This window comes from Pogona vitticeps, chromosome 4, assembly GCF_051106095.1.
Source record: "Pogona vitticeps strain Pit_001003342236 chromosome 4, PviZW2.1, whole genome shotgun sequence".
Classification (NCBI taxonomy): Eukaryota; Metazoa; Chordata; class Lepidosauria; order Squamata; family Agamidae; genus Pogona; species Pogona vitticeps.
Genome location: NC_135786.1, coordinates 65,537,010 through 66,113,725, shown reverse-complemented (window position 1 = coordinate 66,113,725; position 576,716 = coordinate 65,537,010). Strand labels below are relative to the sequence as shown.

Below are 576,716 nucleotides of genomic sequence, written 5' to 3'. Positions count from 1 at the left end.
CTATAAGGCAACTGCATCCAACCTCTTGCTCAAAATACCTTATCATATATTTTAGCTGCCTTTTAATAGTAACATTCAAATTCACAAGCCAGTGACTTATGGTATAAAATACAGTTAAGCAGTGAGGCCACACACCTCTGTAGCTAGATTGACTGAACTGAGAATACTGTCTGAAGTCTCAGGGACCTGCTGTATGTCTCCCAGTCTTTAAGCAGGAACACAAATCAAAGCAGGAGCAGTGCTGGAGGATGAATGCTTGATTTTCTTCTCAATGTGAGGTGGCTTTAAAACCTGGGAATCTGTCTCTACTCATTTCTAGTTGGCAGCAAGGCACATTGCCTCAGTGTGAATTTGCTTTTGTATGCGTGGTCCTTGGGTAATGTTGGTATAGCAAAAAGCTAGGGATGATGGCATTGGAGAAAGGAAGGAGGCTGCAGGTACTTTGTCCCATTTTGTCATTGGAGGAAAGCAGGGAGTGGAGCTCCAGCACTACAACCAAAGAGCCTTCTTGGTGCACAAGTCCAGGAAGGAGAAACACAAAGGCTGGATAAGAAAAAAACCCAACAAAGTCTGATGGGCTAGTAATGAGCTGTCCAGAAGTCAAGTAACAATACAGGAGTGGCAAAAACATCTTTTGTTCAAGTGCATTGTGGGAAAGGCCACATTATGATGCAAGCACTGGTAGAAACAATAGGAAACATTGTCACTGCTGGATGCATTTTATGTCCTGCCTGCAACCCAAAAACAATTTCTCTTCCCCAGTTCTGCATTGCCATACTACCTGGTTACCTAGGTTTTACTTTAAAAATGGCTCTGCTTCCCAAGAGGACAATTTCCGAAATCAGCTGGCTGGAAAACATTTCTCCCTCCCACCCCAAGCCCACCACACTTCTATGAAATTACAAGGACACAGCCCTGTGATCTCATAAGAGCACCAGCACCACCCCAGCCGTAGGCCCTGGCCCTGCAATGAATGGGAAGGTGCTGACTTAGCAACCCTACCCATTAGCTAATGTAACGAAGATGTTGTTGTTTAGTCATTAAGTCATGTCTGACTCTTTGTGACTCTATCGATCAGAGCACGCCAGCCCCTCCTGTCTTCTGCTGCCTCCCAGAGTTGTGCCAAATTCATGCTGGTCGCTTCGATGACACTGTCCAACCATCTCGTCCTCTGTCGTCCCCTTCTCCTCTTGCCGTCACACTTTCCCAGCATCAGGGTCTTTTCCAGGGAGTCTTCTCTTCTCATGAGATGGCCAAAGTACTGGAGTCTCAGCTTCAGGATCTGACCTTCCAGTGAGCACTCAGGGTTGATTTCCTTCACAATGGATAGGTTTGTTCAACTTGCAGTCCAGAGGACTCTCAAGAGTCTCCACCACAATTCAAAAACATCAATTCTTCGGCGGTCAGCCTTCTTTATGGTCCAGCTCTCACTTCCATACATAACTACAGAAAAACCATAGCTTTGACTATGCGGATCTTTTTCTGCAAGGTGATGTCTCTACTTTTTAAAATGCTGTCTAAGTTTGTTATCACTTTCCTCCCAAGAAGCAGGCATCTTAATTTCGTGGCTGCTGTCACCATCATGGAGTGATCATGGAGCCCATGAAAGTAAAATCTGTCACTGCCTCCATATCGTCCCCTTCTATTTGCCAGGAGGTGATAGGACTAGTGGCCACGATCTTAGTAGTAACCAAGATAGTTACACTTAAAAATGTATTGATTGCCCCTTGTTGCATTATACTGTAAAGCAACTCATTTATATCTTAGTTATTTGTCCATAATTAATTGCAACATTAAACGACAAACTACTTTTTACTTGCAGTGAGCTAATTTCCAGGTTGTGGTTTCAGATGAATAAAAACCAGAAACCACAACCGGGACCAAGGGATGTGGAATTTTCCTATATTTCTAGGCTTCCCTAGAAAGCCTTCCATTTTTCCGGTTCCTTCCACTCCACAACTGTTCTCAGTGGGGTGTGGAGGGTGCTGTCAACAATAATCTATGTGGGTTTCACTTCTGTGCTGTCATATTTGTCCCCTCCCCCTTCCTTTGCTAAATGCTGAGTGATAACCTTCCCAGGGTGCCATGGCAGCAATAAAGACGGGCAGGTCTTCTTTTCACCGCCTTCTAGCTCCCCACCCCCCCTGCCGGCCTCAGCACCATAACATGTTTCTCTTTTTTATCACGTTGGCTGCTGACTCCCTTCCAGTCTGCGGGGTCTTCGTGTTCCCTGCCAAAACCAATATTCATGCAGCTGCCAGAGGCAGCTTTGATTGGCGCTTCATTAAAGGGACTAAGGACCAAGGCTCCAACATAAAATAAACCCAGCCATTTCAGATCTTTCTGACAATGTTATTGACTTCATGATGTCACTTGACAGCCCTCCATGACCACCCGTTCCAGGCACGGGAAACAGGTGGATCTCTGTCTTTTATGCATCATCTATCCACGTAGGCAATAATGTGATGGAGAGTGCTCACCTGCCAAGGAAATTGGATCAGGTCTGGCATCACTTGGCACAACTATTACTGCCATTTTAGGATCTGTACCAAATTGCTTTCATATCTGGAAGATCAGAGATTAAAAGTACTGTGTTTGCTGAGGCAAACATTGTTGTCAGTGAAATGTTCAACGATCACAGAGATCTTTTATCTTATTATTTAATTGTTTGTAAAAACTAAATAAAGATTTTTTAAAACCTAGCCTCTTCTCTTTCCCCTCTTTCAAGAGACAAACTCCCCTGTGAATTTTTCTGTACCTGCTAGCATGCATAAACTTTCATAGGCATTTTGGTTCATCTGTCTTTACAAAGAAACTGTCTCTAGCAGAGTAAAATTTGCTGTGGGCTAAATGGTTACATTAGCAACGTTGCTGGCCTTTCTCTGCTCTTATTCTTTTAATGTATGTAAGGAGAGAAGAGGGCTGCTCAATGTAGACACAAACACTGAAAATGGGAAACCCCAGAAATGGGGGGAGATAGTAAGAATATTTACCGTATTTTTCGCTCCATAAGACGCACCTTTCCATAAGACGCACCAGTTTTTTAGGAGAAGAAAACGGGAAAATATAATCTGTTTTCTTCGCTCCATAAGACGCAAAGACTTTCCACCCCCCTGTTTTGTGGGGAGAAGGTGCATCTTATGGTGCGAAAAATACGGTAGATCTATCTTTCTGTCTGTCAATGTAGGATGGAAAAGTAATGCTTTAGTTCATTGTTCATTTATTTATTTGTTAATTTACCACCCCATTAGTGCAAAGTACTGTTCTCATTACATTTGTCCTAAGACAATTTCATCTCATTACAGTGAGGCCCTGCTAGATGATTACCCCGCAAAATGGGTAATCCGCAGGACGATGACATTTTGGGATCGCTATAGTGATTCACCAAACGGTTTTTCCTATGGGGGATTTCACTGGACAATGATTTGGTCCGTGCTTTGCAGACCATTTTTCGCAAAACAACTATTTTTACAGCTGATCGGGTCTTCCGTTTTTCGCAAGACAGTGATTTTACAGCTGATTGGCACTTCGCAAAATGGCTTCCCTATGGGCAATTTTTGCTGGACGATGACAATTTTTCCCCACTGGAACGCATTAAATGGATTTCAATTCATTCCAATGGAGTAACGCTTTTCGCAAGATGATGTTTTCGCAAAATAGCGATTTCAATGGAACGAATTAACATCGTCTTGCGGGGCACCACTGTACATTGCCCCAATGGCAAATTTCCCATGAAATGTTGTTTACCTTCAGACTCTTCAGATTTGAGGTTCTGTATGTAATTCCTTTTGGAAGCTTCTTTCCACCAGCATCTTCCACCAGTGGACTCCAGGTATTGAGCCTGGGGCCTGAAACAGATGCCCTGCTGTCACCCACAGCTATTAGCCCTTGGACAGTTTTGTATGAGGCCTGCCTCTATGAGCCCACACACCAGAAACTGAACTGGCAATTGTCAGAGTTCAGGTCTCACATTTGTTTCTTGAAATTTACACAACACAGTTAATGGTTTTATACCAAGCCTCCCTCTGAGCCAAAAACTAAGACAGAGAGCAGAATGTCTTGTGATTATATCAAAGAAGTGAGAGGGGAGGGACAGGAATGAAGAATCAGCAACTTAGGACACTAAAAGCTCTGTGATGAATAATGTCTACAGACAGGATATAAAAGAAGACTGTTTTTTCTTTCTCTCTATTTCTGATATTTCTGCTTTGGCCAGGGCTCATCCTGTGAAGATTCAGATTTCTGAATTGTTATTTGGACTAAAGTGTGAATTGGGCCCAGTCAGGTCTGAACCACTTTAACAGATCTTGATTGTCACGAAAGAGCTGCAAATTCTGTCACCGAATTTTTACTCCTAGGGAGAGGAATTTGTAGGATTTTTTTCTTCATGCACCAGCCCTTGTGGGGGCATCATTTAGACAGCAAAATACCTTTGGCCAGCCATACTGAAGAGAGACAGGTAGTGGGACTGAAACTGACCACTGACAGCCTAAAGCTATCTTGTAAATTCAAGCCTAAAATGAGATTTCAAAGAAGGACTTTGTAGCTGGGGATGGGAGACTTTTTCATCATCATTATCTCAGAACTGGAAGGGACCTTATGGATCATCAAGTCCAGCAGCTTGTCAAGGAGGCATAGTGGAGAATCAAACTCCCTCTGACTCCGCAGGCAGATAATGAAACCACTGAGCTATCCAGCACGCCCATCTGTGGCCCACAATCATGGCCGTTCTCTTTGCAACAATGTTTTATAAGAAATATAACAGCAGAAAGGCACAGTAAAACAGATAGATTTTGTGAAGAAACAATATTTGCTGATTGTCATATGTTGGCTTAAAATCTTCTGTTTTAGTCATCTTTAATTATGAGTAAGTTGTAACTTTTAAGATTTGGCTTGTAATGGGAATTAGTAATTCTTGGCTGAATCTCATGTTCCCTATAACTATAAAGATGTAAACTATTCCAAATTAAAAGCAATCACTGATAATACCCATCAAACTCTATGAAAAATGAAAAGAAATTGGCTGAGCATATCTCAAAGTTCCTCACGCCTGCCCTTACTCCCACCCCCAGCTGGTTTGGCCTGTTACCATGATCAGTCCAGCATTTGACAGAGGTAAAGATGTGCTTGCCAAGGAAAGAGTTTGTTTTAAACTTACAGTTTTCTAGAAATCATTACAGGCAGTAAATAGGTGACATTGGCAGGAAGGGGGAAAGGACCTAATATGATGAGAGCTGAGATAACAAAGAGTCTTTTTCCTTCCATGTTTCTTGCAGTTCCTATAATGTGTTTCAGCACAAAGTAATGACTTTGTCTGTATTGCATCACTTTTGGAATAGTGAGGGCACAATGATGTGACTTATTTTTTAAAAAAGTAATTACTGTTCATGTTAGTGTTTGTTGTTGTTCCATGTCATCAAATTACCCCTGACTTATGGTGACCCTACAAATGAGTGACAGTCTATCAGTCTTTTTTAATCTCAAGGATGTAGCTTCTTTTAGGAGGCAATCCACCTCATATTTGGTGTTCCCCTTTTCCTGTGGTCTTTCCCCCGCATTATTGTTTTTTCCCCAGCTAATCTTGCCTTCTCATGATGGGCTGAAAGTAAGGCTGCCTCAGTTTCATTATTTTCCCCTCCAAGGATAGTTCAGGCTTTACTTGATCTAGCATCCAATGGTTCATTTTTCTGGCAGTCCAGGATATCCATAAAACTCTCCTCCATATTTCTAATGAATCAATTTTATTTCTGTCAGCTTTCTTCACTGTCCAGCTTTCATACCCATACAGGGTGATGAAAAATATAACCATGTGTATGACCTTGGTCTCCAGAGACACATCCTTACACTTGATGATACTTTCCAATTCCTTCATTGCTCTTCTTTCAAGTCTCAGTCTTCTTTTGATTTCTTGGTTGCAGTCTCCATTTGGATTCATAACTGAGCCAAGGTATTCAAAACCTTTAACATTTGCTCTTTTTTTTTCATTGTAAGTATTAATAATAATAATGGCGATGGACTATGAAGTCAATTTTGACTCATGATTACCTTTTCCAGGATTTTCCTGATAGAGAATACTCAGAAAGAGTTTACCATTCCCTTGTTCTGGGGGCATCCTGGGATGGGGCAGCTTGCCCAAGGCCACACAGACTAACTCCACTCACAGGAGGCCCAGTGGGGAATCAAACTCCCAACCTCTGACTCTGCAGCCAGATTTGTAAACCACTGAGCTATCCAGGCAACTGTTGTCAACATTAGAGTTGTATATTTCTTCTGTACTCATAATTTTTATCTTCTTAATGTTCAACTGCAGTCCTGCTTTGGCACCTTCTTCTTTCAGTTTTACCAAAGTCATTGTCACAGTCCAAGATATCCCAGGCAGCCTCTCACCAGGGGCACCAGGACCCAGTCCATCATGCAGGGTATCAAGTCCAAAGACACTCACTGCACGGTTGGTTGTGACCAAGCAGAGGCAGGAGCACAGGGCTGGGAGCACGGAGCCAGAACAAGGCACCAAGATGCAGGAGGCCAGCAGGATTAAGCAGGGAGCAAGGCAGGGGCAAGAACAGGAACGGGTGCAGGAACACTGGAATCTGGATGCAGGAGGCAAGCAGAGGCAAAAGCAGGGGCCAAGGCAGGAACTGGAGCTCAGGAGCTGCAAAGCACTAGGATCACACAGCACATCAGAAGACCTTTGTTGCTGAGGCAAGTTTTGGGAGAGAGAACCACTCCTTAAATAGGCCTTCCCTCTAGGTTCCCAGGTGAGCCTCATGAGTGGCCCAGCAGCTGCTACACAGGCCAGGGCCTGAGTCTGCAAACACCAGACAATTCCTGAGTCAGGCTGGCCCCAATTCTGCCGCTGCCAGGGCAATGTGGGCCAGATCCTGACACTTCCTTCCTTCCTTCCTTCCTTCCTTCCTTCCTTCCTTCCTTCCTTCCTTCCTTAGGTTTGCTAATCTTGTGCTAGAGCAGCCTGGTGAGTTGGAAGCAGCCAAGAACTGGCAGAGAGAAAGGAGGATGTTTTAAGGTAGCTTTGCTCTTATCTGCCTCTTACAAATCTAAACAGTAAGAGCAGAACTATCTTAGCAACCTAGAAATAAGGCTGAACAGAAAATTTCCTCCTGTCTCTCAGCTAATTCCTTGCTATCCTACTCCAGAAGAAAAGAAAAAGAACAGGAAGGGAAGAGGGAAACAAAGAGAGCAAACCATCAAGGAAAGGATTCAAGCTGTTAAAAAGTTGCAGACAAGGCTGATTTGTCTCTCTGCCCACTCTTATGTGGTTGGATAAAGCAACTTAAGCGAGTTTAAACCCAGCTTCCTGGGTGCAAGTACATTCACATTTCTCTCACTGTGTAGTCACACTCTCAGTGCCTTAACTGCTTTTCTTTGAAAAAGAATATACCATAAGCTACATGCCCTACAATGTTTAATATTATGCTAAATTTCTACCAAACACATGGCAATCACATGAACTGGATTTTAATTTAACAAAATCAAATTTGCAGGCAATGTTTAGAGATGGGAGGAAGATGGGTTTTTAGCCAGCACATTTAAAATCAAAGTAAGGTAAAGGTAAAGGTTCCCCTTGACATTTAGTCCAGTCGTGTCCAACTCTAGGGGGCGGTGCTCATCCCTGTTTCCAAGCTGTAGAGCCAGCATTTGTCCGAAGACAGTTTCTATTGTCACATGGCCAGCGTGACTAGGGAATGCTGTTTTACCTTCCCACCGGGTGGTACCTATTTATCTACTCGCATTTGCATGCTTCCAAACTGCTAGGTTGGCGAGGAGCTGGGACAAAGCGACGGGAGCTCACTCCGTCAACAGGAACCCAAATCAGTGGAGAATTTCATCACCCTCAGGGCAGAATTCCCATTCCTAATTAAAATCAGAAAGGCCCAATTTGCATGCCATTCTCTGTATTCTGTAGCATTGTAATTGTAAGTGGAAGATAGCAGAAAGAATGGGATATCATGGAGGCAGCTGTTTCTGTGAAAAAGCTCCTTGTGAAGATAGTCAAAACTGCTTTACAATTCATTTAGTTTTCACACAGACAGCTTGGATTTGTCTCCACAGAACTGTGTTTCTAAGTAGGATCTGGGCCTCAAAGAACAGGCAGAGCAGGAACCAGTGGTATATACAGTACATACTCAGAGGACAAATGTGTAGAACAATTTTAAACTTATGAAATAAAACATCTGCAGGAATGTGATAAGCATGCAGACCAATGAAGTCATTAGGATTTTTCAAAATTCAAAACTGATACATTTAATGAGGATATTTAGGTTTTTGGAGGTGTGTTGGCATGCACTATTTGAATCTGACTTTCCCCTAAGTTTAATTGTTAATTTGAGCCTTGGGCTTTGTCCCCATATTTTGCAAAATTCAGACAGGCAGTGGGGGTTCAGCTGAAGGTCCCAGTGTCTCAATGTGTTCATATCTGAGAATTTGGCTTGGACTTATGATCTCAGTATAACCTGTCCAACTACAATAGTGTTTTAAATATCTTCTAGGGAGCTCTGCTGAAGCCCTGTAGGATTTTATGGTAGACATTTAATTTATATTTCCATAGTCTGTAATATTTGCAAAGTGCTTTACAAGTCTCTGGTCTGAAATATATCTGTGTCATCAGGGGCTTACATACTGTTGAGGTAAGGCCATAAAGGTGACTGGCCATTTAGAGACAGGGGGAGCCTAAGATTACCACTCATTTGGGCCTCTATATATCATGAAAAATTCTGCAAGAACATGTGGTCTTATTTCTAGTGAATTGTCATTTCCTATTTGAGAAAGCAATTGTACATATGAGTCAAAATTCCATGCCTCTTAATTAAGCCAAATCTATTCCAAACTCCTCATCTGGGTCCAGCCTTCCACTGCTTTAGAATTTTCCCAAGTATGATAGATGTGCTTACTGCCCATTTTTGAATACTTTAGGTGTTACATGAGATTTTCAGTACACTACATAAACACCAATGTCTCCAAATCTGTTCTGCTTGTGATACATATAAGAATTAGCACTCCTCATTCCCCAGTCTGGGTTCGCAACCTACTTTAAGACATTCACACTTAGATTGGGTCCAGGTTCTTAATACAGTGGGGTCTCGACTTACGAATGGCTCGACATACGAACGTTTCGACTTATGAACCACTCTCATAGGAATATATGGACTCAACTTACGGACTTAGATTTGAGTTACGAACTTTTTTTTCCCCCTTTTTTTAAAGCTAAGTCATCTTAGGTTAAATGGAAAAAAGAAAAAATATCCCCATCTAGTGGCAGAAGGTGGAATAGCAGCTTCCCATTAGTTTCTATGGACAAAAAGAGCAGATACGGATTAAATGGTTTTCAATGCATTCCTATGGGAAATGCAGATTCGACTTAAGAACTTTTCGACCTGAGAACTGCCTTCCAATACGGATTAAGTTCATAAGTCGAGACCCCACTGTATTATTTGCCTCTGAGCTTCAAATTCAACAATGACATTAGTCCCTGGCCTTGATTTTCCCCATAGAATCATAGAATGTCAAGTGATTGTCTAGTGTACCCCCTTATTCAAAACAGGAATCTTGGAGTTACAGTACCCTGATCCAGATTCTGACCTATTTATTAAGTACCATATTTTTCTGTGTATAAGATGACCCAATGTATAAGACAATCTCCACTTTTCCAACCCCAAATAAGAAAATGTGATCGCTGCTTTTCCCCTCCACTTCCTAAGCCACATGAAAGCAGGATCAAAGGGCTGCAGAAGTGTAGGGGGAAAGCACCAGTCTTAGGGAGTGGAGAGGTAAAGCAGCAATGAAAGGGCTGCAGGATCACAGCCCTTTGATCCTGCAGGCCTTTCATGGCTGCTTTATCCCTTGGGGCTTAGGAAGTGCAGGGGGAAAGCAGTGATCAAAGGGCTGTGATCCTGCAGCGCTTGAGCCCTTTCCCCCTTACATCCATGTATAAGACGAGCCTCAATTTTTAGTCTAAAGATTTTAGATAAAAGCATTGTCTTATACATGGAAAAATACGGTAATAAAGTTTTGCAGCTTTTTTAAGGTCAAGGTATATCTGTGGGCCATATGTGAAGAAGGGCTTTGCATCCCATTCATGGGTTCTAGTCCTGTAAAGTTGTTATTGTCGTTTGCCACAAGTCATTTTTGACATACGGCAACCTCATGAATTAAGATTCTCCAAAAGATCATATATTTAGGAAGCCTGTTTAGGTATATTAGACAAAAACAACAACAACAAAAAAACACCACCCCGACTACCAACAACAATAACAAACAACATTGAGGCACCTTAAAGAATAACTGTTGCATTTTAATATGAACTTTTATGGATCATGTATATTTCCTCAGATAGTACTGATGCTTCATATAATGTGCCTTCTGGGGTTGCCCAATTTATGTATTTTTGGTAGCTGTGAGACACGAGGTGAGAGCGTAAAGGCTCTTGCCGGAGTGTCATCCTCCCTCAAAAAGGAACAAGAGGCATAGACAAACCTGCACCACCCATTGAGACCAAACAGCAGGGAGTTGATACCCGGGAATTGGAGTGGGAACTGTTAAAGATGACAGTGGCCACCCAGACAGGGGATGAATTGGTGGGAAAAGAGAAAAGGGAGAGGTCCATCGTAGAGGTGGGAATAGGAGATATAAAAGGAGAGGTGGACTTAATACCAGGGGGTTGGGAAATGATATGGGTAGAGGACCCTTGGACCGGTAAATGGGAGAAGGTACAGGTTCCCCAAGGGGAAGCTGATTACTGGTGAAGAAAGGATCTACCACAACGTCCTTGCTATTGAGGAGAGTCTGAGGACAGAGAGTGGCGCAGGCGGATCAGGGAGGAAAAGGACGCAGTAGACAGGGAAGAGAGAGAGAGCGCCGGGTATGGTGTCTAGAAGAAGCCCAGAGGTGTGGCTACTTAATGGACCGTGGACTCCTCTATGAGGAGAGGAAGACCCTTATGGGATGGAGGTACGAGATGAGGAGACCACCCCGCTACTAAACCCTGAGACAGAGACTTGTGAGTCAGAAAACAGTAATCCATTTTTGAAAGGACCATGGGACGAGTTGAGCTGTAACCCCTTTGTTAAAGACGTTTGGATGCCCTTGCCGGACCCGTTGGCAATGAGAGAAACTGCAGAAGCTGAGTTCAGGCAAAAAGATTTATTGTTACATATTCCAATAAAACTAGTTATGATTTTTCAACACGGGTGTCTCCAGAGTCTCAGTCCAAATTAGGGGAGGCAAAGTACAAACCATCACAGTAGCAGGTAGAAGGTTGCTGTGATCAGTCAGGGTTTTTAATGAATATTTCCAGAGCAGTCTTTCTTAAGGTTTTGTAATTCCTTTTAGTATTTGGCAATTGAATCTGGTAGACCATTCCATTACTAATTCACCATTATCACTTTGTCCCTTATCTGTATCCCCACTTGGTTGTAAGGTCATATATGCATATGACTGTCACATCATCTTGCTCTTATGCCTGAGGAAGTGGACTTGATCCATGAAAGCTCACATTAAAATGTAGTAGTTAGACTTTAAGGTGCCACAATATTTGGTCCATTTTAAAAAATCTAATATACTTGCACAGACTAACACAGCTGCTTCTTTGAAAACCCTTTTTAGGTCTTGCAACCAAAGGCCATGTCTTTTTAAATTGAACCCACCCATCTCATGTTACCTTTTCTTCTTTTCCTACTGCTTCAAATTCTCCTGGCAATACATACTGTTCTTTCCATTGAGTCCTGCAGAGTTATTCAGCCGGGTTTCTATTAACAAAGCATATGCAAGATTATTTTGATACAGTTGCTATTTGTATTATATACGGCAAGCCACAACGGTCATGAATATAAATGTGGCTTTTCTTTGGAGAAGATGCTGCTGCTAAGTTCCTCCTGGTCTTATGCTGCCTCAAGCCTTGGTTAAGGAAGGAGAATGTTGATTAGTACAGCTGTGATTATGTCTCTTATTAGTGCAATGCACGCAAATCCAATGGCATAGTGCAAACTGTGAAGCCCATTGTGGCTGTCCTCACAATTACACGTACCCAATGAATGTCTGAAAAAAAAAAATGCCCGGGAGCTGTTTAGATTTCTAGGAAGAAACCAGTTTTCACTTGTGCCCAGAGCACTGCTTCATTAAAACAAATGAGAGTTCATCTACTGAGACCAACCACCACAAAATAGTTCTGTTCATAATAGAAATCACTTGTAGTAATACAAGTTCAGCAAGCTTCCCCATCTTTGCTGTCCTTCTGCAAGCAGGCAAAAACCTTTCTCTTCAGGCAAGCTTTCACCCAGTGACTGATTGTCTAGGAGAGCTTTTAAAATGAGATGGTTTGTATGTTGTTGCTTCCAAATCTGTTTTTAGAAATGCTTTTACCAAATATTGTCTATATAATGTTGTTAATTCTTCTTTACATTTGAATAATTTACTGTGTTTAGCTTTTAATATTGTGTTTTTAATTATGAAAGTCACCTTGGGCTCTTTTTCTAGGTGAACGGTGGGGTAAAAATATTTAAAATATATAAATAAATGCAGGTCACAAAAATTAAACTATCTATCACTCATTCAGCAAATGTTTCAAGCTAGTATCCATCACCACTTGTTGTAGCAGTAAAAACCATTAATTAACCATGGTGTGAAGAAACAACCAATGAAGAAGTGCAAAGGTGAATGAATAAAGACCAAGAAATTATAAACACAAAAAAATGCAAAAAAGTTTGACTACTTTTATCATGTAATGAGAGGCACAATGTACAGAACTCAAGGTAAAAGAAAGGGGTAAAGAAGTGCAGAAACAAGAATGTGTTAGCTGAAGTACTTTAGAGAGTCATCTCGATGTAACAGCATCTAACTGTTTAGAGCTGCTACATCCAAAGTCTAAGAGGCCATGATAACGTCCACCTTCTAAGAAATGGAGGAGGAGGAGGAGGAAGAGGAGGCAGCATTTACTTATGTTTCTCCCCATCTAGAACATATTGCCAGAAAACCTCACTGCTCCTTCACAAATTTTATTTCTGATCAGTTCCAGGCCCTGGATTGTCCTTCTGGTGACATGAATTTTAAGTTGCTACTTCTACTGTTTTATGTTGCCAGTGCAATCTGTAGCATTCCAAATCAATGGCTATCTCTTTTAATATTTGACCACACAAGAGGTGGCATTCAACATCTAGGAGGAAAAGAGGCCTATCAGTTCATTTTAATAGACTTTATTAGCAGGAGGTCTAGGACGGCCAGGTGAATATAGTAATAAATTTTCCTCTTGTTAATTTTCTGAACCAGTATCTGGCACCACAGGATCCTTGGCGATATCTTGGAGGCTTGATCCCATGCAGAGAGTGGTTTGTGCAAATATTTCATATGAAGACTTTTTTTAAAAGACAAGAAAAACTATAAATGCGAAATTAGAAACATAACTCTTGGAAGCACGCTTCTCAGAAGCATGCATCTCAACATGTTTGTCTTTCTGATGAATATATAATAAAAGAAATATTTGAATGGTTGCTATTAAGTACGGCAGAACGTTTGGGTCCAATGATACAGAGCTGCCTAAAAATGAAGAAATATGCATATGTCCATGTTTTGGAATGGTTTTAGTACCAAGGCATAAAAGAACAAGGGCTACAAAGAACTCTGTTCTAATGCCACTAAGGTTATGAACTCAAATATGAATTTAAATAAACAACCGTATCTCAGCTTCTAGATTGGAGGTAATACTGACCTCATTTATTTCTGACAGAATTACTAAAATCATGAATGTGCTGAGTATTAAAAAAAAAATTAATAGCTGTATTAGAGATGTGCAAGTGTGTGATTTTTGACTATGCTTCCTGAAGAATTTTGGGAGATATTGTCCAAACCCACAGATCCCTACACATAAGAATGCCAAATATTGTTATGAAGGATCACATGTAGATTCTCGTTGTCAAGGATAATTTTCTTACTTATATCTGCATAGGGTTGTGAGGCTGGCTGGCAATCTCATCTTCCAAGCCAACAAGCCTGGAAAGGTTGTCACTTGTTGGTGACAGCTAGTTATGAGCTGAGATAGGGCCTCTGCTATCTGGTAGAGACAAGGGAACCACCAAGTGCTCCATTAAAAGGAGTGCGCTGGAACCAGAAAGGATACAGGGTGCTGAGAGAGATGGCTGTTACTACAGTGGTATGACAACTACCCCCATTCAGACAAGCCCTACTCCTTCGCATTTCCAGATAGACCAAAAGTCTATTAAGATTTTTTTTCAGCTAAGAGCCAAGAAGTGCCATAGGAATCCTCTATGAATGACACAGTGTCTGAAATATTATTTCTTACTAGGATGCACTACAGTAGACCCAGTGGGGATTTAGACATGCTCTAGTTGCAACTTACTGTGATAAGAAACTGAATTTCAGCCACCATGTCACTCATAGAGGATTCCCGTGGTATCCATGCAAACAAAAATACACAAGGTTTTGGGAACCTTTTCCATTCATCAGGTACAGTGTTAAAAACAAGCAGCATAGGTAGCAGTGGAAAGAGGCTGGTTTTAAGTCCTGTTCATGTGCATGTTGTTCTAAAGTGTGATGGTGAAGCAATGTGGCAGATACATCCATCTCATCCGATGATGCTGTGTTGTTAGATTTCACCTGGAATAGTCTATAAACTCACTGAGGGCTGGAAATGTATCAATTTTACATCCTCCCTCCCAAAAAATGTAAGCCTCCAAAAGCAAATTTAAAACTGCATCCCTTTTTTACACACATTCTCTTTCGTTTATGAAAAGCAATCAAGTCTTTACATGGTTTGTTCAGTCTTTGCATTATCCAGAGTAGAGTTAATTTTAAGTAACTGATTACAGTAGGGCTTGAGATCAGCTTTCCCTCCTACTCTAATTCCTCTTCCCTCCACCAATACTACTTCTTTTTCACAGTGAGCAAGATCCAAGTGGTCTCACCTATAAATTCCCTAAAGAGCCAAATAAGGCGTGAAGTCATTCTAGTGAACAGCCCTGCCCTCACCTGTCCATCACAGCAGAACAGTGAAGCAGGAGCCAATGAGTGGATGGAAGGCGGAGCTAAGGGGGGAGTGAGTGAGGTATAAAGACCGGTGTATGGAGTCTGAGAGAGATTCTGGTAGAGAGTGACTGTGTGAAACTTAAAAGTGAACTAAGAGTGAGTTAGAGATCTGTAAGAACGATAAATGGAATAGAGAGTTAAAGAGTTTTAAAGCAAATTGGATTCAAATGCAAGTGATTAGCAGCCTGTGATTTTTCTCTTGAATATTAATGAAATACTAACTTGCCTAATATAATAAATGACTTAAGTTTTAAAAGCACGCATGTCTCCATGATTAAATGGTATTAAAGCAGTAATACCTGGTGGCAGCGAAGAAAGAAGAAGAGTGAGAATCTCGTGAAGGCCTGGTGGGGGGGGGATAGGGACTTCGGAGGAGATCGCCATAGTCATCATTTTTTATTGTTATTATGCTCCACTTTTGTTGCTGAAACCTTCTGTTAAGGTTTTGTCTGACAGATGGCATTAAGAAGTACAGAAGAGAGAAAGGCCAGGCCTCAAAGAACTTGCTTAACTGATCAGCACCAGTTCTGATGCCCATCAATTCCTTCTCTTAATGAAAACGGAAGTCTTCTACTTACTTAGAACAAATGCTGTGATTACTCACTGAACAGTTTGTAACCTACCATGAGCAAGCTATTCAGAAAGTGAAAAGCAGAATAGAAATTTAGAAGCAAACTGCATCTCAAATCTTCTGCTTTCTTCTTGTCAGTCTGGGTACCATGTAACACAGTCTGATCCTATAAGGAGTTGACCATGTCCTCTATTTGGTGTTTCAAATTTACAATAAAATTGCACCTCCACAGGACAATTCTAATGCCAAGATATGTTGACCATGGAATATTAGAATTAAGCTTATGTTAGCAGAAATCCTCTTGTGCATACTTTTTGTACGGTATTGATTGACCTATCTTGTGCCAACTCATCTCATAGATCTGTCAAGAAAGCAATCTGTCCGAAGAGCTGCTCTTTTAGCTGAGACCAACTAGTAGAAAATCCAAGAAAGAAAGCAAGAGAGCAGAAGAGACAGCAGGTAAGGGAGGAGGTGAGTAATACCATACCCAAACTTCTTCCAGCTCAGGATCACAGGGCCAATAACAGCACAAAGTCAAAGCTGAATATTGTCCCAAGTAACATCCAGCCCACCTAGGCTCAGGATGAACTTGGATGTAGCACAATTTCAGATGATGTAGCTTTAGATCAATTCACACATTCAGCCATATCTGCTAGTTAGAATTGCACATTTAATGTCACCCTTTTCCCACTGTAAGTATAGCTTCTAAAGTAACTTTTCTAATTACAGCATATGGTGGAAGGTAAAGGTAAAGGTAAAGGTTCCCCTTGACAATTTTTTTTTGTCCAGTCGTGTCCGACTCTAGGGGGCGGCGCTCATCCCGCTCTTCAAGCCATAGAGCCAGCATTTGTCCGAAGACAATCTTTCCGTGGTCACATGGCCAGTGTGATTTAGACACGGAACGCTGTTTACCTTTCCACCGAGGTGGTCCCTATTTATCTACTCGCATTTGCATGCTTTCGAACTGCTAGGTTCGCGGGAGCTGGGACAAGCGACGGGTGCTCATTCCGTTGCGTGGATTCGAAGACCAATATCATAAGCAGTGGCTTGGGATACTATACTGTGTGATGCTCTGAGGGGCACTGTGGAGCTTGCTTTTCTCCACTGACCAGTGTCCCCAACATTCAGATGTGTAACCAAACAGTAAACAGTGGCAACAAACTATGTTTTCTCAGCATCTTCATTAAAACTAATTTTTTTAAAAAATGTAACTTTGCAAGCTCCAGGCAATGAGCACACATCTGCTGTGCGTGAAAATATTTCTCTTCACTAAAATTCCGCCAGCTGTAGAAAGGTCCAATGCACTACTCAGCAAAGTCCTCAGAGCACACGACACTTAACAATTTATGTTTTAAAGATCTCAGATTCTTGAATTTCCTTGGGCAGCTTCCATGATTAATGAATTCCAAACATTTAATTACAAATGGAATTAGCATAGATGTGAGTGGTCATTAGGAAGCACCCAACCGACACCTGCAGAGCAGCTGGCTGGGAAGAACAACCAGGAGTATATATAACCCAGAAATTTAGCAGAGAAGGAAGAAGACAGAAGTCAGGCCCAGAGAGTAACAACAACAGAACAGCCAACTGGGGAGGAGTGCTTGGTCAACCGGTTGTAGCCAGACTGCCCCATATAACAGAACATAAGGGGGTGGGCCCAAACCAGTGAAGAGTGATCACTGGAAATCTGACAGGAAGGTCCCTCCTTAGAGAGTGGGAATGCCCAGGTTACAGCAGAAAGCCTAGCTCCATAGAAGTCTGGCATGACACAAAGGACCCAAGGCTGTCATCACCTAGGACAGCTGAGAACCTGATTCTGTTAAGGTGTACTGCTGACTGGGGCTGAAGAATGCAAAGGCCTATATCAGACAAAAATGAATCTACCTACATCTGCAGTTTAGCAATGGAACTACATGAGACTGCCCTGCAATAGACCTGGCTTGCATCTGTCTTTACTAAATTTGTATAAACCTTCTGAACTCGGAACCGCTTGTTTGTTTTCAGATCTAATGGCAGCTATCTGTTTGGGAGTAGGCCGCTGATGAGAGACAAACGTAATTTGGTGGCCTTAGGGACCAAGATTGAGAGTCAAAGCGGCAGCAAAGGCTTCTCAAAGGCAGAATATGCAAATGATAGAGGAAGACATACACAAACCAGTCGGAACCACACAAATGAGTGTCGTGTACTCATATCAGGATGGAGAACAGAGGTTGTACGTATAATGCCTGTCATGTTATCGGGCTCCCACACATCCTGTAGTAGGACACAGCTTTTAGTCAGTTCACATCTCATGGTTTCCTGGACCCTTTGAGTGTTCATTCACTGCCTTGCAACACAGCACTTCAGTCCATTGCAAAGAGGAGGGTAATAATAATACTTCTCTATACCATCAAGCTTCTCAGCCAGGAGCTCCAGCCCACTGAGAGAGATGAGTAGCCATTCACAAAGCCCTGATCACATCTCTATTCACTCCTTGAATATCACTGCAGTGAACCACTGCAGTATATAATCATCACAGTGAGATAGAGGAAGCTGAGGAAGAGGTGGAAGAATCAAGAGAGTTTTTTTATCTATGATCTTCTAGCTCACTATGCAGTATGGAAATGCCATATAAGTAAATATGAAATGATGCAGGCAGTATTCTTGTTTAACACTCTTCTTTCAGGAGGCAAACATCATTTTGGTGTGGTTCAGAATCTGCAAGAACTTTTGGAAATCAAAGGAGACACTAACAGTGAATTGTTATAAATGGCATACAAGGTATGTTAAGAATTAAAGTAGAATGAATGGAACCTCACCCCCTTCTGTGTCTAATTGAATTATTTTTCTAATAACATTGTTTCTTCTCAAACTGAGAGAATATAATTCTTTGCGCGGCAAAACCTGCTTGCCATCTATATCTCCACATATCAAACCAAAAGTAAGTGCTGCCTTTAAAATTGACTATATGTATTTATTGTGAATATTAGCATTGCTGTCTATTTCTCCCTGGAGCCTGAAGAACTCTTAGTAGCTTTCTAAGAATGGGCAATAACTCCAGAGATGAGACAGATTAACAGGAATAAAAATTCAATCCAGTCTATATGAGACACTGAAAATAAGCTTTTTCAGGAACTTGCTAAATACTTGGGGTGTAGTGTTGGATTATAATGTTGTCCTTGTGAATTTCAGTTTACAGATCAACCTGCACACCTGAGGCATCATCAAAGACTATTGCAGATCCACCAACTGGGATAAACATTTCCAGTTTGGAATTGCACAAACTTATAGTTCATTCTTTGAAGAGGACTATGCCTGCCAAATTTCAGATAAATAGGTTCAGCAAGCTTTGTGCACAAGCAGCCTTTAAAGCCTGGAGATTTTTAAAATAATAAAAAAGAATATGGGTATTCCCCACCAGCACCACAGGTGCTTTGTGGGCAATTGTTATGAAAATTAGCAAAGAAGTGGACCTAATTAAGAAACAGGCAATGCTTTGGATGGTTAGGTATAGGGCAGTTGGTGGAGATCATGATGATGATGATGTGCAATCAAGTCAATTCCAAATTCAGGGTGTTCTAATGGCAAGGGGAACAGTTAGTTTCCCTTTTCATTTGCTTGATGAGTTTTTACAAAAGTTGCTACGCATTTGGCAACTTTTATAAAAAAATGGCACATGTCTTAGAAGTGTCTCTAGATAGCAAGTCTGCAAAATAATAAAAGAGATATATACAAGAACTAGGGTTATGACAAATGAAAAATAAGACTTTTCCCCCTTCATAGCTGGCATTAAATTAAAGAAGATTCAATAAGGGAAAAGGTGACAAGTGATGTAGAGCATAGAATGGCAGAGGTAGAAGGACTGTAATCCTGAAATACAGTATTTCCTAAATGCAGCCTTCCCAGATGCCATACGCTCCACCAGAGTCTCTGTTCTTGGGAGACAGATCTGGCAAAGAGAACTGAATGCTGGAATTCTCATACAACAGGTTGCTTCAACGTCCATTCTACCAAGCACTAAGAGTTTGCAACTTAAAGTTACAAAACAGCACTTTTATGGCTTCTTCTTTCTCCCTCTTCCCTCCCTTGGCATTTCCTTTCTATGGGGAATTTGAGGAGAAATACATCAGTTTTAGGAAAAATGTTGTCTTAAGTCTCCTTGTCCCTCAAATAGCTAATGAATGAACTATCAGAAACTCAGAGGATGATTCCTTTGAGTCTGACTGCTCTCATATCTGTCTGAATCAGCCCAGTTTGGTTCATTAAGATTCAGGATTCCTCAGAGTACAATGCATATCAATATTATGCATTCTTTTAAGGGTGGAAGAGAATTTCTATATTCTGATCTTCAAATGACCACATGGAAGCTAGCAAGTGAGAGCAATCCATATATACTAGCTTGGGCAAGTGTAAGATGGGGTTCTTTTACGCTTTACCATCAGAGCTTTGGCTTTTAACTTTAAGGGATTTTTTATTGGTTTTGAACCCTTCTCTGTTAAGGATGACCATATTCTTCTTTGTTATAGAGTTTGTGGCTTGTCTGTGGCCCACAACTAGCTTGCATCCCCACATAATGTAGCTTGGTCTTCAATAGGACCATTTTTGTTGTCCTTCCTTCCCCCCACCTCCTTTTAATAGATGGCGAAAGCCACAGAAGAGGGGTCACAAAGAAATAATAGGGGCAGAGAGACAGACATGCTGAAGGTAAATCCAAAGTGGCATTTTTACTGAAGGTTAGACTTAAACTTTAGTACTAAACCTGAAAACATTTAAAAATCTGTATGATCCTGGTTATGTTTTTTAGTCTGCCGCTAGATGGTGCTAACCTGTAATTCAAGAAAATGGACTCGGTGGCAGTGTTATTCCCATCCAACTCTTCTCTCTCTTGGCAACTAGATCAGATAAATATTTACAATTTTTACGGTCTCTGGTCTTTCAGATAAGTGTGAATTCCAGGAAAGTTCTACATGAGAAGGCCATACACATTTATGTTCCAAACTGTATACAGTTCTGAAAAAGAGAATTTATGAGGATCCAAAACTAAATCCACCAACAATCTGAAAATATTATTGAATCTGGAAATCATGTTGAATTCTCTCCTCACACTTCCAAAATTCATCAGTGGCATTCCTAATGCAACACCTGTCTGCCAGCCCTATGGAGACATTGGTGATGTGACTGCAAACAGGAATAGGAGAAGGGGACTGTCTTAGCCTCACCACACCATGCCGCTACCCTCCTCATATGAAGAATGATTTTCCCCAAAGGAGAGATTCCTGTATCTCTGGAGGCTTTTCACAAGAGCATTGTTCAGGAATAAAAAACCCATGAAAACATGCACACTTAAGCTCCACCGCACATGGACAAAAGGCAGACCCTTGCATTGTTCACCATGAAGTGTTGCAGGTGGGACATAAATGGAGTTAGACTGTTTCCATGATCAGGATCTGTGCCTTTTCAGAGCTGCCAGCCATGGTAACACTGCAATCAAATTAAGGTAAACACATTTTAAGTGCTTCTGTGGATCTTCAAGGTGAATATACAATGGTCTACCTTACTTTCTGGATGAAGTGGGGATGTGGGAGGTAGGGCATACCTCTAGCCACATGACATTGCCACCCATTTAGCCCTTTGTGCTTTTGAGCTTAATAAGGCTACAGCCTGGGACACTGATTTTCCATTTCCCCAAAGATCACCTTCAGGAAGCTGCAGAAGACCCAGAGCAGCCGCCAAATATGTTGCGAGGAAAAGGCATTGTGGGAGCCCCCAAGCATCAGGCCTGGCCCAAGATATTTTGCAGCCTGCAACAAAGGATGGCTCACTCATGGGAACCACTGGTCTAGGGTGTTGGTGTCTGTGGCATTCAGCTCTGCTCTCACCTGTCCGTCACAGCTGGGCAGGGAAACCTCAGCCAATGAGAGGACGGAGGGTGGTGCAGAAGTGGGAGGAGCTGGGTTATATAAGGTGTGTGAGAGGTGTGAGTAGAGATCAGATTGAGTTTGGAAGATGAGTGATTAGAGAGTTTGATAGAGAGTGAGAAAGAGCCTGTCAGTGAGGGAAAAGTCTGTGACAGATAGTGTCTGAGAAACAGTGATTGACTAATTGATTTTATACCTGTGATTCACCCTTTTATTTTGTGTAATCAATAAACATATTATTTGTTTGAAAGAAACACTTGTCCTTTTGATTTTAAGGATAGGTTGGTGGCAGCAATTTTGGTGAGAGGTAGTGAGCACTCTTATAGGCCTGGATTAGAAGAGGCTTGAAAGTGGCCTGCTACAGTGTCCATGAAGTGGATGGGTTTGGTGCTGTATTACCTTATTTCATTCATTTGCTAGAACCCCTCCAGCAAACTGGATACCCAGTGCGATACAGTGGATAGAGTGATAGACTGGGACTCTGGAGAACAGAGTTTGAATCCCCACTCAGCCATAGGAACTGACCAGGAGACTAGAACTGGTAAAATAACTCAAATATCTCACTTACCTTGAATGCCCTATTGATGCTCTTATTGTTTGTGAGTGTGCACTCCAATCCGAACCAGCCAGTTTCCTAAGTATGCTATTTCTGCAGGCAACTTTCTGTTTGATGTTTTTTGTAGGTCAGGGTTCAATCCACAGTGATACTCAAATACTTTAGGGTAGGGCAATATTCCAAAATCTTGCCTTTCCAGTTAACTCAGAGCTTCCTCTCTGCTTCTCTTTTCTTTAAATAAGTGAAAGCACAGGCCTGCATTTTTAAAGGGTTTGGTTTCAGCTGGTTGTTTTTCATAACACGAGGCATCTTCTAATGCAGAGATCAGATGCTGCTTGATGGCCTCAAAGGTGTTCCCCCGACTGTCAAGGCAAGATCACCAGCACAGATGGAACTCTTGGAGTATGGAGATGTTGGTTGGCCATTTGTATAAATGTTAAAAAGTAATGGTGCCGGAACACTAGCCTATGGGGACATAGAAGGAGCCTCCATGAAGAGTGGAAAGCACTGCAAGTACTCTCAGGTGACCCTTAGGCAACAGCATGCAGCTGGGTAATACTTCCTGTCCAGAATCATTGTACTGTAACTTTGCTGAGGAGCAAAATAATCCAACAGTCCCTTTTATAACCACGTGGCAATCATTTCTATGAATACAGAGGGCATCTTTTTATATAAAGAAAAATTCTTACCTTTACCACTAACAGAAATGTGGTATCCTTTGTGTACAAGATATGCACAGAGGAACTGATCAGCCTCAACCAAACGTTCCTGAGAAGTCTTGTTTCCAAGAGGCCCCACAAACAGTATGAAAATGCCATTTTTGTAAGACCAAGTATTATAGTCCTTTCAACAGCCTATACTGAAGAGGGGACAATGTAGAAAACTTGCCAGTTGAACTGGTTACATGTACAGTAATATTTATTTATAACCCACCTAATATACCACTCTGCTTTAAGAAGCCTTCTAATATGGAAAACCAAAACACTCACTTTCTAGCTGGAGATTTCAACAGCTATAGCAACTTTTGGGGCTATGAACATGACGACAAAAAAGATGAATCCTTAAAACTGGCAGAATCCCATTCAATGTGCCTTATACATGATCCTAAAGTATCCAGTTTGTTTAAAAGAGGCAGGTGGCAGAGAGGCTACAACCCAGATCTCATTTTTGTAGTGAGCCTGTAGCTCGACAGTGCATTAAGAGCATAGGTGATCCAGTCCCAAACACTCAGCAGAGATCCATTCTACATCAGATCTACTCAGCCATCCAACTTCAATCTATATATCACTCTATATACATTTTTTTAAAATGCCCACTGGAAAAATTTCACAATAATGAAACAGCTATGTTTCAGACTTCCATTCTGGAATGTTCTCATGCCTCAATTCCAAGAGGGTGCGGGGCCAACGACATCCCAAGTACCACTCTGGAAACACATGCCCAATACTCAAGCTTCTATTTCACACTTCAAAGAAAATTGTTTTAGCCAGCATACAATAAAAGCTAAGAAAAATTTGATCTCAACTCTTGCTTCTACACAAGCTGAAATGACATCAGGTCTAGGATTCTTAAAACTATTATTAAAGAATATTTTATTACAGATTTTAATAATCTGTATTATTAAAATTCTCACATAATGTAATTATTCACACCTCATCATTCACACCTTTTAATTATAGTGGAGTTCAGCTTGGGCCAAAAGATGTTAATACTTCAGGGAAAGGTAAGTTATTTTTGAAGGAACAGATTTATTAAAACTACAGTGGTACCTTGGTTTACGAACGTCTCGGTTAACGTAATTTTCAGTTTACGAATGAAAATCCATTGAAAATAATGGCTCGGTTTAGGATTTTCCCCGCTTGCATTGCACCTGGGAGGTTTATTGTGTCGCCCCTGTGCATGCATTCCTATGGGAAACTGCATTCCAGTTTGCTAATTTTTCACATTACGAAATGTCCTGGAGAACGCATTAATTTCGTAAACCAAGATATGCCTGTATATTCAGAGGTGGGAAATGTAAATTAAACAAACAACAATAATAACATATTTATTCCAAATGAATTGAGATAGAAATGGAATGTGACATTAAGCCAAATTATTCATGCATGCATGTTAAAATAAAACCAAAGAAGTCAGGAATCTCTTTTCAGGCAAGTTTCCATAACATTGTTCACGTTGATGCAGAGCACAAGTATCTTTCACTTAGATCCAGCAATTATGTGTTGTGCTTTGATTGAGCGAAAAGCATGGATGGCAACTTTTAGTAATGCTGAGTTAAGAGGGACAGGCACCCCGTGTGGCTCAGGGATTTTGAGAGTCATAGTCTCCAAAAATATTTATTTTATTTATGCATACTACCCTGCAAGATTTTCTCTTCCTCTCATGGTCCTTGGTGGCAACTTTGAATTGAAGGACTCTCTGCAATCATACTCCCAGGGATCAAGGCAGAGAATCAGATGTAGTTCAGCGTTGTCTTCACAGAGTGGTCACCCAGTTGCCTATCGGGAACCCACAAGTAAGGACATGACTGCAACCACATCCTGTTTCTCATACACGTTTCTCAGCAACTGCTGTAAAAAGCATGCTGTCTTTGATGCCACAGGAAATAACTGGCTATCCTGAATAGTAGTAGTAGCTATTGCTTACATCAGACCTGGGCAAAGTGCGGCCTGAGGGCCACATATAGCCCGTGAGCCACTCCTGTCCGGCCTGCCAGTCGTAGCTCCAGTCCGATGTTCAAGCACTTGTTCAAGCCCAAGACAGACTGGATTTCTCTCACTGAACAAGTTGAACATCAAAACCATTTATAGCTTTTTGTCTAAAGTTGATCAGTTGCTTATCTTTTATTTTTAAGTAAAGTTGGTTCAGCCCCCAAACACAGTTCAGATTTTTCATGTGGCCCCATATAGAAATTAATTGTCCACCCCGGCTGACATAGTACTAGTTGCTACTGCTGGTTATGGGATATCACACTAAGGCCAAAATCCTCTTGCTTAGCATAGTATACTTACTATGCAAAGTAAGTTGCAGATAGAGTTGGCCTATTTGAATCAATGGAACTTACAAAGGAGTTGACACACCCAACCCCCATTGATTCAATGGGCCTACTCTGGTAGGAATTACTGTGCTGAGCAATTAAATTTTAGCCAATGTGTTGATTTTCTCTTGGTAAAACCAAGAATATATCCTATTTATATGGATCCCCCCACCCCCATCCAGGTTTCAAAGATGCTCTCAAAAGCCAGGATATTTTTGAAACATGTAAGTACTTTTTGGTTACATTTCAAAGGTTTAGCAATTTAAGAAACAGATTGCTTTTCTCTGGGTGGCAGGAAAGAAGAAATAAGTCAGTTTTCACCTCTACTAGCTGTTGTACCCTATCATGGCCAAGACAGCTATTTGTACATGCATACCCATGTGCACATGGACCTTGACTTGCATAATATTTGCATATGGCAATGTGTATGTATTGATACACATTACCGTATGCTAATTTGAACATAATTGCTATATCTCAGGCCACAATTCTGTACACTTATACCTAATAGAAAATGCAATTTAACATAATGGATTCTGTTTCTGAGTAAATATGACACATATTTTTAAACAGCACTACAGTACATCTCACTACATAAGAGGAAGGCTATAACCAGACATCATGACTTACTTTGTTCATTCTGCTTTCCTAGGTATAAACTGTCTATGAGAAACATTTATGTTTCAACAGGATTTTCAATAAATAGTTCATCAATTATAGGAATGTTTCAAACACATGGCAGTTCCCCGTCAAACTGAGGACTGTTGTCTACAAAGCAGGATAGCCACCGTAGCTGTAATTCTAGTCCACAGCTAAATCCCGTTCCCATGGCTTGCTGAGGTAACAGTTTTAAGTTCTGTGGGGCTATTTGTTTACTTAGATATCTACTGATGAACCTTGCAAACACAATTTCATAAAATGAGTCTCTTCTTGTTCAGTTACATAACAGTCAATATGAGCAATTATGACAACAACAAAATGCAACCATTCATGCACTCAAGATCTTGTCAACAGCACCAATAAGGAAGTTGCTTGTGGAAACGCCAAGTTCCTGTGTCCTGTTGAATTCCAAATTCAGTCCTCAACTGAGTTGGGTATCCATGGCATACAAGAATTGGCTCCATGTGCAGTGTCTTCAAAATCCTAGAATAAAATATCAATTCAACTGCGTAGACATGAATTTACTATGTGGATTCACCCCATCCAAATCAAATATAGGAATTATACTTAGACCAAGTTGGTGAGGGGCTAAGCAGTCTAAGTGGCAACAACAGCTCCAGCCTCTTCACCATTCTTTCTTTTTCTGATTCAAAACTCTACCTCACAGCTCTGCTCTTTCTTAGTCGCACCCTTTTGGGTAAAACCAACATTTCATAGGAGTTCCACTGAGAGGAAATCAGGATGGTTCTCAGATATTCCTTCATTTCATGGCTCATGTCATGACTTTGTCTCCGCTGCTTCTGCATACATTGGGATGAAATTGTCTCCAGCTGAGGATTATATTAAATGTATATTCTATCATTATTCTTATTCATTTTGGTAGGGATATTGAACTTTCAGCAATAGTCGTCAAGCAGCTTCTTCTCAGCCACGCTCAGCTTATACTCAATGAGATCTATCAACACATAACAAGCTTGTGGATAAAAATAATTAGCATTGGTTAACATAGCATTAATTTAGCTGTATTAAAGCAGAGTTCCAATTGCAAACTTTGAACACTGGCAGAGTACATGTTAACCATTCCTTGGAGAGGAATGGAATGGAGAAGGCCCACATTTTCCTGTGATTTCCCAGTGATCCATGAATGTTTATTGGGATGTCATGTCTCTGACCCTGCAGTAGGAATGGAGCCAATTTTACTTAAAAAGATACTCTTATACTGTGGTATAGTTTGCACAGAGACTGGGTTCCACTGTATGTATGTTTTACATTTCATATTTCAGGGCTCTGTCTGGAAGTTTTATGCAATGCATTTCATTATTTATTTGCCATCATTTTACAGTTATGACACGGAGACAAAATGATTCTCAGATGCAGGAACTGGTCTCAGTAATCTGGACCTTTATACGTAGATACACAAACATTCAGCCACTTATATATACACAAACACACATTACTCTTTGGTAAACTATGTATCTTAGTCCTGTATGCGCAAGCTGCACAATTGTTCATTCTGAAAAAATTTTTAACTGAACATTTTGGTCTTAAACCAACTAACGAAAGTCTTTCAGAATAAATCACTTCAGCAAAAAGCATCAGGATTTAAGATGGGCTATGGATAGAAGGAGAAGTCTCCTTGGAAAAGACCTTGATATTGGGAAAGTGTGAAGGCAAGAGGATAAGGGGACGACAGAGGATGAGATGGTTGGACAGTGTCATCGAAGCTACCAAGATGAATTTGACCCAATTCCGGGAGGCAGTGGAAGACAGGAGGGCCTGGCATGCTCTGGTCCATGGGGTCATGAAGAGTCGGACGCGACTAAATGACTAAACAACAAAAATGGATAGAAATGTAGGAAATAGATCAAGGGTATTTTTCCAGAAATCTGCAAATAAATTATCCTGTTGACAAACAAACAAACAAACAAACAAACAAACAAACAAACTGTTGCCACTACAAACAAAAACATCTATTAAATGCTGAACTCAGTGATACATAATATTGATCACGGGTGAATTCGATAACCCCTGGAAGTCTATTCAAGGGGTCACAGGCATTTATGGGCCTCCCTACCTGCTGGTGCAAAGTGAAGGCAGAGAAGGTAGTCTCAGTACATCCCTGGAGAAAGAGGTATGTCACCTCACCACAGTAGGAAAATCTTCTGCTCCTATCCCTTCTTTTCTTTCAGTGCTCCAGTGACATTGTGCCCATGGGTATGCATGGGAGAGACAATCCATTTCAATGATATTCATTTGTGTTCGCCACATCTTATGAACCATTGTTTCAAATATACTTAATGTTTGGTAACAGTAAAGGAAGCAATTTTTTTTTTGTATTTGGAGGGGAAACTAAGGAGTATATCATACTGGCTCACATCCTATTGCAGAAACAACCACACATGCCAGAGAAATCACATAGCATTGCTTATTGTCCATGTCAGCAGGCATGCAACTGCTTCACTAAACTGAAGAAGCTGAGGAGCGCAAAAGCAGTACAGTTGGCAGTGTGGCACAATTGCCTTCTTACTCTGGGCCACAGCAACCAGATTCTAGCCATAATGTAATATTTACATTTGATTTGTGAGTAAATGAATAATTCGCACACTAGCCTAGCCAAAGGTATTCCTGTTCCCATCCAAGGTGAAGGATCAATCCAATGGAAAGAGAAGAGTTTCAGTGAGTAGAATCCTAATTCTGGGTTAAATCAGAACCATGTCTGTGTATCTTGTCTGGATTAAGCCTTAATAAATTTGACCACATGTAGTCCATTAGCATATCTTGTTTTAGTTAGTTTGTTTGTTTGTTTCTGAATTTAGGACATTTTGCAAACATTTCTGAGAAATGTTGTTTTGCACAGAAACCTCATGTCTTGGGTTAAAAAAAATATCCTTGTATTTTGTGCAAATATGGTGTTTTTGTGTAAAATGCAGGGTTATTGCATAAAATACAAAATATTTTGCTTCTGTTCCAGTCTCTTGCAGGACTGAGAAATCTCACAGTAGTTCACAGATTATTTTGACAGGGAGTCTCAACATGCAGAGATACTCTTTCTCATTAGAAGAGATTATATATGAATATTCATTACACTCTTACCTCTCCCTCTAATTTCCCACTCAAAAGCCCTCAAAGCACTCCTACTCAGCTGTAGCACAATGTACAACAGTATTTGTATAATAAACAAAGAATTACAATATTTGCCTGGATTTGGGGAACTAGAATATGGCAACCCTGAGACATTGAACTCCCTGGTGTTTGGTAAAGGAGGAGGAAGATTTAGGAGGGGGAAAAGTTGAATGTGTGGCAGAAGAGTTCAAAAGGGGGGGAAGGGGAAGGAGTCAAGGGACAAAAGCAGCACTGAACAGTTTCGACTCCATCAGACGTATCCTCGTAAAACCAGTAAGAAAATAAAGAGAGAGACTATTGGGTTTTCAGTCCAGATAAGCTAGGTATGTTCTCTAGTCAGAATATATTCCAACCCCCCATCCCCAATTTATTAAGCTAATTCTCTCAATATTTGGCCATTTCTCAGACCACTTGAACAATTGAGACAATACTGTATTTCACGGAGTATAGAATTTACAAAGACATGCTAATGAAACTCTACATGATTTTAGTGATCTCTCCACTTTCTGTCTCACTTCATGAGGCAGCCTTTAAAACCTCCCCACCCCCCAATTTATGGGCCGTGGTTAATGTTTGTTCGAAGTCATGGAACACCTTTGGGGAAAATGGTGAGAGAAGAAGTTGTGCCTCGTCACAGATGGTGTCTGGCATTTATTCCAAAGTGCTGGCAGGTGTGCCAGGGAAAGCTACTTGAGGCTCATTGGCACTGTCTGAAAGGGCAACATCAATCATATGTTTGAGTTCCTGTGCAGGAAGTAAAAATAATTGGCCTGTTATTTATTACTTTTGAAAGTTTCATCTCAGCCAAGAAGACCTGGAGAAAAAGAAAGCATTCGAGATTTTGCATTTGTTGGCACATGTTTCTAGCTTGATACAGTGAAAGTAATGTGTGTGTGAATGAATTTATGTGTCTAAGAGAGGGAGAAAGTATGTGCACTTCTAATTATGTATTCTAATATCTGGCTTATGGTAGAAGGTTCTTTGGTTGAATCCTCTCAAGCAAGGATCCCACAAACACTGGAGACATGGTGGGATGGTGGTATTTCCCCCATACTACGTACAGTGGTGCCTCGTTTAACGAGGATAATCTGTTCCAGCGAAATCTCTGTAGAGCAAAATCCTCATTAAGCGAAATAAAAAATCCCATTGAAACACATTGAAAACCCGTTCAGTGTGTTCCAATGGGCTGAAAAACTCACCGTCCAGTGAAGATCCTCCATAGGGACAACCATTTTCAGTACCTGTAAAGCAAGGAATCCATCCAAAAACACAGCAGGGAGCCATTTTACACAGCAGGCGGCCATTCTGAAGCTGCCAGTCAGCTGTTAAAAAAATGTAATGTCAAGAATCGGTTCCCAAAGCAGGGAACCAATCATCGCAAAGAGGATTTTGCCTATTAAAACATCATTTTGCGATAACAAAAGCGATTGCAAAACAGTCATCGTATAGTGGTTTCGTTGTTTAACAAGGTAATCGTTAAGCGAGGCACCACTGTATCCCATGTTTTTACAGTAGCCTCTTTAGGATGTGAGTCTTCTCCAGATTTATTTATTTACAATATTTTTTAGCCGCACCATTACCAGTGGCTTCTAGGCGGTGTACAACAATATTAAAACTTAAAAACATTAAAGTTGACAATATAAAATGCCCTATATTAAAACAATTCTTGAAACATTAATAAGTCCTGCTGCTCACTTTCTTCCCACTTTCTTGGTAGATTATTTCTTCCCACTTTCTTGATAGATTATTCTTTATTTCCTTATGATGATCCATTGTCTGACTTCCAGGAGATTCACACATTACAGGAGCATAGGTATCTGTGCAAGTAGATGCACAGTGCTGTATAGGACAGGATGGCATTCCTGAGACTTACTATCTCTCTAACTCCCACATGAGTGGGAAAAATGGAAGATGCCATTGTTCTGGCTATCAGAAGAGGAGCTTCAATGTCTTGCACTGAAAGTGTGATGATGGTGGGACCTTCATGCAAGAGGCACCTGGCTTTCTACAAGGATGAACCTTTTGTGCCTAGGACAAATGTACTATTTATTCACACAGACAACATTATGTTTTCTCCTACAGGTCCATGAACTTCAATTAGTCATGTCAGTTCTCACCACAGAACATAAAGAAGTACTGTAAGGAGTTGTGCTGTGGATATTTTTCTGCAGCTGTGCCAAACTTTGGAGGGTCTCTGAGCACCATAAAGAATCAGCATACCCGCCCCCTTTTTCCTAACCTCCAACTTGGATAGGAGTATGAAGAGTGCAAATCAGTAGAACACCTTGCCATTTTCCTTGAAGTCCATGAACCCAGCATTACAACAGTAAGAGCATTTGCCCATTCTCTAAGCCCAGAGAAATTTCTCTAAGCTTAAGGAAAGGGTGATGGCTGTTGTAGATGTTCTCCATAATACTGCAGTGTGTTTTGTTGGTAACAGACAAAGGCACACATCACAAAACTAATTTTCAGCCCCACTGGGCAGGGCTCCGTCTCTCTCTCTCTCTCTCATGGCTTTGCCTCTGCATGCACACTTGACTCCGTCTCCCACTGGGTTCCGTTGCAGTGCAGAGACTGAAGAGAGCTGCATGGAGGGAAGCAGAGTTGTGCAGCCACGCTTCCCCCAACTTAGCTGGAATCTCGATGCAGATTTTTTTTTCTGGCTTTTAAATATATTGTCTTCTACAGATGTAAGCTGCCTTGGGTTCTTTGTAAGGAGCAAGGTGGGGTAAAAATATTTTGAATAAATAAATAAGAAAGAAGGTCATTTCTTACTTGGCCTCTTGGAGATGTAGTCCAGCAAACAAACCAAACCAAATTTATGCCATCTTTGAGCATGCATTCTGCGGGAGTAAATTGTTTTCACAGACCGGGAGTGGGCAACTTCAATAAGTCTTCAATAAGTCTTGAGGTCAGAGTTGACCAGAGTTGCCCTTCTAGGCTTTACTCCTGTTGGCTAATCAGCAATCCAAATGCTAATTTCAAGATGTGGGAGGAAGGGGCCTGCATCAGAGACTAACTTGTTTTTTGCCTGTTTGTTTATATACTAACCAATCAGAGGGATTTGTTGTTTCCCCGGGTTAAATAAGCCCTGCCCCTTTGTCACTCACCTTTTTACAATGAGGTTTGAGATACTCCATTTTGTAATCCAGATCCTTCTTCACCTTGCAAGATGCTAGACCTCCAGGCAGGATCTCTGAACCCCAGAGATCCTCCCAGCCACATGGGCTAAGTAAAGAAACCTTGCTTTTACTATTTTCCTTTTGTAGCAACCAGAAACCTACTGAGTGCCTATTCATGTGAGTTAAATACAGTGGTGCCCCGCTTGACTATTACCCCGCCTGACGACGAATCTGCTTTATGATGAGTTTTTTTGCGATAGCAAAACAATGATTCCTATTGGGTTTTCCGCTTTACAATGATCAGGTCCCTGCTTCAGGAACTGATTTTTCACTTAATGATGGTTTTGAAACAGCTGATCGGCAGGTCGCAAAATGGCCATCTGCTGTGCAAAAAGGCTCCCTGCTATGTTTAGGACTGATTGTTCACTTTACACACACTGGAAAATGGCCACCCTATGGAGGATCTTCGCTGGACGATGAGGTATTTCCCCCATTAGAACGCATTAACCGGTTTTTAATGCATTCTAATGTTTTTTTTCATTTCACTTGATGATGAGTTCGCTGTACAGCGATTTTGCTGGAACACATTATCATCATCGAGCGGGGCACCACTGTATACAAAAACCTTTTTATACTTAAGAATCACCTTGTGGGTGTTGCTTAATCAAAAGTGCTACACTTTGGGGAACTTCCTTAGTCTACTTCTAGCTGAAGTAGCTGGCCTTCTACTGTGCATTTTATTGGAACTTACACAAGTTCCCAGAACTCTCAACAACTCTCACCCATTGTTTTTCCAAAATCAGTAGTGACTACAAGTTCCCTTCAGGGGAAGAGTTAGAAGCTAGGAAATAGGAGATGTCTTACAGGCCACCTGTTGCTCACTTTGCTCATAAACATAACAACTCATCTGAAAGTGATACAGATGAAATTGTGTCCATGTGATATTTACTGACAAGGAAAGGCCCACCATCTTCTCTCCTTTTTCAGTAGGAACCACTTGTAGCCCATGTATCCCCTTCCCCAAGGGAACACTTTCTGAAGGCAGAATAGAGAACTCATGGAAAAGAAGGAGTAGACACTAGATCGGATATTTAGAGTTTTCAAATCAAATATCTGAACAGCCCCCTTTATTTAGTGGATAAGCATTAGTGTGTGATTTCTAACCATGCCAGAAAGACAGCAGCAAGACTCAAGTGAAAATTGAATACTGTTATTAGAGCAACATCTATTGTTTTAAACCAAGAGATTTGGTACAAAGCACAACTAGTATCCAGCATGTCCCAAAGCAATTCTAAGAAGCTTATCTCATGCCTATAGGCTATGTGGTAGGAGTAGTCAACATGGATCTGAGATAATACACAACCATTGGAATTATTTGATGATGATAATCATGATGATGACAGTGTTTCTCAAGTTGATTCTGATTTATGTTGACCCCTTTCAGGGTTTTCTCTAGCCGTCCCTAATGTTTAAGAGATTCCAGGACCCTTTGAGACCTCACACATTCCACTGAATTCATGCACAGAACCAGGGCATCTGAAATCAGAAACAGATTCTGAAACGATGGTACAGAACCTGGTGGAGTCACCAAATCTATAACTGCAGGGTATTTTTCAGGATCTAGTACATTTCTTGCTTTTCCCCAAGATTGTTAGGATGCCAGTTCTTATATAAGATGTCATTTATTTCAGTTATACAGATTGGGCTGTGATACAAGGACATTAGAAGAGCTGCCTTAGATCAGATCAGGTGTAGTCCTTGTCCAGCATCCAGGCCAACTATAGCTGTTGTGAAGCTCACAAATTTTTATGTGAAATCAGTGTATGTTAAAGAATTTCAGCAGCAACTGGGATATATCATGTGATAAATGTGGCTGAAATTGGCTCCAGGGAGAAGACCCATCCTGCGTGACCTTGGGCAAGCTGCGCAGTCCCAGGGTGCCCCCAGAAGGAAAGAATGGTAAACTACTTCTGTTTATTTTCTACCTAGAAAACCTTGGAAAGGGTCACCATAAGTCAGAACTGACTTGACAGCAGATGATGATAACGAAATTTTACTGAAACTGAAAAGGCTATCTTGGGAAATTTTCTTTAAATACATGTATATGCTTTTGTGGGTTTCCAAGAGGTAGAAAACTTTTATCTGAGATGGTTGTAAAAGTACATGCATTAGAAATAAAGTTGATGGTTCCTCATGCAAAAATGTGAGACGTGCCTGGATATGAACCTTATACACATACGGCAAATACTTCCCAATCCAGTATATTTTTTCAAAGTGGAAAATATATCCTAAAAGAACATAGTCATTATCAGCAACACCTTGTTAACAAGCACTTACTTGATAAATATCTTTCCAGATAGGCCATTCCATAAGTGACTTCCTCTCAAAAGGAAAAGGAAAGTCAGAACATCTCTTCTAAGATTCTGTTTCTGCAGTACAACCACGCGCCTGCATTTTGACCTTCATTAGCAGCTTGTTTATAGAAGTGGGCTGCTTCGCCACAAAATAAATTTGTGATGCTGATAATTTGCTAAACTATTTTGGGAGCTGTGAGTGTGGTCAAGCACACAGCATCCTGGAACTGTTAATCACCTGTCATCAGGTCCCACTGCCTTCTTTTGCAGTGAAGGCTCTTGTTGAGCCAGGCCTTGATGGGGAGAGCAATAAAACAAGCAACATTAAAAGGCCCTTAAAAAGCAGGGTCTGCTAAGAACTGCAATTTGAATGAAACCAGGTCTCATTCAGTGACAAAGCAAACTGTGGTCAAGAATTAAAACAGGCTCTTCAAGCATGTCACATTATGCTGTCCTTCCAAAATAATAAATGTGCTTTATTCTAATTACATTTTAGGCAAGCAATATTTCATAGAAGTCCAAATGGAGTTTATTTGTTTGTTGCTTTTTAGTCCAGCCAGGTTCTGATTAGATATTTGTTTAGATTCAATTCTTGGCCTGCCCAAATGTCAGAGAAATACCGTCTTGTGATTCATTTTGACACTACAATAAATAAATCAATAAATGATTGTGGGGTGCCATTGAAGCAGTGTTGATGAGCTACAATTCAAGAAAAAATGCTGTGTCTAGGGACTATATCATGTCCCTCATTTCTGCCAACACAGTACACATCATCCTGGCCACTTGGTGAGGCCACAGGCTGTGAAATGTTCTAGCCAAGTCAAGGTTTTTGAGAAATATCAACACTCTGACAAATAGTTATTCCTTTCTGCCTTGAATAATTAGCACTAAAATTTGTCATAGGTAACTTCAAAGTTAATTTTACCATTGAGTGATCCCTTTTTGCTATGATTCCCAAGGAAAACCTTTCTATAAAATATCCGGGGGAGGGAGGGGTATATGGGGGGAAAGAAAGGAAGGTCTACTCATATATAAGGGTCAGGCCACCAAGTATTCACGAAAAAATATCCAACATATTAAGAATAGGCATGATGGAGTAGGCATGATGTCTTGAGGCTTGGATTATTCATTTTAGGAGCAGTCCAACAAATTTTAAGGAGGTTTCCTTCTAAATCATTGTAGCTAATGCTTTTTCTCTTTGGATTTATCAATAACTTTCATGGATTACCAAGAAACTCAAAAGTAAATGACATAACTGAACATTCTATAGCACAGCAATTAACTGACCCCTATGGTCTTGGAAAAGTGAATATGAGAAAAGGATTATAGAAGAACAGAAGCATGTTGTTGTTGTTGTTGTTGTTGTTGTTGTTGTTGTTGTTGTTGTTGTTGTTGTTGTTGTTGTTGTGTGTTTAGTTGTTAAGTCCTGTCTGACTCTTCGTGACACCATGGACCAGAGCACGGCAGGCCCTCCTGTCTTCCACTGCCTCCTGGAGTTGGGTCAAGTTCATGTTGGTAGCTTCGATGACACTGTCCAACCATCTCGTCCTCTGTCGTCCCCTTCTTCTCCTGCCTCCACACTTTTCTAACATCAGGGTCTTTTCCAGGGAGTCTTCTCTTCTCATGAGATGACCAAAGTATTGGAGCCTCAGTTTCAGGATCTGTTCTACCAACCAACCCTGAGCACACAGGGTTGATTTCCTTCAGAATGGATAGGTTTGATCTCCTTGCAGTCCAGGGGACTATCAAAAGTCTCCTCCAGCACCACAATTCAAAATCATCAATTCTTCGGCAGACAGCCTTCTTTATGCTCTAGCTCTCACTTCCATACATCACTACAGAAAAAAAACCATAGCTTTGACTATGCGAACATTTGTCGGCAAAGTGATGTCTCTGCTTTTTAAGATGCTGTCTAAGTTTGTCACATCTTTTCTCCCAAAAAGCAAGCGTCTTTTAATTTCGTGGCTCCTGTCACAATCTGCAGTGATCATGGAGCCCAAGAAAGTAAAATCTGTCACTGCCTCCATATCTTCCCCTTCCATTTGACAGGAGGTGATTGGACCAGTGGCCATGATCTTAGTTTTTCTAATATTGAGCTTCAGACCATTTTTTGCACTCTTCTCTTTTAACCTCATTAAGAGGTTCTTTAATTCCTCCTCACTTTCTGTCATCAGAGTGGTATCATCTACATATTGGAGGTTGTTGTTATTTCTTCTGGCAATCTTAATTCCGGCTTAATTCCAGTCCTGCCTTTCGCATGTTGTATTTTGCATATAAGTTAAATAAGCCGGTGGACAATATACAGCCTTGTCGTACTCCTTTCCCAATTTTGAACCAATCAGTTGTTCCATATCCAATTCTAACTGTTGCTTCCTGTGCCACATATAGATTTCTCAGGAGATAGATAAGGTGGTCAGGCACTCCCATTTCTTTAAGGACTTGCCATAGATTTTTGTGGTCCACACAAAATCCAGCGCATGTTAGCAATTTGGTCTCTAGTTCCTCTGCCCCATCGAAATCCAGGTTGTACTTCTGTGAGTTCTCGGTCCACATACTGCTGAAGCCTACCTTGTATGATTTTGAGCATAACCTTGCTAGCGTGTGAAATGAGTGCAATTGTACGGTAGTTGGAGCATTCTTTGGCACTGCCCTTCTTTGGGATTGGGATGTAGACCGATCTTTTCCAGTTCTCTGGCCAATGCTGAGTTTTCCAAACTTGCTGGCATATTGAGTGTAGCACCTTAACAGCGTCATATTTTGAGATTTTGAATAGTTCAACTGGAATGTCATCACCTCCACTGGCCTTGTTGTTAGCCATGCTTTCTAAGGCCCAGTTGACTTCCCTCTCCAGGATGTTCCTTTAATATCTCCATTTTTTAAACAGATCTCTGGTTTTCCCCTTTCTATTATTTTCCTCTATTTCTTTGCACTGTTTGTTTAAGAAGGCCCTCTTGTCTCTCCTTGCTATTCTTCGGAAGTCTGCATTCCATTTTCTGTACCCTTCCCTATCTCCCTGGCATTTTGTTTCCTTTATCTTCTCTGCTATTTGTAAGGCCTCATTGGACAGCCACTTTGCTTTCTTGCATTTCCTTTTCTTTGGAATGGTTTTTGTTGCTGCTTCCTATACAATGTTATTAGCCTCCATCCATAGTTCTTCAGGCACTCTGTCCACCAAATCGATTTCCTTCAATCTGTTTTTCAGTTCCACTGTGTATTCATAAGGATTTGGTTTACATTATACCAGACTAGCCCAGTGGTTTGTCCTACTTTTGTCAGTTTAAGCTTGAGTTTTGGTATAAGAAGCTGATGAGCAAAGCCACAATCAGCTCCAGGTCTTGTTTTTGCTGACTGTGTGGAGCTTCTCCATCTTTGGCTGCAGAGAACATAATCAATCTGATTTCAGTATTGCCCTTCTGGTGATGTCCACATGTAGAGTCACCGCTTGTGTTGTTGGAAAAGAGTTTTTGTGATGACCAGCTTGTACTCTTGACAAAACTCTATTAGCCTTTGCCCTGCTTTGTTTTGAACTCCAAGGCCAAACTTACCTGTTGTTCCTTTTATCTCTTGACTCCCAACTTTAGCATTCCAGTCCCCTACAATGAGAAGAACATCTTTCTTTGGTGTCAGTTCTAGAAGGTGTTGTAAGTCTTCACAGAATTGGTCAATTTCAGCCTCTTCAGCATTGGTGGTTGGTGCATAAATTTGGATTACTGTGATGTTGAAAGGTCTGCCTTGGATTCGTATTGAAATCATTCTATCACTTTTGAGATTGTATCTCAGTACAGTTTTTCCCACTCTTTTGTTGACTATGAGGGCTATTCCATTCCTTCTATGGGATTCTTGCCCACAATAGTAGATATGATAATTGTCTGTCTTGAATTCATCCATTCCTGTCCATTTTAGTTCACTGATGCCCAGGATGTCGATGTTTATTCTTGCCATCTCCTGTTTGACCACATCCAGCTTACCAAGGTTCATAGATCTTACATTCCAGGTTCCTATGCAGTATTTTTCTTTGCAGTAATGGACTTTCTTTTCACTTCCAGGCGCATCCACAGCTGAGCGTCCTTTCGGCTTTGGCCCAACCACTTCATTAGCTCTGGAGCTACTTGTCATCTGCTTTTCCTCAGTAGCATGTTGGACACATTCCGACCTGAGGGGCTCATCTTCCAGCTTCATCTCTTTTAGCCTTTTGTTCATGGAGTTTTCTTGGCAAAGATACTGGAGTGGCTTGCCAATTCCTGCTCCAGGTGGATCGCGTTTAGTCAGAACTCTCCATTATGACCTTTCTGTCTTGGGTGTCCCTGCACGCCATAGCCCATATTTCGCCACAACAAGGCAGCAATTCATGGTACAGGCACATAAAAATATGCATGGTGTTAAGAAAGTGGGTTGGGTGATACTTTTCTCACTTTCCTCATAATACTAGAATCTGAGTTCTGAATTTTCCTGTTCTGAATCTGTTATTAAAGACGGAACACAACTATTTCCTGAATATCTTTTCTATTCCTGCACTGAGCAGGGGGTTGGACTTGACGGCATCACAGGCCCCTTCCAACTTCATGATTCTATGAAAATGGCATGGCCATTCCAACTCAGAACACAGAATGATAACCGTAGTTCTAAGTCTTCATCTTCAAGTTAGTATGTTATTTTATCAGTGTTTCAGAAAGGAAAGCTACAATAACCAGGGAAGAACAGAGTACTGTCTGAGCATGATTTTTGTTTATGTAATCTGCCGATGCTAATCATAAGAACCTTAAATAAACCTTATTGAATTAGATTAATGGTCCTGGGAAGTCCCTGTTTCCCATAACGATCCAACAAGATGCCTCTTGGAAGACCACAAGTAGATCTTAAAGGAAATCTCCCTCTTCTTCTCTAGATTTCAGTGACCTCTGAACACAGACATTCCATATACCCACTGCTAGATTTGTTATTCAGTGAGACTTACTTTCAAGAGAGCATGTTTAGGATTGTAGCTTAAGTCTACAAAATGCTGAATTGTCCCTACTTTTCAAGTCTCCCAAGAGGTCAGCACATCTTGTGGCAGTGAATGCCATGCTAATTCTCCTGAGAGGCAGGTTTGATATGCTGTGTTCCTTCCCCTTTTCCTGTATATATTTGGTTATAGACTTCTGCCACAAATTCTTCAATCTACTTGCCAAATTAAAACACAGATAAAATACACTGGAGTTATAGTCATGTTTCATGGTGGAATTCCTTCCTTATGTTCCACTGTGGAGCATTTTGATAGAGGGAATGAGTGAGGGACACTCATTTCACTTTACATGAATAAGGTGCTGAAAGGATGGTAGCACGTTGAGGTTAATATGTGGATAATTTCCATGTTCAGTGAAATTTTGAACCTCAAAACAATGGAATGTTCCTTATACATCTCTGAAAACAGGTTTAAAGCACAGGTTCTCTTTAATGCTCCCCAGCAAATACTGTACTTCACACACTTTGGAGTGAAGGAATGCAACCCTGAGAATCCATAGAAATTCTTAGGAACTGTAACCAGAATGTCTTGCAAGGTCCACTCATAAGCTGGGGAGAATTCTTTTGTAATTCCTCCTCTTTGTTTTCCTATACGATGCCTCTTGGAGAGAAGCACAGAGAGAGCTGGGATTCCCATTGAATAGCAGAAAAGATGGTATAGCAGAAAAGATCAGAGGCAAAGGGTGGAAACACATAAAAATCACCTTTTCTTCCTTCCTTTTGAGGTGATCCTTTGCTGGTTCACATTGTCTTTTGTGAACACAAGTTCTTATGTTCAGAGAACAGCAAATCTGCAAGCAAAATGTATTTATTGAAAACAGCTTATCATTAAGGCCAATCCATTATAATAATTCAGCACTAGAAAATACATCTTTTAGAGATGTCTCTCTTGCTTACACTTTGCAGTGCTTAACTTGGAGAAATGGAGAATAAAAATGTCTTCCATCATATTTGATATCATGAAATTAGTATGAGGTATTCTCTCTCTCTCTCTCTCTCTCTCTGTGTGTGTGTGTGTGTGTGCACGTGTGCACATGTGCTAAGTCTAACATATAAAAACAAACAGAATTGGGATATTTTATAATTTCAAGGTAACCAGGGGGTGGAGCTAAGAACTCAGAAGCCTTAATGTGATGAAACTGCACACCAACAGATCTCTTGTGTTAAACTGGCATTCACATTTGATTAGAAAGGGGGGTCACTTTGGAAAATGAACTCTCCTGTTTACCTTTGAAAACCACCTTCCTTGCCTTTGCTGGTGCAAAGTCACTGATTAAACCATCAAAGTCTTGTGGCAGCAGCAGCAGTGATTTCAGGAATCATGTAACAGGAATGTCAGGAACAGTCAGAATGGATAGAATGTATATAAAATGAAAAGTCCTCTGCATTGCTCTTTTAAGAAAGAATCAAAGAAAAGTATGTTCCTTGCTCTTTTAAATTCACCCTCACTTTCTTCCCTATGACTGGAAGCTGCTGGGGACTTCCTCTGGTGGCTGGGCTGGCTGTGGGGTGGCGGGGTTTTACAGTAATGGGAGCAGAGAAGCAGAAGCACAAGAAAACCATCATGGACACAGACAGGTGTGTGTGTGTGTGTGTGTGTGTCTGAAAGGTCTCAGGGCAGGTATGTCTAAATTTGCATGTATTTTAGTCAAGCTCAGACCATGTGGGGGGGGACCTTCACATCTCTCCCCCCCATGTGTAGCCCAATCAAGAGTCCAGCCCCTGAGGTGCGGGGAGGGGGAAATCTTAGACAGAAGCCACCCAGCAGCCTACATCCTCTTGCAACTGCTCCATCAGCCTTTTTTTTAAAGTGGGAAGCTTCAGGGCAAACAGAAAAACTTGCACCACTGTTTCAATATCTGTCTACACTCTTTTTTTGTTACTCTCTCACTCAGCTTAGTTTAATAAACTTCACTGAAATATTTTTATACTGTTAGAACTGAATCTGTGTGTGACTCTGGAAGGATGCCTTGGATTCCTTCCTTCCTTCCTTCCTTCCTTCCTTCCTTCCTTCCTTCCTTCCTTCCTTCCTTCCTTCCTTCCTTCCTTCCTTCCTTCCTTCCTTCCTTCCTTCCTTCCTTCCTTCCTTCCTTCCTTCCTTCCTTCCTTCCTTCCTTCCTTCCTTCCTTCCTTCCTTCCTTCGTGTTTCAATGCAAATACTAAATCACTGCCTTCTGGACTTTGTACCATGGGATGCTTGGACCCCACACGTAAAAAGGTCCATGCTTGGCAGCTCATTAATTAGTGGCAATTCACCACTCTGACTTATACCATTCCACTTATGCCAGCGTAGGGGTCTGAGGTCAATATTTAAGATCTACTGTGTGACCAGCATTGCTGGTGCTGCATAGTCTGCTCAGGTCATAGTCTTTTGTATTCCACCCACCCATTTGCAGAATGTTCTGTATACCCTTTATTTGGATACCCAGTGGGTTGTGGGAGGCCTCTGCACACCCCAAATATGTGTGTGTGTGTGTGTGTGTGTGCGTGCGTGCGTGCATGCATGCACATTTATACCTATGCTGAGAGAAAGAAAGAGAATGTGTCATTCACCATAATACTTTTCTCCAAAGCATAAGGGTGAGGGGGTCTGCCAACAGTGTGAAGTTCATTAGCTAGCCCTATTTAAAGTAAAGGGTTAGTTAACCACAAAATTATTCTACTAATATTTTTCTTTTCTTTTCAAATTGCTTTGGGAGGTGAAAGTGTGGTCAGGCAAATAGCATCCTGGAACTATTAATCAGCTGTCACCAAGTTCCTTTGAGTGTATGTCAGGGAAAGTGCTCAGTACTTTAATATTAACAAAGTCTTTTTTTTTTAAAGAGTAAGAGCAACAAGGCAAATCTGGGACAACCAGACCTTAATCAATGATGAAGACCTATAGCAAGCAAAGTGGTCGCTCAAGCTCATTTCCTGGCCTCTCTAGATTACTATCTTAGGCCTTTGACGCACCTGAACAGATGAGGTTTTGAGAGCCTTTGTTCCTACACGTATTTTTGGACTACAGTTCCCACAGTCTCTCGTCACTGGTCATGTTGGGTGAAGATGCTGGAATATGTAAGCTAAAGCCTTGGGATGGGCTGATGTAGAGAGATCAACAATCTGGCTCAACAGAAGATGGCTTCCTACTTGCATTAACTGCATGTTGGGCCTTGATAAAATATGTCTGTCAAAGAACTGCTGGGTAGCTCAGTGGTTTGGGCATCTGTCTGCAGAGCCAAAGGTTGGGAGTTCAATTCCCCATTATGCCTGTTTGACGGGGGGCTGGATTTGATGATCCATAGTAGAGATGGGGATGAACCACGCAATATGGTAGTTTGTCTTGGTTTGTGGTTCAACAAGGTTGATAAACCACGAATTTACTAATGTGTTACCAATTAATAGTTGGTGCTTCTTTTTTTGTTTGTTTTTTTAACCCTTGGCTGTCTTTTTAAAAAAATCGTGCCCCCTGACCTCACAGCCTGACCCCCACGCCCTTTCCACTTCCCCATCACCTCCCTTCCTTGTTTTGCTGCCTCCTCCTCCTCCTCCTCCTCTGCTGCCATCTCCACGGTAACCATCTCTGCCGTTGCCATTTCCACCAACACCTCCACAATGCTGGCTCTGCTGCCACTGCCATCTTTGCAGATGGAGGCAGCGGCTTCTGTTCCAGCAGCCTAGCCCTTCCTTCTCTGCCTATGGGCTCATGAATCAGCTGTTCAGCGGTTGCATAGGCAGAGTAGGAAGGCTCGGCTGCCAGAATGGAAGCCACAGTTCTGGCAGCCTAGCCTTCCCTCTCTGCTTCTGCGGTTGGATTAAAAACAGGTAAATATTTGTCCCTTTGTATTCATTGGGGTCCCTGGAATTGATGAATAAGAAGTGACAAATATTCAAAGAAACAGCAATTTCATATGAATATCGCTCTGCAGTTCTAAGATGATGACAATGATAAAAGAGGTTTTTCTCATACCTTAACAATTAAAATATTGCTCAAATGTCCTGAGTTAAAAGATTGAAACCATACAACAACATTTCAGAGAAACAGAGTGGTTGAATGGAAGGGAAGAGTGGATGGCCAAGTCTTTGTCACTGCTAAGCTTTGTGGCCACTCAACAAGCAGAGAAGAGGAGGATGTTGTCATATAATGGATTCCATGCAGCATGATTGCCTTTTCAATCATTATCCTAGATGTTAACATATAGGACAATTTGTGTGCAACTTGCGCAATCAAGGCACATTTTTGAACAGCACATTTGAAATTAGCGTGGTTCCTCCCCCCCGCCCCATGACACAAAGAAGCAGACAAACTGATTTCATTTTAGAATCTTTCTAATCCCAAAGCCTGGCCTCTTATGTAACAACCCTTTTAGAGTTCCACCTTATAATTCTTGAATGTGTGTGTCATTTAGAAAGACAACCAGAGTTGATTTAAAAGCTCCAGTTAGTGGATGAGCTATCACATCCCTCACTCAGTGAACGTGGTGTTAAAAGTGTGTGTGCCATTTCCATTCACAGGTGGTAGATTAGACAAATTGTGTGTGAGTGCAGGTACATGTGGGTGTGGGCGTTTTAATGTGCAAAAATGAATTATACTTAATATAAATTTCTTCCGTAATTTTAGATCTGAAAAGGCACCACAAATGTCACCTGTTCAATTCTCCATTTGCTGATTTTCCAGAAATGTGTACTTCAAGAACTTAAGATAAACCCTGCTGGCTCAAATCAAGGGTTTGTTTAATTCATTATCCTGTTTCAAAGCCAGCCAGACCTTTCTGGGAAGCTCAGGAGATCTTATAACTAGCAACTCTTTCATTTTCTTCCAGCACTAAATTCTTTTCCTACATGAAAACCCAACAGTAATGGTACTTCAAAAGGTATTGCATCTTATCTTGTTTGCAGCTGAGAGTCCCAACATCTATTACAGTAGAGCTGGACCAGAACTCTCAGAACCCTTGGCATCTGACTATATTGCCTAGAGCTTCTGAATGATGCAGCCTGGCAAAACCTGGGGACCTAAATTTAGAAAGCATGAGTCTGTGAGAACCCTCTCCCACCTGCTTGAAGGATAAGGCTGTGCAGAACTGAAATGGAGTGTTCTAAGTTCTGGAGCTAGCAGGATCTGTTCTCAATCATTCCAGAATGCAAAGCACATAATAATGGGCTCTAGCAACAGGAAGCCAGATTTAAGCTGAATATCAGGGAAAATCTCTTAACTGTAGAGCAGTATACTGTAGCCTTATAGCTTTCCTTTAAAAGAAAATAAATAGCCAGCTCATTCCATAATAAACATGCAATTTTTAGAGAGGCCACTCTTTGCTGTATTTGCTACAACAAAGCAGATTTAAAGACAAGTTTTCCTGTCATGAAAAGTATTTGCCTTACTAACAGGACCTGATATTTTTAAATTTTAACAATGATTTGTCAGATCTACTTTAATTTGGATTCCTACATTGAGCAGAGGGTTGCACTCAATGGCCGTATAGCCCCTTCCAACTCAATTATTCTATGATTCTATGAGGCAATAAATCCATTAAATTGAATATTTTTTGAATTTTCAGCAACAGATGCATTGAACCCAAATGGATTTGTCCTTCTTCCATATATATTAAATCTGCTTTGTTGTAGCAAATACAGCAAAGAGTGGCCTCTCTAAAAATTGCATGTTTATTATGGAATGAGCTGGCTATTTATTTTCTTTTAACAGAGGACTGATTCCCACATACTGTATAACAAGCTTAGAGTAAACAACACAAATTATCGTTTTGCATTTTTGCTGCATGGTATCATAACATGTAAGTTTCAAAGCACAGGGACTTCAGCAGCCCTTGGCTTCTTCGTTGGCCGCTTGTCCTTGCAATAGAGCGCCATCTGGTGTTCCTTTCAGATATAGAACGGTATTTCCCCTTTGACATTTCCCTCTCCCCTTACTCCTTCGCTAGAATTATTCCTCAGTACTTAGACCGCCAAAGATGTATCAGCTCATACCATAATAAATGTGTAGTCTTTAAGGTGCCACAGTACGTTTTGCTGCATTTGCTGCAACAAAAGCAGCCTAACAAGGTTTTCCCTCTGGAAAAATGCATCTGCTCTATGTCTGATGCATTCAAGGCCTGAAAATAATTGTGTTGCAGTTATGATAAAATATTTTCATATGATCAGATTAAAAAGACATGAAGTGTGATGTGGTCCTACAGTTTTACTACACATGTTACTATCTACTTGTTTAGTTACTTGTTTTCATGCAACTGGCCCATTGAGACACTGGCCCTATTTCAGGCACTCCAAAAATGAGTTAATTTTAACCCATGTGTGAGGGTAGTAAGGTATTCTCACCCCCTCCATGCTGTTTCTCATGTGTAAAGAGCTAAGTGTGAACTGGAGAGCATGGTCTGCCATGGGCTATCTCCACACAACCAATAGAGAGAGTCAATATATTTGCGAAGGCTTTCATGGCCGGGGTGACTATCAATCTCTCCAGCACTAACCAATCATTCCCCCACACTTATTAAGTTATCAAGTGCAACTCAATGAGAAAAGGGGTAGGCTATCTGAGGGACTTTAAGCTATTCTCCTCAATGACTCTCTAGACCGGTGGTTCTTAACCTTTGTTACTCGGATGTTTTTGAACTGCAACTCCCAGAAACCCCAGCCAGCACAGTTGGTGGTGAAGGCTTCTGGGAGTTGCAGTCCAAAACTCCTGAGTAACCCAAGGTTAAGAACCAGTGCTCTAGACTTCTACAAAAGAGTGTTACCAGAAATTCAAAAGCTCTGCAAAAAAATCCAATTGATTTTCATGATTTCTTTCATACGATAATATATAACCAATTTTCAATTGGACAAGCAGTGATTTCCAGTCATTCACAAGGTGCTGGTTAGGTTACTTGGTGCTGTTTGCTGCCAAGCCCTATGTGATTTCCCTTATGCTGGAGTATTGCTATAAACCGCATTTCAGGCTCTGCACTTGTCTTTCTGAAACTTTGCAGCTTTCAGGCTTGTGGACGCTCCTCTAGCATTGCCCATTTTCTGACAATTTGTCAGAAAACAAAATATAAATCCAACAACAACCCCAAACGAATTGACAAAAAGAAGAGAAAGAGAAACCTTCCCACTTTCCCTGAACCACTGTGTCTGTCCTTGTAAAATAAGAGATCTCTCCTGTCATATCTAAGAAATCAGGGGAGGATTCAAAACAAACTTAGCATTGCTGAACTTTTAACAACAGAATACATTGTCTGCTGAGAATAAAATAAAGTAGAAGCACTATATTGAAGAATTATGCAAAAGGGATACAAAGAAATCTTCGATGAAGAAACTGCAGTCATAGAAGGCAATAAGAAAGTTGTTCCCAAGTGGAAAAAAATAAATCAGCAGAAATAGAATATCAACAGGGTTCTTTCAAACCGAAGAGACTGACTTTTGTCAAAATCCCAACAAGAATATCAACACAAATGTGAAAATCAAAAGAGTGGCCCCAAAACTGGAACCATTCAACAAGTATTCCAATCCCAATGAAAAGAGATGCAGTAACAATATTACTGCAACATTAATTTCCAGGCAAAGAGTGATGCTCAGGATTTCACCACAAAGACTTTTAAACATTTATGAATGAATAAATGCCAGATATTTGAACTCGATTCAGGAAAGGAAAAGAAAAACATCAATTTTGCTAATATATGCTGCTTACTGGAAAGTACCAAAGAATTCCAGAGGAAAATCAGTTCATGCTTTATAGATTAACTGAATGGATCATGAAAAGCTATGGATCACTCTAAAGAAATGAGTGTACCACAACATTAGATAGTCCTGGTGTGTAACCTATACTCTAAACAAGTCAGTACTGTTAGATTGGAATGGCTAAAATCTTATTTTGTGGTTATCTTGGCAGAAAGCATAGGATGTAATTTATAGCTGCTAATTGCAACTAATTATGACTAAATGGTGTGATGTGCAGCAGCTAATTAACGAGTCCCTGCTTGGCTACCTCATTGTATGTGTAAGGTGGCTTGGCATGCAAACAAGAATCCAAGTGGGGACTTGTTAATTGGAGTAATTAGTTACTGCAGGTTTCATGATTTCCCTTCTGCTTGTGTAACTATGCAAAAGGACTTGTGCCAATATGGAGGAACAGAAGAATTTGGCAAAGGTATCAGATGAGGGTGTATATTATCTCCCTATCTGTTCAATGTATATGCAGATCATGTCACACAAAGAGGTAAATTAGATTGAGATGAAAGAGGAATGAAAACTGGTGGAGGAAAGATAATTAATGTAAGATATGCAGATGATACCATATTACTGGCAGAAGACAACAATGGTTTGAAACAACTACTAATGAAGGTAATATTATATTAGTAGTTGTTACCTTATATTACCTTGATTTTACAGTATATATATATATATAATCAAGATTACAATCAAACATGAAGAAATAACTCATGAAGAATGACACAGCTTTAATGTTGACAGCAAAGAAATTGAATTTGCAAAAGAATTGCTTTATCTCAATTGAATCATCATCCCAAATGAAGTCTGCAGACAACAAATCAGAAGACTGAGGCTCAGAAGAGCAGCTGTGGAGGAACTAAGAAAAATCTTTAAATAAAAGGATGTGTTGTGGGCGGAGAACAAGCCCAAGATCATCTCTGCTGTAATATTCCAATATGTATGGGTGTGAAACTGGAAGAAAACTGCCAGGGGAAAAACAATCATTCAAAATGTGGCATTGGAGGAGGCTCCCGTGGATTACAATGAAGTTCAGATAAAAGTTAAATAAGCCTGGACTCTCATTAGGAACTAAAATGACTAAACAGATGTTATCCTGCTTTGGATAGGTCATGAGAAGACAAAGTTCCCTGGAGACCACTGTAATAGCAGGAAAAGTGAGGAGCAGTAGGAAAAGAGGGAGACGTAATATAAGAGCAATTGATGCAATAGAGGAAGCCATGGCCTTCAGTTTACAAGACTGAAACAGGTCTGCAAGTGGGAGGATTTTTTTCAATGTTATTAATTCATTATTAATTACATGCTGTCAAGCTATGGTAACCCTTTCCAGGGATTCCTAGGATAGTTTTATCATTCCCTTCATCTTAGGATGTTCTGGGGCCAAGGAGCTTGCCCAAGGCTACACAGGCTAGCTTATCTTTTACAAAGCACAATGGGAATCAAGCTTTGAACTGCTGGCTGCTCAACCAAGTGCTTAAAGTCACGGAGCTATCCAGTCAGCTAATGAATTCATAGGATCATTTTAACTTGGAAGCAATTTGAATGCACATAACAACAAGAACAAGAGCAATGAGCAAACCATACTGGATTTTGAAAGGTGACAGAATCTGGTGAAGACAATAAAGCTAAGGAAAAACATGCACTCTCCTGACTACCGCTGCTATTGCAGCAACTTTATTCTGAACTAGAAGATGTTCTGAAAATTCCTGATGCCACCTTGGTTTTTCCCTCTGGCAAATAAATGTTGTGGGCCAGGTCTGCATGCACAATGCAGTGGGCCCTCGACTCACAGAATTAATCCATATTGGAACGGTGGCTGCAGGTTGAAAAGTCTGTAGGTCGAGGCTCCATTGACCTACAATGCATTGAAAACTGATTAATCCATAGCAGGCCATTTTTGTTCCATTTTTTTTTCTTGGTCTGTAGGTCGATTCTCCGGCTGCAAGTCGAACCTAAATTTTGCGGCCAGTGAAGTCTGTAACTCGAAAAGTCTGTAAGCGGAGCCGTCTGTAAGTCGAGGGTCCACTGTAGTGCAGTCTTGACATAACTAACCGCACAGTCCTACTTGTATTGTTTCAGAAGTAACTCCCAATGAAGTGGGATCTACTCTGTACTAAATGTGTTTAAGATTGCAGGTTAAGGCATAGGTTGCTGTGGCCAGATCCTGTCCTTGAAAAGCATGTGTGCTACTATCAGGTAACATTTAGCAGTCCTAGTTATGATGACCTTTCAGGGCAGCAGTTTAAACAAGGATTGCTGTGTTTTTCCCCTTCCTTCCCAGGGCTTTGTGGTTGTTATTTGTGGGAAGAACACTGATAACCATGTTCAGTATAAAAGCTTCCAGAAGGAGAAGCCCAAAACAGGTCTGACGAGCTTTCATTTTACAACTTTCTTTTGTAGGAAAGGATGTAAGCATACTTAAATTATAGCTGGGGAAAAATGAAGAGAAGTTGTAATTACTTGGCAGATAATGTTGCCAGAGGGTGATTGCTGTGTTCTGAACTGTACGTTAAGTTTACTCCTGTTTCAAGTTGACTCATTACATTATTATGGTCTCCCCCTTCCCTCCTCATTCTCTTTCATTTGGCAACTGTCCTCTGGGGATGTTGACAAAAAGGATACTTTCTCTATGCTGAATCGAACCTGCCTCATCCACTACTGAAATCAACTTTACAATATGCAGATGAAAGACGAGAGCACAAGAATTTCTCAATCTTCTCTCACTCCACCCTCAGAAAACAGTTGTAATAAAGATTCAACTTGTCTGGGGTGGATTCAACCCCCATCTCCAATGGTACTGCCTTTAAAAAGGAACTTGACTTATCACAAAAGTTGAGCTTTCAGGACTATGGTTTGCGCATTCCATTATATCATCTCCCATTTGAGTACTGCTCATAATGGCCCCAAATGGGTTTTAGATTTTTAAAAAGCCTTCACTCTTAGATAAAAGTAGTGATGACATTTAAAGGAAGCTTTTTTTCATCAGAGCATTCCAGGAAATGAAAGGAACGCAGTGAAGATGGAATCTTATTCTCACACGAGCACCAACTACAGCTACAAAATTAAGCTCTTCTTTTATGGGAAGGATAGTTTGATGATTAGTCTGCTCCAGACATGACTCCAAGAAAAAAAAAACAACCATTCCAACTGGGAATTAACAGACATCCCATCAGAAGAAAAATCTTCTTGCTGAACAGCCAATACTCTCTTCATGCTCCACTGATAATAATGAGACAATTCCTGTTGATTTCAGTCATCTGTGGAGTTAGCTATTAATTAATTAATACTTCTAATGAACTGAAATTGGATCTCCAGGTCTCAGGATACTCTTGGTCATGCAGAGTGTTACCACTGATGTTGCCCTATGTTGTGAAGTCACAGGCAAGATTAGCCACAGGAGAATACCCAAAACTTCATATTTGTTGTTCCACATATTAGACATTCAGGCCAGAATCCTTTTGGGTTATTGGACTGCAGAAGGACAGTCACACAAGCAGTACAACTTATCTCCCCATCATGCTGCAGATTATGCCCCCATAGCCTAGGTGATCACACAATCAGGTAAACAATGGAGAGCTGGAAAACCACAAACACTGCTTGTGTGATTTCCTGTCCACATTCAGTAAAACGGAGTATTCTGGGCTCAGAGAAGTCTACAATTATTACAACTGACTTCCTACTCTGCTCCATACTGAGCAGATTTAGCAGAAAAATTTAGGAGATGATGCAAAAAATAACTCAGGCTAGCACTACCAGGCAGAGGACACTGGGGTGGGGGGGGGGGTAGGCAGTGGGGGCTACCTCCTGGCTCTTCCTTTATACCATGGATGTTCCTCTTTGTTGTACAACTTGAATTGGGAATCCAAATTAGCCTGGTGCTTTTCAGTTCTAGGATACCCCTCTACTGTCAGTGCTGAAGTGGAATTAAGCTGACAGTCCGTCTAGTTTATATCCATGGAATGAACGTTCATTCTTTGTCTCAGGCAGCAGAATCTATTGGCCAAGAACTGGAAATAAGTAAAAACAAAGTTATTCAAGTTGGTGTTACTTTCTATGAACAGAAATAGAATATTTCTCTTCATGGTTAGTGCCACATCCAACCTCACTTGGTGTTTTCACACACCAGTCATGCCTCTTGAAGCTGACACAGACTTATGCTAGCTGAGGCCAAACTTAAGTTTCATGCATTGCTCCTCAGGAGGTAAATATATTTACCTCACCTTCCTCCTAAAAAGGACCCAATGTATCTTACAGAGTTTTTAAAATGAACAGTATAAAAGTGAAAAAGCAATACATTATTATACTATTTAAAAAGAATTAAAATATTTTATTAAAAACTCATAGATAAAAGAAGCACTAAAAGTACATTAAAAACAACAGAAATAGAACAGTCTCTTAAAAAAACTCATTTAGTCAGCCAGTCACAAAAAAAGCCTGCCTGAAGAGAAACTATTTATTCACATATAATTGGGGGGGGGGGGGTAGATATAGTAGACCAGCCAGGTCAGTTAGTCACTCCTCATGCCTCAATAGGGCAGAGATGACAGTCCCACCTGCTTTTCTGAGAGGTGCTGTACCTCAAGATGCCTGCCGCTGTGGGCCATGTAAGTGTTGGCATGAGTGCTTCATTTATGTTAAGCTGCGCTCCTTTACTGCATGCCTCAAAAGCTAGTAAGGAAAAAGGGGGGGGCAAGGATATATAATAGGCCAAAAAGTCTCTAGGAGATGCCCCCGGCATTCAAAGAGGGTGCAGTTCCATCAAGATGACATTGTAACTGATTGGGAGGATGGTTGCTTCATCCAGAATACCAAGTACTTCATAGTTTTTCATTTTAGTTTTCAAATTCCAGGTGTTGGGGAGGCTCTCCTCTGTTTGAGGAGAGAATTTGAAGTCAGTTTAGGGATCGGTTGTCAAGGTGCGGGGGGGGGGATAACTGAGACACTCAGAGAGACTGGGTATTTGGCCCTTCTTGTCCCTCTCATGTCCAGTTTTGAAGATTTGCCATTTTATCCCACTCCAGAAGAGATTTGGTTAATGATGCTATTCTTGAAGGACATTGTAGTGTGTGCAAGGGCAAACAGTCCATCCAGGGCACCAGTGGCAACCCCCTCACAAGGGCATTCAATGATTTCTGGGTGAATGAGCAGAGGTGGCCATGTATGATCACTGTATCATCCACCCTCTTTCTCAGAAGTGTCTGGAGAGGAGAAGGAGACTCCAGGTGGCTTGGCCACACTAGGCAGGGAGTGAATTGGAAGCGAAGGAATGTCTCTGAGGCAGTTTTGTCTTGGAGTGTCTGGAATTGTTTAGAGATGATGGCTCCATCAAAGCACTCCTGACAGATGCTCGTCCAGCCTCTGCTTAAAGACCTCAAAGGAAGGAGATTCCACCACACTCCGAGGCAGCCTATTCCACTGCCGACCAGGTCTGACTGTCAGGAAGTTCTTCCTAAGATTCAGGTGGAATCTATTTTCCTGTACTTTGAAACCATTGCTCCTTGTCCTAGTGTCTGGAGCCGTGGAAAACAAACCTGTCCCTTCCTGGACATGACATCCCTTCAAATATTTAAAGATGGCTATCATGTCCCCTCTTAACCTTTTTTTTTGTCAGGACATGGCAATAATATATTACTGATCTGCAGCAAAGCCTCAAGGCCATCTTTAGGTGGCCTGATGAGGGCAAGGAGCTTGGCTGATTGCTAGCTCCATTGTTGTGACAGGTAGCTCAGAGATTACTAGGTAGGCGTGGTGAGCTATTGAGGGGGCCCTTTAGATGAAGGGACATTCAACTGACAAGCACCTCAACCTAATTAAAATTCCAGAGCTTTGGGGAAAGCAGGAAGTGAGCTATTTGGAATTAGGCTTCTCAAAACATGCTCTGGAGGGCTCTCTCCTTTCAGAAAAGGAAAGATGCTTAGGAGGGACCTTAGGCTCTTGACCTGGGATATTTATGAGGACAAATTTAAGAATACTGTATTAGATAACTTTATTGCATTAAGTTAAAACCATCACCGGTGTCTCACCATTTTATTCCAGGTGGTGGTAGTGGTGGAATTTACTTTGCCTGTCTGCCTTTTCACTTTTGTAATAATCTGTATAACATATAGGCTTTGTTGCTGATCATTTTGTACATTTTATCTTGCGTTTTCTACTGTGGGCTTCATTCAGAAAAGCATGTAGAGGTGGGCTAAGCCTGTAATTGGTGTACTAAAAGGGGACTTCTTGGGATCTGAATCACAGCAGTCCATACAAATTGCATTCAGAATGTATAGGATGAATCCAGGTTCCTTCTCCCTTACTTTTAGAAATGGATTTCCATGCTAATTCTTCCATTCACTATCATTACTGCTTAGTAATGAGTTTCCCATGAACAGCACATGCACACATTTTTAGTTTCCATAGCTCAGCATGGAACAAAGGTGTGCCTCTGTGCAGAATAGCACAATAATTCTGCAGCTTTCTATTAACTTCACCTTCTGGGCAGGTCAGCTTCCCCTCCCGCTACCAACAAAAATGGCAGGCTGTCCAATGGAACAGAGCAGTCCTGTGCTGGCTTTGGTGGAGGAGAAGCCCTGACCATTCTTGGCTTGATTATGATACTCATGGCTATGGCATTATCCATATCATAAATAAGCAGGGACATTAGTACTGGAGATCTTGAAACAAGTTAGGAATGGGTGCAGAACAGAATGGCAGTCATAGTGGGAGAGTGGGTCTGAGTGGGAGAATAGCTAAGGAGGTATGGCCTAACATAAGAGTGTGTGACCTTGATCCATCTGTTGACTGATTTTCTGACTCTGGGGACTGTACAGACTGCCAAGAATGTGGAAACAGGGGAACGGTCACTTGTGACCTATAGACTATATTTTATTCATCTCTGATCTAATAGCTGGGTTGTCTGGATGGCCAATGTTTCTCCCACTAAGTGGGTTTTTTGGTGAGTTCTCTTATGCTGCATTTTAGCAGACATGGCCGAGCTTTCCGTGGAACATTCCTCCCAGATGTCTCAAACTACAGCATCTCTCATCACAATCCAGTTGGAGATGGGACATCCTTTGAAATCCAACACACCAAGTGCCAGGCTGTCTGGGCAAAGTGAACTATCACAGAATTCCATTCACCATCTGCCACCTTCCTGAGTATACCCAACAAGAAGTATAAATTACTTCCATGTTGAATTCATTTCCAGGTTGGTTGGAAGAACTGCATGAGTTCCTCCTAAAGAAAGCTTCCATGGTCAGAGGAAGTATATCTTTGAACACTAGATACTTCAAACAACCAGTCTGTGAAGGTTTTGCTAATTGGTCATCCTAATGGACTATTAAGCCACTACCTGACAGTCATAGACTCTAGAGATTGATATGGGCTATGTTTTTACTGGGTCTGCTAACTCTGCACATTCCAACTATGAGTTGAAAATTCAGCTCAAGCAACCATGTCCACCTCGGTCTTTTATCTGAGAAACCAAAGTTGGACTTAACAGGTGACCCTGGCTCTTCAGCAACTTAAATAAACAAGGGCATCTTTCCTGCTCATGTATTAGCAGTCTAGTAACATGCCTGCCTCACCCACAGATCCTACGCATGCTAATACTGTATTGCATTTCCAGTGAATGGAACCAGTTTGAAGTTAAATTGGGTTGCAAGGAATGCTGAATGGGTATGTTCTGCTCTTTGCCCACCAATGACTAACGTCTGTCTGTCTGTCCTCTCCCTCAGACAAATAACGAGTAACAGAAAGAAACACATTCTCATTATGTTGAAAAAGAAGTGAATAACAGCTATAATCATAGAGTCCACAAAATATCTCCTCTTCACTTTGTTCCTGAAAAATGTAACATGCGACCACAATTACGAATAACATATTGCTTGTGGGTTATCTTCATCACCATACAGGACATTTTGTTGATGTAAAAACCAAACTGCTTCCTTTTGTAAGGGTTACATGAATTTCCCATGATATACTAAGTCCCTTGCAATGTGACGGGTTTTGCACATAAAGCATTCAACTTGTAAGATCCCACGGCATCTCTACAAACTTGAACTTTGATGTCATTATTTTTCACTAGAGAGCCATCAGTACCGAGAGGGTGGATGCAACAGCTTGGATTTTTCCCAAAGAACATAAGCCATGTTATCCTGTGTCTTTACAGAGGTGTCTCCCACAGCATGTCTGTTTTGAATCTATTCAGTGTAATTCTAGATTTCCTCTCCTACACCTGAATACAGGATTTGTCCTGCAGAGTTCCATTTCTGTTCTCAGCTTGGGAAAGATCGCATACATATTTTTATAAAAGAATACTCAGTTTTCAGCTAGCGATTTCACTTCATCCCTGATCTTGTATTAACTGTAAGGTGCCAATTAGATTGAGGTAACAATAACTGGGTATCAACAGGATCATGTTGATAAACAGAACTGGGCTAACGAAGCAGAGGGTTTTGAACAACTAAATAGCTGGTCAGCTCTATGCCATACCGCACAGTTCCTTCTCCCTGTTTCTCTGCCTTGTTAGATTGCTACTGCTTGGCTACACTTGAAACGTTTCAGAAACACACAAAATAATCGACTGCCATGGCAGCAAAACAGTGCCATATAAACAGCTTAGTTCTCTGTAAAGAAACAACAGTTTTTACAAGAATCGGGTTCCTCCCCCCACAACCCTTTTGAGCTGTCCCTTGAACATTACAGCTCAAATAAAATACAACAAGGGAAAATAGACCTTAAATAAACAGAAAAGTGAGTGTTATTTACTGTCCTTTGGTTATTTGCCAAGGCAACATTGGCTAGGCAGACATTAAGAAAATATTTATGCAAGCCTTAATATATTCTTTGCACATGACATATAGCACGTCATTATTTTGTTGGCCTGATAACGCGGGTGCCTCACTTGCTTTTGCATTTCTTTCAAGACTCCTTAGAAGTCTTGGAAACATTTTTTTAGCCTGCTGTTAAATTACATCTGTGTCCTCAGACATATTTTGTATACATGTCCATGTTCCCCACAGCAGTGGAAAGCTAGCTTCATGGCACTGATGCTAAAGGGAAAGCATGATGGTTGCCGTCCAAATGGCTTTTACACTGTTTCGTATTTGACATCCAATCATAATTGAGCAGATTTGTGACAATGACTTGGCTTACAGGGAAAATATAATGGAAGTCACATTATAATTAGAGACCTTGTATTATTTGATTATCATCCCAACAGCAAAACACAATTCCAGAACATGCTGGCTTTTGAAGCAAATGACACAAAGATATAATTTTGGATTATATACATGCTTATTTTATTTTGGGGTCAACCTATGATATTTTTTCTGGATCTGTCACAGAGATGGTATAGCAGAGAAGGAGAGATTGGGGGGAGATCGAGTTTGGAGTGAATGAGATTAGATCAAGAGGGATTATTGCAGATGAAGATTAAGATAATTTACCTCCTTTCATATTTCTCTCCTTAATGTGATAAGCTAATATAACATTAGTTTGTCAGCCAAGTTGCAAAGGCTGACAAATCCGTCTGCAGAGGAAAGAGTGATTCAGTGGCACCAGCTAGCCTGGAGACTGAATGCTGTACAGAAATGAAGTATAAATTCTCCCTCGCTCTCCGTCTCTTTCTGTGATATTTTCAAAATTGGATTAACCAAAAGCCATGTGTTGGGAACCATAAGTTACACCTTATCTTGGAAGGATTTAGCTTTCTGCTTTTGCATGCCTATGTCGTTGCATGAAAGGGGGTTTAATTTTTATGAGCCTCTGTGGATTCCTACACAAATCTGCAGTTGAAAAGACAGTCCAAGTTATTTGATGTGGAACTAAGACTTAGACCAGGACAAGGAAAATAAGGATTTATGGTTTCTAGGTGCAGCACTTCAAATGGCATGCCCATTTTTTTTGTTTTTTAAATTTTCTTCTTTCATTTATCCATAATCCAATTAATACAACCCTTGATCCTGAAATCTTGCAAATATGCATGATGACATATATCAATATATAATGCAATTATTTAAAAACTCTGTCACAGCAGAGTTGACACTAATGCTGAAAGAGACGAGTCAGCTGACGAGAGGGTTTCTCAAGCAATCCAGTAAAGTTCAGTTTCTTCACAAATTCATTAGCATGGCCAGTTGGGGTAAGCATGGAATCTCTCTTTCACATCTGTTTTTGAGACTGAAAAACTAAGGAAAGATATGGGCTCTTTGAGTGTATGCTGTAAGCAAACACAAGTTTTGCCATTGTCTCAATGTTATTACTAATCATGGCAGTGCCAGCCATGTTGCTACACTACAATCCCCATCATTCTACACTTTCGGTTAGGGCAGCTTGTTGGGGAAGAAGGCATAAACATATGGGGAGAGTCAAGGACAAAACTGGGTATTCGGACACATACTCATGCACACACAGAAAGAAGCAAACAAACAAGTATTCACATATGCACACAGCAGGAGGGGAACACATGTGGGACTCTGATCCTAGCAGGCAAACTGGAGGGGACTACTTCGAGGTAGCATGAGCCTGAGAGGGGGGCAGTTCCTCACTGACCCTATTGAATAAACCTCCATTGAATCATAGGGTGTGTCTGCTAAGACATCAGTATTAGCTTCTAGTTTGCAGGCTTACTCAACACAGAGTAAGCATTACTCTTAAGTGTTAAGGCAAAGCTCCTTATCATTAAATTGCTCTCAGTCACAAGAAAAAAAAATCTGGATAAATAAGACCAAGCAGGCAACCATATGTTTGTATATATATATATATGCTCACACATGTATGTCTATGTCTGTGTTTTTATTTATGGGATTTATTTCATAATCCCACAGCATTTTTTTTAAAAAAATTGTATCTTGAGCAGAGGTCCTTATGGCTTATTTGCTCCCTATTTCTGGTATAATGGTCACTGTTTTCATCTGTCAAACATGTATAATGTGTTCTATTGTCACCGGCCAACATGTGTTGATATACAACTCCTACTGCTTTAGCCCATAGTGTGGAATGATGGGGATTGAAGTTGTAGCAACTTGCCCATCCTGGATTAATTCTTTGACTCGACAAGGATTTGTGACTTTCTTCAGGTGTGTACTTACCAAAATTATGATGAACTACTGTTGAAGGCCAATTGCAGTGGGAGTGTTTCTTAAATGGAGCCCAGATCTCTTGTATATAAATGTTGCCATTCATTGGATATTGAGACAAGATGTATGGGGTGGGCGAGGGAATCTGGCGAAGTGCCAGAAATGTAAAGCAGCTCTAAAAGTTGGCAGAACAGTTCATAATTACCTCTATTAAATATATATATAGGTAAGATATGTTGAGAAAATGCCAACACTCACTTCAGGGCAATACTTGGAGTATGATTTCACTGTGCGATTAAGAATTTCGGAAGGAAGAGGGAAAAAATATTAATTAAAGAAGGAGGAGAAATGTCTCCTTAATGAGGTGGTGAAATACAACTTGTGTGGAAGCAGGATCTTCTTAACAACTGCCCAAGTCACTCCCTTCACAGAGGCATCCTTTCTCCTTCTGTTGTTCTCCAGGATTTTAGCATAAACGTTCAAGGTCTGAACCTGACCGTTTGTCGAGTGATGCCCATACACATTCCTTTGATGCTGCTAGTCCTGAACATTTAACACTTCAGTATTGTAAGGAAATAGGGTTTAACTTTAAAGAATAAAGTTGTGGTTTCTTATGCACAGCTTGGTTACAACAGAGACTGAAAGATATTAACTATGAGTTGCTACAGACCAAGGAGCTACAATGATCATGCCTTGCTTGGTGAACATGCATGCTGTTATTATTGCAATCCTCATTGGTCAAGCTGTCAGCTTCTACAACTGGTTTAAAACATTTCTTAATGAGGTCTGAAGGTCCTGCACTGGAACTCATTGCAACCTACGCATAAGGCCTCTTTTTGTCACACAGCAAACACACTATATACACTTGGACGAGCCCCCTGCATTTGGGCGTGCCGCAATTTTCCCTCTGTAAAACTGGGACAGCCTCATATCCTGTTCAACTTGTCTCTGGTTCATTTCATAAACTCTTCAAAGGCTGCAGCCTGAAACGTTCTTAATTGCAAGCCATTGAAATAAACAGGATTTTACTTCTGAATAAGTGAAAGCAGGACTTTCTTAGCTTGCACAGCCTACTCAGCATGACCAGGCACTGGAGTTTTCTAACGGGAACTCTGGGACTGAAAATAAATCTATTTGAAGGAGATTATGCTGGGACATTAGCCATCCATTTTTGATACCACAAACTAAAGCCATCTTGCCATAATGTGTGCCCACCAACCTTTCTCATTTGCAAAAACATCCACACTTGTTATGTCAGTACTCCCAGTGAGATAGAGAACTGTCATTGATACTAGTGCATCCTGCTAAACCGTCTCTCCCTATATCAATGTTAAATGGTATTTTAAATAGCTGGTGCCCATCACCTCCTGTCTCCCAGCTACTAGCATGGTTCAAAGGCTCAGCACACAAAGGGCTATGTGCATTGCATACATAATATTTACTTTGGAAATCCTGCAGGAAATCCACATTGTTTATCACTCTCTTTCTGTCTCTCACATATGGGGACGTATTATTTATACAAGGACCCACACCCTGCACCCATCACAAGGACCTAGCTCCTTGTCTCTGGTTTGGGCCCTGAAACATCTGTCAGGGAAGGGGAAGTTGCTAAGTTATCAAGACTAACGTCCACCCTTTCCTGGCACATGACTTGCTGCTGTAGAAAACACAGATTGCACATATAATTTAAACCTCTACATTATAAAGGGAAAAGAGAAAAAGAAAAGTCAGTTGTACAGAGCAATGCAGTTATACAAGTATTATAAAACCATTGCTGACATGCACTAATATAATATAAACCAAGGCTGTATGGAGGAGTGAAAATATAGTCACTGGTGAACCCACAGAGAACATTTGCCTGTGGCAGACACATTAGCTGAAATCCTGTTGCACAGTTATGTAAATAGCTTAAATTTTGGATGTGAATTGCCCTTGATTCAGAAATCTCCATAGGCACAATCTGTTGCATACGGAGTTGTGTGATTCAGTGTTCAACAGAAAAGGACTATGGCGATTCCTTAACTTACAGTATGTCTAAAATTGCACCTCTTGCAGCAGGATTTCAATTATTGTTAGAAATACATAGCTTGCAAAAAGGCAAAGAGCGATACTGAATGGCCAGCTGTTGCAGGATGTGTTACTTTCTGAAAAATGACAGAATCTGGAGAACTATAAGAAACAAAGTATGTCCAGGAAAGAGATGTAGGAAAGAAGAAGACAATTATTTTTACCTTACTTTCAAGATCAACTCCTTGCATTGCACTTGCTGCTCCTTTGACTCTTGTGGCAGAATATCTGTTGCTGCGACCTGGATCCACTATTTCTGAGACATCCCTTGAACCTCCACAGCTCCCTTCACTTTCTGGGAATATATGTTCTACATCTCTTCTTAGGCTACGTGGTGATTTTACTTCATTTCCCCCCCCCTCTTTGTCCACCTCCATTCTTCAACTTCCTTTCTCCACCCGTCTTATTTTCATTGACAGTAGATGTATTTCCCTAAGCTCTATTGCATTCTACTGTTGTTACAGATCTTCTTTTGAACTTCTTCTACAAGCAGACTGTCGTAAGACAGTGCCTGAGGTGAGTCTGGGATGTTACAAAGACTCAGCAGGATGACCTATCAAAGTAGCATGGACCTGAGGGACTGGCCAAACTCTAGGGATGTCAACACCCCATCAGAATCAGGACCTTTACTTTCCCATTTTAGCCTATCTGTCACTCTAGATATGTAGGTAGCACAGTAAAATATAGTCAGAATGAGCACAGTTGCCTAGTTGTAGCCTTTGACTCAAAGAAAGCTTTTCTGGCCACATGTATATTCTATTCTAGCCTTTTGGTGCCAAGCATGAATACAATTGCTTTGAACTCTCCTCTGGCTATTTCATGGAAAACTGTCTCCCTGAAAAATATTCTCCCAACCTGATGTCAGATGGAGATGCCCATTCTCAGTTGGGCCATAGTTTCCAGACTTGATGGAAAACAGTGCTTTCTTGGTGGCCATGCTGGGTATGTAAAAGTCCCTTCCCTCAGCAATTGTTCATTTCCTACTTGTGAATTAAGAGAATTGTATTAAAACCTTCATTTGGTTGCTACTTTATGATCCCTTAGTGATGGCAAGTTGGCGGTGGAAAGAAAAATAGCTCCAAAGCTTTGGGAACAAATAAAATAAATAAAATAAATAAATAAACAATATGATCTATCAGGCAAGAAAAGACCTCTAAGGAAATATCTGAAGTCTGCCCCTCAGCTTTTAGATACAGAAGAAAAGTGTTGTGCAGCCTTGTGATTATACTTTACATGCCGGTGAAGGCTCCCTTCTTAGAGGAAGGAATCAAGGAGGTGAGCTTTTCCCTTTTGCTCTTCTCTTTGAAGTCTCCTGGATTGCCTCTCGTATTGTTCCAAAAACTCCTAGACCCTTTAAAGCACAGAAGGTTGTGGGGGAAAAGGAAATATAAATATTGTCCCCTTTTCCTCCGACATGAATGCAGCTCCACTAAATGGAGTCCTAGTTTGGTGGTACTATATAAAATACTATATAAAATGCAATCAGTTAACCAAACATTGCTACTCTGGATCTATATTTTGTGCAAACACATCCCACTAGATATACAAGCTATAGGAGTGTAGAATAAGCATATTTTCTATATCTATGGATTGTGTTAGTTGTCCTGAATATGTTAAGTGTTTCCATACAGTTCTACAAACCTGATGACATAAACAAATAATCTGGGATTTTAGAAAGTTTCACAATGTTTACTGTACACTATACACATAAGGCATGTGCTCCTTGGACTACCTAGCCAAACACCTTTAAAATGGGAGCGAAGTTGCCATCAGCTGGGTTGTGGGAGTCGACAATTGCTTAAGAGTATAGAGAAAAAATTAAAAACTCTACTGGAGCTTTCTCAGTTCCCTCAAAATCCTCCCTTTTTTGGACTACAGCTTCCAGAATGCATGTTAGCTTGAGATACTGGGGGATGAAGTTTAAAAAAAAGAGGATCTTATCCTGACCAAAGCTAATGCGAAATCAAGGGGAGCAAGATGGCTGCCTCAGATAACTATGAGACAGGAAGCAATACTGAATTGTTAGAGTATTGCGAGTTATAATGTACTTTGTGTCTTACATTAGCCTTCCACCCTCAGGTGTGGTAGACAATTTTAACTTTTCACAACTATTGTTGGAATACTACTGGTCAGCTATTAGTCTGGTCAGTCTTTATTTGTGGAATAGAGTGCTGGTGGTGAATTTTGTTCCTTACCTCAGGCAGCAAACTGTTGGGCTTGACCTACCTTCAGGCATAGTATCTTGACTGCTTTGCATAATTCATACCACGTATCCAATATGGATTGTCTCTCACAGAGTAAGGCTGGAAGACAGTTTGTGCTGTCCGGAAGCCAACGCCATTAAAAACACAGTGGAAATGATGATGGAAGGTCTGGAATTTTCCTCAGGCACCAAATTAACCTCTGTGCGTGTGTGTGCGTGCGTGTGTGTGTGTGCATGCGCACGTGTGCATGTGTGCATATGTGTGTGCATGTGTGTGCATGCACACGTTCATTTGTACATGTGTGCAACACACACACAGAGTTCTGGAATCTTTAACAGTAAGAAATGGACCTTTGCTTGATGCCTATTTCTAAAGAATCTTACAGATTGTCTCCCTGGGAAATCATGGACTGAAAAACTTTCATTCTTGCCAGGGAGCCCAGTGCATGATTTTTACAAAGAAAAATGTGATTCTTTTTATGCCAGCACCTTTTATTTGTAGAACTTGAAAGAACGTTATAAACTACTTTGGGGTTCTGTGTGAACCACTTGGACCTGTGCCCAACAGTTGGTTTCACTTATTCTCAACATTTTTGACCGCTCTCATTGAAACAAAATGAGATAAAGTAGCAGAAAGAAAACAAACTCCCCCGTCCCTTTTGCCCCATTTTCTCTCTCCTGGAGCTGCTATTCTGGTTCATTTCAAACTGCTCGGTGTGGAATAGGCTACATAAATATGTGTTGCTAACTGGGGGTTGGGGGTGGAGAGAGAAAGAGTGTACCTACATTCCTCTGTGTAACCTGGTACAGGCAACAGTCTGTTTCCCTGCAAATCTGTTATCTTGCAGAAGAACAAACCAAGATTTACGTCTATATGGCTGAAAACCGGGTCACTCATTAGGACAGGGGACACAACCATGCAACCCTTATCTATTTGCCACACCAGGTCCTCAGTCAGCATCAATTTATATGAAGCATTTTGTGTCTCACTCAACCAGAATCACTTTGGGTGGACAATCATCAGAAGTCAATCACACCATTTGTTTCTAATGTCAGGCCCTAATCATTAAACATTTTCAACTAACAGTCTCTCAAAGTGCCTCTGAACAGGTGCAGAGTAAATTTTCCTGTGCCACAACAGAAGGTCTCTGCACGCCATCCTGAACACATTGGTTGCATTTGGTTTTGGAAGGTAAGTAGGGTTGGACAAGCTCAGTATTTGGATGGAAGACCACAAGGGAATATGGGGTGATGTGCTGGGCAAGGGGATAATGTTGAGTAGTACAGCACATGCATTGCATGCAGGAGGTCCCAGGTTCAATTCCCATTAGCTGCTAGGGTTAGGAGATAAGCACTGCCTAAAGTCTGAGACAGACACAGCCAATATTCATTGACAGTACTGGGCTTCATGAGATCTGATTCAGTTGAAGGCAGTTTCCTATGTTCCATTAGGGACTTAAATCAGAACTGCCAGATGTGAAGCCCAGCATTGCAATTAAGTTCCTTCCTCTTTTTTTGCAGTAGTTATAGTATAACTTAGTTACTTTTATAATTGTATGAAAGAAGAGGGAACTCATTATTTTAGATGTGTGTTCCTTGTTGTAGATCAGCAGTTTGCAGCAATCAGATGTTTATGAAAAAGCAACTGAAAGTAACTACTTCAGTTACCTTTTTGCTATAGGAAAGAGTTATTTTTCAAGAATTAGAATTTTTCCTAGTGAATTGGAAAGGCTTGGAACTAACTAAAGCAAAGTGTGCTGCATATATACGGCCCCATAGTGCTTAAAACACTCACTGGTCATTTTACAATTTAATTGTGCATGCTAGGCATTGCCCACCCCCCACCCCCATGAACTCAGTTTACAACCTTGGAAGGCTGAATCAATCTTGAGCCAGCAACCTGAATTAGTTGGGGTTGAACTCAAGTTGTAAGCAGAGTTTTGACTACAGAACTACAGTTTAATCATCAGAAGAAATCCTTGCTAATAACAAGTGATGTGCATTCTCCTTAATGTTTTGTTTGATCTTTATTCTCTTCCTTTGACACACACAAACAATCTAGGTTATCAGGTATAATCCCTTATTCCCAGGCAAACAGTTGTCTTCCACCACCTCGCTGAACCTTTCAATTCACACCACATTTTCTTCTAAAGAAGACCCACTTCCTAGAGATACATTTGCGTACACATCTGTGTATCTTGCTCATTGTGTTTATCTGTGTACATGACATCTGAATTCTTTGTCATGTAAATAGGCCAGAAGTTTATGATGGCTGAGCCAAAACAAAAAACAAACCCAAACCCATCCCAAATCCTTCTGAATCATGCATCCAGATTTTTGGGGGGCCTGTAAGAGACTAAAAATATATCTTCAGCCATATCAAAGGCTGTGTCACAGGAGTAGTTGCTTAACTCAAGAGTATGTCACCGTCGCATATCCCCAGTGTCCCTAGTTTGTTTCCCTCAAACCCAGGTCCACCTTTGGACACAACTTGCTTATTTCTCCATTCACCAACTGGATCTGGATCCACACTTTACCAATAAGGTTTCATGGACACGTATTGTCAAATAGAACTGATTATTTATTATTTAGTAGTTGAATCACACAAGTAGGTTCATGGATGTGGTATTATGTTGCACTCATTAAACTTGGATATTAAACATGTTTCTTTATTTGTATTACTTCATATCAATCACTGGAATAAGATCTGATGACTGTCTATCTATTTTATTGTACTTCTATCCTTTAACTATTCTTTAACACATCAACCAACTACACCAACTTTCCAATCTCTCTCATAAATCTTCAAAACCTCCTCTCTCCTTCTCTCTCAGTCTCCAACTCTCTCCCTGACTCCACCCTCCTGTCCTCTCATAGGCTCCAGCTCTAGAGCTCCACATGACGGACAGGTGGGACATGGGCATTCCGCCACAGTCACATCCCCAAAAATGGGGATGTGAACTGTCTTTAGACAAAAGGGTAAATACAAACCAAATCAGGATTGTTTGTGAATTTCTAATGTGACCATGGGATGGAGCAAAGACAATTCATGGATCACAGCAACACCTGTCCAACCACCCACACATTGTCCAGCATTCATGGGGTTATAAATATTAAAATCAAAAAGATGTCATACAGTTAAATATAGGGGAAAGGGAACTGAACGTGTGACTATCTTGTAAGAAAGATGCTGATGTCAAAGGAGGAGACAGATCACTTTGGCTTCTCCAATGAAGTCAAAGTGTCTTCTTACATGAACCAGTCACTGAGAGTCTCCAGGTAGGGTCACTGGGCTCTTGTAGCCACTGTCTGTCTGTCTGTCTGTCTGTCTGTCTGTCTGTCTGTCTGTCTGTCTGTCTGTCTTCCTTCCTTCCTTCCTTCCTTCCTTCCTTCCTTCCTTCCTTTTAAGCTGCAATGCAAAATGAATAACTTCTCCAACTGTAGCATGTTCCCTGCACTTTGTGTTCTCAAATTTTGTCTTTCTTTCCATTTTGGTTTTTATGCCTAGACGGCATAAGATCAAAAACATTGCATTTCCCAGGAGTTTATTTTCTTATTATCAGGGAGAAACATTATATTCCAAAGCAAACAACCCAGTGCTAGAAAGTGTTTTGCAAGGCTAATGCATCTTAATTGGTCATTCACAACCAAGCTACCACCACCCTCAACACTTTGCATTCCAACAAAATATTGTTGCTGAGCTCATTGCACCCTTAGCTGTTGTGAAGATCACAACTAAGGGGCTGTTTATGACATTGATTCTGCTGATTTCAAAGTGCTGGCATTTCAGTCCTATAAACCTCAATCTCATTACCACTGTTCCTGAGTTGCATGTTGAGAAGTTTGGGGACCCATAATATTGACTTTCGGGTTATTTGGAACGGAGGAGCATCTACAAGATTAAGCCACCCTGAACCTTAGGCATATAGATTGTGATCTTTATTGGCTCTGAAATTGCAACAATTCCTTTTCTTCTTCTTCTTCTTTTACTGCAGGATCCAGAATATTCCAGCCAGCATGGCTTCTGGCACGTCCCCACTCCCTTCCTCTAAGAGAAATTGCGGACATCTGAATTGCTTCATGGTGTTTTTGAGATTGAATTCATTTTAGCTTTATCATATGACATGCTTTGACTTCAAGCTCATCCCAGCACCATATGTGATTTTTTAGGAATGACTCCTCATGGATATCAAATCATTATCCAGATGGCCAGAAGATCCGTGAAGTTGTCAAGACTATAGGTTGAGGTCATCACTCGAAAAGAGCTACGAAATTAATAGTGATCAGTTGAGCCATGATTTACTCAGTTGTTAACAACATTTGGTATTTATGCTACTAGAATGCAGCAGACTAGTGCTGAGTTTATAGCTATTAAACGGGAGTATCTACTCTGAAAACCGAAAATTAGGTAAAAATATAATTTTGTTTTATTCTATTAAGGGATTGTGGAGGGTGAAGAAACCCTAAATTTGTTCATGAAATCTGCTAATGCTACTTTCTGTGCATGTGAGTATGGTAGTAGCAATTATAAGCAAGATTTCCCACTGTAATGAAAGAAAACAGCTACACTGACTTGGGAAAAATAGAGAGGAAGAAAAGCCTGAGAGTACCAATCTACATATGAATAGTAATTTAAAAAGGAACAGAGGACAAGTCTGCCTGCCTGCCTGTCTGCCTGTCTGTCTGTCTCTCTCTCTTCTGGTTCAATCTACTTGTTACATATGTTGGCACCTTGAACTTCCAGCAAGTCTTAAGCAGACCCCAAACAGACACAAAATCATGGTCTGACAATTAAACTTTAGCACATTAAAGCCTGGTTCAATCTATGTGTAGATCTAAATTGTGCCCCAGACCCTGTTCTGTTTGCTCCAATCATCTAAATGCACAGAATGATTACTGAACCCATGCACCCCTCATGCAAGCTGAGGTATTTATATGAAGTCGAACAAACTTTTAATGTTTGGTTCCTTGGCTGTGTCTCAGCTCTCTGGTGGCATAGCAGCAATCAATAACCCACAGGAGATATAGGGGTGTCCCAAATTAACATGCTCTGTGCTTTAGATCACACAACACAGCCCCAAGGACAGGAGATAAGAGCCCAAGCGATAAGGCAAATCAAACAAGTGATAAAGTCTGATTCTTCCCAACACAATCTTTGGTATTAGTATTTCTTTATGCCATGCTCTGATTTGTGAGCCGCTGGCTGTCTTGTCTGTTAACTGCCAGTCAATGAAAAACAGTACATCAAAAAGATAAATCCAGGAGCACACAAGACAAGATGCCTCTGGAGCAGCATGATCAAATACAGTCAGACACCTGATTTAATCTCTCCCTTGATAATGCCTTTAAGGTTAAAAGGACTTCTTCCCCCATTGTCTGTTTACCTGCACTAGTCATATCCAATCTTCTGCTTCCTCAGGAACAGAGACAGACAGACAGACAAAGAGAGAGAGAGAGAGACCTTAAGCTCAGGGGCAAACTGTGATTGACAACCAAATTATCTATTACAATTACAAGTTTCTGAATGTTGTAGGTTGGAGGCCAATCACTTTTGACAATAAGTAGGCCTCATATAGAATTATGCCAGATTCCCCCACTGCTTGGCTAAGCCCTCCAAGCCCACCCCATGCAGACTAATATATTGATGGGAAGATGAGGACGGTAAATCAAAAGGAAGCAATAAGACACACAAGATCTCCCTGGACAACAGCAGCAACAAAATCAACCATCTCATCTCTTGCAGTCATTGAAATTTTACAAAGAGGCTAGTTGCACTGGATAGAGATAAAGACCAACAAAGAAGCTGAAAGGAGAAAAGACTGATTCCGAGTTAGGGCTAAATTCCAGTGGGATTGAAGGTGCTACTAGCAAATTGTAAGAATTCTGAGACCGAAATCTCCCAACCCCCAAAAGGAATTATAAATGTAACTGCAGATGGGCAACATAAAACAGAACAGGTCATACCACCTGAACAAACTTGTTATTACCTAATTTTGAAATCTCAGCAGAGTCAAATCTGGTCATTGCATGGATGGGAGACCACTATGGAATGCCAGGGTTTTCCTGGAGAGACTAGGAAACAATCCTGTCTAAAATCCCCTAAAGATGCCACAAGTCAGAGTACACAATACTGATCTAGATCAGTGGTTCTTAACCTTTTTGAAAGAAACGCCCCCTTGAGCCATTGAGGAAGTTATCATTGCCCTCCTCCCTGAGGTGATATCTTACCTACCTACCTACCTACCTACCTACCTACCTACCTACCTACCTACCTACCTACCTACCTACCTACCTACCTACCTACCTACCTACCTACCTTGTCTCCCTCCCCACCCGGGTGCGAGGCAGTGCTTCACAGGGTGAGGATGAGGACCCAAGAGACCCTTTCCTTCCACCCGGTCCACACTCAATGCTCCCATGAAGGAGAAAGGCGAGATGTGGCAGGTAGAATGAGCTGGATCATCTGGCGGCAGCAGCAGCACCAGATCTACTGCCAGCACTGCGGCTGCAGTCGCCTTCACAGGTTTGGCTCGCTCCAGTGCCCCCTACCGCCCCCCTTCTGTTCTTCTGCCCCCACACCGCCCCTTTTCATTCTACTGCCCCCCTGAAAAATGAAATCGCCCCCTGGGGGGCATTATTGCCCACGTTAAGAACCACTGATCTAGATGACCAAGAGTCTGAGTCAGTATAAGGAGGCTTATACTGTCCCTACTTTGGGGCAGAACATCTGTATGCCTTTTCCTTGCTTTATCCCTCAAAACTGCAGGGGACAATATACTGGCAACAGATCTCCTGGATCTCATTGCTCATTACTGAAGATAAGAATACATTAATACATGAATCTGAAGTGACTGTGTGTGGTTTCTGATTAAATGTTGAAGACATTGGCTGAAATCTCATAGCTTAGCATTGTTAAGTCACACTAGAGTTAGGCTGATTGAATCAGTGAGGATTTGTTGAATCAACTCCTCCAGAAGTTCCATTGATTCAAACGGGCCTATTCTAGTTGTGACACTAGCACAAGTTACTACACTAAGCAACAAGATTTCAGCCATTGATTAAATTTAGCACCATTAGCTTCTCCCATCTTCTTCTTGTGAGGTTCCACAAAGCTGCAAGAAGCTGCTGTTTTCATTACAGTTCAAAACTAAAAGAAGAATCAACTTTGTCTGCTAGTTTCTTTAGTTAAAAATTATCTGTGATGCTCTGGGTGTTCATGAATTTCAAATGGAATAAATATGTCAGATCACACATGACACTGCTCATATAGATAGGAACTGGAACTGATTGAATCATGCATGAATTATTTCCTGGGCCAAGACTAGATGGGACATCATTCACACCATTAGCAGTTGTTGGCTGCTTTTAAAATGGAATATTCAAGTTTTGAGATGGGGTGGGGGCAATCCAAACTGCAATGCTGTCATGGAGAACAGGTGATCTTTAACAGTTTGCCCCTTCTGTGGATTCAGTCAGAATTGTGTCCTTCCTACACCTGTTCTTGGCATTGTAGAAAAGTTTCTGTTTGAACCACTGGCAGAGTCCTTGCCTTGCTTGCCTGCTGGCATTTAAAACATGTGCCAGAGAAGGATGGCTTAGACCAGTGGTCCCCAACCTTGACCCTCCAGATGTTCTTGGACTTCAACTCCCAGAAATCCTGGCCAGCAGAGGTGGTGGTGACGGCTTCTGGGAGCTGTAGTCTAAGAACATCTGGAGGGCCAAGGTTGGACACCACTGGCTTAGACCTAAAAGAGGTCTCTGGTGTGGAGCAAAATGTGAAAGCATCTGGTGCCTGTGGTCAGAATCCTGACCTCAATTCAGTCCCCTATGAGTCCAGCTTCCTTGTTTAAAAGCTGTTTGTGCATATCATTTGTAATACCAACCCACTGTTGTCTCCTTTGGCCCCTTTGTTTCAAGATCCAATTTCCAGTAAAAAAATGAGGGAACGTGCTGAGATGTCTCCTTGTCCATATTTCACATTGCATGCTATTGATCCCGAGATGTTCTTATATTTCTGAGTGGCATGTCACTAGCTCTGCAGTGAGTAGGTAATGAGCCTTTCAGATGGATCACAAAAATGTATTTTTTTGTTTCAAAACAGAAACCTACTTTATGAAATTTTATCTACTTACTCAATTGTATATGGCATACCTTTCAAAAGCGATCTAGTCAAAATTCTAAACGACTGTGGTTAAAAAAAAGTGTCTCGCTATAATAATTTGAGTGTTCAACTACCTTCCTAATATATACCTTTCAACAAAAACCTCTGCTTGGGTGAGGAAAGTCAGAGAAGATGCCCACATGAGGTTTTTCAGTTCTGGATCATTTCTGTGTCTTTTACCTCAGTCACAACTAAGCAGTTTTGTGTTTTACTGAAAGCCAATAATTGCTCACTTAAATATCACAGGGCCTTAGAGAACCTCAACACCCTCTCTGAAAGTCTAGGCATTTTTTGGGAAAGATAAGTACAACATCTAGGATTTCCAGCAAGCCAGTTTAATTTGATATGCTGTCGAAAGGTGTGAGATTGCGGTTAAAATTCCTGATCACTTGGGGTAGTAGGCTTGTGTTTATATTCTGCTTGCAGGATTCAGTATGGCAGAGACTGAACAAAAGAAAATTATGGGACCGAAGGGCTCAGATATTAAATGATTCTATTTCATACTGATGAGGCAATTTTTTAAAAGCCCAGCAATTTCCTCTCAGCCTTTCTTTTACAAGTGATCCTATTCAAACCCTCATAATAAAAAGAATGCAGGTGGGTAATTAAGGAGGTGTGAAATGTGAAGACATGGCCAGATTTTTTTCTAGTGCTCTGAACAGCAAGTTATAAAGTGCTATCTGTATAAAAAGTGGCAACTGATTGAGTGACCTAACTTACTGACCTGGGAATTATTATTCTCCCTCCACCCCTCACCCTGCAAACAGAATGCAATGGAAAGCTTTACATAGGATTCTAGTAATAGTCTTTTTTTCTCCATTACTTGTATTGTACAATTAGTTCCAAAGCTCTTTAATATGAAGAACAGTTATCTAACCTACTGCGTAGTTCATTTTGTATAGTCATGTTGCTTTAATAGCAACACCATTATCAGAGAAAGGTCTAATGCTTCAAAAATTCAGCAAAAGCTGGGCATCCTGCTGCACACCATTTCCACAACTGTGTTATGCAGAACATCCTTCAGCTTCATGTGAAAAACCAGGAAGTAGCAACACATTTATATCAATCAATAGTGTAGATAGGTTGGCGGGAGCATGCAAATGCGAGTAGATAAATAGGTACCATCTCGGTGGGAAGGTAAACAGCGTTCCGTGTCTAAATCACACTGGCCATGTGACCACGGAAAGATTGTCTTCGGACAAACGCTGGCTCTATGGCTTGAAGAGCGGGATGAGCGCCGCCCCCTAGAGTCGGACACGACTGGACAAAAATTGTCAAGGGGAACCTTTTTAGTGTAGATAGGAAATTTATTTCAGACCATAGATTCAGCAGTATAGGTAGCCCATGGGTACTTTGGTTTGGGTGGTATGTATGTATAATTTACTCTAAAATGTGGTAAACAAGCTTTGATTTTCAGAAAATTCTCCTGCTCATTCTGTTGTTTAGGATACTGAATGTCTAGCCCAAGTCCTTCTCCACTGACATCACAGATATTGTTGTTTAGTCGTTAAGTCGTGTCCGACTCTTCGTGACCCCATGGACCAGCGCATGCCAGGCCCTCCTGTCTTCCACTACCTCCCACAATTTTGTCAAATTCATGTTGGTATCTTCGATGGCACTGTCCAACCATCTCGTCCTCTGTCATCCCCTTCTCCTCCTGCCTTCACACTTTCCCAACATGAGGGTCTTTTCCAGGGAGTCTTCTCTTCTCATGAGATGGCCAGAGTATTGGAGCCTCAGCTTCAGGATCTGTCCTTCCAGTGAGCACTCAGGGTTGATTTCCTTTAGAATGGATAGGTTTGTTCTCCTTGCAGTCCAGGGGACTCTCAAGAGTCTCCTCCAGCACCGCAGTTCAAAAGCATCAATTCTTTGGTGGTCAGCCTTCTTTATGGTCCAACTCTCACTTCCATGCATCACTATAGGGAAAACAATAGCTTTGACTACGCGGACCTTTGTCAGCAAGGTGATGGCTCTGCTTTTTAAGATGCTGTCTAGGTTTGTCATCACTTTCCTCTCAAGAAGCAGGTGTATTTTAATTTTGTGGCTGCTGTCACCATCTGCAGTGATCATGGAGCCCAAGAAAGTAAAGTCTGTCACCGCCTCCATATCTTCCCCTTCTATTTGCCAGAAGATGATGGGACCAGTGGCCATGATCTCTGTTTTTTTGATGTTGAGCTTTAGACCATTTTTTGCACTCTCCTCTTTCACCCTCATTAAGAGGTTCTTTAATTCTTCCTCACTTTCTGCCATCAGAGTGGTATAATCTGCATATCTGAAGTTGTTGATATTTCTCCCGACAGTCTTAATTCCAGCTTGGGATTCATACAGTCCAGACTTACGCATGATGTATTCTGCATGTAAGTTAAATAAGCAGGGAGACAATATACAGCCTTGTCACACTCCTTTCCCAATGTTGAACCAATCAGTTGTTCCATATCCACTTCTAACTGTTGCTTCCTATCCCACATATAGATTTCTCAGGAGATAGATAAGGTGGTCAGGCACTCCCATTTCTTTAAGGACTTGCCATAGATTCTTGTGGTCCACACAGTCAAAGGCTTTTGCATAGTCAATGAAGCAGAAGTAGATGTTTTTCTGGAACTATCTGGCTTTCTCCATAATCCAGCACATGTTAGCAATTTGGTCTCTAGTTCCTCTGCTCCTTCGAAATCCAGCTTGTACTTCTGGTAGTTCTCAGTCCACATATTGCTGAAGGCTACCTTGTAGGATTTTGAGCATAACCTTGCTAGCGTGTGAAATAAGTGCAATTGTATGGTAGTTGGAGCATTCTTTGGCACTGTCCTTCTTTGGGATTGGGATGTAGACTGATCTTTTCCAATCCTCTGGCCACTGCTGAGTTTTCCAAACTTGCTGGCATATTGAGTGTAGCACCTTAACAGCGTCATCTTTTAAGATTTTTCAAAAGTTCAACTGGAATGCCATCACCTCCACTGGCCTTGTTGTTAGCCATGCTTTCTAAGGCCCACTTGACTTCACTCTCCAGGATGTCTGGTTCAAGGTCAGCAACCACACTATCTGGGTTGTCCGGGACATCCAGACCTTTCTGGTATAATTCTTCTGTGTATTCTTGCCACCTCTTCTTGATGTCTTCTGCTTCTGTGAGGTCCCTACCATTTTTGTCTTTTAGCATGTCCATCTTTGCACAAAATGTTCCTTCACTGTCTCAATTTTTTTGAACAGATCTCTGGTTTTTCCCTTTCTATTATTTTCCTCTATACCTTTGCACTGTTCATTTAAGAAGGTGCAGGTATTACATAGACTCTAATATATGCATTGTACCTTATAACTCTCTAATGTTTTGCTCTCTACTCATTGAGTAGCTTTAATCTCTCACATGATCAAGGCTTCACACTTAACTCATGCACATCCTCAAAAGAACTTTTATTCCCTTGACTATACCTCTGTCAATTGACTTTCCTCTATCCTTTTCCCAGTTCCATGTTTTGCCCATCTAACACAGATTGTAAACCTTTTAGTCGTGTTATGTTGGTGCTTCGCACAGTCTCTTACATATCATGGACATTATTTATTTATTTATTTATTTATTTATTTATTTATTTATTTATTTATTTATTTATTTATTTATTTATTTATTTAATTTGTATGCCGCCCACTCTACCCAGAGGTCTCTGGGCGGCTTACAATAATTAAAATTCAATACAATAAAATGATTAAAATGCAATTAAAATACAATTAAAATACAATTATCTTTATTTTAGTTCAGAGAAATAATGTCAAGGGCAACTGCGATGCAGAGTAGCTGGCAAGCATGTGGAAGAAGGACTTCATGAATCTTTTTATTATAGTCAAAGGAGTTTTTGTTGTGATGGCAAGTTGAATCTCAAGCTTGCATAACTGACCTGTTCACAAGAACATCAGAGCCCTACTAGTTCTGCCTATCTGGCTGACCATCCTGTTCCTTATAAGAGATAAACAATTGCTTCTGGGAAACATGGAAGTAAGAGATGCAGGTGAGGTGGACAAATGATAAACTGAGGGTGGACATGTGCCCCACTGCTGTTTTTGTAGTCCTAAAACCCCAGATTCTCTAAGGACCTTTCTACTCATTTTATTCCAGCCAAAAATATCAATTGCTGTTTCTTCCTGGTGGTGATTCACTTCTTAAAGATGCCTATTGCTGTGTGTGTAGGCTTCTCTGCATCATTTAACACTTCCCAAATACCCAGTTTTTAAAAAATCAAAAAGAGACTTTCAGCTATTTCTAGTTTTCACCCCCACCCCAGGAGGATTGTCGGATATCCCTCTATTCTCTAGAGGGTGCTGGGGCCGAAAATATTCGCCCTCAGATCTGCTGAATTTGTCCTTCCTTGCACTAAGGCAATGTCTCTTTCCAACCATCACCCTAGGAGGATTGGTTTTTGGGTGTCATCATAAAAGCAGAAAAACAGAGAGTGCAATTCACTGGCATGACTGCTTTCTGAGCATTTGCAGAACATCTGGGATCAAAATGATACAGTGGAGTTCAAATGAGGCATGAAGGCAGGAGATCTGGGACTAAAGATGTGAAAGTCTGGGTGGGGGGTGGAAACCAGAAAGAATTTGGAAATAGCCCAGTCCCAGCCCGCCCGCCCCCCAGTGGAAAAAGGACAATTTTTTCCACCAGAAAACTTTGTTGAACATAAGAAATATCTCCCACAAAGAATACTTTCTCTTTCTGGAATGTTTAAAAATGCTTCTCAAAATGCTTGAGTATGTAAAATAGATTTTACATACTCATAATGTCAGGAACTGTGCAGTACTGAGATCTGTATATAAGTCAGTTTACGAAATCGGAGAATCTCTATGCATACTGTTCATATTTACAGCTCCCAAACCTTTGAGTCAATTCTACACTGAGTCTGTGCTGCCGTCTTCACCAGAGAATAGAAAAATTGCTTCACATTGTTTCATGCTTCCCTCCTTAGGGTGACCTGTTTTCCCCACCTCAGATCACTTTCCCCTACCAGTGAGGGATAAATCTTGCAACTTCCTTTGACTCTTGTCCCAGGCAGCAGGAACTAGTTTGTCTTTTCAGGCTATGACTATACCATCAAATACTGTGGGATTTGCTGTGGGTGTAAAAGGGATGAATTTCCTTTTTTAAAAAAAGATTGCATGATGCAAAAGCCAATTCAAATCAGTCCCTTCCCCTTTTGCTCCCGCTGTGAAGTTTTTCCTCTGTCTCTGTCTTGATTTCTACTTTTTGCAGCTGGAACTATTCAAACAGACTTTTCCTGTGTGATCAGATGTTTTGTTCTCCAAAAAGATGAGGTGTGTGACTGTGGTTGGTATTCTGATGGTGTATTAAGCTCAAGGGCATGATTAGACAGCAAGAACACCCTCTGATCTTTCTCCCTAGCTGTCCTGGGGTATTTTTATTTTTAAAAATAGAACTACCCAGTTTAGTGCTAGATTACCTGATCACTACATTGATATACTAGTTTGAACACCTCTGTACAGAAAAGAAGAAGAAAAATTGTTACGAAATAGAAATAACTCTGGTGAACTACAACAAACTACTGTGTTTCCATGATATGTATGTATTTTTATTTTATGGAGAACCTTGAAAAACTGTTCCGTTTTCGTAGCACAGTGCAACATTTTAAACAGCCCACTGGCTGAGTATCAGCAGAGGGCGGATCAAAGGAAGAGGAGATTAGGCTGTGGCATGGCTCAGACAGCATCAGAATGAGGGACCAGTGTGGCTACTGGCACTGAAACATTCCATAGTCTCCATACGATCACCTAATCCAAACAGACGTGTCAAATAGGCTGCAAATCAAGCTACAACAAAGCTGAATGACTAGTCAATTTGACTTGCTCATGTAGTTGCAGCCTGACTTGCCTGCCCGTTTGTCTGATTAGGGTGGCTTGAGCATGTTTGGTTTTCTATGCCCAGATCTTTGTCTGCACACCCATGCCAAGTGTTAACTCAAGCCTCCAAAAGGCATCATCCTGCAACTCACTTATTGGGATGCTTGGAAAAAATGTGCTTCTCTACTTCTCCCTTGCCCAGCTGTGTGACATCCATTTTGTTGAGCTCCCCAACCCATTTAAGTTATTCTCCCAATCTGACAGTGTTCAAGACTACACTGGCCAAATGGATTTAGCCAGAAAGCAAGATCTAACTTTCAATATTGTGATATACTTGAAGAAAACTGGCTAAAAACAATTCATAAACAAGGCTGAAATGCAAAATGCATTTGGGAAAGTTGTGGATTATGGCTACCTATGATTCTGATAGAAAGAGGGTATTTCAAAATACAATTAACTGGTCTATTTGTACAAAATCATTGTCATGATTTAATTATCAATGTCATTTTGAGCCAACTTCATTAATATTAAAATTTATCTTTTTTTTATTTTGGTAGAAAATTATCCATTTGCATGGACATTTAATAGCAGCTACAGACATTTCAACATTTCATCTCTTTTATGCCCCACTGCAAAGGGACACTGAGAACTACTGTGGAAAAGTTTACACATGCTGATGATGGTGGAGATCATGACAATGAGACTAATAATGCAAATATTTACAAGAAGTACCAGGACACAGCTCTTTTCAAATCAGAGTCCAACCTCAAATTAGTCCTATTACATTCTAAACATTTTCACATGTTTTTCTGGCTATGATATGCACTTCGGGTGGATGCAAATGCCCAGTCAATTGTTTTTCTTCTGTTTCCATCAGGACATCTGCACAATGAACTTTCACATTGGCAACTAAATACGAAAAACAATAAACAGGACTATCTCCCTAATTGGAAACAGTGAGTTTGTTTAGTTCGGTTCTATCGTGTACTTTGGATATTGAGAAAGAACATCTAAATATATAAACTCATTTTCTCATCTCCTCCCAAGTGGGGGGTGAGTGTCTCCAACAAAGGTTTGCAGCACCTCTTACCTTCTGGGACCAAAAAAATGACATGTGGACAATTGGGCAAAATATACCCGGAGCCCTTTAAGCTTGCTTCACATGTGGTTACATGCTGGCAGAAGATGTGGAGCTTGTTTAGTTCTGGTCATCTTTTCTTTTAGTCTTGGTCTTTAAACTGCTAGTTGCAGATTGCTTATTCTATCATAGGAAGGTGATTGTCCCATTCTATCCTCCTGGGATTTTTCAAGAAGCATAATGTGGATTGGGAAGAGATGAAAACCAGTAGAACTATAATGACAATTACAAATATGGTGTCTATTACTTTCTGTTTAATTCTCACGTTGTCATCTCACACATTTGAGGAAGGCAAATTATTCATTTATTCCATTTTTATCCTGCAATTCCTGCTATAAGTGAGGGTGGCTCATCAGGAAAAGGAGCACTTCCCCAAAAATTTTTAGGGAGAGGCTCCCCCTGTCCTAGTCCATGGGTCACTCTTGCCACTGAGCACATGGTTCTCCTTTCTTTCTTTGTACAACTATGCTTTGAAGTAGATAATGCTGGGATATAATGACTGCCCCAATCAGCTTAATTTCTCAGCTCATAGGATATCTAAATCTTGGCCTTTTCTGTCTTGGTTCAATAGATGAATGCATATTCTCCCTTGGCTCGTCCTACGATCCCACCCTGATTTCTCTCCTGTTAGTATAACTTCTAGGAACTTGCTTATTTATGATGGTGCAATTTAGAATGGCTGTGTTTAATTCTGGACATTCCCTTGACTAACTTCACTGCTGAAGTCATTTAACCAAAAACACTACTGCTGCCACCACTACCAAATATCAGAAGTGCTGGAAGAAGATGGTCAGGGAAAACAAAATGTGGAGGAAGCTAATGAACAGTGAGAGGTCCCTTGTCCAAGGTATGCTTCCACTTTTTTGATGACATAAGGCAAAAAAGGGGGGGGGGGAAGGAATCTGGTAAGACTTATTTGTCCTGGTTAAGTCTCCTTTCACCTCTTGTGTTTCTGCTGCAGAGTTAGGGTGACTGGCCAGGCTTTGAAGCTGCAGGTGGCCACCCCAAGGGAGGTCAGGAAGTCTGTGACAAGGGCCCAGGCCTTCTTGATACTGGACACCTCCCTGTGAAATACTCTACCTGGGGAGGTGCACCAGACCCCCACCCTTCCAACATTAAAACCTTGCTTTTCAAAGAGTCATTTCAAGACATCCTTCTTCTGTAATTTTTTATTTTGCTTTGATTTATTCCCCCCCCCCCTTTATGCTTATTGTTCTTATCTGTGGCTGCCATCTTGTATCTTTTATTTTTATGAGTTGTTTTTATACTACTGGGAAGGGTAGGGTTGTTATTTTGTATAGGTGATTATGTCTTACTGGAAACCAACCAGAATAGTGGCATCACCAGTAGATGGTGCATTACGGAAATTGAATAAATAAATAAAATTAATAAATAAACAATGTGGTTCTCAGCCACCTCCCTATTAAGTCCTCAGTTCAGTGCCACTGCTTCCAAACAATGACTCCATGTTGTAGAAGCTAAGCTAGCAGACCTAAAGCTGCATCCTTCCCAATAACACCACCACTGAGCAAAGGAGCAATGCAACCCAGTCAATCTACTTCTGTAGTAGTTCCTGATCTTCCTTCTCCCTTCTTGGCACAAAATTATAGTGAGATGGTGAGAGGGCAAGCAACTTCAGGATATCAGGGAACTGAACATATTTCCTTCTCAATAGAGGATTCAGCTATGGGCAGTTTCTTGAATGGCTCTTAAGACAGACCAAAGAAAATATTGTTTTTTTTCCTGTTTTTAATGATGCAGCACCTGAGCAGAAGTCTAAAAGAGTCTTCAAAAATTAATTTCCCTTGCCCCTACATCAAGGAGCAGAGAAAATGTTCAATCTGCTGATGTCCTGAAGTGGCTTGCTTATTAAGCCACTGACATTGGAATTTACAGTCAAAAGGAGTCTAGACAGCTGGAAAAGCTCATTTTTTGTCCATTTCCAGTGATCATGCACACTGAAAATGGACCCAAACAGAGTGGTCCTACCCACATCAAAAAAGTGACATGGGTTAAGAAAGATATGATAGGACCACTCTGGGGACAGTTTGGTTTGCTCTAGTTACTACATCATGTGATCACTGGAAAAAAAGAGTGAACCAACCTGTCCCAGCAGTGCACTAAACAACAGGACAAATGTCCATCTAATCAAGTCCAAAGTTATGAGGTATTTCTGAAGTACCCATGCCCCAAAGCATTGAAATTGACTAGCGGTGATAACATTGTTTACTGTAGTTTTAAACTATAAAAATGGCACTTAGACACACATTTCCGCTTCCCCTTCACATTTCTCTTCACTATTCTGGTGTTTTCTTATATAGGGTCCTTAAGGAAGAATGTATCCCTTTTTGAAAACAAATTGATCATGTCCCTCCAGATGATAATTTTGGAGGGTTTAGAGTTAGGAGAGTTTAAATTTGCAGCTAGAACCTTTTCAAAGAGACTTACTTCAATCTGAACATTGTCTATATCTCTCCTGATCAGCCCCACTGAAGTAAATATTTGGACAGATCTGAAGCATGCCCCTAGTAAAGTCACATGCAGAATCAATAGGCAAGTGTTTTGATGGGTGGAATTTTTGAAAATGAACGATCCAAATCAGCTATTACTTGTGATGTGTTGTATTACTGCCTGCTTCAGATCAGCCAAATAGCAATGCCTAGGGATCTATGTGATTCATCTTTCTTCCTTTTCTCCTTCTCCAATTCCATTTTAACATATCTAAACACCACTCTGTATTTCAGGATGACTCTCTCACAGTTAACTTTCTGCAGTTGGATAAGGCAGAGAATGCCCTCCTGTTAACTTCACGCTCATCACCTGAAGTGTGGAAAGCAAGGGTAATTGCAAGCCATCTGAAATATCTCCTTCGGGAACTATAATTTGAAGATTGTGCCAGGTTAAGAAGCTCGATGCACTACCTTGACTACACAGAAGTAAGATGAAAATCCCCCCATTGACTACCTGTGTTCATAAAAATGATTTAGCTGAGTTCTCTCCATGTATCTTGACTGTCAGAATCAGAACTAAGATGATAAATAATGCATTTTCATTTCCCCCTTCCAGTAAAAGCTTTGCATTTTACGCTTGTGAAAATACATCTTTTCCAATGAAAGTCCTTCAGCTTCAAAGTTCCTGAGCTCTCCAATGCAAAACAAGAGTTAATTGATCGTATTCTGAAAGTTAAGACCAATCAGATTTGTTTGCTTCTTGTGTTTAGCACTCAGATAAGCAATTGTACTCACCCTAGCTCACACTTGTGGCCAAACAGTTATATCATTATCATCATCATCTTTGAATTCTAAAGCAAAAAAGGGACCCTATGAATCATCAAGTCCAGCCCATGTCAAGGAGCTACAGTGGGGAATTGAACTCTCAACCTTTGGTTATGCACCCAGCTGCCTGAACCACTGAGCCATCCAGCAGTTCTTCAAATTTTTTAGCAAATCTGGTTTGAACATGGAACCCAGATAATAGCAGTCTGTGGATCAATTATCAGACAAGAAACACAAAAGGTCAGCAGACAAGAAACATGAAAGGTCAGCATCTCATTGCTCAAAAGAGCCTACTTGTTAGTCATAAAGACCATGAGGGCGCGGAGCCGAGAGTCAAAAGCAAGTAAACTAGTTGCCAAGCCCAGCCCAGAGCCAAATATTCTTGGCTGGGTTTTCCTTTTTCTCCTCTTTTAAGCGAGGCTGAAGAAATGAACTGAAAGCAGAGTAAAGCTGGTGCACTCCTGGAAGTCCCCGAACAGAAGGGCTTCTGGCAACCTTATATCCTACCTCAGTGTGTGTGGAATTTAACTCCTGCTTCCCTAAATTTAAGAGCCATTGGTTCCTCAAGTGCTGAAAGGTGGAGAGAGGGGGGAGAATTCACTCTAGACGGTTCTTGCTCAAGGCCCTAAATCTCACATGTTAAGCTACACTGCTTTTCACAGAGGAGAGGATGGGTGAGAGCCCAGGCATTCATCAAAAGGAGTTTGTGGTAAAGCTGAGCCAAAATTTCATAGATGAATTCTTCAGCTTGCCAGGGGGGGGGGATGTTTTAGAAGGGGCAGTGACATTTTGTTTTTGTCCCTTTGCCTTCTGTTTGTGGTCTCATCAGTGGCAGCAACCACGTACCCCCTTTCTACTGGGATCCTCTTTTGTCTTTTTGTCTTTTTATCCAGGAGAGGCCAGTGTAAGACAAAGGGTGTTGCTCTCTCTCTGAACTGACTTTATGGACACCACATATTTGTGGTGCAGTGGTTAAATCGCTGTACTGCAGCTAAAACTGTGCTCACGACCTGGGGTTCAAATCCCAGGTAGCTGGCTCAAGGTTGACTCAGCCTTCTATCCTTCCGAGGTCAATAAAATGAGTACCCAGCTTGCTTGGGGGGGGGGGGCAATGTGTAGCCTGCATAATTAAATTGTAAACCGCCCGGAGAGTGCTTGAAGCGCTATGGGGCGGTATATAAGCAGCACGCTTTGCTTTTTTTGCTTTGCTTTTGACAATGTTTTCACTTTCCAGGCATGAAGGCTGCTATTGAGAGTATAACCATGACACCAGGCAATTCTTAAAATTCATCTCATATTCTTTCAATTTCTAATGGGTAAATTGAAACTTTTTATCTAGCTTCAGTTACACAGCTGCTTTCAAGTCAAACAGCACCTGATCTGGTTCTATCATGGTAATATAATTAGGCAAACAATGATGTATTTATGGCTATTATAGCACATGAACAAACAATGTATTCAGAATACATGTATTTTTTTTACTTCCCACATAAGATGCAATCAAATATTGTCCAAGTACAAGGATATTATCATCTCATTATCAACTTTGTCATACGTTTTCTTGCATTACTCAACCCCAAACATCCTTTGACACATATTTAAGGTCAAGTTAATTCATTCTCCTGCTCCACCATTATCATTAGAGGGACAGGTGACATGAGTGGCCTGAAGTGCAATACCAATTTGCAAGCATACCTGCAATGTTCACTGTCTGTTAAATTCCCATTTGGATTATTGAAATGTATTGTTATGTAGAAGCTGCCTGGATAGCTCAGTGAGTTAGGAATCTGGTTGCAGAGCCAGAGGTTGGGTGTTCATTTTCCCACTGTGCATCCCATAAAAGCCAGCCTGTATAGCCTTGAGCAAGCTGCAGTGTCCCAGGGTGCCCCAGAAGAAAGCAATGGTAAACCACTTCTAGAAAACCCTGAAAAGAATTGACTTGACAGCATATCATTATCATCATTGTTATCATTACATGACTCAGCTTTCTGAAGATAGTCCAGAAACATTCACTCTGGGGCAGCTAAATTATTACTGGGGACTTCATGCTCCAAACGTAGAGCAGAAAATAGAAACTTAAAGTGTCTACAATGTTTTGTTTGAAACGTTCTGTGCCTGGCACAGAAACACTGAAGAAGGAATAAACAGATAACTTGCAAAGGAAAGTTAGATCGACTTGCAGCAAAGGAAACCAAGAAAGTCAGCATTTCCCTGCTTCCAACATGTGCTGTTACTTGAGTTGGTGAACTGGGTTATTTCAGGAAAAGAGAATTGGAAATGAAGGCCTAATGAAACAGCCCCCCTGACATGTTAGAGAGGATTTTCAGAGGATGGTGGACATCAACAGCAGTGTCTGAGGATGAGGAGTATAAAGGTCACTTACTTGGTCTACCTTATTTATGGAGCAACAATCATTGAGGGAGGTTCTTTTCCAAGCACCCTGACACACTATGTATCAACAAGGGGCAGAGCCTTAGCTGTGGTACCCCAGCTGGAGATGTAAACGGCACCAACATGATAGCTGTTTTAACCTCAGTTTAGATTCTTGTCCTTTTTGTCGGTGCATTTCGACACACTGATTCGATCCATTCTGTTCTTTCTGCTGCTTTTTGTTGTTGTTTCAATTATATGTTCGGGGGGGGGGGTCTTTTAATAATAGTTCACTCTTTTCACTGTGTTTGCTCATGACCCTACTACCATAAGGAGAAGGCTAGTTTCAAATTGTTTTAATAAATAAACAAATAAATTTTCTAGTAGAAGAAATGCAGCAAAGTGTTACCTTTTCCATCGTTGTAAAAGATAATTCTTAGGGAGAGTTCAGAGGTGGAAAGGAAAATTAAGATCAAAAGAACGATGGACGGAGTCAAACAGTCAGAGAAAGGAACAGCAGTCACTTGAAAGAGCATATCCTTCTGTTTAAGCTAGTTAGGTTCTAAAATCTGAGGGACATGTCAATAAAGAGGGTTTTTTTTAAAAAGGGGTGCTTCTGTTGACAGTTCTATTGACAACTGGCAGTTATCTGAACTGAGACCTTTTGAAAAGGTTAAGTATATTCTATCTTTAGTGTTGAAAACTGATGAGGTTATGTTTTTTAATACTTATGATATTTTAAGTGTCCTTTTCTTTTTTTAAAAAAAAGGCAACTATGAGTTGCCCTGAGTCTCAGTTTCTGGGACAAAGGTAAGATATATAAATCAAATATGTTTTGAAAAATCCAAAATAATGAAAACTTGGAAAATGAAAAGGCAAGCTGTGATGTTCAGGAGGTATGGAATGGGGTGCTATCAGATATTAATGAAGGTACGCATGAGGTCCAGGAACATGGAGTCTACATGAACCCCAGTGAACAACTTGTTCCTTGGAAAGGCTTAGATATCTTTCAGGCTTTGAGCTGACCACTATGAAAACCTCAAAAGCCATCCATTTCCCAAGCTGTCAGCCAATTAATTGGTTGATGTTTAAATTCCTCCTCTTCTCTCTTCACATAATTGTGGCATGTTTCCTTTATCATGTGAAAGTGCTGCTGTAAAACAAACACACATTTGGAGCAGGATCTTCCTTCCTTCCTTCCTTCCTTCCTTCCTTCAGTGGAACCCATTTCCTATCTCCAAAGCCCTTGGTAAAATAATGGCTTTCCCAGCATATTAGGGCCTGCCACTGGCCTTAGGATTTTCTGTTTTTGGCAATCCTTGTGCTGGCAACATTCCCTAGGCCTCTGAGACCCGCCGCTGATTGATCCTCGTAATCCAATCCATTTTCAACAAGGCACTTTGGTTCCAATAAAAACAAAGAGCTTTGCTGATTGCTGGTTTCATTTCCAGCTGCTGGAGCCACAAATCTAAAGAGAAATGTTTTAAGTATATTTGGTGGGATGGGAAATTCTATGTTAAAAATAAATAGATTTGCTATTTTATTAAATTAGTGTCAAACAGAAGTGGCATATGGTCTGATTTTTAGACATTGTGGACTCTAACTTCACCATCTTTTCTTTACTTGTGGTACTAAATTCTACTTACAGTGTAAAAAGATTGGAAAGGTCAGCATATATGATTCTGTTTTTCCACCTTTTCTTCCTTGTCAATATTACAGATGCATTATCTCAGTCACAAAATGGGCAAAGACATTTGTCTTAACGGCAGAAAAGTTGTTTGCACAAATGAGCTCAGGAAACTTCAGTGCAAATGGTACACCTCATAGCCATATGCTGTGCACATCTATATATTTGCTTTGAAAATCAAAGTAGGAAAACCCAACCACATAGGAAGCTGTCAGAGACACAAATGTTGGATTTCAGGTTCCTCAGCATGATTGGCCCTGGAAATATTTTGTACTTATGTTGACATTTCCCATTAAGAACGTGTGTGTATCATCTCATGATGTCATAAGTGGATTATTCCTTGATGTCATGCTTCAGTATACACTCAAATGTCATAATTGGCCCAAGCCTGGTCAAGTCATTTACCAGAACAACATTACAGATGTAATCCTGAAGCTGAGACACGCTAGGGCAACCCAAGGTCACCAGATGGAATCCAGATTCAAGCTTTACATTATTCTGCCAGTATTCTGTACCATGACCAATACAATTACTGGACTACACTAGCTTTAGCCATTGTGTTTTATAACGTGAATTGAGCACAAGTTTCATTTTGTTTCCAAATAAAAAAGTGCAAATGAATATATCTCCCATATTTGCTTCAATTCTTCAAACTGGTTCATAAATCTAGACATTCAGTTGCTATGTATAGCATTTTGTCATTTAAATGATCATATATGTCTTTGCATTCAATGCACCTTAAGATCTACTCAAAAAGAGTCAAAATATTGCTTCTGTGTGCTCTTCCAGCATGAAACGCTGAACACTAAAAATGTCATATCACAAAGAGGAATTCAGCTGGCGTACCTCAAACAAGCGCAGCATTATTTCTATAATTGTGGTGAATTTGAGACACCTAGGGATTAAAGATACATTTCTTCCCTGACTTCAGTGTAATCTGTTTTGATCTAAATGCCTATTAAAAGACAAAGATCTTAGAGGTAAGCCTATTAGCAAAAGCATACAGATGTTCATAAAGGGGAGCATCAGTAGAAAGCCCCCTCTGAAAATCATGGAAATGAAGTACATGGAATTCTGCTTCTAATATAAAGACATCACCCAATCATTTTGTGTGTTAAAACAGAAATTTTCTCTGTTTCTAACATGATTTTAGATCAGCACACATTTTTATTAACCCTTGGTTATTTTATTTTTTGAAAATTAGATAGATAGGAATATAGGAATGTTGGAGTTTGGTTAAAGTAACTTAGTTTGGGCTAGATTTACTATTAGCAGTAGAAAGTTTGCTTCAGCTACACAGATATTTCATATTTTTCTACTTATGCATTCAGATCTGGCTTAAGACAAAGAACATGGAAAACTCCCCTGTGTACCTAAGCCTACTGGACTGGTAGCTGATTTTTTTCCGCCAACATTAATGATGGAACAACAATCCTCACTCTATCCAGAGCTAGCTGGCTAGTTCAATGGGCACAGGGCAGTCACTTGGCATCACGTTCCATCTTCCAACATCTTGCTGATGCCTCATAGCAGGATTCTGGCCACTACGTCTCATGGTAGGGCCTCACCTATACGAGTTCCTAAGTTCTGTAAAACAGAAAGAATGTTTGATTTCCTGATGCTGTATATGTAAGAAATTTCTGTAAAGAAAGTGACAGATAAAAAACATTTGCTCATCTTCATTATTTGAAGTATATCCTCTAAATAAACTATCCAGCTTTCTTTGCCTAACCTCATGCATCTACTCCTGTCATTGGGGGGTGTTTGTGTGTGTGTGCGTGTACCAGCATGTGAAATAGGAATTCATCTGTTTTAGCAGTCCACAACAGATATGACCATCAACCACATGTCTGGGAGAACTTGGAAGTTACTAGTTAAAGACAATTACACTGTAGTTACCTGCAATTTTGTAGTAACTAGTGTATAGCTAAGCTGGATGGATATCTCAGTGAGTGAAGTGTCTGGCTGCAGAGCTAGAGGTCAGGAGTTTGATTCCCCTCTGTGTGATCTATGAGAAGATCCAGCCTGTATAGCCTTGGGCAAACTTGGGCAAGCTGCAGAGTCCCAGGGCATCCATAGAAGGAGGGAACAGTAAGCTACTTCTGAATAATCTCTACCTAGGAAACTTTGAAAAGGGTTGCCGTAGGGTGGAATTTACTTGAAGGCCCACAATTATTTTTAAGGTATAGAGCTATAGATAAGTCATATCAATATTTTAATTCAATGAGGAAGCATGTCACTTGATTTGTATTTTTGAAGTTACTATCATGAGGGTTGTCACACTAAATGGAGGAGGAAGAGTAATGTGTGCTTCAAACACTGACATATACTCTGTTGTAACCACTGATGCAATTACCATGAACACGGTGGGAGAGTGGGTTTTGTACCACTGGCCAGAAGCTTCTGGTGTTCCAGTTCCCAAACTATCAGACAAAAACAAAATAAAAGTAAAATAAAATAAAAAAAACCAAAAAGAAGATCAAAGTTCTATGGCACCTTAAAACCTAACTGCTATATTTTGATGTTGCTGGAGGAGACTCTTGAGAGTCCCCTGGACTGCAAAGAGAACAAACCTATCCATTTTGAAGGAAATCAACTCTGAGTGCTCACTGGAAGGACAGATCCTGAAACTGAGGCTCCAATACTTTGGCCATCTCATGAGAAGAGAAGACTCCCTGGAAAAGACCCTGATGTTGGGAAAGTGTGAGGGCAAGAGGAGAAGGGGACGACACAGGATGAGATGGTTGGACAGTGTCATCGAAGCGACCAACATGAATTTGACCCAACTCCAGGAGGCAGTGGAAGACAGGAGGGCCTGGTGTGCTCTGGTCCATGGGGTTATGAAGAGTCGAACATGACTTAACGACTAAACAACATATTTTATGGTCCATGTGGTTATGAAGAGTCGGACATGACTTAACGACTAAACAAAATATTTTAATGTGAGCTTTTGTGAACAAGTGCACTTCCCTAGATAGAAGAGTGGGACTACATGGCAAATATATATGTATTTATACATGGCCCCAAATCAGATGCTGTATTTGGGCACAGGTTGTTGACCTGGCAATGACCTTTAACACCCTTGTAGATATTCAGTTCCTCCCTCAGGAAGCATTGTTCTGTCACAGTTATGATTCCAAAAGATGAAAGGTGAAGTTTTCTGCCACCATTAGTTCACTTCTCTCTGGAGAGTAACTCAGCCATGAAGTACAGTAATATGCAGAACTGCATATTTCAAAGGGGAAGTTATTCCATCCTGTTCTGAAGCCAACTGCCAGAAAATCATAATTGGTACCTACTTAGAGCAAACATGACTACGTGTTAGGAGGTCTTATCTTATTCATCTGTGCAAGACATAAGCAAATAGCATGCATGTGGTTTAAAGAGGATTGCACTAGATGGGTGACATCTGTTATTATTAGCTCAGATGCCGACCTCCCACAGGAGCAATTTCTTTTTTCTTTGTGCAGAAATTTAGGTGTATATTCCACACTGTAGATGTGATACATACTTATGAATACATGCAAACCTGATCAGTTTCATATTATCACTGCATAATGTTTTTGTGCAAGGAGAGCAAATTAACATTGTACAAGGCAATTTAAAAATGGAGACAGCCTGAACAAATCTGTATATATATATTTGTTCAGGCTGTCTCAATGTTTAGAAATTGCTTGTACAATGTTAATTTGATATATAAAACTGTGAAACTGGACTTTGAATCAACACCAAATCTGGCATGAATGTAAAAGAGAGCCTGCTCTTGTTCTCTCTCTCTCTCTCTCTCTCTCTCTCTCTCTCTCTCTCTGTGTGTGTGTGTGTGTGTGTGTGTGTGTGTGTGTGTGTGTGTGAGAGAGAGAGAGAGAGAGAGAGAGCACAAGAGGGTATTCTGTAGACCATCTTGACTGCTGCCATTGGTGTTGTCAACATTCAGGCTGCCCTCTGCTATGCAAAGCATGGTGTCATGTTCCCGCCTGTCCCTTGGTTGTTTCACCAATCAAAGGGCATGTCCTGAGTTCTGCTGAAGAAGATCTGGAATCTAAGAGGTTAATTACAGCTGAGGAGAATGCTAGGCAATCAGAATTGCAGGCAGCTGAATCACCACCGGATTCTCTTCCCCCAGTAGCCAGGGTAAGGGAGAAGCTTCGGCAAGGACTCGTGACATGCAGATCTGAAGCCCACATGAATGCTTCCCATAGGAACATCAGGTCGACCAGCCCTGAGTATTAGCAGGATGAGGTGTTTAGATGGCTGCTGTTGCTATAAAATCTGTACCCAGAGGCTTGCAAGTTCATGGAAGCAAGAAGTCAAACACTTTAGCTTGCATCCACGCTCCTGCTTATCCTGGACCCTGTTCTCTGGACCCCTAGCTTTGGCCTCTGACTGCTGACTATGGATTGTGTTTTGGCTTTGGTGTTTTGATATCTGCTTTGCATCTGCTGGACTTCTGACATTGGACTGGTTTATTGGACTGTTGCCTGTTGAAACCCCCTGGGAACGTGACAGGGCACAAGCTACATGTTACATCAACATTGTGTATTATTAATAATAGAGGTACAGTCAATATGTCATTTTAAATAGAACCAAGTAGAAGTTGTTTATTAATACAGGTGATGAAGATACAATCAGTGCATTTAACTCTTAAGCAAACATCCCACTTCATCCACCCTCAACTGCTAACTCTCTATCCACCCCAAATTTCCAAACTACAATCTCCCCCAACTCTCAAACCCTCCAAAACTCCAATCTCCTCCCCTCCTCCTGCAGAGAATCCTGTATCTTGTGACTCTGCCTCTCCAGCACTCCCATTGGTCCATGCAGACAGCACATTAATGTTCATGACCTGGGTGAACGTCACACTTGGCATCCCTTTTCTTTCTGGCAATTCAACCACAACATTGTGCAGCAATTTCAGGCCATTTCCTGGAGTTTTGAATCATGGGTACAGAAGCATAATATTCCACATACATAAACCAGAGGTTTTTTGAAGAATTGAATTTAATCTTGGAACTGTATTTGCAGCACAGCTGGCCAGTGCTGCGTTTGTTGCCTTGTTATTCAATTTGTACAATTTCTGCCAATTATGACATAATTGAAAAGATTATCTTGTTTATAAACAACAGTGTACTTGTTGGTCTTTTAAAGAACCTTTTGTTCTTGTAACCCATTTTTCCTTTGAGTTCCTACTTTTACCCGAATGAAGCCCCAAATATGAGAAAAACGAGGGCAATACTTCTTTTTAATCCTTATTTAAGTGTTTAACCCTACCTGTAACCCTTTTTTGAATTGCTTTATTTTACTTTTTATTTTTCTGTATTGGTGCAATTAAAACTCACCAGCAGCGTGCACCAAACAGCCTACCACATCCCTCAGAATGCCACACTGCTGCTGCATGGACAGGAAGCCAAATTGTTGGAAGAGAAGATTCAAGGAAGAAAGCTATCTGTTGGTGGAACTCATTTAAGCATTGCTCAGGAGCAAGTCATTGCATTCCATTAATTCGCTTTACTTAAATGTTCACACTTCTGGGACTATTCTTCACAGTAGAAAAGGGAAAGGAAACTTTTATTCTATAGCCTCTATTTCACACCTGCAAAAATGGCCCTATGTGAAAAAGCAGAAGAAACTAATATGGATGTGGTGTTATGATGTACACTTTTTACACTCAGATAATCTGTGATCCATATCCAATTAGATAACTACAGATCCATGGCTTGAAATGAATAATCAACTGATCAGGCAACTCAATCATCACTGTAGGTTCCAGCAGCCATAGGCCAAAATCCTGTTTGATACCATAGTAAATCACCTTCAAGTAGGCCCATTGATGAGTCAACTCCTCCAAAAGTTCCGTTGATTCAAATGGGTCTACCCCAACTGCGACTTGTTTAATATAGCAAGTTGCAGTTAGACTAGGCTGATTTGAATCAATGGAACTAGTGGAGGCATTGACTCAGCAAATCTCCATTGATTCAATGGGCCTACTCGAGGGTGATTTACTACACTAAACAACAGGATTTTGGACAATATCTACTAAAGTCTGGATAATATAAGTTTAACAAAAGACTGAGAAATACTGCATCACAGAGATAACAAGAAAATATATGAGAAGAACATTGTCCAGCAAATGCATGGACTGGATTGCCCTTTTATACTGCTTAATAATCAGATTTCTGCATGTAACATACAGGTAAGTTAAAAACAAGTGCAAACAGTAGAGAATAATAAACAGTTTTTAATGAATGCAAAAGAAAGCCAAAACAGTAGTGAAATAATGCAGCTCGTAAAACAAAAGTAAAATTAAAAACTGGAACTGTAAAAATCCACCTTCACCCACCAGCCAAAAGACAAGAACATAGGTACCCATTAGCGCCACTTCCCACACCCCTTGTCTACTCCCATATCCATAGATTTGGGATGGTCTTCTTGGTCAACAGTGTTTATTAAACTATACAAATGTGGTACAGTGGCTTCCAGACTCAGTTCCCTGGCTCTCTGTGGGTTGTGGTTGTTGAGGGTGTCTCAATATGACTGTGGTGGGTCACATTGGAACACCCATCATTCTCTGCCTTGCCCCTTGGGAAGCCCAATCTGAACTAGGATTCCAATCCAGCAGTTCTCGAGGTAGTCTGCATCACTGGCAGTCAGCACCTCTTCTAGGTCCTTATGAGCATCTCCCCATGGCACTTCCTCCTCCGTCCCAGATGTATCTTGTCTCATTTCTCCCTACTAGAACCAGATGTCCCTCTTGTGCACCCAGACCACCCCTGACATCCCCCAGGGTCAACTTTAAGGTTCCCATCCCCCTCCTTCCTTCTCCAGATGATTTCCATCCACTTCAGCCTCCTCCCTCTCCCAGACCAGGTGACTCACTTCAGTACCTTCCTTAGACCCAGTGGTAGCTCAGACTGAAGGGTCCTATGGGGGCACAGGACAGGAGCTGACAACCCACCAAGGTGCCAGCGGCTATTCCCTCAGAGTACCATGTGCTTCTGAAAGCTTGTAGAGATGCTAGCACTAAAAAAGGTGCTCTCTCAACTAACCCCTATTCATGGCAGAGGGGGTTGGGGGGAAATGTGGAGAACCTTGGAGTTTAGGGTCCAAATATGATGAGATAGTCTTTCAGGTAACCTAACCCCCAAGGAATTTAGGGTATTAAACTTTAACCTGCACTGAACCTTGAAATGGATCAACAGTTCCAGTGGAAAAATAGTGGCATAACATGATTACATCAGTGGGGCAAGTTAACAGTCAAATCATACTATTTAGGACTAAACACAGATTCTGGATTATTTTCTAATTCAGCCCCAGAGCATAATGCTTTCAGCAGTCTGAATGATGGCTGACCAAAGGATTCAATGCCACTATGGCTGCAGGGCTCTTGTCCATCTTTTATTCTCTTCAGTGTTGGTTACAGAGTAGAAACTATAGCCCTCGGCTTCACAAAGGAGGCTCTGAGCCACTAAGGCCACCTGGGTGTTCAAGAATTAGATCCAAACATATGGGATTTCTTCTTCCATGCTCTTGTGCACCTCCCATTCATTTCAATGGAGCACAAAGAACAGAATCCATTACTGTAAAGTGTTTGATGTATTAAAATATACATAAAGGCTGAATGCATGAAGGAATGAATATTTATGAATTCATTTAAATGGGCTTTTTCTAGTCTGCATTCCAGATTTCTGAGATAGACTTTCCTCCACTTGATTGACAGGGAACGCTGCATCCCTCAAAGCCAATTCAGCAATCCTGTGGGAAAGATAGCAGTAAGAGGGGAAAGTCAAAATAGTTATGGCACCATCTTTCCAGCTGAGAAAACAATTCAGCCAACTACCATTAGAGATGTTTGTATTATGCTTGCCATCATAGGTGGCTCCAGAGAAAGAGGAACAAGTAATTAATTTCATATCTGCTGGAACTGAGTGCAAAAAAAATGGATGTCAAGGGTTGATATGAAAGAACTGAACTGCAGACACGGTGCTTATAATGAAAACACATACTTACAATGAAAAGGGAGAGTTATATGAAAGGTTTCTTATTTGTGTTTTGCCATGAAGAATAACTCTCAGTATAGTAAAGCCTAACTATAACCCCAAACAATGCATTACTTTAAAGACATAAATCATGGAAATTCAATTAATGTTAAGTTTAAACATACCTAAAATGTTTAGGATACATCTGAACCTCTGGTTCCTAGTCAATCTTCAGATCATTTTGTGAGCCAAATCAATTTAAGGCCTGGCATTAGAACAGTGTGACCCAGCCTTTTATTTTGACAGCCAATAACGCTGTTCAGGTATTTGCTTGAGAACACAAAGGCAAAAAGATGGTTGGGCTCTCTCAAATTCTCATACACTAATGTGAACTTCCCTGGAGACCTTTGCCCACCCAGCCCGGAATAACAAGGCAAGACACAGGAAGTGGGTTAAACTAGGGCCACAACTTAACTAAACCTTTAACTTGAACTTCCCCTTTCACAAGGGGGCCTATCGTAGAGCAAAAACCAGGTCTGGAATTGGAGTTGACCCTGACCTCTGACTCAGCCCTTCCCCAGGTGAGTTCCCAGCTCTGAAGCCTCACTGTCCTCTGTACAGCATGGCCTTGGCCATCCAAATGTCAGAGTAACCCCAAGGCCAGAGTCCACCCAAGCTTCATGACCCTAGGTTCCCCGCGGCCCAATGGATCCCTCTGCCTCACCCCTCCCCTCAACAAAACCTCTGATTCTGCCATTCAGAGAGGTGGGATGACTTGCACACACACCCCGGGTGTCCCTATGGAACTCACCTACACCTTTTCCCTTTTGTATTACGTGCCATTGTGGCCTAATTATGTGATGACTTCCTAACAATATTGGCCCCCCAAAGCCCAAGTAAGTAAGAATGCAAACCACTTGCATTCTAACTTGCCAATCTTAGGCACAAGTCAAAAATTCCCATCTAGCCCTGAGGCAACCAGCTAGTCTCAGTCTTACCAATACAGGGCGGGCAGGGAGAGAGAGAGAGAGAGAGAGAGAGAGGCTGAGTCAGAGACAGGCAGCCTTTTAAAGGCTCACCTATAGCCCTGCCCCAACTCAGCCTGTGTCAGGCTTCTTCCCGCATTCACATTTGTCCGGGTGGGCGGGCAAAGGAGCCCGGCTTCCGCCGCTCTGCGCAATCTCAGAGAGGACCTTTCACATTCAGGGTGAAGATCTGAATACTGTTCTTAACAACATTTGAGTGTGCGTGCTTGGGAAACCTCTGCACAATGGGCAGCTTGACTTCATTGGAGTTTCTAACCAAGCAGGCATCTCGTTTGGGCTAAGGTCCTTAGAAAGCCACTTCATACGGTACGTGCAAAAGTTGACAGAGGAACACACATGTGCAGCAATATTTGAACGAGGCTTAAATGTATGCTGCTTCCCCCTGCCCACAAGAAACAGTCTTTACCCATTCAGAAAAAAGCTCACAAAAGGGAAACATGATTGTTTTTAAACTGCAGTGCGTAACAATAAATGCCTATGTGAACTTCTTAACTTGTAGCAATTTGCTGCTGAGATTTACCCTGTTTGTGTTATGTTACTTTCTTGGGTGTGACTAATAGGAACTTGTCTATCTAGCTAAGTGCAAGTTCAAGCTGACTTGGAACAGCCCCTCAGATTTTACATCCCTGCTCATGGATTTCTCAAAGAAGATCTCCATTTGGTGATTTCTATTTTATTCTAATTTCTTCTTTTGGCAAGAAGGCTTAGAGAGGGACAAAACTGTTTGCACTATCTTGTACACCCCTCTGGACCCTCACTCTTAGCAATTCTGACATTGAGGAGTAGATGCAACAGTGGCAGTAAAACTTCAACATGACTGCATTGAAGGTCCTGATGATCTGCTGGTGGTTTTGTATTCCTGACCTTGCATAGCACTTTTGTCTCAGGCACAAGTGAGATGTTACACAGGCAATCAGTTTTACTACATGACAACAACTGAAGCCAAACAATGCTAATTCTAAGTCAGAGCGACGCTTCCTGTGTCAATATTGCCTTTGCTCTGAATTAGCTTTGCTGTTCGTGACATTATTTGATTAGAGACATGTGTTGATATTTTTGTTGCTGCTCCAAGCCAGTGTGAAAGATTGATTTTTTTTGGAACCTTTTTTTTAATCTGAGAAACTCTCCTTTTAGTGCTGAAAATTTTGTTCTGAAAACAATTGATGCAGTCCAAGATTTGAGCTAGTACCAATTAACTTGTCTTTTCATATGAAAATGATTTAAGAATGGCTACATTCCTCTGGATGAGAGCCATCGGCATTATAATCTTTAATATTTGCAGGCAGATGAGAACAGCATTGTCTCTATACCATTTGGGGGCAAAATGTATCACAAAGGCTATGTAGCCCAAACTTGTAGGTATATATGAGCTTGCAGGTCAGAATCTCATTGGCGGTTTATGCATGCTTAAATGAAATCTCACAAGTTAGAGGCACTCTAATTAAGGAAATGCCAGTCACATTCTTGGGTGCATACCTGTTGGCCAGGAACACAGCTAGCACCTTGTTAGTTAGCAGCAATTAGCTGCCATGATGGATGTAGTTTTTCTTATACCTGTCTAAATTGCTAATACGACTCTGACTGCTGTCTTATTGGTTTATAGAATTCATGAAGAAGTAAGCACTTAGTGCTCTTATGTTCAGCTCATGTACGTCTCATGATTATGTGAACATTATAAATAGAGCTGTTTTCTCTCTTCAAATGTCAAAAAGCTAAGAAGCAAACAAGATGTCCAAGTCCTTAAAAGTGAAGAGAGGATGAACTATTGCTACCTTTGCTAAAACTGGCAGTATAATGTATGCCACATAATTTATAATTAGTGCCATTTCCTTGCTAATCCAAAACTAATACATGCACTGTGCATAACCAGACATTTGCCCTGCCTTGGAGGGGGGGAAGTATACTATGATTTATGGCAGAGGAAAAGAAGTTTATATTTTCTCTTATTTTATGTAGCCCTTCTTCCATATGTGTAATGTTCTACCTGAAGGAATATTCTGTATAGAAGTCGATTGTTTATATCAAATGTGTCTGGACAGTTAGTGGTTAATGGCTAGTAGTTGTTCGCCCCTTCAAATATAATCCCCCCTCCCCTCTTTTGCTTAGCTGGCCTTGCTTTATTTGTGTAAATTGCTCAGCGGACCTTAAAGCGGTCTGTGTTTGTACTAATTTACAGTTTGAGTCATAACTCAATTAAGTCAAAGTAGTAGTGTTCAAACAAATTTATTTTGATTTAAGCCAGCAGGACAAGCAGAGCAGTCCAATGGTCCTGCTGCCTTGGCAGCCCACTAATGTCAGTATAGCATTGGGGTAGTTTGGCTGGAAGCCCCTATGCATTTCCAATCTGCAGTTCTGTAAACAAGAGATGGCAGGAACTGCTGGAGCTCTTTCAGTGTCTGCAGCATGAAGCCGGGGGCTACCAAAAGACATTGCACAGGGGCTGCCATGACCCCAACTGCTCTCTTGTGTGTCCAGCCAGACCTCTTCACTACTGGAGAATGAGGAGGAGGAGGAGGAGGAGGAGGAGGCATGCCACTGCCAGAAAAGAGACAGGAAGTGGTGGCTACAAAGTGATGTTGAGGTCTGGGATCATGGTTGATTACAGCTGAGGAGGTTAACCCAGCTGCCACTTTCAATCCCAGCCCAAAAGCTTATTTCTCTGCAAAATCCCGGCAAATATGCTTCCACTTCTCATACCTTAGTGCACTCTGCACATGTTCTAAGGACAAAGTACTCTGGTAAGGTTGATCAAGGGCAGTGAGGCATCTGGAATCAGGTTTAACCAAAGATAGCTCTGCAAAACGGAAACCTCCATGCTACAAGTGGACTGTTTCCAAAAGGTAAACTTCGTTAAAAGCAAAGGAAGTAGAAACATTGTCAAAAGAGTAAAGCAATTGGGTTGCACAGACTATTTTTCATCATTTCCAGACTATCATTTTCATCATACACAACCCATCTCTCCCTTTGAATTACATCTCTCGATCTCTGTTTCTGGATGCCTGAATCTGAGAGATTCTCATGGCCAGGATATGTTGGGAAGGGTGACCAGAGTAATTGCTGCAGAACAGATAATTTTTCAGTTCATCCTTCTCATTATCCCTCAGCTCCAAGGACTCATCAAACTAGGCATTCCAGGAAAAGAACTACTAGTAGATGATGGAGCAGGGAATTGGGTACCCCTGCATTCTGCTGCCCGAGGTGACCAATCAGACACACACCTTCTGGTAGGGCTGGCTCCAAGACTGGCATAATATTAGCTACAACAGGACAACATAAGTAAGTAGTGATCTGCAGCCATGGCTTGCTACATATGGAAGGTTCTGGTGACTAGCCAATAACCCTCTTTACTCCAGAGGACTGCAAAGGACTGTATTATCATTTAAATGATATATCCAAAGGCTTGGTAAAAGCTTGCCTTGACCATCTCATACATGGGCAATAGTGGTCACTGGAGGATGGGTTGGCAGAATGAGGCAAACTCCCACATTCTGCTTCAAGTGCAGAATAAAATCAGGAGGAAATAACAGCTTTGCTTTTAGTCTTACCACTTTTGTTCTTGTCCTCATTTCCCTTTGGAATGTAGCTTCCAAGACTGGAATGAAACCTTCAGAATGGAAATAGTTCTCCAAGGTAGCTTACTTCTAGAAAATGAAGAGTCATTCTAACTTAAACTTCTAGGAGGAAAGGGTGCCTGTCAGGGAGAATACAAAACACAGGCCATGAGTTTCACTCTCTCTCACACAGAGAAACCCTAGATCAATAAAATGGCTCTTTGTTTTGCCATATGCATTATGCGGCAGTGAAATAGAGGATTTTGGCCCAGGTCACCGAGCGAACTTAAAGCATGTTCCCAGCTGTGCTAAGGAGTTGTATCCACTATGGTTACTCATGTGCTAGATATGCCTGTGATGTCATGTGTTCAGGAAGCTCCATGGATACCATGGACTCAGTATCCTATTGATGGCAAAATAGGAACATAAGTTGTAAATACATTAAATGCAGGTTACTATATTTGATGCAGGTACACTACTTTTAAGTTGAATGAATACAGTGGTTTGCCAAAGGTATTCACAGCTTACCTGTAGCAGAGTCATGCTCTGAAACCAGGACATTGGTTTTGCCAGAACTCAGTTATAAATGGCTTCAGAATTAAGACATCATATTCTTTGTTCTTAAAAGTACCATTCCAAACTCTATTGTAGTTTACTCCACAGTTTGTGCTGGAATTGCAGTTAAAATTTAAGTATTTACCAACAGCTACATGACACAAAGGGAGGTGCAGGGAAGCCCAGTCTTTTTCCACAGTCATCTGTTTCATTTTATTTAGCCAGCAGGGGTTAGTTTATTTCACTTTTTTTCCCCATTTGCTGGTATATGTGATGATCATCTATCTTGGACCAAAGGAGAAGTTGTGGGCATGTCCTGATGGCTACATCTTCAGTGGGTCATTGTATTAGGACAGGATAATTCCCCTCAACTGTGCACCTGTTGTCTCCCCTCCTTTGAATAACATTTCTGCTCAATATGTTTAGTGCTGTATCAGATAAGTGCTCTATCACTTCCAATAAATATTGAAAGTTGAACTGCTCAGGAAATACAGTGAAGACTCTTGCAATGATATAATTAATCATATTGATGTATATGACTATAGCAGTTTGAGCAGTGGCAGCTACTATGGAGCCAGTTTTGAAAACTTTGGGAAAAAAACCCAATTTCACCCAGGTGTTCCACCCTGTGTAATCTCACTCTCAAAGAGTATTGGTATATTGGTAGTATCAAATCTTATTTTGTTACAAAACCATGATAATATAGTTCTTTATGCTTTCTTGGGAAAACTTAATTTTTTTTCTTTATTGAACCCTGCATGGCATAGCTGTATGGAGACAAAAAGGTTGCAATAGGCTATAACTTTTTTGGCTATTGCACACACAAAAGACTCTGACAGATAGGACAAAGGGTGTGCTTTGAAATGTTCTCTCACATACGAGGTGGACAGAGAAATGGATTGGAGAGCTTTTGTGAATGTGAGGGATACAAATTTTGCTGGTCATATAGCTTGAGCAGCTTAAAGCTGGCCACTTTATCATCCCGCTCCAGCTTCCTCCCAGAGTTGTTGTGAGGATAAAATGAAATAAGCCCACATGTGCTGTGGGGAGAAGTGGGCGATGGGAGTATTCAAGTTCAGTTTTGGAACATTTATTTGCAAAACTATCAGATGCTTGTAACCACAATATGTGAATGCCTTTCATGCATAACCTTCATGAAATCAATCAGGACCAAATCTATGGAAACACAGTACAAACTGAGTTTTTGTTTTCAATTTTTTCCCCATTTCATTTCTGACACTCATTGGTACCATTGTCTCTTCAGTACTGCTTCATTTGGTTTGTTTTTCTTCCATTTGTTTCTCCCTTTTTTCATTTTCATATTGATTACAGAGGTGCCCATGTTTTTTTCTGATTTCCATGAAAATGACATGACATTTTGGGATGATGTATTACTTCCATAAGGCATCAGATTTGCCAAGCTGCAAACCAGCTGGACAAAAGATATGCATTTTATAAACAATTTATAAGGCCATCCTCTCATCTGCCTTTTTCCTTCAATAGATCTCTAACCTGTATTTTTCTGCTTGTAATTTTTGACAGTGTCCATTGAAATGGCATGCCATTTGAAGGTATATTACTGTTGTCCAAGGGCGTGCAGGGTGGATGGAAGATTTCCTTTTAAATTTAGCTCAGAGCAAAGAGCATCCTCACAACTTCGCATTGCTTTATGGTTCAGACTGGATGGTTTATGTGGCTTGTTAATGAAAGACTCCACCAGAATTCCCCTTCTTATAAAATGTTCCTTGCATGTATCAATGCTTCTGAACTTTTATTAGTAGTAGTAGCAGTAGTATGGTTATTTTGCAGGCATTCAGCTAACTTTTCTCTAATTCAGATCAGATAGTTTTTGTCATGTTCAGAAGACCCTAAAATCCTCTGTTGTTACAAAGTTTTCTTTGGTGACTGGGTAGATCAATGAACAGGGAAATATAATACAATGCATGCCAGTTTCAGGACTCCGGGATAAACAAATAGAGAAAGCAGAATAAAACACATGTTCATTTGTTTTTTTTTATTCATTTTCATGTTTCCATTCATTTTTCATAGATATGACTTTTTTCATAGAAATGACTTTAAAATGAATGGAATGATTTTCTTATGTTTTCTCAATTATTTTGGAAGTGAATTTTACAATGCACATTCCGTCTATGATGGTACTGTTAATCCAGTAGTGTAAGGACAGAAATGGCCCTCCAGATGTTATTGGACAGCACAGTGCCTTCCATCATCCTGACCATCAATGATAGTAATTGGCCTAAATGAGAGTTCGAGTCCAGGGTCCCCAGCCTTTAACTGGACAAATTATCTTGGTCTTCACATTAGGTTGTCACCAGAGACACTCTGTGTTGGGTAAATTAAGGAATATGTCATATAATCAGTGGGTGGGGACCAGAATATATAGGAAAGGAAGCCCAAGGCAGGAAATCACAGTCCTGGCAGCATGTTGGTTTGAAGCCTGCAAATCCAGGGGAAGAAAGGTGTGGGATTCCCCCCTTACACACACTACATAGCCATACATTAAACATGAGCTTCTTTGGATTCCTGCCACGAGCCACTGGACCCTGCAGGGAAAATATGGGAAAAGGAAGAGAAGGGCCCATTATAGTTTCCATGCCAGCTTTTGGTGAGAAGTTAACAGCAGAGCTACAAGCTACACAATTCAGATTTTCTCAGGGTGAAATCCATGCAATGAGGCATGTTGTGAAATTTGGCATCTGAGTCCTGGCATCCTGTTTACACCTTACTTCAGTGTGTTCAGAAGATGTGGGGTTTCTTTTAGTGTTGCTTTTCCAGGTTCCATGAAAAAGGTTCACGTCTACAAAGGATTAATTATGACACTGAAACCCACAGAATGTGCAAAATGTAGGAAGGCACCGCCTGTGCCGACACAGTACATAAAGTTAAATGGAATGTACAGAGTCTGGCTGGATGAGCCAAATCCCTCTTTCTTCTAGTCCGACTTCATCCAGTTTCCATGAACAAAGATGCCAGTAGGTGGTTTGGATGACAAGCTGTTGGTGGAATAAGCAAACTCTTCAGCAGGCAAGGAGAGAGGCAAGAGCACAAAGCCTTAGGAAGTAACTAACCACTGAATGACAACACAGAAGAGAAATGGATGCCCATGCTGTTTGATTTATTCTTAGTCCTCTAGAAACAATAAACCAAGAGCATGCAAGGGGAGGAGGGTGTGAAACACTGTGACAAGAAGCCAAGATTCCGTTGCTGGAGAGTAAAATGGTGAACACACCCTTTCCTGTGTTTTTTCTCTGACAGAATCAGGACCAAACTATAGTTTAGGTAAACTGGAAAGTGTTTTTGAAATTGAACATATTTTCAAATACTAGATTTCAACTTTATGTATTTGCTTGTTATATCTTTTATGTTTGTCTTTTCTAAAGTTTTTCCCTCTGGCGTTTCTCCTTTTTAAATATATATGACATAATTAAAAAAAATAAATAAAGGGAAGAATACATAAGCTATTTGCCTTTCATGCCATCATTAAGCAACTATTGATACAATTTCACATATCTCTCAGATGGGTATTTCAGTCATGCCTGCTTCAAAGATGGGTTCTCCAGGCATCCAGTGAAGTGCCAAAAAAACCACTTGTGAAACTTCCACCCATTCCTCGTCAGTGGAGTGCAGGGTGTGCTTTGACTGTATCACTGTTGTTATTGTCTTTGCTGTCACTGTCTATTTCCTCTCCCTCCATATATTTATTTATTTATTTATTTATTTATTTGTTTGTTTGTTTGTTTATTTATTTATTTATTTATTTATTTATTTATTTATTTATTTATTTATTTATTTATTTATTTATTTATTTATTTATTTATTTAATATCCCACCTATCTAGTCCCTCAGGACAACTCTAGGCGGCTTACAACATATATATGTTGCTATACTTGATGAGGGATAATGGCAGCATCGCTAAATTAGAGGGAAGCCGTGAGCTGTCAATGTCAAAAAGCTTGTGCTACCCCTGTTTCCCCTGCAACCTCTTGTGCCTCCTCGGAAACTCTTCTGAAGTATTGGGGAAACACCTGGAATGCTGTAGGAGGTGGCCAAAGAACATCAAGGGAAAAAGGCCTCCCAATGTCATACAGCAGGTAACTTCACTAGATCTCATTCTGGTCTGTGAAAAAGAGCTCTACTGTCCCTACAAGAGACATTCTGGATCCAGCTTCTGTTTTGTGAGCAATATCCAAGATTCGACATGTGGATGTGATTTACTCTTTAAAGCAGTGTCAGAGGGTTAAGGAATGGTCTCCCCACACACATTTGGAGTGGCACCCAGTATCAATGCCATGCCACTATATTGGCCATCTTGGTGCTGAATTTGTGCTTGAGGTGGTTAAGGCAGCAGCTGCAGCAGAAAACAACCCCCCCCCCCAACTTTTTCCATTTTGAGCAAGGCATACAGGATGTAGGCACTTAATATTTAAGCCAAATTACACTGCTGGGAGAGTTCCAAGAGTGTGATTCAGGAGCATTTCACACCTACCAGGTTTCCCTTTCTTGTCAAGGCTCCTTTCATCATACACTATCATCTTTCTTTATGATTGACATTGCAATATCCAGCTACATGGCATGCTGCTCTTCCTCCCTTTCCCCCCCCCCCCATGTATTTGCTAATCTTTGCGCATCTGGAGGTCCCCACTATAGTTTCACACTCACCAGTCTTGAAGTGCAAACTTGCTTGTCAGTGAATGGCAACAAACCTCCCTCCCTCCCTCCCTCCCTCCCTCCCTCCCTCCCTCCCTCCCTCCCTCTCTCTCTCTCTCTCTCTTCCCCAGTTCTCACTACTCATTGGTTTCTTGCAGTACAATACGGAGAGTCACAAACCTCATAGGTAGATTTTCCCTGATCTCTTTGCCATTTCCCCCATGTCCTCCTTTAATTGAATAGGTAATACATTAACTGGGTGTGATCAGAAGTCTGTTGGCTTGGACCAGTGCACACCTCGACCGCTGGATGGTAATCCAGTTCTTTCCATTAAAATGTAACAACATTTAAAACTTATAGAATTTTTAAAGAACATGTTACATTGCATCACATCAGCCACCAACTCCACTGTAAAAAGGTTCGAGGCAGTCTGTATGTAGGAATGAAGATGTATCAGAGGGAAAGGGAAGGAAGCACTCACCAATTCACACCATTCACATCTCCCACTTACCGAGAAGATCATCCAGTTTCACAATGGATTTATGCACTAGGCATCTTCTTACTCCTTTAACACATCTTTGAAAAGTGATAACTGAAGCACAGGTTTCTGTGGTTTGGTGGTTCGTGGTGACCAATGATAGTGTGCATCACATGCATCTTGAAAACAACAGCAAAATGTAACACTAATATTCAACATCAGGAACTGTGTGGAGTTTCTTTCCGTTTGAAACTATGCCACATGCGCCCTTGTGTTAAAGAGATATTCTTCTTTTCAATGCCACTGTAGCAAATTTAATGGTAGTATATGATGGAGTGTATTTTTTTGTGGCCTCGAAACTGTAGGAAGGCATATACAATGCTTCTCTTTTAAAACGACCAGTGTGGGACATTAGGGGGAGAAGGAAGCAGCAATTTTCTCATTAAAATTGCAAGTTTTGAGAGATGTTTTCCATTCACTTTGGCCTTGTTTCTGCCTGATATCCAGTCTTATAATTCTGTTACTGGAGTCTTCGTTTCAGGACAGAATGGTCTGGGGTAAGTTGGCTAGGCTGGCACCTGTTTCTTCTCAGTCATTGCAAATCTCCAGGCAAGTCCCATGACTTTCCAGGAGAAGGAAAAAGAGTGGGCTGAAGAGATGGAGAGGGAGGGAAACCACATATTTTATTGGCCTGGACTTTCAGGTTTGGAAGGGTCAGCTACATCCAAAGAAAACTCAGCTAGCTCTGCATTTCTAATAACTCTGCTGGAAGGGCCTTTTTTGCTGTGTACACCCTGCTGGGGTCTCTAGGATTTAACCTATACAAACCCTCCCAAGGTCTTATTTTTTTGGCGTCACTTAACTGGCCACCTCTTGCCAAGCATAAGAAATGAAGACGGGTGAGAGAAGAAAGCCAGTGGCAGTTTTGGATCAGTGCCCAATTAAGACATCAAAACTAAAGACTTCAGTCTTGGTTCTCAAACATCCCTTCATATAATACTTCCCAAAGGGCGAGTGTTTCTTCAAAAGGGGCTGAATTGGTTTACTATAAAGAATGAGAGCTTATATAGCATAGCCATTTGTTCATTTCACAGCTGACTATGTTTTTTTTCACCAAGTTATGGTCAATTGGATGTATTCTTGGCCATTTTTATAGCACTGGATTAGGATGGGATTTTGCAAAGAGGATGCTTATGCTACCATACAGCAATCTATAGTTGAACCTAGAAGTCTGCAAAGATCTTGACAATCTCAGTTCTCATCCTTACTTTACGAAAGAAAGTTTCTAGTTTTTTTGCTACTCAAAATAATTGTTTGGAAATAGTAGAAACTACGTAATGGAAGCTGGAAATAAAATTTGATTATTGGAATTTCTATGTTAAGATCAGATTTTATCTTAACATAGAAATTCCAATAGTCAGACAGAAAGCTTCTATATGTGCTCTATCTGCTGGTCTGCCTGTCAGTCTGTATATTCGTGTCTCCATCCATCCATCCATTCATCTAATTGACATGTTTTTACTATGCTTGTTAGCCAGGATGGCTTTCAAACTGTACTCCATTAAGAAATCAGAACTTGTTAATTATATAACTTAGAATATAGTACAAGATTATAAACAGAAGTATATTTTAAAAATCCAGTACTGAAGCAAATTAACTAGGACAACTAAAATGTGTGGACAAATCAAGTCAAATGATTTAGCTCTGCACCAAGAGAATAGAAAGTATGGCAGAAGTTGAGCCTTGCTGGGAAAGGCATTGCAAAGATGAGATGACACAGGTCGAAGTTTGCCTGATCACCATCTCCATTACCTCTAAGAGCCAGGATACTTCTAAAATGGTGTCCAACACTGATCTTAATTTGGGGGCAGATTCACGTAGAAGGATGACTGTCTGAATACCACACCACTTGGGATTTCAGAATAAAGTAGCTTGGAAACAGATCAGATGCTATGACAAATTGGTCATGTAAATGTTGTAACAGAAGAAGAGATTAATCTCAGATTGTATTCACCAATGGGACAGATGATCTAACAAAAAGAGAGGAACCACTCATTTGTGTTCCAGAAGGTCTTATTTCCTGATCAAAGAAACACAGTTTTCAGACATGTACATAGCATTGTTGTGACTCTCATTAGATTGTTTCTGTACAAACTGAGAAATCATTGAAGATCTCTTGGTCCCCAATGACTGACTGGTCAATTTATCACATTCTATATCTGAGTCTAGCTAAAGAATATTCTACTCTTGCAAGTCTATGTGTGGTTCATCTGATGACATCCTGAGAGTCTGTTATTTTAGTATTAAATATTAACTTGAAATCAAAACCTGAGAGGAACATTTATTAATGAATTAATAGTGAAGTCACCTGTGTGGGCAGAAATGGCAAAACATCAATTAGCAAATGAACAAAGGCTTGGTATGTCTTAATAAATGAAAGAAGGTCCCAAATGTAAAACCAGGGACTTCCCCTCTTTAAAAACAGGAAATCTGAATGCTTCAAATATCCACTTTTGTCAAGGGTGTGTGTGGAATCAACAGCTATAAAGATCTCTGTTTCATAACTTTGCACAAGACTGCCAAGAGTTGTTTCCAGAGCCTTTGGATTAAAAATATTTAGCGGGGAAGAAAGGACCACCCAAATTTAACAAATGTTGGCTGAGAATGCATCTGGTTAGATCTATTTCCTCACAATATGCCACTCTGAAGCCAAGCTGGACATTTAGAAAAGGTCTTTGAGGCAAGGAAGCACAGCATGTGCATACAATAACTCCATACTCCCCAGAGTCTACAGCATCATAAACTGTACAGACACCGTAATATAATCCAAAGCTAAGCCTTGGACCAGTTATTCAGAAGTTGCTGGAGTACTTAGCCTTGCACTCCATTGGCTGTGGTGGTAACAGTAGATGGGAGTTGCAGCCCAACAATATTTGGAGAGACACACTTTGTTCACCTCTGTTATAGTCTATACCAGTGGTCCACAGCCTTGGGCCTCCAGATGTTCTTGGACTTCAGAGAAGTCCTGGCCAGCAGAGGTGGTGGTGAAGGTTTCTGGGAGCTGTAGTCCAAGAACAACTGGAGGCCCAAGGTTGGGGACCACTAGTCTATACTGTCCCTAACTGCTTGCCTGCAATGGGAGATTATGAGGTGGGTGCTGCACAGCCACACTGAATGATAACTGAGGAAAGTCCAGCAAAATGTCTCTCGAATGCTGCCTAAGCTTTGGACTCAAAGCCAGCTCAGAGATATAGTGTTTAATCAGTCAATGGGAGAAGTGTGTTTAATTAAGCTATTTAATAAGATTTAATTAAAAATTATAACAGTTACAGACCACAGCCCTATCTTTTGATTCCCTTGAGACTGTCAGGGAGAAGTTCAGAAAGAATTCCCATTGAGGAAAAAATGAAGGAAGGAAGTGAATTTCACTTTAATGAGTCAACGTCTTCTGCAAAACTAAAACTCTAAACACTTTCTTTGTTGGAGGTACAGAAAAAAAGTGGGGGTGGGTGGGATGAGAGCGGCATCTTTTAGAATGCAAGGTGTCTTTTAGGATAAAGTATTTCTGAGTGGATAATTCCTCTTTTCATCACTGGATTCCAGTAAAGAAGTGGTTTAGAATTTGATCTGAAGTTTACCCATCAAGATACTTCCTGGAGTTAAATGTATTAGTGAATCAGGACTATTAATGATAGGCTTGTACTTTCCTCAACTGTTTTTCAATTCTTTCTTTCATCTGAGACCACCACTTATTATTGGGCAATTAAAGCCACATGTATCAAGAACATAGTTAAAGCAGCTCTGAATTGTCATCTTCCGATGCACGGTTTTCTATTATCCTTTCCAAGGAAATAGTTCAAATTTTGAAAAATTTCATCTTTGAATCTTTCCAGCAGTTCATCCAAATATATATATAAGAGGCAGGGATAGCCAGTATTGAAGTCTGGTTGTAATTAAAAGAGAAAATGTCTCAGCATTTTAGATGGATGAATGTTAAACTGAGCAATTATGAACAGGAGAACAGTCTTTAATTCAATATTTGAATGTAGCGGATTTCAAAATCTGGTTTAAGTGAATTAATGAGGCAGAGGAAATAAAGAAGTGAAGGAAGAATTAACATAATACATGGAAAACACTATCTTTTAAAAAAGAAAGAAGAAAGAAAGAAAGAAAGAAACCTTCTGCAAACAAGTGGGAAGAATACAAAAGACCTGAGCAGACTATGCAGCACCAGCAATGCTGGCCACACGGTAGATCTTAAATATTGATGGCAGACCCCTACACTGGCATAAATGGAGTTGCGTAAGTCAGAGTGGTGAATTGCCATTAATTAATGAGTTGCCAAACATGCACTTTTTTACATGTGGGGTCCAGGCATCCCATGGCACAAAGTCCAGCAGGTAGTGATTAGTATTTAGATTAAAACACAAACGAAGGAAGGAAGGAAGGAAGGAAGGAAGGAAGGAAGGAAGGAAGGAAGGAAGGAAGGAAGGAAGGAAGGAAGGAAGGAAGGAAGGAAGGAAGGATTATCAATAAACAGAAAGAATGAAAATGGACATACATTAGAGAAATGAAAATTGGTTGAAGTTGCAGTTCAGTGGCTCCTGGGAAGAAGAATGACCAATTCATTCTTTTATTTCCTCTGATGACCTGCTTGTCCCAACATCTCAAAGTGGATTTAACAACAAAATAATAACAACAATAAAAAATAAAACAAGAACAATAGCAGCAAGAACATCATCATCATCATCATCATCATCATCACTGCAGTCATAGAACTGCAAAGCTGGAAGAGAACCTATGGATCATAAAGTCCAGCCTCTGTGTAGGAGACACATTGGGGAATAGAACTCCAAACCTCTAAACCACTGAGCTACTCAGACTCTAAAGTACACTTTCTTGTGGATCTAAATGTTGGTTTAGAACACTTTGGAAAGTGTTTTCTTCCAGGAGAAGAAAATAGATTTGCAGCTGCAGCACATTACTGTGTGAAAAAAACAAATTAAATCTAAAGATGTTCTTCCATTTTCAGAGGATGGAAGCATGCAACCAACTATAGACAGAAGTAGTTCTCAGAACATCATGTGAAGTTTAGCACAGTTTGATTTGTGAACAAGGTTAGCTGCTATATTCTTTCTGATAATGATTCCTTGGGTCTCATCCCCTTAAATTAAATTCCACATCTTGTATTTTTATTAAATGCGATTTTGCTCTGTACCATCCTAATCTTGGCCACAAAAGCCAAATGAAATGTCAAGGTCTTAAGCCATATCTAGAATGCCCCAAAGCCCTATTCAGATGTTACAAATTTTAAATCACAGAAGGAGAGAGCTATGCACAGCAGCCCCAATGGTCCTGAGCATCTAAATTCCAGTTCGCCTAACCGTAATGAAAAGAAAGAGTTGAAGGGGGATTTGAAGTGTGTTAAGCAGAGCATGTTTGCAATATTCTGCATGGTTAGGAATCTTGGTTTCCTGCTCATAGGAGGGCTCTAAGGCCAGTATTTAATGGAGTGCTTCCTCTGACAGAATAGCTTCTACCAGCAGAAAAAAGACCATCTCTCTTCCCTTTTCAGCCCTCATATCCTCCTCAATACTGTCTCTGGTGGGTTGGGAAATGCTCCAGAGCTAGATCTCTCTTACATGTATGTGTGTGTTTACACACTGGACTGATGAAAGAGTGTAAGGGAAATAATAATTTGTTATTCTAATGGACTTCTGCTAGCATTTCAGGCCAAAGGACATTCAGCTGAGGATGATGGGCATACTTTATACTTTTGCTGGTGAAGCATGGATATATGGAGACATTAGAAGCTGGGCCAGAGCATATACCCCCGTGTTTCCATCCCTGAAAGGGGTGAAATATATGACAACCAAACATTGCTCAAGACATAAGTAAGGAATAACCGACATTCGGAAGACCCTGGAATGTGTATATTTGTGTGTGTGGCTTTTATCCAGTGGGTCATTTCAGCTAGAGTACACTCAATGAACAAATGAGATTTATATGAGTGTTAACCCTACCATCTGGCAATTAATTCAATGGGCCTACCGTAGTTGATTCTAGAAGTGAGCCTTAGGCCACAGGTTTTCAGAGGAAATATCAGAATTCCCAATCTTTGGGGAGGTGTGACATGTTCAGTGGAAAACTGTTGGATGGCCCGTTTCCCATTCAGGGGCAGGGTCTGAACATGGATTGAGATTTGGAGAAATATTTTCCAGGAGGCAAATCCAACGCCACTGAAAACAGGGCTCTGTATATATATTTTTAACCATTTACTTGTATAAAATTCTTACACTTTTTTGAATAAATGTTTTCAAAGGAATATATTTCTGTTTGCTGACACTTCTTCTGTTAGCCATCACCACTCAGGCTCCTTTTACAGCCACTTGTGCAGTTGCAGGAGCTTTTTGCCCACCTGCTTGGGCAACGTGCAGACAGGGGTCATGCGCGCAGCATGGTCTGATGGGGTTGGGGCTAAGGCAACCCTTTAAAAGACAGCTTGCCCCTTTTGCTTACCTTTTGCTTTACAGCTGTTAGCCTGCCCACCCAGCCACCCTTGTTTACAGGGTGTTTTGCTGGTTGCTTCGGGGCTGGATGGGAATTTTTGCCCTGCTCCTCTGACTGGCAATTAGGGCCATTATTAACTTTACATTAATTGTTAAGGGTGAGGTGAGGATCATGTTTTTTGGTCACAGTGGCAGGTAGTGGTGAAAGTCATGAGTTGGAAGGTGAGTTCAAGTGGGCAATAGGGGTGAGAGCCATCCCACCTTCCAGTGCTGAAGTCCCACTGGTTTTAGTGCTGGGATGGGGAGGAGCCAGGATTCCCCTGGGGCATGGATCACCTTCAGTCAGGAGTATCACTTGGACTGCATCCTTGGGGGGCTTCCAGATTTTACCAGAACTCCGCTAGTTAAGTCCCAACCACAGAGCATGAGTCCGCCCTACCTTAGGCCCCCTTGTGAAAGGGGATGTCGTGTTAATGTGCTTAATGTTTTAATCAAGTGTGGCCCATGTTTTAACCCACCTCCTGTGTCGTGGCTCATCACTCCGGACTGGGTGAGCAAGGTGGCAGAGGTTACTCCAGCCTTCAGGGTACTGAGCAGCCATGTTGCTGTGGCAAGACTGGTCTCAGCCTCCTGCTCTTCCATGCCTGCCCCATGAGCCTCCAGGGGTCTGAATCATGCTAAATAGATTGCATGCCCTAGGCAAGGATCAGAAAGGAATGGGGCAACCCTTAAAGGGAAAGGCTGGATTGTTCTAGGTACAAACACAAGTGGACAAGGCCTTTCTTTTCCATGCTAAACGATGCCATAAGGGTTCCATCTACCATAACTATATATCGGAAAGGGCAGGCTTTTTGTGCCTGAGAACAATACAGTGCACACATGCAGCAAGTGCAAACTTGTAGCATTGCTGGAAGAAAAAGTGAAATAATTGGAGCAACTGGAGAATCTGGGGAATTTATCTGTTATGCCCACATTGGTCTCTCACTCTTTAACCTCTGACTCTTCTAAAGACTCTGGTCTGTTTTGAACTTGGGGGAAAAACTGTATACCTTATCTCTAGGGCTGCATGAATATTTATGCCTAAATAGATTCTACAGTCTCATATTGTATGATGTCTGTTCTTCCTTACTTTCTGAAATTTATTTGATTTTCTTTTCCTTTTATTTTACTAGAAAAATCAACAACCTGCTCTCTTCTTTTTGATTAGGCGAGAGGGTCTCCATTCCAAATTGATTTCAACAATACTCTACAGCTGTGCTTGACATGTACAAAGCCAGGACTGAAGCATTCTTTATCAAATTCTAACAGGTCTTTTGGCTGAGCCTGGCTGAGCCAACTGTGCATGTGCTTGATTGGACTCTAAGGCTTAGCTCCTCCAGTTACCTAAATGTGTATTTATATGGTGTTCACAAACCTGGTTTTTCTGAAAAGTTCTCGGCTATAATTACATGATACAATTAACCACATTCCTTTGAGGTCCTTTTCAAGTTTATGTAAGAAAAAGGAAAGTTATTATGGAAATTACAACCTCCTTTTCTTGTTTCATTTTTATATTTTTTTAAAAAAATTGGCTTTTTTTGTATTATTTCATAAAACCACAAGAATGTATGTCAGTTTAATCATTTCCTCTCAAGAAAGCTCTTTCAAGTTGAGCTGCCAGTTAGCAAGATGGGTGTAGCAGCTGAGGATTTTTTTTAAAGCTATCCATCGGATGACCCTTCAGAGTGAATGAATAGCTGAGTGGTTGTGGGATGTCTCATTCCCCCCTGACCCACACTACTTTTGTATTTCCCCTGCTAACAGATGCAAGGAAGAGTTTTCTGTGGTCTCTGGACTTCATCAGTGGGAGATGTGTGAGTTGTGATTGTGCCAGGAGGAATACCCCTTGAGACTCTTTACTTTGCCAGAACACAATGCTGGCAACCTCTTATCTGCAGGTGGAAGGGCTGACAGCTCAACACCTTAGCATTTCCTCAGCTGATTTTCATTTGTATGTTGGCTTTTGGGTGGGGTCATGTGGGTGGTGGGTGTACAAGATAGGGAAGTGTCTTTGCATTTTGTATGCGGATTATTGTCTTTGAGCTCAGGCACACAAACAAGCATAAAACTCAAATCCTTGGGATTCCTAAGGCAAACGTTTTCTGTAACCACACCAATAATTATTTTCTTTATTTAAGCTTCTGAGTGCTATCACATATAATTAGCACAACAATTAAGTCATCGGTGTCAAGGAGTAATAGGATATGAGTCTGCCACATCACAACAAATGGCAAAGAGTGGTTTCCTTTTGATTGGGGCTCCGAGGATGTGCGTTTTCTTTTCAGCTCTCCACCTTGAGAAATAAAACCTAGACTTCTAATTATATAAGGCAGGTTTCTAGCTTTGTGTGGCTTCATTGTCTATTTAGCCTTTTCTCTCCCGCTCCACACAAAAAGCTTTTAAACAAAAACATTGCCTAAATATCCCCAGAGAATATTAAGAAGATGGGCCTTTCCATGGATTGGTAACTAGTTAAATACAGAGAGAGGGCCTGGGATCAAACCATTTTCACAGTGGACCAAAGCAAGCAATGGGATCCAAAGCAGTGTGCTTTCTCTCTTTCTCTGCCTCTCCCTTCTCCCCTCTCTCCTCATCCACACACACATAAATATATGTACATGTACATACACACCATTTCTGTCTTTATGCCACTGATACTGTTGTTCAGGACAGCAAAACCATAACCAGACGATAAATAACTCCAAAATAACCTGGCCTAAAGAGGTAAATGAGTAGCAGATGGTGGAAAAGATTTAATATGAGTTCAAAGTGATGCACATCACAAGCAATTCCTTTATTCTTACTTAGACAAACTCCCCACCTTCACATATACATTGTTGAGGTCAAAACTGGCTATAATAACTATCAGGAAAGAGACTGCCATTTAAAAAAGACAGTGTTGGATTAATAAGAATTATTAGGAAAGTATTCATAATAAGGCTGCAGTCACTCCTTTATCTGAGACTCACCGGTGCTTATTTCTAAGCACTGTAGATTTATTTAGGATTGTACTGTTAGGGTAGTGGATATTGTAAGTACTGTGTCACTGAAAATATACTGAAAAGGACAATTACAGTGATCAAGTGAAAGCACTTTTACTAGAAAGGAGGGCCCCCAAAGGTGTGTATTTTCATTTAGAAAAAGAAATATAATTTGTTGGTTGAAATCCCATTGCCATAACTTAGACCACATAAGGCTGATGACATCAGCAGTAGCAGCAACAAAAGCATCTTCAAAAATTAAACATTTGTGTGTCTCGCCCAAAGCTCCTGATGCTCCCATATACAGTGGACCCTCGACTTACAGATGGCTCGACTTACAGACTTTTCGAGTTACAGACTTCTCTGGCTGCAAAATTTAGGTTCAACTTGTAGCCAGACCAGAAAAAAACCAAAATGGAACAAAAATGGCCAGTTATGGCATTAATCGGTTTTCAGTGCATTGTAGGTCAATGGAGACTTAACCTACAGACTTTTCAACCTGCAGCCACCATTCCAATATGGATTAATTCCGCAAGTAGAGGGTCCACTGTAATCCAATTTACAGCAACATAATTTTAGCCTCTTTCTAATGTGAAAGGAGTGTAAAAATAACTATTTATGAAATTACAAATGGTAATAATAATAATACTAATTACATGCCATCAAGTAAATTCTGAGTTGTGGTGACCCTTTTCAGAAGTGGTTTACCATTTCCTTTTTCTGGGGGCACCCTGGGAATGTGTAATTTGCCCAAGGGCCCCACAGGCTGGCTCTTCTCACAGGAGACACAGTGAGGAATCAAACTCCCAAACTCTGTCTTTGCAGCCAGAAACCTAAACCACTGAGCTATCTAGACAGCTATAAATGATAATAGACAGCATGAAAAAGAGACAAAAGACTCAATGTTCCTTTCAGAAAACTACAAAGTGGACCAGGTCAATTTAAGTGATTTTCAGTGGCTTCAGAATTCACAAACAGAGGTTCATTGTTGTAAGGTCTGACAAGGACTGATAAGTGATTTTAAATTGATGGATCTATGATGAAATAATGAAATAATGCCTGTTAGGATGAGACAATGACTGAATGGTTGTTATACATAATAGCCAAGTCTATATACTACTCAGTAGCACAAGATCCAAACAAACAATGAGGGATTATCACTTCCCATAATTATATGTCCCCCTCTTGTTTCTTCGAAGAATCTGGGAAATGACTAGTGAAATCAGCAGCACTTCTGCAGAATAAAGAAGACTTTACAAGTTCATGAAAACGTTTGAACTCCTTCAAAATATATCAAATTTATATTTAAAAAATTAAATTAAATATTTCTAAGCAGAGAAAGAAAGAAGAGCAACATTAAAAAATAATAAAGTCCTTGTAAAATAAGAATCCATACAACATTTTTTTAAAAAAAATACAAACAATAAAAATCCAGAAGAATACTTTTTCAGTACATGCATTCTAGTAACAGGATTCTGGAAGAGTTGCTTATTCTAATGTCTTGAATTCTGTGCTTCTGGACATTGCAGCTAATATGGAGGGGAACAATCCCCAAAGCTTTGAAGAAGTTCAGCAGTCCTTATATTTTTAATATTATTTCAAATGTCTTATTTTTAAAAGATTTTTAAACAACCTTCTATGACCAGAAGACCAACCACCAGATTCATCTATATTCAATATATCACTGTTTCTCAGTCTGGAGGTCATGACCCCTAAGGTGGTTACAGGTCACCTTATAGGTATTTTTAGCCCTTGTTAAATAATTTCTTCCTTGACTTTTCAGAGTGGGATACTAAAGTTAACATGGATGTGTATGTATGAGAAACAGGCCCTTTGAGAAAGAAAGAAGCCTATACTTTCTGAGAAGGGATGATTTCATTCCATTAAAAATGCCTTGCTATGCAAACATGGTAGGGTGTGTGTGTCTCAATTTACTTGGCTATTAGAATAGGGTGTTGTGGCTTGAAAAACTTGGGAATCACTTCTATAGCCTAATATTTATCTCATGCATTAGTACCAAATACATTAACCAGCTGCAATATAAAATTCATTCTCCTCACAAAGCCAAAGCGTGCCCATCCACATACCAGGGGGAAGTATATCAAGCTGGCTTGGGGGAATCCAGAAGTTTGCAGACTTCTTTTTAAAAGAATGCTAGTGTTTAATTTGGGCATGCTTTTTGGGTGTAGAATCCTGGCTGTTGGGAGGACTGGGAAATATAAGATGGACATGAATGGAATGGAGCATCCTAGTATTACTAGTTTTGTTGCAAGTCCCACCTCTGTGTATTGGCCCAAATCCTCTTGTGTAAAGTTACACTTCTGCAAGCTTATGACATCATCAACTGAGGGCTTGTATCACTCATTAAAAGTTTTTTATTCCACACTACCACCACCAACAATCCTGGTTACAAAGCTCCTCTGGGATTCCTTTTGACCTGAGGAAATCAGTGCAGCTGTTACCAGGATTGGGACGGTTGGTAGCAATTTTCCCAAAGGCTTCCCCAGGTCAAAAAGGATGTCTTAGGATCCTGCCTCAAAACCCTGGGGGGAAGGGGGAACAGGAAAGTTTTAAAGAGGGAATAAGTCTATTGCTGATGATATCATCAGCTTGCATTAGTGTAACTCTTCCCAGAGGAAGGTTAGCTATTGAATTAAAATTAGTCAGATGCTCAAGCTGTTTGTACAAAAAGAGCTACTCTGTTCTACCCAGATACCTGCTCTAGAACTGTTCTAGACTGCAACAGTTTCTGAGCTTTGTTTAACTGCAGTCTTAGTTCATCGGAGTTATTTCTGTCACATTTTTTCTATTCAGTTTATGGGCAATTATTTTAATAGAGTTGTTTCATGGCTATCATATTTAAGCAACACAAATTGCTTTGTTATAAGTGGCTTTTACTTTATAATTCCCTTAGGCTACACCAGTCAGATATTTATCAGGATTGTGTTTCTTTGTAAAACTTCTAAATAAACTGCTAAACCAAAAGCTTTAGAAATTCTTTTGAATATGCATTTAATCAATCATACTACATCATACCTCCTAACACCAGGAGGTAACAAATGTGTTTAAACCCTACACTGCAGAAAAGCCAGTGCAGTTGAAAAATTTATGCTTTTCCCAGAGACAATTTATCTTTTCCCCGAGAACAAGTTCTTTTCCAAGTTTTTTCTACTGCTTTCTAACTTAATATTTCTTCTGGACAATAAATAATACTTCAATTTTACTTTTTTATGATAGGAAACACTTTTTCAAAAATTATTGTGCATTTTCTTCAGCAATGGTTATTGTGTCTTTCACTTTACAAGAAGGAAGACTGCAAAAACTGAATTTTGTGGTTTTATGGGTTTTTTCTTTGAGTGCCTAACAAAGTCAACAGAAGTCATAAGAATTATTATTCACTTATATAATGTTATAGATATATTTCTAAACTTAATGGCATTTTAAGTAGGGTTTTTAGCTTGGCTTGTCCTTGAATTTGTATTGCTTTTTGATAGAAATATTTAAATCTTTCATATAATATTAGCAGATTCAGCCATGTAAATGTTAGTATGTACAGTGAGTACAGTGGGAATGACTCCTTAGCAAATGTTTTCAAGATTTCAGTCATCAAGTCAAAGCACCCTTCTCACCATCTCGCATGTTTTGTTTTCATATTAATTGTGTCAAAATGTCAATTCTTTAAAATCCACGGTAGTGTTGTTACAATGCAGCATGTGGACCAACATTACTCCTCTGACCAAATCTGGAGGAGCTACTTTGAATTTCAGCTGACTTTATGAAACACCTACCAATTTAGCACAACAGATTCTTAGAAAATTCCACAGCATCTCACAACTCTGCATTAGAAGTGTGTGTTGGAGAATGCCACATTTGCACAGCAGAAGTGATAGTAAGTTTCTTGTATGGGCACATCTGCAGTCATAGTGTCTGGCTCCAGTGAGTGGCCCATGCCAACAAATTCCACTAGTGAAGTGCACTCCAAAGACACTGCAGTTTCCACCGTCTTCTGGGTGCCTCGGCCCATCTTAGTAGCACAGATCTGAAGAGATGAACAGAGCATGCTTTGAATGCAGCCTATAGCCATTCCTCATCAGCAGGGAAATGCACAGACTTTACAAGAGAAATCACACCTTGGGTATTTTCATTTCCCCTTTCAAATCAATCACAACCTTTAAGATAGGTTTTATGGGCATCTCTTTTGCATTTTGTTGAAGGAAAAAAATCAAGATGAATATACAAACTGCTCTGTTCAGTGCTTGCGTTGGCAAGAGGTATGGTACTGGAACATAACCGTTAAGCAACAGATGGGGATAGGCTGAAGCCACAAAAATTTGGAACCCTTTCCTAGATGCCCCAGATGCTTTCTGGTTTCATGTGGAGTGGGGATGGGCTGGTGCAGAGAAGTGTTGACTGGAGTAAAGATGAATGTGTCAATTTGCTTTACCACCACCTCTGGTATCAAGCAATTGGGCAAACTATATTTCCTGACAGGATCTCAGATTGCATTCACATCTCAGTCAGAGCACCCATAAGACTAAGGACAAAACCTAGATCTTTGTTCCTTGATTGTCTTGGCCTGGGAAATATTAGACATTTTGCAGGTCTTTTAGTATTTTCAAATACTCTTTAGATCTTGATTTATTCCTAGTACCTCCCAAATAGTAGAATGAATGTTTAGATACTGCTAGAAGGAGGCCAGAGAGTGGGCACCAGAGACCACAAAGAGCTACAGACTCTCCCAGAAGAACCTAGAAATAAAAACATCTGCATTCAGCCTCTTACCCAAGACTGAGTAGCATTAACTGAATGTTAGGCAATGATACCCTTAGAACAGTAGGAAAGCTAGTGCCAGTCATCTCCAGAGAGCTATTCAAAGATGGATGGAGGTCTGATTCATAAGCAGCTAATAAAAATGTGTAGACAGTTTCATTTTGAACTTTAATGTCATTTTCCCCCTTACTCAGTGGGGTGTCCTTTCAATAAAAGCTAACTTGATCTCATTTCTGTTTCCTCACAGTCCCTTCTGTTTAACTGGTGTGGTGGGTTCAGCTCAAGAGTCTTTGCACTGTACAGTTTCTAGACCCAGTGGTTCTATTTCACTAATCAATCTGGGCCTTTGTAATGCAGTGTGTTCAGCTCTCATACATGTTCAATGAATCAGGTAATTTAATTGGACTGCTTGTTACCATGTAAGATGTGTGCCATCTGTTCTCTAGCCCCCAATGCCAGTCCAATGGAGTGTGTGACAAGTCACTGGGGCAGGGGTTAAACTGCAGTTGTCAAGCCTCTGCTCTCAACCTGAGTTAGATCTTGACAGATTCAGGTAGCTGGCTCAAGGTTGACTCAGCCTTCCAGCCTTCCAAGATTGGTAAAATGAGTACCCAGCTCATGTAGCGAGGGGCAAAGTGTTCCTTGCATAGTTGCTCTAGCATTATGGGGGTGTCTGTAAGTCAAAACAATAACAGTGTTAGAAACCTGAAGAATTTCAGGTGTTGTGCAGAATGAGCAGTACTGAAGTTCAAAGGATCTATTGGGGTCATGGAAATATTTTAGGATGGGCAAAGTGCAGTCCTGAAGCTCCTGTCTCTCTTTTTCTGGCCAGCACAAAAACCACTCAATACCCCCCCCCCAAAAAAACCCCACAATCCAAAACAAAACAAAAAAATGAAGGGAAAGAAAAGGAATGGAAAGGAAAGCCCAGTTTTTCAAAATAAGAAATTGGCTTTTAACTCTTTCATTTCTTTCATTTCTTTTTATTCATTCTTTCTACATTTTTGTCAGCTCTTAGAAGGTCACCCTGAACTTGCCAAAACAGCCTACTCCTGCCACAGATGTTGCTACTTTAAAATGGGAAATCTCTCTTGTCTGTAGGGTCACATGTACAAGTCATTACCATATCCTTCTGAAATAAAACCACAGGGCTAATCATTTGACGTCTGTGAAGAATAGCAGATAAATATGCCTTTTTTCTATGTCTTTGCTTCTGTCTCATATAAAATGTTGGTGCTGAGCAAACCACATAGACCTCTGGGTAGCTACGGCTATTCTTGATGTTACCAAGAGTAGCAAGAACAATAATCAGGCACATATGAAGGACATGCAAAGTTTGATAGAAACACGTTGCTTGATCAGAGGTGGTACATTCTGTGGACCACATGATATATTTATGACATGTTTCTCAAATGAAAGTTGCTAGTGATAAAACTAGAAAACTAGAAGTGGTCACAATACCTTTGAAGTTATGGATGATCTCAGCCAATCAGGAATACATATCAGTAAAATTTAAATGAATGACAATGTACCTGAGACCCATGGATTTGGAATAAGTGCTGTATTTATTCAATATGGAGACCATTATCCTATTCTGGAGCAACTCTGAAAAATGCACAACATGAGAGTAAATTCTGAAATATTCACTGTTTAAAAAGTTCACAAAAATACCCCAATGTAGGTTCAGTAATAAGTGAACTAAATTACTGGTAGACATCAATATGGCCAGCCACCAGTGAAAGTTAAGTAACATTTATTTTATCGGTGCTGCTCAGGAAGTCTATTTACCTAAAAGTATTTTTGTTGATAGAAACATCTATTATTCTTGGCACATTTCCCAAATATCCCAAAGTGAAAAAACTTTGAACTAAAAAAGGAATAATTGGCAAAATGAAAATGTACTCTGCATGGAAATCACTATTTATGGTTCCAGTTGTATAAATGCTTATAAGTCTCAGGAATGTTGCACTGGTCCTGTGCCAGGACCCTGAAAAATGGTACTCAACAGCAATCTCTTTTGCCCTAAGAATAATCCAAGCTGAAACCAAAACAAGGGATGATATCACCTTTTAAATTCCATCTCAACGGCCAGGATAGATATAGTATAAGAAAGTATCCATGGAGCGTCTAAGCTGTTAACAATCTTCAGTTTCTACCTATAAAATTCAATAAAGGTTCCTTTTGACATTCTCTTAGGGATACTCCTCACACTTCTTGAAACGGTCTGTTAGCACTGCAAGAGTATCTGAGGGCCCTTCAGTGGTACACAATAACTGTTATAAGCCAGCCTATAAATGATACAGTAGGCACACCAACTCAAATTAGCCTGTTATGATCTGGAGATTTCCCAAAGCTAAGACAATCTAGAGATTTCCACAGAGCTTCAACACAGCCTGCTGGGGCACCAAAATCCTTCCAAACCGCAGTTTCTACCTCTTTCTACTCACACTCTGACATACACATGCAGTACAACCCAAGCTGAAATAAGTAATGGAAAGAAATACTGAAAAAAAATAATGCTCAGCTACCTGTGAAAGAATTATTATTATTTATTTTAGTACTCATTTAGTATTGACTTTATTTACTGCCTTTAATGTAAGATTTGTTTACTTCTTTTAAAACATTTTATACTTACTTTTTAATATTGTCTTTTAAGGATGTAATCTGCCCTGGGTCCTTTTTAATGAGAAAGGTAAAGTAAAAATGTTACAAACAAACAAACAAACAAACAAATAAACAAACAAACAAATAAATAAATAACAGAACCATCAGACCAAGGAGAAGGGTTCAATGAGCCTATTGCTTTCAGTTATCAATTTTTGCCTGTTTGAAACCAGTTCTTAGCTATTGTGTAAGAATATTTCAGTTAGAGCCTGTTGCATCTTCCCATTTATGGAATGACGGATCTATTGCACAATGATTTGAGATCTGAAGAGTTTTTGTGAGGAGATATCTTGTACCCCACAACAGAAGCCCTGTTTAAATGGGTTCTTTCTGTATTCTCTGTTTGCACAGTGGAAATCAACCAGAAGGACACTGCAGGAGCATTGCAATCCTCCAGTGTTCAACACAATTCTAGCATAATGGTCAGTCCTTCCACTGAGATTATGATGGCTAAAGAGTAATGATTACTCCACAAACTTGTAATTAGATTTAAAAAACAAAACAAAAAGTGGTGCCGATTGCTTCAAGAAACCCATTTAGAGACAGTGCAGAAGAAAGAACCTCAATGTTGACTTCAGAAAGCCTGACATTGATTTTCATGTGTAGGAATAGGAAACTTGTTAAAAAAAACAATATCCAAAATTTTATTCATTACCCCTGCTGACTTAATGCCTTTATCATAACTTTCAGTGGCAAACTTCCACAAGTAAACAAGTCAGGGTAGGCATTTCCTACCACACACCAAGTTACATGACTGATATATGATAGAAAATGCCTACACTAACCTCTTAATTCTGTGAGGTGCTGCTAAAAGTTAAGCTGATGGTGTTAATGGTGCCAGGCATAACAAAGATGATTTGGGCCAATATTTCCATCTGCGCACCAAAAAAGGATCAAAAGTGGCAAGAATTTTTACCACTTCTTCCTGGTAAGAAACTCGCAAATGCTGTACTAAATGTTGTTAAAATACTATGGTACATGTGTTGGGGGTGGTTGTTTTCTCTTGTTCTCACCTCATACTCCCAAGATCTCTTTCCTGTTTAACTCCCTATCTTTTTTACAGACCTGCAGTATTTCCAAGAAGCCTCGCTGTTCTTAAAAGCAGACTTTGATGCTGGCTTCCTTTGACTAGCTTCACCTTAGACCTATTGGTTATGCCTTTATCCACTACAGAGCATGCAGGTGTGGGTCCCATTCATTGTAGGAATGTAAGATTATCTCACCCCTGGCATGCATCAAATGGCTTGAATAAACAGATACATTCAGGGATATGTTTTCAAACTGAAGAGATCAAGAGACAAAAAAGGTATTAGGCAGTTCTAACTTTGGACCAAACATCTCCCTAGTTGCCTGCTCAGTTTTCCTGATATAAATGAAGTTCTCATTTTGGGGCCAAGCTGCCTGTGGAGAAAACCAAGTATTAATGGGTTCAGAATAGCATGTCTCTAAATTAACAGCAAACTCTCCACACTCTTGGGAACAAATTGTCTTTAGACTCTGTTCCATTAAAAGGAATCAGGATGAGAGAGTTACCAGTGAATTTTTTGACCTTGAAAAAGAAAAGGTAGCTTCCTTAAAAATGCTTAAGGAAATAAACTTTACTCACATAGGTTTATTTTACAATTCTGAAGAGGGGAACCTATATTGTGGCAATCCAGATCCTACTAGGGTTTACACAGTGATCTGCTGCTGCACTTAACATTCTCATCTGAATCAATTAGGCTTCAGTCACTTTACATCTTCATTATATGAGGTGATCATGAAAATCAGAGATCAAGTTAGTTCTGTTCTATTGTAATATGTGAAATGCATCACATAGTTAAGTCAGACCATAGTTCTATCAGTCCTAAGATCATTTCCATACATCAGAACCTTGTTCTCCACCTTCCCAGGAGCAAAATCCCAGGAGCAATTACAGGCACCAGCTGTATCTATGAAAACATATTCATAGAAACACTTGCTTTCTAATCTCTGTTCCCTGATCTCTATTTTTTTTTAAATTCTTGGTTTGCTTGAACAATACTGTTTAGGGTTCTAGGCTGTGCCACACAAAGTAACTGTGAGAAGGAATTGACACCATGGTTGCAGAGAAATTAATGTCAAAATGGCCAAGGTTTTATTTTGTTGTGTTTTGCATTGTATTCAATAAAAATGTGGCATATGTTCAGAATCACTCTCTGTGGCTCATATAAAGATGCTTCTTAGTTTTTCTTAATGATCCTGTTTGTTCAAGCCCAAGATATTGGACCGAAGTGGGTTTTATTCATCTTTTCAATGCATTCTCTTATAGATAAAGAGTGGTCTTATACCTGGAAAAAGAAGCTATTGCAAGATGAATTTTAGTAAAGTATAACATGTTATAAGTTTATGATCCTAATATATATGAAAACCAAAAATAGTCGTCTTCTGACATGTTTTAAAATAGCCAGTTTTATCTGGTATTAGCTTTTGTGGACTGCAGCCCATTGATCCAGATGCATACAGTAGCCTGCTCCATAGCCATGCATTTACACCCAGGCCATGTCCAACTAAATAGGGTCATATCTAAGAGAGAAAGGCCATGATATGGTATGGAATTATCAGGACCCTGGACAGCATACTTTAGGGGAAGCTGGCTGGCATATTCTTTCACTCAGTGACTTCCTGTCCCAATGAAGTACTGAGGCAATTGAGGCCTTGGAAAATATGTGAGATCCAAATAGGCCTAGCTATAGATCTTAGCAAACAAGTTATTGTTTATATAGCTCCATGCTTCTGTCTGGTACTGTGGAAAAATCACCAGAATTTTTGCCTTGAAAAATACATGATGCATTGCCAAGGGAACCAAAAGTGTCTCACTGCATTCAGAGTTTTTCTCAGGATATTGTTGAGGCTGTAAGTCTGGACAAGTGGCACAATTCAGATCCAATTTGGAATTACTGTATGTGTCTTTCTTCATGCTAGTAGACAAGTGTATGCTACATTTACAGTTGGAGTTATTCAGTTCATAGCAAAGAGTTCTAGATGATGATGATGATGATGATGATGATGATGATGATGATGATGATGATGATGATGATGATGATGATGATGATGATTAAGAAGCTCCTCTTCCTCCTTTTTGGGATTAAGTGTGATCTATGGATGCTTGAAGTCCTTAAGTCTTGAAAGTTCTATAATCAGAGTTATTACAAAAGCTAAGTGGAAAAGGCATTTGGAGCCATTCTCTGATATTCTGCCAAGTTTTGTGCAATCAAAGGAACCAATAGATTTGTCATAGTGAGCAACAATGAATAGTCTCCCTCTGATGTCATAAAGCAACCACAAAATGAATCAACTGTGTAAAGTATCTGTAAGTAACTTATTTACACTCCATTGCTTGACCAGCTGATTGGCGGGAAAAGTCATCATATTCTGGGAAAAGTGTTGAACAGGATACAAAATGAACACACCAGAAAATAAAGGAATTTCTTTCAGGGAATTCTAACCAGACACTTTAAATCAACTCCAAAATGCTCTCTTTTGGTATGTTGCACTCTTTTTGAACTAAGAGCAGAAGATTAGCAAGTTGAAGAGTAAAGTGGGAAATGCATTCACAAACTACTTAAACCATGAAATGAGTTGTTACTTCCAGTGTGAACTGGCCAGAGAGAGAAAGCACTACAGCACCTGTTTACGTAGACAGCATCATTCAAACAAACCATTTGTTAAGTTATGTTATAGTAATAGCAAAACAGAGGGAGGGATTAAGAAGGACAAGAGAAAGGAAATCACAGTACTTCATATGGTTTCAAAAGGGAAGAGAAAAGGTGAAGAACTGCAGCAAAGTACCTCAGATGGCAGAAAATAGGGATCGGACTGAACCTAAAGCCATTGCAAATCCAGACACAATTGTCAATAAATAAAATTACTAAAATTGTAGTTACATAACAACATTCCCCACATCTTTGCTTTAAACCTCTCTACCTCTCTCTGGGCATGGTTACATTAATAAATAGAGGTAATGGATCAGGGTTTTTGAATACTATTTAAAGTTTAATGGTAACCGCATGGCTTTTATGTTGGTGTGTGCATCTTCTTAGGAAAATTTTCAATCCATTTTTAAACTGTGTGGTGTGTCAGTTGAGGATGTTACATGGGCCAGTCCTCACACTGTCTGGCTCTCACTGCCACTAGCTGCTGCTGCTGTGGTGTTATTTTTAATTACTATCATCATCATCATCATCATCATCATCATCATCATCATCATCATCATCATCATCATCATCATCATCATCATCATTTCTAACAATCTAGAATAGTGGTAGAACAGAATAATAGATACAAAAGAACTACATCAGAGGTTTCCCTGAATCCCAACACATGCACATGGAGGCATGCACAGAAGGAGAGGCAGCAATAGAGCCAGAGTAAAACTGACCAGACATTTTGACTTGATGGATACTTCTAGGCTTGTGAAGGAGGGAGGAACGTACATAGGCTGAAACTGATCAGAGACTTAACTAGGGTAATGAAAGAGGGAGACACATGGATGCATGTGTATGAGAAAGCATGCACATGCGCACGCACAGACACACATAGAAGGAGTGGAAATGGAGTGAGTGGCAAATCAATCCCACAGACACAATTTACCCTGACAGAGGAGCTCACATATGTCAAATCAATTCAAATTAAATTGATTTGATATCCAAGTTAAAATAAACAGCCCCCTTGTGGAAGAATAAAATACTTCTCTAGATAATGTTTTTTTTTTCACGACTAGACACATAAAACAAAGAAAAAAATCTTATTTGAGAATAAAGACAAGGTATTATATGAGAGAGAAGGATGATCCATATTCACTTATCTTCAGTTTGAATACAACTGAAAGCACTTTGGGCTGAAGAATGTGTTAGAACAGGGTTCTACAAGTGAGCCTCAAATCTTTCTTGAAAATAAAATCCAGAAAGCCTTCCTTACAGTGTTGAATATCAGAAAAAATTCTCCCATGTCATTGACATTTACAGTGGGGGAGCTGTATTAGATTTCACTAGGGTGAGAGGAAACTGGGTCTGTCTAATGCAGTAGGCAAGTCTCCTTACTTAAATCCCTGGGTAATAAATTGTGAAAAATATTTTTCTTCCCTTTCGAGCTTGCAGATGGGTATCAGCTTGCCTTTGAAGTTGCATCTATCAATGCTAGCCAAGAAAAAAAATAAAATAAAATGTTGTCTTTGACTGCTGGGGACCACTAAAATCCCATGGCAAAGAGTGGATGTTATACTACTAATGTCTTAAGAAAGCATTGTACACTGGGAAAGAAAACCTATTTCTACTTGACAGGGTTCCTGTCCTGGAACTTCTGTTTGCATGCCAATACACAGACAAGGGCCCTTAAGCAGAGCTCTGCTGACCCCCCTGAATGAGAGAAAAGCCCTTCTCCATGAGATAGCTCTCTGGAATGAAGGCTAGCTAATCCCAGAAACAGCGTGATGCTGACTGAGCTGGGATACCAGATGGCTTCTCCCATTAGTGGGCCTTTCCCATAGGCCTTTGTGCTGAATTTCTTAGATCCACTGGAACAGGGTGGAGTCTTTTAAACTGTACTGAGATTTCCTTTATGTGACTATGCGTATTTTGGTGATCAGAAGCAGATTTATGGAAACTGTGGATGTTTTTCAGGTCTGGCTTTGGCAGTCAGTTAATGCTTTGGCACGTCAACATGCCCTTGCTACTTTTAACCCTATTTCATTGCTATGAGCATATTATGCAACAAACAGTGAGTAATGGAGAAGGTATGATCCAGAGATTGGCATTCAAAGGGAGTGAGGAAACATTTCTTTGCCCCAGGACTGTTGTGCCTTATTGCAGCATTAAATTCAGTACAAGTGGAAACAACAAATGAAAGTTCGTATTTGCAATATTTCTGCTGGAGTTCTTCCATCTGAGTAATAAGCACAACAATTTAACGTTGTTTATGTTGTGCTACTTCCATCCAGCACCCCTTAATCCTAAATATAATGAACTGGAAACAACTTGACTCACAATTTACTTCCAGTTAAATGTGGTAACACTGACAGGCTTACAATTAATATATATCACATTATCCTTCATCCACATACCACAGATTCACACATATCCAAAAACAATTACTAGCATGACTTTTAAACACCATTGCTGGAATATAAGCCATTTTACATATAGGCAATGGAGAAAAGAAGAAGATGTATCTGGACCTGTTTTCATGACAAATAACTTAAGGCCTGTTAAGAGTTTGTCATTTTTTACCCAAGTATCTCCAAGTACATGCTCAAACTAATAGATATAAAATATATTCACATAAATGGAAAGATTGGGTTTTTTTGAGCCAATTTCTGTGAGCTCAGAGACAGAGAATTTGTATAGAATTATTACTTGTATTTGCATTTATCTTTTTTGCCAAGAAGCTCAGAACAGAGTACACGAGGTCCCCTCTCAGTCTCCCATCCAAACAGATGAGTTCAAGATTTGTTTAACTTCAGAGGTGCAGTTTTCCCATTTAGTTGCAGAAACTGAGCTCATTTCCAATTGCATTTGGTGTCCATTTATAGGAATACAAAGTGAAGTTAGATAGAGAGACCCTGCCAACACAAAAAAATGGGCCAGAATTTGTCTCACTTTGAAAACGGTAAGTAAGCTTCACAGGCACAGAATGCCTGGAGATAGAAATCTCTCTCCCTTTTTCTCTTCCTTTCTGCCTGTCTGCCTGCCTTTTTCTCTAAACTATGTAGCTTCAAGGGTGCACAGCACTCTATTGCTGCTGCACACCCACAGTTAGTGTTGCTACTCATTTGGTTCCAGTGGCAGCCAGAACTTTGCGTGCATGCGGTCGGGTTTCCACTTAGTGGAACGTTGATTGCCACCCTTCATATTGTGACAGTAGTCCATGGAAAAGCTGCATCTTCCATAGAGCCTCTTTCAGCCTGGGCTGGATGCCTAGCCTGCTAAGCACGAGATCATGGAAAGGACAGAGATGAGATCTTCCTTCCTCTATCTTTCTGTCCCATGCCCATTACTGGAGCCATTGTCACCAACCCCTAAGTGGGGTGGGGCGAGCATAAGTCAGAGGAAGTCTGCAGTTGACCATATAGGAGGAGATAGAAAGTGATTTCTTCTTTGGATCAGATTAAATTATACACTGGAAAAACAGTTTATAAACTTCATTGATTATTTGAGATGAGAATTACATGAGCATGGAAGAACAAGCCCTGGAAACATTAGCGACACATCTACTTATTCTAAAAGAGATAGTGTAAGAAGAATGGAAATATGATCATGCAATTCACATTTCCGCTGTTCAAGGGCCTATATCCAATAGCCAAGCTCAGCTAGAGTAGACTGAATGAAAACTCAACCATTACATTGATTCAGTGGGAAAACTCTAGTTGGGGCTAGCAACTGGATTTAGGACAAGATGTTATGCCCATCAATTCTAACTTTCTCTTCTCTCTCAGCTTGCTATCTTCACCACCACAACCACCACTTGTTTTATGTCCTCATGTCTTTCTGTTTCTAGTCCTAAAATGACCCCTTCCTCTCTCTTCTATCCCTTACATGCTTGATATGCTTTGTATCGCTCTACCACATCCTCCACCAGTTGTTTTGACCAGTCCCAACTAATATTTAAGGTTGGCCATGTTTATCTTTGAATTCTTCAGGCTGTTTATTCATCATATTAATATGGTCACCCATAACATATCATTGCTCTAAAGAATTTGGAAATACTGTAAAACATTAAAATAAAATACAAGCATTAAAACAGTAAAACAGAGGCTAAAAAACCTTTCTTATCACTGGATCTAGATGGAAAATAACAGCCCAGGATCTCAAGATTCAGGCTGCCCTAGATCCTCATAGTCGTACCAGAGTTTCAAGAAGGTAGAATATCTAATCTGATCTCAATCTTAAAGACTTCATGATGGAAGTCCTCATAACAGGCTGAGGTTGGGCTCTTTAGGAAAAACACCTAATCTACTAGGGGCATAGAAGGGTGAGACCATAATGATGCCAAGCCAAGTGGAACAGAGGAAAGAACAGAGGGGTTCCCCCAGCTTGCTTATGGACTCTGGGGCTGGGCTACTTATGTAAAACTCAGAGGTCGCCCATGCTATAAGCTGGCTCGTTAATGAAAGGTTAGTCCATATGAGTCATCCCATAAAATCAGCATCTTATAGAACATAATTGCCTATGCTTGTCAAGCACATTCAATCTTTTGGTATAGTCTAAACATGAAGCCCCCTGCATGGATTGCTGCCTTGTCATGGAGAAAGGGCTTGAGTAATTCAGATAAGCTATGGGCTATGCCATGCAGGGACACCCAAAACAGACATGTCATAGTGGAGAATTCTCACTAATGGCGATCCACCTGGAGCAGGAACTGGCAAGCTACTCCAGGATCTTTGCCAAGAAAACTCCATGGACAGAAACAAAAGGCTAAAAGATATGACACTGGAAGATGATCCCCTCAGGTCAGAAGGCATCCAACATGCCACTGAGGAAGAGCAGAGGACAAGTAGAAGTAGCTCCAGAGTTACTGAAGTGGTTGGGCCGAAGCCGAAAGGACACTCAGCTGCAGACGCACCTGGAAGTGAAGAACAGATTTCAGGAACTAGATCTGATGGACAGAGTGCCTGAAGAACTATGGATGGAGGCTCGTAACATTGTATAGGTGGCAACAACAAAAACCATCCCAAAGAAAAGGAAATGCAAGAAAGCAAAGTGGCTGTCCAACAAAGCCTTACAAGTAGCAGAGAAGAGAAGGAAAACAAAATGCAAGGGAGATAGAGAAAGTTATAGAAAATGGAATGCAGACTTTCAAAGAATGGCAAGGAGAGACAAGAGGGCCTTCTTAAATGAACAGTGCAAAGAAATAGAGGAAAATAGAAAGGGAAAAACCAGAGATCTGTTCAAGAAAATGGGAGATAATAAAAGAACATTTTGGCAAATATGGGCACGGTAAAGGACAAAAATGATAGGGACCTCACAGAAGCAGAAGACATGAAGAAGTGGTGGCAAAATACACAGAAGAATTATACCAGAAAGATCTGGATGTCCCGGACAACCCAGATAGTGTGGTTGCTGACGTTGAACCAGACATCCTGGAGAGTGAAATCAAGTGAAAGCTTGGCTAACAAGGCCAGTGGAGGTGATGGCATTCCAGTTGAACTATTTAAAATTTTTAAAAATTGATGCTGTTAAGGTGCTACACTCAATACGTCAGCAAGTATGGAAAACCCAACAGTGGCCGGAGGACTGGAAAAGATCAGTCTACATCCCAATCCCAAAGAAGGGCAGTGCCAAAGAATGCTCCAACTACCATACAATTGCACTTATTTCACACGCTAGCAAGGTTATGCTCAAAATCCTCCAAGGTAGGCTTCAGCAGTATGTGGACCAAGAACTCTCAGAAGTACAAACTGGAGTTCAAAGGGGCAGAGGAACTCGAGACCAAATTGCTAACATGCGCTGGATTATGGAGAAAGCCAGAGAGTTCCAGAAAAAAAAATCTACTTCTGCTTCATTGACTATGCAAAAGCCTTTGACTATGAAGACCACAACAAACTATTGCAAGTCCTTAAAGATATGGGAGTGCCAGACCACATTTTCTGAGAAATCTATATGTTGGACAGGAAGCAACAGTTTGAACTGGATATGGAACAACTGATTGGTTCAAAATCGGGAAAGGAGTACGACAAGGCTGTATATTGTCTCCCTGCTTATTTAACTTATATGCAGAATACACCATGCAAAAGTCTGGACTGGAGGAACCCCAATCCAGAATTAAAATTGCTAGAAGAAATATCAACAACCTCAGATATGCAGACGATACACCTCTGATGGCAGAAAGTGAGGAGGAATTAAAGAACCTCTTAATGAGGGTGAAAGAGGAGAGTGCAAAAAATGGTCTGAAGCTCAACATTAAAAAAAATGAAGATCATGGCCACTGGTCCCATCACCTCCTGCCAAATAGAAGGGGAGGATACGGAGGCAATGACAGATTTTACTTTCTTGGGCTCCATGATCACTGCAGATGGTGACAGCAGCCACAAAATTAAGACACCTGATTCTTGGGAGGAAGCGATGACAAACCTAGACAGCATCTTAAAAAGCAGACATCACCTTGCCGACAAAGGTCCGCATAGTCAAAGCTATGGTTTTTCCAGTAGTGATGTACTGTATGGAAGTGAGAGCTGGACCATAAAGAAGGCTGATCACCGAAGAATAGATGCTTTTGAACTGTGGTGTTGGAGGAGACTCTTGAGAGCCCCTGGACTGCAAGGAGAACAACCTGAACACTGGTTGCTATATCCAAGTATGGTTGCCACTGGCATATCAAGCATAGTCAGTAAATAATCCTTTGAACCACATATGCTATGCAAACCTCTGGTGTTGCCACTAGATCAATAAGGAAGATTGAGTATCTGTGTCACTGTTATTGCTGAATTCGACATATGTGTTGTCTCTGTTTTCTTTTTCATCTTCCTTTTCAATTATCCTCTAAACAATTTCTCAGTTGGCAAGTTCAAAATCATCCTGCATAGTGCCAGAGAAGGTATAGAAGAAGAAAGGGCATGAACATTGATGGGCACCAATGAAGTGTTTAAATAAAATTTGGAAAAGAGAGACATTAATTATGAGGAAAAGAAGGACAAAAGAAAGTTTGGCCAGTAAGGAAACTCAAATCGTACGAATAAAAAAGAAACAAGTGCTATGTTCAGAATTTCTGATTATGACAAAGGAAAAAAAAGTATGTAAATGAAACATTCATAACAATGCTATTTTTTTCTTATTTTATGTACCTTTGGATTTGTCTTGTGTCACTTTATTGTTGGAAAGCGTATAATATTAAATGTGCTTTTTCATGGTGCCAAACAGGTTGTAACTGGCACCAGCTGCAGGACCCAGTGGTTTTTGTCTGTGTAAACCAAGGTTTTGGCCATTCATAGAGCAAAAGGATTAAGAAGATATTCAGCAAGATGAACTTCAGCGAGACATGACTGGGGGCTCTTTGACTTAAAGTCTTGTGAATCAAGCTACTCCAGCTGATGTTTGTTTTGACAGCTGCTTGGGACAGCAGTACATGTGTTAGCCATGTGAGATAAGTGACCCGCTGACAGATGAAAGGGAAATGTCTAATATTTCAAGTTGTGCGTGTCTCAGATTCCACTCTAACCTGCCAGATGGAGTGACAGAAGTCAAAGGACTTTCTTCTAGGAAGCTATGGAGAAAATGAAATATATTCATTTCAGCTTATGAAAGTCTGGAATCTTAGGAAAGGGAGAATATTTCAGATATATAAACCTGATGTCTTGCAAAAGATTGAGTAAAATTCCTCCTAAAATGATGGGGGTAGATTATGTATAAAATCTCCACACAGCACACAGCTATTTATGGACAATTTAAAAATCCCTTCTCCCACCTCATTTACACTTATGGTGGGGAAAAAACTAACCAACCGAAGGAAAAAAGTGTTTTTGGCTTAGCCTTTCAGTGCAGTGAATGATCTTGTTCAGATTTTTAAACTACAGCTTTCATAATGGAATAAAGTACTTCTGATTAGGATTTTTCAATCTGAAGAACAATTTTGGTAATCTTCATCATCATCATCATCTAATTGCAGAGTTGGAAGGGATCCTATTGAGTCCAACCCCTATTAAGAAGGCATAGTGGAGAACTGAAATCCAAACCTAAAGAATATTTTTTTAAAAAATGGCCAAATCACTTGACAAGAGTGTGTAGGAATATGGGTGTTCTCTCCCTGCTTCTCCCTGGAATCCTGGATGTATTTATCATTTTAATATACACAAACCCATTCGGTTCTAAAAATACCAGCTATGTGATCCAGTTGTGCTAACATGGCACTCTGCAATTTTGCTATCTCCTGGAAAAAAAATCTGAAGACACACTTGTGTGAAGAGACCTCCATGTCTTGGTTGCATTGTACAAGTGAGATGGAACCTAGAATCTGGAGCAGGGTATGAACTATCTGAAGAGTTATACGAGTATTCAGATAGTTCATACCCTGTTCCAGATTCTAGGTTCCATCTCACTTGTATACATACATACATACATACATACATACATACATACATACATACATACATACATACATACATACATACATACATACATACATACATACATACATACATACATACATACATACATACATACATACATACATACATACATACATACATACATACATTATATATGTGTGTGTATATATATATATATACAATGTAATCTATGTCTGGAGAGGAGAAAAAAATGATAAAGAGGGAAAGAGTTCCACTTGGACAGAAAATAGGAGCAAAATGGGATGGGAAAATGGCTATATATTTGTAAGAAAGAGAAATTTTAATCTGTTGAATGATAACCTTTAAATGAAAGCCAGAATAACTAAGATTTGTTGACTTTGTAACCTGTTTAGCCTATACAGCAGTTTCTGGGTGTTTTTTAGTCATAAGTGTCAATATTCATGTATGGATAGCTCCACAGATCATAGGTGGTCAATGATTTGGCACATTCTATGTCAAAACTAGATTTGATTTTTTCTAAATTGTATTTATGCCACAAGAAAGAAAGAAAATGTCTGCATGGTAATCAATTTAACTACAGCAATATGCAGGGACATAAGCTGTTAAATTGCTTCAGCTTGCTTTCATGTGAGCTGCATACCCATTATAGTCAGTCGCAGGGAAGTCACTGTTTTCTCAAACAGAGAAAGAATATTCAGCAGCTTTAAATACTTAGATGTGTTATAAACCCACAGTCTTCTGAAGATGGCAGAGATCATGCCAATGTGACATACGCGGGTCTTTTCTCCCAAAATATCATCATCAGTCAATAATCTGACATCAAACACCTATGACAGTCTGCCTAAGCCCTGTAGCTGCCTGTTATCCTCATCCCTCATACCTGTTTTAACCTACCAGTGTAGCTTTGCAGACAATCCAAATGCCAGAGGCACCTCATTTTCCTTTAATGTTCTAAATAATATTCCTTTTTTAATCAGGTGAAAGAACTATAGATATAAAATTCCATTTCAGCTTGCATTCACATTCATCGAACACTCCCCAGAGATCCTTTATGGATTGTATGCTGAGACATCACAGGTACTGTCCCTTATCTCTCTATCTGTTCTATCTTCCTTCAAAGGTGGGGAGTTGACAGGAGTTCAGCTGTTTTACTAGTATCATGACCTTATGTAATTAACCTCGGATTTCTTGAAGATGTGCTCAGCTTCACGCTGTCTTGACTTATCTAATATTTTTGTAAACAAAATGCCTAGAATGTTGATTGATTTCCATTCCTTGTGACTAACAAAGCATAAGTGCAAGGTGATGGTGCCAACAGTATCTGTTGTGATGATCCTGAGATGAAAGTCTGTGCCTTTCTCTCTCTCTCTCATTCCATATCCTCTGCATCAGGAAAACTGGAAAGTCTAGATGATGTTTAGAATACAGCATTAATGCTACACCTGGATTAACTGGGGTCCCTTATACTACATGGCTGGATTTAGGAGTACTTCACTAAACATAAAGTCCAGCAATAAACTCACAAAATTTTAAGGCTCTCAGCATCCACACAGGGAAAGGATTAAATCTACACATACTGACATCACCATCTCAAAACAATAGTAATTGGATCAGTTTTTTCCCCTTTCCTACCCTGCTGAAGTTTGTAGGCCCAGGGAGGGACAGAAAACAAGGGGGACAGGTCTGGATGAAATTTGAGAAGGACCTTGCTTGTCTACACTTTGTCTCAAAGAAATGCATAGGGATAGAGGGTAGAGTTTGTATCTGAATCCTTGTAACACTCAGTCCTAGATGGAAACAAAATGTGACTATCAACACTCAGCATGAACCTCAGAAAATGAGTTCCCAAGAAATTGCATAATGCACAAAAGTTTGGGGTGACAGAGGAAGAACTCCATGTGCTAGAAAATACCAAAACATTTTGGCTGTAATCACACTCACAGCGCTCACATAGATAATAAATATGCAGTAAGCTGGGCTGTAATTAGAGTGGCTTTGCCCTAGAGCACCAAAATTTAGATGGCACCTCAACTTAGTGGTGAATCTACCGAGGAGCATTAGAAAAAGGAAAGGCAGGTGCTCCCTGGTCCTATTGAATTTCTTTCTTTTCCTATTCTTTTTTTTAAGCGCTGACTTTATTTTTTTGTCTCTGTGTGTGGTTCTCCCTTCTTTTTTCTTGGGGAGCTCATGTCCATGCATCAGCATGGAGAGGGTGGGAGGCAGTACTGACTGCCCCAGATGCCAAAATGGACAGTTTTGTGCAAGTGAAACAGGTTGAGGCACCGCCCTGATCCCATGCTGCTTGTACCATGGGTCACCTGTTTTATGTATATTCTCCTGTGTTATAACATGCTCATAGCAGCATCAGAGACGCTTGATCTGGAGCAGTAGAGCCACTCTTCCCACAGTGCTGATTTTGCCAACTAGGACTGTCTCACCCAAACACACATTCACATTGCCCTGAGTTCCTATATGTTCCCTTGAACAGAACAGAAGAGAAAATACTAGATGTGTATATTTTCTACATTTTGCATCTGAAAAAGATGACGACAGTCCCTGAAACCTTGTGCCAAACAAAACTTGTGAGTAATTAAGGTGCCACATGTCCCTTTTATTGCTTTTCCTGCCAATATACAGTAGAGGCTGATCCAGTAGGAAAAGCAGAACATTGCCTCCTGCCTAATGGATCAAAAGGGCAGTAGATATTATTGCTTGTCCAATAATATGGGAGCTTTCTAAAATAATATAGGGCCCTGGTAACACAAGGGAATACTTCCAATACTCTCCATACCTCTGTTTTACTGATTCTCAGTCACATGGTATATAGACCAGGGCAGATGTTCCAAGAACTTTTAGCGGTAATAACTTATTTCCACCTCTTTATATCATTATGGCCGATTAAACCATGACTGTCTCCTCACAATGACTGGCAAAAAGTGGCATGTCGAAATGCCAGTACTGCAGCCGTGGCTCAAATTGCTTTGTGACATACTTTTACCAACATATCGCTGCACCAGCCATGAAAAAATTAAAAATATGTATGTGTACCACAATAATGGAGGCCACCGTCCTGGCTTTGATTCTGAAAAGAAGCGGGGCACGTGTGTACACAGGCAATTCTGGTAAGGAATAAACTGATACAACAGAGGTACAAAATAACACAATCCTCCCAGAGAGTAGAAAATAAACCACAGTTACACCACTGGCTGGGAAAATGTTGCAATCTTGACTGTGTGTCATGTGACTGTGGGGGGGCGGAGCAATGATCTAATTGGGAGATAACTAGAGAACATTTCCCTAATATGACTGGGGCCTAAAATACCAATTTTCATTTCAGTTGTGTTGAAGGGAGGAGGAAAGGGAAGACAATGAAGACAAAATGAGAATCATTGGGCCCTGCCATCACACAGTTGTCTATGGCTTTTCTCCCACTATCAACCCTCTCCTGTCAGACTCAATTAGAGATGGGCATGAACTTCAGTTTGGAGGTTCGTGCCAGTTTGTCAACACAGTACCACAGGTGCCACACATTGCATTTCCCACAATCCTAGCCAGCTCCCCTACGCACTAGCCAGCGTGGGCTGCTTTTCTCCTGCTCTTTGTGTGATTGTCCAGTTGCAGCAAGAGCTGGTGCTTTCCTCCTCCTCCACTACTTCCAGCAGCTGCCCACTCAGACAAGGAAGCAGGGCAGAGATTCCTGCAGTGCTGCCTTTGAGTGGGTGGCTGCTGAAGGAGGCAGAGGAGGGAGGCATGGGCTCCTGCCACTACTGAACAATCGTACAAAGAGCAGAAGAGCAGTGCACTCCAGCTGGTGAGTGGGCGAGCCAGCCGGAGGGCTGGGGAAAGGGAATGCATGGTGCCATGCCGACTAACTGGCATGAACCTCCGAACTGAGGTTCATGCCCATCTCTAGTCTCAATGCATGCCAGCCACCACTACTAACATAGTTATCCTTCTGGAAAGCTTTTCTACTCTAGGGCAAATAGGAGTTTCTGGATGGGACTGAATTGACAGAAAAGTAGTGGGAGAAGGATTAAAATCATGGTGTCCTCAGTTCCAGCTGCCATGGGTTTTTTAAACTGTAAAAAAAAAAACAAAAAAAAAAAACCACTCAAGTTGGAATCAATTTCCACAGAATGTATGACCTAGTTCTAGGCCATGAATCTGAGAGGTCCAGAAGAACAACAAGGAGGGACAGAAACATTTTCCTTCAAAATCTGAAAGTATTCTGTTCAGAGCATAATACTTCTATATGTTTTGGCACTTTTATATGCTTGCCTTCAGTAAACATTTTTCCACATGAATTTATATCATCTTGTCAATTTATAAATCTTAAGAATCTTTCCTGGGTAGAACAAGTATGAAAACCATATTCACAATTTGACAAGATGTTACAGGGGCACAACTTACTATTTTTGCAGTGACTTGGGGATCACTCAGTTTGTTGTTGCCAGATGAAACAGCTGACGTGAGGCCATCTTATGGACACAGTGAGGAAAATAAATTCTAGGCAGGTAAAGATAAGACACTAAGTTGATAACTTGATACTCAGGGCTTCTCCACAAGCCTTCCCTTTACTGGCAAGAAAACTAGTATTTTCCTCTTTCCTTAAATATAACCCAGATGCACTGTTTCATAAATGTACTCCCTCTTTTTAATCACTTTAGTTTAGTTTTGAATTTACAGTATTTTTCCATATTGAGGGGGAAAATATAAAGGAAGCTGGGAACTGAAGAAAAGTCTGCTTTGATTGCAGCTGGGAAAACTAAGCCCTGAATAATTTTGCTAGAAGGATTGCAGAACCACAATGGGGTGTATATTATCCATATTATTGGCCTAATATTTCAAGCTGATTTTCTGCTTACACTTCGTGTCAGCACCTAAACTGTTATATTCACCCTCTTGAAAATGTCTCTTAGAGATAAAACACTCACACGCATGCACATGTGTGTGTGCATATTATAATCCCACGAAAGTCAACTCTTGTTCAGTAATGTGGTGATATTTACAAGGGACTGATCATTTTCAGCTGTTTTGTTTAATTCAACAGAGTCGTTAGCAAGACATTAACACTGAAGACAGGCGGGATTCTTCCTAAGAGGAATTTGTATAAATTTGGACAATTCATTCACCAATTTAGATCCTTGGAATTGTTTATATCTGAGGTACATTAAGGAGAGGAATGGCTACCCATCTCTACATCCTTTTGGCAATGGTCCAGAGAGAGACAGATGTTACACTGTCCCAGTGCCATCACTAATGCCCTTTCTTTGTGTGTGAAGTGATATTTTCTTCCAGCAATCTCCAACTTGCCAACATATGAATTTTCTTACTGGCAAAGCTTGTCAATTTCCACCTCAGATACAGATCCTGTTTCCTAAATTCAGGGGAGCTTATAACATAAGACACATGCTTAGCCTTATTCATCCTTTTTACCGCTACACTGTTCTGATGGGTAGATTTAGGCTCGAATGAACTGGAGTCATATCCCTGCCATTCAATAGACCCACAGAGATGTATTGAGCAATGAAGAACTTCTCTGAGGCAGTTCAGTATTTGTAAAAAGCAGCCAACGGTATGTCATACCTCACAGATTTATCCTGAGCATAAACACAACATGATTTCACTGCACAAAGAAATTCACAAAAGAAGCATATTAGTACCTTTATAAGGCCCAGCCAATGTTCGCCATGCAGGGCAAAAACCTCTGTAGTGTAGAGGACTTTTTTTCCCCCAGGGTGGATATTTTTAAAATAAAGAAAATGATGGGAGAAAATAATAATACACAACATTTTCTTCTTTTTTATGTGTGGAGGTGTTGGTATTCATACTAAAATATTTCCACCATCCCACTGCCTGGATCCACATGGTGTCTTAGTATTGCTAAAAAGACATTATTTACATGTTGGGCAAGTGAGAAGACATCCTTCATGCGGAGTTCCTTGCTGACAAGTAGTACTCAAACTTTGATGAAAGGCCCCCTGTCTTTCTAAAGTGAACTCTTTAAACTTGCTCATTTTTAATAGTTAGAAAATGCAGTAATGCACAGGCTTGAATCTGTTTTGAGAGTCATGTGTCACATTAGCCCCTGTTCAACTTGTGGGAGGGTATGCTTATACACAAACACACACACACTTCAAATGGGGCCATATCTAGTTTTTCTGGAATCAGCATGTCTACAGATCTTACTTGGAAGTAACTTCCCAGTGGCACTTAGTTTTTACTGCATATTTAACTTATAAAATGTACTGAGCTTTAACAAAAGCCATTTAGTTAGCTGAAATGTAACTTTTTTCTTTGAATTCAACAAAGTGTTGTCATTTACACAGGTGGGATGATGTCTTGAACTGAGTACCCTATCAAAGAAAAGGAAAGATGGCTTCAGTCCATGTTGAGTTCTTTGTTCTCCAACTTCCTTCATGCTAATTGTCACAAATGACATTATAGCTAATAGTGTAACTACTCTTTGGCCAAAATCCTGTTGCACATGTATGCAAAAACATGACTTTTGGCAGGCAACAGATAATGTCTACAAAGATTTCTTAACTTACAGCAATTCACTTCCATAGGTTATACCTTTTGTGTAACTACACAACAGGATTTCGGCCATTAACGTCACATTCCCTTGTCAAAACAAGGAAGGACCAACACTTAATTTGGTGCTCCAGTAGATGGTCCTTAATCTTTTTTTTGGGTCCTGTGTTCCACCTCCTCTACATCTATGCTTGTTTACATAATGAATGTATGCAAGAACATAACAATAATGGCAGCTAGCTCACATGTCTAATGTAATGCAAGGACCAAATGATTGTCTTTATTTTGTACAACATTATATAGTTAACCCCAGGAAGCTCACACCTATGTCTAACTTTTTAAAAAAGAACTGCAGAAAGGAAAGGGGAAAATGTGCATTAAAAGGGTAAAAGGATGGTGCTAAGGATATCTAAGTTGACACCTTCTATCAGGTTATGGTGCTGGTGATCAGTTGTATGTGAAGTGCTTTGTTTTAAGGAATTAGGAACCCACCACTGCTGTAATGTAATTAGCTTTTCATTTCTTTAATTGTTTACCTCTTCCATCTGCTGCTTACAGTATCGTAACAGAAACATAGAATAAAACAACAATAATACTGCAATAAAACAAATATTTAAACATAAAATAACTAGTACAGAAGATACAAAGTTATAAAATACACCAGATGGTGGCAAAACAGACAATTATTCCCAAATGAACAAAATATCAATAGTGAAAAGAAAATTAATTCAGGGTTAGACTGTGTAAATAGCCATGTTTTCACTTTCAAGTTCCTATCTCTCTTTCCCTCTGGAGAGAATATGTCTAATGACAGACATTTCATTAATACATTCACATACATATGCAGGAACTCTTTAGATTATTGGTGATGTAAACCACAGCTTTAAAAAAAATCCTCTGTATCAACCATACAGGACATTTTTGGTGACTTGTGAGAAAACGTCTCTCCATTGTGTTTAATCAAAGATTCTGTATTGACAGCTTGACATACTGGAAAGTCATCAGGAGCTACACATTTGTTAGCCAATGTAATCTGTGGAATGCTAACGCTTGATGTATCAGGACCTTTTCCTAGAAAGGATTATAGGTTCCACAAGAAAAAAAGTGGGGGGGCGAAGAGAGAGTGTTCTGGGTGGAGAGGTTCAGAATTTAGAATTGTGAATTATTTATTCTTGTGTTCCCTTAATTCCTCTCAAGGACTGATAATAGAATGTGCCATTGACCCACAAATACTTTCTTGAGAGGAAAAAAGAAGTAACAGTCTACAGGGAAAGTAATGGGGGGAAATTTAATGGTTAGGCTCTCCTGGTAAGTGCAAAATGAGATTTGATATCATAAGAGACCAAACAAAACTTGCCAAGTTTAAAGGCACATTTACTTTGAAACCTCCTGCCTTTTTTTTTGGCTAACTAGATTTCCCTTAATAATTTTAAAGGAATATTGTCAAAATAATAATAATGACTTGTACTTTCAAAGAGTCCCAGAATACTAAAGCATCTAGTTCCCACTGGATCTGTTTAATGGAATGCATCTCTCTCTCTCTCTCTCTCTCTCTCTCTCTCTCTCTCTCTCTCTGTGTGAGTGAGTGAGTGAGTGAGTGAGTGTTTTTTAAATGATCTCCTCACTTGAGATGTTAGCCATCAGGCCAAAAACAGGAGGGGGGGGGAATGATGTTGTTCTGTTTTTCAGTAATACTGCACTCGGTGCTTTGAAGCCTTCTGAATATTTTGAGGTAATCATTATTCAGCCTGTTTTTACTTGCCATTGCTTGTTTATTTCTCAACATCCCTCTGAAGTTCAAAGATGGTGAAAGACATCAGTTAAAACCTGATCAAATTTCTGATGCTCAGATTAGAAGACAGAGATATCACATGACTGGATATCTCCCAACATGTGAGTGGTGGTGGTGAGTAGATGGCCTAGTGCTGTTTGCTTTCTAGTCCAGTAGGCCAAAACGTAGTGCTTCTAATACTAAAGCCTTGGCTTAGAGATCTAGGCTGATGAAAGTGTATTTGCTCTGGTCAAAAGAAACATGATCTCATTTCCAACACATCTCTCCAACTCTGGCAGCCTTGCACTGGTTACCAGTCCATTTCTGTGACAGCTTCAAGCTGATGGTTCTAACATATAAAGCCTTAAATGGTTTGAGACCTTTATACCTGACAGAACACCTTCTTCCAATGAGAACTGCCCCTCCTACTTGCTCATCCTAGGATGAACATCTGAGGATGCTGACTCCGAGAGAGGCCCAAAGGGAGAAAACTAGGAACTGGACATTCTCAGCGTTTGCTCCTTGACTTTGGCGCTAACACTGTCCTGCAATGTGCCTGTCCCTCCGCTAGTGACTTTTAAGAAGGCCTTAAAAACCTGGCTGTTCTGACAGGCTTTTTACTCTGTTTCATCAATGGAACCCAATGAAATTATAAGTCATTACGCTCACAATGCTGCCATTTTAAAATGTTAAAATGTTCAGTTTTTAATGTATTTTATTATGTTTTATGGTGCTAGTGTTTTTTATATTAATGCTGACATTTTGGTTTACTGTGTAGGGTTTGATGTTTGTTTATTGTTTATTGTTTCATGTTGTGAACCACCTAGAGTGGCCCTCAGTTAGATGGCCAGTATAGAAATGAAATGAAATGAAATTAAACTCAATAGAACTCAAAACATGCCCCACCTAATTTCTTTCCAGTCCTAGCTGAACATATTGGATGACCACACTGGAATGGTTTTAGGATTTTAATGCAGAGGAAATATGGCAATTTTGTCATTTCAAAGAAGAGAGTAATGGGACATGGCTTATTCCATATACTCATGCAATTTTACACTGCACAATTCATTAGCTACTCACACCCATACAGCAAACCCACATACTTACATACATGTATGTGTGTGTACATACACGTGTACATGTACATATACATACATATATATATATATATACATATATATATATACACACACACACACACATATATATATCTTTTAAAAGAGGACTCAGCTTTTCAAAAGTTTAACTTTGGTACATGTGACAATGTAAAATCCTTCAATTTCACGTTCAGGATTTTTGATTTTTCAGTCAATCCAACTGAAGCCACATGGGGAAATTTCAGAAGCAGCATGAATATCTTGGATAGAACCTCTGAAAAATAGTTAAAAGTGTCTGATAAACTAAATGGCTAACAACAATCAGAGTCTTTCATCCTTTTAGAGTTTATTTGGCAACCCACAGGAAACTTTGAATTATATCAAAGGATTTTATGGTGTCTGAGAAGATCATGTGTCCAGATCCTAATGTGCATTATGGAGGGTCATCCATTTTTCTCACCAAGTTTCTTTTTTTGTTCCGTTTTTTGCTAACATGTCCCTCTGGAGAGTCTCACTTGTCAGTACTAATGGTTTAATTGGCATTGATAAATTCTATTTATGTTGGGGGAAGACTCAGGTGGCTCACTGTAATGTAAACGTCTCTTGGATAGTAAACACTCAGAGAGTTGTGAGGGTGTGTGTGTGTGTGTGTGTGTGTGTGTGTGTGCGCGCGCGCGCGCACGCGGTTAGTTTCAGTCCTGATACAAAGGTCACCAGATGATATCTGGCTCATCAACTTAAGTTAAGATGGCTATCACAAACTGCTGGTTTTTTTCAAAATTTTGGATGTGCCATTTATATATTAGGCATCACATTCAGAGCCTGGTCTGCAGAATAATATGAATGAATATGTTACTCCTCACATCATCTGTACAGCATTATGCTCCAACTGCAGTGTACTGCAAACAGTATCCAAAATAATGAGTGTAAGTTAGGGTTGGACCAAAGTCTAAGATTTGAGGAGGTTCGTGTGAACCCACTGTGGGTGGAGTCTTGTAACATCACAGGGGGTGGGTCCTTCAGCAACAATAGCAAAATATGTGTGTGACAGACTGCGTAGAAAAATCTATGATTAATGTAAAGGCCAGTGTCTGAAATCCAGAAGAAACACAGCAAGAGCATGCGTAGTAATGAAAAGAACAAAAGGGTCTCTGCATACAGTGTCTCTAAATGATGTTCCCTAAAGCTGTGAAAATGAACCCCAGGTTGGTGGCATCCCATTCCCTGCAATTTCAGGCCCCAAACCTGGGATCTAGAGCATGGACCCCCAATCTGAATCTCAGGGCCAGAGCCTCAGAAAGGACAGCCCTACCGAGAGACCAGTTGCTGTCAGGATTCTAAGCATATACGCTACATTTCGTACTCAACTATCCATTTCAATTGAGTCACCAGACAATCAAAACATATGTAAAAGCTTGTTACCTTGTCAGACAAAGGAACAGAAAAGTAAAGTGTGAGTTAGAGAAGCTTAAGAAATTCCATCTTTATGAATTCCAATACAAATTGACCTGATCCGAAGCACTCATACTAATATGTGAATTGAAACTTAGATCTCAACTAGATATTACTTTAAAGGTGTACATCCGTACCTTTTCTCTTTTTTTTTCTATAGTGTGAGAGGCTTGATTTTCATCTTCCAGTCTAAGTCTTGAGTGATCCTTAGTTAGATATGTTGTAACAAATGCATTACTCTTTGTCAACATAAATTGCAAGCACTCACACCTCCGTTTAGATCAGGAATGCAAAGAGAGGCAAAAGGTTAAGAGCTCTAACCAACAGATATGACTTGGTAGATGAAATGGCAGCAAGTCAAACTCTGGGGGAGAATGACCATGTTATTCTTGAGTTGCTGAGTTCAAAGGATGCAAAAGCAGGCTGTAGCCTCACCTGTGCACTGAATTTTAGGAAAGACCATTTTAACAAATTCAGAATAATTATAAAGTAGCTTCCATAGCAGGAGATCCTAACAAGAAAAAGAATCCAAGATGGGTGTGAATTTCTTTAAAATGATATTCTAAAGGCAGAAACTACCATCAGTTCCAACAAGGAAAAAAGGTAGAAGACAAACGGAAAGAAAAAAGACCAATATTAGCCCCAAGGCACAGACAAGACTACATGGCTACATGATGGCCCCTCGGCATAGTTACATGGCAAATCATAGCTGTAAGGCTAACAATATGGCTTCTCAAAAAGCTCAAAGAGAACCTGAAAACAAAAAGGATACACATAGGAAGTGGAAGGAAGACCAGGCCACAAAGGAAGAAGTACAGACAAGTAGCAAAGAATTACAGGGATGGCATTTGGAAGGCAAAAGATGAGAGCAAAAGATGAGAATGAACTGAGGTGATCAAGATATGCCCAAAGCTACAAAATGGGTAGCAAAAGACAGAGAAAAGAAACAGTGGTACAGCTACTCAGTGGGAGTGGGAAAATGATAACAGGTGAGAAAGGAAAGGTAGAAGTGCTGAATTCCTACTAAGGTTTATTCTTTTCCCAAAAGACAGTCTATGACCCTCCAGGCAAATGTGAAGGACACGTAGAAGTGGCAGAGTTGCAGCTTGAGACTGATAAATGGTCAAGGAATACCTTATTACTGTGAATGGGTTCAGCTCTCTAAGACCACATGAGCTGCATCCAAAAGTACTGAAGGAACTGACTGAAGAACTCTCAGAACCCCTATCCATCATTTTCTTGAAGTCATGGGGGATAGGTGAAGTGGCAGATGATTGGAAGAGAGCTAATGTTGTCCCTATCTTCAAAAAAAAGGCTATAAGGAGGAACCTAGGAACTATAGACCAGCCAGACTGTCATCAATTCCAGGGAAAATTCAGAAGCAGATTCAGAAGCAAAATTCAGAAGCAAGCACATTGAAAACAATGCAGTAATCATCAGAAGCCAACACTGATTTCTCAAGAACAAATCCTGCCAGACTAATTTTGTCTCATTTTTTAAATTGGGTAACTTCCCGTGTAAACAGTGAGAATGCTGTAGACATAATACACCTTGACTTTAGCAAAGCTTTTGATAAATTGCCCCATGATGTTACCTGTCTGTCATGGGTTTGGAGGGAAAGTTCCATCCTATGGGGAGTGGAAGGCGGGACATCAGGAGGAGGGGCTGTACTGTATATATAGGTGAAGCCTGTGTGGTGAAGTTGAGACGCTGGGAGGAGACAAAGCAGCAGCTGAGAGAAGAAGCTGGTGTGGGAGTCTGTGTGTCAGACAGGGTACTACTGTGTGTCAGAGTACCAACCTGATAGGTTCAGGTGTCTGTTGGTTAGCCAGAACTGATAGGTTCAGGGTCTGTGCTTCAAGTTAAGGGTTCTGTGTGAACCAAACTGTATGCATGTATGAATGAGAATAAGCCACGTTACTTTATCTTATTCACCTGATTATTTTATTTTCCTGTGTGTTGTATTTAAATAAACCTTGTTCTTTTATTTATTTAAAAATCCATCCCTGGTCTGTGTGACTTCTTATAGGGAATGGTTTGTGTGGCAGATCCCAGTAGGTCTGGGTTTGTCACATTGATTGGTGTCCAGCGTGTGGGATACGACTGGTCCAGTTGTCCAGTGGTCCAGCAAAGCCTTGGCAAGAGTGCCCAGAGCAAGGGGGGTCTAGTCAGGGACAATCTGAGGCGCGTAGGTAATCTTCTAGGTGTACCTCACGGGGAGGTGCGCTAGTGGAAGAACGTGCCAACTGGGGAGACTAGATTAGAGTGCTCTGAGGCAGCCTGTTTTGGCGGGAAAAAAGCTGAGGCAAAACTGTATAGTAACAGTGATCTAGCCTGCCTGCTGAGAGGCCCAGCAGAGGGGGGTAGACTCCAACTTGCTACAGTTGCAAGTTAAGTGCTGAAGGACAGCAGCATTCTATAGGGAAAGCTGCTTCTGAGGCAAAAGAGAAGGGAAAAAAAAGGTGGTCGTTTTATTTTGAGGCTTGACTTTTTAAAGCAGCCTGTTCTGAGGGGGGATTATGCCCTTGACTCGAAGCCAGATGGCAGAAATGGGTGAAGTGAAAGACCCCCAGATTGACCAAGGTTCTGAGGATGAATTTGGCTCAGTGCAAGGTGACAGCACGGGAGAACAAAACCCAGAACTCAGAAAAATACTCATAGCCCAACAGCATGAACTGAGGGTGAGGGAAATGGAGGAAAGGGAAAGAGAGAAACAGCGGCAATTTGAATTAGAGAGAGAGAGAGAGAGAATGGAGAGGGAAGAAAGAATGGAGAGAGAGAAAATTGCTCTGGAAAAAGAAAGGATGGCGTTTGAATTAAGGAAATTGGAAATGATGAACCAGAATAATAATAACAATAGGGATTCTGAGGGAGGCCAATTGTCTAAGGCTGACCTGAAGAAATTCCCTGTGTACCACAAGGGAGATTGTCCTGAGGTGTTCTTTTCCTTAGTGGAAAGAGCGTTTGTGGACTTCTCAGTGAGGGAAACTGAGAAGATGACCATCATGCGATCTTTAATCAGTGGTAGCCTGGCTGAGGTCTATGCCGAGATGCCTGAGGAACTGATGAGAGATTTTGCAGAGTTTAAAAAACTGGTGTTTGCAAGACATGGGATAAATGCGGAACAACTAAGACAAAGATTCAGGTCAATCACCAAGAAGCCAGAACAGACTTTTACCCAAGTGGGGGCCCAATTGGTGAGGCTGCTTGAGAAATGGCTATCTCAGGAGGGGACAGAGACCTTTCAGCAGCTTAAAGATTTAATAGCGCTGGAACAGTTCTATTCAGTTCTCCATGGGGAATTGAAGTTCCAGGTGAGGGAAAGGAAACCAAAATCTGTGGTAGAAGCAGCCGAGATCGCAGATTTTATTTCGCAAATAAGAAAGCCCTTGGGTGAGGGGAAATCTGTAGGTAAACCCAAAGAAACCTACAGCAAGTACTCTCAGGGACCAGGGAAAAGCCAGCAAGGGGGAGGGGCCCATGGTGAAGGGAAGCCCTCAGACATGAAACCAAGACCTCAGATTTTGGAGGGAAAACTAAAACAAGAGGAGAGAGAATCAAAATACACCCGAAAATGTTATTTCTGTCAGGGAAAGGGTCATCTAATCTCAGAGTGTGAGAAATTAAAGCAGCTAAAAGGAATGGTGCCTCAGGAGTCGAGTGGAACCAAGCCAAAAGCTGTGTTCTGTGTCCAGAAAGAGCAAGGCTCATTGTCACTGAGGGAGCCTGTTGCCATGGCTACTCAGTCTGGAACAGCTACCTCTGCTGATCAGGCTGAGGAAAATGGTCCTCTTGTAGAAGTCAGGCGCTGCCTGCTGGTGAGAACAGATTCTCAGTTGTTTGAGACAGCAGGGGTGGATGTAGGAATACTTGACCGTCAGTATCGGGGGCTGCGGGACACTTGTTCTCAGGTGACCCTGTGCCATCCAGATATTATTCCTAGGGAATATGTAATCCCAAATGAGAGCATGAAGGTGGCAGGGATTGAGGGGCAGATAATCTCACTGCCAGTCGCGGAGGTACCTGTCAACTTTCAAGGCTGGAGGGGAGTTTGGCGGCTAGCGATTTCATCGACTCTGCCAGCAGCCGTGCTCGTGGGAAATGACCTGGCTGAACATGTGAAACGGGTGCTAGTGATTACACGTTCACAAGCCACCACGGGGACAGTTCAGGGGGGTAATGATGAGCCAGAGACGGAAGCAGGTGGGGGGAGTTCAGAAGCTGTGGTGGAAACCTTAACCACAGACAGCAGATTTGGACAGGAGCAAAAGGCAGACGCCACTCTCCAAAAGTGTTTTGAACAGGTGACTGACGCCCAGCTAACACCTGAAACCCCAGTGAGATTTCTGGAGAAAAGGGGGATTTTGTATAGAGAGACCCTGAGGAATATCTCAAAAGGGGGAGAGGGAATCAGAAGTCAGCTAGTGGTACCTGAAAAGTATCGCCCCATGATCTTACAAAGGGGGCACTCTGACATGTTTGCTGCACACTTAGGGGTGAACAAAACACAGCAGAGAATCACACAGAATTTCTACTGGCCTGACATAGGGAAGCAGATCAGGGAGTTCTGTAAACAATGTGATGTGTGTCAAAGGCAGGGGAATAGCCGCGACAGGACCAAAGCAAAGTTGTGCCCTTTGCCTGTGATTGACACTCCGTTCAAATGCATAGGGGTGGATATTGTGGGACCTTTGCCCAAGGCCACAAAGAGGGGGAACAGGTTCATTCTCACCATTGTGGACCATGCCACAAGGTACCCTGAAGCCATACCCTTGACTAACATTGAAACTAACACAGTGGCAGATGCCTTGGTGGGGTATATGTCCAGGATGGGATTTGCCTCAGAAATAATCACAGATTTGGGCGCATCGTTCACATCAAAGCTCATGAAACGCTTATGGCAAATCTGTGGAATTAAGCACAAGGAAACCACTGCCTATCATCCTGAAAGTAATGGGTTAACTGAAAAGTTCAATGGGACTCTAATGCGCATGATTAGGGCTTACTTGGCAGAGAATCCAAACAATTGGGACCAGAAGCTGCAATCCCTTTTGTTTGCTTATCGATCAGTGCCACAAGCCAGTACCGGGTTCAGTCCATTTGAACTTTTATTTGGGAGAAGGGTGAAAGGGCCCCTTGATTTGATCAAACAAAATTGGGAGCAGATCACCCAGGATGACCCACAAGACGTTGTGACATATAGAGACTCTTTAAGGAAGGACCTAAAGAGAAACCTAGAGCTAGCAGCAGAGACCCTGCAAGCTCAAAAGGTCAGAAAGAAAGCTTGGGATGACCAGAAAGGCAGGGAGAGGCACTTTGACCCAGGGGAGGGAGTGCTCTGGCCTGGGCCCTGCAGAGAGAACAGACTGCAGCTGGGTATCCCAGAAACAAAATATTTGGGTCACATGGTAGGGGGAGGAGTGATAAAACCCCTGGAGGCCAAAATAGAAGCAGTTCGTGATTGGCCTAGACCCACCACCAAGAGAAAAGTCAAATCATTTCTTGGGTTGGTGGGCTACTACAGAAAGTTCATCCCGAGGTATAGCGAGATTGCGGCTCCGCTGACCGATCTGACGAGGAAGAAGGCTGATGACCGCATCCCGTGGACCAGCGACTGTGAGGAGGCGTTCCAGAGGTTGAAGGAGGCGTTAATCAACTATCCAGTGCTGCGTGCTCCAGACTTCGACCGGGAGTTCATCATCTACACCGATGCGTCTAACAGCGGGGTAGGAGCAGTTCTGTGCCAGGAGGATGAGAATGGTGACCAGCATCCAGTGTCCTACCTGAGTAGGAAACTTCAAAAAGGTGAGAGACATTTGGCAACCGTGGAGAAGGAGTGTTTGGCCATAGTCTACGCGATCCAGAAGGCCAAGCCTTACATCTGGGGAAGACATTTTGTTCTGTGCACTGACCATTCACCACTGCAATGGTTAAAGACAATGAAAACCCACAATAGTAAACTTATGAGGTGGGCTTTAAACCTACAGGACTATGACTTTGAAGTGAAGGTGGTCAGAGGGTCAGTGAACTGTGTTGCTGACGCCTTGTCAAGAAGACCTGAAGAATGAAGACGGCGAAAGAAACATGGACTATGTATATGTATTGATGACACAAAGTTAAATGTACCTGTTTTTTGAACTTGGTTTGTATGAATAAAGGTAAATTGATGTAATGTATATGGTAAATGTTTAAATGCCTAATTGCTATGGTTAACTTAGGATGTAAGTATAAGTAAGTATGATATTGTATGTATAACTGTTGTGGTGTGTTTTATCCAGGTTGTTTTTTGGGAAAAAGCACCTTAGCTTTCCCCCTACAAAACAACTTATAAAGAGGGGAGGTGTTACATACAGCACTGATGTTACCTGTCTGTCATGGGTTTGGAGGGAAAGTTCCATCCTATGGGGAGTGGAAGGCGGGACATCAGGAGGAGGGGCTGTACTGTATATATAGGTGAAGCCTGTGTGGTGAAGTTGAGACGCTGGGAGGAGACAAAGCAGCAGCTGAGAGAAGAAGCTGGTGTGGGAGTCTGTGTGTCAGACAGGGTACTACTGTGTGTCAGAGTACCAACCTGATAGGTTCAGGTGTCTGTTGGTTAGCCAGAACTGATAGGTTCAGGGTCTGTGCTTCAAGTTAAGGGTTCTGTGTGAACCAAACTGTATGCATGTATGAATGAGAATAAGCCACGTTACTTTATCTTATTCACCTGATTATTTTATTTTCCTGTGTGTTGTATTTAAATAAACCTTGTTCTTTTATTTATTTAAAAATCCATCCCTGGTCTGTGTGACTTCTTATAGGGAATGGTTGGTGGCAGCTTAGTAAACGTGTGGCAGATCCCAGTAGGTCTGGGTTTGTCACAGTCCCTATCTTCAAAAAAAAGGCTATAAGGAGGAACCTAGGAACTATAGACCAGCCAGACTGTCATCAATTCCAGGGAAAATTCAGAAGCAGATTCAGAAGCAAAATTCAGAAGCAAGCACATTGAAAACAATGCAGTAATCATCAGAAGCCAACACTGATTTCTCAAGAACAAATCCTGCCAGACTAATTTTGTCTCATTTTTTAAATTGGGTAACTTCCCGTGTAAACAGTGAGAATGCTGTAGACATAATACACCTTGACTTTAGCAAAGCTTTTGATAAATTGCCCCATGATGTTAGCAAGATAACTAGGTGTTGTGCTAACTAGGTTTTCTGTTGCAGTGGAAAATGAGAGACTTTGTTAGTGCAGCAAAGTGCCTCGGTTTTTCTCCCCTTCATTTTTAAATTTTACTTAGTTAAATGCTAGGACTTGGTGTTTGTGTGTGTGCGCACACACATAGTATGCACATGCAGATGAACACTTGCATTCTCAACAACAGGTCCCACTCCACCTTCCGAGATTGGAGGCTGTTTTACTCTCTCTCACGCCCACCCACTTTGATTTCTTTTTTCTTGTTGGTGTAGTGATGTCATTTCACATGTTCATAATAGCCTGCTTCTCCTTTTCTTATGTTTTCTGAACTTGAAGCTGGCAAATAACCATGCCAGAAATTATTCTCATGACACTGTTTAAACCACCACCTCTCATCACAGGAAGTTGGATGTCCTCATTTGGAGAAATTAGGTTTTTCGCAGAGGTCTGGAAATGGGCAAATATTTAGAAGGACATAGGTAGGAATAGATCCAGTGTAGCTCTAACAAGACTGGGGCAGGGGAATCGGGCCATCAACATCTGTGTACCCTTGCTTGAACCCATATTAGGCTGGGGGGCTGTTTATATGCTTATTGGCCAGCATGTTCAGAAGTATCTATGAAAATACTACTTAAATGCAAATTTAATTGCACTTTAAAAACTGCAGATGAATGTTCAGGATTGATTGATGAGTACATATTTGCAACAGCAACAGATATCTATTCACTGGTACCTGTCACAATAGTCAGTGGAATGAAAAACCCAATTAACATGCCTGACAGCAAAGGAGCGCATTGAACCACGGCCATGCCCATATATGTTATGTCCTTTCTTAAGGGCTTTTCAGCAACATGTAGAAAAGTTTCCTTTTTGGAAGACTGGAAATGATTGGCAATAATGCTCAGTAAAGAAACTGGAGCTCAGCTCAGAGAGTTGTTGTCAACCTGAATTCTCAGCAAAATGTGCTTTGTGTATAATTCAAAAGTACCACATGTGCACATACAGATCCAGTCACCTTATATAATTGTATCTGTATGTTCATAGACCAGACTAGCTTTTGAAAGTGATACAGTGGAAGGCACCAGATTTGTCCAAATGGAGTGGGAGTCGATTAATCTTATTTACAAATTCACTCACACAGACTTCATATCTGCTTTCTTCTTGTTGTGATTTCCCCACCAAAGACTGGATGTCATCATGGCTACTGTGATTTGGAATGCAGCACCTTCAAACAACAATGTAGTGTTGCGTCCAAACCAGCCTCTGAGATTCATCAGCTAATGAGCTTTCCTCTTTCCTACACTTCTTCCCCCCCCCTTTTATTTCTCCTTGAATGACCAACAGTAACTATCTGCACCTTTTATTTTATCCATTGCCCTGATCAAAGCCTTCTAGCTTTCACTGTTTTAAAATTTCATATGTGTATACATACAAGAGTCATTGCCATGTTGGGGAAGAGAGTGACCAGGGGCTCTTTGTGCTTGATAACTGCTGATGGGCAACTTTAAGGCCCGAGCTCACATTTTATATGGACTGGGCTTGGATTGGACAGCCCTTCAAACAAAAGAGAGAAAACCTGCAAAGAGAAAAAGTACTCTGCAAAGCACAATATACCAGTCACCCTAGCAAATCCACACTGCTGGTCCCTGGGGGGTATAGCCCCTCTCAGGCATCAGAATGCAGGGATAATCAACATAGGAGGAGTGAGTGTATTACCCCCTCCCTTCTCAGTATTTCAGTCACCTTTTGCATCTGAACCATGAGATTCTGAATGGGAGAGCTTATTCTACAGTATATGTGGAGGCTCTGTATATGATCTGGATCTCTGGAGATTCAGGGTTCTAACTTGTGTGGAGAACTTCCATGCATAGAGTCTGTTCCATTCAGATTGTCCCCTTTCATGTTTATAGGATGATCAAAATGCATGGAGTTGCCCACTCTTTGCATATTTATTATTGATGAATTCTCAAGATCAGAAAAGAGCATAGCACTTACAGAAGTTATTTTGGAGAAACAGCTTCCCCAATCTGCATTCTGAAAGTTGCAATCAAGCAGCAACAGAAACGGGAAACCAAGTTCTGATCTGAATCTGTATTGAACCTTAATTGCTCAGATGATAACTGATTTCCTTACAGTACCCTCCTCTCCACCCCTACCCCACTTCAGCTAGTGTAGAGATTTGGTTTCTGCTGTGGTTTCTACAAACCCAGTGATTTTTTTTCAAAATCTCATCACTGGTTCACATTCAGTTGAGTTTAAATAATGCAACTCTATTCTTTAAATGGACTTTAAATTTATCAGAAATGTTATTTAAATTATATTTTGGCACTAAGATTTTTTGAGTATTCTTTTACAGCTGTACTATAATTTTGATATTAAATGAGAATTCATAGTCAGTACTACAATCTGCTCAAAATCTTGTTTTGGCTGAGAGAATAGAGCTTCTCCACTACTACTTCTAATTATGAAGTCTATCTGATTTCTCTATTGGCTATGTGTGAAGTAATTGCCACGGGTGCACCTGGCTGGCCATCTGTTCCTGTCCAATGCACTCTAATAGATCCCTTTGACCAAGCTACTACTGGGTCCAAGGCAAGTACTAAAGTGGGTCTGATAGCCCGAGAGGAGGAAGAGGCCATGGAACCCAATCCTAGGTAATTCAGATGTTCTTGGACTAAAGTTTCCAGAAACCCTGGTCAGCACAGCTGTTGGTGAAGGCTTCCAGGAACTGCAGTCCAAGAACACTTGGATTATCCAAGGTTAGGAACCACTGTCACAAAGTATGGAGGATACTTGGGAAAAGAGGAAGGGGGAGACATGACCTACCACCTGGGGACCTTAAGAAGGTCCTGGTGGAGACTGCAGAGACTGGGAGTAAGCAAGGCACCTGACCTGGCTGGGCAGGAGGAAATGGACAGCTCAGGGACGGAGGGGGAAGGAGCATGGGAAGATGCCTAAGAAAAACCAGAGGAAATGTTGTGTGTGAAGGAGGTATGTGACTATACTTACCTGGGATACCTCTGGACAGGGGAAGATTGAGAGGTCTTCGCATACACCCAGCTTCCCCACAGACAAGGCAGAGGTCAAGGTGTATTTGACCCCATCCCTTACCCAGCACCACTGCACAGAGGTGGTCACCAGCAACCATGATCCACAGAGGGCCCTACACCCACCCAGGAATGGTGTTGGAGGCAGAAAGACAATATATGCATCAGTGCCACCTCCAGCAGCAGCACATCCAGCAGTAGCTGTTATTGGGGAGAGATGGACTGTAGCAGGGACTGGTATTTATAAGCCCTCCTTTCTCAGAGAGGCCACCTTTGGACCACCTTGGAAGCCAGCCTCATCTGTACCTCAAGACTCACAGGTGCCAGTTCTCTCAGGGCCTGGACAAGGCTGAGCCATGTTGAGCCAGTATTGACAACTCTGTCCTCAGAAAGCCCTCAGGAGTGCAGGGAACTCCCAATCCATATATTGTTGTACCTCATTCGTTTGATTCAACAAAGCCTTTTGTTGACCCACAGGACTGTCTTGAATCTATGGACATGGGAATGTATAAGGATTTCCTTGGGGCAGGGTGCAGAGCACACACCATGGGGTGACATCCATGTGTAAAGCTGTCTGTTGGTTTGCTTGAAGATGTGCAGATTTGTGTTTCTGGACTACAGTTCCCACAGTACCCCAGGCAGCACACCTAGACACTTCTGGAAGTTTAGTCCAAAAGACCTAAAAACAAACCTGCATACTTTCAGTCCAAAGTAACTTTGCTAACTACCAGCAGATCCTCCTGAATAACGGTTCTGTTCTTGTGTGACTTTGAATCTCTCTAACCCACCTTCTTGGGTGAACTACTGCCAAGGACCAAAGATCCCTGATAGGTGTGTATCCTCAACTTGTGTGAGAGTTCACACATATTTCTGTCTGGAGAGCCAATTCACTTTGTTTCTGCAGACTGAGAGGTCACACCATGAAAGAAACACAAATTGATTCTTCAATCTGTTTTTGCAGCCTCAACATGGACAAAAGGGGGTAACTAAGGAATTTGACAGCTTATTTCCATAACGAACACATGAAGAACACATTCAGGGATGTTTCCAAGAATTCAATTTCTATGCATATTTATCAGCAAATCCCATTGAATTCAACAAGATTCAGGTATTAGGCTCAGGATCAATTGTGTATGTGAAAAACAGGAGAAGATGGTATTGAATTCCACTGAAAAACAGGCACAGCACTCACATAGGGTAACTAACTGACTCAGTTTGGGATGGGGGAGGGGATACTTTGTGAGGCTTAGTTGTCAATTTGCAGGGGAGGAACAGGGACCTTGTTTTCTGTCCTCAGGTTAAAGCCCTAATGGTTGCCCACATTACGCTCTCAATTGCTTGTCCTTTGCTGATCTCCAGAGAAAAAATTTGCTGGAATGAATTCTGAGAGGGGCCATGTGAAGCGGTTAGCCTCCTCCAGAAACTCTCATCTAATAAACAGTCACACTTCTTCTTGTTGTTTTGTTTTGGCACATGTGCTCCACAGGTCCATTGGTGGGAAGTGGTTCCTCAACCCACATACACATACAGACATATTTTGAGGCCTAAGTGAGGCCAAAGTAGAACCACAAGGAAAGTAATTGGCTGCAGCCTCTTGACCACCCTGTATGTTTGTGCAGTTCTAATGAAGAGAGAGAGGATAGCCATGTCCACATTTTTAAAGTGCAATTGACCACAGGATCTCTTTTGAGCCATCCCCCCCACCCTGTTTTTGAATCCAGACAGAGCCAAACATATGGCAGCAAGTAAACCAGAGTTGCCAGATTTTTAAAAGATCCCAAAGCAAGGAAATCTTTGAATTGTGCCTCCGAACATATCTCAGAACTAGAAGGTGCTGAAATTCCAGACACTCATGATTTTCTATGGCGCCAAGAAGAAAAACAAACTTAATATTGCAGTAATGGACTTATTCTGTGAGTGCTGCTTTCAAGGCTTGGAGAAGTCACATCTTTGGGGCCACATCTCCTTGAACTGCCAAGCTAGCATGGCCACCGGTAGCCATGCTGACTGGGAGAGTTTGGGAGCTGCAACCTCCTCAAGGACCATTTTGAAGCACCACAGAATTCCGATGTCGCTGAAAAAGCAGCAGCAGCCATTTCAAGGGAGAGAAACGAGCAGGCTTAAGAAAACCCTTGTTTGCTGTAATATAACAATAGACAGCTAATGTAGTATAGTGATCAGAGTGTAGAAAAAGGATGCAGGAGATCTGGATTCAAATCTCTGATAGGCCATGGGAAGTCATTTGTGGGTGGCAATGGTAAACCATTCCTTGAATGTCTCACATACCTCAGTAACTCCACTGGGGTTACTGTTACTCGGAGGTGACCAGATAGAACACAACAACAACAATATAAAAATAGGGGCAGAACCACATAGGGCAGGGGAAGGCCTAATATAGCACAATATTGACAGAGCATGTTTAGTGGTTACACAGTGGTGATGATCTCTTAGGCTTTTTGGGAGTGAGCAGACAATGAGATATCCTGGAAAGGGTCTGGGTGGTTGAACAAGAGCACTCTACGCGGTAACCGTGTTTCTTCTTGTTTGACATGGGCTGTAGCTCTGAAAGAGTTTCAGAAATTGTTTAAAAACATGTATACGAGCTTGGTTACACTAGAAAACTAAATCAATAGCTGGGTTGGGGGTTTTGAAATCAGGTTAAAGTGGTAGTCACGTGGTATTTGTCTCAGTGTGTGCATCTGCTTGGGAAAACTATACCATGGAAATAATGGGTTCTTTGGTGCACAGCTTTGCAGTGGTGCAACAATAATCCAAGGCACGGATCCACATGATTGTAATGGTAGATCTTCTCCAAAACACTATCAAATCATAATACCCATTTGTACCAACACGGTACACTACAGAAATTATTTTCTCTTGTTTTTTTCCCCTGATCTAAGCTAGCAGACCCAATGTCCTCTATTTTCTCATTGAGTCTGCTTTAGAAGCTATCCCATACATTCTCTATGGGAGTTGCTACAGATTCAATGGGCTTTCCCATGGAGTTTGCTATTTAAACAGTTACTCTCCCCCCCCCCATTTTCAACATTATATCTTCTGTCCTGAAGTAATCTCTACCAGGCAGTTTATTACTGTTCAGACCTCCATGGTATAATTACATTTCACATTTCTAGGGCAATAATTCTTACACCTCTTAACCATTTAATAATTTCTTTGTAAAAAAATCCAAGATGAATTTTCAGAATCAGTCATATTACATATCTAATAGGGCTTCTAGAACAACCAAGGTCCATTTTACTTTCCAGCAGGATGGCCAGCATAGGTTCTCCCTTCGCTTCAAGCAGGAAGTAAAGTGTTCCTTCCTACTTCCTCTTTGTCCCCATCATGTTAGGCAGAGGAAGGATGTTGCCTCCTATGTGGAGAGGACAGCACCTTCACAGCCCGTTCCCTGCATCATCAGTGGAGAAAGACAGCACAGTGTACCAACAGCTTCATGTTGGAGGCTTGTATTTTCCTCCACTCTTCCCTGATTCCAAGAGGTCTTCTTGGTGCAGAGGCAGAGAGGAGGGATTTTCAGAGGAATTCCCTGAAGATGAGGCTTACCTAGGTTTTTAAAAGTGGAGTATGGCATCCCTAGTACAGAAGCAATCTATGTCCTCCTTCCATGAATCACTTTTCATATAAAAACAGAGATGTTCATATATTTATATATGAGATAGGATAGACATTTAAAGCTAATTGAATTAGCTTGCTTTTACAATATACATTTTTATTTCTCCAGACTCCAAGCTCACATTTGTTATGTGCCTAATCTCTTGAGAAAATTGCCAGTTTCCTGGCTTCTCAGATATTTTCTGTCTCTTTAATGTAACATCCATTCCCCACAGATAACATATAGAACCAGTGCTGTCAAGTTATGTTCTGCTTACAGCTTTATTCCCACTGTGCCTCCTTAACAGGGGATGGACCTGATGATCCATAGGGTCCCTTCCAGATCTGCAGTTCTAAGGGTTTTGGAAAAAAAAGAAATTAAAACAACATCAAAATTTACATTTAACTCAATAAGACCCACAGTTGTAAATTGTGTCGAAGGGTCACACTGCCAATAACTTTCACAGCAAAATGCTATTTGAGCTCCACTCTGGTGATTAGGATTTGTCCTTGGCAACTGAGATGGAGGGCTAAACTGCTGTTCAACAAATGAAATTGCCATTTGATAAGTGAGTCGGCTGATGAAACTAGAAAGCCATGGCGACCCCTGGTTTTGGCATAACAAATAGTGACTTGTTATTTCACTATCTTTCTGCCTTTATCTCCAGTTTGCTGACTCCAGTCAGTGATAAGACTGCTATTTAAATTCTGATAAAACTCCTATTGAGAGGGCAATGTGCTCTTTTGTTTTAAATATTGTTCTTAATACATGTTTATATGTTGTTCTAGTCTTTAAATAACTAATGCCTGATGGTATCTATTAGAAATGGGGGCATTTGTATTCATATACACAAATATCCCCGCAGAGGGTCCATCTCCATAGGGCCAGACGGTCCACTCACCGATCCACTGCGGATGTGGACGGCATGATTCTACGAATGGCTCCACAGTGCGTGAATCGCTCACTACTCCTGGCAGGAGGCGGGAGGACAAGCCTCACTGCAAGGTCGAAGAGTGGCGAGCAGATCGTGCACTGCAGAGCCATTCGTTGAATTGTGCCACCCAGGTCAGATTGGGGAGTGGACCATCTGGCCCCATGGGACTCGATCCTCGTTAATGCTGTGACAAACCCAGACCTACTGGGATCTATCACACAGTTACTAAGCTGCCACCAACCATTCCCTATAATAAGTCACACAGACCAGGGATGGATTTTTAAACAATAAAAAGAATAAGGTTTATTTAAACACACACAGGGAACAATAAACAATCAGGTGAATAAATAAAGTAACGTGGCTTATTCTCACACACACAAGCATACAGTTTGGTTCACCTAGAACCTTTAACTTAAAGCACAGACCCTGAACCCATCAGTTCTGGCTAACCAACAGATCCCTGAACCTTTCAGGCTGGTACTCTGACACACAGTAGTACCCTGTCAGACACCCAGACTCCCACAACAGCTTCTTCTTCCCCAGCTGCTGCTTCGTCCCAACCCAGTGTCTCACAGTCTGTCTCAGCATCTCCTCTTCACCACACAGGCATCACATATTTATACAGTACAGCCCCTCCTCCTGATGTCCCGCCTTCCACTCCCCATAGGATGGAACTTTCCCTCCAAACCCATGACAGACAGGTAACATCAGTGCTGTTATGTAACACCTCCCCTCTTTATAAGTTGTTTTGTAGGGGGAAAGCTAAGGTGCTTTTTCCCAAAAAAACAACCTGTATAAAACACACAACACCAATTATACCTACCATATTATACTTACTTACATTCTAAGTTAAACATTTCAAATAGGCATTTAAACATTTACCATATACATTACATCAATTTACCTTTATTAATACAAACCAATTTAAAACCAGGTACATTTTAACTTTTTGTTTTCATTATATACATATAGTCCATGTTCTTTCGCCGTCTTCAGTCTTCAGGTCTTCTTGATAAGGCGTCAGCAACACAGTTTACTGACCCTCTGACCACCTTCACTTCAAAGTCATAGTCCTGTAAGTTCAAAGCCCACCTCATAAGTTTGCTATTGTGGGTTTTCATTGTCTTTAACCATTGCAATGGTGAATGGTCAGTACACAGAACAAAATGTTTTCCCCAGATGTAAGGCTTGGCCTTCTGGATCGCGTAGACTATGGCCAAACACTCCTTCTCCACGGTTGCCAAATGTCTCTCACCTTTTTGAAGTTTCCTACTCAGGTAGGACACTGGATGCTGGTCACCATTCTCATCCTCCTGGCACAGAACTGCTCCTACCCCGCTGTTAGACGCGTCGGTGTAGATGATAAACTCCCGGTCGAAGTCTGGAGCACGCAGGACAGGATAGTTGATTAACGCCTCCTTCAACCTCTGGAACGCCGCCTCACAGTCGCTGGTCCACGGGATGCGGTCATCAGCCTTCTTCCTCGTCAGATCGGTCAGCGGAGCCGCAATCTCGCTAAACCTCGGGATGAACTTTCTGTAGTAGCCCACCAACCCAAGAAATGATTTGACTTTTTTCTTGGTGTTGGGTCTGGGCCAATCACGAACAGCTTCTATTTTGGCCTCCAGGGGTTTTATCACTCCTCCCCCTACCATGTGACCCAAGTATTTTATTTCTGGGCTACCCAGCTGCAGTTTGTTCCCTCTGCAAGGCCTAGGCCAAAGCACTTCCTCCCCTGGGTCAAAGTGCCTCTCCCTGCCTTCCTGGTCATCCCAATCTTTCTTTCTGACCTTTTGAGCTTGCATGGTCTCTGCTGCTAGCTCTAGGTTTCTCTTTAGGTCCTTCCTTAAAGAGTCTATATATGTCACAACGTCTGGTGGGTCATCCTGGGTGATCTGCTCCCAATTTTGTTTGATCAAATCAAGGGGCCCTTTCACCCTTCTCTCAAATAAAAGTTCAAATGGACTGAACCCGGTACTGGCCTGTGGCACTGATCGATAAGCAACCAAAAGGGATTGCAGCCTCTGGTCCCAACTGTTTGGATTCTCTGCCAAGTAAGCCCTAATCATGCGCATTAGAGTCCCATTGAACTTCTCAGTTACCCCATCACTTTCAGGATGATAGGCAGTGGCTTCCCTGAGCTTAATTCCACAGATTTGCCATAAGCGTTTCATGAGCTTTGACGTGAACGATGTGCCCAAATCTGTGATTATCTCTGAGGCAAATCCCATCCTGGACATGTACCCCACCAAAGCATCGGCCACTGTGTTAGTTTCGATGTTTGTCAAGGGTATGGCTTCAGGATACCTTGTGGCATGGTCCACAATTGTTAGTATGAACCTATTCCCCCTCTTTGTGGCCTTGGGCAAAGGTCCCACAATATCCACCCCTATGCATTTGAACGGAGTGTCAATCACAGGCAAAGGGCACAACTTTGCTTTGGTCCTGTCGCGGTTATTCCCCTGCCTTTGACACACATCACATTGTTTACAGAACTCCCTGATCTGCTTCCCTATGTCAGGCCAGTAGAAATTCTGTGTGATTCTCTGCTGTGTTTTGTTCACTCCTAAGTGTGCAGCAAACATGTCAGAGTGACCCCTTTGTAAGATCATGGGGCGATACTTTTCAGGTACCACTAGCTGACTCCTGATCCCATCTCCCCCTTTTGAGATATTCCTCAGGGTCTCTCTATACAGAATCCCCTTTTTCTCCAGAAATCTCACTGGGGTTTCAGGTGTTAGCTGGGCGTCAGTCACCTGTTCAAAACACTTTTGGAGAGTGGCGTCTGCCTTTTGCTCCTGTCCAAATCTGCTGTCTGTGGTTAAGGTTTCCACCACAGCTTCTGAACTCCCTTCTGCTTCCGTCTCTGGCTCATCATTACCCCCCTGAACTGTCCCTGTGGTGGCTTGTGAGCGTGTAATCACTAGCACCCGTTTCACATGTTCAGCCAGGTCATTTCCCACGAGCACGGCTGCTGGCAGAGTCGATGAAATCGCTAGCCGCCAATCTCCCCTCCAGCCTTGAAAGTGGACAGGTACCTCTGCTACTGGCAGAGAGATTACCTGCCCTTCAATCCCTGCCACCTTTATGCTCTCATTTGGGATTATAAACTCCCTAGGAATGATATCTGGATGGCACAGGGTTACCTGGGAACAAGTGTCCCGCAGTCCCCTATACTGACGGTCAAGTATTCCTACGTCCACCCCTGCTGTCTCAAACAACTGAGAATCTGTTTTTATCAGCAAGCAGCGCTTCACCTCCATAAGAGGACCATTTTCCTCAGCCTGATCAGCATAGGTAGCTGTTCCAGACTGAGTAGCCATGGCAACAGGCTCCCTCTGTGACACTGAGCCTTGCTCTTGCTGGACACAGAACACAGCTTTTGGCTTGGTCCCACTAGAATTCTGAGGCACCATTCCTTTTAGCTGCTTCAATTTCTCACACTCTGAGATCAGATGACCCTTTCCCTGACAGAAATAGCATTTTCTGGTGTATTTTGATTCTCTCTCCTCTTGTTTGGGTTTTCCCTCCAAATTCTGAGGGCTTGGTTTCATGCCTGAGGGCTTCCCTTCACCATGGGCCCCTCCCCCTTGCTGGCTTTTCCCTGGTCCCTGAGAGTACTTGCTGTAGGTTTCTTTGGGTTTACCTACAGATTTCCCCTCACCCAAGGGCTTTCTTATTTGGGAGATAAAATCCGCGATCTCTGCGGCTGCTGCCACAGATTTCGGTTTCCTTTCCCTCACCTGGAATTTCAATTCCCCATGCAGGACTGAATAGAACTGTTCCAGGGCTATCAAGTCTTTAAGCTGTTCATAGGTCTCTGTTCCCTCCTGCGACAGCCATTTCTCAAGCAGCCTCACCAATTGGGCCCCCACTTGGGTAAAAGTCTGTTCTGGCTTCTTGGTGAGGGACCTGAACCTTTGTCTCAGCTGCTCTGCATTTATCCCATGTCTTGCGAACACCAGTTTTTTAAACTCTGCAAAATCTTTCATCAGTCCCTCAGGCATCTCGGCATAAACCTCAGCCAGGCTACCACTGATTAAAGATCGCATGATGGTCATCTTCTCAGTTTCCCTCACTGAGAAGTCCACAAACGCTCTTTCCACTAAGGAAAAGAACACCTCAGGACAATCTCCCTTGTGGTACACAGGGAATTTCTTCAGGTCAGCCTTAGACAGTTGGCCTCCCTCAGAATCCCTATTGTTATTATTGTTCTGGTTCATCAGTTCCAGTTTTCTTAATTCAAACGCCATTCTTTCTTTTTCCAGAGCAATTTTCTCTCTCTCCATTCTTTCTTCCCTCTCCATTCTCTCTCTCTCTCTCTCTAATTCAAATTGCCGCTGTTTCTCTCTTTCCTCCATCCTTTCTCTCTCTAACCTTTCCTCCATTTCCCTCACCCTCAGTTCATGCTGTTGGGCTAGGAGTAATTTTCTGAGTTCTGGGTCCTGCTCTCCTGTGCTGTCACCTTGCACTGAGCCAAATTCATCCTCAGAACCTTGGTCAATCTGGGGGTCTTTCACTTCACCCATGTCTGTTACTTGACTTCGAGTCAAGGGCATAATCCCCCCTCAGAACAGGCTGCTTTAAAAAGTCAAGCCTCAAAATAAAACGACCACTTTTTTTCCTTCTTGCCTCAGAACCAGCTCTCCCTAGAGATTGCTGCTGTTCTTCAGCACTAAAGTTGCAACAGTATCGAGTCAGAGCCTACCCCCCTCTGCTGGGCCTCTCAGCTGGCAAGCTAGCTCACTGTTGCTACGCAGATTTGCCTCAGCTTTTCCTGCCAAAACTAGGCTGCCTCAGAGCACCTAAATCTAAGTCTCCCCAGTTGGCACGTTCTTCTACTAGTGCACCTCCCCGTGAGGTACACCTAGAAGATTACCTACGCGCCTCAGACTGTCCCTGACTAGACCCCCCTTGCTCTGGGCACACTTGCCAAGGCTTTGCTGGACCACTGGACAACTGGACCAGTCGTATCCCACACGCTGGCCACCAATCAATGTGACAAACCCAGACCTACTGGGATCTATCACACAGTTACTAAGCTGCCACCAACCATTCCCTATAATAAGTCACACAGACCAGGGATGGATTTTTAAACAATAAAAAGAATAAGGTTTATTTAAACACACACAGGGAACAATAAACAATCAGGTGAATAAATAAAGTAACGTGGCTTATTCTCACACACACAAGCATACAGTTTGGTTCACCTAGAACCTTTAACTTAAAGCACAGACCCTGAACCCATCAGTTCTGGCTAACCAACAGATCCCTGAACCTTTCAGGCTGGTACTCTGACACACAGTAGTACCCTGTCAGACACCCAGACTCCCACAACAGCTTCTTCTTCCCCAGCTGCTGCTTCGTCCCAACCCAGTGTCTCACAGTCTGTCTCAGCATCTCCTCTTCACCACACAGGCATCACATATTTATACAGTACAGCCCCTCCTCCTGATGTCCCGCCTTCCACTCCCCATAGGATGGAACTTTCCCTCCAAACCCATGACAGACAGGTAACATCAGTGCTGTTATGTAACAAATGCCACCTGTGCAGGGATATTCATATTCGTATAGAAATGCGAATACCCCCATTTCTAGTATCTGTCTGTCTGTCTGCCTGCCATGTCCTTCTGTCTGTCTATGCAAGCATAATAATGTGGCATCAAGTCCTTTTTTATTTATGGTAACTCTTTACAAGATTTTCTAGGTAGCCTTAGGACTGTGCAGCTTGCCCAAGGCCACACAGGCTGGCTCTTCTTGCAGGAGGCACTGTGTGGAATTGAACTCCCAAACTTTGGCTCTGCAGCCAGATACCTAAACCACTGTGCTACTCACCTTAATGTAGATTTTTGATTTCATCAACAATTAATGGAATGATTTAAGATTTTAAAAATCAATGTTCCAGTCTTTTGTTTCGCTCTCATTCCAATCCAGCACACACTATTCTGAACAAGACCCTTATATTAACAGACAGCCTTTGCCGTTTCTTTAGGATCTACTTTTTTTTTAAACACAGAACATGTTTGACTTGAAAATACTCATTTAAATAAAATGTAAACATTAATATTTGCAAATATAGCAAAGAAAATTTTACTTCGGATTTGGTCAAAGGTCCCATTTACTAGGGGCTGGTGGTAGGAAATATGAGTTTATTTATTTTATCTCTGATTTATATCAGTCACAAAAAAAGTTGGCATATTAAAAGAAAACCCAAAATCCAGCTCTTGTCAGCATCTGATATTTGTCTGACCGGACATATTTAGCACATCAATCCAGATGGTTGTTTTTATAAAATTTGAGTTGCAATGATTTGGAATGGATCAAACACAAACAACCCACAAGGCAGATGCTTTGTTTGTCTGGCAAAAACAAAACTGCTGGACTAGAAGAAAGGAGCTGTCTGGGATGAAGTTCAGGCAACACAGACCCTCTGGAAAGCAAGCTATGTTATTCTGCTATGAGTGACCAGATCTGTAAGATCTAACATTTTCAGTTTTGGATGAATAACACCTTTGCTTTTTTTGCTTGCTTTTTCTTTAAAAAAAATTCTTACTGGTCTCTTTTATTAGTACTTTGCAAATATTTCATAACTATCCATTTTTACTATTGCTTTTGGTTTTGAAGAGAGTAAATCTACTGGGCTGGAGTTGTGTTTGAAAACTCCCACATGTGTAGGCAAAAAGCCGCTGGTGAGAATATAGCATTATTTTCTCTCTCCCTAGAAAATACCCAAAGAGTGTCCCACATAACCACCAGAGCCCAGGTTTGATTTTCTCTTTTTTATTATTATTTGCAGAAAACTTGGGCAACTTTCTAAAAGTAAGAGTGAGGTCATGGTGGAACACCACAGTCCACATGGGGCTGTATTCAGCTACTGTGCCAACATGATAGGAGAGTGGTGCCAGTTAAAAACACATGTGAGTGAGGAACATGTACCCTTATTTTAAAATGGTGGCTTGGGGACACAAGAAGGAGTGCAAGGCATATGGCTTCCACTCAGCTTACTGTCAACTATTCAAATTATTCCAGAATAATAAGGCCAACCTTGCTGGTTCAAACTATCATATCCCTAATTTTCCTTGAATTCTACTGAGAAGCTGTATCTGCTCTAGATAGATGTGCCCTTGAAGAATAGATTAGCACTGCTCATTTATAGGAGGCAGCAATAAATGTATTATTGTAATTGTCCTTCAATGCAAGTAACAAGTAAAGCAAAGCAAAAGCAAAGATTGTTGCTTATATTCTGCCCCATGGCACTTAAAGCACTCTCTGAATAGTTTACAGTTTAATTATGCAGCTGCACATTGCAACCCCCAGCAAACTGGGTACTCAGTTTACTAACCTCTGAAGGATGGAAGGCTAAGTGAACCTCAAGTCATGAGCAGAGTTTTGATTGTAGGATTACAGTTTAATCACTGCACCATAGGGCTCTTAAATTTTTTTTAACAAATTATAATTGCTCTCTGACCCCACAGAACAGGAAGAGTTACATTTCCACACTATCTGCTTGGCAGTGCATATGCAGTGCAAGAATGGCGTATAGGCTTTGGATGCAAGAACTGTGTCTTGCACCAAGGTTTGAAGAATACATTTGCATTAACTGATTTTTTTTAAAAAAACACAAATTGATCAAATTTGTGGTCTGCAAAAGGACATACCTATCCTTCAGTTTTCTGCCATCAGGTGAAAACAGTGATTGCCAGATTATTTTTCTTTTCAAATCACATGTCCATCTCAGAACTTGGGCAGGAACAATGGTGAGATCCTAAGAAATTCAACAAAAATGAAATCAACAGATCTTCACATCCCAACTCCTGTCCCTGAACAATGTATGCATCTTTTGTGGGGCTAGAACCAACCTAGAAGGATAGCAGAAGGACAAAACATAATTTCCATGCAGGACAAAAGACTTTGATCCTAGAAATACTTGAAATTAGCTCCTATCAAATTGAGTTGGGGATTTCCAAAGGACCATCATTTTGACAGCACTCAAAGGAACTAAAGCCAAGGAAGACATAAAAATTGATAATGAGCTAAGAAAACATGCACAAAACTGGAGGATCTGGACAGTGACTTCTGAAAAGCAGTCATGTATGAGAATCTTCTTTTTAATTGGAAAAAAATTAAAGTAAATTCCAAGGCTTATTGATGTTGGAAAAGAAAGAGAGAGGGGGAGAAAACATATAGATTCAATTTCTTGATTTGTATTGGCAAAATGCCCTTTTCTGAATGGTTTGTTATTGTTCCCTATGGGTTTAATGCTTGATGTAAGTAGGAAAAATATTTTATTTTTGGTTCCTTTGCTAGACTATGAAAATGTACTTGAAACAGACAACCTTAGAGAAGGGCAGGAGCCCTAATAAAGACAAATGTTCTAGGTAAATTTCTTATCTGATATCTGTGTTACATATAAATGCAGGCACAGTTCAATTTATTGCAGCAGAATGTTTACAAAGTGAGTGAAAAATTAAACACCAGCAGGTTTGTTCTGTAAAGCAGTTTAGGAATTTAGCAGAACAGTTGCTTAGGAGAAAAATAACCTCCAATTTAATTTTGTTATTGTAATTCTTATATATTTGTATTTCATCCCGAAAGGTGCTGAGCTTGTTCTTGTGTTGCCATTACTGTACTTCAGTTGTGCAAAATGGACACATTTGTAAGATGGGTACTTCATTTTTTAAAATGAATCATCATAATGTTGTTCCAGTTTCTTTATTCCACTCTTGTCTTTGTTATTCTCAGGCTGCTTTGGAAAAGATCGTCCTAGTAGGCAGGCTAGAAATTTGATTAACAAGCAACCAGAACCCTACTATAAATAGATAACATCCTGTTCTACTGTATTCTTCCTTGGCCAGACCTCACTCGGAGAACCCCAGCTTAAGAGAGATAGAGGAAAGAAGGAATATGTCCAACGGATGGTGATCAAGATGTCCAGAAATGCACCCCTATTTGGAATCATAGAAAAGTGAAGTTGGAAGGGGCCTACAAGGCCATCAAGTCCAACCCCCTACTCAATGCAGGAATACAATCAAAGCATGGTTTGATTGTATCAAAGCATACAATCAAAGAATGTTTGAGGCATGTTCAGACATGAGAGAAGAGAGAGAGGTGATATAAGAGCCATCTTCACATCTCAGAAGAATCACGTGGGTGATGGAGCACATTTATTAACTGCTGTTCCAGAGGATAAGACCTAAAGTATAGAAAAGACATTTTTGTTGCTGCTCCCAGACTCCCTCCTGCAGGAAAGCAGGATGGCCCCATCTTTGCTGTCCTTTCGTAAGCAGACAAAGACCTTTAACTTCAGGCAGATTTTCCTTTAAATGGCTGGCCGACCAAGGGGATTTTTAAAGTGATTATTGTATTCCATTGTTCTACTTGCTTTTTTAAACATTGCTGTTATTTATCAGTTTTACTATATTTGTTTAATTCTTTTCCAATACTGTAATAATAATGTAAACTTTTAACTTTGTTTCTTTTAATATTATAAGTTATCTTGGATCCTTAAATAAGTTGATAATAAATGAAATAGATTCAAATTACAAAAAGGGAAATTCCAATTAAATATTAGAAATAACTTCCTGTGGATACTAGCATCCTGTGGGTGCTTGTTCATTTCACTGTGAAAGTAAAATGAACTAGCTTGGAAGGTGGTGGACCCTTGTTTGTTTGATACTTTTACACTACAGATGGCTATCAAGGATGCTTAGCTGTTGTTTCCTGCAGTGGCAGAGAGTTAGACTGGATGACTCTTGAGATCATTTCCATATCTGTAGTTCTATGATACTACACAGCTTGTGACACTCGCTCCCTTCCTCTTCATCCTTCCTTCCATTCTTTTTCTCTCAGCATAAAAGTCTTTATTTGAAACCAGCAGGGGAGAATGGAGATCAATGTGCTTTGAGTTACCTCTAAATTCTAGGAGCACAGGCTGAGTTTTTAGAACAAGTAGAACCAAGTCTGCTACCTCCTTACATCCTCTGCTGCACATTCATTTTGGCCACTCTTTTTGTTTGGAATTATATGGGGGCACAGAAGAAATCTCCACAGTGTCTTGGCGAAGCCATCTAAAAGGGACAGGAGAGCTGAGAAGAGCCAGTCCTTCCTATGTGTTCCAGAGACCCCAGAAGTGTAATCTCAAACCAGGCAGTAGGCAGCAACATTCTGAATTTCTGAAACCTTGCTCCAACTACATTTTATGGAATTGTTTTCAACCACTCATGGCACAATAGTTAAATACGGTATTCCAGCCAAAACTCTGTTCACAATTCAGGTTCAATCCCATGTAGCCAACTTGAGGTTCACTCAGCCCTCCATCCTTCCAAGGTTGACAAATTGAGTACCTAGCTTGGGGGGGGGCAATATGTAGACTGCATAATTAAATTGCAAACCACCCCGAGTGCTTTCAGTGTTATTGAGCAGTATATAAGCTGCACACTTCACTTTTGCTTTTCTTTTCTTTTTCTCCAATCTAACCCTCCACTCTATTGGAAACTATGCTTACTGTACTGGAACTAATAATTTCCTTATGGTTATTGGGTAGGATGACCACTACTAACTCATCAACAGAAATGACAACATGCATCACCAAACAGAGGACATTGATTGAGTAAGGTAAAATGTTGATACCGAGTAGAATAGTCATAAATAGAAATAATAATTTAAATAGATATGCAATATAGCTTACCATTGTGGGAATACTTGTGAAGGACCGTCCTGTAGATTTGCCCAGTCTATTCATCTGAAATGACAAGCAACTTTAGGGCTTTGGTCCTTCCTCCCTTGTGATGCTTCTTCATCTTCAAATCACTCAGTGCATCAAGGAAAGAAGGCTGTGACACCTGAGGGCACTAAGGACTGCCCTTTATAAAGTAGGGCATGCACCCACCCTCTTTTGCCATGCCATATGTTCAGGGTGCCTAAGGGCAGTTTTGGATATCAATCCATGGGTCTTGGTGTTGCTCTGAAGTGTCAAGTTTCCAGTCCTCTCTATGTATCAGCAAACAAATCCATAGTGAAAGTTAACAAGCCATTAAGTAAAACGGTGCTTCCTCTCAGCAGTATGATGAGTTTGAGCCTGCTTCCAGAAATGTGCATATGCACATGTGAGGTGCCAAATACTACTGACATACAAAATTATTCAGCTTCTGACATGGGAAATGCATGTAAGGAACTGCCCAAAGTTCTTTGGGGCAGATAATCTTATCCTATTTGTCTGTTAACACAAAGCAGTACTTTCTCAGCCACACCCCTTAAACACACTACTCCTAGGAGGCCTTGTTTGTGCAAGTCTCCACATCCCTGATTATTTAAGCAGATAAACATTTTAAATTCGTTGTAGTATTTTTCACTGCAAAGTTCATTGTGACCAAAATTGTTCAATCCAGTTTTCCACCTTTAGGTATGCCATCTCCAGTATTATCTCTCCATTCCCGTAAACTTACCATTTTTTGTCACATGGAAATAACAGTTCAATAGAAAAGGGACACGGGGGACATTCTCACATGAATATATGGGATCAGAAATGGATGTGTACTTTGGTGATAACATTATTGGGGATCAGAGTGGATGTACAATCATGTGGAAAAATGTACACTCTCTTTGAATTATATGGTTTTATGTATCAGGACATAAGAAAAATCATCTGGTCCTTAGCAGGTCTGAAAATTAGGTAAATACAATCTCAGACAAACAACAACACATGACATATTACACTGTACCATGGTTTATTTTACAAAAATAAAGCCAAAATGGAGAAGTCATGTGTGAAAAACTAAATACATCCTTACTGCTTCCATAGGAATTAAGAGGCTAAGTAGCAACCAGGTGCTGCTTACCCAATACCCTTGAGTAATTGATTATCAGCAAGTGTGACCACATTTATAAAAACCAAAGTTTTAGTAGTTTTAGCTAATGACACCCATCAATCCTTGTAACGGAACAACTCCCCCCTTATCACAACAATACACCCATAACAAAAAACATTCTGATCACCCAATATCCTGAAAAGGACAAAAAGCTGATTCCACAGCTACAAATATTCAACAATCCCACACATTACACCAAAACACAGACAGAGTTCTAGCTCCTGTCCGCTGAAGATGCCGGCCACAGAGACTGTGGTGAAACGTTAGGAAGAAAAACCTTCAGAACACAATCAAACAGCCCGAAAAACCTACCAGGATCATTTTAGCAGTTTTCTTATTTGGAGCATTCAGACAATACCAAGTAGAAACATGTCAGCAGTGATGGCAGAGAAGCAATTGTTCCTGCCCATAAATCTGGGAAGGTTTATAAGGCCAAACAATTTAAAGTCCACCACTCTACAATGAGGAGCATTATTCCCAAGTGGAAAACATCCAAGACAGTTGTCAGTTTCCCCAGGAGTGAACATCCAAGCAAATTCACACCCAATTCTGCAATGCTCAGATAAATTGCAGAAAACCCAGGAGTTACATCTCAGACTCTACAAGCCTCAGTTAGCATGTTAAATGTTAAAGTTCATGATTGTACAATTAGAAAAAGATTGAACAAGTATGGTTCATTTGGAACAGTTGCCAGGAGAAAGCCTCTTCTCTCTAAAAAGAATATGGCAGCACAGCTTCAGTTTGCAAAGTTGCATCTGGACAAACCACAAGACTTCCGGAACAATGTCCTTTGGGCAGACAAGACTAAAGTGGAGATCTTTAGCCATAATTCACAGAACCATGTTTGACAGAAACCAAACACAGCACATCAGTGCAAACCCCTCATAACAACTGTCAAGCACAGTGTCGGAGGGGTGGAGATTTGGGTTTGTTTTTCACCCACAGCACCTGGGCACCTTGCAGTCATTCAGTAGACCATGAACTCCTCTGAATACCAAAGTATTCTAGAGTCAAATGTGAGGCCTTCTGTCCAACAGCTAAAACTTGGCCAAAACTGGGTCAAGCAACAGGAAAATCATCCCAAGCACATCAGCAAATCTACAACAGAATGGCTGAAAAAAAAAAAAGAATCAAGGTACTGCAATGGCCCAGTCAATGAACATACCTCAATCTGATTGAAATGCTGTGGCAGGATCTTAAGAGAGTTGTGCATAAACAAATGCATGCAAACCTCAATGAACTGAAGCAATGTTGTAAAGCAGAGTGGGCCAAAATTCCTCCACAATGATGTAAGAAACTAATAAAGTCATACAGAAAATGATTACTTCCAGTTATTGCTGCTAAAGGTGGTTCTACAAACCACTGAATCATAAGGTGTATATAGTTTTTCACCCATAGCTTCTCCATTTTGGCTTCATTTTTGTTAAACAATTCATGATATGTCATGTGCTGTTGTTCATCTGAGGTTGTATTTACCCAGTTTTCAGACCTGCTAAGGACCAGATGATTTGTATTATGTCCTAATATGTAAAACCATAAAATTCAAAGAGGGTGTACTTTCTCTTTCACAACAGTATATTAGTCCCTCCAATGAAATCAAATGTAATCAGATTGGCTACTTAAATTATTCTGTATTCTAAAATGAGAATGTATCTTTGGTGTTCTGTAGGTGAGCAGGTTGTACAGCTTAGTGGGACAGGCTACAGAGTTCAATTTCCCTCTGTGCCTCCTGCGAGAACAGCCAGCCTATGTAACCTTGGGAAAACTGCACAGTCTCAGGACTCCCCCAGAAGCAAGGAATGGTGAACCACTTCTAAGTATTCTTTACCTAGAAAACCCTGGAAAAGGTTGCCATAAGTGAGAATCAACTTGATGATACACACACAGGTATACATCATTGATTGAGGTCTATAGTTTACAGATAGAGAAGATCAAGAAAAAATGTGAGAACCACACTCAATGTTTATTTAGAAGGATTATTTTTTTTTCTATCTTAGAAACTGTTTTAGTGAACAAACTTTTTTGAGACACAGTTCTGTTTTAATGAGCAAAATAAATACTGGGGCATAGAGACCATCATGTATGTTATGATTAACTAGATTTTTGTTTATTTGCTTGACAGCTGGAGGATTTCTCATCTCACAATTGTTGTGGGTTGAAACAGTCCTGGAGACAGATATGAAACAAGGAATAAGGATTTCAAAATGTCCATGATTCCAAAATGCTGAGAAATCCTGACAGGTTTGTGAAAGAGACTGGTTAAAACAGGTTGTGATGCTTCCCAATTGCATTAATTTTATGTCAGTTACTGGGAGCCCTGCCCATAAGTATAGTAAGTTTACCCACAGTTTTCTCACCTGCTTGATTTAACAACATTATTAAACATTTGCTTGTTTCTTTCTATCTAAATATCTCTTCTATTCATGATTAACCCCCATTTCCATTTACACCCATTACTAAGTTAATTGGTTTCATGGAATGTACATATTCTTTAAGAGAGGCTGCACATAAATTTTCACTAAAACCATGCAGTAGCAGGTAGACAGTTACACATTTCCAAATACCAGAACAATGTAGTTAAAGTTTTTTGTAAATATTGACATTAGAAGCTGGTTATAACATTACCAAGGCTTGCTCAGAACTGCAGCACAAAATACAGTGACATATGGAACTGATCTACTGGGAGGGGGGAAAAAGAATTAAAATTACAGCAAAAGAATTAATTCCCTTGCTGCTGTAAAGCAACATCCTTGTAAAAGTCATCCTATTGAGGCCAAGGTTTAAATGCTCAGTGAGAGGTTATTCTGGATGGCATACAGCTTGTGCTCTCCAATTTCCATTCTTCGAAACCAACTTGAAATTTCCACAAGGAATCCATGAAAGCTGATCATTCCATTATAATAAGACAGTTGTCTCCAAGTTTGAGTCATGTTCTACTTTTACATTGCATTGGGGGGAAAAACATTGTTTTTATACATTTTAATGCAAAGACTTTGTACATCTATGTAGCATATGCATAAAAAAGCTTGATTTTTTGTATGCCATTCATTTGCTGCATAATAATTCCTATAGATCAATTTATAAAGTTGACAATATAAATACATAAATACACTTTGGGTGGGAATGTTTCTTCTGCACATCCAATCCTACAAATAACATTTGTTTCTCATTCATACTGCATTATTCCTATGATGATGCTAATTCTAAAAATGCAGAAGATGTGTGCTCCTTCCTTCCTTCCTTCCTTCCTTCCTTCCTTCCTTCCTTCCTTCCTTCCTTCCTTCCATATACCATATAATCAGCAATGCCTTATAAACATACAAACAAGGTCAGTCAGTATAATCACAATACTACAATGAAAACAAATAAAACAGCCAAGATGGAAATGCTACAATATCAAAATGATGTTAAGAACCATCAACAAAATCTAAACAGTAGCACCGTCAATAAAAGCAACACCTGCCAGAAAAGGAGGGTCTTATTTTGGCATCTAAACATTGTTGCTAATGAGGATGCCAAGTAGATCTCTTCCCGGGAGGCCTTCTTATTGAACTCAAGCTGAACTATGTTGCATCAAAGAGTTTTCTAACGGAGGAAGATTATATTTTGATATCTTGTTGTAGAGTTTAGTTCTACAATTAACCTTAGTTCCACAGCTCAGCTTGATTTACTTGAGAAGACATTTATTGCTCAGTGTGGTCATAGTATATCCTCCCACTGCCTGATAATTACAGTCTAGGCACACTGGAAGTAGGGCATCCAAAGGCTGAATCTTCCAATGAAATTGCACCCTTATTAATACTTTTTTTAAAAAAAGAAGAAGCTGTGTAATGTATATGGTGCAAACAAAACCTGTCTGGGCTCAATGTCTTACCAGCTGAAGTTTTCTTTAAGACATAGTGCTATACCCTTTTGGGTGGGGGGGGTGTTGTGTGATTTTTATTGCCAAAGCCCAGGGAACAGCAGCCATTTGTTTTTTAAATTGTGCAAATATTTGACATTTCACAACCATCACTGATATCCCCTCTTTTTTCTCTTTCTCTTTTTCTCCTTTTTTGCTTGGAGGGCTTGTTAACATTGGGAGAAATCTTTATCATCTAAAGGTAGACAAAGCTCTTAAGAGCTGCCTTCAGATATAGGGCTTCCTGGGAGCAAACACATGCTCAGATTTGCAGTAAGCCACCAGCCAACAATCTGCTTTTGTGGCAACATGCTCTGGGTCTATTGCAGACGATCAATTTGTCTTGTATTTATATACAAGTACTTTGTAGTAACTGGAAGGCAGAATAGGATTTGGAGGGATTTGGATGTAATAATTGCTAGGATGATTTATCACCTTTAATTAAACATCACAGTTGCTATTATTACGACCAATTAAGAACCCCAGTAGAAGTGTCCAAATAACAAGTCACTTTGCATTAAGACAACATAGATTGCCTATTCTAAACACTTATTTATTTATACAATAAACTTTACATTTGAGCTATCTGATTGTACAATGCTTTTCAAACATTTGCATTTCATAAGAAATGTGTGTGTGGTAGGGGCGGGTTCTGGTGTTGAAAGACTTGAGCTTCAACTAATCCACTTATGCAACCATGCAAAGCAATTGTGTGTCCCAGCCAATAAACGGATCTTAAATGTAAATTCTACAGTGTGGATCATGCATGTTCAGTAACTGCAGCAGTTGTCAGTTTTGAGAGTGCCTCTAACTCCTTGCCTCTGGATAGTCCTGCTTCCAGCCATTTACTCACCATTACTCTGCTTGACTACACATTAGTAGAGATGGGCCCAAACCACAATTTCAGTGGTTTGTGTCAGTTTGTTTCTTGGTTGGACAGGTATTTGGGAGTTCCCAGCCCTGCCTCCTCTAGCAGGCAGCCACTACAGAGGCAGTGTCCACTGCCCCTAAATGGGCACCTGTTGGGAAGTGCTGGATACCTGATCAGCCCAAAAACAAACTGGTATGAACTGCTGAATTGGCAGTTCTTGCCCAGCTCTAATTAGCTAATTTTCCTGAAGCTAAAAATGAATGTTCTGCTGCAGGGTATATTGGCAGTCAGCTGGGGGCTTCTGACCATTATGACAGTAATGGGAACTCCCATGAGAACCTATGTTTTTCTGTACATCATCTGTATAAATGATATATTATTGCCCTATGCATGTATCATGCAGTATAATGTATTTAATTAATTACTTACTGCTCCTTTAGACCATACAATAACCGGAATTCTATTTACATAATGTCTTAAAATACTTAAGGCAAACAATGAAGCAATGAATAAAAACAGCATGTAAATAAAGGGGAGGTAACCCAACAGCAATAGTTGAAGGAGCCTAATAAACACAACAGCCGCAAAGATGAAAACAGAAATTAAAACACTGGCACTGAAAAAAAATGTGTTAGATCTTTTAAGCAATATAAGCTAAATTCCATTTTCTGACCAGGTTACTTCTGGGAGTCTAGAATGGTTATTACAACCAAGGAATAATTTACTGTGATGCCTATTAATCTTTAACATGTTACAAAAACACCTATTAATGATTAACTTTTAAAGAAACAATATAGAATGTGTGGCCACATCTATTCTTCAAACATTTCTGGCCTAATAGGATCTATTTGATAAGACAGTGAGTTTCTGTTTTTTCTTTGCATGTTAAACTGCAGATATTGGAGACACTGTTTTCTTGTCTAGAAGGCTGAAATAAAATCTAAGCAAAACAATCTGGATTTATTTTTTTAATGTCAGACCTTCATTAATTCATTCTGTGTAGTCACAGTTGTTTTAATACTGTAACCACAGTGACTAAGTGTCTATGATGTGGCCCTTGTTATTCAAACTGGCTTAAGGGAAATCCTGTACACAAATTAGTCACTTTCTACTCCATTTATTTTAATACTTTGTTCAAGCCATAAACAGCAGTTCACTACACCCAGGAAAAACTCATTCCATGGATCCTGTTTCACACAAGCATGGTTACAAACCCATTTATAAGGCCCACTGAAAATGATGGTGTGTCCTTCTGGTACACATGCATGATACTTGACTGCATAAAATAATACAGACAGCCTTTCCTTGATGCTTGAATGGCGAAGCTTGTTCTAGCATTGCTTTGAACTCACTCAGGTGAGTTGCTTTTCAAAATTTAGTTGCCACGCTTCTCTCCAAACATGCAGTTCCTATACCATTTTAAGGTTCTGCCTCCTTGCTACTGTCATGGAGTTGAAGTAGTGTGGGATATGTAGTCAGAGAAATGTAAGATGGAGTCAGACAGGTTCTGTGTGAAGATGATTTGAGAGACATTGGAATGTGTTTTTCTAAGTGCTTTGGGAATGTTTTTCTAAAGATTGGTACAGCATGGTTCAAGACAGAGCTGAAGGTCGAATCAAGGGGCCCATGGAAGACTCAACATTCCGAGCTACTTGGAGAAGAGATGAAACACCTGGACTTTCATGGGAATTAAGGGAGGAGGAAGGTGTAATAGCACCTTGAGGCTAATCGGTTAATAGCCAGAATTGTCAAGAAGAAGAGAGGAGTTAGAGTGTAGAAAATGGACGATGGATTATGTGTGAAAGAAGGAGATCCAGTTTTATTCTGGGCTTCGATTCCATAATGATGGGAGAGAAAGGAACTTGACTGAGAGAGGATGTAAAGTAAAGAGAAAGGAGGTGGGGCTAACACACTGTAGCTCACCTTAGCCCAGTTTAGTAGTGTATTATTTTAATGGGAAATAGTTATTTTATTTAACTGTAATAATCTTTGAATATACTCTTTATGCTAAAGCTTATGCAATATAAACTGATTCTAGAAAACTCTATTTTTCTAATAAAAATTAATTATAAAAATCCTTACAAAGGACTGGTCTCTTCAACAGGAAGGTCTGGCTAAATCCAGGAGGTGGAGAGGGCCACAAACTAGCTATCTTTAAGAGCCCTACCTAACTGAGCTTTTGTGAGTTCTAAGGAATCACAAAGCCCATGTATCTGTACTTGCAAAGTACTGGGTAAAAGCAAAGTGTTCTTTTAAGGTCAGACTTGTTCAAAGGGCTTACACTACACACTGCTGAGGTCTTAGGATTTCCTTAGCTCAAAGGTGGTAGGTAAGTGGCCTGTCAAACTCTCTGATTGAATGCTAAGCGCTCCTTAGGGAGACTAGAGCATCACAGCTACCAAGTCCCCTCAAGCATGAGAAGCCATGGAGCAAATATAATATAGGTGAAGTGACCAAATGACCCTGGGCATGCTCTGCTACAGTTGTTCCACCAGGCTGAGGAAAGGAAAACTCCTGCCAGGGGACCAAGGAACTAATGGGGAACACTGGCCTAAGCCATGTTGTGTAAAGAAACAAGATGGTGTACTTCTCTGACCAGAAGCACCCTGATCTTTAACAGAATAATATGTATGACTATGCAGATACAGGTAAACGCAAATGCAACATGTAATTCAATGTATGTACAAGGCAGAGTTCGGAAAGTTAGGTTTTCCAAGTTTTGGTACAATGGAGCATTTGGGCTCCTTTTTTTTCAAGTTTAGAATTGGGTTTAACCTTGCAACTATCATCTTTTGATAATGCTCTGTGGGTAGAGCAGACCTCTGTGCAGCTATATCCATTTTCTCTTTGTCCTTGGCTCATGGGCAGGCCTTCACAATGGCTATAAGATTTGAAAGATCTCTGATCTCTTCATTAGAAAAAAGGATTCCTGCATACCTTCTTCCTGACCTATTTGTTACCATATGCAGGAAACTCTTTGACCCAAAGAGACTGCATTCAACGAAGTAATTCAATCCACTTCTTGCACTACAAAGCAGTACTGCACCAGGAGTATTCTGTTTGTGAGTGTCAAATCCCTCCCCCCGCCTTTTGTTGCTTGGGGCTGAGCACCAATGCCCTCCCTGCCAAACTCATGTCTGTTTAGCTTATCTTCAGAGGCAGCAATTCCCATAAGCAGATTTTCCTGTGGTAAATATACAATAATATATTATATAGCTAACAATTTGCCATCCTTTCATGATAACTTCCTTCTGTGGTCCTCTCCCTCTGCTGATCATAGGGTCGGAGAAGAGGATGGTAGCTTACACAACACCCAAAAAGAGGAAGAAAGGGGATGCAGGTTTGCATAAAATGTGCATATTCTGATTGGATAGATGCATCCTTAGAAATAATTACTATAATTTAAATAGCAATGGGAAACACTGCAAAAGTGAGGGGAAGAATGTTGTCTGTTTTGGGATTAATGCCTGATGGGCAAATTCATGGTCTCTGCTCTCCATTCTGCTGCTGTGGTTAGTATATGCCGTCATCACTTCCAACTTATAGTGATCCTATGAATGAGTGATCTCCAAAATTGTCCTGTCCATAACAGCTCTGCTCTGTTCTTGCAGACTCAAGCCTATGGCTTCCTTAGGGAATCAGTCCATTTCATATTTGGTCCTCCTCTTTTCATGCTGTCTTCCACCTTACCCAATCTTTCCCAGAGAATCCTGCCTTTCTCCTGATGTTCTACTGCGTCACCATTAAACCTTGATTTAAGCTACAAGATTCTTCTGCCAGACTCTTCTGATAAAATTTCAAATAGGGAACTATCCTCTGTAAAGTAGTCATCCTGGTGAGGAACATGCAGTGCTCCAGACACTACTGGATTGCAATGTTCATCAGCCTTAACCAGCAGGCTCAATGGTGAGATCATGGGAAGTGTTCTCCAAAAACATCTGCAGGTTCCTGATAGGGCCCATCCATATCATTTCTTCCCAGACTATCTGTTGGTAAGGCAATGTTTGATTTAGTTCTGTCTTCTTCATTGCCCTGTACTCATTCCATGTTCCATAGCAAAGGCAACCTCGAGTTCTGAGACTTCATTTGGACACAACTCATGCTCACTGGGACTTAGTCTGTAGAGGTTTCCAAATGTGACATCAGCCAGAACAACTGAATTTACACCAAAGTGTACCAGCATTCCTCCCCGCCCCACACACAATGGTTTTTGAAGTAGAGTCTGTCTTCCCGCATATTATCAATAAAAGAGGAGATCAGGCATCACCAAAACACAGGGCACTGGCTTGTATAAAATGGCCTGTGCAAATATAGGTGGGGCAAAGCAAAATTAGATATGTACTAAGAATTACTACTCATCTCCCTCTAGACAGGGAAGACAGTGTGCCTGATGCACCTGTTATACAGGGGCTGCTAACCTTGGATGCACAGATTTGAGGCCCTTGATCTCCCTACCTAATTTTCAAAGAATCATTAAATCAGACTCAGACTGGACACCTTGCAAACAGAGAGCATCCTCAAATGGAGAAGGGCCTTCTCTAAAAAAGGACATGTGGCAACCTTAGGCAGTGGAGAGGACTGTGGTGAGACTGACATGTCCCTATCTTTGAAGTAGTCGTTTGCTTTTTAAAAAATAAAATGATAACTGTAGGTACACCAACACACATTTTGCTGCCTCATGGGAACCCTGGCTGTTGTTGTTTGTTTTTTTTAAAACTTCCAGCCCCTGGATTTTTCTTTTAATTTTTTTTTAACCTTCAGCTCCGCGGAGAAGCTTTGTTTGTGAATCAGGCGCCCTCTTGTGATAAGAGCCGTTCCCTGCCGGCCTGTCGAGAGAAGTTGCAGGCGGGATGGGAATGAAACTTTGGAAAAAGTTTGGAAGTTGCTGTAAAAGTGGTGTGTTCTTGCTCTCTCTCTCTCTCTCTCCCTCCCCCCCCCCGCCTCCTGGCTTTCCCTCGCTGTGTGTGCGTGCGTGAAAACTGACATGATGACATCCACAGCAGTGCCCGCCTTCCCGTGCCTGTTCAAATAGCATTCCCTAAATCTATCGCCCTCCAGGATCCACATCACCTCCACCGCCACCCCTTTCTAAGGAAGAAGTGGGGGAGAAAAACCCCACACCCCACACTTTAAACTCTCCCACTTCTTTCCCTTCTAAACGCCGAAGGGAAAAGAGAGGCGGCCCGGGGGGGGGGGGAGAGAAAACCCAACGAACTCCCGGGCAACGTAGGAAAGTTTATTGCTTTGAAGAGTCCCGTTTGCCCCCCCAAGCATGGCGTAGGTTTGGGATCAGCGCCGGGATCCTGACGATCCCGTTTGGGAGGCGGCCACTTAAGCCCCCCTCTTTTGCACTGCCGGACGGAAAACTGACGGGCTGCATTCGGGGCTCAACTTTTCGCCTTCCTCCCCCCCCCCACTTCCACCCACCCCCTTGCACTTGTCAGATGCGGACGGGACTGCCGCGGCCAGCCGGGATCAAGGCACCCAAGGCAAGACCGCCGGGCGGCGGAGGAGGAGAGGTTCCCTTCTAAGCCCGCCGGCGAGGCGGGTCCCCCGGGAGGACCAGGATGATGCAGCCCCACCTGGCGCTGATGTGCTTGGTGGTAGTCGGGGGGGTCCTGCCGGCGTCGGCTCGCCCAGAGCCCAGGAGGCGGCAGCAGATGGACCCCGGGCGGTGTGAGCTGCCCCGATCGGTGAGCTGGGCAGAGAGGGAGGAGGCCGACGGGACTCGGGCGGGGTGGGGCGAGGCGAGGTGAGGAGAGAGGTGAGGTGAGGTGAGGCGAGTGGGTGGGTGAGTGGGTTGGGGAGCATGACAGGGGTGGAGACAGCCCACCCTTGCCATAAATAACCCTGATCATACTAATAGTTCTACTAATTTGGAAACGGGCTGGTCCTCCTCCTCCCCAATGGCGACGTCTCCCCGGTGGACCGCTCGAGCGCCGCACCCCCCAAAGAGCGGGAGAGGTGCCTCCTCGCGCTGCCACATCCTCACCACAAAAGGCGAGGACCTTCCCGAGGCTCTGGTGTGGTTTGTCGCCCTCGCCGCGCCTGGCTCTGCCGGCGTCTCTCTCTCTCTCTCTCCACCTCACAACAACCCACAGGCCCTCGGGAGGAGCCCGCTTTGCTCCTCTTGCCCGGCGGCGGCGGCGGCGGGAGTTGGGGGGGGGAAACGACGACGAAGAGGGGAGGACACCCCCCCCCCTCGGGCGCCGCCGCCGGTGCGAAGGAGCCGTCTCGCTTCGCTCCCACAACTCCTAGGACGCTGCCCAAATTGTGAAGGTGTCAAGGAGGACTTCAGCAGAAAGTAATACTTCAGCAATGTATAGTCCGTCGGTTGGGAAAGATACACGGTTGTGGCCTCAGGTGTTGTCTCTCTCTTTATGAGGACCACGAGAGTCCACCTTTGAATGGACCTATTCCATTCCAAACTCACATGTGCATATACTTAATAAGGATTTAGTAGGATTTCAATACACAAACACACACATTTGTGTATTGTGTGTATTATAGTTCAACTGATTCTTTTTATGAACCATTTTGCAAGTTACAAGGTTTATCTACATTTGTCTATCTCTACAGATATACATATATGTATATCTCATTACTTTCACAATAGTTAATAAATACTCCGCTGGAACTGTAGCTACTGCTCATTTTCTAGCAATTCAACAGGCTGACTACTTAATTCTTAAGTTTAGCGGGCTGTCTCCTATATATATTCTGTCAACTTTGGCCTGGCCATATTTTGATATTGCAACTGTTCTGTACCAGTAACAAATCATCATCATCATCATCTCAGAACTGAGGAGGTGGAAGGGACCGTATGGATCATGAAGTCCAGTAGCCCCTGTCAAGGAGGCACAGTGGGGAATCAAATACCCAACCTCTGACTCTGCAGCCAGATAACTAAACCATTAACCCAGCAGTTATATCCCTTGAAATAATGCAAAGTGACCAGTTGTATTTGTACCATTTCTTTAATTGCATTCCCAAAATCTTGATCAGGAGTGTACTTATCCAAGTACATTTATTGCTGTCATAATCCACTGTTGTTCCATAAAAGGTCTGAATTCTCAATATACAGAATATGGCTAAAGGTTGTGTTAAGCGTAAGCATGGAACAATGTATAGGCCCAGTCTACATGTCTTATTGGTGAAGTATGATTGTGGGAACAATGCTGAGGGACAATTAATGTGGAATTGTGCAGGAGAGGGTTGCTGCACAGTGAGGTTTTTCTGCACACACCTGCAATTTCTGTTCTTATATAGTAATGGGGAGGGGAAGAATAGTAACCCACTCTTTTTAAACCACAAAGGTCAGTATGTTGGTTGTTAAAAAGAAACTGATCAGAAGTAGGTGACCTTCAGTGTTGACACTCTGTATTATCTTCCTGCCTTGAGTGTAGCATTTCTGCCTGTTGAATCACAATGTGACTTTACAAGTGCAGCCCAGAAGCCACTTAACCCAGAGAGAGTCACGTTGGAGGTTTTTTAATTGATTTAACTGGAGAGCATCTCCAATGTAGATAAACTTTGGTTGTTGTGTAGCTTCACTTATATATACAATCTCCACAGACGTATCTCAGTCCTAAAAATGTTTATGTTAATTATAGTAGACCTTGCATTAATTTTTTTGCAGTTAGGAATAGGAAAAACAGCATGTAAATTATGGTCCTCATATTGCTTTGCAAACTTACTCCATAGTAGGTGAGTCAGAAGGGAACTAGGGTATACAGTGTTTATCTGTACCATTTTTTCCATATTAGCTAGTCTAGAAGTTGGAAGAGTGAGTTTTTAATTACTTTTTAATTACAATTCCCAGAATCCCCTGTTTGTGGGATTCTGGGAGTGGTAATCCAAAACACATAACTTTCCTGAAACCTGGTTTTTTCAACTAACTCTTTTTTCTTTCCTTTTTCATTAGCAAAGAGACCTAAACTCTTTCCTCTGGACAATCCAAAGGGACCCCCCTGCCTATCTCTTTGGCACCATCCATGTTCCTTACACACATGTGTGGGATTTTGTCCCTGAGAATTCCAAGGCTGCTTTCCAAGCCAGTTCCAATGTCTATTTCGAGCTAGACCTCACTGACCCCTACACCATCTCAGGCCTGGCCAGCTGTCAGCTGCTGCCTCATGGGGAGAACTTGCAAGATGTGCTTCCTCGGGATCTTTACCACCGTCTCAAGCGCCACCTTGAGTATGTCAAGTTGATGCTCCCTCACTGGATGACCCCAGATCAGCAGGGCAAAGGTCTCTACGCTGATTACCTCTTCAATGCTATTGCTGGAAACTGGGAGCGCAAGCGGCCTGTTTGGGTGATGATGATGATCAACTCCTTGACTGAGACAGACATCCGTTCTCGTGGAGTGCCAGTCCTGGACCTCTACTTGGCTCAGGAAGCAGAGCGGATGAAGAAAATGACAGGAGCTGTGGAGAGGGTGGAAGAGCAATGCCATCCATTGAATGGGCTGAACTTCTCCCAGGTAAGAAAGCCACAAACCCTTTTGAGCACCAAGTGTGCATTCATTTTTCACAACAGCATGTATTAGTTTAGGGCCAGCCATGGCTTACAAGCTCACATCTACATGGGGACATGTATGGCTTAGAGGTTTTTATTTTGCTTGTCACTAGCAGATCTTTAGGGAAACAGTACTGATAAGTGTGCAGAAAGTGAGTTATAGTTACATCTAGCAGCGTCACATCCATAGAGTAGGTGTTATAATTTACCTTTGATATTCACAAGTACACTTTGTAATTAAGAAGTCAAGATTCTTTGGAGGTTGGGGAACCAATTGTGGAATGTCTTTGAATGGGATTGCAATTTACATGTATGTGGAAACAGACAGGCTTCTTGTGGATGCTCATTTGATATAATTCAGACCACTAAGGGAATATATCAATGGAATGACATTTTGTTTTCTCTTTGCCTCGCACATCAAACACTGGATATGCTATCAAAAATTAAATGTAATCAGATTAACATATAAATAAATCAATAGATATGTAATTACACACCCCAAAGTGCTGTCAAACTCAGTGTTTGACAGCAGAATTTTGAAATACAGATTGTTGTGTTTGTTATTTATTGGCTGAGATCCTGAAGTAAGTTTTGGAAGTAAACTGCCATAAGTTAAGAAATGTCTGAAGACATTATTTGTTGCATGCAGAACACACAGCTCAGCGTACAACAGAAAAGCTCTAGGGAGATCTTTTTTTAACATACAGCATTTATCTTCTAAAAGTTGTGCTGTTAGAATAACTGTGCAACTGGGTGTCAGCTACTGAAAATGATATGCAAGTATGGCTGTTGTCTCATTCTTTGTTATCTTCTCCAAAGGTCTGAGAGTACTCAACAGGGTGTTTCAGAAATGAGACACTGGTGAGATTTTGTCACATTCCTAGTAATAGGTTTGGTATGAGGGTACAAAATGAAGCTATATGGCTGAAGCCATGAAGATCTAGTTCTGGACTGATGCCTGAATTTGACGCATGTTCACAACTGTCACATTTGCCACCTTAGGTATCCTAAAAGAAGACTTATGGTATATATATGTACTGAATTGAAACCTCTGTGAAACTGCACACTCTTTGGCATGCTAACTGATTTATGTTTCATCTCATTCACTCAGATTGGGGAGTAGATTGTTTGCCAACCTGTTACATGTAAGGAACATTGACCAATGCCAGATTACTGCCAGATCAGAAGCTTTCTAGAAGTCTTAACATTGTCTGTTTTAGAGAGTCAAATATAGTCCCATTCAGTTCAGTATACTGTATCTTATTCCTACAAAATAGGTGTAGGATTCCAGGTGAAATAAGGTTACTGTTTTATGGTTCAAGTCTATAAAGAAGTGGCTTCAGCAACAGTGCTTGTCAAGGATATGGCTTTATATATTTTTTCTAAAAGTCAGGAATCTCTCTTGGAATTATCATTTGAAAAAATCCAGTGCAGAATTCTCTTTATCTATTTCTGTGCATATCTCTTTTCTTTATGAACAGTTATCACCCTAGGACAATCATCTCCAAACTGATGGCCTCCAGATGTGTTGGGCTACCATTTCCAAAATAGGGAAAAACCTATTCAGGATATATGTAGCTCAGAACTTGGAAAGTTACATTTTTAATACCCCTCCCAGAATCCCATAGTCAACATTTCAATGATGGTAACTTGTTTATGTTTTGCTATTGGCTTAAATAAGTCACACACTGTACACACAAACTTAACTCTGATTTTTCTTGTTAATGCCATATGTTAGAACCTAATATGGGAATTAATTGTGCTGGTTAACTAATTTGCATGTTGTTTTATCTCATTGAAAATGGGCATTTGAATCAGAGTTGCCCTTTGTTAACAGCAATATCATGAGCATTGGACACTTTCTGCCTTCCCAATCTCTACATATCTCTTGATTTTGTTAATGGGCTTCAGATGCTTTTCTAAAGAATAAATTGTCTGTACCCTTTTGGATAGAACAACTGTTTTCCATTAACAATCTTGAAAATATCACCTGTGAAAATATGTAATTAGTTGATCAGTCTGCCAAAAATAGATGGCTGGATTGGGATAAAATGGGAAAAACATGCTAGCAGATGCATGATTTACTAGCACAGAGAATCTTGCTTGTGGTTGCTTCACTTGTTTATTCAAATAATTTTAGCCCTTTTAAGGTCACAGCAAAAATGCTCACTATGACAAGAGAGTCAGGGTCTTCTCTCAAAGTGTTTTATAGTCACATGCCGTTCATCAAAACAGAGATGGGGCAGTTCTTCGACTGCCACACTGATCACCCTTGGCCACTGACCATGCTGGCTGGAGATGATGGGAACTGGAGTTCAACATCTGGAAGACCATAGGTTGCCCACCCTTGCTGTAAAGAGTTCTTTAGGAAGTCCCTTTCCAAATAGCATTGTTCATTACAGACACAACTCTCAGCTTTTTATGATGAATAAATGTACTTTTTACCATGTGTGTGTTAATTGCTTTGGATGTCTCATCAAATAATGGCTGAAATCCAGCAGCCTAACTTATGCCACATAATGCTCATGATGTCACCAGCCATGGCATTTTTTCTGAAGTAAAATATATCTGATTTCTTCCTCAAAGGCCCTAAGGCTCCTATGGAATCCTCTTCATTCTTGAGATGCCATTTGCGGTCTGAGGAAAAGGAGGCGGAAGTCTTTAATTATCCAAAAATTACCACCTCTGGGATTATTTTACTGATGATGGCAATTTTTGGAAATTAAAGACTTCCGCTTCATCCCGTGACACCTAATAACTTCACCACAATGAATCCTAAAAGACCCCCAGGACGTTTGTTGAGGGAAAATCAGAAATCTTTAATTTCCTAAAATCTCTCCTGGCTGATGATACCAGTCTTATGAGGTGAAAGTTACACAGCTGGAATTCTGCCATTGTTTGTAATGTAATCCCAAAATGTTTGCTTTTTTCAGAAATATATTCTTAGGACTGAATTTAAACCTTCACTGAATCAGTTCAGATCCATTATTTTATTGTCTTCTTCTGGGGTTACAGCCGACCAGATCAGTGAAAATGTTTAATACGTGGCTTGCTATTTGTTTTTTTTTTTAAAAAAACTCCTTTTTGTCTAATTAATTATATTAATTAGTAGATTAATACAAATTATATTTTTGGGATTTAAAACATTATCTCAGCTTCAAAGTCTTGTTGATATGTTCAGCCTTACTCAGTCAATGAGTATGCTTTAACATGGCATTTACTGTAATTGAAATCAAAATTTTAAAAATACTTTCTAAAAACGAATTTAAAGATCCTTTGGAATATTCAAGGCAAATTGATCAATATTCGTCATCCTACTCTTCAGTGACTTAAAATGAAATATTGACAATGTTATGTATTTGTAAACTGAACACAATATTTGCTATACAGGTTTGTCAAAGAGTTAACTGTCAGCTTCCCAGTACAAGTCTATTCTACTTGAAAACAAGTTCAGAATAATTAGCCAGAAACACAATAGTCTCAGTGGGGCTTTGTTAGGTCAAACACTGCTTAAAATAAAGCTTACAAAAGCCCTTGATAAATAGGGTACAGTGGGAAGCTTTTCAAATGTAAATTATATTACATTTTTTTCAAGGGTGTATGTAGAGATCTTTTTTTTTTTTTAAAACTCTTTGGATGGGAACAATATTGATTTTTCTTTACTCCTCATTTTAACTTTGGCAGCAACCATGCTGTTATTTTTAATCACAATTTCTCCTTAATGAAGAAATAACTGTTTTTTTTAGTTCAGAAAAATACTTATTTAAAAAGGCTCCATTATTTTTTTAATGTATGGGAACATTGATTAAATTTATCTCTCGGATTTGCTCCTGTTGTTCATAAAATGCTAATTAGCTCATAAAATGCTAATTTGAGCAGAAAAGAAACAATCCAAAGAGTATTCTACTCTGAGATTACAACTCCCTCTGGCCATGCTGGCTGGGTATTCTGGGACTTGTAGTTCAAAAATGGAACTATTTGAAGATTTGATTAGTGTATCCAAGATGTTTGCTGGTCTTTATTGCATGCTTTCATTCTGCATATATCCCTATAGGGTTAAGTGGAAGTGGTCAGCAGAATTAAAGTGTGACCTTACATTTGAAAAGTGGGTTTTAGAAATTCTCTCTGATTGGCAAAATATCTTGTTCTGAGCCAGCATGGGAGGAAAGAAAGCTCCACTAACAAGCTGGCTCTTTTCTGTCCTTTTTTTGTGCTTTCTAACAACTGGCTGTGCTTGGCACTTAGCACCTTCTTCAGACAGAGCAATTTGTAATGTTATTATCATTCTATCTAGCAATCTAATGGTTTGGTGTATTACAGTCTTTATGAGAAGGAGTGGATTATGAAGAATTAGGTTTCCCCTCTTAATTCAAAATCTTGGATCTTCTGCTAAGAAATCTATAATTAGTGGTATTAATGGTGGAAATTAGAAATTGACCAGAGTTTGTATTCCAGTGGTATGTCAAGGCCTATGGAAACATCTGTAATCATTTATAGCCCTGAATCTGTTGTGGGCATCAGCACAGTCTTTTTAACCTGCTTTCAGCATTACTTTGATTGTAATATATAATCTGAAAAGTTTGGAAACTAAGTATTTGAAAGCATGTCATCCTTAAGCATTTGTTTTCAATATATCCCATTTTCAAACACTTACGAAGGGAAAATAAATGGTTTGCTTTTCCTCCATTCCTTCTCCATCTCAAATTGGTTAGCTTTTTTAACCCCTTTCTCCTCTTTCATGCTACTGCAAATTAAAATAAGAATAATACATTGTTTCCATTGATCTAGTGTTGAGATTTTATGGTTTCTAAATTAAAAAGAAGATGTTTAAAGGAAAGAAGAAAACATTCTATGAACCACTGTCTTCCAGTGAGACCCAAACATACAGCTGCTTTAGGAAAGAAGATACAATGTTCTTCTCCTCTGTACATCACATATCTTTAGGCCCTCTGTGGGCAATGCAGACCATATAGGGCCTTGTTTATGTCCAAGCTAAACTGTACTGTATCATCTTTCAGAAAATTCATCTTTCAGAATTTTCCCATCTTGTATACTAAATGTATGTTTGTAAAGTTTGCATTTATTTCAAAGGGAAGGGGGTGTAAAATATGATCTTGTTGGACTTCAGCTCCCACAAGCCCTAACGAAGAGAAGATCTACTATTCATTGTAATGAATGCAAGGGCAAAATCTTCTTACCATGAAAAGAAGGATTTCTATGTTGCTTTTTAGGCTTGTAATGCTTCTGTGCTATTTTAATTTATGTTATGTTGTAAGTCGCCCAGAGTGGTAGAATATACCAGATGGGTGGGATATAAATAAATAAATAAATAAATAAATAAATAAATAAATAAATAAATAAATAAATAAATAAATAAATTTATCCAGAGCAGCATTATGTACACTTAAGGTGCTACACTCAATATGCCAGCAAGAATGGAAAACTCAGCAGTGTTACGGCAGTATGTGGACTGAGAACTCCCAGAAGTACAAGCTGGATTTCGAAGGGGCAGAGGAATTAGAGATCAAATTGGTAACGTGCACTGGATTATGAAGAAAGCCAGAGAGTTCCAGAAAAACATCTACTTCTGCTTCCGCAAAAGCCTTTCACTGTGTGGAGCACAGCAAACTAAAAGTCCTTAAAGAAATGGGAGTGCTTGACCACCTTATCTCTGTCCTGTAAAACCTTTATGTGGGACAGGAAGCAACAGTTAGAACTGGATATGGAAACACTGAATGATTCAAAATTGGGAAAGGAGTACGACAAGGCTGCATATTGTCTCCCTGCTTATTTAACTTATATACAGAATACACCATGCAAAAGGCTGGACTGGAGGAATCCCAAGCCAGAATTAAGATTGCTGGAAGAAATATCAACAACCTCCGATATGCAGATAATACCACTCTGATGGCAGAAAGTGGGGAGGAATTAAAGAACCTCTTAATGAGGGTGGAAGAGGAGAGCACAAAAAATGGTCTGAAGCTCAACATCAAAAAAATGAAGATCATGGCCACTGGTCCCATCACCTCCTGGGAAATAGAAGGGGAAGATATGGAGGCAGTGACAGATTTTACCTTCTTGGGCTCCATGATCACTGCAGATGGTGACAGCAGCCATGAAATTAAAAGACACCTGCTTTTTGGAAGGAAAGCAATGACAAATCTAGACAGCATCTTAAAAAGCAGATATATTACCTTGCCGACAAAAGTCTGCATAGTCAAAGCTATGGTTTTTCCAGTAGTGATGTATGGAAGTGAGAGCTGGACCATAAAGAAGGCTCACCACCAAAGAATTGATGCTTTTCAATTGTGGTGCTAAGGAGACTCTTGAGAGTCCGCTCAACTGTAAGGAAAACAAACCTATCCATTCTGAAGGAAATCAACCTGAGTGCTTACTGGAAGAACAGATCGTGTAGCTGAGGCCAAAGGATATGTGGTATGCAGCGGAGAAGAACACTGTATCTTCTTTCCTAAAGCAGCTGTAGGTTGGGGTCTCCCTTTTTAATCACAGCAGTGGTTACTCAGGGGTGGGGTGGGGTGGGGTAACCTGCCAGCCTTGCACACTTTTTGATTAGAATCTAATCATCTTCCCCAAGTTATTAGCACTGCTTATCCTATCTTGTAGTCTAGAATGGGATGGGGAATAAGAAAACAACCAAAAAGCAGTTTAATTTCCCATTCCAAATATTAGTATTCTAATCAAAGTTGTTGTCCCCAAGGCTGCTTTGAGGGGATGGGGAACAGTTGCAGGGAGAGATTACTGGATAGCCAACATAATATCTTTCTTTTCTTGGAAAGGAAAACTTTTTAAAGAGCACCCTAAGCTACCATGACACTTCCTGATGTTCCTGTTGCTGAATACAGGTATGATGGGTAGTGTTTTCTCTTCTCACCAATTAACCAGCCGTACCCCATGTGAGATTAAGAATATTTAACTATGGAGAAAAATGGATCCCTGTCACAAAACATTAGGCCAATCACCAGCTTGCAGAACTCAGCAAATTTGTTTAAAACAGGTGCTTGTGTCTTTCCTTTTATCACTATTTATTTCTCTCTGATTTTCACTTTGCTTTTTCTTTCATCTGCTGTCACTAGCTCTTTGTGTGCAACCTAAAGCCACCTGCAGTCGAAGGCTAAGCCTTTTAGCCTCTTGCTACATTTTTTAAAAGGTTGCCTTGCTGAGGACTTGACATTAGCATCTTGGTTTTTAAATCTGTCCATTCAGCCACTCTCTCTAGGGAATAAGGTTCTTTCGCTTCTATTTCCTTCAATGGGAAATAACTCTGATTGAATGAATGAGGAAAAACAAAGGATACTACCTAGTCTTTTTAAGTCATGAATTTGATTATCTAGCTTGTATTATGCAGCCCATGGTGGAAGAAATGCAAAGGCCCACAAAATATCAAAGCGAAACTCAGTTGATCAGGGATAACCTCAAGGAACAAAAGTATCTAAACCATTACACCCCACACTACACATTTAGCTTCTCTTTCTCTCACTTCCTACTTTCTTTTCTGGTGGACAGACAAATAAACATTGTTGTCCCTCTTCTTGCTTGTTTCCCTCAGCATGAAGTGGCAGAAGTGATTTTGTTAACAATGTCAGCCTTCATTTCCCAGCTCCTGCTGTTCTATCGAATCTTGAGACATGGCAGCTGTAATTGATAGAATTACAGAAACTACAAGTGGGATTTAATGAAAGGCTGATGGGTGGCCCTCCATGTTTGGTCCTTGACAGATATGTGCACTCTAAGCTACTCTCTGCATAGCAGAGCAGCAGGATGCATTAACAGACACACAGCACCGTATCTTGATCTGCCCTTTGGCTTCCTTTCCCTTTCTTTTCCTTAGCAGAAGGTTTTGAAGAGGGATGAAGCAGCTGCGATGGCAAAGCTAGGGAATCATATCTGCTGAGGTAAACCAAGGCTGAGGATTAAGACCATTGATTCCACTCAAACTTAGTTCTCTGTTTGTACCGCTCGTAAAAGCTAGGGAGAGCAGTGCAGATTTGAGGGTTGGCATCTAGGATACAGTGTGCTCATTAGTGCTTCCAGTCTTGACATGACATGTGGAACATGTATTAAGCTCCCATTAGCAGTTTCATGACATGTGTGCATTGTCCATTGGAAGCATAGCTGGCTCAGGTGAAAAGGGGAGCTCAGCAACGTTATTCTGCACTACATCAGAACTTCTGGGGAGAGTCCCCACATTCTTCATTATGTACAAATAGCCTGAATTACATACCTAGGAAGCGCTTGTTCATAGTCTGCATTCCATGTCTAATTTTCCTTCTTATCAGATAAGTAATAGACATATTTGATTGAAAAACTGGTCAGGGCTAAAGATCAAGTAAGAAAAGATTTCCAGTAGGGAATCATGACTGAAACTGTCATTTATTCAAGATGCCAGAGATGCCTCCATATCAAGGTCTGCCTACCTCTGACATGTTAGCATCCATTCTGCAATATTGATTACGTTTCTAAAGCAATGCATAGCTCTATAGATACTCTGACGGTACAGTTCTTCCACCAGGGATTCCATCTCCTTAAAAGTCCAAATGGAACTAATAGGTTTGGCTGCCCCCTGATAAATGATATTGCTGTGTCTGTGTTGCAGCCATGAAAATAATCTTGCACTACCTTAAAGATTAAGAAAATTATTCTGGAAAAAAAGCGGTGTGCTTCTTGTATAAAATTCCAAGAGTGGGTAATAATAAAGTATGTTTTAATGAAGCTATTACCCACTCTTGCTTTCAATTTATTATGGCATTCACTGTGTGTCTAGGTTGTGAGGAGTATGATGATGTTATACCACCACCCCCCAAAAAAACCAGAGCAAAACCTAAAACATAAGCCAAAATTATTATGAATTGTTTGCTGTATTGCCATATTATAATTCCCATTCATATAAGGGCATTGTTGAGCACAGCTCTCTCTCTACTTAGAAGTAAGTTCCATGTAGTAGTGTGGGTCTTCCTCCCATATTTAGTGTGCATAGGATTACAGACCAAGTCTCCTCTTTGTAGGATAATAACAATAAACTACCCTTCTTGGCCTAACCAGCATTTTGTAGCTATAAATGCATTAAAAAATGTGAAGCTTGCAGATAGCAAGGCAGTGGAGACTTTATAAGCCCCTAAGATAGATGTGAAAGCAGGAGGAGACAAGGAGAAGGGGACGACAGAGGACGAGATGGTTGGACAGTGTCACCGAAGCGACCAACATGAATTTGAACCAACTCTGGGAGGCAGTGGAAGATAGCAGGGCCTGGCGTGCTCTGGTCAATGGGGTCATGAAGAGTCGGAAACGACTTAACGGACTAAACAACAAAAGATAGTAAGGGCTTGATTTTTGAACTGAATTTTAGCTAGGAGGAAATCTTCTCCTTTATGCCTTTTTAAGTCAGCAAGAAAGAAGAAATAAAATGAATGTTGCAGGGGAAAGGCTACTTTATCAGCCTTTGCTTACCTCTTCATATCTTTGTCTCAATGTGTCAGAATTTCAGATATCGTCCTGGAAGCAAAGCTGAGTGACATTACAAATGCTGGCACGAGTTCACTACAAAGGAGAAATTTCAGTGTAAAACCCACTCTCTGGCCATATATAGTTACATGAACAATTCTTCTACTGAGATAATTGTAAAGAGATTGGTGACTCTTTGGCTCTGGGAAATGGCCATATGGCTTTAATTGTAAAGAAATAGTAACAGCAGCAGTAGTAGGTATGTATTTCTCTCTCTCTCTCTCTCTTGCTCTCTGTGTGTGTATGTATGAGAGAGAGAGAGAGAGAACAATGACAAAGCATATCATACTTATTTTTCTAGTTACTTTATAATTGTTGGCATTAATATGAGCCATGGAATACTGTTGATAATTCCATTGCTTTATCTGTATATATTTCCTTGCAGCTGTATCTATTTTCTTACTTAAAAGGGCATGCAAATCATTGTTAGCTACAAAGATTGTCTTCTGTTACCAAAAGAAGTAGCCTTCTGTGTTGGATGCTAACATTCAAAGTGAATATTCCTTTTGACAATTGATTAACATTAATTGTAAGTTTCAGTCACCAGAAATTAAATTGCATGACATCATTTAGAAGTTGTGTCCACCTGTTGCAGGAAAGGGACCCTCCAGATGCTGCTATATTTAAATTTCTGTCATCCCTGGCCTTTAGTCATGCTGAATGCGATGAAATCCAACAACATATGGAAGGCCAAACCTAGCCCCCCTGGACCTATATTCAATAATGCAGAAATAGCATCTGTAGAAATACACCCCCCCCCTATTATTAATAATAATGATGTGCTGCCAAGTCAATTCTGACTTATGGTGACCCTTTTAAGGGTTTTCCAGGTAGAGTATACTAAGAAGTGCTTTACTATTCCCTTCTTTTGAGAGCATCTTGGGCCTGAGGAGCTTTCCCAAAGCTACAGAAACTGGCTCTGTTCTCAGGAGGCATAGTGGAGAATCAAACTCCCAATCTCTGGCTCTGCAGCTTAAACCACTGAGCTATCGAGCCAGCGTTTCCATTATTAATCTTGTTTTTATAAGGTCTTGTTGTCCTTAGCTTTCTTATATGCTGTAAAGGGGTACTGCTGTATAGTGACCATAATAGAGCTTTCAGACATATTTTGGGAGTTGTTTTACCTTTACACACAGACCCACCACCTAGTGAGTTTCCATGGCTGAGTAGAGATGCAGATCTAGGTGTCCTGAATCCTAGTCCATCACTCTATTCAAGAGGTTTCCAGCTTTGGGTCCCCAGATGTTCTTGGACTACAGCTCCTAGAAATCCTGGCCAGCACAGCTAGTAGTGAAGGCTTCTGGGGGTTTTAGTCCAAGAACATCTGGGGACCAAAGGTTGGGAACCACTGCTTTATCAACAACACCACTATATTTCCTTAGCTTCCATGTAAAATAGGTCATTCAGGTTATTCATCCAGTTGTTATCTTATACAGCTATTGTTTTTATGAAATGGTTTTATGAATTTGCTGTTAACTGCCCAGAGTAGAGTTTGATCTAGATGGGTCAGATATTCAATCAATCAATCAATCAATCAATCAATCAATCAATCAATCAATCAACCAATCAACCAATCAATCAATCAATCAATACATTTATGACCTTCACATGCTGGTGCTTCTGGCAGATTAGCGTTTGCTTTAAGATTGCCACCTGGCCAGTTTCACCTATTCAACCTCAATACTATCTCAATGTGCTTATTTACATTAATCTACATACATAAAGGAATTGCCAAAGAACAAGCTGTGTTAATCTGTATCCACTTGTTGGCAAAACTAAAGTGGGGGAAAAGGTTTTAAAAAAGGAAAATCTTGTGGCACTTCAAAGACTATCAGATTTATTTCACTATGAACTTTCTTAGATCAAAATCCAACTGGTGTGTGATGAAGTGGATTCTGATTCATGAAAGCTCCTACTGAAATATATCTGCCAGTCTTTAAAATGTCACAGTATTTTGCCTCCCCTTTCCCCCTTTTACTTTTTTTATTTTGCCATCTTATGCAGAGTTGTGGTCTGCAAGGTGAGGTCTTTGGAGACGGTGACTTTACATTGATTCATGTATGATTTTCCTACCTGGTCCTTTTTGTCATGCATTAAAAATGATGCATCAATGTAATCAGGAGTGATTTATCTTCCTATGTGCTAGAATGTCAGCTTCACAGCATGTGTGTGTGCTACACATGTTTTGTGTGTTCCAAAGCTCAGAATTTTGGTACTCAGTGATTATCTCTATCCATGAAAAAATTGTGCAAAGCAGCCTTGCAGCTTTCTATGGCACTGTTGCAAAACTCTGGAAGAAAAGCTCATTAGTGTGTTGTTCTAGACGTATACATGCCCCTGACAACTTTGTGACTATGGCCCAGGTCACATGAGGGAAATGTTTTCTAGTTCTTTCCATACTTTCCATACCTCTGTTGTAGTGAATTGTGGTCATATGGTTTATATCCCAGGACAAATGTCCCATGAACAGCAGTGCCAATTTATTTCATCCTATCTGAATCATTATGGCTGGCAAAAAGGCTCCCTCTGAGGTGCATGATTGTGCAAGCATGCTTGACTCTGCCCCCCCCCCCAGGACAGCTTTCCTCCTTCCCTACACACCAAGGGTGATTGTTTCCAGCCCTTTTTGTTCCTGTCTGTTCCCGTCACAATAGAACCCCAAACCTGGGGGGGGGGGGAAGACTTACACACAGGGTGGTGGAAATTAGAGGGAACGTTGATCAGGAAGGGGGGGAGGTCTGTTTAGGAAAGTGTCCTCTGTTGCATTAGCTGCTCCTGCAGAAATGCATTCCTCACAATAGACTTGGGATATCTGTACAGAGGTACTGTGACATTGGCATACCAACATTTCAACGTATCTTCCCATAGAATTAAAAAAAGGAACCTATTACTCACCAGTCATGAAATGGTGGAGGACCCCCAGTGACATACATATACCAATGTATTGATGTATCGGACATGAAATATTTTTTAAAAATAATGTGCATGCCTTAGTACAGTAATGGTGGCTACCTTCTTGGCCTCAATTCTGAAAAGAAGCAGGTCAGGGCATGCATACAGGCAATCCCAGTAAGGAATGCAGCCGTACAACAAAGATACAAAATAACATCCTCCTGGTGATAAGGAAATGTTCAGCAGTTATATCGCTGGCTGGGAAAATGTCTCGATCTTGTCTCTGCATTGTGTGACCAGAAAAAAGCAACAAACTAACTGGGGGATAAGTAGAGAACATTCCCCTCATGTGACCAAGGCCTATGTTATAGGACAGTAGAACATTTGGCCCTTCTGATATTTTGGATTTACTGTTAGATGTGTTCTTGAATGCATATTAAAAAACAAACCTCTTCACCTCAGCAGGTTCCTAAATGTAGGGTTGCCAGAGTCAGGAGCATCCCACTCAATAGATTGCAGGCCCCAAGCCTGATACCAGAGGTGAGCCTTTGAGATATGGAGCAGGCCTATGTGAAATCCAAGAGACAAGGCAGGCAAGAGATAGTTGTGGGGTGGGAGAATGGAATTGTTTCTAGGAAGGCTTATTGTGGAAACAATCATGAGAGGAATCTGAGTTAAGGTGCCCAGAATCTATGTGAAGCCTGGTTGATGAATCTAGATCTGGGGGAAATAATCTTTTTTTATGGTCAAAGTAGCAAAATTGCTACAGTTCCTGGTAGGGCTCAGGTCATGTGTGGCCATATCTAGAGCACAGAGGACACCAGGAGAGTCCTGCATTGCTGCCGCCAGGGCTTGTGCAAAAAGAAGGCTTGTGAGTCATCATGGTAAGCCTTCACTCTGTCTTACGTCAAATGGAAAGATGGGTCAAAAGTCATGTACCACCAGCTCTCTCCTTATCCCCCTTTCCGTGTTCCTGGCTTTCTGGTATGTTAATGTTGCACAAGCAACATTACAAATAGCTTCACAGAGAGGTCTGGCATCACCTGAGAAGTGCTGAAATAGGTAGTTAGTCTTGAGAAATAACTCACCATCAAAAAAAATATGTAAAATAAAAGAAGAACTGTCCATGTTGTCTTAGCAGTACAAGCCATGGACTATAAAAGTGTTCCAATCCCAGAATTCATTCCATTTGCTTGTGGAGGAGCTCATTCACTGATTTAGGTTTTGAAAGCCATCAAACAAACCAAATTCTTTTTATGGCCATAAAGTGTAAACATTGTTGAGAAAAATGGCATTTAATTGCTGGTTGACTGTTGTGGTCCTTGCTGAAAGCATGGCAGTCAGAGTTTGTTTTGACACTATATTTGTTTCCCAAGTTCATATATACATTTTGAAAATGTTGAACAAAGGGACATTTTTATTATTTTTATAGGGCAGAACCTTTGGAATTTTGGACCTCGGCTTTGGATGGATTATGCTGACAAGCAGGTTAATAATCCAGTGTTCAACAAGACGTCAACTGGACTTTTTTTGTATATAAACAGAGACTGGAGAAGTTGTATCTCTTGACTAAAACTCCCATACTGCCCACGACTATTAGGCTGGCATGACTAATGGCTATGCTGGCTGGAGGACCCTAGGAGATGTGAGCTTTTCCAAGCTCTGTGTCTAGATCAGTGCTAGGAATCTGGGATGGCAGAGGTTTGGGGAAAAGGGAAGAGTACAAGAAAAGGGGGGGGGGCTATTCTACAAGAAACTCTAGTATTATGCGTACTGTTGCTTAAGCAATCCCAGCGGACACTGACAGTTCTTGGTTTGTTTTCTGCAACCAAGCACATTTGATTTGCTTTGATTTTTTTCACAGACATTTGCCTTTATAGGTGGTAACATGAGAATAGCAATGGAATATTTATTTTACATTAGGCACATATAATGGCCTCACTATGCAGAGGATGCAAAGTCAGCAAAGGGACCGAGGAAAGTGAGAATGAAGAAACTGCAAATTTGCAGTTACTTGAAGCTTTTGTAAGCCTGTCCTGAATCCAATCTACAATGTTGAAAAATATGACACAAATAAGTGAGCAAATATTATTCTATCTAAACAAGCATCCATCAGACAGGTTAGCAAGATGGTTAGGACATAATATTTTGATTGCACTGCATTTATGCTGATTTATAAAAGCTGATGATTTTATTCCATGAAATGCACATTTTAAATAGGATTATCTGAAAACTGGCCAACAGATTACCAAAATGCCTCTTGAGTTTATTGAGGTTACTATTTCCTTCTTAATCCTGGGATGCCTTTATGTTTTGTGTAGCACCAATAACAAAACAGCTTTGATCAAATGATTAAATTAAATTCTTAGAGACCAAACCATAGCATGCTACAAGTACTTCTTCATAAGCTAATTTAGCTAGGGAAAAGGGACCACAGTTCTGTGAGACAGTCTATGTTGGACATTTGTTTCTTTCTTAATGGAAGTAGTGGAATCCACCTCTTCAGTTAGAAAGGCTTCCAGAGCTTTGGAATAAACAGAAATAAAATAGTTGTTGTGGGTTTTTCGGGCTCTTCGGCCATGTTCTGAAGGTTGTTCTTCCTGACGTTTCGCCAATCTCTGTGGCCAGCATCTTCAGAGGACTGGAGTAGGAACTCTGTCCATGCTCTGTTGCTGTTTGTTGGATAGTTGATTATTTATAGCTGTGGGAAAAGCTTTTGTCCTTTTCAGGAGATAGGGTGATCAGTGTGTTTTTGTTGTGATAAAGGGGGAGAGATTATCTGTCACTGTGATTGATGGATGTCACTTAGCTGGTCTTTTTTGTACAATGATGCCTGGTCCTTGTGGCTGGGTAGTGTTCATTGACCTTTTGCAGGTTGTATTTTTCAGTATTGGGAGCCAGGCCTTGTTTAGTTTTAGGCCTTCTTTTTGTTGAAGTTCTGTTGATGTTTATGGATTTCAATGGCTTCCCTGTGCAGTTTAACATAATGATTGCTGGTGTTGTCCAGTACTTCAGTATTTTGAAATAGAATTTCATGTCCAGCTTGTGGTGCTTGCCTTTGAGAGTACACAGAAATAAAATAGTCCTGTTTTCTACATGTAGGAAGTCCCGAACATAATCCCTGTTTTCTCTGGCTAAAAGGATCAAATAGACAAGGAATGTTAAACATCTTTGCCACAAGCCCTCAGAAGTGTCACCATTCACAGTCACCCACAATATTGCGTGGAGATGGACAGATGTTATGTTTGACATGACACATGAAAGGTTTCCATATTCCTATTAGAATTGGTCCTTGGAAGTTATTTATCCCAAGGACTCGGTCCATCTTTTTGGTTCCTCCACGGGACTACAAGAATAGTTTATCTCTGTCTGTTAAATAAGCCAGGGTTCAGACAAGGAGCTTCCTGGTCTGCACACTGATACCCTTTTGAAGTAAGTCCGTGGCAGCTGCAGAATGAAAGATAATGAGCTCTGTTGAGGCTTCCAGTCCCATCAAAGCTCCGTTCCTCCACTGCTACCATTCAGCAGCCCACTTGTTCTTCCTGACTGAACTTAAATAAGGTGTGGATCTCAGCAGTCTTTGCCTGGTCACTGGTTTCTTGATTATGCTCTACTACTGGTGCCTCACTTGTCACTTTGCCTACTGCCTGCCCAGTCTTGGTGCTTGCTTTGTTCTTCTGCTTTCTTGCATTTTCAGTCCAGATCCCATTCCAGTGCTAATATGGACTTCTTGGCTCAAACCAGTCGTGGCATCAGCTTCTGCCTTAGATTTGTCTAGAGGTAGGTGAAACAGTTTTTCTTTGGAATATTCTTACCCCCCCCCCCTCAGAACCAGTGATCAGCCTGGCTGGGGGATCTGCGAAGTTGTAATCCTAAAAAGTAACTTTTTCGAGCTCCAGATTTTGAGACCTTTTAGAGGACTCTTAGCAATATTTTGCTAAGATTCGGAGGAATCAATCCATTCTTTTGTCTGAATTTCCTGCTGAGGTGTATGTCAAAAGCTCTTCCCAGGTTTCTGCTCCCCACAATGAATACTCTGAAACATGTTTTTTAAGCCAGTGAAGAGGCAAGAGGATTGAAAACAAAAGTTAGCTATGCTAATAACTCCCCACTTCCTTCTTCCCTATATGATGGAACTAAAAATACATGTTACAGAAAACTGGAAGAAAAGGTAGTAGAACGTCTCATCTAGAAAACATATTGGGAGAAAAATTGGCTTCCAGTGATGTGTTATATGCTAGACTTGTTCCAAAGCACTGTCTGGTTCCTACTGTGTTGTGCATTTAGAAGAGTGACATTCTGCTGGCACAGGGAAATGTGAGTTCCAGTTATGTTTTAATTCAGTAGCTTCAGTTCCTTAGGAATGAAAACCCCTCTTGAGTATTTTGATGTAAGCACAAATATAGGAGGATCAGTTTGAACTTAAATCCAGTGTAACTTACATCCTCTGCTCAAGAAAACAGACATGTCGTAGCTTGGACTTATAATAGGATCCAGACTTCTGCCCTCTCCCCCACTTCCAATAAATTAGAAATCAAGGCCTTGTGTTAAGTGGCAGTTGGAGACTCTACACTCAGTTAACACTGTGTATCCAGTGCAAGGTATCCCCATTCATACAAATGTTTGTTCAGGAGCAACACCCCCACTTCTGATTTATTTACTTGTTCCTGATGTGGAAGTGACCTAAAAGCTGTCAATTCTTGGCATGATCAAGAGTTCTTCACTTCCACTTATGGGATGAATCTAGTCTTAGCCTCAACAGAGTAGATCCACTTGAATCAATGAAATTTATGCTACACATGAGTTTACGATTCCAATTAATTTCAATAGGTCTACTGTGGCTGGAACTGCCTTTGCATTTAACTCTGTATATAAAAATAATAGATGGATTGTTATCTTTAATACACTTAAGATTCTTTAGATACTAAAGCAGACAGCATGTCACACATTCAACAGGCATTTGATGGCAAGCTGCCCACCTCATTCTCTTGTCCATACTGTGTCAGGGACATATTGAATCACAGAGGTACACCACTTTCCATATACTCCTGCATTGTAGTTGACTTTAGAGGTACCTATGCTCATAGACGTGCACATACATATGTACATTAAGGATGAATGAACAAAGTTACATATAGCAGGGAATGAAATCTTATGCATGTTCATAGGATCTTTGGAACATTACTGGAAAAGGTTTGCCTGAAAGGACTCATGAAATGCCTTGGAATTCCAGCAGTCATAAGGAAAGAAAAGGATAGGATAGTGTGTGGGGGGGGGGAATAGTTCCAAGGGTTGTGAGTGGATCAAGATGAAAGCTGGCAATCCAGAGTCAAGATCTTACAAAATATGGTGGAGAATGATTACAACACGGTTGAGAAATGAGATAAGAAATGTTACTTCTTTGAACTTTCAAAAATCAAAAAATCCATGCTTTATAGGTTATAATGGGAGTTGTGGTTGAAGAAATTAGCTTTTCTTTCTCTTGATTGGTTTCAACTAATTAATCTAAACTTGATATCAATTTAAACAAAAAGTGTGTGGTGGGAGGAGAGAATGAACCATGGCGATTTATACCTCAATATGGGTTACCTGACTGGACAGATTGCATATACAGGCTGATGTCTCTGAATCCAAACAAGCCCTTTATTGATTTGTTGATTGTACTTTTAAACCACCTGAGAAACAAAGGGTAATGTGTAACAGACTGAAAATATGTAAAACACAAACAAGAAAACAAGGACTAGCGAAGTCTGCAGCACTGCTTTAAATTTGAAGTTCAGTATAGAGGTCTACACAGCTCCCTAAGCAATGGTGTGATGTGTAATTAAGGCAGGCAAGGGGTGGGAGGAATAACCTCCAGCTACTTCTTGTCTGAGAAAAGGATTGAAAGGGTCCCAGAGAACAGAGCACATTTGGATTTGTGATGCTGTCTGGGTTTAGCGTTTCAATTTTTGTGGTGGTGTTGACGGACTGTGTTGACTTTTCCTCCCTCTCTCTTTTTTTCCAGCTAATAGTATGAGTCTAAAATGAGGTTTTTCTTTATTAAATCAAGTGACTTGGCTGTGGAAAGGGACATATTGTACGGGATATAACTCAGCCTCACTTTCAAAGCATTCATGGTGTTCTTAGCAAAGCAGTTTTGCAGGGTGTCCAGAGAGACTGGAGACTTATATGTACAGCTGAAACTCTACCTCGAGAAATTTAATAATTTTAACTGGCCTTCCCACCAATCCACCATCTTTGTAATGGAACAGCACATACTGCTTTTTCAAATGCTCTATTTATATCACAACATAATGGCCTTGTGCAAAACAAACACACTCCTTTGACTGCTTGCTTGTATACATTAATTTGACTGGAGAAGTGGGGCTGAATACACAGGTTCTGGGGAAAGTTATGGTCAACAAATCCATTAATTAAAGTGGTGGTGGGGGGAAGACTACAGGGAGATGTAAACTGGAGATTCTGCAAATCCACCGCCAGTACTGTGGGGATTTTTTTTTTTAGCGTCCTGCTAACACTTCACCCAGGCTTTGAAAGTATTTTACACATCTTGCAGAGTTGTGACTGTTTGAGAAGGGGCTGTGGATGGAGTTCTGTCTCTCCCTCATTCCTGCTGAGAGGTGATACAAAATGGGAGGCCAAACTATTTCACTCCACTTAGCTTCTCCAGTCACTGTGCTGCATGGTGCTTCTAAATGAGGGTACATTACCTTCCTCACCCTGCCACAAAATGCCGGGAGTGGCGAGGAAGGGGGAATCCAACAGCACTGGCAGCTGTTGCCCATTATGGCTGGTGGTACAGAAGGCCCAGCCGTGGATGGAGAGTGAAGTTGGGTAGCAAGAAGAGCCAGGATGAAATTGGATATTTGCGTGTGCATACCTGGGTGGGCAAGCAAGCAAGGAAGCATGTAGGCAGGCAAGCATCCACATGCAGAGACATAACAGAGGCAGGCCAGGCAGGCAGACATTCCCTCACTCCCACTCCATTCATTCTTTCCACAGCTCAGCCATGGAGCAGAAAAATACACTGTGCTCCAAAATTAGAAATGTTCCTACTGACTGTTGGCTTTCTCGATGCTTAATTTCAAAGCTGGGCACTTCACCCATATTTGTTTTCTCTCTTTCAATCTCCTTCTCTCTCCTTTGAACCTGTTCATCAGGCAGATGTGAATTTGTGAGTTCACCAGGAGTGGAATGTGCGTAGAGGCCTGACCCCTTGCTTGCACTACCCAGATTGGCAGGAGATACATGGATCTGGGTGGGACTGCTGTGCCCCATTTCCCCTGATGGATCAGCCATTACCACCCGGTAGCAGATCCTTCGATGATATATGTCCTTAAGTAGCTGCCTTACACCGAGTCAGATCCCTGGACCATCTGGCCCAGTATTATTTACACTGACTGACATGAGCTTTTTTTCATGTACCAGACTGGATATCTTTCCTATCCTCATTTTGACAAGGCAGGTTTTGAACCTGACCCCGTCTGAATGGAAAGTACACACCCTACTTCTGAATACAAGCCAGCACTGTAAAAACTATTCATCTACTTGCTGTGTGTGATCAGGGGAAAAAAATGATTCATAGAAACAAGCCTATATGCATAATTAGTTGTACACATTGTATTACAGTGTGTGTTCAAACATTCTAGCAAATGGGTTTGCTTAGTGTAAATGTTCTGCTACACGACTGTGGCCATACAGTACCCTTCCAAGTCTGTGCCCATACAGTACCCTTCCAAGTCTGTGCCCATATAGTACCCTTCCCAGTAATATACTGGTGTACGTATAGCAGTTCTTTCAGACTTCATATTAGATGAGTAGAGGTGGGAGTACATGATCTCATAACTCTTCTCCACATGTATAAGACATCAAATGGGCTTCGGTAAATCCAGGGACATCACTACAGATTGCTAGTGTCATGAAAAAAGGCATCTAATTGTTAATGATCAGTTTATCATTGTATTTTTATTTCTAGGGATGGGCAGAGGTTCTTGTGTAGTTTTCTGCCACAGGTGGCAAACTAATGTGAATGAGCAGGGTGCAATTCTCTGCTCTGCCACAGGTGGCAGAGTGGTTTGGGTCCTTACCATCTGCTTCACCCAGGCTCTGTATCACTGGAGGGTTATTACCTGGATGAAACAGATGAGTCTGTGTGTAGTCACTTCCCATTTTGGGAGTAGGCATACTCCCACTTAACCAGTGAGGAAGCCTCATTGAAATGAAGATTATTCCTGATTAGGCATGCAGAGGATTGAGCTGATTGTTTTGTCACCGAGGATCCTGAATCAATCCAGTGTTGGTTTTATGGCCCTCTCCAGTCTTACATTCATGGGAGGCTCATGGATCAGGATGGAGAGGCATCTCATCCCGAAGTTTGGGAAGCATGCTTCCTGCCCCTTTCACAAACTGTTGCTGCTTACACCTTTCGGATACTACGAATTATAGCAAAAGCCTGAGCTTTCTGTGTGCTGCATGAACAATTGTGATATGTAATGTGTAGTTGCAGTTCTGATCAAAATTAATTACTATAAGCTGGCTGATACTGGCTCTAACAATAAAATACTCCCAGCTTGCGTTTTTCACTGTCACTGTAGAAAATGTTCATGTTGCTGCGTAGCATCCATTTGCTGCCTCCTTGGCTTTCTAAATGTCAAAACAACTGGGCTAGCTGTCTTTCATTTGTTTATGCTGGAGTTCCTTGGAAGAAACCAATAACATAACTAGCTACATGGATATCCAGTGAGGATTAATAGGCCACTTTTAAAACAGATTCACTTATCTGCATTAACAACACTGGTCATCTTGCACTTTAGATTATCTTGCCCTCTTGTTTTCTGTGTCTTTTCCTTTTTTTAAAACTGCTGGATAGCTTAGTGGTTTAAATATCTGGCTGAGGAGCCGGAGGTTGGAAGTCTGATTTCCCACTGCATCTCTTTGACAGGGGCTGGACTCGACAATCCATATGGTCCCTTCCAGTTCTGCAGTTCTAAGATGATGAAAATAAATACTAACCAAGTCTGCGAAGAAACAGAAATTGCCCTTTCCTTAAGAGTCTCGATAACTAAAAGACAGGATGATGTGATGGCCAAGTTCAACAGCAACACTAGTTGAAATCCTGTTGCATAAATTACACTGCATATGGCCAATGATGTCACGAGTTTTGTCACCTGAAGGTCAGTTTTCTCACTTGAAGGTCCTCCAACTCCTGTGGCATCCCTTTCATCATCAGGAAGCCATTGGGGGCTGCAGGATGGGAAGGATAAGTTATTTATTAATCTTGTGGATGTAAGCCATTAGATGTTCTTTCAGCTTTAATCTAGTTGTATCATCAGTGACAGTTTGATTTGTTCTTCAGTAGTTGAGTGCTTTCTGACCTGGGAGTCTCATTTTCCAGCACTATCTTTTCATTCATTTTAGATTGTCTCATCATAGGGTTTTCAAGGTAAGAAAGGTTCAGCAGTGGTCTATCATTGCCTTCCTCTGCACAATAGCAATAAATATTAGCTTGAGTGTCACTAATGTTGTCTTGTGAAAGAGCTTCACGTTCAGCTACTGCTGCTACCCAGTAGCTATCCTCTAAAGGTCCCATCACCATTGGAACTAACTAAACTCTTTCCTGGTGTGGCCATTGCTCCCAAAATGGTGAGTGCATCTTAGTATGATGTCTCTGTTATGAACATTCCACCTTGTGTGATCCTGCTGGTAATCTAGGCTAGAGATGGAGACAAATATAAAAACAGATCATTTTTTTTCCAATGAATATAGCTGTCATATATTCATTGATTCATATTCATCAAATTTTAAGTACCGACAAATGTGGCTTGACGAATATTTCCCCATTTTTTTATCCCCATATGAAAAAAGCCATCCTATGGCTTTTCCATTCTGCTTACCAGTGGGATGATTGGCAGCCACCCACCCCCACAGCCATCAATCCCCACAGCCTACCCCACACCCTTCCTTTCCCTACCTTAGCCCCCTCTGCCCCGCCCCCGCCCCCACCGGCACCCCCTTACCGTAATCATCACTGCCGCTGCTGAGATCTCCATTGGGCCTCCACAGCTGTAGAAAGGGAAACTGGCTGCCGTTTGCAAACATGCAGCTTCCCTACCCTAAATGAAGCCACAGCCACCATCTTTGCAAAGGTGGGGGTGGCGGTGGCAGCAGGGGGCAGGGGTGGAGGTGTTTTTTTTAGTAACCCCCCACAAATCGACAAATAAATTCATTATTTGTCGGTTCATGGGGGCTACTTCATGCTTCGTTGAGTCGTCAACATTTGACGACTCACAAAGCAGGACCAACGACTCACCATGTTGGTAAGTCATTCCATCTCTAGTCCAGGCTCATAATGGAGTCTAGCTTCTTGATGGCATTGTTCTCGATTTATATGGCACACTCAAACCTCATCACCACATTAAGTTGTGCTTCCAAAAAATGGAATAGAATTATTGCATGACATTAAGTCAATTGGAATAAATGTCAGTGGTGGATTGCTGCTAGTTAAGAAGCTGGCACTAAATTTCTTATGACGCACTAAGTCTTGTAACTGGTGTGTTGCAATGCATGATGACAGACTGATGCCAGCGATCTTTAGTAAGATTGTTTTCTCTTCAGATTGTATAATTCTTTTGCTTTTTACTAAAGACTTATGCCAGCAGGCAGAAGGAGGAGGACTCTGGCAATGAACTTTTCAAAATATGGGCTTCTTGTTTGTTTGTTTGTCTATTTGTTTGTGCTCATTCAGCACCCTGGATTTTTGGAACTCTATGGGAAGGGGTCAGACTATGAAGGCTGTCATTAATAAGTGTCTGTACTTCCACATTTATCAATATATCACTGGTCAAAATCAAGAATGGGGCAAAATGACGGAGAAAAAAATGAGTTTGAAGCACCTCCCAGAGTCTCCTGCCCCCTTCTTTTATGCTGGCAAGGTGGACTCTACCATTAGACAGAGTGAGGCAAACACTGAAATAGCAGTTCCTGCCAAAGCAATGGCAAGCAAGAATGACAGAGGGGATGCCTCCTCCCCCCTCCCACTTCTGGATAAGGGACCTGTTGGGCCCACAGGTTGTCCTTGGTGGCAAGATGTTGAGAGCCAAAGCCATGTGGGCAACTCTTGCTAGCCTTTTCCCTTCTGAGCTAGTCTGCTGTTCTGTCTTCAGAGCTGAAGTGTCCTTTCAGGTGTTTGCTATGTAAGCAACGAAGGAAGAAGCATGCCATCTTTTGAGGAGGCAGCAAAATGTCTGTGATGTTACACATACACATACACCGTGAAATCACTTCTGTCCCCTGAAGCCTCTTTGGAGAATCAGTGTAACTGTGTAATCATCTGTACTGTACATAGAAATCCCTGCATATGATTGTCCGCTACAACTAAAGCATTTTAATGTGCATTAAACACATCAAACATTTTTCACACAGTATGCCTTTAATTTCTGCCAAAGGATGTGTTAGAAGCCAATACTTCCAAACATGTTTGAAAGAAGCAGATAGATTAGTGCAGGATAAATCTACCCAGTAGTACTAGCTAAAATCATTTGATGAGACTGTCTGGAAAATTAAATCACTGGTAATATTTGACAGGAGCTGGACTATGTCGCTAGAACCCAAGTGCTATGCTGTGTTTCAAAGTAGGTGAAATGAATTGTTCGTAAAGACTATATGTCTATATCAGCTGATAGACTAATCTGTACTGAAGATCCTTCGATGCCTTTATGTTAATCTTGGAGTAAAGTACGTTCCAAATCCATCTTAACTGTATAGTATTTGCTAACCAAGAAGTAAATGCAATCCTGGAGCAAGTCATGCTAACTCTTCTGGAAAGGCACAAAGAGTTTTGTTAACACCCAGTACATAAACAGAGGACTTGGCTTTTAGCTGGCATAGTGCCTTTGAAATGGACTGGTATAAAGCAAATCAATGTACAATATGATGCCTGTGTGTTGCAGCTTAGCAGCTGCCCTTGAGGATATGTGTTCCTTTTTGGAGTCTACAGAAACTGCAGCCAAAAACTGTAAAAAGCCATGGGGTGTGCTGCAGCCAGCAGAAAAAGAGGTTCCTCGTTGGCGGAGAGAATGTTGTAAGAAATTTTTCCAGATCCTGGAAAGAATGCATGTGAGAGAGCCAAAGATTTCAGTCACAGAATTTAAAAAACAAAAGAAAGCAAAGGTGAGGCAATGGTGCCTGAAATAGCCCAGAGTTACTTCCCTGGCCAGTTATTGAAATGGAGTTTCTCAATTGGGGAGCTTCCAGTTATGCATCTGGTCAACACTGGAATCTGTAGGCATTCTTCAGTCTCGAGAGACTATGGTAATGTGATCTGCATGGAGGACTTGGAAGAGCATCTAGTGTGGCTGAGAAGGCCAATTTGAGAGTGACAATCCCTTCCACACGGAAGACAAATACAACCTGTCCCCTGTCCAGCTCCCTGATTTTGCTGCTTCCGGGACTATGTCTTTGCCTCGGCCTGCTGAACAAGTGTCTCTTCAAATTGGGAGAGGCCATGATACACCGCCTGCCTCCAGGCTGAAAGTTCAGATGTCAAAGTTTCCCATCTGTTGAGGTCCATTCCTAAGGCCTTCAAGTCCTGCTTGCAGATATCCTTGTATCGCAGCTGTGATCTCCCTCTGGGGTGCTTTCCCTGCACTAATTCTGCATATAGGAGATCTTTTGGAATCTGACTGTCAGCCATTCTCACGACATGCTCAAGCCAACGTAGGTGTCACTGTTTCAGTAATGTATACATGCTAAAAATTCCAGCTCATTCTAGGAATACTCTATTTCGAACTTTGTCCTGCCATGTGACACTGGAATGATGGTTGGATATTAGATTAGGAACACTGTTAGTGAATGTTACAGAAGTGGCTTTTGGAGTTCCTGACACTCCCATCTACAAATGGATAGCCTGACCCTGGATAATCACATTTTAGTTACTATAATAGTGAGTGAGTTAGTTACTAGTATAGGTATAATTTTAAAAGTAACTCTTTACTATATCAAAAGTAACTAAAGCAGCTACTTTAAGTGTTTTAAAAATATGAATATTGTAAACCTATGGTACAAAATATCCCTTCTTTTCATTAATCTCAGTGTCATCTCAGCTATCACAACAGAGCACAAAGCAGTAGCAGCACAAAGCAAAACTTTAACTATGTAATATTCTCCCTCTACAATGTATTGAGACCACAGTCTTGCAATGATAAACGTAACTTTAAAAGTGACCACTGCACCCCAAAAGAGATGCAACTTTGCTCTTCACTTGCAATCGTAACTATAAATGTTGTGCTGTTGGGGAAGGGACTTACTTATATGTAACTAGTTATTTGTAACTAATTACTTCTATGAGCTGTAGATACCAAAATTGCAAATACTGTATTAAAAGCAAATGCTTCTTCATCAATGGTAAACTCATTCTCTGGGAGTGGTCCTTATGTCATCAAAACAGTGTCACCTCTGAACAAGATGGAAGGAACCAGTAAGCTTGTGGGAACCTCAAGAAATGTCAACATTCTTTAAAATCTCCATTGGTGTAAGAAACAGAACATATTAGTGAACACTGCATATACTGAGTGGGTGCCTAATTCCAAAGGAAATCCCTGGGAAAATAATGGGAAATTGTGTGTGTGTTGAAGGGCAATGAACAGAGTATCCAGAAAGCGGGCAGAGCTGGCTGGTAGGCTGGCTGGTCTTGGAGCAAATCACACTTCAACATTAGTTACAGGCACCACTTGTGCAACCCTAAAAGAGACATCAACTTTCCTTACACTGAGGGCTGGGTTGTGTTTCCAGCCCATCCTGTAGCATGCCTTAGGAGATAGCTTGGCTGACTGAATTATTTTAAAGCTCTGAACTGTGTTATATGACTTTTTTTACTGTAATATAATTAAATAAAATGTGTTTATTTATACACAGATTTATTTATATTAAATACAATGAAGTTAATTCGGAGGGGGGGAAGTGAAGCCTCCAAAAGGTGCATCTGAGATTAAATATTAATTCTAGATCATCCTTGTCAGTTTGTGTCAGAAGTATCATTAATTCTAGGTTGTCAGCCTCCAGTTTGTATTTAAATAGCAAATGTTCCTGTTCTCATAGGACTGAAACCTCTCCCTCAGGCCTAATTTCTAGATTACATATGGCAACCTTTTAAAATGAAAGACATTCAAAACACAAAGCAACTTGAACTGGGAAGAACAAAGAAGAAAGTTTAACCTTCCCATTAAGAATTACCCCAAGTGATTCCATATGACTTCAGGTCTTTTGTGATCTTTGAAAGTCTGGGCACAGGTAGGTGTTAGTGTCTGCTCCATGGGATATTATAGAGCAAAGGATGTCTGTTCTCATGACTACTTTATCTAATACCGCCTCAGGCATCCCACATTAGCATTGATTCTGTGGCAGAAATGGCTCCTGTTGCAATAATACTCCTATTGAAAATATTTGAGATTTTTGTTTTCTAGTTCCAGATGTTACACATACTGTATTGCCTTTGGCTAACTTGTCTTGTTTTATCCACCCTCATGTTAGAAAGGACTAGTTGGCCTCAAAACTGTGGAAAAGAAACAGCATTTTAAAAACTGGCAGTAAGATTTGTCATTGAATTATTAGAAGAAGAATTAGGCACTGTAATGCTAGTAATTGACGTGCTTAAGATTTGCTTACCTGACAATGAAAACTCTAAAAGATGTTTGTCTATGTGGATCTAATTTAGGCAGTCAGGGGTGCCATTTGTGATTCCCATGGTACAGATGTGATTGGTACTTTGATTCAGGTTTGGGCATACTTTAGGTTTATGGGATAGATTTTGTTTCATAATAAGAAACCCTGAGGTCCACAAAACCAGGAGCAGAATACAGAAGCAGAGAGTCAAATTGAAAGCATGCCTTGAGACACAAGATGTACATATACCTGTATAGAGATTCAGAGATTCTAACATAAAGGTATCTTTAACATTTGCTTCATATTGTTAAACGTTTGAGAGTTGAAAACCTTTGCTGATCTACTGCAGTTGTGTAGGCCTACAGGTAGATTGCAGTCTAACTTCCACACTCCTGCTTTAACCGGTGTTATCCCTGTGTGGGTCGGAAACATATATATTTTAGTAGGGTGCTGCAGGATGGTATCTGGAGATGGCATACTGTAGATGTGATGAATGGAGCTTCTTGAAGAGGAACTTATAAATGAAAAGTAGTCTTTAAAAAAAACAAACAAGAAATAATCTTGTGACATACATATTAAAAACTGACAAGTTCTACTTGGCTTATGCTTCTGTGGACTATAGCCCAATTCTTCAGGTGCACTGTACATCTGAAGAAGTGGACTGCAGTTTGTGCAAACTGAAACCGTTCATCCTTAAGGTGCCCCAAAACTCTTTCTTACCGGCTAACATTACTTCTTACATTGTCCTGAAAAAAAAATGCAGCTGGAAAGTGGTAACATCACAACCCACTCCCATTGCCACTTTTCAAGGAGATTAAAAGCTCAAGTACATAAAATTGCCTATGTGACAAGTGTACCCAGCTTACATCAGTTTCTTTCCAGTTAATAGTGCGGTATTTTCCTTCCAGGTGCATGCCTTTAAATCTTTCTAACTGGGTAGAACTGCCAGTATAAGAGACAGCACATTCATTCATCCATCCATCCATTTAAAGCCATTATATTTTTTTCTTTTTCACATGCAGAAAGATTCCCTGCATAGCTTGCATAACAATAGAAATGAAGCAAGACATTGCCTGAGGGTTAAGATCTAGAAAAACAACACCCACAAAGGAAAGAGGCATGGGGAGGGAAAAGGAAAACAAGAACATTCAGCCATCCATTCTTACTATTAAGAGCTGCAGAGAAAGAGCTTTTGTTTCTTCATGAAACAATTCCACTCTGCATGTTGACCATGTTGTTTATTCACTTTTAACCTCATGACGCAGTGGTTAAAGTGCAGCCAAGACTCTGCTCGTGACCTGAGTTCGATCCCGATGGGTTCATGTAGCCAGCTCAAGGTTGACTCAGCCTTCCATCCCTCTGAGGTCAGTAAAATGAGTGCACAGCTTGCTCGGGGGGGGGGGGAGATTGTTGTATGCGTAATTAGGGTATATACAGCCCAAAGAGCTCTCCAAGCATTGTGGGGCAGTATATGTAGAAACAACAACAACCCTGCTCATTTTTTTATTATCACGTGATACTTTCTTTTCCACATAGAAACAGTAATGGCCCCAGCATTAGAGTAAGGCAGATATGGTGGCCATGTGCTGGAGGGCTGCTGAGCTGTTTGTGTCAACCACAGTCAATGCTGTTAACCCAGAAGTGTCCTGCTGCTTTTGGGTATAGCGAGGATGCTGTCCATTCAGCAATGTTGAAACCAGATCCTGCTGGTTGGCTTCTATACATAAGATGGTTAATGTGGGACAGGTCAATCTTGTCCTTGGTTTCGGGCACCAGACTTTCTTGGGCTGTCTTTGTGTGGAAGTACTGTATTGAAAAGTTCAATCTCCTATTTGTAGTCCAGAATAAAACAGTTCAGAATAAGCTTTCCACCTAATCTTGGTGAGCAAACCAACTGGGCTATAACTTCTTTGTTTTTCAGACGCAAACCATAAGAACAGTGGCTTTGCTTGCGATTTGACTGTTTGGAAACAGCCGCCTGGAGGATTCGCTCCAGTCACTGTGCTTAATCCTGAGGCTACAGATGCAGTGTTACCCTCTCCTCTATGCTGCTTTAAAAAACAGACTAAACTCCCAGTTAAACAATGATGGTGGAAAAGGATCTTCCACTGCATCTGAAGGCAGCAGGCTAGTTTAGGATATCAGGTCATGCTGGATGGCATACAGGGGGCTCAGAACAACAGCAAGGTCTGGCTTTTACATTGGAAGGGGCATGTTGTAGCCTTAAAGTCCCCTGGGCATTAAAGCTTTTAAAAAGCCCCTGCATTTATTTCACTGGCCCCCTACAGAATTTCTCTTGACAGTCCTATGCTTTTCTAGCTAGTTTTGTACAATATCAAGCCTGCAGTTGGGCTTCCTTAGATTGTGCTGAAAAGAATGAAAGGCCTGTTTCCCTTAAAATTCCATATATTGTGTCACATAGTCTTTTCATAAACATTGCAGCTGCTTTTTTTTCTACACTGCTTTGCCTTCTGTAATTTTCACAGGTTCACAGCAACTACGTATCCAAGACCATAAATAGGTTGATGTAAGCTAGAGAATGTGCTATTTTTTGTCAGACAAGATATTCCTTAAAAGTAATACATGCATCATCTAAAAGCACTTGGTTCTGATTTGTGGGCCTAGCTTTGTAGGTGTTTGTATGTGTCTTGATCCTGACCAGGATTATTTCCCATTACCTTCCTGTGTTTTTTAAAAAATGGAATCAGTTAATCAATGTCCTAGAGCAGCCATCCTCAATGGGCACCATGTGACCCCCTGCAGCGCCCTGGTATATTTGAATAGGACCAGAGACTGGAAACAATTCTTCACACACCATTTTATCAGGATTGTTGTGCATTTTATACAATCCTGATTTGGCCTATAGTTCTTTCATATTGTGTTTATGGCCATGGCTAAAATAAAAGGTTGAGAATGGCTGCTCTACAGTATTTAAAAAGTTTATATCTCATTTTTATACTGTAAATTATGCTTTTTAATCAACTTGTTTGTTTTTTAAAAGTCACTAAGCCTAATCAACATGTTTGTTTTTTAAACCACTAAGCTAACACTTTTCTTTTGAAAGGGGAATAACACTAGTTTTGAGCTGAGACCATGTGTGGAAATTATAGAGACTTTGCTGAGGGAAAAAAATAGTACTCCTTGTCTCTCTCTTGCTTTAAAGGCAAAGAATCTCATGGGGCTTGAAGATTCTTCACTGAGGTATCTTGCTCTCTAAATCATATTTAGCAATATTCCATCCCTAAACCTGTGTTACACATTGCTGAAGCCAAATTCCCACCACGGAGTCCTTTGAACTGTGAAAGGGACCCTGGAGCTGAGGCAGGGCTGGGGAATATGATACATCTGCAAAATGTAGATTACACAGAAATGGGAAAGTTAGTTTTTTGGCTCATTTCAGCATCTCATTGGTATATAGAGAGTGTTACAAAGTAATATTTCCCATTGCTGGATTGTCTCCCACAAGACCAAAGATATTTGTATAGTATGTCACCTGAGTGCCATACTAATGTAGCCAACTACTTTGAATTAAATTATGTTTACCCTGATGGATTTTTGGATATGTATTCGCGAAGGCTTTCACGGCCTGGATCTAATGGTTTTTGTGGGTTTTTCGGGCTCTTTGGCCGTGTTCTGAAGGTTGCATTGCACTCAGTGCTGTCCTCTGAAGATGCCGGACACAGAGACTGGCAAAACGTTAGGAAGAACAACCTTCAGAACATGGCCAAAGAGCCCCAAAAAGCCACAACAACCAATTCAGGAAGAACTCAATCAGTTTTTTGAAAAAGACTCATGGCTCCTTCATAAACACAGAGTGGAAAACATTGTTCTTGTTATGAAACATTTCTTAGAATCCCACTTATCATAGATATAGATATATAGAGGTAAGGTATATGTCCACTATTAATAAACAGCATATCAGTTGGATAATAATATATAATCTGTCAGTTACTGCTGTGAAAGTCTTTTGCTGTCTGTTTAACTTTGTGGAGAACCTGAGAGGTCTTGGGTTAATGTAATCTAATGCATCCTAATGGGTAGTGCAATTATAATTGCCATTCCAGCTATCCCCAGTGTATTTAACTTATTTAAATGAAAAACATAGCACAGTAATTTACTGCGCAGTTCAAGATTCTGCCATCTCCCTGTGTAATGTGTTTTATTTACATACACAGAGAGATTGCATATATTCCTACCCTCCCCAACTTTCTGGTCCCCTTCACAGTTTAGAGGATCTAGTGGCAGGAATTTGGCTTCAACAAGGATACGACTGTATTGCACCATATTTATCTTCAGTCTCTAACGTAGCGCAACAAATCTGAACTATAGATCTTGCCACAATTTACTATAGTCCCTGTATTCAAGGGTAGAATTTTCTATACTCATTGTTGCTGGATTGGTGTTGTATATCCAGTTAATGGCCTACAACAGAAAGAAGCTGGAAGCAGATGAGAGAAACAGATCAAAGATGGAATGGGGCTGGCAGAAATAATAGGCTGAATCCTACTATGTAAAGTTATAACAGTGTAAACTAGATCCGGCACTAGAAATAATAAATTTAAACCAATGTAAAGCTTCCTATCTCTCTCCCCTGTTCATTTCAGGTTCCAAAGCTCCCTGTGGCTCTGATTTGCCCTTGCCAAACCTTTGGGAGCCTTGGGTTTTGGAGAGGGAATGGAAGCATTCAAAAATTGCTGTCAGATTGTCACTACGACAACTGACACTGCTGGCAATTTTGACTCCCTAGTCCTAAGGCTCTCAAGGCTTCCGCAGAGAAAGAAAGAACCCTATGGAGCTATGGAATCTGAATTTTTGGGGGAGAGGGCGGAGGTTTCCAATTTTCTTGTTGTTTAGTCACTAAGTCATGTCTAACTCTTCGTGACCCCATGGACCAGAGAACTCCAGGCCCTCCTGTCTTCCACTGCCTCCTGGAGTTTGGTCACAGTCATGTTGGTAGCTTCAATGACACTGTCCATCCATCTCGTCCTCTGTCATCCCCTTCTCCTCTTGCCTTCACTCTTTCCCAACATCAGGGTCTTTTTCAGTGAGTCTTCTCTTCTCATGAAATGGCCAAAGTATTGGAGCCTCAGCTTCAGGATCTGTCCTTCCAGTGAGGTGATGTCTCTGCTTTTTAAGATGCTGTCTAGGTTTTTCATCACTTTCCTCCCAAGAAGCAGGCATTTTTTAATTTTGTGGCTGCTGTCACCATCTGCAGTGATTTTGGAGCCCAAGAAAATAAAATCTGTCACTGCCTCCATATCTTCCCCTTCTATTTGCCAGGAGGTGATGGGACCAGTGGCCATGATCTTAGTTTTTTTGATGTTGAGCTTTAGACCATTTTTTGTGTTCTCCTCTTTCACCCTCATTAAGAGGTTCTTTAATTCCTCCTCACTTTCTGCCATCAGAGTGGTATCATCTGCATATCAGAGATTGTTCATATTTCTTCCGGCAATCTTAATTCTAGTTTGGGATTCATCTAGTCCTGCCTTTCGCATGATGTATTCTGAATATAAGTTAAATAAGCAGGGGGACAATATTACAGCCTTGTCGTACTCCTTTCCCAATTTTGAACCAATCAGTTGTTCCATGTCCAGTTCTAACTGTTGCTTCCTGTCACACATATAGATTTCTCAGGAGATAGATAAGGTGGTCAGGCACTCCCATTTCTTTAAGAACTTGCCATAGTTTGCTGTGGTCCACACAGTCAAAGGCTTTTGCATAGTCAATGAAGCAGAAGGATATGTTTGTTTGTTTGTTTTTTTGAACGGTCTGGCTTTCTCCATAATCCAGCGCATGTTAGCAATTTGGTCTCTAGTTCGTCTGCCCCTTCAAAATCCAGCTTGTACCTCTGGGAGTTCTCGATCCACATATTGCTGAAGCCTTGTAGGATTTTGAGCATAACCTTGCTAGTGTGTGAAGTGAGTGCAATTGTACCGTAATTGGAGCATTCTTTCGTGCTGCCCTTCTTTGTTGGGATTGGGATGTAGCTTCCAATTACAGTAGTTTAAATTAATTATTCCCAGTGTCAGTTCCTATTCATAGAGCACTTTGCCCAATGTATTGGTGATCAATCCCATTTTAAGGAATGTTGGATGTTACAGAAAATGACAACAGTCAAATATATCAACAATTTATCAAATTTAACGTTCTAAAGGGGAAAGTCCGTATCACCCAGATCAGGGGAGATTCTTAAATTATCCCTACATCTGGAGCATACACTGATCAGCCACAACATTAAAACCACTGGTAGGTGAAATGAATAGTGTTGATCATAACATTACACTGGGCACCTGTCACAGGGTGGGATATATTGATTGCCTAATGTATTGGATATATTGATTGCCTAATGTATTGGCAATTGACTGATCAGTCAGTTCTTGACTTTCATGTGTTTGGAACAGGAAATATGGGCAAGTGAAAAGATCTAAGTGACTTGGACAAGTGCCAAATAGTGATGGCTAGATTACGGTCAGAGCTTCTCCAAAATCCCAAGTCTTGTGGGGTGTTCCTGGTATGCAGTGGTTAGTATCGACCAAAAGTGGTGCCAGGAAGCACAACTAGTGAATTGGAATCAGAGTCATGGGCACCGAAAGCAAATTGATGCATGTGGGGAGCAAAAGCCAGCCTGTCTGGTCTGATCACACAGAAGAACTACTGTAGCTCAAATCGTTGAAAAAAATTAATGTTGGCCAGGCTGGAAAGAGGTCAGAACACACAGTGCATCACAGTTTGCTGTTTATGGGGTTATGTAGCTGCAAACCAGTCAGAGTATCATAACTTACGATGATCCTTATCCACTGCCAAAAGTGCCTACAATGGGGATGTGAGCATCAGAACTGGAACATGGGGCAATGGAAGAAGATTGCCAGGTCTGATGATTTGCATTTCCTTTTAGATCAGGTGGATGGCTGTGTGTGTGTGTCGTCTGGCGAAGAGATGGCAGCAAGATGCACTATGGAAAGCAGGCCGGCCAGCAGAGGCAGTGTAATGCTCTGAGCAATGTAATGCTAGGAAACCTGGTATTCATATGGTGCAGCCTGCCACACTGCAAAATATGTTCAGGAATGGTTTGCGCATTATGACAAAGAACCTTGGCCTCCAAATTCCCCAGGTCTCAATCCAATTGAGCATCTATCTATGTGTGCTAGAAAGCCACCCCGAGTAGACATGGTCTAGAGGAGCGGGGTAAACATCGAATAAATAAATAAATAAATAAATAAATAAATAAATAAATAAACCAACCAACCAACCAACCAACCAACCAACCAACCAACCAACCAACCAACCAACCAACCAACCAACCAACCAACCAACCAACCAACCAACCAACCAACCAAATCAAACCCATGGAGGCCCCAATTTGCAACTTACAGCACTTAAAGGGTCTGCTGCTAATGTCTTGGTGCCAAATACCACAGGACATGTTCAGAGATCTTGTGGAGTCCATGCCTCAATGCATCAGAGCTGTTTTGGCAGCACGAGGGGGGACTACATGATAATAGGCAGGTGGTTTTAATGCTGTAGGTGATCAATGTACTGTATGTCTTCTCCATATGAAGATACACATGACCCCCTCTGGGAAAGCTAGAGTAGATGCACAAAACCTGGAATCATTTGCAGCTACTTTCAGAACATCTCTCTGGGATAGCAAATGATCAGTAAGTTGATCTCTCAAAGCTAGTAAATAGGAAGACTAAACATTTGCTGAAAGTGTTCTGGAATGTGAATATTGCTCAGAAATGTGTGTGTGTGGTTAGGTTCAGTAAGAGGCCTGGTTCCTGAATGAACTTTTAGACAGAAAAGCAGCTGACCCTGGGGTCTGGCACAGCTTGCCAAAAAAACATTCCTTCCTGCTTTTGCCAGCCTTGCTGACTAACTTTGCTTTTATATGGGTGCCTGTCTGTTCCTTGGACCACTTGATATAGAGTGCTATTTACTGTCAGCCAAATCTCATCTCTTACACAAGTCTTCTGTGCGTTGCTGTGGGCAAGGGACTTTAGATCAAAGTGGCTCTTTCCAGCTATACTGTAGAGCTATAGCAATAGACTGTCAACAGAAGGCTGCTTAGTCAGTAAACAAAACGGATCCGCCTCTTCCAGTTAGGCTCCATTATTATTGTGCAACCATATGGTACAGAAGAATGTTGATTCACTGTGAAAGCATACCTTACATTCTGTTTCACCTATCATCTGGTCATCCAGTTCTGTTCGGAAGATAACAATTTTCTGCTGTTGCTGTTCTTTACACTTACATTTCACGTTTCATTTGATGAGCTCAAGGGGATGTGTGTGCCTCTCCTCCTCCCTTCTTCACATGAACCCTATGAAGTTGGTTAGACTGAGAATGCATGACTAGTCCAAAGCCACCCAGTGAGTTTCTTGGCTGGGTGCATCAACATTCAGAGACCCACATTTGGGAAAAGCTGGTTCTTCCAAGGCTAAAACCACTAAAAGATATTTCTAAAATTCATCTTATTTTTCCAACACCCACCCTCAAAGTTTATGTTCTTGTTGTTTGTTGTTTGTTGTTATTGTTGTTGTTGTGTGCCATCAAGTCGCCTCCAACTTGAATGAGGCAAAATGTCCTGCTCAGCTCTTTCAAACTCAAGCTTGTGGCTTCCTTTCAGGAGTCAATCCATCTCATGTTTAGTCTTCCTCTTCTACTGCTGCCTTCAGCCTTTCCCAGCATTATTGTCTTGTCTACAGAATCCTGTCTTCTCATGATGTGCCCAAAGTAAGACAGCCTCAGCTTCAACACTTTTGTCAGGCCATGCTGGAAAAAAGAAAATAAACCCTGACGCTACAGTTTTTGAAAAGCAGTGCTTATTGATTGTTGTTGTCTAAAAATACCATGCCCCCTCCCTTGCACCATAACCTGACCTGCTAAAGGGGGACTGGCAAGAGAGTCTGTATGACCATTACCTTGGTAGGATAGAGGGTGATGTTTAGTCAGAGTTAGTGAAAGGCAAAGTTCTTCAGGAAAAGGATTATAAAAATGTCCTCGGTTATGAGATCCAGGGAAGAGCTGCTGCCACTCAGCATTGAGCTACTGAGATAAATGAATCAGTGGTCTGAGTCAAGATAAGTCAGTTTCTTAGATGTCCAGAGAAGAAAATCTTCCCTGTTTATGTTCACTGTCCTTTCATCAGAAACCAGGACCTGGACTCTGATTGAAAGCCTCATATTTGAGCAGGTAAAACAGCATATCTGGAAGGGCTTTGGAAATACAGTAACTACAAATAGAGCAACGGCTCACTATGAAATGATGATTATTTCAGCAGAAAACAACTGGAGGTTTTAAATCAGTTTTGTAAATCAGAAGTATTTAGATGGCTTTACACTTGTTTCTTGCCACCTGGTGACTAAAATGAACATAGTTATTTTGTGGTATGTGTTTTCAATTCACATGTATATTGGATATCTGGTTTGTTCACCAGTATAGTATGCTGAAGCCTTTGCAGCCATATCATAAGATGCATTTCAATTCTGTCTAGGTATCAGCCTCAAACCCCACCCCACCACATATGTTAGGGCTGAGTAGAGGGTAGGAAAAAAGGGCTTTTTTCAGTTTAAAAAAAGACCAATATTTATAGGTAAGGTTCCTCTTGACATTTTTAGTCCAGTCGTGTCCGACTCTAGGGGGCGGTGCTCATCCTGTTTTCAAGCCGCAGAGCCAGTGCTTGTCCAAAGACAGTTTCCATTGTCACGTGGCCAGCGTGATTAGGGAACGCTATTTTACCTTCCCACCGAGATGGTACCTATTTATCTGTTAGGCTGGCGAGGAGCTGGGACGAAGCGACGGGAGCTCACTCCATCATGTGGATTCGATCTTACGACTGCTGGTCTTCTGACCCTACAGCACAGGCTAGGGTCATGGAAGTGGCCCTCCAAAGTCCAGGAATGGGTATGTGTGGTTCCCAATGTCTGGATCTTGTCCAATCAAGGCACAGACAGTATCCCTGTGCAGAAAGTCATGCTTGTTCATCTTGTATGTGCAGTGGCAAAGTGACAGTAGACTGTAATACTGCAGTCAAAACTTGTTCACAACCTGCATTCAATCCCAACAGATTCAAGGTTGACTCAGCCTTCCATCCTTCCAACATCAGTAAACTGAGTGCCTAGCTCCAGGGGTGGGGTGGAGTGAGAATGTGTAATCTGCATACTAAAATTGTAAAGTGCTCAAAGAGTGCTCTAAGCACTAGGAGGCAGTATATATGCAGGACACTTTGCTTCTGTATGCAAGTGTCTAAGTGTATGTGGGTGACAATTGTAGTAATGGGCTCTACTCTTCCATTGGTCACCTGACATCCATTGTAGCATGAATATGCAACTCTAGCCATGAAAAAAAATGTATATATTTTAAAAAATTGGTACTGTATATGAAACACATGGCTGGAAGTGATGTCATCCCTTTACACATCACCCAAAAAGAGTGATCACCAAGAGAGGAGACATAAGAGAACAAAAGTATAGGGTGTTTGTATGTATTTCGGAGAGCCAAGTACTCTGACAAACAAACGGGTTATTGCAGTGTAACAGGGGTTTAAACGTATCTAATAGTCTAACAGTTTCTTTTTTGTTACAAAATACAATGTGTTTGGAAGCAATGATATACTGTATACTCAAGTAAAGGAAAATGAAGCAATGGAAAGTAACAAATTAATAAATCTGATTTATTTGGAACTTGAATGAGTGTTTGTGTACAGAGAGATTGTTTTTCTTACATTTCTTTTCATTCCCATCTGAGCTAAGGGCATCCATCTGTAAGTTCTGACACTACAAAAACAACTCTACCAATAAACAAAGATAGTGCCAATGTCAACCCAGTGGCCAGTTCATGTTTGTGAATAGGACGATTGCTATGTTCGAGGAACAGCCCAAATGTACTGAACAGATGTCAGAATGGCTGTTTATCAGAACGAGAAGGAAACAAGATTCTCGTTAAGACAGCAGGGTCAACGCTACGAAAGGAACTTTCTCAGCAGAACTAAAATGAAGAAACCAGTTCTGATGCATACAGGCAATTCTCAGATTTGTTTACTTGGTTTGACTATTTAAGTCAAGAACTTTGAAAATAATGTTTTTGGACTATAAGAATCCATGAGCTAGCATGGTTAGTCCTGCATAAATATTAATGAGCAACCCCAAAAGAGAAGAATAAGGAGTTCTCATCAGTGCCCATTTTATAAAACCTAATTCAATCTCACCATGACTCGACAGCTATGGAACAAATTTTGATGTAGCGCTACCGCTCTTGTCATATTCAACAGAAGTGTGGTGAAGTCAGCTGGCTCATCTGTTTATTTTCTTCTGGATGACTCAGCCAACACTTTCCCACTTGACCATAAAGCTGAGGAAGAGTGATGTCTGAGAAAACAGCAAACATATTTTGAAATGCCCACATATGAGATTATTTGGCATAATGAGAAAATAGTTATCACCACAAACGATTCTATAATCCTGTGTGAGACGAAAACTGAGAGTAAGAAAGAAAGGGGGGGAGTTAGTTGTTGTTGTTTTTTTTAGTTATCAGATGTGGAAAAATAACCAATGTGCTTTAACATATGCTGGTCCTTACAACACAATGTGATGAAATTCAAGCTAGTGACAAACAAAAGATCTTCCCAGGTTCGGCACCTAAATCAGACTACTGTTTAAAAATAACATCATTTACGTCAAGGAATATGACACCTTCCCTTGTTAGAGATTAATATAACAAGCAATCTTGTTTCTGCTAAATGAAAGAGTCTGTAACTCATAACAAATATGTATAGCATGTGGCTGTTGTTCTTTTATTGTAACTGAAACTGAAAGGTGGTCTTGCACAGACAGTTTCTACCACTACCAATCAAATACTCCTTTTGTTCTTCCTTTCTATTGTATGAAAGAAGACAATATGCAGTGGAACAACACAGGAGGGTTACAAATGGAAAGCACTGTAAACTGGCCCTGTGAGAAATAATCTCTGCCTTCTGTGAATAAGACAGAATAATTGTATCATAATGCTAGCTGGGGGTGGAGAAGGGGTGTTCTGGAAGTTGTAATCCAAAAAGGCAACTTTTTTGAACTCTGAAAGCATTGACTGAATGGAGGAAGAAAGTAACAGGAAATAAAAAGTGCACAAATCTCCCTTATGGTTTTACTGAATGATGATTTTAACAGAAAAGCAGAAAGTGTGAGGGGGGGCTAAAATGGCTCAAAAGGTCTGGGGGCCTCATTCTCCCTCCACCTCATGATCAATGGGGAAAGCTGAATCATCTGAAGAAAACAAACAGAAAAAAGCCAGCCAACTTAATCACAATTTAAAACAACAACAACAACAACAACAACAACAACAACAACAACAACAACAACAACAACAACAACAATAATAATAATAATAATAATGGAGCAGTAGTTCTGCATCAAAACTTGGAACATTACTGTGCTTCTGTTTGCCAGTGAGATCTGATAGTTCTAAAGAATGTCAGTGAATACCATACATGTAAATCAGATGAAATAAAGCAGTACTTTTCTTTTATGGACTAGCTTACTTCAGTTCCTTGTATGTCCCACTCTTTTAACATAGGTGGTTCCTGCTGTTAAAAGCAAGTTTCACAATTGGCTTGAAAACAATATGGGACAATCTGGCACAAACAGCTGTAGTTTAAATATTATATGGCTCAGGCTCCCAAATCCCACAAATCCCATAGACCTAGTGATAATGACTGTTTCGCTGTTTGAAATCTCTTTCTAATCTAGAGGATATAGACAGCTACATAGTTTGGATTCAGCCACAAGTCAGATTTACTGCCATGCCTTTTTTTAAAAGCAGCTCTTTAATGAAAAATATCCTTTGCATACTATCTGCCAAAACCTAGATAGGTTTCTCCTAAAGGATAAGGACTTTGATCCACATAAGTCCACTTTCCCTGTGATGACTAATATACTGTGAGGGGCACCAAAGGAAAAGAGACTGAATACATGCTGGTCAGCTGAGCAGAAATACCACGAGATAAAGAGAAGCTGCTTGGAAATTCTTCAGTGGACCAGGGTCCAGGCAGAGCAGAGTATTGATACAAGAGATCCATCACAGAATACTGGGTTGTTTTAAACGTTCAAAGCAGCTGCGGGGAGGTGTTAAAATTTTCATGAGAATGCCATTGGTACACTCAGTCCTTTCACTTTTATGGATCTAAAGTTGCTGTCAGCTCCAGCAGGGAAGCAAAAGTCCCATTCATTCCATTTATTTCATTCATGGATTTAATAATTGAATTCAACCAAGAACATATGAGAAATGATGAGGAAAATTCGGAAGATCCTCACTGATTGTTAGGCAACACAACAGGTGTCAGTGAAAGCACTGCAAAGCGAGGTGTAGCTACAAAAATAGGAGGATGCAAGTTAGACTTCATCAGCCATGTTTCCACCCAACTGGAGCAGGATATCAAAAGCAGATTTTCTTACCCAAAAAAGAAAACCAAAGTTCACAACTTTTGATCTAGCATAGGTTTATGGATTAAAAGCCACTGGCTCTGCATTGTATGTTGGGTTAGCAGTTAACAATAAAGCTATTCTTTTAAGAGTCATTTCCTGTACTCTTCAAAAAGGTCTATGCAGAGAAGGCTACAGATGAGTAACTACCTGTTTTGTGTGTGGCGGGTAACGGATTTAATTCTAAGGATTAGTAGTATAAACCCCCCTGGAATTTCAGGTACACAGTATTGGGAAATACTGGAAAACCCGTGAAATTTCAGGTACACAGTATTGGGCTTGGAAAAACAAAGATCTGATTATGTAAGTTAGCTTCATATGTTTATATAAGAACATAAGAAGAGCCCTGCTGGATCAGGCCAAGGGCCCATCTAGTCCAGCTTCCTGTATCTCATAGTGGCCCCACCAGATGCCTCTGGGAGACATAAAACAACTAGATACCTATCTCCTGAAACCTCTCCCCTGCATCTGGCATTTTGAGTTACATTCCTTTTAAGTCTGGATATTATAATCCCCTTCATGGCTTGTAAACCTATGATTGACTTTTCCTCCAGAAATCTGCCCAATACCTTTTTAAAGGCATCTAGGCCAGATGCCATCACCACGTACTGTGGCAAGGAGTTCCACAGACTTAACAACACAGTGGGTAAAGAAATATTTTCTTTTGTCTGTTCTCACTCTCCCAACGCTCAATTTGAGTGGATGTCCCCTGGTTTTAGCTAGTACTGTGTGAGAGGGAATAGAGATTCCCTCTATCCACTTTATCCATCCCCTGCATTATTTTATACATCTCAATCATGTCCCCCCTCAGGCACCTTTTCCCTAGACTGTTTGCATATAGAAATTGCTTTTTTCTCACCAAAGCTTCTCAATGTCACTTTGCATAAGCAAAATCTGCAGAACATAACAAAGCATCCTCTGGCTGGCCTTATTGGTATGTAAAGGAATCAATATTTTTTACAATGTCTTTGGTAGATGAGAACTGAAGCACTTTTTTGTACTTACTTAGCAAGGAGAGACAAGAGGGCCTTCTTAAATGAACAGTGCAAAGAAATAGAGGAAAATAATAGAAAGGGAAAAACAAGAGATCTCTTTAAGAAAATTGGAGATATTAAAGGAACATTTTGTGCAAAGATGGGCATGATAAAAGAAAAAAAATGTTAGGGACCTAACAGAAGCAGAAGACATCAAGAAGAGGTGGCAAGAATACATGGAGGAATTATACCAGAAGGATCTATCTATCTCCTGAGAAATCTGTACGTGGGACAGGAAGCAACAGTTAGAACTGGGTATGGAATAAATAAATATAAAGAGGAGAGCGCAAAAAATGGTCTGAAACTCAACAACAAAAAAACTAAGATCATGGCCACTGGTCCCATCACCTCCTGGGAAATAGAAGGAGAAGATATGGAGGCAGTGACAGATTTTACTTTCTTGGGCTCCGTGATCACTGCAGATGGTGACAGCATCCACTAAATTAAAAGATGCCTGCTTCTTGGGAGGAAAGCAATGACAAATCTCGACAGCATCGTAAAAAGCAGAGACATCACCTTGCCATCAAAAGTCCGCATAGTGAAAGTTATGGTTTTTCCAGTAGTGATGTATGGAATTGAGAGTTGGACCATAAAGAAGGCTGTCTGCCGAAGAATTGATGCTTTTGAATTGTGGTGCTGGCGGAGACTCTTGAGAGTCCCTTGGACTGCAAGGAGATCAAACCTATCCATTCTGAAGGAAATCAACCCTGTGTGCTCAGGGTTGGTTGGTAGAACAGATCCTGAAACTGAGGCTGCAATACTTTGGCCATCTCATGAGAAGAGAAGACTCCCTGAGAAAAGACCCTGATGTTGGGAAAGTGTGAAGGCAAGAGGAGAGGGGGACGACAGAGGACAAGATGGTTGGACAGTGTCACGGAAGCTACCAACACAAATTTGACCAAACTCTGGAACGCAGTGGAAGACAAGAGGGCCTGGCGTTCTCTGGTCCATGGTGTCATGAAGAGTTGGACACTACTTAACAACTAAACAACAACAATTTTTGTTTGTGAAGATATGGTTATGGGGTGTTCTATATAATTTAATCTACAATCCTCTATATAATTTATGTGGGAATAGATCAGGCTTTTGATCAGGCATATATATTGTATTGTTTGTTGATTGTAGTATATAAAAAAGGTGTTCAGAGTCCAGTCATAGTAGATTTTTGTCTTATTCTATAAAAAGAAGAAATTGATCTAGTCCTGGATCGAAGAGAAGTTACTAAAATTCCATATTGGTCTAATTAAGTGGAAAGGTTTTTTTGTATTATTAGAACTCTTTGAAACTTGGTATAAAAACAAGTTTTCCCTGCTGGCGATAGTTCAGTCATATTATTTTATCAGGATAATCAGAGAAACTTTGGGGAAAGGGTCAGGTTTCTGGGTTTTAAGACTAGATAGTATAAGGAAATATAATTTCACACAACGGTGTATTAAACAAAATATGTAAAGAAAGACCACTGTTTTTATTAACCTTTTCTATAACTATCCCAATGCAAATTACAGTGGTGTCTCGTTAGACAGTTACCCTGCATGACAGTTTTTTCGCTAGACATTGACTTTTTGCGATCGCTATAGCGATTCGCAAAACAGTGATTCCTATGGGGGAATTTCGCTGGACAGTGTTTGGTCCCTGCTTCGCAAACACATTTTCGCTAGATGACGATTTGCTTTTTGCTAGACAATGATTTTGCTAGACAGCAATTTCAGTGGAACGGATTATCATCATCTAGCGAGGCACCACTGTAAATGTGTACTATGCCCAGAGTGTTGCTGTGGCAAAGAACCAAGGTAATGTTGTGTCAAAATCAGGGCTTCAAAAAAGTTATTTACTTGGACTGACATCACCAGTTTCTTCAGCCAGTTGTCTTGCATGAAGAGCGAGGGAATATAATCTTAAATCTTAATTTTTTTAAAAAATAAACTTTTTCAAACTCTGAGTAGAAGCTGATAAAACAGATAGAGAGAACCGGTCCAATTCAGGAAGGAAACAGATTTGTAGAACCATATTGTGATTTGGTAGTCCACCTGAACTTCAGTGTCCTAGGATTTTATTATTTGGCTTGGGAGCATGCCATAGATAGTAAGAGAAAATGTAATGAAAGTGCTGTGAGTTTGCAATAGCCATCTATAGTCTTCACACTCAGAAACTACTCTATAATTCTGGCCACAGCAGATCAGCATGGCCACCTGCACATCACCAAAAAGGTGGGGGAAATAGGTCATTGGTTTGCATAGAATGGCATGCACTGATTTAAAAATAGTTGCAAAAACAGAAATTATTTTTAGAATTTAAACAGAATTACAGTGTGTTTTATTCAGGTGGTAAGGTCAGTGATCAGCAACTTTTTTGTCTGGTGATTCTACTGTCTCAATGTGGATAGGCAGCTTCAAGGTCTCTGATCTTCCTTTAAATCAAATTTGGACAGGACAACCCTACAAATAGAGGATACCTTCAAAAGAGGATTGTCCTATGACAGACTGTTGTTCTGAAAGGAGGATGTGCAGCCACCATTTAAGATGGCGGCTAGAACCCTCTCAAAATTGTAGCAAGCAGGTCGGTGCTCTTCCGTTGTTCTGTCTTGGTAGCCTAGGAACGACTGCCCTCTGAATGCTGTCTCATTTTCCAAACATCTAGCATTATTTTCTCTAGCAGTCTGTTTTTTTTGTGAGTGTTTGTTACAGTTCAGGGAAATCAGTAATATGCAGCACTTTCTTTTGCAGTTAACTCTTAAAATGAACCTTTCAGTATCTATGGCACTGCCTTTGGTTACTTTGGGATTAATGATCACAGACTGATTAATAAATAAGGCCACTCTCATTTGTGAGACATTTTAATGGGTCAATTTCATCTGGACCTGTAGATTTCATCATAAGAGCACAATGTGCCTCTTGATCTCACTGGTGTTCAGGGGACCTTTGCACAAAGGTGCTATAAAACTCCCATTTATGGCTGATTCAAATACTGTATCAAGTTGATAGCAGTTACGTGAAACTTCAGATATGTTGTGCATGGGAGATGTGTACTTTTGCTTGAAAGCATTTCATTTCACTTTTTAATTTTTTAAAAGAGAGTGTGAATTTAGAAGTGGCCCTTCTTGATTCCCAGTTTCCAGAATGCCACACATAGTCACAATGCCATATCATGGTCACAGGCCATGCAGGAATAAGGGAAGGCTACAGAAGCAATATTTCTAAGACCTGCTGAGATCACCTGACTTAGCCTTCTTTAGTGTATTACTTCTTCTTGGGCATGAATCTGAGACACTGATTCTTTCCACATTGGAAATCTAAGGATAGTTTTCCTCAACAATAACTGAACAGAGTTTTCTCTGATGCTTAAATGTTATAAGTTGGCTCTCGGCAGTGAGTGTTTGAGAATTTATAAGTACAAAGCTGTAATAACTGGCTATCCCAGCCCATCTAAATATCCTGTTCCAACAAAAGAGAATGTTGCTTCTCGCCAGAGAAAGCTAAAGGGTCTTTGGCAGACCTGCCCCTCCTCCCAGAGCGAGTCTGATGCTCAGGTTAGCCAGAAACATTGCCAGCCATTCATACAAGTTCCTAGTGAGTGTTCTGATAAAGTAATTCATTCCAGCTGAGTCTAGACATAATCCTCCCAGATCAGCAGCTGGCCTGCCAGGTAGCATCTGCATTGAGGGGAGACACCTGTATCGTGGTCTGATGCATTTACAGCTTGGATGGTGCTGGTCTTTTTATTGTGAAAAGAAGAACTAGCCAATTTCTGTATGCTAGTGCTATGAGAAAATGCATTAGTAAGACAAGAGGTGTAACATTCAGATTAAAATGCATATTGCTGTTGTCTTTATTTGTTGCCTACACCTTTGAAACATCCATGTTTTCTTGCTTAGACCAGGAAAATGACTCCCTTTGCACAAATGGTTGAACCTAATTCTTATCTGTGTACAACCATACCCAAGCTATATTGAATTAAATCAACTCCCCCACCCATATACTCAGATTCATCCTGAATCAGTAGTTTTCAGAGAGAGATTTTTACCCCCTCCCACACCACTTCTATTCATATACTTTTATCTATCTATCTATCTATCTATCTATCTATCTATCTATCTATCTATCTATCTATCTATCTATCTATCTATCTATCTATCTATCTATCTATCCATCCATCCATCCATCCATCCATCCATCCATCCATCCATCCATCCATCCATCCATCCATCCATCCATCCATCGCCCATCTAGACCGGTCTACTCTGGGCGACTGACAATAATTGATCAAAGTAAAAAACAATATAATAAAATAAAAACAACAGTAATAATATAGTTCAAGATGGAAAAAATAATCAGGTGATGACAGGAGGAAAAGCAGCGAGGGAGTGAGACAGAATATATTGTCTGTTGCATGGAGTTGTGCAATACACGCAACAGAAGATAAGGTCTGCAGAGGTTTTTTTTTTACCTTACAGCAGTTTGTATCTAAACGTTACACTAGTTTATTTATTTATTTATTTATTTATTTATTTATTTATTTATTTATTTATTTATTTATTTATTTATTTATTCATTCATTCATTCATTCATTCATTCATTCATTCATTCATTCATTCATTCATGCATTCAATTTATACCCCCGCACCCCTAGACAGCATCTACTCGGGGCGGCTTACAAAATCATAAAATATCATTAAATGACAATAAAACATCACAATCGAAATAAACAACATTCATAATCATAAAAACATTTAAACAATAATATAGTATGATCAAGATGGGGAATGAAAGAACAGAAAGATAGAATTCAAGAATTGACAGGAGGGAAGGCCTGCCTGAAGAGCCAAGTTTTTAAATGGCTCCTAAAAACACCCAGCGAGGGAGCCAGGCAGATCTCTGAGGGAAGGCTATTCCATAGTTAAGGGGCCACTGCCTAGAAGGCCCGGTTTCTTGTTCTTTCTTTCTTTGTTCTTTCTTTCTCGGCGTTAGGCCCCTCAACCGACCCTTCTGGCTATGCCGAGCAACTCAGGTAGATCTGGGTGGGAGAAGGCGATCTGCCAGATACCAAGGCCCCAAACCGTTTAGGGCTTTATTTGTCATCGTCATGACGAATTTCAGCCACTATGTAGGAGACAAAACAGAAACACGACATCAGTTATAACTGTGTCATGGCAAGAGCCATGATATAACTGCTACACAGAGAAAAAAAAAAAAGTACAGTAGCTGGGTGATCCATGAATCAAACAAAATTATGAGTTGCATAATATCTTTCTTGGATTGTTAAAAATTTACACACAAAGCAAACCTTCAAATTCTCCAGAATTGTCCTTCAGGCATAGATGGTATGGTGAATAGAAGAAGGGGGGGGGGAGAAACAAAGAGTTCCATCTTCTACCCATCTTCTTCCTTTGTCCTCCTAATGTTATTCCTTCTAAGCCTGAAGCTTTTTAAGAACTGAAAAGCCCATACAGTATTTCTTTTTAAGTTTTTTGAGTAATCTAATAAAGGTGTGACTCAACCCAGCATTTTATTGTTGGTGAATTTAAGATGGGGGTGTGTGTGGAATCTCTTTTGGGATTTTCTGCCATTTCCTGCTCTTTTTTGGAGTACTGAGAATGGCTTGGGGCAGCTCTAAGACCCTTTGTTCTTTAAGTCACCCTTAAAACTTCATTTTTTAAAACCATTTGGAGCAGAAACAAGTTCAAATACTTACATTTTTTCACTGTGGCACCCAGCTGAGCCTCAGCCTCCTTCCCTTTTGTCTAAATCAGTCTGTAAGCTCTTTGGGGGCACTGTTGGTGCCTGCCCTTTTATTTTATTCCTAGACGTGCCTGGCATAGCGGTGTGTATTGAAAGAGTGATGATTTCCAGGGGCAGTCTGACAGTGTTCTGCATTTTAATGAAGGGAATGTCAGATGATTATCTCTTAAGTACACATAAAGTCACCAGTTCAAACCCACCTTGGAGCAGGACTGACTGTGGTTGCATTTTGCACTTGTTAGGAAAATGCAGGTCAAAGGGATTTCCATTTCAGACTGACAAGAAAGCACCAGTGGAAGTGTTTATCTGTCCTCACAGGGCCTGACTACTTCAATACTTCAACAGCCTCTTACTTACCTTAGTTGCACAAGACAATCCTAACTAGGCAAGATAGTTGAAGACCATTTGAGCTGATACAGGGTGATTTAAAACTGTGTGATCCTCTCAATTTATGGATGATGGAAATTATTTGAGATTACCTTCATTGTGGTCTAACTTTATACTGGCATTGTGGCTGTCTCTCTGGGCTGAAAGATCTGCCTTAGCCTGTCCCCTTGACAAGTCTTAGCTGGCAGAGTAGTTCTTCAGGCAGATCCCTATGCTGACAGATCCTTGGGATTAGCTAGTAGAGGGGGATTCTACCAGTACAAGTGCATTACTGCCAGTGTAAGGGAGTTTCTGCTAGACAAAGAGGATTCTGGATATTCCTGACTTGCAACAGTTAGCAGGAGTGCACTTAAGAGAAGCTTAAATAAATACATGTTTCACTGAAATTAAGGGGTTTTAAGCACCTACATCAAATTAATTTCCGTGGGACCTTTAATCTCTCATTGGTGTAGAAAAGCGCAACTCATTGTGAATGAAAGAGAAGACAGCAGCTTTGTCATGGTAGTGAGGCATCTGGTGAATCACTGCAGGTGACTAAGACACTATGGAAACCAAACTGGGGAGCAGAGGAAAGAAAATTGAGGAGCCAGATGACTACGGAGGATTGACCTCCTTTTCCGTCCAACTTTCACAAATATATACCATGCTGTATTTTTTCAAGCCAATGCAAACAAATATGCTAGTTGTATTGCATGAGGATAAAGGACACTCTTGCAAGGGGGGTTAAAGCGTGCAGGAAGGTTTTCATTTTTATGGTGCATACTAATTTGTGTTTGTATTTTATTTTTAAGTGGATTGCATATTTCAGTGGCTGTAAATCACCAGACAATTGTTCTTTTCTACAAATGAAAAAAGTTTATAGAAATATTTAAATGGATAGATGGATAAGTGAGTCCATTTTGTCACTGGGCTGCAGTGTGGTTAGTTCAATATATATGGTTGATTATGGTTCTAATTTGGTCACAGTATTGGTCTTACAATTTTAAAAACTTGGTCAGCTTCCTTTCCCATTTAAGGAATTTTGCACAGAATTTTAATCCAAAATACTGGAGAGGAAATTTTGAACATGGTATTTCATTTTCCAGCTTCGGAAATAAGGTGCTATAACACTTTGTGCTGATGGCATTTTTTAGCAAATAGTCCTGTTTACAATGAACATGAGTCATAGTCTCTCATGTATGTTAATACTTGTAAATTATGGCTTGTGGACTGGGATGGGGGGCACCTCACCCCCAAAATCTATGGCTTGTGGAGTTTTCCCTTTGTCATGTGCAGCTACAGTTACATGGCATAATGTTTCCATTTTGATAATTACTCTCTTCCCTTTAAGAATACTGTAAGAACAAACCAAGCATATACTTTTAAGCTCCTGTATTGAGACAAGCAGGATAACAAGCTAGAAGAAATATCTTGAATGCAAAACCTCAGAAATCCAACAGGGTTTGTTGGTCTAGGTGTATGGTGTAGAAACACCTTGCTGTTGTCTAGATGAAAAGCTTGCGTTTACAAAGGATTGCATAATTGGAAAATACACATCTGAGATAATCATACTGGCATGCTGTTGGTACGGCATTAACTGGCCGGGTAGAAGAACCAGTAATCACTGGTCAACACTACAGGTAAAGTTTAATAGTAAGTGAAATGAGAATTACATTAGGAAAAGGAATTTTTAGCTCTTGATTCTTTTTCTTTCTTTCTGTTGCAGGGGAGAGAGAGAGTCTTTAAATGAAATAATTATGGGATAATGAGACAGGAGAAGAGTTTATCAGAAGGCTGGCATTTTGCTTTGATTGAAATTTTTTAATACATTTTCTATTTAAAACCACAAAATGATTAGTACACAGTTGTGCTGATTGAATTGCACATGTTCTGAAGGCACACCTATAAAGCTACGGAGAGAGAGTTGTAGTGATATTACTACATCACAAAGCAGTTTGAGAAGCAGCTTGTTCAAACTCTTGCATGAAAACAAGATTAGCTTGACTGAAACCATACTGCCAAGGTTTGTTATTTGACAAGTCACCCATTCCTTTTTCATCTTTTGTGATTTCCCCTCCTGCTTTCTTCTATTATAAAACCTATTCAGTCTTTTTTTTTTTTTTTAGCATCAGATATGTAATATATAATTGAAATGGATTCAATATTTTACTACCTTGGTAAAATCTTAATATGCACTATATTAGTACTTGAGGCTGTGTGGTTTTAATTGAAATTGATTTTAGAGATGAACTTGGTCTCCTCAACACACACACTTCAGATTTAGGCTGAATGATGTAAAAGCCTGACACTTGCTTTTAAAAATAGCAGTTGAATACACAGAATATATATTGACAAGGAAAAAGAATGTCTGCGTTAGTTGGAAAGCAAATGGCAGGGTTCTCAAATGATCTATACTCTCCTTAGTTGCATGTGAATTATTAATAAACGAATTGAGGCAATAGGCAGAGCAACACAAGCAAAAGGGCAGGGTACTTTCTGGGCCCCATAGTTTAACACAGAATATTAACAATAGCCAGAAGAAGGTAACAAAGATGGTGAAATGTCTGGAAAACAGTCTGTATGAGGATGGTGGAGGAAGTTGTGTTTAGCCTGGAGATGAAAAAACGGAGAGATGTGAGATTCTAATCATCTTCACATGTCTAAAGGTTGTCACATCGAAGACACAGGAAGATTGTTTTCTACTGTTTCAGAGGTTATTTTAGAACAGATGACTATGGAAAGTCAGTTGTCTGTGGATAAATAGAATGGAGACATATCAGAATAATACCAAGTACAAAGGATATCAGATGAGTCATACCATGAGATATTTCTTACTCTGATTTGAAAATTAAGACTAGTTGGTACTTTTTCTTCTACTGATTTTCTCAATCTGAGGACAAAAATGATGATGATCCTGTGAGATGGAGTAAACTACAGTATGTGACAATTTAAATGGCTTAATTGATTCAGTTTCAAGTATGTTCTTGCTCCTCCACTTAAAATGTTAAGACACACACACACACACACACACACACACACACACACACACACAAAACAGGTGGAGTCTCCACTGCTGAAGGAAAAATACTTCTCAACATTCATTTGTGGTAGAAGGCTTTGGTGATGAGGGTTTGTTGAAAAGTGTTGTTTTGATAGGCATGTGATGTCAGTGCGCCTCCTATCCACTTTATCTGGCGCTCTTGGCTCAGGCAAACTTTGGCATGACAAACTTTGCTCATGAGCGAGTGCTAGTTTACACAGATGGTGCAATCCTTCCTTTGTTTATCCTTCCCACTTATAAAAGTTTGCATGGAGAACTGTATTGTATGGACAAAGAGAAGCCTGCAATTAGTGAAATCCTGGGAGGAATGTATCTGCAAAATGCATTTCATATTGATTGCTTCTATGTGGGATTTACTTTATTTTTCTTTATTTAATTTACATCTTGCCTTCCTCTTTTAAAAACAATGCTTGCGTGATGATTAACTGGGAGGTGGTATCATTGCAATAAATTTCATGGAGGGCCTTTAAGTATGAGCTTTGGGTTGTATTTTTCAATGATTTGCTCTGAATTTACTGATCAGTTTGGTGAGTCAAAATTCCATAGGTGCTAAAAAGAATAAACATTTAGGACTTGACAGTAAATAAAATTGGATGTACTTGTGAGTCCCACTGCACACACCCCAGCAGCCAAGGATTCCACAGGAAATCATTCCATGGGTTCCTGCTTGGTTTTGTCACTTACAGCAGCTTTTACTAAAGGCACAGAGTCAGCGTTCCCAGTGGGGTGAGTTTACAGCACTAATCCCTTGGGCACAGTCTGTCTGACTTGGGCGCTAGTTGACTCACTGGAGTCCCCGAAAGTCCAGGCCTGGAGAAAGTGGGTGGGAAGTATGAATCCCGACCTGGGATGAGGTCCTTCCAGGGAGGGATGGTAAAGGTAAGTGATGGAGACTGGACTCTGGTGGGGGCTTCTCCTTTTAGAGCCTCCTTTGCTGCACCTGTTGCTACTTCCATCTCCAGCGCCAAAGTTGTGCCTCTTGTCATGTAGAGTGCAAGGCTGGGGTGGTGCCAGATCACCTGGGACTTTGTTGCCAGAGCCTCAGATCCCTGACTTCCCTAATTGAACAAGCTGGGCTGGAGGAGGTGGCTCCACTTGTCCTCTCTCCCTGTTTGCACAAATCCCTGGAATTGCTGAAGATGGGGTTCCAGCATTCAACTGCCTCTTGTAACATCTCCTCTTCATCCAACAGGGTTGAGGATGACCCCGAGCCCTGCAACTCCAACTCTCTTGTTCTTATGCCACATCCTCCTCCAGCTGTCCCACATCAGGTGGTGGCCCTTCTTGCACCTGTGGCAGTACATCCTCACCAGCAGCTAGGGACCCAGAAGGCTCACTTTCCTCCTTGGCTCCCCTGGGCTTGTGGGTTGGGGGCAGATGGTCAGCTGGAAGCACTCAAAGTGACACCCTCCCAGTAATACGATGTCCACTTATGACGCTCTGGAATCACAGCCAGTTTTTTATGACAAAAGTTTCAGATTACAATTTATATAATGTCACTTCAGGAACATTGACAATGCTGTATATAGTATTACTTCTGTTCAGATGATGCTTTGACAAAGAATACACACAATGAAGTAGATCTCAGAAAGTAGGGTAAAGGATGAAGAAAAAAGATGGAATGCTGCTTCTGACCCTGTGCGTGTGTGCGTGTGTGCGTGTGCGTGTGTGTGTGTGTGTGTGTGTGTGTGTGTGTGTGTGTGTGTGTGTGTGAGAGAGAGAGAGAGAGAGAGAGAGAGAGAGAGAGAGAGATCTCATCCATGGATAAGTGACCAAGTGAGTGAAAACTGAAATTTCTTGTGGAATCGGTTCACTGTTTATAGGAGGAAATACAATCAATTTCATCTTAGATTGTGAACGCCTTGGGGGAAAAATGATTCTACAAAGGGAAATGTTCAGGAACACACAGCATTGTTCTACATGTCAGCCATCAGACTGCAATTGACTCCAACATAAGCCACATTTGGCTAATCCTGAGTGCTTTGGAGACCCACATTGTAATGTTTTTGGCCCACTTTCTAGACCAAAGAATTTCTGATACATTTGGCAAGGCATCAGAAACATTGGCTACTCACCGCAACCAAGTGTTACTTCCAAACTATTTCAGTTTTGCCCGACATCGTTTAGGGAGGTATTTGCCAAGCAAAACCATCTTACTGCAGATGTGAGATGTATGATAAATTTTTAGCAGTAAAGTGGATGGCTGGATAATTTCCAGACTTCTTCTGATTTAAGAGTATTTGAAAATCTTGTGTACAAGCCCTTGCATATATATTTTTCAGACTCTTGGTTCAGCTTAGTAAGTCTGTTTGACTGGCAGGCATATAAATGATATAGGAAAACCAGACAGCAAGCTCCACTGGGTTTCTTCACATGTATCCAGCTCAGGACTGCAAATACTCAAAATATTATCTAGTCTTGTGATTTTTAAAAGGGTTTTTAACATAGACAGAATAATCTTAATTGCTGGGCTGTTGTAGCTTTTTTTTTTAAAAGCCTATTAAGACTTTGCATATTTCATAGTATGAGGACAGGGAAGGAAAGAGTATATATATTTTACCTATTTTACCAAAGTAGTGGAGATTTCTTTATAACTAACCAGATTTCTTTTCCTTGTTCATGTTAAATTACTGATTTTCCAGATATGGGTTAATAATAAGTAAGGCAGATTTGGTGAACCCAGCCTTTCCAAATTTATTCTCCACAAGTCCTCAGACTCTCTACATCTGCACATAAGCATTCATGCATGGATTTCTGTTGTTCCTAAAGTCCTTTAAGCATATGGTAAATAGACTTTCAATGGTGTGGAACCCATAGCTTCAGGAAGTGTAGCGCTCTCTCCTTCTCTCTCTTTTGCATTTTTTCCCATTCTAGTATATTAAAGCAGCATGTTATTGCAAGAAGATTAGCAGTAGAATCTTGTGCGTCCTTACCTGGGAGTAAGTCTTAATGAAGTCAGTGAGACTTACCTTTCAGTAGATCTACATAGGATTCATGCCATCACTAAGCATATTTCCTACTCCAAAAAGGTCATCTGGGGGAAAACGGAATTTTGGAAGGTAGCAGACAAGCATGAATCCCATCCATCTTGTAAATGAAACTGTCACATGGCTTTGCATCCTTTTCAAGGTCTGTTAAACAGAATTTAATACAACCATGTTTCTCCAGCTAACCAAATTAGTTTCCAAACTGTGGTGTAGGAAGATATATGGAAATTACATTTCAGTAAACAATTTTTTTTCCTAACTCAACAGAAGCATATTACAAAATGCACTGCTGGAGGAAAACTCCTGAATTTTTAAAATCAGTTTTGTTGATGTTGTTTTATTTGGTTCCCCTTTCAAGCTGGATGTTTCTTTGTACAGCCTTTATCCTTTAGGCAGAATCCTGCTGGGTAACTTTGCACCTGGTGGAACTCAGATCGGGGTGCTGGAAACATTTAACTTGCACTAATTAAAAGCTTCCTATCCTCCTGTTTAAGTTTGGAGGCTCCTGGAGGCTCCGTTCTGCCCTGGGTAAGCATTTGGTAGCCTTGGGATGGTGGGGAGGTTCTATTTAAAAGCCAAAAATCATTGCCTGTCCCTGGAAAGCGTTGGCATTAGCCAGAATAGACTTAACTGCATGCAACTACCATTGTCATTAGTTTCATTACTATTATACATAATTTTATAAACTTCTCTCATATCACTCGATTATCTTAATAAGAATTCCTCCCACTCCACTTCTGAAGTTCTCACATCTCTAATTACTTAAGTATGAAAACAGAGAGATATTTGCAGGCTGCACATTTGAACATCATAGCTTATTTATCCCTGAATTGGGACACCTTGTAGTCTGCATGGTATACAAACTGGTCATATTGTTCCTACATCACAAAAGGCTATTAAAAGTGGCTTTGCTTGTTTCATAACTGCTTGTTTAGTAAGCAAACGATAGTTGCCTATTATGGATTATGTTCTGCCTTTTCAGGAAAAGAAATCTCTATTCTGATGTTTCAGAGGCCAAGTGTGGGGATACATAGAAAGTAGAATGGGTAGGCAAGGGATACTTGGCCCTTTTGCTGCCTACTAAAGATTCTCTGCAGAAACATTTTCCCAGGTCTTTTTCCCTAGTCAGTGTCTGAACTGACAAGAAAACAAGTTTGCTGCACATGCTTCTTCATGGCATGTGTGAATGCACATAATTGGGTTTAGTCTGCGCTTGCATTGGACTCCTCGGAATGTTCTAGAGCTTTAAAAGATAACATAGATGAATGTTGCCCCTATAGCACATGCTCCGCCCACCCGCCTCAAGCCTCAGTTCCATTTTGCCGCCTTAGCGATCGGAACTTCTCTTGCTAGAGCTATATTTGTCTTTGGATTTACGGCTTTTTACCTAGGATTTCCCTGACTACGATTTTTGTCTTTACTCTATTGTTGCTCCTGGTATTTGACTTTGGACTGTTAATTAGGTTTTTGGATTATTCTTCTCAATTTTCTCGTTTACGACTCGGATTGGCTTTTCCCGCATTTCCTAACAGACTGAACTGTTTTAGTGTTGGCCTTTGGATGTTCCCAGTTTTTCTCTTCTATCTCCTTCAAATTTGGTTTTGATACTTACACTTCTATTTTGACAATTATTGGCTTTTCAAATTTGTTCGCCTGCCTTTTTTTACTCCATCTCCGTCTCACCTCAGTGAGTCCTATTTGCCTCGTTTCTTTGGGGGCTCCAGAACTTTATGTCCCCCTTGGGCCCTTTTAGAAGGTGCATTTCATGTACCTGTAAATTGCCATTCCTGGATGGTCACGAACGCTGCCTGTTTTGTCTAGGGGAGGGTCACAAGCCCCAATCCTGCAAAGAGTGTAAAAAGTTCACCAGGCCCACATTAAAAGCTTGTCAGCAGAGACTTAAATTGTTTCTCTGGGACAAGACACTGTCAGCTTCGAAACCCACTGATATGGAGACCTCTCCAACTCCCTCAGCAACACCTCGACCCAAAGGGGCTGTTCATTCTCCACCTGTCTTACCATCGTCGAAGTCCGCTAAGACTTCCAAAAAACCATCGAGCTCTACGTCAAAAAAGCAATCCGACTCGACATCGACAGCAGCTTCAAGGACGACATCGATGGATAACCTGAAAAAGAAAAAGGCTTCACTTAAGGAGAAAAAGGACAAGCATTCTGTTAAAGTAGATCAACCTTGAGACGTTTTGCCTGTCTCAGCTTCACTCCCATCACCTATCATGGAAGGTTCCTCTTGAGACCATGAGTCTCTTTCTGAGGGTGCTGGATCGCTTCCACCCTGACAGGCTAAGGCTTTGACCCCCTTACAAAGCCATATGCCTAGTCCTTGCCAACTAGATGATAACATCTTGTCTAACTAGGCTTCTGCCCATTCAAGCCCTGTGTCTACCGGGCAGGCAATGATTATTCAGCTGTCGCACTCCGGATCTTTGGTGCATGGTTCTCCGCCCCGTAAAAGAACCGCTAAAAGGAAACATGTCTCTCTGGATCGACACTCTCCTTTATATTGAGAAGTGGTTGTACTACCCTGACACTCTTGCCGTCGGGACAAACATACTTATTATGACCCTATATAGAGAGAGGTCGACCGAAAGTGGGCCCGGCGTTGAGATGGTGACTACAGCATTGACTCATAGTACAACATCGAAGGGGCACTCGACGTAAGAGGATTCTTAATATCTATGCCTCCTCTTTGTCTTCCTCCTCCCCATCTCTACCAAGGCATTGGCATCGAGTGGTCTACGAGATCAACCCTGCACTATCTAAGCATACCAAATATCGTATTGTTTCTAAACGACGTTCTCAGCACTCTCCAGTTCAGGAAAAGGCTTCAACTATGGATCAGGCAGTCCCTCAACCTCAGGCTAACTCTCTGCCTGTTCAGCAGCCACCTGTCTTTGGTCCACAAGCAGGGGCACAAGACAAGGCATGAACCACCATCCCCAGTATCTTCTTTTCATGAGGACTATTTGTCATTCACCAAGTTGGATTAGGACCAGGAGGTTTTTTCAGAAGCCTCTGGAGAAACCCCTGTGAATGATACAACGCCTGACTCTGATGCGGCTGACCTACACCCTTCCTCCCCATCTGAGGATTTTTCTTCTTATGTGCAGATGGTGTCTTGGATGGCTAAATCTTTAAAACTGGAAGTGCAACAACCACCCTCTCCCAAGGAGGATCTAGTGTTTGGGGACATTAATCAAGAACGTTCTCCTCCTTTGAGCCTTGCTTTTATTCCTGCCCTTATGGAACTTATTAAAGAATCTTGGTCTATGCCAAGATGATACAAAACTGATGATACAATGGAAAACCTGCATAAAATCAAGTAAACTGCCAAATCCTACATGATCCATCAACAACCCAAGTATAACAAGTACCAGTGGCATAAACCTTATACTCAACAGCAATACCAACAGCAATCATCTCAGACATACCATTCCTTCAAACCTCAGACTCAGGGCAGGTCATTGCATAACTCTTCTTCCACCGCTTCTTTCAGGCCTCAGACTTCATCACAGAAATGGCAATTCTACCGTCCTCCTGCAAAGAAATCAAAACAGTACCTTTGACTTGATTACACCCGTTCCATCCGCAGCCTTTCCTCAACCTCACCTAGCTCCCTTTCTTCACAATTGGCGGCTTATTACAAAAGACACTTGGGTGCTAAATATTGTTCAATTTGGCTATTTTATAGAATGTGTAGATCTCCCTCTTTTAGGGCACGTCAAGCTCACATCATATGCACCTGCCCTAGAAGAAGAGATATCATTTCTAATTCAAAAACATGCCATTTAGCACATACCTGCTCAAGACATTCCACACGGCTTCTACTCCTGCTGCTTCACAGTTCCCAAGAAGGACGGAGGCATCAGACCTATCTTAGATCTCAGAGTACTAAACACCTGGTTTGTAGTAGTAGATCTGCAAGATGCCTGTTTTCATATTTCTATTAATCAACATCATTGAAAATATTCAGCTTCTTCTTCATAGATACTGCCTATCAATTTTGCGCCCTTCCTTTCGGTCTATCCACTGCTCCACGTACATTCACAGAGTGTATGGCTCCCATTGCGGCTTATCTTCGCCTCAACAACATTACAATTTTTCTATACATAGATGATTGGCTGATAGTAGCCCCTTATCAAAAGGCCATTCAGGCCACCGAGTTTGTGCTCCAAACATTTAAAAGCCTCGGCCTGCAAGTAAACACCAAAAAACTCATCTTATTCCATCCCAAGTTGTGGACTATATAGGAGCATGTCTGGATTCATTCTTAGCTCATATTTTTCTACCCCCTCAATGTATTCAAAAGTTACGTCACGTGATCTGCCAGTTTCATCCCTCTGCCAAGGTCTCAGCTCACCACACTCAACACCTACTAAGCCTCATGGCCTCAATCACATCAGCCCTTCCACATGCACGCTTAAAAATGCAGTCTCTACAAGCCTGGTACTTGGAGCTTTTCGATACGATGAGAGACAAACCAAAGAAGACTCTGTGTGTTACACCGGAACTGTCAAAACAGCTAGAGTGGTGGACGTTCATCTCACACCTCCTCATTAGGCAGCCCTTCCACCCATTACAACCCACAGTACAGGTAACGATGGATGCAAGTCCCACCGGTTGGGGGCACATTGCAGTCCTCAGAAAGTACATGGTCCAGGCAGGAGAGCCGTCTCCACATCAATCACCTCAAGTTATAGGTGGTCATAAAAGCCTTTCGGGCTTTCGCTCCTCTGATACATGGTCGTGGTGTTCAGGTCATCACAGACAATACAATCACCACGTATTATATAAACAAACAGGGAAGCACCCATTCGATGTCACTTCTCTACCTGGCGGTTCACCTGTGGGAATGGTGTTACAAGTGTCACATATTCCCTGTAGCCATTCATGTGTCCACAGACAACAATGAGATGGCAGACTACTTGAGTTGATTGACTGTACAGTCTCACGAATGGGAGCTCGATACTCCAACTTTTATGAGGATCTGCGAACGCTGGGGTCATCCAGTAGTGAACATGTTTGCTAGGCACCTCAACAAAAAATGCAGCATGTTCTGCTCCCATGCAGGCAGAGGACACGCATCATTGGGGGACACGTTTATGACTCACTGGAGGACCGACTTACTTTACCTCTTCCCACCCATACCACTCATTCAGAGAACTCTGGTCAAAATCAGACAAGTGAGAGCCAACATAATTCTAATAGCACCTTGTCAGCCGTGGTTTACTTCCCTCACATCAATGGCTATGGAATTCATAAAACTACCTCCTCTGCCACATCTCCTCACACAGAGCTTGGGCAACATCTACCATCCCGATCCGCACTCATTGCACCTGACTGCATGGAGAACTCTCCCTTAATTAGAGAAGTTCTTGAAAAAGCCCAGAAGCCTTCCACTAAGACTTTGTATGCCTATAAGTGGAATAATTTTGTAAAGTTTGCCCAATCCAATGGTTTATAGTCCCAACCAGTCTCACTTGGCACTCTTCTCATTTATTTACATTATTTGTTCGACCAGGGGCTGGTCTTGTCTACGTTGAAAGTTTACACCTCAGCAATTGTCTCTTATCAACCCTGTGATTTTGATTCAGCACATTTATTTTTCCCATCCAACATTGAAAACTTTCCTAAAGGGTCTTCACAATCTTCACACTGCTGTTAGACCCCTGTTGCCACAGTGGTCCCTGCAGCTAGTTCCACACACCCTTACATGACGGTTGCTTGAACCTATGGCCACCTCTGATTTACGATTGCTATCCTTTAAGACTTTATTCTTGGTGGCAGTCACATTGGCTAGAAGAGCTAGTAAGTTGGCTGCACTCCAAGCAGATGCCCCTTACCTGCATTTTTTTCTATCCCGATGTTTCATTCCTTCCTAAAGTTGTTTCCAGTTTTCATATGAATCAACCTCTCCTTTTACCTACTTTGTTTCCTAACCCCTCTTTGGAGGTTGCGTGTATGCTCCACTCATTGGAAGTGCGTCGTGATTTGGCATACTATACTACAAAGACCAAAGGTTTTCGCACCTCTCACAAGCTATTTCTATGCTTCCACGGCCCGCATAAAGGTTCACCTGCTTCCTCTTCAACGATCTCTAGATAGCTTGTATCCATAATTGTTTTGGCCTATGAGATAGCTGGCAAGGGCCCCCGGAAGGTTTGAAGGGACACTCTATTAGAGCCATGGCAACATTTACAGCTATGTCGCGGGGTGTCGATATACCTGACATTTATAGAGCAGCTACATGGTCCACTGCATCCACCTTTGTAATGCATTACAGGCTGGATCTGAGGGCCAAGAAAGAAGCCAGCTTTGGGAGAGCTGTACTAACCTTGCTTTTGCAGTGACGGCCCTCCTTCGGGTAAGTGAGCTTGCTAGTCACCCAAGTGTGTGCATTCACAGAGGCCATGAAGAAGAAAGAGAGGTTACTTACCTGTAGCCATGGTTCTTCAAGCGGTCCTCTGTGAATTCACACATCCCGCCCAGCCTCCCCACTTTCCATCACTTATTCTTAGCTTATTAGGTATTACCTTATTACCTTGCTAGTGGTGGACAAAATGGGACTGAGGCTTGAGGCAGGTGGAGAATGCGCCATAGGGGCAACATTCATCTATGTTATCTTTTGAAGCTCTAGAACATTCCCAGGAGTCTGATGTAAGTGCAGACTAAACCCAATTGTGTGAATTCACAGAGGACCACTTGAAGAACCGTGGTTACAGGTAAGTAACCTCTCTATTTTTGCCCATCAGTTAGTATTATCTCAGTAAATGCAAGATTGGAAATGCACATTCTTAGAAATAAAGTGCCATTCCATGTTAAAAACATTCTTCTGGCAAATGTTTCATAGTGTTTAGCCTAAGGTAATTCTAGCAAATGCCATACATAGGGCAAGAATATATTCAAATGCAAGTATTTGTTGATGTTAACTGCTTGTTAAAGAAGTCTGCTTGCCAAAATAGCATCTTGTGGGCATTAGACAAGACAAGGTCTTTATATTATCTTATTTATACAATAGTAAAAGAGGTAGAAATTAAAAGTCATGAAAAATAGTAAAACAGGTATTCTGAAATGTTCCGGAAATGAAGAGCAGGCATAGTAAAACTGGAGCAGAAAGTAAGAATCCCTAGGGAAGACGCCATAATCAAATAAATAAGAATACATCTACCTTGAATGCCTGCAGCCCAAATCAGAAGCAGATGGGAGACACTGCATACTGAAATTCAGGCTGATTGGACTATATTCAGAAAGATAAAAGCAATTGCTGAGAACAATCTATTTCACTTAACACAGCGAGGAAGTCCCACAACTCAAGTGGGCAGCAAGTGATGACACACGCTTCAAGTAACATGGTCTTATGTGAATAAAGTGGGGCGGGGCCTTGTCACCACCCCTACATGGATATCCAAAGGGATAACTCTATTTAGCTTGATGTAAAACAGAGGCAATCAGTGTCACTGCTAGTGATCAGATCACAAGCAGTAACTGGTGGACTTTGGAATCTATAATGGTATGAGAAAGTTGAGTACATTTTGGAGTTGTTTATTTGGAGGCACAGGGAAAAAAATTGAATAACCTTATAGATATGGTATTGCAAGGAAATCATTTTATTAAATTGCTGCATGTTAGGGCAAAGAAACTAACTTGCAGACAACTGGGTTGGAAAAGAAGAAGAATAACCTGGAGGTTATTATAATTCCAGATAATATTGGAACAATATATTTATTCCAAGTGATAACAATAGCAAGTAAGTCCTCACTCATAGTCCTCACTTACCTCAGATATTTGGTTCTATAATCCCCCTGAGATATCTTCAGTGATTTATATGTCAGATCGCCTAGATTTTCAGGCCTGTAATTCAACCTTAATACAGGTATAAATAACTGAACTATATAATTTTTCATTGGATAAGGTAAATAACTTTCTCAGAATATTTACCTATCTGAATACAATAGATTAAGGATGGCTGAATGTGGTTGATGTGACATATAAAGTTAACTCAGTATCTCAGGCCTTTTGGAATTTGGCCCTGGAGAACTGCAATCAAGCAACTGCAGCCTTACTTAACTCCTGGGGATCAGGAGAATCCTTGCATCAAATTGACCTTTGCTTTACAGTATGAAGGGGCTGCTCATTCTTCCTTTCCCAGGGGATCTGTCAGCAATGCTAATCTCTCTGTCTTGATTTCGTGAATTGTTGGTAGAAGTGTTATGTTTTGCTGCTGCAACTCCACTTCTGATAAGTGTTGAACCATATTTTTAAAAGTGCATATGTGTGACACATGTATTTAATTCACATACATTCTTTCAGGGTTGATGTGAGAGTGCGAGGCTAGAATTTGAAACAGAACAGTTTCCAATGGTAAAAATTTAGCTTGGCTCAGGAAGGCCATGCGTAAGCAGAGGATTAATTGACTTCTGCTGGTTGTGATAGGCCTCTGCCAGTCAGTCAGTCAGTCAGTTAGACAAGGGTCTACAGCCGGCCACATAATCCATTCAGGAGTGAGGTGCAGGGCAGACCAATATCTAAAAAAGCCTGGTTTAATCACTTCAAAGCGCATTATCTATCCTTGAGAGTTCCCTCTGTGAATCTGTGAAAAAGGACCCTTCAACCTGTGCTGTCTGTTGTCACATCAATCCTGTTTAAGGAAGCCATTGTCTAGCTCTCTTAAGACTTCAATTTTTGCAACATGTGTTGCAGTCTCTTCTATTTTTTTCTCTTCCTCCCCTTGGATAAACACTCATCCAGACTTAATAATACAGACCATGGAAGGATTATTGGCAGGGGCAAGGGGAGGGAAGGCTTTAGACCTCTACAGTAAGTGGAAATATGTGTTTAAAATATTACTTTTTAAAAAATACTAAAAAAAGGAAAGAAAAACAGAATCTGGCAAGTAATTGGATATTATGCCAAAGGAATTTGAGAGTAAGGGTGCAGGTATATTGAAAATGTATGAGAGCAGTGCCTAGGTAACCTATCAACTTGATTTGATTCTCAGGCTACATTAGGTCTGAAATCACAGTCAGTGCTTACACAGGGGCTGGAGACTGATTTGGGAGTTCACTGTTCATGCTGGTTATGATATGAGTAGCATTCCAGCCCCCAGCCCCACTTCTTTCCTTTCTTCCTCTGGCCCCACTTCTGCTGATCCTTTTATGGGGCACAAATATGGGAAATGATAATGACCCAATGATAAGGTGATAGAGTGATCTAGGCAGCTAATTTCATATACAGAAGAATTTTTATTATTATTATTTTTAAATCATAGGATGATTTGGAGAGAGGAAAGAATGCAGGGAGGTGTTTCCCTAATCTTTAGCATCATGCCCTAAACTGCCTATGTCATCAAAACACCACTTACAGACATGCCCCTTATCTTAACAAGAATATATAGCAACGAACCACATGGGGAGAAACCAGTTTGGACTATTCTATATGGGGAAAAAAGTAGAAAAAGGTAGAAGCCGCTCAGCAGCCAGGTGGGGGGAGCCACTTTGGGAGCAAAAAGGGCTGGACTGATTTGAATCAGCCTTTGTGAAACAACCAATGCTTCAAATTCATCTGTTTTATAAGCAGAGCGAATCTCAAAATATTTTATCATATAGTCACAGACTGACTCATGTTTTATACAAAGCCTTGCCAGTTACATTTATGGATACTTCCGATGTGCTGAAGATTGGGTTTGCAAATTCATTCATTCATTTATTTATTTTATTTATTTGATTTATACCCCGCCTATCTGGTCGGTGAGGACCACTCTAGGCGGCTAGAGAACATTTATCTGCCAAACAAGGTACATGATTTTTGGAAGCATTATGGGGATTTTTTTTCATGTTCTGATATAAAGAAGGCACATTCAAATAAATTTCCCTTTGATGAACGTGCTAAGCTGATTGATGTTGCAAATGGTACCAAGACATTGCTCCTCCCTCCAAGAAAGCCAGGAGTGGTTTTCATTTAAGAATGTAGAGGATGATTTGACGTAACAAAGTATCTCACCATAAGTAAATATATCACACAATTAAAGGAATATAAGCGGCAGTAATATATATAAGTTCACAGAGCTGCTTACAACACAGGATTGCAGTGTAAAATGTAACACATGGCTCAGAAGGAAAAAGAGATTATGGAGGGAGGGCTCCAGTCTTCAGCTGCTGTATAACGGAGGTGTGCTGATTTCACGTCTTCTTTCCCTTCTGTGGTCAGAGCAATGGCAATTGAAATCTGATGGGAAGGAAATTGTGAAGATATGCACTTTTAACAGTTTTGCTCAGTATCTTGCTAAGATCTGAATTGTAGAGAAGACCATTTTTTTTCTTTGAAAGACTTACTGCACAATTCTACATACATCTGCTAAGAACTAAGCCCTACTTAATCTAATTGGACTTCATAGAATCGTAGAAAAGTGAAGTTGGAAGAGGCCTATAAAGCCATCAAATCCTACCCCTTGCTCAATGCAGGAATACAATCAAAGCATATCTGACAGGTGATTATCTAGGTTTTTCTTGAATGCCTCCAGTGTTGGAGCACTCACCAACTCCCGAAATAATTGGTTCCACTATCGTACTGCTCTAACAGTTAGGAAGTTTTTCCTGATATTCAACCAAAATCTGGCTTCCTTTAACTTGAGCCCATTGTTGCATGTCCTGCACTCTCGGATGATCATGAACAGATCGTGCCCCTCCTCTGTATGACAGCCTTTCAAATATTTGAAAAGTGCTATTATATCACCCCTCAGTCTTTTTTTTCCTCTCAAGGCTAAATATGCCCAATTCTTTCAGCCTTTCCTCATAAGGCTTGGTTTCCAGCCCCCTGATCATCCTTGTCGCCCTCCTCTGAACGTGTTCCATTTTGTTAGCATCCAATTCAAGGTGAGGCCTAACCAGTGTTGAATAGAGGGGGACTAGCACCTTGCTGCACTTGGAAACTATACTTCTATTAATGCAGCCTAAAATAGTATTAGCCTTTTTTGTAGCCATATCACACTGTTGGCTTATATTTAGCTTGTGATCTACGATAATTTCAAGATCCTTCTCGCTCGTAGTTTTGCTGAGCCAGGTATCCCCCATCTTGTAACTGTGCAATTGGTTTCTTTTTCTGAAGTGCAGTATTTTGCACTTTTCCCTGTTGAATTTTGTTCTGTTGTTTTCTGCCCAGTGCTCCATCCTATCAAGGTCATTTTGAATTTTGTTTCTGTCTTCTAGGGTATTAACTATTCTGCCCAATTTGGTACAGTGGGGTCTCTACTTAAGAACTTAATCCGTATTGGAAGGTGGTTCTCAAGTTGAAACGTTCTTATGTTGAATCTGCATTTCCCATAGGAATGCATTGAAAACCATTTAATCCGTATCTGCTCTTTTCTGTCCATAGAAACTACAGTGGAACCTCTACTTAAGAACTTAATCCATTTTGGAATGGTGTTCTTAAGTTGAAACGTTCTTAAGTTGAAGCAAAATTTCCCATAGGAATGGACTGAAAACCAATTAATCCGTTCTGGCTGTTTTTTTTGTTATGTAGAGGTGCGTTCGTACATTGAAGCATTAGTTCCCATAGGAACTAATGCAAAGCTGGTTAATACATACTCTACCACTAGGGGGAGATTTTTTTAACCTAAGATGACCTTAAAAAAAGAGCAGGAAAGGTTTTTTTTTCCTGTTCTTATCTTGGATTTCTGTTCTCAAGTAGAAGCAAAATTTAGCAAATGGAGCTGTTCTTAAGTTGGATTGTTCTTAAGTAGAGACGTTCTTAAGTAGAGACCCCACTGTATCATCTGCAAATTTGACAAGCATTCCCTGCACTCCCTCATCCAATCATTAATAAGAATATTGAAGAGCACCGAGCCCAGGACTGAGCCTTGGGGTACCCCATTAGTTACCTCTTCCCAGTTAGAGAAGGATCCATTAATCATCACCCTCTGAGTATGATTCTGTAGCCAATTGTGAATCCACCAGGCCACACCTAGTTAGCGTGCTAATCAGGATAACATGAAGCACTATGTCAAAAGTTTTGCTGAAGTCAAGATATACTATGTCTACAGCATTCCCTCTGTCTATCAGGGAGGTGACCTGATGAAAAATGAGATCAAATTAATTTGGCAGGATTTGTTCTTGACAAATCTGTGTTGGCTTCTAGTTATTACCGCCTTGTTTTCTAGGTGCTTGCACAATGGCCGCTTTATGATTTGTTCCAAAATTTTGCCTGGGATTGATGTCAGGCTGACTGGCCTGTAGTTCCCAGGTTCCTCTTTCTTGCCCTTTTTGAAGATAGGGAAAAGATTGGCCCTTCCTCCAATCCTCTAGCATCTCACCTGTTACCCATGATTTCAAGAACTAAAGCGGTTCTGAGAGTTCTTCAGCCAGTTCCTTCAGTACTGCAGTTCATCTGGCCCTGGAGATTTGAACTTGTTCAAGGTGGTAAGGTATTCCTTTATTATTTGTGCTGCAATCCTGCCCCCCCCCCCACTTGCACTTCTAATTTGTTTGGAAGTTCATAGTTTGTCTTATGGCAAATGACGGAACTGAAATAGGAATTGAGCACCTCTGCCTTTTCTTTGTCCTGTGTTATCATTTTCCCATCTCCATTGTGGAGCTGTGCTACTATGTCTTTTGTTTGTCTTTTGCTACTCACATACCCGAAGAATGCTTTTTTTTAAAATTGCTTTTAGTGTCCCTAGCTAACCTCAGCTCATTCTCAGCTTTTGCCCTCCTAATGTCATCCCTACATTTCCTCGATACTTGTCTGTACTCTTCCTTGGTGGCCTGGCCTTCTTTCCATTTCCTGTATATGTCTTTTTTGGTTTTTAGGTCCTCCCTGGCCTCTTAGTGAAGGCACACGGGCCTCTTTTACCGCCTCCCCTCTTTTTTTTTTTACTGCCCCCCTTTTTTCTTGTTGGAATTGTTTGTAGTTGTGCCTTTAGAATTTCTTTTTTTAAAGAAGTTCCCACCCTTCTTGGACTCCTTTTCTTGTTAGGATCTCCTGCCATGGGACCTTACTTATCCTTGTACTGAGATTTATTACCCATGACTTATTCATGGGTAAATGTGTTTAGAACTTCAGCCTTAAATTTTGCAGTTTCACTTTGAGGTATCAACATGGCACTGCAATGCAGCCTTATCCTTATCCTTGCTTCCAGATATTTTTCCAGTGTCATGAACTATGTTGATTCAGATTTCTCAGTGGCTTTTATTTGGAGGTGTAACTAATTCCAAAAGGCAAGTGTGGATTTATTTTAATAGAACTGTAGAAGATGCTGGGTGAGAACTGATCAGTATAGTAGAAATATTATATCCTTTTTGGAAATAATGGAGAAGTTAGGTAAGTTAAAGGCTTGGTCTACAAATAAGTGTTGAAGAAAGCCACAGTAAAAAGCAAATAGCCCACGAGCTGCAGAATGACTCAGAGTACCTTTCTTAAAATGTAATGCGCAATGAAAACTTAAAAGCTTTGAGAATGTGCATTGTGTGGTGCTATGTATTCTTTATTCTACTATATGATACAGAACTGTGGACTTTAATACAGGCAGCTATAGAAAACAATAGATTTTTGAAATGTGGACTTATTGAAGGATGAATAAAGACCAAGAAGTTGTAAAACACAGAAAATGCAGAAAGAAGTGATGCAATAATAAAAAGAAAAAGGAAAGGCGCAGATTGGTACAGCTGATCATCCACTACAAGATAAAGGGGAAATCCAGTACTGTATAGAGTATACCTTATGGGGTGGAAAACCTGTTTTGATTTAGATGCAACACAACCAAATCTGCATCCAAATAATGCTTTCATATGCATAGCTGGATGCCCATTGAAATCACCAGTCCTCATGACTGAGCCAACTGGATATGTCTTTTGATGTACAGTACTGTAGATGGAAATGTGCTTTTCACTAGTTGCTGGTACTTTGAGTGGGGCTATTGTTCTTGATTTTTCTTTGTTTCATAAAATATTCCCATTTTTAATTAGTTTGGAAAATAAAAAGAGGTGTGTGTGAGAAAACAAATGTTTAAAACAGAGTGATTTGATACCGGGGGGGGGGGGGGGATGTAAATTGGCATGGGGATTCGATTTGGCCCTGCTGGAATGAGTGATGTTTCTCTCTCTTTCTTATTCTTTCTCTCAAATACCCTTGGGACTTCCTTGGCAGGAAGCTCACTGTAGCCAAGCAGTCTGCACAGCCCACCCACACTGATTGCCTAATTTTCACTGACATCTAGTAGAGACCAACTGCAGCGGAAGTGCCCTGTTAGTTTGGGGTGGGGGAACTATATGAGCAGATTCCTGCCCCTTGATAATATTATATAGAAAGTAGAAAGTCATTAGATGTGACTGTTCTTTACTTAACCGGCAAGCTGGACTTGGAAAACAAATATCCTGCTCTAGCAGTTATCAGAGATGGTTGGAGGGCTGCCTTGCGGGATGAAATGATTTGTCTGATATTCTCTACTAGAGTGTAATAGATGGGCTTTTCTTAGTGTTTATAAATGTGGGTGTCGGAAAAAAAAATATAATGTTTTAGAAAGCAAAGATGGAACAATTCTGCAAGTATTGGAAGCAGTAGGACTTGGCACACACACACACACACACACACACACACACACACACACACACACACACACACACACACACACACACACACACACACACACACACACACACACACAAAGTCCGCCCTCAAGGTCTTCAGGGAAGAAAGAACAAATAGCCAGGTGTTGTGGTAGGGAAGGACTTGATCAGCAGCACGTGTCCTTAGTCAATATTTTCACCGCAGTACTTTCCCAGCATGATGTGCTGGATGTAGACTTGTGTGACACTAGCCAGCTCTGATATGGGATGTGATATTAAAGCTTTGCGCATTGCTCTGCAATGTATTTTGAGTTGAGTTTATTATTTAAGGGGGCTTTCTCCTGACCACAAAAAGGCATAATGGAAAACACAGACAATAAGAAACAGCCCTGATGAACATATAGTGAAACTAGCTCTAGCAGATAGCCTCTTTTTTTGAAGGGGGGGGTGGTTGGGGGGGTGTGCCTTTAAAAATCACTTGAAAAGCTCCCTAAAGCATTCCTGTGCAATTTCAGCTGACCTTTGTTTAATGACCATCTCTACCAATCAATTTACCTGGCCCCCTGGGTCATCAGGAGCTCTACTGTTTTATGAAATAGACCAGGAGACATCAAATAGTGTTGGACTGTGCTAGAAATCACATGGTCTCAATTCAACAATTACAAGATAGCTACCATTTCTCTATAGCAAAGTGGTTTATGTCATTAAACAGTATACTGAAGCTTGCGCTTAAAGTATTGAAACTATTTGTGGGTTTACAGTGTTTGTTTTCCCAACTTCAACACTTTCTTTGCCAAACTCTAGTTCGTGAAACAGATAATTTTGCATTTGAGTAATCGGAACTAAATTAACACATGGAAAAATTGGCCAGATGGTTTTGGATACTGAAACCATCTAGATTACTATAGTTGAACAAGGCTTGCAATGAGCTCTAAGCATGCAGAAGAATACAGTGAGAACTCATAAAGAAAATGCTGCATAACACTGAAAATTTCCCTATACAGCATATCAATAGGCCAATACAGTTTTTAAAAGCAGTTGTACAGGACCTGATCTTGAATAACTATACAGTGGGGGCTTGACTTGAGAATTTAATCCGTATTGGAAGGCGGTTCTCAAGTCAAAAAGTCTGTAAGTCAAGTCTCCATTGACCTACAGTGCATTGAAAACCGATTAATCCCGTAACAGGCCGTTTTTGTTCCATTTTGGTTTTTTTCTGGTCTGTAAGTCAAATCTCAGTCTGCAAGTCAAACCTAAATTTTGCGGCCAGAGAAGTCTGTAACTCAAAAAGTCTGTAAGTCAAGCCGTCTGTAAGTCAAGGGTCCACTGTACTGGTATGGTCTGTGCTACAGGGACCTGGCTGAATGAAGTGGAGCAGGCCCACCTGGGTTTTCTATGCAGCAGCAGGTCAGATTTGGGGAGTAGGGAGGCAGAGTTGCAGCAATCTATCATGATTCTTTCTCCCTTACTAGATGTCTTGCCCCGCAGTTTCTTGGTTTTGAATGTGTATCCTGGAGCATGGTTGCCCTAGACAGAATAAGGCTTCTGTTAATATACAGCCCGGCATGGTACACAGCAGTCTGCCTTCCTGAGTTAGGTGAGCTGGTCTCAGTGATCATGCTGAAGTCTCTGTTCTGGACAACAAGAGGACCATTCCAAACTCTATGATTAAGAATATGCAACACGCTTTGTAGATAAAAAAAAAGACTTGGATCTGTTCTGACTTGGATGCTGTAGTAAACCCAGGTTCTGTGGATGTAATGATGTCCCCTGCTTGCCCTTTGCTAATGGATTTGTCTTAATTGGTGCCACTCAAGGATGTAGACTGGGTCCGTGGAGAACTGACATGTGTGTTGGATCTTCGCCTGTCCTGGTTCATAAAAACAGGCAAGTGGGAACTGGTTGATAGGGTGAGAGGAGTTATGAATGCCTCTTTTGTTCAAGGCCATCCTGCCTGAAAGAGGTAGTTGTAAGCCTTTATTAAAAGTCTTCTCTGAACCTCACCATATGGAATAAGAGTACTGAATCTCAGTTTCGTTTTTAGGCGAGGTACCGGAACCTCAGGAGCTTTTGGATGAGATAGATTACCTAGATCCATTTCATTCTGGATTTAAGTCTAGTTTCATTTGCATTTGGATTATTTATACTGGGAATCTCTCAGGGGAATGTGTCCCTATTGCACCTCACAATAGCTTCCAATACCACTAACCGTGGTATCTTTCTGAATCATCCAAGTCTTAGAGGAGCGAACTCATAAGGTAGTACTGGGGACCAGCTCAATGCCTTCCCTTAGGCCTGTGCCATTATTTCCCCTATGCTACTTAAAACAGACATGAAACTGCTAGGAGAGGTTCTCCAGAGTTTGGGGGTTCAGTGACGCCAGTATGCTGATGGAAACCAACTCTGTATTTTTCCCCATCCAATTCAAGGAAGCTATCTCAGTTTTTAACTAGGGTGTGATGTCAGAAACAGACTGGATGATGATGAACAAACTGCAGCTTAATCAAGTGAGATGAATGTGCTCCTGGGTAGCTGAATAGCAGACTAGAGAGTAGGGAATCAATTTAGGTTCTTCCATGAGCTTCAATGCTTAGGTCTCAAGGTGGCCAAGAGCACATTTGAACAATTAAAACTTGTTCATTAACTGTTGCATCCATTTCTAAAAATATAGTCTTTTTCTACACTGATACATTCTTTAGTTATATCATATTTGTATAATTGTGACACTCTTTGGCCCAGACTATCTGAAGAATTTTATCTTTCCATATAATCCCTTCTCTTGGGGCTTTTGAGATTTTTAGAAGTGGGCCTTCTCTCAAACCCACTGCCCTTACTGTTTTATGATGTGTTTTAAACTGGTTACAGCTGTCTTTAATAAGTGGTTTTTTTACTAGCATATGTTTTGTTGTATTTTAATATTGTAATTTATTTGATTTTACCTATATATGTCTTATAGTCATTTATAAAGTTCCTTTGTGGAGAAAGATTGGATACAAGTAAATAACTAAGTATGGGGGGTGGAGGTGTCCACACACATACATACACTTTAAAGAGTTTATGTTTGGCTGAACAAGTTATTCAAATACATCATTATATTGGGAGCCCTTCTCAGTAATTTGATCACCCCTGTCAAATGTGGACACTTAGGGATACCCAAATTAGTTTTATTGGAAGAAAGAGTAAAAAGATCAGAGCAACAGAACTAAGATTGGTCCTGATCTTACTTACTTGACATCTGATGTAAACAACTTGAGGTGCCTATATCATCTCACATTGCTGCCTGGCAGAGAAATGCAATGATATTACACCACACATTGTTTGCATTAGATGCCTGGAGAAAAAGTAGGAGATAAACCGCTGCGAAACCTCTGTGCTCACTCTCTCTTTTCTGTCCCTTTGGTTTTGTTTAATGTCTAGTTTGGGTCTCAGCTTCTTTAGCTGGCCACAGCCCACTGGGCAAGCACCATATGGCATGTGACATTATCTCTGTCTTTTGTTCAGAGAAAGGCAGTAGAGAAAGGAGGAGGAGAGATCAGCAGAACCTTATGGCCCTTGTTAGTAAACATGCTGAAAATCTAAGAAGCTGTCATCTCCTAACCTTTTAATGACGAAAGCCCCCTTTGTATACTTATTGTTCTTAGCTTTAAATATTGTCTTTTAATGATGTAAACTGTCTTGGGTCCTTTTTAAGCAGAAAGGTGGGGTTAAAATGAATAAATAAATAAATATAAAGTTAAGAATGACTTTAATGCAACAAGTTACACAGACCTTGAGAGAAAAAACAGGCTCACCATCTAAGACATATAATGCAAAAAGTAATGATACAGGAAGAGAAAAGCATTCACTCGAGCAATAACTTGTCTTGCCAAGTTGCCTCCATTTCTTATGATGTTCCAGGGTGGAGGGACAAGGCATTCTCCAAAAGTTTCTTGTTTGCTGCCTGGTGGCAGAAGTTCCTCCCTGAGACTTTCAGGTTCAGGATAGCACCAGAGCAATAATATAAATCAATGGTTGTTGTACGTTTTTCGGGCTCTTTGGCCGTGTTCTGAAGGTTGTTCTTCCTAACGTTTCGCCAGTCTCTGTGGCCGGCATCTTCAGAGGACAGCACTCTGTGCTCTGGAGCACAGATGCATTTTATGTCTGCTATTTTACGTTAGGAAGAACAACCTTCAGAACACGGCCAAAGAGCCCGAAAAACCCACAACCATTACATCCCGGCCGTGAAAACCTTCGTGCCTGCATATCAGGGTCCGTGGTTATGTTTAGCAGATTTGTGACACTCTAAAACTGAAGAGAAGACTGATCCCTAAAATAAGAAACCTGAACATCAGTTTTATATCGGAATGCCATTTGTTTGCTTTAGAGTGTCCTCAAATGCCTTCGTATTTTTCAACAGTTATAGAATTGGAAATTCTGAAACTTATTTTAGGAAACAGTTTTCTGTGGGTGTTTACAATTTTTTATTGAGTAATGTAACTCAGTGATTCAACTAATGTCAGCCTACTCCTTGCTCTTCCTAGTTATCTGACGATATTTGAATGACAACCCAATTCCTCTCAGGTGAAGAAGCTGTGTTTGTTCTTTGTAGTGTAAATGTTTTAACTTTCATAACCTGTACATTTAGAACAGAAATCAACACACCATCTGAATTGAAACTTAGCCGCTGTGCTACACTGAAGCCCAAATGAGTCTGAAAAGTCACTAGATTCCAAACCTTGGTTACCAGGACAAGGTATTCTGATCTTCTTTGACCAGCAATAGTGGATTAGAATCTTATATTTTAGATATCTATGCCTTTAGCTTCCATGAAAGCAGAAAAGTAATGGTTTCCATGAAATTTTGCATTGCCTTCTATGGATTATTATAGATGCAGAATGCCATTATAGTTAAACAAAAGACAAGGACTAATAATAGGAAAGATTATTTTAACCAAGTATGCACTGAATGTCCATCCATTAAAAGCCCAAGAATAAAAGGGAACAGTGCTATAGTTATCAGATGTTTTTTAGCAATAAATTTCTGGGTCTGTCAACCTCTGAGGCCAGATTTTCCCATGTGGAAACAAGTTTGTTCTAGCACAGGTCCTTCCTTCTGACACCACTGCAAAAAAGCTTCCCCCCATCCCCATATAATTTTCAGAGATACAAAGCCGTTTCAGGGGAGAAGAGAGAGAAATAAAACAAGATGAATGTACAAGATAGAGGGATGAGAGCTGACATGAAATCCAGTTTCGTTGCTGAGCTATGAAGCATTCAAAGCACTGCCCATTTAATATGTAGTTCAGATGTCCCCAGAATTTGAAAGAGTTGCTTCTCATATTGGGAGGTTCTAGACTGCATGTACAAATGCACAAATGATTAACATTAATGTTCTTTATTATGGCCTTTTAAAAAAAAAGATATGCATTTTGTGTTATTAGTTTTAAATGATTGCATACTGTATTTTTTAAATTTATTTTTCTTCAGCATGAAGAGAATTATGGGTGTTATGGATGCCTATACAATTTTAAAAAACCAATTATAAAATTGATATGACCAATTATAAAATATGTTTGGCATGTAAACATAAATTAATACACATACACTTCATTTTTCTACTTCATAATGACAGAGATACTGAAAGGGTATTTTTAAAGGTCTTTCTTAAATATATGCTCTTGTAGGATAAATATTTATCCAACCTTCTGAGGTATAACTCACTGTTAGACATTCTCTTTCTGACAGCAGAGCTAACACAATCCAAAAAGAAAGAAATCCAGTTTCATTGCATAATTATGAAGCAAGCAAAGTGCTACCCCTTTAATGTGTATTTCAGATGTCCCCTGGGTTTAAGACACTTAGTTTTCACCTTGGGCGGTTCTAAAGTGCACATTCAAAGAAGCAAAGTAGAGAAAAATTGGCTACCAGGGTTGTCTTCTCTGGGTGGGCAGAAAGCAGCTTCTTGTGAAATAACTTTTTTCCCCTCCTTTCCATATTCTTCCAAGAGCTTTTGTAAGAGTGATCTGGAAGGAAGCTTTGAATTTTATTATATACTGCAATCATATTTGTTAATCACGCTTAGTTCTCTACTCCAAGACCACCCTGTTGATTTTCGTCCACATCTCACATTTGCTAGGCAAAGTTCTATAACACAGAGGGAGAAATAAAAGCAGGAACTCTTCTGCAGAAATGTAAAACTGTGAATATCAAGAATAATACAATTGTAGTCTGTGTTTGTGTGTGTGCGCGTGGGGGGGCATAGGTATGTATTTAATATTTGGAAGCACTTATATTCTGCTTTTTCTCACAGAAATCAAAGGCAAATTACAGTTTTTATTAGCAAAATAGATATAGTGATAGTTTGGGGAAATCCTTTCAATTTATAATATGTGAACAATGGTCAGTTTTCTCTTCTCCCATTCCATGCATGCAGGCATCTAGTGGGCATGTAGCTGAGACTTCTACCTTTCTGCCTCCCCAGTGCAGTCACTTCCCAGCTGGGTATGTGACTTCAGAGATATTGAGGTCCAGGCACAATGGGAGGAGTGCCCCAAAACTGCTTTGGCCACTGTTCCCACAATGCCTAGTCCTCAAATTCTGGGGATCAGGCATATTGACATAGCTGCTCAAGAAGCAGGCATGCTATTAAAATGACCTGGCAACAATGTGAGGGAAGAAGCTGTTGTCTTTAAACATCCCATACTCTTAAAACATTTTTAATTAAAAACAGCCTAGAAATAAATTCATTTAAAGCAAAACCAAACAAGAGAATTCGTAAAGCCCTTTCTCACAACAGCTGGTTAGTTGCAAAAAGTAAGTTGAATGCCTGTTGCTAACCTTGCAAAAAGCAAGGTCAGTGCCTGTTACTGGAAGCCAACTTGAAGAAGGCCAGCTGGGCTGCCCTTTGAAAGTATTTTCAGAGTACGGTCCAGCCATCCAGAAAACCCTCTCTCATGTCCTCACCAAACATGCCTATGCACATAGTGGACAGAAAGAGTAGTCTGTCTTGAAGATTTCATTACTGTACTTGGGTTTACATTTATGGAATTCTGTGGTCCTTCAAACTGCCTAACGCAGTGGTTCCCAACCTTGGGCCTCCAGGTGTTCTTGGACTACAACACCCAGAAGTCTTCGCCACCACCTCTGCTGGCCAAGATTTCTGGGAGCTGAAGTCCAAGAACATCTGGAGGCTCAAGGTTGGAGACCACTGGCCTAATGGACAGATATTGAGAACGGCAACTTAAAGTTGCATTAAAAATATATTTTACTGGCTTCCTTAGGAAGCTGATTGTCAGTGATTGTCAGAGCAGGAGCTTCTTTAATTTCTGGAGTATGCAAATTAGCTTGCCTTGTTTTTGTGGTGGGTCTTCGGTCCTTAGCACAGGATTCCTTTGAGGTCTGATCTCTCAAATGCAGAAGGCTGTCTCAGTCATGTCTCTCCAACACTAATGTCCTTGTGGTTGTAATTATGGATTGCCTATAATGCCTGTTTCTGCCCTAAGCCCCAAAGGTTGTATTCTTTACTGAAATGGTAGTTGCCACAGGTTCCTAATCATTTGGGTTGCCATTTCCCCTACCCTTTCCAGCTCTGCAACATCGTTTTAGAGCTGGAGTGATCAGAATTGAATATAGTACTCCAACTGTGGCCACACCAAACAATAAACCTACCATATAATTTTCTAATAATATCAATTAGACTACTGGTACAATAATTACTGGCTTCTTATATATGGAGACAAGGATGCTTGCATTCCAATTCTCTGATATATTCCCATAATTATATAATATCACCAAGTTTTGGCAGTCACAGGAATCCACCAGTCTAGACTATCTTTTAATAATTCAGCTGGAATACCATCTTCCCTCAGGCCTTGTTGTTGACTAAAGATTCCAACAATCTGCAGTCTCCTACTCTGAAGGGGGCATGTCTAGACCCTAATTATAATATTGATTCTAATTTTTAAAAAAACACAGCAAACCACTCCACAGCAGTGTTAAAAACAGTATAAAATTCTCCTCCTACATTTAAAATACACAATTATATACATTCCGTGTGAACAGGATTTTGTATCCCCCATATCTGGCATTCTTTCAGTTTAATAGCATTTTAATTTTTGCGCCTTATATGTTTAACTGGGATAAATCGTTTTTGGCTTCTTCATGAGCTCTTTATAGTTTAGTTTCTCTTGAACTTTTGACTTTTGAGCACCTGATTCAGAAAGTTCTCTGCCTTATGTATTCGCGAAGGCTTTCATGGCCGGAATCTAATGGTTGTTGTGGGTTTTTCGGGCTCTTTGGCCATGTTCTGAAGGTTGTTCTTCCTGATATTTCGCCAGTCTCTGTGGCTAGCATCTTCAGAGGACAGGACTTCTCTGCCATAGTTGAGTATTCTTATACTCTTAATTCAGCCAGCTTGCCCCATTTTGAACAGATTTAAAAGGTCTAAAAGTGGCCACCAGCAAGGGTTTGGACACATTAACATTTTGTAGAAGAGCTTCATATGGTTTACAGGGCCATTAGGTGCTAAGAATAATGATTTGTTTTGCCCATTGATTTTTGACCTGCATGTGCAGCCAAATCATGACACCATCTTATCCTTAAAATACAATTTCAATCAGAAAGTAAAGCAAGGAAAGCAAACTAGTAGTCAGTACTTCTATAGGTGGAGGACCAGTATTTCCAAAGGACAGAAACTCAACATGTTTTAAAAATTTTGCAACATTTCTTTTTAGGAAAATAAATACTTCCCACACTCAGAAGTGACAACAAGCACTATCTTAGGATATTCAGCATTTGTCTTAAATATCAGGGAAAACTTGATGTAACATTTGTTCAGTAGTTAATCTTAGCACATAGCCTTAAAAAACTACAAAGAAGAAGTTGTGTGGTACCCTACATTACACAAATAAAAGACTGGGTGACAGCTTTTATCGGACCACTAAAAAAATAACCAAATAGCAAGCTTTCTTGTAGACAAGAGCCCAAAAGTTGATGTTACATGTATGTAGGAGACAATCCAGGTCTTCTTGAGGCTGGGTCTCTAGTGCCTCTGCAGCAAGAGTTGACACTTTTACACCCCGGCTCTTGAGACCAAAAGGCTGCCAATTACCCTATGGCTACTGACTGGAAATCTGGATCTGGGGACAAATTGGTAAGGTGCAAAACAAAACACGAAAGGCGTCAGAATACATATTCTGACACTCTTTTTTCTCATGAAATATTTTATATTGGTCCTCTTTTTATATTTAGTCCAAAATAATAATAAATAATCATGTGCCATCAAATCAATTCTGACTCCTGTTGACCCTTCTCAAGGTATTCCGTATAGAGAGTACTCAGTAATGATTTACCATTCCCTTCTTCAGTGAGTGCCCTGGGAACAGGTGGAATAAACCACACTTTGCACCCACCTATGGAGGTTTTCTCCAGTGTTTGTAATCCATGTTTTGCAGAGGTACATAATAGCAACATTCCTTAATAAGATATAAAAAACACCACTGATGTTTTGGGAAACCAGCCAGCAATAAGATGATCTTAATGCTCCGTATCTGTCAAGGGAAGGTTAGAGCAATTAGAGGTACTCACTGAAGCTCTTTAAACTTCCCAGAATATAATACAGCTCATAAGAATCTCCAAGGCTGTTATTTTGTGGATAATCTGATTCTGCCTGTTTGTAATCAAAGGAGTCAAAAAAGTCAAGGAGAGAGAGATTTGGATCAGTCTTTGGGATTTGACACCTTTTAAGTTGTCAGATTTCTTTTTGCTTTTCTTGTGTATCTTTCTCAGTGTCAAAATCCTTTATAAATATAGTGGAGAAATACAAAGAGCTGTCAGCATTGAATAATGAAGTATTTTGCTAAAAGAATAAAAGGTGTTAAGAAAAAAGCATTTGAAAAGTACGTTTTGTTCTGTTGACTGTACCTGCAACAACCACACCTGAGAGTAGAAGAATCTGAAGGACTACATCCTTCACACTGGTTATAAGGTCCATTTCCATCAGTCACAACCACAGACAGACAAGGATGAGTCAACGATGAAGTGAGCCTTCTCCATCCTTTTCATACTACAGTCTTATTCAAATGATGCCATGTAGACAGCCCTAATGGATTGAGGAAGGTGCATGTGCCCTTTCACCCATCCTGTCCCTGTTGGGAGAGGTTCTAAAGAGGATTTTCTAGACCTGTTTGGCTGAAAGTGCTTTCGAGTTCCGACCATGAGACCTGTGTAAGACTCTTCAGCTGAACTCACGGAACATGCTTAAATGTTCCTCTTTGCAGGTTCATAATGGAAGTCTGACTTCCTAGTAGAAGAGACATTGCACACGAAGCAACTGCTGAGATATTTGTTTATAGCATACCTAGGAGTGTCTTGCTAAACTCTGGATCACAAAAGTGCCTTGAATTTAAAGAAGTAGCTGGGGCGAGTAAGTAAGCAAACACCACAGTATGTGTAACTCAGTAATCAGCCAGACTAAAGGACCTCTCTGCCCCCCCCATGGCAAAATAACATTTTAAAAAATCAACAATTCAAATCAACCCATGCAAAAATATGGTAAGGGAACATAAAGGAGTCAGTGCTAATGCATGGTTTGAATGCATAGTGCAAAGTTCAGAAAACTGTGGGGATGGAAATTAAACACACACAGAGAGGGAGAGCGAGAGACCATGGAAGTTTTATCTTACGGTGTTTCTCGGAAATGATCTGAATACTATATTGCAATACTGGATGTTACATGTTTGCCATAAGGATATGATGAATATTTGAAGTTTTCTTGCTGTCTACAAAAAACGTTTCTTGATACATCGAGACATCCCATGGTACAAAAGTTCAACTGCTACAAGATTTTAGCTACTGCATCTCTCTCTCTCTCTCTCTCTCTCTCTCTCTTTGTGTGTGTGTGTGTGTGTGTGTGTGTGTGTGTGTGTGTGTGTGTGTGTGTGTGTGTGAGAGAGAGAGAGAGAGAGAGAGAGAGAGATCCTTCTTCATCAGGAGCATGCTTAGCAAAAAAAAAAAAGTAGTGGTGGTGGTTATTTGAATCTGGGGAAACTAAGCTATGTACTGTCCATGTGATCTTGTTCTTCTGATACAACCTGCATAGCAAATGTTCAGCCCTTATGGTAAAAAGGGGTAATGCTTGGCATGTGCTGTTTAGTCATTTTGGCTTAGCAAATAATGTATGTGGTCAAGAAACATATACAGAATTGCCTAGACAGAGAACAGAGGTAATGTGTACATTTCAATGCATATTTAAAGTTAAGGGAGAAACTACTGTGAAATTTTCTCTGTGGGGATTTTATTTATTTTATTGCATTTAAAACATGCATTTCTGTACCCCAAAATGGTGATGGCCTGTTCAAATGTCCATCATCTGCATCAGAGTATAGCAGTTGTTGTTGTCTTGGCTTATAGAAGACTCAAACGTGTCAGACAACAACTCTCAGAATTTCACAGCTGTCCCAGTCAATGGTTTGAAAAAGCAGAATTATTTATTTGGGAACTGTTGATTCTGCAACCTGTTGTCTCAAGTCCATAAAATGTTGAAATAATCTCTAAACTACATGTCAGTAATACAGTATTTGATCCATAACGTAAATAGTATGCAGGAACATTACAGGGATGAGTTGTGTAACTATTACCTTGTTCCTAGGTCCAGACATATAAAAGACTCCAGTTTGCCTGCTAAATTGGTGGAAAAATTAAAAACAAGCATCCTTTTTAAATTCTTATCCGATAGCAGCACTCTCCATGTAGTAGAAATCTCTTCAATAGATTTCTTAACCTAATTTTTCCCCCAGCCCTGATTGCTAATTTACTAACTCTGGAAATGCCTGTCATCTTCCTCAATAGCCCAAATGAATTTAAGCAACATTCTTTCAAAGAATGTCAACATTATCACTTTTAACATCTCAAGTTTAGAGATATGGAAAATATAAATATTGGTAGATGTCAGACAGTTTTAAAAAATTACTTTTTGGAACTAGTACAAATTCCAGCCAGCATGGCCACTGTTTGATATTTCACAGTCAGTTCCATGGTAGCCATGACATTTAATGCAGGGTCACATGCTGTGTAAGAGAGCTGTCCTTGTATAACCTTGTACTAGATTCTTAAATTAAAAGCATGCATTACAGCATGTAATTCAGAGAAGAGGAGGGGGTAAGAGAGAAGTTCCTGGATATCCTCATAAACCTTTTAGGAGGTCTAAACATCAGATCAGAACTCCTGAGGCCTTAAAATCTGGTTCTTGGGTCTCTCCTCGTCTCTGTTTCCTCACATCAGCCTTTCACCATTCATGAGCTGCAAAACCAATATGATTACGACTTCCATTTCCCTGAAGTGTAGTTAATTTCCCTTTACTGTTGTCATCATGCCCAATCCTGAACCACCTTTCATCTGCCCCCACCACTCATCATCTTTTCATATGCAGCCGGTGATGCATTGCTTTCTTAAATAGAAATATTCCTTGTAGGCTCTTATATCAAAATCTTCTTAACCTCTTGTGCCATGGAGCTTATGGAGAAATTGGTGTGCATTAGCAGCTGAAAGGCAACTCCATTCCAGCACTGAAATCTCAGCAGTGAGTATGAATGAATGCTGCTAGGAATAAGGATGTTGAGAGCATTTTTTGTTTCAATAGCTTAAGTGTTTGTGTTTAGGCAGTGTTGCTACTCCCAAACAACAGGTATATTTTGCCAGATTAGGAGCAGAAACTGTCGTTTTCTCCATAATTTCTCTAAGTGGCTTTAATAAACTGCAATAATATTGAGCTATTAAAATATTAAAAACAGAACATTGAAAGCAGTAGCAAGCAAGATTTTCATCAAACAACATTTTCAGTACTAAACCATGAAAAATGCACCCACATGAGAGGAATTTACAAGTTTTAGCATTGTGCTTGATTGTGTCACCTCACTACCTTAGGGTACTGGGGAAGAGGTGTTACAAGAGCATCTCATAAGGTCTTTTATTCGTTCTGCATTTTAAAATCTCTGCTACCTTGTGCAATCCAAAAATTCAAGTTTAGATGCAGAATGAAGTATGCATGGCAGATATTTTCCAGAGTAGGGAGAGGTTGATAGGGTTTCCAGGCAAGCATTCCATTCCCTAAGATTTTGGGGCCAACACCTGGGGTGTGCACTTGGGATATCACAGTGGTGGGTCCTTATCATTTAGCCAAAGTAGGATAGACATAGTTTGAAGGGGGAGTTCAAACTATTTCTGGACAAGTGGATTATGGAATGAAGGGAATCTGGGTAAATGGATTTAGAATCCAGGAAAAAAAAATCATCTATCCTGATAATACAGAAGCCCAGATTCAAGAAAAAAACAAACAACACACACACACACACACACACACACACACACAGAGAGAGAGAGAGAGAGAGAGAGAGAGAGACAGACAGACAGACAGACAGACAGACAGACAGACACACACACACACACACACACACACACACACACACACACAATTTTTCGGCAGCTGGCTTGGTGGCAAAATTCTCCCAGCAGCTGCATTGCTTCCCAATAGATCTCACATCTTGCACTTTCTTTTGTGCAGCCATGTATGGCGCACATAGGTAAAATTATGTGATGCTTGTGAGGGGCTTCTGAAAAGTGTAATGACAGCTCACAAGGAATTCACCAGTTGGGAAGGAGTGGAGACAGATGCAGACAGATGCCCAGGTTTTAAAGGCATCTTTCTCTCTCTCTTCAGCACACACAAGCATGGCCATGCCAGATGGTCTTGTTTTCTAGTACTGCTTCTCCAGTGCCTGAGTTATGTCTCCTTGTCCAAAGTTCCTGAGAAGTATATTAGTTTGCTCAGACTTCAGCTGGTGCCTTGAAATTTGCAAAGCTAGACCTGCTGAAAGGTGTGGGCTGCTGTGTAGGGAACTGAGAATAAAGGTCCCTGATAGGGTGTAATCCCACACCACCCATTTGGATGGCAGCTCTACTCATAACCAGAAATACCACTCATGAATGGTACTTTTATCCTCTTTGCAGGGATCCATTTTTCCCCTCATCTCTCCTGTATTACAGGCTATTGTATTTGATTATTCCCAGGATTTTGGACCACTGAAAGGCAGTTTTAGATTGGGGGAGGGGGGAAGAGAAAAGGAAGAACACTCAAAATCTAACCATCCTGTTCTATCTAAGACCCATTACAAACAGTGCCATTTAGCTCTGTTAATTTAAAGTTTAGCCTGCTCTGGTTTCCAGTTACCTAACCTGGCCCTTTCTCTTTGGTGAAACCTCCCTAGAGAACTGGAAAATAGTTTCTGAGCTTGACTTATCTCCCTAAGCCACATGCACTTCCTAAAACAAATGAGGCTCATAAAGAGTTAGAAATCTCTTGTAGGTTTCTACCCTAACCACTTTTTCATCCCACCAGTCAAGTCTTATAAAGTCCTAAAAAGTATCTGGCTTAAGAATTTTTCCAGTCAATGAAACTGACAGTAATACGTTTTGGCATTCAGTAATTCAGCATCTTACATTAATGTGGGATGGGCAGGGCAGTTGAGAGAGGAATAACTCCATGATCCAAGAAGATTTTGAAACATGTACAGAAGAAGCCTGATACTATGATGTCTGCAAAATATTGGCTAGTAATCCACTCCTTTATAATTTTTCAGTTCCAAGAGTAATAATTTTTTCCCAGCTAATTTTTCCTCAGTTTTGTATCTAAAAGTGGACAAAGCAACAGAAATAGCCTCCCAAATAATATCATGTTGTATCACTAGAACACAATGTTTTGGCCTCAGAATAAAGCAAATTATTAAACACTGTATTTGCTTTAGAAATAATTGTTATTTATTGCTTCACAGAACTTTAGCCGTACTCCAACTGCATGATCTGATGACACAGGTTTCTTGATTTTTATTGCAGAGATTTTGATACAGCTTTCTCTTTTCACTCAGTCCCAACCAATTCTGTTCTTTATTCCAAGCAAACCCACAGAACTCCGAATATTTTGTCATATGTCCTTGGTATTTAACATGATTAGAAATCATGAGGGTAAAACGTTTGGTGATTCCCTTGCATGTTAGGATGGTTTCAGCCCCAGATTTTGCAGAGACCAGATGGCAGGGATGGGGGCAGGGGCTCCATGGAAGTAAATAAACTCAAGGTGTGCTATATATCCTGAACTACAGCTTGAGGAAGTGAGGAGGAATTAAAGAACCTTGTAATGAGGGTGAAAGAGGAGAGTGCAAAAAATGGCCTGAGACTCAACATTAAAAAAAAACAACAACTAAGATCATGGCCGCTGTTCCCATCACCTCCTGGGAAACTGAAGGCGAAGATATGGAGGCAGTGACAGATTTTACTTTCTTGGGCTCTGTGATCACTGCAGATGGAGACAGTAGCCATGAAATTAAAAGACGCCTGCTTTTTGGGAGGAAAGCGATGACAAACCTCGCCAGCATCTTCAAAAGCAGAGACATCACCTTGCCAACAAAAGTCTGAATAGTCAAAGCTATGGTTTTTCCTGTCGTGATGTATGGAAGTGAGAGCTGGACCATAAAGAAAGCAGACCGCCGAAGAATTGATGCCTTTGAATTGTGGTGCTGGAGGAGGCTCTTGAGAGTCCCCTGGACTGCAAGGAGAACAAACCTATCAATTCTAAAGGAAATCAACCCTGAGTGCTCACTGGAAGGACAGATCCTGAAGCTGAGGCTCCAGTACTTTGGCCATCTCATGAGAAGAGAAGACTCCTTGGAAAAGACCTTGATGTTAGGAAAGTCCGACGGCAAGAGGAGAAGGGGACGACAGAGGATGAGATGGCTGGACAGTATCTGCGCAGCAACCAACATGAAATTGACACAACTACGGGAAGCTGTGGAAGAGGGCCAGCAATTGTATGTATGTGGATAGTGGCTGTGAGTTCCAGCTGAATGGGTACGAGATCAGCTGAGAGTTCAGAGTGAAAGTATTCATTAAGGAAGAAAGAATGAAAGAAGAAGAACAAAAGCCACCTACTTGGCTCAGCTGGATCTTTAAAAAATTCCTATTGGGATCTGAGAATTCTGGAAACAAACCTGAAATGAATAGAGCTTTTTCTTGTTTAGGAATGATAGTGGTTCGTTTAAAAATATTTTTAAAGAGAAAATGCTCCATTTGTTTCTGTTGGGTATGAACACCATTAAAACAAACTGGGGCTTACCCAGACAGGCAAAAGTGCATAGTTCAGCACTTTTTGTTTTTCACCCCCTTAACCAAATGTTGCAAGGTTCAATTCATTCCATTCCATTCCTTTTTGATCTTATTGGGAAGATATTATCCTTTTGCATTGTTGTGGGAATAAAACCTTCTATAGAGATTTCTATGACGTTTCTAAGTCAGAGGCTCTCAGCTTTCTAAGTCAGAGGCTCTCAGCTTGAAGTGTTCAATTACCTTAGTAATTAGCATTGAAAACAGACTTCATAATAATGAAAACAAAAACAACAATAGTACAAAACTTCCAGGAACAAAGCTACAGTGAGGAAGTGGATTTGTAATAATTTATTAGGATTCCCCCCCTCCACCTAGGATAAATGATTTTCACAACCATGGTTTTAAAGGTCCAATCTCTTTTGGGAGGGACCACAACCAACTTGGTGAATTTATTACAGAACATTTTCTTACCTGGACAAGCCTTGGGTTAAAAACCTATGTAATAATGACACCAATGTTAACTGCATTACTTTGTCAATTACCTGCCGTATGCCAAGAGAGATTACGCCATGTGAGATGGGAGCAAATTCAAACTCACTTTCAGAAGCATGGGCAGCTCAATGAGGCAGACACTCCTGAGGTTTCATGTGAATAATATTTTCCCCTAACATGGTATCTTTCTTTCCAAAAAAAAAAAAAAAAAAAAAAGAGTATAGGATGAAAAATAGAAAATAACTAATCAATAATACTGTTGAATATAAATTGTGAATATAATAACTAACTACATTCCGGTTCTCCCCGTATCAGTAAAGAATTTCTGCAATTTTCAGCACTCTATTTTGTGGAAATCAGGCTGGAGATTAGATCCTCAAAATTTAAAAACTCTCATAGATCAAAAGCAGATGCTCTCCAAATACATTTTAGCTGAGACAAGATGTCTGGGGACATTGTTACAAGCAGGAGAAGACAATTTATCATTAAAACATGAAAGGTTCCATTCAATGCTAACCAGATGTAAATTTAAAATGAAAAAGAATTAAGGTGGGTTTCAGTTCCTTAATTCATCCCCCCAGTGCCCCCCTTCATCCATACTTAGAGGTGCAGACTTGTTTGATGCAAGGAAATGATATTAAGAAAGTTGGAATGTTTCACATCCTAAATCTTTGACAATTGTTGAAGAAATGTAACTTATGTTTAAATCTGAGCATCCCTTGTGCAAATACATAACTTGAATGAGCAATGCAGGCAGGCAGACTTTGTGATTTGTCAAGATAGTCAAGAAAATTACAGTTCACAGGGCTGTGATCTCTAAATGGATATTTAAAGAGTTACAAAGAAGACTGTTACAGTTTGCTGGGCAAATACAAACTGTAATATGAAAGAGATGAACAATCATTCAAATGCGCAGATTCGGAATGTTAACAGTTGCCAAGACTAACCTACAGAAAATTTCTAAATAGATTTATTTTACTGTGCTGGTTTAATTTACCAGTACAGACATACGGTAACTTATTGAGAAAAATTACGGGGGTGCCAATTATAAAATATACAAACATAATGAAAACAATTAGGACAACATTCCACAATTTACAGTTTTAAAGACCTATATATGTAATCATTCCTGAAAGTCTTTGAAGGTTTTAGTTATCAACTGTCAAAAGTGTGTCACATTTTATTTGCAGCATCTGCATTCGTTATTATATTTATTTTTCTTGCCAAAGCTAGTGGAGAAAGAGTGCAGCAACTAATCACCAGTTTACATTTGCACCAATGATTGGGCATGTGACCAGGAACACAGCCGACAGACAATTCATTAGTGAGGAATAATTTGCCACCAAGACCTATGTGATTTCCTTTATTTCCCTATTATAAATCAGCAATAGGACTCCAACCTGAGTTTAGTTATTTATGAATGCCATGGACTATACGACAGTGATATTTTGACATTATATTCCTCTTTTACAGGTCTGCTAGGCATAATAGTGCAAAGGGGGCCAATTCTTGGGTGTGAATCCCACATGCAGAAAACACTGAAGTGGTCTATGTCAGCTTCTTGGACACCAGAGCTGCCTTCCCTCTTAAAAACATGTGTGATTATATTTTATCACAAGACAGGAAACAAATCGTTCAAAAGATCTCATATATTTCTTAACAATGCAAAAAAAAAAAAAGACATTCCCACTTGAATCTGAACTTTACTTGAGTTAGTATTACTCTGACCTTAAATGAAAAGCAAAACTACAGAGAAACAAAAGGAACCTGTTGGAAGGCTTTAAAGCAGGGGTCTCAAACTCAATTTACCTGGGGGCCGCTGGAGACAGAGTCTGGGTGAGGCTGGGCCGCATCAGATTTTCCACCGTTCTGTTAAAAAACCCTCACAGAATTTGCCTTGCCAAAGGAGAAAAGCCCCCACCAGTACCTGTGAAATTAAACAGAATGGGGTGGGCCCCCCACAGGTGCGTGTGGGCGAGCGCGCATGTGCAAAAACAGGCAGCAAGGTGCGGGCTGCAAACTATTGTCTGGCGGGCCGCAAATGGCCCCCGGGCTGCATGTTTGAGACCCCTGCTTTAAAACCATAGAATAGACTTTTATAGGAGACCTTCCCCCACCATTGAATATATAGCCTTCCCATTTAGAGGTTAGAGAGAGTGGATATGCCGATCAGATGATGTAAAAACTACTTTATTGCTGTATATGGTAGAATGTAACTGATTCATTTAATATCATTGCAGGCATATGCTAATGATAATAGCAATAAGTATAGCCAAAGTACCATCCTTAGTAACATTTTCTCTTCTCTTCTTCTTTGGAATTGAATTTTGTTTTTGTTTTTTGGAATTTTGAAGTGGAAAAACAGGTACAAATGTTTCTTCCATCTTTTTGATTGCAAATATCAAAACAGATTTAGTACAATAATTGAAGTTTATGTTTAATGGAAATAGTATTCCTTTTTTTACTCTGATGAATGCAGTTTATTTATTTCCCCGGTGTTTCACAATAATAGCTTCATGAATTTTAATGAGGAAGAAAATTCTCTTGTTATGTCAAACATGCCATCTGAACATGAGACTGAGAATTAGTTCCTTACTTCTGCCATCATCTTGAAAACTCAAAACCATCACATTTAAGTTGTTTCTCATCCACTTTGCACATCTAGTTGAAGACCAACATACAAACCAAAGGAATTTCCTGCCCTTCCCATCCCTTTATTTCTGTATTCAAACTAAGAAATGCATTTGAACCTTAACTCTTTAAATGATTTAAAATCAAAATTATTTTTTTTTTAAATGAAGTAGGAAAACATACATATCTGAAGAAAATTAGCAGAGTATAAACACATGCCTGTGTATGTATTTCTGTGGTATTGGGGCTCACTTGTATAACTATAAATATTGGTTTGTTGTGCATATCAGTAATATGTTCAATAATACATTCAGAGTGAGACCTAAGACTGACTGTTATGTGGATTGCTGTTTCAGAGCAGACTTGATACCAAGCTCAAGTAGGCTGATGATTTCCTAGAAAAAATGCTAGAAGAACCATATTGTAAATCACTCTACTTGATTATGACAATTCCCATAATCTCCCTGCCACAGTCCCAACTAATACTGTGTTGAAAATATCTCCAATGAGGATTTCAACCATTCTCACTCTCGATCAGTCTGAAAAAAAGAAATTTACTTTGAGAAACAATTCAAAGGGGAAGAAATTTAGAAATAATTACGGGAGGCTCAGCATTCTTACACGGACCTGATCTATGCAGTGGCCAAGGAGTGTGCGTCTTGTCTTTCCCTAACACAATAATGTCTATGGCAGCTGGAAGGATCCTTCGTTAGCTTCTCCATCTTCAGTTAAACCTCAGGAATAGAGATGGTGACGAACTGCCTTTCCCACTGCTCTCTTGCTTGTCCTGTCTCTCTATGTGCCCACCAATTAGCTGTTTGATGGACCATAGACAGACAGGACAAGCCTGGCTGGCTGCCTAAAGGGAAGCCCCTCCCCCCATTTGCAGATATGGTGGAGGGGCTTCCCTTTGGTCAGCCAGGCTTGCCCTGTCTGTCTATGGCCCACGAAACAGCTAATCGGTGGGCACATAGACAGACAGGGCAAGCCCGCCTGACCAAAGGGAAGGCACCCCTCCTCACCATTTTTGCAAACAGCAGCTGGGTTTCCCTCTTTGCCTATCCCCCCCTCCAATGAACAGCTGGTCTGTGGAGGCATAGACAGATAGGGAAGCTGCTATGAATTGACAAAAAGGGGGGGTATATTTGCCAGGGGTCTCTGGAACTGATGAATATGAAGCAATGAATATCTGATAAATCAGCAATAGTCAATGAATATCACAATTCATTTTTATATTTGTCACCATGTATACTCAGGAAGGATGTTATAAGGCAACTCTGAGCCTCTACAGATCAAGAAGTGTGGGCAGCCAAGAATGCTGCAGAGTGATAAAGAGCGGGGGGCGGAATGGAACACCCTGGCAAAGTTGCAGTGTTGTGGTAAATTCAAAATTGTAACCAGAATAAATTCTAAACAGCCCTGAGAATGAGACAGAAAAATAATGACTCAGTATTAGTGTCATCTTGTGTGTGTGTAGGAAGAATAAGCATGCACAATAGAGGCAAAATGGATTTACAATACTTATCAAATCTACAGTATTTGAAAGGCCTGGAGAAGGTGGTGAATTCTGAGGAACGACAAATACTAAGCCAAAATCTCTCACATTTCTTTTCTGAGAAACACTCTGAGGCTTTTCTTCTTCTTACTCTTTAAAAAGTGAAGGCTATTTTGCAGAATGACTTCCAGAATGCATTTATCCTTTTTTTGTGTCTGCATGAAGAATTACATGAAGTAGAATACACTGTGAAGAAAGCAAAATAGCGGCCAAACTGCCAACACATTTACAGTTACTACTACTTACAGACATAATGCAAAAAAAAGGGAGGGGGATAAAAATACAGTAAATGAATCTCTGCTATAGATGGTGTAATGCCAAGCCCCACTTCTGACAAACTGTTGGGGAAATTATTTTTCTGAAGAAATCTGACATAAAGTTCCACCCTTCTCTAATTTCTCTGCCCACAGACAGAATGGAGAATTCCAAGTGGCCATTTATGCATATTCGTAGTCATGATAGTCCTTTTAAGGAGATTCTGGAATTGTAGGCATCATGGAAATAATATGCTTGTGACCATCAGTTATGACAGTTCTTATGCCAGTTCCTATACAGTGAAGCACAAGACATTCTGAAATTAATGGAGCAAATCACGATGCAGTAGAGAAGTTTGGCCAGCTTGGACCCACTACCATCAAAGAGCAAAACTATTTGCACAATAGCATCAAATCTCTGACAGCCCAGCCCCTTTTTTACTGCATCCCCTTGTGCTTTAGCACATCCTCTCTGGGGCGTTCTCTGATCCTCCTCAGCACCTTTTGGAGGGAGTTGTAGTGAAGGAGCAGAGGGCAGTGAAGTGTGCCGTCTTCTGCTGGACAACATCTGTCCCATAATCCCTCCCACAGAGAACAAAAGTAAGAAAAGCTGTGCGGTCCTTGTACATAATCCAAAGGCAAGGTGGGGGTTTGATACATCTGTTAGATCACTAAAAAGTGAAAACAAATGTTAGCTTGGGCCTTCATCCGACTATGTGCCACTTACCTGTGGATGATGCAGTAAAGTTGACAGTAGAGTATTGTAAGCCGCCTAGAGTGGTCTAATATGATCAGATAGGCGGGATAGAAATAAAATAAATAAATAAATAAATAAAAATAAATAGAGGTTCTTGGGATAGTCAGGGTGGGTGTGGGTGGGAGCAGCGCAGTCAAAGCAGGTTTTGAAGTTTCCCTTGCCTGTATCGTTTCCCTTTCCCTCCCTCTATTTCTATACCACATACCAGAATCCGTAAAGACATATCTATATTTCCTCAATAATTCCCCATTGCCAGCCTTCTTTTTATCATGGTGCCATGCCCCAGTAACAAGGGCAAGTAACTGTCAAAAATAAATCCCAGATGCACCATCAACTGCTGACCCCTACTCCAAAGAATTCCCTTTCCTTTCTCAGTCTCACGACCGAAAACAACTTTCTCATCCAGTTGCTTCCAACAATAACACTCAAGAATTGAATGGGGATGTACAAAACTTCCCCGCCCCCACTTTTTCCAAAGATATTTTTCCCTGCCTGTACGCTCAAATATTCAAGCTATGTATGAACTTCTGTAAAGATAATATCATTGAACATACCTAGTCTGAATTTTTTTTTAAAAGTGGGAACTTCTTGAACATAAATATCATTAAAACTCCATTATGTTCTCTGTTGGGCAGTACCTCTGTAAGAAGAGTGACTAGTATTGTGGAATATAGATCTATGCCTGCTATTGTGTCGAAGCATCCCAAGTGAATATTTGTTATTGTCTCATAGTAGTTTGCAATTATTGGCATTCACTTGTACAACATAGCCATGCAATGTGCCCCCATACCTACTTTCTCCCTGCTGAATTAATTTTGGATCAGCAGGAGACAGCTGCTATTGGATTTTGCATTGCAAATGCGCATGTTTGCATAGCTTTATCACCAGCACATCAGGGAAGAATTTCAGTATGGATTAGTTCACTGACCTTGTATTTTACTTCACAGGCAAGCAGTACAGGGTGCAATCAGGAAAACAAAGAACAGGGTTCCTTCATTTTCAAGCCGCTGAGATCTGAGCAGGGCTGGAGCATTTGAAAGAAAGTAGATGTCAACTCTACCACTATAGAGGGATATCAGTCTGAATCAGGGGTGGTGCAAGAAATGTTGCTGCCTGAAGCAAAGGAGATGGGCAGTCCCTCATTTCCCTAATTCCATGTATACAATCTGACTGGAAGCACTGCAACATTGGCCTTTCACACCCCTGAAGGGAGCAGACTACATTAAAGGGTGGAGGGCAGAGTCAAGCATAATAAAACACAGTATATTTTATAGACAGCTTGACAAAGAAGCTGAATTCTGTAAATGATCCAGAGAGAGGATTCAGGTAGACCTTTGTGACTGAACTATCATACTCCCCAAAGAAGCTCTTGCTTATCTGCCCATGACCATTCACAACAAGCAAGCTAATCTGCAGACTAGAAGAGGCAAGAAAATCCTATGCTGTGATATTCAAATGTTTTATAGCACTTAAGTAAGTGTAATGGCATGTTTGATTGTCACTGGTAGTACATTTTGTTACTGGTTCCGTCGAAAGAGCCAGTAATATTTCTTGAAGATCTGGAGGCTGAGCTATCAATTCCCCACTGTACAACTCAGTAGAGCCAGCCTGTGTGGCCTTGGGCAAGCCGCACGGTCGTAGGACACCCTCCAGAAGAAGGGAATGGTAGACTACTTCTGAGTACTCTCTACCTAGAAAAGCCGGAAGAGGGCCGCCATAAGTCAAAATTGAATTGATGGCACACAATTATTATTATGAATTTTTAAAAACTACAGTATGACCCCTGTATCTGTGGAGGATCATTTTCACAAACTATTGTGGATGCTTGAAAAAGCAGATATGAAGAAATCCACTTATACAACATACAAGGAGTGAGACAAAGGCCATAAGGGGATGCCCTTGTACATTGTATGTAGAGCTGTAGCAAGCCACCATGGATAAGTGAAACTGCAGATATCTATCCTGAGGATATAGAGGTCGTACTGTAGTTGTTTACAGCTTCTGATATTATGCACCACTTGTTAAGTCTTCTTGGGTGAAGGAGATTGCTAATTATATTTAACTAATTAAACTGAATTTAAGCTTGTGGAATGGAGTACAGATGCATTTCTTAGGTAGAAGGGAATCATTAAAATCAGGTGTTTCATCACAAGTGAAAAGTATTTTTTAGGAGCAAAATGTCACTGTTAAACAAAACTCTGTAAACACTGAAACTGACACAAATCACTAATTTTTTAAAAAACAATCCAAACATTTAAATTTGCATACGAGAAACCCCTGCACACAAGTAATCTATGTGACTCCATACTACCGGATCTTGCTTCATGGTCAGAGACTATATCATATAACTGATCAACTCTTTGAATGTAGATTTTCATTTTCAGAACCAATTTTATGTCACTTACTTTTTGTGTGTATAAAGCATGTGAATCATCCATTGGTGTTCAACCTTTATTCATAATGATAGTGCTTCCAATTTCTGAGCACATCCTATACAAATGAAGCAAGAGCAAAAGTCTCTGGAGAAGTCTTCCTTTTCTTCATCTATTTAATCAGTTTTATAAACTGCTTTATCTAAAATGATATCTCAGTGCTGTTTTCCACTTTTCACCTTGTACCTACCTTATTGTTCTCCCAATTGTCTTGTCTTGAGTATATAATTTTCCCCCTCTGCCTCTCTGTCCCCCTGTTGTCCTCCTTTCTGTTATTCTTATTATTTTTCTGACTTTTCTCTTCTTCTGGTAACTGCCTCTGCCTCCTCTCCTCCTTGTGTTCTTATCTTTGGTCCTCCTTATAATTCCATTTCCCTGTTGCCCCTCCTTTTTGCAATAGAGGCAGAGAAGCAGGGAGAAGCCTCAGTTCTCAGAGATATACTAAGCTTAAGCAGAGCCACAAAACCATACAATATATCCTCCCAGCCAAAGATTGTTAGAGATAAGAGTGTCATTAAAAGCTGTAATTGCATTAGTTTTCCAATGATGTGATACTGGCATATCACTGTGCTTAAGAAATCCTACCCGCAAATGAAAACCAGGCTAGCTTCCCAAATACCAGTAACAAAATCATGCAAGCAAATATGCAAAGCATGGGAAGTGTGAAAAAACACCTGCTTTTAGAAGTTGAGGAATCCACTCTTCTAAAAATCTGCTGTCTGTAACACATAACCAAATACAGTATATGAACATGGCCAAAGAGCCCGAAAAACCCACAACAATCATCAGATCCCGGTCGTGAAAGCCTTCAAGAATACATTCAAATATATGTTAGTTTGTTCATTTTGTACTTGGTTAAGTACTCCTTAGTTTATTCATCTTTAGTATTTCAAAGGTTCAGATGTGTTTTTAATTTCTGTAATTCTGCACTGGTGTTCCACTTAACTGTGTTACAAACTAGGAGGAACAATCAAGCTGTTTTCAGAATCAGGCTTTTTTTTAAAAAAATTCCTACTTTCCAAACTGGGTAAACATTTCAGTGCATGGCAGATCTTAGATGGCATGTAGAAAGTTTCCATGCAAGTATTTCTTTCTCTCACACGCCATACTAGAACCAGGGGACATCCACTCCAATTGAGTGTTGGGAGAGTGAGAACAGACAAAAATTGTTTTCTTTGCCCAGTGTATTGTGTCCTTGGAACTCCTTGCCACAGGATGTGGAGATGGCATCTGGCCTAGATGCCTTTAAAAGGGGATTGGACAGATTTCTGGAGAAAAAGTCCATCACAGGCTACAAGCCATGATGGGGATACATAATCTCCAGGCTTAAAAGAAAGGTACTGTACTTCAAAATGCCAGATACAGGGGAGAGGTATCAGGAGACAGGTATCTAACTATCTTGTGTGCTCCCAGAGGCATCTGGTGGGGCCACTGTGATATACAGGAAGCTGGACTAGATGGGCCCTTGGCCTGATCCAGCAAGGCTCTTCTTATATTCTTATGTTTTGTCTTTAGACTAGTAATGGGGGTACTGTATTCATATTCGTATACAAATATGCAAATATTGCTCCGGGGCTCACGGTTTGCGAGCCACTCCTAGCAGGAGGTAGAAGGACGAGCCTCGCTGCAAGGTCGAAGAGTGGCTCGCAGCAATAGGAAGGAAGCGTGGAGCCCGTGGCAACAGCAGAAGGTGAATGGATGGTCCGGCCCCAGGGGGCTGGACCCTCATTATATCCACCTGTGCGGGGTACGAATGCCCCCTTCTCTACTTCAGATTGTGTGAAAGAAGTGATCAGGAAAGGAAGGTAGCACACTTTGTAACTGTATTGAGAAACCTGACGTCTATAATGCCTGAATTGGGGTAGAGTTGCTTTTACATCTGGAAATACTCATACAGGGATGTCAAGCAAAAGTGCTTCCATATCTTATTGATTTCACTTGGGTAAAATTAAGTGCACACTTAGACTGCTACCATTCAGATCCTTGGGGCATAAAGACAATTGGCTTTGGGCATAGAAAATTGTCTTTCTTGTAGACCTCCCTGTGCTCAGTTGAGGACATGTACAGTATGTAAAATTGATTTAAACAGAGACTATTAAAACAAGCATTTTTTCAGAATAACTTTTCATTATCAAATTAGATGGTATGAATTATTTTTTAAAAATTATTCAGTTATGGCTCATCCATCACTGAAGTTTCTGGTTTTTTTTCTGCCAGCAAAAATAACTTTCTGGTTCTTTGGTACAATGTTTCTTGACCATATGAGTGGGCCTAGTCATTGAGTTATTGTCTGCCAAACCATAGTGAGATCTATTTAAATTACAGCAATTTGTTCTAAGTTTACACATTTTAAGCTGTACATTAGGTTAGCATAAGTAGTCACTGTAAGCAGAGTGAGGCAAAACTGCTCTTCACACACAGACAAGATAGTTGATGTACGTAATTCTTGATCATGGAATATGTTCATTTTAAACACAGATTACTAATCTCCCCCTCTTTTATGTAAATACAGACATATACACTTGTAGGCAAAACATCTGGTTTTTCTACCCCACCCCCATTATTCAATAACCTCAGAGAGTCAGAAAGAAAAAAATTAATGTGAAAAGAGGAAATACTTGCATTTGAAGAGATGGACAGTGAATAATTCATGAATCCCCATTCAAATTATGCCTTTAAAATAATCCTCCATTATAGGGAGGACATGTGCGCCAGCTGGCTCACAGATGACCAGAGGTTTGTGATATGCAACTTGGAAAAGATTTTAATTAAGATTTAATTTTTAAAATGTTCTCCTGGTTTTTAGTATCTCAACCACACATGGCATTGATCTAAATGAAATAAAATAATAATAAATAGCAATCATCATCATCATAGGATATGTATACATGGCTTGATCAAAAGCCAACTGACATTAGGTGGAGAAACCTTTTCTTTATTTAAATTAATGAAAATTCCCAACAGTGGAACAAGGTTGTCACTTCTTTATGTCGGTGGAGCTCAATATTTGAAGCGTGAAGCCAAAGCTTTTTGTACAATACTAGGAGCCAGACATCCTGGAGAGTGAAGTCAAGTGGGCCTTAGAAAGCATGGCTAACAACAAGGCCAGTGGAGGTGATGGCATTCCAGTTGAACTATTTAAAATCTTAAAGGATGACGCTGTTCAGGTGCTACATTCAATATGCCAGCAAGTTTGGAAAACTCAGCTGTGGCCAGAGGATTGGAAAAGATCAGTCTACATCCCAATCCCAAAGAAGGGCAATGCCAAAGAATGCTCCAACTACTGTACAATTGCACTCATTTCAAATACTAGCAAGTTTATGCTCAAAATCCTCCAAGGCAGGCTTCAGCAGTATGTGGACCAAGAATTCCTAGAAGTATAAGCTGGATTTTGAAGGGGCAGAGGAACTAGGGACCAAATTGCTAAAATGCACTGGATTATGGAGAAAGCCAGAGAGTTCCAGAAAAACATCTACAGAAAACTATGGTGAGTCCTTAAAGAAATGGGCGTGCCTGACCACCTTATCCATCTCCTGAGAAATCTATATGTGGGACAAGAAGCAACAGTTCGAACTGGATATGGAACAACTGATTGGTTCAAAATTGGGAAAGGAGTACAAAAAGCTGTATATTGTCTCCCTCTTCTTAACTTATATGCAGAATACATCATGTGAAAGGTTGGACTGGAGGAATCCCAAGCCAAAATTAAGATTGCCGGAAGAAATATCAACAACCTCCGATATGCAGATGATACCACTCTGATGGCAGAAAGTGAGGAGGAATTAAATAACTGCTTAATGAGGGTGAAAGAGGAGAGCACAAAAAATGGTCTGAAGTGCAACATCAAAAAAACAACAACAAACCTAAGGTCATGGCCACTGGTCCCGTCACCTCCTGGAAAATAAAAGGAGAAGATATCGAGGCAGTGACAGATTTTACTTTCTTGCGCTCCATCATCATTGCAGATGGTGACAGCACCCACGAAATTAAAAGATGCTTGCTTCTGGGGAGGAAAGTGATGACAAACCTAGACAGCATCTTAAAAAACAGAGACATCACCTTGCCGAGAAAGGTCTGCGCAGTCAAAGCTATAGTTTTTTCCAGTAGTGATGTATGGAAGTGAGAACTGGACCATAAAGAAGGTTGACCACCAAAGAATTTATGCTTTTGAATTGTGTTGCTGGATGAGACTCTTGAAGTCCCCTGGACTGAAAGGAGAACAAACCTATCCATTTTGAATGAAATAAACCCTCAGTGCTCACTGGAAGGACAGATCCTGAAACTGAGGCTCCAATACTTTGGCCATCTCATGAAAAGAGAAGACTCCCGGGAAAGGACCCTGATGTTGAGGGCAAGAGGAGAAGGGTACAGCAGAGGATGAGATGGTTGGACAGTGTCATCGAAGTGACCAACATGAATTTGACCAAACTCAGGGAGGCAGTGGAAGACAGAATGGCCTGGCGTGCTCTGGTCCATGGGGTCACGAAGAGTCGGACACAACTTAAGAACCAAACAACAAAGGAAACAGAGGATCATGTGCTTGATTCACATGTACTTATGGGATCAAGTAAGTGACCACAGAACATGTAGGATGGTAAGTAGGACAGTGATTGTTTTCACACAGATTTCCCAGTGTGAGAAACATCAAATAGTAACAGCCTACTGTCTTATCTTCCTTTCCTGCCTCCTTTCCCAATGTCTATGACAAATGGCCAATAGAAGTGGAATGACATCTGCACTTCTACAAGTGGTTGTTCTTCAGCATAAACTGAAGAATGAGGGAGGACCTTTCTGCTTTTTTTCAGAGGAGAGCTTTTGAACAAAGATGCAGGGAAGCAGTATGGTGTGTGTGTGTGTGACTTGTCTCAGTACTTTCTTTCTGCATCCCTATGCCACAAATTTCTGACTCCAGAGTTTCTTTGGCCACAGCCTACACTGAATATTTAAGCAGCCTAACCAAAGAGCGTTATGTAATCTGTGAGTCAATTATTAGTCCCAAAAAGAGTAGACCTGTTGAATCAATGGGACTTACAGTATATAAGTGTTGCCTTTGAAAGTCTCCTATATTCAGTGGGTCTAGTCTAGTCAGCACTAAGGACTAGCTGTAACCCATGCCTCGTGATGCAAATTTGCCAGGTGTTCAATCTGTTAAAGAGTTGTGGGAGGGAGAGAAGAGTGCTGGTAGTTGTGAGGCTTTCCTCTTTTGGGACTTACAATTGTCATATGATACTTTTTTATGAAGAAATACTTTGGTTATTACAAATCTGAGGCGAACACCTTGGAAATAATGCACAGAATGGCTTGATTCCAAAGAGCTACTTTAGGGACTCACAAGGACATGTCCACTAAGATCTTTTTAATTATTATTGTTATTTGCATGCCATCATGAACGATCACTTTTGAATTTAGTTTCAGAAATGATTTTCCACATGGCATAAAGGGCTGCTGTTCCATATATTTATGCGTACTTTACCAGAACAACCAAAGAACGTGGAAGCCAGAAAATTCTTCTGATAATGGGCGGATGGATTTATTGCATAGATATGGGTATGGGGGTGTGATGGAGATGTATGTGGGTGTTCTGTACTGTTTGAGCCTGAAACAACAGACCTGGAAGTATGCAGAGCTCAAATGGGAAGATTCTTTATATGCTGAGAACAGAGAACTGCTAAGAAATGAGTGGAAAAATGAGAATTTAATTTTCTGTCAGTGGGTTTTGGATTTTTCTTCAAACTCATTTTGCATTTCTTCCCTCCTGCAGCCCAGGTTTAAATTCAATACTGGCAAAATAAAGGGAAATTTCTCCATTTCTCCATTTCCTTAACAGGATTTTGGAGTGTTGTATTTTGGATAGATTTGTAGGGCAGGACAACAAATCACTTACTGCAATGGAAAGGAAAACCACACAATTGAGTTTCAGCTTTTCTCCTTCATTGGAGTGTAGGAGATCTTGTACTAAGGAGCAAGTTTAGAATATGCTGCCTCCAAAACCTTTCAAATGTCACTTGTGGTGTTTTTTTTTTAAAACAATAACAAAAATCTGTGATTGATGCAAGAATTGGAATAATGGACACATGATTCCTGATCCAGTCTAGCAAGACTTCTTTTTATATCACTACACTTTAAGTCAGTCTTCCTCATTATGGTGCCTGCCTTGTAGTTTTGATTGAAACTAGCAGCATTCTTGACTGTTGGCCATGTTTCCAAAGCTCTGGATAGCAAAGCCTTGCTATTGAACCTTTGTGCTCTGGCCCCTTCTGGGAAGTGGTGGTGAGGAGTGCTCAGATTTTAAGGTCCCTTCTCTCACACACATACACACAGAACCAAAATTTCTCGCTCCTCTCTCTCGCTCCCTCTCGCTTTCTTTCCTTATTTATTTATTTATTTATTTATTTATTTATTTATTTATTTATTTATTTATTTATTTATTTATTTATTTATTTATTTATTTATTTATTGCATCTCACACAGATGCCTGAGGAACCTTGGCAGTTCCTAAGATTTCAGCCATCATCTCCATACACTAGGCCCTTGATAAATGTTATTCCTGCTCTCTTTTGCCAGGATGAATGGTTTTCTTTTTATATTTCTTTTGTAAATTTTTCTTTTCTTTCTTTTCTTTTTTGGTTTTAAGCCTCGGGAAAGTTGTACTTCCATTTTAGGTTTTCAATTTTAAATAGGTTACCAGAAATCCATATATAAGGTTTGCTTAACCCTAATTGTGTGCTCACTGGAAGGACAGATCCTGAAGCTGAGGCTCCAATACTCTGGCTATCTCATGAGAAGAGAAGACTCTCAGAAAAAGACCCTGATGTTTGGAAAGTGTGAGGGCAAGAGGAGAAGGGGACGACAGAGGACGAGATGGTTGGATAGTGTCACTGAAGCTACCAACATGAATTTGACCCAACTCCAGGAGGCAGTGGAAGACAGGAGGGCCTGGCGTGCTCCGGTCCATGGGGTCATGAAGAGTCGGACACAACTAAACAACAATTGTGGCTAACATGAACAAGCACACAACTGAGACATGGCTTAGCACCTTATAAATTAACTGCAATTAACCATGGCAAGTTGCACAAAACTTACATAAACATCAACAGGATTTTGGTTATTTATCACTCTGTTTACATATGCTTGAATGCATTACAGTATTTATCATTCAATGATATTTGAACAAACCTTAATGACCACCACAAATATTTGTTGGTAGCAGCTCTTAATGACTATCAAACAGCACACCCATTATTGAGATCATTATCATGCTGTTACATTTTGCATTTCTATTGCATTTCATAATCTCATTCACATTACATTTCACATTGAGTTCTTCTAATGTCATCTACAGTGTTTCCTTCCACTGACAGTATTAGGATCAGTGAAACAAGCTGACACACACATCACACACAAATACAATTTTATTTGTTTCAATAGGGTACAAAAAGCCGAACAAAACAAGTTTATCCACATTCATTTGTTTTCTGGTGAGCACCCTGATATTTATGAATTTGTAGGAGAAAGGCTTTTTTGGGAAAAACAGTGTGTGCATGTGTGTGTTATTTCCTTCAAGTGAACAATATTAAACTTTTTTTTTTAATCGAGTGAAAATCAGACTGACTTGAAATGATGAGATTTCTGGAACCTATTAAATGAGAAACATCTAAGGAAAATTACCAGAATTCTCTTTCCCTAACACAACCTACCCCCACCTGAACCTTTTGCTTCATTCTCTCCTGCCCTCCTTTCTTGTTTGCTCTCTTTGCTTATGCAGAGAGCATGGAGACATGAATCTATTAGTAATCAAGTAGGCAATAGAATTGATAGCTATTTTTTCTGCATTTCAACAATGAGCACCTCATATTTTCCTCCCACAAGGTAACTCTGGATTGGAGAATAGTATCTAAAAAACTGAAAGGAATAAGACGTCTGGATACCAGAAAACCAAAGCTGTTCATTTTTCTTAATGTACCGTAACAACAAATAGCATGTTTTCTTAAGTGCAAGTTGATTTTCTGTTCAGGAAGTCAATGCCAAAACTATTTCAGAGAAAACAGATGCCAAGTGTCTGAATTAATCTGAAAACATGTGAGTCATCACACATTGCAGTTCATTCAAAGATTGTGGGTGGGAGGAAGGAGTGAAGACAGAAGTCTTGGTTTTACCAAGCTGTTTAGAAATATCCCTGAATATTTAAAAATTGTGGTGTGCTTTTGGCCAGCTTTGGAGAGAGGGAGTGGCAACTTCCATAAGCCCTAGTTGGTATGGGATAATGGGAGTTGCTATTTAGTAAGCCGTCTGCTCTTGCTTTGTTGGAGCTGGTTTCTCTGCACGACTCTTACTTATAGAACAAGTCATGGGGTTTTGCTTGCTTGCTTGTGCCCCTGGCCTAATTATTTTATGGCCTGAAGCATCACCCAGCTCTGGAAACTGTGCTCACTTTTGCTCTAAATAATCCCTTTGGATGTTGCTTCCCTTTCTGTTTTGAAGCCTGAAAATAAAAGAGAACTGGATTCTGGAAAGAAGACAAAACTGAAGAAGGGCTATGGTAGCACATAGAAAGACTTGTACCATCCTGCAGTATTGTAAGATCTCCCTCATTTTGTTTGTCTTGTTCTGTAAATCAGCAGACTTTTGCAGGAAGAAGGTCCTCCATTCTTGGGTCTATCTTGTCTCCCATTTTCATGGATTTTACAGCTAAGCTATTGCTCTTCCCTGAATTCGCATGCTTAGCCATTCTGATCATAACATAGAAATCATGAAAAAATAAATTTTGTGTCAGAGATACAGGGATGAATCCATGGCATGTGGTGCATACTGATTTCATCTCCGGAGTGGTAGCATGGGAGGCCCTTGTAGTATTGTGAGATGCTGCTCAAGATAGTGCCTTGATTTTTAGGCAGGGTTTTAATGTATGTGGTTAGAGGTTTTTGAACAAAATTGACAACCATTTTCAAGTATATACTGACCATGATTCTAGCTAGTATAATAATACATATCAGTGTACAGCAAGGTTAAATTAGGATGTTTAGATGCCTAAAGTGAATAGAGTGCCTCCTACAGTAGTCAACTGGCCTTGCAGTTGCACCTGTTGCAACAGTGCTGATAGGACAGCATCTTTAAACTATTTCTAAAGACAGCAAACTAGCTTAGGGAGTGTAGGGCTCCTTCCCCCGATCCCTACCCCCTGCTCCATCTGCCTGCTGCTGCTTCTAAGTAGAGATGGGGACAAATTTAAAAAATGGCAATTCGTTTTGATCCATTATTCATCAAGGTTAACGGATCAACAAATATGAACAGAAATATTCATTGATGAATCAATCTGTCAATTCATCTGCACTTTAAACAGTTATGACACTGGCCCCTAACCACCTAGAGACACCATTTTTCAGGGACCTTTCCCGGACACATTTCTACAACATTTCTACAACTTCTGAAAGTTTGGTGAACATTGGCTCACAGACCCCAGAGTTATATGATCAAAAAGAGGAACCCGAGGATAGCTCCTCCCAGGTCCTTAGAGACTCCAGAATCACAACAGAGCTTCCTATGTCTTTCCCCAACATGCCTGCTAATTTTGATGGATATTGGACATCAGAGTTATTCACCCACAAATTAGTTCCCCCCAGGAGAGTTTACCACACGGCACAGAAGCCCATTTTGCATACCAGCTGCCGATCAGCTGTTTAGAAGCCGATAGGCAGCCACCCCCACACACAGCCAGCCACCCCAACAACCTACCCCACACTCCCTTTCTTTCCCTACCTTAGCCCCCACCCCACTCCCACCGACACCTCACTCCCACCAACACCCTCTTACCTTAAAAGCTGCTGCAGCGGTCTCCATCAAGGCTTCACAGCCACGGCGTGTAAAAAGGGAGACTGGCTGCCCTTTGCAAAGATGGTGGCTGCAGCTTCCTGTGAAGGTTCGTTTTCTGGGGCTGTGTGTACCTCCAATAAAGGACGAGACGGTGGTAACAAGTCAAACGGTTCTGTGTTTATTGCTACATCAACATTAACGGGGTTAGGATTCAAAAACGGGTTCAAAGTCTCTTGCAATTCCAAACTTGGTTTCAAAGGTGTCCATAAATTGTTAATGAACGGGTTAGTGTTCTCCAGGTTCCAAGGTCCTGTTAAGGGCTCCAAAGAACTCGGAACTGGGTTCAATTCTTCTTCTAAAACAATTAAAGGAACGGTTTCTTCATCCCCACTCCAGTCCCCCCCAGGATGACCCCTCTCCATCATCGGCCATCCATGGCCCGGGAAACCCCCCAGCTTCTGTAACTCAGCTATATGCCATGCCTTTTTACGCTCCAACTCACGGGCCACCGCTTCTCTCTCTTCCCTCAGTTTCCGTCTCCACTCTTTGGCTTCTGTCTCTCCCCAATACGAGGGACGAGGCTTGAGACCTAGCTGTTGTCTCTTTTCAGCTTCCTCGCGCGGCACCCGCACCTGCTCCCATTTGTGTGTCCATGGATCTTCCATCCAGATCCATTCCCAACCGCCCCAGGATCTCTTCCCACTTCCCCCTTATATCTCCTACCGCTGCTTCGATCTCCTCCCCCTTTCTTCCCGCCAAAGTTCCCCCAGATCTAGGGGTAATATTTAACACTTTCAAGGTTGATTCCAGGTCGCTAGTATCTACCCCTTTGTTCTTCTTAGGGGATTCTGAGGTTTCCTTCCCCCAATCAGGGGTCTCCACTCCTCTCTCTTCCCGACGCGGTGGTGTAGGAGGTGGAGATGTTTGTGTGTGTTGGGCCCTCGATAGGAGCGACCAGGGCCTCCATCTTGGGGGCCTCACACTTCCCTACCCTAAATAAAGCTGCAGCTGCCATCTTTGCGAAGGGCAGCCAGTCTCCATTTTTACATGAGTTGCTCTGAGGCCAGAAGACCTAGGCGGCAGCGATTAAGGTAAGAGGGTGTCGGTGGGGGTGGCGTGTGGCCTAAGGTAGGGAAAGGAAGGGGGTGGGGATAGGCTGTGGTATTGAGTGGCTGTGTGGGGTGGTGGCTGCCTTTCTACTGCCGATCAGCTGATTGGCAGCTGGTAGGCAGAATGGTGTGGGTTTTTTTGGTTTTTTTTAATACAAAGGATGAATAAAAAGAGGTAAATATTCATCCCTTTGTATTCGTGGAGGTCTCTGGAATCCACAAATATGGATTGACGAATATTTAACAAATTGGCTATATTCATCAAAAAAAGTGGTCCATGTTTATATTCGTCCCCATCTCTACGTCTAAGCATCTATTGCCTGAGGCAACCATCTTGTTCTGCCTGAGCCAGAGCTTGGAGGTAACATATTAAATGCATTGCTTTGTTAGGCTTTTGTTTGCTTTTTTGTTTGGTTTTTGGTCTAACAGGCCAAAGAACCACCACTAAACATTTTTAAAAGAATAATGTTTTAAAAGGAACTTTTACTATGATTTCAGTTGTTTGTCATGACTAGCTGTTGCCAGAATGATGTCTAACCCCTAATGGAAGAAGAAGAAGAATAGGAAAAAAGCATGCTGCAACTGTCTAAATGCAGTCAATACAAAGTCAATTTCAAGCTATTATTATTGCAAAGGTAATCTCTTTTGGTTACCTTCCCCAAACCGCCTTATTAGCGTATCAAAATTTTTTCAGAGTCAGTGAAATCCCTCTTTAATTGCCTGAGCAAAACTGGGAATCTTAGAGTAGGAAACAAAGCTAAAGAGGAGGAAACAAAGGATATGCAGTGGAGGGAAGTAGGTAGTGTGATCTTCCAAGATCCATTGTAAAACTTGTTAGTGTTTAATTTGATGTTGAATTAGAGGTCAGGAAGGCAAGTTAGCACATATCACCAGATTATTCAAGAAAGGAAAAAGCCAAGCAAGTTGCAAGACAATTGTATACTCACTTCTGCAGGCATATTTAACAGACAATTCAGCAACAAATAAGAAGCAGATTTGGGATGGGATGGGTTGAGAATTTGAAGCAGAGGCACTTCACCATACATGCATTCCTGCTCTAATTCTTGTAAAAGAGAACCAAGGTTGGCATAGCATGCTTCCAGTGCTTAGTGCTCCTCCCCTCTTGATTCTGCCTGCATTTCTAAACTTCATCCCATACATTCGCATACATTCTTACTTCCCATTGATGTACAGAATGGAAAGGGGGAGAATGAAAAGTTCTTCACCTAACACCAAAAAGAGCATCATGTAAGTTTCAGGAGAGCTTTTCTGTGGATGACATGTCCAAATGTTTATACTATAGGAACACGGAGATTAACATTTAGACGTGCCCTATAATGCTTCAGAACATTGGTTCATCTAGCCTACCATTGTGAAATGGTCTGTAGTTTCGCTCAAGTTTCAGGTAATGTTCCTTTTTCCCCTGGAACTATTTTAGACAGCCCCAATATTGCCATCTAAGTATTAATAAGGCACAACCCTAATTAGCTTTCCAAATCAGACAAGATTGGGTGTGTTCAGGGTAGCACCTTTGACAGCTTAGATGCTAGACTAGAAGACTCTTTCGACTATGTAGATATTTCTAGCACTTGAATGGTCCCAGACACTTGTCTGAATCTATTCAAATATGATTTATAAGATATAAGTCTTCTTTTAATTGCACTGCCTCTCTTACTGGAGCCTATAATTTCAAATTGTCAGGGAGGCACTACAGCTTTGGACAGGCAAGTGCTTCAGAGTATTTGTGTTATGGTCAGCATTATCAGTTGGATTAGAATGTATTGCTATATATCTAATAATCATACTATAAACATGACTGCAAGTATAAAACCAATCATTCTGCTGGAAAATATGCTAACTGTGGTGTTCACCCTCGTGCCCCTTGCTTGACCTTCAAGCCTCAGATCACACGAAGGCAAACACTCTCCTCTTTTCACTGCTGCCACCAGGTGATCAGTAAATCACCATTACCTCCGAAAGCTTCAGGTCCACACTGGAAGATCATTTAAATAAAACTTTTGTTTATTGATTACAGAGATTGATTCTTGAATGTCTTCAGTAACTAATCACACCTCAGAATTCCCCCAAACTCCACACTATCACTCTCTCACATTCTTACTAACTCCCTGACTGACTTAGGCTCTGCCTCTTATAGCATCTCTCTCGGCTCCGCCTCTCAGCAATATTAATATGCATGAACCATTGCATTACATAACAAACATGAACCGTTACATAAACATGAACCATAAGACCTAATAAATAGACCTAACATAACCATAGACCTAACATAAACGACTTTTTAAAAGCTGTGTTTGTAACTACTAAGATTTTTTTTTATTTCATGCAATTCTAGGAAAACCGTTGGTGATATTTACCAGAGGGGAAAATATTTTGAGAGTCTGCATATATGATAATTTTTCCTTTCTCCAGTTTCATTCTGGATGAATTTGGTTAGCTAACCACATATTAGAATAAAAAACTGGGAAAAAGTGTGAGCTTTCTGGAAACACACTCCATGTATTTGAAGAAGAATAAATATAATTATTTTTCTTAGAAGTTAATGAACTGGAAAGTTCCAGTACTAAGTGATCATACATTCCTGATTATGAAGAAAAAGGAATTGGAATATATATCAAAGTATTTAAGGGAGTAGTATCAGACTATAGCCAATTTGGCACTAAAAAGTTTGAAGTTGGATCTGAGTTTTTTTTTTTAAAGGAAAAATGAATTAGGCTCATTTACGTCTCTCTGGCACAGACAAGGAAATGAAGATCAGAGAAGCCGTACAATAAATGACAGTAACGTTGAGAACATATAGAGCATATATTCTGCAAATGGCTGACTATGAACTGAAATTCATTTTAAAAATGAAGAAATTTTCTGTTAAAACTGGAAGGTACCCTAACAAAACTCATTGCATTGAGTTAGCATCTATTACACATAAACTACAATATGTTTTAATTGATGTTTTAAGACTTTAATAGCGAAAATGTCATCCATTGGAAGACAGCTATTATAGAAGAGGTGCATCTGTAGGCACAAGTCTGCAAATCATTTCCATAGAGACTAACTATAGTGGGAGATGGGACATACAGTTGATTATAACTTTTTACTGAGTTCAATCTATTCAGAGTTAAGTTAATCCCACAGATAACTACAGACCAATAAAATAACATTGTGGTAGTGAGAGTTGTGGAGGCTGCACGCAAACCACATCCCAGCAATCTTTCATGCTGCTTTGGTTTCACAAACCTTGAAGTGTTGTTAGGACAGCTTCCATGTTGTCTAAAAGCAGTTGTCCAGTGCATGCAATCTTATTACCACATCATCTACTTTATGAGATCTAATGCTGAGGACTAAGTGGATTTAAAAGTTTAAATGGTTGTGGTTATACAGTATCTTACATTTCCATATATTGTATGCCCTAATACCATATCTGAGATGGCTGGATAGCTTGGTGATGTAGGTATTTGGCTGCAGAGCCAGAGGTTGGGACTTCGATTCCCCACTGTGTCTCCTATGAGTAGAGCCAGTCTGCAGTATGTAGCTTTGGACAAGCTGCACAGTCCCAGAAATATGTGAATGGTAAACCACTTCTGAGTGTTTTCTAACCAGAAAACCCTGAAAATGGTCACTGTAAGTCAGAACAGACTCGATAGCACGTGATGACAATGATACCTTATCTAGTGTGTGAGAAAGAAGCATCTCTTTTAGCTTCAGGTGGACTTTTAAAAGCCACCTTTAAGAATCGGAGTCACAACAATGTTCAGGAATCTGTCTGGAATGTGCTTTGACTTCTGAGGAACCAATCTTCTGACAGTTAAGGAAATTCCTAAAATTTCCTTCTCAGAACTGACATTACTGCATCTTTACAAAAATTAGTTAGACTTTATCATGAAGCATAAGAAGATGGCTGTTCTAAATTATATGAGGATTCTTGCTCTCCAAGCTTGGTCATTTCAACATGACTGTCTTTGAAGAATGTTCTGAATGGGTTTAGACAATGTTCTTCCAACACTTAAGGGTCTTGGAACATATTGTGCATTATAATATTAATGCTACTTATCTTATAGGGAGCTTTACATAACCATTTGTTGACCCTAGCTGTATAAATCTATAATAGCAACATCCCATTTCTTGAGATTTCAGGACCAAAATCTGAAACGGGGTAGGTCTTTGTGTTGCCACAAAGGTAGTGCAAGCAAGACTGGAGAAGGGAAGGTTCCTTCGATACTTTGTGCCACTGCTGCCTGGACTTGTGAAGAAGGCTTTGTTCTTCTGGGTGTTGCATTCCCAACTCTGCTCCAAATGGCCCAATAGTAGTGTAGCAAAAAGTTAAGAACACAGGTAGAGAACTAGCTTCTCTATTCCCTTGGGTTGTGGTATTCTGGGACCTGTAGTACAAAAAGAAAAGTGAAACATTCCTCATTTCTAAGCATTGACATGCATGAACCTGGGGTCAGGAGTCCCATTTAATCATTGCACCAATCATTTCTAAGGAAAATGGGTCCAAAAGAGAAAATGAAGATAATAGTGAGCTGGGAGTAGTCTTCGACACAGTTTTAAAAGGAAACATGAAGACTGTCTCATAAAGTAAATATTACTTCATCTATTCATTCAGGAAAGAGAATCAATGCCTATACACTGTGCCTAAACATAAGATATTCATCCATCTCTTACAGCTCAGAAATTTCATGCCAGGAGTTCTGCATTATTGTATTATGTTTCCCTGTGGAACTATATCACCATCTGGTTCAATCTATTGTTCTAAGTATAAAGCTTACAGTCTGACTACCTCCATACACAAACACAATTATATGATGTTTTTCTCATTTGTAAGATACATATCGTTCTCAGACAGGAGCTAGTGCCTGTGATAAGCTTAATTTCTGGATATAGGAAAGAGCCATCTTTGCAAAGTTTACAACATGAGTGGAAAAAAGCTTGCTAGAAAAATCTTTTGCTTGACTTCCTATGGCCAAAATCCAACTGTGTCATATTAACAATGAGTGAGGGCATTCACAACAGCACTTTTCACATGTCTCCCAGCTGCCCATCACATCTGGGCATGTGGCTTGTCCAACTGGTTTGAAAGTCAGAGGAACACTTGATGGCTGGGACCAGCAGTGGCAATTTCCAGATGCTTAAGACTTCCCACCTCCATCTCATTGTCCCCAAAGCTATCATCGGGAGTAAAGGGAGCCTATAAATTTTTTACTTGCCAAAGTATTACGAGTGATGGCATCATCAGATTTATGTAGAGTAATTTCACAGAATTTTAGCCAGTGGTGGCGCTGTGGGCTAAACCGCAGAAGCCTGTGCTGCAGGGTCAGAAGACCAAGCAGTCGTAAGATCGAATCCACGCGACGGAGTGAGCGCCCGTCACCTGTCCCAGCTCCCGCCAACCTAGCGGTTCGAAAGCATGCAAATGCGAGTAGATAAATAGGTACCATCTCGGTGGGAAGGTAACAGCGTTCCGTGTCTAAATCACACTAGCCATGTGACCATGGAAAGATTGTCTTTGGACAAACGCTGGCTCTATGGCTTGAAGAGCGGGATGAGCGCCGCCCCCTAGAGTCGGACACAACTGGACAAAAATTGTCAAGGGGAACCTTTACCTTTACCTTTATGATAGACAGGCAGAAAAATATCTCACATCACTTGCACAATTGATGTTACAGAAATTCCACAAACCAACAGGATTTTAGATTGTACTGTTAAAAATTACTTATCACTTCTTCAACATGAGGGCTTTTGGCAATATTCTTTATACTGAACATTTCTTGTAAACTGTTCGTTTGTTTCTCTTCTTTTTGTAGCTTTCATGTCACCAAACCCCAGCGGTAATTTTTTATTGGGCACTAAAATTATATATATTGTCACAGTGGATAGTGCCTGGTTGAAGCCAGAGATTTACTGAAGATCAGAAAATAAGGTGTGGTTCTGGTCTTAGCTAAATCTGGGGTGGGTGGGGGAATTATGAGAAAGCCTATGTGCAACTAATAATGTTTATGAAATTGCCAGGACCGTGTTGTGATCATTGTGTGTCCTGTCTAAGAAATGTGAATGTATTTTGCCACAACTATGGTTATATTAGTATTCAAGAAAATTGTGATTATGAAGTAATCCCACAAAAGCTTGGATTGCTTCTAGAGATGAAACCAGAATGCTGCTATCATCTATGAAGTTCAATGTGTGTGGTATGTGTGTAGGCACACCATGTGCACATGCTCAATGACTCCCCCTGAGAAAACAAAAATACTATTGAAAGTAATTTTTAGTACCATAGGCTAAGTAAAAGAGTTAAGTACAAGTAAAAGAGAAGGGGAATGAAAGGAACAGCTGTTGACCTGCTCATCTTCCATTCAAAAATGGCAGGTGGTTGGTATGCAATGTGTATATTTTGGGGCAGTGAAGACTGAGTGTTACTAGATGTCTAGAAAGTTGCTTAGGGCATTTGTCAGAAATTTTTCTTCTCAGTCCTCAAAGCCTGATTTCAGCAAATGGTTAAGCAACTGCATGTATTTCGAAAAAGCAAGAACAGCCATGAAAACCACAAGAGCCTCTACATTTTGTAATGCAATGAATCTCTGTCGCAGTAGAGCATTCTGATACATAAAACAGAGTGGGTGGGAAAGAGAAAATGAATCAAATAAAGCAGCATACACAAAAATGCTGATACATGCTGAGGAATTGTCACCACAATGCTGAAATAGCATGCATGTTGCCCTGAACTACTTTTGTGCTGTAAAGAAGGCACCACTAAGTGAACATTAGGCTAGGGAGAACATTTCTCTAATAAGCAAGGCAAAATCTGGGCTTTTGATGCTGTATTTGATTCTGGGGTATGGTTCATGTATCTGGAGAAACAGAAATACAATTCCCACACCACTGCCAACACACGCAACATGCCACAGCACATGCTCAAATGCTAAAGTTCTAACCACAGGATTGATGGTTTGGAACAGAAAACATATTTGTCTGCAGGCAGGGAAAAAGATAACTGGCAGATAAGAGAACTCAAACTGAATGGCACAAGGTATTTTGCACCATTTATGATTACTCAAATGGCATTTTTATTTGCTGAGAGATGGATTGTTTATAGGTCCCCCTCATTGATTGGCAGAAGGCAATGCCAGCCCTAAACCAGCTCAGGATGTAGCTGGTGTAAATAAAGTTTTATATACTGTAACTGTCAAAACCTACGTTGGGTTTAACTATGCAGGCTTCAGCCTCATAGAAGGTGCATTTTTTTCCAGATGAAGTTTTCACCTTGCTTTCTTTTACTTGATTTTATCTCCATTGAAATGAAGTTAAGATGTTACCAGTTGGCAAATGGACAATTTGTTCTTGCTAAGAAGTTATTTGTAGTTTTCTGTAGGAACACTGGTTTCATTCAGTGTGAAGGTGACCATTTGGGTTGAATCAGAAGACCTACTTCCTGTTTCAGGACCAGTGTAGATCTGTGAATTTTACTCATGGTTTTGCAAATTATACTTTCTGTTTTGTCCAAATGAACTGTTATGCATTATTATCAAGCGCTCTGATTTCCTTTTAACTGGAAAAGACCGACCACCACCATCTAGTAGCCAAATTTCAATAAAATGATTGTTTTGGAATATAGACAGTCCAATAAATTGCATAATTGCCCCAATATCCCTGAGGGACACAAAGGAGGGAAACAATTTTTAGTAATTTAAGAATTTGGGAGTGGAAGGGTCTATGGATCAAAACTGGGTCCCTGTAGACTACCTGTGGCCAATGGGCTGTATTTTGCCCACCCCACGTCTAAATGTTGCATTCATTTTGTGACATTTTAATCTTTATTTTCAAAGTGTGTCATGTGCAGTTTCCAGCCTTCCATCTTGGTAATTTTCCAAAAAAAAAAAAAAATTGGTATGGTATCTACTTGCATAAATATTGTTCAGCAAAAAATGTACAGTGCAATGTAACATTTACATTTAGTTCACATGGGATGTGACTTGGGAAGAAGCGATCTCTTCACCAGCAGAATCTGCGCTGTGATCAAAGTGATTTGTCTTGCAGGGACAACCTAGCCCTCCTTTTCTTTCTCGCTCATGATCCTACTATTGGCATGAAAGCAGAGTGTGACTAGTGTTTTCCAAACAGACAGATACAGAAGACATTCTGTATGCATGCCTTTCTATTCTTCCTTTTGTTGTTACATTACTACCATGCTGTGCATCCACTGCAAAAATCTGCAATTTATTTAAAATGGAACTAATCACTTTGAATATAATATTTTGTTCTGCAGCCTTGGCTAGATCTTGACCCAAACAAACTGGGTTCTGGCCTCTCACATGCAGTACCAAACAGTTAGAGAAAGTGAGAAAACATAAACATATGTTACCAGTAACCATTAGGAAGCAACAGGCAGCTAGCTGGGTGGGCTTGGATATCTTGCCACCATTTCTTTTTTCCAAGTGTTTTAATACTATGCAAATTCGTTTCTCCTTCTTTCTGGTAGCACAGTTAGAAACCCTTTGACAGTGGAGGAAAGACATGCATAGCTGTCTCCTCCATTATGACCCACAGTATTCCTGGATACATAGAAGCCAGCTGCTCACACTTTTATAACCCTGGTTCAGATTTTCCTCCTGTATTGTTAATGGCCTTCCTGTAGCAAAACAGGTTTGTTTCATATTTTTGCCCAACTCTGAGTTCTAGAACATTGATGTAGTAGTCATAAACTCTGCACTAGCCCACTGCAATCTGGTCCAAGGATCTCTAAAGTGTGCGTGCACGACTCCCCCTCCATCCGTGCAGCTTTCCTCCTGCTCCATGCAGCCCCTTTGGCTCTGGTTGTGCAGGAATCCTGCATGCACCAGGGGGCAGGGGAGGGTCAGAGTCGCACACGCACACACACAGGGGATAAGTCATGTGAGAGAGAGGTGGAGCCCTACCCAGGGGGGCTGAAAATTAAAGGGTACACTGATCTGGTTGCATAAAAAACACATAGTCTTACAACAGTGACCAATGTTTATCAGCACAGAGTAGAACAGCATCTTTATTCCCCCAGCAACCAAAGCAAAATGCCAAATTATGGCGAAGGTGAAAAAGACAACCTGTCATTCTTGCAACAGCCTCTTGTGGATATTTTCTAGACACATTTTTAAACTAAATTTGTTTTCCCGAGTTTACAATTGACATCTAGCATCTCTCTCACACTGGGGTGAATTACTGTGCTTGTGTGGTTTGTGGTGAAACAGACTACAGCAGCAATTACATGAGACTGGATAAAGTCACAGGGGTTATTAACACTTAAGCGCAGGACTAAAACTGATATCCAGCTGGGTTCAGTAGAAACCTTGGCCCTGTGCTAGACAGTGATGTTATATGAACATTTAAAATCTCTTGCAGTGGCAACTTCCTTAGTCATGAGAAATATCTACTTATCAATGCTATATTATTATTATTATTATTATTATTATTATTATTATTATTATTATTATTATTATTATTATTATTATTATTATCATCATCATCATCATCATCATCATCATCATCATCATCATCATTGCAGAAACCAACATTTTCAGAAGGTCAGTTTTTATTGATTGATTTATTCTGCTGACTTATTTATTCTGCTGACTTATTCATGTCAGCAGAATTTCTGTAAAATCTCAAATGAAACCAAGATGAAAATTAGATTTCAGAGTTCTTGTTGAATTGGGTCAGGCATCTCAGAGTTATTGGGAAGGCACCCTAAAGTATTCTGATGGTTCAGGTAAATCCCAAGTGAAGTAGGGTTCCTCCCACTAGTTAAGATAAGGTGCAATATACCAAGATATGTTTATGCACAAGGTGCACTGAGGTAATAATGATCTGAGGACACAGTTGGATGGCAACTTCTTAATGAGTTGTGCCCACGTGGATGAGATCTCTCTGTTTCACAGTGTGTCACCTTTAAATGAAATAGTTTGTGCTGTCTTATACCTCTGAATCATCTTGAGAAATATGGCCAAAGCAAGGCATACAGGTTGTAATACAGCAGGTTGTATCCAGGGCTAGTGATATGTTCGTAGAAGGACTTGTGCTTATCCAAAGTTAGGCAACTGTTTTTCACAAATCCTCCCCATTGATTGCAGCCTTCTATGCTGTATTTTAAACTAGCATACCTTAAGCTCAATAGTGCCAGTGGGTTGGGAGGTTTGGGGAAAATAGTGTCTTGCCATGCACCATTGGAAGTATTCCTCCTAGCACAAAATGAACTTTGGATAACTCTGAGTCTGTGCGTCAAATTTTATCTTCTAATATCAAAACCTGCAATACAGCAAACTGTAAATTATAATGCATTTGGAAGCTTCATCCACCATTTCTTTCATTTTTTACATTTGTGATGACTCATGTTCTATATGAATATGGTTTTGTGTTGGGACCTGAATATGAATCTCGCAGAACACTTTGCCAGAAGAGAAGCCTTGCCTGTTCTACTTCAAAATGCTTCAATATTTGGAGTACAACTATCATTCTTTTTCTCTTGGTCATTCTGACTGGGGATGATGGGAGCATGTGGAAGGCATTAGATTTCAGTAGCCTGCCATGTACACACCTATAAAGGATGCAAGCCTAAACACTTTTAGAACTAATAAGTTATTTGTAACTAAGATAGTTCTTAGCGAACAATCTGAAAAAAAAGTGGTTGCCTTACCCAGTTAGCTCCAATAGCAAGTATAATTTACATGGAACTCTTTTTCAATAAATATATATTCAATGGAAATAATAAATGTATCTTCCTAGTACAATTATTTGAGATGCATTAGCCATTTGTATTGCTTTTTCTGCTGGACAGATGCTAGTGTGAGAAAGGATTGAACAGGGGGAGCAGCTTTCTTTCTCATTTGCATTAGCCACAAGTTTGGGACCAGAAGAATTATCCTTGGCTAAAAAAGAAGTTTTTTATGAGCCCCTTGCTAACAGTATTGGCAGCTTAATCCATATTTCATGTGATGCTACAGGCAAGCTCTAAACATTTTAGGGAGCTTGGCATCAGAATAAAAGAAAAATATAGTAAAAGTGTCTGAAATGTGTTTAAGATTTGAATTTGTTCCACTTTATCCTGAAGGGAAGATGGGGGGAGTGAATCAAAAGGAAGCAACAAATATGCATCTTCAGCACATTTAATTCAATGATCAGAGAAGGAAAGCTGAAATAATTAGAATAAGATATCTGTTTAATTGCTGTTAAAATGCAATCAGTTAAGCCTTTCTTCCTGTTATTTTAATGGATACAAACAACCAGAGCCTTGACAATGCCTCCTCGTAGCCCCCAGCTAGCCTGACAGTAATACTAACTAGGGAATATTGTGTGCTATATTCCTGAAGAATATCTTTTCCAAGCTAAAACAAGAACCCATGTGGGAGGCCTTACTGCCATACTCTGCATGTTGGCCTTTAAGATGTTCATTTGTACATCTGAACAAAGTTCATTTGTACATCTGAACAAAGTTCAGATATGTGTTGGCTTTCCCAAGGCCACATGTAAGGGAGCATTTTGTCCATGAAACAGGACCAATATGCATGCCAAAACAAACACATGGAACTCAGTGTCGCTACCAGTATATGTTGTTTTGTGATTGAGACACATTTCCCCCCTCATGCACATGCATTTTTTCATGCAGATTCATGCACATTCTTTCTACTTTGAATAATAGTAATAAAATGGCTTTTATTTCCTTCTCTGTCCTCTACTGACCCACTGGCCATTAGATGGACTGCCAACAGAGGCAATGAAATATGGGAACTGAAACACTTAATTTTCTGTACTACCTGGATCAGACGTTTATCCGGGTTTCCAAATGTCTGCTTTGTAAGGGATGTTGGCTAAGACATGCTATTGAGACTGAAAATGTATGTTGCTTTCATGGTAATTAATTTTCATACAAGCATTTCTCTATATCTAAAGATGGAGTGAGGGTCGGAAACCCAGCTCCTTCAAAGACACCAGTTCTCCTGTTTAAAGTGTATTTGCCAACATCTTCTGAAGTTAACATTTTGTTTTCAAAAAGTTACATCCACTTAAATATTGGTGTAGCTGGACAGACAGGATAAATATTCAGCAGCCTGGAAAGTCGTCTCTGCTCTGAATTTTGTTTAAAACTTAAATTTTTGCTCTCTCCTTTTTTTTTTTTTTTTAATGGAAAGCATGAACCTGGCAGACTATCAGTCAATTCACATTTCAGGCACACCAAACACATTGGCAGATGTTTGCCATTTTTTTTGAATTGGAGAATTGCAAACATGGTCCTTGAAGACTGTGGTCTGTTGGAACCTCCAGTTGCTGATGGCTATAGCAGTCTCATTGTGTGACACTGCTACCATCACCTCAGCAAATCACTGGAGACCCTTCCACTATAATCCTATAGACAGTGGGATGTTGGTTGGGGGTTCTAGAATTTGTAATTCACCCCACCCCCAAAAAACCCTGTTCCACCCTCTGCTTACCCAGAAGCAAAGCCAAAACCAAAACTAAAATGAAAAAAAAAAAACCACTTACTTTTGAGTAGAGAGGTACAATATAATCTGTTAAACAATATACTACATTCACATCTTCCAACATGAACCTATTAGATTCAGCAGGACTGGATGATTTCAGCTGACATTCTGGAGGGTATCACTTTCAGGAGGAGGAGGGGAAATAAAACATTGAATGAAAGGGAGTGATGCTCTTCTAATAAAAAAAAAAATCACACTAATCCCATCTGCTTTCCTCTCTTATCTGTGGCTTCTAAATATTGATTCCATTGTTTTTCAACTTTGTATGTGATCAAACATTGTTTACAGCCTTTATTTTTTTTAAAATTCATATTGCTTTATCTTTATTGGCTAAACTGATTGCATAAATATTCACTTGGAGCTGTCAGTTAGCCTGGATGGAAATCAGATGAATACATCCTTAATCAGTTAAGTCAACCAAAAAAAAAAAAAAAAAAAAAAAAAAAGATTGGGGATTTGTGGATGCAGAAATTGGCTTGGGACTACGTGATGTCCAGGCCATGGACAAATGTCTGTTTTCATTACGTATATAGAACACAAATACATATTGGCTGAAATCCTGTTGTGTACAGTATGCTGTGCAACTTACATTGTGTAATTAAAACTACAATAATGTAACTTATTTCAGACCTTAAATTTGTCCTCCTTGGGTTTTAACTGACATTTCCCCTTTATAGAGATCTTCCTAGTGATTCAGAAAAAAATTTTAAGTATTAGAAAACCTGTTATGAGCACCATTCCAAAGGTATATTTGTCCACTACACTTCAGACCACAATAGTGTGCAGATGACATCCAAACACATTTGAAGTTGCCAGCTTTTTTTTAATTCAATATTTTGTCAAAAGTAAACTTTGATGTAGGTAGGGCAAACTAAAATACCTTTTCTGTTTGTATCATAGGGCAGAAACACAGACAATAAACTAATAAGTGATAACCATGAAGAATTTTGTTCTCATTCGCTCCTTAACCTGAATATTTTGGAAATTCTGAGGCACTGTTAGAAATCAATGGCATAACACAACAGACATCCAGTTCTTTTACTGGCACTACACGTAGAGCTGTAAAGATATATTAATTATGTTTCTGGCGAGCATACCATAAAATAACCACAGGAGTTTTATAGGAATAGTGTTTTAAGATATTTGTGCCTTTAGTTTTACCAGTATAAACCGTTACTGGACCATTTTCTCATTGGAAACAATAGTTCACTTATTAATGTTACAGGAAGAAAATTGTGAGCCCACAAACTCCCCTTCTTTAATGTGGGTGGCCATTAGGCCTGTTTTGCATGGCTTTTAAAAGCAAGTTTAGCATCTAAGCAAAGAATATTTTTTAACTTGAGGGAAAGGTTGCGTAACTGTCTATTAGATTTGAAAGTAATGTTGGATATGGTGAAGCTATAGGGAAAAAAGTGAGGTGATCTCTACTTGCCTGTTGTTTTCCGTGTCCTTTTATCTGGAGCTGATGTTTTTACCGGCAAATAAGACATTGTACATGGGTCCCGCTCACTTGACTCTGAGCAATTCTGGGGAAAAGTTGTCTGCAACCAATGCAGACATAAATTAGCTGCTTTTCCATGGCACACGGTTAATATGTTTCTTAGTGCTGAAAAAAAGTTGTCTAAATGCTATAAATCAGACTGCATGTTTTGTCTACTTCCTGCAGCATGGGACTGTAGATATTGTGGCATTCTGTTATCACCTTGATAGAACTGATGTTTTAAACAACACATTTCTGTTCCTTTTAGCAACCCTCATTTTGTAAATTCAATTAATCTACATGTCGTCTTTTTGGCTTCCTACCTTCTCTTAATCTAGTAGCTGTGGTATGAACACTACTAAACAAACACTGGAATAACTCTGGTGCTAGGTGACTTTGGTTCTGTTTTGACCTGTCAGCACTGAGATCTCTTCGGTGAAAGTCTGCTGTGTGTTAGCAGGTAGCTATTCAAACACAGATGCTGCCTGTGTCAAGGGTGTTCTTTCTCTTTCCTCCCCTTTTCTGTCTAAAAGAGCACAAGTAAATATTGATCCTCTATTGAGCGCCAAGAGGAGGGCTTTACTAGCACAATGGCTTGAGGTAGAGGCTGAGAAGGGTCCCAGAGCTCAGGAATTTAGGATACTAGAGGCCTCTTATTTGCTGATCAGGCAATGCTTGAATTGACACTAATCCCTTTGGGCGAGGTGGCCATGGAGCTTTCATTTTAGTCATTTTCTAATTAAAAGTGTTTACAGATAAAGGCTTTTGTTTATCCAACATTAATTATAGAGGGCTTTCCTCTCATGGGGAGCAAGACATTTCCTGTCATTCTTCCGTTTCCTTTTGTAGTCTTTTCCTTTCATGCTTCATTATTATTATTAAATCCTGGACTGACAATCAAATGGTTAAAAGTGAGAGTCACACAAACAGAGAACTGCAGAAGTTCATGGATGGGTTCCTTCGACACACATGCAGCTGCACATAATAAATACCACATGAAGACAGAAGTTCACCCACAAATTCAGTCATGATTATAATAATTATATGCCATCAAGTCAATTCTGACTTATGCTGACCCATTCCAGGGTTTTCTAGGTGTAGAGTACTCAGAAGTGGTTCACCATTTCCTTCTGTGGGAACTCTTGGACTGTTCAGCTTACCTAAGGGAAATTAAAGACCTAACCTCTGGCTCTGCAGTCAGATACCTGACTAACTGAGCTATTTAGCCAGCTTAGATTTAATCACACCTGCTCATATATATTTTTATGAAATCACATACCATCCACATGCAGGTACTTGGTTTCCCATGGTGTTCCAGCCTCAGGAAGACAGAGGATGGCTGGGCAGCCCAGTTGGGCTGTTTGGGATATTAGTTGCATCTCTTTATTTGCACAGAATGATGGATTTTGAAAAGTCGGCCATGTGAGAGTTACTGAAATGGCAGAGCAATTGTTGTTTTGTAATTGTTTGCTTAGAGGTAAAGTTAAAGCTCTTAGAGCAGTTTAAACCTAAAAGACAGAATGTGGTTAACATGTAAATCCACCTGGAATATTTTCAGAGAAACCTAATGCAAGCCAATTAAATAGAGCTGTGTGAAGATCTATGACAGAATTTTTTGAGGGGGAGGATTGCCCAGCATCACATAGCCAGCATGGCTAGTTCCCCAACTTGCATGGTTTCATCTTAGGTATGTATGCTCTTACCACCACACACAACTTACACGGCCAACATTCCACTCAATGCTTTCCTTGTCACCATCTATTACATATTTTTCTTTTTACTACAATGGTGGCAGGATATGCACTCCTAGGATCTCTGGAGTGAAGTTGGCCTTCAATGATTTGCTCTGAGGAAACAGTCTTGCTGCAAAATACAGCATATTGGATAAACATTGTCCTGGAGAGTGTTTGTGTTTCCACTACAGTAGCAGCAAAACTGATTAAAGCTGAATAATGTATAGTGGTGCCCCACATGACAATGATAATCCGTTCCACTGAAATCGCTGTTTAGCGAAATCATTGTCATGTGAAAACCATTTCCCCATCGGAGTGCACTGAATCCCGTTTAATGCGTCCCAATGGGGAAAATACTCGTTGTTTGCGAAGATCGCCCATAGGGCAGCCATTTTGCGCAGCGCCGATCAGCTGTAAAAATGGCTGTCCTGCGAAGCATGGATCCGGAAAACACAGGGCAGCCATTTTGCGAAGCCGCCGATCAGCTGTAGAAATCGTCGTCTTGCAAATAAATGGTCCGCGAAGCACGGACCAAATCATTGTCCAGCGAAAATCGCCCACTGGTATGACTGTTTTGCGAATCGCTATAGCGATTGCAAAAAGTCATTGTTATGCGGATTCAGCGTTTAGTGGGGTCGTCATCTAGCAAGGTACCACTGTACTGCTGTTGCTATATTATTGCCAGGTGTAGGCAGTCTCTGGGGCACCTTACCCACTATGAGGAAGGTAGGTTGAGAGCAAGATGTGAAAGCTCTGGAGATCCCCATACATCACCAATGAGGAAACTTGGGTCCTCCGCAAGTGTGAGACATCAGCTACTCAAAGCCAAGGACAGAATAGTTAATGGAAAGGACTAGAAGGGTTAACTTAAAACATCTGGGGAGGGGGGAGGGTTTCACATCTCTGCTACTAGAAATCTGGCATCTATTTATCTGCGTCCATAAATATTGTTATTGATCATACAGGGTGGGTTAGATGGAAATTATGAAGGGATCTAAAGTGTGCCAGGTTAGAGACGGCTGCTGTACAGTCAAAAAGGGTGGTAAAGGTAAAGGGTGGTGGTCATCCCGTTTTTCAAGCCATAGAGCCAGTGTTTGTCCGAAGACAGTTTCCGTTGTCACGTGGCCAGCGTGACTAGAAATGGAACGCCGTTTTACCTTCCCACCGAGGTGGTACCTGTTTATCTACTTGCATTTGCATACTTTCGAATTGCTAGGTTGGCAGGAGCTGGGACAAAGCGACAGGAGCTCACTCCATTGCGTGGATCCAAACTTACGACTGCTGGTCCTCTGACCCTGCAGCACAGGCTTCTGCGGTTTAGCCCACAGCACATCCCTTTTAAAAAGGGTGGCAGTTCTTCTAATAAAACAAAAACTAGGAGCTTTATCAAGCTCTTACTTGGCTGTCTAAATGGTTATGAGGTAGTTTTGAACTGAAGTTGGTGTAAGTATGTCAATTAATACACAGAGCTTATGCAACTCTAACATGCTGTGTGAATTGAAGCCAAAGTTCAACTTTAAAAAGCCAGTTTGGCTCTGTTCGTTGACTTTGCTATGTCTCAGATGCAGGAGCTTACTGTGAATTTGCATGGGATTTTATGATGGCGTTTTGTAATTCCCCTATGATTCCCTGGTAGCAGCGCTGTTCTAGGCTGGTGCCCCATCTGCAGTATATATGCCTCTGAATAACAGTCTCATGCCAAATTAGACATAAGGGAAATCTTTTAGCTTTAGTTTTTATATTATAAATTATTGAATGCAACACTGAAATTGACCATGCAGTCCTTCTAAAAATACTTACTTCTCTCATACCTATATAAAGCTTCAAATGGTTTATTTCACAGGACCTGTGAGATTAATTTCCATTAAATACGTAATTTCCCTTTAAAAAATAATAGTAATAATTTAAATCTTTCCTTTTAAAAATCAGAGCTAAGTGCCATGTGATCCTGAAAAATATTCACTGTTTTTTTTAAAAAATATAAAATACAAAATAAAATAGATGAAAGGGAATTCTAGCTTATTTTCATCCAAAAAGTTCTTCTTATTTCAAATCTGATATATTTTACCAAATACATAAATATAATGATTTTTTTAATCCCAACTAAAAGTCACTTTGGCTTTAAGAATATGTCACTACTTGCTTTAATCTTGTCAGAATTTTTTCTTCAGAAACTCAAATAAGGAAAAATCTGATCAGTTCAGTTTCAGTTCCAGTTTCCCCCACAAAATTCAGTGAGAACAGACTCCTCGCAGATTACTCAATATTTCTCTTATATGCTTCCATGAATGCTTCTCATTGCCTGAGTGTTGCAGAAGTATTCATACTTTCATGGACTATAGAATCTTACACCTGGTGATATCTGGCTTACCACCTCGAGTGTGCTCAGACAACAGGTTAAAATATTCTATTTAGATACATGTAATATTAATGTCAGAGATGGGGAAAACTTACTTTTTGGACTAACATAACTTTTTTTAGTTGCTCTGCTGGCTGGAGTGCTCTGACAACTGTAGTCCAAAAAAAGTAGTTTATTTCCTTTCATTAGTATGCTATCTGATTGTCTATTTTGATTAGTTCTCGGTCTTTTTTAGGATTTGTGCTGCTGGATCTGTTTCTTCTTCTTCTTCTAGATTGCCACAACCAGAAGCAGTTCTTCCCAGCTCAACAAATCTCATTCTCTTTCAGGGCCCGAAGTAAGAGTCTTGTGAGTAGAGTTGGACACAAGCCCAAATATTGGTGGTTTGTGGCTTACCATCACAAACCTCCAGGAAAAAACAAACCACTTTGTATTTCATTTTTCTTGCTCATGCTGGAGCCTCTCTACCTGCTCCTGTCTTCCACTTCCTCTGCCACCCACCTTTCCCCCTTTCACTGCCCTTATCACCTACCTAACTAGTCTTGCCACCTCCTTCTCCACCACCTCCACCACCACCGCCATCCTCAGGGACAGTGGGCCGGGCACAGAGCTGGCCACTGCTTCTCTTGAGGCACCCACCTATCAGCTGGGTGGCAGGAACATGCGCAGAGGTATTGGGCCTCGCTCCTTGAATGGTAGCCACACCCTCTGTCTCTGAGGATGTGGGAGTGGCAGACGAGTGGTGGGGCAGTGGGAAGGGAGAGGGCAGGTGGCCATCCATTTTGCCAAAGCAAAATGAAATGTCAAGGGGGGGGGGGAAGTTCAGTGCTCATTTTGCTGCAGCAAAATGGAATCCCCAAACCAGGTTATGAACCGAACTGTGAACCAACCCAGTTTGTCAATTTTTCTGGTTCATTGTTTGGTTCATGCCCATCTCTACTTGTGAGTTCATTTGTGATGTCCTTTGTAATGTCACAAGGTTGCGAGAGAGACAAAGTCTGGGAGGAAAATAAGTCTCTCTCTCTGTCTCTCTCTCTCTCTCTCTCTCTCTCTCACACACACACACACACACACACACACACACACACACACACACACACATTCACTCAACGTTGTGCACCAGCTGAAAATGGGTGCGAATGGTCATCCAGGGTGAAAATAAATCTCCCAGACACCCCTCCCCCACATCAACCTTTCTCTTCCATCAGTGCCACTGCCCCAGAAATTTATATGGCCACTTTGAGACCCAGAGAAGCACAGCAGGAGATTTCTAATCTTGAAACCCTACTCTTTGCTTGCCCATTTACTCTTGGCTCACCCACTTGCATAGCAAGTTACATTCTAATTCAGAATTCTGCACGGTAGCAGCTGACTACTATGGCTAGGCAAGTCCATCTCCGAGTTCAGTAGCTTGGTCCCCTGAGTTGAAACAAAGATTCAAAATGGAGACAGCACTCAACTGTCCGCTCTTACCAGATTTTCCTTACCAGAGATGCGGAGATTTGTGCTTTTGGACTATGGCTATACTGCCTGATGTGTTCTGGGACATCTTCTTTTCTATAACTGGCTGTTTTAACTTCCTCAATCATGTATCCCACTTTGTTTTATTTTATGTTATTATTAGTCATATTATTAGTTACATTTTCTCCAGTGATCTCATGGCTCTCCTCCTTCACACATACTCTTAAACCTCACAAAACCATGTGAGGTAAGTTACACTGAGGGAGTGAGGCAGCTGAAATAACCAAATGAGTTTTAAAGCTCAGAAGTGGACCACAGCCTGGATCTCCCAAGCCCTCCCCCCCAAAACAGTACTTTCAACCACTGCACCATCATAGAGGTTCTCTCAGTACTTTCTTCGTCTAAATGAAGATTTAAAAACACCTGGTGCCTGCACATTGGTGCACCTGTTCTTATAGAAGTTGAGACAGAAAATAAGTAGCATCAATAAGCAGCATCACACAACATGACACAGTGTAAGACAAAGAAAGAAATAAGCTTTATGTCTGCAAATGGAGGAAGTTACCAGCAAACCTATCTAAAATGTGATTCCAAAATAAACAAAAATTACTTAGATAAGGGGAAATAACCTTATGTTTACTAGACATGATTGAAAAGGAAAATCACAAGCACCGGTCTGCAAGTCAGTTGTAAAGTGGTTGTGTAAAATGAATGTACAAGTTTTGTTAGGATGGTGGAGTTTACATGTATGGTAGTAAAATATGTGAGATCCAAGCAAAATCCTTGCAGTGGGGAATACTTTGTTGGTGATGGCCACAGGCAATTAAATCATACCGTAGAGGTAGATCAAATTTATGAAGTTTCTCAGTGACGTATCTGTGTTGTTAATAAAGGAAAAATATGCTGTAGTGTGTTAGCATGTATTTCATTTTTGACACAGTGTAATAATGACCCTTCATATAAGGTTTTATATGCACCATTTCCTACATTTTTGGGACAGTGGAACCAATTTATAATGTAATGATTTTTCCATACATTATTTCTTTCTTATTTTTATTTCAACTTCCATAATGTGGAAGGTTTTTTTTAATGGAGTAAGCGTTGAATATAACCTCATAAAGCAGGAGAAAAGAAAAGATGACTGTTAAAGTGTTTCATAAAAATAAACCTAAGCCCTACTACCTCATTGTTGATAAAGACCCTAAAGTTTACAAATTTTAACATTTTTGCAGGCTTTGTAAAATTCAGAATGCACACACAGACGCATTTGAAGCCTACTCTAATCTTCATGTTTGGAGTGTAAAATGCCAGAACTACTACAGAACTCCTGAGGTTCTGCTTTCTCACATCATATTTTCCTGTTCTTGTATCGACTACTCATTGATGTCTTCAACAGTGCTTCTTCCTCAACTATGGAAGAACACTAGAATCCTGCTTTTTCGTCTAAGCAGAGGAAAAATCAACAAAAGGAGGAAAAAAGGAACTATGGAGGAAATTTCTGGTACTCTCCGGTTGCACTGCTGCAGAATCTAGTGAGGAGCAGCAGAATGTTTAAGTTGACAATAGTGGAAGCAAGTTTTTAAAAACTGTGCTGCCCTGTACATAAGTCCTTCTTCTCACACACTGGTGCTCAGAAGTGGTATGGGATGAAATAGAATTCTACTATGTTTCTTTTTAAATTGGTGTAATGTACAGTTGTATCGAGGATCAAAGAACTGGAATGGAATTGCATCTCATCCCATTCTATATTTGAACACTGGTCTCTGACAGATCTTTGAAATTCTCCGGTTTATTTTATTTATTTATTTTATTTATTGGACTTATATACCGCCCCATAGCGCTACAAGCACTCTCCGGGCGGTTTACAATTTTTTAAAATTATACAGGCTACACATTGCCCCCCCCCCAGCAAGCTGGGTACTCATTTTACCGACCTCGGAAGGATGGAAGGCTGAGTCAACTTTGAGCCGGCTACCTGGGATTTGAACCCCAGGTCGTGAGCACAGTTTTAGCTGCAGTACAGCGTTTTAACCACTGCGCCACGAGGCTCTTATTATCTGACATGTTTTAGAAGTCAAGTTTTGTTTTAAGCCTAGGACACTATTTTTAACAAATGCTATCCTTCCACCCTTGCCTGATTCTGCCTGCACTCCCCCATACTGCATATCCTCCTCAGTCACTGCCCTTTTCCTCTCCATTCACTCAGTGATTTGACTCCTCCATTGTCCTCTTCTCAACCACTATCTGATACATCTCTGCTGTAGACAGGGTTGTTCAACACATCATAGCAGAAAAGACCGCATCTGATGCTCAGTTAAAACAACCCTGAGTATTCTTACTAGGGCAGATCTTAGATTTCATTGTAAGCAGTTCATTGTAAAAAGTCTGGAAATGATTGTTTTTCATATGCATGAGAATTTCCTTTCCAAAGACTGCAGTATCAGAAGAGACTGTGTGGTCTTTGTGTAGGAATTTTAAATTAATTAGCTTTGATAGATTGTATGTGATTGTCACTGAATTCATAATGAACAGATGTCAAGGCAGAAGGAGGGGGTGGCAGCAGCAGAAATATGTTTGGTGGGCCAAACTCTGAGTATGGAAAATTCTTTTACACCACTAAATGAAATAGTCAGGGAGCTCATCAACTTTTTTCAGTGATGCCATATCACCACTGGTGATGTGTGTCTGGTATGTCTACAGGTCATACAGAGAGATAATTAATACTGGGTTTTTTTTCCTTGGCAAATGGTTTGCAACTTTAATGGGTGTATTCAACAGGGCCAGCTTTCCCTTGGGACAGAAATGGAGTTACTGTATGGGGAAAGGTGTACCTGTTGATTTTCAGCCTGGCAATCAGCTGCTAAAAGCACAATTTTTAGTTTGGGGGATGAAAAGTATGGTAACCCTCAGTGAAAGGTAAGACAAGAGGGATTTTTTATAGAGTTTGGTGGTGCTTCCCCAAATTTGACCCACCCACAATAGCAATAACCATGTAGATACTTTGCAACAGCAACCCATCAATTAGAGTGCAATAAGAGCCCAGCCATGATAATTAGGGATGTATTCTGTCAGCCATCCAGCAGCAGAAATTGCAGCAGATTCCTGCCAAATGGGAGAATTTGTCCTGCCTAGTTACGTAGCCTTGGTTTTGTGCTTGCTCCTCATTTTATTAGCACAGTTGAAAGTGGAAGACGATTCCTCAGAGGCCAGCAAGAGGTGCCAAAGCAAAAGATGGACAACATAGATTCTTCTGCTATCAGAATTTGTTAAAGTGATGTCAAACAGCACTCATCAGTACATACTGCCTACTTGGAATGATTCTTCTTTTTCTGTTTCTACAGGGAAACTACCGTATTTTTCCATGTATAAGACTATACATTTGTCTAAAATCTTTAAACTAAGAATTGAGGGTCATCTTATATACGGAAGTAAGCTGAGGAGAAAAGAACAAGTGGAGGGGAAAGCAGGGATCAAAGTGATTCTGCAGGGCTTTGATCCTTTTTACCCTACATTTGCTAAGCCCCACTTAGATTTCTTAATTTTGGGTTAGAAAGGGGTGTGTGTCTTATACATGGGAGTGTCTTAAACACGGAAAAATAGGTATTTCCCTGTTTCCTTGGTCCAGCACAGTGACAATGGAGAGACATGCCTCATGTATAGAAAACACAGTGGCATCTGACAGGACCTCTGAGTTGTTTAGTGCCCATGTAAATGAGTAGGCTTGGGATGGGGCAGCAAGCTCTGTCCTGACCTTTGTACCTTGATTTGAAGGGTTGTTGTTGTTGTTTAGTCGTTTAGTCATGTCCGACTGTTCGTGACCCCATGGACCAGAACACACCAGGCCCTTCTGTTTACCACTGCCTCCCAGGGTTGGGTCAAATTCATTCTGGTAGCTTCAGTGACACTGTCCAACCATCTCATCCTCTGTTGTCCCCTTCTCCTCTTGCCTTCACATTTTCCCAACATCAGGGTCTTTTCCAGGGAGTCTTCTCTTCTCATGAGATGACCAAAATATTGGAGCCTCAGCTTCAGGATCTGTCCTTCCAGTGAGCACTCAGGGTTGATTTCCTGCAAAATGGATAGGTTTGTTCTCCTTTCAGTCCAAGGGACTCTCAAGAGCCTTCTCCGGCACCACAATTCAAAAGCATCAATTCTTCGGACCGAGAACTCCCAGAAGTACAAGCTGGATTCCGAAGAGGCAGAGGAACTCGAGACCAAATTGCTAACTTGCGCTGGATTATGGAGAAAGCCAGAGAGTTCCAGAAAAATATCTACTTCTGCTTCATTGACTATGCGAAAGCCTTTGACTGTGTGGACCACAGCAAACTATGGCAAGTTCTTAAAGAAATGGGAGTGCCTGACCACTTTATCTGTCTCCTGAGAAACCTATATGTGGGACAGGAAGCAACAGTTAGAACTGGTCATGGAACAACTGAGTGGTTCAAAATTGGGAAAGGAGTACGGCAAGGCTGTATATTGTCCCCCAGCTTATTTAACTTATATGCAGAATACATCATGCGGAAGGCTGGACTGGAAGAAACCCAAGCCGGAATTAAGATTGCCGGAAGAAATATCAACAACCTCCGATATGCAGATGATACCACTCTGATGGCAGAAAGTGAGGAGGAATTAAAGAACCTTGTAATGAGAGTGAAAGAGGAGAGTGCAAAAAACGGTCTGAAACTCAACATCAAAAAAACTAAGATCATGGCCACTGGTCCCATCACCTCCTGGGAAATAGAAGGGGAAGATATGGAGGCAGTGTCAAATTTTATCTTCCTGGGCTCCATGATCACTGCAGATGGAGACAGCAGCCCTGAAATTAAAAGGCGCCTTCTTCTTGGGAGGAAAGCGATGACAAATCTTGACAGCATCTTGAAAAGCAGAGACATCACCTTGCCAACAAAAGTCCGAATAGTCAAAGCTATGGTTTTTCCTGTCGTGATGTATGGAAGTGAGAGCTGGACCATAAAGAAAGCAGACCGCCGAAGAATTGATGCCTTTGAATTGTGGTGCTGGAGGAGGCTTTTGAGAATCCCCTGGACTGCAAGGAGAACAAACCTATCAGTTCTAAAGGAAATCAACCCTGAATGCTCACTTGAAGGACAGATCCTGAAGCTGAGGCTCCAGTACTTTGGCCATCTCATGAGAAGAAAAGAGTCCTTGGAAAAAACCTTGATGTTAGGAAGGTGTGATGGCAAGAGGAGAAGGGGACGACCGAGGATGAGATGGCTGGACAGTGTCTGCGAAGCAACCAACATGAACCTGACACAACTCCGGGAGGCAGTAGAAGACAGGAGGGCCTGTCGTGCTCTGGTCCATGGGGTCACGAAGAGTCGGACACTACTAAACGACTAAACACACACACAATTCTTCGGTGGTCAGCGTTCTTGTAGAGCATGTAAACTGCTCTGTCCCCAGTACGTTATTTGCAAACCAGTGGGAAGCCACCATGCAGATAGAGAGTATTTACATATGTGGATTGTTCAGACATGACTTTGATTTAGAGCCAGGGTCAGGCAGTAATCAGAAGCAGTTTAACCTCCTTCCTCCATTTACACATATGAGAGAACTAGATTAGGAAAGTACTTCTGTTCCACATGGTATTTGTATCATCACAATCATGGCTGACAAGGTGCAGAGAGGGAAACAAGAATTTTCTAAGAAAATGAAATACTGTACTTTAAAAAGGCAAGAAGGAATTCATATCTCTTAAATCAAAGGGCTATCTTTTGTAATGATATTAGAAAATCACAGCATAATGTGATTATTGTAGAAATTGGAAAAACTAACTTTTGCTATGTCCAGAGCAGGTTTTTAACCCATCTTGTTTGATTTGCTTGTGTGGGATCTAGCCATCATCATCATCATCATCATCATCATCATCATCATCATCATCATCATCATCATCATCATCATCATTCAGAAACACCAGGCAAAGTCAACATTATTAAAAACATTGACTGGTATTATATAAAAGACACAAGTTTTAACCAAAAAACTAAGTATCTGTTAAATGTATTCTTGAAGGCTTTCACCCATAACAAAAAAACTTCCTGATCACCATAATCACCCAATTTCCTGAAAAGGGCAAAAAGCTGATCCCACAGCTACAAATACTCAGCTATCCCACACACTACACCAGAACACAGAGTTCTAACTCCTGTCGTCTGAAGATGCTGGCTGCAGAGATTGGCAAAACGTTAGGAAGAAAACCTGCAGAACACAGCCAAACAGCCCGAAAAACCTACAACAACTATCTGTTAAATATTGGCACAGTACATATGCTGTTCCTAATACTGAAGTTTTTTGTACCTCTGATGGTGTGATTTCTGAGACCTGCAACTGCTTATAGTACTGTGTGAAATGTCTAGACATTGTTCCCAAAGCCTCAGTAGGGTCCACTGAAGTGTGTTCCTTCCAGAGATAAGATGTTTCGACTGCCAGGTTTCTGTACTTTGTTAGTTTTTCCAAACCATGAGAATCGTGGATAGTTAGAATTATGGGCACCTCTGCCATCCTGCATGGGATCCTTAGAATTGTCATGCTTGCTTACTTTTGTATGGGCATTGGGAACCCATCAGTAGCTCAAAGATCAAGAAATTTCACACAATATTATAAACAGTTGCAGATCTCAGAAAAATGGCAATATTAGGAACAGCATACATACACGTGCACCAATATTTAGTGGATACTTAGGATTTTGGTTAAAACTTGTATCTGTTATGTAATAGAAGTCAATGTTTTTTATACTTTGGATTTATTGAATCCTCATTGTCATCATCTTCACCACCGTCTTGCAGGTCTGCAGTGTTTTTATTGCACAAACTACAGTCCCAATGTACTCATGTTCTATTCCAAAGCTGTGTGTGTGTGTGTGTGTGTGTGTGTGTGTGTGTGTGTGTGTGTGTGTGTGTGTGTGTGTGTGTGTGTGTGTGTGTGTGTGTGTGTGTGTTGTGCCTTCAGTACATTTTTAGCTTTGCACCATGATTTATGAACAGGAAATGGAGAATATGACATCTTGTTTTTGTGTTTATATGTATGTAATATCTTTAATATGAAACTAGTTGCCACTTAATTTTAAAGGGCAGAGACCTACATTCAGCTTGTGTTGTGTACAATTTATGAGTCTCCACTTTCCCAGACGCATATCACAGCCCCAGTGCAACAGCCGGGTGACTTGCATTCCTTTTTAATTTAATTTCCTTTCATAAATAGTTTCATTAAAGATCAGTTATTCAGCCTGAGAAAATATTATGTGAGGAGGGAAGTCTAAGAGCTCATTCACAGCTTGTGGCTTACCCCAGAGTAATGGGGTCCATCACTCAGTATCAGCTGAAGTGTGAACACAGTCACTCAGTGGCAACCCATGCTTCTAATCCTTCACTATTTACACCTTAAGCATGAGATATGAAGAAATCTTTGCTTGCAATCTCACTTTCTTGAGATATGGAAGACTATTCTTCGTCTAGTTCTCCTGGATAATAGAGGTATAAACTGAAAACACCACTTTTACTGATCTCCTGCTCTGTTTTTTGTTTGTTTCTTTTTTGTAAAAATCCAAAACATCAACATTTTGACTCCACCTCTCTCTCCTCAGAGCCTAGGTGTATGTAATTCTCTGAGTACTCATTGTACCTACACAAAAACCCTGCCAAGGGCTAAGCATTGGCTGAGTACACAATCAATGCTTGCATGTCCCTTTAAAAAATAGCTGGCTGGATAACTCAGTGAGTTAGTTATTTGGGTGTGGAGATTGGGAGTTTGATTCTCAGCTGTGCCTTTTAGGAGAAAAGACAGCCTGTGTAGCTTTGAACAAGTTGCTCAATCCCAGAGTGTCCCCAAGAAGAGGAGAATGGTAAACCACCTCTGAGTACTCTGAACCTAGGAAATACTTGAAGGAGATACCAGAAAACTGAATTGACTTGACGGTCTCATTGTCATTGTCGTCGTAGTAACTCAAGGAACAACATCATAAATTTCCATGCAGAATATATTCATGCATGTTCTTTCTCATTCAGGTTTACATAAATGGAATTATCTTTTCATATTCTGCATTGCTTTCAAAACCCTGAATATAGAAAGGATACTGCAATCAGGAGCGTTATCCATATGTAAATCTAATATTTATTTATTTTTATTTATTTATTTATTTCATTTATACCCCGCCTATCTAGTCAATTGTGACCACTCTAGGCGGCTTACAACATGCACTTAAAAAATAAACATATAACAAACCTCATCACAAATAATAATTTACATAAATGAAAAGATAGAATAAATTTTTTTCTCAAAGATGGCGAGAAATGGGATATATTATAACATAAATGTGAAGTGTTTGTTTATATAGTAAAATTTCTTAAATTTCTTTTCTTTAAAACAAACCAAATCAATGTATCTTTCAAGTACATTAAGATGGGGAAAAAACCAGTGAAAACAATATGTCTATAACACAAAATGATACAGCCCCAAAAGGAAAAAAAGAACACCATATTTTTATCAGCTCTCTTGTGAGTTCTAGAAGACAGATTAATAACAAGCCTAATTAAGACCTAGAAGTAAACATTTTCCATTGAAGTGTATATTTCTTGGCCTAAACCTAGTAGGATGCACATTTTATTATAGGCTGTCTCCAGAGTCAAAGCTGAGCAGGGGGAGTGCCAAAACTGGGTAGATCTTAAGTACTGTAGATCCTGAGCCAGAGTGAACAGAGTATAGGAACTGGATGGGGTCTGCAAACTGGAATCCCATCTACATGAAATTAAAATTGAGGTTGTATGCAAATCTTTTACCACTGTTTCTTATTAGTGTACAAAACTTGTAAAAGTTAACCTTTAGACTACAAATCCCCCTCAACTCTTGACTCCCTTGCAACATTCTGTTCTTTATCCATTTCTGCCTCCAAACTGTTCATGTTAATTCTTACATAAAGTCAGGCACATATCATTTATCAAAAAACAAAACAACAACAACAACAAAACTTATAAACACACGAAACATCTATATATCAAAATGGATTGCTGCAAATTTTACATGCCTACTGTTCATACTTTATTTCTCTTTTGTGCTGCACAGTTCCTTGTTAATGGCATCTACATACGTTTCGTTTAGTCGTTTAGTCGTGTCCGACTCTTTGTGACCCCATGGACCAGAGCACGCCAGGCCCTCCTATCTTCTACTGCCTCCCGGAGTTGTGTCAAATTCATGTTGGTTGCTTCGCAGACACTGTCCAGCCATCTCATCCTTGGTCGTCCCCTTCTCCTCTTGCCATCACACTTTCCCAACATCAGGGTCTTTTCCAGGGAGTCTTTTCTTCTCATTAGATGGCCAAAGTACTGGAGCCTCAGCTTCAGGATCTGTCCTTCCAGTGAGCACTCAGGGTTGATTTCCTTTAGAATTGATAGGTTTGTTCTCCTTGCAGTCCAGGGGATTCTCAAGAGTCTCCTCCAGCACCACAATTCAAAGGCATCAATTCTTCGGTGGTCTGCTTTCTTTATGATCCAGCTCTCACTTCCATACATCACGACAGGAAAAACCATAGCTTTGACTATTCGGACTTTTGGTGGCAAGGTGATGTCTCTGCTTTTTAAGATGCTGTCAAGATTTGTCATTGCTTTCCTCCCAAGAAGCAGGCATCTTTTAATTTCGTGGCTGCTGTCCCCATCTGCAGTGATCATGGAGCCCAGGAAAATAAAATCTGTCACTGCCTCCATATCTTCCCCTTCTATTTCCCAGGAGGTGATGGGAAATAGTGGCCATGATCTTAGTTTTTTTGATGTTGAGTTTCAGACTGTTTTTTGCACTCTCCTCTTTCACCCTCATTACAAGGTTCTTTAATTCCTCCTCACTTTCTGCCATCAGAGTGGTGTCATCTGCATATCGGAGATTGTTGATATTTCTTCTGGCAATCTTAATTCCGGTTTGGGATTCCTCCAGTCCAGCGTTCCGCACGATGTATTCTGCATATAAGTTGAATAAGCTGGGGGACAATATACAGCCTTGTCGTACTCCTTTCCCAATTTTGAACCAATCAGTTGTTCCATATCCAGTTCTAACTGTTGCTTCCTGTCCCACATATAGGTTTCTCAGTAGATAGATAAGGTGGTCAGGCACTCCCATTTCTTTAAGAACTTGCCATAGTTTGTTGTGGTCCACACAGTCAAAGGCTTTTTCATAGTCAATGAAGCAGAAGTAGATGTTTTTCTGGAACTCTCTGGCTTTCTCCATAATCCAGCGCAAGTTAGCAATTTGGTCTCGAGTGCCTCTGCCTCTTCGGAATCCAGCTTGTACTTCTGGGAGTTCTCGGTCCACATACTGCTGAAGCCTACCTTGGAGGATTTTGAACATAACCTTGCTAGCATGTGAAATCAGTGCAATTGTACGGTAGTTGGAGCATTCTTTGGCACTGCCTTTCTTTGGGATTGGGATATAGACTGATCTTTTCCAATCTTCTGGCCACTGTTGGGTTTTCCAAACTTGCTGGCATATTGAATGTAGCACCTTAACAGCATCATCTTTCAAGATTTTAAATAGTTCAACTGGAATGCCATCACCTCCACTGGCCTTGTTGTTAGCCAGGCTTTCTAAGGCCCACTTGACTTCACTCTCCAGGATGTCTGGCTCAAGGTCAGCAACTACATTGTCTGGATTGTCCGGGATATCCAGATCTTTCTGATATAATTCCTCTGTGTATTCTTGCCACCTCTTCTTGATGTCTTCTGCTTCTGTTAGGTCCCTCCCATTTTTGTCCTTTATCATGTCCATCTTTGCGCGAAATGTTCCTCTAATATCTCCAATTTTCCTGAACAGATCTCTGGTTTTTCCTTTTCTGTTATTTTCCTCTATTTCTTTGAATTGTTCATTTAAGAAGGCCCTCTTGTCTCTCCTTGTTATTCTTTGGAAGTCTGCATTCAACTTTCTGTAACTTTCCCTATTTCCCTTGCATTTTGCTTCCCTTCTCCTCTCTACTATTTCTAAGGCCTCGTTGGACAGCCATTTTGCTTTCTTGCATTTCCTTTTCTTTGGGATGGTTTTTGTTGCTGCCTCCTGGACAATGTTACGGGCCTCTATCCAAAGTTCTTCAGGCACTCTGTCCACCAAATCTAGTTCCTTAAATCTGTTCTTTACTTCCACTGTGTACTCATAGGGGATTTGGTTTAGATTATACCTGAGTGGCCCAGTGGTTTTTCCTACTCTCTTCAGTCTAAGCTTGAATTTTGCTATGAGAAGCTGATGATCAGAGCCACAATCAGCTCCAGGTCTTGTTTTTGCTGACTGTATAGAGCTTCTCCATCTATGGCTGCAGAGAATATAATCAATCTGATTTCGATATTGCCCATCTGGTGATTTCAATGTATAGAGTCGCCTCTTGTGTTGTTGGAAAAGAGTGTTTGTGATGACCAGCTTATTCTCTTGACAAAACTCTATTAGCCTTTGTCCTGCTTCGTTCTGAACTCCAAGGCCAAACTTCCCTGTTGTTCCTTTTATCTCTTGGCTCCCTACTTTAGCATTCCAGTCCCCTAGAATGAGAAGAACATCTTTCTTTGGTGTCAGTTCTAGACGGTGTTGTAAATCTTCATAAAACTGTTCAATTTCAGTCTCCTCAGCAGTGGTGGTTGGTGCATAAACTTGGATTATTGTGATGTTGAAAGGTCTGCCTTGGATTCGTATTGACATCATTCTATCATTTTTGAGATTGTATCCCATTACAGCTTTTCCCACTCTTTTGTTGACTATGAGGGCCACTCCATTCCTTCTACGGGATTCTTGCCCACAATAGTAGATATGATAATCATCTGAGCTGAATTCGCCCATTCCTGTCCATTTTAGTTCACTGATGCCCAGGATGTCGATGTTTATTCTTGCCATCTCCTGTTTGACCACCTCCAGCTTCCCAAGGTTCATAGATCTTACATTCCAGGTTCCTATGCAGTATTTTTCTTTGCAGCATTGGATTTTCCTTTCACTTCCAGGCGCGTCCACAGCTGAGCGTCCTTTCGGCTTTGGCCCCAACCACTTCATTAGCTCTGGAGCTACTTGTACTTGTCCTCCACTCTTCCTCAGTAGCATGTTGGACGCCTTCCGACCTGAGGGTCCCATCTTCCAGCGTCATATCTTTTAGCCTTTTGTTTCTGATCATGGGGCATTCTTGGCAAAGATACTGGAGTGGCGTTGCCAGTTCCTACTCCCGGTGGATTGCGTTTAGTCGGAACTCTCCACTATGTCCTGTCCGTCTTGCACAGCATAGCCCATAGCTTTTCTGAGTTACTCAAGCCCCTTCGCCACGACAAGGCAGCAATCCATGAAGGGGGGCATCTACATAAGGAACAATTAAATAAAGGTTTTGCAGTGGTTTTCCAGTATCACCATAGGAATTTTTGATTCGTGATAATCTTTTATTTTATCCTTAATGTTACAGTATATTCTTGCATTCAAATTCATTATGCCCATCAGAAATTAATCTCTCCCTCTTTTTACATTTTAATGTGTTCCATGTGCAGTGTGGAAAGGGTTGCTTGTGTGAGCACATTCTTTAAGCATTAAAAGCACTCAGGCATATAATTCTGGTTTGTCTGAAATATGGAAGGCAATTTTAGGGAAAACCCAATATGAGTTTCTAAAAGGACCTTAAAAAGTTATATATGTTATTATAAAAGTTATAATAATCTTAAAACTTCAGAGCTGGAAGGGAACCTAAAGATCACTGAGTCTCACCCTTGTCAAAGATGCACAGTGGTGAATCAAAGTTCCAACCTACCACTGAGCTATCGAGTAGAAGCAGTGGTTCATGCACATAATATTGATTTTTGTACGCAAAATTCTGGCTTTATTTATAAAACACACACACACTTGGTAGTATGTGGTGAAGAATCTCTCTCTCTCTCTCTCTCTCTCTCTCTCTCTCTCTGTGCCTCTTTACTTCAGGGATCATTTTTCCAGTTGCAGTTTTCTGAACATCCTTACAAAATGTGCAGTTAAAAGTAGTGTTGGTGCAAAGACAAAGATGTTGGTAGAAAGAGGGAAAGCTATCTTTTTTATTCCTAGAAAAAATGGATTGTCCAGATGCTTCCTTAGTTTCCAACAAAGCCACCATACTTTTGGAACTAGAGTTTCATATGCTTTTGGAGTTGAAAAAGACACACAGACACACACAGAGTATCTTGTTTTTACTGTATTTGTAAATCATTCTGGTATCTGTACAGATCAAATATGGTTTTAAAACGTTTAAACACTGAAAGAGAGAGAGAGAGAGAGAGAGAGAGAGAGAGAGAGAGAGAGAGAGAGACTAGAGATGGGCATGAACTGCTAGTTTGGTGGTTTGTGCCAGTTCATCCTTCAGACCAATAGGTGTTCAGCAGTTCCTAGCCCCACCTCATTCAGTGGGTGCCCACTCAGAGCAGCTGTGGAGGAGGTGGCAGGGCAGGGAAGCTAGGGTGCTGACACCTGTTTGTCCAAAGGACAAACCCATTTCAGATGGAGGGATGGAGGGATAGGGCAGGCTCAACATAAATAGTGACATTCCTTTCTAAAACAAAAACATAGAAGAAGATAGGCCTTCCAAAGAGCAACTAGAAATTACAGCTCTGAACATTCTGAGTTTTCTATTTTTAGCAACGTCCCCTATCCATTCTAAAGGAAATCAACCCTGAGTGCTCACTGGAAGGACAGATCCTGAAGCTGAGGCTCCAATACTTTGGCCATCTCATGAGAAGAAAAGAGTCCTTGGAAAAGACGTTGATGTTAGGAAAGTGTGACGGCAAGAGGAGAAGGGGACGACCAAGGATGAGATGGCTGGACAGTGTCTGCGAAGCAACCAACATGAATTTGACCCAACTCTGGGAGGCAGCGGAAGACAGGAGGGCCTGGCGTGCTCTGGTCCATGGGGTCACAAAGAGTTGGACACAACTTAACGACTAAACAATAACAAACAAGGTTCAAATTCTTCATAGAATGACACTTCTACATACAGTATTTATCTAGAAGAGCAGTTAGCATTATCTTGTCTTGATACCCAGCTTTGCCTGCCTGTCTTCTCTTGTTACTATAATGGTATGTTCAGAGAAATAATTTATCAGCTAACAAATATATTTTAGCACTATGTAGCTTTTGGCCACATCTCTCTTTTTCTCTCATTATACAATTTCTTCTTCTGCATTCTGTGACTCTCAAAGCATACAGCTATTCTTCCCTTTCTTTGTGTTTTTGAAGGAAATGAGTGATTGACAGTGGACATTAATGCTCATGGTGTTAAGTCTTTAATATGTCACCAACTTTAATTTTTCCCATATGAACCTTTAGGATGGTATGCCGGACATACTGTATATGGCCAAACTATTGCCCTATGTTCTGTGTTCTTCAGAGCTGGAGACCCATATTATAGCTGTTTGTACTGCCTCAGAGCATTAAAAAAATTACTAAGTCTACTCTCCAAATAAACAATAGAACTACACACATTTCTGTGTAACACTGTGAGCATTTATGCATTTATCTCTGGTAGCCCCAAAGGGGTTCTTCTGTCAGATTTTGCTGTGTTAATTACATTCCACTTTTTCCCATGGCCTTATGCGTTCTTCATATTTTAAAAAAAACCCGAAAACATTGCAGTATTTAATAACGTGCAGGAAGGTCATTCATCCATCAGATTTCTAGTGTCTCAGAAATGAAGATCTGGAAATTTAAAACCTTGGAGAACAACTGAATTGAGATGCTTTCCAGATTCACAAGAAATTTTGGATGTACAACCTCCAACACTTCCGGGATCCTAGCAGATTTCTAGTTGCAACTGAATGGTTGCAGAGAGGTCTTTAAAAAACAAGGAGGCACTGGCTTATGGTACATTCCACAGCAATTCAAATAAAATTTCTGTCTTGCATCAACAAAGTACAGAGTGTTCTGAATAAGAATCCTGCATTGCGTTCCCACCCAGTATCCTTATATTTCCTACTCCCTTCTTGTCTGTATGTACTTCACACCAAGTTTTGACATGATTTCTGCAACCTGGATCTAAAATTAGACTTGTGTACTGTGGCTAGATAGTACAGAGATTAGAGAGAAGCACACTCTTCATTCAGAGAAGGAGAAAGGCAGGGGGTGGCGGCGGCGGCGAGGTTTCCGTCTTGGCTAAGGTGCTAGCTGTGTAATGGAAAACATATACATCCTTTAAGAATGCAAAAAGAGGTCTTGTTCCACAGGTGAGGTTTGCTCCATTACAAAAGCTTTATCCCTTATAGAGGAACTGTGCAATGCTCTTCCTAATGAGACCAACAAATGCCCCTCTTAACTTTATATATATTTTTAAAGATAATGTAAAACACTTCTGTTTTGGAAGTAATGTCATGGTTTGCTTGACTTTTGTGATAGATATGGATCAGTTTTTAATTACTGAAAACCATTCTGGTGTAGGATAAAATCTTTGAAAGAAATATGTGTTACAATCCACAGAATCTGTTTGCATACAAAAACATTGCCCTGTGAAATATATGCATTACTTGTTCAGGTATCAGAAAATGGTTTCTAGGGGCGAGGGGAATTCTCAGACAGGGAAGCCATTAAAAGAGGGTCTTCAATATCAGCACATGGGGTTCAGCAGTCATAAGAAGAGAGAGGTCTTGCAATAGATGGGTAACTAGTTAATGAACAGGAAGCTGACAATCAGAAAGATAGGTATAAACAGGCAGTTCTTGCAGTGAAGGGAGCAAAACTGACCCTACAAAACTGTAGGGGAAAAAAACGTCCCTTTTAAACTTATTCCTAAATTATTCAAAGTAGTGAAGTGACCATATTTACTGATGATACCATGTTGGTTGTTACAACAGAAAGCAATGATGAAAAGCTGCAAAAAGTTTGTTCCAAATGAAGGGAATGAGCACTTAAATGCTATATGTGGTTCAAATGTGGGGCAAAACGCCCATCTTCTCATGTGTACTAGTGGGATCTGATATTCCCAGGTAACTTACCAGAAAAAGGATCTTGAACATGTGGTTGAAAGCATGATGGAAATTCCAAATCAAGCACTGCAACTGATATGAAAATGGCAAGTTCCAGTTATGATGTTACCACAGTTGCAATGCTCTGTACAGTTCAGGTCATCACACATCCCAAAAGGTGTTGTAGAGCTAGGCTAGGTATTGGGGGGGAGTGGGGGAGGGTAGGATCAAAATGAACAATTGGCTGGGTCACCTTTCCTAAGTGGAAAGGAGTGTTATTTATATTTCTAGTGTTACAGCATAGGAAACATTTTAACTCAGAAAAGGGTGAATAAGAGGAAACATGATAAAAGTGGATACAATTATGCATGGGGAATTATGTTGGGGAGGTGGACAACACTAAAATCTGGTATCCTGCAAGGAAGCTAAAAGTAAAAAGAACTTCTTCACACAGTGCATACTGGAATTGCAAATGTTGTAATTGTAATGTTATCATTTAATATGATGTCACTATCATGCCATGGCTCTTCTCATGCTGCTGTCACTGACTGGAGGTAATAGGACACAGTTAAAATAAACCATCGTTTTACTCAAACAAGAGCAAATTGTGTCATATAGATATATTGAAGCCAGATACCTTCAGTTCTGTGTGGAATGTTATGAAAAATTCATGAGGTACTGTTGCTATGAATGACACTTATTCATGTTTCTTCTCTCTGCCCAGTTCAACATCCTTCCCAATGAAATACTGTAGTGACTTTAAGTACAGCTAGCAGAACAGAAAAATTGTAATCTTCCCCTAATAATAGCCAGGCAATTATCATAGTGCCCTACTCCTCATTTGGCTGCTGAATTCATCAAATGTTTATTTGTTGCAGCTCAGGTCAGAATGTCAGCATATAAACAAACCTTCAGATTTTTAAATTTTAATTATAAAATAATTTCTCCATCACTTTTGATCTGACTAAATCTCTTCTGGGTCACTTGCAAGGTGAACTGTACCACAATTTAACAACTTTAAAACCTAGGACACTTTTTTATTACCCAGAAATTAGAGAACTAATGTGTTAAACCAGTGGCTCCCAACCCTGAAACCTCAGATGTTCTTGGACTAAAACTGCCAGAAACCATTAACACTAGCTGTGCTGGCCAGGATATCTGGGATGTGCAGTTTAACAACCTCTGGGGACCCAATGTTGGAAACCACTGTGATAGTCTGAAAAATCACACTGTCTAAGCATTTAGAAGTTGCCAACTGATGCATAAAAGACAACAATAACAAACAAAAACAAGCAAAGAATCCTGTATCCCAAATAGCCAAGAAAGAGATAAATGTGTCATGCAATTGAGAATATGCAGGTAGTGCCAGTTAATTCATCTACAAGCATATTGCAGAGTTAGAGATTATGCAGGAAGGACCACATAGAACGACTGGTTTCTGATTGTCTTTTCTGCAAACAGTCTGAAGACTTTTTTTGTTTGAGAAGGAGGGAAATGACTTGGAGAAAACATAAATGAAAATTCATAACACTGTAAATGTTGTGGAGATACTGAAAAAGAAAAGTTGTGTTCTCTTCAAACAATGCAGATATTAGTTGTTGTGGGGTTTTTGGGCTCTTTGGCCACGTTCTGAAGGTTGTTCCTCCTGATGTTTTGCCAGTCTCTGTGGCCGGCATCTGCAGAAGACTGGAATAGGAACTCTGACAGACTTCTGGTGCAAGGAAATTCCCTTGCTTCAGGATTTTACCCCACTCCCCACAAAAATTCAGTAACCTCCAAGAGGGCCTCTACCGTAGTATGATAATTACTGTGGTAGGCTATATAGGTTCTAGATTCATATTCTGTTATTCACTGAAGTCAAAAACAACTACAAGCATGATAATTACTTTCTACAATCATTGTTTAGAAAGGTACTTTTTTTGATGGTAAACAACTGAAATTCTGTTTCTTTTTTTCTTTTTTTTCTTTTTTTTGCTTGTGGAAAGCAAATGGCATAACATTCACATACTTCTAGCCAACAGTTAATGAGTTGCTACTGTGATTCTTGGGGATGCCTATCCCTGTTGGATTGACATGCATGCTCAAGAATCCCAGTGGGGTCTCATTAATTGATGTCAAGAATCAAGTCAATGTTGTGGCATTTGCCTTCTGCGTGTGCAAAAAAGAATCAGGATTTCAGTCAGCATTTGCTTTTAAATACTGTATATTTGTCAAGTGCATAGTTTCTTCTGGCTGCTCAAAGTAAAGCTATTAGGGCCAAAGGAAAAATTCTCGTGTTCTTCCCTTATTAAAAGGTATCAAAATATTTATATTTTGGCTAGAATTCAAATGTTATTCCTCCATGAAATCTGGCAACAAAGTATGCCAATGCTTCTAGCTTATTTAGGACAATGACATAAATAGCATGTTAGGAAGTGAAGTCATTGGTGACATTATTAAATAGTCAGGAAACATCTGAATTCATCTTTTTTAATTTTCATTGCTCCATGGAGACTAGGTGGCAAGTCATGAATCACAGCTTTGAAAACACAGCCGGATGGGAAAACGGAAGATAGTTTAACCATTAAGTATAAATCTTACTTTCAAAAAACCTTTCAGTTATATCTGTTACCTTTTCCATTATTATTATTATTTTGGCAATGAAATGTAGATGAAAACACTGAGCTCAACAAGATAATGGTCAAATTCAGGATAGGTCCCACTCTCCAAAATGTGATTTCTGTTTTTAGCATCAGTGTCAGTGGCAGAGCATTTGTACAATTTTCATGGAACAATACACTGAACATTCTCAACATTTTTGTTGTGGTGTGGGTATTTTGCCTTGTAGTTAGAGTTGGACCGCATTTGGTGCTGCAGTGGGCCAGGATGTACTGCAGCTTGGTCCAGAGAAAGAATCTAACTTGGTAGAGGAGCAAGGGTGTAGACTAGGCCTGGCTTACCTGCATAATTATTGTTGCGTTTTCTGGGCTTGGAATGCTTATTTTGTAATTCTTCTTCCTCAAAAGATATATGAGGGTGGGGAAGGTGCCTGGCAGGCAGGCACAGCACTGTCTGACTAGGTGGGTGGATGCTACCAGGTCCTGAGACTAGGCTGAACTAGCTACTAGGGCTGTGCTGCCAAGTCAAGGCTAGTAGGTAGGTGGTATGTATGTTAGCTAGGGTGGTGAGTGCAGATTGTACAAACTTTAGTTTGTTTTGTTGTGTTGTGTTGTGTGTGTTTCTTCATAAATCAGAGAAGCTTAGAGAGACATGAGTGGCAAGAGATGTAGTTGTGGAGGCACTTTTCTTTACCTGCCAAGACTTCTAAGAAGCTAGAGTTCATCACTCTGCCTAGACTTGGGGAGGGGAGGCTGCTGTGCATGTACAGTATATGTGTGAACTGCAACTGGCAGCAGTATGACTGTGCCAGAACCCAGGAGTGCCCCCCTCATCCTGTTCCAGATGTGCTGACCTTTTCTGTACTTCCCCACCTTCTTCTTCTCCCAAGGGGCAGCCAGAAGGTAACTTTAGCCACCCTTAGACTTGGAGTGGACCTCCTTAGGTTCAGGCGAGTTGACACTCAAGGTAACCCTGGCCCCTGGGGATACAGAGCAGTAAGAAGTCATCTCTGGCCTCCAGTTGAGTCAGCCATCAGTGGCTGGTCCCTAATCTGCACCTAGGGACCATGGTTTGGTTGAGGAGTAAGGAGAGGAAAAGGGGTGAAGCAGAGTGCTGGTCTCATTGATGCTTAGACTTCCACTGCCTCATGTGAGGGAAAATGCCAGAGAAGTTTGCCATTTCTGAGTCTAGCCAAGGAAGAGCATTGGTCAGCTGCCACCAGGTCTCCTTGACACTCAAGTGTCAAGGATGGCAGCCATATGGCAGAGAACATCTAGGAGATGTTGCCAGTTTGGCTTGGTAGCAGGAATTCCCATCAGAGCTTCATGATCACAAGTAACACGACCAACATGCTTGTAGTTGTGAAGGAAAGGAGGTTTGTGGGCTCGCTGGGACCAGAGAAGCCCACCTGTGGCCATGAGACAAAGGAGCTTCACTCCCTTCTAGAGAGCTGCAGGAAGATCACAGTCCACCTTTCACAGAGTGTGAAGAGCAGTTGCCTGTCATGGGTGAAGCAGATAAGAGTTACATACCCTGGACCACTGCCTAGTCAGTTATGCTGGCACCAGGTGGAAATCCACTTATAATGTGCAGGAGTACCTAATGGAGTAGTGCTCCAGGCTTCACCAGGTGGCTGCAGTGGTAGGTACAGTATAGGGATTTATACATCATGTAAAAGTGTGATGGTATTCCACAGAGCTACAGAGAACAGACAACAGATATCAGTCCATAACAAAATTTCCTGCCAATAGTTAACATAGTGCCCTCTAAGCTATAATAATAATAATAATAATAATAATAATAATAATAATAATAATAATAATAATAATAATAATAACAATAATAATAATAATAATAATAATAATAATAATAGTTATTATTGTTGTTGTTGTTGTTATTGTTATTGTTGTTGTTGTTGTTGTTGTTGTTGTTGTTGTTGTTGTTGTTATTGTTATTGTTATTATTATTATTATTATTATTATTAATAATAATAATAATAATAATTATTATTATTATTATTATTATTATTATTATTATTATTATTATTATTATTATTATTATTATTATTTAATTTTAAGCACCTTGGGTTTCAGTTTACCATTTGGATAATATTTGACTTTTGGGGCATATATTTAAAATGATTATAGTTTCCTCTATTACATTTACTATACCATCCCATCTTCAGCTTAATGCATTTGCATAACAGTTGATGCCAGTTGTACATGGGTTGAAATTCCAAGGTTTGATATTTTTGGCCATGCCAAGTTCTGTGCCAGTAAAGTTTGAACAGTGTCAGTGTTTCCGTTATAAACATGTTTTTTTGGAAGCTGGCAGCTCAGTCATAAAATATCATGGTGGGCTAAAACTTGTTCATAGAGTTGGATCCAGTTACTTGGCCAACCTACACAGTTCCCAGTGGCTCTTAGGCACTGGGTGGGCCCTCAGGCTCTGATTCAGCTGTTTCTTTTCCTATGGCAGGAATGAGCACCGACTACTTTCCTATATTGGTATCAGAGGAATGAAAGGAAGCTGGCAGAATTAAAGTGTATGTCGTTCAAGTGCAAAAGTCAGAAAAAAGGACCCTCAGGAAAACTAAGTGAAGGCAGTTGATAGACAGTATCTGATGCCAATAACAAGCATCTATTGAGGAAGGGGGAACCCCAAGGGTACATGAACCTAAATAACCACTTGATTAGTAGTAGTGGGGGCTACAAGTTTCATTTTCATAAGTATAGATATGGCAAGATATAAGTATATCTTGCCATTCGAAATGTAATAAATCTATGTCTGAGAATAGGATCCTGAGCTATTACATCAAGCAAACGTATAGGTCTGTAATTGGCTGGGTCCTTTCGCTCGCCTTTCTTATAGATGGGCACGATAAGTGAAGATGACCATTCTCTAGGGGTGCCACCCACCCTATCTATATAAGTAAATAAGGTAGCAGGGGTAGGGGCCCACCAGTCCTGAAAAGAGTTAAGTATATCCAGGAGGATGAAATTTTCCCCGGGAGCTTTATTGCTCTTGATTGTTGAAATCAATGATTTTATTTCCTTAATTGTGACTGGAGGCCACATTGTTAGATCACTGGGGAATGATATTAGAGGTAGAGATATTTCACTAGTAGAGGGTGGATCATTGAATAATTTGAAGTAATACCCTTCCCAACATTCAGTGGGTACGTAAGAATCCAGATCATGGCGAAACCTCCCCTCTGCTGATGCAAGCAGTTGCCAAAATTTTGCTGTATCTTTCTGGGACAAAGCCAGGGCAAGTTCCCAATAAGATTCTTTTATTGAGGCTTGTTTTTTTTTTTTTTTAGAAGCTGTTTATAAATATTGCAGAGATCAAGAAAAATCTGGGTAAACCTTTAGACTGATTTTGTTTATGCAATTTAAGAACTCCTCTTAATCAGTGCTTCATAGTTTCTCACTTTCTATCAAACCAACTGATATTAGTTGGTCTGCTTCCGGGTGATAGTCTTACCTTCTTGGTCAAGAAGGGTCTCAAAGTATCTATTAGTTTACCATATCCTGCAAGGGCAGTGTTGATGTTTGGAGCTGCCTCAATTTCCCCTTTCAGTTTGAGCATAGGAGCACTATACAAAATTTGTTGTATTTCTTGCTGGAGTATGGGAGACCACTTCAGTCTAGTATCTGCAATCACCAACACTTGATCTACTGGGAAAGAACTATCCTCCCCATTATTTAATGAAGCTTTAGGGGTGTGCATGTAGAATATAAGAGGCTGATGGTCACTTTCTGGCTGTGTACCCACTGTAAAGTATAAAATTTTATCTAGTAAGAGGGGGGTAATAGCTAAATAATCAATGAAACGAGCTCCATTTTTACTGAAATATGTGAACTCCCCCAATTCATCACCTTGGAAATTACCATTTAATGCAGTCGTGCCTCACTTAATGATTGCCTCGCTTAATGAGGAAATCGCTATACGATTAGTTTATTGCGATTGCTTTTGAAAAGTTTTGATATTATCTTTATAATACAGAGCACATTTTGTGATTGCAAAATGATGTTTTAAATGGGTTTTTTTGTTTAACAATGAGCAAACAGCTGATCGTCCGGTTTCAAAATGGCCACCAGCTGAAGAAAATTCCCCCCACTGTTTTCTAGGATGGATTCCTCACTTTACAGGCACCGAAAATGGCCACCGTATGGAGGATCTTCGCTGGACGAGTAGGTATTCAGCCCATTGGAACGCACTGAACGGTTGTCAATGCGTTTCAATGTTTTTTTGTTTCATTTGACGATGTTTTTGCTCTACAGCAATTTTGCTGGAACGAATTAACATCGTCAAGTGAGGCACCACTGTATTACCAAATTTAGCTTATCAATCAGCTGCCGAAAACTTTTTCCAGTCTTATTCAAAAGGGGATCTTTTGTATTTCTTGACTGATTATAAAAGTCACCAATATGCTCGGCATAGGCAGATCTAAAATGGCCATTGCCCAGATGTGCATTTAAATCCCCAAGCAGTATTGTTTACTCGCCATGAAATTTTGTCTCAAGATCATATATGTACATTTCTAAATAAGACCAGCAATGCTCATAATAGAAAGGAGATGAATAAGGTGGAATATAAACATTCACAACCAAAATTTCCCAATAATTGAATGTCAGGAGAATGGCCATTGCAATAGATCTTAAAGATGGTAGTAGTAAAATAGCACAGACCACTGAGGTGGATATCAGACAAGCCAACCCTCCTTTTGGGTGACCTCTAGCTACTGCAGGAGTTGCGGTGAGAGTGTATGAAGTAAATCCAATTAATAACAACTAAGATAATAAGCATGTCTCCTGAATAAAAATATCAAAACTTTTCATAAATGACAAAAATGATGGATTTTGAGGGGTTTTTTCAACCAGCCAGACACATTCCATGAAATGCATTTTAGATGGTGCTCACTTTGAATTGCAAATTGTCGGTTTGAAGCAGGATAATCCATGGGTGATTCTAAGTCAGGCATTGAACTTGCCACTGAATTTATTTTAATAATATCAGGAGGGTTACTCTGGGCGTTATCTAGGAGTGCCTCGGTTATCAAACAGAGATCGGGATGTTCTGCAGACACTGTCAAGTTAGAACTGGGAACCCTTTTATTCATTATTACCATGGGCTCCAGGGCGATTTTCATTCTGTCCTTAACCTGTGTCTCCACTGGGCATCCTAGTGTGGGCAGTTGATGGGTTGCTAGGTCATCATTGGAATTTGGGGCCTGTTCTAGATTCCTCAAAGTTGCAACCAGGGAGTCCAGGCGATTCACTAAGGATTGCATATCAGTTGCAATTTACTAAAGGATGAGATAAGATGATTCTCTACCTCCTCTTCTGGCCAAGCAAGGCCTGGGTTGATCTTTTCTGTTGCATGTCTATCATCCTTATAGCTTTTTTAAACAAATTATGTAATCATTTTGCCAAACAGTTGGGTGATCTCCTAAAAGTTGAATAAGGCCTTCCTCTGTATGTTTCTCCTGGACATAAGCTAGGGTCTCTTTTTCCATTTCTCTGTACCCACACAAGAGAGGTAGGGGATGTGCTTTGTTTTTAAAATATTGTACAGCAGTTATACTCCTCTCAGCTAATTTGTTTTTCTGCTATAAATCCTATTGGTTATTAGCTGTCTTTGAATGTTACTATCACACGTGCTTGGGTATAATTGTAGAATAAGCAGTCCACATTTAGAATTTGGGACATGGAAGTTAATTCAGGGATTATAGCTTCTAGAGTGCTGATCAAGTTCCCTTTGTGTTCATTCTGGGTAAGTCTCCCTTTTCGTTTTAGGTATCCACAGAATGCTAAAGTGTTAACCATTAATCTTAACTTCCATCTAGTTCTATTCTCAGGCTGCATCCACTGGGCTGTTAGTTGATTCTTCTTCTTAGAGTTACTATTTATCACATCAGTTCATGGATCATTTCCCACTTTATCTATTTTATCCTCAATGTCCTGCATGGAGGGAGTAATAACTATTTAGTCTAAATTTGTTGGGGCCTGGCCTAACTTTTCAGAGTACCTTTTGGATCTAGAAGATTTTCTTTCTTTCTTTGGTTTCCTATCAATAAGTTTAAATAGATTATGGAAATCCATCTTGTCAGATGACTTTTTAGTCTTGCTTGTGCGCTTAATATTTTTAGTCTTTTTTGTACACCCATGCGGACTGCCTACCTGTGGCCTGTTTTTAGCCTTCTTTTTAGAGGGTTTTCCCCCCTTTTGACAAATCATCCAGTGGAGGTTGGGGTGTGGTACCTTGGTCAGTTTGTGTATTATTGTTTCTGGGTAAATTGCTTATTGCAGTTAAATTGGTTAAAGTAGTTAGTAGCTCATGAGATTCGAAGAGGAATGATTTAATTAACTATCTCATCTAGAATATCTTTTATGCAGTGGAACGGTGTGCTGGTATCAGATTTATCACTTGCCTTTATTTTTGGCAGGGGTCCTTTTTCTATTTGGGCGCCTCCTTGTGTTAATTCCTCTATTTGTTTTAATATAAATTCATCTACCTCCTTTCTTCCTTTCTTCTCCCCCCTGCCCCACTGGTGTCCAAAGCATTTTCTGCAGCTGCTAGTTCTGTTGCCAGGTTAGGACCAGGATCTTCTTTGTTTGATTCTATTACTGTACACCTATTCTCAATTGACCAGTCTAAAATTTCATTTGTGTGTTGAATAAACTCATTTTTAGGAGAAAAGAAATTAGTGATTTTCCTTTGTTTCCCTTTCCTCTCTTCTAAAAAGCTGCCATGTGCTGGGGAAATCCAATGTTTTTTATAATCCAATCTAGTAAAAACCATTATTCAATAAAATCAGATTATTGCTGTAGCAGACTAAATTCAGAAAATAATAATAATAAGATAATAAGATAAAAGGAAAAAATAAAAAGTAAGATAATAATAAACTATAATAAATTTTATAATCTATGAAACTATAAATGCAAAAAATTCCAGTTTGACTAATCAATACTAAGTTCAGAAAATAGTCTCTCTCTCTCTCTCTCTCTCTCTCTCTCTCACACACACACACACACACACACACAGAGAGAGAGAGAGAGAGAGAGAGAGAGAATAGTTATATTGTTATTATAACTATAACTATAACTAACTATAACTATATATATAGTTATAGTTATAGTTATGGTTATAGTTATAATAGGTACACTATGGTTGGCTCAACCATCTCTGACACCCTCTCCCTGGATGTTGAGCTGGATAAATGCATTGGCAAAGCAGCTACCATGTTCTGTAGACTCACAAAGAGAGTATGGCTCAATAAGAAGCTGACGACACATACCAAGATCCAGGTCTATAGAGCCTGTGTCCTGAGCACACTCCTGTACTGCAGTGAGTCCTGGACCCTTTGTGCACGTCAGGAGAGGAAGCTGAACACCTTCCATATGTGTTGCCTCCGACGGATTTTTATCATCACCTGGCAGGACAAAGTTCCAAACAGAGTAGTCCTAGAACGAGCTGGAACATTCAGCATGTATACATTACTGAAACAGCGACGTCTACGTTGGCTTGGGCACATCGTGAGAATGGCTGATGGTCGGATTCCAAAAGATCTCCTGTATGGAGAATTAGTGCAGGGAAATCATCCAGAGGGAGACCACAGCTGCGATACAACGATATCTGCAAGCGGGATCTGAAGGCCTTAGGAATAGACCTCAACAGATGGGAAACCCTGACATCTGACCGTTCAGCCTGGAGGCAGGCAGTGCTTCACGGCCTCTCCCAATTTGAAGAGACCCTTGTCCAGCAGGCCGAGGCAAAGAGGAAGTCACAAAAGCAGCAAAATCAGGGAGCTGGACAGGGGACAGATTGGATTTGTCTTCAGTGTGGAAGAGATTGCCACTCTCAAATTGGCCTCTTCAGCCACACTAGACACTGTTCCAAGTCCTCCATACAGAGCACGACACCATAGTCTTTCGAGACTGAAGGATGCCTAACCTAAGTTATAATAAGTCAATCAACCAGAATGGAAAATTAAAAACAGTGGGGAGCTCCTGCAAACTTGAACGTGATAATAGAAATACGAACAGACACAGAGCAGGCACTCCCAAATTTTCTTTAGAGTTCTTAAGAAGTGCACAACTGGCTGTCCATCTCAGCTGCCAACCATCCAAAGGCAAATTAAAGCTATCTTTAGACTTTAGCTGTCTTTAGACTTTGCAGCAATAAATATCAAAATTTGGAGGGAGTTTCATTCTCAAGGCGGTGAAGTAATCTCAAATGGCTTGCCACACCTGCTGTTCTTACTCCATGAATCTCTACTTGATAGTGAGTACTGTACTTGATAATGAGTACCTGCTTGATACAGAAGTTACAAAGCTTTTCAATCAAAGTTATAGAAAGTTGGGTGCTTCAGCTGGCTTTCCATGGTTTTGGAGGTTCTTGCCAATTAATCAACAGTTGAGCAGTGTAGAGGAAGTGGGAACATAGGGACTGCCATCAAACAAACCAAGCTTTTATTCCCTGCCTCAGGCAAACCTTCTCTTCCAAGCCTCTCGGCCTCAGTGACCACCCGTCCTTAGAGTATACACAAACTCTTTAAACAGAAAACTTAGATAATGTCACCAACATATATGATGAGGTCATTTTAACCCAGTGGCTCCAGCTCTGAGTCCCCAGATGTTGTTGATGTCAGCTCCCCAAAGCAGCAATTATATTTTGCTTGATTATACTTGTCCTATCACCAAAGGTATGCACAACAAACTGCAAAGTCTAGCTTGCAAGTTGTTTTCCGATCTATTTCTGTTTCTTTGTTCGGTGTCGAGCACAGCAAGAATACTAATAATTACTACGCTGTCTTGGACAGGATAATTGTATAAAGAAAACTTTAAAAGATTAGGCCAGAGGACGCAACACAGACAAACGATGTTGTCTCACCCAACCGGAACCGGAACTCTCTTTCTACTAAGAAAAGACCCATGTCGGTTTATATAATTAAAATACAATATTAAAGCTAAAAACAGTGAAGTATTTGAATATTAAATGAATGAATAACATTATAAAGAGCAACTTCATGGTGCAGTAGTTAAACTGCAGTACTGCAGTTAAGACTTTCCCCATGACCTGAGTTCAATCCCGGGTTCAGGTAGCTGGCGCAAGGTTCACTCAGCCGTCCATCCTTCCAATGCCAATAAATTGAGTACCCAGCTCGCTGGGAGGGCAACGTGTAGCCTGCATAATTAAAAATTGTAAACTGCCCAGACAGCGTTTTAAGTGCTATAGGGAAGTGCTATATAAGCAGGACACTTTAAGTTATATATAAGCCAAACACTTTGTTTTTATACTGTTTTTATATTGTTAGGTAAAGTATTATTAAAACAGACATAGAAGGAACAAAATGCAACCTTCTCATTTAAAAACCTCTCCTAGACAGTGAGCCTGAAGAAAAAGGCCTTTGTCTGCTTGTGGAAGGATGGGGCCAGCCTGGTCTCCTGTGATGATATTTTGATCTGTTGTACAATGTCTAAAGGAGTAGTTTTATAAAGTATTTAATACATACAGGCCAGAATGCCACTGATGTTCATGTAAAGTTTGCATAACTTGTCATGCCTAATTGTGGCTGATTGATGAGATGTCAGAGAGCACCAAAGTCTCCTTCATTCATGGAACTGCTCAGTGAATTCACACAGAAGGACACATCTATAACACTGTCCTCCGGATGTTCTGGATTCTGAAAATCCGGAGCCGGAGTTCCGGAGGCAGTTTGTGTCATTCTGTCAAATCCTGTGACGTCGCTGAAACCACTTGTATTGGCCCTTGCTTTTCCATTGGACTATTTCAGTGACATGAAGAGGGGAGATCTGCTGGATGGGTAACAGCCTATCCTCCATATTATTTTACCCAGGCTTTGTGCCCTGGGAAGGACACTCCAACTTCACGTACAGCGTCAAAACACTAGATGCTGTTCCAAGTCCTCCATACAGAGCACATTACCATAGTCTCTCGAGACTGAAGGATGCCTATGATGGGCAGCAGCAGAGAAGCCTCACCAAGTGCACCTGTGAGGATGATGAGATAGTCACCCTCCCAATGATCTTAACACCGATAGAGGGTGGTATGGTCCTTGAGATAGCTTGGACCCAAGTGTTTCAGACTTTGTAGGCTAAAACCAGCACTTTGAACTGCACCAGGAAATGTCATCAGCTAGTGCAGCTCCTGTTACCGGGTGGGTGGGAATGTTTGTGACGTGATCCCTGTAACCAGCTCCAGTTAGCAATCTGGCTGCAGTATTTTGACCCACTGAAGTTTCTGAGCACTTTCCAAAGGAAGCCCCACATAGAATGTGTTACAATAATCCATTTGTGATGTAACTAAGGCATGTGTCCCTGTGGCCAGGTCAGATCTTTCTAGGAATTTCATATGAACAGTCATGCTCTAATAATGATCCTCTCAACGAGAAGGATCATTGCTTTACTGCTTTGTCATCTCAGCTGTTAACAGAAGAAAGCTAGATGATGGTCCTACAACAGTTCTATAGTAGGGATGAGACTTTTGGGTTGTAATAATGAATGAAAAATAACACAAAAGAATCATTCTCATTCATTTTTTGACTCTTTGATTAATTTTTAAATGGGAGGCTTTGGAAACTGAATCACTCAGTTTAACGAGTGAGAGGAACCCCAACATTTTGGATTTCATTCAGATTTCCTCATTTGGATTACTTTTGTTTAAGCCTATGTACATACAATTGCTACTCGCCCATTTCTGAGGTCAGCCAGCATCCTTTTCTTTCTCATGTGCCGTTGTTGTTGCCAACCTTTGGAGCAGATGATTGCCTGTTGCCTCCTCTTTTTTTTTTTTTTTGGACTAGTTTTGAGGGTTCCGTAAGGCTTTATTTGGTCAATTGAGATTTGGGGGATCCAAATTTTGATTCTTCCCTGTGCCTGGTTTTATAGAGCCCTTTCAATATTTAAGTATTTTCTTGCATTAGCAATCCTTTAGAGCAGATTGTGTATCCAAATGGGTTTTTGATTACATAATATGTGTTTTAAAATAGCAAGTGAGAGACCTCTTTTTTTAAAGTGATATGCCTTGCTGGTGAAATGTCCTCCCAAGAGGTGTGATAGCCATCAACACTTCTATCATTCCAAACACAAATCGTGGCTCTTACATTTTCCATGGGTATCAGTAGCTTTTAAGTGTTCCAGACTGTTATTTTTCCTCAGGGTTTATTTAATCCTGCTGCTATACTGATTGTTATTATTCTGTTTTGTGTCTTTACTCTTATTAACAATCTGTTTTATGTTTGAAGGTTTTGTGTATACACTATCTATTTTAGCTCTTATTTGGCAGTACTGTTCGGGGAAATCATTTGGAAATGTTCCAAATAAATATATTTCTATAAGTGTAAGGCTCAATGCGCTCTACTTCAAACAGCAAAATGCTCTGGGATGGCACTGTTTGTTTGTAATTTGGGATATGCTGACATTACTAGGTTTCAGTAGTAGTAGTAGTAGTAGTAGTAGTAGTAGTAGTAGTAGTAGTTTTATTTATATGCCATATTTATCCAAACAAGGGACACAGAGCAGCTCACAACATTACAATTCACACAGTTAAAAACACAATATGTTAAATATTAAAAGACAAATTAAACAATATATGGATTAAAATTAAATTAAAAGATTAAAACATGAAAACATGAAAAAAGATTTAAATTATCTGCTAAAATGAGGTTCAGGGATTCAGTTATAATTGTTAAAAGCCTGCCTGCTTTTTTTGGAATTGTGTATTGGATTGGGATAGGTAGGTAGGTAGGTAGGTAGGTAGGTAGGTAGGTAGGTAGGTAGGTAGGTAGGTAGGTATTTGTATGCATTTTATCCTAAAATGTGGACTCTTGTGCATTTTAAAATATGATCATACCAAAGACTATATTGTAAAAACCAGAAAAGTTCAAAAACAAAAAATAATTCCACTCTGATCTGTATAGTAGACTTAGAAATGCCAACCAGGAACTCAGTCCTACTGACAATAAAAACCTCTGTTCTATTGGGTTCTCCTTTTTTTTTTTTTAAAGCATTTTAATTTTGTTCTACACATGAGGTACATTCGTGCATGGAGTATTGTGCTAGAGGAAAGAGTTTTTCTGCTCTTCTGCCATTGTTGTTGTTGTTTAGTTGTTTAGTCACCCCATGGACCAGGGCACGCCAGGCCCTCCTATCTTCTAGTGCCTCCCGGAGTTTGGTCAAATTCATTCTGGTAGCTTCGATGACACTGTCCAACCATCTCATCCTCTGTCGTCCCCTTCTCCTCTTGCCCTCACACTTTCCTAACATCAAGGTCTTTTCCAAGGAGTCTCGGTGGTGGTGGAGGGGAGACCAAGGCTGTGGTAGCAGCAGCAGGGAGACAGAAGCACTGATGCCAGTGATGAGGATTCATACACAGACACAAACGTTTTGGATTTGGGCTGAAGTCCATGTGACTTCAGCCCAAATCCAAAAGAAACAATCCCTCTCCTAGTTTATTCCAGCACTGGGACCAGGTTCCTAGGTAGTGTGCATAAAAGGCAGAGTGAATTCCATTCTCAGGCATCCTTGGTTTATGACCTGGCATGCGAGGTCTACATGCACAGTGTTTAGTACCAGGCTTTCCTCTTTCTCCCTTGATAGTTTTAATTTCACTTTTATTCCTTTTGCCCTGCAAATATTCTTTTGCTCACATGCCAGGTTTCCAATTTGATGTCTCTGTCAAATTTAAATTGAAACCTGCCAGCCAAAGTTTCATTCTCACCTACAGGTATGTGAATATATACTCACCATCTCTTTCATCAGTGTTGCTTATAAAGATAATATCAATAATTAAATTGGATAATAGAATCACCTGTTATTTATATGCATGCCTCGAGCTGATTTATTGATAATTTCATTATGCAGTAACTTTCTAGCAATAATTGAAGGCCTACCGTGTGCAGCATATATAGTAGCTGCCATAGTGACTCAACAAATTAGCCACAGACAGGAAAGTTATACACATCTGAAACAATTATTTATACTTAAACTGACTATATGCAAGATAAGGTGACAAATCATGTATAATACAAATGCTTTTTGAGGCATGGGAAGATGCTGATGCCCACTGTCTATGCCCCTGACATCCTGGAAGGCTGGATCAGAGCCATGAATACATGTAACTATAAATCTACCACAATGGCTCTTTCATGTGATTCTTCATCTTGCAAAAATTGGGACCAATAATATTATTAGAAAGTAGAAATGTACATCGTCTTAGGAAAAAATAGACAAAACCCAGATATTAATGGGATGGACCAACACCTCCTGCACCCCTCCCAGTCCCTCATATTAACCCTGGAATATTTGTTGTTGTTGTTTAGTTGTTTAGTTATGTCCGACTCTTCCTGACATTATGGACCAGAGCACGCCAGGCCCTCCTGTCTTCCACTGCCTCCCAGAGTTTGGTCAAATTCATGTTGGTAGCTTTGATGTAACTGCCCAACCATCTGGAACATTAAACATAAATAAATACAGCAAAATGGGATGTGGCAGGATTGTAAACAAGGATAGAGAAGAACATTCAGACTATATTGTGTTAGAGTCAGGGCACACTTTATATTGCATGTATACAGAGAAAGAAAACAGGTTGAGATGAAACTCCAGGTTATATAGAATGAACATCATTCTTTCTGCATTGCATTTTGAAGAAGGAATTCTAGAAAAGGTTATAAGGATGCTGAGTGGGAAGCAACAAAGAAGGAAAGTTTGCTGCTTACCTTAGAAATGAAACTTTTTGACCTTTTGTGATGCAGTGTCGTTAAGGAAGTCATCAGTCTACCCTTTAGGGACATCCAACAATAGAAGAGGACCACAGCACTACTAAATTTAGATGTGCCACATATCGTAAGTAGACTGTATGCTGGCACTTTGTCCTGATATGAGTTCTACTGGGATGGATTTGGCAAAGAAAATGTTTCTCCACCTACATGAATATATCAGACAGCTGTAATTTCTGCAGGTTGTTTTTCTTTTTTTGGTCAAATTTGTTGCCTTCAAGTGGGTCTGATAGCTCTCCTTCCCACCCAATAAATATAGCATAAGTGTTCAGAGCCTTCTATTCTTTTTCATGGTAGGACACTCAGTCTTCATCCATTTAGCTCAGCCATTGATTATCCCATATGCTTTTTCCCTGGGCATAGACTAAACTTTTAAACCAGCTTTTAAAACCCCCCTTTGTTCTGGTGAGACAGTAATCTCAGTGCATTGCTTCTGTGATCCTTCTTGGCCTTGTTTGTGGTTTCTTCCATAGCACTACTAAGTTGTTGACACTGTCATGCTTGCTAGGCAAATATGGTACACAATGTGATATGGCCATCAAGGAGAATATCTCCATTTAGGGAACATACCATGAGCCAAATAGATTTTGCAACTGTACTGAAAGTCTTTTTTTTCTTCTTATTCTTCAAGAATTTCACCTCTACCAGAAGTAGGGTATTCTTTATGACAGCTTTCCAAGATTGTCTTCTTTGCAAGGAGAGACTTTTTTTGTGATAAGACTGTTTATTTCTCAATAAACAGACAGAGCTGGTTGAAATCATACACAAGGACTAGCAGTGCTCATCATAAAAGCTTATCAAATTCACAAAAGCAACAGAGGCATTGCCCCGGGACTTCTCTCAGACAACTGGTTCCAACATCCTATCAAATTAAAAACCAACCTCCCACCAACACCACACATATTAAGTTCAAATGTCGGCACTCTGCCATTGTTACATGATCAAAGTCTACACATTTCAGCCACTTGCCATGTTCAGACAACAACTGCCCATATCTATATGTTGCTTTTGTATGTTGGGTACTTTTTTGTCCAAGCCAATGTATTTTACTGGGACAAAAAAAAAGAAGTCATTTTTCATTGGACTGTGAGATAGCCAAGCCAAAGTCACATGCTCTGGTTGTCCATAGCTTGGCCCAATTTGGTTGAAAGGAAAATTTCTTCCATTGGTGGGCAATTAGAAAATTGTTAGAATTTCGTACATAAAGAATGCAAGTTATTTGTTTGTTTAATCTTAGTGCATATCAGTTTATATTTAGAGAACATTTTCCCCTTGCATATTCCCCATGAGAGATCCCCTGTTCATATGATATTCATTTCCTATTGCCACAAAGAGGCATGTGACACTCATGAGCATAAACCATTAAATATTTTAGCCCCAAGCTAAATATATTTACACACTATTTACTTGACTACATGGGAGAATGAGAGGCTGAGAACAAATCATTTTTTTCTATGAAGTTTAAATCAGTGATGCTGAGCATTGCCTTTTCATTAAAGCAGTTATTATTAAGAAAATAAAGAAATATTGTCTGATTAAATGAGCCATCTAATGCTTGTTATTCCTAGTGGGATTTTCCTGGAGTCACAGAAGTTTATTTTATTAAAATTGATTAAGTGATAAATTTAAATTAAGTCTACTATTTTAATTTTTTTTATTTTAAACAGTGTCACATTTCAGAATTCAAGTATTTATTACTGGTACCAATATATGTTTATTGTGTCTGTAAGTCTGAAGACTTATGGTATTCAGAAAAGTATGTCCTATTTGAATGTGGTCTAAAGTGGTATGCAGTCATGTTTCAAATCACATTTCTCTGTCTTTGCAGGATACAAATACAGTAGTGTTGAAGAAATTAGATTTGGAAGAAATTCCCTTTCCCTATGCCCCTTGCTTGATTTCCAGCAGATTGCCACAGTTCATATCATGTCACTGTCAGACATTATGTTTTTAATTACAGACACTGAAGGGATCAGACTCCCTACAGAATGCCCCAACTGGTTTCTAATCTATTCCCACAATGGCCATGACCACTTCAATATTTCTTTGGCTGTGCCTGCAAGACAGAAAATGTCAGGTAACACTAGATGTATTCCCTTTTATGTCAATTAAGACATATATCTAATACTTCAAAAGAGTGTTGAAATAATCACCCAAAGAAGAATAGGACGTGTAACGCAATATTTGAGTCTAGCAATGGTATGTACAAATGCAACACCCACCCATGTGCTTGGTGGATGGGGAAAGAAGGCTTCTATTTTCTCTCTTCCATTGTTGCAAATTACTTAAACAAATATGTCATGCTGTTGTTGTAGCTAACAATTTCTTAATCTGAAGTTGCTCCATTATAAACTACAAATAAGTCTTCTATCACAGAGTGCCATTACAGTAAAGACATGTGGCCACAAATATGCGACTGTTAACTATACGTATTATACAGAATTAGTCAAATGGCTGCTAATCCACATATGCCCTTCAAGAAAGATGCTCATAACAGTAACCAATCAGAACGTCTGGGCAATCAATCAAATGCAGAAACCTTTTAAAGCTTATTACTTCAAGCAAAGTTTGTCGTATTTCATAACAATTCATAAAACTGCTCACAGTTCCTACTACAGGAAATTTTATAGTCCATAAGAGAAAAGAAAAGAGAGTGAGAGAGTAAAAGAGAGAGAGAGAGAGAGAGAGAGAGAAAGGGATTAATGCTAGCTTCAGCCCCCACCCACCCACCCTACACACTTTTCCATGTGCCTATGAAACATAAAGCATGTTAGACATTATATGGCACATTCTGAGCAATAATTCAAACCGGCAAACAGTAGGGCCTGGGGCACTAGACATTGTGTTTTAATAAAGTTGTCAGAGAATAGGTTGAAGGTGGCTTTTTAAATTTCATTTGCTTTCTTTTGGATAAATGTTGAAACCATTAAATATAACATATGTGAAACCAGAAGCTCAGTATGTAGAACCCTGACACTTGTAGAGTAAGAAGAATACTGCTCTAAGCAATAGAGTTCAATTAGAACACATTCTATATGAAGTCTGTTTCATTAAACTTTGTGGTGTTTATTTCTAGATAAATTTGTTCTGATATATTATTTTTATCACACTTTTTTCAGGTTCATTATTATCATGCATTTCTTGCTGAAATAACTTGTCTGAAAACCAACTCACTATTCACTGAAACTAATGTTACATGAGATACTATCATTTGCCAGTTAGGGAAAAATCACAGGACTTAACAAAATTATACAGTGGTACCTCGACTTACGAACTTAATCCGTTTTGGAATGGCGTTTGTATGTCGAAAAGTTTGTAAGTCGAAGTATCATTTTCCATTGAAATGCATGGGAATGGAATTAATCCGTTCCAGCATTTCAAAAAATTACCTTTGGAAGGGCTTTCCCCCTGACATCGGAGGAAGCCGTTTGAGACCTCCGAAGGCAAAAAGGCAGGGAGAAAGGGCTGGAGGGCCCTGCCTTTTTTCCTTCGGAGGTCTCAAAGAGCTTTCCCCCTGACATCGGGGGGAAAGCCCTTTGAAACCTCTGAAGGTGACGAACGGCTCCGTTCGCAAAAAATGGTATTGACTTGTGAACGGAGCCTCAACCTCGTTCGTAGGTCGAGGTTCCGTTTGCAAGTTGATGCCAATTTTTGCGAACGAAGCCATTCGTAAATCGAAAAGTTTGCATGTAGGGACATTAGTAAGTCGAGGGTTGACTGTATTATAATCATTTCCCTCAAAATTTCTGAATTCCAAGCGTCAGATATTTCTGCTAAAAGCAATACTGGACTGAATATATGTTTGTATAAAGGATTAGTTTATGTGTATGCATGTGTGTGTGTGTGTATCCATAATTATTGATCAATATATTTCTAGTAATCCACATTTCCATAAGGCTGTGATGAAAGTTTGGAAATTTTACCTTTCTGGTCTGCATATATAAGAATCTTACCATCAGTCTTTTCCAAGCTCTGACCCTAATTTACACATGGAATTCCCCAACATTGATAGAAGTAAAGCAGTTCTTAATAAACAGAGCTGCTGTATCTATATCAATTACACTGACTGAAATCCTGTTATGTACCTACACCTGCATAATTTGAAGTTGCCCAAGCCATTGTAAAATCTGCACTAAAGCAGAAGTATTATCTAGAAAGCAGTTCCATGGAAGTACTTGTATGGCCAGTTGTGTGGTCAGTTATGCAGATTGTTGTGTGGGTTGTTGTACAATCAGATATGCAGACTGCCTGGGCATAACTTCCCGTGAATGTCCTCAGGCATAATTTTATAGCACACCAAGTGCAATAGGATTTCAGCCACTAATTGCTAAAATCTGGGACGAGTCAAGAATGGCTACATACTACTAAAGATGCTGTGCCACAATTCAAGGTTCTTATTACTTGGCATCTTTAATACAACTCTGCAAAGAAACCACACAATAAGATTGCAGTCATTTGGCAGACAAAGAAAGACTTGTACAAAAATACAAAGGTTTGTGAACTTTCTCTTCTTGGGTCTACCACCCAGTTCAAATCCCATGCTTTGAGTATGTGGAGACTGGCAAGTAGAAAACAAAGAGGTTAAACATTTATCTGGGGTGAAAGTGCATTCCATTTTCCAGAATCACTCCATGAAAAGAAAGATATGGAGATCATGCAGCATAAGCATTGCAATTTCAGGACAATAGTTTTTATACACACCTACTTGACAGTATGCCTCATAGTAGAAGTAATAGAATCTGCTTCTGGGTTGGAGTAGTTTTGATCTTCTAACAGTGGCTGATTTGATTTAGATCTTATCTTCTGCAGACAAATGATCTCTGATGTTCCACATGGCACTGAAGAGGAAATCTGCTGCTTTGAAATTGTTCATTGCAGTTTATTTAAAATAGCTGCCTTGGCTACGGTTGCCAGATACATGTGTACGAAAAGGAGGACATGGAAAGCCAAAAAGGAGTGGGGTGGGGTGGGGGCACGTCACTTTTGGAATTAGGTATTGGGGAGAATAGCTCTTTGATAATGGGGCAATACAGTCAACCTACTCAGTTTTGAAAGGTCAAGACTGGGAAAGTTACATTTTTTGGACTACAAAACTCAGAATCCACTGGCCACTGTGTTTTCTTGTTTTAAAAATGTTTTTTTAAAAAAACAAATCTACATATACACATACTGGGCTCCCAGGACCAATGGAGACAATCTATTCCTTCCTTTAATGGAGACCCACCCCCTTGTTTTATTTATTGATATTTTTATTTTAATAAAAGCATAATAAAGTGAAATAAAAAGTTTTAAAAGTTGTGTGACAGATTTGAAACACTTTATAAAAACCAGAAAAAAACAGAAGGCGTGGATTTCTCTCAGATTGAGAAATGCAAAGGGTTGAGAAAATGGATTTACACACAAACACACACACACACACACACACACACACACACACACACACACACACACACACACACACACACACACACACACACAAAGCCATTTTCTCCACCCTTTGCAATTTCTCAAGCTGAGAGAAATCCACTTGTGGATTGTGTGTGTGTGTGTGTGTTTCAGTTCCTACAAGCATGGGGGATAACTCTGCACATAACTCTTTCCTGGACCTGGAAACACACTCTGCACATGCCCCAGAGTTAGGGGAGGGGGTCAGGGCAGAAGGGGGGATAAAAGTGCCTCTTCTTCCCTGGCTTTAGGAGGAAGGAGGGACTGGACCGGCCCCTATTTCCCTGGCTCTGAAATGCCGCCCCCCCAAACCCCAAACCAGCCTCCCTCCGGCAGGCAAACAAATCTACTCACTTCACTCCACACCTCTCCTGTTTATCCATCTCTCTCGCACCTTCCTGCCTTATTCAGCTCAGGACAGAAGGAGCCATCCACAAGCTGGGGATTGATTGCCCGGGGTTGTTCTACAGCCCTAATTAATCAAGCCACCTTATCTCCGATCTCTGAAAGAACTGGAGGATTTACAAGTGCTGCAACCAAGGAAGTAACAGGGAGAGGTTCAGCTGCAGGGTGGGGTGGGGGTGGGGGTAGAGAAACAAAAGCCGGACATTTTAAAGTTTTTTAGTTTTGCCTGCCGGACGGAGGACATGACCCTAAAAAGTAGGACATGTCCTCGTTTTGCCAGACGTCTGACAACCCTAGCCTTGGCAGATAATGGCTGAAATCCAATATTAAGTCACAACTAGATCAGACGTGGTGGCGCTGCGGGCTAAACCACAGAAGCCTGTGCTGCAGGGTCAGAAGACCAAGCAGTCGTAAGATCGAATCCACGCGATGGAGTGAGCTCCCGTCGCTTGTCCCAGCTTCCGCCAACCTAGCGGTTCGAACGCATGCAAATGCAAGTAGATAAATCAGGACCACCTTGGTGGGAAGGTAACAGTGTTCCGTGTCTAAGTCGCACTGCCCATGTGACCACGGGGATGAGCACCGCCCCCTAGAGTCGAACATGACTGGACAAAAATTGTCAAGGGGAACCTTTACCTTTTTAGATCAGACTCACTGTGAATCAGTGGGGATTTGGTGAGTAAACACCTATGTAAGTTTCCACAAATTCAAGAGGCCTGCTCACATTGTTCTTAATTTCAGCCATTAAGGATGTAACCAATGCATAAATTTCTAGCCTCTATGTATAAATTTACGTATGACTACCTGTATCAGTTTGTGTAGAAACCTTTTTGGTTGCCTACAGAGTGGATGGTCCTGGGCAGAGTGCTGGGACGATTGGTGGTTGAGTTGACTGGCTAGCATGATAGAAATAGGCTGATCTGGTTGCCTAGTGAGAGTTGAGTTGAGACTGTTTAAGGCCTAAGAACAGAGAAGTTAGTGCAGAGAGCCAAAGGAAGCTAGAAGTATGTTTGAAAGTTAGTGGTAATCTGCAGCAGATTTGAAGATAAACCTATCTATAATGGTTAGTGTGTATGTAAGAAACATTAAGATGAAACTCAATTATTTTAAACTTTAAATGATGAAGAAGCCTGAATTATTTAGATACTAGCCTGGAATTAAGGAGATTCTGCCTAGTACAGTCTAAAAGTATCAACCCCAAAATACGTGGAAGTGAGTTTTTGGGGTGGTTGTTCTTGTTAGCCTCCCTAATGGAACTAAGTGTGGTAACTAGGACTTTAGGTGTAAAAGGTGTTAAAAGGTGCTGACTATCTCCTGAAGAGAATGTAACCCAGATAATGTGAAAATTAACAGGCATGCCTGTGCCTCCTCAGTCCAGAAAATTGCAGTAAGTTCCACTGATCTAGTGGGCCTACTCTAGCTATGCCTTACTACTAGATTTCAGCCACTAGGGATGTAACAAACATTAAGAAATTTCCTTGGTCTCTGAAAAAAGAATATTTAAAAACATCAAGCTATCCTTGACTCCAGCATGAAATCCATTGCCTTTTTTTTGTCAATAACAACATTAGCAAATACAATTTTTCGCACACACATAGATACATACACAACATGTAGGGCCCCCAAAACATGTCTGTAAATTGTTCACAGCCCCCCTCCAAAAATGGTGAAAAATGTGAAAAAAAACCTGTCTTTTTCTTGCCTACCTGGGGGGGGGGGGAAAGGCATGAAATATTTTTTGTTCTTACCTTCAAGAATGAAATAAGGAATATCAGTTTCTTTTTAGACACTTTAAATGTTAGCATGTTATCTGATATCCCATAGCTACAAAAGAAAAAGAAGGGAAGGGAAGAAAACACAAACAACACCCCATTTGAACAAAATGTGTTGGAATGAGAAAGAAGGGATCATTTTCTAAATAAAAGGCAACAACAAAAGAAGAAGATGTACCTGCAAACAAAAGAAAACAGAGGAATGAGAAAAAGGAAGGGGAGAATGAAGTTAAAATAACCACCTGCAGCACCTATTTATATTTTAGCCCTAAAACAAGATTAATTTTTAATAGATACTTTGTTTGAGGTTTCCTTTGTTACCCTCTTTAACTGGCTACAAAAAACAGTATCTCCATTTGTCATTCAGTTAGTAGAAAACTTCAGTTCCTGCTGGTTGTCTATACACCTTCACCTCTTATTTCAAAGGAAAAAATGTTAGGAATTATGCCACATGGTGTGGGCTGAGACCATTTGGCTTTTATGGACTGTTTATGATGTGACATAATGATAAAAGTATAATACTATCCACTCATGTGGGAAGCTTGAAGGCATTGTCAACAATAAAAAAGAAGCCATAGAGGAAACCTATAAAATAACCAAGGTCTTGAAAGTCACCTTTTGTAAATTGTCTCTGCACCCCGTCATCCTTACCCACTACCCACTTTTTAATTTCTCATGTTTTTGACTGGTTATAGGCTGCCAAGTGACTACAAAAAGAAAAGAAAGTCATTGTTGATGCATGATATGTTTCTAGCAAACTGAACAATTAGAGTCGTGGCTTAATACAAGATCAAGATCATTAAAAGGGAGAATAATGATTAGAGATTAGGTCAATTCAGACAAAAAATTCATGCCTTCTATCAAGGAAGCCCTTATAGATCTCTTGGATCTTGTGGGGGCACAATTTCTAGTATCACATACTGCTGTCTGTCAGTTCTTCAAATGATCATGACACATTGCATTACCATCAAGACAACTTCACCCAAAAATGCCTGAAGTGAGCTTAACAAGGTAGCTTCATGAATAGTCTCCAGCAGACATGGGGATTAATATAAAAATAAATCAGGATATTTGCTAAATATCCCTGATTCGTCAGATATTCATTGCTTTGTATTCTTGGGATCCAGAGACCCTAACGAATATGAAGCAATGAATATAACTTTTTAATAGTAATTCCTTCGTTCGCTATCTGCTTATGTCCCCACGGATCAGCTGTTCCTCAGGGGCATAAACAGAGAGTTTCCCCTTCAGAAGGCTTGCTAAAGCCTGCCTGAAGGGAATCCCACCCCTGAGGATGGGGGATGATTTGGTTCCCCTTTCCTCCTCTTTCTATGTCCACGTGGCATTAGAAGAGGGAAGGGATAAAAGAGGGATCAAATGGATCCCCCAACCACTGTGGCTGTGCAATTGCTTTGATCCCTGTTTTCCCTCTTGCTATGGCCTACGGGGCTTAGCAAAAGGAGGGGAAAGGGGATCAAAGTACTGCAGAATTGCTTTGATCCCTGCTTTCCCTTTTCTTCCTAAGCCCCATGGGGCTTAGCAAGAGGAGGGGAAAAGAGATCAAAGCAATCCCCCAGCCACTGTGGCTGTACAACTGCTTTGATCCCTGCTTTCCCTCCTCTTGCTATGACCTCCAAGGCTTAGCAAGAGGAAGGGGAAAGGGATCAAAGCAAACTTGCTGCTGCACAACTGCTTTGATCCCTGCTTTCCCCGCGGGGCATAGCGAGGAGCGGGGGGGAAAATCTGACAAATGACAAATTGATTAGTTGCTCATCAGATCGCTGGGAGGCAATTTGTGGTTTGTGGATTGTCAAGTTTTACAACCCACAAACCAAGATGAAGCCCCATTTTGGCACTTTGTCCCCATCTCTAGTCTCTACTAAAAGACTATTCTCGTAAAGGATGCCTCTGTGTATGAATACTGTGGAGCTATAAATATGGTAGAATTTTCTCTTACTGCCTCTCCTGATACATCCATGTGTTGGTCCCATATATATGCAGACATTAGCATTGCACAAGAGTGAAGTGATTGTGAAACAGAGCAAATCAACATTTTACAAGACAATTCTAAGTCTAAACTGGCCTTTAGATCTGCACCAAATGTGGAACAAATGTAGCAGATAGTCTGCTTTTTCTCTAATCCAAATTTGAGGAAGTTTGGAGAAAACGTTTTTGGGTTTTGTTTGTTTTTTAAGCACAACTCTCCCTCCATGCAAAAACAAGCAATCTTAAATATCCTCAGATTTTAAACAGTTCAAATAAATTCAAATGACCTATCTTGCGTATTTTGAAAGAGAATGTTTGGCTCTACCTGCTTTTTAAAAAGAAATTTTGGGAGGAATCCAGGCTGCAAGGGCTGAAATATTGGTCCTCAAAAAAGGCCTTTCAAAACGGCAAAACAGTGACATTTGTGTTATGCCTGGAATTGGCTTACCAGCAAGAGCATTCCAAAGTAGATACATTGTTACAGTTTCATGTCTGAGAAGGGAGATGTTTGGAGGGCAATGAAAGGTAAGAAGTCAAGAGAGAGAGTTTCTTTAAAGAAAGTAATAGAGTGACAGTCCTCCAGATAGGGGCCTTTTGCCATGTATCCTCATGGAATTACAATACAGTTTTGTAAGGCATATTCAAAGTATTTACGCAATACAAAAATACAGCACAATTGTATTTATTTCAGCTCTGAGTGCTTTCCTCCTCTCAGGATTTCTGAGACCAGGAGCCTCTAACAAGCCTTTAAACGGGAAATCAGCTCCAGGACTGGAACAATCTGAACTTTTGATCCTGTGAGTCAGGACCCAATTAGTTGACTCTTAGGAGGAGAATTTTTAACTCCTTCCTGGCCAAACAAACATTGGTGCTGGGAAAGGGATTTTTGTGTTGTCAAAATATTTTAAAAGATATTTTGAAAAGAATAGATGGTTTGTGGTTTCCAGGTTTGAGAGCTGGGCAAGAAACCAGTTCCTGATGGAGTTACACACACCTTGAAGGCACAGGTGCATAGTTGTACTCATCAATTCAACTTTGTCATGTGAGGCTCATGTGAGTTAAGTGTCTCAGAGTACCTTGTCTGCCAGATACAACAATTCTTGGGCAGGGATAACAGTAATCTGTTCCCTGGTAATCTTCCAGTTAGACTATTGCAAATGGCTCTATGTGGCGCTATCCTGGAAGATGATACAGATGCTGCCAAGTGCTGTATGAAGCAGCTGACCTGCTAACAAGAATAACCTTCAGAACCCACATGGCACAGTGGTTCTGATAGATTTGTACTGGTTGCCTATATGCCTCAGGTCTGAGTTCAAGTTGTTGACAAGAACTTACAAAGCCCTAAATGGTTTGGGACCTGGATATTTGCAAGAGCACCTCTCCCTGTATAAATCTGCTTGATCACTAAGATCCGCTGGGGAGGCCCTCCTCTGTGTCCCACCATTAAGAACAATTTGTTATGTGAAGACACAAGAGAGGGATGCTTTCTTTCTTTCTTTCTTTCTTTCTTTCTTTCTTTCTTTCTTTCTTTCTTTCTTTCTTTCTTTCTTTCTTTCTTTCTTTCTTTCTTTCTTTCTTTCTTTCTTTCTTTCTTTCTTTCTTTCTTTCTTTGCTGTAGCACCCAAATGTGGAATACCCTCCTCACAGAGGCTTGATTGGTGCCAACACTGGCATCATTTTACAGTAAATTGTTTGAAATGTTTTGAACTGCTTTATACAACTTTGTAACCTGCCCTGATATTCTGTGATATAGGCTGGGCTATCAATGTTTAAACAAACAAACTGCCTGGGCCTTTGACCCACTCTTCTAATTTATAAGATAATTAATACTAGTCCCTCTATAAGGCATACATCAGCAGATAGAAAAGCTCTATGGCATTGAACTCTATGGCCTTATTAACATTTTGATGCAGCTGTATTGCCCAAGATAATGCTGTGTATTAATAAGTTAGAATAGTATTTATTTATTTATTTATTTGTTCAATTTTTACCCCGCCCCCCTAGACAACGTCTACTCGGGGCGGCTTACAAAAATTAAAACACATTAAAACAATGTAGAACAATAACTAACATAATGCAATTATTATAATTAATATTATCCAAGATGGCAACATTAAGAACCAGAAAAAAGGGGGAAAAGAACTTAGGTGACTGGGGGGAAGGCCTGTCTGAATAACCATGTTTTTAGTGAGAAATATGTTTTGAGTTTTATCTTGTGAACATTAGTGACATTGCACTTTTACCCCAGATAAACATACAACAATATTTGCAAAGCAATAAATACATTTGTTTGGGGGCTAATAAACTGAATTGTTCCCAATATGTAATGTGTCACTTTCCCAGCAGTTTTTAAAAGTCATTTACATTCAGATTCCAGAACTGGAAAGAATGAGGCGACTTGTCTCTCACTGCTGCTTAACTTCAAAGTTGCATAGGCAAAGTGGGGGCAATTAGATTTTCAGTGAGCCCCATGGAGCAGTCGACTGGTTCAGGCATTGGCCTTTAAAAACTATTAAAATAAAACAAATACAGTAAAACTCAGGGAAGCGATGTCTTTGTAGCAAACATGGTTAATTCCCATGACGTTTCTCCAGATTTCTGCCCTTTCTTTATTTCTTTTTACAGGGAGACTGCCACATGCATGCACAATCAAATAACCTGTAGCTTTGATTTATTGGCATATGTGGGAATACCACCAGGGATGCCTTTGTTAAAGCTTCTACTAATAACATCATCATATGCTATACAGAGACATTCTTCATCATTTATTTGTCTTGTTTAAAACATTTATATCCTGCTTTTCTTCTGAAAAGCTCAAAGCAGCTATCAACAAAAACAGCATGTTAAGGACAAAATGCTGAAATTGTGTACCAGACAAGAAATAATAGAAAGCAGTGTGCATCAACACCCTGCTGCATAGGGTGTCTCATTTGAGTGTCTAAAACTACATACTGTACATACATGTGTACGTACATACGTACATACAATTAATTTATTGATAAAATTAATAAAGTCATACTACATCTGAAACACAGCTTTAAAAAGTCATTTTTGAACTGCAACTCCAAGAATACTCTAGCCAGTATGACCATTGACCACTAATTTTTCAACACTATGTTCTAGAACTGCAGGTTCTTCATCGTAGGATTTTTCTTCAAAGCAATTTGTAATACTTCCATCCCTTCTGCATAGATCTTCAGTATACTGTTTCTACCTTCTCTTTGTTTTCTCCTGGTCAGACATTGTGCTTCACTCTTTGGTATTTTAGTATTATTAATCTGGGCTTGAAATTCCCTTTTATTTCTTGGAATTTCTGGAAGAGATCTCGTTCCCATTTTGTTATCCCCTGTTTCTTTGGACTGGTTGCGTAGTAGTTCTCTTTGTCTCTACATGACAGTTGCTGAAAAACTGCGTTCAGGGTTCTGAGCCTATTCCTGTTACCTTTTACTTTTGTTTCTCATCTGTCTTTTACTATTTTAAGTAAATAGTACTATTATCCATTTAGGTTTTTCTTTCCTTTTCACTACAGGAATTCTCTTCTTTCTTTCTTTCTTTCTTTCTTTCTTTCTTTCTTTCTTTCTTTCTTTCTTTCTTTCTTTCTTTCTTTCTTTCTTTCTTTCTTTCTTTCTTTCTTTCTTTCTTTCTTTCCTTCTTTCCTTCTTTCCTTCTTTCCTTCCTTCCTTCCTTCCTTCCTTCCTTCCATCCATCTCTCCCTCCCTCCTTCCGTACCTTTATCCTTAAAAAAGGACCAATGCAGCTTACATCATTAAAAGACAGAGTTTAAAACTAACAGTGAGTATACAATACTGAAAGGATCAAACAGTGATATCTGTGGTTTCACTCCATAGTTCTTCTGGTTCATGGTCAGTTGAGTTTAATAATGCAAATCTATGCTTTTTGTAGACTTTTAATTCATCAGGAATGTTGTTTAAATTATAAACATATCTTGTTTTGGTGTGTGATAAATTTCCTCTTAGATGATTTTGTGACAAACCCAGACCTACTGGGATATGCCACACGTTAACTAAGCTGCCACCAACCATTCCCTGTAAGAAGTCACACAGACCAGGAATGGATTTTTAACAAATAAAGGAATAAAGTTTATTTAAACAACACACAGGGAAAATAAAATGATCAAGGGAATAAGATACAGTAACGTGGCTTAGTCTCAATCATACATACACACAGTTTGGTTCACACAGAACACTTAACTTGAAGCACAGACCCTGAACCTATCAGTTCTGGCTAACCATACAGACACCTGAACCTATCAGGTTGGTACTGACTGACACACAGTAGTACCCTGTCTGACACACAGACTCCCACTCAAGCTTCTTCTCTCAGCTCTTCTTCACATCCCAGCGTCTCCACTTCACCACACAGGCTTCACTTATATATACAGTACAGCCCCTCCTCCTGATGTCCCGCCTTCCACTCCCCATAGGATGGAACTTTCCCTCCAAACCCATGACAGACAGGTAACATCAGTGCTGTATGTAACACCTCCCCTCTTTATAAGTTGTTTTGTAGGGGGAAAGCTAAGGTGCTTTTTCCCAAAAAACAACCTGGATAAAACACACAACAACAGTTATACATACCATATCATACTTACTTATACTTACATTCTAAGTTAACCATATCAATTAGGCATTTAACCATTTACCATATACATTACATCAATTTACCTTTATTCATACAAACCAAGTTCAAAAAACAGGTACATTTAACTTTTTGTCATCAATATATATACATAGTCCATGTCTCTTTCGCCGTCTTCATTCTTCAGGTCTTCTTGACAAGGCGTCAGCAACACAGTTCACTGACCCTTTGACCACCTTCACTTCAAAGTCATAGTCTTGTAAGTTTAAAGCCCACCTCATAAGTTTACTATTGTGGGTTTTCATTGTCTTTAACCATTGCAGTGGTGAATGGTCAGTGCACAGAACAAAATGTCTTCCCCAGATGTAAGGCTTGGCCTTCTGGATCGCATAGACTATGGCCAAACACTCCTTCTCCACGGTTGCCAAATGTCTCTCACCTTTCTGGAGTTTCCTACTCAGGTAGGACACTGGATGCTGGTCACCATTCTCATCCTCCTGGCACAGAACTGCTCCTACCCCGCTGTTAGACGCATCGGTGTAGATGATGAACTCCCGGTCGAAGTCTGGAGCACGCAGCACTGGATACTGGACGAGCGCCTCCTTCAACCTCTGGAACGCCGCCTCACAGTCGCTGGTCCACGGGATGCGGTCATCAGCCTTCTTCCTCGTCAGATCGGTCAGCGGAGCCGCAATCTCGCTAAACCTCGGGATGAACTTTCTGTAGTAGCCCACCAACCCAAGAAATGATTTGACTTTTTTCTTGGTGTTGGGTCTGGGCCAATCACGAACAGCTTCTATTTTGGCCTCCAGGGGTTTTATCACTCCTCCCCCTACCATGTGACCCAAGTATTTTCTTTCTGGGCTACCCAGCTGCAGTTTGTTTTCTTTGCAGGGCCTGGGCCAAAGCACTTCCTCCCCTGGGTCAAAGTGCCTCTCCCTGGCTTCCTGGTCATCCCAAACTTTCTTTCTGACCTTTTGAGCTTGCAGGGTCTCTGCTGCTAGCTCTAGGTTTCTCTTTAAGTCATTCCTTAAAGAGTCTATATATGTCACAACGTCTTGTGGGTCATCCTGGGTGATCTGCTCCCAATTTTGTTTGATCAAATCAAGGGGCCCTTTCACCCTTCTCCCAAATAAAAGTTCAAATGGACTGAACCCGGTACTGGCTTGTGGCACTGATCGATAAGCAAACAAAAGGGATTGCAGCTTCTGGTCCCAATTGTTTGGATTCTCTGCCAAGTAAGCCCTAATCATGCGCATTAGAGTCCCATTGAACTTCTCAGTTAACCCATTACTTTCAGGATGATAGGCAGTAGTTTCCTTGTGCTTAATTCCACAGATTTGCCATAAGCGTTTCATGAGCTTTGATGTGAACGATGCACCCAAATCTGTGATTATTTCTGAGGCAAATCCCATCCTGGACATATACCCCACCAAGGCATCTGCCACTGTGTTAGTTTCAATGTTAGTCAAGGGTATGGCTTCAGGGTACCTCGTGGCATGGTCCACAATGGTGAGAATGAACCTGTTCCCCCTCTTTGTGGCCTTGGGCAAAGGTCCCACAATATCCACCCCTATGCATTTGAACGGAGTGTCAATCACAGGCAAAGGGCACAACTTTGCTTTGGTCCTGTCGCGGCTATTCCCCTGCCTTTGACACACACCACATTGTTCACAGAACTCCCCGATCTGCTTCCCCATGTCAGGCCAGCAGAAATTCTGTGTGATTCTCTGCTGTGTCCCGTTCACCCCCAAGTGCGCAGCAAACATGTCAGAGTGCCCCCTTTGCAAGATCATGGGGCGATACTTTTCAGGTACCACCAGCTGACTTCTGATCCCATCTCCCCCTTTTGAGATATTCCTCAGGGTCTCTCTATACAAAATTCCCTCTCTCTCACAAAATCTCACTGGGGTTTCAGGTGTTAGCTGGGCGTCAGTCACCTGTTCAAAACACTTTTGGAGAGTGGCGTCTGCCTTTTGCTCTTGTCCAAATCTGCTGTCTGTGGTTAAGGTTTCCACCACAGCTTCTGAACTCCCCCCACCTGCTTCCGTCTCTGGCTCATCATTACCCCCCTGAACTGTCCCCGTGGTGGCTTGTGAACGTGTAATCACTAGCACCCTTTTCACATGTTCAGCCAGGTCATTTCCCACGAGCACGGCTGCTGGCAGAGTCGATGAAATCGCTAGCCGCCAAACTCCCCTCCAGCCTTGAAAGTTGACAGGTACCTCCGCGACTGGCAGTGAGATCACCTGCCCCTCAATCCCTGCCACCTTCATGCTCTCATTTGGGATTACATACTCCCTAGGAATAATATCTGGATGGCACAGGGTCACCTGGGAACAAGTGTCCCGCAGCCCCCGATACTGACGGTCAAGTATTCCTACGTCCACCCCTGCTGTTTCAAACAACTGAGAATCTGTTCTCACCAACAGGCAGCGCCTGACCTCTACAAGAGGACCATTTTCCTCAGCCTGATCAGCAGATGTAGCTGTTCCAGATTGAGTAGCCATGGCAACAGGCTCCCTCAGTGACAATGAGCCTTGCTCTTTCTGGACACAGAACACAGCTTTTGGCTTGGTTCCACTCGAATCCTGAGTCACCATTCCTTTTAGCTGCTTTAATTTCTCACACTCTGAGATTAGATGGCCCTTTCCCTGACAGAAATAACATTTTCTGGTGTATTTTGAATCTCTCTCATCTTGTTTTGGTTTTCCCTCCAAAATCTGAGGTCTTGGTTTCATGTCTGAGGGCTTCCCTTCACCATGGGCCCCTCCCCCTTGCTGGCTTTTCCCTGGTCCCTGAGAGTACTTGCTGTAGGTTTCTTTAGGTTTCCCCATCGCTTTCCCCTCACCCAAGGGCTTTCTTATTTGTGCAATAAAATCTGCGATCTCGGCTGCTTCTGCCACAGATTTCGGTTTCCTTTCTAGCTCCTTTTGCTTAGCCTCAAACTCAGCCCTGATCTGTAAACTTTCTTCCTCAGCCCTAGCTTTTATCTCTTTTACTTTTTCTTCAGTCGTATCTCTGATTTCTTTTAACTTAATGTCTTTTTGCTGATTATATTTTTCAAAATCTTGCTCACTTTGTCTGACCTGAGCCTCATACTTTTCTCTTTCCGAAATTTCTTCAACTGATAAATTGTTATTTTTCTTATTTAGGAATGTTAATTTTAATTGTGCCATTCTCATTCTGTGTTCCAGTTCCATCTCTTTCATCCTCATGGCCATTCCCCTTTTCTTGGCATCTGCCTCTGCCTGACTGATTTCAGATCTTTCTCTTAAGTCTAATTCCCTCATCCTCAGTTCATGCTGTTGGGCTAGGAGCATTTTTCTGAGTTCTGAGGTCAGTTCTCCCGTGCTGTCACCTTGCACTGAGCCAAATTCATCCTCAGAACCTTGGTCAACCTGGGGGTCTTTCACTTCACCCATTTCTGCCATCTGGCTTCGAGTCAAGGGCATAATCCCCCCTCAGAACAAGCTGCTTTAAAAAGTCAAGCCTCAAAATAAAACGACCACTTTTTTTTTCTTTTGCCTCAGAACCAGCTTTCCCTATAGATTGCTGCTGTCCTTTCAGCACTAACTTGCAACAGTTGCGAGCTAGAGTCTACCCCCCTCTGCTGGGCCTCTCAGCAGACAAGCTAGCTCACTGCTATTTCACAGTTTTGCCTCAGCTTTTTCCCGCCAAAACAGGCTGCCTCAGAGCTCCCTAATCTAGCCCCCAATCTGAGGTTACACGTTCTTCTACTAGTGCACCCCCCCGTGAGGTACACCTAGAAGATTACCTACGTGCTCTCAGATTGTCCCTGACTTAGACCCCCCTTGCTCTGGGCACACTTGCCAAGGCTTTGCTGGACCGCTGGACAACTGGACCAGTCGTATCCCACACGCTGGACACCAATCAATGTGACAAACCCAGACCTACTGGGATATGCCACACGTTAACTAAGCTGCCACCAACCATTCCCTGTAAGAAGTCACACAGACCAGGAATGGATTTTTAACAAATAAAGGAATAAAGTTTATTTAAACAACACACAGGGAAAATAAAATGATCAAGGGAATAAGATACAGTAACGTGGCTTAGTCTCAATCATACATACACACAGTTTGGTTCACACAGAACACTTAACTTGAAGCACAGACCCTGAACCTATCAGTTCTGGCTAACCATACAGACACCTGAACCTATCAGGTTGGTACTGACTGACACACAGTAGTACCCTGTCTGACACACAGACTCCCACTCAAGCTTCTTCTCTCAGCTCTTCTTCACATCCCAGCGTCTCCACTTCACCACACAGGCTTCACTTATATATACAGTACAGCCCCTCCTCCTGATGTCCCGCCTTCCACTCCCCATAGGATGGAACTTTCCCTCCAAACCCATGACAGACAGGTAACATCAGTGCTGTATGTAACAGATTTCTTTACAGTTTCCAGTTTACAGTGATTCATACTTCTCACGATCCATGTTCTAATTGATGTGTTGTGACCCATAGGACTTTCCTTTCACCTCTGTGCACATCAGCCACTAGACATCCTTTCAGCTTTATTCTAGTTTCATCATTAGAGACAGAGGTATTCATAGTTGCCCTTTGCTCTTCTCCAGTCGCTGATTCAGATGTTTCTGACCTGGAAGTCTAATTTTCCAGCACTATCTCTTGTTTCATTTTGGACTGTCTCATCATAGGGTTTTCATGGTAAGGAAAGTTCAGTAGTGGTTTACTATTGCTTCCTTTTGAGCAGTACTAACAAAAGTTAGCTTGAGTGTCACTGCCATTGGACCAGTATCACCTCCACCAGTAGCTACCTTGGAGAGAGTGGATACATTTAGTCTGGTGTCTCAGCTGTGAACCTGCTAGGAGTCCAGGCTCATAAGAATAATAGAGTCTGACTTCCTGATGGCATGGCTCTCAGCTTCACTGATACACTCTAACCCCTTCACTATGTTAAAGTGTGTATTTAAGAAGGGGAAGTGTAGACTTACACTGATCAATTCATTTAGTGGGTCTCTTCTACCTGGGACTAGCAAGAGGATACTGGTACTTGTATTTTGCATTTTAAAACCTTGTCGTTTTTAAAAAATAAAACATGAGGCCTTTTGCATAAGATACAGCTTTTTATACACAGAGTACACTCCTGCATTATTATTATTATTATTATTATTATTATTATTATTATTATTATTATTATTATTATTATTATTATTATTATTATTATTATTATTATTATTATTATTATTATTATTATTATTATTATTTTGCAAAACATGCAAGAATGGGGGGGGAGATATCTTTTGAGGCAGAAAACTTTCAGAGAAAACTGGGAGAATGAAATATGTTACGATTTAGATCCTTGATCTTATAAACTAATAAAGTTTTAAAATGCTGAAAAAAGAAAGCTGTGGCTTTTAGATCCTGCCTGGATATGACAATTAACTCTCAAGTAAATCTTTGAATGTGGAGGACGTAGATTCAAACTTATATAGATAGAAAGGTTTTAGATTAAGTTCAGAGGAAATCTTGACATGTAAATGAACTCTCCGATTTGAGCCCATTTACTAACTTAAAATTGTCTAGTTTTTATCTGTATATAGTGGCATTCTATGAGCTTGGACAGGGTTCTCAGTGAGCCTTAATTAAGATGCATGACCTTAGTATTACCACTCATCCATCCCAGCTAGACATTCCGGCTAATACTTGGGATTATTTTGTACAAAGTTCCTGTCTTCTGGGTAATCCTTATCAGTCTTTAAACCCCTTTGCAATTGGTGAAAGGCCAAGTGTGATTAGCTAATGTGATTTGCATAGCTCAGAGGAGGCTCTTTCCCTCCTACTGCTCTTTATATTGAGTGACAGAGGGTTCTCCAGCCTGCACCCCCATCCCTGCAGTGGAAATGTGTGATCCATGCTGGGCTGCAAAATCCCAGAAGCTGCTTTCTGTCAATTTGTTGATGTCTTCTTCCTTTGCTGAACCTCCACAAAATCTGCTTTTGTTAGTTTTCTTTTCAGTAAAACATGTGCACTTCAGCATGAGGTCTGGCAACCTTTGCCCCTTCAGGAATGACTCATTCCCATTTACAAGGCCACTCCAGAATCCATCAGATCAAATCCAACAAGCAGCCAGGAAACCACTGACTGGAGAGGCCAGCAAGCACGGCTCTTAACTTGGCCGGTGTGACAGAGAGTTCTCTGTTGGCTATGATTTGTCGTTAGGAGCTTGAAGGAAAAGGTAATATGAAAAAGAAGGAGAATATTTGGTGTAAAATTGAAAATAGCTCCTTTCATCAGCGATGTAGTCTATAACAAAGGAGGGCTTGAATGATCCCTCAGATTCATAAAGATTCATAGTTCAGTCCTATATGCATCTATTCAAATGTGAACTCCACTGAGTTCAATGGGACATTCTAGGTGTGTACAGGATTGCAGCCGTACAGGGTTCAGCATTTCTAGGAGTATAATGAACAGAATGAGTTATGTCATCAGCTTTTGAACCAAAACCATACTTATTTGAAATCTTTGACAGAATTATTAATAGGGGAGTCATAAAATGTATACTAGTTAGGATCTAGTGTTTTTACTCTTTGCTTTTTCAAGAAATTGTCCCTTTTGTGCACTGCACATCCCTCCACTATATTTTTTAATAACCGTTGTTTCCCTTTTGTGGTTATATTTTATGTACCCACTTAGAAGCAATTAATACCTTGGAAAAACATTCCTAGAATAAATTTAGGGTTGGGGCTGGCCACAGACATATGATTGATGAACTTTGGTTTAAATGCCAGAGGTCAGAATAGAGTTGGATATTTTCCACATATACCTTATTTTCAGCCTTCATGTAATCCAACCATAACAGCTGGCATTTCAAATAAACAGGAAACATAGATGGCATCATATGTGGAAACCTTGAGGAAAAACAAGCTAATCTGAGAGTAAAGATGCTGTTCAATCCATTTTAAAGCTAGAATGATGATGAATTCTCTAACCAGAATCCATGAGGAGGCAAAGTTCCATTACCTTCCAAAATCTTCTATTTGGCTGTTGCTCCTCTGGCTCCATCCTTAGTGTCTGGCAGTTACAGGCATTAACTTTATAGCATATATTGCAGCTTTTCTTGGCTTCTTATTCTTTAATGTAACCACCATGAACCAGGTTGATATTACTTTATGCTCTTCTCTACAACCCATCTACATATGCATGCATAAAACACTGCAGAAAAAGCAGTCTTGTGTGATCATTTGGGTTCCATCAATCTTCTTTTGTGTTTTTTTTTCTCCAGCTATTATTAACACTTAGGTGCACAGGTAAAACACTGTGCACACAAAGACTAAAGTGAAATATTTGTGTGATCCTATTTACAGCTGCATCAGTAATCATTTTGTGGCATTCTACCTATGTCCAAGAACAGATACAGTATATACATCAATTAAAAAAGAATCTAATTGTGGTTATATGTTTGATCAATTATATTAGAGAACATCAAGTCTGCATATATAGAGATTTTGCAGAGTTTTATCAATGCACGCTGATGACACTGGGGTGGAGGCGTGTTGCACAGAAATCTGTAATACATTCCACATATTCCAGCTTCACAATGAGATTTGGAAAACCGTCTGGTTAACTGAGTTTCCAGAGGATCGGAGCAGGAGAATGGATGAATAAATGGCTTAAGAGAGCAAACTTACTCAGACCTACATTTGGCTTAGTGGAAGATAGCGATTAATGAGTGATAATAAGAGGTTGCTTGTTGTTTGGAACACTTGTCATTCCCCCCTCTTTATACAGGATCATTTTAAATTAAACCCTGGGGTTCAGAAGTTCAGAACAGTGAAGAAATGATTTGTACAAGAAAAAGAAAGGAGCCTATTTCACAGAGAGTTGATGCCCCCTTGGGGAATTCTCAGTAGCTGCTTTTTTGCATTTGGGGGTCACATAGACCAATCACACATTTTGCTCCCACTTAGGAAACCCCTAACTCTTCGGGTTTTTAACAACCACAGACTTCTGAATCTGGCAATAAAATGTGGAGGGCATATTTGAGGAGTTCCCATTAAAAAGAAATCACAGAAACTTCAAATGGTCATTGGCTGTCTTTTATGTCGCTAAAATCGAGCCCATAAATTTCCACACTTTCTCCCCATTGAATGGCTGCTTGTTCATTGGCATTTAATTATTTGTATAAGTTTTTATGCTGACAGCTTTTATTTTAAGAGAGCGCAATTTTTCAATTAACTTCTTGGATTGACTGACTCCGGTCTCCTTGTTTACTTTCCCTTCACTTCCTGCCCTTCTGTTAAAAAGTGTAACATGAGAAATCCATGGCTGCTTCATGGCTGTTGTCAGAGAGCGCACTTTCATATATGAAATATTGAGAAGGAGGAGAAACCAACATTACTCCACATCCTCCTTAAAATACAGATGTTACAACAACAGCACCAAGATGGGCCTTTACCTATGGTATGAAAGAAAAATATCCATGAGGAAGATAGAAAATGGGTAATAACTAAGTAGTTTTTGACACAGGCAAAATTTGCTTTGATTTACTCCATTTTGTTATAGCAACCAAGGGCAGGACATTTTGCTTCCTGAAAGAGAACAGCAATTGTTGTCTACCCACCCATCCAAGTAAAGGTACTTGGTACCCAAAATGACCCATGTTGTTTTGACATCTAGGAAAGAAAGAAAGAAAGAAAGAAAGAAAGAAAGAAAGAAAATCCCACAAGTACATCTCTCTATCCTTGACAGTAAAAACACAACAACATGAAAGCAAGTATACAGTATTAAAAAAATTGCCAACCATTTATTTAATCTAAAATTTACTACCTCTTATTCTCTTTACTGATAGAGCTGACCCTGATAACATCACCCTCCATACTTCCTAATGGTTGAACTGTTCTTTGTAAGACCATCCCTATTCTATACTGTTAACACCTTTGCAAAGTAGATATGTAGTACTAGAAACCAGTAAACACTTTCTAGCTCAATGAGGCCCAATGCAGCATGGAATAATATGTCTTCCATTCAGTATTTCTCACAAATACCTCAAGTAGGCCTGCTGTTAGGTAATTGCTATTGATCCTGGCCCAACAAAACCGGCAAGACACAAAGGCACAAATGTTGACGTTTTGCTGCCCTTAATACAAGAAACATAGGCATGCAACCTAGACATCAGGCCTACCTGAAGATGTTAAAGGCATAGGGAAGCATTTTCAGGTTCAGAAGCTAACTTGTCTTCTACACAGACCTAGAAAAATTATTCTGTTCTGTGACTCCCTGAATTGCTATGGTGCCCGACCCTACATCGTCACCTGCTTCTTATGCCCAGCTACCTAAAATAGCTGCCTCATTCAGCCTAATGGTTGGCACCACCTGTTGTTGGGGTTGTCAGTAATTGTGTGCTGGAGAAGATCAAAATTTCCCAGCCTTTGCTAAGAATATGTGTGGAAGAGAGCTTAGAAAATACAATATAACATAGATAATCAATACGTTTACGTATAATATTTCCACCCTGAAATATCTATAATGGATAGTAAGAGGAGTTTCTGCTTTTTCCACAGGATTGCTGACTCATATTTTTAAAATGGTGCAAGATAGTATGACACAAGCCAACTCCCAGTTGAATCCTACTCAGAGCGCTTCTCCTGTTTCTCATTGGGGATGCTTTGGCTGGAAGTCAGCATTGGCTATCTTTCCCTGAAGCTGCCACAGGCTGCTCTGTGTTTTTTAGGTGCTTCCCTCCCCCCACCCCTGTAGATTTCTGGAGTATTTCTGCTATTTCAGGGCAATTTATTTTTGATATATTTTTGGATGAATTATTATTCCCCCCCCCCAGCCACTGTAGTCCCAAAGAAATGCATATTCATTAAGAGGGAGACGCAGGGGAAAAAATCATTACCAGAACACCGTTGGTTAGCAACAGTGTCGGACTCATTCTTATCTCTACTCAGGCTTTAGGCAGGGGAAACCTTAGAAGCGAACCCCTAGCATATTCTATGCCTGCCTGTGTGTGGTCACTGATATTTCAGTCCTTTATCTTTTATGCTTCTGTCACTGACTTGTTATTCAGCCATAAGGCTTAATTCTTATGTCAACATCAGCTTATGTTTTGTGGAATGCTGAATGAGGAAGGAATGCTCAGGTTGACATTTGTAGGGAGGGAGGGGAAGAAGAGAGAGAGAGAGAGAGAGAGAGAGAGAGAGAGTTTGTATGTAGAACACTACACAGATTTCACTAAGCATTCTTCTGTCATCTCAGCAGGTAATGAATTAAATAAAATGAATTAAATCATGAGCTTGACTGGGCCTTTATGGATAGAACATGCACGTATTCTCCTTTTGCTTCAACACACAGAAACATAGCTCACACTCCACACATCTAGTTTTCTGCTTGGCCCACCGATATTTGGAGAAATGCAATTCCTCACAAATTCTATTGTTTCTAAATGAATATATAGGATGAGAGTTAACACCATGGCTAAAATTCATTTCAGTCATTCTACATTTACCTTACATTATTGAAATATAGGTTTAGTTGTGCTAATCCATGTGATAAATTGATTCACCACAGTCTTAAATGTGGAAACTGAGTTAGGGCTCTCTGTTATGAAATAGTGCTCACAGCTGACTACTTTGAGGTACACAAATGTTCAACTAAAATAGTCAATATCTTAAAATCATCAATACAGCTATCTTCACAAACCACTTTGTTACTTTAATACATTATTTACATAGTTAAATTAAAACTATTTCAGTAAAAATGAACAGGTAAAAAACAGATTCATGTGAATATTTATAAACTTGCATCAGGTTTTAAATGTGGGAAAGCTTTTTTGTTTCCCTAAGACTCCTTTATCTTTCTTATCAATACCTGAACTACTTCAACCTAACAATAGCTTTTGTTCAATGAGACTCAGTACATCAGATTGTTTATGATCAGCTTGGAACTTGACAACATGTCATTTCAAAGTCCAACTTCCACCCAAAACTGTCTGTGTACATGATTAATGTGTGGGTATCACTGGTGTTTGGCATTATGATTGTGATGGAATTGCCATGGAGTGGATTCTGGCAGCCTGTTTCTATTGTGCACTCACCATTTCCTTTCCCCTTTCTTTTCTCTCTTTGCTGAAGGACATACACAGGAAATATATTTTATTATTTATTTTTATTTTATTTGTTCGATTTATATCCCGCCCATCTGGTATATTCTACAGAAATATACATTAACCCCTGTTACAGGACATGTGATCAAACTACATTTTTCTGTTATTAAAGTCTCAACATGGAAATAAATTACTCTTTTTCAAAGATGTCTTCATTGCTGGCAGAATAATCTCGGACTAGTGTCCTCTTCCTGAAGAATCGTGGGTGGAACACTCCGTTTGGTCCATGGTTTATCCTTTTCCACTGCTTGTGCAAAGGCAGTCCAGTAAATGCACATGCAAGTAGAAGTCCCTGTTGTTGATAGTCCCTGTTGTTGACAGCAATTTGATGGACTTATTGTTGTGTGTAGTGCTCCAGTTAAGCAATCAAGCCAGCCTATACTCTTTTCCACGATATGCCATTTCATTCCTGTTCTTTCTCTGTTCAATGCCCCCCTTAACATAGCATTCGATACCCACTGAGCATGTTCAGTCTTCATTGAGACATATGCGATCCCTTGCCCTTAGGATTTTTTAAATATATATTCTGAAGACCATTTATACTTCTACAAACCTTGGGAGTTCCACCAAGACTGCTGATATTTCCTTTACGTGTTTTGAATACATTAGAATCTGTGCTCAGATAATGAATTTGCTGTTATATAGAACATATCGCTGTTCAGCTGAAAAGGCCTTAAATGAACATATGAAGGGGGGGGATGCTTTTATGCATTCCAGAGATACACCTCTGTGCTTTAAAACCCTCAACATTATTTTGTCTTGAATCTCCTTCTCCGTCTTTTCGCCATGCTTTTCCAAATGCAAAGTTGTTTGCAGCTGGAAGGTTTTGCTGGCATATTTCATGCATGCACAGCTGTAGAAGAAGCAGCCTAGTTAGAATTTATGAAGTGTTTCTGAAAACGGTAATATGTGCCAATTTGCTGCCACATATGTACATATTTGCAGAGCATCAATATTAATCAGACAAGGAATCAGAAAAGACTAAGAATACTCTTTTCAGCAGTAGACACCAAGATACATGTTACTTCAGAAATGAGGTGCTTTCAGAGAGATGGAAGGAGAAAGCCAAAGATACAGACAGCTAAGAAACCCACAAGTGACCAGACTGCTACTTGAAAAATGATCTGCATCTTGTATACTTAAATTGTTTTCACACATCACAAAATAGGTCCAGTATGCAGAGGCAGATTCAGTGGCTAAAACCTAGCAATAAATGTGTGGAAAATAGGCACTTAACACTTGGTCATGATCACTTTTTATTTCTTTCCGAGTAATTTTATCTATCTGGTTTGGCATTGCTCAGTAAGACACTAGCTACCTTTAAGTAGTTCCAGCTTTTAGAACAAGGGAAGCCCTATTTAGAAGTTACATAACCCAGCATTAAGTAATGGGCATGCCCAGTCTAGCTTCCTCTTGTCAAGTTCATCACACTTTTCATCACTGAATCTGATGAGGAGAGGGTCCTGTGTAGTCTCCCCATGAGAGGAAGAATACTGGAAAGACTGGTTCTTCCTCACATGCCAAGTTTATGCATCAGCAAGAACTTCCCATCTTCAGACATGATGCTGAAAGCATCAAGAAAGAGGTGATGAAAGAAGCAGAATTAGGACATACCCTCTAAGTATGTTCGCAAAGCTGGATTGTTGTCCTGTTTTGAAGCCAAGAGCAACACCTTTTAAAGGGGCAGTCTCTGTCAAAGTACAAGGGGAAGACCAAAACTGGGATAACTTGAGGCACCAAGGAAACATGGGATGGGAGGCAGAGAACAAACAGAATTCCCAGAGTACCAGTCAGGGTCAGTGTATAAATCAAGGCAAGGAACAAGCAGAATTGCAACAGGAAGCAATCTAGATCATACTCATACCACACATACTCAGTCATAAAAATAAATTATTGCACAAGGGTCATCATGATCTATGCAATGATGAAACATATACCCAGCTGAGCAGCTAAGCAGAATGCGAAGAAATGTGTCATGCAAAAGAATATAAACCTGAAGTGACTTCACTCAGGGACCTTCCACACCCTCTAAGCAATTGAAGAGTGCTACAAAGGTCCTTCATGGGGAGGGTGAAGCTCTTGGTCCCCTTCTCCATTTTTCATGTCACTTTTCAGTGTTGTTTTTTTTTAAAAAAAAAACAGCCCGAGATGTCACTCCTGTTGCAGAACTACCAATAGGCACTAGACCCAGAATTAATGGGAATTAATGGGAATTGCTAAGTCATAATTTAATAAGGTAATTCTTGGAATGAATAATTGGATTTCACCTAACATGTCTAGAATATAAAATGTAAGTAACAATTGGTGGAAACAATAAGGATCAGGATCACAATAAATTCTCTCTCTCTCTCTCTCTCTCTCTCTCTCTCCACACACACACACACACACACAGAGAGAGAGAGAGAGAGAGAAAGAGAGAGAGAGAGAGAGAAAGCAACATTGCTGTTTGTTTGAAGAGGGCTCTGAAATATATATATGTATATATGTATGTATATATATATGTGTGTGTGTATGTGTGTGTGTGTGTGTGTGTGTGTGTGTGTATGTATGTATGTACGTACGTACGTATGTATATGTATATGTATTTAAACATGGATTGTTAGGCCATATACACTGTGGTCCCAATCTCCTTTCCTTTGTTGCTGCTCTTCAAGCGTTAGAAATGAGGTAAATTTGTTGCAGCTATGCAATTAACACAATGGAATTTTTAAAAATTAAATCAAAAGAAAACTATTGCAATGATAGCCTTTAATATAGGGGGGAAAGCTTTATTAAGTTCATAAAGTTTTAAAAGCAATTTCCCCATTTGCTAGGGATTATTTTGGTTCCTCCTTAATTTAACTATCTTGACCTTCCCAGGCAGTGCCTTTCTCAGAACTTTGCTCTCATCTTTGGAGGATATGCAGAGAACGCATGTTGTTTTGCTAGATGGAAGAGTTTCCCAAACAGACAGCTATCCCAAACAGCTATAGGAAGGAGGCTTTTAGCCTCCTGCCCCCAATCCAAGAAATATGAGATCCAAGGGAGAGATACTTTCACTATAGCTTTACTGACTTAACAGATGCTCCACAGTGGAGTCCCTAAAGGATTCTATTAGAAAGTGCAATGGTGTAACTTTATCTGTCAGGAAGACTAGACACCCTTGAGGAGGGGTGGATGTTTTGCATCTAGCTGATGTTTGTTTGAATTACGATTGCTCCCATTAGCTGTCATACAGTTTGATAATAGCAGTCTCTGAATTGTGGTGGCTGGCTGCTGTTACAGAGGTCACATAATGTTTCTCCCATTTGCCTTTTGACAAGTTATTTCCCTGCTCTGACTGGGATTTAGACAGATGTTTTGGATACAACTTCCATTGGCTGGAAAACACATGGCTCGTGGTCAGAGACTATGGGAGTTGTAGTCTGGAACATCTGGAGGGCATCAGGTTGCCTAAGCCCAGGAGTTAGCCCTGGAAACTATTTTTAGTTCTAGGGCTTAAATGTGCTAACCTGCAAAGAAAGGGAGTTATTCTCAGCATGTTCATTTCTCACTGCACTGAGGATACTTTTGGGGAAAGACTTTTAATAAAGATTTTAGCTTTCATACGTCATTTAGAAATGAGCCCTAAGGAATGCAGTTCTGATCCTACATCATCATTATTATCATTCAGTCCAACACATAGCTGTGTTTTTTTTAAAAAATAAGAAATTGTACTGTGTACAGTCACATCTATGTCAGCTCTAGCTAACTTGAATTTTATATTTCTGCCACATCAGAACAGATGAGTTGTTTTACATTGTTTTACATCTCTGAAAGAGCAGATATGTTTAATAGCTCCATATTAGAGGCCCTATTTGTTTGTTTATTGGCGAGCTACTGTGTGTGCTAAGTGCAGTTCATACTGGGTCAGGCCTGTAGAACTTTGAACCCTCCAAGCCAAACACAGCCCACCCGTAAACCACTTGATTTTGTTCTGTTTGGATTTTTGTGAGGAGAGCTACTTGTTTATTTTTGTCTAGCTACAATGTCATTAACCAAGACAGGAGACACTTGTAAAAATACCTGGTTGACTATAATACATTGACTAAAGTGGTAAATCAAACCTGTGCAGGACTCCTCTAGACTATGCAGGCCACAGTATCCTTTCAGTGGTGCCTCGCATAACGATGTTAATTGGTTCTGAAAAAAAACCCGTTATGTGAAAACATTGTTATGTGAAGCACCATTTCCCATAGGAATGCATTGAAAACCGGTTAATCCGTTCCAATTGGAACGGATTATCCGGTTTTCTCCCTCCCCCCACAGCTTGGATCTGACCCACGGCGGCTACCTCAGCCATGGCTGGACTCCCTAGAGTCCGACCATGGCTGGGGTAGCCGCCGCGGCTTGGATCCAAGCTGCAGGGGGAAGGTGGTGGGATTGGGATGCCTTTCAGGCATCCCGGGCTTGGATCCCACCAACCGCCGGTTACCCTTTAAGCGGTGGGGACAGGGTGGGGGGGATTGGGAAGCTTGAAGCCTACCCACGCCGCTTACCCAGGCCGTTCCAGAAGTCCGAGAACGGCCTGGGTAAGCGGCGCGGGTAGGCTTCAAGCTTCCCGATCCCCACCCACCCTGTCCCCGCCGCTTAAAGCCTCCTTGCGCTGCCTAGCCCGGCCATTCTCGGTAGGCGGCGCGGGGAGGCTACCGGCATCGGAGACAGGGTGGGGGGTGGATCGGGAAGCTTGAAGCCTACCCGCGCTGCTTACCCAGGCCGTTCTCGGACTTCTGGAAGCTTCCCGATTCACCCCACCCTGTCCCCGATGCTTGAAGCCTCCCCGCGTTGCTTCCCCAGCCATTCTCGGACTTCCAGGTGTCCGAGAACGGCTGGGGTAGGCGGCGCGGGGAGGCTGCCGGCTGCAGGGACAGGGTGGGGGGGGTGTCCGCAAGGCTTCCAGGCAAAGGCCTGGAAGCCTTCGACACCCCCGTACCCTTCCCCCGCCGCCGCTGAGAGCCTTCCGAGCTCTCAAAGGGCTTTCTCCAATATCGGAGGGGGCCCTTTGAGAGCTCGGAAGGGAATTGTCGGCAGGGGACGGTGGCTTCGGGGTCCTTCCGAGGCCGCAGCCCACTGCCGACATTTTCCCCAGCTGAGCGGCGGGGCTTCAAAGCTCCCGCCGCTCAGCTGGGGGAAAATGGTGCCTATGGGGAAAAATCGCAAAACGATTTTCCCCCATAGGCAAGATCATTGTGCGATCGCAAAAGCGATGGCAAAAAAGCCATCGCTATGCGATTTTTCCGTTAAACGGGGCGCTCGTTATGGGAGGCACCACTGTACCTCCCTTCCTCCCCTCCACCAATTGTGGTTTCCCACTTGGCATAGCCCATGTTCTTTCACTTGTCTTCAGCCTTCCTTTAATTTGTCACCTTGCTCAGCCATTTTTGGGGGTTTGAAGACGCCTGGACTGCAAGCAGCAAAGGTTGTGCCTACCCTTTGCTACCGGAGGACAATGCAAGTGATCTCGGGGGGGGGGGTCTACTTGTGCAAGAGGATCTTAGAATCTTAGAACTGCAGAGCTGGGTGGGACGCTATGAATCATCAAATCAACTCCTGTCATCAAATCAACTCTGACTCTGCAAGCAGCTACTAAACCATTGAGACATGTCATTATGATTTTAGCATAGTGATGCATAGAGAAAAAGGATGTGATTCTTGTAGAGCAGCCAAAAAAGAAGAGCTAGAGCTTTATTCAGTACTTATCCAGTACTACTGACATACAGAGAGGGGGATGATTAGTCCTCATCTCCCTTCCTCATCACTTTGTCCTTGTAATCAAGAAAACATTTGAAGGGGGGGGGGGAGAGACTCTATGCACCAGTAAAAACCTGGATTCTCCAGGATTCTTCCTCATATGTGATCAAGAACATACTCCCCTTCAGGCTCATCTCTGGTCCTTGGAGAAAATGATAAGGGAAGGGGAAAGACTATCCATCTCTCTGTCCAGACTGACAAGACTGGATAACATATTGATCAGACAGGGATTCTATTGAGCACCCTGTTTAGCCCCTGAAGGACCGGAAAGGATTAATGAACAACTCATAAATAATAACTAATAATTTTACTCATGAACACGGATTTATCTATTTTCTCTTTCCCTTTTTCTCTTCCTCGTCCATCTGGTTCATTTGTTCTTGGCACTGAGCTCTTTTGGATCTACTAACACACTTCAAAGACTCGTGAATATGTCCTGCCAAAGCCATATGAGGAGACATTTACATAGGAAAATAAATCCTATGCAGTTTTGCATGTATAGTCTGTCTCTGTTCCAGGAAGAATAACAGCATAAAGTAAGTTTCATTTCTAGCTTTTTGCAGTCATTCAGACCTTGTGCTTCCTTCCACAAGGAGATGGATTTACTTTGTACTTCCCCCATAGGAAACATCAAGAGAGAATGTAGCCTTGATCACTGCAGGTGTGTAGGAAACTTTTTCTTATCTAACATGAGGCAAAGAAAAACATGTGTGCCATGTAGAATTTACCCTGGAGCTTAGATATGCAAAAGGATTATAACAGCCCCTTCTTTTCTGAGAATTTTGATCCCTTCAGTAAGGGTTTTCATTAACCTGAATATATTTTTCTGCATTTTGGACAACCTATTGTTTTTTCTTTAGGAAAACCTATGATCCTGAAACAACCAAGTGGCTTGAGAAGAACACCTCTGGTGTAAATGTGTGTGTTGCTGCATATATTCCCTCAGTCTTGTGTTTCAGATCACACATGAATACACTTCAGAAATATTTGTGTTCTTAATCATTCTGTGGAGTAATAAATTAATGACAATAAATGCTGTTAAAATGGAATGTTCCTTCACAAGTTAATCATAAGTATATCAAACAGAAAGGCTTTAGCTATGGACGTGAATATTCTTTCCCATTACTCAAATCTCTTTCATTGACATCTGAAACTATAGTACAGTATAATAATCACATGTTGTCAGATGGATTCTGGCTTATGCTTGGATAAAGTTGTGAAATTGATAAACAGTTGTCTAAATGAGATTGCCAGCTGTATTTGTTGTGCTTTCAGTCCATAGGGTTTTATACCACCTGTATCTAAGGATGCATGGAATGATATATGTTGTTGTAGTATTGGTGGTATTGATATGATAAATGAATAGCTTATACAGCTTTTACTGCACTGCTTATAGGTACAGTATACCTTTTGCAATCACTTGCCCAAAGATATGTTTATGCTAGAAGTTATCAGAAATGTATTGCTAGTCTCACAGAGGTACCAAGAACAGAAACAGAGTTGTATGTGTAGATCGTGTAGTGGGTACGTAAGTGTTATTCACATAAATATTAGTATAGCTATTGGTTGACAGCCACCTTCCTACACATCCACACATGCATTTCAGAAGCTGTGGATTTAATGTCAGTGCTGAATACCCAAAAGGTGTAAAGATGCACATCTGTAAAGCTTCTTCCATATGACCAGAAACTCAAGCTAATCTAGGTTTCCACATGTTTCACTCATGTTTGTGCTTATGGCCTCTTATCTGTGATGCCAAAGCAGTGACTGCAGGGGCTCAGGTTCTTTATGCTTGTTGGAGGGAAGGGGGGGGGGGTTAAAGATGTACTTCCATTGCTATCCTTGCAGATGAAACCATCATGAAAATGAAGTTCAGGTGCTCCTCTTGCTTCTTCAGGTACCACCCTGGTATACAGGGAATAGCTACCAGTGTATTTGCCCCTGCTAAATGACTCTTTTACTTTCCAGGATACTGGTTATCAAAAGATCTTCATGGTCACATATTTAAAACTCCTTGGTTTGACCATTTATTATGTAGAGTACTTCCAGTGTTAATATTCTAAGGAAATATACAGCATGTCATGGAGCTAATCAAGGGAATGATTATCCTTTCTGGATCTGCACTACAGTCTTCAAGTAGCGGATCTGATAAGTTTTATCTAAATGTGCTTTTAGAGTTTTATTTTTTAAGCGAATTTGTTCCATTCCTTTGCCTTTTAAAACTGATTTTAAAATTGGCTTGTAAAACTGTTTTTTATTCTTTTTTTTAAGAATTCATCTTGGTAGCTTCAATGGCACTGTCCAACCATCTTGTCCTCTGTCGTCCCCTTGTCCTCTTGCCCGCACACTTTCCCAACATCAGGGTCTTTTCTAGGGAGTCTTCTCTTCTCATGAGATGGCCAAAGTATTGGAGCCTCTTCTCCAGCATCAATTCTTTAGCAGTCGGCCTTCTTTATGGTCCAGATCTCACTTCCATACAGTACATCACTACTGGAAAAACCATAGCTTTGACTATGCAGACTTTTGTCGGCAAGATGATTTCTCTGCTTTTTAGGATGCTGTCTAGGTTTGTCATCGCTTTCCTCCAAGAAGCAGGTGTCCTTTAATTTTGTGGCTGCTGTCACCAACTGCAGTGATCAGGGAGCCCAAGAAAGTAAAATCTGTCACTGCCTCCATATCTTCCCTTTCTATTTGTCAGGAGGTGATGGGGCAAGTGGCCATGATCTTCGCTTTTTTGATGTTGGGTTTCAGACAGTTTTTTGCACTCTCGTCTTTCACCCTCATTACGAGGTTCTTTAATTCCTCCTCACTTTCTGCCATCAGAGTGGTATCATCTGCATATCTGAGGTTGTTAATATTTCTTCTGGCAATCTTAATTCTGGCTTGGGATTCATCCAGTCCAGCCATTCGCATGAAGTATTCTGCATATAAGTTAAATAAGCAGGGGGACAATATACAGCCTTGTCGGACTCCTTTCCCAATTTTGAACCAATCCGTTGTTCCATGACCAGTTCTAACTGTTGCTTCCTGTCCCACATATAGATTTTTCAGGAGATAGATAAGGTGGTCAGGCACTCCGATTTACTTTACTTTACTTTATTTAGACTTATACTCTGCCCCTCTAGACAAAGTTTACTCGGAGCGGCTTACATAAATGATAAAATACAATAGAATAACATCCTTAATAATACCTAATAATAAAACCAACTAACTAATGGATATATACATTATCAAGATGGGGAAATTAAAGAAACAAAGCAATTAATTGACTGGAGGGAAGGCCTGCCTAAAGAGCCAAGTTTTAAAATGGCTTTTAAAAACACCCAGCGAGGGAGCCAGGCAGATTTCCGTTGGTAGAGTACTCCACAACCGAGGGGCCACTGACGAGAAGGCCTGGTTTCTTGTTCTTTCCTTCCGGGCCTCTCTCGGTGTAAGGTCCCTCAGCTGTCCCTGCTGGCTTTGTCGGGTGATTCGAGTAGACCTGGGTGGGAGAAGGCAATCTGCCAGGTATCGAGGTCCCAAACCGTTTAGGGCTTTTAATGATGACATCATCATTAAAACTTTGAAATCAGTGCGGAAACGAATGGGCAACCAATGCAAAGCAGCCAGGGTGGGGGAGATATGCTGATACGTATTTCCTCACCCCACTAAGGAGCCTGGCTGCTGCATTTTGCCATAGTTTGTTGTGGTCCACACAGTCAAAGGCTTTTGCATAGTTAATGAAGCAGAAGTACTTAAGATGTTTTTCTGGAACTACCTGGCTTTCTCCATAATCCAGCACATGTTAGCAATTTGGTCTCTAATTCCTCTGACCCTTCCAAATCCAGCTTGTTCTTCTGGGAGTTCTCAAGGATTTTGAGCATAACCTTGCTAGCATGTGAAATGAGTGCAATTGTACGGTAGTTGGAGCATTCTTTGGCACTGCCCTTCTTTGGAGATTGGGATGTAGACTGATCTTTTCCAATCCTCTGCCCACTTCTTAGTTTTCCAAACTTGCTGGCATATTGAGTATAGCACCTTAACAGCATAATCTTTTAAGATTTTAAATAGTTCCACTGGAATGTCATCACCTCCACTGGCCTTATTGATAGCCATGCTTTCTAAGGCCCACTTGACTTCACTCTCCAGGATGTATGGCTCAAGGTCAGCAACCACACAATCTGGGTTGTCCGGGATGTCCAGATCTTTCTGGTATAATTCCTCTGTGTAGTCTTGCCACCTCTTCTTCATGTCTTCTGCTTCTGTTAGGTCCTTATCATTTTTGTCCTTTATCATGTCCATCTTTGCACAAAATATTCCTTTAATAGCTCCAATTTTCTTGAACAGATCTCTGGTTTTTCCCCTTCTATTATTTTCTTCTATTTCTTTGCACTGTTCATTTAAGAAGGCCCTCTTGTCTCTCCTTGCTATTCTTTGGAAGTTTGTATTCAATTTTCTGTAACTTTCCCTATCTCCCTTGCATTTGGTTCCCCTTCTCTTCTCTGCTATTTGTAAGGCCTCGTTGGACAGCCAATTTGCTTTCTTGCATTTCCTTTTCTGTGGGATGGTTTTTGTTGCTGACTCCTGTACAATGTTACGAGCCCAAATCTAGTTCCTTAAATCTTTTTCCCCCCACTTCTGCTATGTATTCATAGGGGTTTTGGTTAAGATTATACCTGACTAACCCAGTGGTTTTTCTTACTTTCTTTAAGCTTGAATTTTGCTATGAGAAGCTGATGATCAGAGCCGCAGTCAGCTCCAGTTCTTGTTTTTGCTGACTGTATAGAGCTTCTCCATCTTTGGCTGCAGAGAACATAATCAATCTGATTTCGGTATTGCTCATCTGGCGATTTCCATCTGTAGAGTCGCTTCTTGTATTGTTGGAAAAGAGTGTTTGTGATGACCAGCTTGTTCTCTTGACAAAACTCTATTAGTCTTTGCCCTGCTTCATTTTGAACTCCAAGGCCAAACTTACCTGTTGTTCCTTTTATCTCTTGATGCCCTACTTTAGCATTCCAGTCCCCTAGAATGAGAAGAACATCTTTCTTTGTTGTTAGTTCTAGAAGGTGTTGTAAGTCTTCATAGAATTGGTCAATTTCAGCCTCTTCAGCATAGGTGGTTTGTGCATAAACCTGGATTATTGTGATGTTGAAAGGTCTGCCTTGGATTTGTATTGAAATCATTCTATCAATTTAGAGATTGTATCTCAGTACAGTAGTGCCTCAACCTATGACCATAATCCATTCCAGAAGATGGATGTAACTCGAAATGGTCATAAATCAAAGCACTATTTCACATAGGAATGCATTGAAATACAATTAATCCATTCTGGCCAAAGAAAAAAAATCATCAAAAAAATCTCTGCAAGATTCATTGGAAACTTGATTAATCCCTTCTGGCTGAGGGGGGAGGGGGAAGCAATCAAGCGTGCAAGACCCATTGCAAATGGGGGAAAAACCCCCAAAAGCAACCAAACCAAGACCCATCCGAAATGGGGGGGAGCCAGAATCAACCACACCCCCCAAGACCCATCGGAAATGGGGGGAACCCAAAAAACAAGCAAACCCCCAAGACCCATCACAACACAGAAATATAAACCCCCAAGCCTAAAATCACGCTGCAAAAACACCCAGAACAGTTTTTAAAAAGCAGAAAACATCACCTGACCTTACCTAACAGGCAGTCCCAAGCCTCCCTGCAAACGCACACACGCTCACTGAGAAGCAGAACCCAGGCAGTCCCTCCTCGATCACACTCACTCTAACCATTGGGGTGAAGGAGCTACAAAGAAGCAGCCTCTTTCATCACCTACCGTTAGCAATTTGAATCCCCCCCCCTTTTCCCTGCCTTTTTCTGTTCGCTAGTAGAAGCAAACCTTTGCGACCAGAGCTGTTTGTAAGTCAAATTGGTCGTAAGTAGAGACGATCCTATGCCCAGAATGTCAATGTTTATTCTTGCCATCTCCTGTTTGACCACATCCAGCTTACCAAGGTTCATAGATCTTACATTCCAGGTTCCTATGCAGTATTTGCAGCATCGGACTTTCCTTTCACTTCCAGGCACGTCCGCAGCTGAGTGTCCTTTCGGCTTTGGCCCAACTACTTCATTACTACTTGTACTTGTCCTCCGCTCTTCCTCAGTAGCATATTGGACACCTTCCAACCTGAGGGGCTCATCTTCCTTTTAGCCTTTTGTTTCTGTCCATGGAGTTTTCTTGGCAAAAATACTGGAGTGGCTTGCCATTCCTGCTCCAAGTGGATCCCGTTTAGTCAGAACTCTCCACTATGACCTGTCCGTCTTGGGTGTCCCTGCATGGCATAGCCCATACCTTCTCTGAATTACTCAAGCACCTTTGCCACGACAAGGCAGCAATCCATGAAGAGAAAAGAATCCTTTACTTTTATTTTATTGCTCATCTTTTTGGGAAACCAAGTGGGTGGAAGAGTAATCAAAGGAATAGTGCTGTACTTCTACTATTAGTAGGTAATGATGACTACTATTACTATGACGTTATAGGGTCATAATGTTCTAAGATAAAAGAGCTATAGTTTAAAATAAAAGCCAAGTAGGTGAGATAGCTAGTTGTGAGCCTCAAAGGAAGCACTGTCCTAATGCTGAACCTGAACCTTGGCTCATTTAATTGTTAGGATGAGAGAACCTAACCAACCATTCCTCCTGAATCATCCTTGGAAGGACTGTTTCTGCCATGGTTCACTGTCGCAACAATTGCTCTGGTTTGTATCAGGCATTCAGTGAAAAGAAAGTTCATGCACCACATCCCTCGCTAGTATGAGGCACAAACCACCAAAAATTTCCCTTCTACATAAACAAAAAAATGAACAACAAGAACAAAAACCAACAAGTTTCAACTGAGTTTGTGCAGGAGAATTTTCCTCTTGTACAGCATTTCCAGTCTGGTTCTTTACATTATCTTTCTAATTTAACAAGTGCATCTATTCAGAGAGGATAGTGCTTCCATGTTTCTTCTGTTATGATTGTGAGAAGTTAGGAACAACAATGCTAGGAAGAATTTTTGGTGTAAACAGCTTCCACAAGCAAGCTTTTGAGATTTGGGGAATTCATTCAGTTTCTCTCTTTGAAATTGTTGTTTTACACTATGACAGTGTGCATATTTAAGATGAAGGAGGAATCTGATCATTGGCATCACTCTTCTAGTTCCCAGGCAGACTGCCAAAGAGGGCTTCTTGGTGACGGGTGTTTCAACAACAGGCTTAACTGACTAATTGGTTTGTCTCATGGGGCTTTCAGCTGAAATCTACTCTGCTTAGATGAGTCAACTGGGCATTGATAAACGTGAAGAACAGATCAAGAACAGATAAAGTTTTAAAGCAATGAAATAATATATCAAGAGGAGGGGGGTTATGATAAAACTCAATGATTTTTATTCATTCTACATCTGATTTAAATGTAAAATCCTTTTTTGCCACTTTCTTGCCTGAGAGGGTATTTTCATAGATTGCAGTTGACAATGCTTGCCGAAATCTCAAGAGTACTGATTATTTAAGGAAGGAAAGGAAGGAAAAGGAAAGGAAAATAAAAAGAGACTGCCACAACTCAGAGTTTCATCCCTGACCTGAAAGTAAACATTGCTGGCTAATTGAGCGGTGGGTGGGTTCAAGGCTGTCTGTTGGGTTTTTTTTAAGGAAGGAAGACAGAGTTACATAATGGTATTTTAGCATAATTTACATATATACCTACATACCACAACACTGTGCATCTGTCTGTACACTTTAAAACAATATGGCTGGCTGCATATGCTTAGCCTTGTGTGCATAGTTCTCCCTTATCATTTCTGACTGCCCAGCCTGGTTAGTACTAAGCTACCAAGATACTGCGTGAACATGGAGGAGGAGATAGAGAGAAAGGAAAAGACATGATTTTTGACGTCTGTGTTTGGTCAACATCATGGAGACATTTTTGTTGTTCTTGTTATTCGTTTGGCAACTGCATCCCCCTTGGTGAGCCTCATCTAGCTGAATGTTATGGTAAATACTGCCCCTTTCTGATCCAAAAGCTCAGCATCAGCCTTTGGATGAACAACTATCTAGAATATCTCTGGTGATTCGGAGATACTCGGACAGATAAAAGTTTCCTTGCCAGGCAGGCAAAGCTATTTGTGGCTGCTAACGATTTGAACACATAACTGCTAATTGTACATGTCATATTCACAGAATCATGGAATCATAGAATCATGGGGCTGAAAAGGATCCAACCTTATTCTCCATGCAGGAATCTGATTCAAATTACATCTAACCCATGATTCTCTAACTTTCTCTTTAATGCCGCCAGTGTTGCACAGCTCACCACCACCTGAAGTAATTGGTTCCACTGATGCACTGCTCTAACCATCAGGAAATTAACAGTGTTTATTTGGAAAGAAAATGTCTTCAAGCTGTCCACCATTTAGTAAATCCAGTGCACTACAAGAAAGGATCTTTAGTGATATTTCTTTGGAAAGAGATTAGGCATCCTTCAGTCTTAAGAGACTATGGTATCATGCTCTGCATTGAGGACTTGGAACAGTGTCTGGTGTGGCTGAGAAGGCCAATTTGAGAATGACCATCCCTTCCACACTGAACACAAATACAATCTGTCCCCTGTCCAGCTCCCTGATTTTGCTGCTTTCATGACTGCCTCTTTGCCTCGGCCTGCTGGACAAGGGTCACTTCAAATTGAGAGAGGTTGTGATGCACCGCCTGCCTCCAGGCTGAACGCTCAGATGTCAGGGTTTCCCATCTGTTGAGATCCATTCTCAAGGCATTCAGATCCCGCTTGCAGATATCCTTGCATTGCAGCTGTGGTCTCCCTCTGGATGATTTCCCTGCACTAATTCTCCATAGAAGGGATGTGGTGGCGCTGTGGGCTAAACCGCAGAAGCCTGTGCTGCAGGGTCAGAAGACCAAGCAGTCATAAGATCGAATCCACGTGACGGAGTGAGCGCCCGCTGCTTGTCCCAGCTCCCGCCAACCTAGCAGTTCAAAAGCATGCAAATGCGAGTAGATCAATAGGGACCACCTCGGTGGGAAGGTAAACAGCATTCCGTGTCTAAATCACACTGGCCATGTGACCACGGAAAGATTGTCTTCGGACAAAACGCTGGCTCTATGGCTTGAAGAGCGGGATGAGCGCCGCCCCCTAGAGTCGGACACGACTGGACAAAAATTGTCAAGGGGAACCTTTACCTTTTTAATTCTCCATACAGGAGATCTTTTGGAATCCGACCATCAGCTATTCTTACAACATGCCCAAGCCAACATAGACATTGCTGTTTCAGTAATGCATACGTCCTAAAAATTCCAGCTCAATCTAGGACTACTCTATTTGGGACTTTGTCCTGCCAGGTGATACCAAAAATCCGTCGGAGACAACGCATATAGAACATGTTCATCTTCCTCTCCTGCTATGCACAAAGGGTCCAGGACTCACTGCAGTACAGGAGTATGCTCAGGACACAGGCTCTATAGACCTGGATCTTGGTATATGCCGTCAGCTTCTGATTGAGCCATACTCTCTTTGTGAGTCTTGAGAACATTGGTAGCTGCTTTGCCAATGCGTTTATGCAGCTCGACATCTAGGGAGAGAGTGTCAGAGATCATTGAGCCAAGGTACACAAATTCATGAACAACGTCCAATTCTTGTGTGGAGATGGTAATAGAGGGAGGTAAGTCCATGCCCTGGTCCATGACTTGTGTTTTCTTCAGGCTGATTGTTTGCTCAAAGTCTTGGCACGCCTTCCCAAAAAGAATTCATGAGTTGTTGGAGGTGTTCAGCAGAGTGGGCAGCAATGGCTGCATCATCGGCAAAGAGGAAGTCTCACATGCATTTCAGCTGGAGTTTGATCTTAATCTAGAGAGATTAAAGAGCTTTCCGTCTGATCTAGTCTGGAGATAGACACCTTCTGTTGCCGTTCCAAAGGTGTGCTTCAGCATGACAGCAAAAAAGATCCAGAAAAGCTGTAAATGGAAAAATCACTTTCACTGATAAAACTATTGAGCATAAGATGTGTTAATTTTCATTATGAAATTTTAAAAAATCAACCTTTTATAGTGTTCTTGGAAGTACAGTGTTTTTATTTTTCTACATGAAACCTCATTTAGTGATTTTACTATGTGTAACCTCATTTCCTGGAGGCAGCCACAGTCACGGGACATTAATATACATTAATGTAATAAACAAATGTAGGATATGATGGGCAAGGTCCCCCACCCACCCGTCAGCAGGTGGGTGGTAAAGGAAACATTCTAAATATATGAAATGTCTGAGTCTTATTATATTGATTGAGAAATCTTCCTGCACGTTAACCTCTGCAAATATTATGCTTAGAGCAATAGCTTGGAGGATTTGTTAAATAACGAGACAAGGGCATCTTTCATTTCTTTAATATAATAATTCCGTGACATCAAGTTGATTTCAATTTACAGTGACCATTTCCAGGTTTTTTTTTTAGGTAGAGAGCACTCAGAAGTGGTTTACCATATCCTTCTTCTGGGAGCACCCCGAGACTCTGCAGCTTGCCCATGACTACACAGACTGGCATTTCTCACAGAAGGCACAGTGGGTAATTGAATTCCCAACTTCTGCCTTCCCAGCAAGATACCTAAACCACTGAGCTATCGAGATGGCATTTTCCATTCCTTATACCATCCATATTCCAGTTTAGCACAGAAGGTGGTTCAGCACGGTTCTATAGAATCTGGGAATGAGTGCAAGTTTCTCATTCTGCATTTGAAAGTGCAACATGGTAAACAAGTTCAAGATATTCATTTTTTAGTATGTTGCAATTTCTACCAGAAGGCCTGCTATGAGGCATCTGTAATTGTTTGGAAACACAAATGACAAGGGAAAAGCAGGCTGGGTGGTATGGTGTCGCAGCTGAAAACAAGTGATGAATTTCAAAATGAAACAGAGCCTGCAGGAGATAACTTTGCCAGCATTTACGACCATGAGTATTAACGGCCAGTAAAACAATAACCTACCATTCATAATCTCATCATATCAAGGAATTATTGCATTTTCTAATAAACTTGAGTAGTTTCCACCAAAATTTGAAAGAGGTATATGATAACGCCTCTTCAAAAAAATAGATCTCTCTTTTACTATCCATTTTCAAATTTTTAAAGCTGCTCATTAGGAGCAATTTTTAATAGAAAGGTTAAAATGTTAGAGTATAAGTTATATATTTTGAGACTTATAATAGCAGATGAGTTGCCCCACTCAACAACTGAGTCATCAGCTGAGGGGAGAGGTGGGGAAGCACCAGCAGGACTACATCCATGATTGGTGCAATGTCACCGGCGCTGAGCGTGCATGTGCCGAGGAGCCCAATAAATGGACCAGGCAGGTTCTCGGGGGCAGGGATGGACCACTGGGACACCTCCCCTGGGAGATGAATATGAAGCTCCCATGTCTAATTCTGTTATTAGGGATGTGTGCTATCTTTGGACAAATGTATAAGTACAGGGATGTGGTGGCGCTGCGGGCTAAACCGCAGAAGCTTGTGCTGCAGAGTCAGAAGACCAGCAGTCGTAAGATCGAATCCATGCGACAGAGTGAGCTCCCGTCACTTTGTCCCAGCTCCTCACCAACCTAGCAGTTCAAAAGCATGTAAAAATATGAGTAGATAAATAGGTACCACCTCGGTGGGAAGGTAAAAAGGCATTCCCTAGTCACGCTGGCCATGTGACAACGGAAACTGTCTTCGGACAAAACGCTGGCTCTACGGCTTGAAAAACGGGATGAGCCCTGCCCCACCCCCTAGAGTTGGATGTGACTGGACTAAAAATGTCAAGGGGAACCTTCACCTTTAATAAGTACAGTTCTAATCTTAGATATGTCTGCATTTCCACGTGACCGTGGAGCAGAACAGAGACCCCAGAGGCACTCATAGGGTGGAACAGCTCCCCCCAATGGATCCTGCCTGTTAAACGCTCCATTTCTCAAGTTAAAAATCTTAAAATGGAAAAGACACAATGCAGTTACAAATGGGGAAAGAGAAAAAGAAATTAAAGAAAATGATATGGTGGTGCTACTGGAGGAGGAAAGTATGTACACTAATTTGAAATGAACTGTCCTTGTCTTTCCTACTGCAAAATCACCAAAGTTTATCTCTCAGGCACTGTTCTGATCAGAAGCCCTTCTCTCCTGTCTGCATTTCAGGGACCCCAAAATTATAGGGCCTTTTACCATTGCCTGGTCTGATCATTTGCATTTCCCCAATTACAGGAGTGGTTTGTTGTTGCTGTTGCCTTCGCTGAAGATCTGGAAACACTTCTTCCCAATTAATTTGGTACCAGGGAATGAGCCAACCTGGCCTTGGAAATTGCTCTCACACCCATAAGCGGCAGGTGTTCCACCCTTTCAATTACTGGTGGGCATTACTGCCCCTCACTTAGTCATCTCATTCCAGGCAGTAACTACAAAGCCTGAATTTTCCAGAAGGGCACCAGAATCCATGATCCCTCAATTTCCCAGTCACTTGACATATGTATATACGCATTACATTAATTATACGGAGAGCCTTGCAGGCAACATGAACTACAAATAAGGTAAAAAGGACAATTTTTAAAATTATTTTCTTTTGGTGAAAGACTAATTTTGTGAGGTATGTAACTTCTTTAGCAACATGACATTATAAACGGGTCAATTTAGTTTTTGCTAAAGAGGATTAAAGATTTCTTTTTTTGTCTTACCTGTACATACAGTAGTCTGAAAATGACTAGAATGAATAAGTTCTGTATTTCTGATAGTTCAAGAGCAACAAAATGATAGAAATTAGCTGAGAGCTAGCAGAGTGCTGGTGGGGGGAGTGCATCCTACACTTAGAAGGCCATGAATACTCAATATTCAGTTTGTTCTGCAGAAAACATTTTATGCACTTGAGAGGTCAAGCTACTTAGAGGGTTTGATTAATAGTTTTGGGGGTTTTTTAATAGCAGGAAGAAAAAGTTGGATGTGATCCACTGAATACTTATAAGAGACTGCTCAGTTGTATTTAACTTCTTCCAGTATTTCAGAAATGGTAGCAAAATGATTGTGAAATTGTGTGTGTGTTATCATATAATAATATATAATAATAACCTCAGAACTGCAGAGCCTGAAGGGACCTTATCGATCATGGAGTCTAGCTCCTTTCAAGGAGGCACAGTGGGAAACTGAATTTCCTATCTCTGGCTTCACAGCCAAAGACCTAAATCACTGAGCTATCCAGCAGTTATATTTAGCAAACAAACAAAATATTCAAGGAATATTTATTTTATTTCACCTGAATGACAAGCAAAAGTTGTTATATTCTCTTAAATGATGAGAAGGTCCAGACAGCCAATTAATTTGCTGGTTAACTCCTGTTCCTATACAGTGGTGCCTCCACTTATGACCACAATCCGTTCCAGAAGATGGACATAACTTGAAGTGGTCGTATGTCAAAGCACCATTTCCCATAGGAATGCACTGAAATGCAATTAATCTGTTCTGGCCAAAGAAAAAAATCATACACAGACACACACAAAAAAAATCACTGTAAGACTCATTGGAAATGCAATTAATCCCTTCCGGCTGAAGGGGAAAAAGAAAAGAAAATCAATCAAGTGTGCAAGACGCATTGGAAATGCACAGAAAACAAATGGAGCAGATTGGAAATGCACAGAGAACAAAGGAAAAAGCAAGGGAAGCATGCAGGACACATCGGAAGTGGGGGGGAGCCAAAAAATAAACAACCCCCCCAGACCCATCACAGCACAGAAACATAACCCTCCCAGCTCAAAACCATGCTGAAAAAACACCCAGAACAGTTTTTAAAAAGCAGAAAACAGCACCTTACCTTAACAGGCAGCCTGAAGCTTCCCTGCAAACACACACACACGTTCACTCAGAAGCTAGGCAGTCCCAAGCCTCCTCCAATGCACACTCTAACTGCTGAGGCAAAAGAGCTATAAAGAAGCAGCCTCATCGCCACCTACAGTTAGCAATTTGAATTTCCTGCCTTTTCCCCCTGCCTTTTTCTGTTCACAAGTGGAAGCTCTGGTCACAAGTAGAAGCAAAATTTTGCGGCCAGAGCTGGTTGTAACTTGAAATGGTCATAAGTGGGGACGTTCGTAAGTTGAGGTCCCACTGTAGGCCAAGGATGAGCAATATGCAGTCTTCAGGCACATGCATTCCCTGCAGTCTATTTTATGGGCTCAGCACCCCTTCAGTCCCCAGTCCCTCCATAACTCAAAAATGTTTTAAAATCTTTTAAAAACCTCTTGCTCATAATGTCCCAAGGTACCCTCTTGATGGAAAAGGAAATCTGTGTTTTGAAGGGACTCAGCATCCCTGCCTCCTATGCAACCCAGAGACCTTTGGGTAATGTGGGCGGCATATAAGTTAAATAAATAAATAAATAAATTTAATTTAATTTAAGAAAAAGACAAAGCAATGCAACATGTTCTGCTGATATACTGCCCCATAGCACTTAAATCACTCTGAATGATTTACATTTGTAATTATGTAGGCTATACATTGCACACCCACCCATGAGCTAGGTATTTAGTTTACTCTCCTGGGAATGGTAGAAGGCTGGGTCAACCTTGAGCCAGCTACCTGAGCTTGGGATTGAATTTAGATCATGAGCAGAATCTTCACTGTAGTGCTGCATTAATCACTTTGCCATGAGGCTTTCAAAAACTCATTGTAGCAACCTTTAGATAAATAATAATAAAATAATGAAAATGTGCAAGTTATTTCCTTCGGCCACTCCTCCCCTCTCCTCGGGCTGTTGGCAAATCTGTAAAATGATCCTTAGCCCCTGCTATAGGTCTCCATCTGCAATGTGAGGATAGCAAACCTGCAAGGACAGCTGGGAACCTATTGATTGTTCCATTAAGTTTGTATAACCTGTTGTGGCTAATTGCAGCTAATTGATGAGGTGTTGGATTGCACAGTCCAGTGGGTGAACAGGAATGTGGACAACCACAATCCCTGACACTGTGTGAATTAGCTGCAATTAGCCATGTCAATTTACAACTACACAAATCTTATGCAAACATAAAAAGGATTCTGACCAGTCTTGAATGCTATCAGGTATGTGATTTTGTGAAGAGCTGGAATCCCATTTATGTTTAACAACTTTTAAGAAAAGCCTGTGATTCAGACTCCCCCCCCCCATACTTAATACTCCTACAACCTGATAAGATTGTTAATTGAAGCTTTTGCTGAGAGATTTCCTATCCTTGTAATTTGTGACAGTTAGTGTCCGCAACGTGTATATAGGTAAAAAAAAATGTAGAGTGCATATCTTTGTAAGATAGATTAGTGTACAATTCACTGAAGTGCAGAGTAATGTTTTTGAATGATAAAAGAGTTGGATCTGTTGGATGGTGCATGGATGGTGCTTCCCCTAAGTGTTTCTCCTGTGGAAAGAAGCCTTTTGTCAGATATGAACCCCTTCATTTTGTGGAAAGGGAACTTTTCAGCTCAGCTTGTCCAGTTTATCATGATACCTTTTAAGTGCCTCTCTCCGTAGTGTCTATTCCTGTGATCTTTACGTATGTACTCCATATGAACTAACATGAAAGTCCATGTCCACTGCAATTTCATGCCGGCCCATACTGTGCTATTTTTCTATTGCAGCTTCAGTCTCTTATTAAGAATGGAGTTGGAATCCTTGTGTCTGCTACCATGACCCTCAGTTACTCCCAAAGTTTTTCCACCGATGCCATTAAAGTGATTTAGGATTATTTGCTAGGCATCTTTATTTAGGATGAACTCATTGGAAATAATGCCTGAGTAACCATGCCTAAGATTAAGCTATGAGGTCTCAGGTTTTGAATAGTAAGCTCAACTCCAGACTCAAAGCCTTCCTCTTCTCTACTACCCCCACCCTCACCCGTTCAGTTTACTGCAGCAGAAAAGGGCTTAGACAAAAACAGCACAGAGTAACTCCATGAGGAAGTGTTTGTTGTAAAGCTGCTCTGTTGTTGCCCACAAATTAGTAATTGCTTTGTGGTTGAAGAACCTTGTTGTTTAACCTCAAAAATATTTCTCCGAACTCCAGATTTCATACCAATTTGACTAATAGAAACAAGAAACACCAAGATTGGAGTATTGTTGTGGACTGTGTGTGATGATGTGAGCCCCTTTTTGGGTTTTCCACAGATTTTTCTTGTCAAGGCTGTGGAATGCACAGAAATGAGGAACGTCTGTTCCTTTTCTCTTTCAGGACAACACTTCCTCACAGATGGAAAGATTGCTTAGTCATTCTGAAAGTCTGATCTATCCATGAGCACATGAGAAAGCAGGGGGATGAGTTGACAATCATAGCGCCTCGTGGCGCAGTGGTTAAAACGCTGTACTGCAGCTAAAGCTGTGCTCACGACCTGGGGTTCAAATCCCAGGTAGCCGGCTCAAGGTTGACTCAGCCTTCCATCCTTCCGAGGTCGGTAAAATGAGTACCCAGCTTGCTGGGGGGGCAATGTGTAGCCTGTATAATTAAAAATTGTAAACCGCCCGGAGAGTGCTTGTAGCGCTATGGGGCGGTATATAAGTCCAATAAATAAATAAATAAATAAATAAATAGCCTTCTTTCTCCAGCTTTATTACTGTGATTAAGGATAGGTAATTCTCTGTATATTTGCTTGAAAAGGCATTTAACTTCTTAACACCATTGTACAATCTGGGTGATAACAAAGGCCAGTGGTCAGAGAAGTTAAAAGTGTTCCACATTTCACTTTTATTTTATTTTTTAGTGCACATCTGATTTTTAAATTACAGTTGCAAGGAGGGTGAGTAAGAGAAGGACTATGGGAAGGGCATTTAACTCATTTCCTTTTACCACACTCCTGAAGAAAATCATTTAGCAGAAGATGATATCTGGTATAGGAGAAGAATTGGACTGAAGTGGCTTTAAGTATGCAGTATTTAGCAGTGAGCATAATCCTTACTTAGAAACAGTACAACTTCTTTCTCAGTAAACATACCCAGGCTTCCAGTGTAGAGTCATCTAAAATTACTTTTATACAAGGCAGAAATAATTTAGACTTAATTCTAAACCAAGTCACTTTACAATAAAGCGCCACCTTCTTCTCTGTTCAATTGATAGACCTCAGTTGTGCCAAGGTGTGTGACTTATTCTCATTCGCACATACCTCCACCACATATGGCCAAGCATAAAGAACTGGAATGGGCTGCCACTTTTTTTCCTGGGGTCACACACACTTGTGAATGAACATCTGCTTCCCCACCCCTTCAAAAATGCTATGTAACTATTTCCTGAGTATCTGGATATTCTCCACCACCTGATGGTGGTGGCAAGATTCTCATTAAGTACCTTTTTTGGGGGGGTTCCCTACACATGTTTGAGCCTGATTCTTTAAAATATTTTCCCTCCCACACTTCTTGCTAGCATGGGCTCTGGATTTGTCACCCCTGTCTCTCTTGAACTGTTAGGCAGTTTCAGAGATAGTTTTCTGAAATTCAGCTGAAATCTCATGGCTGCCTGTTGCTGGCATAAACATTTAATCCAAGCTTTGTAACCAATAACACCATAGAATGCCTCGTGGTTAAAGTGAGTTCTTTGGTCAGATTTAAACTATTTTATTGAACTGGTTAATTAGCAATTTGAAAGGGAAAAAAAGCAAGGTCTTAAGGTCTCCCCGGGTCACTGCCAAACCACAGCCTATTAACTACTCCTGCCTTTCAGCAGCAATAATGATGAGGTTTGAGAACATATGGAACCAACTAGGCAAAAGGCTTTTATAAGGAACTTTAACAGGGGGCATGATTTTGCAAACAAAAATTCTAGCAGATGATTTCATGGTTTTGCTTCCTTAACTGTCCCTTTAAAGAAACTAAACGCTTTCCTTATTGTGAGATGTCAGATTCAGAAAGGCTTTCTATCTGACACTGGGGGAGTCTTTTAAGTGGCTCCCTCTAGGCTTGTTTTTCTGAGTTTGTTTCCTTGACACTGACCTCATCAAGATGGCTTTCACAGCTCGTCAACCCTCTGTCACAGCACACAACACATTTAAGATGGAGAGGGGAAACAAGGGTCCTTTAGGAAGCTAATTGCATTATTGGATTTACACAAACGCATTGCTACCTTGGTATTTAGTCAGGACTTGTACTTGAATTGGCTCAAGGTTTTAGGATTTTCTTTCTTCCTATTCATGCTTTGGAGAATCTAAAATCACATACCTCATGCCATGTAGTAGATAGAGTGAGGAACTAGAACTCAGGAGGCCTGAGTTCAAATCCCCACTCAGCCATGGAAACTCACTGGGGGTGTGGAACTGGCAAAACCACTCCTTAAATATCTCACTTACCTTGAAAATCCTTTTAGGGTCACCATATGTTGGGTCTGACTTGACAACACATAACAACAAATCACACTTGTTTTCTCTTCTTAATTGGAGGAAATCTCCTCCCTTTATGAATAACCCATGCCTAAGCAAATTTCAGCTTAAGAATTAATATTTGCCATCTGCAAGGTCTGTATACCCCCACCCCCACCCATATCCATTTTCCACTTAACTGCCATTGTTTCTGTCATGGAGCTGAGATCTGAGAAGACAGCAGATGCAAGCTGTAAGAGTGCCAGTGGCTTGCAGTGGAAGAGAAAACTGCTTTCTAAAACCAACAATTTTGACAGCCATGGTGCTCCTGCGCCTGAGCCAGGCTCCATACTAGATTCCACACACCACAGGACCTCTCTGTCAGAGTTTTGGAACATGTAGTCAAAAGCAGTTAGTTGTTACAAACCTCACCAAGCCAATCTTTGCTATTATGGGAGCTTGGCAACATGCCACATCATTTGTTGCCATTCTGTATTGTTAATTACTTGTTTTTGAGTGCACATATCATGCCTACTTCACAGTCCAGTTCACATTTTAGTGTGACCAACTCCACAGTGTTATAGATTTGTGTGTTCTTTTCTTTTGAATGTGTTGTCACTGCAGCCTGCGAAACTAGTCCACTGATTTACTTGTTATGAATGTGTTAGTGTTAGATTAGCCATTGAAAGATACAAGGAAATGCTTTCCAGTTCCCCCAAGAAAATCCCTCCAGCTCTTACCTCATTTCTGTTACTGAAATGTAAACATATTAATAACTTTAGGAAATTAAGAAGGGACGTGGTGCTGCTGCGGGTTAAACCGCAGAAGCCTCTGTGCTGCAAGGTCAGAAGACCAGAAGTCGTAAGATCGAATCCACATGATGGAGTGAGCTCCCATTGCGGGTACCCAGCTCGCTGGGGGGGGGGCAATGTGTAGCCTGCATAACTAACTTGTAAACTGCCCAGAGAGTGCTATGGGGTGGTATATAAGCAGCACGCTTTTTTGCTTTTGCTTTTGTCCCAGCTCCTGCCAACCTAGCAGTTCAAAAGCATGCAAATGCAAATAGATAAATAGGTACCACCTCAGTGGGAAGGTAACAGCATTTTGTGTCTAGTCGTGCTGGCCTTGTGACCACGGAAACTGTCTTCGGGCAAACGCTGGCTCTATGGCTTGGAAACGGGGATGAGCACCGCGCCCTAGAGTCGGACACGACTGAACTAAATGTCAAGGGGGAACCTTTACCTTTACCTAATCTGCTGCTTTTTAATGATGCGAACATTTGCTGGGTGAGGTACAGAAGGAACATTCAGTTTTGGATTCTTTGATAGTGAACAAAGTGTAGAAAAGTAAATTGTTTTGGTGGAGCAAAAGTATAACGCTAATCTAGGCAATGTAACTCAGCAGATGCCAAGCTTGGCAAGAAGGTATTACATAGCAGCAAATTAATTTTGTACCTCATAGCTTTGAGAATGTATTCCATCTTACAAAACCTATAGAAAAATAAATCATAGTGACTTCAATGGGAGTATGACATACTCCTGACAGTGCAAGTGGTAGGAGTGATGGTGGCCCCAAACAACAACCCAGCCCTATCACCCTGAACATTTAGAGTGAATGACTGGGGACTGGCTTTCTCTGAATTGCCTAGATTAACTTTATGTTTTTTGCATATATCAGAGCACAGTTCAGAAGATGCAAGGATGGAAATAAAGGCAGGGAGGAATGGGGAGAAATGAAGACTAAAAAGAAATACAACAGCCTACAAGGTTCTTCCCTGGGGAAGGTACCTGGGGAACTTGCAAACGGACAAAGCTCACGGAGGCAGGCAGGATGCTGTTTCATTTGGGCCATCAGCAGTGGATTCCTTCTCCACTGCACACGTCTCACACCTGATATTTTATATCAGGTATCATAATATCTATAGATCTATAGACCTCCACTTCCTTCTCTTCATCCTTCATCCTCATGAAATGGTTTTACTATTTCATTTCCGAATCACTTGCCCCCAGTCTTTTTATAGGATTTATTTTAAACAAACATTGATGTGCAAAACCCATGGCCAATGTGTGTTTGTTTGCTAATGCTGCTGCAGATCAAAATGGGGGACTAGTCTTTTCAGTGTTGAGTAGGCGTGAAACATTTCTCGAGGTTGACAGTTTTTTTTTTTTTAAAAAGGTTCCAATATATGCAGGCACCCTTTTTCATCAAAGATAATTTGTGGATACTTGTTGACATCTTTTCTAGCTAATGCAGCACAGCTCAGAGCTTCCTATGAGTTATAATCCAAGAATATCTGCCTTCCCCAAATTTGGGAATCTATTTTATATAAAAATTGACCAAAAATAAGAGGACTTTTGCCTCTCATTGTGAAACCTAACAGTTAATGTTAAAGTATTTGGAAACTGTTATTAGGATGATTTCTTAAAGACACAACCCCCTCCCCTTAGGCTTTCTCTGCTTGAAATTTCAAAAAAATTCTGTAGGTGTGCACAAGATAAAAGGCTTAGTATTTTTAACAGCCTTTCTAAAATAGGCTAGGCCAAAAGAACAAATGAGTTTTCATAATACAACTAATAATTATGTGCCGTCCAGTAAATTCTAACATATGGTGACTGTGACGGACAGCTCTCAGAATACTCCTGCCAGTCAGGTTAGAGCTCTGATTTGGGAGCCTATGACATGACAGAAGGGGCAGAACCAAGGAAATAAAAGGAGGAAGAAAGACAGTTAAGGACAGTTTAGGCAGTGAGGTCTGTGGTTGTCTTAAAGAGAAGAATAATAGAGAGAGATAGAGAAAGAGATAGGAATAGACAAGTCTTGGAAAGTTTATGTGGTTAAGATTGGTAAGAGTTCAAAGTGCTAAGAAATAAATAAATAGTTGAATATAGAAATACTTTGATTAAAGTGAATCTACATAAACAAACTTAAATGTAATCAAAGCAATGTTTATTGAATGAATAATAAAAGACCATCCATGATTTTCTTTATATGATTTACCTACAGACCCATAAACAAACATTGTTATATTGGACAACACTGATCTAATAGTCGTATTTGGTACAGGGAGGAACAGATCCTCTGGTGGCAGCAAAAAAAGGGTGAAAAGTACATGTCATGCTCGAAAGGGAACCTGGGTTTGTAGAAAAACAAACAAGGGGTGTGTAACAGTGACTCTTTCCAGGGTTTTCTGGGTAGAAACTATTCAAAAGTGAGTTACCATTGCCTTCTTTTAGGAGTGGCCTGGGCTTGTTCAGCTTGCCAAAGGCTGCACAGACTGGATCTACCCAACAGGCACAGTGGAAATCAAACTATCAAGCTCTGGCCCTGCAGCCAGATAAGCAACTCACTGAGCTATCCAGCCAGCACAGCAGAGGGGTAATTTGTGGTAACCAGAAAGTAGAAGCAGGAGCAACAATTCTGTGTAGGGGTAGATTATCATAGTGCAGCTCTAATTCACCATTATCAAATGATCAATGTTTCTAAAGAGGCCTGGTTTAGAAGCCAAATAGATCATTCCAGCCTAACCTCTCTGCACGCTGGCCCATTCAGACATCCAACATTTTCCCCATGTGTCTAAGCTTAGGCTTGAGCATCTTCTCTGACCCATAAAATATGAGATTAGCATTTCTCTAATTTAAACAGTCTGCGAAAGGCATAGGTTTAAAGGATTTCTTACCTTTTGAGGCTTTTAGGCTGAAAAGGAAACAGCTCATTGAAGGATTTCCTGTGGATTCTGAATATTGGGCTAATAAAATAAAAGCTCAGAAAAGCATTGTGACTGGGAGAAGAAAGATCTAAAACATTTACGTTTTGACTACCATTTAAGAATATGAACCAGGAGATGCTTTTCCGGCTAATTTAGAGCATATTCAAATAGTACCCATTCACGGCTGCTGAGGACAAAGCTGTGAAAAGGCCTTTATGGATGGCTCCCAGCCTGCAATGTGCCTTTCAGGTGCATTCACTATTAGATGTATGATTACATTTCAGCATCCTGAGGTTCAGATTTCCTATGTGATAAATCCCATCCCTATTCCCATCATCACTGTTTAAAATTCATACTGTCTGGAAGATGGAAGGTTTTCTCAAGCATATGGCCACACCTAAATTGGACCAGAATGTACAAATTAATATATTAAAAGTACTGTGTAAATCTTTTGTTTAAAAAAAAGACAGCTGCATATTGTAATCCTTTAAATTCTTAAAGACTTTGACAAAGATGTAATATAAAATTCTAATTACTGCTGCAGTTTTTAAAAAAAGTTAATCTAGGTTGAATTAATTGGCTCCCATCATTTTATCATAAAGGCCTTTATTTTTAGTCAAGAGACAGGCATTGGCCCTCATGCTGTCCTTATACGCATTCAGTGGTGGTAAATGCACAGTGAGAGAAAAAGTGTGAGAGAACAAAACTCATTTACCTTGTCAGCCATTGTCACTATGTTGAATGATGAATTAAATCTAGAGACAAACAAATTGAAGGATCACGAAAGGTACAATCTTGCAGAGAATCTAGCAGTTCTTCAGCCTGATAAACAGATGCTGAAGGCCTCATTGGAATAGCTCCAAATATTTCTCTCTTGAACCACATCAAGAAAGGTTAGTTGCAGCCAAGTTCGTTGGATACTCAACAGCATTTTACTAATAGCCAAACTCAGACTTTCACAACAGCAAGAAACTGGTTCAAATGCTTTCTGTTCCTATTGCTTATTTATAGTTGTGATCAGTCCACATTGTTGAGTGGGTGGATTAAGCAAATAAAGATTAGGATCTAAGAGGGCAAAGTGGCTCTTTTTTATTGCAACAAAAGGAAGCCGCTTTCCAAATAGTTGAGAGGACTACTAGTTTAAAACTGGAGTGGACTACTGTGCCCCCCAAATGCTTCTGGCTTACAAATGCCATCAGTCCTCATTGGTTTAGTCAGTAGTGAAGGATCATGTGAGCTGTAATCCAAAACATCTGGAAAGCCACAGTTGCTGTCCTGTTTTAGATCAGTCTGTATTAGCAAGAAGGAAGCATGAAATACTTTACCATGAATAAAAAGTTAGAGAAAAGACATATATTAGACAGCCTGTATGTTCACATTCTCTGTTAGCAAGAAGAAGCTCCTAGAATGCATCAAGCAATATGTCCACTTATATAAAAGTTGGTAAGGCATTTTGGAAATAGTTTTCCCTTTTTTTTGTTTTTTGAAAAGTAATCTCTAAAGAATGAACGAAGACCCTGTTCCATTTTGCAAGTTTTTAAACCCATTTTTACAAATCTTCTCCCATCTTATCTGGTTATGAATATGTTTTGTTCCAGGCTTAAAATATTTTCATTTAAGTGATCTGTATTTATTTTTAGGTGGTGTTTGCTTTGAACCAAACACTACTCCAACATGAAAGTCTCCGAGCTGGCAGTCTGCAGGCCCCCTACATCACTGAAGACCTCATCAAGCATTACAACTGTGGAGATCTCAATGCTGTTATATTCAACCACGATACTTCACAGGCAAGTAACCATCACAGTTTTGCTAAATAAGAGATTGTGAACAGTTCTCTAGATATCTGTTGACAAAGAGATGACTGCTTATTTCTGGTTTATAGTCTTAAAACCTGTATATAGATAAATGGGGAACTGAAAATATTTGGTTTATTACATATTTAATAATTATAATCTTGTGCCGTCCAGTCAATTCTGACTTAGAGCTACCAATTTCTGGGTTTTCTAGGTTGGGAATACTCAGAAGTGGTTGACCATTCCTTTCTTATGGGGGCATCCTGGGATGGTCCTTGTATAGGAGAAAATCTTGTTTTTGAGGCTTTTGGAAAGTCATGTGATATAGCCTGCTGTGGTCCATGTTATACCATGAGTTGTCACAAATTATGATTGCAATAGTTAGGCCAGTTTGCAGGATCAGTGTAATCCAAGCTGGGCACAACATTATCTTCTTTTGCAGTCATTCCAGTACTCTCACTGTATAAAACTGCGCCTCTCTCAGGTCAGTTCTGCACTCCTCTGAGTTCAGTTCTGTGCCCCTCAGGTCAGTTCTGCAACCCTCTGAGGTCAGTTTTGTGCCCCTCTCAGGTCTGCGCTCTAGGTGGTTGCCTAGTTTGCCCAGTGCTAGATCCAGCCCCGGGGGTGGTATATAAGCAGCATGTTTTGCTTTTTTTAAAAAGTGTGACTCACTATACTAAGCAACAGGATTTTGGCTACTGTTTCCCAAGGAAACAAGAGACTTGTAAGGAACATCCAGGGTGCATAGAGAACAAAGTGAAGGTTTGGCAGCATAGGACAAGAGGAAGTTGACTCGGCAACAGAGGTCACTTTGATCTTAGTCAAGTTGGTGCCTTTTGCCACATTCCAGTGGACTTTGGCATCTCTTCTAATGAGTCATTCATTTTGTATAACAAAATGTCAGCCTCTGTGGCTGCAACAAGAACTGCAACACGAGCAATCTTGTAGCAATGTGCCTCAAAGCTCTTTGTTGCTCTTTTAGCCCTTTTTGATCCTATCATGAATGAACATTTGTGCAGAATTAAAAATGAAGAAACAGTGGTTCACTACTTAGTAAAAGATATCCAAAATGAACTTATACAACTTCTAGCAGGTGCTATAAAGCAGAACATTTTAGCAGATATAAAGTCAGCCAAATACTCAGGGCTTGAAAAATGTACTCGTCCACTCGTCTGTGATGAGTGAAAAAATGCGGCTTGATAAGCCACAGCTCCTTGCCTCCTTACCTTCCGCCTGTCTCACTCTCTCTCTGATTCTGCAGTCCTCCCCTTCCCCCCTCCCATTGCAAAAGGAAAACAGCCCTCTTCTCACTAGAAGAGAGTCCGAGTGGCACATAGATATATAGCTCTGCAGGAGAATGTAGAGGAATCCCATGCTGGAGAATACGGGTTAAGAGGCCGGGTGCTTTTGCTTTGTTTTATTTTTGCTGGACACATTCAAAAGAAAGGCATTCAAAATACAACATTCATGACCCCACAGGCACACAGGTAATAAAGCAAGCCAAGTCTGAGAGTATATTTATTTTGGGTTTCTAAGCATTGTTATGTAGAAATAAAAGTGAACAAGTGCCTAGTTTATATTTAAATTTAAACATAAATTGCAAGGCTATAGTCTATAATTATTTCTCTGAATTGACTCAGCATTGGCAAATTCTAACTAGCCATGTATCAGTCATAACTGTTAAGCCACTGAGTCAAATGAGATGGGAGAGCTTGATGCCTTAAAACCCTGAGATATCATCTTGGTAGTATATATGATGCTTTAATAGAGTGATGACATAAGCCTAAATAATTTATCTGGAAATACTTCTCGATTGAAGCTAAGGCCCTTGCTGATGCAATTTGTAAGTTCAGATTTTTGGTATCCCTTGTTGCATGGTACAGCATTCTTTTTGAAGTTAATCTTACAAGCAAGTTGTTACAAAATAAGGTAAATGCTTTAAATTCAGCTACAAGCCAACTGCAAGTGACTAAGAATTACCTTATGGGCTGTAGGTGTGATGCAGGTTTTCAACAAGTTTTGATGGATGCTACTGAGATTACAAAGGAGCTAGAAATATTACTAAACTTTGAGACAGAACAAGTTAGAAAAAGGAGAACAAAAAAGCAGTTTGATTATGAAGCACAAGAGGAGGCACCACAAGATCCAAAGCAGAAATTCAAAATAACTTTCTAGTATGCTGTCTTAGATATGGTCATGCAATCTGTTGAAGAGAGATTTCAACAGCTACAACAAAATAATTCCTTGTTTGGCTTCCTGTATGACATATATAAGATCAACAAAAATGTACGGAAGATGTACTAAAGGCCTGCAAGAATCTGGAAAAATCATTGATGCACAATGGAAGCATATTGATGCTGAAGATCTGTGCTGTGAACTTATAGCAATAGCTTGAAGACTTCCAAAATCTATGCCACCACAAGGAGTAGTTCTCTTCATAGTGCAACAAAAACTCCTGGATAGTGTGCCTAATGTTTCTGTTGCTCTAAGGATCCTTCACACACGTCCAGTGCCAGTGGCTAGTGGTGAATGCAGTTTCTCAAAGCTCAAGCTTATAAAACATATTTACACTCAACAATGCTTCAAAGTAGACTAGTTGGTTTGGCAACTATATCAGTTGAACATGCCGAAGCATCAGCCATTGACCTGAAGGAATCAGTGACAAAATTTACAAAAGAAAAGCCACGCGAAATAAGATTCTGATGTGGTAAAAATAGAAACATTTAAGAGACATTACTGTTCATAGGATTATTCAAAATGATTTGTGTGCTAAAACTGTTTTGTATTTGAGAAAGAAAATTGAAGACTGTTCTATTACTTGTTTTCTCAGTTTTTTAAAAGAACATTTTCACAATTTAAACTTTTGTACTTTGTTTTTCCTATAATTTGTTTTTGAAAACTGGTTGGGGGTGCAAGTAGTTAGTCTTGCCTAGGGTACAAAAAAGCCTGGAACCAGCCCTGATCACCCCATAGCACTTAAAGCACTCTCTGGACGTTTTACAAGTTAATTATGCAGGCTACACATTGCCACTCCTCTGGCAAGCTGGGTACTCATTTTATCAACCTTGGAAGGATAGAAGGCTGAGTCAACCTTGAGCCGCCTACCTGGAACTGAACCCCAGGTTGTGAGCACAGTTTTGGCTGCAGTACAGCAGCTTAACCACTGCACCACGAGACTCCTTGCTACGTAGAATTAGTGGGGATTTGATGAGTCAACTACTCTGTAAGTTCCATTGATTCAAATAGACCCATTCTTACTGCAACTTATTGTGCTAAAATAAGTCACAGTTGGATGGCCAGTGAGATGTTAACACTGTTTTCCTAGAGTTTTTTGCATGTGAGTTTTGATTTGGTGAGAGACTGGAAAGCTTTGAGAGGAATGTTTGTATAAATCAAAGTTAATTGCAAGTGCTTTGGAAGCCTTTGAACATAATTCCCTCTTATTAGGACAAAGGGCTTTGTAATAATTGAGCTTGCATTTGAAAAGGAAGTGAATATTATATAAATAGGCTATGAGGTCAGATACCTTCCCATTCATGCCATGTGTGTTTAGTCGTTTAGTCGTGTCCGACTCTTCGTGACCCCATGGACCAGGGCACGCCAGGCCCTCCTGTCTTCTACTGCCTCCCGGAGTTGTGTCAGGTTCATGTTGGTTGCTTCGCAGACACTGTCCAGCCATCTCATCCTCGGTCGTCCCTTTCTCCTCTTGCCATCACATTTTCCCAACATCAGGGTCTTTTCCAAGGAGTCTTTTCTTCTCATTAGATGGCCAAAGTACTGGAGCCTCAGCTTCAGGATCTGTCCTTCCAGTGAGCACTCAGGGTTGATTTCCTTTATAACTGATAGGTTTGTTCTCCTTGCAGTCCAGGGGATTCTCAAGAGCCTCCTCCAGCACCACAATTCAAAGGCATCAATTCTTCGGCGGTCTGCTTTCTTTATGGTCCAGCTCTCACTTCCATACATCACGACAGGAAAAACCATAGCTTTGACTATTCGGACTTTTGTTGGCAAGGTGATGTCTCTGCTTTTCAAGATGCTGTCCAGATTTGTCATCGCTTTCCTCCCAAGAAGAAGGCGCCTTTTAATTTCGTGGCTGCTGTCTCCATCTGCAGTGATCATGGAGCCCAGGAAGATAAAATTTGACACTGCCTCCATATCTTCCCCTTCTATTTCCCAGGAGGTGATGGGACCAGTGGCCATGATCTTAGTTTTTTTGATGTTGAGTTTCAGACCGTTTTTTGCACTCTCCTCTTTCACTCTCATTACAAGGTTCTTTAATTCCTCCTCACTTTCTGCCATCAGAGTGGTATCATCTGCATATCGGAGGTTGTTGATATTTCTTCCGGCAATCTTAATTCCGGCTTGGGTTTCTTCCAGTCCAGCCTTCCGCATGATGTATTCTGCATATAAGTTAAATAAGCTGGGGGACAATATACAGCCTTGCCGTACTCCTTTCCCAATTTTGAACCACTCAGTTGTTCCATGACCAGTTCTGACTGTTGCTTCCTGTCCCACATACAGGTTTCTCAGGAGACAGATAAAGTGGTCAGGCACTCCCATTTCTTTAAGAACTTGCCATAGTTTGCTGTGGTCCACACAGTCAAAGGCTTTCGCATAGTCAATGAAGCAGAAGTAGATATTTTTCTGGAACTCTCTGGCTTTCTCCATAATCCAGCGCAAGTTAGCAATTTGGTCTCGAGTTCCTCTGCCTCTTCGGAATCCAGCTTGTACTTCTGGGAGTTCTCTGTCCACATACTGCTGAAGCCTACCTTGTAGGATTTTGAGCATAACCTTGCTAGCGTGCGAAATGAGTGCAATTGTACGGTAGTTGGAGCATTCTTTGGCACTGCCTTTCTTTGGGATTGGGATGTAGATTGATCTTTTCCAGTCTTCTGGCCACTGCTGAGTTTTCCAAACTTGCTGGCATATTGAATGTAGCACCTTAACAGCATCATCTTTCAAGATTTTAAATAGTTCAACTGGAATGCCATCACCTCCACTGGCCTTGTTGTTAGCCAGGCTTTCTAAGGCCCACTTGACTTCACTCTCCAGGATGTCTGGCTCAAGGTCAGCAACTACATTGTCTGGGTTGTCCGGGATATCCACATCTTTCTGATATAATTCCTCTGTGTATTCTTGCCACCTCTTCTTGACGTCTTCTGCTTCTGTTAGGTCCCTCCCATTTTTGTCTTTTATCATGTTCATCTTTGCGCAAAATGTTCCTCTAATATGTCCAATTTTCCTGAACAGATCTCTGGTCTTTCCTTTTCTGTTATCTTCCTCTATTTCTTAAATTGTTCATTTAAGAAGGCCCTCTTGTCTCTCCTTGCTATTCTTTGGAAGTCTGAATTCAAGTTTCTGTAACTTTCCCTATCTCCCTTGCATTTTGCTTCCCTTCTCCTCTCTGCTATTTCTAAGGCCTCGTTGGACAGCCACTTTGCTTTCTTGCATTTCCTTTTCTTTGGGATGGTTTTCGTTGCTGCCTCCTGGACAATGTTACGAGCCTCTATCCAAAGTTCTTCAGGCACTCTGTCCACCAAATCTAGTTCCTTAAATCTGTTCTTTACTTCCACTGTGTATTCATAAGGGATTTGGTTTAGATTATACCTGAGTGGCCCAGTGGTTTTTCCTAATCTCTTCAGTCTAAGCTTGAATTTTGCTATGAGAAGCATAGCAATAATGCCATAATCCAATAATAATCTCTGTGTTATGTGGGGTTGGGCAGAACCATTTGTTTTCTCTTAGATCTTCAGTATCACTTTTAAAGACTGTGAACACTTTGTATGTCTCATTTTAGTCAGGTTCCATACACATGTACACCCTGTACTAATATAACTTTTGCTGACTATTTGATCAAGATCCAAAGACACCCGAATATGACTCAGCCACATTAGACACTTGAGTGCCATTGCTTAAGTAATATCCCCTTAAAGGTTAAATGATAAGCCAATGAGACTTGATATCACTTAGTATTTGGTTGGATAGTACAGTGGTGCCCCACATGATGACGATAATGTGTTCCATTAAAATTGCTGTACAGCTGTACAGCGAAATCGTCATCACGCGAAAATTAAAAAAACCATTGGAATGCATTTAAAACTGGTTAATGCGTTCCAATGGGGGAAATACCTGCTCGTGCAGCGAAGATCCTCCATAGGGCGGCCATTTTGTGATCCCTGTCTTGCGGAAATAGGTCCGGAAAACAGCGGGGAGCCATTTTGTGAACCACTGATCATTGAAGCTGTTTTAAATTGTGATCCAGCGAGAAAACGGTTCCCGAAGCAGGGACTGAATCGATGTAAAGTGAAAAAACCGCATAGGAACCATCATTAGGAAGGCATCATCAAGCAATTTTGTCGTTTAACAGGGTAAGCGTCTAGCAGGGCACCACTATACCAAGAATTTTAAACACTTATCATTTGTTATGTAGTCTACTGGAAACTGTAGGGACATTACTATGTAACACGTGTTTATTCATATAAGATATTTCCATACCAGTCTTCAACATAAATGATTCCTATGATTATTTACAACAAATTACTGTATTATAATAAAATGCATTAATAGACACCAGGAAATAATTGCAAACAATATCAAAGTAGGTTTATATTCAGAACTTATGTGATTTAAGTTCCTGGGAAAGTCAAAAGGCTTTTGCTTGGCATCAAAAAAGACTAAAGAAAGGGACTGATGCTAATGAACAGGATCTCAGCCATCATCATCATTAACAACAACAAAAAACATATCAGTCTATGCGAGTAGGTAAGTGAAATTTTACATATCCATTACAAACAGAGGCAGGGAGCATATGTTTTGCTATGAAATTGAATTATACTTGATTTTAATTTCCACTAAGAAAAATAATTTAGAGATGTTGTACAACCCAGTGTTGCAGTGATTTTTCTGTTATATTTTTCTCTCCATAATTTCCTTAAATCACTTCAGTCCTTATTTAAACTCAGTAAAATGCAGCAAGCTTATTCAGTTAGGCCATGTCAGAGAAATAAAACAAGAAACAGATCACTTTCTTATACACACTTCTGCAAATACTTGACTGTCCTATCTGATAGATTAACTGTGGACTTTATGGGCAGGCAAGGCAGTCAAAAAGATACAACACTGAAGATTTCTTAAAGATGATGTAGCGAAGGAGTGCATGTTTTCTGCATTGTCCTCTAACTGGAGAATTGCATCATTTGCTGGCAATGAACATTCCTTTTTACATATCAAGTGATCACTCTGATCGGGCTCTTCTGCTCATTGGCTGGAAAAAGTTCATCCTGTTCACAGAATCATAGAATAACGGAAGAGGCCTATAAAGCTATCAAGTCCAAACCCCTGTTCAGTGCAGGGAACACAAATCAAAGTATATCTGACAGATGGTTGTCTAATTTTCTCCTGAATGTCTCCAACATTGGAGCACTCACTAGTTTCTGAAGTAATTGGTCCCATTATCACACTGTTCTAACAGTTAAGACATTTTTTCCTGATTCTCAGCCTAAATCTGGCTTCCTGTACCTTGAGCCCATTATTATGTGTCCTGCACTCTAGTATGATCAAGAACAGGTCCTTCCCCTCCTCCCTATGGCTTCCTTTCAAGTATTTGGAAAGTGCTATCATATCTCTCTCAGGTTTTTTTCCCCTCAAGGCTAAACATGGTCAGTTCTTTCAGACTTTCCTCATAGGGCTTGGTTTTCAGTCCCGTGATCATCCCTGTTACCCTGCTCTGAACTTGCTCCAGGTTGTTGACATCTTCCTTAAAGTGTGGTGTCTGGAACTGGACACGGTACTCTCAGTGGTTCTTAACCTTTGTTACTCGGATGTTTTTGAACTGCAACTCCCAGAAACCCCAGCCAGCACAGTTGGTGGCGAAGGCTTCTGGGAGTTGCAGTCCAAATCTCCTGAGTAACCCAAGGTTAAGAACCAGTGCTCTAGATGAGGAATAAGTACTGAATTGAGGCAAACAGGTACTTCATGGGACTTGGAGACTATACATCTGTTAATTCAACCTAAAAAAGCACTTGCCTTTTTGCTGCCACACTGTTGGTTCATATTTAGCTTCTGCTCTACCACAATCCCAAGATCTTTCTTGTTCATAGTATCACTGAGCCAAGTATACATATGTGGTCCCACTGACCCCGGAGTAGAACTTTGTAGTTATATCCTAGTTAAATTTCATTCTGTTGTTTTCCGCCCAATGCTTGAGCCGGTTTTCAGCCCTTAAACACTGTACTGCACAGGAGGGGCAATTTTAACATACAGTAGACTGGAAGGGAATCTGAGAACTCACATTTCCAAATCAAAAGCAGTGACAGATGCTCAGGATATTTCTGGTTTTGCATTTAAAAAAATCAACATTTCTGGGGCTGGTGTGGGCCACCAAAATTGCTGGGGGGGTGGAATTTAGCCCACAAGCTGACCAAAGTTGCCCATGCCATCCTACTCTGTTACTATGGAAGTGATCCCTAAGAGATGATCAGATTCTTCTGGCCATGCTAAGTGCCTAGCCCTAGCCCATGCTAACCTTCTGAAGCTTTAGATCATGCCAAGTCAGTCATGCATATGCTCTGCCAGAGCATGCTGATCCAAGTATCATAGACTTCTACCTATGTAGAAAATTTAGCAACTAGAATGTAATAGAAGCAATGGGATTTTTCATCTCCTGTGGCCCTTCTTGCTATATTGTTTGGTCAGTAAAGAAAGATTCCTGGTGGCTGCTCATAATTTTACTTCAACTTTTTGGATTGTCTGTGACTATAACACACACTGAACCATTCACATGATTGGGATAAAGTGCGCATATCTGAACTTTTGGCTGAAAAAGAGTTGAAAAGTTCATTCTCTCTTGGACTGTGATAAACAAAGTAAGAGACAAATCATTTCCTTGTGCAAATAGTAAAGAACATGCAAGCAGTGCCTGGCATGAGTAAAGGGTTTGCATTTGAAGGTGGGGCCATCTCCTTCCCATGGGCAGCTTGGAAATGGAATTCTGGCTGTTAGTGTTGTAAAAATTGCAGATATTAGGATGGTTAATTATATTTGGCTGACCGGTTTTCCCCAAGATAGCCATTTCAGGTTCATTCATAAGAAGTGTCTGATCTTAGTGGGTGTCAGAAAACATCTCTAAACCTTTATAAGAAAAGAACACATTTCTGAAAATACTTGACTCTCCTATGACTCCTTGAATGGCATTAAAAACTCTGCACAATTTCTAAGAGTCTCTTCAAGCTTGAATTCCACAGAAAATCTTCCAAAGAAACGGATATAGAATTTACATAACATCACATACAAGAGTAGTTCTTATTTTGCAGCTGTAAGAGGAGTTGAAACAGGCTTATATAGAACAGTTTGTTCAATAATGTATGAAAGATAAAAGAAATGCTAAAGAAATGCTTCAGGCATTTGAATCCTGAATGTGTTACTGTGTTGGTGTGAAGATGATGTTATCTAAATATTATATCTTTAAAGAAAAACTGGCTTAGACTGTACTTTACAACTCTCTGTGTGTAAAACTAGCAATTATAAAAGCTTGACAAATCTTGATAAAAGCCTCTAGTGATAGAGACACTGGTCTTTTCTGGCACACAATAACAGGTCTAATGAATAACCTAAACTCGGCACCAAGGTGTATTCTAGACCATAACGAATGGACCCAGCATTACAAGGCATTATTCTCCAGTTCTAATTCCCAAGACATCCAAATATCAGCAGTAATGGAAAATCTCCCCTATTGGCCACTAGTCTCAGTAAAAGAGGTGGAAGGTTTTATTCAACAATTGAAAAACAACAAAGCACCAGGATTGGAATTTTTTTGGCCTCCAGAACTCATAAAATCTAACATTAGCTGGTGGACACCCTTGCTAGCAACCCTATTTCCATTTATTGATCAAACAGGTATACTACCTATAAGTTGGGGTACATGTATAATAGTCCCTATATATATATAAAAAGGAGCTAAAAGTGATCCTGCCAACTACCAGCCAATCAGCTTATTGAGTGTAATGAGCAAGCTCTACGCCAAACATCTCCGCAATAAATTAATCGACTGGGTTCAAGATGAAAATATCATGGCAGTAGAGGAAGCAGGAGTTAGTTAAGGGCGATCCACTCTAGATAAGTGTTTTGTACTAGCCCACCTGATCAATAAATATGTTAAGAAGAAAAAGGGCATGTTATATGCAGCATTTATTGACCTTAAGGCTGCATTTAAGTCTATACCTTGTGCATGTCTGTGGGAAAAACTGTCTTCCACAACGATAAATAAAAGACTTCTCTTTCTAATTAAATGTCTCGATAATAATACCTGGCTAAGGGTACGCTGTTCCAGCAGTGGGCATCTTACAGATCCTGTACCATCTACAAAAGGAGTCAAGCAAGGCTGTGTCTTAGCTCCAATTTTATTCAACTTCTATGTGAATGATATTGTTGAGCATTTATCTTCTCAGGCATTCCATTCCTCCAAATTAGCAAAAAAAAATCTATCTCAGTCTTACTATATGCAAACGATGCAGTGTTGCTATCACAATCTAAAGTTGATCAGAGAAGACATCCAAGGGCATTCTCAAACTATTGCCAGAAGGAACACCTAGAGGTGAATTATAGTAAGACCAAAGTAATGTTATTTGCCAGACGCTTTAGACTCTGCAAATGGTCCTTGGATGGACAAGCAATTGAACAGGTCAGAGCCTTTAAATATCTAGGTGTGGTTTTCAGACATCAGGAGCATGGACAACTCAACAAGAATATGTCGTGGAAAAAGCTTCATGCACCGTAAAAATTCTGATACAGTTTTTCTACACTAAAGGCCACAATTTTATACCAGCAGTGTTGGAAGTCTACAGAGCCAAGCCATTAGCGCGCGTGCTGTATGGGAGCCCCATTTGGGCTAATACAAGCTTAAAATCAATAGAAATTGTTCAGTCAAAGTTTCTTAGACAAATATTTGCTGTACCCAACTGTGTGCCAAATGCCTCTTTGAGATTGGAAAACAGCTTTTCCTCAGTATACACACAGGCCTGGCTCAGGATATTTAACTTTTGGTTAAGACTGAACCTTGTTCCTTCCGGTCTGCTCTCCTTTGTTGTGGCGGATCCTCATGAGAGTAAATGGATGAAAGATGTAAAGTCCAAAATACATACTATAGGGCTATCACCTGATTTCCTATTAACTATTGGGTATAGCAAATCAAGAAACCTACTAGGACAGCATTTATTGAACACCAAAATAATTCGTCTGTTACTAATAATTCGTTTGTGTCCCTGGTACAAATACTCTGTGATAAGCCATCCAAAAATAACAGCACAATATTTGTATATACTGACAACTCCCAAATACAGATGGGCCTTTTCATATGCAAAACGTAACGCCATACCTTCAGCACTACTTGAGGGTCATATTAAAGGAACCCTGTTACTAACTGCACGTGTCCTTGTGGTGATAATGTTGAAATGCTTGCCCATGTTTTATTCTGTTCTTTTTACAAAAAAGTGTGCAAATAATTAATTTGCCCTTTGTTAATCAAGAAGACAGGACGTTATCTGAATTCTATGTATCTTTTCTTCTCGCAGACCAAGATAAACAAGTAACAGTACACATAGCCAAATTTTTAGTAGTCACAATTAAAATTAGGTCAATTATGGTTCTGAATGAGTAAGCATAGCCAGCATCTTCAGAGGACAGCCCTCTGTCCTTCAGAGTGCTGTCCTCTGAAGATGCCGGCCACAGAGACTGGCGAAACGTTAGGAAGAACAACCTTCAGAACAGGGCCAAAGAGCCTGAAAAACCCATAACAACCATTAGATCCCAGCCGTGAAAGCCTTCGTGAATACAAGTCCACTTCTTCAGAAGTGATTTGGTGGTAGAGAACAAAAACAAGCAATTAGACTCAGCTTCTAAAAGTAAAGTGCTTGCTGGACAGGAAGGTATTAACACTGTGGCAAAGAATTTAATAATAATAATAATAATAATAATAATAATAATAATAATAATAATAATAATAATAATAATAATAATAATAATAATAATAATAATAATAATAATAATAATTCTGGCTTATGGCAACCCTTTCCAGGATTTTCTAGTTAGAGACTACACCGAAAGGGGTTACCATTTCCTTCTTCTGGGGCACCCTTGCCCATGACTACACAGACAGGCTTTTCTCCCAGAAGGTACGGGGGGAACTGAACTGCCAACAAGTATGGATAGAGTGATAGACTAGAACTCAAGATGCCTGGGTTCAAATCTCCACTTGGCCATGGAAGCTCACTAGGTGTGGTAGAGCTGGTAAAAACACTCCTTAAATCTGTCACACACCTTAAAGACCATATTAGGGTTGTTCTACGTTGGTTCCAAACAAATGTTCCTGGGAATTAAAACAGAGAACTGGCCATGGAAATGCTCCTTCAATGCCAATAAATAATGATGTCATAAAGTTATGTATTTAGAAAATATTTGCCTCCCAGACCCATTTTCCTTTTATTCAAATCAATTATGTGATTTTCTGTGCACCCTACTGGAAGAAGTGGTGGAGCAAAAAAACCTGCCCTATTTTGTTCTGGCAGCCAGCATAACAGTTATAATGATTTAAGGTGCCATTATACAAAGAAAACAGTCCTTATATCTTTGCCCTCCTCAGAGGAGAGCATTTGCGTGTCGTTACAGTATGCTCATTGTCAATAAATTTCAAAGCTGTTGTTACGTAGGTCTTTAAAATATGCTATCAGAGCATTCCACTTTCAGGTCTGTCTTTAAAGATTTAAGGTTCTTGATAAGCCTTAATTGAACCATTAATTTGCCTCCATTCCAGTGCTTGATAAAAAATACAACTGAAAATCTGGACAGCTTCCAAATCTGGGCAGTGAAAACTATCTTTGGAATTCTCTTGTTACAATAAATATGAAATGTACAGCCCAAGACCATTAGGTATAGCGTTGAGTGATAAGCAAAACCCTCACTTATCCAAGGAATGCCATACTTGTTTATCCATGTTTTAAAAAAAGAAAAAGAAAAATCCTCTGTGTGGAAACTGTATTTAGAGAGCAGAGGGAGGTGAGTATTCTGTTGTTGTTTCTAAGTGTGTACAGAACACAATGGGGAACAGTTGGCACAAGGAGTGGGATGAGTAGTTCCAATATTCTCATTCTCCCTAATTTTCTCAATCTTGTCATGCTGGGACTTCATGTCAAGACTCTGCCCTGCATTGCAAGATCTCCTGGCTTTACATGAAAATAAAATCCTGGTTGCTTGTTTTCCAATTTATTTTTTTAAAGCAGTGTTAGCCAAAGAAATCTCAAGTGGGACATTGTTCTTACGTATGAAACGAAACCTTTTTGAGTTTCAAGGTTAATATGCAATACATATGCATGTTCAGTGTGTAATACATATACATGTATTACACATGTGCTGTGTCCCCAGAATCTTTGAAACGGTAATGCCCATCAGAATAGTGGTCAATGTGTCCTATTTCATGACCAATAAGAAAGCAATTCCAAAATTCCAAGTCTTTTCAGAGACAATCTGGTTTCTGAGGAATGTTGATATATAAAGCCAATACATCCACAGTAACTAGAACCATATTCTGATAAATTGGTTGACCTTCTGCTCTGTTAATAAAATCTTTTGTGCAGCCTCTTAGATAGGAAATACTTTACTGAGCAAAGTGGTGAATGAAAGAATATATATATATTGCAATAATGGTTCTCATAGAGATCCTGACTCAGATAAAATAAATCCTCCAGGTGGTGGGTTTCCTGGTTTGTGGATTTTAGACTGCTTATAAAGAGCTTATGATCAGTGTAGCTTCATTACCAACAGAGTTTCATAGAGTCCCAATGTAAATAATTTCAGTACTAGAATTAATCAAGCCTAGAATTATGCATGTGAAAAGTGGGGAGAAAAACACATGTCCACCAGATGATTGGTGTAAAATAGCTACCTTGTAGGAATTATTAGTGAAAGTAAATGAATAATAAAGGTATGTGTTGCCCTTTTGGAAACACTCCAGGTGCAGGTCTACGTCCATCTTGATATTTCTGGCTCTTCAGGAAGAGACCCTATTCTTACGAGAGGCCTGACTGCCACTTGTAAGAATAGGGTGAGTGGGTGGTGTTACACAGGGTCATCAGACTTATTCTTGGGAAAATTATTTGTCCAGCTCCAGCATAGAAGATTTAAGAAAAGGAGTTGCAGGAGATAGCTATAATGAACCTTGGTAGTGACACAGCCACACCAATGGGGATGGGGGGAGATGCTTGTGTCCTCAAGTGAGCCACCTGGAACATATATAGGAATGCACATACACACTTTATCTCTTGAGCAGCAGATCTGATGTGGGAGGTCTGAGGAGTACCACTCCTTCCTGAGAGTGCCCCTGGACTCTTTCCTCTGATTGCCTCAGAAAAGCAGAAATAGCACTGATTTAGTTCCAAGGCAGTATATGGCCGTACTAAGTTTCCGTTTTGACGTTACTTGCTGTTGGGATTTTTCACTATTACGGAAATAATTTTTCTTTTCTTGGGGTTGGGGATAAGACTATACTTTTAAATACCTGTTTGGAAACATTTATATAAGAATCTTTCCTGGCCAAATGGATAAGGATGAGGAGGGTAGAAGAATAATTAGCCTGAGGCTAAGAAGGACACACTCATTTCTTGGCAAAATGAGACTCTACTTTTACAAAGAAAGAGCCTTACCTTCAGAAGGCAGACCTATTAGGTTTTTAAAATGTACATTATTTTAATATAGTTTTAAAAATCTGTTTTTTTTATTTACATGTTCTACACGCTGTTCCAAGTCCTCCATACAGGGCCCGTTACCATAGTCTCTTGAGACTGAAGGATGCCTATGATTTACATGTTCTGAACACAGCTGGTACTATACAGCAGAACATAACTAGGAATAAGGCCTATTGACTTAAATGACAATTTGACATAATATTGTTGGGGCTCTGTGTTGTCCAATAACATCACATATGATGACCCTATGAATGAGTGACCCGTGAAATGCTTAGGTTCTGAAAATTAAAGGTCATGGTTTCCTTTACAGAGTCAATTTCTCTCTTATTTGCTCTGCCTCCTTTGCTGCTATCTTCAGCTTTTCCCAGCATTATTGTCTTTTCCAGGGAGTCTTGTCTACTTAAGATGTGTCCAAAGTATGTTAATCTCTGTTGTGTAGAAAGAGTTGATCATTGACTTGAGCTAGACCCACTTGATTATCTTTCTGGCATTCCATGGCACCAATGAATTCTATTCCAGCTCCATATTTCAAATGAATACTTTTTTTTCCTGTCAGCATTCTTCACTGTCCAGCTTTCACATCCATAAACAAAAACTGGGAACACATTGGTATAGATGATCTTGATCTTGCTCTCCTGAGATATCCTTGCACTCGAGATTCTTTTCCAGTTCCTTTATAGCTGCCCCTTCTGCCAATCTTATTCTGATTTCATGGCCTCCATCTCCATTTGGATTAATTATTGAATGGAGGGACAGGAAATCTTTAACCATTTCAATTTCTTTGTTGTCAGTATTGAAGTTAAAAAATTCTGTAGTCATTATTTTGGTCTTAATATTCCACTGTAGTCCTGGTTTGGCACTTTCTTCAGAAGTCGTTTCAAGTCATTGCTGCTTTCTGCAAGTAAGATGGTCCCATTTGCATATCTTAAATTGTTGATGTTTCTTTTCTGCTTTTAAGTATTTGGAAAGTTGTTGTAGAAACAAATGATCCCAAAATGATCCTCTTGTACTGAGCGTGAGAGTGTTATAATGGTTAGGATGTTAAACTGGGGTGCTAGTGAGTGTACAAAACATTAGGAGGAATTTTAAGTCAGATACGAGAATGAGAAATGGACAGCTCTTTTCATCATATTATAAAACATCTCAGAACTGAAATGGTTAGAGAACAGAAAGAACTGCTAAGGGACTCATGAAGGGCCTACCTCCATATCCCACTGACCCTCCAGGGCTCCCTTCCAAGGCTATCTCATGAGTGGATCCCTTCTCCCAGACATTGCCAGGAGTGAACGCTCCACTGGAGCCTGCAGAGATCCAGAGAACATGGGAAAGGAAAATGGCAGGAAAAAGCCCGCCAAACAACTTCCTTCCAAGTGGAGAACTGTAAGAAGGCAGAGGAAGATTTGGGGGTAGTTGATGGGAATGAGAAGGAAGACAGTAAGGCAGAAGACTGGGTGGACGTCCCAGTGTTGAGTGAGGAAAAGCTGGACCCTGCTATGTATGCTGGCTTTGCAGTGTCCATAAGTAGTCCTCCCTTAGGTCCCTTACTTACTCAAGGATAACAAGGCTGTCACCAAACCCAGAGGCATTTCTGAAACTAAGAAGAAAGATCCAGCAAAGTGGGAGGACTTGACCCCAGCCCAGTAATGCTGTTTCACTGCAAACAGTTGTTCATTTATGCCAGTTGGCAAAAGACATTAGAGAAGGAAGGATGAACGTTTGCAAGTCTTAACAGTTGTTTGGACTGTATTGGGGAGAAGTGTGGTGAAGGTAACCCATTTCCACCCCCTGAAAAGAGATGCTGTGGACTAATGCTAATTGCCCCTGACTCAGGGACAAGAGGCAGAGACATTTTGCAAATATTTCATAAGAAATGTTTGTTAGTTGGTTGATTACTGGTTTGAAGTCTCCTTTGACATGATGAATGACAATGTGGTGTCATTTGTAGTTCCCATGTCCCAAAGAGGGAGGCGTAAATCTTCATACACCTTCATGTATCTTGGACTTCAGCCCCTTCAATACATTTTCACCAGAGTGAGCATTTTTCCTGTCGTGAGAAGATAGAGTAGAAGTAGGTGTTGAAGAGTTCTGTTTTCTCTGTCACCCATTAGCATTTTTGATCCTTCCATGAAACATGCTGCTTCCTTGTTTGTCCTCTTGATCTGAAGATAGCTGACTCCCCTTTGAAAAATCATCATTATTATTTAAAAGCTGCCTTATCTCTTAGTTCATTAGCACATTTATATTAAATGCAATCTTTGGGTTGAAACCTGGCCATCTTGATATTACTGCTGTATTCCTGATCTCATGAGTCAAAATTGAAATCAAAGTGAATTTTGGTCAGAAACAATGAGAGGGGAGCTTTGCAGTTAGACACAGACTTGACTTAAGAAGTAAAGGGGTTGGACTTGATGGCCTTGTAGGCCTCTTCCAACTTCACTTTTCCATGATCCTATGATAAGTGATTATCTTCTAATGTCTTTCACAGGTTTACAAGTTGCAAACTACCATATTTTTCCATGTATAAGATGCCCCCATGTATAAGGCGCCCCCCTTTTCTAACCCAAAATTTCTTTTCTTCACAAGAAAGTGGAGAAGGAAGGCAGGGATCAAAACACTTTGATGATTCCTGCTTTCCCCCTCCACTTTTTGCAAAGAAAGTGGAGGGGGAAATCACTTTCCTTGCAAGAAATTGGAGGGGAAAAACAGAAATTATCAAAGTTCTTTGATGATAACTGCCTTCCCCCTCCACTTTCTTTGCAAAAAGTGGAGGGGGAAAGCAGTAATCAAAGTGCTTTCTTCACAAGAAAGTGGAGGAGGAAAGCAGGAATCAAAGCATTGTGATCCCTGCCTTCCCCCTCCACTTTCTTGCAAAGAGGGATCAAAGAGGGGGAGGGATCAAAGTGCTTCAATCTCTCTCTTCCCTTCTTAGTTCCATGTATAACATGACCCTCAATTTTTAATCTAAATATTTTAGACAAAAGTATTGTCTTATACACGGAAAAATACTGTAATTTGCTTCATGTAGGAATAATGGAGTCTACATCCATGTGTATTGTGCAGACAAAGCAGCTATGTAGTATGGGTCTCTGCAGCTATTACAGTTTACTAACTCCTAATGTCTCATTATGAAGAGATTAATTAACTCATAATATCTAATTATGAAATTATATGCTTGCCTCTTTTGACCTTCATGGTTTTGTTTTTGTTTTTTGAAATCTTATGAGAATGTCTGGAGCTGGCAGACTATGATGCTCAAAGAGGAACAATACATTTGCAGAAAGATGCTCAGCAGCTTCCTGTAAATTGTGAATCAGATTAACTTGGGTGCTGAAGAGTGTGTTTAAGAAAGCTTCAGTTTCAGTGAACCTCAATCTATAGATATTGGGTGACTGTTAGTTTTTGATGTTAACAGGAAGACAGGCTCGTGTTGGTTCCTCAGAGTGAGTGGAAACATGATACTGTAGTTAATACAGGCAGCAGCCAAAGGCTTTGAGTTCCCCACTGTGGTTATCAGGTTAGAGCTAAGATATCTAAGAAGGATTTCTTTTCTGTGAACAGCTATGACTGAAGAAAATGTCATGGGATGCAGCTGTTTGCTTGTGGATGGGTATATTTCAAATAGACCTAGATCCCACAAAAACATATACAGTACATTTGCATGTTTTCTTTCACGTTAAACGGTTATACACCCAGCATATCAATAACACAGGGAACATTATTATCCTGTTCCTTACTGTAACACAAAGCAAACTTTTAGGTCGGCTGCCTTCAGAACGTGGAGCATTTTGCTGTGTCAGCAAAAAATAATGATGGAAAAGCCATTACACTCAGGGAGATGCTGACTCAGTTGAAATCAAAGTTCTATTTCTTATAGTACTTCTGTGAAGGAGGCAGTGTAGTTGGGAGCGGTTGTGTATACACTTGGGGAATTGCAGTCTAAACTGCATAGGTTTCATTGTTTTTTTAAAAAATTCCTTTATGTTGCACAGAAGGACTATTCTTTGCACTTCAGGGAGAAAAGAAATATAGTATTGTTTGTAGAATCCTAAACACAGTGTATCTTTTAATATTCTGATTTCCTGCAAAGTCAAATCACAAGTTTATTTGGAAATTACTTACAGGAATAATGTTACCAAATTCCCACTTTGTTCCATAACTGAAAACCTTAAAAACGTTGAAAAACAAATTGAAAACTCCCTGCCCTTTTATCAGTTATAAGCATGATGTGTTTAATCTATTTAATTTGGAAACATACACTGTCCATAGAAAACTTACCTTATGTGGATTTCTCCTTGAGGCTGGGTTTGGGCTCGAAACCCTGTGCCATGGGCACAATTACTTAGCCACTTCTTGTCTTGTTTAATAAGAAGTCCCTTGCTAAGTGTGCTCACAAGGTCTGCTGCAAATAGTTAAGCCAGCAACCATGCTTCTTGCTTCTGTTACAACACAGTCACCAACGCTTTTCACCTTTACTTTCCTTGTTGCTAGATAAAATAACCATAAATTGTTCTGCCAGATTGTATAAAGCTTTATAGAAATCAGGAGTCTTTTATGTAACACTAAGTCATACATTTTACAGCAAATTTATCAAATGTAATAAAGTACAGTGTTGAAATTTACTAGCCCTTGATGTCTCTAATTCCTATTGATTCTAATAGGAAGCTACTTTCTTTGAGTGAACCAGTAGTTAGCAATGTGCTTTAGAATTTCATGATCTTTTGTTTGTTTGTATTCGCGAAGGCTTTCATGGCCAGGATCTAATGGTTGTTGTGGGTTCTTCAGGCTCTTTGGCCGTGTTCTGAAGGTTGTTCTTCCTAAAGTTTCACCAGTCTCTGTGGCCGGCATCTTCAGAGGACAGCACTTCAGAGTGTTATTATAGTAATTAAGGCATCCAGTCATTTTAATCTCAATAAAAGTCAAAATGATAAAGAATGGCATTTCATAATGATTAATGGGAGATTTAGAACTCTTGATCTAACATTGATGAATACATACGTTCCCCATTCCATCCAATATTTTTTATTATCACTTTATTAAGGATATTTGCAAAGTTGATGAAAGTGTACTGTAATCATAAGCAGAGGCAATTTATATTAGAAGTAATGTTATAGATCAAGTGAAAGTGTCTTGGCCATTTTCCTTAAACTGCACAAGTAACTTTAGAGACAAATATTTGAGTGACTGAGACAGAAAAGAAGATTTTTAGATGTGCCATATTTTTCCATGTATAAAACAACAATTTTTCTTTAAATAATTAGACAAAAAATTGAGGGTCATTTTATACATGGAAGGCAGCCACTTTCCCCGCCTTTTGCGAAGCCAGGGGGCTTAGCAAAAAGAAAATGGGCAATGCAGCCATGAAAAGGCTTCAGGATCAAAGGGCTGTGATCATGCAGCCTTTACCCAAAGGGAGCCTTCTCTTCCTTTTTGCTAAACTCCATGGCTTCACAAAAGGCAAGGAAAAGCAGCGGTCAAAGGGAACGCTTTGATCCCTGCTTTTCCCTTCCTTTTGCTAAGCTCCATGATTTAGCAAAAGGAAGGGAAAAGCAGGGATCAAATTTTCTAATTTGGGGTTAGAAAAGGGGTGGTGGTCTTATACATTGGGTTGTCTTATAAACGGAAAAATACGGTAAGTAATACAGTGAATGATGTATACTCCACAGTTACAGCTAAGTCATAATTTGGACCATTTGAAGTGTGTGTGTGTGTGTGTGTGTGTGTGTGTGTGTGTGTGTGTGTGTGTGTGTGTTTTGTGTGTGTGTGTGTGTGTGTGTGTGTGTGTGTGTGTGTGTAAATGTTTAGTAGAGGGACCCTGCATTTCTGAATTTGCAACTACACTGCTGTATACAAAACAACAGAAGTGATAAATTAGTAGCTTAGTTATGGAGTGAAGAAAATATACTGAATAATAATTCTTTTATTAGATAAGAAAATGGAACAAAAAGTGGCAGGAACAGCTGCCTAGAGTAGTTGCAACAACCAGATAGGCAGGACATAAATAGAATAAATAAATAAAATAAATAAATAGATAGATAAAATTAGTGGTGAGCTACCTAAATTCTACAATAGGTTGTATGAAATAGATTTTCCAGAAGATAAATTGACTAGGAAATTTGGAGAAAATTCAGCTGTTCTGATTATAACAACAGAAGATTAGGAGATAAAAATGCTGAGTTTTCTAGGAATGACATTTTACAACCAGTAACGTCCTGGCCCTGATGATTTTAATACTGAAATTTACCCAGCATTTTTGAGGAACTAATCAACTATTTTGTTTTATTGTTCAACCATTATCCCACCACTTCACAAAATATTTTGTGAGATGGTTAATTTATTGTTAATTTTATAATTTACTACCTGTATTGCATAATAGAAAAAATTATCAAGAAATGTGTTTGGTGTCCAAAAACAATCACTGCTCATGAAGTAGTTATTGTGGTAATTTAAAGGCCATAATGTAGGCACAGAGTGAAGCTATTTCATAATGAGACAATATATCAACTTCTTCAGTGTGACTGTCATGTAAGTGAACTGGAACTTACTGCATACACGGCTTCCTTTGCTTGGATCATAAATGTCTATATAATCCTTTTCTCAAAATGCCTGGGCAGAGACAGGGTCAGCAGGCTTGTAGGAACAGCAATCCTCTTGTCTTTGTCAAACTCGATCTGCCAGCTCATTCAGCCTTCTCTTCAAAATCTGCTTCTTCAACAAAGTTTTTTTTAAAACTACCTGACCTCATCTTACATGCTTTTCCACAACCAGCTCACTCTCCACTGCTCATTGTAACTATTCAAAGTACCTGCTGTCATCTTTTGTCTAGTGTAGATGATAAGCTCTGTGGGTAGGAGTTATATGCATCATTCTCCCAACCTCTAGTATATTTATTTATTCAGAGTTTCATGCAAACTGCATTCCTTTAAGAGTGATGTATGTACCTTAATGCACTCTCACATAACATAAGTAAATTTACTTGAGTTTCCAGTAAAGAGCTATGTGCCATGGATATGTATCTCAGTTCTCTCTGGTTCATTCTGTTTAACATTGCAGTGTTTTCAGTTAATTCCTTATTTACATTTATTTTGTTTTCCTTCCTGTCTTGTGATACTCAGCCATCCTTTCTGCCCTTGAGGTGGTCTCTAGTAGTGCTGCAAGCACATTCAGAGGGGGTTCATTTTCACCCACAGTTACAGATATAACTGGGCCCTTGTATCTGCAGGGGAATGGGTCTGCAATGTGTTGTAGATGCCTGTAACAGTGGATACCAGGGAATCCTATATAAAACAAATGAGAGGTTGGAAAAAAGGCCACAAGGAGGCACTCTTATATTGTTTATATAAGGCTATGGCAAACCACTGATAAGTGAACCATGCATATGGGAGGCCTACTATAAAAGCAGGAAAGCCAGAATCCTGTTGCTTAGTTATGCTGGTATAAACATAGTGATGTAATGATGCAATAGTGAATTGCTGCTAGTTAACAATTAACTATTTGTATTTCTCATTGCATGCCAAGTGCTTGAGGATACAAGTGACCATTCATCAACTAGGGGCAATTTACTGCTGCACTTTATACCATTACACTTACACTGACATAATTTACCAATAGGATGCTGATAGAAATGGGTAGTCATGGCAGCAGAACAGCAAGGCTGACTCTACCCCTAAACCTGCTTAATAAAACACCCTAGATATTTTAATGTGGCAATAACAATTCACCTACTGAACATCAAAGAGTTTAAAAGTGCACCTAATTTCAGAAGCATCTAATGAAGTTTTTTTTCTCTGCACACTGAAGCTAAACTGAAGACAGAAACTTTAAGAATCAGTGAATGATTTCCTTTTTCTAGCTGTCTGGAACACATTACATGAAATGTGAAATATTAAACATGTTGTTTTGGATGCCTAGCAGAAGAAGTGGGAGATGGGTAGCTCTGATTTTCCAGTGCTTTGGAGACTTTCTGGATAGGAACACTTGAGGCTTCTAGCCATGGGCCTGGGTTTTCCTCCAGCCCAGACTTCTCTAACAGGGTCCTGCCATCCTTGCTCCCATTCTAAGGGAAATACTGCTCCAAACAGGGCAAAATATAAATTGCTTGAAGGAGCAGGAGGCTTCCACACATATGATCTTCCATTATATCGTTCGTATGTACACTGATGATTAGCCATAGCATTAAAACCACTGACAGGTGAAGTGAACAGCACTGATTATATTGTTGGGCTGAGATATATTAGTCAGCGAGTGAATTGTCAGTTCAGGAAATATGCGCAAGTGAAAAGATCTGAATGACTTTGACAAGGGCCAAATAGCTAGACGCCTGGGTCAGAGCATCTCCAAAACACCAGTGGTTAATACCTCCTAAAAGTGGTGCCAGGAAGGACAAGTTGTGAACTGGCATCATGGTTGTGGGTGCCCCAGGCTCAGTGATGAATGTGGAGAGCAAAGGTTAGCCTGTCTGGTCCAGTCACACAGAAGAGCTACTTTAGCTCCAATTGCTGAAAGACATAGTGTTGGCCACGACAGAAAGGTGTCAGAACACACAGTTGCATCACAGTTTGCTGCATATTGGGCTGCATAGCTACAGACTGGTCAAAGTGCCCATGATAACCCATGTCCACTATTGCAATGGAGATGTGAGTGTCAGAACTGGATCATGGAGCAATGGGAAAAGGTTGCCTGGTCTGATGAATCATGTTTTCTTTTAAATCAGGTGGATGGTATGTGTGTCATTTGCCTGGGGAAGAGATGGCAGCAGGATGCACTATGGGAAGAAGGCAGGCAGGTGGAGGGAGTGTTCTGCTGGGAAATCTTGGCTCCTGGCATTCATGTAGATGTTACTTTGATACATGCCACCTACCTAGAGATTGTTGCAGACCGTGTATACCCCTTTATAGCAATAGTGTTTCCTGATGGCAGTGGTCTGTTTCAGTAAGGTAATGTACCCTGCCATACTGCAAAAATTGTTCAGGAATGGTTTGAGGAACATGACAAAAAGTTCAAAGTGTTGCCTTGGTCTCCAGATTCCCCATATCTCCTTCTGATTTAGCATCCATGGGATGTTCTGGAAAATAAAATCCAATCCAGGGAAGCCCTACCTTGCAGCTTGCAGGACTTAAAAGATCTAGTGCCAATGCCTTTGTGCCAGATACCACAGGGCACATTTATAGGCTTGATGCATCAAAGCTCCTTTGGCAGCACGAGGGGGGGGGATTCTATACAATATTAGGCAGGTAGTTTCAATGTTGTGGCTGTTCAGTTTAATAGCAAGTTGTGCCACCAGTTGTTTAACCATGCATGTCTTCTCAGTGACATTTTCTCTTGTTTTCCATTTCAGCTCCCTAATTTCATCAACACAACTCTTCCTCCACATGAGCAAGTTACAGCACAAGAGATTGACAGCTACTTCCGTCAGGAACTTATCTATAAGAGGAATGAGAGGATGGGGAAAAGAGTCATGGCCCTCTTAAAAGAGAACACAGACAAGAGTTTCTTCTTTGCATTTGGAGCAGGTAAACCCTAAGTACACTGCTTTGTTGACTTCCATTTCCACGCAAGAGGAATGCTACATCAGCAGCATTTTATTTCCTGAGATGTCAGGGGCCAAATCTACCGTAATTCAAGGGGTGGGCAGGGGTTAGAAGATGATGGAACTGCTTCTCAACCAGCTGACTGTGGCAATGAGCATAAGGGGAATCTGTGTAAATGTGTCCAGATGTTGGGTAAAACTGGGTTTACCAGGAAATACAGAAATTCAGAGCTAAGGGGGGGGAAAAGCATTTTTGGCAAAATGTGCAATTTCCACACACCCGCACTTGGCTCTTTTTGGTGCATTAATGATGCAGAGGTGTAATACACATATAAACACCTTCATGCTGGGCCAGTGAGCTCTGGCACCAGCTGCAAATGAATGGAGATGGATACCTAGGCATTAGAGTCATACGCTGCCTAATAAAATTTCCTCCTCCCCCAGAACCTCTCAACCTGAGATATTTCTCCTCACTTAGAGACCTGGTTGGGGGGGGGGGGAATGGCAATTTCTGAGACTTTAGCTTGAGATCTGGCAACCGTAACATACGCTCATAGTTGGTCATAACTCAATTTCCTCCCTCTCCAAGCCAGTCAGATTGTGAAATTCCCTCTCCCAAGTCAATCATTATTCCCAAAGCACTTTCCTTGATAGACCTCTCAGTCTCAAATACTCCATTCCTTTTAAATGTTTTAATGATAAGCACTGTAGTGAGACGAATAGTGGGAGCTCTGTCTGGTGCTACGGCTAACTATGGTGAAAATCTTATTGAGATTTTATTTGGATTTCTTGCAATTTAAGAAGGTAAACTCAGACTCACATGACCTAGAACACAACATCTTGACTTGAAACAATTCACCAATGAGATTCATGCCAGTTGAGTTAGGCCAGCAAGCACAACTAGTAAGACATATATCAGCCTTTTGGTTATTGACCCATATATCCAGAACACAAGGCTGGTGACTCTTGGTGGATGTCCTTCTCTCATGCCTTATTGTCATGGGAAGGACATCTATTTCAGATGAAAATTCAGGACCCTATAAGACTTACCTGTTCTGTTGAAGTGAGCATTGCATTTCCATGAATCATGTTTCTTAGCATTGAAACTGAGGCATTTTCTCTACTGATGGCAAACAACTAGATTTTAAATCATGTAAGTTCCCAGTCTGTTAGCCTGCCATTGTGGAGTTAAGCTGGCAGAGTCTGTGAAACCAGAACTCCATGCTGTGTGGAGCAGTTCCCTTGGGTCTCTCTGGCTGAATCCTTCATCTCTAAATAGAAATCCTTGTGAGTGGGACGTACTCTGCAGGGCTAATGAGTCACTCTGAAGATTTTTAAGGATTTCACTTTATGAGTGAAACGGAGACATTATGGAGGCATTAACGATAAAAAAAATAATTCTGTGGAAAGCAAGTGTAGACAAGTCTGTCTTATCATATTTAATGTGCAACGCAATATTGTCTTCTAACATGTGACATTGTATGTATATGGTGGGACTTACGCTGATGGATTTGCAATTAATGCTAGACTTCCAACATCATCAACAAGTCCCCTAACCTACCCCCACCATTCCCTGTTTCTACACCACATCATTCTGTGTCATATAAAAGCTCAATATAATAACTTTGCATCTCATTGTGGCACTTCTACTGATAAACCTTTACTATCACTGCATAACAAAACATGACTGACAACTCCTTTGCTGGCATGATGAACTAAGCATCTGAGTCTTTAAACCTAAAAGTCCTAGAGTTAAATAGACATCTGTAGAAATTAAAGCTGTTACCAGTTGTTGTATCGTTATCCTTCTTTTTTTATAGTTTATATATGCAAAATGTCCAGTAGTACCTTAGGAGGAAAAACATTAGCCAGTATTTATAACAGTGTTTGCTGTATAACAGAAGGCTGCCTGCCTGTGCACTAATTTGCAGCAGACACATGAGGCAAAATCTCATAAAATGCATCCCATTAGCTTGAAGGGGGTTCAGGTTTAAACCTAGGAACACGTCTTTTCCTTAGTTTGTTGCCGAGGAGGGATTTGGAATGCCGTACCAGAACAGGATCCAGAATTTCACAGCTGGCAGCTATGTGTCTATTGAACTGAAGCAAAACGAACAATCTCAAGTTTAGAATATTGACATAAATTTGGATCCAAATCCAGCAATTTAGACCTTCCATTTAAAGAGACCTTAAAATGAACTCTAACCATTATTCATTTCTTGGAGGAAGGGAGTGAGCAGAAGGGAAAAAGTGGGAGAGGGAATATTTTGAAACAACATATGTATTTCATGTGGGAATACACACTAGTCCCCTGTATGTATTCTGGCCTACGTCCAGTGTTAGAGTTTCCAATTTATTATTTGCCTCCCATAGAGCCAACATGTTTCTACAATACGTACAAGCCTACTTCATGCATATCCACTTAAGAGTGTTAGGTTTCTGCGATCTGTTCTGCCCTGGGAGAATGAGATGATCGCAAACACTTGGAGTGATCCTCCCTCCTCCTTCCCAAACTGAAAACAGATGCTGTTTATTGAGCAGCATCATTTCAATAAAGTGTGGAAAAGAAAGTTGTGCAAAAAGTTTATTCTTCTTTGGTCACAGCTAATGTAAGCCATGTTGCAAAGAAAACAAATGGTAATTCTATCATCTCTTTATTGCCAGGGCATGGCATGAAAGACCAAAGTGACCCAGTGGTATGGAACCATGGATTTACCGGTTAAATAGGCCATCCCCTGCTCTACAGTTTCCAGTATTTCATCCTGCAGCCAGTGACATAGCAGGAATGTGATCATGTTAACCATGAGATTATCCTAAAAAATGTAATAACTAGCAGCTGTGAAGATGGCAAGTCAATGAGAAAGACATAAATCTTAATGTGGGTTTCTAGCATATAAATTATTAGATTAAGATTTCATGTAATTTATTGAGTTATTGCATTGAACTACTTTAAACAAGAAAGATGACAAAGGTATTGTATATATGAATACTGGGGAAGAAATGAGCATGGTACAGGGATTTTTGACATGTACGTTTTTCAAGCACAAATTGTGAAAATCCTGCTTCTCATAAAATTTACAAGTTACCTTTCATTTTAACTCTTCTCTTGAGATTCATTCTACAACTGCACCCTGTAAATACAACAATAGCCCTTTTAATATTTTATATGCAGTCTGGACTGAAAGGTGTGGGAGAAAGTTCTAATTATTGCACCTTCATGTTGTTTAAAACCTTCCCATTTGAAGAACAACACCCATGTAGAGAAACAAACCTTTTGCAGAAGTCATACTTGACTGTGCAAAATATAATGGCTGAAGTCCTATTGTGCCATTTCACATGTGCAATATGAAGCTGTAGCAGTGTTAGGGGAAAGTGCAGTAGGGCAGACATGTTGTTCATAAAACACTTCTGCATGTGTGCCATGCAATAGGAAAAACAGGAGCCATGTAACTGATTTCACAATCTTTTGGTGCAATACAGGTTGCTTGGGCGCACATGGCATGCTTCTGCTGCCATAAATTTATATTCCACCCGAATGCACAGGATTTCAGACATGGATGCAAGCCATCCATGGATGCAAGTGCAGGTACCCAGAAACTAATCCCATAATTTGTAGCTTGAAGGAGTCCTACAACCATGGAAGGTATTTCTGGAATGCTAGAACACTATCTGCGAAGGGCTCCATTTTACATACTAAGGTGCCTTTTGTGATACCCCTCAGTGGTTCTGTCTTTATGTTCCTGGTCAGCCACCAGATAAGGCCAAGCTGAACATTAAAAAGACAAAACCATGACTACAAAAGAACTACACAACTTAAATGTTGACAATGAAGGGACCAAAATAGAGATTTTGGATAGCTTGGTTCAGTCTTCAATCTTAATGGAGATAGCAGTCAAGAAGTCAGAAGAGAAATGAGACTTTAAGAGCAGCAATGAAGGAATTTGAAAAGATAATCAAGAATAAAGATTTGTCACTGGAGAACAAGGCCAAGATCATCCACACACTTGTGTTCCCAGTCGTATGAGTGTAAAAGCTGGACAGTGAAGAAAGCTGACAGAAAGGGGGAGGGGATGACTTTTTTTGAAATGGTTGCTGAAGGAGAGCTTTGCAGATATCCTGGAATGCCAGAAAGACAAACAAGTGGGTTCTAGAGCAAATCAAGCTTGAAGTATCTCTTGAGGCAAATATGTCGAAACTGAGGCTGTCCTATTTGGGGCACATCACGAGAAGGCAGAATTCTCTGGAAAAACAATCATGCTGGGAAAGGTGGAAAGCAACAGGAAAAGAGGAAGACCAAATACAAGATGGGCTGACTCTCTAAAGGAACCCACAGGCTTGAGTTTACAAGAGCTAAGCAGAACAGATGAGGCCAGGACATCCATAGGGTCATTCATAGGGTTGCCGTAAGTCAGAAGTGACTTAATGGCACATAGCAACAACAACAACAAGAAGAAGAAAGCCAAGACTCCTATACCATGACTCTCCCCAATCTTTTACTATTGCTAAATCCCTCTGGAATAAATGCCACTGTTTTCAGTCATTTTCCCTCTTAAGTAAGCATGTGATACCACTTGGGGGACAGAGTTGCTAATGTCCATTGTAAAATTATAATCGGCTTGTGGCAGTAGGCTTGCTTGCTTTCTTTTCCTTTCTTTCTCTCTTTTCCTTTCTTGGCAACAGAAATAAAAGAATACTCTTTTTGAACGAATGCTTGTGATTGTGACTACAAGCCTGTTTCAGCTTCACCATAATTGTATGAGGGATACTTGAGAAATAAACATTGTCTCTAATGAAAAAGTGTGGTCTGAGGACCTAGAGATGGCTTTCTGTGGAAGAAGAAATGTTATGTGAAAAAGATGCTTTATGCCTGGGCTATCATACATTAATCCCTTTCCTTTCACATAAACAAATCTTTCTCCCTTTTTAAAAGTTTTTCCTTTGTTATAGGCCTGTGAATTGCTGCACTGACATTGTAGCTCCTAAAATCTATAAAATGTGCTGTTCTGGCATCATTACAAGAGCAGCTGCTTTAGTTGTCGTAGCAGAAGGGACCAGAGATGTCGAACAGTGTCTTAAATTCCCCAGAGCAGGCCAAGACCAGAATACCACACGTTTTGGTTAATAAGCAGTTTGTGTGGCAAGCAGGGTAAAATGGAATTCATTTCAGAAAGCCCTATACCAAGCTTCATGTATTATGGGACAGCCTCCTCCCACTATTGCAATTTCTAGGCTTAACTCAGATTTTTATTTTCACCACATCCAAGATACTGAAGCTAGGACCATGGACAAGCTGGGTCACATAATGCAAATGCAACCTGGGCTTGTTGGAATGCCTCTTATGGAAAGGTATGGTGTGTTGGTTGTGTGAGCTGGTTCCCTGAAAATCTGCTAAAGCTCCTTTCCAGATCCAGTTCCTCCTCCCAATCCATGGTTGCAGCAGCAACAATATCGCACCATATGAAACGAAGAGGATTGGTACCTTAGAAACTTAGACTTTTACTTCAGTTTCAGTTTCCGTGAATTACAAACCACTTTCTTCAACTCACGACACATACTACTTAGGCAGTAGTTTTAGATATGGGGAACCTAGTGAGCTGAGAGTGAGAAATAATTTGGCAATGGGCTTTCAAAGTGACAGCGACATTGTTAGCTGCAATAATGATCAGTTAAAGTGCTGATTGCATAGGAAATTAGATATCCTACTAGGTACAAATATAAAATTGTAGCTAAGCAAGAGGGGCAACAGGAATCATATTGCATGCATAGGCTTCTAGTCTTAGCAGTGGCTAACGCATGCTATACATATTCATGTATTCCCAGAAAAGTCCTTGTAATATTTAATTATAGTTAGTATGAACATATCCAAACTTCAGGTTTACTAAACATTTTTGCATACTTTCTCTCAATGATCATTACAGCAGCCCTGTATAGCAGGACAGCATTATTACTGCTGTATATAATAGGCTGGGAGGACACTCACTTTTCTAAAGCTGTGTCACAAGTTTGTGGCAGAAATGAGAATTCAAATCACCTCCTAGTTTTAGCCAAAACATGAGATGTTTGCTGCAATTGCAAATGATGCTATAATGAAATCCATTTTCTTTCTTTCTTTCTTTCTTTCTTTCTTTCTTTCTTTCTTTCTTTCTTTCTTTCTTTCTTTCTTTTCTTTTCTTTTCTTTTCTTTTCTTTTCTTTTCTTTTCTTTTCTTTTCTTTCTTTTCTTTTTGGCAACAGAAATTAGGCAATCTTTTTGGCAATAGGATTGGGCAATCTCAGGTGGAATTACTTTGATATTTTCCAATCAGCTGCAGTACAAGATAGTTTGGAAGGTCCATATTTCTGTTCTAAAATGCCTCTATTCCCTACAGCCGTGTATTACATGATTGCGGTGCTAAACCATCATTACAGCTGAACTCAAATTTCATTTATTGGAAAACTCATAGGATAGCTTTCCAAAACCAAACTCCAAAGTTTGCATTGAAATACACCACACTCTCATGCTCACACAAGAATTGGAAAGGTTCCAGAAATATCAACAAGAATGAGTCAAGGTCTGGAAATCATACTGTATGGCAAGAGACGTATGATTAGATTCTGTGAGGGAGACTAATCTGAGCTACATTACTAGTAATGGAGGCATATGTAAATGTCTTGGATTGCTCAACCCGTTGGAAGTTGCTCTGTAACTCCATTAAATCAAAGTATTTGGAAAATTATTTCATCCCATGAGATTCAATCAGATTTGACAGACTGTTAGTTTATCTAAGGGTTTGTGGGCATATTTGTTTGATGTAGTGGAATAGGGTGCAGGAATAAAGAAATGATATCTTTTTCATCACCCAGCTTGTCTTCACATTCTTCACTGGGAAAGTCAAAAAAATAAGCAACAACTTATTTCAATCATTTCGGCTGTCTCTATTGTATTGATGCTCCCCACTAATTCTGTCTGACTGCCCCTTCTTAACATAGCAATATTACTATTTAGTGAACAAAGAATAATGTATGAGGGCTTTCCATTTTCATTCAAACTCCATAGTGGAGGGTGATCACAGTTGTTAAGGGCTACACCCTTGAGACACACATTTGTTTGGGCAATGGCGCTATGGCATAGCAGCATATACTATGATTAATTCTACCTTCTGCATTGCCAAGCCCTGAATGGTTGTTAAAGTTAGAGCATTCAGCCTAAGACCCAGATTTGCCCCTACACTGGAATAAACACGTAGTGTGTGAGTAATGCTGTCAGGTAACTGAAGTCAAAACATTCTATATAGGATGACAGACTTGGGTTCAAAGAATAAGCCATAGAGATAACTTCACCCTTCTGATTATACTGGCAGGAACCATAGGGCCAATTCAGCAGCCATATAAAGGAACTTTTGGTTGTCATTCTGTGGACCTGTGAAATATGAAACAAGTTACTGTGTTTCGGCAGTACTTATATGTCTTGAGTTTCACAGTGAATATTTCCTGCTAAAATCTTGAAGCTCAAAAAGATCTGGATGGGATTGGACAAGACCAGAGGTAGAAGTGTTGTCATTTACCATGATTTAGTAGATTTCAGTTCATTGATCCTCTGTCTATGGGTACAGGGTGCACAGCAAACATATGGAGAAATGGGACCATGCCCACTGACCCTGTCCATATTTATATGCTCACTAGGCCCACTTATATAGTGAATGGTGTATACTACCTTTGATGTTTTATTGCAGATGTTGATGTCAGTGTGGGATGCCAACTGCAACTTTAGTTGCAGGACTCGGGAAATAGTTACAATCTTGTCCCATAGCCCAGTCAAGTCATTTGCTTACATTTAGAATGAACACATAAGTAGAAAAAATACCTGAGCCTTGTTCCTGCATCCCTGGTTTTAACTGCCCCTAATATGAAGCTGAGAGTTTCAAGAGGGAGAATCTATGTTTTTCACCTGTCTGTAAGGGTTCTCCACGTGAGTCACAACTTCCTGAAAATCAGGGTTCTGGTTCATGTGGAAACATCAACTGGTAGTGGAGCCAGCCCCGATTCAAGCTCAGCCTCCTCCTTGTGTAGATGGCCAACAAAATGAGGGATGGACTGGGCAGAGCAAAACAATTCTGCTCTCTGTATTTGCTCCACATGTAAACAAGAGACCTCATATGTGTGGAATGAACAGGACATATGCCTCCTTTGCAGATCAATACCATTACGCCACCCTTTTTCCTGCATGCTAACTCTCCTATTACCTCCCACCAGAGCAAATGTTCCCCTAGTCCAGGAAGAAAAATAAATCAGTCTTCTCTTACTACAATTATGTAAAATGTATAAACACTCAAATTGGCAAACTGGTCCTTTAAATGCAAAATCATATAATTTCTTTATGTTACATAGGTTTTTGTTTGTAGAAATTGGATTTATATTACATGGTTTCGTATTTGTAGGAGCCACATTTTATGTTGACAGAATTTGTAAAATATTTGTGAAAAAAATCCTGTTCATTTGTATATTAGCTTAGCTGTTTATTGTTGTTGTTTTCAGCTAGCTGACTTTCCACTTTATTAGAAATTGTCACCCTTGTGTGATTGACTCGCAATTCATTTTATCCGTTAAATTTGTAGGACCTGAAGTGAACAAGGAGTTTTCCCAACTGCCTTCTCCAGCTGACAAATGGCAGTCAGGAGCGCACATGCCATTTAAAAGAGTTATTATTTGGCAATAAAGAATATACTTGAAAGTAATGTTTAAGGGAGAAAAGTCTTCTGGCTTATTTCATTTTTATAGTCAATTAATTTGCAAGTAACAAACTACAGAATTTATGTACACTGTTAATCTAGAGTTTATTTTTCTTAAAATGTTTCACTTAATTTTATTTATTCCTACTTTGTCTTTTGTTTCAAAACAGTCTTTGTCACTTTTGGACTTGATGGTTGCATTTATCACCTCTGAAATTCAGACATAGTTCCACAACAAAAACTTTGCTAACCGTTTTATAATCATAGGAGGAAATTGTGCTGAGCTAAGCAACAGAAAAATGTATTCCTAATGCCAGTGACTAATAAGATGTCATATAAAATATGGATTCAATTTGAGAGATAGGGCACACTTTCTACCTACCCACAGTATATAGAAGGCAAATCTGTTTTCATACATTTCTTCCTCATATTTTATGATTTCACCAGATTCAATGAATTAGATTTTTAAACCCTCCATTGAAGCACATAACACTTTCCAGACACATTGCATGTTTGAATCTGTACTGTTTACTAGTGATCCACAAGAAAGAGATATGAGTAGAGGAAGCATCAGTAGTACAGACCACAGTACTAATCACTGGTTGGGTTAAGGTTACAGAAATGTAATACAGTAATAATTTCAAATGTGTATATTATGTATAATAGGTGTGTACTATACCCTTGTCTTCCAGCAGGCAGATAATACTCTTTAAACAAAAGTGATATGCTTGATTCATGATGAGGCCCGGAAATCTCACAGTCTAATTTGCATGTTCTCCAAAAGGGCTGGTCCCAGAAATCAGTCTTTAGTATTTGCAGTCCACCATGGCTCTCAAGATTGTTGTGTTTGCCAGGGCCTCCCATGAAATGATGAAGAGCTGCTAGCAGGGAGTGTAGACAGTAGGGAGATAGACTGTGCATTGTCACTCTCAGTACACAATCCTCAGCACAAATTTAAAACACACGGATCCCAACCTTTTTCCTGGAATGCTCATTTTGAATTGTGTTAATGTTGTTTTCACAGTGAGAACCTGTTATGTTGTTTAGTCGTTAAGTCGTGTCCAACTCTTTGTGACCCCATGGACCAAAGCGCACCAGGCCCTCCTGTCCTCCACTGCCTCCCGGAATTTGGTCAAATTCATGTTGGTAGCTTCAATGACACTGTCCAACCATCTCGTCCTCTGTCATTCCCTTCTGCTCTTGCCTTCCACTTTCCCAACATCAGGGTCTTTTCCAAGGAGTCTTCTCTTCTCATGAGATGTCCAAAGTATTGGAGCCTCAGCTTCAGGATCTGTCCTTCCAGTGAGCACTCAGGGTTGATTTCCTTCAGAATGGATAGGTTTGTTCTCCTTGCAGTCCAGGGGACTCTTAAGAGACTCCTCCAGCACCACAATTCTAAAGCAACAATTCTTCAGCAGTCAGCCTTCTTCATGGCCCAGCTCTTATCCCAGCTAAATATCTGAATTTGACCAACAAGTGTTTGAATTTTGATGAAATATTGCTTTGATAACAATTTTGCAGAAGAAACTCCCTGATTCACTGTTATAAAATTCATTATCTGCTTACCCACCCCTTTCTACAACAGGAAGTTTTGCATAGTTAGAATTACGATGTTTATGGTGATGATGGATATCAGGCAGGAGTAGCTCCATCTTGAGCCTAGTAAGATCTTAGGCTTCTTGTGGTGGGTTGAGGTGTGAATCATCAGGATCAAGGAATTGTCCATCTTCTGCTTGGGTCATGTCATCGTTCGGCCATCCGTTGTTCTTCAGGCTGCATTACATTCCTGCCTCCTGCTAGGTCCATGCCTCCACTTTCATCTACCTAGCCAATTAATAAGCTGTCAGTGATCTTTCTGCATTTAGAATCAGCATGGGATGCAGCTGCTACAGAGCTCTGCTGCTGTTGATTTTATTGCTGTGGCATTTGCTGGCACAAGAAAGTGGCTGGTGGTGGCAGACTATGCACTGCATGTTTTAAGTTTACTTTGAGGACAATACCCTTCTTCAGAAGTATTATGCATTATGGACCCTGTCCATAAAGCATAGCTAAGAGCTATCTGGTGCTGGAGAGGCTAGACACACATGTGCTGCAATGGTGAAAGTTTTTTTTAAAGGGCAAGCTAGAGGAAGGAAGAGGTGGCGTACCCTCCTGTCTCAGGCAGCTCAATGTATTTTACAGTGTTTAGTTGATGTGAGCAAATAGTTTAGTAAAATGGGAGTAAATATATTCTTATTTACTAAGTACCCCAGGAGACATATAAAATACTTATCAAGTTCTGTGAACTGCTATGGTATTTGTACGTATAGGATTACAATGGGTACAGTGCTAGGGAAACACATACAATAAATTCAATTTATAATCCATCTACGTTTAAAACAACATTAGTGAGAACTAAATTAGTGTACACCAAAAACATTTAGGATATCTAAAATCTAAAGAGAGATTCTGCTGTACTAGGATTAGTAGAATCTTTTTAGATTATGTTTAGAGACATAGAATTTCACAAAGATTCTATATTATTTCATAATAAACATGATCATAGTGTACCACCAAGTCAATCTCAATTTATGCAGACCTTTTCCAGGGTATTCTAGATATAGAGTATTCTACAGTGGTTTACCATTTCCTTCTTCTGGGGGGGGGGCACTCTGAACCATGTTTCATGTCTTCCTTGAAACTGGGTGCTTGACAGATTTTAATCATGCAAAATAGTTTGACTTTAAAAAAACACACAGTGAGAATAGTGTCCTACTGTTAGCAATATGAAGGTGGTGACATATAGTGCAAATTGAGAATGTAAGATTTCTTTCATGAAGGGTAAAGCACCATTATATTCATGTGTCTCAGTTTGCTGGCATCGGTATGGTCAGTGTGCATATGACCAATAAGGTGATTAGTCTCCATATTCTAAATACAAATTGAGCATGAAATTGTGCATACATTTTTGGAGGAAGACCTGGTCTTTAGAATAATCTAAATGTTATTTTTTTTTTTAATGACACAATAATTTTGAATCATTATTATCTTCTTGTACCTGTGATCAAAGCTGGAGGAGGGATGATATCTGTAAGTATATAGGCGATAGTTAGCTTAAATTTCCTCCCTCCAAAGGGAATAACCATGTTCTAGCTTCTGATGTAGCAAGTTCAGGTAATCAGAAAGTTGGCCGAGCAAAAGAGAATGCTGGCAACCATACAGATGAATTTGGCAAACTTACAAAAAAGAAGAATGGAGTAACTTTTCGCTACTGCTAGGATTCCATCTGCCCATGCTTATTGTGGGAAAGATGTGAAGTGCATTTTGCCAAACATATAATTTCATTTTTTTTAAGGATGGAAAATGGACAAAGTATTGTATAACTCGCTGTTACGAACAGTCAGTGGATATATGAATGAAGAAAAAAAAATGCTGTCAAAGGGTTTCTTTTGTTCGTTTGTTGTTATATTTAGAAAATATGTGGCTCAGAATGCAGAAGAACCCAAACTCCTCTCCCCAAAGAAATGTCATTGATGTATCTGCAGGTTTCGCAGTAACCTCTGTGGAACCATGTTAAAGCTCCCAGCCACTTAGTCTCTGATGAGAATGGACGACGGGTTATCTCAAAGGAATGGCTCACTTAGTTCCCATGGCTTTCTCAGTGATTAGAAATAAGAAGCAGATAGTACTCAAACAGAAGTTCTATTAAAGCTTCTTGTCTGTCATAGCTGACCGTGCTGAGACCAGGCAGGGAAACAAGGCCAATGTTGATGTTCGAGATGACTCTCTTGTTCTCTCTTGTTTTACCTAAAAGATTACAGGTATTGCATCAAATGATGAATGCTTGTCTGTGAGCGGCCCCAACCGCTGCATCCATGATGAGGCAGCAAGTACTGGCGATCAGTTAAGCTTTATTGGACTCAGCATACAAAAGAAAGGAAAGGAAAACCAGTGTCCCTGTCATCCTTTGCAGGATGAGGCCTCTAGCTCCAAGCAGCAGGGATGGAATTGGTAGCTTTCTATCCTTCCAGTCCTTCCAGGGCTGAGGGAATATTCTGCCCCAGCACCCAGCTCTGAGGGAGTGACTCCACTCCTGTGGCAGCTCGTCTTGGCTGGAAGGTCCAGTCTTTGCCAGCTGAGTCCGCCAGCACAGTGTCCATCAAGCAGAGGAGGCTGTGCAGCACCGGCTGTCCCTGGGAGGTTCTTTCTTTCAGGTTTCAACTTGCCTTCAGATAAGCCGACCATCCTCCAGAGATACTAGCCTCTTAGAAGCTCCTTCAGGCATCCCCCCGGCAGACTATTTTCTCTCTTCTCCAAAGGTGATGGAAATTCCCAGGCGTCCTCCCAAATGTCCAGTTCCTCCTCTCCTTACTCACTTGCCTCTATATCTACATCAGCTACAGCTGTTTCTCTGGGGTGGGTTTAGGGCCTCCACCCTCAGGTGTTTCCTTCAAGGCCAACAACCCTTCTGCCGTTGCTGAGGGGGCCTGCCCATGCCGTCACTGAGCTCCTTCCCCCCCAGCCGGCTGTAGCTGGCTCACATTGTCAAGTTTCCAGACTGTGCTTCTGATCTCGGCATGTTGTAAAAGGTAGTAGTTAATTTAAAGGTAAACATCTTGAGTATGGGGCGGGGGGGTGCATAATATTTTTACTTTGTACAAACCTTGCAAACAGTACTCTATGATTATATTCTATTGGCAGGGACATTTCTAGCTCTGTTTTCAATACTTGCAGCAAAAACAATGCTTCCTAGGCACACTTAGAGCAGACCTACTGACATGAATGGGACTACATTAGTCATAAACTACTAGATAGCTCACTGGTTTGGTATCTGGATAGGGAGTTTGATTCCCCAATGTCCTCCTTGACAGGGGCTAGAATTGATGATCCATAGGGTGTCTTTCAGCTCTACAGTTCTAAGATGATTATGATAATTATACACAGTCACTGTGCTTCACATAATTTTTGTGAGATATTTTAAAGATCATGAAAAATACAATAGATTCAACAAGCAAAAATACATTTCTTCCTGCAGAGTTGCATTTATATCTATATAAACAGTGACCAGAATCCTATTAATTATGTCCATTATTAATTTTGGTCAGTGCATTTTTAGGTGTCTGTGTGGGATTGTATCAGATTTGACTTTTCTTCTCTGTTTTTTTGTGCTGTTCCAACGCAAACCAAAGAAATGAACACGTGAGTACCGAAATATTTGCAACTACAATAATTTTCTGAGAGAAGGGTTGCATTTTCTGACAGAATTGCAAGGGTGCCAATTTTTTTGTATGCAGATACCATCTCATTAACTAGTGAAATTTAAGTTTAAACTATATTTATACTGGTGTAATTATTCAATTGTTAATTATTGAATTCGATTCTTACTAGTGCTTCTGTAGGATAAAGGCTTGATTGTGTCCCAAGCTGTTAATTTGGAGGTCACTGGCAAAGCTGAACCACACTATCACACTTCAATTCTACTGTGAATACTGTAGTTCCATATCTGACTGCAGATGCAACCAATGCTACAGCCAAGATGCTTCTTAATCCCCAAAACTTTCCACTTCTGCCCAAAGAAACAGAAAATAGCTGTATCTTCCTGAAGGTTTCAGCTATATTTTTCCTGAAGGCTTTAGGGATATTTCTGTATCCATTCGTTGTCTGGCAATCCTGAGTACAGAAGCTGAACAAATGCCAGTATGAAAATTTAATTTTTCCCATCAATGTTATACTGCAGAACAGATGAGCAGAATCTTGCAGAAGTGCAAAGCCTTCCATCTTTCATCACCTCCTGTCAACAGAGAGCCGCGTTTCCTCTTTCCTTCATAATAAGCAGTCATTGAGAATTCTCCTTTTAAAATGAAGTAAATAAAAATCAGCTCACTTCCCAATAAAATGAAATTGGTAGCTTATTTGGGATGGAGCTGTCAAGGATTTGTTCAGCCAGAACAGTCAATCTTCAGTTTCCTTGTTGGTAGAAAGAAGGAGAAATTTCATCACCATCATCGTCCATCTTTCTTTCTTTAATTTTTACACCATCTTTCTCCCCATAGGGAACCCAAGGCAGCTCACAGTCAGTTAAAACATAATAAACACAGTTAAAAACACAACTGGTATGATTTTTTTAAAGAAACCAAACAGATACCATTACTTTTAAAAACACTGTTTAAGGACACTTAAAATCATATTTCAATTCAATAAGGAAGAGATTTGATATATCACAAAGAATAAATATATTGAAAGAATATTTGAAAGAAATAAAGATATCCCATATTCAATAAGAAATATAATAAGTAGTAACAAATAGAAAGCTGTCCCCTGCACACCCAAGAGGATGTTCACTCCCAATACCCATTGTCACAAGCAGTTGGACAGTCAGTGTGTGGGAAAGATCCTGCTAAAGTGGATATATTCAGCATAGCTGTAGATGTGATTCTTGTAGTAGATCTGTTTATAACTGGCTATAAGAAATCATACAGTTTCTGTAACTGTTACAGTCCTGTTCAAGACCTGTTTCACTAAACATTGAACAAGGTATTGAAGGGACCCTGTTTACTGCTCTCAGGCCAAGCCAGGCGCAACCTATCTCACACATTAGTGTCCATATCCAAAGAAAGTGGGAAGCAGGTGTTGTAGTCATGACAGGGCAGCAATTGGTTTAATTTATAGCTGCTGTGTGAATTTTTCTTAATACTGTACCAGGAATGGTAGAAGTCTCTTCTGGAATATTTTCACTCATGCCTCAAAATAAGCTGTCAAGCTTTGGGAATGATATACTGTACCTTGACTCATGGTGGGGGACATTTGTTGTGCTGCCCCAGGCAGTAGATGTCTTGGGCCAGCTGTGGCCCAATCTTATACACAGTTACTTGGAAGTAAGCCTCACTGCTGGGACCTCCTTGCAGGCACATCTAGCTAAGAATCGGGTAACAGTTCAAAAATAGTCCATTTGCTTCTTTCTCAAGAGACGTTCCTTCTTTGATGCAATATCCAGAAAATTAATAACAAAATAATTATACCATCACAGACATTTCTTGATTGTCTTATTGTTTTTGGTTGTGTCTGATTATGTACTTTAAAAAAAATCATCACCATGAATCCAAGTTGATTTGATCAAATTCACTATGACTTGGTTATGGCAGCTACTAGATGGGGGTTGCGAGGTTTCTAGTTTGCCCACCATCCTTGTAAGCTACCTCCTGGCACTGTTGAAAAAGCACTCAGTATATGGAGGGTGGGGGAACAACCCAAACCAAGCCAATAACTCTTTTCCTCTTCTGTCTTTTTTCTCTGCTCTGTAGAGTTGACAGTGTCAAGAAGGAACCTTTCCTCTTTGAGTTTCTGTTTTTCTTAAGACTTGCCAATCATGTCGCTTGCCTTTGCCCAAAGTTTGTTGTCTTTATAGATGGTCACAGCATGAGCTACCAAAAGCTTCAGTGAGTCTGACAAGAGATTCTGTTAACCTAACTCAAGCATACGACCTGGCATCTAAGGAGAGCACAAAGGGCCTTTTCACGGAGTCGTTGCTGCCTCAAATATTTCATTTCATGGGTTTCAATTAATCTGTATTTATTGCCACTTATCTTAAATGGCTAACAATAGCAGGAGTTTAGGGAGTGCTTTTAATGTCAAACTGGGTCAATTAAAAGGCTACTTAAAATATTTGCAAAACTTTTCATCCAAATGTTGGCCCCTCAGTCTGCCTCTAACTAATATGGCTTAAACAAACACTCTGCTTATGAAGAATGACATCTAGTACATTTTCTCCTTGATATCATTAGAGATCGAGGATCAATTTCCTTTATGTTTGCACTTCTACACTTACTGGATTTGGATAGAACAATCAGTGTATATCTGTAACAAAAGATGCTTTCAAGGTCTTCAGAAGCTGGAGGCCAGTTATGCTTTAGAAACTCACCAGAGGTGATACAACTATATAAAAATAAAGATCAAAACCCAGACTACTTAGTCACAAGGAGCGCTATTGTCTTCTGTTCAAATGAAAGCATTGTACTAGTAAATTTGCTATCTGTGGCAGCAGTATGATCTAACAACATTAGAACTTTTGTCAGACTGATCTTATAACTTTTTATTTGCTTAGTAAAAAAAGCTTTAAAACTGAATTTCAACCACTGATGGTGTGTAGAGCATTTTTTATTAAGGAAAAGGTGTGTTTACATTAATAGTAGTAATGTAAACACACCTTTTTTGTTTGTGTTTTAAATATAAGACTTGTTATTTGAAAGGCCTTTTAAATGGCTTTCGGTGCATTGTGTTAAGAGTTTTAATTTTATTTTATTTGAGCTTGTCTTTATAGTAAGCTTATTATGGCATAGTTTTGAATATTTGCCACATTTTCAAAGGAATGCCGATGTGATAACAGAGCCTCTTAGAAAATGTTGAGTCTAGAGAATTTGTAATACAAGTCACAGTTCTCATGGGCTACTCTGAGATTCCATTTCTCTGTGTTTTTTTGTTTTTTTTAGCAAGAGTGTATGTGTATAATGGGTGGAAATAACAGTGATAGCCATGGACTATTTATATGAACAATCAGAACTACTAGTAGTAGGCTTGCCATCATACAAAATCTGTCACTTTTAATTCAAAAGGCATGTTCTAAGCTTCAAAGACATCTGGGATCAATATTCTTTTCATATGACAATTATGAATATTTTGATATAGCACTGAAGAACATCTGCTTATTTCTGCTGCACAATACAGTCTTCTTGGAGCCCCAGGTATGACCCAGATATAAAAGAGAAGAATTGTGTTGCCTTTTTTGTTGCTTCTGATAGTCCAGGCATTCTTAGAAGTCATTGATCTCAGTCATTCCGGTATCAGGTGGACACTTGCCCATGGGCAGAAAGAGAAGGAATGTGTCACTGTAAAGAGAACACAAGTTTGATTAAAGTTTGCAGACTTTAAACATTTACATTTAGAAGTACAGTACCTAAAATGGAGGGTCAGGAATCAGCACCCTCTTTGCTATGGTATACCCTGATTTGGGAGCTGTGGAGTGCACTGAGCATCTTAACATTTCTCTCTCATATTCTTTCTTACACATGCTATACATATATAACGTGTGTGTGTGTGTGTGTGTGTGTGAGAGAGAGAGAGAGAGAGAGAGAGAGACAGACAGACAGACAGAGAGAGAGAGAGAGAGAGAGAGAGAGAGAGAGAGATAGTAAAACACATATTGTGTTCTTAATTTGGCTATTTTGGGTTCCCCCCCCCCCCAATAATAAAATGGAATAATGGAAAGTTTCCTAATGGGGAAATTTTACAAGTAGGGAGGGGTTTGAGCGGTATGATAGACACCATCGGAAAGATTTGGGATACTGATACTGTATATTATTTTGAAATTTCCATAAACAGAAAATCTTTCAAGAGGACACACTCCTTTTGTGAAACATAGGGGGTAATTGTGTAGGTCAAATTATTTGTCTGAAACCACAAGTCATTTTCATGGGAAAAATCCAGAAAACTCTGCACGCAGTTTCAAACACATCTCCGTTTTTACACTTTCTGCAGAACATTTTGTCGACAACAATTGCTGTAGTATCTAAGCTTACTTAGAGAAACAAGCAGAGCCACTGTCAAGAGGGACAACCATCCACATTTCCAGAAGCAAACACCTGAATTGCAAACCCACCATCAGGCAATGTACACAGTACAGTACCAAGCTGTGTTCTTTTTCAGTGTAAAGCAGCTCCGGAAGGTTAAATGCTTTGGTTGGAAATGTGCCCCAGTGTAAATCTGTGCATGCATAGCAACCAGAGCAATTGGCAAGTACATCGATCAGCTTTTCAGTCAGAAAATTACTGTGTATACAGACTTCAGTACCTGAATACTTGATAAGGAACTGTAGCTGATTTTTTAGACTGTAGTGCTTAATCCTTTTTATCAGGAAGATTACTCAGTGGGGAAAAAAACTACCCCTTCCATTTCCTCCTGAAACAACTATGTGTATCTCTCCCTGTATCCATCTCATGAATGACCAAAATGCTCCTGGGATTTTGTGTTGGCATAACGCAAATGGCATAACTTTTGGAGGTGAATTGCCTCAAGTTAAGGAATTTCCATAAACATTATCTTTTGAGTTCCACGTCATGCAGCTTAGTGTACTTGCATGTACTTGCAGTATACTCACAGGCATAACTAACAGGATTTGGGCCTGTGTCTCTATCTGTAATTTTAATGTATACACAAATTGCTATTTTAAATGAAGCATCCCTGCCACTTTTTTCATATAGGCAACATGTCTTCTAAGATAATGATTCCTACAATATTTACCTGTGTCTTATAGAAACAAAGGTATTACACTTCTTGCAGATCATGTGCAAATATATTTACATTTAATATTAATAAACTGACCTGTGGACAAAAGCAACATATGTGATTGATCAGATAAGATTTCTTTACCTCTTTGGAAGCCCTGCTGAATTTCTAAGTGTAAGCACAAGCAGTCTTCAGCTTGCCTAGGGGAGGAAGTGAGCATACAGCACCCAGCTATGTGTGCATATCAAGTTTACCTTTGACTTGGAAAACTTCTTCCATGAGTATATGTCCCAGATGGATCAAAGTGATGCTGTTCAAAAAAGCAATGTTAAAGCCTGAAATGAAGAGAAGAGTATCTTAGCTTTTCTTATGCATGCAGCTAAAACATGTTTCATTTGTTGTTGCTGTACCATGCATGCCCCACTTCTCTTTTGACAAAGCTGGGGTAGGAAATGGAGGCTGAGAGCAACTAGGCTGAAGGTTGTGCTACATGCCTTCAGTTTCTTCCCTGGTGTTACTTCTCCAGTCCATAAGTTCCATATGTCTGACTTCTTTGTAGCCTTATGTATGGTGGTGATGGATGGGAAGGATCATGTTGCCATATCTTAACATCTTAAGGCCAGTCATGGATCTTCCATATGACTTGTTGTACGGCCCTAAATCTCCCTCTTGCAGGTGTCTACTGAGCCACCATCTGTAAGAACCACATTCGTACTTCATTGAGTTAGTTATGGAGACCTAAACAACCACAACTATGAGAAAATAAGAGAACATGACTGAGCACATCTGCTTTTCCTTTGTTACTTCTCAATGCTGTGCATGGGCAGGGAGTGATGGATTGTCCCTTGGTTCTTAACAGGAATATTGCAAAGGCCATGATTTAATTATCCCGCATTTACTTTACAAAAGGAGTGAATTATGGCCTACTTTACAGCATCTCCAGTGAAAGTGATTATGAACATTGCAGAAAACTGTTCCTTGCCAGAGATATAACCCTGTCAAATCTGCTCCCTCCCTCTTGCTAGACTCTTCTGGAAAAAAAGGCGCATGAATTTGCTACCTCCTGCCAGTTAAAATCCAGGGTGAAATGCAAAACCAAAAGCTGCCAATAGTTCTATATTTGATTCAGATGTTGTGGGACATGTTTGCTTTAAAAAAACAACTGAGTGTGAGATCAGTCAGGAAAAAGGAAAGAATGCAGCAGTCTGGGATAGAATTAGCACATTGACATATGTTCTTTTTGCTATTAATTTTTTTTCATTATTTTTGTGGTGGCAGTTTGTAAAGGTGAGACTGAAGCTCTATAATTGTCTCTATAGATTTTGGTTCCACCTTAGCTTGCTGACCCTTGACAGATTTTATATCAAAGAGTTTACATTCCAAGGAGATTGATTTCCCATGCCCCCATTCACTCCAGCTATTTCCCCCATGCTATTTTAACTGTCTTGTACTGCATAGGAGCAGATGGCTCATGAAATATTTACTCTGTGTGTAGGATCAGAGCAATGAAAATAGTAATTCTGGTCCAGCTTCACGAGACATATATTTTAAGAAAGATTAGCATGCCTGCATGTATAGAACGTATAGTAAATGGTGCTCTGTCCCCCTCTTGTGGTTACCAAACCATACAGATAGGTAAGGAATCTAAATATTTTCATGTCACAAATAAAGGGCTGAGTGTCTTCACATTCCAAAGTGACAGCATTATGTATGGGCATCAAGAGTTCCTGTTTAGATGTACTCTGAGGTATGCATGCAGAGGATTGTAGCATAAAGGTCACATGTGGCATTTTTTGTTTGTTTTCTATCAGGTAGGACTATTGATTATAATTCAGCTTCTTGTTTATCAGGAACAATTAAAAAAATTGTGCACCATCAATTAAACAGGATCCTCAAGGTATATGAGGCAAAGAAGGCAAATTATTTGAAAACAGTAAGTAAGAATGTGCCATCTTTTTTGTTTGTTTTTGTTTTTTGGACTCCATCAAACCCCATCATTTTGCCAGGATTCTCCAGGCGGAATGATTTCATGGCAGTCTGGAGAAAGCCACATGTTCTATGGTTCAATTCATGACAACAGACACTAATTATTATTTGCTTTGGTGTAATGGGAAATCTTCAGTAAAAGTCATGCAACATGCTTGTAAAAGTTGTGTGCGAAAAGGTTTGGTTGGTTGCAGGACATCTGGACTAAGTGATTTTGGGTCCGCAGTTAATCCAGTGGTGCTTTACAGTACACATGCATAAATCTTAGATGCCACTGTCAGGGAAATAGATGCGGACAAAAACACTGGTTGACTTTACGTATTGTCGGTTCTTGCTCTGCATATACTTGCTCTGGTGCCCTTCATCCTTGAGATCCATGGGGTACCAGCCACCACTGAAAATACACTTTATAACACGGAAAGGCTAGGCCCTCATAATTACGACAGATTATTTTTCTCCACACCTGCCTGAACTCTCCTGTGTCTGATTAGCATTTGATTAACCCACTGCTAAAATGCCGTCAGAAATACAGCATCAGTGGTACTTTGAAAAAGTGTTTCCTCTTCACATTGATTGCATCTGAATTAATTAAATAGAGTGCTGAGACAGGAACAATATTGATGTAACAGAAGTTTACGAGGTTGATATTGCCATTCAGGTAAGAGGGTTGTAGGGGCATCACATACTCTGGATTTATCGCCCAATCATTAGGAAGTGTCACACACATTAATATTCATTGACCTTGTTTTGGTAATTTCTGTTTGCAAGAGAGGCAGTGATAGAAACTAATTAGCTCTGCCTACTGCAATTATTATTGTACTACAGCCCTACTAAAAATCTAGTTTCTCCTTAGTTTCCCATATAATAGCTTTGAAATGATTAATTTATTTTTTCTTAAAATTGTATCCAAATTATCACAGGGCCTTACTGAGGCAGACTCAAAAGAAGGAGTCTTGTCTTTGGTCCACCCCAGGAAACTTGGTACATTTCAAGGGAAGAAGAGATTATCATTCTTATTTGGCTGAGGGTTAGCTGATGCTAGGAACTGCACCTCTGTCCTTTTTCTACTTTCTCCCTGTAGCTTCAAACCAATAGAAATGGGTCCTCTATGCTTAAATGAAAGGGGGAAACATAAAAAAGAATCTCTTTGTTGTTGTTGTTGTGAAAACAGCCTCTAAGTCACAAATGGCTTGTATTAATGAAAGAGGGATAAAAAAAACATTTCAATGTGTGTGTGTATGTGTTTCTCTTTTTTGCTCAACATTTTCTTCATCCTTTGCCAAATCACCAGGTAAAGGTAAAGATAAAGGTTCCCCTTGACAATTTTTGTCCAGTCGTGTTCGACTCTAGGGGGCGGTGCTCAACCCCGTTTCCAAGCCATAGAGCCAGCGTTTGTCTGAAGACAATCTTCCGTGGTCACGTGGCCAGTGCAACTTAGACTCAGAACACCATTACCTTCTCACCGAGGTGGTCCCTATTTATCTACTCGCATTTGCATGCTTTCAAACTGTTAGGTGGAAATGTTTAATCTAGTAGTGTCATAAGGGCTGCTATCAGCAGCCAATCAGAATGTCTAGCGAGGAGTGGGATTGCTTGTAACCCAGCAAAGAGTGCTCATTCTTTGCTTTAGCCATTCCTTTTTTGGTGTGTGCCTAGTTGTCTGCCTCTGTGCCTTTATCTGGATCCTTTCCTCTTTTGCATTTTCTCTTGATTTTGGGATGATATTTTCTCTCATTATCTTTGGAATTATTTTGCTGCTGCACCAATCAGCCTGCCTGTGCCAGTATGCCTCCCTGGGATTTTATTTTGGATTCTTCACCTCATCCCCACTTGATTTTTCTGTAGTTCTTTTCATTCTTCATTCACCTGGCAGATATGCTTTGATTGTATTCCTAAATTGAGCAGGGGATTGGACTTGATGGCCTTGTAGGCCCCTTCCAGCTTCACTTTTCTATGATTTCTATGATTCTTAGATTTCTTTTACTGCTTCCCTGGCTTGCCTGCTGTTGCCTGCTAGACTCCAAGAAGAAGGCATCAAGTGGTGAAAAGAAAGAAATCTCTCAATATTCTAGTAGTTTTGGGTGAGAGGGACTTTGATAATATTTTTATCTTTAACTGCTTTCTTGCTTTACTTGATTTAAAAAGAGATGTGTGTATATTTTATTTTGCAATTTTCATGTGTGCACACATGTATCTGATGCTTCCTCTGTTTGACTGATTTTTACATAAATGCTATTTGGTTGATGTTGTTTGTTGTATGGTTGCCTGCTTCTGGAGAAGACTGATTCTCTGATGCCTTGCCCTTCTGCTTTTTTGGAGTAGTTTTTAAGGATTCTTCAGCCTTTTGAAGTGGTAGAAACTTGGAAAACCCAAAATGAAATCAGCTGAAAGAGATTTTTCCTTTTGTGAAAAACATAAGGACTGGTGCACAAAGAAAGAAAGAAAGAAAAGAAAAGAAAAGAAAAGAAAGAAAGAAAGAAAGAAAGAAAGAAAGAAAGAAAGAAAGAAAGAAAGAAAGGTATTCAAAATGAAACAAATATGGAATTTTTCATGGGGCACAACCCTGACAGTCACAGATATGGCTGGAAGTGCTCAGCATTCATTCTAGAAAGAAGTCTGTGCATCCTGTACAGTCTGTACAGAGTGGATAGTCTTTTGCTCACCACCAACATCACCAGTTCCCAGCCTCAGGCTGCCTATGCAGTAACAGCAACATTTTCAGACAAAATGATCAGACAGATGGATCGATCTTAGCTTGCCAGGCAGTACAGGGCAAGCCACATGGCTCACACAGCTCTGTCTTTCGACCATCCACCAACACTCCCATCCCCAGCAATTCTGACTTGAGTCAGTTGTCTGTGCCTAATAATAAAACCAGCTCTACTATTCAGCCAAGAGCTATGGCCAGGGGTTGGAAATTGCAAATCCCAGAGTCCCTCTGCCAGCATGACCTGTAGCCAAGTTTAGTGGGGGATCCTGGGAATTATGCCTCAAAAGCTCTTCCCAAGCTTTGGTCCTGGCTGTATAAATTGTCAAAATGCATCGAATCCGAAGAAGTTCCATTAGGCTTCCTGGGACTTGACAAGTGTTCCCATCATGGGATGCAAAACAAAAAAACAAACAAAAAAGACTGTGTCTCTAATCTTGGGCTGTAAAGACCAGCTACTTCTACACAGCTCATGAGAGTTCAAATGGGGAATGTAATGGATTCTGCAGGTTTCCTCAACTTTGCATTGCCAGAACTCAGAACATTTCTTTCTTTTTATCCTGGTTAACTATTTGACCTCTTTAATTCTAAAACTTGGGGGAGCTCTTCATTTGTTTGTATAACAACATAAGGAGAAGCAGTTTAGCATGGCTGAGAATTCTTCTATTAGGATTTTGATTGCATCCGATCATAACTGGAGACCAGGTATTTCAATATATTTTGTTACAATTCTGAGTTTCTTGTTTTGTGAAACAGTTTTTCCCACCTGTAGAACAATCTAATTCGACTTAGTATAATTTGTTTAAATTATAATCTGGCTCAGATATGATGTCTTTATAGCTCAGTGGTTTGACTGTGGAGCCAGAGACTGAGAGCTCGATTCCCCACTGTGTCTCCCTGACAGGGGATGGACTTGATGATCCATAAGGTCTCTTCCAGCTGCCCAGTTCTAAGATGGTGGTGGTGGTGGAGACTCCTCTGGACACTGTGCAATCAGACTCACACAGACATGAGAGGTGCTTCTGACCACTCAACATGCAAATTTTGAATAGTGTTACATTCCCTCTGGATGAACTTCTGGATTCAGTCATGCACATGGACACCCGTGTTTGACACATTAGCTGGACATGCACATGTACACAAGCCTAGTATGCCAGCTGTTGTTGTTGTTAGCAATTAAATCAATTTCAATTTTTCCTGTAGTTGCTTCTAGTACAAAATACTGTAAGAAGCATGAGTGGTGTGCTTGACGCTCTTTTTTGTTTACGGAATTATAGATCTTTGAAAAAGTTGCCACACAATAAGCAAATTGCAACTCACACTTGGGAAGAATAAATAATTATTATGATAGATAATATGCTGTTGATAACAGAGCCTCCACCTCTGTTGCTTCTTTGTGTAGCTTGGTTCTTAATTTGTTTCTGGTGCTTATGTTCTGTCTTATTTTAAATTGGTAAGCATTGTGGCTGTCATGGTGATTCATGTAGATAATATGCAGCATACTTTCTTCTCCTGCACAATTGTGCCTCTTTCATTCTTCCTACTTGCAGATGTTTCTGCAAACACCTGTTGCTTGCTGTCGGAATAAGAGTGGACCAAGCTGACACACTTGTTGTATTCCACTTCCAGACCATCCCACAGAATCATTTAATAATTATGGCAGATGGATCTGTTCTCAGTTTAGTGCCAATGAGATGGATGTCTTCACAAATCATTTTGCCACCTTTCACATCAGTTCATCCGTCTTTCCCTGTACAGTACCTAAGCAGTCAAAGTCATGATCTGTTTGTGTGTATACACTTTATGTGTATACCATGTTTCCACAATAAGTTGCATTCCAAATACACTACCCTGTTTCCCTGAAAACAAGACCTAACCTGAAAATAAACCCTAGTACGATTTTTCAGGATGCTCGTAATGAGCCCTACCCCAAAAATAAGCCCCAGTTAAGTGAAACCCTGCCCTCCACCATTGTGCAGCAACCAGAAGATGACATGACTGTATTTGAATAAATGTAGATTGTTGTACTTGGGAAAAAACGCTAAAAATAAGCCCTAATGCGTTTTCTGGAGCAAAACTTAATATAAGTCCCTTTCTTATTTTTGAGGAAACACGATATGTATTATAATTAAAGTTATAGATGTATAACTTATATGATATATATGATATATTATGATATGATATGATTGTAGAACATTAACAACTCAGTTGTATATCCAAAGTTTAAATGTGATTAAAGCACGATGGTAGATCATTAGCACTGCAGAATACCATTCACAACAACAACAACAACAACAACAACAACAACAACAACAACAACAACAACAATAATAATAATAATAATAATTTATTGTCATTGTAAGTATATACACAGTATACCCATACAACGAAATTCACAGACACCCAGAGACCAGACACATGCACACACATGAAATTCCCCAAACACTCCCCACCCACTAAAAAATCCCCCACTAAAAATACAAACATCCACACCGCAGGCCAAGTAACACAGTCCAACTAATTATTCACTACTGGTGGTCTACAATGGTAGATTAAGTAACACTGTCCAGTGCCAATCGCATGAAGATGCTATATGAATACAATTATATTCAGTTTAAGCAATCACTAAACTATTCTGATTAAGAGACCTAACAAAAAAAGATATTGTGGCCATATCAAACTCAGAGCAAAAAGAAGGTAAAATAATCACAGAGTGGTTTAAAGACAATACAGCGTGGACAACAAAAGGAGACAAGGTTCTCCTGTGCTGAGCCAAGAAAGGGCATCATCTTCCCCTTACCAACTCCACCCTTAGTTATCACTAAGTAGCAGGACATCAGGGAAAGCAAGACTGAAAAGTCCTCTTCCTGTCCTCATGAATGGGTATTCGTGCTGAAGACTGAAAAAATACTTTTGTATTTACCAAAAGCAGCAGCTGCTTGGTCGTAAAGGCCCCTAGAGCTGCTGTCTGCCAAGGTAGATGGAAATAGCTAGCCACAAATAACAAGCACAGATTCTGACAATCTCATTTCCCTTCAGAAAGCTTCTAGTGCTCGAACAGTTGAAGAAACTGTTCTGTTTGTTTTTCAAAACAAAATAATAGTAACTAGCTTAGAATGGACACTTTAAATGCTTTTAGTTATGGTAGCACAGGTGCTGGCATTAGCAACAGTCTTTGAGTGAATACAAATACTACAGTGAAGTCTATCGACATAAAAAACCCATATGTATTAGTTTATTTATTTGTGTCTGTGTTGCTATATACAGAAGGATTTTATTAATATTCACTTATAATACATAAAAAACACCTATTTAAAACATTCAACAACGATAGATATAAAACACTGCAATCTATGATTAATTATATATTAAAAGAAACAATTAATTTTGGACCAAAATTGTGCTACACCAATCACATTATCTTTCTCCTGACAAGACCTTCTGTGCACATTCAGGACTTAATGAGCATTGATATAGATGTTGTGTGGTTTGCTTTTTTCCATATTCACGTGTTGCTACTCTCAAAGGTGCTCTAAAACTCTATAGATGCAGTCTTATAGTCCTTAAAAGGAAATCTTTCAGCACCACAGCCCCCTGTATAGAGGTCCTTCCAGGACAGAGTTTTCTGTTGCTCTCTTTGTGCTATTGATAGTGCTATTATGCCTTTGCTGGTGGTGATGCACTTATCTTTCAAGGTGGATCTGAGTCTCCTAGTTGAATGGCACTGAAGGGCAAAGAGCCTGAAATCATAAAAACTATGGTGTGAAATCCCCTCCCCAGAAATGGAGAGATGAAACCTTGAATTAGGGGATGAGGGAAGGTCACCCTCAAGCTCCAGACCATACTGGTGGTTGGAGGTACAGTACAAGCAAGACTGGTAGCTACAGTGACAAACTAGATAGAAGTGAGGGTCAGCTCAGAATGCTTCTCTCTACTCATGATGAATTTGCTAATGAGTGATTAGGGCTATAATTGGCTATATGGTAATGAAATATATCATTGTTATAGGATCACACAGTACTCACACCCCAACATATTAATAATGGTCTTACTTAATCACCCCTTTTTAAATATCTTTGGATTTTTTAGATACAGATACCAGAGCATACTCTGTTATGCAGGAGCACTGGCTGTTGATGGGCAATATCAAAGCCTCAGCCTTCCTTTCTAGGGAAACTTGGATTGAGCAGCCCTGAAAATAGAAAATACCCTGGAAAAGTGGATTATATTCTGATAGCCTTTGAAACAGAGGACATATCTCTGCAAAGCAGGGCACAAAGAAATGTACCTGGGCTAAATCTGTGTCTATAACAAATACTTCATTTCCCTTGCACATTGCAGGAGAGGCATTAAGCTCTCTGAAAGCTTTGCAGTAACAAATGCCTTTGACTTTGTGGCCTAGCAAGTATTCCCTACCAGCACTGCAATTTAAAGACACTGCCAGAGGTTCATTAGAGCAGACCAGAACTACTTTTTTGCTTCTTAACTCTTACATTTTCACCCTTTACAGTATCACCTCAGTTCTAAATGTCAGTGTAATATTTAATAGGGGATTAGGATACAGTTCAATGTTCTCCATCAATCATCATCTGTTACTTACCTCATTAATAACCTTGTCCTCCTTCAGCTCTAGCCATGCAAAAGCACAAGTGTACCAACAACCATCGGGATCTGAGGACAGGGATTTATAACAACAAGATCTTCCCTCCCCCCACTTCCCATAATGACATGCAGGCTTTGACCCCAAGTGTGATTTTCTGCAACATTTGAGCCAGGTAAAATATCTTTAGCAGGCAATAGAAAGCTCCAAGGTGCCATTATCTAACTGGAAACGAGATGGAGGATTTAACTTCTTGTTAATTCCACTCTTGGAACATAGCCAAAGTGTGTTAATGGGTTTTTAAGCAGACATCTATAACACTGCCAGAGGCAGGTGAAAGAAATGTATTGTGGAGGAAACAGCTATCAATACAGACAAGTGCACACAAGGATGTGGATCCCTTACTAGTGGGTGGGAGCAGAAATGCTGTATTCAAGCTCCCACTGGAACATACAGGAGTAGCAAAATGAAAGACAGAACAAGAAACATTCTAAGACTGGAGGACATGAGGGGACAAAATCCTGCTGACGTAGTCACAAATCAAGAATGCAGCTTTCTCCATGTCCATTGGTGGAAATATGGGAGTTTGTTTGTTTGTTTGTTTGCTTGTTTGTTTAAAGAGGTCTCAGATTAGTAATTTGTGCCATAGCCATCCAAAAAGCCAGAAAAAACTATCAGAAAGAACTTTGGTATCCAACCAACAGGGTCTTGGACATAGAAGGGCAAACGCTGTTTAGCGCGGCCCTGAAAGTCTGCTCCCCGCTGCACTTTCAGCTACCCCTTACCCTCGGACGCAGACCCAGTTACCTACATCATCTAGAACAGCCACAAGACCGCTGGGCATTCACCCTCGCTAGATGCAACATAGTACCATCAAGTCTAGCGCAGGGTAGGTACAAGGGCTTACCAACAGAACTGAGAGTTTGCCCATGTGGCCAGGGAAAGACTGAATCCCTGCAACACATGCTATTTTATTGTACACTGTACAAGGACATCCGTCTGTCACATCTGACGGCTTTTCTCCTCTCTCATTCCGGATGGGCAGACCTGAGGAAAATACAATACCTTCTATGTGACCTTAGTAAGGAAGTCACTCTATCCACTGCTAGATACGTCCAGGCCATTATTCAGAGACGTCGCAACATGCTTCCCCAAAACGAGGGGCTCCAATTACGACTTCCTGGCACCTCCTCTTGCCTGTAATGAATCTTTTCCCAGTATTTTATTGTGTTATTATGTTATTTATGCAGCATGCCAATAAAGGTTTCTGTTTCTTCTGGTATCCAACCTTTCACCTTCCCTGGGCCATATTAGAAGATGAAAATTTGGTTTGGGCCACACATACATTTGGTTTGGGCCGCATGGGGGGCAGCCCTAGCCATCCTCCGCAGCCCCGCTCCAAGCACGCTTACCGGCAGCTGCGATCTCAGACAGCAGAGGCTGCCAGCTTCGACTCCGGTGGCTTTATGGGGCCGGGAGGGGGTCCACCTATTGACGGGGATGGCACAATGCAGTCATAAAGCCCCCCTATCCCCTCCCCTCCCGCTCCTTCCTTCCCTCTCTCCCCCCCTACCATTGTGACGTGCCCCAGCCGCATTCCAGCCGCAAGTGCCGGCAGTGTAACTTGAAACTTTGGAATTTATTTAAAAATAAAAAATTGCAGTGGGCCGCATTACGAGCTGACCTGGGCCACATGTGGCCCTCGGGCCGCGGGTTGAACAAGCCTGGTTTAAATGCTGCTCTGTAAATAGTATGTCCCTTTCCTAAGGCATGTTTTCTGTGCCAAGAACGTTTGTGCTAGTATCTAGCTTGATTCAAAGTTCCCCTTTTATTCAGGCACTTTCAATCACAGCTCAGTATTATGCTTGAGACAAATTGTTCCAAAAGGTTTTGGTCAGACATTTTTTGGTCACCTGTTTCTGGATGAACAGGATATTTGCTTGGGGGATGGGATTTTTTTTAGAAGCAAGCATATATTTTCTCATTTTATATATATATAATGTTTTTGTTGGAATTCTATGAAGTCAATATTTCACATCCTTCCAAAGCAGGTGTTATGAAAAGCTATCTGAGTTGCTAAAGTAGAACAAGCAGAAGGTGGAAGAGGAGTAACCAGCAGATGTGCTTCCTTGATTCCAAAATAATTAGAAGCAGATTCTGGAATGTAGGAGAGCAGACTGAATAACTATGGATCAGCCTCCATGTATGGACACTTAATCTATTACATATCACTTCAGGAAGCAGGGTTTTTTTAATGCCATGGGCCAGCCCTGTCTCATCCAATCTAGTCTCCTGTGGCAGACATCAGTCATAAATGCCTCGGCAAATTTCGTTTTTTTAAATTTTATTTTAAGGAGGGGAAAATTTAAGTGCATGGCTGATTTCAAAGACATATGGTTTGGGTGATAGCCCAGATCTTTTGGCTTTCCCTTCTCTTTGCTCATCTTGTGTGAAGCATTAATGTTTTCTTTTTATTGTTATACAGGCATGGATATATTTTGCATTTGTCAGCAAGCTCTTAAAAGCTGGTGAATGGAAGCTGCAAGATGGCACAGTATGAAAATGTGTACAGTATTAGGCAGTTCTCGTATCATGGGGTGGAGAGGTAAGGGGATGTTTAATGATATCAAAAGGGCTAACTCTGAGTCCTTACCACCATTTTAGTTAAATTATTCCCCCATGGCCTTGAAGGGGCAGTGAAGGGGGTAGGCCCCTATGTAATGTCAGCACTGCTGTCCAATTTCATCTTTTTCTAATGTGTTCATATTTACATGTTCTTAATATATCTGTATAATTTTAAGGAAAGACTGGAAAGGTAAGTGTAAGATTTTATCTCACTAGCCAATCTTAGGCATATGAATGCTCCCTGTGGATTTTCCTTCCTGCGCCCCATGACGAATGTAAGGGTAATAATCATATTGTTCTCTATTTGAACTACTGTATTAGAATTGTAATTATAATTGTAACAGAAATGTGCTGAATCCTCCTGATCTACCCTGTGCGAAAATGAAGGCATACAAATCAAGGACAACCCACTTGTAATTTTTAGAAGGCATTCTGACCCACTACATCCTGGTTCCATTATGTATATTACCAGATCTCCTTGGGCAGAGCAGGAGAGAAAATGGGAAGATTCAAAACCTCTACAAGAAGACCACTTCCACAATCACACACACTCAGTTCTGATATTGTAATAACAGTTCCCTACAGTATCATAAATTAAGCTGAAAGAACAAAGAAAAAGAAAATACTAGAATGCAGAAAAGCTCTCTGAACAACAGCATAAATCTTTCTTTTCCCTCTCCAGTTTTGAGGAGTGGCTTGTGGAGTAGTTGTAATTCAGATCCAGCCCTGGCCAGTTTGGAGGCTACTGTATTCAATCTAGTTCAAAACCTGAAGCTCAATGTGAAAATGCAAATATGTGTGTCTCCTAGGTGTCTTGTTCTCAATGATTTAGGGTTTCATCTGCTATCATGAAATATTTTCATCATAATTAATGTATTTTGGGGCAGAGACCAAATGTCAAATAGGCACACAGGAAACAGGACAGTGCAGTTTGACATTTTTTGGTTTCACAGACTTTTGATTATGAGACTTTCGACCCATGTTCTGGCTGAAAAACATTGATTCCTAGGCACTTGCCATCCCTTCTTAGGGTAGTGAGAAATTGATGGAAAATGTTCACAGGACTGGAAGAATTTATTGTAGACATGAAGAGCTAAGGACAGAGTCTAAAACCAATCTAGTAGAAAGCAAAGTGGGTTCATAAAAGCTGTCAATGAAACAAGAAAAATAGAAGTGAAGAAGGAAAAGGAGGAGAGATGACTGGAGGAAAAAGAAGAGCCAGGGATACCCATTGCTTAATTATAATGCATTACGAATACACCAGAAGAAACTAGCTTAAATTGGAGATGGTTCATGGACCAGGATGTGTGAGGGGGGTTACTTCGCCCCAAAAATTCAGAGGTGCCCCCTCCCCTAGTTACAAGCTGACTATGCCTGAATTATTGTGTTGCTCCTGTTTCAACCAGAATGAAGAGTTTGTAAGGAAGATCTGAAATTAAAATGCAACAAGAACTCATCATGATATAACAGTACTTTATCATGCAAGAAGTACAAGTATGAAATTGCTGTAGTACACAAATTCTCCATACAACATCACAATAAGCTAAAGACATTACAATGAAAGGAAACATGTTTACCTATTGCACTATGGAAAAATGTTTCTTCTTGAGTCTTCCAAAATAGCTGGCTGCCTTCTTTGGAAGTGATTCAAATCATCTGATGGAGAAAATATTCACCACCTGCCTTATAGATTTTTTTTCCTTGGCAATTTCATAAGAGGATTTAGTTTTTCAGTCACTTGTAGGAAAGTCGTTTGCTACAGCTTGGCTGCCCATCCTTCTCTGTTTCAATATATAAATGCTTTGGCATCTGCTAGGTACATTTCGTCCAAACTCCACACTTCTTTCCTGTAGCCAAGTGTTTTTTTTTACCCTAGAAAGAAAATGCTTGACACTGAGGCCAGTTAGTGTTTTAAAAAATCCACGGAACCTCTTAGATTAAATTTATTTATTTATTTATTTATTTATTTATTTATTTATTTATTTATTTATTTATTTATTTATTTATTTATTTATTTATTTATTTATTTATATGCCACCCACATTACCCAAAGGTCTCTGGGCGGCTTACAACATTTAAAATACAATAGAAATTCAGAACAATTAAAACAAAATTAAAATATATATAAAAATTGCCATCGGACCCACAGCCAACACACTGATTCATGTTTGGAAATGGACCCATGCCCAGTGAAACTCTGGTAACAAATGAATCACAGGCTCCCTAAAACCTATCCTGTGCACTAATGTTGCGGCAACATTTTGGATCAGCTGAAGTTTCAAACACTTTTCCAATGGAGGACACATTTTAGGATGTAACTACAGCATGTGTCACCATGGCCAGACCAGACAGCTGTGGGAATGAGAACAGCTGGCATGCTCGGCTTGTGTATAAGTGCATTTCTAGCCAGTGGCTGAAACATGGGTGTCCATGTGCAAATCTGAATTTCACCCAGTGTGTGAACCTGGGTCTTCAGAGGGAATGTAACTCCATACAAGAATTTGCATATAATCACAGAATAATGAGGTTGGAAGGGGCTTATAAGGCCATTGAGTACAACCCCCTGCTCAATGCAGGAATACAAATCAAAGGATATCTGCCAGGTGGGTGTCTATGTTTCTCTTGAATGCCTCCAGTGTTGGAGCACTCGCCACCTCTTGTGTTAATTGATTCCACTGCCATTCTGCTCTAACAGTTTTTCCTGATATTTAACCAAAATCTGTCCTCCTGTAACTTGAGCCCATTGTTGCATGTCCTGTGCTCTGGGATCATTGAGAACAGATCCTGCCCCGTCCTCTGTATGACTATTGTATAAGTATTTGAAAAGTGCTATCATTTCTCCCCTCTGTCTTCTTTTCTCAAGACTAAACATGGCCAGTTCTTTCAGTCTTTCCTCATAGGGCTTGGTTTCCAGCCCCCTGATAATTCTTGTTGCCACATTCTTGTGTTTTGAGAGGTCAGGAACACTTCTCATGTCTGTGTGAGTGTTTGATTGCACAACATAGCACAGAGATATCTCCAACACAACCTCCATCTTAGAACTGTGGAGCTGGAAGGGACTCTGTGGATTATCGAGTCCTGCTCCTGTCAAGGAGGCTCAGTGGGAAATCTGCAGCCAGAGACTGAAACCATCGAGCTATCTAGCAATTCTCAAAAGTGTACATGTGGAAATAGTGGGCTTAGTTCCTCAGTATGTGCGGGCACGCATATACAGAGCAGACTGTACAATGTCTATCAAAAATATTAGAGCACAGACAACATAGTATGAAAACCTATTGCTTTATGTTTTGGGTTCTACATGTTATGGATAAGCAAAAGAAGGAAATGAGAGGAATGAAGGAGAATCAATATAGAGTTGCCATTCATGTTCTTCTTGTGGTCTAAGGATGTGCTACAGATTTAAAACTCAGTTTAAAACAATTGTACTTGATTTGGGGGTTCTGTGAAATTTGAACAGTTCGGTGACGCTTTGGTGCTTTATAATTTTGCAGCATTCCTTCTTAAAACTGCTTTTGGCTCATGGACACTAAATTGTGGGCAGAGGGTGTCCCCCTTCACTTTTAAAAAACTTTTCTTCCTACCCATCCACTTTGGGATGGAGTGCATTTCAGATAGCAGTGCCACTTATTCTATCCCATTCTTGTCCTACTGTTCCATAAAACTACATCCGCAATCAAAATTAAATATGAGCTGTTTCCTCTTTCTGCAAACATGTATTGGTGAGAGGAACATATAAATCTGTGCAACGTAGGATAGCAAGACATTATGCCTTCATTATGTTACTTATAAAGAAAATATTGTTCCATCCATAGTACTGAGAGAGTAGGAAGTGGAACAGTGTCAGGAAAGCTGTTATTTTTATGTCTGTGAAATTACTTGTGCAAAAAAGAAATAGCATTTCTGTTTTGCGCAGACCTCATTATCGTCGTTTAGTCATGTCCGACTCTTCGTGACCCCATGGACCAGAGCACGCCAGAGCTCATTATACTTACGAAGAAATTTAAAAAAACTTCTGTCATACAGTATCTCTATGAGCTTTTCTTCCTCTACTAGATCCCTATCTTTAAGGTCCAGATCTTCAGTCTATGTAGCTGTATTCAGAGTAAATGAAAGATGTTGGATTTTCCTTAAGTTTCATAATGAACTGGAGTGTTTTTGTTGGTATATGTGTAATTTAATTCATAGTTTTCTTTCTCTAGCTCATTCACAGAGTTTAGGTGATTCATACAAAATTATCTAGAGTACACTGACTTAAGGTAGTATGACATAGAAAGTGATACATCAGGTGTTCTCCTGTTTAGGACAGAAAAATAATTTAAAGCAAATGGCAGTCAGAGGAGCCAATAATCGCAGAGACTAATAGCTAAACCAATTATCATAATTACAAAAAGTTAAGTTCTTTCCTGACCCCATTGACTTCTGCAATGTCTTGCTTGATGAAGAGATCAATGATTTTGAAAGTCTGCATGTTCTTGGGCTGTTTGGGTTATAACCCTAGTGTGGATGTTGGGATTTGTCCACAAGGCCACCTCTTCTTCTTCCTTTTTTTTAAATAGTAAACTGACCACACAAACTTGGAGGGAAGTTCCACTGATAATAATGAGATTGGTTTCCATCTAGCTGAATGGGCTGAGATGTGGGTCACAAAGCTACAGCTCATGACAGCAATAAAGACCCGCTTACTTGTGATTCAGTCCTGATTCACAGGCACAGGCCATTTCCTGCCAACAGTAGATACCTACAATGGTCTGTGAAGAGCGCTGTGTGAGCAGTGATGGATACACTTCTTAGTGCTGGTGTTAAGAGTAGGGATCTGCCAGCTTGTTGGCACCTGTGAGAAGAGGATGCAGAAATGACTGACTGCACTCTGGTCAGGCTTGGCTCTTTTTACCTTCTAAACACTGTCGTTCATGATGGTTTGAAAACAGAATAGTTTTGAATAGATTGAGCAATAAGGCAGTGTGATGGTGAATAGGAGGCTGGATTGGGGCCTAGGAGATTCAATCCCCATTGACCCTATACCTTCCAAAGTATGCCTTTGGTTCAGTCATTTTCCGTTTGACCTGCCTCACAGGATTATTATGGAGATAATGCAAAGAGGAGAACCATGAACATAATCTTGAGTTCATTAGGGGAAAAGTGGGATATAATTCTCAGCAATAAATAAAAGCAGTACTAAAAATAGTAACAAGCAAACGAAAACCAGTTTTCAACCCTTTGCATCTTTTTGGGAAGATTGTGTAAAATAATTAGAGAAAAGTGAAAGTGTGTTTGTTTATTATGAAAGAATGGGGGGGGGAGGCATCTGGAACAAGTTTGATAAAAGGATAATCACTTCTAGAAATAAGAGCAGTGACTAGCAATTTTGGCATCTGGGACAAGTGGTGCTTTTCCGCACAATGAGGTATGGGTATACACACAGACCAAGATGAAAGAAGAGAAGAATACCCCCAGAAGAAAAAAAAAATGAATGGAGCTGGGGCTGTTCTAATTTTTTTTTCCTTCGACTCATCAGTAGATTCCTCTTGGGATTTTAAATTATGGTGTCCTGGGCAAAGCCCCATTTCCACTGTTCCGGTTACGTTTCTGCTAAAGGTACTGGCAGGCCACCTGGACTGGTGCCATCTAAACCAGCTAGCAGCCACTCTTAAAGGTTTCCAAGCTCTTTCCCAACTCTGTTACTAAAAGCTGTCCTTTTAACTGGCAAGGCCAGTGGTCAGTATCTATAAATTCAGTGGAGTCAATGGTTGTTGTGGGGTTTTCGGGCTCTTTGGCCGTGTTCTGAAGGTTGTTCTTCCTAACATTTCGCCAGTCTCTGTGGCCGGCATCTTCTGTGCTGTCCTCTGAAGATGCCGGCCACAGAGACTGGTGAAATGTCAGGAAGAACAACCTTCAGAACACGGCCAAAGAGCCCGAAAAACCCACAACAACCATTAGATCCCAGCTGTGAAAGTCTTCACGAATTCAATGGAGTCAATCTGGAAGTCAATCTCAGTTTCATAGCTTCATTGGCAATAGGCTGCCGGCTACTTTTTTACCCCAACAATTAATGGCATCATCTGCCATATGAATTCTGAACGTTTAGAACAAAGCACAAAGTTAAAGTTGTTTGGTTCACATCTGGATGATGTCCAGGGTAATTGACAGAGAGTTAAGCAAGTAGTGGGCCTTCTGATTTCTATTTTTGGATCAATATTCATGGATATTTAACTCCTAATCTTTTATGGACCCATGCTAAAACAGTACTGGATGAGATACAGTGCTCAGAAATTCATTAACTATTCCTTGATACAGTGCTTTCCTCAGCACTGTATCACACAGAGGTCAAATTTGGTTTTATTATTCTGTTTGTTTTAGTAACCCCTACACATCATTTAGATTATCTGCTTCAGTGGGAATTAAGGCAGAGCTGTGAGATTTGGAAAACATTCTCCTTTTCTCTTGGCTTTGGCAAGAAATGCCTTTCACCCCATCCAGAATTGCTTTGGAGTTCTTAGGGGATTTACAATGGGATATGAAACACTTCATTTTAAGGTTACCTGCCTTAATCCAGCTGAGGGGACAAGGTGGTGATATTTATGGAAGCTGCAGTGAGCGACAGGCTTTCTCCCATGCAACACATTTCTATGCAGCTAGCTCTAATTGCTTCCCTTGGGAAGGCTCATATTTTGTACATCACACAACTCTACACTACACTTAGTGTGTAGCTTGCTGTCAGACACTGGTCATCTTTTATCATCAAGGACTGAGAGGTAATGCACCAATCTCTCTAACTGAGGGGTGAGAATATGGACCATCATGGTTCTGTGTTGTTATGTTTCTGACATAACAACATTCTGTAAAAATATTTAATCTAGTTATTCCTAAAAGTACCCTAAAGCGACTGAAGCATAGAGCTGTGCCAGATGAAAACTGCAGCCCTATCCAGGTAGGGTAAGGTTTCTCATAAACAAATGAGGGAAAGGAACATGGTAAGTCTTCTTTTTTGTGGCCACCACTCTCTTCATGTGGAGAGCTGTAGTCTGAAAAGGAGGGCGTCTGCTCCCTGTGCAGACTTTGTGCACAAACTAAGAAGAATCAGGATGGAGAGGCTGTTTACACAGAGGACACTGGCCTATTCACTTTCATCATGTGAACAGAGCAATTAACAGAAAGCTAATGGAAGGCTAGGGGCCACCCTTCTCCCATTCCTCGCAGGTACAGGTTAATCCTAACCTAAATTTCTGAAAAGGGCTTTCTTGAGAGCTACCCAGAACCCATTCAAGTAAATGCCCCAATGGCCCAGTAGGACTGAATTCAAATAATGATCACTTCTTTCATCTTTAGACTTTCTCAAAAGTATAATGTTTCTGAAGTTCACCAACAAATGAAAATACTGTATAGCAATCCAGGGTTTGTATTATACATGTCACTCCTGTGATAGATCATGGAAAAGACTAAGTTCATATCCCAAAGAAGAAACAATGAATGAACAATGTTGTGAAGGATTTGAAGGAAGAAAAAAATTATGCCTTGACCCTAGTCATAGCGTTATCTATTGTTGTCCTTGGCCCTCTCCTTTTTTGGCAGGAAAGCCCTAATTGGCAGAAAGAAGTTTAACTTCAGTTTCTCCAGACGGTTTTGATTCTGTCCTCTGAATTTTAATGATTGGAAATATCTTACCAGCCTATGGGTCTATAAATATACACACACTTACTGTATACTGCCATTAAGGATTTATTCGCATGTAGATTGCTTTTTAAACACTTTTGTATATCTCTGAAAAAATAAATTTTCAAGCAGTGTTATGTTCTTCTCGCCTTTCCTGATGGAATGGAAATATGTTTGATATATCCAGCCTTGGTTTTGCTTGAAAGTAGGTCATTAAACACTTAAGAATATTTTGTAATGTTTGAGTTTATTTAAGAATACTGTACATAGGTTAAGCTTAGGTGGAGCCACATCTTCAACACTCTAATAAATCGCAGGAGCCAACGCCCCACTTCAGATCACCTAAAAGAGGCAGGTAGCCCCTCCAAGTGCTGTTAGTTAAGAGCATCCAAACATATCCCTCACTTCTCCTTCCCACTTCCTCTCATCCTGTCTTTATTCTCTCCCTCCACTGCCAGTGGTACAAGCTGCCCTTCCATATCACTTGGGATGGCCCATGCCAAGGGAACATCATCACTGTTGTCACCTACCTATTATCTTATTCTGAAACACAGGACAGGTGTATGGATGTGTTTGCTGCAGCAACTGCTCCCTGAGGCACCCACCATGGTGCCTTTTCCAGAAAGACAGTTGTGGTAGTCCCATGCCTGGCAATGGAGAACACACATGTTTTATCTATTAATACTACAACTAATCATCATCATCATCATCATCATCATCATCATCATCTTAGAACTGTAGAGCTGAAAGGGACCCCATGGCTCATTGAGTTCAGCCCCTGCCAAGGTGGCACAATGGGGAACATTCCACTGTTTGAGATGGGGGCATCATCCCACCTCACAGGAGGGCTGGCCTTGTCTGTTTCTCTTTTTGTTTGTGTCACTTGCTGACACAAATGGCAGTTTCTATTGTTCCTGTTCATGTAAGAGTTCTTAGGTTACATGTGTAAAGGGTGAAGTGGTCTGCTCTCTCCCATCCATTCAGAAAGCTGGCAGAAGTGTGTCTAACAACTGGCTTTCACGGAACCACATCAACTTCCCCCTCCCTCCACATCACTGAATAGTCTGAATGGAGATCTCACACACTGCAGCTAGGATTAGGGTTTTAAATTCCCCTGACCCATGCCATAAGTGACACAATTAAAATGACGTACAGTTAAGCCCTACGTAAGTCGTCTATCCCTCGTAAAAGAAAAAGTAGTGTATTGGAATGGTTCCATGAGTGGCTGTCCAGATTCCAGGTCCTTCTACACTGAATACAGAGTTACAGACCAGCTTGTAATGAGCTAAAGGGGAGCTTGGGATTGCTTTGCTTTTTTCCCCTTAGAAATGCCAACCTTAATCTGAAGAAACCCTCACTGACTTTTTTGGCCTGCATTTTCTCTCCACCTGTCTGCAGTACTCCAGAATGCGTTTTGTAAGGATCAAACAATTACAGTGTGCGGGCAGAGCAGGAAGGGAGGAAGAGAAGATGCAATCAAATTTAGAGAAAGAACAGAGAATTGGTCTGCAGGGAATTCAGGTTCAAAATCCTCTATTTAGTGTTGGCCTTTCCGGTACTTTATGACTTTCTGTAGAATGACTTCACCTGAAACCAGCTATGAGTCAGCCAGAGCCTGCCTGTGCACTGTGGGGAATATGAGCCAAAAGGCTCAGAAAATGATTTCTCCATCTGTGTGACCAGAGCAGCAGTGTGTAGCCAGTAGCATATCATAGGGAAGAAATCTGATTTGCAAACATGTTGCAGCTTTTTTTTCATCAAGTCACACCAACTTCTTCATCCTATGCTCTCCTAGGTAAGTGAATGTTCCTTCATCAGAGCCTGTTAGCCTGTCTCCAATGCAATCTTAAGTGACCTGTTTAGAGAAAGAACTCTTACTACAGGAACTACAACCAGACCTACAACTGCTCAGAACTAGAGATGCGGAGGAAGCACCAAAGGGCCCCCCCCAGTGGCCTGATGAACCATAAATCAATTGCTTGGTTTGTTGGGTCATATTTATTTTTTTTAGACAGCCCTGGCCCCCACAGTCTTCCTGTGCCATGCAGAAGGGATCAAAGTGATTTCCCCAGCCCTGCTGCCTTTGCAGAGGCAATGGGGCTGCAGGACGGCTTGGGTCCCATTTTCCATCCTCTTCCTATGCTGTGGGGGCATAGGAAGAGGAGGGAAGGGATCAAAGCAGGATCAAAGCAATCCCCCAGCCCCACTGTCTTTGCAAAGGCAGCAGGGCTGGAGGATGGCTTAGATCAGGCTACGCTCCTCTTCCTATCCCCGTCGGGGCATAGAAAGAAGAGCAAATGGGGACCCAAGCAATACATCATCCCACTGTCTTTGCAAAGGCAGCGGAGCTGGGGGATTGCTTTGATCCCACCTAAAGGGAAAATCCATCTCTGCTTATGCCCACAAGGAATAGCTGATTTGCGGGGCATAAGCAGATAGGGAATGAAGGGACGAATATAAAAGGGTTATATTTGTTGCTTTGTATACATCTGAACCCCAAGAATACGAAGCAATGAATATCTGACAAATCAGGGATATTGGTTGAATATCCCAATCCATTTTTATATTTGTCCCCATGTCTACTCAGAACTGTTACTAATAGTAATAACCCCAGCAATTGCACAGGAAAGTATGGATGAAGAAGCCATTCCCCATTAATGGGGAATGCAACATCTTTTCCTTTGCCCATATATTCCAGGCAGGCTATGATGCTGAACTGTCTTGGGATAATGCTTTCCCCAACTTAATCCATAACATTCATATGAGACATATACAGTAGGTGTGATATTCATAGATGGCACTGCTCCGTAACTGTATGCTTCCATTTCCCACTTGGCCCTCCCTCTAGTATCAAAATTAAGAAATACCATTAAGAACTCACAGCAAGAGAATTCATTCCGACTGTCCCAAAGAGAAGAAAGAGAGTGAGATTGTGTCTGCTGGTTGGAGAATGGTTGCTTGTCTAAATGGTTGTATTGGCCTTTGTTGACTACAGCTTTATGGACTCCTCTAAGCAACTGGTGCTGCAGGGAGGTGCTGCTGCTGAGAGGAGAGAATGACTTACTTGAGCATGAAGGTGGCAGCTGCCTATCCCATGACTGCACTCAGAGAGCAGGAGCAAGGATGATTAGTCAGGGGCATTTTGTGTGGCCATTAAGTAAGGGAGTTTGAGGAAGAGGAGAACTGGAGAGCTGTGGTACTGCCTCCAGAGGAAGAAGAGAAATAGATGGTGAGGAGTTACTGTAGTGGTCTGAAAGACCTATGTTTCCCTGTCTGAGTGTGCAGAAGATGACTAAGTCTGATGGAGGCAGCCTGGCATCACTCTGGAGATCTGGTATAGGCCTTGAAGCCAGACTGAGCATTTGGGTGGCGATTCCCTGTTAGATCAGATTGAAAGAGACTGAAAGAGGAAACAAATAATAGTACTGGGAAACTTCAACTACCTTGTTATGTGCTGGAAGCCCAACTTCGTCAAGAATGGAAGTTCCAACAAATTCCTTGTCTTGCTGACAGCTTTCTCTTTCAGAAGGTGGAAGAAGTGACAAGAAGATCAGTTATCCTGAACCTGCTTCTCACCAGCAAGGACAAAATGGTCAATTACCATTTGTAGTATTTGCTGTTGACCTTGGAATGGACAGTTTTGAAAGATGGTGAATCTCTCTCTCATTAGAGGTTTTTAACCAAAAAAAAAAACAAAAAACAAAAAACTGGGGTGACCATTTGTAGGGAAGCCTTAGCTGTGGATTGAATTCTATACCCTTGGGAACCTTTCCAGCTCTACGATTCTACAGTTCTCTGGTTTTATGGTTATGTGAAGCATACTTTTCTGCCAAAGTCACTCTGATATGAGCCCACTGGCTTTCTGGAGGCTGTTCAGTGAACTTAATAGCAGAGTTAGACCTGGGTAAATTCAAGATCCCGATCTCCCCTGGTACACAAATGCATATACCACATATTTAGAAATGGATACTAATATGTGAAAAGGCAGCATGTGAAAAATAACATGACATCTCTTTGATGAAAGCTGATGTGAAATAAAATGATTTAATGAAGTGGTTGCGAAAACACAAAGCACTATCGTGTCAAGTCCTGCTTTATGCGTCTGCCTCATGATACATTTGACCTATCTCAGATATACACAGTTTGCAGAATGGAGCCAAACAGCTAGTAAATGTTTTCTATTTGAGTGAATATGTTGAACATGGTTTCATATTTGTATCCAGCACTTACGTTGGACTATAATAAACACTGTCATTGTGCCAAATGCTCTGAAATTGGTGACAAAGGAAAGCATGGACAGAGATTGCTGGCTCTAGAAAGCAAGGATACCAAAAAGGCTGCAAATGTCTGATGTGTTTTGTGCAGAATGTAAAGAACTGAGAACTCCTGACCTTGTTTACATTGGCCCTTTTAATGACTAATTGTGCAGAAAATAGCTCTGCTTAGAGCATACATTGAAATAGTTTGGGTCTCTGCTGTGTCTCAGCTAATGGCCTAGCAAGGGTGGGAGAGGCTTTCCCCCCTTCCTTTTGTACAGCTTCAAAGGCACTGTTGATGGAAGCCTTTTGTAAAGGAATTATCCATTTCTCTTTTGTATCATTTTACCCCCTCTAATTCCCCATGACTGCGAATGCTGTAGCAGGCAGGCTAAGAACACCGGAGACCATCTGCAGAGCCAGATAAAGCACAAAACATTTCTTTTAAAACATCCCTCTTGCCCTGTCACACAAGCAAGATAACATTTGTGTGATCCCATGTGAATGAGAAGGCCTGATTTATTGAACAGACTTATAAATGAGTCCATGGTGTTTGACACAATAGCAGCACCCTTTCTGGTGTTGTAAAATGGAACCAAAGTGAACTTTTCCTAGGGCTTAATTAGATTTAAATGGTCTTTTCATAAATCTGAGGTAATAGTTCTGACCCATTATGGGCTGGTTTTGTCAGTGCTCACTTGATTGTAGGGATGGCTTTTATCTGCAATGCCTATTGTGCCATGCTGTGAAAGAGTGTTTTGCAAGGGGAAACTGAGAGCCTATCCACACTAGCATATGGTTATGATATATGGTTCCCTGATAGCACTGTTTGGCACATTAAAAAAGACCTTGACGACTTGTATTTCTACTAAAAAATGATCCATCCTTCCTCTTTAAGAGCTGGTTCATATCTTTCTGGCCCAGGGTTAGGATGTGCAATTGGACTTTGGGATATGAGAGCCCCCAAATGCAACAGGGCTGGTCCACCTCATTTTGAAGTAAGTAAACACAGATTACCATCTGGGACATTGGAATAGTATAAGGCTCTGCAGAGTATCAGGAGTGGCAAACAGTTCATAGGGTGCTTGCTCTTGGGAGCTAAAGTTTTAGAATACCAGAAGGGCCCCTCCTGATTTCTGAGATGACTTTATCACCAGGGTGGTATCGCAACTGATCCAATAGTCCCCAGACTATTAGAGCAATTTTGGTGGCATAGAAAGCAAAGTATCTGGTCCAGAGGTTGGAAGAGTTCTCTCTTTGGACCCTGACTTTTAGAACTTCTGCATTTTCTTGTACCTTTCAGAGAAGCTTTCAAATTGCAAATAATAGCCAGAATCCTGTTCTGTGGGCTTAAGAGAAGAGTATGGCTCCTCTGGCTATAATAGTACCAAGGCAGAAGTGCTATCTACAAAGCACTTCCACAGGCATATTGGACAACAGTCACAATGAGTTCTCTGTTCTTCTTTGTGGCCTCTGTGAATCATACTGTGGGTAATCCGCGCATGCGCGGAGCCTCATCAGACATTCTAGAGCTTCCGTGATAGCAAAAAGATACATTAGTGCAGGCCCCTCCCCCTTGGTATATGTACCTTGGCGCCAAGGCTCTCCCTTCAGTTTCTTTCAACCACCGCATTGAGAGCCTCTTCTCCTTCTGCGAGAAAACTGAAAGCGAAAGAAAAGGAAAGTTATTTAATTTTCTTAAATTTCATCCTTAATATAACAGCTAGTACTATACTTGCAGACCAAGAAGAAATACGCTCCAGCTTAGGGCCGAAGCAATTCCTCCCCCACCTCCATAGCCAATCTTCAACTGGGTGTTGAAGCAATCTCTCCAGCCAGCTAAACCCATGGCTCAGCCTCTCTACAAGTCCATATCCCACGCTAAGGCCATGGACAAAGCAGTTTCCAAGGTCACAAAACCGCACCTGTCAGTTACTCCATCTCACTCTGATTCTGTGCTCTCCACATCCACGGTGACGCGAGTGCATAAAACCAAACAGTCAAAGTCTAAGCCCTCAACATTGAAGACAACGCTAAAGAGGAAACCGTCCATGGACACTCCCTTGGCGCCTGAACCTTCACCACCAAAGAAGACTAAGTCCTCGAAATCAAGGACTCTGCCAGCCGTCTCTCTGACTCCGCAACCACCAGAGTCTGGAGAGATGGTCTGTATCGGTTCCCTTTCCACCTCACCAACAGTCACCTTCACAGACTCCTGAATGGGAACAGAGGATCGACCACCTGACAGCTTCTCCCAACAACCTGCAATGTTCTATTCCTTGGGCTCTCTGATTGCATCTCTAGGCCCACATGATGCCTAAACTCAGCCAGAGACTGTGCCTTACCCTACCCCAGTAGGCCTACCACCTCAGTCTCCAGCACATCAATAAGGGTATCAAGCCTCTAAGAGCGTCCGCTGGCCCTTGCACATGGAATTGGATTACGCTCAGCACCATCATCGGGATGTTCTTTGTCCTGATCAGTGCCTGTTGGAAAGGCCTGTCAGACATTATTGGCCAACTGTTTTTCCTGGTCCTGTGGCGCAGCCAGGACATGTTGCCCCTCCTCGGGAGACTTTGGGGTTGAGGCAATCCTATTGTCATGATGGCTCAGAGTCAGGCACTTCTTATCTGCCAGCCTCCAAAAAGTCCAAGCACACCATCAATATTCCTTGGCCCCTGGCATGTCCCCAGCACTGGCAAGTCATTACTTCCCAGCTCCTCAGGAAGACCGTGAGCGTTCATCTCTGCGTCTCCGGTGTCTGTTTACTCCACTATGATATAATGTGGTCCATCAACGCCTTTTCCATCTTGACAGCTGTCTCGACACCAACAGCACCTTCCATTTTGACACAAACTCGACATTGACCCCTTCGGAATTGAAGATCCTCGATACCGAACAGTGTCCATGGACACATCCTCGATCCCTGCAACAGCTGAAGACCTTCGATATCAACTACGGGCACACCTTTGATGTCGATGCCAATCTATGACCCTCGATATTAACTGCTGTCCACGCACACACCCTTGGCACCAGTGTCTCAATGTTGACACCAATATTTCAAAGACCAGCTTCTTTGCATCGATGTTGATCAACAGTCAGTGGAATCTAGGCATGATCCTGAGCAGTCTGAGCATGGCTCTAGACCTCAGACACCATCAATATTGTTGACATCTCCAGATTCAGAACGGACAGATACAGATCCTCCATCCCCAGCTGAGGACTTTCAAACTTACATCCAACTAATAGTTTGTATGGCGAAGTCCCTTGACCTGCAGATTTACAGACTCATGACTGAATCAGCAGATCACCTTTACGATCCTGTCTCTAAAGGAACTACAACACTGGTCCGTATTTCCTTGCGTCCATCCTTCCTCAGCACAGCTCACCATTCTTGGACCAAACCAGCGTCCTCTCACTTGGTGTTGAAACACATTGACAACCTCTATTGAGTGAATGACCCAGGCACTGTTTTTCTACAGAAACAGCCGGCCCGTAACGCCATATTCATCAAGGCATCATAATCCCGCTCTCAACAAAGACAAATCCTGTTACCGCCCAATAAAGATAGCAGGCATATTGACTCGATGGGCAGATGGTTATACTCCTCTGCTGCTTTACCATGAGGGTTGCCAACTATCAAGTAGCTATGGGTGTCTGTCAATGTTTCCTCTGGGAGAACATGTCTGTTTTCATTGAGGCACACCCCAAGGACAAGAGGGTACTAGCTCAAACCTTTCAAAAAGAAAGCCTTTCAGTGGTGAAACAGCAAATGTCGGCCAGACACACAGTCAATGCTACATCTAAGTCCATGACCACCTCTGTTTTTCATGCCTCAGAACCAGTGGCCTCACAGAGGATGTGTCTACACACATTGAAGGGTCCTTTTAATGCCACGACGGATGATATCCTTGAAAACGTGCAAAAGAAGAGAACAGCTGCCAGACGTTGGGGTATTTACCCTACGTATCAACAGTGCACCCAGTACACCCAGTGGCAGCGCCTTTATAATTCATACCAAAAATTCCAGCAGGAACCACAAAGACAGGCATCCTTCATGCCTTATTACAAACAACAACCCTATCAAGCCAAACCACATCAGCAGATCACAACCAGTGCACAATGACTGCAAACCTACACAACACATTTGATGTCCAGCTAGCTGAGAGTCCAATACAACCTCAAAAGACCCTCCCTTCTGTCCTTTGGAAACAGTTACCTATGTGGAAGGACATCACCACAGACTCTTGGGTCCTCTCCATATAAAAAGTGGGTACTGCATAGAGTTCCACCAGCTTCCTCCACCATCTCACGCCACCACACCCTTGTCCCAAACAATGCAGGATGAAATTCAGGCATTGTTAATCAAAGACAGCATAGAACTAATACCGCCGCATCAAATAGGTGAAGGCTTTTTCTCTCACTATTTCACCATCCCACAAAAAAGACAAAGGCCTTCGACCCATTCTCAACTTCAGGGAACTAAATCAATACATCACTACCACCAAATTCTGTATGGGTTACTCCATCCTCCCTTTCCTACACAAGAAGGACTGGTTTGCAGTAATAGTCCTCAAAGACACATATTTTCACGTCTCCATCCACCCTTCTCACAGGCCTTACCTACACTTCCAACTAGGAACTCAGGTTACCAATTCAAAAGACTTCCATTCGGACTCACAACAGCTCCTCGAGTATTCACCAAATGCATGGCCAATGTGGCAGCATACCTCAGATTTCACAAAATCCACATCTTTCCATACATCGATGACTGGCTCATTCCCATCACAAGGTGCAACAAAACATTTCCTTCACCTTGTCCCTCCTCCGGGATCACAGCCTGGTGGTAAACCTGCAAAAGGTCAGACTCTTTGTAGATATTTCCTTTCTACCCAAAGTTGTTTCCCAATTCCATTTGTCCCAGTCTCTGGTTCTTCTATCCTTCTTCCCCTCTCCATCTACTCTGCAAGAAAAAATCCTCCATACGTTGGATGTGAGGAGGGCTCTTGCTTTTTACATAGCCCGTATGCAACTCTTCAGACACTCAGCTCGACTGTTTGTCAGCTATCAGCCTCCTGCTAAAGGCCTCCAAATTACTTCATAAAGAATATCCAAGTGGGTTGCTTCCACCATCCAGATGGCTTATCAGCTTGCTCAAGTTGCAGCGCCACAGAGTATCCGCCCTCATTCTACCAGGGCGTTGGTGACATCTACAGCATTTCTTAGAGGCGTTTCCCTACAGGATGTCTGTGCCTCTGCTACCTGATCACAGCCGCCCACGTTCATCAACCACTATAGATTGGATGTTCGGCAGATGTCTGACACTGCCTTTGGGTGTACTGTATTGTCATCTACCTTGGCGTGACACCCTTCTCTGGGTAAGATAGCTTGTTAGTCACCCACAGAATGATTCACAGAGTCCATGAAGAAGAACGGCAGGTTACCTACCTCTAATCGTAGTTCTTCAAGTGGACCTCTGTGATTCACACATCCTGACCTGGCCTCCCCACTGTCACACCCTATGTGGCGGTTGACCTAAATGAAGGGAGAGCCTTGGCACCAGGGTACATATACCAAGGGGGAGGGGTCTGCACTAATGTATCATTTTGCTATTGCAGAAGCTCTGGAATGTCCGATGAGGCTCCATGCATGCGCAGATTACCCACAGTGTGAATCACAGAGGTCCACTCGAAGAACTACAATTACAGGTAGGTAACCTGTCGTTCCCTGGGTGTAGTACCAGGCAAAACCTGCGCAAAGAGGATTCCAGCCAGTATATGATAACATAATAATAATTAAAAAAAATTAAAAGCCAGTGAGAACAGAAATAAAATACTATTAAGGTCACATAAGATCTTACAACAATGTTTCACTCTAACCAGGAGAATTACACTTGCCATCACAAATTATTGCAGCTGTCCTTCTGTGATTTCCTTGTGAACTTTAAAGTCTGAACTTATTCTAATGAAAAATCTCTCTCATTAGTGGTAGTTTATGCACACAATATTATGGATGACTCCTTTTTTACTTAATCTGCGGTGCTTATTTTATTAAAACTAATACTCTAAATAGGGACTTGTGTGGCATTCATTATATGGTTATGGACAGAATTAATTGTAATCCCAAATGGCTTCTTTCCATCATTGTATACGGGCAAAGTATGTCCAAATTGAAGAATTATCCTGCCCTCACCTGACACAGCTTTCAGCAACTTTCACAATAAATTAGAATAATGCTGCCAGTATATTTGTCCAGAGTGCAAATGTTAAGCACCAACACATGGATTGTCTATTCAGCTCAGTAAACATATTTAAAGAACAAAATTGTTGTCCATTTGAAGTGAATTATTCAGAAAAAGCTAGTATCTTTTTTAAAAGCTCAAATTACCTTTAAAAAAAAGGGATGTACCTGAAAACAATCAACTGCTCTTTTCCCACAAAACCCACCCACATCTGGTAGAACATTAGCATTTGTTTCTCTCATGCATACTCAACTTTAATATTTTAATTTTATATTGTTTTTCATAACATGAAAATCTGTCTTGACAGAGCTGAATCAGGAACTCTTGTCCAAGGAATGTGCTGTTGCGGGAGAAGAGTGGGAAAAGATCTTTCCTTTCCACCCCACCACACCCCCACCCCAATATTGTTGTTATGCAGGCATAGTTTTCATAGTCAAGGACTTTGAGATCTGGTTCTCACTCCATTAGAAGAATCTAGTATAGGCTGTATGGCCATTCAGATGCCAGCGGGGCTTATAAGAACTTAAAGTCCCTCCATTCAAAAAATAAAAATAAAATAATGCTTTGGTTAAATATCATCTTTTGTAGGGGGGGAGAGGAAATGCAAAATCAAGGGAGAGAATAAAAGAGAACACATCTTCATGTGTTAATTTTTATGTTTAGAGACAAAATGGTCTATGTAATTGTCATGTCATTTAAACAGAAAAAATATAATAGAAATTAACAAGTACAATTGGTGTATAATGTAAATGGGAATGCAATATATTGATATAAATAAATAATGGAGAAGACTGAGCAGGTGAACGGTGTGCTAACCTATCTGTTGTCCAAGTGCTATGTGATGATGAGAAAACTTAAGGCCCCACCTCTCCCTTTCTTAATTGACCTTACATTTAATCCATAACTGGACTTGACAGCCTTTCAAATAAAGGACACTGCTAAATAGAGGTCTGTGCTGTGTAAAATAAAACACATGATCAACCTGTGCCATAGATAAAGATGTCAGCCTAGCCTTCTCACTGACATTCTCAGTTGCTGTGGGCAAGATATTTTTTTTCCTATGGAGAATTCGTTGACATGAAACCCACCCACCCCCATCTTAAATACAAGTGGTACAGATGTAACACAGTTTTACCACTACAATGGGATGAACTAGATCAGGATGATTTTTTAGGTGGGATAAGGAAGCCTTTTTCATAGTCATGTTGCATCTCAAAGATTCGATCTCATATCGTTGCTGAATCACAATATAAGGCAGTCACAGCTTCTCCCTTTTGTTCCAGTCTCTCCGATCACACATCCGTTGAGATGTAATGTGTATCTCGTGCTGGTTGAAATAGTCTGAGAACTGCAGTCTGAAAAAGGAACTTCTCCCATTGCTACACATTGAAGTTTGTGACACTATCTATAACACATTCTTTTTTGGGGTCACAAGGGCATAAATTTATTTTTACAGAATAACAGACACCGCATAGAAATTAATTAATTTTACTCGTTAATTATAAAATAACCTTTATTTGTAACATGCAAAATGTTGCTTCTTGTGGATTAGTGAGAGGAGGATCAGGGGTGAAATCTATAGAAATATAGGGTTTTTCGTAAGTGAATAATACTAATAAAATAACAAAAAAGTTACATGCTAATACTAGATTACCTGATTGTTATTCTGAGAGGAATGAGCCAATGTTACTTTTTTTTTTTAAAGTAACTAATTTATAACTTTTTTGAATAGCATTTCAAGCCCTGGACATACCTGGAGCCCTATTTTTTTGAATAGCAAATGAGACAGAGGCAAATGAGAGGACAAATAGGGCAGGACACATGGAAGGCGCTACGGCTGCTTCCTCTCCTGACTCTATAGTAATAGAAACAGCCACCACAGTCTTGTTATAATTTAGTAATAATAATAATAATAATAATAATAATAATAATAATAATAATAATAATAATAATAATAATAATAATAATAATAATAATAATAATAATAATAATAATAATAATAATAATAATAATAATAATAATAATAATTTATTGTCATTGTAAGTACATACACAGTATATCCATACAACGAAATTCACAATTTATCCACAATTACAAGAAAAGGCAAGGAACAAATCAATCCTAATGCTTATGGAGCCATCTCACATAGTTATGCAGGCTATCCTGATGTGGAAGAGAACACTTTAAATTTTGTATACTAAATGAAGGAGAGATTGGATCTTAAACACAGGCAGATGGATTAGCAAATAGAAAGACTGCATGGAGAGACTGAAATATTATTTCCTTGCAATTCTGTAGATATGATTTTTAGTTCAGTCTTACCAATAGCAGTTGGAAAAGAGTTGTCTTAATGACAGCAGATGTAATCCTCAAATTGAAATACAGAGCGCCAAAGACCTCTTGAAATCATTTGGCCGTGAGACAAGAGTTGGGAGAGCCCATAATCTTTAAACCAGTGATGTAAACCACTTTGAAGCTGGTACAGTGATTGTATGCTAAATGAGTTCAAGATTGCTTCTCACAATGAAATACCACGTGTCTTCCCTCCCTGAAAGGATTCATGTTCATTTTGATTATCTGTTTCCTAAATAATCTGTATATGCAAGCAATACGTGCAGTGTTGTCATGGAACTGACCACAATGTGGGCTAGTATGATTGGAAAATAGCTGTAATTGTGAAGCTCCAGGATCCAGGCCCATTGTTTGTTCTTGCAATAGGTTTTTAAAATCAAACCACAGTTCTTGGATACTACAGCAGAATCAAAGTAATGACTTACCAATGTCCTAGCATTCAAACATCTAAGGTCATGAAATAGGTTTTGGGGCGGTCATCATGGTTTTAGATATAAGAAAGTTAAAAAATTAGAATCAAACCTGTTTTCTAAAGGAGTGGGTGGAACGCTGAAACAAATTGGGACCTGCAAATGTAATTTTAATTAGGGGTCACTGTGTGCCTTTGTTTTAAGTTTAATTTCATAGGATATTTTTAAGAGTTCTGAAAAGTGTCTAGAAGTCATATTATGACTTTGGCACACAGCACTAATATTTCTACATACATATCAACCTTATAAATAATACAGTGGTGCTCCGCTAGATGATGACCTCACAAAACAACGAATCTGCATGATGATGAGGTTTTGCGATCGCTATAGCGATTCGCAAAACAGTGTTTCCAATGAGTGATTTTCGCTGGACAATGTTTGGGTCTGTGCCTCGCAAACTGTTTCTCGCAGTTTTGGCACTGATCGGCGCGTCGCAAAACGGGTGTTTTCCGGACCGATGCTTCACAGGACAGCCATTTTAACAGCTGATCGGCGCTTTGCAAAATGGCTTCCCTATGGGCGATCTTCACAAAACAACAATGAATTTTCCCCATTGGAACACATTAAACGGTTTTCAATGCATTCCAATGGGGAAACGGTTTTTGCAAGACGATGTTTTAACAAGACAGTGATTTCTATGGAACGGATTATCATCGTCATGTGGAGCACCACTGTATTTTTTTCCTCTGCACTATAAACAGGATAAAAATAGTTATAAGATGCTATTTTCACTCTTAAGAAAGAAGATTGACATGCAAAGGCAGCCTGCTGCACTTAGAACACCATCCACATGTGTGGAGTTTGAATACAGTCTCTTTAATTCCTCAGAGTGAATATTTGTATCTAGTAGTCATGGCTACAAGTGTCATTCTGAAGTTTGACAACTTTGTGCATATCAATCAGCCTATTGTAGTCACAGTTCAGCTGTGCAATACATTTCTGATCATCGAGAGTCACTTATGTATATTTGGCTATTGAACCAGTTATTGAAAAAAAAAGTAAATATACGAAGGTGAAGTTCCTAAGCTAAAGATGCTCTTCACCATTTTGCTAACTGAATTTTCTTTCTTCATCTTTTAGGTCACTTCCTGGGCAACAACACTGTTATTGATGTGTTGAGACATGCTGGGTTTGAAGTGGAACATATACCTGCAGGACAAACAGTAGAGAAGTAAGTATAATTTCTCATAATTTCTCCTTTTTCCTGTGAATAAGCAAAAGTGATTAAGCAAAAAGTGTTTCAGAACAATTCGTACCAAAAGTTTTACTCCCCCCCCCCCCATGTAAATTCTTTTGTACGAGTAAAGATGTTTTGGTGATGTTTTATGGTTCACAACACCACTTAGAGGAATGAGTAACAGTCAAAAACAGATTGATTCTAAGAGTTCTCTGTACTACCACAATAATACATTTTCTTTGTAACAGCCCATCAAGTGTTCAAGACCACTCCCTAAATTACAACCACTTTAACATTACAGTAGTATAAAAATTACACATTTTGTGATGACAAACTTAGACCCTGTGGTTCCATTTTTGGTCTGAATATGACCAGCAACTGAGCCAGGAGGCTCTCAATATTAGAAAAAAGATTAACAAGTGCTATCTTATATATAAAAATGAAATTGTGAGCATCTCTCATATTGGAAATAGGAAGAGGTGCAGTATATTAACAGCTCTTAGGCAAGGGGTGAAGATATTCCTTGATCTCTCCCTCTCAATGGGAATGCTCCTGCGTTCAGTGTCAGCATGAATGCCAAAATTATAGAAGAAGAAGGGAAGGGAAGACCTTGAAAATGTGATAAATCTCACCCTGATTGCCAGAATGTTTAGAATTCAGCTCAGTAGGTTACAGAGAGTTGAAGCTGGTGAAATCTATGAAGCATGATCGGAGATTTATACCTCTGATAAGCTCAGAGAGGAGGAAGTGAATACTTTTGAGCTTTTGAACTTGTTTATAACTGAAGGATATAATTCTACTGGAAGTAGGAAGTGACTGCTCAGAGTGAAACATTTGGAGATATTCCTATTTTTTAAAGGAAGTTGAAGGAATTAGAAGAGATAAGGAAATGGCCGGTGCCTTTAGATATTAGCAAATAAAATAAAATAAAATTCTAATAAAACTTCAGTGCATGTACAGAGGGATCTGAAAATGCTCAAGATAACTTTATTCCCTCTCTGCAACAAGACAGATGTAATGGATTATAAGAGACATGTATCCTTTGTTGATAAATTAAAAATCAGTAATTTGCTGGATAAGGATATTATCCATCGAAGAATTTTTAAAGAATCTTTATTTGTAACTGTGGATTTTCTAAGAAATAAAATCTGCAATTTGTACCTAAAATTTTATTTTGGAGGGTTATGTGCTATAGCATTGTACCAATTTTGGACACTTCTGGAGGAAGTCTAACTTTTGTGTTTTCTGACCTCTATCAAAAATAGACACACACACACACACACATACACAGCTTTACTTCAAAAATTAAAACAAAATCATTGTCCTCTAGCCACAGAGAATCATTTAACAAATATGGAAGATGCTTTAGAATATCAAAATGATGTGCTGTATAAGCTGTCTCTAATAAAGCAGACATCTGTGTCATAATGCCTTGATCGAAAATTACAGTATCATTCAATCACCAATTCTATATTTTCTTGTATATCCACATTTATTTTAGATTTCAGTCATTGCTTGCTTTGTACGGGAATAGTATACCCATGAACTATTCTCCAAATAGCTTTTGCTTCTAAGTCCTATAGATTTCAAGGACAAAAATGAAGATGTTGTCTCAATATTTCTATTCATGAAAAAATGCTATTAATTGTAGAATTCAACAGAGAAGAAAAGTAACCTTTCAGTACATGAAGCAATGACAGACACACAGTGCTGATGCATAACTAGAGAACAGAATATATTCTGAGGATTCGGTGGGCACAGGTGCTTCCTGAATTGCTCTTTTTGATCAGGTTAAATGGGCAGCAGCTGCAGACGTTGATTCACACACTGGAATTTGTACAGAACTGAACTTCCTGTCTTTATTCATCTCTTCCTCCCTTATTTTTTTTCCCCTCTCAAAGTAGAAAAATAGAAAACAAAAATATTTGTGGCTACCTCAAATCAAAACACTCAAGTATTTATATAATATTTGCTGGATTGATATGTAATGGAAAAGCATGGCCACAGACTTAATGGTTCTCCCATCCATTTCCTCTTTTTTCATATCTGTGAGAAAGAGACTGAACATTTCCCCGAACAATTCTATGCTTGGGGACTCTGGGTTCTTTCAACTATGACTACTGAGAGGACAATGACCCTGGATCAAACAGCGTTTCCTCCTATTACCAAAATTCAAGCCAACCACAGATCTCCGAGTTTGAATGTCATAGAAAGTGTTGCTTTTCAAAAATTGAAAGCAAACACTTTCTGGGAAGAATGAGCAGGAGGAGTGAGGGACAGTAAGTGAATTGTAGCTCACTGTTCCTCTACTGGAAAAAAAAAAGAGTCTTCCTTTTACAAATGAACGAAGTGGTTATGTACATTTCTCTATGTATCTGTTCTACTGAGCAGGAGTTAAACAACTAAGATTGTCTGAACTCAGTGAATATATACATTGGAGGATTAAGAAATAGGTCTGTTTCTTAGTAATTTTGAATTAGTGGTACAAAAATACCTAGAAGTTGAGGGTTTTTTTTTTTCAGGTGAGCAAGAATTCAACTGAAAATTAATGGCTTTCTTTATCTGTTAAATATATGCTTAGTACCCTGTCCTTTGATTAATATTTACAAACAATCCCAATAACAAGGGCTAATCCTTGTTTATGTATCTTATAAAACCAGAGGGAGATTGATCCAATTGTGCAGCCTCAATGGCTACGATGCTCCCACTTTTGAGGTGGTATAGAGATTCTCTCTTCCTCCATTCTACGCTAAATCTCTTACCTGTTTTTCCATGACAGTGTGTTTTGCAATGGCTCCAAAGTGGGATGGGTGGGAATTAATCAGAATATTTCAGTGTGCCTCTGTCTTTATAATCGCTTAGTCTGATCTAGATCTGGGACAGAGAAAAGACTGGATTTTTTTTGGAATTTGGTCACTGGAAATATGCACACCAGATTTGCAAAGAATTCCCATCTGCTTGTAAAATAATTTATTACACTTGCATGTCCAATTATCTTTCAGTTATGAAAGTCAAAAACCTTTGTTTTTCTGAGTAAATTTTAGATTAATGCATTATGGGAAATGCTTTTAAAATGCACTTAAAGGCTGGTACCTGTGATCCAGTGATGTTGATTATGTAAGTACTCAGTGATAACCAGCAGTGTGTCTCCATAGCATCCAGTGATTCAATCATTCTTAAGCAATTGTGTTAATGTGGTATTAATTTCTTGGTGGTTGTTTACTTAACTTTCTTGGGATCATAAGAAAGATACTGGTTGGAAACAGAGAAACTGTATTTGGGATAATAAAAATATACAGCAATGCATTATTTGTTTAGTCGTTTAGTCCTGTCCGACTCTTTGTGACCCCATGGACCAGAGCACACCAGGCCCTCCTGTCTTCCACTGCCTCCCAGAGTTGGGTTAAATTCATGTTGGTCGCTTCGATGACACTGTCCAGCCATCTCATCCTCTGTCATCCCCTTCTCCTCTTGCCTTCACACTTTTCCAACATCAGGGTCTTTTCCAAGGAGTCTTCTCTTCTCATGAGATGGCCAAAGTACTGGAGCCTCAGCTTCAGGATCGGTCCTTCCAGTGAGCACTCAGGCTTGATTTCCTTTAGAATGGATAGGTTTGTTCTCCTTGCAGTCCAGGGTACTCTCAAGAGCCTCCTCCAACACCACAATTCAAAAGCATCCATTCTTCGGCAGTCAGCGTTCTTTATGGTCCAGCTGTCACTTCCGTACATCACTACAGGGAAAACCTTAGCTTTGACTATGCGGACCTTTGTCAGCAAGGTGATATCTCTGCTTTTTAAGATGTTATCGAGTTTTGTCATTGCTTTTCTCCCAAGAAGCAGGCTACTAGTCCTCTTTTGCAACATTGCAAAAGCACTTACTGTTTTCCATACTGTCAGGCTTTTGTTAGCCAGATATAGGTCTTTTTGAAATCTCTGTGAACTTCATGGTTTGTGGATGACATTTTACTTCCATACTTACTTAGTTTAAACATTTCTGCATGTTTTATACAATGCAGAAAGCTGTTTTTTATTCTGTGCTCTTAGGTGGAAAAACTGCCCCCCCTTTTTTTTTTCTGGGAGGATCTGATTGCTATTGTGAAAGGCAGGCAAGGATCCTGGCACCTTGAGAGAGGAAACTGCCCAGGAATGAGACTTCTGCCTTTCACAGTAGCAATCTTCCCAGCAAGAAAAGAGTAGACTTGAGCTTGTTGCTGAGCATGTTGGTCTCAGCCAATAACTGATAAATGTAACACCTAGCAGAAAAGTAAACACCACAGTCCTCACTCTCCTGGATAACAGCTATAGTCAGAAGTTGCCTTATTCAGAAATGCACACACGACTCATGTGCCTCTTTAATTTAAAGCTGTAAAAAGCTGCTTAATTTATTGATAATAATAGCCAGTCTCAGCTACTGCCTGGTACTCGGCAATCTCTCTAGAGACATTTCTAAGAAATGGAGCTGGGAATCCATGTGGGCTTCTGGAAACTCTCCCTTAAAAATAAACATCTCCCATAAATCAATGGGGCTCACTTTCGTGTAACTGTGTTTACTAGGGACTGTAAATTGGACTTTTTAAGGACAGACTTCATGGAATCAAAGTTAAGTCAGGCCAACAATTAATGTAGGTTTTTTTTTAAGGACAGACAGCCTGTCAGCCAGTCAGGCTGCCTGTGCGCAAGCCTCTCCCTCTCAGCTGAGAGGCAGAGGCCTGCGCAAAGGCCATGGGCCAGCAGGAGTTGAGCTGCCTTCCAAGATGGCAGCAGCAGCAGCGCCAGCAGCTAAAGGTGAAGAGGCAACAGGGGCAGTGGAAAGGCGGTGGAGGGCAGTGGTGCCTGTAACATTTTTTGAGAAGACTCAAATTTTTTGAGATGAGTTAATGACTCAAAAATCACAAAAACTCATGGCTTTGTATTCATCAGGGGACATTGATGCATACAAATTGATGAATTAGTGACTTTTAAAGAATTTTCCAATTCATTTTTTGCGTCGTGCTCATCTCTAGTCTTTAAGGTGCCACAATGTTTTTGTCTTCTTTATTTTTGTTTCGCTTTTGACTGATAAGCTAGCAGAGACAAATATAGCTGCCTCTTCTAATAAAAGTCTCACCAATGAAAAGGTCCTCTGGCTGCAAGCAGACAGGTATGAAGAGAGGTCATATTTCAAGTATTCTGATCTTAAGTTGGATAGAAGGCCTGAAATCAGCAAAAAATTGCCTGTGAAGGGCAAGCACTGACATATGTTCACAGGACTGGCCCTACTGTTAGTCAGAGTGATTGACAGGATCCACTGAGGTCGTGAATACATCAGTCAGTGGGCAGAGGGGAGAGCCTGAAATCAAATGTTGGCAAATGCCGCACAGACCACACTGGCTATCCTGATCCACTAAAGGGCTAGAGCAGTGGTCCCCAACCTTGGGCCTCCAGATGTTCTTGGACTACAACTCCCAGAAGCCTTCACCATCACCTCTGCTGGCCAGGATTTCTGGGAGTTGAAGTCCAAGAACATCTGGAGGCCCAAGGTTGAGGACCGCTGGGCTAGAGGACACTACCTCACCATCTGTTTAGCTTCTATAAAGATAGACTTTGGAGCACCATCTTTCCCTTTATCTCAGTAGCAAAATGTCTTGGGTCACTCACATGTGATCATTTTAATTATTTTGACATCATATCAGCCCTGCAGCCATTACCTGGACTGGCCGAAATTTTTGGACTTTTCTTTTTTCCTCCAAAGGCAGACCCATGTACAACACATCGCAATAGTCCAGTTTAAATGGCTGGGTTTTCAGTCTCTTCAAGTGACTGCAGTCACCTTATCCTGTTTTCTTTCACATTGCACTTGTGTCTTGCAGATGGAACGCTTTAGTCTCTGGCGATATCCCTCTGGGACAAAGTGCCTACTATACTTTGTATCCTCCCAAGTGGTAACAAAAGTATGAAGTGGCATCATGTGCCTGAGAAAAAATGTCAGTTTATCTACTACTGTGTTCTGTTTGCATTCACTCAGGTCTGTCCCACACTTATTCCCCCCATATATAGAACTATGCTATCACACTGCAAAGCTTCACAGGCTGACTGAATGGTTTCTAATGCTAATCCCTTTATATCAAGCAGCAGGGATTAAGCATGTGTTAAAATTGTTGCAACAATTCAGGAGAGCTACTGCCTCAAAATCCACTTGTTTCAGCCTCCCCCCCCCCCCATTTTAACTGGACTGCTTCGGAGTCATTAATCTGAACAACATAATTGCAGGGCACAATCCACTGAACATATTCCATAGGCAGAATAGTTGTTTGCCAAAGACGTTTCACCTGGATAATTGTATATATGGCTGAGCTAAGTTATTACACAATTAAGTCATTAGGAGTCAGTGAATTTCGTTAGAGGTGAGTGGAGTAGGGATTTTCTTGTTGCTGTTCTGTTCTTGTAGAAAACAATGAAGTTGAACAACTAGGGAGAAATCAAGGATTGACAGACTTCAAGATTGCAGGATCTGCCATGTTTTTAAATTAGAAACTGGGCATCCAACAGCAAAATTCAGATACAAAATATGTACACATGGAATTCAAGATTTTAAATACTGTGTTTTCCTGAAAATAAGATGGTCTTATATTAATTTATTTTCAGGGGATGTTTTATTTTTTTTTCCATGTGCGACAATCTACATTTATTCAAATACAGTCATGTTATTCTTCTGGTTGCAGCACAATGGTGGAGGGCGGGGTTTCACTTAACTAGGGCTTATTTTTGGGATAGGGTTTATATTATAAACATCCTGAAAAATCAAACTAGGGCTTATTTTCAGGTTAGGTCTTATTTTCGGGGAAATAGGGTACTTGAAAGTTGTTCTGAGTCCCAGAACCGAAGAGAGCTCATAGTTCTTCTATGCAAGTCCTTCCTCTTAGTTATACCAAGCTATCTTCATTTGAGGGTCCTTCCCCAGGGTTATGTCATTTTGTTACTGGGGCAGTTAAATAAATGGGAAACAGAAATCCTTGCTGATCTATTTCCAACCACCCAGAGACCTATCAGTGGCTTGTTACCTACCTGCTTCTCATCTCTGTTCTGATCTTTCCATAACAAAGGCAAGTTAGCAGTTTCTTTTGCTCACAGTTGTCAGAACTGTGGCCTTATCCAGCAACTCAATGTTTACTTAGTAAAAAATGATGTCCAAGGACTTCTGGGAGATTCAAAAGTGGTTTATGATGTGCCTGTTCTTAAGGAAGCAAGTTCTGTATTGAGACCTTGATTCTTTCTATATGAGAGTTCATTAAAGTCTCATAAGGAGAGAATACCTGAGAAATTGACATTGCAAAATTAGTTGCGGTGTCATCACTATATCCAAAAGTAATTGACCTACTGATGACCCTGTTAATTATCCTTCAGTACTTTAGGCTCTGTATAAATTCTAGAAGAATTAAAGTGGAGAACAAAATAGTTTCCCAATTAATTTTTTTTTTAAGTTTTTGGTCCGAAAACTGTACTGATTCAATCAGAGATTTCTGTTCCCTATGTATTCCCTACTTAATAATATTGTATAACAGTAGTATCTGTACTAACTATACTGAGTCAACAGAGCTTTGGGCACAAAGCCTCTTGTTATCAAAGTGATTACAGTATTTTCTAATGTAATTCTGTCAGTTTGGGAATAAAAGATGATCAGAGCCTAGTTCAGCACAAGTGATTAAATCAGAGCAGATTGGAACAACATGCTTACTTTCAGAGGTACAAATGTGAAGATGCATCTTGATCTATTTATGGGAATAGTTCCTTATTGTCATTTATATCAACTGCTACCCAGGGAAAAGTATACTTTCTTATATACCAGCTGACAACCTTCAGGAAAAATGGCAGTCAGCCCAACAGACCTTGTGGAAGAAGCTGCCTTCTTAACTTCAGTTTGTATTTATCTTTCTAGTATACAACGAAAATACATTGCCAAACTATGAACATAAGGTTATGGGGTTTGTTCCATGTTAATATGTTACTGTAGTAAACTGTCTAACTGAATCCTGTGAAGAGTTAGATGGTGTCATGCTGTTCTAAGGGAAGCAAAGTGCGGCAGCTGGAACATCAGCTTTTTCTGGGTATTCACACTTGTCCTCTTGGCTTTATTATTTTCAAATGGTCTTTTCTCTCTCTCTTTTTAAATATGTGGTTTAAATATGTGGTTTGGCTACTGCTCTTGGACAGAACATTTCAAGATGATTGTATCCAGGAAACTCACAGCAACTTTCATCCGAACCTCCATTGAATAACGCAAATGTGAACAAAGACCTCACAACCAAGGGAGAGACCTGAATATTGCATGGGAAGCTCTGTTACTATCTTAGTCTCAGGTCATCCAAGCTTAAACTATTTCAGGGTTCTGCTATCAGGCTTCAGATACTGACTCCCCAATGGGGGTTGGGAGCATGCCATTGTCGTGCATGAAAACTTCTAAGGCGAACATGAGATTGTGAGTTTTTCACCAAAAAAAATTTTTTTAACCTATTAAAACAAATATGTGTAATAGATGCAGCTATTAACATACAAGGTTTCCCCAGAAAAAACTATTTGTGGTTTTTAACTCAAAACAATTTTATTAAGCTTTTATGTTTATTTTCAGTTTTAAATTATAGTTGTGTTGTTGTTTTTCTTTACTAAGAAGGAGTTTGGATGATGGTAAGGGAAAGGTTGGGAGACATGAATGTTTCTCACAAGTTTTTTAAAAAATGCATGATGTGGAAATGTTTGGGAACCACTGTAGTAGGCAAGGAATAGTCATTAATTACCTTTCATCTTTCTTTAACTGTCCATTTCCCCTCTTGAAAAAGATAAATAATTGACCATAAAATATCAATTCTCAAAAGTAAGTTCCTCTTAAAACCTTTATTTATTTATTTATTTATTTATTTATTTATTTATTTATTTATTTATTTATTTATTTATTTATTTATTTATTTATTTATTTATTTATTTATTTATTTATTTATTTATTTATTTATTTATTTTCTACACCATCTGGCAACCAGGCTACTCTGCGTGGCTAACAACAGTATCAGGAACAATATTAAAACACAATTAAACTAAATTAATACATAACCAAATAGGGTAAATTAAATTAAAACAGATGGCAATAAAGGTGGTAAAAAGGATGATGGAGAAGATGGCAAAAAGGATGGTAAAAAGGAGGAAGAGCAAGGTCTTCTGGCAGAAGAGCAAGGTCTTCAACGCTCTTTTGAACCCATCCGGCGAGGGCGCCAGGAGGATCTCAATAGGCAGGTTGTTCCATAGGCTAATGTGTGGAGTAAACAGCAGGCTTTGCTGGGCATAGTGATGTCTAAGAGATAGGTGGCAGCTACATTTACTGTTCCAAACAAGAAAATCGTTGCCAGAATTACAAAGAATATACTGCTGAATTTCCTCTTTTTGTATGTAATGTATCCTATAATTTGCCTCATGATTTGGTGCCTGCTTTCTCTCCTTCCTTATGCCTGTCCATCAACATTACAACCTAGTTTGCACTTCATAATGAGCCAGGGTTCCAGGTGATTCATAAGCACCATTGTAATTCATGGGCATTCTGGTAACATATGCTCCCTTTCCAAGCAAGAAAAACTGGCCAGTCTGCACATTCTGTATGATTCCTGCTTGTTGTGATGTTCTCTATTTCCCTGCCAGGATCATATCTGCCCATTTCTATGAAAAACGGTATGAGGTGAGATGGACTGCATGTTATGGAGGGGAAATGCAATCTATGGCAGCTGAATGCTTCATATATTAGCTGAATAGCAACTAAATGTTTCAATTGCAGCTAAATGTTTTCTATAAATATAGTTCTGTCAATAATGCCTAGCATTTGCTTTTGATGCAAATTGGAGAAGAATTAACAGTATTTTTAGACATTCCTCTCAGAGTTTCAATATGTCCAAATAGCTCACTCATGCGAATATTCACCGAAGACATTTGACTGGAAACACAGAGTTCAGTTCAGCAAAATTTTTGGTTGGGCCCACGAAAAACAAAAATGGCGGTGGAGAATAAGCAGGCCAACAAAAGCAGGATAATAAACTGCTGGAGGAAACATTTCGAAAATATTCTGGTATAGAACAGTGCACAAATACAAGCAACATGCCTTCTTGACTCTAGGCCAAATACCATCCATAGTTTCAGCCCTGATCTGCAGCAGTTGCCGAAGAAGGAAAAGGGGTTTGGGTGTGTGTCTTGCTGCACAACTTTTGAGCAATTCGGAAGTACTGCAAATGAATGGCCAAGATACCATCTTAGGCAGCTGGCAAAAGGATCAAGCATTTCCAGTCAAACAAATAAACCTCCAATGAAAAAACATACACACCAAGAGAATGTTTCCTGAGTGACATAATATGCTCAGGGAAGGACACCGCAAGTGGTTTTCATTTTCTCTATGTTTCCTTTACTGCATAGTGGGGTTTTCTTGACAATAAGAGAGCTGAAATTGTTTTCTTTGGGACAAAGAGACAGAGATTATGAAGCATTGCTTCTATTCAAACATACAATGGGAGCTATTTCCCCTTTGCCTTTTTCTTTTTTTAAGGTCCTGACTTCCAAATTCTGAGACGTTTTGTTCTCTTTGTCTGAGAAACTCAGTGAATGCAGTCTTCAGCACACTGTTTCCAATTCCGAAGAGTATCCTAAAATGAAGCGGGGATGGTAGCTCCTGGCCTCTATGGCCAATGGACTGTAGCCATCTTTGTGCTATAAGGAGTGGTTCAGTCTAGATGAATAGGAATTATCCACTGAATTATCTCCATTGGATAACACTGCAGTTAATATTAATGTGGTAAAATTCATGTGTTGTTTCCAAGCTCTGCATATAAGCTGAAACTGGCAAATTCAGGGCGGCATGGAAACATGCAGTCAACATATTCCTTGTGTAATATTATGACAAAGATCAGTTCTAACCATCACCCTAGCTGCCATATTTTGTACTGATTGAAGTTTCTAGTCTGTGTTCAAGAGCAGCCTTATATATAACTGCAGTTATATTAGTAAAATTAAGGAAATTAAGGAAATTGTTGACAGAATTTAAGGAAACCATTGAAGTAGTGAGGAGCTGACTGAGTAGCTGGCTGGATATTCTTGGTCTATGCAGATTTAAAAAGAGCCTTAATTTTATATACCATGGGTGAAATCTAATATGAACTTAAATATGCCATGGGCTGAAATCTAATTCAAACATAACACAAATAGATTTTTCAACTCCATCTGTGAACCCCAGTTTAATATCAGAGTCTGTGGTTTCACTGTTTTACCACCATGATTTTGAGACTGTTTTGTTTCTTCCCCCAGCTCAGCTGCTGTAGTTTCCAAAAACAGTCTTGGGAACATGAAAACGAACGAGTTTCAGATATATTAGTGAAATAGTAAAAGTATTATCCAACTCTCTTTTTGGATTTTCTATCTGGAGAATTATGTTGTGTTGCTTTTTCTTTCTTTTTTTTCTTTTCTAATGAGGGACAGTAAATTTCTCTCCCCCTCCTTCAGAGCAGAGGGTGTATGAGATCATAAGTCATAGCTATGGAGTCTATGTGAAAAACAGTGTTGTATAGTGGATAAAGGGTCAAGACTAGAAAGGGGGACAAATTTTAAAAAAGGCAATTCATTTTGATCCGTTATTTGTCAAGGTTAACAGATCAACGAATACGAACATACAAATATTCTTCGACAAATTGATGGATCGAGCTGTTGATTCATCTGCACTTTAAACAGCTATAACACTGCCCCCCCAACCACCTAGAGACACCAAATATGCAGAAAAGCTTCATCAGATGCATTTCTTCAACTCCTGAAAGTTTGGTGAATATTGGATCACAGACACCCGAGTTATATAGTCACAAAGAGGACCCCACCAGGAAAGCTGCCCCCAGGTACTTAGAGACTCCAAAATCACAGCAGAGCTTCCTATGTCTTTCCCCAACACACCTGCCAACTTTGGTGAAGATTGGATATCAGACATCCAAGTTATTCACCCACAAATTGGGTCCCCCAGGAGAGTTTACCACATCGCACAGAAGCCCATTCTGCCTACCAGCCGCCAATCAGCTGATCAGAAGCTGATAGGCAGCCACCCCACACATAGCCAGCCACTCCAGCAGCCTACCTCCACATCCCCTTCCTTTTCCTACCTTAGCCCCCACCCCACTCCCACCGACACCGCCTTCCCTTAATAGCTGCTGCCGAGGTCTCCATCAGGCCTTCGCAGTCGCGGTGTGTAAAAAAGGAGACTGGCTGCCCTTTGCAAAGATGGCGGCTGTGGCTTCATTTAGGGTAGGGAAGCTGCATTAAGGCAGGGTAAGGGAATCCAGGCTGCTCTTTGCAAAGATGGCAGCTGCAGCTTCCCTATCCTAAATGAAGCTGCAGCCGCCATCTTTGCAATGGGCACCCAGTCTCCATTTTTACATGTGTGTCTCAAAGGCCAGAAGACTTTGGCAGCGGCGATTAAGGTAAGAGGGTGTCGGTGGGGGTGGCATGGGGTGGAGTGGGACCTAAGGTAGGGAAAGGAAGGGGTGAAGTAGGCTGTGGTATTGGGTGGCTGTGTGGGGTGGTGACTGCCTTTCTGCTGATGATCAGCTGATCAGTGGCCGGTAGGCAGAATGGTGGTATTTTAAGGGTTTTTTTTAATACGAAGAACGAATTAAAATGGGTAAATATTCATCCCTTCATATTCATGGGGGTCTCTGGAACCCCCAAATATGGATCAATGAATATTTAACGAATTGTCTATATTCATTGGAAAAAGCAATCCATTTTTATATTCGTCCCCATCTCTAGTCAAGACGTAGGAGATCCAGCTTGGCCATGGAAACTCATTGGGTGTTGGCAATGGTAAACATCTCCTCAAATATCGTACATACCTTCGAAACCCTATTAGATCTGTCATAAGCCAGAAACAGCTGTGCAGTATATAACAATATCATCGAATCTTCAGTCAACGTAGAAGAACAATGAATTTTGAGGAGCTGGGTCTAGCTAGGCATGGTGGGGGGGAGACAGACTATGTAACTTCTAGTTGTAATGGAAGAAGAGATTAATACGAGCAACACCATAATGAGATAAATATATTTTAAGTTCACAACTGGGAGAAGAGCATGAGGGGATGTGAAATCTTTCCTCTCCGAAGGGAAAAGGACAAAGCAGCTTCCCTTAATGTGTGAGAACTTTCATTCTGCGGACATTGGAGGCCAGGAAAAACTAAGTGACAACTAATTGGCTGGAGTTAATACCCCCTGGAGTATCATGGATAGAGTGATGGTCTCAGGAGGCCTGAGTTTGAATTGCACTCAGCCATGGAAACTCACTGGGGGTTTGGAAATGGTGAAGCCACTCCTTAAATATCTCACTTATATACCTTGAAAGCCCCCTATTAAGAACACTGTTAGAGATGGGCATGACGTAAGTCATGCCTCTTCATACAAAGATCTCCATGTGGTGCCACAGGTGCCATGCAGCCCCTTCCCCCATTTTCTGGACAGCTGCCCCACTCACTGTGCACTGCCCAGGTTGTCCTCTGTTGCTGACTGCCCATCCCGGGCTTCCCTTCCCTGCCTCTTCCAGCAGCTGTCCACTCAGATGAGGAGGCAGGATGGGGATGCTCCCTGCACAGCCATTTTGTGGCCGGCTGCTGAAGGAGGCAGGGAAGGGAAGCCCAAGCTCCTTCCTGGACTGGACAGCTGGCAACAGAGGATAATCTGGGCAGCACACAGAGGTTTGTGAGTGGAGAGGCGGAAGTGGGGAAAGGGAATGTGTGGCACCTGTAGTGCTGCACAGAGATTCATGTATGAAAAGGCATGACTTAAGTTGGGTCTGTCTCTAGTCACTATAAGTCAGTTTTGACTTGATGGCACATAACAACAACAGGCCCTAGAGAATGGTATAGAACCATGAGGAATTACAAGTTTATAATTAACATAAATAAATTTCTACCACAGATTAAAATGACAGTTGGGGGGCTGGCAGAAAAGAAAAAAACATAGGAGCCAGTAGACAGTTGAAGAATGTGCAGAAATTATTTGGGTTCTTGTATAATCCTTACTGTGGTGGTGCTGTGGGTTAAACCACAGAAGCCTCTGTGCTGCAAGATCAGAAGACCAGCAGTCATAAGATCGAATCCACACGACGGAGTGAGCTCCCGTTGCTTGTCCCAGCTCCTGCCAATCTAGCAGTTCAAAAGCATGCAAATGCGAGTGGATAAATAGGTATCACCACGGTGGGAAGGTAACGGCGTTCCGTGTTTAATCGCACTGGCCACGTGACCACGGAAACTGTCTATGGACAAACTCTGGCTCTACAGCTTGGAAACAGGATTAGCATCATCCCCTAGAGTCAGAAATGACTGGACTAAATGTCAAGGGGAACCTTTGCCTTTATAATCCACAGAGTCAGGGTTTGAATACCCCCAGAATGCCTGGAACAGGATAAAATGAAAACTGTTAGCACTGTGTTCAAGTACTATTCTCCAGATGAAATTGGCATAGCCAAGAACCATCTTTGCGAGCAAAATTTCCTGGCAATGGAGAAATAAGGTGGCTTAAACAGAGGTATTTGATCAAGGTGAGCTTGCACTGAAATGTTGTGGTCTTGTTTTATGACAGCTCATAATTCCTCCTGCCTCCGTTGTCATTTTATGACCTTCAAGACTTTTCTATGAGTATAAGGAATGGGGATGACATCCTTGTGTCACAGGTTTCAAGCATGAGATCTACCCATGTGGATGAAACAGGTCTGGCTGCAGACAGCTTGAAGCACTATCTTCTTACACTTGACAGTGCTTTGTGACAACTATCTCCATTGTTTATTTGAGAGGCATTTGGGTCGTGTGATAAAATGAAACAGATTCAACATCCTGCCATTCCTGTCTGCAGATCCCTCTTCCCTTCACGATTGTCACCTTTCCCTTCTTTTAGCAGTGGTGCTATTAGTATGACAACAGACCAGAGGTCTTGCTGTTGAGATATCTATTCTCAAAATGACCCAGACTCTTATGAGTAGAGTCTCATCAAGGATGCAAGCAAACTTTAAGGGATGTTTGTAAATCGTGGGATGTCCGGAATGTAGTTTTCGTTATAAAAATAAATGTCTAGTCTCTGTGTATGTTAACCTACTGAAGGCAAACAAAAAGGGCCCTGAATATAAAATATATTGATTTGTTTTTATATTATTCTGTACATTTGCCAATTGTATTTGGCTCCAAAACCGTAACAAATGTAGCCAAACTGGAAGGGGTCTAAAATGGTAAGCACTAATATATGCAGCCAGGTTTTTCATACTTAGCTGTTTGTGCACCAAATAGATGCCTCTGTGGCAGACCTGGGCAAAGTGTGGCCCGAGGGCCACATATAGCCCGCAAGCCGCTCCTGTCTGGCCTGTGGGCAGTTTTGAACATCAAAACCATTTATAGCTTTTTGTCTAAAATTGATAAGTTTGCTTATCTTTAACATACTGCAAAAAAAACCTCTTTAGTATTTGTGAAGATTAACAGGTTTAAAATAAAAACAATCATAGCATCACCATTTCATTTTATTTTAAAGTAAAGTTGGTTTGGCCCCCCAAAGATAGTTCAGATTTTTCATGTGTCCCTCCCCTAGAAATTAATTGCCACCCCTGCTCTGTGGTCTATGGTTAGTGGATGAAGGATATATGTAAAGACGTGCACAAGTCTTAAATTGAGAAAATTTCCCACAGTAGAATTTACGAGTATCTAAAAAGGATTATTATTTCATGGTTGGCATTGTTTCTGATCCAATGGCCAAATTATGGCATGAGGCCTAAAGCTGCTGTGTCACCTGTTTTTTTACTGTTACCAAAAGTCTGCCTCAGTGAAATGGAAAGGATTGTCCTTAAAGCAGAGCTTTTGAAAAGTTAACTTTCAGGACTACAATTTCTAAATTCTCAGAGCAAATGTTCATAGAGCTGGAAGGAACTAGATGATTAATTTAATCTAAACTGTTTTTCTCAAAGAGATGTTTGAACTATTCTTCCTGAGTGCTGCTGAAATTTGATTTTATTCCCTATTCAACTGCTGTTAACAGCAGCAGCATTTAAATCCATTTACCATTCCATTCTTTATGTACGTTTGCAGTGAGTGTGCTAAGTTTCTTCCAAGGGAATCTTTGCCTAGGGCAACAGACAAAAGAGGAATCTATGCATTCTGTAGTTCTTGATCTTTTATTCCACGTCTTGAATAATACTACACAGAAGGGGCACAACAAATCAGTGACAGAATGACTGCTTTGCATGCAAAAATCTGCAGGTTCAATTCCCACCATCTTTAGTTAAGGATCGGGATCTTCTTACATGAAAATAGTGGGTGGCTTCTGCCAGTCATTGTTGAAAATATCAGAGCTAGGTGAACCCATGGTCTGATTTAGTACAAGGTACTTTCCTGTAAAAATTCACCCTTCCTTGCAACATTGCATCAGAACAATTTTATACCCATTGTTTTGTTCTTAAATATTTTATTTATTTATTTGATTTATATCCCGCCCATCTGGTCTATGCGACCACTCTGAGCGGCTTCCAATATTAAAAAAAAAATTGTGTTTCAATGATGTAAAGTACCTTGTGTCTTTTTCTAAGGAGAAAGGAGGGAAACACTATTTTAAATAAATATATAAATGAAATAGAAAACAAAACAACATTAAAAAAAGAAAAGAAAAATATAGAAAAAAAATCATAGTTGTTTGCTGCCTGATGTTTAAAAGCAGAATTTTGTGAGTGAATACAGTGTTTTACATCTGGATAACCACATGTGGTTATATGACTTTTCATTAATTGTTTGATTGAATTGTTTTGCAGTTCTAGGACAAATATCAATCCGCCTTCAAGAGGCTTTTCCACAACAGATACACCTGCTATGAAATTTTTTGAACATGTGCAACCATCTTCATCATCAATGCCTCCTCCTTCCAGTGAGGAAGACAGCCTTCCCCCTCACCTTCTACTGCCAGACAGTATCAGTCAACTGGAGGAGTTTGGACGGCAAAAGAAGTGGCACAAGAGACAGTATAAAAACCATCGTCAAAGACAGTTTAATGATCTTTGGGTCCGGATAGAAGATGGGTGAGTTTGGGGGCCAGTTTCTATGAGATTTTCTGTATGATACATTCCCATTGTCCTAGGAATATTTTACTTGTTATGTTGATCTGCAGAACTATACACTTCTGAAACAATGGTTGCCTAACCCATTCTTAATGTATATTGGTCTTATAATAATGAATAACCATTTTCTAAGCACAAGGAGCAACTTCATCCAAACGAGGGGAATTTTTTTTATCTGTACTCAGTTCCTATATACAGTTATGTGAAAAAAGAAAGTACACTCTCTTTGAATTCTTTAGTTTTACGTTATCAGGACAATAATAAAAAAAATTTGATTCTTTGCAGGTATTTGGGTAAATACAACTTCAGATGAACAACAGCACATGACATAATGCACCGTGCCATGACTTATTTAACAAAAATAAAGCCAAAATGGAGAAGCAATGTCTGAAAAACTAAGTACACCGTATGATTTAATAGCTTGTAGAACCACCTTTAGCAGCAATACCTTGAAGCAATCATTTTCTGTATGACTTTATCAGTCTCTCACATCATTGTGTAGGAATTTTGACCCACTTTTCTTTACAATGTTGCTTGAGTTTATTTAAGTTTGTGGGCATTTGTTTATGCACAGCTCACTTAAGATCCCACCACAGCATTTCAGCATCTGAGGTGTGGACTTTAACTGGGCTATTACAATACTTTGATTCTTTTCTTTTTCTGCCATTCTGTTGCAGATTTCCTGGTGTGCTTGAGATCATTATCATGTTCAGGATGGGAATCTACCTGCTCCTGCCCTCTGCCATACATCTGCCCCCTTCCCACTGCCCCTGTCACCTCCCTACTTGGTCTTGCTGCCTCTTCCTCCTCCATGACCACTGTCACTGCTGCCATCCTCAGAGGCAGCAGGACTGGCCTCCCATCCCCCTGCCTCTGCCTATGTTCCCACCTATCAGCTGCTAGGCAGGCACATAAGCAGAGGCCGCAGGCCAGCTCCCAAAAGGGAAGCCAGGCCTGCTGCCTCTGAGGGTGGCAGTGGTGACAGTGGAGGAGGAGGAGGTGGGCAGCAGGACCAGGCAAAGAGATCATCAGGAAAGGTGGGCATCCCCTTTTGCCCAACAAAAGGAAGCACCAAGTTGGGGGTAGGGAGAATTCAGCATGTCATTTTGCTTTGGCAAAAGGGCATCCCCAAACTGGTTCATGAAATGAACCAGAAACCAATCCGATCTGGGCTGCTTCATGGTTCTGGTTCATGATGCCCATCTCTAGTGTCAAGCAGTTTCACCTTTTTCTCTGTCATACCTGAATCTTTTTCCCATCCTTTCCACATAGCAAACTTATCGTTTTCTTGTTCTGACTCTTCCTCTAAGCATTAACATGTTTATCACGTTGTAGTGTGGTTTTTGACCTTTCTAATATTAGTATACTTACAATTTTTAGCTTTCAATATTGTATTCTAGTGATGTAAGCTTCCTTGGATCCTTTTAAAGGGGAAAAGTGGATTTAAAATATTTTAAATAAACAAATAAGTGAAAAACTATTTTGTGTTGTCTTCAACCCTCTCCTGCACATTCATTCTCAGCTTTAGTTCTCCTAATATTCTCCTTACAAGTATTGGATACTCATTTGTACTTTTTGTCCCTCTGTCTGTTGACTATACATGTCTCTCTTATCTCTTAGCTCACATGAAAGTTCCTTATAAGCCACTCTGGTTTCTTTAGATGTTTTTCTCTCCTTACTTTAAAAAAAAAAAAAAAACTGTGATTGTGCCTTCAATATCTAAATAACTCAGCTGTGAACTACCTTGTATTAGAGTATTTCTGACCATGGGATCTTACCCAGTATTTCCTTAAGCTTATTGAAATAATCTTACCTAAAGTCCAGAGTCCCTTTCCTCAGTATAGCAGATCCCAAGAGAACATGGTTGCTTCTAACCAAGATTCCCACAGCTTCCATTTCCTTAACTAGTTCTTCCTTCTTGGCAAGGACTAAGTCCAAGACAGCTGATCCCCTTTTCACTTCTTCACCTTCTGTAAAATGAAGTTGACAGGAAGGCAAGTAAAGAGTTTTCTGGATCTTATGTTGTCGCCCAAGCTGGTTTGCCAACAACTATTAGGGTAGTTGAGGTCTTTCCTTGCTGCTATCTGTCTCTTCTTTTAATGCATTTTTTCCCTTTTTTAACATTTGGTAATCTGATCAAGGGGACTTTGAAGTCTGCAGACGAACCCCATAGGAATATTATTGTTGTATTTTCTCCTTTGATTTTTTTAACCAAATGTCTTCAACCAGCCTCCAAGTCATGAGTCCCTTCACAGATGTGCACATCTTTTACACATACTAATACTTGCACTTTCTTTCTGTTTAGTCTGTTCCTTTAAATAACTTGAAACCATCAGTTACTACATTCCAGTCATGAGTCTCATCCCATCAGGTTTCTGTAATATCTATTAAATCATATTTGTGTTCTAGTGTAAAAATTCAAGCTCATCATGTTTCCCATGCTCTGAACACTGGTATGGAAACACTAGAAACTGCAGGTTATTCCCTGTAGCTGCTTCCTTGTTCTCTCTTCTTCTCTGTTGGCAGATTCCTGTGCTACCATTCCAGGTTCTGGTACACTACCAGTACTATTGCTTTTTCTCCACCTGTCTTCTATCTATGGAAGACAGGATGAGTTTTGTGGTTTATGAAACTCCCCATCTTCCACCAATGAGTCCAACGTATCTCTTACTAGCAGGATTTAGTTTAAAGCCTCCACATAAGCTTTCCAAGACACATACCAAATACATTATTGAAAACCCAAATGTAGACACATTCTTTGAAGAAGAAGAAAAAGGCACTCTCTGATGTTCCCTCTGAACATGACTGGGAAAGTAGAAGAACTGAGAAAAGGGCTTCTCTTGAGGATCTTAGGAGCCAAGAAAGCTCATATGGAAGAGATATGGTCCTTCAGATAGCCTAGGCCTGAGTTGCATAGCGGTCTATAGGCCATAACCAGCATTTTCAAGTGGGCCCAGAAGTGGACCAGCAGCCAGTGATGTTCAGGCCCTGGCCCAAAAAGCCAGATCTGTATCAACGGCACCATTGATGCTGCTAGTTGCTCACTTATTGTATTATTCTCTTCCTGGACAACAGTCTTGAAAAAAAAAAAGGAATGGTGAGAACCTCATAGTTACCTGAAATATGCTGAAGTTGTGCCTGACAATATCATTTCCTCCCACATAGATCAGAAGTAATGGTCAGTGTGGCTGACAATCCCTGGCAAGCTATTTGTTATATTCTGCATCTTTCCAGCGGGGACAAAGCACACCTCCTAACACAGCCCGTCCACAAACTCAGGTGATATATAACTTCTGTCCTCCTGGAGAGGGAAGTCATGTACCACCACTAGACAATTCCAGTCTCAATTTGTAATGCTTTTTACTCAGTTTGTTGGAATGTTTTTTGTATTCACATTTTATTTTAAAACTAATTTCCAAAGTGAATGCTATCCTGTATGTGTCAAAGGAAAACCAACCGTGTTGTATTTTAAAGGGATATATAAATGCCAGGAATGACATTTCACCAGTATTTTGGCAGTAGGTGCTCAATTCCTTCTCCCCTTCCCCCCCAAAACCCATTAGTTTTTAGATGTGAGTGCATTTTCAATATAAAAGTTGAAATACATACACACATATGGACACCTGTATCAAAGGCAGGCAATAAGCTTCCACTAACTATACCCAAGAAGACAATGTTCAGAAAAGTGAAAAGCATAATTCTCTTGTCACTGTTTAAGCAACATGACTACGGGAGTGAAAGGGGGATTAGGAAGGACATTCTCAAGGTAGCCAAGATGCATTACGTAATCCTGCAAGTAGTCTCTAAATTACACTCACATGGATGCTTTCTTTCTCATCTGGCAAGAAGCTCCAGACATAAATCAGCTAATAGAACAGGATCATATCTAGCTTTCAAGATCAGCATACCTTGCCCAAACCCGTGAGGCTGCACCTGTGAAACAGGTCCAGCATCCACTCTTGGCAGCCCTAGTTTCTGATAGATATGATGAATGAAGACAAGACATGTAACTAAAATAACGGCACAGCGTATTTTGGCCGTCCCTGTGAGGAAGAAGTAAATCTCTGCACTCATTGTCTCTGCCAACACACACTCTTTCCCTAGGTGGCTTTTACTAGAGCTTTTCCGATTAGTTGTCTGCTTAGAGTGTGCAGGATATATTAATTAAAACCTCTGAACATATGTTCCTTATTCTTGTTCATCAGCCACTCTCACTCTTTCCCATTGCTAAAGTGGCTTGTATTATCTGTGAAACAGCAGAATAATTAGGTTTACTTTCTTTCCCCAGAGTTTACAGTAGAATGTGACAATAAGGATATGGCTTTTTTTTTTGCCTTTTTTGGGGGGTTGGAGTTGTGTTTTTTCTTGGTCTGATATGTTCCCAAGGTTCTAGTTGTAGGTTTCTTTGTCTGAGAGTTGAAACATCACCAGGTGGGCACTGTATCATCTTTAGATGTCCTTTACGAAATAGGTCTTAGCACTTCAGCTTTGTTTCTACTTACCTAGGAATAAGTCTTACTGAACTCAGTACACCTATACAATGTATAGGATTCCACTGTGATTTACAAAACTATTGAACTGTGCTAGATCAGAATGAAGGCCTGCTTAGTCCAGCATTCTGTTCAGTGGCCAGCTGGATACCTCAAGAGAATCTCAAAGCAAGTCATGAATGCAGTAGCACCCTCTGGCTCATTTTCCACAACAGTTGGTGTTCAAAAACTGTGACTGTCGAGCATAACACGTGAGATAGGTGCCTTGATTAAAGCTGAAGCCTTCCCCCCCCCCCCCAATATTTAAACATTGCATTCATGTCCCTTTATTTAGCTGCCCTCAACCAGCTTCACTTCCTTCTTAGCTATTTGGAAACTTTGCTGCAATCCTGAAGATCTGAGATGTGAAACTTAGTAGAAACTTGAGCTCTTATCGTGACAAATACTGAGCTCACTAACATTTAATATAAATGTTAACCCTTTTCAAATCTCTGGTGAAGATAGATTTGATGACATGTTGCAATGTGCAGAACTGGTTGGGGTTGAACTGAATAGGTTTTCCAGTGCTCAAAGGCTGGATCTATTGAACCTTCTAATTCCCTCTTTCTCCTAGTCCAAAGTCTGAAATTGGGAGCAATCTGAACAATTCTGTCTTGTGGTCTTTTAAATCATGGGAAAAGCCATTTCAGTGCACTCAAGCAATTATTCCCAGTGAGCCTTCTGTATCTTCTCTCACCTTCTCTAGAACCTGATGGGAATGAGAGAGAAAATGATCAGTTGTACAAATAGCACCATCACATCGCAGTTTTGGGTGTCTTCACTCAGCAAGTCCTGAGCCACATTGGCTTGCCTACAATCCATGCTTCAAGCCTCATTGTCCTGGTTGTTAAGTATCCACCTTCATCATTCTCTTAGATACTTTGTTTAATCTTAAATGTACAGTATGCTCCTAGTAAGGTAAAACAAATAACAAAATGAGGGATAGATCTGAAAAAACTTCCTATAGCCATTGATAGCCTATTCTTAGAGCAGCCAAGAAAGACTCATGCTTTTTCACACTTAGTGAATTGTATTGGAATGTGAATGCAAACATTAAGTCTGTGTGTAACTGAAGGAATATCTCTGCGGTTCCAACTTTTTAAGGCTTCCTTGGCACTGAGTGCTAGATGGAGTGCATATTCCATGAATAGCAAGTTGAGTTTTCAGGCTTTGCTGATTTTGCTGTTTTATTTGTTAGTCAAAGCCCTTTAGCTGACAAATCATGCTTGTCTACATGGTATGGCCCTAGAATAAATAAAACATTTGAGATTTATGTTGTAATTAAGCCTATATAAAGCCTGGATGATCCTGCTGGATCCCTATGATTGTTGGGGGTGGGACTCAAACACTGGCTGGATGTGTGAATGCTCACCCTCAGAACTGTGGTGAGGACCTTTCATAGGCAGGTTAGCAATGGACTGAAAGTTACAATTCTCTTTAATGATGAGTAACATGATTTCAGCCTGTGAACCTGACTCTCCAATACTTTGGCCTCAGAGAACGAGATGGTTGGACAGTATCACTGAACCTTGTTGTTGTTTAGTCATTAAGTTGTGTCTGACTCTTTGTGACTCCATGGACCAGAGCACGCAAGGCCCTCCTGTCTTCCACTGCCTCCTGGAGTTTGGTCACACTCATGTTGGTAACTTTGATGACACTGTCCAACCATCTCATCCTCTGATGTCCCCTTCTCTTCTTTCTTTCACACTTTACCAACATCAGGGGCTTTTCCAGGGAGACTTCTCATGAGATGGCCTCAGCGCCTCAGCTTCAGGATCTGTCCTTCCAGTGAGCACTCAGGGTTGATTTCCTTCAGAATGAATAGGTTTGTTCTCTTTGCAGTCCAGGGGACTCTCAAGAGTCTCCTCCAGCACCACAATTCAAAAGCATCAATTCTTCGGCGGTCAGCCTTCTTTATGATCCAGCTTTCACTTCCATACATCACTACTGGAAAAACCATAGCTTTGACTATGCGAACTTTTGTTGGCAAAGTGATGTCTCTGCTTTTTAAGATGCTGTCTAGGTTTGTCATCGCTTCCCTCGCAAGAAGCAGGTGTCTTTTAATTTCGTGGATGCTGTCACCATCTGCAGTGATCATGGAGCCCAAGCAAGTAAAATCTGTCACTTCCTCCATATCTTCCCCTTTTATTTGCCAGGAGGTGATGGGACCAGTGGCCATGATCTTTGTTTTTTTGATGTTGAGCTTCAGACCATTTTTTGCATTTTCTCTTCTTTCACCCTCATTAAGAGGTTCTTTAATTCCTCCTGACTTTCTGCCATCAGAGTGATATCATCTGCATATCTGAGGTTGTTGATATTTCTTCTGGCAGTCTTAATTCCGGCTTGGGATTCATCCAGTCCGACCTTCCGCATTGTGTTCTGCATATAAGTTAAATAAGCAGGGGGACAATATACAGCCTTGTCGTACTCCTTTCCCAATTTTGAACCAATCAGTTGTTCCATATCCAGTTCTAACTGTTGCTTCCTATCCCACATATAGGTTTCTCAGGAGATAGATAAGGTGGCCAGGCACTCCCATTTCTTTAAGAACTTGCCATAGTTTGTTGTGGTCCACACAGTCAAAGGCTTTTGCGTAGTCAATGAAGCAAATGTTTTTCTGGAACTCTCTGGTTTTCTCCATAATCCAGCGCATGTTAGCAGTTTCGTCTTGTGTTCCTCTGCTCCTTCAAAATCCAGCTGGTACTTCTGGGAGTTGTCGGTCCGCATACTGCTGAAGCCTACCTTGGAGGATTTTGAGCATAACCTTGCTAGCGTGCGAAATGAGTGCAATTGCAATTGGAGCATTCGTTGGCACTACCCTTCTTTGGGATTGGGATGAAGACTGATCGTTTCCAATCCTCTGGCCACTGCTGAGTTTTCCAAACTTGCTGGCATATTGAGTGTAGTACTTTAACAGTGTCATATTTTAAGATTTTAAATAGTTCAGATTGAATGCCATCACCTCCACTGGCCTTGTTGTTAGCCATGCTTTCTAAGGTCCACTTGACTTCACTCACCAGGATGTTTGGCTCAAGGTCAGCAACTACATTGTCTGGGTTGTACGGGATATCCAAATCTTTCTGATATAATTCCTCTGTGTATTCTTGCCACCTCTTTTTGGTGTCTTCTGCTTCTGTTAGGTCCCTCCCATTTTTGTCCTTTATCATGTCCATCTTTGCACAAAATGTTCCTTTAATATCTCCAGTTTTCTTGAACAAATCTTTGGTTTTTCCATTTCTTTGATTTTCCTCTATTTCTTTGCACTGTTCATTTAAGAAGGCCGTCTTGTCTCTCCTTGCTATTCTTTGGAAGTTTTCTGTAACTTTCCCTATCTCCCTTGCATTTTGTTTCCCTTCTCTTCTCTGCTATTTGTAAGGCCTCGTTGGACACCCACTTTGCTTTCTTGCATTTCCTTTTCTTTGAGATGGTTTTTGTTGCTGCCTCCTGTACAATGTTATGAGCCTCCACCCATAGCTCTTCAGGCATTGTGTCCATCAAATCAATTTCCTTCAATCTGTTCTTCACTTTCACTGTGTATTCATAAGGGATTTAGTTTAGATTATACCTGACTAGCCCAGTGGTTTTTCCTACTTTCTTCAGTTTAAGCTTGAATTTTGCTATAAGAAGCTGATGATTCACTGTCAAGTCAGACTTAAGTCACACTGGTGACTCAACTCGGGCTCAACTCAGTGTTGTTTTTTTTCCAGTGTCTTGGATTCAATTCATAGAACTTGGAATCCACTCCACCCCTCCCGTTTTTCTGGGAGGAAAAGCTTATTTTTAATAGGGACTTGGACTTGGGGCTTGGGCTTCAGGACTTAGAACCAAAGACTCAGACTCAGATTTGGGACTTGGTATCAAAGATTTGGACACGGACTTAGGACTTGGACCCAAAGACTTGCCAACATCCCTGATAATAACCAAGGAACTGAAACAACTTCCCGATTTATATTTGGGTTTGTTTACATTTTTTATGTCATGATGGGGGACATGATAAAGTTGTGTGATAACGTTCATTATGCATAGTGTGAGAAGGTGGATAAGGAGAAAAAGATTCCCCTCTTTCACATTACCAGAACTCACTGAAGCTAAATGGTGGGAGATACGGGACTATTCACTACCATGTAGTGTAGGTAGAAAGTACTGTGGGATGGCTTACTTCATAGAGTATAGGTCTGCCAAAGACTCCTAGTCATAATGACTACATATGTCGGAACCAGCTGCTTGGGAACATGAGGAGGCAGTTCCTCTTCTATTAATGTCTTGCTTTGGGGTTGTTCAAGGGTATCTGGTTGACCACTGAGAGAACAGAACACTGGGCCACGTGGAGCTTTGGTCTGATCCAGTGGGGCTCTTTTTGTGATCAGACTGACCTGACTTAAGTACATGAAAGATACTATGTTCAGAAACTGCTTTTCTGTACTACAGCTCTCAGAATCCCCCATACAGCACCCCTGAGGGATTTTAAGAATTATTTAAAAAGTGGGGGAGTAATTTTTCCAAATTCTGATAATACTGTATTATGTACCTTAATAAACTCAAGACTGGATCACTACACCACACACTATTTCGGTCTGATGTTGGAGACTAAATATTTGAATATGTTTTTCACAACTGTCCCTCACCGTGTCAATAGATGCGGTACCCAGTTCTTTGAGATTCAGCAAGCTATTAGTGCATCCAGGGCTTTCTCTCAAGCCAGTGCCCTTTCTGTGGTATTCTTGGTCTAATGAAGAGCAGTTGGTTGATTCTTTTCTTGAATCTTCAGAAGGCAATGATGGTAGAGCTTTCTATTTGGGAAGGCATTTTCACTGCTGAGAAATCGTTGTGCACTGATTTATTCTAGACCAAGTCTGATTTGTAGCCCTCCTCTAGCTATTTTATTAGTTTGATTGTGCTTGTGTGTGTGTTTTTAAAGGGCTTGATTTATTGTATGGGCTGGTATTTTAATTGGCTGGAAGTCAGGATGTGAGCTTGGAGTACAGGATATATTTCTTAGAAATAAATGAAGATGGATGGATGAATCTAAGCTGCTAAAGCTTTGTGTAAAATGCTGTATCTGGCACAGCCTTCATGCCCTCCTAAACCAAAAGAGATTGTGTGGGCACTGATTCCATATGGAGAGGATTTTAGTTCTGGGAGTTGAGGTCCAACTCTGGGAAGGTAATAGCACCTCTACTGGCTGCCTGCTCTGTTTTGCCAGGGGATATTCTGTTCAGTCAGCAACTCTTTCTCACTCTGTGTGGTCTGGGCGAATGCTGCAGTTCTTCCATTTCTGAGCCCCATATCCCAAACCAGGTAACCTTTTAAAGGAAAACAGGCCCTTTGTCAGGCTGAGCAAAGATAGCGTGTTCCTGAAGATACTGAATGCCTGATGCATGTATTATTCCTATGGTGCTGCTTAGCCCTTCCCCACCCCCATAATGCAGGAGGAGTGCCTTTGCTCAGCTGTGGATGTTGTGCCATCTCTGCAGTTCCCAAGAAGGCAGATCTGGTTACAGTCATGCATTCTGCCATCGCCTTCCAATGCAGTCTCTAGGAGACTGGCCTTGAAGAGTGTGGGGAAGCATGGCAAACAGATTGCTTTGGGCTGTGTGCTTTGCAAACCACATAAGGGCAATCTAACACCAACCATAATGGCTCCCCGTTTACTTTCCAGGGTCCCTCAATGCACTACTTCACTTTTCAAGCCCAAAATGGGTGGTGCATGTGTCAGACATTGGAAAGGACCACCTCTTGTGCTATGAATCCTTTCATAATTCACATATGAGTTTGTTTGCTTTTTTTAATGCTGTGGTTTTTACTTTTACATATTGCCTTGGGGCAGAAAGGTGTCTGATAAATATTTGAATGAACAAACAAACAAGATAATCCATGAGGCACCCCAAGCAGAATTTCAAGGAGTGACAACAAAAGAGAAAAATGTTTCAAAGGTATCTCCTGGTTTTGGATTGTTCTCCCTTGGATTGTAAGCATACCGAGGGAGCCACTTACAGTTTTGTCCTTCTGCAAACATGCTAAGACATTTTACTCTCTCAGACCCTTTAGGATATTATTTTATTCCCTGTGGCATTTGTGGTGGTTTTACTTTCTCTGTGTGTTGACTGCATTCAGCTCTTGTGGTTTGGCTTGCTGATTGAATATTTGGATTTTTAATATTTCTTTAGGATATATAAATACAGTGAATAATAACCATATGTGTGCATGTTTGTAATATATTTGTTATTGTAAATAATCTTAATCTTAAATCAATATTTTTAACATTTATTTTGCATAATGCCCAGAGAACCTATTTTCTAAGGCAGCTAACACACAGAACAAGTGAGCAAACAATTCTGTGAGAAAAGTTAGGCTGAGAGACATCAACCTGCCCCAAGTCACTTGTAGGCATTTCAGTGTCAATTGGAACCTTTACCGCAGTGAACCACCAGGGAGCAGAAGGGGCATCTCCAGGCTTACTCCTGGTTCCTGCAGGTGATCTTTCCAACTAGGGAGACTGCTGTGCAGATATATGAACAAGAGAGTGGACAACAGAGTACTCGTTCTGCAGCTTTGTATGATGTCATGAGTTCAGCCGAAGATCCAGAACCTGAGGGGTTAACTACAACTGAGGAGAATGCTGAGCGATTAGAAGCACAGACAGCTGAATCCCCACCAGATTCTCCTCCCCCAGTAGCCAGGGTAAGGGCCAGACTTCAGCAAAGACTTATGACGCAAAGGTCAGAGGATCGCCTGAATGCTGCCCACAGAAACATCAGATCAGCTAGCCCTGAGTATTGACAGAATGAAAGGCTTCCAGCAGTTCAATGACTGTTTTACTATATAAGCAGCTCCCAGAGGGCTGGGAAGTTTGTGGAAGTAACAAGTCAATTCTTCTGGCTTGCATCCACACTCCTGCCTATCTTGGACATTGTCTTCTGGACCCTTGCCTTTGGACTCTGACTTCTGACTACGGTTTGTGTTTTGGCTTTGGTATTTTGGTATCTGTTTTGTATTTAGTGGACTTCTGACATTGGACTGGTTTATGGACTCTTGCCTGTTAAAACCCCTGGGAATGTGACATATGATCATAAATTAGTTTTCTAGTAGGATACAGTCTGGATGGCAATTTGCTTCTATTTATGCTCAGTTTAGAAATGGGTGGTTCTAGATTTAAACATACTTTCAGAGTATGTGTATATTCATAGGAATGATATTAGACATGATGTAAATCCCATTGGTGTCAAGCAATCTAATCTAACCACACAACTATTGCCTCTTCCCACACCTACCCCATTTTCTGTGAGCTTATTTTTTTGGCCTGTGCTTGCGAGCACTTGCAACAAGAATGGTGTGTTACGGCTTTATTTTGGTCCCATGTTCTTTCAGCACCTCAAAGGAATGGGCCTACACATTTGATCCGTGCCCATATTTATCCATAGTGATTAATAATTATAGATGGCAGATAGACTCCAAGGGACCATGTCATGGCAAATGTTCTGATGTGAACTTTTGATTTATGAAAACCCATTCTATTTACATTTTTCAAATCCATGGCTTTCACTTCCCAGATGTTCATTATGATTAGGTCTAAAAACTTTTGGTGATGACTTTAATGGTTTACCATCTATCTAGTATGCGTAGAAAATATATATCCCACTTTTCTGTGAAATAAAGAGAGAGAAGCACCTACTCTGATGAAAACTAATACATCTTAAATATAGCAAAGACAAATATATCTAAAACCTTCCTTATTAGTTGTAAATTGTAATAATTAAATACAGTAGTGGGCTCTTTTCTTCTTGAGCCATTACTTAAGGATCCCCCTCCTTAAGTTTTTAAATAATGTAGATAAATTGTTCAGTTGTTTTAGACGTATTAAATAATGCCTTGTAGTACCCCATGGTAAAGGAGTTGTTCCAACTGTTAAGAAATGTAGATCTGAAAGAATTCCAATTTTTATCAATATCAGCAAGTTGTAGAGAATTCCATACATTTAGAAATGTTTCCCACATTAATTTTTGAAATGTGTGTTGCATGGTCGCCTGAAGAGGTGTGAGTTTCAAGTTTATCACCTGCAAGTCAAAATCCCCATATGTAGGTCTCACAAACTAGCTTTCCTGTTTTCTCATGATATGCCCAAAGTAGGACAGCCTCAGTTGCATCATTTTTTCTCTCCAGAGACAGTTCAGGCCGGACTTGATTTAGGACTTTATTTATCTGTCCTTCTGGAAGTCCACAATGTCTGCTAGCTCTCTTCCAGCACCACATTTCAAACAAATTTTCTTCCTCTAAGTTTTTTTAACTGTCCAGCTTTCACACCCATATATGGTGATCAAGTATATGAGAGAATGAACGAGCATAGTCATGGTCTCCAGTGATGCATCCTTTGTTGTTGTTTAGTTGTTGAGTCGTATCCGACTCTTAATGACCCCATGAACCAGAGCACGCCAAGCCCTCCTGTCTTCCACTGCCTCCTGGAGTTGGGTCAAATTCATGTCGGTAGCTTCGATGACACTGTCCAACCATTTCATCCTCTGTCGTCCTCTTCTCCTCTTGCCTTCACACTTTCCCAACATCAGGGTCTTTTCCAGGGAGTCTTCTCTTCTCATGAGAAAGCCAAAGTATTTGACCCTCAGCTTCAGGATCTGTACTTCCAGTGAACACTCGGGGTTGATTTCTTTTCCTTCAAAATGGATAGGTTTGTTCTCTTTGCAGTCCAGGGGACTCTCAAGAGTCTCCTCCAGCACCACAATTCAAAAGCATCAATTCTTCGGCGGTCAGCCTTCTTTATGATCCAGCTCTCACTTCCATACATCACTGCTGGAAAAACCACTATGCGGACCTTTGTAGGCAAAGTGATGTCTCTGCTTTTTAAGATGCTGTCTAGGTTTGTCATCGCTTTCCTCCCAAGAAGCAGGTGTCTTTTAATTTCGTGGATGCTGTCACCATCTGCAGTGATCATGGAGCCCAAGAAAGTAACAAGCATCCATTTGTATAATATCGGAGAAATAAGCAAGTATTCCATTTATATTTGAAGGCTGCTTGTTGGCTTTTACATTTTTACAGACCATTTAATCTGTGCTTTTAGATTTTTGTGATTTTTAGATGTTTGTAACATGTTTAAAATATGGGCTTTTGGGTTGTTGTTTTTTTAAAGTACCCCTAGAGCAACTTTATGAGAAAGGATAAGACTTAAATAAAAGTAGTAGTAGTAGTAGTAAACTTTACAGACATTCGTTTACTTGCATAGTCAAGTGGCTATTTTATCCTTTATATTTATTTGACTAATCTTGAACAAATCTGTGGTGTCATATCGCAGAAGTAATGAAGGTTTTATATATCACCCCTTGATATGAACTTAGAAATAGCATGTAGTTCTTTATGAGACTGGTATTACTCTCCAAGTTTCATTCCTGTTATTGAATTCATTCTATCTTGGGTGTCTGTGAAATGCTGGAAAAATAAACAATGCACACAGAAAGTCTTGTCTCAACACAGGGACCTGGATAAAAAATGGGATGCATTCTTCAAGGGAGGCAGTGTCGACTGTGGTGGTAAGCTATGCAATGGAATTATGAAGGGATGTTCTTCAAATATTAGAAAATCATCAAAGCAGTTCTGAGGTAGAAGGGAGGAGGGCAAAAGGAAGAGTTAATGTTGTCATCTTCTGGTTGAGGACCACACAGAAACTTCATGAGAATCTATGCCATTTTTCATCTTGCATAACCTCGAACAGTTATAGCAATTTTAAAGTTAAACTTAAAAAAACACTATGATATATTGTTTCCTGACAGACTGGTTTTAATAAGGATGAAATTCTTGTTGTTGCCAAATCAAAAAGGACTCTAACATCTTTAAAACATTAAATTGGAGATGAAATAATCACTTTGAGGGTATGCTTCAAAGGTTATTGGAATTTACAAGGCATTCACCCCTCTGGAGCTGTCTGAGAATTAACCTAAGCACCAGTTCTTATTCTTGGTGGATGCCATATTTCAAAACAGTGTCCAGAGGGAGGATAAAATACTATTGAAAAAAAGGATTGTGTCAATAAAAGCACGTCTAGAAGTCTTCAGCAATGAATAATGATGGTCCATTTTTAAATGCTTGATTGTGAAGTGGCAAAAAATGCTGGTGAAGCCTTGTGACAGGAAGGCAGAGAATTATTTTCTGCTGTTTTTGCCTTGTTTGTGTTTACCTTGTGTGTTTTACAAGAGGATTATAGTGGAACTTCCAGGTATGGATTTTCCATGCCCCACAATATTTTCTGTTCTATTGTTCCCAGTTTTCTGATTGCTGTTTTCAAAATGCTGGAAATGAAGTATTTATGGTAATTGTGATCTTTCTTTATTCGTATCAGAGGTAATGGTGATAAGTGTTATCTAGTGCCAACTAGCCTGATTTTTTAAACTGCAGAACAAGAGATAATTGTAGTACATAATTTAGATTATGTACCTATTATAAACAAGTTATTGCTGTGCACATTGTCACAAGAATAAATAATAAATGCAAATAAAATTTGCTTATACTGTTCTTCACCTTCATTGCTACAGAGTTAACATGACTCATCAGTCTTTTCCTCCTCTCAAGAACTCATCTTCTCTTCTAGTGGCAAAATAACCACAACAGGAAATCAGTTTAGGACTTTCTGACATTATAAAGGGAATCTTCAGTTCATGACTGGGAAGGGAGCTGCAACTATTTGTGGGGCAGGTACTTAATCAAAGACTTTCATAGTAATAGTTATAGAAGGGGTAGCCATGTTAGTCTGCACAAGCATTATAGGTGAAAACAAAATAAAAATAATACGTAAAAAAGGACAAAAATGTGGTGGCACGTTAAAGACTAACTTGTATATTTTTAATGTGAGCTTTTGTGAACAAGCCTGCATCCTCAGACATAATAGAAAGAGATATAATGTTATAAATATTTATATATGGCATCAAGGCTGTGGTTGGTTGGTGAAAAAGTAAGTGAGTATTAAACATTGTGATGATAGTGGCTTTAATATATAGGTCTTAATAGAAGGTAGTGCTGTAAAAATGTGAGAACCTCTGTCATAGATTAACTATGGTAAAATAACAATAACAAGATAATGATGGCATAGTAACAATGATGTTAATGAGATGGGCTATTTACAGTCCTTGATGAACCTTTCCCCTTCAAGCTTTACTTTGTAATCAGTAGTGAAGTGTGTGAATAACTGCGGACAATGGATGACCACAAAAGCACAGCAAATCTGTATTAGTGTGTTCTTGAAGTACTGGACAACACCAGCAATCATTATGTTAGACTACACAGGGAAGCCATTGAAATCCACAAACACTAGCAGAGCTTCAACAAAAAAGAAGAAAGTCTAAAAATCAACAAAGCCTGGCTCCCAGCACTGAAACATACAGCTTGCAAAAAGGTCAATGAAATTTACCAAGCCACAAGGACCAGTGATCACTGCACACAAAAGACTAGCCCATCAATCACAGTGACATATCATCCCCCCTTATCACAACAAAACACCCATAATAAAAACACTCTGATCTGATCGCAGGAAACACCCAATCTTCAGAAAAGAACAAAAACCTTGATCTCACATCTACAAATACTCAGCAATCCCTCACACAACACTAGAATACAGAGAGAATTCTAGCTCCTTTTTCAGTAACACTGAATGTTTGGAAGAATGATGCTTAGGGGCAGGCCTTCATATAAGAATGATGCAATAGAAAGGGGCAAAAAAGTATTCTACACCTTTGGCCATTTTGAGTTGATTGAAATATTGGGTTAAGGGGAGAATTTCCACCAACTAAAACCAAATTTGTGTGTTCTATGCCAAGTTGTAACTGACTTATAGTGACCCAAAATAGGACTTTTGAGATAACTGAGAGATTTTTAAGGAGTGGTTTTATCAGTTCCACTACCTCAGTAAAGTGGGGATTCAAACCCTATTTTCCAAAGTCCTAGTTTGTCATTCTACCTATTATACCACATTGGCGTAGTGGGTAGAGTGAAGAACCCATCTCCCCTTCTGGTGGCCAGTTAACCACAACAGGAAATCAATTTAAGATTTTCTGACCTTATAAGCAGAATTAATTAATTAATTAATTAATTAATTAATTAATTAATTAATTAATTAATTAATTAATTAATTAATTAATTATAAATTAAATCAAATTAAATCAAATCAAATCAAATTAAATTAAATTAAATTAAATTAAATTAAATTAAATATACCACACTTGTTAGTGCTGCAGCACAACTCTGGATGGTTCACATAAAATACAGAATCGCATAGTATGATAAAACCATGAGCAATCTAACCATATAAAAACAGAGGGCGCCAGAGCATTAATAAAACTGCATAAAACAGAAAAAATAACAAAGATATTGATGACAAATAACTGAGCAGAGATGTAAGAGTACCTTAACTCAATTAGGGTCCAAGTGGAAGTTAAAAGTCAATTATTTTAACAAAATCTAAAAGTTAATTCTTAAGTAAATATATATTTCAGCAGAAAGTTTTGAAATGTTTGGAAAACAGGTTCATGTGAACAATAACATAATTGCTCATCTACATTATACATGGAAGACTAGCACAAGAATGATTTGGGACGACAAAAGAACTATTCAGTTAGGTTAATTAGGTTGATTAATATCTGATATAAGAACAAATGAACTGCCATGTTGGTGCTTCTTTACAAGCCATGAAATGAGATGATTCCTTTAGTCAAGAGTGAGCAAACTATGACCTGAGGACCTCACGTGTCCCCCCTCCTTTTTGTGTGGCCAAAATCTACAAAACCTCTCACATTTCTGTTCTTGGAGAATCCATTATGCAATTCAAAATCTCACAAAAATGAAAGTGAATGTAGATTTCCAGCAACATTTAGTTTTGAATTTTCATATTTTTGCAAGCAGTACTAGTCCTGGGGGTTGGAAATTTAACATCCTTCCACTCTTAAATTTAAGAATAATGCCAGCCTTGCCATTACAGTGGACCCTCGACTTACAGATGGCTCCACTTACAGACTTTTCGAGTTACAAACTGGCCGCAAAATTTAGGTTCGACTTGCAACCGGAGAATTGACCTACAGACCGGAAAAAAACCCAAAATTGAACAAAAACAGCCGGGTATGGATTAATCAGTTTTCAATGCATTGTAGGTCAATGGAGCCTCGACCTACAGACTTTTCAACCTGCAGACACTGTTCCAATACGGATTAATTCCATAAGTCAAGGGTCCAATGTAACTGAAGAAGCGAAGACTGTTAGAGACTTGCTGTTGAGATAAACTTAAGGCTTGGGTTAATTTAAATTGTATAGTATCTAGTTTCTTGACTCAATATGAGCTTGTTGAAAGACAGAAGTAGCTTTGTTTAGCTCTTAAATTTGAAAACTATGTATGCAAATTTAGTTTAAGTTAAATGTAAATTTAATTTCTCATGTTGATTGGATGAATTACAAGGGGCTCCTGTGCTACTTGAATACTATGAGAAGACTCCAGCCTTAATAATTTTAACACAAATGTATGCTCAGAAATGTTTTTCCAGTGTGAGATGGTGCTTTTCAGATGGTCCAGTACCACAGCAACATTCTCTTACAGAAAAAATGTGTGTTTTTTCTGCACTCTTTAAACAATAAAAGTAAGTCACATTGAGAATAATCAGAATTGGCTCCAAATCTGTTTAGGTATCTTCTCTTTTATAAAAAAAAATATAGCTTTTCTTTGGAAAGCAAATTAAAAGCACATGTAGAAGATTGTATGAATGAAAGACCAGATTCAAATCAGGCTTATTATTTAAAGGATTTACACAGAATCTTTCATCAGTATTGCTATTTACCAGTCCTTTATTACTGCAATTTTAAAATGTACTTATCATTTGTTATTTATTGGTGTGAATGTTGTTGCAATTTTGCTTCATTCATTATAACAATGAAGGCAGCTGATTTCAAAATTCATTCTAAGGTTCAGGTCTATTAGTAGTATTTTTATATATCTGTCAGGACCAGCCTTATCATTAACCACATGAAGATGTTTGCCTCAGATGGTTGAGCATTGGACAGAGCAAGCGCACAGCTTCCTCTCCCCACCAGGGACACTGAGCTTCTGAGAGCTGCCAATCTATCTCACAGAGCCCCAAAACAGGAGATGTCCAATCCCCTGCCATTGGAGGTGCCGGTGCCTGCACTTGCTTCCCTCTATGTGCACCACTGGGCACAGAAGAGACAAGTAAGAGCACATAAGCTGGTTGTCAGCAATGTCTCTGGGTTTTGTTTGTTTGTTTGTTTTGTTTTTGCTTTTGGTACAGCTTCTAGGAGTCATCTTGAAGTCAAGGCAAGTGCTGTGGGTGTGTGGAGAAATCTCCTGAGCTCCAGTTTCAGACAGTTTCTCTGGATACAGCCTACCCATTTGGTCTGGGCTCCAAGAGGACTCCTAGGAGCTAGGCAAGAAAAAGGCTAGCCCTGACAAATACTACTTGCCATGTCATTGCCTTCCTGTCCCCTGTATGGTGGCATGTGTGCAGGAGGGGCACTTTCTTCTCTGGGGCCAAACAGCATGGTGGGGATGTGGTGGGCACCTAGCTTCCCACATGCAGTGTCAAAAGAGCTTGGCCATCCTCAATATTTGCAAAAATCTTCTTGTCCAGAGTCTTCCCAAAGTACTGGGTGCCATGACAGACTATTTCACTGTGTTCTGAACTGAATATGGACATGGGCAACTAAGAACAGGAAAAAAACCCACAATTGTTTTATACATTTAAAGCTGAAATGCTGGATGAAGTTTTAAGAGGTTAGGAGGAGGTGAGAAAGCTAGGTGAACAATGATAAGGAACAAAATGGAGGTATGAAGTCAATTGATGTTTCCTTGATAATGTTGTGTTTTGGGGTTTGTTTGTTTTTTGTTAATTATGGGAGCACAATGCAAGCCACATCTGTGTAGCAGGCTAGCTGATATTGGTTGTAACAGTGCAAGCACTCTAGTATTTGTTCATCGGAATCATGGGTTGTTCTTCGTGACCTCTGTGAATCACACCCTGGGTGATTTGCGCCTGTGTGGAGCCTCATCAGAAGATTGTAGAGCTTCTGCGGTTGCAATAAGCACATTAGAATATGCCCCTCCCCACCCGTATTACTTTGGCACCAAGCGTCCCCTTTCAGTTTCTGTCAACCACAACGTTGAGAGCCTCATAATTCTGCTTCTGTGAGTAAATGAGCAAATTGGAAATGCCAACTGTATTGCTCCTGAGTGGGAATAGGAAAACATTCCGAGGAAGACGTGTTTGTCGGTCATTGGCCCAAGACTCTTGCCTACCTTTTTCTGCCATTCCCTCTCCTCCACAAAGTTGTTGTCCATCTACAACAAGACAAAACCAATGCCATCGTTATAGCCCCTTGGTGGCCAAGACAGACTTGGTTTCCAGTTCTCAACAATCTCTCATCATACATCCACTATCTCCCCTGCCTGCCACACCTTCTCACACAGAACAATTCCCAGTCCTACACCTTGACTGACCTGCTCTGCACCTGCCAGTGAGGAGGATTCTCCCTCATTAATGAACATTCTTCATCATGCCAAAAAACCATCCACAAGGAAAGCCTACCTGTAAAAATGGAAGAAATTTCAATCCTTTACCAAATCTTCCTCATCATCCTCCATCAATCCATAACATTCCATTGTTGTCCTCTTCCTCCTACATCTCAAATTCAAGGGCCTCTCCATCTCATCCTTGAGAGTTTACCCTTCAGCAATAATATCTTACCAACCTCCAAATTCTCCAGCAACAAACTTCTTCAGACATCCAACAACGAAATGTTTTCTTAAAAGTCTCTGTCATATCTACACCAATACTCGACCTCCCTCTCCACAATGGTCACTAACTCTTGTTTTGAAGCAGCTTACCAAAGCTCCTTTCGAGCCATTAGCTAAAATTAACTTAAGACTCCTCATCTTTAAAACAGCTTTTCTCATAGCCCTCACCTCAGCTTGACGAGCTAGTGAATTGGCAGCTTTACGCTATGACTATCTTTATCTATAATTTTTTCCTGCTAAGATTAAGTTATTAATGGACATTTCCTTCCTCCCCAAAATTGTCTCTCAATTTCATCTTTCCCAGCTGATTGTTCTTCCTTCATTTTTTCTGTCACCTTCTTCAAACCAAGAAAAAATACTCCATACGTTGGATGTCAGAAGAGCTCTTGCTTTGTATCTCCAACATACTCAACCCTTTAGACAGTCATCTCATCTCTTCATAAGCCATCAATTGCCTACAAAAGGCCATCAGATGACTTCCCAATCTATCTCCAGATGGGTCGCCTCTACCATTAATTTGGCTTATCAGCTTGCTTGACAACTAGCCCCTAGAGTGATTTGCCCTCACTCCACAAGGGCGATGGCAGCCTCTACAGCCTTTGTCACGGATTTGGCGACAGGAAAAACGCAGAGTTATTGAAGACACAAGTTCTTCTTCTCTTGCTAGTCGGTTGTATTTACAGTTATTTACAAGTATTTACAGGCAGGCATCACATCAGCATGGCAGGAACTCTTTATACAAACTGACATAGTGGATAGCAGAAAATGGTGAAGAAAGAAGAGGATGATACACAGACACTGTTCACTTATATACATGTACATGGCATCTCTAGTCCAATCAGAAGACACATGACTTCATCTTCTACACCTGGTGTCTTCTTATTTCCAGACATTGCATCATCTTCAGAATGACTCAGCATGCTCACATCTGTGCACAATGGCAATTTGTTAATAATACATTTATTCAGGTTCAGGCCTACAAAATTTCTATATTCTGACAGCCTTTCTCCACAGTGTGCCTCTTCTGGACATTCTGTGCCTCTGCCACTTGGGCACAGCCGTCCACGTTTATCCATCATTATAGACTCGACCTCCAGCAGAAGTCTGATGCGGCATTTAGATGTGCTGTTCTAGCTTCTACCTTGGCATGACACCCTGCCTCCAGGTAAGACAGCTTATTAGTCACCCAGGGTGTGATTCACAGAGGCCACGAAGAAGAAGAACAGGTTACCCACCTGTAATTTTAGTTCTTCGAGTGGATCTCTGTGATTCACACATCCCACCTGTCTTCCCCTCTGTCGTACCATTGTTTGCTTACTATTAAGCGGCGGTTAATAGTCTTGAGAGACTATGGTAACGTGCTCTGTATCGAGAAGTGTCCTCTCCAGAGCATGAAGCCTAGGTAAAGTAATATGGAGGATAGACTGTTACACAAGCAGCAGATTCCCCCTCTCCACGTTGCTGAAATGGTCCAATGGAAAGGCAAGAGCCAATACAAATGGTTCCAGTAACGTTGCAGGAGTTGGCAGAACGACACAAACTGCCTTCGGGACTCCAGCTCCGGATTTTGCCTCTAGGTTAACTCCTGAAGCCTTTTCCATGAGTGGATATAGCCACAAGGCAGTGGAGGTTTGAAATTGGAGTTTTCCTTCTCCTAAATCAGCTGCCTTCCATAGCTGACGAGCCCCGGTTGACACAGCTGAAAGAGGATGCATGGTGCCAAGGTACTTATACAGGTGGGAAGGGGCATATTCTATTGTGTTTATTGCTACCGCAAAAGCTCTACAATCTTCCAATGAGGCTCCGCACAGGCACGAATCACCCAGGTTGTGAATCACAGAGGTCCACTTGAAGAACTACAGTTACAGATGGGTAACCTGTCAATTCCTGTCCTCATTCCACTTTATCTAATTGTGATGAAACACTGATATGTAGTGACTCAAAATATTAGTAAGTCTCAATCCACTTTTATCATTATTTTGTTGGTTCTAGTTTGCCAACAAAACCATGATACGGATATGCAAATATATTAAAAGATCTGGTAATATTGCCCTTGTTTGTTTTCTTTCAGCACAACCACCATGCCTTCTCACATCAGGATAACGAATGGCTACATCTCAGTTAACCCATCCATTTGGTTTACAAATCAGCTGGACCAGCAGCCGCATCCAGACCTTGCATTTCACCGTCATCTCAAAAGCTCAGACATTAGCAGTACCATAGCATCACCTGTAACTATTTCAGTCTGTGCAACAATGGTTTCTTTCCTCTTGCATCTATTGATTTCCTCTTGACAAAACAAGGTACCTTAAGTGCAATATCCAGGAAAAAGGATAGTCTTCCATCAGTCACCTTGTACCTGGAACCTTCCAAGCAAAGACCTCCAACTGGTCTCTGTGTCTCTTGTCCAAATAGAATTTTAAAACTCTGAAGCTTTATTTTGTACATTGACTTAACATCTTCTTTTTGTAGAAGGATCTTTATTTCCCATACTGCTATGGGGCTTGTAAAATATATTTGTTATATATATATAAATATATATATATATATAATATGTATATGTATATATATATATGTATATGTACCACGTTTCCCCGAAAATAAGACAGGGTCTTATATTAATTTTTGCTCCAGAAAACACAGTAGGTCTTATTTTCAGGGGATGTTTTATTTTTTTCATGTACAACAATCTACGTACATTTATTCAAATACAGTCGTGTCATCTTCTGGTTGCTTCACGATGGTGGAGGGCAGACTTTCACTTAACTAGGGCTTATTTTTGGGTTATTTATGTAAAAGAAAAATAGTGTATTTATTCAACTGTTAAACTTATTATGGTTTTTACAGAATGTTAATATTTTCCCCAACAAAAGTGCTAAATGGTAAATCAACAGTAATCATAACTCTGGTAAAAACAACATGGTACTGTCAGTTTTTCAACTCAAAGTATTCTTCTGGGTCACAATGTCAAGGGCTTCTTATATAAACAGATGCAATATGAAACCAAGAAAATTTGAACTTTCCATTCATATCTCTAGCTCTAATGGGCAGGAAAGAAGCAGCAGCTAGCATAAGTGTTATACATCCTTGGATTCTTGGTCAAAAATGTGGTTAAGTTTAGAAATATCTCATGAACCAGAGAACTGGTGACAATGTGGTGGTATCAAAATGCATCATTGATGGTCAAGTGGCCCTTGCAGTATATGCCTGGAATGATTTCCAAATGTGAAAAACCATAATTTTTCTGCAAAGTGGTCTTGCAAATTATTGTGTGAGAATCATAAATCATTTTTATCACCTACTGCTTTGCTGTTTCAAGGTTTCTTATGCATCCATAAGAGCTAGAAACATAGATCCTTAAAATTTAAATTAAAAACTGCAGTTACTGAACAAAAATAGAGTATGGTCCAGTGCTAAAACATGGTTTACCAATATCTGGATAAGTCCAGTGCTGATGTATTTTCTCCTCACATTATCTTTCCTTGTTCAGTCAGTTTTTTTCCTCTGTTGTTGTTGCTGTTATATGCCCTGAAAGCCCATCTGACTTCCAGCAACCCTGAAAGGCTTTTCCAAGTACTGTATATAAGATATTTACTATTGCCACCTGCCATTGACTTTCCATGGCTGACCGGAGATTTGAACCGATGTCTCCTGAGTCCTAGTTTGTCACTCATCACACTGGCTTATATTTCCTTTGTACTGCAAATCATATTCTCCTCTTATATTTCAAACTGACTTTTTCTTGTGGGAATTGATGCCCATGCCTTGGGGCACAGTGGGTAGGGTGGTGCTTCTTGCTCCAGGTGCAATAACAACTATTTATGCTTCTGAGACCAAGACCAAGGGAGGGAGCTGCTGATGCTAAGGGGTTTCCAAGCCAGGCAGGAGTGAAGGATGAGCGCTAGGGTCCCATCCAGTATCCTTACCAATTCTCCTATTTGTGCACAGTGTTGAAGTGGTTCACACACCATCATTGCTTCTGCTGATTTCCCCACTAATGGGCACATACATGCCCAACCACAATAAAGATGAAATGGCAGTATATAAACCCATCTCTGCTTGATTACATCAGTTACATTAGTACTTTGGAGAGGAGTGGCTTGAAATTGCTTTAGTAATATCTATTTTTTAAAATTCAAATAATGTTTTCTCCATGTGGTCCTCTTTTCTGGCCATAATCACCATGAAGAAAATGTGATCTAAAGTGACCGTGTGAACTCAACTGTAAAAAGCTGTAATGTTTTTCAGCTCACCTATTTCCACTCAGAAATTAGTGGAGACAATATGGCTTACTGTTGACTCACTTCCTGTTAAGTTCATATTTACACCCTTCCACTCAACTATAAGAAAGACTAAAATCTGGGCAAAGAGCTCACTTGGACAGAGATGTGAAGCAATGTACATTCCTTTGTGGTGTTGCAAAAGGCCTTTAGTTTGCCAGATATTGCTTATTTTAAGGAGTATTCTTAAATAAAGGAATGTCCCTTCTTTTCAAACATGATTCTTTTATGGAGCATCTTGCTTAAGTTCCCTCTCTGCAACCCATTAATCAATTGTCAAAACCCTGCAAATGTACAATATCAGTTAAAGCTATCTTGTGTTACCACAAGATCCACGAAGCTGGGGAACTGGAAGCTACAGACAATGCATTAGAAGACATGGCCCTTGCTCAGCAATGACATTATGCAATATCACAAACTGCTTTCTTGCCACTTAGCTCCCATGCGCAAGCATTTTTGCCTTGTTTTTCAGGCTTTTCCTTCCAGAAAGGGAAGATGAAGTCCCTGGGACCAGCAGAGACTCTACATTGTTCTGGTCTTGTATTGCATTATGTGCATAGACACCAGATAAATGTGGAAGAGCTCAAATTTGAGAATAAATTTTCCAAAGCATGTTTTCAGTATGTGATCCTCATAACAAACATTGCATAAGATTAATGACTCCATGTCAAAACAAACATTTCAAATCTTCCATAAGCTGAAATACACAATGTAGAAATATGCAGAGCTATGCCTCAAATTCTCACTGGGGTAAAGTGCAGTATTTAACATATTGTTTTGTTATATATATTCTGGGAAAATCAGAAAAATAGCTTTTAACCATCTGCTTGCTTATCCAAGTGAAAGGCAAATAATACCTGGAATAAATGGAACACAGTTGAAGGAAACAGGTGGAGTCAGATGGAAAATATTGTTAACCAGACATTTAACTTCTTTTATGAGACTGCATGAGAGCCAGCTAATGTACCTCAAGAAACATGAACTGGGGTAAACTCAACGTTTGGAAAAATTACTTTTTAAAATTGTAGCTCTGAGGATGACCTCCCCATCTGAGGGATTCTGAGAATTTCAGTGGGGAAAAAGTAACTTTTCTAAGCTCTGAATGTGATGCATACTCTATATCCGAGTTACTATAGATTGCTTAGATTTTAAATGACAGAGCAAAACTACACCTAACATTAAGCATACCATACATTGTCTATTCCATCTCTGTACAGTGGTACCTCAGCTTACGAACGTGTCCACTTGTGAACGTTTCGAGCTACGAACGGCTCCATTCGCAAAATGTTGCTTTGACTTGCAAACATAGCCTTGACTTGCGAACCACCCCCCTCCCGAAAAAAACTTTCCTGCCTCCTTTTTTTTAACCTCAGTTCATCTTAGGTCAAAAGAAGAAAAAAATAAAAAAAAATCCCCCTAGTGGTAGAGTACGGATTAACTGGCTTTGCATTAGTTCCTATGGGAACTAATACCTCTACCTACGAACATCGTCTCAACATACGAACGAAAAACAGCAGGTACAGAATAAATGGTTTTCAATGCATTCCTATGGAAAAGTTTGCCTCGACTTACAAACTTTTTGATGTATGAACGCTGTTCCAATATGGATTAAGTTCGTAAATTGAGGTACCACTGTACTTTAAGCAGCCATTGTGGAGTCCCTGATCTGTATTGTATCCATGCCATGAGTGTCCTTAGGAAGCAGCAAGGTGGATACTTGCTCTCCAGTCCTAAAATTATTATTTTAATGTATATACTAAATGTCAAAAGTATAACATATCACAGTGCATCTTTACCCCTCCAGAAAATAGAGCTCTTAACAACACTTCTGAATGGGGCAGTAGAAGGGTTTTTCAAACCATTTGCCTCACACCATTAACCCACTGAATAGCCTCCCTGAATTAACTGTTTGACCCTCATGGTCCCATTTGCTTGGGGGTGGGGGAGGCACCAGGAGCAAGAGAAGGTCCCCTGTAGTTTCCCTATACCACAGCCCCATTCCAAGCTGACTCCCCTCAGCTGTTATTTAAAAGGTGTGGGTGAGAGGACAGTGAGATAAGAGACAGTGGCATTTAGTATCACATCTAATCTGATCTTAATTTGAGGAAGAACTGTTATTCTTGTTGTTAAACTGGAAGCCTTGCTCATCTCTTTCAAATTATTTGATAATCTGCTGGTGTATTCCAATACACTCTTTTAAGGGTAATCTCACTAAGGTTTAGGTAATAAAAACAATTTGATGTTCATCCATACAACAAGATTTTACCTTCCTTGTCCACATACACCCCCTTGCATCTCCTGTACAGTTCCGGAAGGTCTCCCCCAGTCCTCAGGAGCAGATTAAGGGGGGGTACTGTTCTCTAAGATAAAGAGGAATTTGAGAGGTTGCGATCCTTTCAAACCAGAAGGCAGAGGCTATTCACTGTGGGACTGTAAAGAACATAAATATACATCCTGAGTTTAATTTCCTTGAAGAGAGAGAGATTTCCCTCAGAATACTGCAGACAGCTCTTACGGAAACAAAATGATGCAACAACGTTTTTGGCTTCTCCGGCTGGTTCTCTGTAGCTCATGTGTTATCAGAGTGGGAAAAGGGCTAATCAAAGAAAAAAATCATTTTAAAATGGCAGATGCTGCTCAGCTGTCTTCCTGATGGTCTTCGGCTTATCTTTGCAACTGTCAAACCTCAACACAGAATGAGGTAGCTCTAAGTTGCAATAACTGAAAAACATAAAACCACCATTCTCTGCCGTTTTAAAAACTGTAAAAGGTGAAGCAGGGGTCTACAGTATGGTGTGGCAATCTCAACAGCTTCTGTGCAGTCCTTCATTAGGGGATATTACAGTCACACTGCACTTTATACGTGTTCTCCCAGCTATTTTCAACCAGCTGGTGGGGATAATAGGGCATATTATATAATACTATAAATATAATAGTATATTTAAATTATCATCAAAAGAACAAAGCAGTACATATCTACTAAGAAGCAAGAATCACTGAGTGTAATGAGGCTTGCTCTCACGTACTGTATGTGTGCTTAGGATTGCAATCTTAATTATGTGTGCTGATCTTTTGAGATACAAAGGGAGAAAAGGCCCCAATTCAATATTCCTCTCCTCCCACATGAAACAAACAATTCTGTTAGTGGTGAGAACACTACACAATGTTTTGCCAGAAGCAGATGACCGATGAACCTTGTGCACAGAACTGGGAATATAGTGATGTGATGAACATGAGGATGTGTAGTTTGAGGCACAAACTCCCACGAGTTGGCTATGGGCCATGACAGCACCTTTGCAATCCAGAATGCTGATTCCTCCAGAGAGACCAGTTTCCCTACACACAGTGCTCATCCTGTAATTGTGTTTGAGGCAGCATTCTGTTCACTTAAGGCAGGGATGGGTAATTTGTGGTTCTGAAGATGTGGTCCGATTGCAATTCCCATCAGTTCTAGCCACCACAATCAAAGGCAATGGATAATGGCATTTGCAGTTCAGGATCATCTGGATAGCTCAGTAAGCTAAGCATCTGGCTACGGAGCCAGAGGTTGGAACTTTAGTTCCCCATAGTGCTTCCTGGGAGAAGAGCCAGCCTGTATAACCTTGGGCAAGCTGCAAACTGCACAGTTCCAGAGTGCCTCCAGAAGAAAGGAATGGCAAACAGGAGTATACCTAGACAACTGTGGAAATAATTGCTGTTAAGTTCGTCATAATAATTATCCTCTGAAAGGACACCATTGCTCAGCGAGTTAAGGCCATTGTTAAAGTTTTTGGAGAATTAACTTTTACATGGATATTTTTTCAGAAAACAAGGACTCCTCTAGCTGGATTGTGGGCTTTTTCTTCATCTTTTGGGCTGCTATTATTGTTTTTAATGTGTTGGTGGATTACTGCAATGTGAGTCTGAATGAATGTAGTCCCCCTCCCCCTCCTTTGATTTCATCTGATTTCTCTACTGAAGTAGAAATAAGTATGACATAATCTAATGAACATTACAAATGTATTTTGATCAGCAGTGATGCTACAGCTTCTTACATTTATGATTTTGGTGTAAAGATTCGAAATATAAGTCTGTGTACTCTGTACCACCGGAAATAATTATCTCATTAAATAGCACTGGCAGGTTAAGAACTTCCCTAGCATCCAAATCACTGTATTGAGATTTTAGTAGCAAATAGAAAATATGGGACCTAGGCTTTTTTCCCCCAAAGTTATGTTACTAGTAACCATTTTGATACCACTGAAAGATATGAATTCAAAAAATGTACAGTTTTTCATATATATTACAGTATATAAACAATATCCTTAACCACAAAAATGCACACTATCTCTGTTGGTCAATATGTATTGTGGGAGCTTCCTTACCTAACTTTAATTGCCCAAAATCTGAATATCTGACCTTGTCTTGCCACATCTCTGAGTTCCTTCCATTTTTTATGAGGCAGAAACCAAGAGTAGGTCAAGTAATCTGTTTGTCTTCAGCTAAACCTGAGAACAAATTACATTTACTGCAGTATACATTTGTCAGAATAGATGTGGTGAGTGGTGAATCAGAAGTATATCTCCATTAAGAGATTTGAACTGTTCCATTAAAAAATGAATCTACAGTGCCATGCATGGAATGAAGCTGTGGAAACAAACTGAAGCCTTCTTTAAAATGTTAGTAGTGGTAACCCTATGTTTTGTATTAATGTTTCCACACTCTTGTTTGTTTATTTTTCCATCTTAAATATAAAATGTGCTTGGGATAGGCACCTTTGTGAAAGCAAAAGGGTGAGCCATCACACAATGTCCTTGACGTGGAGAGCTCTCGGTACAATAGGAAACTTCTCTGTTGAGAAAATGTTTTACTTGTCACCAATGTGATTTTGAATGGTATGAACCCCACTGCATTTCAAGCAGTGGCGTGGGTTTGTGCACAAACTAAACAAACTGTAATTTAGCATCGTGGATTAAGAGGGGGGGCCTGAATAATATTTGTGTTTGTAAGGAGAAGCCCCTCTTATATTTATCAGTAATAATATGGTGCCTATTAAATATAACATTATCCCTACAAGCTAAGTGTGTCTTAAACCAGCCCTGCTTTCTTGCATTCTGCATGTAGGATGTTGCTAGTTTTCATCTCAGATTTCATCAGACAGACAATATCCTATCACATGGTTACACTGGCAGAGACCAAATGACATAACTTGCAGGGGCATTTTGCCATTAATTAACAAGGCCCTGCTTCAATTCTTCATTGTATGACAGTCAGATGACTTGGCACATGATTACCAATCAGAGAATGGACTTATTAATTAGCGGTAATTTGACACAATAATTTATACTGTGTCCCTTCCAGCCATGTAACTGTGCAACAGGATTTTGGCCATCGTTACTATGAGTGCAAACTTGACTCCTTATGATTTGCTATTTTTATGCCATGGCAATCACTTTTGCTATAGTAAGATACCTTTTCATTATCCATTGTGAAAAATACTTTATAATATGAGGCCATTATATGTTCATAGATGCTTTTATTATCTCACTGAACTCCAAGGATCAATTTAGATTACATGGTGTGGAGTTTGTTGTTGCTGTTTGCAAAGATGCTCCCACAGTGAATGAAAGGCACCTGCTTTCTATTATCCATTGCCATCGTAAGCCAGAAAACTATACAAACTCAATACTGTGCTGATTGCTGCCCAAACTGTTATGTTACAGTATTATGAATTGGATTCATCCTTAATTTCTGCTTTCTCCCACAAATTCAATCTCGAGTTCTTTCTCTCCTGTTTATGAAGACATTTGTAAATCTGTGAACCTCAAGTTGCAAGCCTGAAGGTAGAGAGCCTCAAAAAGGCCAAAGAAATGTCCTGCCATCTGCCAATAACAGATTGCACATAGAGAGCACCAAATTCCTAAGTTGTGTCCCAATGCTGCTATGTTTTGGCTATCTGCCTCTGAAGCATAGACACTAACAGTCAAAGCAGGTATGCTGAGCATCTTTTTTGAAGAAGTGCTCCCTAACTGGTAGAAGTCCTTACATTTTTATATATTTATATATGGTTCTCTCAGGACATCCCATTGTGAGAGGGAAAAAAATGCATCTGCCTCAAAGTCTAGTTTTTCCATTAACAGTATTTTTTTTTAAAAAAAAGGTCTGAAATGATATATATATATTTACTGGGGATATGTATGGATATATTGGGATGACTTTCTTCCTCTTTTTCTTCCTATTTGTGAACATTATAGGATTAATGATAAAAAAAATTTAAGGTAATTTGATCAGAATATTTTTGCAATGTAATATATGAATAAAAGTTATTATGAATTCCTAGTATAATATGATTGTAGATTATTTCATTCTCTGTTTTCCCATTAATATACATTGTATTTAATGTTTTTCTTCTTCTTTCCATCTATCATAAACCACTAAGTAATTAGAGTCAGAATTCCCACTGTGATATACGTGTACTGGATAGAGTGATGGACTAGGACTCTGTAGAACAGGTTTGAATCCCTGCTTGGCATTGGAAACTGACTGGGAGAGTGGAATTGATAAAGCCACTCCCTAAATATCTCACTTATCTTGAAAACCCTGTTAGAGTTGGTATAAGTCAGTTTCGATTCGACAGCACATAACAACAACATCATGTGTTTCTACTGAACTATTAAAACTTCTATGATGCAAATGATGTTTTATCCAAATCTACAGTGACTACTATCCAGGAACACCAAGAAAAATCCCTCTTATCCAGTGCTGAGTATAAGCAACAATAGAATACATTGGTCTCTTCTCCATAAACAGGAGGCAGTGTCATCCAGAGGTGACAGGTGTGTTTGTCACATTAGCAGAAACAGAAGTACTCATATCGTATTCCCTCTAGCCTTATTCTCTTGCCTTCTCCCTGTGCTCAGAAGAACTCATGGGCAGCATGTGGTCAGGGAACACATGGGTACATCACTCCCTTGTCTTTGCTGGCTGGGTCCCTGATGTTCTAGCATTTAGCAAGATGTCTGAAATCATATTTTTTGCTTGCAAGAGGGATTCCTTATTTTTGCAGCTGAATGTACAGTACTCAGAATCATCATAGGGGCCAACAACCCTGTGCAAAGAAGTTCTAAACATGTTCAGCTGAACCTGTAAAGGATCCCTCATCAGATCTAGCTGGTAAATGTGTGTGGTGGTGGGAAATGAGATGAAGCTGACAAGATGGGCACTAGCATGGCTGCTTGCACATCACCAGAAAAGAAAGCCCAGGTCTGCAAACAGGTGTATACATGTAGATGGAGAATGAGAAATAAGGGACCACAAATGTAAGACATCTCAATATAATAGGACTGGGTGATCTGTAGGCTATTTAGTGTGCTATACAGGGACTGTCAATGGGCAGCCTCCATGCTTTTTTATGGTTCTTTATCATTAAATCAGACCCGAAATGGAATTGCCTGTCAAATTGGATAGTTCTCCCCTCAAAAAAACCCAAATCAGAAGAGTTTCCAACAAACACTTAGAACGTACAGTTTTTGATTTCAGTTTCTCTGAGATTGCAGTCAATTCAGACATCGTTAATGCAATCCGAGTTGTTATCCAACAATACCGAGCAGGGTTGTAACTATTGATGTTGCGATTCAGAACCAGTCCTCCTGACTTTCTGCCATCAGAGTGGTATCATCTATGTAACAACCTCCTTCTCTATTTCACCAAGGAGGCCTGTTACACTACATCAACACTCTCTCACACTTCAGGTAGACTGCCACCAACCATTCCCTATAATGAGTCACACAGACAGGAATGGATTTCAAAAACAAAAGAACTAAAATTTATTGATTGGTACACACTTGGATTGGTAAACAAATAAAACAAGAGACTATTTAAATCAAGGCACTAGCATAAACAGACTCTAAATGTTTGTTCATACAGAACACAGAGCTCACACAGAACTCCACAAAACTCAATCCAGAACTGCTCCTGCAGAACTTAAAACAGAACTCCCTCATGACACACTTTCCCCAATATATATCCATCCCAGCTCCACCCCCTGATGTCCCGCCTTCCTCCCACTATTGGATGTTAAACTCCCTCCAAAACCTTGAAGGACAGGAGACATCATAGCTGGCTGTAACACCTCCCCCCTTATATGTTGTTTTTGCGGGGGAAAGCTAAATTGCTTTTCTCCCAAAAACAACCAGGAGCAAAATCAACAGGTTAACATTGCAATACAAACATACTTACTTCCATAAATCACTTATTGTTACAAAACATAAAAAAACACATTACCAGCTTACCTCTATTTCAATTCACTTACCAAGACTATGCAACCTATATTTAAGTTATTCATTTCATATGCAAACACATAACAACATTTTAAACAACACATGTTTAGAAACATTTCAGCCATTTTTGCCAAGTTGCACAGTCCATTGTCCATCCGGTGTCTTCATTCTTCTGGTCTTCGGGATAAGGCGTCAGCCACACAGTTCGCTGTCCCTTTGACGACCTTAACCTCAAAGTCGAACTCCTGCAACATCAGAGCCCACCTCATCAGTTTACTGTTGTGGGTTTTCATTGTCTTTAACCAACTCAGTGGGGAGTGATCAGTGCAAAGAACAAAATGTCTTCCCCAGATGTAAGGCGATAATTTCCGAACTGCAAAAACAATTGCAAGACACTCCTTTTCCACGGTCGCCAAGTGTCTCTCTCCTTTCTGCAGCCTTTTGCTAAGGTAGGACACTGGATGATGGTCTCCGATGTCATCTGCTTGGCACAAGACAGCTCCTACCCCGGCATTGGATGCGTCGGTGTACACGATGAACTCCCGGTCGAAGTCTGGAGCACGCAGCACTGGATGGTTGATTAGTGCCTCCTTCAACTTCTGGAACGCCTCCTCACAGTCGCTGGTCCATGGGATGCGGTCATCGGTTTTCTTCCTCGTCAACTCGGTCAGCGGTGCCGCCATCTCGCTGAACCTAGGAATAAATTTCCTATAGTAGCCTATCAGACCAAGGAATGATCTGACTCTTTTCTTTGTATTGAGTCTAGGCCAATCACGTATAGCCTCTACCTTTGCTTCTAGGGGCTTGATTACTCCTCCCCCTACAACATGACCCAAATACTTGATCTCTGGGCTACCCAGCTGGCACTTGTTTGCTTTCACTGTCAGCCCTACTGCACCTAACCTCTGCAGTACTACTTCTAGGTGTCTTGGTGATCTTCCCAGGTGTTGCTGAAGACCCCTATGTCATCAATATAGGCTACTGTAAACTTGCTAAGCCCTTCTAAGGTTTGGTCCAACAGCCTTTGGAATGTAGCTGGTGAATTCCTGAGGCCAAAACTAAGGACACGGAACTCAAACAAACCAAAAGGGCTGCAAAAAGCGGTCTTCTCTTGATCCCTAGGATCAATCTTCATCTGCCAAAACCCTTTAACCAGGTCTAATGAAGAGATATAGCGACAACCCCCTATGGTCTCAATCAGGTTGTCCAGCCGGGGCATTGGGTAAGCATCAGGTTTGGTCACCAGGTTCAGCTTCCTATAGTCAACACAAAACCTGACACTCCCATCCGGTTTATCTACCAAAACTATTGGAGTGGACCAAGGGCTTGAAGATGGAACTATAATCTTCTCTTTGAGCATCTCATCCAGCTCCTTACGCACTTTGTCCCTATAGGGTCCCGTCACCCTGTATGGGGATACTGCCTGCGGGGGTGCATTTCCAGTATCAATCCTATGCATCACTCCCTTAGCCTCCCCAGGTTTATTTGAAAAGACTTTATAGTATTTGGTGATTAACCATCTCAGTTCTCTCTGCTGATCCAGGGTGAGTGCAGGGCTGATCTTCACCTCTTCTGGGTTGTATTTAACTTCACCCCTCCCTTCCCAGAAAGGCAAGTCATGCTCCTCCCTATCAGCTGCTTTCATGGCAAATAAAACTCTCTGTTTCTCCCTATAGTAAGGTTTCAAAGAGTTAACATGCACCACCCTCCTGCCTTGGTGTTCCTCATTCTCTATAATGTAGTTCAGGTCATTCATTTTTGAGATGACCCTATATGGTCCTGCCCAATTTAATTGTAACTTGTTCCCTTTGAGAGGCTTTAACCACAACACCTCCTCTCCAGGGCTAAAGTGTCTTTCTCTCGCCTTTTTGTCGTACCAGGCTTTCTGTCTAGCTTTCTGAGTATGTAGATTTTCTGAAGCTAGCTCTAAGTTCCTTTTCAGGTCATTCATCAGCGTGTCTATGTAGGTAACTACATCCTGGGGATCATCCTCTATGATCTGTTCCCAATTCTGTTTGATTAACTCAAGTGGTCCCTTCACTTTCCTCCCAAACAGAAGTTCAAATGGACTAAAACCAGTACTGGCTTGAGGTACAGATCTGTACGCGAATAACAGTGACTGCAATTTCTGATCCCAATTGTTTGGATTCTCTGCTAAGTAAGCCCTGATCATTCTCATCAGGGTCCCATTAACCTTTTCAGTTAACCCATTACTTTGCGGATGATAGGCGGTGGTTTCTGTATGCCTGACCCCACAGATTTGCCATAGACGTTTCATGAGCTTTGAGGTAAACGTTGTTCCTAAATCTGTAATTATTTCTGAAGCAAATCCCATCCTTGACATATAATTTACTAGGGCATCAGCTACTGTGCTGGTCTCCATGCCACTCAAGGGAATAGCCTCTGGATACCTCATGGCATGGTCCACAATAGTGAGAACAAATCCGTTCCCCCTCTTTGTGGCCCTGGGCAATGGCCCCACAATGTCCACACCCATGCACCCAAATGGAGCTGAGATCACGGGTAAAGGGCATAACTTTGCTTTGGCTCTGTCGCGGCCATTTCCCTGCCTCCGACAAACATCGCATCCTCCGCAGAACTCTTCAATCTGCTTCCCCATTTCAGGCCAATAAAAATTCTGTATGATCCTATGCCCAGTCCCGTTCACTCCCAAGTGTGCAGCAAACATGTCAGCGTGTCCCCTCTCCAAGATCATCTGGCGATATTTTGCCGGCACCACCATCTGTCCTCTAATCCCATCTCCCCCTTTTGAGATATTCATCAGTGTCTCTCTGTACAATATTCCCTGTTTGATGTGGAACCTCTCTGGAGTTTCAGGTGATAACTGTGCTTCTGTCACCTTCTCAAAGCAATTTTTAAGTGTAATATCTTCTTTCTGTTCATTTGAAAAGGTACTGCTCTTGGGCAAATCAATTGTAACTGCTGCTGCCCCTTGTCTACCCTCATTTGCTTTCTCCTCATTCACCTCAGCAACTCCCCTGTCTGTCTCTGTGGTGTCTTGGGAACGTGTAAGAACTAACACCCTCTTAACATGTTCAGCCAGGTCAGTCCCCACGAGCACGGCTGCCGGCACCTCCGATGAAATTCCGACCCGCCAATTACCCGTCCAGCCTTTATAACGCACTAATATTTCAGCCATTGGCAGGGCAATCAACTCTTCTCCTATACCTTTAATCTTCAGGGTTTCATGGGGGAGTATGCACTCCGTAGGAATAATATCCGGATGACACAAAGTCACCTGAGAACAGGTGTCCCTTAAGGCCAGATATTCATGATCTAAAATCCCAATCTGATCTCCAGCTGTCTCAAAAAGTTGGGAATTAGTCCTAACCAGAAGACAATGTTTGATTTCAGCTAGGGGGCCATCTTCCTCAGAGCAGCCCTCATCGGATGTATCAAGTTTTGCTGGGGATGCTATGGCAACAGTCTCTTTCAGAGGAGAAGCTCCCTTATCCCTTTGTACACAATACACAGCTTTTGGCTTATTTCCACTCAAATTTTGAGGCAAATTTCCCTTTATGTGTTTTAGTTTATCACAGTTTGAGATTACATGCCCCTTTTCTTGGCAAAAATAACATTTTCGGTTATTCACAGCATATTTATCATCAAATTTTACTTTTCCCTCCAAAACTTGAGATCTCTGCTGCTTTTGTTCAGAGGACTTCCCTTCAACCTGGCCACCTCCACACTGCTGGCTCTTAACCTGTCCCTGAGAGAATCTACCATAACTTTCCCCTGCCTTCTTCCCATATTTTCCCTCAGAATATATGGGCTTTCTGATCTGGGTTATAAAATCAGCAATTTCTGAGGCTTCTTTAAGGATTTTCGGCTTCTTTTCTTTAACTTGAAATTTTAAGTCCCCATGTAGGATAGAATAAAACTGTTCTAAAGCTAAAAGATCCTTCAATTGCTGGTATGTCTCTACCCCCTCCTGAGACAACCATTTATCCAAATATCTAACCAAGTTGGCACCCAACTGTGTAAAGGTTTCATCAGGTTTCCTGGTGAGAGATCTGAACTTCTGTCTCAGCTGTTCAGCGTTGATGCCATGACGGGCAAACACAAGCTTTTTAAATTCTGGGTAATTTTTTAATAATTCGACTGGCATCTCAGCATAGACTTCCGCCAGGCTACCACTAATTAGTGACCTCACAATGGTCATTTTTTCCGACTCTTCCACGGAGAAATCTATAAATGTCCTATCCAGCAGAGAAAAGAAAACCTCAGGACAATCTCCCTTTTTATAGACTGGGAATTTCTTCAGGTCAGCCTTTGACAGGCGTCCCTCAGAACCATCTGGACTCAAGTTATTATTGTTATTTCGATTCAACAACTCAAGTTTTCTGATCTCATATGCCATCTTTTCTTTTTCCAGAGCAATTTTCTCACTCTCTATTTGTCTTTGCCTTTCTCTCTATCTCTCTCCTCCACTTGTCTCTGACTCTCTCTTTCCCTTAAGTCTAATTCCCTCATCCTAAGTTCATGTTGATACGCTAAGTGCATTTTCCTATATTCTGCTGTCTGTTCACCACCAATATCCCCTTGCACAGAGCCAAAATCATCCTCAGACCCATTATCCACTAGTGTTGGGTCTTCCTGGTCCCCCATTTCCACAACCTGACTGCGGGTTAGAGGCATAATTTTCCCTCAGGCTTCTGTTCCAACTTACAGGCCTTGATTTTAAAAGGTACACTTTTTTCCTGTCAGTGGGTCTGTTCTACAGTTACTGCTCTACCAGGACTGGCAAGCTAGCTACTGTTGCCAGGCTTCAGCCTCCAGCTAGGCCTCTTAATAAAGAGAGTAAAATTTCTTTTTCTCTGTCTGTGGTACCAATCGTAAAATATACAGCAATGGCTCTCTTTTTAAGGCTTGCTGTCCAAAATGGAAAGTTCCCTCAGCGTAGCTGTCTCCTGGCTTCTGCTCTGCCCCCTCAGAGTTACACAAACTCAGGACAGGCCAGCCACACCACAGCCTCTGCCCTTTTGGGACGCTTTTCCCGCCAAAATGTCTCCTCAGAGCTTCCCTATCTTTAGTCCCCAGTCTGAGTTTCAGCGCGCCTCTACTAGACGTTCTCCCCGTGAGACACGTCCTAGAAGGTAACCCACACCTTCACTCAGACTTCCCTGACTAAAACCCCTGCTCTGGGCACAACACAGCCAAGGCTTCACTGGATCTTTTCGAATCCCACAATGCTGGCACCACTTTATCATGTAACAACCTCCTTCTCTATTTCACCAAGGAGGCCTGTTACACTACATCAACACTCTCTCACACTTCAGGTAGACTGCCACCAACCATTCCCTATAATGAGTCACACAGACAGGAATGGATTTCAAAAACAAAAGAACTAAAATTTATTGATTGGTACACACTTGGATTGGTAAACAAATAAAACAAGAGACTATTTAAATCAAGGCACTAGCATAAACAGACTCTAAATGTTTGTTCATACAGAACACAGAGCTCACACAGAACTCCACAAAACTCAATCCAGAACTGCTCCTGCAGAACTTAAAACAGAACTCCCTCATGACACACTTTCCCCAATATATATCCATCCCAGCTCCACCCCCTGATGTCCCGCCTTCCTCCCACTATTGGATGTTAAACTCCCTCCAAAACCTTGAAGGACAGGAGACATCATAGCTGGCTGTAACAATCTACATATCAGAAGTTGTTATTTCTTCTGGCAATCTTAATTCCGGTTTGGGATTCCTCCCGTCCAGCCTTTCGCATTCTGCATTCTGCATATAAGTTAAATAAGCAGGAAGACAATATACAGCTTTGTCGTACTCCTTTCCGAATTTTGAACAAATCAGTTCTATATCTAGTTCTAACTGTTGCTTCCTGTCCCACATATAGATTTACCAGGAGACAGATAAGGTGGTCAGGCACTCCCATTTCTTTAAGGACTTGCCATAGTTTGCTGTGGTTCACACAGTCAAAGGCTTTTGCATAGTCAATGAAGCAGAAGTAGATGTTTTTCTGGAACTCTCTGGCATTATTAATGATAGATGTCCAGGCCATATGTCATTTTAAAAGAACCAAATAGAAATTGTTTATTGATACAGATGTTGGCAGAACAAGCAGTGTTGTTGACTCTGAAACAAACATTCTTTTTTATCCACCCTCAACCACCACTCTGCTACCCAAACTCCAAAACTCTTTCAACTCTCTTTAACTAACACTCTAATTCTCATAGAGAATTATCTATGTCTATCTACCCTCCTCCTGCTGCTGCTGAGTCTCTTATACCTCGTGACTCTGCCTCTCCAGCACTCCCATTGGTCTATGTAAATATCATATGAATAGCCCTACATTTGGACAAATGCCACAGTATGCCATGGTATGTCCCACTTATACATATCAGCCAGAGGGTGATAACATCCCACCCTGGTTTCTCCTAGTCAGAAAAAAAAAATAAGACTGGGACAATGAAATGACTTAACAAGGCAGCATAATCTGTCTCAACATCACAATATCAAAACTGTTCCAGCAGAGAAGATTGGTTTTTATGGTGTTCTATGATGATGTGGTCTGGAAAAATATTCCAGATCCTTCAAGGGAAAACATGAGGGTTGTTAAGTGACTACTTTGGTCTATTCTGTGGGAATTTAAACATATTTATTTATTTATTTAACTTATATGCCGCCCACACTACCCGAAGGTCTCTGGGCGGCTTACAGCATTTAAGCTTCTAGGCAGCATCTCTTCCTATAAGCAGACAACTGAGTATGATGAAGTCAGGTGACAGAACACTTTAAAGACTATTTCTTGAGGAAAAGTGGGGCTTATGAATGGAAAATATTGAACCTTTCCAGACAAGTTTTTTTTTTTCAGAACATGTGGATGGATTTATCACATCTTTGCACATCCTGGCAGAATCCTTCAAGTGGAATGGTGTCAAAGAACACATTATTAAAAACAACCTTTTAGCCAGTCTTCTTAGCAGTAAACTAAGCTGACACAGAGATTATAACTAGGTTAACACTTCAAACAGCCATTATAAGAACTCATCAGTCTGAGTTGATCAAGCAGCAGCAAAAGGGAATTAAAAGTGCTCTCAATTTGAATGAGATCCAATTTATATCTTATGTCTTTAAAACAAAGAAACAAGAACAACAAAAGCAACTTCAAATATTGTCTTTCAATGTCGTAAGCTGCCTTGGGTCCTTTTCAAGAAGAAAGGCAGGGTGAAAATATTTAAAATAAATACATAAATGAAAAGCAGAGCTCTATATACAGAAAATACTATGAGTGGTCTCTCAACGCCATTCATCTCAACAAATATTAATGTGACTTAGAGGGTGAAGGAAGGATTGGCAAAACACACAAAACCAAGTTCAGTTTGTGCTGTTAGACCTTAGAACTTAGAATAATGGGTTAACACACAATGATTATAATATTTATTACAGTTTCTTGGATTCTCTAGAAGTCTTCCAAATGGCGTGAACATGGAAAGCTTCCAGATTGAACTTCATAGTTTTTGGACCTGATTGTTTTGATAGATATGCAGATCTAACAGAATTTGTCTAATATTGTTACCCAACTATTTGATTGTTTCTCAGAGGTGTTAAAACCTGCCTTGAAAAGCTGTAACGAGCTGCAAATAAATGAAAGGTTTCATCACCATCTTGAAGATTCTGAGTAGTGCCATACCAAACATTCTGGGGAATAGGGAATTTTAGCCTGAAAATGGAATGGGGGTATTATGATGAGTGGGAAATTTTTGGCAAGTTCCTGGAGAAAAGTTAGGCAAAAGGGGTTCTGAATTCACCAGCTCCTGTGAACAGAGTCTCTGGTTGCTGACAGGAGTCTGAGGATGTCAACATAAATTCTTTGTGTCTGCAGGTAGGGAGACAATTCACAGGTCAAGTAGAGCTGGAGGAAGAGGATGTTTGCTTTTGTGTGTGAGGTGGCTTGAATGTTTGGGCACCCATTCCCACTCATTAGTGCTGCCAGCATAGCCAATGGTGAGGGATATTGAAAGCTGCAGACCAACAGTGCCCGGAGGAAAACAGATTGCCCACTTGTGCTACCAGAAAAATTCCTCTGGAGGGCTGGTGAACATTTGGTAACAGCATGATAATGATGCAAGGTTCTGTGGTTAGGGGAAAGTAAGAGATTTTTTTTGTTCCCTCTTCCTCATGCAAGGAGCCTTCATTACCTTCTTTGAAGAGGAAATAGTGATCCTACTCAAGGAATGACCAGTCTGAAGCCAATTATTATTAACAAACATTTATAGCTCAGATCACAGTCTAGAATAGCCGCCAGTAGGGTTGATTTTGACGATTGAGTTATGAGAAAGAAATTTAAGTCCAAAATGATATCTGGCATAATTTGACTTCAGTTTAAATTCAACATAATTTGATCATTATTTGTTTTGCTGTTATGTGCCGTCAAGTTACCCTTGACTTATGGTGGCCCCATGAAGGAGTAATCTCCAAAATGTTCTCAACAGCCCTGCTCAGCTCTTGCAAACTGAAGCCTGTGGCTTCCATTATGGAGCCAATCCTTCTCATATTTGGTCTTCTTCTTTTCCTGCTGCCTTTCACCTTCCCTAGCATCATTGTCTTTTCCAGAGAAGCGTGCCTTCTCATGATGTGCCCAAAGTAGCACAGCCTCACTTTCAACATTGTTGCCTCCAGAGATAGTTCAGGCTTGATTTGGTCTAGTTTGTCTTTGTCTGGCAGGTGAGGGTATCTCCAAAACCCTCCTCCAGCACATTTCAAATGAATCCTCCTCCTCCTTTTCTTCTATTTTATTTTATTTTAATTTTTTGTTGTTGTCTGCTTTCTTTATTGTCCAGCTTTCACTCTCATACATTTTGACTGGAAATATGTGTGGATGATCTTGGTCTTGGTCTCCAGTGACATATCCTTACATTTGACAGGATTTTTTAGTACCTTCATTGCTAACCAGTAGGTCCTGAAAGGCAGCCTATAAATATTGTTATAAAAAATTAAATAAATAAAACTGAAGAATGGTCGTTTACACCACCCAAGACACAGAATAACAGCTTTTCAAAAATGCTGGGTTGAGCAGGAAGAGAGTACTAACCTGTGCAAAAAGAGATTTACACATTTGACAAAAACTTTTGTGTGAACTCTAAACTTCTGCAGCCAACTGTGAGCTGCGTGTGAAACAAAAACACCTTTCGCAGCGTGAAGTTGAGAGGTATAATAAAACTCCAATCATTTGCTGGGTGCTTGTAAATGGGCTGTTTTATGTTCACATTGAACTCCCTTTCTCCCTATTCACAGAAATGAGTTATAAAATAACAGAGGGGGGGTGGGGAAGGTGGAAAGGAAAGCTTAACAAGTAAATCCTTCTTTTGGAGTGTAATCATAAACTCGCTCCTCAATTGTCCTTTTTTTGGGGGGGGTGAGGAGGAGAGATCTGCCATATTCTAGCCACATAGGAAATGGAAAAGAGACTAGGGATCAATTTAACGGTATACAGTAATTTTTATTTATAGAATCTAATGAGAAAGCCATCCATAATGATCATCATTTTAACCCTGAGTCCTCCTGTCTCCTGCTCTGGGAGAAATCTTGTTTCTTGTCTAGTTAGCCAGCATGTCAGTGAAAACATCCTCATATATTCTACCATTTGACATGTTCTGTTAACTTCAGTTAAGGTCAGTCCAGCCCATGTGGATCCCACTGAATACATGGAAATAAGAATAAAAGAACATAAAAAGAGCCATGCTCGATCTGATCAGTCCTGCCAGCATCAAATAAGCCCACAAGTTTGTACTTCCACATTGCTAAAAAGTGGCTCATGCATCACCAAAAAAGATGTTAAAAGGGACATTGATTTGCATGAAATGGATATTCTAATTTATACATTCAGGTGAAAAAGTAGGAAGGATTTTAATGGTCTTCTACTATTCAGCTTCGTTAATTACTCCAGCAACTTCTAGCACTATGAAAATGGGAGACGGAAGATGAAAAATGAAAGATTGGTAAGATAGAATTTACCTTGGGAGAAACCATGTTGATTCTTCTTTGGCAGGACCGATTCTTCTACTTATTTATTTATCTTTTCTACCACTTTACTCAGATAGTAAAATAACTGGCCAATAATTTCCTAAGTCATTTTCCACAAGCTGTTAACACCCCCCTACTACTCCCAACAGTGCTCTATTTTACAGAGACTGGAATCAAGCAGAAATTAAAACAATTAAAAAAAAAAAAAACAAAAAACTGGTCTGAATGTCCAACATCTAGAAGAAGGAATCTGGTGAAATTTCTGTGTTGAAAGACCGAGAAATCTCTGTTTTTGTTGCTGTGAAGTTATCCATTGTCATAAGTGTGCCCAATTATGCTGAATATTTACCATCTATGTTTATCATTTTGGAATGTCCCTAGAACATAAATTACTCTAAAACTATTATCCTCAAGTGTTGGATTCTGAATACTTGGGTCTCCCTTTTCAAATCTGTTCATGGATGGCCACTCAACTTTTGTCTGTCATTTCCTAAATCAAATGGTTTTATCTTCCTGCTTAAATCCAAAGCCACATAACACATGGGCTTCATTTGTGCACTGCAATCCATTTTTAATGAGACTAGATATAAAGCTTGTCTAGAAATTAGTTCCATCTGATTTAAATGGTAATGGACAAAACTGACTGATGGTGGCTGATTGAAAGGAAGATTTTTTTTTAAAGGTAAAAGTGCTCAGCTTCTCACACAAAGCACCAAAACCACAAGGAAGTGTGATGGCTACAAAATTAAGTCTGATGATTGTGTAAGTGTTTTCAGGAGAAGGTGACGTGCACACGTGTGCACGTGCACATGCGCACACACGCTCCAGCAGCAGCTTTCTCTCATTAGGAAGAGATGGAACAGTAATGAACAGATGGAAAAGAGAGCAAGAAACTCATTGTCATCATCCTTATCATCTTAGAACTGCAAAGCTGAAAGGGACCCTATGGATCATCAGGTCCAGCTCCCAGCGAGGAATCAAACTCACTGAGCTATCTACCAACCTCTGCATTCTCTTCCTATGAAGAGTCAGGGCTTGGAAAAAATTACATTTTGGACCATAACTTCTAGAATTCCCATGCTAGCTGGAGGATTCTGGAAGTTGTAGCCCAATAAACGAATTTTCCTCAGCAGTGCACATAATCAACACACTATACTCTTGTCAGAGGATACATTCCAGGCCCAGCCATGATGTGGAACAAGGCAAAGTGACACACTTCAAAGGAAATAATAAGGGGAGCAAATAAAAGCAAGCATGGGGTTTGAGTAACACATCTTGAAATGTTTCAAAAGGTCAGCCCTAGCAGGAGCGGTAGAGGGGAATGATCTCTACTTGTGTCCATGTGCCTAGACCAACTGTAGTAGCACTGGTGTGGTAAGGATAAAGAACCTTTGGAAAGTCATTAGTGTGCAGCAGTTTATAGTGGTCATGGGGTGGGGGAAAATCCAGGTTTGAGAAAACCACTTTTAAATAGGTAGAGTTCAAGTCTAAGGCCTGACATAGCCAGTTCCAGTCTAATCCAACATGACATGGTCAAGCTGTGTACAGTACTTATAGGGATAAAGTTACTAAATGGATGATTTCCCCCCCCCCAACAATATAATATGCCATAGACGTTTATACAAGAGCAAAATTAATAAAAGGCCACATGTATTAAAAAGAAGAAAAAGAAACTGCATTTAGAAGCTCAGTTTAATACCCATTTCATGTCTTTGTATCAATTTATGCTGACATTGGATTACGAGGTCCTTTGTTAATATTGTCTTTTATACTAAGAGATAGCATTATGGGTTGGAAGAAGTCGGTACTGCCATTGTAAAGGCCTTTGTATCATTACTGAAAAGAAGTCAAGGATTCAAAGCTAAAGCCCCTCGTTTTGTATAAAACAAAGATATGATCCACCAGAGCATATTGCGGAGAATCCATTAAGAAGCTTACAAAAACCACTGAATAATCATGGAATTTCTAAAAGCTGTTGACACTAAAAAGGGGTACTTGTTGATCTTCTATATATACTGAATTCTGAAATTCACAGAATTTCACAATTCTATTCAAACAAGCTTATGGAGACAATGCAAAGGCTGACTGCACATGACACTGAAACGCATATAGGATAGATAAGACTTAGCTAAGTTACTGATTTTCTCTGCTTCTTTCTGACTAAAGTATAGGGACAATAGTTAACTTTGAGTTGATGGGATGTTTGTAAGAGCTGAGATAATAAATATGAAACACTTAAATGACTTCAGTAATAAAATCTTATTTCATAGAATCATAGAATAATTCAGTTGGAAGGGGCCTATAAGGCCATCAAGTCTAAATCGCTGCTCAATGCAGGAGTTCAAAGCAGACCTGACAGGTGGTTGTCCAATTTTCTCTTGAATGCCTCCAGCATTTATGAGTGTGCTCTATTTGCACACTCAGCTCTAGATGGACAATTAATGTTTGCAAATAGAGCAATTCTGCTTTTAAAAAGTATTTGGGGACCTCAGTTCAAGAGTTTTTGTTCTGGATGATACCTGTCATTGGGTTCAGTTTCTCCTTTAGGCAACTCCTCTTTTTGCAGGGGGAATAAAATTGGAGACGTTTTTATCATATTCAAATCATGAGTTTTTTGTTCCATAATTTTCAATAACGTTAATGATTGGGTCAAAACAGGTCAACTCTGGCAACAAGTCATAACTTGGGGATGCAAAATCCTTTCCAAAGTCCAATGAGTTCATTGGGGTGCTTGGCCAAATCTCTCCCGGTCCATGGGTTTCCATAGAGGGGTGCTCCGAACTGCACTGATGGTACCGCAACATGGGTGCAGAGCCCCGTCACCTTCTTTCGGGCTGTGTGTGTGTGTTGTATCTCATGTCCATATGGCTTCCCTTGCCCCTGACTTCTCAGGAATACAATAACTGTCCACTCATGAGTTTCATAGGCAACTTCTCCCTCAGCCTTTGGCGCAGGATCAAGTAGCAGTCCGTTCACTTTCAAACACACTAATCAACCATCTCCTGATCAGGACAATAGCCTATCTCACAAACTAGCCTTCTCACAGCCATAAATATTCCACCCACTCTCAAGCCGACCCAGAGCACAGTTTGCTGTCCTCTGAAGATGCCGGCCACAGAGACTGGTGAAACGTAAGGAACCACTTTCAGAACACGGCCAAGAAGCCCGAAAAACTCACAACAACCTTCAATAACTCCTGTGCTTTCTTATATTCAAGCTCCTTATGCTTCTCAGCTTCCCACTGCTTCATCCTGCTTTCCCACTCTGCCCCGAACCAGTGTTCCCCTTGCTCATTTATACTTTCCCCCCACACTGACAGTTGTTGCTCCTCCCCTTTCTCCTTCCCACACTCTTCCACCAAACAGATCTCTACCTTCCCCTTTTTCTCTTTTGACTCCGCTTCATATTTTTCCGCCTTTACAACTGTTTCTTCCCTGAACTCACTCTTTCCCACTCCCAATGTCATTTCTTCCACAATCTCACACACCATATATTTTCCCACCTCCTCTATCACTGCTTCAATCAAAATGGATGGCACACTCTCAGTTAAAAAAAACAAAAAACAGTTAGAGAGAGAGTTGGAGACTGAGAGAGAAGGAGAGAGGAGGTTTTGAAGGTTTATGAGAGAGATCGGAAAGTTATTGTAGTTGGTTGATGTGTTAAAGAATAGTTAAAGGATAAAAGTATAATAAAATAGACAGTCATCAGACCTTATTCCAGTGATTGATGTGAAATAATGCAAATAAAGAAATGTCTTTAATATCCAAGTTTCATGAGTACAACATAATACCACATCCATGAACCTACTTGTGTGATTCAACAACCAAATAATATATTTGACAACACGTGTCTAAGCAGCATTATTGGCAAAGAGTGGATAAAGATCCACTGGTGGCAGTTGGTGAAAGGAGAAATAAGCAAGTCATGTCCAAAGGTGGACCTAGGTGTGAGGGAAACAAACTAGGGAAACTGGAGGTGCACAACACCTATGTTTTTAAATTATGCTTTTTATCATGTTCCTGTAGAATGGAGCCTCTGCCTCTGTAAGCAGGGACATGTGGAGGACCTTAAACATTATACCCCACACTGTCCCTTTTATAAAGCTGTTGGCAACTTACAGGTTGGAATTCCAGGTGACTATTTTCCAAGCCTTCGCGAATACATATTTTCCATTAGTTTTTTAAAAATAAATAAATCAGGAAGTGTATGATTTCTACTAGAGTTGTTAAACATTTTCACATCAAAGTCTTAAGCTGTTGCGAACTGCAGTTCCAAAAATACTTTTACTTATTTCACACTTGTATTGCAGGCTAAAATGCTAGATAGGTATACATGTTAGAAAGCAAATGTAATCCAGTGGTTAGAGTGTTGCTGTTTTTTTCCCTCCAAACAGCCATATAACCATAAAACTGATTTCAGTGTCATTGGGCTAGTCATTCTCTATTTCAGCCAAACCAAACCTACAGAATTGTTGTTATGAAAGAAATGAGGGAAAGAGGGACTGTGCCTACTGCCCTGAGCTCTGTGGAAGAAATATAGGATATCAATGTAACAAACAGGAGAAGCAAATGTCACAAATAGTTTTTTGGAGATGCTCATGAATCAAAGAGGTTATTGTGAGTTTGTAAGTAAACAATCCATGGTTCCTCAAAAAGTATAATCACTGGGACTAACAGTGTTGTGTTTTGGGTATTGCCTGCTGACAAGTCTCTTCTGACTAATGTCGCTAGCCTCTTAAACATCCTTTCATTAACAGCCCTGCTCAGGTTTTGCAAACCCAAAGCTATAGCTTCCTTTATTGAGTTGATCCACCTCACATTTAGTCTTCCTCTTTTCCTGCTGTCTTTAAGTTTTTCTAGCATTATTGTATTTTCCACAGAATCCTATCTTCTCATGATATGCCCCAAATAGAATAACCTTAGTTTTGACATTTTCGCTGACCTGTGGCTGTTAAGTGACCCCAAGTCACATCTGACATGGTGATCTTAATTAGGTCTTCAAAGTATATAAGATTTGAGTGGTTTTACCAGTGCTACCACATCCACCCCTGGGTTTCCATGGCCAAACTGAGGTTTGAATCCAGGTCTCCTGAGTCCTAGTCCAGCACTCTATCCACTATTTATTTGCCTCTCAAATTTGATCTAGCACCAACTGATTTGACTTTCTGGCAGTCTACAGTGTCCATCAAATTCTCCACCATCACTAAGGACTAAAAATCCAGTCCTAAATTTCTCCATTTTGCCACCAACATGTGTCAAAAAGAAAAATACACCATCATCAAGGAGAAAAAGACACCTAGTACTTAAACTGTCTCAATTTTCATGAAAGGTTGTTACAGAAGTGCTTGCCTTTGGCTTTGTGTATCAATGTCATCAATGGCATGTAGGCCAATGTTAAGGTGAATTAACAGGTTGCAGGTGGAATTCTTTGGTTATATCTCCTAGAATGAGAACAACAGCATAAACTGTAGCTGTGAATTGCCACTAGTTAATAAATCACTGCTTGAGTCCCTTGTGTGCCAGTTCCATGAGTTGGTACATGATGAGGAGTATAAGCTCCCACTTCTTAACTAGCGGTAATGCACAGTACTGTAGCATACACCATTGCACTAAATGCTGGCACAATTAACCAAGAGGATTCTGGACTTAGAGAAGTAGTTCAGTGTAATGGGATTAAAAAAGAGAGAGAAAGAGAGAACAAAATACAACTCTATTGACACTTATAACACTTTAGAAGTCTTGGTAAAAATAGGCTTCACACAAACTGGCTTCACACCATAAGAAAGAAACCTAGTTTGGCGGCGGACGAAATAGGCAATTATAGGCCCGTTGCCAATGTTTCTTTCATGAGCGAAGTGGTCGAGAGGGTGGTGGCTGATCAGCTCCAAGCTCACCTGGATGAAACAGATGCCCTGGATCCATTTCAGTCGGGCTTCAGGCCGCACCATGGTACAGAGATGGCATTGGTCGCCCTGTACGATGACCTGTTGAGGGAGGCCGACAGGGGCAAAGTGTCTCTGCTGGTCCTCCTCGACATCTCAGCGGCCTTTGATACTGTCGACCACGGTATCCTCCTGGGGAGGCTTCTCCGAGCTGGGAATAGGTGGCCTGGCACTGGCCTGGCTCCATTCCTTCTTGGGGGACCGTCCCCAGAGAGTGCAGCTTGGGGAGAATGTGTCGGCCCCATGGAGCCTCAATTGCGGGGTCCCACAGGGGCTGATCATCTCCCCAATGCTGTTTAACATCTATATGAGACCGCTGGGTGGGGTCATCAGGGGGTGTGGGGCTTCGTGTCATCAATACGCCGATGACACCCAGCAAGTGATGCTGTCTTGTCCCTTCAGCGCTGCCTGGAGGCCGTACTGAAATGGATGCAGGAGAACGGGCTGAGGCTGAACCCAGATAAGACAGAAGTTCTGAGGGTGGGTGCCCCTGCGGTAGGTGGCTTGGGTGACTCTCTCATGTTTGGGGGGGTCACCTTGGCTGCGAAGAGTGGGGTTCGTAGCTTGGGCATACACTTGGACCTGACGCTCACCATGGAATCCCAGGTGGCGTCGGTAGTCCGCACTGCCTTCTTCCATCTCTGGCAGATTGCCCGGTTGCGAACCTACCTTGACTCGGGGGCGCTCACCACATTGGTACATGCGCTCGTAATCTCACGATTAGACCACTGTAACGCGCTCTACGTGGGGCTGCCTTTGAGGCTGATGCAGAAACTTCAGGTGGTGCAGAATGCTGTGGCCAGACTCCTTACTGGAGTGAGAAAACACCATCATATTTCTCCAATGCTGTCCGCATTGCATTGGCTGCCCATCTGTTTCCGCGTCAACTTCAAAGTTTTAATGCTTACTTATAAGGCCCTAAACGGTTTAGGACCTTGATACTTGGCGGAACGCCTACTTCCACCAAGGTCTACCCGGATCAACCGCGCGAGTCAGGAGGTGAGGCTGAGGAGCCTAATGCTGAGAGAGGCCCGGAAGGAGAAGACATGAAACCGGGCCTTCTCGGTGGTGGCTCCTCGACTTTGGAACAATCTCCCTCCAGGAATTCGCGCGACCCCTACACTGGGCATCTTCAAAACCCAATTAAAAACATGGTTATTTATTCAGGCCTTCCCTCCAGCCAATTCTTGATTCTCTTCTTCTTATTGTCCTATTTTTTAGTTTATTCTAGTTGTTTTGTATTAGCTATGTATCTGTTGTATTTTATTGTTCAATTTTATATTGGAAGCCGCCTAGAGTGGGCCATCGGTCCAGATAGGCGGGGTATAAATCAAATTATTATTATTATTATTATTATTATTATTATTATTATTATTATTATTATTATTATTATTATTATTATTATTATTATTATTATTATTATTATTATTATTATTATTATTATTATTATTATTATTATTATTATTATCATCATCATCATCATCATCATCATCATTATTATTATCATCATCATTATTATTATTATTTAATAATAATAATAATAATAATAATAATAATAATAATAATAATAATAATAATAATAATAATAACAACAACAACAACAACAACAACAACAACGACGACGACGACGACGACGACGACGACGACGACAACGACGACGACGATGATGATGATGATGATAAACAACTTAAATTGACCTGGAGGGGAATAATTACAAGTCATTGTTCAGATCTTTGGAATCATCTACAATTCCCATCATAACAGAGGTCACACTTGAGAGCCATTTTGGTACAGTGGTTAAAACACTGAACTCAGATTTGTTCATTGCCCCACTGAGCCATAAAAGTGCCTTGGCTCCGTCCCTTGATCTTATCAGGGTTGTGACATGTCCCTACGTGTCCCCAGATTATTTCACTATCCTGAGACCCATGACATGTTCGCTCCTTTACTCTGCCACCAGTTGATTTCTGTCCACAATGTTTAATTAGAAAGATTGAGGTCCATGCTGAATGTAAAGTTGAACAAAACAGGTTTATTGGTTACAGTGCGCATAAACAGGTTCTTCAAAGACTTTAAAGTATTCAGTAGTTTAATAATACTGTAACTTGTTTCTCTCTCTTAACTCTCTATAAGTCCCACACTCTTAACTGCCTCCCTTAACTCCTAACTCTGCCACACTCTCTAACTCCCACAGACTAACTCTTCACTTCAGACTCTCATCTCTGACCCAAACTGACTAACTGACTAAACTTCTCCTCTCGGCCTCACCCCTCCTTTCTAGTTTCTCTGGCTCTGCCTCCCAACAGCTCCCATTGGTGTATGCAAATAACCTATTACATGAGCCAAAGCAGGGTGATCGTCACAGGGGTGTTGTGAGGTTAAATTGAGGAAGGAAGATTGTCATGTGTACTGTCTTGAGTTCACTGAAGGAAAAAGGAAATACAAAAGTAAGTGGATTTGGGAACATCACAGCTTCCAGGGAAATCTGAACATCAAACTCTACTTTGAAGTCTATATAGAACATCAAAGATGAAATAGCAACTCAATCAATTACTTGTTGTATTGTTGTTGTTAACAGAACATGTTACTCCAGCAAAATCTTCTGATCACCTCTTGCCTAGGCAAAGTGCAAAGCAGAAAAAGGGAGAAGTCAGAGTACAGGTTGACAGGAGATCATTTTCCAGGTCTCCTTTTCTAAAAATATCCGGCAGGTGCTTCACAAAAAAACAGGATAGCACACAAGTCAAAGCCACTAGGTTTGCTTCATAGGATGAAGTAGCTCATTTACCATTGCTAAAAGATGGCCACTTTGACCAGATGAAAGTGCAGATTAGGGTCAGGTGAGCAGGCTCTCCACTATTTGTCCACAAGTGAGATTGTAGCTATCACTGGCTGCACACCTGGAGTCTGCTCTTCTGGTGTCTCACCTGTGCCCTTGCTCTAGAGGTTTGTCCTAGCCCTTCTGTTCATCTGCTCCATTGTTGTCCTGGTCTGTTCTCCTAGTATATCTGCTTCTTCCTCCACTTTATCCTTCTCAATCTTCTATTCCAAAGTTCTTCACTTTGCTGCTGCACCCCAGGTGCCTTTTCCCTACCTGACTCCATCTGTTCTGATCTTCTTTCCTTCTGCTTGCACCCCTGCTTCCTTGCCTCTGGCTCTTCCCACTTCCACCAATATCATATCTTCTGCTCATATTTCCCTATCTTTCTTTTATAGTTGGTATATTCCACATACTGACCCTAAAGCTGGCAGTAGCTTGAAGGAGGGGGTTCCAAACTCTGAACCCCATAATGGCAATGTGTATTTATCATCATTATTAAGGTTTAACACTCAAATTATAATGTGACGTTTTACTGCACAAATTGTATTTGAATTTTGAAGCCAAAATCATAATTTAAATTGTAGATGTTCTCTGTATGAGAGATGGGGGGGTGGGAGCAGTTAGTCAGAATCCTATTGGGATTTTACTCAAGAGTAAGCAAAATCAGATGTCATCACAGCAAATTGCAGCTAATTAATGAGGTCCTTGTCACATGCCAGTGACGCAACCACATGGGTAACTGGCATCTTGTAAATCACTGTAATTTTCTGTCACAACTTACACAATTCACTTATTCTGGAGTAAAATCCTAAAAGGATTCTGGATATTGATTCTATTTCCTCTTTTTTTTTCTCTCCATTGTGGTCCTCAAAACATGTTACTTAATATATATATATATACGTATTTGGCAAAAACGAGTTTTTCTGGAGATTTTTCAAAGAACAAAGAATTTGTTCTCAAGACTGAGGTTTTGGATTTGACATATTGAAAAGTCCTTTTCTAGTCATCAAGACCATATTTAGGTAGATGCATAACCTCAGCTTTGGGGTAGTTTGCCAGTACATGGTTGAAGCAGCAGGAAGACATACAAATTCACTAAGAAATCTCAGTCGGAGTGATGGGGGCTTCACAGATCTCAGGCTGTTCAAAATGCAAGTTTTTACTCTTGAAGCCCAGCAAGTGCCTTTAATTTTGTCCTTTGCCCATAGCATCCATTTCAGATTGAGAGGCTCCATTCTCTTTGCGTCAATTCTTTCTGCTTGACTATGGGACTTGATGATTCTGTGGATAATGGCTAAATGGAGTATTAGTGCAAAGTGTAATTTTCCACTTTCCGTTCAGCCATCACTTAATGGAAATGTTTCCTAATTTCTTGTTCTCTGTAGCATTCTTCTTGGTGTTAAATAGCAGCTTTTCTCAATGTAGGGTGCAGAACAAATTGTCTTATAAAGCCACAGTTATCCAATAATAATATAAAAAGCATTTCTTTGATAGCCTGATACTTAGAACCATTCAATTTTCACAGCATGTTATTAACTTCAAAAGGGCCCGGCGCAAGACTCTGTTCATGTATACCATGCATTTTGATGAAATAATACTGCTTTGTTTTGCCCACTCAAACCCCTCACCTGTATTAGTGCTTGATAGTCTATTGCCATTTTCATTGTGGCATTTTTAAACTGTAGCTTCGAGTTCTGCTGACTGAAAAGCCTTTATAAAAGCCATTTACTGTTCATCAGTAAAAGCTGTTACACAAAGCCTGGAGACTAACCCGAGGCACCTGAAATACAAAGGTAATAATAAAGTCTAAAGTTTCCATTGGAAACAATTGTGTACCTGTCTATAGATAATGAACAAATACGCATACGTCTACGGAGAACATAACATAAAGCAAGGATTGGCTGTTCCCATTGTGGGCTTGGAAAACCAGATAGCCCCAAACATCTCAGTCCTATAGCAGGGCAGTGACAGCTATTCTGGTACTGCTGTGGTCCCTGTAAGCTCCTCTTCTTCACTGCTGGTCCAACTCAGCTGATGCTGAACAGGGTGCATGTCTTTGCATGGTGAGGAGTGACAGAAAGAACTCCTCAGGTTTCCTAGATTGTCCTTTATCTGTTCTAATCGATGCTGACTTCCTTCAATCTCTTGTTAGAGTTGCTGATGTCCCTTCCTTCATTCTCACATTTCCTTCTTGACCTTCTCTGGGAGAGGACTGAGGAGACATCTTGCCTCTTCTTTGAGACGTGGAGAGACAGCCACAGTCCTTTGAAACTGTACCTTAGTTAGTTCGAACTATTGTCTTTCTTATCTCAGTGTATTTCTTCTAGAAGCATTAGGTTTCTTATTCTTCTCCAATAAGAAGTATGGATGTGATTTCAATTCAAAAAGAGAAGTCCACTCTGCTAATAAACCTGATTTTTCAGGAGCAAACAGGCTGGTACTTGGTGCTGGTTGCTCTTTGAACATTTATCAGGGTGATGCCAACTCCTGGGGAGTAAGGAAGAAGAAGGGAGTCACTGCCGTGGTTCTCGGAGAAAAGAAGAGCTTGGAAAAATGTCCTTCCTCCCCCTTTGCTACAGCTCCCAGAATTCCCCAGTCTGAACAGTTATTCCATAAGGATAAAAAGAAAATGAACAGGAAACAGTAACATTGAGTAAGGAAAGTGGTGTCAGAGATCGTCTAGGAGTTCTGCGGTGGTCTTGGCACAGTTTGGCTCACAGGTGACCAGGTCTGCCTTGTTTGCTATCTTCAGGGCCTGTACCTGCGTGGGAAGGCCACTTTGAATTACCTGGGCAGACGGACTGGAGGCTGAAGTCTTTGCTCCATTGTGATCACCCTATGCTCTGATGGGTGGCTTTCCATACTAACAGAAGGAACTTAAACTGCATGGGAACCAACACATGGGGATTTTGATGTGCCCCAAGGATATGCTGTGTGAGAGAAGCATCTACACTTCTGTAAATGTGTATCTGCCTCCTTTCCCAGCACATCTTCCACTTGATGACAAGAATATTCCCACCCATTGTGGCCAATGTGGTGGGACATAGGAAGCTACCTTTTACTGAGTGAGGTAACCCTGTACTATCAGCTCTGTTTTGCTGGAGCTTTCCAGGTCTTCAGAGAGAATACCTTTCCTAGCCCTAATTTTGCCTAATATTTCCTAGGCCTATTGCCATTCACAATTGTTGAAAAACTGCCCTGACAATGGTTTTGTGTTTGAGCAAGAAGTGATTAACTAATGAAAAAAGGAGTCAGCTTCTGTGATTTTCCCTTGCATAGTATGTGAATGGTCGTGAGCAGACCATTGCTCTTTACTATGTGAAGTTTGGCATCCTTTTCCCCTCTGGTGTCACAGGCATGATATTGTGCAGCAACATCAGGTCATTTTCTGGCTTTTTGAATCATGGACACAGAAGCACAATATTCCAAATTGACAAACTGGAGATTTTTAAAAAATTGAATTTAGACTAATGGCCAGTGTAGCGAACAGCTCTGACCTCACCTGCCCATCACCGTGGAACATTGACGCAGGAGCCAATGAGAGAACGGAAGGCGGAGTCAGGGGGAAAAAGGTGCAAGAAAATGACCTGATGTTGCTGCACAATATCATGCCTGTGACACCAGAGGGGAAAAGGATGCCAAACTTCACATAGTAAAGAGCAATGGTCTGCTCACGACCATTCACATACTATGCAAGGGAAAATCACAGAAGCTGACTGTAGAGAGCATCTGAGAGAGACTGTGTGTGGCCTAAAAGTAGTGAAGAGTGTAGATTGAAGCAGAGGGTTAAAAGAGTTCTGAAGCAATATTCTAATCGATTCAAATATAAGTGATTTGCAGCCTGTAATTTATTCCACTAGTCCTTATTGATTATTATCTTCCCATGTTGAATAAAGGACTTATGTTTTAGCATCTACGTGTCCCAACATTTAATTGATATTGAAGCCTTAATATCTGGTGGAAGCGAGGAAAAAGGAAGAGCGAGAACTTTGTGAATACCAGGGGAATAGGGACTTCAGAGGCGATCGCGACCAGCAGAAGTTGGTGAGCAACTTCCTCTTCATACTGAGCAACTTCCTCTTAGATCCTTCTCTGATGAAATGACAAGGGAAAATGCCCCAGTGATGCTGAATATTCTCATCCCTTGAAGCAGGGCTGAATCTAGAGTGTAGAATTGCATGTCAAGTGGTGGACACTCAATATGGAATGAAGGATGGAAGTTCAGCCTGGAATTTCTAAAGACAGAGGGATATCTGAAGGAATGATGTCCATGTCTAGGGAGATGCAAAGTACATTATGCAAATGTCAGTTAAATTCAATCTTAACAGTCATACTTAAATCAAGATTACAGTCAAAGGTTATCTGTAATAAAGAGAATTTTTTCCTGTTTAACCTATAACAAATACCTGATATAAATCTGATTTAATTTTCAAGCAGGCAAAGCAAAGCTTAGTTGCCCTCAAGCTTTAGAGCATGTGGCTTTAGGATTTAAAATAATGTTGCCTGTTTACAACATATGGAACAATTTTCACATGGTTCTGTACTCCAATATAAAACTTGAGCAATTTTCTTGGCCAGTTACTGTAACATTATGATCCTTAAATAAAGCAATGGGTGAACCAAAACTAAATCTTAAATTTCTTTTGTACCAATCTTAAGCCCTACACTATATGTATTCACAAGTGACACTGAGTCCCAAGGATGTGCTTTGCCAGCTAAGGTTGCCAGGTCAATTGCATTCCATTTAGAGACAAAATATGAGGCCAGGTGATGTCACAGAGGAAGGGCAGGCATGAGTTGGTGCACCATATACATAAAAAAAACTTCACACAGACCTAATGACCCCTTGTGCTAGCTGGGAGTGAGTGAAGTCAGAAACATCTCACACATAAAAATCAAGATTTCTTTTCCACCACTACTCACTCTGAGATTTTTCACACCATCTAAAGACTTGGGAAAGCACAGCAGTCTGCAGAGACGTCAGCAGCACTGGGACTTGATAACCCTGGATGTAAGATTTCTGTGGAGGAGAATTAACCTTGCCATAATAAAGCTTGTTCTGCCACACTTTTGGAGTGAAATCAGCTAATTCCAAATGTCTTTATGTGGATTTCCAGAGTACTGTATATTACAAAATGCATGACTGTATCACCATCTTGGCAGCTACCACAAATAGTACAGTAGTCAAAGTGAGTAGTCTGTCTCAATGGGCAAGTGGACCATTTCCCTAAATAGCAAACAATATTTGGCTCTTTTGGAAGTACAGTATTCCAGGTTTGCTCACTTCTGTTCATTTATTCAGAACAAAGTAGACTGCTTGTGCCACCTCAGATTATGCTGCCCAGGCAATCTAAGGTGGACAGACCTTTTGATTCCAGTTGTGGATTACAGGGGGGGAAAAACACGCAAGGGATATCATTCTGATGCATGGTGTGTTTTTTTGCTTTTGTTTAGTGCAGGTGTAATAAATGAGGACAGAGCTTGGTTTTGTGACAGACACATGAACAACAACTATGAACGGAGTATCAGAATAAAGCAGATAATTGGAGATTATTTTAAATCCTTAACAGTTAACAGTTCCCTGAAGTAAAGAAATAATTGTTACTCTTCAGAATAAATATTTGTGTTTGCCACCATTCTTATCATTCTTGCTGCAAAGTTTCTCCTGAACTGGTGAAAGAAAACCCTGTCAGTGTATTCTTTACTGTTATGCTGCCATCTCGAGGCAGGCAAAGAAATTGACGACAACCAAAGTGTCAGGAAACAGCATGTGCCATGTAAAATTTACCCTATACAGTGGTGCCTCGCTTAACAATGTTAATTCATTCCAGCGAAATCGCTGTAGAGCGAAAACATCGTAAAGCGAAAATAAAAAACCCATTGAAATGCATTATAACCCAGTTAATGCATTCCAATAGGCTAAAAACTCACCATCCAGCAAAGATCCTCCATACGGCAGCCATTTTCAGTGTCTGTCTAGTGAGGAATCCGTCCTAGAAAACAGCGGGGGGCATTTTCTTCAGCCAGTGGCCATTTTGGAACTTGACGATCAGCTGTTCGCTGATCGTCGTATTGCAAAAAATCAGTTCCCGAAGCAGGGAACCGATCATCGCACAGCGGATTTTGCCCATAGAAAGGCATCGTTAAGCGGATTCATCGTTATACAGGGCAATTGTAAAGCGAGGCACGACTGTATACCAATTTAACTATTTCTTTATTCTGTAATCTATAAATGTTAGTAGATAAAAGAACACTTGGATTGTGGAGAGAAAAAGTAACATGTTTGTAGTTTCTTTAAGGATGGAGTCAGTTCTGAGTAACAGATGGGCTTTGCATTTTCAAAAAATAGGAAATCATTCATTGGCCAAAATCTTGTCGCGGAGTTACACAAAAGACATAACTTTTGACAGCAAATTGCCTCAGATTAAGACATTTCTATAGACATTAGATAATGTCTAAGAAGATGTCTTAATTTACAGCAATTTGTTTCCAAAATTATGCCTTTTGTGTAACTCCATGACAGGATTTTAGTCAAGGTGTTTCCTTTGTCGCAGAAAGCACTATGTACAAATCATGGAAACCATCAGAGAATCCGATGGAACGTAAATGTCAGTAACCTTCCACCATATTCTGCCTTAAGGTTCTAACCATGAAGACAGATTACTTCAACATAGATTCAGTCTTTTGTTTCTCTGCATCTTCCCCTTGATTGTTCTGATAACTCCTTTTACCTGATAAAGTGTCCCAGACAATGTAATATATGGGCTCAAAAGAATGTCTTATGCTGTTTTCTGGTAAACCATGGAGTCAGGAATCAGAAGCAATGTGCTTTGGTTCTCACTAGGTTGCACCATGGGTGGGGAAGGACTGGAACTCTCAGCTTTTCAGGAAATTCAGGAAAGGTACATGAAGCCTGATACAGTATAATAATAATCTTAGAGTTGCAGAGTTGGAAGGGACTCTATGGATCATTGAGTCCAGGCCCTGTCAAGGAGACACAGTGGGGAATTGAACTCCCTGCCTCTGACTCCACAGCCAGCAATCTAAACCACTGAACTATCCATCAGTTCATCTTAACTCTACAGTCATTCCAATGGGACCAGAAAATTGTGGCTGTGTTATGAACATTTCATGTTCTCCCTTTATGGCCAACCAATGACTTTGATATGTTATACCATTCTTGTTGAATTTGCAAGTTGCTGTTTATTTCATTTGTTCCCTAACTTGAAGTTCCTAGTGCAGTAATGAGATACTAACAAATTCAAAACACAATCACCTCTGGGAATTTCAGAACATGTATTTAATTATGATTACATGGCCTTTCACAGACTGGAGGCAAAATATAAATTATATAAATGGATGTGACATGGTGTATACCACAATAAGATCTGACACCTGACACCTGAATGCAGTTGAAGAAGTCTCAGCACATAATACTTGTTCAGGGGCACTTTCCTATGGACTTCATTGTGGAAGAAATAATATGTAATGGAAGACCTGTCGTGACGCTCTGTGACTATGCCTCCCTACAGACAGTTTTCCGTGTTCTACAAATGAGAAGAAATTCTGGAGAGATGTTTTGTTGAAATACTATGATGTGTGCTCTTGAATGTGCTAGATTCCCTTCCATCCTTCCATAACTGCTCGTCTAGATAATAAATGGACCTGGATGTTCTTGACGTAAAAGCCTTATTCACATTGCAGGCAACTCACGAGCATAATACCCAGATAAGAAACAACAAATCAGACAGCAAATTGATTGCTTTTTAAAAATTGGGATACACTTTTGTCCCAACTGATATAATATATGGGAAGAAAAGAATGTTCTCTGCTGTTTTCTGGCCTAGGTTGCCCCATGGGGGAAGAGAGACTGGAGATTTCAGCCATTCTAGAAATTCAAGAAGGGTACATAATACCCTAACTCTTCAGCAAATTTCAATACAAGGGAATTCCAGTGGGATCAGAAAACATCCTAGAACTCACTCAGTTCAATGCAGGTGCATATATTGTAGAGTTTCCAACTATACAGCATCCCATAAGCTGAATCTTGTTGTTGGCATTTATACAGGTGATGTTCTTTTGAGCAAAAAAAGAGGAAATCCTGAAGCCAAAAAGATCAGAGCAACATTCAACAACTTTTTAGTCCTATAAAATGAACAGAGAACAAATATATCCATAATTAGGTTGTCAGATGTTGAGGCTTTGTTTTAATATTAAGAACGGACAGATCAGTCAAACCTAGGCTCACATTTTTCCACTAGAAAGTTCCTTCCATTTCAGTTCTGACTGCCAAAATATGATCAGATTGTTTAATTTTTGAGAAGGAATTCTGTATGCATTTCCAAAATGCATGCTTTGTAATTCATTTTTCACATGTAGTCATTTTAGATGCACTTTTTCTAAGTGGTTTTTCAGCTGAATAAAACAGTATGTATGTGTGCATGTATGTATGTGTGTGCGTGCATATAGATCATTTTTTAGGAAATACATGCAAAGACCTTGAGGCTTCTGCACCTACTACAGCCTACATGGCATGGGTTGGGCTCTTGGTGACTTCATGTTTTTAGCTTCAAATATTGTCTTTTAATGATGCAAACCACCTTGAGGCCTTTTTAAAAAAGAAAGGCAAGATAAAAATATTTTAAATAAATAAATAATAAAATAAGTCATACATAAATCTCGGGTTTTCCAAAACTCTACACCAACCACAGTTGTCATATAACAGATGGTTACTGTTGGATACTTTTAAATGCCACTTCTGAAGTTTTGTAGCTCATTGCTAATTAAACAAAGGTTCCTTTTCTTACTTCTGTGTCCAAACACACTTAGAAAATAATCACGAAAACTCCAGAAAAGGTTGTACCACAAAGATCAGTCCTTTCCAAACAACTGAACTGTAAGAGATTAATTGACAGCAGGTGGCCTGGCATCTGTTTCTTGGTCTCAACAATTCACTGTGCTCACTTAAGGTAGTGTTATAATAAGATTTTTCTTCTTCTGTCTTGCCTTTCAGAGATTTGTGAATTTACAACAAAAGGCTTCGACAAACAATTTCCCTCCTTTTCCCCCGGCATTGTTCCCTTGCTGTTCTGAACAGCTTGTCAGGACAATGTATTGAGAATTTTCCGACTATCAACTCTAGCCTCAAAATGTTATGAAAGATCTTTTTATAGCCACTGATTCAACAGTGTTCAACATAACTTTCAGCTTTTAACATGCAGTCTAATCTAAAGTATATGCTTCTTACCTGAACATATTTGAGGATCTTTAACCAAAAGTCAAAGTGCATTAGAACAAGAATTTATGAGAAAGGGAAGGAAGGAAAGTGAATGAGCTAGAGATAGTGTACTTGAATGAGTGGAGTCTGGTGCCTTCAGCTTCAGAGACGAAGTGCATCTGCCTTGGGTTTCACTCTGACCTTTACAAGAGCAATCTCTTAAATATGTTCAGCACCTGAGACAGCTCCTATACAGTTCACGCTAAACCCAGATTAGATTTCACTGTCCCACTGGCATTGAATATCGGGTTTATTAGAAAGAGGGGGGGACAGATAACAGAAATCCATGGGGACAATGTTAAGGTGGAACTGGCAATTGTCTGGTTAAGTCTACAGAAGAGATGGGAAATGGTGGAAGGATGAAGTGAAGTGGATATTAGAAGGCAAAGGATGGGAACCTAGCACAAGTAAGGTAATAGAGTATTCTTGAAGGCTTTCATGGCTGGGATCCGATGGTTGTTGTAAGTTTTCGGGCTGTTTGGCCGTGTTCTGGAGGTTTTTCTTCCTAACATTTTGCCAGTCTCTATTGTTGGCATCTTTAGAGGACAAGAGTTAGAATTCTGTCTGTGTTCTGGTATAGTGTGTGGAAATTGGGTGATTGTAGTGATCAGGATGTTTTTTGTTATGAACAACACCATCAATCATTATGTTAGACTACACAGGGAAGCCATTGAAATCCACAAACATCAGCATATCTTCAACAAAAAAGAAGAAAGTCTAAAACTCAACAAAGTCTGGCTCCCAGCACTGAAAAATACAGTCTGCAAAAAGGTCAGTGAACTCTACCCAGACACAAGGGCTGGTGATCACTGCACACAGAAAACTAGCTAACAACACCCATCAGTCAGAGTGACAGATAATCTCTCCCCTTATCACAACAATAAACCCATAACAAAAAAAAATCCTGATCACCATAATCAACCAATCTCCTGAAAAGGACAAAAAAACTGATCCCACAGCTGCAAATAGTCAGTTATCCCACACACTACACCAGAGCACAGACACAGTTCTAACTCTTGTCCTCTGAAATGCCGGCCACAGGGACTGGGGAAACATTAGGAAGAAAAATCTCCAGAACATGGCCAAACAACCCAAAAAAACCTAGAACAACCAAGGTAGGTTTTTAGGATTAACATCAGATATGCAAGGTGCTGAGGGGACGTGGTGGCGCTGCGGGCTAAACCACAGAAGCCTGTGCTGCAGGGTCGGAAGACCAAGCAGTCGTAAGATCAAATCCACGCAATGGAGTGAGCTCCCATTGCTTGTCCCAGCTCCCGCCAACCTAGCGGTTCAAAAGCATGCAAATGCAAGTAGATAAATAGGGACCACCTCAGTGGGAAGGTAACAGCGTTCCGTGTCTAAGTTGCACTGGCCATGTGACCACGGAAGATTGTCTCTGGACAAAACGCTGGCTCTATGGCTTGGAAACGGGGATGAGCACCGCCCCCTAGAGTCGAACACGACTGGACAAAAAATTGTCAAGGGGAACCTTTACCTTTACCTTTATGCAAGGTGCTAAATCAGATTGGAAAAGAGACAGAAACATACAGAGTACCTTGGCACAAAGCAGCATGGGCAACTGTTTGCAAATTAGAGAAGCAAGAGAGAAAGCACAATAGAAAAGGGAAAAGCATTAATAATTCCTATTCAAATGCAACAGGAGTAAAATAAGGTGCTTCCTTAGGGGTCCGTTGTGTTTCAGGAGATCCCCTTTTGGACCAAGACAGCAGATTTGTGTGAATTGTTCCTTACAAAATACTGACAGACTGAACACCCTAGAATGATTCTGGGAAAAAAATGTTATGATCAAAGAATGGGAATGGGTTGAACACTTGTTCGTCCCCTTGAGCCCTGCATGGCATTGAACTGTCAGGATGAGGCCTTGAAGTTAGTCAGGAACAAAAAGCTCTGAGACAAACTAGGAACTAGGCCTGAACAAGCATCATTAAGACCACAAACCAAGTAAGATACAGGGCCAAGAACTGGGTGACAAACTAGGCGCCGAGATGGAAGAGGAAGCTAGAGGTCAAGATGAAAGAATAGCTGAGGGTACAGGGATTCCTGTATACACTTTGCTGCCCTAATTTCAGCTTGGATGGGCCAAGTCAATGCAATGCCCTGCAGAATTGCAGGCATTACTAGCAAGCTCAGAACCATCTACTATTCAAATAAATGTAATAAGCACACAAGTGGGAGGACATGATGAACCCTCCTTCAATCTACATGCCATCTCTATAATTCTAAGCAAACAGCCTTTGGGGTGAATATCCAAGGCATGTCTGTTTGTCATTCCGGACTGAAGTCTACCAAATTAGTGAAGGAATTTTGAAATAACCATGCAACTTAAAATATTACTAATCTAATCTAATTTTGATAATACTTTGTGAGAGAAAGCTGGCGTGATCAGCTTTTTTACATTTGTGAATTATATTAGGAAACAGGGTGAAATAAGATCCCCCTTGGTCTAGATGGGCAGGATAGAAATCTAATAAATAAATAAATAAATAAATAAATAAATAAATAAATAAATAAATAAATAAATAAATAAATAAATAAATAAATAAATTTCCTTTACAGAGCATAACATTTACATACAGCTCTACCTTGAAGTGTAGATTCAGCAACAGGAGTTTCCTGTTGTGCATTTGGGAGATAATAATCTACAATTTAGACTGTGCTAATTTTCCTGTGTATTTGAAGAATAATCAATATAAACAAATCAATTTAATCTGGATTTTAAGATTAAAATTGTTAAGGATGTGTGAAAACTCATGTTGATTTTAAGCTTCTGTGCCCCTAAAGAGTACATATTTTTACACACTGTTCATACATTTTAGTACTTTGTGAATAAAGAGCTATACAGTGGTGCCCCGCTTAATGCTTACCTCACTTGGCAACAAATCCACTTCATGATAAAGTTTTTGCGATCGCTTTTGCGATAGCAAAACTATGTTTAAATGGGCAAAAACCACTTTACGAGGATCAATTCCCTGCTTTGGGAACTGATTCCTCGCATTACAACAATCAAAGCAGCTGATCGTCAGGTTTTCAAAATGGCCGCTGGCTGCTCAAAATGGCTCCCCACTGTGTTCAGGAAGGAATTTTTCGCTGCACAGGCATAGAAAATGGCCACCCTTTGGAGGATCTTCACTGGACGCTGAGGTATTTAGCCCATTGGAATGCATTGAACCATTTTCCAATGCATTTCACTGGGCTTTTTTATTTCGCTTGACGAGGATTTCGCTCTACAGCGATTTCGCTGGAATGGATTATCCCCATCAAGCGAGGCACCACTGTACTGCAAAATTCAAAAGACCGAAAGAGAATTACTATAAACATGCCCCTGAGTCCCAAATCAGGACTGTTTGTGCAGTCCTGCTATGGCCATGGGCAGAGCAAATAGCATGCTTTCTCTTTCTTTTGCATTTTCTGGGCTGGAGATGAATAAATAATAAATAAATAATAAATAATGCTTCCCGAAATAATTCTGATGGCATGTTTAATTTCCCATACCACATCACTGCCATTTCCACTTGAGGTAATCTGTTTTTTCCCCCTCTGTGATTCAGCAATACAGAAATAGTGATTCAGACCAGAATGAAGGGACACATAACAAGTCAGGTCCTGATTGATTCCACCATATTCAGGCATTGACCTGGTGAGGGAGAGGGGCACTAAGGTCTAACAATTACTTTCCAATCTGTATGTTGTCCAGAAGGTATGAATAGTGTTGATTTGCTTAAAAGTCCACACAAAACGAAAGTCCCTAAGTCTCTCCATTTTATTTTAAGAACTATATCAACAGATTAACACATTGTAAAGCACAACAAAAAATATAAATGAATCACTGTCACACCCTCTAAATGCTATCAACACTCTTGATGTCCCATTGATTCCAGTAATTCAGAGTATCAAAACATTTGTGAATGAATATTAGAACTGAATAAAAAGTTAGGATTGTTTTCAGAGCTTGCTACTTCAGAGGAAGCTTATTGCTGATCCCAAGATGTTGATTTTCTTAGCAGAAGAAATTTAAGTGAAAATAAGTGAATCAGCAGACATTGCTGGAACTAGGCTGACCGTATCTTCTTTACCAGTAGTTTTACAAAGTCTTGGTGTGGAGGTCAATTTACCATTTAATCCTCGATTAATGCCAGAGGTGATTTTGATAACGAATTCATTGTCAAACGAGCTTATAAAGTCAATCCATAAAACTGTGTAAATCTTGTGTTGATCTTCATTTTTACAAGGAGACTTAGGACCATATATTCCAGGTTCATTTACAAGGCCATTGCAGGTGTGGGAGCGGCTTTAGCAAAACAGCTACTACTTAAAGGGCACATTTTATGAGCCTGGGGAAACATCCGTTTGGGTTGTAAAACCGAGCTTGCAGCTTGTGTGTTTCTTCACTTGCAGAATATTCTATTCTTTTTAACACTGGAGTACCCCTTGATAGACAGCCAGGTTAAATAGTGCCCAATTTCTCTAACAATAATACTTAGCATTTTCCACTACAGTGAACTTTGGCTTTATCAGGAGACATATTCTATAAACAAGCAATGAATATGGTCAACAGGGGCCCCTAAAATAAATACAAAGCAACAGACAAATGCATGAAACGCACAAGTAGCCATCCTTAGAGTGGCAGTTAGCACTTGCTCAGTCATGCAGTATTACTTGCCCGGATAGTTTTAGTAAAGTAGGGCATAGTAAGGAAGAATATACTGAGGCCCACAATGGTGATTCATGTAATTATTTTTAATATTCATCTACCTGATACAACTACACTGAAGTATATGAAAGCTGTGCAGTCATAATATTGCCTGTACATCCCTTCATCCTCCATTGGTTTATTTTTTAGTAAGAATAATAATATAAGAATAGGATTTACACAAGTTGTCAAAGCACTTACACTGGATAGTGGATTCTTGCCTGCATCTAGATTTACTCCTGCTTACATTAAATTAAATCTTGTTGGCTGAAATCCTGTTTGTGTATATTCTGTGTGTAAGCCTGATGGCATCATTAACTGGGGAAATTTTCTGGAAATCAACATTTCCTCCTTCTATCCTGAAGCCCACACTGATCCTGAGGAACCCATTTCATCGTTGGGGGCCATGAGATAGGAGGAGAAAATCTTTACTTACCAAAAATTGTGCCACAGAACATATATGAACAGGATTTCAGCCCCTGTTTCCTATAGGTCTGTTCTAAGCACAATTAAGTCTACATTCAACATTTGCCTGGAATTTCCTAATGTGGTTCTAATATTTGATCAGTGGTAACATTTCTGTACTACTTTCTTACAATACTTTGGTACACACGAGTCACAGAATTCTAGTCATGCTACGAAACAATTTTTAAAACTATTTTGGCTCTCATTAGCGCTAAATACAGATTACTGGAATTACACATATTATTTTCAGAAATAAGTTTTTGTGGTCAGACTCTTTCCTCTATCCTTAGTTTCTTGACACAAGAATTACATAGTCCAAATTACGATACAGAGGGTTCTCTGATAGCCTTAAAGTACTGTAGATCAGATGCAGCATCCTGCATTATGTGATTCTCATTGCAGTATAATGATACAGAAGATCTCTATTGCCTACTGTGCCAAAGAAATGTCCAGGCCTAGCTTACAACCAGCTTGTCTAGATGTTCACCCAGATATAAACCCACTGCATTACATAGTGTTTCCTGGACCGGGGACAGATTGGATTTATCTTCAGTGTGAAAGGGATTGTCACTCTCGAATTGGCCTCCTCAGCCACACTAGATGCTGTTCCAAGTCCTCCATACAGAGCACGTTACCATAGTCTTTTGAGGCTGAAGGATGCCTAATGAAGCATTCATAGAATCATGGTGTCAAGCATCCTAAACCTAGACGTTTAGCATCAGATTTGAGTAAGCCCACAAATCCAGAGCTCTTTTGTGAGAAGCACAAATCTATTGCCAACCATTTCCAGTACTTGACGATATCTTTAGCTTTAAACATATGAACCAGAGCCAGAGTACCTGGAACACTATCTAAAGTTGGTTCTAGGCATTTTCTCAAGATCTCTCAAGACAGTGTATGCCCATGGATTATCTATAATTACCCAATAATACTGTTCTGAAATAGCCTTACGAGGAGAGACAGACTTTCTGGATGGTCCCATTGGGAACATACTAACTCAAGAGAAAAAAACCCCTCTCTGTAACTAGAACCTCACTAGACAATGTAGTGTTGTGCTGTGTTAGTGCTAAACATCTGAGCTTCCAGTAGATCAAACCTTGGTTGTGCCATTTTAGAAGAGTTAACTGAAATTTTAGAATTATTAATTGAAACTGTGTATGTGTGTGTGGGGGGGTGCCCATGGAGGTGTCACAGGGGCTTGCCCCCTGGAGTGCTATATTTATATATACATTTAAAAGGCACATATTAATTTAACACATGGGTTGATTTTACTGGTGGTGATGATTTCTAAAAGATTAAAAACTCTGTTTCAGTCTCTCAGCTCCCAACCGCTTCCCCTTGATGAATGGGATCCTAAGAGAGCCTTGGGATCTTTGTGGGGGAATCGGTCAGAAAATTTTAATTAATGAAATATTGTGATGTCCAATGAAGTAGGTTTTGCTGTAGGATTTCAGTCACTGAGAGACACATTGTGTTAGAATGGTCTACACTTGGTACACAATTTAAGCTAACATACCATTATGCAACTCCCCTCCCCCCACTGTTACCACAGAAAAATTCCTGCACTCTTGTGGATATATGCATCTGTGCAAATGCACTTGCACACACACACACACACACACACACACACACAGGTCTTGTGGGGCCTATGGATGATATGTACAGGCTGACAAAACATGAGGCCCAGTTTTTCAATAATCCAAGAAACAAGCCAGTTTTGCAGCAGTCAAGCATATTCTCGTACATTTCTTGGCTTGCACACTGTTACATATTCCTAGCACAATCAGAGGATAGTGCTCTTTTCCTCTATTCAGCAATGATTTTTCTCATGGCAAGTCCTGTTCTTCTTCCACTGAAAAAGTAGAAATGAACTGCCCTGCAGTCTCAGAACCACTCGTTTTTCTAAGTCTACTAAGTTGACTCTGACTGGCAGCAACTCTCAACTGTCCTTGTTATGTTCTGTGTCGTCAAGTCAGAACCAATTTATAGCAAACCTAATAAAGCTTCCAAGGTAACTGAGATATTTAAGGAGTAAGCTTTACCAGTCCACACCACCCTGTGAGCTTCCATGACTGAGCAGAGATTCAAACCTAGGCCTCTTGAGTCCTAGCTTGTCACTATACCAGACTTGTTATCCCAAATATCCTTACCCAGATTAATTTCCCAGCTTTGCTCCCAATGATGAGGAAAAACAGGGAGAATAGGGAACAAACCTAGGACTTCCTGTAGCCAAACCAGCTGGTCTACTGGCCACTTATGTCCTTTCTCAAGTTTAATTTCACACAGATAATAGCAGGTATTATTTCCAAAAAATTAAGGGAATTTAGGAGGTATCAGATGAGGAGGAGACATATAGCATGGAGGAGTGGTTGTTTTGTGGCCTCATTGGAAAATACAGTTGCATGCCATTTACAACAGAAGGGTTCCCAAAGAGCAATTCTATTTCCCATCCACCCAAGTCACATCACCCATAAAAATACAGTGGCTGTGTTTATAACATTGGCCACTAGGTGACGAATCCCAATTACCTTCTTGCCTACAGTAACTTTGGTGGTTGAAAGTTATAGAAGAAAATAAATCTGGCCTTAGTTCAAAGAACTATTTTTTCAGTAGGAGAAATAATAAAAGGTATGTGGCTTTGTAAGGAAAAGACTGAGAGTGAAATGAACGTGGCAGACTGGAGGGCAAAAGCAGAGGTGTGGAGCTGATATATCAAAAGACAATCCCATTGTTGTTTGATCCTTCAGCTTATTGGGTAATGGGAGATACAGAACAAAATGATTGATTCTTGATTGTAAGAAGATGGGCAGTCTTGTGTGTTACCTACTCTCTTGTCCCTTGTATGCATACAGGCCTCAGGAATTTTTCTATGTTGGTAAAATGTGCTATAGCCACTAAGAAATTATTTATTTGCTTTGTTAAATATGTTTAATAGTTCCAAATGGTTAGTTTTAAAGGACTGTTGAGACATAGCAGTGTGGAAAGTTTACTACAGTTGCAGTGTTGTGGTTTCCCTTATAACACTTTGAATTATTATGCTGTCCACTAAATGATAAGGAGTTTGGCTGATTGTGGTAAGAATATTTCTTGGCTGAAAATGGGCAAAATTCTCCAGAATTATGTAGCCATAGTGAAAAATTGTTGGTTTTCCAGTTTTCTGCAAAATTCCGTGATGCAACTGGTTGTAATGGGTGGATCAGCACCAGCTTTTAAAATCACCACGTACATATACAACCAAAAACCATATATGTATGTATGTAGGTATGTATGTATGTATGTAGGTAGGTAGGTATACACATCTATGTGTTTCTAGATTACAACTCCCAGAATTCCCCTGCCAAGTTGTCCAAAAATACAAATGCACATATTTTTAATTGGTATGTATATCTAGAATATTGTACAATTTGGAATGGTATCGGGACTGAACTGTGCAGGAGTATCAAGGTGAGGTGGAAGATGTGTGATCCTCCAGACCATGTTGGACTGCAACTTGTACGAACCCTAACCTGGACACCCAGTGATGAGCAGAGTTGCAGTCCAACGATATCTTAAAGGCTGCCTATCCTTACATTATGGTACTGGTACCTGGATTGGGAAGCTAAGTGAACATGACACCATATGCAGTGATTTGCTGAAGGAATCGATAGCAGTAATTAACATGTATAAAGAGTACACAAAGTGCTTCTTACTTTTTTTCTACTTCATCTTACTCCACGTCTACAGGGATCATGCTCATCGTACCAACCACAAATATGCCGTATATGCATATGGGAGTGAGGCCAAGAAAAAGTTCCTTGCCTAAGACCACCTAAGAAGTTCGTGACTAAAATGAGAGCTGAACCAGGAACTTCCAAGCTCAGAGCTCACACCATGTTCTATAACATAAACAACAACAACAACACATGCATCTTTCAGATGGCTACAAGCCATTGTGATGTAGTACTGGTGAGTGGGCGAATGGGTGGGAAAAATAAGAACCACACACACCTCTGCTGTGTGAATTTAGTTTTTAAGAAACTGCAAAGAATGTTCTCAAGACACCACTAGAGTGCAGCCTCTGTCTTAAAACATTTCATTGGGTTTGCCTTTCCTTCTCCACTAGAGGCCAGATTTCCTCAGAAGACTTTTGGTTTGAGTTTTCCATTTTCACAGCCACAATCCTTTTCCTCTGCCCCTGCCTTTGTTCTGCGATCTCTTTATTTTGTTGAATTAGGAAGGCTGAGAAAATCTCGACTGGATACATTTCAGGGATCACGCAGATCTTACACCACATTCTGAGAATTCAACAAATTCTCTCTCCCCCCCCCCCAATTTTAAAGTGTAACTCTAAGGTCAATCTGTTATGTGCCTCTTAAGCTTGTAAAGCATTTGCCCCCCCCTTTTTTTCTTATTGAGTTCTAATTTTTTTTACTGCCCTTGCAATGCATAATTTTATTTCAATATTTACCTGTCTAGGTTTTCAGACATGTTGCATATGTTACTTGTTACTAAAAAGTCTGCATAAATTATGAAGGCATGAATAACAAGGTGTAGAATTAGAAACAAAGAAAAAAAAAGAAGGCAGATATTCCAGATGACCACGGTGAAGTGCCTGGTGATCATGTTAACTTTGTCCCTACTAAACGATTCCAAAGAAGGATGATTATTCTACCCTTCCCCCCTCATGATAATACAGAGACTACTTTTCTTAACAAATTGTGAACAACATTATTGTATACTACTGTAATGTGTGTTCTGTATGGGGTTGTCTGTGTATGTGGTAGTAGATGAATGTTTTGCCTGCATGTGTTTATGATTCTCTGAGCATCACCACTTCATATGTTGTTGTCTTGTGGGAGCAAGGACACAATTTCCCACTTGGGTCTCAAACCTCACCTCTGTCGTATTTCTTAGCTTCCGCCACACCTTGCATAATTCTATACACCTGCCGTGCCTCCCTTGAGCTCAGTTTTGTTGTTTGCCGCTTCACTGTTTCTTTTTCCTTTTGTACAGGCAGAGAATTTCTCGTACTTTCTTATCTTTCATGAAGCAACTAGAAAAATGCAGGTGCCTTTGGAGATCAGTGCTATCAGTGTCAACATCCTTTCCCCACACACACTACATTGCCATAGACATACATGCCTTTCTTGATAGCACAGATTCTCCAATGCCTTGATCATTTCTAGCTCATGATCATCTTTTTGAGATGTCACACTCCTAAAAGTACAAAATATTCCATGTGAAACTTTGCCATTATTCTAAATAAAGATGCCAAATACTGTTGGTTTTAGAATTTTGTAGCCCCATGGAATCTGACCTTTTCATAGCTGCCTATTCATGCAAGTAGTACTACAGTCCTTAAGAAAACCGCATCATATGTCACACCCTAGCTTCTACTTTGTATGGGGCTTCCATGGGCACACAGCATAAGTGTTCTCTTTTCTCCCTGATGGAAAGGGTTTTGCATCTGCATTACTGGTTACCATTAGTAACCATTTCACATTCAAGTAAGTTTTTTCAGGGTCAAGACAGCATCTTTGAATAAGAAGCCTTGGCTTTAGTGTTTTTTTTGCTATCTCTCCCACACATAACAAAAATGTCTACTGACATTTTTTTCTTAGAAATCTTTCCTGTTGATCTGAAGCTGAGAGCAGTTGCTGTGAGACTCCTTAGTAACAGGAAACAGTTGTTCAGTTTAAAGAACAAGCTCCAGAACAAACAGCTTTTCTTCCCCTTTTCAAACCCCCTCAGGACAATATTTGCTTTTCTAAAATATCATCTTGCCATGGCTTTGGGACCTCGCCTGACAAACTTGGGTGTCTCCTGGCAGTTCAAAGTAGGCTTGACCTATGGCAGAGCACAGAATAGAAAAGCTGCATATAAATAGCAAAATTACAAAAGGATCAATTCTCAGTCAACTCATTAGCAATGCGTAAGTGATAACTCCTCTCTCGAAGACTCTTTCATAATTACTTGCACAAGCCGCATTTGGCTCACAAGTTTCATAAATGAAGGTTAAGTTGACTTAACCGCCCAGGATTTACCAGCCATGTTAAAGCATAAAATGTGTACGCTTTTGAGTGCCTCTTCTGATACAGGCTGTTGACTTAAAGACTCCAAGGTTAAATGGTGTGAGCTCTGGAGTCCAAGTTAGTTTCCTTATTGGTCAAGCAGTGAAGCCGCAAAATGTAACATGACAGTGCTCTTCAAGAAAGACGTCAGGTTGACACAACAAGTTGAGAGTTAAGATAGCAGTGATTGTTGAAGCTGCGGCATTAATCTATGATTTGGCAAAACCATGTTCTCATGAAGGAAATACATGTTAGCCACTTAATAGACTAAATGGAATGTACGTTGCAGTCGTAGAATTCTGGACTGTGCCACATGCAGAGGTAAGGCTGTTATATTTGGGACTACAGTACCTACGTTTTCCCCCATTCCCATTGTTCAAGTAATTTACTACCAGGAAAGAAATTATTTTCATTATGAGTGTTCAAATATATAAAGGCTAAAACCCTTAAGCTTTAAAGGCTTAAGTCACACTAGAGAAGCCTTGTTGAATCAGTGAGGATTTGGTGAATTAATTCCTATGTTTGTTCCATTGATACAAATGGGCCTACTTCGAATGTAACTGGCTACGCTAAAGTAAAGGATATCTTGTGCGATGTATTAGATATAATGATGGAATAGGACTCAGAAGGCCTAGGTCTGAATCCCCACTCAGACGTGGAAACTTACTGGGGATGTGGAACTGCTAAAACCATTCCAGACATGGCAAAGATATCTCAGTTTTCAAGGAAAAAAGTGTTTCATGCCAGACAGGAGGCTTCATCGGAGTGTTTGCAAGCTAAAATCAATCAATCAATCATTTAGATCTAGTCAAACTTAAAGGAACAAAAAACGCATAACTTATCTATTATGTTGTTTTAATGTGTGCTTTGATGTTATAAATAAATATCAAAACCAATAATCTTTCACCCACAGTTACAGTATAATACTATGCACAGAACTAGGATTCTATAGGCCTTACATGTAGATGCCAGTGGGCTGCAAACATACAATGCAATCTTAAACATGTTTACCAAGATTTCAATGGGATTCATTCACATATATATCAGCATAGCATTGCCATAAAGGAGTATGTAATGGGGGGAGTACTGGAGAGAAGGGGAAGTGATCTGGGATACTGGGACAGATTGCACATTTTTCCTCTTGGTTAATAATAATAATAATAATAATAATAATAATAATAATAATAATAATAATAATAATAATAATAATAATAATAATAATAATAATAATAATAATAATAAATAGTGGAATTAGATAAGCAACACACAAGGAGGGGTGCGGCTGCTGGGATGAGTCGGCTGTGGCTGGTTCGCGCACCGTGCATTAGTCCAGGTCATGTAGAGCAATGGGTTGATCAGCCTGGTGTCACGTTCCCGGGGGTTACAACAGCCGAAGTCCGATAAACGAGTCCAGGGTCAAGGATACCAAGAATGCAATGCCAATGTCCATAAATCAACTCACAGAATGTAGTCCAGTGTCAAAGTCCAGAGTCCGATACACAGCGTAGTCGTCAGAGTCCAAAGTCCAATACCGGCATAGTCCAGGGGCAGAGTCCAGAGTTCAGAGTCAGGAACACGGTACAAGAAGCATGGATGCAAGCCAAGGTTTTGACTCTTTGCTTCCACAGAATTTCTGGCTTCACTGGGAGCTGTTTTATAGTAAAATAGCTCCTTGAGCTGCTGGAAAGCTTTCTATCCTGCTATACTCAGGATTAGATGAACGTAGGTTTCTGTGGACAGCCTTTGAGCGATCTCTGATCTTCTTGTCCTAAGTTTTTCCCGAAGCCTGGCCCGAAGCTTGTCTGCTGTGGAAGGAGAATCTGGAGGTGGTTCAGGTGTTTCTGATCTCACAGCATTCTCTTCAGCCTAAGTTAACCCTTCTGGTTCCAGGTCTTCGGATGCACTCATGACACCTGGGCTGTACTTATTCGGAATTTTTAAAAAATTTAATAATACAGATAAACAGAAAGAAGGGCAAATGGATTAAGCCAGGCAAGTGGAACGGGCGCATAAATCCCCCTGACCAGCAGGAGGTTTTTTTTGTTAAAATAATTTTTAAAAAGGACAAAATATTAACTAAATAAATAATGATATATAAATATTAACTTAAGCCATTTTATTTTAGTTAATTTAGTTGTATTTTAGTGCTTACCCAATTGATAGTGAGTAATCTTTCACAAGAGTATAATCCTATAGAATTAATTGTTTAACATTATACAAGTGGGGTGCATTGGGAATTGCTTTTAAATGTTAGGGTGTTTTTGTCATGTGTTCAGCCAGAGATCTGGAACCTGAGGGGTTAACTACAGCTGAGGAGAATGCCGAGCGATTAGAAGCACAGACAGCTAAATCACCACCAGATTCTCCTCCCTCAGTAGCCAGGGTGAGGGCTAGACTTCAGCTAAGACTTATGACACAAAGGTCAGAGGATCACTTGAATGCTGCCCACAGAAACATCAGGTCAGCTAGTCCTGAGTTTTGACAGGATGAAAGGCTTCCAGTAGTTCAATGACTGTTTTACTATATAATCAGCTCCCAGACAGCTGGGAAGCAAGAAATCAAATCTCTGGCTTGCATCCATGCTCCTGGCTATCTTGAACCTTTTTCTCTGGACCTGTGGCTTTGGACTATGTTGTGTGATTTGGCTTTGGACCCTGACCTCGGCTTATGGTTTTTGATTTGGCTTTGGCATTTTGGTATTGGCTCTGCATCCTCTGAACTTCTGATATTGGACTGACTTATTGGACTTTGCTCTTGAAACCCCTGGGAACGTGACAGTTTTAGGATTTGGGGTCAGCTTTATAGTAAGAGTAATATTAATTAAATATTATATATATGCATATAGTTAGAATAATAGTACTAATAACTATTTTTCCTAATCTGATTAATAATAAATTAAACAAAATTAAATTAAATTTTTAAAGGAATCTAATTAATCAAACAATGCAGACCTAAATAAATAAGATGTTGTGTCATTGGGTAGTTAATAGAAATCGAACAAAAAAGAAAAGAAAAACAGAGCAAGAGATTGAGAAGGTTTTCCCTGTTTTCTACTAGGCCCATTGCTCATAAGTTGGGTTTTGTGTTTGGGTACTGAGCAGATACTTGGTTACCATCCAACATTATATTATATCACAGGGAGTAGAATCAAAGTGTTTTGTATTAGAGCTGCAAATTTTACACTGAATTGCTGTAATGGCTTCTAGGAAAGGCCAAGGCAACCAAAAGGGTAAACAACTAGCTAAAAAGCAAGCCGTTCCTCAACTTTCACCTCCTCAATCTTCTTCAGATGAGGAGGCTTGGCCAACATGGCAGGAGCTTTAGGAAAAGATTTCGGCCTTAGATGCTGCAAGTGCAGCAGAAAGGGTGGCACAACATAGCAAACCTCAACATCGGGGTTTGGTCAGAGAATCTAGGAGTCATAAGAAGGCTAAGCTTAAAGGTATAGCTGAGAATTTAATGTCATGCTTTGCTGCCTTAGAGGATGAATGGCAGGCCTCACGGTCATCCAGAAGGGAACCGGATGCTTCGATGACAACACCTCACTATCACAGCAGGGATGAGGAGTATGGTTTGTTTGTAATAGAGGTCGAGAGATCCAATGCAGGACTGCGAGGTCGTCAGGATGAAGGTGAGGAGAGAGCATCAGATCATTGGTTTGGCAGGGAGGAGCATGAAACACCACCACCTCCAGTAGCATGTGAGTTGACAGCAGCACCCGACACTCTCAATACAGCACCAATTGCCTTGGCAGGGCAATGGGTAGATTAGCTGGCCATTTCACACAACACACATGCAGGGCTATGTTACCAGTTGGCCCTTGGCCTGGTACAAGCACACCAGTGGGCAATTGCCTTGGTTACCTTCCGAGCAGCTTTGGGATCGACACTGGGAATGGGGGTACGGCCCTACCCATTGGTGCCTGACACAGGGTATAACTCAGTTCCTTTGCAGGCTTTGCCTTTTGGGGACCATGCTTTGCCATTGGGGTATCACCTCTCTCTGGCAACTAAAGAAAAGATCTGATAAGGTTGTTGTGTTGATTTATTTGATCTACTTAATAGAAAGGTGGATAAAAAGGATTTAGATAAAGAGGATGAACGGGAGAAGGAAAAATGGGAGAGGCACAGGCCTGAGAGCACTTGGACAAACTGGTTGCCTGGGTTTTTGATTTACGCTGGTGCAGTCATAAAAGCACAGCCATAGAGGGCTCAGACATTATTCCAATATTTAGACTTAATCTATAGAGCATATGTAGACTTTGCTGGGCAGGCATAGCTACTTTATGATGAATCATTCCATATGCAGAGTGTGATTCATCCAAACTTACCTGGTCTCTGGCTACAGTTCATGTTGCCTGCCAGGCTGAACCTGGGTGACTGGTTCAATAGCAGGCATCTTTTCCAGAACTCCCATGTAAGCACAGGGCAAGTGGTTCAACCCCACTTGCTCTGTTGGGACTGCAATGCCAAGGGCACATGCACACACAAAGCATGCTGTTTCCGGCATTAGTGTTCAGTTTGTGGGGGTCAGCATCCCAGCACACAAAAGTAACAATAAGGACATTAAAGGGAACAAAAAGGCTGGTGGTGGGATTGCTCGGCTCCCAGCGGCGGGGGCCTCCGAATGCCTTCCAGGGCTTCTCCCAGTGCTTTGGAGGCACTATCGGTGGTGGTGGGGGAACCTCCGAGATGCCTCCCATGGCGATGGAGGTCCCCCGCCGCTGGGAGCCACGCCACACTGGGCGATAGTCCGAGCGTGGCCGGGATTGCTTAGCGCAGCTTGGCTCCCAGCAGCAGCGGCAGATCTTTGGATGCCTGGGGAGTAGACCGGGCCTACCGGGGGAAGCTCTCCCCTGGTAGGCCCGGTCTACCAGGCTTTCCCAGATAGTAGAATGGGCCTACCAGGGGAAGCCGTCCCCTGGTAGGCCCACTCCACATTGGGAAAGCCTGCATCGGCAGGGAGCTCCAAGAGGCCTCCGGCAGCGGCACCGAAGCCTCGGAGTCCTCCAGCAGCGGCAATGGCGGGTGGTGGTGGAGCTCCGAGAGGGTCCACTCTATAGTGTATCTGAACAGGAAAGGATTATTTATTTATTTATTTATTTATTTATTTATTCGATTTTTACCTCGCCCCTCTAGACAACGTCTACTCGGGGCAGCTTACATCAGTTAAAACAAGTTAAAAAACATATAATGTTTTTTAACATTATTGCCAGGTTCCATCTAAGGTCGGATGTCAGCTCTAGCTTTTCATGCTAAGATTCAAAGGTATGCAGACTATACCTCCGACTATCGGATCAGGGAAATGATTGAAGGCTGAAGTAAGGAAAGAGATCGGGTTAAGGATGCCAGGGCACCAATATCCCCGGTGTTGTTGGAAAAAAATTGCCAGCAATGGATTATTATTTGTAGGGATGAGTATGAGGCTGTGTTATTTAGGGCCACATTGTTGCTGACTTTCTTTGGTGCTTTGTGGATAAGTGAGGTCATAGCTTCAGGTAAAGGTGATTTGACAAGAGTGGCCCTGCAATGGCATGATGTGAGGTTGGACAGAGACTTAGTGAGGATTCATATTCGCTGATCCAAGGTAGGGGTGCTGATCTTAGTTTGGTGACTTGCTCTGTCTGGTGAAGGCAATGTGGGCATATTTAGGCCTTAGAGGGCAGGAACAGGGTTATTTTTTCATACATAAAGATGGGTCACCATTAACAAAATATCAGTTTTGGGAATTGACAGATATGGCATTAGGTAAGGTAAAGATCCGGGGCCTGAAGTTTGGGATTCACTCGTTTAGGATTGGGGCTGCTTCAATTGCAGCCGCTCTAGGTTATCAGCCTGAAGACATTAAGCATTTGGGATGGTGGTCATCTACATCTTATCGCAGGTATGTCCAAGCACTCCCTAATGTCTAGGCAGGTGCCTGGTCTTTTTGTCTTTGCAGGTCCAGCACAGAATGGGAGAAGGCGGCAGGTCATGATACTCAGCCACAGCTTTGTTTTTTTGGACAGCAAAGTGAGTGGGGGAGCAATTTGGGACTTGGAGCTAGAGCCCAAATTGAGTGGAAAGGTATCCGCAGAATGTTGTGGTGCCAATTTTGTTGAGTGGCGGCATTTGGCGTGCATCCCCCTGATGTATTGCTCATACATTTGGGCGGTAACGATCTGGCCGAGCAGGGCAGTAAGACCCTGATTTTGGATATAATTCATGACTTCAGATGGTTGAGGGCAACGACAGTCATCCCTCGGCTGGTTTGGCAGGATGAATGTCTTAACACTGCATGGAGAAGTGTTAATGGGGAAGTGTGCAGAGCGGTACGCAATGGCCTTGTATCGGTGATTGGTCACCAAGAGATCCGTGCAAATACAGCGGGGTCTCTACTTAAGAACTTAATCCATTTTGGAATGGTGTTCTTAAGTTGAAATGTTCTTAAGTTGAAGCAAAATTTCCCATAGGAATGCACTGAAAACCAATTAATCCGTTCTGGCTGTTTTTTTGTTATGTAGAGGTGCGTTCGTACATTAACCAAAGCTGGTTAATACGTACTCTACCACTATGGGGAGAATTTTTTTTAACCTAAGATGACCTAAGGTTAAAAAAAGAGCAGGAAAGGTTTTTTTTTCCTGTTCTTATCTTGGATTTCTGTTCTCAAGTAGAAGCAAAATTTAGCAAATGGATCTGTTCTTAAGTTGGATTGTTCTTAAGTAGGGACGTTCTTAAGTAGAGACCCCACTGTAGGCCTGAGCTTTTTTTTTTTTTTTTTTTTTGGAATGATGGCGTGCAGCTTTCAGACATGCGCTTGGAGATATTCCTAACAGATCTCGGGGGGGGGGCTGCTTTTGGAGCTTGAGAGGCTGGATGGCAGGCATGGGACTTAGTGTTGCTAGTCCTTATGCTGTGGTGGGTAGTGTGGATAGAACAGGTTTCAGTGAGTCCCCTAGCAACCACAGGTAACGTATAGCTCATCTGATCTCCCAGCGTGTGGATCGTGGAATTACAATGCTTGGGGGGGGGCAGATGTGCTGGGGCTGCTCCTGGACCAACAGTCAACATTGAGGAGGGGGTTTTGAGGTCTGGAGGTGGTCAAATTGGGGCCGGCCGGCTTCTCGCTGTCTTCATGACTGCAAGAACTTGGGGCTCGGGACTCGCCCATTATCTTCGTTAGTTGTCTGTTGAGACCCCTTTGCAGAACCTGCAGAATTCTTCACTACCACAGGACCCCCCTTTTTATCGAAGGCATTAATGTTTATTCCATAATAATTGTCTCGTGTTTTTATTCCGGGGTAGGGGGGTAATGGCCAGAGTCTTTTCCACCCCTTTTGATTTCCTCTTTCATTGATGCAAACAGGATCAAGGTACAATTCTGTAAACCAGGTTGGTTTACAGAATTGTACCTTTTATGATCTTGTATTTTGGTTTAAAATCTGACTTAAGTTCTCCCTACAACTTGGGTTTAGTTTTTATATATTTTAAAGCATTTCTGCCATGTTTTCATAGCCACAAGTCTGTTTTCTGCATACCTAAAACGTGCTTGTAACTTCTCAAATATACATGTTTTCAATATTTTGGATTTTTAAGAAGCAAGATAGACGAATAAAGCCTGTAGAATTAGACAAGCTGATGTTGCCTGGAATTGTTCCAACAATGAAAAGACTTATTTTACCGTGATGCACAGATGAACACTGATATGATTAGAGAGACTGCCTGGTTCACAGGCAATGGAATTAACACTTTTTCAGGGATAAACACCAGCTGTGTGAACACAAGCTTTTGATTTTTCCAGAGGTCTAAAAAGGTCTAACTCTATAGGACTCTTTCTTTGTGATTGATTAGGCATCCTTCAGTCTCGAGAGACTATAGTAACATGCTCTGAATGAAGGATGTGGAACAGTGTCTAGTGTGGCTGAGAAGGTCAATTCAAGAGTGACAATCCCTTCCACACTGAAGACAAATCCAATCTGTCCCCTGTCCAGCTCCCTGATTTGCTGCTTTCAGGACTGCCTCTTTGCCTCGGCCTGCTGGACAAGGGTCTCTTCAAAATGCAAGAGGCAATTATGCACCATCTGCCTCCAGGCTGAACGCTCAGATGTCAAAGTTTCCCATCTGTTGAGGTCCATTCCCAAGGCCTTCAGATTCCACTTGCAGATGTCCTGGTATCGCAGCTGTGGTCTCCCTCTGGGGTGATTTCCCTGCGCTAATTCTCCATACAGAAGATTGTTTGGAATCTGACCATCAGCCATTCTTACGACATGCCTGAGCCAACATAGACATTGCTGTTTCAGTAATGTATACGTGCTAAAAATTCCAGCTCATTCTACGACTACTCTATTTGGAACTTTGTCCTGCCAGGTGATACCAAAAATGCATCAGAGACAACGCATATGGAAGGTGTTCAGCTTCCTCTCCTGCCATGCACATAGGGTCCAGGACTCAGTGCAGTACAAGAGTGTACTCAGGACACAGACTTTATAGACCTGGATCTTGGCATATGCTATCAGCTTCTTATTAAGCCATACTCTCTTTGTGAGTCTAGAGAACACGGTAGCTGCTTTGCCAATGTGGTTATCCAGCTCAACATCAAGGGAGAGAGTGTCAGAGATTGTTGAGCCAAGGTACACAAATTCATGAATAACCTCCAATTCTTGTGTAGAGATGGTAATAGAGGGAGGTGAGTCCACACCCTGGCCCATGACTTGTGTTTTCTTCAGGCTGATTGTTAATCCAAAGTTTTGGCAGGCCTTGCTAAAACGATTCATGAGTTGTTGGGAGGTCTTCAGCAGAGTGAGCAACAATGGCTGCATCACTGGCAAAGTGGAAGTCCCGCATGCATTTCAGCTGGACTTTGATCTTCACTCTCAATCTAGAGAGATTAAAGAGCTTTCCATCTGATCTGCTCTGGAGATAGACACCTTCTGTTGCAGTTCCACAGGCCTGCTTCAGCATGACAGCAAAAAAGATCCCAAACAGGATTGGCGCAAGGACACAGCCCTGTTGCACTCCACTTTGCATGTCAAAGGGATCTGATGTTGAGCCATCAAAAACTACAGTGCCCTTCATTTCCTCGTGAAAGGACCTGATGATGTCAAGGAGTTGAGGTGGACATCCAATCTTGGGAAGTATTTTAAAAAAGGAGGTCCCTGCTAACCAAATCAAAGGCCTTTGAGAGATCTATGAAGATTGTTATTCCCTACATTTCTCCTGCAACTGTCTGAGGGAGAATACCATGTCAGTGGTGGATCTGTTAGCTCGAAATCCACACTGTGATTCTGGGTAGACTCTGTCTGCAAGGACCTGGAGTCTCTTCAGCACAACACGGGCAAGCAGCTTCCCTATACTTTCTTTAAGCTTTGATATAATGGATGGAACATCAGAGAAGGATTGAGGAGATCTCAGTTGAAATCCATGCTTCACCATGGAAACCACCAAGGCTAGAGCAATGGCAAACAAATCCCTGAACCTATCACTAAGAGAAGCAGTGGGACAGGGGATAGAGTGTCAGGTTAGAACTCAAGAGACCTAGGTTCAGTACCTGCTTCCCTGGCTATGGTAATTTACCATAGAGTAGCAAGGGCAAACCACTCCTAGAATAACCTCCAAAAACAGTATTAGGATCACCATAAGTTGGGAGGAATATGTCAATATGTAACAACCACCTGGTCTTAGGATGACGCCTTCCTTTGAAGATAAAGTCTGCTGTGATTTGGGTACATTTCTTTCATTTTATATATAGGGTCAAGCTGTAAGACCTCTGTATTCTGTCAACTTGTGAGGGAAGGGATGAATTTAGTTTTATGGCAGTTACAGCCATTACCTGGAACTACTATATTTTAACAAGTGAAGATTTTCCTTGTTTTTCTTCCCCTTCCCCTTCACCCCATTATCCCAGTTTCAATCTCACTGGGTGAATGTGGATGGTAAAAGAAGGTGGTGGGCAAACGACAGAAACAAGATGAAAACTGTCAATCTGTGAATTTGTGGTTCTTCTCTCTAACCATTTGCAATGCCATGGTAAAAATTTCAGTCTGCCTTGCAGGGGTATTGTTAAGGACGGCTCCCTCAGATCTAGAGTTTATGGACATGGAAGTCTGCAACTGCTAAAAAATTGGAATGGAAATGGGGAAAAGACACCCATTAGAGAGGAGTAAAGGCAGACTTTTCTCTCTCTCTTTTTGCCTTCTCCTTTCTTTTCTTCCATCCTCATGCTCCCTCCCTCTTCCAAGATATGCTGATCTTCATTTTGCCTGTTTCTTTTCTTTTCTTTTTCTGCTTTTCTTACCATGTTTCCAGACAGGCCTCTGAGTATCAACCCCAACCCATTACCTCTGTAAAGCGCCTCCTCCAGCAGAACTGGCAAAGTGGATGTCTAGTTGGGTTTTCAGAAGACACCTCAAAGTCTTTTTCAAACTGTGCCTGGCCCTTGAAAGGTAAAAAGACTTCAAAGTTCTCCTTCACTGTCCTCATTCATTCAGTGATGTATGGGCAGAAATAAGGGCCAAGGAATACTTAATATTCCTTCTATCTCTGGCTCCTCTCTCTTTCTCTCTCTGTGGTAGTTTACTCTCTTTTTGCCTCTCAGAGGCTTCTCCTCCCATCAGCTCCTCTTTCTCCCTTTCTGCTTTTCCCTCTAAGACCTTTCTCTTCGTCTTTCTGTGGATTCTCTCTCTCTCTCTCTTTCTCATGTTGCCTCTTCTCTCTTTTCATCACTCCTCTCTCACGCTCTTTACCCTGTGACTAGTCTCCTTTCCTGTTTATTTGTTCAAACACATTTATATCTATGGTAAGGCTCATATCCCAGCCTATCATCTTGCTCAGAAATTAGCCCCATTCACCTCAGTGAGATTCATTAGTCTACTTAAGTATTAGCAAGGAGCTGGGCAATGGCTGCAGAATATTTCACTTAGCACATGCAGGCAGACTTAACCAAAAAATCCGATGTAATCTTTAAGGTCCCCTGTCTTCTGAATAAAAGGACAGATAAACTTCAAAAACAAATCTGTAATGGGAATCATTTCCAATTGTGGAAACAGAGACTGGCATATGAAAAATAACTACTGAATCTGCTATGATGTGCCAAAAACAGGTGAAACAGGGGTAGGAATGGTTTTTGAAATAAAAAAGGAGATTTTTAAATGTACTTGTGCAAATTTCTTCAAACTGGGCAGAGAAGAAGCCTATACTGTGTACATTCACTTTGCTTCTCTCCCAACCAGTCCTCTTCTGCTCAGCCTTTGTAGCCCCATTGACAAAGCATTTCTACCTTATCACCACCAATGTCTTCCTTTGGCATAAGTTAAGATGAGTTTTTAAGTTTTCTTGTTGGATAGGCAATTATATATAGACTGACTGAGTGTGGATACAACTTCTCCTAGACACTGCACATAAGGCATGCAGGAAATCTGTCCTTCCATCCATCTTGCAAATAGAATTACATATATTTTCTCTTAGTTGATTATTAACCATTAAAAAAAGTTGCAGATGGCTAATAACTATTTAACTTTTTAAGAAATATCAAAACAGAAAATGTATTGCTAACTGGCTTTTTCAGACAAAATTGAAGAGTTTAAATAAGGTCCATGTTGAATGTTCGAGGGCACATAATGTGAGACAGCTTGTGTTTCTTCAAACCTCCTTCACACATCCCATGCCAGACTGAATTTTTCTCTCCAGTTGTATTAATCTTGATTCCATTTCTTTCTTTCAAGCTATAATTCAGTTTAAGGCACACTTGTTTCGAGGGTCTGGCTAACTTATATTAGAAAATGGAATCAACACTGTCAGATATTTGGAGAATAAAAGCAACAATGATATTCTGTGGCACCATGGAAACTATAAAATGTATAATGGAACAGGCCACAGGCCACTTCATCAGAATCATGGGGAAGAATCCTATTAGCAATCATGGAATGCAACTGCTCTGCAGTTTCTCGGGCAATCTCCAGCTTGGCATTTAAGCTAGACAGAAAGCACCCATTTGAAAACAACGGGTCATACGACCCCCCCCCCCGCCCCTTGCTAGTAGAATAAGGACAAGTTTACATGCAATGGGCCATCATGCACGGGGGGGGGGGAAGAAGGATTTTGGCCATAGGATGTCCTCTTGAGTTGGCAAGAGGATATCCTATTAGCTTTCTAATTCAGGCCTTTCTGTCAGGTTGTAGAGAGACAAAAATAGAAGAAAATATTAACAGAGAGGTTAGAATGGCCAACATACTTTTAGGGGAACACACAGCAAAATTTTCTTATTCTTTTTGTTTTAGGTTCTTTCAGAGGGTGCCTCTTTCATTTCTGTATTTATTTTTTTTGCATACCAGCAAAAGGGCTCAATCTCTCTCTCTCTCTCCTCTCTTCCCTCTTTTTGGAATCCAGCAAGCAGCAAAAATAATCCAGGAAAGGAAAGGACCAAAGGAGGGATGTGCAAAATAGTGTTCACCCTACTACCATTTTGACCTGTCCAATAAAACTGGCTCATCTTCATACATACCCTTGATCCTGTGTAATGCAGAATCATACTAACTTGCTAAATGAAAAAGCAAGGCAATTCTAGAACATACTTAGGGATGGGGATTTTTTGGATTTCCTGAGCTACGGTGAGTTCTACCTCCCTTGCAGGTACTTTGCAAATAGCGGAATGTGATGCATCTGGCAGAAAGGCCTAAATTAGAAATCTTTAAGACTTCAAGTTCCACCCAAGTGTCCTGCTCAGTGTGAAAGTTCCCAGCCACCACTGGGGCAGGAGGACATTCAGGTCGAGCTTGGCCTCACGAAGCCCCAAAGCCTTCTAATTTAGGCCTTTCTGTCAGCTATTTGCAAGGTGCCTGTAAGGCAGTTAAAACTGACCGTATAGAGAACTATGGTATTCGTAGTTCAGAAAATCAAAAAATCCCATCATAGGCAGTGTAACAGGTGATGCACTACCTTCCCTAAATCCACAGTTATCTTTCCACCTACCAGGTTTTTGTCCAATCAGTACAAAGTTAGTAGAAAAGGACTGGAAGGCATACTGGGATGCTTGACATTTTGTAATATTTCTTGGGCTTCTTCTAGAATTCATAGCATTTGGGACCATTAAAATTTGAATCTCTGGGTAAGCAACCAAACGTTCTGCCAGTACTTCTGTTTTTTCTCTCAGGTGGCTCATCTACATATTTTAGATGACACATCACCCCTTTTTATTTTAGTTCAAAGAGAAACAAATAGACGTAACCCATCTCACCTCTTCCACATAATCATTGTGTAGCTTTGGCTATATCCTTATTTCTTGGCCTAAGTTCCCCATTGGTAAAATGAGTGTTCCATTTTGCAAGGCTAAACTCATGTAAATGAAGATACCTAGTGTGGTATAGTGGATAAAATGATGGAATAGGATTTAGAAGGCAGGGGTTTAAATCCTCGCTCAGCTGTGGAAACTTACCAGGGGAGTAAAACTGGTATTTATTTTATTTTATTTTATTTTATTTATATCCCGCCTATCTAGTCAATTAAGACCACTCTAGGTGGCTAAAACCACTCCTTAAATATCTCACTTACCTCAAGCCCTGTTCAGTTAGTAAGTCAGTTCTGACTTGTTGGCATGCAACAAACCACAATCATGTAAATAGAAAACAAGACAAACTATCCATGATGCATGTACAGGGCCAGCCGACACTTTGTTTAGACACAGATTGCCATGAAGGACTATGCTAGCATTGACACAGATCTAAAAAGCATCTGATATCTGAGTAAAAGACATATTTTGCTTTAAGATTAACATGAGGTGAATATTCTGTGCATTAACAGCAGAAGAAGGCAGATGATGATGCTGATATTAACACCAGACTGTAAATTGTACAATGTAACTATTATGCTTTGAAAAATAGGTCAACCTTTGATCTGGCGTTTTTTAAATCAAGGCAGTTGGAATCTGATAGATTTGGCCTCTAAATTGGGCTCCTAAAATCTTATCAAAAGGAGACAAGGCTTTTTGAAATCATTAACATCTCTAAAATAGATTGGTCACATTTCCCCTACTGTAGGCTTGAGCCTGTGCTGCTCTTTAACCTTGCATTTCAAAAATAATTTTCCTCTGAACAGCAACAGACACCAAATAGAAAGAGCAATTGCTTGGCAAACTGTCAAGAGAAAGTGAAAGCTGAAACTTCATTCCTCTTTGGTATGGTTATCCATACATCAATGGGAGTCTGGAAATGTATGTTTATTTTTATTTTTACTAGGCCATATCGCTGAACCTCAGGGATTACAGAATTTCCCTGAAATGTAAGCATTTCTCCCTCATACTCCTTTTTATCTTTGTGTTGTGTTTGTGCACTTTGTCACTGACAAACACAGGTACAACAGTGGCACTATTTACCTCAGTGATACAAAGAAAAAAAATCTTCACCTGGAATATATCAGCCATGGTAGTCCCCTTTGAGCTCTAGCAGAAGCTTGAAAAGAGGTACATTTAGAAGGAAGTTTCCTACACTCCATTTAGGCCCACAATTCAGAGTCCACGCAGAAAGTGTCCTGAGAAGGCAGGCACTCAATTCTGTGGAATAAACTCAGGTTTATCTGCAGAAACCAAGGAAAGAAAGAGTACAATATGTGCTAATCCTATGTCACACATTGGCCTGATTGTAGTCATAGCTGCAGACAGTGAGCGTGAGGTACATCTGACATTTAAATCTGCACTGAGAATGTATGGTTTAAAGCTTGATGCTTTCAAATGTCTCAGCTCATTGAATAGATGGAGAGATAAAACTGGAAGAAAACATACTAAGTAGCAAATCTTCTGAAACACTCTTTTTGTTTTTCCATTACATTACTGTATTTTATTACGTTTGGCCCAGAATTACATTGATCATGTTTTGTATCATCTGTTGATTTATGTGTCTCTTGTGTTTTCTAAACACAAATTTTTCCTAAACTGAGCTGCTCATTTTCCGTGCATTGGAATCAATGACTGTTTTCATTGCTAGGCTTTCGAAATCCACATCACACCCTCATGCAAAGACATCCCCAGGTATTGGCTTTGTTAACAGGACAGAGAAGCCTGTGGATCCCCACCCGTTCTTCTTCTTTTTCTTTTTTCTTTTTACCCAACTTTCCACAATTGTATGGCATTGTTCAGTCTCCACTGATTTAGCATAGCTATTCCTAAAACTGTGTAGGAATCAATCCATATTAAAGACCAAGCAATGCATTTCCATCATTTGTTCCCAGACCATCCCCCCCGCCCCACTTTCTCCCTCACTCACATTCTCTTTCTCTCTCTTTTAAAGATGTCCTAAAGATGCCCTACTTTCTATGGAAGCACCTTTGATAGCAAGTCTGGGGCTGAAGACCCCAACTTGAATGGTTGAAGGGAACACCGTAAGGTAGAGTTGGGAAAGAGGGAAAATACTACCATGAAAACCAGTTTAATGGACAGGATAAATATAAACATCAAGTTTACATCATGGCTTGTTGCTTGTACTGTCTTAGGTTTTATCTGCAACCCCTCTAAGAGAATACTGGGATGCAAACACAGTCCATTTCTCTGCGTTGCCACAAGATCCATGCAGTTCTAATAGCTTTAATAATAAAAGTTATGTGTGATCAAATTGATTCTTATTCCAACTGATAGCAGCTTTTCCCAGAGTTTTTTTAGGTATGGGTTATTCAGAACAGGCTTATCACTCCCTTTCTTCAGACGGTACTCTGAAGCTCTATTGCTTATCCAAGACAACATAGGCTGGCTTTTTCCCTACGAGACACAGCGGAGAACTGAATTCCCAATCCCTGGCTCCACAATCACATGCTTCATCAAGGCATTTCATCAGGGATGGGAAACGTTTAGCCTTCCAGAGATTTGAATCATTAATCCTCAGAATTCCCAGCTAGTATGGGCAATGCTAAATAATTACAGGAGTTGCAGTAAAAAAAATAATCTGGAAGGTCAACAAATTTCCACCCTTGTATTAAAAAGAGAGAGAGACCCTGAATTGTTTGGTGGCAGCTCCACTCAATGCAAAATATTTTAATTGTTTCTCTTATTTTCTTGTATTCAAATGATGCCCTTTCCCTATTTGTTTTTTTTTTCTGCCAACTTGGACTCCACCATGCACAGCCAGGTCAAAACTTCCAACAAGGCTCTACAGGTAAAATATTAGGTTCTTTTAGGGTATTTCTTTTCTTTCCATTCATCAAGATAGTTTTTGTGACATTAAAACTACAGATACTGATAGTGACAACTAAATTTCAGAATCAAACTAATCAATCGTAAGATTAAGACTCTATGACAAAGAATTCTGCATAGATAGCAGATGCATAAAGTTTTTTAAAAACTGCATTTGAAAGACCCTCATACTTATTATAGTCTTGTTCTCATTGTGCAAGATACATGCATTGTTTCTCTGTTGCCTTTCCATCACTAACAATCCGTTTCTTCAGGGGTTTAACATTTCAGCAATTTCCAGAAAAGTTGCCTTGTTAGTCTGTCTCAGCCTGTAAGGGGAGGCTGGGGGGGAGGGGGAGAGAAGCCAAAGATTGTGGAAAGTTAAAGACTAACATATATTTCTGTGTGCATGTTTGTAGATCAAAGAAGTGGCTTTTGATCTTGGATGGGCTCACTGCATTCCTGTCCTACGTGTGCTGCTATGTGGGATCTCAACTATATGGAATCTGTACCACAGGAACCTGCAGTATGCCAAGAGAGATGATCTAGAACAGTATGGTCTATGCTGGTTCAAAGTAGCTTTCCAGGTTCTCAATAAAAGCCTTTTCCATCCCTTCCTGGAAAAGCCAAGAATTGGACTTTGAACTTACTGCATGCAGTGCATGTGTTCTGCCACACAGCTAAACATTCAACTCCATATTTTTTAAATAAATGTAGTAGCATAAAAGCATTTATGTCCATGATCACATGAGTAATTCTTAATGAGAAAAAAAATGCATTTGAACATGCTTTCAAGAAGCATGCCTTAATAGGTCTTTAAAAGATGTTCACAGGGAAAGCTGTCA

The 576,716-nt window shown here is 40.5% G+C and overlaps 1 protein-coding gene and 2 long non-coding RNA genes across 4 annotated transcripts; 1 reads left to right on the top strand and 2 right to left on the bottom strand.

Moving 5' to 3' along the window:
* Window positions 1-150,266: 150,266 nt before the first annotated feature.
* LOC144589047 (uncharacterized) lies at window positions 150,267-168,573 on the bottom strand. 2 transcript variants are annotated; one of them, XR_013544911.1, is made up of 2 exons: window positions 168,455-168,541; window positions 150,267-157,185 (listed from the first exon to the last, which is right to left on the bottom strand). It is a non-coding gene; the product is annotated as an uncharacterized LOC144589047 (long non-coding RNA). The 2 variants fall into 2 exon arrangements; XR_013544912.1 differs by lacking the exon at window positions 150,267-157,185 and adding an exon at window positions 163,614-165,532 and having other exon boundaries at window positions 168,455-168,573.
* On the top strand, window positions 165,467-518,531 carry TRABD2B (TraB domain containing 2B). Its single transcript, XM_020788141.3, has 7 exons — window positions 165,467-180,099; window positions 182,331-182,891; window positions 393,059-393,205; window positions 417,278-417,452; window positions 470,401-470,491; window positions 487,309-487,572; window positions 509,999-518,531. The coding sequence occupies exons 1-7, from the start codon at window positions 179,974-179,976 to the stop codon at window positions 510,219-510,221; spliced, it is 1,587 nt and encodes a 528-aa protein (XP_020643800.2). The 5' UTR covers window positions 165,467-179,973; the 3' UTR covers window positions 510,222-518,531.
* On the bottom strand, window positions 273,627-276,088 carry LOC144589046 (uncharacterized). The gene is made up of 2 exons (XR_013544910.1): window positions 275,671-276,088; window positions 273,627-274,072 (listed from the first exon to the last, which is right to left on the bottom strand). It is a non-coding gene; the product is annotated as an uncharacterized LOC144589046 (long non-coding RNA).
* Window positions 518,532-576,716: the final 58,185 nt, after the last annotated feature.

Excerpts from the sequence above, each read along its gene's own strand:
- TRABD2B (XM_020788141.3), top strand. The coding sequence starts at position 179,974 with ATGATGCAGCCCCACCTGGCGCTGATGTGCTTGGTGGTAGTCGGGGGG. Across the intron at positions 182,892-393,058 it reads ATGGGCTGAACTTCTCCCAG|GTGGTGTTTGCTTTGAACCA; the intron begins GTAAGAAAGCCA and ends ATTTATTTTTAG. Across the intron at positions 487,573-509,998 it reads TGGGTCCGGATAGAAGATGG|CACAACCACCATGCCTTCTC; the intron begins GTGAGTTTGGGG and ends GTTTTCTTTCAG.